General features: G+C 41.2%; 1 protein-coding gene and 1 long non-coding RNA gene across 5 annotated transcripts; one reads left to right on the top strand and one right to left on the bottom strand.

Moving 5' to 3' along the window:
* Positions 1-25020: 25020 nt before the first annotated feature.
* arnt2 (aryl-hydrocarbon receptor nuclear translocator 2) lies at positions 25021-389686 on the top strand. 4 transcript variants are annotated; one of them, XM_059952585.1, is made up of 19 exons: positions 25021-25161; positions 67446-67493; positions 72304-72346; positions 75079-75292; positions 79669-79882; positions 145503-145605; positions 159688-159753; positions 159888-159973; positions 213716-213792; positions 224859-224993; positions 229677-229751; positions 254859-255010; positions 272526-272601; positions 272814-272937; positions 308837-308936; positions 313025-313166; positions 328794-328962; positions 376381-376526; positions 384113-389686. In XM_059952585.1, exons 2-19 carry the CDS (start codon positions 67457-67459, stop codon positions 384209-384211), a joined length of 2058 nt encoding a protein of 685 aa, XP_059808568.1. In that variant the 5' UTR covers positions 25021-25161; positions 67446-67456; the 3' UTR covers positions 384212-389686. The 4 variants fall into 4 exon arrangements, with proteins under 4 accessions (XP_059808568.1, XP_059808567.1, XP_059808569.1 ...); XM_059952584.1 differs by lacking the exon at positions 72304-72346 and having other exon boundaries at positions 384113-389683; XM_059952586.1 differs by lacking the exons at positions 72304-72346; positions 384113-389686 and adding an exon at positions 358455-358535 and having other exon boundaries at positions 376381-376507.
* Positions 389687-444593: 54907 nt separating this feature from the next.
* On the bottom strand, positions 444594-452231 carry LOC132382333 (uncharacterized). The gene is made up of 3 exons (XR_009508282.1): positions 451786-452231; positions 445712-446250; positions 444594-444836 (listed from the first exon to the last, which is right to left on the bottom strand). It is a non-coding gene; the product is annotated as an uncharacterized LOC132382333 (long non-coding RNA).
* Between the last annotated feature and the right edge of the window lie 22558 nt (positions 452232-474789).

Below are 474789 nucleotides of genomic sequence, written 5' to 3'. Positions count from 1 at the left end.
CCCCACCATGGGATTCAACCCAAGTTATAACATAGGAGACAAAGGGTTATGCTGGAGCATTGCTTTTGTGATTCAAAGCCTTCTGCGGTGTACCACAATGATGGAAGCTGGTTTATATATTCAATAGAAATTTGTAATTGACTCGTAATATAGCAGATAACATTAAAGCTGTTGGTGTCCTTGAATAGTGAGGAGGGCAGATAAGGGATATTATTGAAAATTTGGTAAGATGAGCAGATGGGATTTAATACTGGTCAATGCAAGGTAATGTGCTTTGGAGGGACAAAAGACAAGACATACATAATGAATGATATAAAATATTGGGGATTAAGAACCTTTGGTGTACAAATCTATAGAAATGACAGCAGATAAGACAATGAAGAAGACATACAGGATTCTTGCCTTCATCAGCAAGTTGGGTGGTTATAGTACAACATCACAAAACATTATACCTCAGCTGGAGTATGTGCACAGTTGTGATTGCCATGTTATAGTAGGGGTATTTGACATGGGGCATGCTATAAGCAGCATGCTGGACATAGGGAGACTGAAGACCTGTTTGTGTACTCTGACTCTGACTGAGATAAATATGAAGTGGAAGAATACCGGGCAGAAATTGTGGGGGGAGAAAAAGCGAAGATTGATTCCTTATGCAAATACAGAAAGCTTTCATAACAAGACAAATGGATCTGTGGCACAAATTGAAATAAATAGATTCAATGTAATAGCCATCACAGAGTTGAGGTTATAAAATAAACAACACTGGGAACTGAGTATTCCAGGATATTGGACATTCCGCATGGATGGGGAAGGAGAAAAGGGGAATGGGGGAGGGGTTGTATTTAGTTATGATGAAGAACTAATTACAATATTGAGAAAAGACCCTGTATCTTTTAATCAGTAAGCAGTTTAGAAGGAAGAAAATGATAGCATGGTTTCTACAGTTATATTAAAAGTTATATTAAAAGCAAGAGGATAGTGAGGGATAAAATTGGCCCCTTAGAGAATCAGAGTGGTCAGCTATGTGTGGAACCGAAGGAGATGGGAGAGATTTTGAATGATTTCTTCTCTTCGGTATTCACTAAGGAGAAGGATATTGAATTGTCTAAGGTGTGGGAAACAAGTAAGGAAGTTATGGAACCTATGACAATTAAAGAGGTGGAGGTACTGGCGCTTTTAAGAAATTTAAAAGTGGATAAATCTCCGGGTCCTGACAGGATATTCCCCAGGACCTTGAGGGAAGTTTGTGTAGAAATAGCAGGAGCTCTGACGGAGATCTTTAATATGTCATTAGAAACGGGGATTGTGCCGGAGGATTGGCGTATTGCTCATGTGGTTCCATTGTTTAAAAAGAGTTCTAGAAGGAAGCCTAGCAATTATAGACCTGTCAGTTTGACATCAGTGGTGGGTAAATTAATGGAAAGTATTCTTAGAGATAGTATTTATAATTATCTGGATAGACGGGATCTGATTAGAAGTAGCCAGCATGGATTTGTGCGTGGAAGGTCATGTTTGACAAACCTTATTGAATTTTTTGAAGAAGTTACGAGGAATGTTGACGAGGGTAAGGCAGTGGATGTAGTCTATATGGACTTCAGCAAAGCCTTTGACAAAGTTCCACATGGAAGGTTAGTTAAGAAGGTTCAGTCGTTAGGTATTAATGCTGGAGTAATAAAATGGATTCAACAGTGGCTAGGTGGGAGATGCCAGAGAGTAGTGGTGGATAATTGTTTATCGGGATGGAGGCCGGTGACTAGCGGGGTGCCTCAGGGATCTGTTTTGGGCCCAATGTTGTTTGTAATATACATAAATGATCTGGATGATGGGGTGGTAAATTGGATTAGTAAGTATGCCGATGATACTAAGGTAGGAGGTGTTGTGGATAATGAGGCGGATTTTCAAAGCTTGCAGGGAGATTTATGCTGGTTAGAAGAATGGGCTGAACGTTGGCAGATGGAGTTTAATGCTGAGAAGTGTGAGGTTCTACATTTTGGCAGGAATAATCCAAATAGAACATACAGAGTAAATGGTAGGGCATTGAGGAATGCAGAGGAACAGAGAGATCTAGGAATAACTGTGCATAGTTCCCTGAAAGTGGAGTCTCATGTAGATAGGGTGGTGAAGAGGGCTTTTGGAACGCTGGCCTTTATAAATCAAAGCATTGAGTACAGAAGTTGGGATGTAATGCTAAAGTTGTACAAGGCATTGGTAAGGCCAAATTTGGAATATTGTGTGCAGTTCTGGTCACCGAATTATAGGAAAGATATCAATAAATTAGAGAGAGTGCAGAGACGATTTACTAGGATGTTACCTGGGTTTCAGCAATTAAGTTACAGAGAAAGGTTGAACAAGTTAGGTCTCTATTCATTGGAGCGTTGAAGGTTGAGGAGGGATTTGATCGAGGTATTTAAAATTTTGAGAGGGATAGATAGAGTTGACGTGAACAGGCTGTTTCCATTGAGAGTAGGGGAGATTCAAACTGGAGGACATGATTTGAGAGTTAGGGGGCAGAAGTTTAAGGGAAACACGAGGGGTATTTCTTTACTCAAAGAGTGATAGCTGTGTGGAATGAGCTTCCTGTAGAAGTAGTAGAGGCCAGTTCAGTTGTGTCATTTAAGGTAAAATTGGATAGGTATATGGACAGGAAAGGAGTGGAGGGTTATGGGCTGAATGCGGGACTAGGTGAGATTAAGGGTTCGGCATGGACTAGGAGGGCCAAGATGGCCTGTTTCCGTGCTGTGATTGTTATATGGTTATATATCAAGTACATAGCTAACCAAGAGGAAAAATAACCGAGGAACTTAGAACAGCTACAGAAGAGAATAAGACCCACCCAACTTTATATTGTTGTGCTAATAAGTGTACTGCAGCTGATAGCCTGAACCTGAAGGTTTTCAAAGGACTGAATACATTGGTTGTCATCTTCCAAAATTTCCTAGATTCAGGAAAGTCTTCAGAGAACTTGAAGGCCTCCAATATTATTGTCCTATTTAAGAAAGAAGGATGAGAGAAAACAGGAAACTGTGGGGCAATTAGTCTTACATCGTGCACTTGGAAGATGATGAAATCTATTCTGAAGGATGTGATGAAGGGCTTTGGGAATCTCCCTTGGCCTAGTCCATCCCTTCTTGAAGTGTTGGACGAGATCTTCAGCTGCAGGAACCCCATCCTTTGCCTCCTGCTCAGGGAAGAGTGATGGAGACTAACCAAACTGGCACTCAAAAGGAGATGTCCTGTGTGCCAAATGCCATAAGGTGCTGTGGGCGACCTCTGATTACATCAAGTGATTGCTCCAGTTGTTCAGTTTCTCAGAGGCTAGGCACCTCAGGATACATTCCATATCTTGGTTCACCCCCTCCATCTGGCCGTTGAATTGCAGGTGAAACCCAGTGGAAAGACTTGCTGTTGCCCCAATCAGTTTGCAAAAAGTGATGCAAATTGAGGACCGTGATGTGACACAGTGTCCCCCAGAAAACCATTGATCCTGAAGACCTGCGGTAGGACAATCTTGGTCGCCTCTGCTGCAGATGGAAATCTGTCCAAAGTGATAATTTGCAGGCCTTTGAGAAACAATCTACAATTACCATGATAATAGTCTTCCCCTTGGAAAGGAAGGCAGAAGACCCATGACAAAGTCCATGGAGATGTGCACCCATGTCTGTCTAGAACAGTTAAGGGGGTGGAGAAGCCCTTGAGGTTCAGTCTGGAGCTCCTTGTTCCAGGTGTACATCGCGCAAGCCTGCACGTGCTGTCAAACTTTCTTCTACATCAATACCTCTTCTTGATAAACTCAGGCGTCCTGGCAATCCCTGGGTGAGTGGTCACTCTTGATTGATGACCCCATTGGAGTAGTTGGAACCTGACAGAACATGGGAGAAACAGCTGTCCCAGAGGACTGTTCTTAAACATCTCCCCTTGTGCCTGGGCCCTGCAAACAAGAGTGTCAATTCCCCAATGAATTGGCGCTACCACCCTGGCTTGGGGCAAAATGGTGGTAGGATGCTCCTCTCATTCTGGTTCATCAAACTGACATCTGGCTTCTGATTCTTTGACCCTGGTCGATAGATAAGGATGAAATTAAGTGGTTAAAGAACAAAGACCATAATGACCTGCCTGGAATTCAGCCTCTTGGCCTCCTGAATATAAGCCAGGTCCTTGTGTTCAGTCCAAACAATAAAAGGGTTCTTAGCCCCCTCTAGCCAATGATGTTATTCTTTTAAAGCTAACTTAACCACCAGAAGCTCCCAATTCTCTAAGCCATAATGCACTTCTGCCAGGGATAGCGCCTGGAAAAGAACACACATGGGTGCTGTTTATTGAAGGTATCTGTTGAGATAACAATGCACCCACTTCAACGTCTGAGGTGTCCACCTTCACGATGAAGATAAGGTCCAGGTTAGGTGCAACCAAAATGGGAGCTTTTGTAAACCACAAGAGCTCCATGGGCTCTTTTGTTTGGACTACTGAAGCAGAGGCTGCCTCCATGGAGCCCAAATAGCGGAGCTCAGCAGAGCCGCCACTGAGCTGAAGCTTCTGATGAACTTTTGGTGTAAGTTGGCAAATCGCTGGACTTCCTTCCCACTGGCTGGTTGTGGCCAGACTCCAACAGCCTGCTTTTTACTAGGGTCCATCTTGAGATTGCCATCAGAGACTTTGAAGCCCAAAAAATAAATGGTGGTTATGTGAAATTCAGACTTCTCCAGCTTGACATAAAGTCCATGAAAAAGAACCCTTTTCAGGCTCTTCCATGGATCTTGAGAAAGTTAGGTAGATGAAGGCATACTTATGAAGTGTGTCCCAAAGCACTTCATTTATAAAGGCCTGGAAAATTACTGGTGCATTCACAGGGCCGAAAGGCATAACCAGGTACTCCTAATGCCCTGTTGGTGTGCCACTCGTTACCCTCCTTTATGCAAATCAGGTTATATGCACTCACAAGCCAGCTTTGAGAATACTCTTACCCCTTTGGAGAATCTTGAAAGTAGTGTTCATGAGTGCACGAGGGTAATGATTCTTGAATGTTGTGCGATTCACTCCTCTATAATCAATGCAAGGCCACAGACTCTTGTCCTTCAACTGTGCCCAGGTGATACACCAATCACAGCTTTATGGGAGAGTGGCAAAGAGAAAACCATGTTGAAAAAAACACACATGAAATCTTGCCTAGAGTTAGCCAGAAGGCATGTGGGAGACTCTGAAGTCAGCTGGAAGAAGGTTCTATTGTCTGATGAAACCAAAATTGAGCTTTTTGGAAATCAGACTAAATGTTATGTTTGTCATACGCCAAAACTGTCCATCAAAAACACGGCAAACTTACCATGAACTATGGTGGTGGCTGCATCATGCTGTGGGGAAGCTTCACTGCAGCAAGCCCTGGAAAGTTTGTGAAAGTAGAGGGTAAAATGAATGCAACAAAATACAGGGAAATCCTGGAGGAAAACCTGATGCAATGTTCAAGAGAACTGTGACCTGGGAAAAGATTTGTTTTCCATCAAGACAATAACCCCAAACATAAAGCCAAAGCTACAAAGGAATGACTTAAAAGTAACAAAGTTAATGTCCTGAAGTGGCCAAGTCAGAGTCCAGAACTCAATCCAATTGAGAATTTGTGGCTGGACTTGAAAAGGGCTGTTCACTCATGATCCCCATGCAATCTGACAGAGCTTGAGCAGGTTTTAAAGAAGAATGGGAAATTGCAGTATCCAGATGTGCAAAGCTGTTGGAGACCTATCCACACAGAGTCAAGGCTGTAATTGCTGCCAAAGGTGCATCTACTAAATGCTCACTTGATGGAAGTGAATACTTAGACTATCAATTATTTTGTATTTTATTTGTAATTTAATTTAGATTACTTTGTGGAGATCTGTTTTCACTCTGACACAAAAGGAATCTTTTTCCATTGATCAATGTCAAAAAAAACCAAATGAAATCCACTGTGATTCAATGTTGTAAGACAATAAAACATGACAACTTCCAAAGGGGTGAATACATTTTATAGGCACTGTGTATGCATATTAAATAGTTAAATTAAAAATTTTGAAAAACCAGAAATAATAAAAGTGAGGTGGTGTTCATGGGTTCAATGTCCATTTAGGAATTGGATGGCAGAGGGGAAGAAGCTGTTCCAGAACTGCTGAAAGGGTTCCTTCAGACTTCTGTACCTCCTTGCTGGTGGTAACAATGAGGAGGGGTAATTCCAGGGTGATGGGGATCCTTAATGATGGACGCCACCTTCCTAAGACACCACTTCTTGGAGATGTCTTGGATACTACAAAGGCTAGTACTCAAGATGGAGCTGACTTAATTTACAAATTTCTATAGCTTCTTTCATCCCTGTACAGTGGCTGCCCACCCCCCCCCCCCATACCAGACAGAGATGCAGCCAGTCAGAACGCTCTTCACAGTACATTTGTAGAAGTTTTTGAGTGTCTTAGGAGACAAACCAAATCTCCTCAAACTCCTAATGAAATATAGCTGCTGTCTTGCCTTCTTAATAGCTGCATCAATATGTTGGGAACCGCATTAGATCCTCAGAGACATTGACTCCCAAGAACTTGAAATTGATCACTCTCTCAATTTCTGATCCCTTGTTGAGGATTAGTTTGTGTTCTCTTGTCCCACCCTTTCTGCAAAGGGCAATCAGCTCTTTGGTCTCACTGACATTGAGTGCAAGGTTGTTGCTGTGACACCACCCCACTAGCTGGTATACCTCTCTGGTATGCCCTCTCGTCTCTGTCTGAGTTTCTGCTAACAATGGTTGTGTAGACTTCTCAGTTACAGTTATATCATTGAGAAATTTATAGATGGCATTTGAGCTATGTCTAGCCACACAGTCATTGGTATAGAGAGAATAGATCAGTGGGCTAAGCGCACACTTCCTAAGCTGCGCCAGTCTTGATCAACACTGTGACACAATGTTGTTCTGTGATATCCTTGACCCTGGCACCAGAGAGGAAACACTATGGCCCCTGAAGCTCTAGTCTGTTCCCTCACTATTGGGTCTCCTACTTTTGCCCTTGTACTCTTCCTCTTCCTCCTCCCTCCTTGCACAGCCACCTGTACGCTTTAAACACATGCTCAATCTATCCTGCCACTCTCAATGAAAGATGCAGATAGACCCTAGATCTCAGATCATCTCTTTTAAAATTGTGTCCATTGGTTTATATAGCCCCTGCCTATTTTCCTACCAATGTGTAATACTTCATGTTTCGCAGCACTGAATTTCACCTGCCAACCATCCTCTCATTCCACCGGCCTACTCATATCTCCATCATCTGTTACCGTCCTCCTCAAAGTTTACTGCGTCTCTCGGGTTTGTCATGTCTTTGCAACCCACACATACTTAGTATGCTGGAGGAAACCTGAACATTCAAAGAAACTCAACACAGTCACAGAGTAAACGTACAAATTACTCACAGACAGTAAGTACCCAAGGTCGGAATCAAACTAAGATCTGGAGCTGTGTGGTGGCAGCATTAAATTGCTCTGTTGTTGTCTTAACCCTGTCTGTACACCAAAACTGTGATAATCTTGGCATACTCAAGGCTGATGGTGCCAGATTAGCTGATTTTCTGGACTATTGGGGTATTTAATACTCCAACATATTTTCAACTTGTTAGCTTATTTATACAAGGTAAAATAACACACTTTCCAGTGAAATGGCAAATTCAAACAGAACCAAGGGAGAGTTTCAAGGGAGCATGAAGTATATAAGAAGAGGATGGAAACAGGGCCCTGATACGTTAGAGGGAGGGTGAAAAACAGAAGACAGCTGAACCAATGGGATTTCTGCCTGTTCAGACACCAGGTTATCAGCATTTTATCAGATTGTGGGCTCCCCCATATCATTGCAAGGACTAGTCCACATCTGTAACATTCTTGTAAATTGGATCCTGCTACCTGACCCTTCTAGCTGTGTAAATGTATCTCAGTCATAAACAGATTCTGATTTGGGTAAATATTACTCTGAGCATCGGAAGCACTACATCCACCTCCTTGGACAGACCCTTTGTAGTTATTGAGCTCAGCTTTCAACAATGTATTATCATGTTAATGCCACTATAGATTATACTCTCAAATTATGGAAAACGGTTTGGATTGAGGGATTTGTGTTTGCAACACAGTTACCCAGAGTTCCTAAAATGAACCAATCTCCAGCCCACACCTGTTACCCCATCTCAGTCCCTTGACCTCGTTTCTCAATCTGTTCCCCCATTTCTTCCAGTGACACTCGTAGTTGCTTTTCAGACCAATCAAAGTCCCATTCCCATGACCACCCCATTTCTGATCTCTTGACCACTGCCAATTATCGGGCCATCAATCTCAGTCTCTAATGCACCCAGTTTTTAATATCCAAATCAATGTCTCACTGCCACTTCGATCTCTGTTTGTCCTTTGGTGGAGGTGGGATGGGGGAGCAGCTGCAGGGATCACTGATAAGGGTAAAAGCACACTAGTCCTCTTGGTCATACTCCAGTTAATCTACCCCCTACAGGCTCACAAGCAAATGGTGTACTCATTTGATTATTTTATTCTCTTTCCTTTTCTCATTTCAGGTACACAAGTATTGGCACAAAGGAGGAAAAGAATGTTGGAAGTGAAGATGAATGATATAGCTCTTCATCCTGTATTTGCACCCACCAGCTTTAGGGTAGCATTGCATTATGGTTGGATAGGTGGGTAAGAGGATCTTATTGTGATGGAACACATTCCTAGTTTTCATGTGTTTCAGCAAGCTAAAAGAAGGCCGGTACACCAGGGGCCAAAGTTCAATGCACATTAAGAGATATGAACAACCCAAAGTTCAATGCTTTGGAGACAACCCAAATGAAATATCACAGAGCAAAGAAGAAGCTCTCACCGGCTTGGTCCAGACATCTGGGGCTCATCCAATCCGATTGGAATCAGTTAGGGTTGGGGTTCATTACTGGTTTGTTCTTCATCAACAAACCAGTGAAACGTGTCATGCTGTCATGTTAGGTGGACAATGTCAATATTGCAATGGCAATAACTTCTTCCAAGGGTCTGAATACTATGTGATGCTCAGACAGACGTGGTACAGATCAGGAAACCACCGAGCAAAGGTCCTTTAAGGCACCACATAATTTCATGCATGGCAATCTGACAGATCAATTATTGAGTTACAGAGAGATGCAGAACAGCAAGGGAAAAGCCCTTTCAGCCCATTGAGTCCTGCCAACCACCAACCTCCTATCTAAACATATTATCAGTTAACTCCCTCCCATTTTCTATAGATTACCTGCTCTCAAGGGACAGTTTGCAGTGGCTCCACAGACCATAACTTTGCCGATCTGTTTTTTTATTGAGATTAAATCAAGGTCGTAATCCCATACTCTGCTCATTCTCTTGACCTTCTATTTTAACAATCAATTTCCACCATGAAGTTTTTTAATGACTTGTCCTTCTCAGCTCTCTGGGTGGAGAATTCCACATATTCACTGCTCTTCGAGGGAAGAAATGACTCTGTATGCCCGTGGTAAATAAAACAGACACTCATTCAGAAATTATGCAGTCCATTTCTTGATTCTTTGATGGTTTCGCAGCAGAAGAAGCATTCTCTCAGCATCTACATTGTCAATGCTCCCAGAATCTCAAAGGTCCCAAGACAGCTGATTAACTCTCACACGCCAGCGAGAATAGACCCAAAGTTGTATTTCTTGAATGAAATTTTTTAATAATTGAAAATCCCTATGTGGTGAACTACGTGTGCCTGTCTGGACACGCCCCCTGCTGACTGCTTCTGTGGCTCCTCCCACAGACCCCTGTATAAAGGCGGTCGAGGCCTGGGGCCGGCCTCTCAGTCTCCAGGATGTAGTATGGTGGTCACTCACTGCTGGTTCCTTCTTCCAGTCAATAAAAGCCGATATCTCACCTTTACGTCTCAGAGTGAGTTATTGATGGTGCATCACCCTAATTAATAGGAACCAAAACAAAATAAAACTGAAACAAACTGATCAAAACATTTTAGGCCTTGGGTTGATTGTAGGGAGTGAGGGGATTGAAAAGTAGAAGAGGTTGATAGTAAAGTGACGTAACAGAAGGTTCCTCTTTTGAATATTCCTCTTCATCTTACATTCCAATTTTTGTCATGTCTACAGAAATACAAATGATAAATACAAATTGGATGGATTTCTTCCATAAAATAACATTTTTAAGTAATGCACCTGGGTACTTTGCAATGCTTAGAGGAATCCGATGACTTGGAATCTCAGAGCCTCCACCATCACTTAACGTGGATTCTATATCTTATTTTTAAGTCCACTGTAGATTAGTTGATGGAGACTCATAACCACGATTGGTGAATAACTCCATTATCTTTGCACCACACAGACATCAGGGTGATAGATATTGAAACAAGAGGTCTTTATATTCATTCCAGCAAGACCCTTGTTTAATCTGTACAAGGAAAATCAGAGTAAATTTCATCAAACACATATGTCTGACTTGTGTCTTTGTTGAACTTGAAAGGAAATCTACTCCATTTGACCCAGACCCACTATTACAGCCATTTGAACATTGACTTCTCTAACTTCCGTTAATGCTCCTCTTCCCCTTCTCGCCCCATCCCTGACATATCTAGTTGTTTGCCTGTTCTCCATCTCCCTCTGGTACTCTCCCCCCCCCCCTTTCTTTCTCCTGAGGCCTCCCATCCCACAATCCTTTCCCTTCTCCAGCTCTGTATCATTTTCGCCAATCACCTTTCCAGCTCTCAGCTTCACCCCACCCCCTCCAGTCTTCTCCTATCATTTCACATTTCCCCCTCCCCCCACTACTTTCAAATCTCTTACTATCTTTCCTTTCGGTTAGTCCTGACGAAGGGTCTCAGCCCGAAACATCGACAGCGCTTCTCCCTATAGATGCTGCCTGGCCTGCTGTGTTCCACCAGCATTTTGTGTGTGTTGGTCTACTCCATTTGACCTGTGTTTCAATAGATCCAGGTGAAGTGTGACTCCTTAGTATCCTTTAATTAAAACAGACAGGGTGGGCTTTATACACTGTTTCTGGAGCTGATTATCATCACTACACAGAGACCACCAAGACAAGGCCATAACTCAAGGTATTAATATAGATATTAATTAATAAAGCAAATTAGGTGATTGCTCATTTTCCCATTTGTTTGCATGTGCTAAGAATAGACAACCCATGCCATGCACATTAATTATCAACCCATAGGCTCATCTTGATTCAAATCAATGTTCAACAATTGTTAACAATGTAAACATTTTCACTTAAATTTCACCATTTGGCTGATAATACAATCCAGGAGATGTTGGTCTATTCCAATGTAGAACAAAAATGATAATATAGATAGCTAATAGGGGTATGAAAATGGAAGCTGGTCAGATATGACATTCTTTTGTCATTGCTCAGGTCATACAGTGAAGTACAAAAGAGGGAAAAAGTGGAGATTCATTTACAAATCCAGACAATTGAGCATGAATCACAAAATTGTTCAGGGTTTTCCACAAGCAAAAGCCCTGGATGAAAAATTAAATCTGGAATCTGCTGAGAGCCAGATCAGAGGCATTTAAGTCTGGAGGTAAAAAATGCTGTGAGGTGCAGGTATGATCTCTGAAAAGCTATCTCAAGGGTGAAATGGAAATTCCATACTAGACTGGAATCAATGAGGGATGTTCGACAGCTGTGACAGGATTTGAATGCCATCATCTCCTACAAAGCTAAATTTTGCAACATAGGCGACAGCAGAGCTTTGCTTCCATAGAGCCTTCTATGCTCACTTTGATACCAGAATAGGGAGGAACCATTGCACACCCCCATGTCTACTGATGATCCTTTGGTCTCAGTGTCTGAAGGTGACTTGCCTTCAAGAAAGTGAATCCATCTGGTCCAGACAGAATACCAAGTTGAGTACTAAAGACCTGCGATGACCAATTGACTGTTGTGTTCACAGATATCTTCAACCTCTCACCCCAGCAGTGTGTGGTACCCACCTGCTTCCAGCAGGCTTCAATCGTACTGGTGCCCAAGGAGAGCATGGTAACTTGTCTAAATGACTATTGTCCAGTGGCACTTACATCCACAGTGATGAAGTGTTTTGAGAGGCTGGTGTTGAGGTATATCAGCTCCTGTCTGTGTGGTGACTGTCCAATTCACCTACCGAAGTAACAGGTCTACAGCAGATGCTATCTCATTGGCTCTTCACACAACCCTGGAACATCTGGACAGCAAAGATACTCCTTATCAATTATAGCTCAGCATTTAACACCATCGTCCCCTCAAAACTAATCGGTGAACTCCAAGACTGGGCCTCAATACCCCCTGTGCAATTGGATCCTGGGTTTCCTTATTGTAGGCCCCAGTCAATTTGGATAGGCAAAAACATCTCCACAATCTCTATCAGCACAGGAGCACCACAGGGATGTGTACTTAGGCCCCTGCTTTACTCACTTTACATCTATGACTGTGTGGCTAAGAACAGATCCAACACCATATACAAGTTTGCTAATGACACCACTGTTGTGGGCTGTAACAAAAGGTGGTGGTGAATCAGCATACTGGAAGAAGACTGAAAATTTGGCTGAGTGGTGTCATAACAACAACCTCTCACTGAATGTCATAAGACCAGGGAACTGATTGTAGACTTCAGGAGAGGGAAATAAGAGGTCCATGAGTCAGTAATCATCGGATGATCAGAGGTGGAGAGGGTCAGGAACTTTAAATTCCTGGATGTCAATATCTCAGAGGACCTGTCCTGGACCCATCATATAAATGTAATTGCGAAGAAAGCATGACAGTGCCTCTACTTCCTCAGGAGTCTGCGAAGATTCAGTATGTCATCAAAGACTTTGGCAAACTTCTATAGCTGTTTAGTGGAAAGTGTGACGACTGGCTGCATTACGGCCTGGTATGGGAACACCAATGCCTTTGAGCAAAAAGTCCTACAAAAGATAGTGGATTTGGCCCAATACATCACGGGTAAAACCATCCCAACCATTGAGCACATCTACATGAAACGTTGCCGTAGAAAAGCAGCATCCATTATCAAAGATCCTCACCACCCAGGCCATGCTCTTTCCTCACTGTTGTCATTAGGTAGAAAGTACAAGAGCCTCCAGACTCAGGCCAGCAGGTTCAAGAACAGTTACTACCCCTCAAGCATCAAACCCTTGATTAAAAGGGGATAACTACAGTCACTTAATGACTCTTTTATCTTGTTATTTCATGCTCATTATTTTTTGTTACTTATTATCTGCATTTGCACAGTTTACAGTTTACAGATCCTGTTTACAGTTATTATTCTATAGATTTATTAAGTATGCCCGCAAAAAAAGGTATCTCTGGTTGTATGTTGTGACAAGTGGGTACCCGGATAATAAGTTTTACTTTGAACTTTGATGGCGCTGTGCATCATGTTGTGAACAGAATATTATTGATTAAAATTCTACAACAATTTCACCAAGATTTGCTGATCAATGAATTTCATGTCTATCATATCACCTCATGAATCTCTCTTTTTCATCCTCACAGTTTGCTAAATGCAGATGCCATGGCAACAGGCGGAGCTCCGGGCCGTTTTTATCCCAAGGATCAGAAGGATTCAAGATGCTGCTTCAGATTCATGAAGCAATTTTTATCAAACATTTGGATCTCAGTGGAATCAAGAAATAGGTGATATTGTGACGAGACATTTATACGTTGGTACTTTAAGTATAAATCATTGTTTGTATTGTCTGTAAAACTCATTAAAACCTTAAAATGAAAGTTTTAAAAATAGAAAAGTGACTGCAGACATGCAAATATAGTCTAGTCTTGATTCTTATGAAATTTGTCGAGTGAATTTTTTGTTATTTACTTGTTTAAACAAGTAAATAATGTTTATCTCTAAACAATGAGCAAACAAAGCAAAATCAGAAAATGCTCAATGGATTACTGAGTACTTAGATCAGACAATGTCTCTGGAGAAATGTCTGTGACTGGGAAAAAATGGAAATTAAACATATTTTACATTTCAGAGAAGGGAGAAGGATCAAACAAATGTATGTAATAGGGAAAACACCAAAAGGAAACTGCATGACTCAAGTCAGATCATTTGCAATTAATAATCATTTGCGATTAGGCTCGTGTTAAATCAGTAGGTTGTTGGATGGTGTGTCTTGGTAGGCTGTGCTGCATCTCTAAATAAACAAAAAAATAAATAAAGTAAAATGAGTAACAAATAAATAGAAGGAAAGACATTATGGGAAAAGTAGTTCTGGACTGGGCGTTGTTAAATGAACCAGATTTGATTAGGGAGTTTAAGGTAAAGGAACCCTTAGGAAGCAGTGATCATAATATGATAGAACTCACCCTGCAGTCTGAGAGGGAGAGGTTAAAGTCAGATGTATCAGTATTATAGTGGAGTAAAAGGAACTACAGTGGCATGAGAGAGGATTTGGCCAAAGTTTTATGGAAGTGGACACTAGCAGGGATGATGGCAGAACAGCAATGGCTGGAACTTCTGGGTGCAATTCAGAAGTTGCATGATAGATTCACCCATTGAGGATGCGGCAACCATGGCTGTTAAGGGAAGTCTAAGACAGCATAAAAGCAAAAGAGGGAATATTATATATCAAAAACTCATGGGACGTTAGAGGATTAGGAAGCTTTTAAAAACCAACAGAAGGCAATTAAAAAGAACCATAAGGAGACAAAAGATGAAATATGAAGGTTAAGTTGGATGGCATCCGTTAGTCTCACGAGACCATGATTCTGCACCTGGAAAGTGTTGCAAGTGTCCTCTCCAGGGTGCAGGTCTGGGCAGGATTGCATGGAAGACCAGCAGTTGCCCAAGCAGCATGTCTCCCCTTTCCACGCTACCGATGTTGTCTGAGGGAAGGGCAAAGGCCAATACAGCTTGGCACCAGTGTTGTCGCAGGAGTTGACAGAATGAGGTTGAAGGCAACGTCGGACTGCCTTAGGGACTCCAGTTCCAGATTTTTCCTCAGGGTTTACTCCCGAAGCCTTTCCCATGAGTGGGTATGGCCGCAAGGCAGTGAAGGTTTGAAATCAGAGTTTTCTCTCTCATAGTTGGGCTGCCTTCCCAGGCTGAAAAGCTCCATCTACCCAAAGCACTGGTTTTAAGGCCTTGAAGGTAAGCTAACTAATAATATATATAAGAGAATAGCAGAAGTTTTTTTTTTCATTTTTGTGAAGAGTGAATGTGAAGTGTGAGAGACTATGAGACTGCTGGAAATTGATGCTGGAGAGGTATGGGGGACAAAGAAATGGACGAACTTTTTAAGTATTTTACATCAGTCTTCACTGTGTAAGAACATTATTATGTAAGAAATTTGTGAGTGTTGGGGGGGGGAAGAAATGACTGTAGTTGCTATTACTGAGGAGAAGGTGCTTGGGAAGTTGAAATGTCTGAAGGTACATAGATAAGTCATATGGACAAGATCAACTGCACCCCAAGGTTCTGAAAGAGGGAGCTGATGAGATTGTAGAGGTATTAGTAATGATCTTTCAAGAATCATTAGATCTAGAATAATCCATGAAGACTGGAAAACTGCAAATGTCATTGCATCGTTAAGAAGGGAGTGAAGCAAAAGACGGGAAATTATAGGCTGGTTAGCCTAACCTCAGTGGTTGTCAAAATGTCCATTATTAAGGGTAATGCTTCGGGGTACTTGAAGCACATGATAAAATAGGCTGAGGTTAACATGGTAACCTTAAGGGGAAATCTTGCCTGACAAATCTGTTGGAATTCTTTGAGGAAATAAGAGACAGGATAAAAAAACTGGATTCATTGTTTACCTGAATTTTCAGGAGTTGTTTGATGGGGTGCCACACATGAGGCTGCTAAACCTGCTAAGATCCCATGATATTACAGGAAAAATGCTAGTGTAATGCCTGGGTGAAGATTTTTACTGCTATGCATTTAAATGATACTTCATTTTAGCAGTTTTTGTAAGAGCAGTCTGTACTGCTCTCAGCTTGTTTGGGTTTGAGTTAAGAGGCTTTGTTATACAATTTAGGAATGTGGTGTCAGCCAGTCACGATGGTAGATTTGGGAGGAGGTTCTAGAGGATGTTGGCAGAGAGGTCTCTGTTGGCAGGAGCTGCAAGAAGACGGGGGAAAAGGTGGCTGAGGATGCTGTCCCTGATACACAAGGTGCTTTGTGCAGATGAATGGATTCAAGAAGGAAGAACCAATACTCCCGTGGGAGACCGTTTGTTCAAGATGGATTTCAAGCAATGCTTGGAAGGCGTTGCAAGCTTTCACAAAGCTTGAGGGTCCAGCATGCGAGTGGCAGACAAGTTCAAGATGAGCTCCAGCTTGAGCACATTTGGCTGTTTAAAAGTAATGGGCCCTTTTTGGTTTTTTTTTTCTTTTATTTAATAACTGTTTGGTTAACTTAACATTCTGAAATATTCTTCTTTTTAATGCTATGCAGTGTACGATCTGTTATTTCTTGTTGGGTCTTCTAAATGCTTCGCTGTCATGGTAACAAATTACTGCGACTGACTGGACTCACCCTCAATGGAGCTGTGAGAGTGGCCACCTTTCCGTCCCAGCCTGCCAGCGTCCCACCAGCTGATGTCGCATCCCCTCACGAATTGCATCCCTGTAGCCTAATCTGTCACGGTGCCAATAGATGGGCTGAAGCTCTGCAGAAATGGTCTCAATGATTCAGCGTGCTCTTCCTCTGCAGCAGGCCGTACCTGAATCTCCTCTTACTTGCCAAGAGATTGATCTCGCTCTTCGGGGGCAGTAGGGCTTACTTCTGTCCTTGTGGATAAACCCCTTAAAAACAGAATACATGGCAGATCATCTTGTAGAAATGTTCAAGCACTCTTTGTTACTAGGTCCCTGTGCCTCATTGATGCAATGAAAACACTGGCTGCATCTTTCTGCAAATATTGACTTCTGGACAGCTATGGAGGGGCTATTTGTTACTTGTGTCAAAGCAATAAGATCACACTGAATCCATCAGCCAGAAATAACTGCTACTACTGGATACACATATGGATGACAAAAGTTTTATGACCAAGTGAACGGGAATGTGCCTGAAGGTTTCATTGGTTATCAATACTATAGCCACTATAAAAATTTACAGAAATTAAGAATCTTCTGTCTTATGAGTCCCACATGACATGTTACAACCATCCTTCACTATTGCTCCCGTAGGATACATGCAAGGAATAATATCTGCGTAATGTGCAGTAATGGAGTCTCGATTAAATGCTGCTGTTAAGCGGACTCGGAGGAGCTGCTGGTTCCTGTTGCTGCTCTCGGAGGGGCTGCTGGTCCGTGTCCCTGCTCTCGGAGAGGCTGCTGGTTTGTGTCTCTTCTCTCGGAGGAGCTGCTGGTTTGTGTCCCTGCTCTCGGAGGGGCTGCTGGTTCCTGTTGCTGCTCTCGGAGAGGCTGCTGGTCCATGTCCCTGCTCTCGGAGGGGCTGCTGGTCCGTGTCCCTGCTCTCGGAGAGGCTGCTGGTTTGTGTCTCTTCTCTCGGAGGAGCTGCTGGTTTGTGTCCCTTCTCTCGGAGGGGCTGCTGGTTTGTGTCCCTGCTCTCGGAGGAGCTGCTGGTTCCTGTTGCTGTTCTCGGAGAGGCTGCTGGTTCCTGTTGCTGTTCTCGGAGAGGCTGCTGGTTCCTGTTGCTGCTCTCGGAGAGGCTGCTGATCCATGTCCCTGCTCTCGGAGGGGCTGCTGGTCTGTGTCCCTGCTCTCAGAGAGGCTGCTGGTTTGTGTCTCTGCTCTCGGAGGGGCTGCTGGTTCCTGTTGCTGTTCTCAGAGGGGCTGCTGGTTTGCGTCCCTTCTCTCGGAGGGGCTGCTGGTTCCTGTTGCTGCTCTCGGAGAGGTTGCTGGTCCATATCCCTGCTCTCGGAGGGGCTGCTGGTTTGTGTCCCTGCTCTCGGAGTGGCTGCTGGTTCCTGTTGCTGCTCTCAGAGACGTTATCGAAATTCTAAGATTTATGGATGGGCTGTAGTTCATTTTGGTCTCTTTCAGTTCTACGTTTTCTTTTTAAATTCTCACCCACTCTTTCTTGTTGCGGATTGGCGGGCTGGGGATTTGGATGATGTCTTAGATTTTGTGTGGGAAAGGGTTATGGGGGTGTGGAGTTTGTGAGTTATTGTTTCTTTTTATGTGTGGGGGAGTGGGAATTGATGTCTTTCTTTCAACTACATCAGTGGTTTTCTGTATTTAATGGCTATCTGGAGAAGACAAATCTCACAGTTGTATTCTGCACACATTAATAATAAAATGAATCTTTGAACCTTTATATATGCTACTGCTGCCTTGACATAATGTGCTGGATTATAAAGGAAGTCCTGATAATATGGTTTTTAAAGTGTTGTGAAACATAAACTTTTGATCTTTAGTGGCCAAATGGAGCTAAGTGACATTTGTGATGTATACAATTACTTGCATCTAGATGTTATTTTCTAATGATGTCAGAAGGCTTCATTCATTGAGAATGTTTCTAAATGGTTCCTCAGAGTTGATGTCACTGAGCAACAGCAGGGAACTTTGGTCGTGGAGGATGGAAAGCCAATTGTAGTCCACAGCAATACAAATAATATTGGTAAAGGAATGAGGTTGCTAAGTGGTTACAGAACACTGAAGGAAAATGATCAAACAGAGGTTATGGCCTCTATTGGGCATGTCTAGTGACCTATAGACTGAGAATCTTTATCAGAAAAGATGATAGCCAGCAGATATCGTTTAGGTAATAAGGGAAGAGTTTATAAAGTGGGACCTCAAGGGTAGTAGCCGCCAAATTTCTTTTTGTGTCCTGCACCAGTAAGTCTGGAAATAAGAGAACAGCACATATAAGTGTGAGGGTGGAGAGATGATGCAGATGGGTGGGCTTTTGAATCTTTAGGCATTAGGACCCATTCTGGAGATGGTGGAATTTGTACAGGGTGGGTAATTTGCTTCTTTACAGAGCTCACATCAATACCTTCCCAGGGAGATTCACTACAGCTGTAGGGGTAGGTTTCAGCCAGTTTTACGGGGTGATAGGGGAGAAGAAGCTATGACTGAAAAGATGAATGATTGCACAAAAATAATTGGGAAAGATAAATAGCACCAGAAAAAGAAACTGTAAATCTTAGAACTTCTTGCTCTCAATCTTTCAGTCTGATTCTGTCTAAAAACTTCCAGTTTCTTTTTCTGGTGTGATTTTGGATTTTCAACAGGAGCAGAATGAAATACTGAGTGCAAGAAGGTCCATGATGGACTCACAATGTGTACCAGTAAACACAAGAGTTGCTGCAAACAAGAAAGCCACAAAGAACTTTAAAAGATTCAAAGTACATTTATTCTCCAGGTACATACGCAGTATATAACCCTGAGATTCATCAGCCACGAAACAGAAAAACCACGGAACCCATTCAAGGAAAAACATCGCCCCTCCCCCAATGCCCAAAAAACATGGAAAAGGCAACAAAAAAAGAGCAATAAGTACAGAATATAAAACGCAAAATCAAGTCCAGATAGGTTCACTCTTTGTGGCACCAATGGAGTACTGCATCCTATACAAATCATTGACCTTATTGAAAAAGTAAGAGCTTTAGAGAGAGTGTAGAAGAGAGGTACTGAAATTATTCCAGGGAGGAGGGGAAATAATTTAAATTTCTTACCAATGCAATCATATCGCTAACAATGTCGAATTAACCCATTTGTACTGATTGAATTGGCGTGTCCTTGTGCTTGGAAACTTTGTGGTGGAAGGCACTGACTTTCATTGCAGAGACTGTAGATGTCCTTAAAGGAGGATTCTGCACAGCTCTGACCAGGAAGGCCTAATTGAGACTGATTCCTCTCACTGGCCGTCTGGACTGACTGTTGGCTAAAAGGCCAGGATAGTGAGATTTCAATGCTCTCATTCTCAGAGCCATGACATTTCTTTTGGGCAGCATCTCATCAATCCTTGTAAATTGTCCCAGTATATATAGCTAGGATGTTGGAATGTCCTGCAAATATTTTGAGCCATGACAGCAGTGGACAGAATTTACAGAACAGAAAGCCAAATTTCCACTTCTACACTTTTGATGTTGGGTGACCTTGCTCACATTAAACGGAACTGGAGAGATCAGTCAAAAGATACCTAGAGGTGCTGGCCTCCACTTCGATGCAGAAACATTTCTTTTGATCACAAATGACCTTTTTTATGTCAAAAAGATTCTTTATTCATAAAAATATATACAGGAAATACAGAAGAGAGTGCATGACTTGCTTTACATTCATGATACATTAGTAGTGCTCGCACATCTGGTGTACAGATGTGTAACTTCTCACGTGGATGACAAAAACTTCATGCATTTTAGAATCTTTCACTCAGGTCTTAGACCCTCGATATCTAGCGGTAGAAGGACCTGAGTCTGCAGTGTTTCTCCACGAAGCCTTTGTGTTGGATGCACCCAGCTTCAGGGTATCTCACAGCATGTTTTCCTGCAGCCTAGAACGTACTTGTCAGCAGCAATTCTTAGGGACATCCCATTGTACTGGAAGAGCAGAAAGTTTTGGACAGACCAAAATGCACCTTGAACTGACCTGATGATCTTCCAGCAACACCTAGTGTTTGTCTTGGCAACAGTTCTCTGCTACACATATACTCAGGATGAACTTTGACAAATATCTTTGCACCTTTGTTTCCAGACCTTCTCTGTAAATGCATGGCCCACAAAGAAGTGGTAATCATTTCATCTTCATCACAGCCTTTCCAATGGCAGCATGTGTTGAGCATGAGAGTCCAACTAATAGAAAAGATCTGTTGGTGTGGACCCTTTCTTTGCCAGCCAAGCAATATCTTGCTGCTTGTTGGTGAGTTCTGGCAGAGGCGTCTGTCAAATGGTTTTGGCAGTCTGCCTGAGGAACTATTCCACAGATCCATCAAGTTCTTCTCCCACTGTGCTGCTGACTGCAGGATGGACTTGTGGTCAACGGTGTTTTCTGAAGGAACTTTTCCACAAAGGGACATCCAAGTGAATGGAACATTGTGTAGCCATGAGGTCAGGCTCAAGCTTAACAACACTGGGCACTGGTAAAACCTCCGCATCTAGTAACATTTGGTGCCTGATACTTCATTTTAATGCACACAAAAATGACCAACAGGATAAGGATGATGTTGAGTACAGGGCTCTTCCCAATGTCTGGGCACTGGTGCACTGTGACCTGTTGATCACATTCCATATTGGACCCCCACATGAAATGGAAAATAACTGCTCCAATTTACAAATTACGGTTTGTGTAAGTGTCCTCTATTCAATTCTGTCCCAGCCCTACCCTGCCATTGTGCTTTTCTACTTTCACATTCCCAAGGTCTTTACACTGACTAGGAGGTACACTGAACAGCAATAGAGACAAAATGAAGGTTTTGTCTCTGAAAACTAGATTGAGAATTTAATTAAACTGCACTGCTCAGCTCCAGAAGATACACATTGCTTGATTCCTTCTGGAAAAGCCACAATATGGTAGACTCAATCAGATGGATTCTGGACTTCACAATCTACCTTGTTATGAACTTGCATCTTTTTGTCTACCTGCACAGCACTTTGTAATTGTGACATTTGATTCTGCACTCTGTTACTGTTTTACTTTGCACTACCTCAACACACAGTTCTAATGAACTGAACTGTATGAATGGTGTGTTAGATAGGTTTTGCACTGTACACGTAACAATAATAAATCAATTCTCTTATTTATCAAGCATTCTGTTATGAATTGTTAGTCTGAGGGAAAATGTTACCTTTTGATTAGTGAATAATAACATAAATGGTGAAGGGTAAGCATTTACTGCATTAATTGCAGTAAACTCCCCTACTGAAATGTTACAAGTATTAAAGGTGTTTTTCAAATATTCTCAGTCACCAAGCATAAAAATATTATTTCATGAAGGACATTGTGCACCTTTCCTGACACTCCATTTGGTGCATTGCCTCTGTGAATTTCCTCAATTTTCACTTGTAGTCAAATAAAGAAAGAACTCTTTAAACTAATCCACAATTATACCCATCCTTCAAAGGGAATAATTTTGAAGTTAGAAGATTAAACTATAATTTTGCTCATTTCATGCATGGACATAGAGACCAGAAATTACTTTTAAAGTTTAATTGCAACAGATCACCCACTTCCTTCAAATTCACCATCATCATGCTCCTATTAGACATTTAATGAGTTGAATCCCTTGGTTGTATTTGTAAGTTTTTCCATTGAACCAATCCTGAGATCATTAAAAAAAAGAAAAATATTAAATCATCCTGGTACAATTCTGCTTCTCTTACTAAGGTCTCAAAAAAGGTCCAAAAAAATTTAGTGGAACTACTCTAGAGCTGAAAGATTTCAGCCACAATGTCAGATGAGAGAAGGTAGGTGCTAAACTGCTAGTGCCAATGAAGGTTGTTGACAGGTGATTTGATAACTTTTATTTTATCTTACTCTACACTTTATCATGTTACGAACCCCGTAACTGGGTCACTTACCAGCAAAGATAGAGAGGTCCGTTGAAGTCTGATGGTACTATTTTTAACAGTATTTATTAGTAAAAATACACAAAAATAATATCAATGCAAACATACAGATAATATACGTCATCAATACTAAATCTAAAAATGCGGGTATAATCATAATCAATAAGAAATAAGCTCTATCATTGTCTAGGGGATAATGTATTGTCCGACGGAAATATAAAAGTCACTCAGTTCATTCAGGCTGCAGCCTTTGGTTGAAGAGAGACAGATTTTAGAAACTTGCCGGCTTTCCTTTATCCGATCTTGATCCGTATTCGTCCTTTAGCGAGGCCATTCCATGGAAGACTTGTCATCCGGGCAAGGATGGACACACACACAAGCCTCCACCGGTCTCATACGTTTCTCCTGGTGCGTCTAAAGGGGTTGTTCCCAAGACCGTCTTTTATCCTTACTCACGGGGTCTCAGATGTCAATCAGGTTGGGATGATGCAACCCCTCAACCAGCCCACTCTGGTAATTCCCTGAGGGCTTCAATGAATAGTACAGTACTCAATACACAATTCCGTCTCCAAGAGACAATAGCCATTATCAATGGTTCCGCCTTGCTGAGGCCAGGACACACATTCCAGACCCTTATGGATTCTGGGTGTCTCTGTCTCATTTCCTGGGTCCCAGACTCGAATTAATAGCAATCTTTCGATTCTCAAAAAGGAGGGGGCTACTTTGTACCCTTCGGTCCCTCAGAGTTGTGGCACATTCGTAACAATCAGTATAAACTAGAAAAGGAAAAGAAAATTGTAGATAACAAGGAAAAGTAGGGTAGAACATTATTTAAATGTTTTCAGGAGTTGCTCATAATTGATTTTGTAGCATTATTTAGTCTCACCAGCATTACTGTCCTGAGACACTGTGGACTGATAAACTGCATATCCTGGTGTTTGGAGTTGTTTTATTATTGGTGCACGTACCTCCTTTTCTTGAATATTGTTCACACTGATCGATTCACTATACAGTGCATTAAAGCAGAACTAGATAAATTTTTAAAAATGTAGAATGAGGTGTAACAACTACACAGACAATGCAGTGCAGGTAAACAATAAAGTGCAAGATCACAACTGGACTAGGGAACCATTTAATAGTATAGCAGCAGAGTGGAAGATCATGATGCAGGACATGTTGGTCATGTGTTCCACAACCCTTTCTCTCTGAATCCAATCTTTTCCTGCAGCCATGTTTGCACTAAATGGTCATCAATCAAATCTAGATTTTCCTGGCAACTAGTTTTCACCTCTGTAGTGCAGTATGCCTCTGGCTTTCTGTTAGCCTTTCCTTCACTGAAATTGCCAATTGCACATTTAACTTTTTTCTTTGCAAATCTCCCCTTTACCTACTGCTCTTGAACTTCATTTGCCCATTTATGTTCTGTGCAAAATATGGTTATCCATTGAAGGACAAAATAAATATTGTAGATGTTTAGATCAGCATTATTGGAGAGAGAAAACAAATTAACATTTCAGGTCAGAGCTTACTCGCTTAATATGACCTTACAGCAGTTGATCTGTACAATGTGGATCGGACCTACTTTTATTCCCATGTCTTTTCAGTACCACCATTCATTGCACCATCAGTGAATGTTTATTTTCTTTACTCTGACCAATCTGGGTTCTCTTAAATTATAATCCTAACACCCCTCTCTCTCGTGTTGAAGAACTTCTCAAGACTCTAACTTAAATCTTTGTAACTCTAACAAGTTTTGATGACACAGGAGGTCTGCTTCAGTTAGACTCTTGTGCCATGGAGGTACTGGTAATGACATAGTAAAATCAGAAAATGCTGGAATTCATTGACTGTTTCTCCTTCCACAGATGCTGCCTGACCTGCAATTTTTCCAACAATTTTTCTATTGATTTGTTTTTCAGCACCTTGGGTTATTTTTGGATTTTTTCCCCATTGTTCAGCCATTAGTCTCCTAGGACCTGTCATTAATTTTAAATGAATTATCAAAACCAGCTAAGTTCAGCACCAAGACATGCTAAGCCATGAAACCATCCACAACATCTTAAAAGCCAGCAGTTTTCATCATCTAACAGATGATCCTTCACAGTCTCTACCCTCCGAAGTCAAACATAAAATATCAGGAGCAGGCCCCTCAGCCATTTATGCTGACTCCAACAGTCAATGAGATTGTGGCCAATCCCTTCCTTTACCATTATTTTCTTGAAATGACCCAATATCCCAAATTTCTTTCAAATCTGAAAATCTACTGAACCCAGTTCTTGAGTCACTGTTCCTCCATGTGCCTCCTAGTCTCACGAGGGTTTTATATAAATGGAGGAGGGAGAGAAATAGGAGAAGGGATGGAGGAAGCAAGAGAGGGGAAGGGAGAGTAGGATTGAATGAGGGAAGGAGAGGAAAGATGAACGGGGGATGGGAGAGCTGGACAGTGCGCTGAAAGGGAAGGTGAAGGTCTGACAGGGAGAAATAGGAAGGGGATGCTGGAGCAATGCGCTCGAGCGCCCCCGTTCGCTGCGCCATCCGGGAACGCGCGGCAGCTCGCGTCTGCGCACTGACGCTGAGGGGGCGCGCTCCTCATGGCCGCGGGGATGAGCTCGGATGTGTCCGATTCGGTGGCCCTAACGGCCGCCAGCAATCCGGTGACACCCGGCTCCGGGCAGGTGAGGGTGCTGGGAGCGGTGCCCGCCCGCGGAGGAAAGCGACGCTCAGGGTAAGGGCTTCCGCCTTAGTTTGCACCTCTCACACTCGGCGCTTATTGTGACGGACGACGGCGGTCATTGGGGTGGGAGAGAGTGAGGAGGGGGCGGTACCGGGGAGTATGTGGGCGGTACCGGGGGGGGGTAGGGCGTCGATACCGTCCTTGTGGGGGTAAAGCTGGGGCCGGGAGGGGAGGGGGCTGTGGCCTGGGCAACGCCCCTCCCCTTGACACCGGTGGTTATTGGGGGGGTTGTCCGGGTGGGTGATGCGTTCCTCACCTAAATGCCGGAGAGGGTGTGGGCGGCACACCTTTATTGCTTGGGAAAGGGGGTGGGTTATCACCCCCTTTAATACGGGGGGGGGGGAAAGAGGGGAAATGCCAGGAGGGGTAGGCGGTGCTAGGGTTTGTAGTGGGGTTTAGGAGGGGTGCCAACACCCTACCCCATGATACTGTTGGGGAGAGTGTCAGTGACAACCCCCCCCACCCTTCTCCTTGATGGTGGGTGACAACTCCCTTGTTGCTGGGGTGGGTGAGGGTCACCCTCTTGATGGGGTCAGCAGATTGGGCGTTGCTCCTTTTATGGTGGAGTGGGTAACTCCTGTTCAGTCGTAGGGTGCTTGATGACCGTGATGGCATGTTCAGGGGGCTGAGTGATGCCCGCAGGTCTCTGGGGTGGGGGAGGGGGAGGGGGAGGGACGTGGGTGACAGCCCCTCGATGCTGGGGAGGGGTGTGGGTGACACTGGAGGGGTGGGAGTTACTGATATTGGGGCCAGTGATTGTGAGTTGGAGATGTTAGTTGAAAGTGCAGGATAAAGAATGAAGGAGCCTGAAGATAGGGATGGGGCTGTAGAGTAGAAGAAATGTTCATATCCTTTTAACTTGGGAATGGTGAGTAACGGTCTGGAGGGCTTTTATTTCAATCTGGAGGTACAGAGCCAACAACACTTAAAAGCCATGAGCCAGCTGAGAACTATGTTCCTATGGTTAAGCATGTTTTAAGTCTGTAGTACAATAATTAACTAGATCCAATGGAGATGTAATTAAGATTTATAATCTGCACCAATCTGTAGCCAACTAATTTACCAAGACAACTTTTGCAATCTCAGTAACAGTGTATCGGATTTACTGAAGCCTAGGGTTATGGACAGTTTTCGGAATCCTTATGTGATCTTAGAAAAGTCTATACTTAAAAAGAATTTCTCCTACTCAGAGGAAGATGATTGGGGGAAATTTCGGTGGTCCAGATCTTCATGCTGTTTGCAAAGGAGCTGGACAAGGGAATTTCAACCCTTTATTGCTCTTTCTCATCGGAAGCTGTTTCAAAAGTTAAGAGTTCATAAGATCCAGGGCAAACTGAATACAAATTGATTTGGTAAAGGAGGCAGAGACAGAGAGTGGAGGATTGATTTTGTGGTGGGTTTGTTGTTTTTCTCTGAACTGACTTTCATGGTTTTTCTTCATTTCATGCCTATCTGGAGAAAAACAATCTCAGAGTTGTGTACTGCATACATACTTTGACAATAAATGAACCTTTGTTATTTGTGTACAGAACTGGTCACAAGATTCCAGAGTATAGACTCTTGCTGTTTATTTTTGTACAGTAACAATTGTACATGAAGAAGTCTTGAAGTTTTAAAATTTGCAGCTGATGCACAAATTGATTGTGTTGTTGATAGACAGACAGACATACTTTATTGATCCCGAGGGAAATTGGGTTTTGTTACAGCAGCACCAACCAAGAATAGTGAAGAAATATAGCAATATAAAACCATAAATAATTAAATAATAAGTTAATCATGCCAAGTGGAAATAAGTCCAGGACCAGCCTATTGGCTCAGGGTGTCTGACACTTCAAGGGAGGAGTTGTAAAGTTTGATGGCCACAGGTAGGAATGACTTCCTATGACACTCAGTGTTACATCTTGGTGGAATGAGTCTCTGGCTGAATGTACTCCTGTGCCTAACCAGTACATTATGGACTGGATGGGAGTCATTGTCCAAGATGGCATGCAACTTGGACAGCACCCTCTTTTCAGACACCACCATCAGAGAGTCCAGTTCCACCCCCACAACATCACTGGCCTTACGAATAAGTTTGTTGATTCTGTTGCTGTCTGCTACCCTCAGCCTGCTGCCCCAGCACACAACAGCAAACATGATAGCACTGGCCACCACAACCTTGTAGAACATTCTCAGTATCGTCCGGCAGATGTTAAAGGACCTCAGTCTCCTTAGGAAATAGAGAAGACTCTGACCCTTCTTGTAGACGGCCTCAGTGTTCTTTGATCAGTCCAGTTTATTGTCCATTCGTATCCCCAGGTATTTGTAATTCTCCACCATGTCCACACTGACCCCTTGGATGGAAACAGGGGTCACTGGTGCCTTAGCTCTCCTCAGGTCTGCCACCACCAGCTCCTTAGTCTTTTTCACATTAAGCTGCTGATGATTCTGCTCACACCATGTGACAAAGTTTCCCACCGACACCCTTTACTCAGCCTCACCTCCCTTGCTGATGCATCCAACTATGGCAGAGTCATCAGAAAACTTCTGAAGATGGCAAGACTCTGTGTTGTAGCTGAAGTCCGAGGTGTAGATGGTGAAGAGAAAAGGAGACAGGACAGTCCCCTGTGGAGCCCCAGTGCTGCTGACCACTCTGTCTGACACACAGTGTTGCAAGCGCACGTACTGTGGTCTGCCAGTCAGGTAATTAATAATCTATGACACCAGGGAAGCATCCACCTGCATCACTGTCAGCTTCTCACCCAGCAGAGCAGGGCGGATGGTGTTGAACGCACTGGAGAAGTCAAAAAACATGACCCTCACAATGCTCGCCGGCATGTCCAGGTGGGCGTAGACGCAGTTCAACACGTAGATGATGGCATCCTCAACCTCTAGTCGGGGCTGATAGGCGAACTGGAGGGGGGGGGTCTAAGTGTGGCCTAATCATAGGCCGGAGCTGCTCTAGAACAAGTCTCTCCAGGGTCTTCATGATGTGGGAGGTCAATGCCACCGGTCTGTAGTCATTGGAGCCACTGGGGCGCGGCGTCTTCAGTACAGGAACGAGGCAGAACGTCTTCCACAGCACAGGAACCCTCTGGGGACTCAGGCTCAGGTTGAAGACATGAAGTACTCCACATAGCTGGGGGGCACAGGCTTTCAGCACCCTGGGGCTGACACCATCAGGGCCTGCAGTGAGGATAGTACTAAGTAATAGGACAGAACAACCACAGGTGGAATTTGAGCTTCAAGTGTGAAGTGATGAGTTTTGGGAGAGTATCCACTCTGGCCACTTTATACATGCAAATATCTACTTAGCCAATCATGTGGCAGCAACTCAATACATAAATGCATGCAAAGATTCAGTTGTTCAGACCAAACATCAGAATGGGGAGAAATATGATCTACGTGACTTTGACAGTGGAGTAGTTTTGGTGGTTTGTATATCTCAGAAGTTGCTGATCTCATGGGATTTTCATGCACAACAGTCTCTAGAGTTTATAGAGAATTGTATAACAAACATCCAGTGAACGGCAGTTCTGTGGGCAAAAACACCTTGTTAATGTGAGAGGTCAGAGGAGAACGGCCAGGCTGGTTCAAGCTGCCAGAAAGTCAACATTAACTCAAATAATCGTGTGTTACAACAGTGGTGAGCAGAAGAACATCTCTGAACACACATGTTGAACCTCGAAGTGGGAGGGCTACAGCAGCAAATGACCACACTGGGTTCCACTGAGTGTATGAAATGAATGGTCATACAATAGTATTTAGAGATGATGTTCTTGGTATGGGAGGGGGATGGCATTGAGTTGTTCATTGGGGTAGAACTTAGAAACGAGAAGAGGAGAGGCACTCTAAAGGCTGCCAATAGAGAAACAAAACTAAGTGCAGTTTACAGTAGACAATAAACTTGAAAAGATACAAAAGCAAAACTCTACTGCAACTATCTGTTTGCAAGAATTCTGACAAGAAAGATGTATGAACTGTGGGTGTCAAGTAATGCACGCAGAAGTGATACTGTTGCTGTCATTCAGATACCCTAGAAAACATTAGATAGTTTTCCAGGGTGTAGGCTCTACAGTTGTGTGTAAGTTAGGGATTGGCATTGCAATATTTGACAAGGAATCTATCATTAGAGTCATGAGGAAGTGTATATCAAAAGGACAAATGGATCAAATTTAACTACATTCCTCCAAATAATAAGCAGCAGGTGGAAGAACAACTGTGTAAACAAATCAAAGAGCGACAAAAAGAATGTATAAAATATAAAGGTTGGCTTTATGTGTCACATTTACTTTGAAACATACAGTGAAATGCCTCATTTGTGTTAATGATCAGTGTGGTGTAGAGATGTGCTTGGGGCAGCCTGCAAGTGTTGTCATGCTTCTGGTGCCAGTATAACATACCTGCAGCTTACTAACCTGTCTGTCTTTGGAACAAGTGGGGGATGTTATTTGATGTGTACAAAGTTGTGGAGTGTAGATAAAATTGAAAATTTTCCCTAGCAGAGGCATCTTTGACTAGCAGGCATAGATTTATGTTAAAGAGTCGAAGGTTTAGTGGGGATTTGAGGAAGAATTTTTTTATCCACAAGTTAATTGAAACTGAGTGATGGAAGAGGTACTTTCATGACAGTTAAGTCTTAAAGTTTTGAATTGAATTGACTGTATTTCTTACATCCTTCACATACATGAGGAGTAAAAATCTTTGTTACGTATCCATCTAAATGTGGAATCATAGTAATTTATAATAATTTTTAATAAATAGAACAGTCAGTGTAATATAGAGTGCACTCAGATCAGCATGAGTTCTTCAGTCTGATAGCCTTGTGGAAGATGTTGTCCCAGAGCCTGTTGATCCTGACTTTTATGCTTCAGTAGCAGCTGGAATAGATTGTGGTTGGGCTGGCTTGGATCCTCAATGATCCTTCGGGCCCTTTTATCACACCTGTCTTTGTAAATGTCCTGAATCATGGGATGATCACAACTACAGGTGCACTGGGCTGTCCTCGCCACTCTCTGCAGAGTCCTGCGATTAAGGGAGGTACAATTTCCATACCAGGCAGTAATGCAGCCAGTCAGGATGCTCTCAGTTGTGCCCCCGTAGAAAGTTATTAGGATTTGGGAGCCCATACCAAACTTCCTCAACTGTCTGAGGTGAAAGAGTCAAAAGAGTTCATGGTCATATAGCAAGAAAACTCTCAAACATCCATTTTACACTAATCCCATTTTATTCTTCCATATTCCCTTGGCTGTTACTGGATCCAGCGGCAATGTATGGTGGCCAATTAACCCACCAACACACAAGTGTTTGCAAATGGCGAGGGGATAAACCTAAACTGGAAGAATAGGTTTCAAGGAATCCAGGGAGAGTTTGTTCAGTGGATTCTAAATTGGTTCGGAAGTAGAAAGCAAAGAGTGATGATTGAAGTTTTTTGTTTAGAGGTTGTTGACTGGTATGCTGTAGAAGTTGATGTTAGGTTCCTTGTTATTCATTATACTCAGTCACAATAATAGACAAACCCAATCTGCCTAAACTAATAACACAAACAGTTGTACTTCTCATCAATACTGAGTACTCCATTTAAACAATCACAGTCTAAGTTTAAAAAAAAGTATGTGAACCTTGGGGTGCAATGCTGAAGGAGGTGAAAAAGAATCCAAGGGTAACAGCAGAAGACCTGCGGAAATCTCTACATCTTGCTAAAGTCTCTGTTCATGTGTCCACTATAAGAAAAACACTGAACAAGAAGGATGTTTATGGAAGGACACCACAGAGGAAACCACTGGACTCCAAAAAAAATACATTGCTGCAAATCTCAGGATTGCAAAATAGCATCTGGATGTTCTGGGACAATGTTCTGTGGACATATCATACAAAAATTGAACTTTCTGGCAGAAATTCACACCGTTACATTTGGAGAGAAAAGGGTACTGCATACCAGCACCAAAACCTCACCCTGACAGTGAAGCATGGTGGAGGGGAACATCATTATTTAGGGCTGCTTTGCTGCCTCAGAGCCTGAATAGCTTGCAACCATTGAGGGAACAATGTTTTCAAAATTGTATCAAGACATTTTACAGGAAAATGCCAGGGTAGCAGTCCCGTCACCTGAAGCTTAATAGAAGTTGAATGTTGCACCAATAATCCGAAAGATAAGAGTAAGTCAACAACAGAATTGTTTAAAAATAGGAAAACTCATGTTTTGGAATGGCCATTTAACCCAATTGAGATGCTGTGGCTTGACCTGAAGAAGGCTGTTCATGCAAGGTATCTCAGAAATATCGATAATAAAGTTTTTAATGGAGGAACGGTCTAAAATTCCTCCTTGCCATTGTGCAAGTCTGATCAGTAGCTACAGGAAATGTTCAGTGGAGGTTATTGCTGCGAATGGAGGTTAAATACAAGGATTCACATACTTTTTCCAGCCTGGACTGTGAATGATTAAACAATGTTTTCAATAAAGACATGAAAAGAGCAATTGTCTGGTTTAGGCAGATTGTGTTTGTCTATAATTGTGACTGAGATCAGACCACATTTTGCGAGTAATTAATACAGAAAACCAGGTAATTGCAAAGGGTTCACAAACTTTTTCCTGCAGCTGTATATTGATGTTTTAGATGCAAATGCACAAAGCTCTATCAGTAAGTTTGCAGATGATATTAAATTAAGTGTTGTTGATAGTGAAGGTTATTGTGGATTACAAGGGGATCTAGATAAGTTAGGGAAATATGCTGACTGGCAAATGGATTTCAATACAGGTAAGTGTGAGTTATTACATTTTGTACAGTCAAACCAGTTTAGGACTTGTACAATGAAAGGTAGATAGGGCCCTAGAGCATGTAATGGCACAGAGGGTCTTCAGAGTACCAGTGCATAATTCATCGAAAAGACATCACATGTGGTCAGTGTGGTGAAAAAGGCATTTAATATGCTGGCCTTCATCAGTCATGGTATAGGAGTTGGGAAACTGTGTTGCATGTTGTTGGCGAGCTGCACCCTGTGTACAGTTTGGTCACCCTGTTATAGGAAGAGTGGTTAAACTTGAAAGAATGCAGAAAAGATTTATGAGGATATGCCAGGACTAGAGGGCCTAACTTATAGGGAGAATTTGGATAGGTTAGGTCTTTATTCCTGTGAACATAGGAGAATGAGGGATGACTTCATGTGAATGTTTAAAATTTTAAGTGGCAAAGATAAGGTGGATAGCAGGAGTCTTTTCTCAAGGGTAGGATAGTCCAAAACTAGTGGACATTGATTTAGGGTGAGAAGGGAAAGTTTTAAGGGGATTGAGGGGCAACCTTTTACTCAGAGGATGATGAGTATATGGACCTAGTTTCCAGAGGAAGTGATTGAGTCAGATATAATAGTTCTTAGTGAGGTTGAACCTCAGTGCTCAACTGATTCTGCAATTGTGGTCTGTAGCCGTTGGGCTCCTGGATGTCTGCATTCGCTTCAGTGCTGAGCTGGCTTTCTAACTGGCTGCGTCACTCATCTGGCATGGGATTGAAGTAAACTGCAGAAAGTTGTGAACTCTGTCAGTTATATTGTGGGCACAAGCTTCCATAGCATCTAGGACATCTGCAAAGAGCGATGCCTCAAAAAGGTGATATCCATCATTAAGGGCCCCCCCACCCCCAATCACCCAGGGCATGCCTCTTCTCATCAGGAAGGAGGTAAAGGAGCCTGAAGGCACACACTCACCGATTCAGTAACAACATTTTCCCCTCTGTCATCTGATTTCTGAATGGGCATTGAACTCGTGAACACTTCATCACTACTTTTTTTTGTGGTGCTTATTTAATTTAACTATTTTGTAGATACAAATTGACACTAATTTTCTGGCACCCTTGGTTCCTGATTAACTTTTTTGCTGGATTAAAAGAGGTCGTGCAATAACAATGGCAAATGGACTGTAGAAGTTTAAAAATGAGTATTAATTAAACAAAAATTAAATATAAATAATTAGTGTGCTTACAAAGAATGTTGCTTCTCGATTAACTTTTTAAACATTTCATCCAGGCCAAGTTGTTTTATGTGTTTTTATCTCTCCCTGTGTAATTTTTCTTGCATCCTTTGAAAATTCATTAGTTCTTCTGTCATGAAGGTACATTTCTCTAACCTTTGACTAAATCACCCAATAATTCAATTAACTTGTCAGTAGTAAATCTTTCAGTTTCATCCATTTCATCATCATTGCTGCCATCTCCATTACTTGCAGTGTTTTTATCAGCATTCAGAATACTATCATTTCCGAGTCCGCCAGGTGATGCACAACAGGTGTTTCATCGTCGACAATCATTTATTCACGTTGATTTTCTTCATTAAGACTTCTTGCTGCATCTTTGAAAGCAAGTTCTGTAGCACTTTTTGCATATGTAAGGATATCATGAACAACTGCTTTTTTCTTTGGTATGTGAAATCCTGTAAAATCATCATCAGGCTTTTCTTCAAGTGCTTTATCAAACATCAAGACAAGCCACAATTTATGCAAGCCATTCTTTAGTGTTGAAGGTTCTACCTTCTCCCACCCTCGAGCAATGAACCAAAGAATGTCCGTCATGTTAAATTCTTTAATAAAATGTCTGTATGGAATTGCCAACATTCACCTCATCTAATGGACATTTCCTGAAAAGTGAGTGATACTTGGTCTTTAGAGAGCACAGTATTCCTTGGTCTTGGGGTTTGGTAAGTGATGTCCAGTTTGGTGGTAAATACACTATAAAAATATCATTGTTACACAGAAATTCAGCTTTGGGGTGTGCTGAACAGTTATCCAAAATAAGAAGAAATTTGCAATTTTTGGGTATAGATATGCCTTGTGTTTTGGCTTCTGGCACAAAATATTTTTCAAACTACTCAAACATAATATCGCTGGTAATCCAGCCATTTTTATTTGTGTGATACATTACTGGGTAAATTTTGACATCTTTCAAAGCCCTAGGGCATTGACTTCTTCCAATCACCAGTGGTTTACATCTGTGAGTACATGCTGCATTGGAGCACCCTAAAATTGTAGCTCTGTCCTTAGATTGTTTGAATCCTGTGGAATCTTCTTTGTCTTCTGGTGCTAATGTTTTCTTATGTGTGCATCAATAGTATAGTGCAATTTCATCAGCATTATACACCTCCTCAGGATTGAGGTTTTCATCTGCTATGAGCTTCACAAATTCGACAACGTACTCGGTTGCTGCTTCATGGTTTGCAGACTGTTTTTCTCCACACACTTTGTATGGAAATTCTATGGTACTTCTTAAACCTTTGAAGCCATCCTTCATTATGGTTGAAGGCATGTTCTTATTTAATTCTTTATGGAACAACTTAGCTTGGTTCATTATCATACTGCCCAACAAGTTGACTCCATCACTCCACTGGTGAAACCATTCAATCATCACTTGCACAGTGTTCTTACCAACTTTCATAGTTTTTCTAATGTTCATTTGCTTTAGTGAATCATTGTTTGCATAGAATTGCAATTTTTTTCTCTTTGGTGCTTTATATCACACACAGTCGACGATCCAATGCCATACAAGTCATATAGCTTATATACAGAAATACCTTAGTCCAGTTGTTTCAACATTTATACCTTTTCTTGGATCGATATCGACTGATGTTTACCTTTGACACCACCACTGGTACTTGTACTTAGAGGTCATAGCTACGGTTAAGTTTAAGTAAGCAAAAATAAGCACAAAATATTGGGATTGCCACCAAGTGCAATGTAAATAATAGAAATAGAGTGCATATGTCAAAACAAATCTTGCCTCAGATGGTGCTGTGTGTACTACACACTGCCACCTGGTGACCACTCAGTAAAATATGTCTAATAAGTTCATCCAAATTAATAAAGGTGCTGATCTATCAGTTTCCAAAATCAGTGGTCAGCCTGTACTAACTGGAATTCATAGTTTTTATTATTATGTATTGCAATATACTGCCACAGAAACAACAAATTTCATGACAAATGCCAGTGATATTAAACCCGATTCTGATTCTGACTGTGGACTCACTTTTGGAGACTTTAGTTCATGTTTTATGTAATATTTGTTTAATTTTTTTATCGTTTGCATGATTTGTTTTTTTTTACACATTGGTTGTTTGACAGTCTTTGTTGGGAAGGGCTTTTCATTAATTCTATTGTGTTTTTTTTGTTTTGTGGCAGCCTGTAAGAAGATAAAACTTAACATGTTATATGGTATACATACTTGATAATAAGTGTACTTTGAACAATGGTATCAGTTAAGAAAGACTTGGATAGGGTACATGGAGGGTGGCTGAATGTAGGCAGTTGGGACCAGCTGGGTTGGCACTGTGGTTACCTTGAACTCATTGGGTTTTATGGCCTGTATTGCACTATGACTCTGTGACTCTATTACCTGGTGTGAGAGTAACCCACATAGTCATAGAGAGAATGTGCAAATTCCACTTGGACAATGCCAGAGATTAGGATTGAACTTGGGTTGCAGGAGCTATGGGTCAGCAGTTCTAACAGTTGCCCACCGTGAGGATCTGGTGAGCCAAATGGCCTGTCTCCATGATATATGGCTATGATGGAGGTAAGGCTACTATTGAAGCAGTTGAAGATAGTTACTTTAAGGGTTTTGCCCTCACAATCTCAAACAACAATCAACTTCACTGAGATAATTCATTGATTTCAGTTTTCCCAGGGCTCCCTGATGCCACATTAGGTCAAATGCTGACTTTATCTCAAGGACAGTCACTCTCACCTCCCAACTAGAATTCAGTTCTTTTGTCCATGTTTGGACAAAATCTGCGATGAAGTCTGGAGCCTTATCATCTAGGCAAATGTAACCTGGCCATGACTATTGGTGTTAACATGTACTACTTGACAGCATTTATGACAGCTAAATCTTTGATGAATGAAAGTAGATTGAGCTGCATTATATTAGTTCTGTTTTTTCTGTAAATAGGACATAACTGGACAATTTTCCATATTTTTGGGTAGACGACTTTTTTTATACCTAGGGTAGAAGATAGTTCTGTAATACAGATTTTAAATCCTATAGCTGGTTATATTATCCTACAGCCATTTTGCCATTTAGTCTGGAGTGAATGCAATTGCATGGTAACTGGCTTCTGTAATAATGGAAATCCCAGGAGGAAGTTGAAATGATGAGCTATTCAGAAGTTCTAGCTGAAGGTGGCTATGAATACTTCAGTGTTATCTATAGTGCTTGTATGCGGAGCCTGCCATATCTATCCTGTTATTAATTAGTGTGCAGTTTTGGAGAATGTCCCCCATTTCAAAATTGATTGTAAGTTATCCATAACAGAACTGATCATCTTTCTACTCAGTTACTTGACAGATTTTTTCCCCAGTGATCCGTGTTCAGAAGTAATATTCATTTGTGAACGTGTATGACATAGCAATGTTTTTTTTGAGCCTTTACCATTTCCTGCTGTTAGGAAAACGTTGTTCTCCAGTTTGGTGCTTTCTCTTAACTTCCAAGGGTTTAGCCCAAATAATATGGGATATGCTGGCCCATTGTTTGGCAATGCAAACAGTATGTAAGTAAAGCTAATAGGACTTGATGTTTCAATCCCTATGATAAGTTCGTACTCGATGTTGGCAGTGGGCTTGGAGTGGTGACAAAGAGGGTAGGTACCTCATCAGGGTCATCAGGTGGGCACTTCTTTGACATTTTGTTGATGAGCCCTCTGGAGACGTTGTGGGCTTAACAGTGCTACTTGGCATCCCAGATACAACCCCTTCCTGCCTTCATCTTGCAGCCCAGTTGTTGTCTTTCCTTTTAATCCAAATCCAATTATTGCTTTCTTCTGCTGCATTTGACAAGGACTTGATTGCTTGTTGGAGTGAATAACCCCTCTCCCCCATCTTCTTCAATAGACTGGTCATAGATGTAGCCACGCATCCCCTGCATCCCACTTCTACAGGGAAAATCTTGGTCTTCCAGCCATTCTGGGCAGCTTCAGTTGCCAGTTCAGAGTACTTGGTCTTTTTCCTCTCATAAGCTTCTTCAACACCATCTTCCCATGGTACTGTCAGTTCCACAACATTGACAGCTTGGCTGTTGTGGACCACAGGACCATGTCTGGCCAGAGTGTTGTAGCCGCAATGTCTGGGGGAAACACAAACTTTTTTTCCTGGGCCAAGTCCATTTTCTAATCCCGAGCAACCTGCAGAATGATTACCTCTTTTGATGTTATATGGTGCACTGGAGGTTGGCCTGCTGGTACAAATCAAGTGATGTGAACATTTTTTGCCGATGTTTGTGGGAGAACATTTGTGGTGATTCGCTTCTGTTCCAAGATTGATGCCAACTGTCTGACAACTTGGTTATGCCGCCAAGTATACCGTCCGTGGCTGAGGCTCATGGTGCATCCTGTTAAAATGTGCCTCAGTGATCTAGGTGCTTGACAAGGAGAGCAAGTGGGGTCTTCTCCCCACCACTGATTCAGGTTCTGGGCTGTGGGTAGGAGGTCATAAGTGACTCTGATGACAAAACTTAGCTGAGATCCTTCCATCTCCCAGATGTCATGCCAGCTGAGTTTCCTCTTTTCCAGGCTCTCCCAATTAGTCCATTGGTCCTGTTTGGCCATTGAGAGAGCCCTGGTGTGTTGCTCTGCCTTCTCCTGTCTTCTTACCTCCTCCACCATGAGCCGTTTCTTCTGCACTGATGTTGCCTTGTGTCACTGAGTAGCCTTTTGGACGACCCCGAGCCTGGCTCTCCCAAGTTGGACTCGGCCAACCACATCCCTGAAGGGAAGAGCAGACTTAGCATTCTGAACGGCTTCACATGGGGTCCACTTCCTCCCCGTTGCCACACAGGGGGCCGCTGTTCGAATAATAGTATCTTCAGATTCAGTGAGGGTCATGACCAACCTTGCTTTGGTGCATTTGAATTCTTCCACAAAACTTGCCATTGGTAATTCTGATTTGCCATTCCCGTACAGTCCAACAGGACTTAAGCATCGTGGAAGTCCAAGCCACTGCATCACATGCGTGCTGATCACTCTTTTGAGCTTTTCCACCTTATTGATGGGGATTTCATACACTGTTAAAGGCCACATGAGTCTTGGAAGTATGCCGAACTGGAAGCACCACAGCTTGAGTTTTCCTGGCAGCCATGTCTTGTTGATGCAAGCTATGTACATGATGGTATCCTTTTTGAGTTGTTTAAGCTGCTTGGTGTCCTTGAGCTTAGCATCGGCCCAAGCTCTTCACTGGCATTTCTGGCACAGTTGGGACAGATGTTCCATTAATATGAAACCTTTGATCTGTGACTTGACCTTTGACAATGGAGATGGTTCTGCACTTGTTGGGCTTGATCTTCATCCTTGCCCATGTGATGTTTTGATGAAGCTTTTCCAGAAGTCCCTTGGTGCATGGGACAGTTGTCGTCAATATTGTTATATTGTCCATATAGGCTCGTTTTGGTGGTAACCGTTGACCAAACAGTAGCCGTTTTCCTCTCGCAACTCATTTTGAGGCTCTGATAATAATCTCCATTGCCATAGTGAAGGCCAATGGGGAGATGGTGCACCCTGCCATGATGCCTACTTCCAGTGGTTGCCAAGCTGTGGTGAAGTCTGATGTTGTGAGACAAACATTACTCAGTGAAAATTTGTATTCAAGTTGCTTTAGTGGCAAAGCAGCAAATTCTGGAAATCTGAAAGCCTACAGTATCCATTTTATGACAGTGGGTTGACATTTTGGGTGCATGTACTTGATTATGGCCAATATTTTTTTGAAGATGATGACTATTTCTCCATGTATATGTAGAATTTCAAATGATCTGGTTCTATAGAACATAGAATAGTACAGCACAGTACAGGCCCTTCGGCCCACAATGTTGTGCTGCCCCTTAAACCCTGCCTCTCCTATAACCCCCCCACAAATTCCTCCATATACCTGTCTAGTAGTCTCTTAAATTTCACTAGTGTATCTGCCTCCACCATTGACTCAGGCAGTGCATTCCACGCACCAACCACTCTCTGAGTAAGAAACCTTCCTCTTAATATCCCCCTTGAACTTCCCACCCCTTACCTTAAAGCCATGTCCTCTTGTAATGAGCAGTGGTGCCCTAAGGAAGAGGCGCTGGCTGTCCACTCTATCCCTCTTAATTCTCTTCAAGAACCTGTTGAATGCTAAGGACAGATTTTCATTTTGTTTAGGGAGAGGGATATTTGTGTTGAGGAAAGGTACACATTCTGTTTTAGCCCCAACTATTAGATGCACTTACAGCTGTCCTACTCTTTCCAACAGTGTGCTTCAGCTTTTATTTCATATCACTATATTTCCAAAAGCAGAGACATTTTTGGGTATAGTCTTGCAGCAACTACTTTCGGACCTTAATTTAGCAAATGTGGCTTCCTTGGTGTAAGGTTACTTCTAGTAGTGGCCCTCATGAAGCTGGCCAAGTTGACTTTATTTATATCTACTGCACTAGAAAATAGAGGCGTTAATTCTAACGGACTTCTGCATCCTTCATTTGTTTGTGCCCCAGATGGTCTATTTATATTTGGTTCCTTATTAGTGGAGGGGCATTTGAAGGAAGGAATCTAGCATGGATAATCTATCATGATCTTCTAAAGTGCTCATCATTATTGATGCTATACTTAAGATGCTTTGATTCATCTCACAGATTCAAAACAAAATGGGTGACCCATTGGAAAACATGTTAAGCCTCCAGGCAGTATCCTCACTGTAACTCTGAATGTTTATTCCGAGCTACTTTTCTCTGCAGGTTTTTCTGGTGGAGGTAGAGCATCAGCATCTACCAACACAATGGAAATTTGTATTGATACTTAAATTAAAAAAAAACATTTTTGATAACTACCGTCAACCCAATCTCAGCCACCAGCAAAATGTTGGATGATATCAGGTACCATTACTTGCTTAACATACATGACATACTTCACATTTCTCAATTTTAGTTCTGCTAGAACCATTCAGTACTAAACATCATTTTAATTTTGGTCATATTTGAACAGAAGAGCTGAATTCTATATGGAAGTGTGATTTAAAAGTAAGTTTATTATTGTCGTACTTTAAAGTCACTATATACTACCCTGAGAGTCATTTTCTTGCAGGCTTGCACTATAAAGAAACACAATAGAATCAATTAAAAGCTGCACACAGACAAGTAACCAATGCAAAAGACAACAAATTGTGCAAATACAAAATGAAAAGCAAAATAATAATAAAAAGATAAATAATTAACAAATATTGAAAACATGAATTGTGGATTCCTTGAAAGTGAGTCCATAGGCTGTGGAATCAATTCATTGTTGGGGTGAGTGTGGTTAACTACTCTTGTTCAGGTACCTGACGGTTGAGGGGTTCCCAGAGTATCACTGCTGTTCCTGAATTTGATGATGTGGGACCTAAAGCTCCTGTACCTCCTTCCTGATGGCAGCAGCAAGATGTCAGCTTTATCTGGTTGCTTTCTTATGGCAGTGCTCCTTGTAGATGTGGTGGGGAGGGCTTTCCCTTTGATGGACTGGGCTGTATCCACTTCTTTTTGAAGGCTTTTCTGTTTAAGGGCACTGGTGTTTCCATACCAAGCTATGATGCAACCAGTTAGTATACTCTCCACTGTGTATATTTCTAAGTTTGTCAGAGTTTTAGATGATATGCTAAATTTTTGCAAACTTCTAAGAAAGTAGAGACGCTGCAATGCCTTCTTTGTAATGGCACTTATGTGCTAGACCCAGGAGAAATCCTTCGACATGATAGTGCAAAGTATTTTAAAGTTATTGACCCTTCAAAGTTACTAAACATCTTTGACAACATGTTACTTGATTAAGTGTGGTATTAAGAGGAAAACATGATTAAAACTAAATTCATTTGAGTTAAATTAAAGTTAATAAGAATCAGAAAGAACACTCCCCTATCCAAAGGAAAATAATAGTGGTCAGCCATTTGATTCCCAGAGTACTGCTGCTGGAATTCCTGGGGACAATATCATGGAGCCAAGTATTTTTATTTTCTGAAATTCAGAAATGAATTTATCGTAGAGCACAAGCCTTGTCCTTTAGCCTACTGAGTCCACGTTGATTTTCAAGCATCCATTTACACTAATCCCATTTAATTCTACTGCATTTATATGGACTCTCCCCGATTCATCTGCTCACGTGCAGGCTGCTTACAGTAGTTATTAACCTTCCAGCTTGTAAATATTTCAGATGTGAGAGGAAATATGAGCATCTGAAGGAAATCCTGGGAGAACATGGAGACTACAAACAGACCCTACTGATATTTGGGATTGAACCCAGATTGACGGACTGTGGGGCAGCAAACTACACGACTATGTTACCACTGATAATGGCATGGAATTCCAGTCCATTTGGAATCTCTTTTTTAAAAAAAATGAAGCAACTGCGCCTGAACAAGGTTAACACTTCGACTGGTAGCAATTAAATTTGAGCAATTTTTTTCCATCTACAAGAGACAAGCTATTGTCTCATGGCACTAAATGTCAATATCCTTGTGAAATATTTCATTAGCAGCATCCTGAGAATCATCATTGACCACAATTGTAAAAGATAACAAATGTGAACCCTGAGACTGCAAGAATGGCTCAGGTTGTGTATTCTGTGGAAAGTGACAATCATAATTGTGTGGTTTACAGTACACCTTCTCCTCGTTATATGCGGGGGATATGTTCCTCGCAGTCGACGCATAATGTGAATAAATATTTAAATGGAGAAAATAGGGGTGCATTCCAGAGGGCTTCCTAAATATGTTTTATCTGTAATTTATTCACATTTTCATACCAATACAACACAAGGCAACATTCGTATTTCATCAATTTAAGGTAATATTCGATGTAATAAAAAATGTAATAGAAAGTTAACACACTAGGGTGTACAGTACTCACCAACAGTGGCAGGTGTGTTCGCTCTGGGAGATGAGTGGTTGTTGTGGTGTCGGGCAGCTTTACGTGGATAAGGTGCATGGATGGTTGTGGTCGTCAGCATCATATCAAGCACAGCAAGGTGTGAAGGAAGACTCAAAGAATTCTTAGAACTGCTGGCACCATGTTTGAAGAAAGTGGTGAGGGTTGTTTGCTTGACAGCATTTTGTTTTTCAGCATAAATTTGCTTGTAAGGAAGAAGGGTTGATGGCAGAACGACTGAACTGCTGACTCCATTCTAAACTTGGGTCCATGTCCATTGCCATTTGTGCCAAGTGTTCTGACTTCCACCATTCCCTCACCATTGGTAACCTTCCGGGATTTTCAAAATCGTCTGTTGCTTGCAGCATCTGAGAGATAGTTCGCCGTTTTAAAAAAAAGGCCTTGAATATGGATCACACCTTGGTCGAGTGGTTGAATCAGTGATTTCGTATTAGGCGGCAGGAAACGCACTGTTATGTTAGGATGAATGTTGTCCAAATGTTTAGGATGGGCTGGCACATTGTCAAGCAACAAAAGAACTTTAAAGGCAAGATTCTGTTTCTGGCAGTAGTGTCCCAGAGCTGTGTTACCTTCAGCAGATGCCGTGCTGTTTATAATTTCCAACTTTTTTTCAAGTGTTAAAGTGGTCTCTGCCACTTGGCTGACGAGCCAGGACATGACATCGGACGCTTAGGAGGCATAGTTAAATATTTCAAGCACAAAATCACTGTACCATAGGTAAAACCAACAGAAGTTTAAGAGCGCAAGATTGCACATCCACAGCTTGCCAAAACCAATGCAAGACTGATGGGAGTGAGATTGTGAGGTGTGTGCACGTGACTTGTATCGGCGGGAAAGCAGTGCTTCTCACGTAACTGAGTTTTGGACGCATATAAGGAGACACTAGTAGAAATAGGTTCTGCGCATAACTGTGAATCCCCATAGTATGAAGACGCATATAACGAGGATAGGGCGAATATGCAAAACTTAGGTCAAACAACACATTACTTACTAACTTTCATCATGAGCTCCTTTATGTATGAATCAATTTTATCTTGTGTTATCAGACTTTCAGAGAGAGTTCACAACATACTGGATTCAGATTCAGATTTATTCATTGCACGAACATTGAAATATACAGTGAGATGTATCAACAGACCCTAGGATGAGCTGGGGGCAACTTGCAAGTGTTGAAACACATTCCAGCACAAACATAGCATGCCCACAATGCTTGGCAGAGCAATACAGAACATAACAAGTAACAGCAGTGAAATAAGCCTTAATCATCCTTCCTATCCACTGCACACATGCACAGTCCTCTAACCCCAGTACAGGCTGTCTTTGGCCTCCAGCAGACTCATAGATTGGGCCACAACCTCCCTAGTGGACTCGGGCTCGAGCCATTGAGCTTTGACTTCTGATTGACTTTTGAGCTTAAATCTGGACTTCCGATAGACCTCCAGGCTTTGGCCTTTGGTATTCATCCAAGAAAGTTGTCATAATGATGATGAGTGGGAGCCCCATGTCCAGGCCTCGAACACCAAAGTAGCTGCAGATAGGACTGTGTTAAGTTAGGCCTCGACCTCCAATCTCGCCAATGGCAGGACCCTAAATGTGCTTGCTGATAAGCCAGCCCGACATCCAACTACTCCCACACCCAAGTCACTGGCCTTTGAATGCAGAGCAGAGGCTTAGGTTCTAGCCTGGCCTCTAATACCCCACATTATTGCCCCTAAACCCTAACCTGACCCCTAGCTCCCGAAAACCATTCCTATGAACCTGACAAAAAACCCTTAGAAATAGCTGTCTTGGACCAAGATGGTGCTGAACTGATGGAGACTGCAATTTGGGACCATCATGACCACATTTTAAAAATAATCTTTTACACTGTGACACCATTTAAACTCTTCTCAGGCTTCCAGCTGGGCACAGGTATCAATTGTATCTGATGTTTTGATTACAAAATACCATATTCATCAGGGATGATGCCTGGGCTTGTCTAGTCCGGTGGTATTTACACCCCTGTTGTCCATCCCTCCTGATTGGTTAGACCTCATCCAGTCAGGCTTCCTCTGTCCCAACTTGTTTATAATTGAATTCCAGTTCTTACTTAGAGTGAGACCTTAGTCTTTGTTAAAGTTCTTTTCCTCTAACTTTGTTTCAATGGCTTCTTTCACCAGGCAGTCTCAAAAGCCATTGGCGTGGCACAGTAGTTTTGTGCCATCGAAGTCAATCCATGGTCATTGCAAATGCAGTGTTCTGCTACCTTCAGTTTCTCCAGGTGACCCATAAGGATACACCTCCTGTACTCCTTGATGTGGGTTTCTGTTGTGTGTCCTGTCTGGCCAGGAAAGCACTAGATTCTTTTTCATGTCACCATTTGTTCAACTTCAAGACATAGTGACAAAGGTTGAGCAGTGAATGTGATGCATATGGTTTTAGTAGGTCTTTGACTAAGTTCTCCTTGGTAGGCTTATTCAGGAGGCATGGGATCCAGTGAAACTTGACTGTGTGATTTTAGAATTAGCTTGCTTACAGAAGGCAGAGGGTGGTAATAGATGGAACATATTCTGCTTGGAGGTCCTGACCAGTAGGGATCTGTTCTGGAAATTTTGCTCTTTGTGATATTTATAAATAACTTGGATGAGGAAGTGGAAGGGTTTGCAGATGTTTGCAGATTGCAAAAAGATTGGTGTTATGGATAATGTAGAAAGTTGTCATGTTACAATGGGACAATGATAGGATGCAGAGCTGGGCTAAGAAGTGGAAGGTGGGGTTCAATTCAGAGAAGTGTGAAGTGATACACTTTGAAAGGTTGAATCTGAAGGCAGAATGCAGAGTTAATGGTTTGATTCTTAGCAGTATGGGGGAACAGAGGAATCGTAGAATCCATGACAAAGTTGCCACACAAGTTGATAGGGTGGTTAAGAAAGTAATTGGTTTGTTGGCCATCATTAGTCATGGGATTGAGTTCAAGAGTGTGAGGTAGTGTTGTAGTTTTATCGGACTTGTTGACCACACATAGAACATTGTAAAATGATGAGAAAATCTGCAGATGCTGGAAATCCAAGCCACACACATAAAATGCTGGAGACCTCAGCAGGCCAGGCAGCATCTATGGAAAAGAATAAACAGTTGATGTTTCGGGTCAAAATCTTTCATCAGGACTGGGGAAAAAATTACAAGTTGGAGCACGAAGGTGGGGAGAGGGCGAGGAGGAAGTACAACGTGGTACATGATAGGTGGAACCAGGAGGGGGGAGGGGTGAAGTAAAGAGCTGGGCAGCTGATAGGTTAAAGAGTTAAAGGGCTGGAGAAAGGGGAATATGATAGGAGAGGGTAGAAGACCAAGGAAAAAAGGGATTCTGAAGAGGGGAAGGCAATTACTGTAAGTTCTAGAAATCGCTGTTCATACCAGGTTGGAGGCTACCCAGTCGGAATATAAGGTGTTGCTTCTCCAACTTGAGTGTGGCTTCATCGTGGCAGTAGTGGGGGCTATGATCTGACATATTGGAATGGGAATGGTTGCTTCATTATAGGAAGGAAGTGGAAACTTTAGAGAGGGTACAGAGGAGGTGGACCAGGATACTGCCTGGATTGGAGAGCATGTCTCAGGAGGCTAGCTTGAGGTAGCTAGGATTTTTCTCTTTGGAGTGAAGGATGAGAGGTGACTTGATAGAGATGTACAAGATGATAAGAGGCATTGATTGATTGGACAGCCTTGAGAATTTTTCCTGTATGTAAATGGCTAATGCAAGGAGGTGTAACTTTAAAGTGATGGAGGAAAATATAAGGGAGATGTCAGAGGTAAGTTTTTTTAATACTTTGTATAGCTGTGTGGAACAGCCTGCCAAGGGTGGTGGTAGGGGTAGATATATTATGAACATTTAAGAGATTCTTAGATAGGCACAAATTCAATTTAATTCAAGTTTAATTGTTATTCAACCATACATGAATGCCCATGAATGCAGCCAAATGAGACAGTTTTACACTGGGGCCAAGGTGCAAAACACGGTACCAACAGTCACACACTGTACAACACACACATAGCATGTCCAAGAAAGCAAGCACGTGTGAGCTATCAGTAAAGTACAGCCACGCAAAAATGTAGCTCAGACCTTGAGTCAATGAATGCCGTAGAAATCTATAATCGACTGCAATAAAGCAAGTGAACACTGGGGGCAGCACCAACTCCAGGCTGGATGCCATGTCACGCCACCCCATTGTGGAATGCACCCGTTCTGATGCCTCTCTCCTGGTGGCTGTAAACTAGTGACATTGCGGCTTGAGGCCCAGCCCTTGCTATGACCAAGGCCACACAGCTCCCCAGCCGGCTGCCCCTGTTGTCCATCAATAAATCAGTGAATTAGATTTGCAGCATTCCACATTAACAATGTCCAAAAGGAATTTGCAATCACAAGGAGGTCTCTATGGGAGGGGAAGGTTAATTTGATTTTAGGATAGGTTAAAAGGTCACGATCATGAACTGAAGGGCTTGTACTGTGCTGTGTTGTTTTATGTTCTTCGTTCTATTTCCCCTGTGTAGTTGACAACTGAAAACTTAGGAATTTACAAGGTACTCTTCACTTTCTGGTTTGATGCAGCTCCAACAGCACTATAATTTATAGCAATAATTTGTGATGAGAAAACGAAATATAATATATCCCAGTTTACTGATGCCACTAAGTTGTGTGGTGAGGAAGAAGCAGAGAGGCTTTATGGGGAACTGTACAATCTAAATCAATAGTTGATGACATAAGAGATGGAATAAAGTGGAGAAAAGTGTGAAGTCATCCACTTCAGTCAAAACTATCAAAAAGACAGTTTTTTTAAAAGATGAAGAATTGAAAGGTGTTGGATGTTGACAGTGACCTGAATGTGTTGTATATAAATCACTGATGATGAACTTGCAGTCACTGTAAGCAATTAGGAAGACAAATTACTGTAGAAGATGGAAGGCCCAGTTTAGTGCTCCTGCCACACAGCTTTAGAACATGCAAATCCTGCACAAATGGCATTGGAAGTCAGGACTGAACCTGGGTTGCGAGAGCTATGAAACAGCACTTTCCTGACTGTGTCACTGACCTCCACCCAACACAGGCTAATCTTTAGTCAGTGGGATTGACTCCACGTGATCTCAAGAAATGTTTGAAGATACTGTTTATAACAAATTTTTCATGCCATACAGGTTTCCCCTGCTATTCCAAGGTAGAGTGTTCCTATGAAACGGTTCGTAAGCCGGAATGTGGTAAAGTGAAGAAGCAATTACCATTTATTTATATGGGAAAAATTTGTGAGCGTTCGCAGACCCAAAAAATAACCTACTTTTGTAGGTTTTGTAGGTTATCATGCCAAATAACATATAAAACCTAAAATAACAAAAAAATATAGTAAAAGCAGGAATAATCTGATAAATACACAGCTTATATAATGTAGGAATACTTTTCTACAATTCTACAATTATTGCAGTACTGTCCATCACAGCAAAAATCTCACGCAAGCGCTCTCGGTAGCACTCGCGGCAAAAACACACAGCGCAGGCGCTCCGGCAGAAACACATGGTGCAAGTGCTCCCGGTCGAAGCTCTCTTTCCAGTAACCTTTAAGCTATGAAGCTACCAAGTAACACATAAAAATACACAGCCTATATAAAGTAGAAATAATGTACGCCCAGTGTAGTTTCACTAACTGGAATCGGGAAGACAGTGAACACACTGATGATGGTGTGTTAGGCTGAGTTGTAGGAGGTTGGGGTAGTGGGAGGTAGAGGAGACTGGGGTGCCATCTCATCGTCGTCTGTTTCCATCAGGGCAGACAGGTAGATCACCTGCTTCTATGTCTGCCTGCCTCAGTGTCGAAGGTGGAGTTTCGTCGTCTGCTGTGGCTGAAGTGGATGGCTTGAAAAACGACAGTAGGCTTGACTGCTTAGCCTGGTGCATTTTTCTATCATACAGTTCTTTGTAAGCACTCAAACCATCCTGCAAATATGCCCTAAATCTACGTACCCTTTCAAAATTAAAGTCATACTTTTCTGCAATCATTGTAGTATTGTCAATCACAGTGAAAATCTCACGCATTGGACAACTTCACTTTCAGGCCATTCACGACTGCGTTTGGCTTCAATTGTTATCCTTTCCTCTTCCTCAGCTCTTCATCTGTCAGTTCTTGGTCATGGGATGCCAAAACCTCTTCAACATAATCTTTGTCAACTTCTACAAACCCTTAGCCAAACTCACTTACTTTGTTTACCATGATCGAAACGTTTAATTATGTCTAGATTTACGCTAAGTGTAACACCCTTACGAGCTCTTTTAGGCTTTTCTGATACCTTAGAATTCATCTTGCTAACGAATGCACAAAATAAATTGACATAAAGCACAGATGCTCACAGGCACATGTTTAAGCAATGCCGGCTAGAATGCACTTCTGGGGGAGGAGGTAGGCTGCTCGGCGCATGCTGTCTTTTTTTGTAACAGTGAAAACACCTTCTGTTAGCAAAAACAAGTAACTAATGTAGGTCTTTCATAACAGTGAGTTGATGTAAAGCGAATGTTCGAAAAATGGGGGGACTCCTGTACAATATTCCGGTTGTAGCAGTGAAACTTGTGCTACAGTATGAGCTGCACCTCAAGTATAGCTATTCCGTATAGTTACAAAGTGGACATCTGCCCAACAAAGTAGAAAGGTAACCAAGTATATCCTGTTGATAAAAAGCAAATCCAGTACAGCATATCATCACCCAATTAGTCCATTATCAATTATCTGTAAAGTAAAAGATGTTTCTGATATCACAGGGTATTTGCCATTAAGCTGTTTATTGATGCTCAAGTTGGATTTCAGCAAAATGCTGACCCCATCAGTTCAAAGTAAATTTATTATCAAAGTACATATATATCGTCATATATAACCCTGAGATTCATTTTCTTGTGGATATACTCAATAAATCAATAATAGAGAAATAACCATAATAGAATCAATTAAGCACCACACCAACTTTGGTGTTTAATCAGAACCAGTTAATATCACTGGCATATGCCGTGAAAATTGTTGTCTTTGTGACAGCAGTACAATGCAATACATAATAGAGAAAGCGCAGAATTACATTAAGTATACATATATATTAAATAGTTAAATAGGTAGAGCTAAAATAGAAATAAAGTAAATAGTGAGGTAGTGTTCATTGGTTCAATGTCAGAAACCAGATGGCAGAGGGGAAGAAGCTGTTTATGAATCTTTGAGTGTATGCCTTCAGACTTCTCCACCTCCTTCCTGACGGTAAGCCAATGAACTGTGAAAGTAGAAAAAGAAATAATAATAAATAAATAAACAATAAATCTCACAAACTTTAGACGAAGAGTCCTTGAAAGTGAGTCCATAGGTTGTGGGAACATTTCAATGATGGGACAAGTGAGGTTGATTAAAGTTAAACCCTTTGCTTCAAGAGCCTGATGGTTGAGGGATAATAACTATTCCTGAACCCGAGGCTCCTGTACCTCCTTCCTGACGGTAGCAGTCCTGTGGTTCCTGATGATGGTTTCTGCTTTCCGGCAACAATGCTTCGTGTAGATTTGTTCAGTGGTGGGGAGGGCTTTACTTGTGATGGACGGGGCCGTATCTACTACTTTTGTAGGATTTTCCATTCAAGAGCATTAGTATTTCCATACCAGGCTGTGATGCAACTAGTCAATATACTCTCCACTGCACATCTATAGAAGTTTGTCAGAGGTTTGTATGTCATGTCGAATCTTCGTAAACTAAGGAAGGAGGGATGCTGCCGTGCTTTCTTCGTATTGCACTTACATGATGGGCACAGGACAGGTCCTCCGAAATAGTAACACTAAGGTATTTAAAGTGGCTCATGGACCTCTGGTTTCCTCCTCCTGAAGCCAATAATCAGCTCCTAGGTCTTGCTGACATTGAGTAAAAGGTTGTTGTTATGGCACCACTAAGCCAGATTTTCAGTTTCCCTTCTATACAGTGATTCGGCCTATGGCAGTGGTATCATTAACAAATTTGAATATAGCATTGGAGCTCTGCTTAGCCACATAGTCATACGTGTAGAGTGGGTAGAGCAGAGGGCTAATCACTCAGTCTTGTGGTGCACCTGTGCTGATGGAGCTTGTAGAGGATATGCTGCCATTCCAAACTGACAGTGGTTTGCAAGTGAGGAGATCAAGGATCCAATTAGACAAGGAGGTATTGAGGCCAGGATCTTGAACCTTATTGATTAGTTTTCAGGGTATGATGGTATTGAATGATGAGCTGTAGTCGATAAAGAGCATCCTGATGTATGCATCTTCATTGGCCAGATATTCCAGGGCTGAGTGAAGAGCCAATGAGATGGCATCTGCTGTGGACCTGTTGCTCCAGCAGGCAAATTGAAATGGATCCAAAGCAGCTTCTCAGACCTGATATGTTTCATCACCAACCTCTCAAAACACTTCATCACTGTGGATGTAAATGTTACTGGATCATAGTTATTGAGGCTGTGTTAGGCACCTGTATTACTGAAGCCTGCTTGAAGCAGGTGGTACCTCAGACTGCTGAAGTGAGAGGTTAAAGATATCAGTGAATCCTCCAGGCAGTTGATCAGCACAGTTCTTTAATACTTGGCTAGGTACTCCATCTGTGCTGGATGCTTTTCATGGGTTCACCCTCCTGAAGGCTGCTTGCACATCAGCCTCAGAGACTGAAATCACAGTATTATTGGGAGTTGTGGGAGTTAGTGAGGTTCCTCCATGTTTTGATGGTCAAAGCAAGCATTGAAGGCATAGCATCCTTCATTGATTCATGTTTAGTCTGGAATTGTCTTTCACCTGTGAGATGGCTTTCTGGAAATCGTACCTGGACCTCTTGTAACTTTCTTGGTCACCAGATTTGAATGCCTCTTATCTGGTCCTCAGTAGATTGCAGATTTCATGGTCCATCCAAGGTTTTTGATTGGGGAAGACTAAATGATTTTGTGGGGACACACTGTGAGGAGGATGCTAAGAGGATGCGAGGTGACTTGGATAGGTTAGGTGAGTGGGCAAATTCATGGCAGATGCAATTTAATGTGGATAAATGTGAGGTTATCCACTTTGATTGCAAGAACAGGAAAACAGATTATTATCTGAACTGTGGCCGATTAGGAAAAGGGGAGATGCAATGAAACCTGGGTGTCAATGTACACAGTCGTTGAAGGTGGGCATGCAGGTACAGCAGGCGGTGAAAAAGGCAAATGGTATGTTGGCATTCATAGCAAAAGGATTTGAGTGCAGGAGCAGGGAGGTTCTACTGCAGTTGTACAAGGCCTTGGTGAGACCGCACCTAGAATATCGTGTGCAGTTTTGGTCCCCTAATCTGAAGAAAGACATTCTTGCCATAGAGGGAGTACACAGAAGGTTCACCAGATTGATTCCTGGGATGGCAGGACTTTCATATGAAGAAAGACTGGATCGACTAGGCTTATACTCACTGGAATTTAGGAGATTGAGGGGGGGATCTTATTGAAACGTATAAAATTCTAAAGGGATTGGACAGGCTAGATGCAGGAAGATTGTTTCCGATGTTGGGGAAGTCCAGAACGAGGGGTCACAGTTTAAGGATAAAGGGGAAGCCTTTTTGGACGGAGATGAGGAAAAACTTCTTCACAGAATGTGGTGAATCTGGAATTCTGTGCCACAGGAAACAGTTGAGGCTGGTTCATTGGCTATATTTAAGAGGAAGTTAGATATGACCCTTGTGGCTAAAGGGATCAGGGGGTATGGAGAGAAAGCAGGGACAGGGTTCTGAGTTGGATGATTAGCCATGATCATACTGAATGGCGGTTCAGGCCCGAAGGGCCGAATGGCCTACTCCTGCACCTATTTTCTATGTTTCTATGTTTCTAGAATGTGGTCTGGGCATGGAATGGTAAGCATTCCTTATTTTAGAATATCAGTGGTCTAGTGTGTTGGGTCCTCTGGTGCTACAGGTTATATCTTTTTTTTTAATTGGCTAGGGTTTTCTTCAAGCAAACCTGTTTAAGTCCCTGACTATGATTTGAAATGTGATGGGATGGACTGTTTCACTTTTGGAGAAGTAGCACATAAATGCTGGAGAAACTCAGCAGGTCAAGCAGCATTTATGGAAAGGTTCCTGATGAAGGTTCTTGGCCCAAAATATCAATTCTTTATTCCTTTCCATGAATGCTTCCTGAGTTCCTCCAGCACTTTCTCTGGATTTCGAGTAACTGCAGAATATCTTGTGTTAATGTTTATAGAAAGGAAAATATTGCCTTTTGGAGGTCAATCATCCCAACCCTTAGACATTGCTGTAGATTAGAAGCTTTTCGAGAAGTGTTCTAGGCCTTTGCTGTAAAGGGTTTTTTTTTGCTAATCTTTACACAATGTTTCATTTCATTTGTAACTCCTCAGTAAATAAAACAGTTCATTCCTCTATACAGCAAGTCCTGGACAACATTTTGGCATGGGATTAACAAATGGCAAATAACATTTGCCAGACGCTAGCTGTTTCCAGGAGATCCTTGGAACACCTGCCCTTGATATTCAGTGCTATCACCATTGTAAAGTTTTCCACCGTCAACATCCTAAGGGGTCATTATTGAGCAGAAACCTAACTGGATCAGCTAAATAATACTCAGAGGGTGGGTATGTTGTAGTGAATGTCTCACCCTCTGACCCCCTAATTCTTTCCTACCATCAATAATGCATAATTCAGGATGATGTCATTCTCTCCATTTATCAGTATGAGGACAACTCCAACAACTTTCCAGAAACTCAGCACCATCAAAGACAAAGCAGTCAGCTTGAAAGGCACCTTGTCAACCATCCAAATGTTCATTCCCTCCAGCACCAGTTCACAGTTGCTCCACTGTACCTCATTTACCATCTGCATGGCACTTGCTCTTATGAGTGGTCTGTGACTATATTCAAGGTGGCCATTAATACATTTTTATTTTTCAAATGATGCGAGGTTAGTGCAGGTATGTGGTAGCATGTAGTGCCTCCTCACTGGTGACACATGGAAACAACTCCTTTTGGACAGGCTGAACTACAGAGGATGAAAAGGAGGCCTAGCCCCTGCACACATAGCATGCAGTCCTGTCAGCATGTGGATATGCCCTGGTGCTTGTGAGCCAGATCCCCAGCTATGAGTAAATAGCCCCACTGCCACTCGGGGGAGATGAAGGTTACATGAGTAAACCCAGACAGCAGATCTGGAGTAGAGCCCCTAGGCGCCTGGAAGTCATTGAACATCCATCTGGCAGCTCCTGTAGCCAAGCTGGTGCCAAGTATTTTGCTTCATAAGCTTTCCTTTGGACCACACTGGTGAGGCCGAGAGGGAGATCTTGATGACTGGGTATCTCAGCATCTCCATACCTTCCGCCCAGGCTTGTGATAATGATGATCATCACCCATTCTCCTTTGAGGCAGATGGATGCCAGTGTGGTAGCGTAGTAAGTGATCAGTTGTTTTGTTCAATGACTAAGCACGTGTAAAGGGCATTGAATGGCCAATTCTGATTTTGTATGTTCTGTGGTTCAACACAATCTAAAAAAAATAGAGCTATGCTTAACTGTCACACCATTCCCATCAGATGTAACTTGTGTTTGAAGTGTGTGTTTATCTACAATGCCTGTAGGGAAAGAGTTTCAGGATTTTAACTCAGCGATAGTGAAGAAATGCCAAATATTTCCAAGTCAGTATGCTGTGGTTTGGAGGACAACTCCCATGATGTGATAGTTCCATACTTCTGCTGCCCTTGTCTGAGCCAATGGAGGTCATGGTGCTTAAGGAGCCTTAACTCACAAGTACAGGTAGTCCCCGAGTTACGAACGTCCGACTTACGGACAACTCGTACTTACGAACCAAGGAAGTAGAACGCTGCCCGCTATTTTAAGTCGGATCGCGACATCATCCGCCATTTTAAGTCACTGCCGTTGACGCTGCTGAATGTTTAACTTTGTTTTTGGCTTAAATTTTTCTTAGTAAGATTCACCCTGACCCCCCCCCCCCCCCCCCCACCGGTCCAGTCAGCTGGTGGTGCAGTGAGATCAGTGCTGGGCTGAAGAACGGAGGTTTCCGAGTTCGATCCAGTGACAGACCGCTCCCGTGCCGGGTTGATGTTGATTCAGTGACTCCCGTACCATTCATGCCGGGTTGATGTCAAGCTCGCAAGTCGACCTCATAAAAAAAACACTGCCACCTCCAGTTTAAATTCCCACTCGGAATATTGTGGAGGATCAAATACCCAAACCCAGCACAGCCCCCACTTGTCCCATTTAGCCTGTTCAGTGCGGTGGAGTTTAGGACCCAGGGAATTCAGTGCAGTGTTCCTTAGGACCCAGTGGACCTAGGGAGCCAGCGCAGCTCGGGACCCGCCGCTCGCAGTGTTTCTGTTCCATTGATGGGAAGCAATCGCGATTGAAGATAAAGTGGGAATAACAAAGCGTTTGGAAAGAGGTGAAACGTCATTGGAAAAGCGTTAGGCTACAGTCGGTCAACGATGGGAACAATTTTAAAGGATAACGAATAAAGTGAGAATAATGGAGCATGTGAAAGGCCCTGGCCTGATGAAAGCTACAATTATTACTAAGCAACGCAGTGGTTTAATTATTGGAATACATACGTTTCTTAAGTATTTAATATGCATAGAAAGGTAAAATATATACTATATACTTATACAAACGTTTGACTAACTGACACTAAATAATACCGGATGTACTTGTTCTGACTTCATACAAATCCGACTTAAAGACAGTCTCAGGAACGGAACTCATACGTAACCCGGGGACTGCCTGTACAACAAACTGTAAAGAAGTCACCAAACACTGTATATGAGGTTTTACTGCACAGTTGTTAATAATTAAGAATAAAGTGTTTTTGCAGCATCTGTGCAGGATTTTGATCATAACATACCTATAATATGTAAATTCACTTAGTTTCCTAAAAACAGACTTCGGAAGCAATATACTGTGGATTTTTAGATTGATCCTTAAGGGAAGAGAGATAAATCCAATTAGTTTAAATTCTTGTATTTTAGAAGAATATAGAGTGATCTTATTGTAATGTAAAAGATTCTGAAAGCAATTGACAAGATGGATGTTCTACACAGTAGAAGGGTCTAGAAATGAGGGCATGGACCAAAGATAAGATCTTTAAGATGAAGCTGAGGAAAAATAGTTACTTATCAAGCATGTTTTGGAAGTCAGTGAAATGGAGACACCTCTTTCTCCATAAGGAGAGAGAGAGAGAGAGAGAGAGAGAGCCTATGGTATGTTGAATACCGGGTGAATGAGTAGTCTTTGGGGTACTGCAAGTATGTGTTTTTGCTGTTGCTTTGCTGCACACTTGAGTGCTCAGTTGAGGGTACCAGTGCTGATGGAGGGAGGGGGGATTGTTGCTTTGCTGCTGCTTACATGCGGGAGGGAAGGAAGCTGGGGGGTACTTTGGGGTTTTAACATTTAAATTCCATTCATTCCTTGGAAGCACTCCTGATTTTGTGGATAGTTGCGAAAAAGAAGCTTTTCAGGATGTATATTGTTTACGTTTCTCTGACATTAAATGTATCTTTGAAACCTTTGAAGTCTTGAGTACAAAGGGCCTGTGAAATTCTTGGTTATTTATTTATTTAGTGTTACAGCACAGAGTAGGCCCATTGGGCCCTTTGAGCCACGCTACCCTAGAAACCCCTGACAAACCCGATTAACCCTAGTCTAATCACAGGACAGTTTACAATGACCAGTTGTATCTGGTACATCTTTGGAACATGGAAATAGGGACATACAGAAACTCCTTACAGAATGGAGTTGGAATTGAACTCTGAACTCTGGAAAGCCCTGAGCTGTGATAGCATTGTGCTAACCACTAAGTTACCATGGCGCCCCATATATATTCAAAGCACAGAGTGATGTATATTTATTCACAAAGGGATATAGGAGTTGGGTGTGAGCATAGACTTCAGGTTCAGGTACATAATCAGCAATGATCTTGTTGAATGATTAAGCCATCTTGGTTTATGGCTGCCTGCTCCCATTTTTACCTGAATTCATCCACAGCAGTATTTGAGGGTATGTGAACTATTGAATAAAATGAATTTAAAGTTTGTGACTAGTGGTGATAGATCTTCTATGTACTCTAGAATCACTTTTACATGTTTCATTCGGAGAATGTTTGTTCGTTTGAATGCTGAAGCACAAAGATTTTTTAAATTTGAAGGCTAACTGCTTAGTCTGTTTTTTCATGAAGATATATGATTAAATGTTTAATGTCTTTCTGTATGAATAATTGTATCTTTTACTTTTGGTAAACCTTTGTAGCTAGTTTATTACTGTATTTTTAATACTGTATCTTTGATAAATAAAAATTGAATTTCTTGTTTGGATATTGTTTAGTCTAGGTTGGAATATAAATAAACTTGAAGATAATTGGAGCAATCACCAGGTTTTTCGGGGGGGTTGTCCGTTGTTGTAGATGCTAACTTTCTATTGATTGGTCTTTCTTTGGGAGTTGGGTGGGGGTATGGTTTTTTTCTCAGAAGATGTTTTCGAATTTTTAGCCAACTGTTGTTTGGTTACCATTTCTCAAGGTTTATAGGTTGGTTTTAACTTGCATTTTAACCCTTCCTTTAAGTAATATTAAAAATGGGCCAAACTATTAATTTACTCAGTTTTAACGTGAAAGAGCTAAATCACACTGTTAAACGTAATAAGATTTTTGCTTATATTAGGAAATTTAAGGTCCCTATTATTTTCTTACAAGAAACTCACACACACAAATGTGATAATCTACATTTTTTTTAGCCGTTGGAATAGACTGTTTTCATTCTTCTTTTCAGGCCAAATCTAGAGTTTTGATTCTTATGGATAATACACTTTCCTTTGTTCAACATAGTGTTTGATACTAATGGACGTTTTGTTATTGTTTCAGGAAAACTAGATAGTAAGTTAATAGTATTTTCCAATGTGTATGCCCCAAATGTAGATGATCCAGGATTCTTTGAGCGTTTTTTTTTTTTCGTTTTTACCAGATCTTAGTCTTTATTCTTTGGTGATGGGAGGAGACTTTAACTGTTGGCTAGACCCAATTTTAGGCCGATCATCTTCTAAAGCAGCACCTCTTAATAAAAATCCCTGCCCTCCCCTAACCCCATCCCTATCTATAATTTTAGTCTGGTTCTCTTTCTCTCTCTCTTTCCCCCCTCACTATTATCTCCCCCCAGCCCTACCTTTCTTTCTCTCTTATTTCCCATAATTCTCCACTTTCCACCTAGCCCATTTCCCTCCAGCCTATCACTTCCCAGCTCTCTACTTCATCCCTCCCCCCCCCCCCCCCCCCGACCATCCCATGTTATTTCACTCCTGATGAAGGGTTTCGGCCCGAAACATCGTCACTACCTCCTCCCATAGATGCTGTCTGGCCTGCTGAGTTCTGCTAGCATTTTATGTTTTTTATTTGTTTATTCAATCTTTTTTATTGAAATGTGGTATTGTTGATATTTGGCTTTTTTTTTACATCCTTTAGAAAGGGAGTACTCATTTTTTTCTCCCATGTTCATCATACATTCCAGGATTGATTTTTTTTATTGACAGTCAAATGATTTCATCAGTTCGTTCCTGTGAATATAAAGAGATTGCTGTTTCAGATCATGCTGCTGTATTTTTTTCTTTAAATTTCCTTGGTCTTCCTCAAACAAACAAATTTTGGCATTTAAATACAGGTGTCCCCTGTTTTTCGAACGTTCACTTTACGACACCTCGCTGTTAAGAAAGACCTACGCTAGTTACCTGTTTTTGCTAACAGAAAGTGTTTTCACTGTTAGGAAAAAAGGCAGGCTCCTCCCCCAGAACTGCATTCTAGCCAGCATTGCTTAAACATGTGCCTGTGAGCATCTGTGCTTTATGTTGATTTATTTTGTGCAAGATGAGTTCTAAGGTATCGGAAAAGCCTAAAAGAGTATGTAAAGGTGTTACACTTAGCGTAAAACTAGACATTATTAAGCGTTTCGATTGTGGTGAACGAAGTAAGGATATAGTGATTTTGGCTAAGTGTTTGTAGAAGTTGACGAAGATGATGTTGAAGAGGTTTTGGCATCCCATGACCAAGAACTGACGGATGAAGAGCTGATGAAGAGGAAAGGATAACAATTGAAGCCGAACGCAGTCATGAATGGCCTGAAAGTGAAGTTGTCCAGTGTGTGAGATTTTCACTGTGATTGACAATACTGCAATGATTGCAGAAAAGTACGGCTTTAATTTTGAAAGGGTACATAGGTTTAGGGCATATTTGCAGGATAATTTGAGTGCTTACAAAGAACTGTATGATAGAAAAATGCACGAGGCTAAGCAGTCAAGCCTACTGTCGTTTTTCAAGCCATTCACATCTGCCACAGCAGATGACGAAACTTGACCTTCGACATTGAGGCAGGCAGACATAGAAGAAGGTGACCTGCCTGCCCTGATGGAAACAGACGACGATGAGATGGCACTCCAGTCTCCTCTACCTCCCATCACTCCAATGTCTGAGGACTCAGCCTAACACACCATCATCAGTGTGCTCACTGTCTTCCCGATTCCGGTAAGTGAAACTACACTGGGCGTACATTATTTCTACTTTATATAGGCGTGTGTTATTTTATGCTTATACTTTATGTGTTACTTGGTAGCTTCATAGCTTAAAGGTTACTAGAAAGAGTGCTTCTGCTGGGAGCGCTTGTGCTGTGTGTTTCTGCCGGGGGCGCTCGCGACATTTGCCGCGAATGCTGCTGAGAGCGCTTGTGTGAGATTTTCGCTGCTGTGGACAGTGCTGTAATAATTGCAAAAAAGTATTCTGATATTATATAGGCTGTGTATTTATCAGATCATTCCTGCTTTTACTATGTTTTACTGCTATTTTAGGTTTTATGTGTTTATTTTGCATGATTTGCTAGATTAATTTTTGGGTCTGCGAATGCTCACAAATTTTTCCCATATAAATAAATGGTAATTGCTTCTTCACTTTACGACATTTCGGCTTACGAACCATTTCATAGGAATGCTCTACCTTCGAATAGTGGGGGAAACCTTTACAACTTTGTTATCTTATAAGGAATTTTAAAAAATTCTAGGGAGCCATATTATTTTGTTTTTTGAATAGAATAAAAAGGAAGAGACTTCTAATCTTATTATATGGGATACTTTAAAGGTTATATTAGAGGACAAGTTATTTCTTACAGTGTGAGTGTTAAGAATAAAGCTAATAAAGAAAGAATTGAATTAGCCAATCAATTGAAACAATTAGATCAAAATATGATATAGCTCTAGATCCTGTTTTATATAAAAAGTCGCGTTGAAGTTAAAACTAAATATGATCTTCTGTTAATATATCCAATTGAAACTCAACTTCTTAAAGATAAAATTCAATTTTACATTCATGGAGATAAATCAGGCAAAGTATTGGTCAACCAATTAAAAACTTCTGTAGTTAAATGACAAATTAAATAAATTTGCAAAACTAATGGTGAAAGGACAACTGATCATTCTGAAATAAATGGTACCTTTAGAGAATTCTATTCTAAACTTTATAGTTCTGATTCCCCTAAAGATAATACTGTAATGAATAGTTTTCTAGATCAATTAAATATCCCTACACTTTCTGCAGGTAATTGCAAACAGATGGATCTCTTAACAGATGGATTTCTTAATGAGGAAATTGCCAAGGCTATACCTTCTTTACACTTAGGGAAGGCTCCAGGTCTAGATGGATTTTCTGGAGAATTTTATAAGGCTTTTTCTTCATTAATTATAGCGCAGTTACACTTAGTCTTTTTGGATTCTTTCAAATTGGGTAGCTTGCTTCAATCTTTCTATGAAGCCTCTATTTCGCTTATCCTAAAGAAGAACAAGGACCCAACTGAATGCTCTTCATATAGGACAATTTCATTACTCAATGTTGATACTAAAATCCTTTCTAAAGTCCTGGCTTGTAGGATTGAAAATATTTTACCTTCTGTTATTTCTGATGATCAGACTGGATTTATTAAAAACCGACATTCCCATTTTAATATACGCCGCGTATTAAATGTTAATTACTCTCCTTCCTAGCAGATATCGAAATGTGTAGTCCTTAGATGTGAATCCTTAGATGCTGAGAAGGCCTTCGATTGGGTTGAATGGAATTATTTATTTAAAACCTGAAAAATTTAATTTTGGACAAGATTTTATTCAATGGATTAAATTACTTTATCTGTCTCCTTCTGCTCGGGTTCTTACTAATTTTCAAAATTCCAGACGATTTAAACTTCATTGCAGAACTAGATAAGACAGTCCGTTGAGCCTTTTGTTCTTTGATCTAGCTTTAGAACCTATTGCCATTGCTTTTCGATAATCTGATGATATCTGTGGTATTTTAAGGTATTTTATTACAAAATCTTGCTTTACGCTAATGATATATTGCTTCTTATTTCTAATGTTGAGACCTCGTTTCCTGCATACTTTCTTTACTCTCCCATTTTAGTCAGTTTTCAGGATATAAATTGAACCTACATAAGAGTGAATTATTTTCTTTAAATAATTTGTTATCAATTAATACTAACCTCCCTTTTAAAATTGTAAGGAATCAATTTACTTATTTGGAAGGAATAGTCACTAAGAATTACAAACACCTGCTTAAAGGAAACTTTCTTACTTTATTGAACCATGTAAAAAGGATATCATTAAATTGATCACCTCTTTCAATATCATTGATTGGACGAATTAATTCTATTAAAATGAATATTCTACCTTTTCAAAGCCTTCAACTCGTTTAATTTCAGATGTTGGCTATTATTAATTTTTATTTATATAAGAAGTTAATTTACCTTTTTATTCTCCTTAATAAACAGCTTCGGTCTTGGTAGGGGTTAGATTCTTTTTTTTGTAATAAATTTTTCTGTAATAAATATACTATTGAAATAGTATACTTACACGAAGTATACTTACATTGAAAACTTACACGAATACGGGATAATGAGGTTGTGATTATGAACAGATATAATGTAATTGGTAGTTTTTATTTATCTTTTTTGTCCTTTTATATATACTTTCTTGTACTCTGTATTCTTCTATGTAGAAACTAATAAAAATATTGGAAGAGAATGTTTGTCGTCATATATATGCATTTGGCCCCACTTGGCATTTTCATTCACTCTCCTCATCAAAATGCAACATCATTTTCAATAAGTCAAAATGATTAGCTCTTCAGAGGCTTCTTTTGTACAATTTGATTTCCAGCTACTTCTAATGCGACCTCAAGTATGTGACTTCTGGAGTATCCAATTATGATGGGTTCGGAGCTGAAGCTGTTCTGTTTTTACAGGAAGAGTTTCTATGAATGAGAAGTACACTTCTATTTTTTTCTGCATTGTCACTTTCAGGAATGAGTGTTGGAATTTGATGAAATAATAGTTCAAGAATAATTCGTTCTTGTAATTTTAACGGGCCAATCAGCATTTATGATCCTGATAAATGAAAGTCCAAATCGCAAATGCTAGAAATCTGAAATTAAAAGTATAAAATACTGGAAAGCACTTAGCAAATTGGGAGAAACAGAATTAATATTTCAGGTTGAAGACCTGGCGAAGCATTTTATATCTGAAACATGAACTCTTATTTCATTTTCCTCAGATACAGCCTGATCTGCTGATTGTGTCCATTAGTCCCAATAATGTGACATTATTTGCAACTTTTTAGCTAAAAAATATTTTTGTAAGTTAAATTTTGTGTGTGTTCCAGATGGCAGTGCATTGTAGGACCCCATGAAGGTTCTTGGCCTGAAATGTCGACAGTTCATTTCTAGCATTTTGTGTTTGTTGCTCAAGATTTCCAGCATCTGCAAAATCCCTCTGTAATCTTTTATGTTTGATAATCATAGCATTTTGATTGCAGTACCTTTTAAATGAATAAATGACAGCTCAGTTTAATCTTTGTGTTACTCTTCCCTTATGCTGTTAGTCTTGTCCTTGCACTGTGTTTCTTATGATTGCTTGTGTTTTGTTGAATGGGGCTTGTTGATTATACATCCAAATGCCCTGACTTCATCTGGTTTCAGATCAAGGTACACTGGAAAAGAAAGTGAAGGGGAGACTGAAGTGCCGCTGGTACCTAAAATATTCTATATATCCCACAAAAAGTCAGGCCTTCCTAAATGTTTTCTGAGGGTGTCATTCATTGACTTACTCCCAGGTGCATGGGTTGTCTGTAAAGGGAGGTTCATGTATGATGGACTTGAACCTCTTTTATGCCATTGCATTACAAAGCTGAACCATTCATTTTTTTTTTCTGTTGAGCTCAAGTATCTTTTGGTGAAGGTAAGACGTTAACTATTAATTTTCTAAAATGTGGCAATTTTACATCATTTGCATTGGTGTACCTTTTAGCCGTAAAAGGTTGGATGTCACATACATAGATTTTGAAGAGATGTGGTGCTAGCACTAATCTTGTGGTACATTGTTACATAAATGCTTGTTTATGCTTCTGTCTTTTTCACTGATAGAGTGGATGACAGACCTATTGGGTTTTATGTTAATGATAAAGCCCACCATCATTGTAAATGAGTTATATATCTTCTCCTTTCAGCCAGATGATATGATATGTTGCTGTTAGATCTCAGCCAACTATTGGCTGTTTTTTCTCTTTCAGAAAGCATTTTCAAGTCCAGAATAAACATCGTTGTCTGGTCCTTTGCCTTTCTATTTTTGTGGAACACCACCTTCTTTTGGTCTGACATTGCCTTGTAGATTCAAGTGCTCAACTAGATCATTCTTAAATCATTACCTCCACCATTTCTTCGAGCTGTGGATACTACATTTCATATACCCATTAATGAAAACTATTCTTCTGAAGTTTTAAAAGTTCAAAGTAAATTTACAATGCAAGTACATACATGTCACATATACAACCTCGAGATTAACTTTCGTGCGGGCATTCACAGTAAGTACAAAAAATACAATAGAACCAGTAAAAGACTGCACACAAGAAGTAGACAAACAACCAGTGTGCTTAAGTAAACAAACTGCAAATACAAGAAGATGAAATAATAATAAATAAATAAACAGTGAATACGATAACATGAAATGAAGAGTCTTTGAAAGTTTTTATCTAGTTCTATTCTAACCCATGCCGGTTTATCTTTCTCGAAAAAAGATGCAATAAATCTAAGTTGATTTGCTTTATAATAATTCTTAAAATTTGGAAGTTGTAATCCTCCTAGATCAAATTTCCATGTCAATTTTTCCAACGATATTCTTGACATCTTACCTTTCCAGAGAAATTTCCTCACATATTTGTTTAACTCTTGAAAAAACTTCTGGGGTAATTGTATTGGTAATGATTGAAATAAATATTGTAGTCTAGGGAATATATTCATTTTTATAGTATTTACTCTACCTACTAATGTTATTGGTAATGCCATCCATTTATCAAGATCTTCCTGAATTTTTTTTCAAAAGTGGTAAATAATTTAATTTGTATAAGTTTTTTATGTCATTATCAACTCTTATACCTAAATATTTTATACCATTTGCTGGCCATCTAAATTGATTAGTGCAGTATAATTTTCTACATCAATTATATATTACACCACAAAAAATAAATAAATTAATCCAAACTTATCGGATCAGTGTTTCTGATGTAACCAGGAAACTGGTACTTTTTTACATTCTACATGGTCTTGTTCTAAAATTCAACCTTTTTGGACAAATTTAAGACTTTTACTGGAACAAATTACAGGAACCCAATTTCCTCATAATCCAATATTACTCTTATTAGGTGATATTGAAGGGATAAAACTGAAACTCAAACTAAATAAATACCAGAAAGAATTTATAAAAATTGCACTGGCAGTAGCCAAAAAAGCTATTGCAGTTACTTGGAAATCGGATACATATTTAAGTATAGACTCTTGGAAGAAAGAAATCTATGGTTGTATTCCATTAGAAAAAATTACTTATAATTTAAGAGATAAATATGAAACATTTCTGAAAATTTGGAGCCCTTATTTACAAAAGACAGGATTAAATCTATAGATGCTCTGAAGATGAAACAATTGGTTATTTGGGGAAAGAAATAAATATACATATTAAAGTTATTACGAATTCCATGGAGCATGTGGAGATCTTCCAACAACCAGGCAATCTTTCTTTCTTTTTTTTTCTCTTTCTCTTTTTTTTCTATAGGGCAGTTAGGGGGGAGGGGTTAAGGGGAGGGGGGAAGGGTTATATACATTTTTTTTCATACTTCATTTTGTAACTACTTAAAAATGCAATAAAAAAAGTTTAAAAAAAAGAGTCTTTGAAAGTGAGTCCATAGGTTGTGGGAAGAACTCAATGATGGGATGGGTGAAGTTATCCCTTCTGGTTCAACACCCTGATGGTTGAGGGGTAAAATTATTCTTGAACTTGGTGGTGTGGGTCCTGTGGCTCTTGTACCTCCTTCCAGATGGCAACAATGAGAAGAGAGCATGGCGTGGCTTGAAGACGGGTTCAGAGTTGGGGAGGGTTTTTACCTATGATGAAATAGATTGCATTCACTATTTTTTGGAGGCTTTTCTGTTCAAGTGAATTGGTGTTTCCATACCAAGCCATGATGCAACAATTCAATGTACTCTCCATCGCACATCTATAGAAGTTTGTCAGTTTCAGATGATGTGCTGAATCTTTGCAAACTTCTAAGGAAGTAGAAGTGCTGCCGTGCTTTCTTTGTAATGCCATTTACATACTGGACTCAGGACAGGTCCTCTGAAATGATGACACTGAGGCATTTAAAGTTGCTAACCCCCTGCACCTCTGATTCCCCCGATGAGGACTAGCTCGTGGTCCTCTGGTTTCTTCCACCTGTAGTCAATAATTAGGTCTTTGGTTTTGCTGACATTGAGTGAGAGGTGGTTGTGGTGGCACCATTCAGTCAGGTTCTCAGTCTCCCTCCTGTATGCTGATTTGTCACCACCTTTGATTTGGCCAGCGACAGTGGTGTCGACAGCAAACTTAAAATGATGTTGGAGCTGTGCTTAGCTCCACATCCCGAATATAAAGCAAGCATCCAGCCTTGTGGTGAACGAGATGTTGTTGCCAATCTAAACTGACTCTGCAAGTGAGGAAATTGAGCTTCCAGTTACATAAGCAGGTATTGAGGCCATGGTCTTGAAGTTTATTGTTTAATTTTGAGGGGGTGATAGTATTAAATGCTGAACTGTAGTCAATGAAGAGGATCCTGATGTAAGCATCTTCCAGCTCCAGATGTTCCAGGATTGAGTGAAGAGCCAATGAGATGGCATCTGCTGTTGACCTCTTGTGACAATAGACGAATTGATATGGATCCAAGTCACTTCTCAGACAGGAGTTGATAAATGTCATTACCAGCCTCTCAAAATACTTCTTCATATTGGATGTAAGTATTACTGGAGATGGTCATTGAGGCAGGTTGTAGCATTCTTCTTAGGCACTGGTATAATTGAAGCCTGCTGAAAGCATGTGGTACCTCAGAGTGCTCCAGCCAGTTGGTTAGCACAGGTCACAGTACTTGGTCAGGTACACCATCTGTGCTGGATGCTTTCCATGGGTTCACCCTACCAAAGAATGCTCTTAAGTCAGCCTCAGTGATAGATCACAGGATCCTCCAGGGCTGTGGGAGTATGTGAAGGTGCCTCCAGTTTTTGATGGAAATTCTCCCTACCATTTACCCCAAACCTCTAGTTTTAAACACCACTGCTGGAAAAAGCTTCCTACTATTTACCCCATGCCCTCTTTACTTTCGCTGCTACAAGGAAAACAAACCCAGCCTATCCAGATTCTCCTTGGAACTGAAATGCTCTGCCCCAAGTAACATGTTGGTAAGTCTCCCCTTTATCCTCTCCAGGGTAATGATAATCTTTCTATATTGTGGTGACCAGAACTATACACACTATTTCAAGCTCTGACACCATTTTATGCAGGAATCTATGCTTTTAAATTTACAAGGTCCCATTTCCCATGCTTACTTTCTACTTACTTGACACCATTACTTGTGTTCCCTTTACTCTTACCGGGCCCTTTTTCCAAAGCTTGTTTTAAACTGACCAGAGCCCTTTTCATGTCGTCTGTTTAATCATTGGGGCCCCATTTCCTATGATTGCACTAAAATCGCTAATGCTGTTTCCCACATACTTAAATTCATTTGGTTTATTCAGTTTTATTTTGTACCCACCAAAGCCCGGAGGGTACCAGATTATCGGAGTTTACTGAAATTGTCTGTTTATAGACAATGGACAACTTCACACTTTCCCATATTTGCCAGATCTTAGCCCAATTACTTTGTCCTCATGACCTGCCCCTGACCCTGCCTCCACCCTCTCTTTTTGCTGTTTCCCCATGTCATCATTGCATCTTTCTTTCCAGTATCTTCCTTCATATCATCTGCAAATTTAGCAATCAAAACTGTGGTGCCTTCATCCATAACATTTTTTCTAAATATTTATATTAAAAAAATGAATCCCTAGGACTGATTTCTATAGCTTGCCAATTATTGTTTTGGCAATCAATAAAAGACCAATTTATGCCTAATCTCAGTTTAATATAAAACATCCAGTCTTCTATCTGTGCCAGTATGTTTCCTCCTGCACTTTGAGCCTTTATTTTCCACAGTGCTCTTTGATGCAGCATCTATCATATGTCTTCTAGAAATCAAACTGTTTTCCTTCATTGCAAAGTACTAGCAGATGATAGTAAACCATGGCACCTTGATGAAGAAAAGGACATATGCTTGTGATCAAAAGCAGCTGTGGATTTTTTTTGTTCTACATTGCCTTAATGTTAGCTGATAGCCAGAAAGCTGAAATAAAACATTTCAAATTATTGAATTTGAGTGTCCTTTATAATCAGGAAATTAGCCCAATTTATGGCATGATATTGATGTAAATGAGTGCAGATTTCTCAGCTATAATTAGCTGTCTACTAATAAATATGCTGTCATTTGTGTTTGTTTTTTGGTGTTCTGACATGTTTCAAGCTCTTTAATTGTCACTGCTGACTTAGCTACAAATATGTATATTTAAATGTGTACTTATTCCAGCATGCATAAAATTGTAAGATGAAAATAGAAGTTGATGCTAAGAGCACAATGCATGAAAAATAATTTCTATTTCTTAGTCATGATCCGGTGATCTGATATTTTGAGCAACGCACACAAAATGCTGGAGGAACTCAGCAGGCCAGGCAGCATCTATGGGAAAAACTGCCAAAGGGTTTCATCCGGATACGTTGACTCTACTTTTTTCCCCTAGATGCTGCCTGGCCTGCTGAGTTCCTCCAGCATTTTGTGTGTGTTGCTTGGATTTTCAGCATCTGCAGACTTTCTCTTGTTTGTGATTTGATATTTTGTAAGGCTTCGTTGCATATCGTGCTTAAGTAAGTACATTTTGTTTTGATACAAGTATGTTTTTCTTTAGACTGGATTTTGATGATGAAGATGGAGAAGGGCCTAGCAAATTTTCAAGGTGAGTTAATTGGGAGTAAGTGGATTTTGATTGTTAATTGGATTGTCTGTGTCATAAAATGTGCTGTGGAGTGTTTGGGCACTACATGTATCTTTACTTGCATTTGATATTAAAAGGCACTTATTATGTTTTGACTCTCTTTTACAGTAAGCGAAACAGAAAATACTGGAAACCTCACTGGTTGAGACAGGATCTATGGAAAAAGAAATTGAGTTAATGTTTCGGATTGAAAGGCCTTCATCAAATTGGGAAAGTGAGAAAATATGTTAATTTTAGTTTGCGTCCACTATCTGTGTTAGTTAAAACTAATTTGTTTACTCACCTTCTTAGTTCTGATGAAGGATCTTCAGTTAAAACATTAACTGTGTATCTTTCCACAGATATTGCCTAACCTGCTGAGTGCTTCTAGAATTTTCAGAGATTTCCAGAACTTGCAATTCTTGATTTTTTTTTTCAGTTTTTACAGATTTTAGCAAAATATTCTGATTTAAACAAAAATTATGTGATTAACAAAATGGATGTCCATACATTTAGTATTCTTTAACAACGTTAGTATGGTGAAAGTAACAAGTTTGTAAATTATTTTATCAAATAAAATCAAGAAAAATCAAAATATATACATTTTGGTAAATGAACAAGAACAAATTCAGAGAGCCATGAAATGAAGCATTGTTTATTCCAGATGAAAAGAAATCTTACAGATGAGGATTGGGTCGATGTATGGGCAAGGCTACAAGATAATAAATGCGCACATGTTATGCATTCCTTTCATTACAGTGATAATCTTGGCCAATCTAACTATATAAACATATTGGCAATGGACAACAGGTTTTGAATCAGACATCACACAGTTTATTGCCTGCTTAATGAATGAGGGGAAAAAGAGGATTTAGAGCAAAATCACAAGAAAAATCTTTGAAAGCAGGAAGCTATTTGACAGTGAAGCGATTCTTCCCTTGAGCTGTGTCATTGGAGAGGAGCAGTTGTCTAAATAGATAACAATTTACATTTAAATGATACTTTTAATATTGTTAAAATATATCAAGAGACATCATGGTAGCATTGTTGAACAAAATCTCAGCTGGAATTTCTGGAACTTAACAGATTTTTGTAAGACAGTACTGACATACAGCAAATACTATAAAATCTGTTGTGTAAGTTGTTTTTGTAGGGCTTTCAAAGAGGAGAGAGCTGTATAATGAGGATAATGGACAGTTGAGCAGCAGTGTGATATGCCTTTACAAATTTTTGTTAGCAGGTTCAGCTGGGTTGGCTTTCTTGCCACATTGTCTTGGTTTAATTCCAGTAGTCTTTCTCTCTCCCCTCTGTTGAACCCAACTCCCTCCCTTATGCCCCCTTCCACCACTATCCTGCATGACTGACATCTCCTGTCCCATGCAGTTAGATCATACCTCTCTATTCTTGCTATTTGACAGTGGTAAATGCCAAGTCTTAAGATTTGGTTTTGCAATTTGGCCTGCATTTTTTCATTTCTAGTACTGTATACTTCTGCAAAGCTTGTGGCTTTGGTCAAGTGAGTAAAAAATAATTATGAAAAAATACTAGCGATTTTTTTAAAGGAAGTTGTTCTCCTTAAATTGACTTCTCCAAAAATGGACAGCAGAGTAATTTATTCACAGGTGTGACTTACACATTGCATTTTATGATGTGAGAAGTGAGAAATGGGAGGCAATCTAGGATAAACTCCTGAACTAAAAGAAGATTCTTCAAGTTTGCTCTATTACTTGATGAAATCAGTGACTGCCTTTTATTTCAACTTCCACTTAACCATTCCCATATCCTATGGTTCATTAAACGTTTTAGACATTAATGCAAGTGAGTAATCTCTTGGCATCAACTCTTCCAAGGTCTCCGAGAATGTCATACTTCTTGATGAAATTAACTTTCTTTTTCCAAAATGCAGAGATTTTTCTACTCAGTTTCTTAAGTAAACACTCTCATTCCAGGGATTAGTTAAATAAACCTTTGTTTCAACCCTTACTAAGCCTTTCTTGGTGTGAAGAAGATGATCCAACTCAAAGTTTTTTTCATCTCTCTTGGGTTTAGTGCGAGCAGTGGAAATTTCAGTGGAATTAACTCTAGATATTTGTGGGAGCTATTGAAATTAGCTTCAGTTTTGCCATAATTTAGACAGAGAAAACCTGTTCTTCATATTAGGATGGTGGGTATAGTGCTTTTTGAAATTTTGGAAGAGATTTCATTGGAAGTTGCTTAGGTTTCAACGGGATTTACATCGTCTACCTCTCCAAGATTTTATAATATAAATGAAAGCTCATTTAAATTAATGAATAAAACTTTTCAGGTCCTGGCAGTGCTCTAGGTATCCAGTTTTGAATTTCTCAATTAATTTAATTTTTGTTGAAGACTACAACAACCTAAGCGAATTTCATTTATTGAAACATCGTGAAAGGTTATGCCTAGTTAACTGGGTCTATACAAGTTAGATAGAAATCTAAGAACAAGATACAAATTCTAAAAAGCTGCAGATGCTGGAAATCTGATATCATTTCCCAGTTTTGATGAGTGCTCTTTAACCTGAAACTGTGATTCTTTATCCACCGATTCTGCTGAGTGTTTCAGCACTTTCTGGTTTCACTGTCTTAGCATAAGCCTTCATTAACTAAATAATTACAGTTCCACAATTTCCTCTGAATTGCGCCCACTTTACTGCTCTGAGTTCCCTGGAGGTAGGCTGAACATGGTTTATGGTTCTGGCAAAGTTCCAGCAGAAGAGTGGGAGAAGAAGCTCTGAGGAAATTGTGGGTGTAACTTGAAAAAAAATACAAAAACAGTTCTCATTTGCCAATGTGATAATTTTTTATTTGATATCTTATGGTTCTTTAACTTAAAAGCATTATTCTATCTTGCACATTAACTTTCCTTTAAAATAAGGGATTTTTGAAATCTCCACAATTTTATGTACTGATCTTGAGTAAACTGCTTTTAAATCACTGCCTATCTTGTACATTTATTTACAGGGAACAAGTGTGTTGGTGCATGACACTGTAGTCTGATGCTTGACCTTGTTTTTATGTAATAGTTTTATGGGTTTAATGGGTATTGGTTAAATTACTGGATTAGCAGCCAGATTGGTTTGAGTTCAGATCCGAGCATGTTGCACTCAGGGAATTTTAATTTTGAAGTAATTACATAAGGATCTGGAAAATGTCTCATTGACCTTAATCATGAAACTGTTGAATTCTTGTAAAATTGCCAAAAGTAATGCCATAGGCTAATACAGCATATAAACAGGGCTTTTGTCCCAACTCATCCATGCCAGCCAAGATGCCCATTTAAGCTGGTACATTTGGCCCATACATATTTCTTGAAGCCTTTCATATCCATAGAACATAGAAAAATACAGCACAGTACAGCCCATGATGTGTTGATGATTTAACCTACACTAATCTAATTCTTTCCTCCCAAATAGCCCTCCGTTTTTCTTTCCTTGCATGTGCTTATCTAAGAATTTCTTCAATGTCCCCAATGTATCTGCCTTCCACCAGCACTCTGTGTCTTAAAGAACCTGCATCTGACTTTCTCCCAATACTTTTCTCCCAACACCTTAAAGTTATACTACCTTGTTTTAGCCATTTCCGTCCTGTGAAAAATTGGCTGTCCACTCTATGCCTCTTATTTTGTATGTCACTTATCATTTTGTACACCTCTGACAACCCACCTCTCATCCTCCTCTCCAAAGAGAAGTGCGTGCTTGCTCAACCTATCTACTTAAGTAAGCTTTCTAATCCAGGAATCGTCCTGTCTAAATCTCCTCTGAACCCTCTAAACCTTCCAGATCCTTCCGATAATGAAGCAACTAGTACTGAACACTGCAATCCTAGTTCAAGTTCAAGTTTATTGTTGTTCAGCTGTATGCATGTACACCAAGTGTACAGTTGTGGACAAATATACTCCAAACAGAGTTCATAGAGCTGTAACATTACCTTATGGCTCTTGAACTCAGTTGCCCGACTAATGAAGACCAATGCACCATAGGCCTTCTTAACCAGCTCCTCAACTTGCACTTCAACTTTGAAGGACCTATGATTGTAAATCCCAAGGTCCCCCTGATCCTCCATCCTGTTAAGAATCTTGCCATTAACCCTGCATTCTGCCCTCATGTTCAATTTTACAAAGTGAGTTACATCACTCACTTTTGGATTCAAGTCATTTATAAATAAAACAAAGGGCTGGGCCCCAGAACTGACCCCTGTGGTCACTGACCTCCAGACAGAATATAGTCCATCTACTACCACCCTCTGCCTTCTGTGGGCAAGCCAATTCTGAATCCAGGTAGCAGGTTTCCCTGAATCCCATGACTTTCTGAATGACCCTGCATGGGTAAACTTGTCAAACGCCTTTCTAGAATCCATGTACACCACATCCACTTCTCTGCCTTCATTGATATATTTTGTCACTTCCGTAAAAAATTTAATCAGGTTTGTAAGACACGACCTACCCCTCACAAAGCCATGTTGACTATAATGTCCTTTAAGGAAGGATGTCTTTACCTGATCATAATTGTTTGCTGTGGTCAGAGAGGATAGGTATGGACAATAAATGCCTATAGAACAAGTGTTACTATGAAGATATTTTTCTTTTGCTTTTGGCTTTTTCAAACACTTATTCTTTTATGATTTCTTGCAAATTGGTTTTTAATTCTCAGTACTAATTTTAAAATCTGGCACGTCTATATTGTCATGTAGCATTCATTAATCTAGAAGATGTAAGATATGGATGGATCTGTTTTTAAGCTCCTTTGGAATTGATTGACTCATTTTGTTCATAGGTATGCTCATCAAAGTCCGTGGTGATAAAGAAAATTATGCAAGGTAGGCGTAGCCCAAATTGGTTTATCAGCAAGCTTGGGCAAGTGTAATTTTGCCACCCTCAGGCAAAGCCAGCTAGTTTTTTCTAGCAGAATTGATTTCGCTTCCAGTTCAGACAATATTCACAGTGCCGATGAAAAGAAAAACTGCACAGGTAGGAAAAATAACTCTATCAGCTATTCTGAAAATTTTTTGTGTGTCAACAATATTTATAAGTAAGAAATGCACAGCAAATATTCTCATCTAAAGTAATGACAGTTTTAGTATATGACAAATAAATATGGTAGCCTTTGCATGTTTTAAGATTTATTCAGAGTGCAATGGTATAGCCAGTTAAGTGTTGCAAATTGTAACTATTTTTGTGATATTTTGGAATCAATTTTTTTTAATTGGCGAATCGAGACTGCAGATGTTGGAATCTGGAGCAGAAAGCAAACTGCTAGAGAGCTTCAGTGAGTCAAGCAGCATCTGTGGAAGCAAAAGCGTATTAGGCTGAGACCCTGTGTCAAGAATCAGTCTGATGTTAGTGACCCACTGAGTTCTTTCAGCAGTTTGTGTTTCTAAAAGGGTGAGAACTCTAGGTACTTTTGCTGCTTTTGTCAGTTACTTACAGTATAAGCATAAATGTTGCAAAATATCAGATTCTGAAAGCCATTAAAGCTCACAGAATACATGGATACATAGTAATATTTCTAGATCTCTGATGGCTGTCTTGTACTAAATAGGCCAGGATGCATTTTGACAACTTTTAAAGTTGATTCCAGATGTGACTGTTGCAACGTTCACATTTCATCCTGAAGCATGCCTCTGAATATGAAATTTTTTGGGTTCAATCCCTAGTGAAGGCGTGATTTATTTTCACTACCACAGTATTGATGAGAGTTCTGAATTGCTTTGGATGTTGAGTCAAGCATGCTGTTATGTGGTGACAGGTTCACCTGGCACGAATGAACCTGAATGTTCCTGCATGAAACAATAACCGAAACAACAGGATTAATTTTTATTTCCCTTATTGCTTTGTGAGGCTTCGCTGTGTGCAAAATGCTTCCACCTGCTTGTTGAAGTAAAATTGTTTGAGATACATTGTGATACTATATGAATGTGGTTTTATGTTTATTCCTGTGAACTTCAGTCAGTGCAAAAAACATTAGAAATCTCCATTTGGTTAAATTTTTGAAATTATAATTCACAACTAAATGTAGATAAAATACTTGCAGTAAAACGTGGTCTAATGAGATTCAAAGTATTTCTGTCAGGAGTTACCCTTTACAGTCCATGACAGATGATAATCCTGTTACACATAGAATAACAATCTGGTAGTATTAAAAACAACATATGTATTTTTAGAAAATGTCCTAAATTGAATTTTGTTTGAAGATCAATATAGTGTAATCATTCAGAATATATTTTGAATTTAGTTGTTGAAATAAAAGAATGTACTGCAATATTTGCCAATATTTTTGTAAGAAATGATGGTGTTTATTGTGCAGAATCATGGAAATCAATAATTATTTGCTCTTTTAAATTATGTTGTTTACATGCTTCATTTATATAGGGAATTAGGCATTATGAAGTAAGTACTATATGAATAAGAAATATTAGAATGAATTAATTTGAAATTTAGTTACACAATTTTATGAAGTATTTTTGTATGGAGAAAAAATGTGTTACAAACTTCAAAGCTGTCATAGATTTTCTCACAGATTCATTATATAAGTTGTATGCTGTTGTGGGCTCCTTGTATGTTCTGTAATTAACATGCATTATTTAAGAATAGTATAGTAGAAAACAGGGAACTGGAAAGAGAGCCCAGAATCTACTGGCTTGGCATGCTTCCTAAGATTACTACAGTCTTCCTTTGACATATTTACCTGATTAGGATTGTGTTGGACTTTATCTTGCTGGTCCAAGGTATTTGGAACTCCACTAGCTTGGCATAAAATCAGTGCGATCTTTATCCTGTACCAAGTTTGAACTGGCATGGGATCCCAGATATAATTTCACAGTATACTCCAAGCTGCAATGCAACCAGCATTGCCCAGTAAGATCCATACCATTGATCAACAGGACAGCATTTACTTAAACACGTTTTTCTATTTTTTCAATAGGTAAATTGATGAAACTTTTGATGAAGTAGATTAAAAATTAAGGAAAATGGTTTATACGGTCAGATTTAGCCTGAGTGAACAAAAGATACAATTTGGGATTCTTGCATCAAACAAATTCAATGCTTCCTGCAATAGTCCAAAGTAATATCCAATAACGCAAAGGAAATGTCCACTTTATGTATTTATGCATCAAATTCCAATTGAGAAAATTGACCTGCTTGCTGTTCCTAAGTCAAACTCGGATCTGGTTTCTTCGAGTCTGGGTAAAACATGACCCACAATATGTTTCTTTTTAACATCTGATTCAAGAGAACAAATTCACACCAGATCACTCCAGTAACAATCTCCATTCAACTTCAGTGAACTGAGTTTCTCAACTAGCATTATGTCAGCACAAATTTGACTGATAGAGACATCTTGTTCTGAGTACTAATCTGTATTTTGAGGACCTGATGTTTCTGTCATTTAACCTTTTGTAACTTGTACCATTTTTAACATAGCCTTTCACAAGATTTGAGAGGAAATTCTAAACCATGATTGGTCTGTGAGAGATAATTTAAAGGCATCTAATGTGTTTTATTTTCTTTTATAGTTTAACAAAACTATTAATATTGTTAAAATCTACAGAGAGAATCACAGTGAAATTGAGAGACGCCGTCGAAACAAGATGACTGCTTACATCACAGAATTATCTGACATGGTACCAACATGCAGTGCTTTAGCACGCAAACCTGATAAACTGACGATTCTTCGCATGGCTGTGTCTCATATGAAGTCTTTAAGGGGAACAGGAAATACTTCGACTGATGGTGCCTATAAACCTTCATTTCTAACAGAACAGGTTAGTGTTATAATTAGAAATTCTATTTATTGTTGGGCTGCGACTCCTGAAAAAAGTGTGTGACATTCTTTTTTACACATACTCATTTCTAATCAATCTCAACAGCCAAGTTGATCATATTTTTCAAATTGTGTGATGCCTTTATATCAACAGAATATTCCCCATCCTATTTCTGATCTGTGATGTATTATTGATCTCTTAGAGAGGAGAAGGATGAAAAGTGGAGAAGGCAATGTTATTAGAATTTCAAATACTGCAGAAAGATTAAGATGAGTCAATGTGTGTGTGTAGGCCTTTGTTAGTCTTGATAGACCATGGATTTGTGCCTTGGAAAGTTTCCAGGGCACAAGCCTGGGCAGGGTTTTTTTTAATGGAAGACCAGCAGTTGCCCAAGCTGCAAGTCTCCCCTCTCCACGCCACCGATGTTTTCTAAGGGAAGGGCATTAGGACCCATACAGCTTGGCACCGGTGTCGTCGTGGTTAAGTGTGTGGGTAAGCGCCTTGCTCAAGGATACACATGCAGCCTTAGCCAAGGCTCAAACTAGTGATCTTCAGATCACTAGACGAACGCCTTAACCACTTGGCTACGCGCTAACACAGAGTCAACGTACAATCCTAATCACCATGTAGGATGTAAGTATTGAATTGGGGGGGGGGGGTCAGAGAAAATTTATGAGAATCTTAGCAATTGGGGTTAATGATTTGAAGCTTTTTAGCTTTAAGAAATGATTGGATAAACTGAGTTGTTTTCTTTGGAAAAGAAGAAACTAAGGTGAGACTTATTGGAGAATGTACAAAATTATAAAGACCCCTGAGAGTAATAGCAGATGAGTCAAAAGAAAAACAAAGTTTTTGTATTTACAGTGGATCTTAGAAGGATTAAAGGGGGATGAAAAATAATGGTTTTCACCCAGAAGATGGCATGGATATGACTCTCATTTCCTTAAAGGGAGGTAGAGATGACCTATTCATCACATTTTAAAACTAGTTGGATGAGTATTTGAGGAATTGTGATCAACAGGATTCAGGTTAGGGGCTTGAAAGTAGATTGAATTAGGTTGAGTAACAGCTTCAACTGGAATGTTGGTCTGTTGCTTTACGATGGTATAAACTTTATATTAATCTAGAATTAGGTTTCTCTGATGAATAAGATAATCTGTCGCAATATCCCTTTTGAGCATAGCATTGGGAGAGCTGCCAAGAAACTAAGAGGAGAACAGAATTTAGTATGGAGGGTGTTGAACAAAAAACCTGCATAGTTGTGTAGCTGCAAGGCAGGTACAAATACCTTAGCAGCAGTATTCCAGGAAAAGTTGTGCTACTCAGCACAAAATTTGAGCTCCTCTCAGGAAGTTCAGAAAGAGTGATTAAGTCTAGTGTTTTGTCATCCAGCTGCTGTCTCAGGTAACCGAGAACTAGTTTTCTTTATTGATGGATATTTTTATCCCATCTCACTTTTCATAAATTTGATTGGGATTCTTTATCAGTAATTTGAGTTGCCAAATGAAACTGCTTTTCATCCTGGAAAATGACTGCCCTGGATAAACCACAGGCATATGTGAAAGTTAGAAGAGAATAATTTCTGGAAGCATTTAATTACAGATATTTGTCCTTAAAACTCTGCTGTCATGCATCCAGAATATGACAAAACAAACGGGGCAATATTCTGATTAATGTGACACTATGCTCATTCACATTCCTTTACAACACTCCTGGGAGTTATGATATCAAGATGGTGCCACTTTTCTCATGACTGTATGGGTAACCAAACAGCAGGTTTGATTGTTATGAAACTAAAGAGAGCAGAGCAATTATAATGTTTTGCATTGCCTGTCTAGTTAAAACAATACTCTTTGAAAGTTCAAAATAAATTTATTATCAAAGTACACACATGTCAACATTTTCTTGCAGGCATTTACAATAAGTGTAAAGAAACACGATAGAAACAGTGAGAAACTGCACAAGACAAAGATGGACAATCGATTAATGTACAAAAGATAAATTGCAAATACCAATTAAATAAGTAAAATCGAAAGTATGAACCTTAGAGTCCCTGAAAGTGAGTCCATAGGGTGTGGAATCATTCAGTGTTAGAATGAGTGAAGTTATCCCCTCTGGTTCAAGAGCCTGATAGCTGAGGGGTAATAACTGTTCCTGAAGCTGGTGTTATGGGTCCTGAGGCTCCTGTAACAAAATTCCTGATGAGAGCAGTGAGAAGAGAAGGAGGTTCTTAATGATGGATGCTGTTTTCCTGTGACGGGGCTCCTTGTAGATGAGCTCACTAGTGGGGAGGGCTTTATCTGTGATGGACTGGACTGAATCCATGACTTTTTGTAGGCTTTTACGTTCAAGGTTATTGATGTTTCCTTACCAGGCAGTGATACAGCCAGTCAGTATACTCTCCACTGCGTATCCATAAAAGTTTGTCAGAGTTGTAGATAAGATGCTGAATCTTTGCACGCTTGTAAGAAAGTAGGGGCACTGCCATGCCATCTCTGTAGTGGCACTTGTGTGCTGGATCCAGGACAGATCCTTTGAATTGATAATGCTAGGGAATTTAAAGTTGCTGACTCTCTCCACCTCTGATCCCCTGATGAGGACTGGCTCATGGAACAATAGTTTCTTCCTCCTGAGTCTGATAATCAGCTCTTTGGACATGTACTTAGCCTTACAGTCGTAAGTATATGGTGAGTAGAACAGGAGATTAAGTACAGGGGTACCTGTGCTGATGGTGATTATGGAGATGTTGTTGCCAGTCTGAACTGACTGGGGTTTGCAAGTGAGGAAATTGAGAATCCAGTTATAGAGGGAAATATAGAAGCCGGGTCTTTGAGCTTAGTGATTAGCTGTGAGGTGATGATCGTATTTAATGCACAGCTGTATTCAAGGAATAGCATTCAGATGTATGCAAATTCACTGTCCAGTTGTTCCAGAACTGAGTGAAGGTCTAATTAAATAGCATTTGCTCTGACAGTAGATATATTAGAGCAGATCTAGGTCACTCCTCAGGCAGTTGATATGTTACACGTCTGTCCTCTCAAAGCACATTTTCACCGTGGATACAAGTGCTACTTGGTCTTTCAGGCAGGTTACCATGTTCTTGGGCACTGGTCTGATTGAAGCCTACTGAAACACAAACTGAAATATTACGGAGGAAAAAACAGGTAACACATGATTACAATAGTAATTTGGGTAGCTCAGAGATACATCTAATGGCGATACTGCCTCAGGGTTCAATCCTAATATCTGCTGCTGTTTGTATGTTCTCCCTGTGACTTGGGTGAGTTTCCTCTGGATGGACTATCCTTGTTTCTGTACTTTTCCCCTCTATTAAGAATGCCCAGGATCCTTTTGTTACCACTTTCTTAACTTGCTATAATCCATTCAACAGTTTATGCCCATATTAATTCCAGATATCTGTGTTTTTATGTACTTTTAAGTGTGTACCAACCCTCCCCCCATGGTATACAGCCTCGCCTTCTACCAAAATATAACGCATCTTTCTGCAATAAAATTTACCTGCAACATTTCTGCCTTTTCCACCTGCTCCTCTTTGTATGCATTCCTAATTGCTTTTAGTAGGCCTTTAGTGGTTTGTGTACAAAGACATCCAAGGTTTTTTGAATATTAATATCTTCAAATATCTCACCACTTAAAAATACTTAGCATTTCTGTTTTCTTACAGCAGTGAATACTAAGTACACCCTTTGTTTGAATGAGGTTGTAACATTTGGAATACTTCTCAGGGACCCCTGCATATTTGTTAGATTATGGGCAGGCCTCTCTAACTTCCTCCATTCTTCTCTCTCTTATTTGCACAAGTGACTTAGAATATTGTCTTTCTATTGTCACTTTATCAATTTTTTTGCAGTCCTTCCATCACCTCAATTATGCCTTTTTAATACGCCAGCAGCTTCACCTTCCTTGGTAAAACTATTTTAAACATTGAGTCAGAACCTCACCCATGGCTTCTTTCTTCATTTGTCAATCAACTTTTTGTGGTTCCTGATCGGCACTACTAATGTGCTTTGAAGATGTTGCCAGTCTGTTCATAATCTCTCTTTGACTCCCTCATATAGTTTTTATTTTCCCCTCTAAACTTTCTATATTCACTCATGTTATCAACCTGATATCTGTTCTTCGTGTTTATATCTGCTTAGTTTCACTCTCTGTCCTTTTGGTTATCCAGGAAGTTCTCATACCACTTCAGAATTCCTCAAGGACCAACTTTGTTGGCCCAAGAATTAATTTTGTGACTTTTGTATCTTAAATTATTGTTATTTTTACGATGGATCATTATAGAAATGTTAGAAGTATGACGCCAACAAGTATTGTTAACTGTCCATCTTAATATTTGTCTAACTTCCTTTTTGAAGGAATTGAAGCATCTTATTTTGGAGGCAGCAGATGGATTCCTTTTTGTTGCTGCATCTGAGACGGGAAGAGTCATCTATGTATCGGACTCAGTTACACCTGTTTTAAACCATCCACAGTCCGAGTGGTTTGGAAGCACTTTGTATGATCAAGTTCATCCAGATGATGTTGAGAAGCTCAGAGAACAGTTGTCTACATCAGAAAGTTCTATGACAGGTAAGTAAAAGACTTGAATGCTGGAGCTCAAAAATTGTTGTAAATTAATATATCACTATAGAACTGTCTTATTTCCAGGCAAGAGCTCCTTTCAGCCAAAAAAATATAGCTTGACAATAGATAAGGCGGATATATTGTTCCTACCGTTGATTTGTCTTCCCATTTATAGTTAATAAATGGGTTTAAGACTGAGAATGCCATTGTCTGCATTTTAATTCTCTATACTTGATTTCACAAAGTCTTTGACAATGAAACGAGCTGCACTAATTCTGAATGCTATTGTTTTGTTGCTTAATCAAGCATTTAAAGTTCCTTTTATATAACCTGTCCTATCTATTGAGAATGGGGCAGGTTGAGGTAATGTCGTTTTGCCCATCATCCAATTAATATAGAATAAAACCACATTTAATTAGTTGGGCTTCCACACCATTTTAGAGTAAAATTGTTAAACGCAAGAGATTCTTCAGATGCTGGAAATCTTGAGCACCACTGAAGGAGTTTGGCAACTCAGGCAGCATCTATGGAAATGAAGAAACAGTTGAAATTTTGGGATTCATCAGGACTGGAAAGGAAAAGGGCAGAAGCCAGTAAAAAAGAATGTTGGGGAGGGGAAGGAGTACAAGTTGGCAGGTGGTAAGTGAAACCAGGTGATGGGGAAACTGGGTGGGAGAGGGGGGTGAAGTAAGAAACTGGGAGGTAATAGATGGAAGAGATAAAGTGCTGGCGAAGTAGGATTTTGATAGGAGAGGACACTGGACCATGGAAAAAAGGGAAGGAGGTGGGTCCTCAGAGGGAGGTGATGAGCAGGCGAGAAGAACAGAAGGGGTGAGAAAAGTATCAGAATGGGGAATAGAAAAAGGGAGAAGTGGGAGAAATTACTGAAAGTTTGAGAGATTGATGTTTGTGCCATCAGGCTGGAGGCTAGCCAGACTGAATATGAGTGTTGCTCCTCCAACTTGAATGAGACTTCATTGTGGCAGTAGAGAAAGCCATGCACCAACACGACAGATTGAGAATAGGAAGTCGAATTGAAATGGGTAGCTACCGAGATCCCACATTTTGTGGTGATTTGAGCAAAGGCACTCAACAAAGCAGTTGCTCTGAGGTACATTGGTTTTGGGTGAAGTAGAATGGAATGTGCAGGCTAGATAGAATGAAAAGAGGAAAAATGACCTATCAGAGTGAACTAATCTATTCTTTCTGCAAAGTTATGGTTCCTCCAAAGCTGTATAAGGATGGCAGGTGACCGTTTATAAAAGCACCAGCAGATGGCGCCCAGTGATAACATGTGAATCAGGATTTTTTGTATTCAACACAAGTGAGGTTGTCATTTATTTTCCTACAGATTTTTGCATTAAGTAAGTTACTATAGCAACATTGCTGGGCAAGAGCTGTATGCATAAATTGTGTAAGCAGCAAAAATTGTTGGAAAATTAGTGGAACAGGCCGTAATTTCTGCCTGAAAATCAGGTTTTCTGAGACAGTTTCTCAATAACACATGCTGACGTAATTGATTTATGGATGTAATAGTTAAAACTGCAAAAGTTTTTCTTATTAATTAGGAATCAATATTTTTACGTAACAATGAGATATCTTCATAGGTGGTTTTGGTAGGTCAAATATGGCAGAATGCAGTATTAATGGTAAGACTCTTGGCAGTGCGGAGGATCAGAGGGATCTTGGGGTCCGAGTCCATAGACACTCAAAGCTGCTGCACAGGTTGACTATGTGGTTAAGAAGACATACGGTGCATTGGCCTTCATCAACCATGGGAATGAGTTTAAAAGTTGAGCGATAATGTTACAGTTATATAGGACCCTGGTCAGACCCCACTTGGAGTACTGTACTCAATTTTGGTCGCCTCACTACAGGAAGGACATGGAAGCCATAGAAAGGGTGCAGAGGAGATTTACAAGGATGTTGCCTGGATTGTGGAGCGTGCTTATGAGAATAGGTTGAGTGAACTCAGCCTTTTCTCCTTGGAGCAGTGGAGGATAAGAGGTGTATAAGATGATGAGAGGCATTGATTGTGTGGACAGTCAGAGGCATTTTCCCAGGGCTGAAATGGCTAGCATGAGAGGGCACAATTTTAAGGTGCTTGGAAGTAGGTACAGAGGAGATGTCAGGGGTTAGATTTTTATGCAGAGAGTGGTGAGTGCGTGGAATGGGCTGCTGGCAATGGTGGTGGAGCTGGATATGATGGGATCTTTTAAGAGACTCCTGGATAGGTACATGGAGCTGAGAAAAATAGAGGGCTATGGGTAACCTTGGGTTACTCCTCAATACCAGAAGCCTGGACTGACACCTTGCCCTATTGTCCTGTTTATTATTTATTGTAATGCCTGTACTGTTTTTGTGCACTTTATGCAGTCCTGTATAGGTCTGTAGTCTAGTGTAGCTTTCTCTGTGTTGTTTTCTTATGTAGTTCAGTCTGGTTTTTGTACTGTGTCGTGTAACACCATGGTCCTGAAAAACGTTGTCTCATTTTTACTATGTACTGTACCAGCAGTTATGGTCAAAATGACAATAAAAGTGACTTGACTTGATATGTTCGGCACAGCATTGTATGCTGTAGGTTTTCTATGTTTCTATGTCTTCAATTAATCTTGTAAAGAATTTTTAATATAGTAACAAAATAGCATGCAAGGTTAGTTATGTTTAGATCATCTTAATTGGTAAAATGTGAGTTAATTTATTAGGTATAAATTGAACAGTCATAACTAATTTATTGAAATTACAAGTGGGTTTAAACTATTTTTCTTTATATTACAAATTGGTATTTCAGTGGCTTGAATGGTTTAAATTTTATTTAAACTTCGTATTTTCAAGAGGTTATAAATTCTGCGCAAGTCAGTACTTGTGATGTGGTACGCTGATGCATGAAGGTTTTTGGGTATGTTTGTACACTTTTACTTGATGTTTAGAGAGGAACTAGATAAGGAAAGTCTGTTCAATCCTTTGTCCTCTTTAGTAGGATTGCTGTGCCTCACTTTCTCTTTTATTATTGCAAATGCCGTGGTTTTCATGGGGGAGGCCAGAGAAGTCAAGAATGGGGCCCATACAATAGACATTTTCTCTTTTGCAGCACAAACTACATCCCACAAATACTTTTAATGATTTTTTTGTAAAAGGAGGATTCAAAGCTAGGACAAGAGGGATAGAGTATTATTTCACTGTGAAATCTGCACCAGAATGATGCCTTACATTATTATCATGAAATAGGAATATTAAGGAGTGATTTGGAAATAGAATGTCTTTGTAAATTAGCTTTCAGTGGGTCAACAGTAAGATGTAGTTATGTATAAGAAATGGGTATAAGTGGTTACGGGAAGCATAAGACAGGTATGGGAGGAAATAATGAGGAGGAAGATTACCTAGAGCTTTCTGAGATTTTCATATGGGAACGTTCTTGTTTCTGGCTCACAAAAACATTTGGATTAAATACACAATAACGTAATACATAGAAGCATGAGGAGGCCATTCTGCCCCTCAGAAATCTTCCACCATTCATTGAGACCATGGCTGATCCTCAGCTATAACTCCACATTGTCCTACTAGGCTGTAATGTCCTTTCGTTCAAAAATCTTCTGATTTTAGCCTTGAATATATGACTGATCATTCAGTACTCTTGAGGTCAAAAGGTTCACATCCCACCTTGTAATAAATATTTGTCCTTGGTCCAAATAACCAGTCCTTTGTCCTGTGCAACTATGCTCTGTAATTGCAAACGTTTCACAAAGAAGAAACAGCTGCTCGACATTGACCCTGATGGTCCCTCTTGGAGCCTTAGTATACCTCGGTGAGATTTCTCTCATTTTTCAAAACTCCCATTATTATAGGCCACGTTTTCCTCAATCTATCTTCACAGGCCAACTCCCAGGAATATAATCATAATTGTATGTTGCACTATCACAAAGGAAAATATATTTTTCTTCTGGTATAGGAACTAAACTGCAAAAAGTCATCCAAAGGTTGCCCCTCTAAAGTTTTGGAAAATCTCAGTAAGAATTCTTTTCTGCCCCGTGAACATTAGCCCCAATATGCTAATTATCTTCTACATTGCTGCAATTTGTGTCTAATTTTTTCACTTTTTTAATAAAATGATCTGCTTTTATCCTAGTTCTACTAAAATGTATTTTTCTACATATTGTATTCCTATTTTAGAAATTAATTTGTGTAAAACTACAATAATCTTATGTCAGATAATTTGGATATCCCACTGATTCAACATGTGGCTCACCAGGTAACAGTTCCTATGCACTCTGCCCAGTCACTGGGGTCCTGGTTCATGTGATGCTTTTTCACAACCAGGGTCCAGTTTCTGGGCTCTCTGTAAGCTTGCCTGATTCCTAAATTTTTTTACAGTAGTGCTTAACATCTAAAAAGGTGAATTAAAAGTGTGTTGATGTCATAGGATCATAGAACACTACAGCACAGAAACGTTCCTCCAGCCCATCTGTATTTCGGCCGAGTCCCATCATCTTCACCCAAACCATAGATCTCCATACCCCCCTCATCCACATACTTATCCATCCTTGTCTTAAATGTTGCAAAATAACATCCATTATTCTAGAAAGTCTGCTTGTCCATCACTACCTAAGTCCTGCGCATGCTGGATTGTTGGGAGTATTACTGTACGTGGGCATAACAGGCAAAGTCAGCTTTTCTTTCCAGTCTCTTATTGCCCCTGAGCAGACTGTGAAGGCCAATCAAGCCCGTGACAGTCTTAAGAGTTAACCGCTGGTTGTCAGTCTGGAGTCACAAGTAGGTTACATCAGGTAAGTGTGGCAGACTTCTTCCTCTGAGAAACATAAATGAACCAGATGAATTTTAACAACATCATTGCATGTTGGATAAATCAAAGAATATTTTTTTGTTTTAATTTCACATTATTAAAGCGATATAAAAAATCAACCATGATGGAATGGTGGAGCAGAATTGATGGACCAAATGGCCTAATTCTGCTCCTATGTCTTATGGTCTTACTACCTAACATTTAAATTCTGCAATTGTCTTGGTTTTACATTTTGGATCTTGGAGTTATCAGATTATTAATACAGACTTCTGGGTTTCTACCATTATGCGCAACCTTTGCCTGTATTCTTAACCTGTCTGCTTTTGTATTTATTCTTAGTGTGTAGACCACAGCTCAGTTTCCCACATAGTTTCTGGTCATTAGTAGATTTGGATGTATTATACTCTTCCTCCTAGTTAACAAGATGTAAATTGAACAGAACAGAACTCATTTTTGATCCCTGCAGCATCCCAGTAGTAGCTGTCTGCCAACCTGAAAACAAAACTAAAAGCTACATTTCTCTTGCCTTTTGTTCTTTAACCAATCCTTGTTATGTGAACTAGGGAGCTAATTAGTGAGCTATAGAGTTGTACAATTGAATAGCTCAGAAACAGACCTGTCATATATAATCAGAATCAGGTTTAATATCACCGGCATATGTTGAGAAATTTGTTAACTTCGCAGCAGCAGTACAATACAATACATAATAATGGAGTAAAATACTGTAATTTACTGTAAATACACACACACGGCACCCCTGGTCAAAATTTCTGTTACTATGAATAGCTAAGCGAGTAAAAGAGGTCCTGATTTCCAAAAGGCATAAAGTTAAAGATGACACATTTCTTTTAACATTTTAAGCAAGATTACTTTTTTATTTCCATCTTTTACTTTTTCAAAATAACAAAAAAGGGAAAAGGGCCCGAAGCAAAAGTTTGTGCACCCTGCATAGTCAGTGCTGTGGCAAGTTTCACAGCTTGTAAACGCTTTCTGTAGTCAGCTAAGAGTCTTTCAATTCTTGTTTGGGGGATTTTCACCCATTCTTCCTTGTAAAAGTCTTCTAGTTCTGTGAGATTCTTGGGCCGTCTTGCGTGCACTGCTCTTTTGAGGTCTATCCACATATTTTTGATGATGTTTAGGTTGGGGGACTGTAGGGTCTTGGCAAAACCTTCAACTTGTGCCTCTTGAGGTCGTTCATTGTGGATTTTGAGGTGTGTTTAAGATCATTATCCTGTTGTAGAAGCCATCTTCATTTCAGCTTCAGTTTTTTTTTATAGACGGTGTGATGTTTCCTTCCAGAATTTGTTGGTATTTAATTGAATTCATTCTTCCCTCTACCAGTGAAATGTTCCCTGTGCCACTGGCTGCAACACAAGCACAAAGCATGGTCGATCCACCTCAGTGCTCAACAGTTGGAGAGGTTTTCTTTTCATGAAATTCTACACTCTTATTTGTCCAAATATACCTCTGCTCATTGCAACCAAAAAGTTCTATTTTAACTTCGTCAGTCCACAGGACTTGTTTCCAAAATGCAACAGTCTTGTTCAGATGTTCCTTTGCAAACTTTTGACACCAAATTTTGTGGTGAGGACACAGGAAAGGTTTTCTGTTGATGATTCTTCCATGAAGGTCATATTTGTGCAGGTGTCGCTGCACAGTAGAACAGTGCATCACCACTCCAGAGTCTGCTAAATCTTCCTGAAGGTCTTTTGCAGTCAAACAGGGGTTTTGATTTGCCTTTCTAGCAATCCTACGAGCAGTTCTCTCAGAAAGTTTTCTTGGTCTGCCAAAAACCTCCACCATTCCTGTTAACTGTTAATTTCTTAATTACATGACAAACTGAGGAAATGGCTACCTAAAAAACGCTTCACTATCTTCTTGTAGTCTTCTCCTGTTTTGTGGGCATTACTTAATTTTCAGAGTGCTAGGTAGCTGCTTGGAGGAGCCCATGGCTGCTGATTGTTGGGACAAGGTTTGAGGAGTCAGGGTATCTATAAGGCTTTGAAATTTGCATCACTTGGCCTTTCCTAATGATGACTGTGAGCAAGCCATAGCCCGAACAAACCAATTAAGGTCTGAGACCTTGGTAAAAGTTATCTGAGAGCTCAAATCTCTTGGGGTGCCCAAACTGTTGCATGATGTTCCTTTCCTTTTTTTCCACTCTAAAAACTAATCTTGCTTAAAATGTTGAAAAGAATGTTTCATTTTTAACTTTATGACTTTTGGAGATCAGTTCATCTTCTACTCACTTCACTATTCACAGTAACAGAAATTTTGACCGGGGTGCCCAAACTCTCCTCTCTCTCTCTCTCTCTCTCTCTCTCTCTCTCTCCCTCTCCCTCTCCCTCTCCCTCTCCCTCTCCCTCTCCCTCTCCCTCTCCCTCTCCCTCTCCCTCTCCCTCTCCCTCTCCCTCTCCCTCTCCCTCTCCCTCTCCCTCTCCCTCTCCCTCCCCCTCCCCCTCCCCCTCCCCCTCCCCCTCCCCCTCCCCCTCCCCCTCCCCCTCCCCCTCCCCCTCCCCCTCCCCCTCCCCCTCCCCCCTCCCCCCTCCCCCCTCCCCCCTCCCCCTCTCCCTCTCCCTCTCCCTCTCCCTCCCCCCTCCCCCCCTCTCTCTCCCTCCCCCTCTCTCTCCCTCCCCCCCTCTCTCCCTCCCTCTCTCCCTCTCTCCCTTCTCTCTCTCTCTATTTATACATATATATATATAAAATATGTGTGTGTGTGTATTATATATGTATGTGTAAATATGTAGTACAAAAAATAGAATAAGATATAGCGAGGTCGTGTTCATGGGTTCAATGTCCATTCAGAAATTGGATGGCAGAGCAGAAGAAGCTCTTCTTGATTCATTCAGGCTTCTGTACTTCCTTCCTGATGGCAGCAATGAGAAAAAGGCATGCCCTGCATGATGAGGGTCCTTAATGATGAATGCTGCCTTTTTTTTTGAGGTATTGCTCCTTGAAGAAGAGCTGGATACTATGGAGGCTAGTGCCCATGATGGAGCTAGCTAATTTTACTAATCTATGCCAACTGTTAAATACTGTTCTCATTTACTGTTGCTTGATTGTTATCCTTTCTGCCCTGGTGATCAGGTTATCTGGGTACTTTTTAAATGTTGTGAAAATAGGTAAAAGGTACAAAGTCTAGATGGGATCTGTGGAAGAATTTTTCATGCAGAGATAGTTGAAATCTGGAATGCACTGCCTCGACCACCCACACTGGTAGTGTGTTCCAGATTCCAATCACCCTTCTTTCTCAGATCCTCTGTAAACCTTTTACCCCTTACCCTAAACCTAAGCCCCCTAGTTTTAGGTACCTCTGTTGTACGGAAAACTTTCAATCTTACAATCTACCTTATTAATGCCTCTATTAATTTTGTATATTGCTACCATGTACCCCTTCAGCCTGTTTCACTCCAAAGAAAACAAACCCTGTTTGTCAGCCTTTCCTCACAACTGGAAAAAGTCCATCACAGGCAAAATCCTAGTTAATCTCCTCTGCACCCTCTCCAGTACAATCACAACCTTCCCTACTGTGACAACCAGAAATCTGTACAGTACTTCAGCTGTGATCTAGCCAATATTTTATACATTTGTAATATAACTTCAGTGTTCTTACAGTCTATGCTCTAGCTAATGAAGGTAGGCATCTTGTATGTCTTTTTTATCACTTTGTATACCTGGAATCTTTGGGTTGGTTCACAAGTGTCCCTCAGTTCAAATTTACTCCCTAAGTTCCTACCTATCATTTCTTGAATAACTACATGCTACAGTTTAATATTTGGTATCTGAGATATTTTGCAGAGAATTGTAGTGCATTTTTCTATCGACGAGTAACCTAGTTTTATTGGCTCTTTAAAACTGGTACCATTAACAGCTACCTCAGGTTACTACAGTATTTGCCAGTATATTTTGTTGTTCGTGTTCAGTGTCTTTTCATAGCTTTTCAGTCTTTCTATAAATCACATATCCAAAGATCTTGCTCAGAATACTCTCAATATCAGCCAGAATTGTTTTCATTGTTGCTCAGGCCAATGACTTCTATATTTATGAATTCTTTCATTTCACTTTGCACATTTTCTCTACCTTATTTTGGTAGACTGCCAAAATTGTATTTGCATTATCTGCTGTAAATGCTGCAGACTTACTTTCAAGTCAGTGCCTATTGACAACACCTGCGGTAAATTCACACTTTCTCTCTTTTCTTCACCTGCAGTCAGTATTGAACCTAGGTCTCTGCCTCTGTTACACAAACTGCTCTATTAGCTGTGCTAATGTGCCACCCTGGTAACCATTGAACTGGAGTTGGTTTTAAAGTTCAAGAGCTTATCCCCATTACTGAATGAAAAAGAAATCAGTTGCAGATGGTAATTTGCACTGTTAGTTCCTGCAGTGGGAAATGAGTGAGTTTCATACATTTCCCATGGAAGTATTGCAGGACAGAAGGACTTTTGTGTACAAGTTCAAGGACCCTGAAGGTGGCAGCACAATCAGAAAAAGTGGTTAAGAAGATATTTAGGATACTTGCCTTCATTTGCTGAGTAATGAAAAATGAGTACGGAGGTTAAGGCAAAACTTTACAAAGCATCGGTTAGACCACAGCTAGGATACTGTGTGCATTTCTTGTCGCCACACTAGAGAAAGGATGTGATTACCCTGGGGAGAATGCGGTTATTACATGTTGTTTTCCTTGGTAAACTAAATTATGGTAGGCCATATACAATATATACGAGGAAACTTTTCCCTGCATCAGTGAGGTCTAAAGTTAGAGGAGATAGATCTGCAGTGATCCTGACTGCTGTTCACATATCACCAAAGGCAAACATCTAACAAGCAGCAATGTATTGAGTGCCATAATTAAAAAACAACCTATCTTGACACCTTTCACATTCTTGCTAGGTACTTTAGGCAGGCTAGCTTGAAGAAATCTTTGCCCATTTACCATCAGCACTTTGTATCAGGGGTTCCAGCACACTCAATCACTTCTATACTACCATCAATAATGCTTCCCATCCCATCCTGAGACCACATTTTAAGAAATCTGATTATCTGCCTGTCTTATTCCTACTTGCATACAGGCAGCGGCTGAAGAGCAAGGCACCAGAGATAAGACTGCAAAATGGTGGTCACGGGAGTAGTTAACAACATTGCTTCAAGTTGGTGGACTGGGCTATGTTCAAGGACTCATCAGAGGGTCTGAATTAATATGCCTCTGCTGTTAAGGACCCTTACAAAGGTGTGTCCCCATAAAATCATTTAGAGTCTTTCCCAACCAGAAGCCATGAATGAACCAAGAGATCTGCCATCTTCTGAGGGCTAGATCAGTTTTGATCAGGTCTGGTGACCAAGGTACAAAAAGTTCAGGTACGATCTCTAGCAATTTGGGACCAAACTTGAATCACAGAAGGATGTCTGACAGCTGTGGCAGGGCATAAATGCTATCACCTCTGACAAAGCAAAACCAAGCAACACGTGACAGCAAGGTTTCACACCCTGGTGAGCTTAATGCCTTTTATTTTCATTGTAACCGATTGAACATGGATTCATCTTCCAAGAGCCCCCACAGATCCCAATTGTTCGTGATTTTAGTCTCTGAGGTTGAAGTGAGAGCATCCTTAAGGAGGGTGAACCCAGGGAAAGTATCTGGTCCCGACTGTGTTCCTGGCTGAGTACTGACGACCTGTGCTCATCAACTGGCTGCAGTTTTTACTGACATATTTAACTCTCACTTTGGCAGTCTGAGATACTCACTTTCTTCAAGCAGATTTCAATCATGTTGCTGCCCAAAAAGAACGTGGTAACCTACTTCAGCGACTATCGTCCAGTAGTACTTAAATCCTATGTGTGATGAAGTGCTTTCAGAGGTTCATCATGAAAGACCTCAACTCCTGCCTGAGAAGTGAATTGGTCTGTTCCAATTTGCCCAGGGGGGTAACAGGTCCTCAGCAGATGCCATCTCATTAGTTCTTCACTCAACCCTGGAACATCTGGACTGCAAAGGTGCTTTTTAAAGATGCTCTTTATCGATTTTAGCTCAGCTTTCAAATGAGATAAAAGTAAATTTATTATCAAAGTGCAATTTTTGTCACCATGTCCTACCCTATGATTCATCTGCTTGTGGGCATTCACTGTAAATTCAAGGAAATTCAATAGAATCAATGAAAGATTCCACAGACCAAAGCAGACAAACCAATGGTAAAAGACAACAAATACTGCAAATACAAAAAAGAAAAAATAAATAAAATATCAAGAACATGAATTGTGGAGTCCTTTAAAATGCGTCCATAATGTGTGGAATCAGTGCTTTGTTGGGGTGAATGAAATTAGCCCCTCTGTTTCTAGAGACTGATGGTTGAAGGTAATAACTGTTCCTGAACCTTTTGGTGTGGGACCTGAGTCTCTTGTCCCTCCTTCCATATCGCAGCAGCAAGGAGCGAGTGCAATCTGGATGATGGATGCTGCTTTCTTGTGCCAGCACTCCTCATAAATATGCTCAATGGTGGGGAGGCCTTTACCTGTGATGTACGGTGCTGTATCCACTACTTTTTGTAGGCTTTTCCATTCAAAGGCATTGGTGTTTGCATACCAGTCAGTATACTCTCCACCATGCACCTATAGAAGTTTGAATAAGTTTTAGATAACGTGCCAAATCTCTGCAAACTTCTTTGTAATGGCAGTTACATGCTGGACCCAGGATAGATCACTGAAATGATAATGCCATGGAATTTAAAGTTGTTAATCTTCCCCACCCTTGGCATGATCATGTCATGTCAGGTCACTTGGTGTTTCATGGTGGCAGCCAAAGTGATTGGTGAATGTAGAGCAGTAGTGAAGCAATTAGTGCGAAGCTACTACATCTCAGAGTATTTCAGATTATGGAGTACTATTCTGGTGTCCTCTCTAAGAAGTTTCAGTAAAAGTTTTATTCCCTGTGTAATTGGTGGATTTTACCCAGGAGCGGTCGAAAGACATGCCATTTAGGTTAAGTAATCACTGTATGATTACATTAGGGTTAATCGGGTTGCTGGGGTGATGTGGCTCCAAGGTGTCTACTCCACGCGGTATTGCTAAATAAATAAAAATAAAAAATAGGATGCTGCCTGCTTGGAACTTAGTAAGGCATTCAGCATGGTCCCTCATAGGAGGCTGATCTACAAGATTAATATACATGGGATCCATAGAGACTTGGACGTTTTGATTGAGAATTGGCTTTCCCATAGAAGACAAAGCATAAGGGCTGATAAATTTTATTCTGACTGGAAGTCCATGGAGGAATCTGTAATGGGATCTCTGTTATTTGTGATATGCTTATGAATTACTTAAATGAAAACATGAATGGATGGGTGGGTTGTAAGTTTGAAGATGATATCAAGATTGGTGGCATTGTAGAAAGTGTATTAAATGGCCAAAGGATACATGGAGATATAGGTCAGTTGCAGATGTGGGCAGAGAATGGTAGAAGAAATTTAATCTGGGCAAATGTGAGGTATTGCACTTTGGGAGATCAAATATAAAGACAATTAATGGCAGGACCTTTAACAGCGTTGATGCATTAGTGTCCAAGTCCATGACTTCCTGACAGTGTCTGTTGTTGGTGGTAAAAGAAAGTGCAGGCATGCTTGCCTTTAGTTGTCAAGGTGTTTAGTTCAAGACTCAGGAAGGTATGTTGCAGCTTTATAAAACTCTGGTTAGGAGGCATCTAGAGTATTCCATTCAATTCAACATAGGAAGGATCTGGAGGCTTTGGAGGCAGAAGAGGTGTACCTGAATGCTGCCTGGATTAGAGGACATTGGCTATAATTGAATTGCTGTGACTTTATTACTTTCATCCTTCACGTACATGAGGAGTAAAACTCTTTACGTTATGTCTCCATCTAAATGTGCAATGTGCTATTTATAGTAATTTGTAATAAATAGTATGTACAACAGGCTAGTCAATATAACATAGAAATACAATTGTATCAGCGTGAGTTATTCAGTCTGATGGCCTGGATAAGTCTGAAATTGCAGAAATTAGCAGTATACTGTAAAGTTGGAATGGAGCTTGCAACGCGGCTGCTGTGTGCAACGCCATCTTGAAGGAGTATAAGGAGAGTATGGACAAACAAGAGTTGTATTCTCTGGAGCAACAAGCTGAGAGACCTGATAGAAGCATATAAAATTATGAGAGACATAGATAGTGGATATCTTTTTCCCAGGGTCAGGTTCTGAAGGAACTAGCTGGAGAGATTGTGGAGGCATTAACAATGATCTTTAAAGAATCGATAGATTCTGGCATTGTACTGGATGACTGGAAAATTGCAAATGTTACTCTGCTATTTAAGAACATTGGGAGGTAGCAGAAAAGAAACTATAGACCTGTTAGTCTGACATCAGTGGTTGGGAAGTTGTTGGAATCGATTGTGGAGTACCTGGCAGCACATGACAGATAGACCAAAACCAGCATGGTTTCCTGAAAGGAAAATCCTGCCTGACTGCAATTTTTTGAGGAAATTACAAGAGGGTAGACAAAGGAGATGTAATAGATGTGATATACTTGGATTTTCTGAAGGCCTTTGACAAGGTGCTGCACATGAGGCTGTTTAGCAAGATAAGAGCCTATGGAATTACTGGGGAGTTACTAGCATGGGTGGAGCATTGGTTGTTCAGCAGAAACCAGAGAGTGGGAATAAACAGATTTTATTCTGGCTGGCTGCCGGTTACCAATGGAGTTCCACAGGGGTTGGTGTTGGGACCACTGCTTTTTGCGATGTTTGTCAATGATTTGGACAATAGGATTAATGGATTTGTGGCTAAATTTGCCAATGATACAAAGATAAGTGGAGGAGCGGGTAGTGTTGAGGAAACAGAGAGCCTGTATAGTGACTTAGATAGTTTAGGGGAATGGTCAAAGAAGTGGCAAATGAAATACAATGTTGAAAAGTGTACAGTCATGCACTTTGGTGAAAGAAATAAACATGCAGACTATTATTTAGATGGGGAGAGAATTCAAAATGCAGAAATGCAAAAGGACTTGGGAGTCCTTGTGAAGGATACCCTAAAGGTTAATTTCCAGGATGAGTGGGTGGTGAAGAAGGCGAATGCAGTGTTGGCATTCATTTCTACAGGTATGGAATATAAGAGCAGGGATGTGGTGTTGAGGCTTTATAAGGCACTTGTGAGACAACACTTGGAGTATTGTGTGCAGTTTTCAGTTCCTTATTTTAGAAAGGATATACTGACATTGGAGAGGGTTCAGAGAAGATTCACAAGAATGATTCCAGGAATGAAAGGGTTACCGTATGAGGAATGTCTGTTTGCTCTTGGGCTGTTTGCCCTGGAGTTCAGGAGAATGAGGGGGGAATCTCATAGAAACATTCCAAATGTTAAAAGGACTGAACAGATTAAATATGGCAGTTATTTCTCATGGTAAGGAGTTTAGGACAAGAGGGCACAACTTCAGGATTGAAGGACGTCCATTTAGAACAGAGATGCGGAGAAACTACTTTAGTCAGAGGATGGTAAATCTGTGGAATTTGTTGCCACGAGCGGCTGTAGAGGCCAAGTCATTGGGTGCATTTAAGGCAGAGATAGGTAAGTTCTTGATTAGTCAGGGCATCAAAGGGTATGGGGAGAAGGCAGGGGAATGGGGTTGATTGGGAGAATTGCATCAGCCCATGATTGAATGGCGGAGCAGACTGGATGGGCCAAATGGCCTGCTTCTGCTCCTATACCTTATAGTCTAATACTAGAAGGCATACAGTGAAGGTGAGAGGGATAAAGTTCAAAGTTTTTTTTTTAAAGTGTGTTTGCCTGGAATGTGCTGCCAGGGCTGGTGATGTAGGCAGACAGAACAAAAGCACTTACCAGGCTCTTTTATAGGCGCATGGTTACACAGAGAATTGATTGGTATGGACCATGTGCAGGCAGAATAAATTAGTGTAAGTAGGTATCATTAGCTTAATTAGTTAGGTGCTATATGGTCGGCCAAAGAATCTATTTCTGTGCTATTCTGTTCGATGTTTTAATGAGCAGAGAATGCCAAGGTGAAAAAATTCTTCTCATCTTTGTACCGAATGTCTTGAGTAAATTATTTTAAGACTGTGGTCCCTGGATTTGAACAACCTGGCTAGGAGAAGCAATTTGCCCTGACATGCCAATTAGAATTTTGTATATTTCAATGACCCTGCCACTCTTTAATCTAAATGCAAGAGAGTGTTGGTTCTGTGCAACATTGTCCAGGCATTGAGTGCCTTATTTGTTGGGGAGTTGCAAAATGAATTGGACATTGTGCAATCAACTGCAAATATCTCTACTTCTAGTAATTGTTGAAGTAACTGAAGATGGTTAGGCCGAGCTAATGAAGAACTTCTTCAGTGATGTCCCAGAGGCTAAGCTGATTGGCTTATATCAGCCACAGTCATCATCTTTATTCTGGTTGTAATTTCAGTAAGTGTTTTCTCCTGTTGACTTCAATTTTATCAGGGCTTCTTGATACCACACACAGCCATTTATTGCCTTGATGTTAAGAGCAGCTAGTTTCACTTTGCCTACAAGTTAGCTTTCTTATTTGTATTGCCTCATTATGAAATCTCAGTAAAGCCACAAGACATCCACAAACTTTTATTTATTTCGCCACATTTTCTGGACTTTGGACATAATGTTTACATTACTACTTGTGCTGCTTTTTTTGATACATCAAACATTTGAGTGGCACTTTCTTCCCTTAGTAATACTATGCATTTGTTAATATTAAATTGTGTGTCAATGCATAACTGATCTGAATATATCTGTTAATCCTCATCCTCTGCACTGTTCCCATTCAGTATTACCTACAGATCTGACATGTATAACTATTTTCAGTATTCAGATTACTCATGTTGATTTGGCCAAAAGTAAAGCTAGAATGTCACTTCTATTGACCTTAATTGGATATTGTTTATATGAATTAATTTGTAATTGAGCTTCATGTTTTTATTACATTTAAAAGGAAGTTTTTTGTACATAATTTTAATACAGTTTTCCAAGATTTTCAGAGATCCACTATCTCCTTTTGGTTTTGGAACTTTGTTAGACTGGTCTACCCTTTATAAATTTAGGATAACACCACAAAGATACATTTGCCGCTTTCTCTGTAAAATGGGTTCCCAACTTAGGGCCATGAATACCTCAGTGGTCTATGGCATAAAAGGTTGGGAACCCCTGCTTTAGTATAATTACCATTTTAGTCACTGTTGCCACAACTGTGCTTGAATCTTGTGTTTGGAATTGCTCTTGCTGAATGTACAACTGATGAGACATCTTTTGAGAACACAACAAATTAACATTTCAAGCTCGATATTTTTTTTGACAATTTTATTTTTCTCTTAACAGGTATTGTAAGATCTACTGAATGTAGTAGATGCTCTGCATCCCACGAAAAGAATGTAGAGAAGCTTCAGGACAGAATGAAGGTCTATTGAGGACAGAATGATTATACTAAGTGAATGGGAAAGCACAAAGCAGATGGAACATAATATGCGAAAACTGTGATGTCATGATACATTGAAAGTGCTGATATTCAGAGGGACCTGAGTGTTATGCATCTAACACTGAAAGTTATTATGCAGGTTTAGCAAATAATTAGGATGTCATAGGGTATTTTGCTTCATTTGGAAGTAGATTTATGTGTAGATTTATGTGCAACATCTTATACCAATTAGGGCCATGGTGAGAACATGAAACACTGTAAATAGACTTATTCACCTTTCACAGGAAAGGATATTCTTGAGATGGAGGGAGTGTAGTAAAGAGGAGACACAAAAGATTGTAGATGCTGAATGATCTTGACCTGAACCAGACCCAAGCCAGAAGCTGTGGACTCTTTATTCCCCACTCTGACTGTTTACTTCATCTCATTTGCCTATTACTTTTCCCTGTGTCCCCTCCTCCTTCTCTTTTTCCTCTGATCCACTCTCGTCTCCTCTCCCATCAGATTCCTTCTTCTCCAACCCTTGACCTTTCCCACCCACCTGGCTTCAGCTAGCACCTTCCAGCTAGATTCTTTCTCTCCCCACACCTTTTTTATTCTGGCATCTTCCCCCTTCCTCCTCAGTCCTGATGAGGGGTCTCAGCCTGAAACTTCAACTATCTATTAACTTCCATAGATGTTGCCTGACCTGCTGAGTTCCTTCTGTATATTGTGTGTGTTATTTTGAACCAGGAGATTCCCTCTACTGAGAGCTAGATCTTGGCATTCAAGGCCAGTGATCTGATACTCTACAAGAAGTCCAGGTACAACCTACAGAAGGCTATTTTCAGAGTGCAGAAGCAATTCCGGTTGAAGTTAGTGATGAAATTAGGTGCACGTCAGTTCTGGAAGAGTTTGCAGGCCATTGCTTCCTACAAGACAAAACCAAACAACATAAATGACTGTAATGCTTCACTCTCACATGATCTTAATGCCTCTTATGCATGCTTTGAAAGGGAGAATAAAATTACACCTGTGCAAATCTCTAGTATCTGGCGAGCATATGATCTGTGTATCAGAGGCCGATGTCTGAACATCTTTCAAGAGAGTGAATCTTCACAAGGCAACTGTGATGAATGCTTTGAGAGGTTGGTCATAGCTTGGATTAATTCCTGCTGAAGCAAGGACCTGGACCCACTGCAATTTGCCAACCACTGCAATAGGTTTACTATGGTTGCAGTTTCACTAGCTTTCCACTTGGTGTTTGACCACTTGGACAAGATCAACACATATGCTAGGCTGCTGTTTATTGACTGCAGCTCAGCATTCACCGTAGTACTAATGAACAATCCTAAAAGCCTGAGCCTCTGTGCCTCCTTTTGCAACTGCATCCTAGGCTTCACTTATCAAGAGACCACAGTTAGTGCGAATTGGAAATAACATATTCTTGCTGATAACCAATACCAGCGCAACTCAAGCATGTGTGCTTAGCCCACTGCTCTACTCTCTCCACATCCATTATAGTGTGGCTAGGCACAGCTCAAACACCATCTATGAATTTGCTGATGATGCAGCTGTGTTTGGCAGAATCTCAGGTGCTGAGGAGGAGGTGTACAGGAGTGAGAGATTGGCTGGTTGTGTGGTTTTGCAACAACAACCTTAAACACAGTATAAGTAAGACCAGGGAATTCATTGTGGACTTCAGGAAGTGGAAATCAAGGGATTACCACATCAGCCTTCAGTGAAAGGTCAGCAGTGGAAAGGTGAGCTGTTTAAAGGTATCCTGTGTGTCAACATCTCTGAAGGTCTATCCTGAGCCCAACATATTGATGCAGTTACAAAGAAGACATAACAGTGGCTATATTTCATAAGGAGTTTGAGGAGATATGGTATATCACCAAAGATTCTGGCAAATTTCTAGAGATGTACTATGGAAAGCATTGTATGTGGTTGAGTCACCACCTGGTATTGAAAAAAGCTGCAGAGTGTTACAGTCTCAGTCCGCTTCATCATGGGCACTAGCCTCCTCAGCATTGACGACATCTTCAAAAGGCAGCATCCAGCATTAAGGACCCCCCCCCCCCCCCCCAGTCACTTGGATGTGCTCTCTTACTTTCTCCATCAGAGAGGAGGTACAGAACTTGAACACATACAATCATAGTTTTCGGATTAGCTTTACAGGAGCCTGAGGAAATGCACTCAATGCTTTAGGAAGGTCAGATTTTTTGAATGGATAGTGACTCAACCCATGAGCACTACCACACTAATTTTGGCCTCTTTTTGTACTTGTTATTTAATGTCATTTTTCTTTTATATACAGTATGTATACTACTTACTGTAATCTATAGTATACTTTACATGTATTTCTCTGTACTGCTGAAACAAAACAACAGATTTCATGCATACGTCAGTAATATTAAACCTGATTCTGATTTTGATTATCATTTCATTCCACAAATGCTTCTTGGTCTGCTGAGTTCCTCCAGACTTTTGATTAGAGTGTAGCGACCGCTCAACTGTTTGATCTCTGGGGGCATAAGAAGAAATTTTGTGTGTGTGTGTGTGGATGAATGACAGTTGAATGTTAGAACCCCAAAGCTCCACCCCCGCCCCCAGCTCCCCTTCCTCCCACACGTAAGCAGCAGCAAACCAACAACAGCATAGCAGAAGGGGAAGGGAAGATGACATTGGCATGCCAATATAGATTTGATCATGTGATGTAGATGTGGTTTTAAAACAAAAGAAGATTATCTTTATTTGTAATCTGTACATTGAAATGTGTTGTTTGCGGCTGTGTTGATCACTGACTAAGCGTCACATGCTTTTGGTGCCTACAACTTACTAACCCTAACCCGCATGTCTTTGGAATGTGGGGGGAAGCCCACATGGTCACAGGAAGAATGTACAGATTCCGTACAAACTGCAGTGGGAATTGAACCCAGATCGCTGGCACTGTGTAGCATTATGCTAACCGCTATGCTACAGTGTTACCCCATGCTTGTGTTGTCTTGAGGTTCGTAATGGTATGCTTCCCAAGTTGTAATTGAATTACTTTTTCAGGACATCCTGGCATATACAAAATACCTAAGTGTTTGGTGCAAGTATCAGCATAGAAGGGTTAGTGTATATGTGTAATTAACATGAAGGGTCTTATAGTCTGTTTTTATGCCACTGACTCCATGACTCAATATTTGGGAAGCAAAGCAACATAATGTATAACATAAGCTGCAACGTGCACTGTTCCAGCAAATTCTTAGTTGCAGTTTAAATTATTCTTACAATTTTATTTGCAAACCTCTTCTTAGAAATGATTATGACATTTGCTTTGATATGCAGGAACAGCTACTTTCTTTAATATGTATTTTGTATGGGGAAGTGAAAGGAATCTTTCCCTTCCATAAGCTGCATTCTGCTACGTTACAATTTATAAGCCTGCTCTCTGGTTTCAAGTGTTAGATACAGAAATTCTTATTTATATATGTGGTCTTTTACATTGGTTTGATTTGAAAGATTAAATTTGATGTTATATGTTCTTTCATAACTTATAACACTTCTGTTTCCCCTACACAGCAGTAGGGCCATGTGTACTTTCACATGTGTTTATTCACAAAGCCTGAAATGTTTTGAGAGAGGAATGTATTTATAGTATTTTTATTTTCAGTCAGGTTGGCTGATTAATCTCAATTTTTTCCATAAGCAGAAAATTAAAAACAACATCTTGTGGCTTATCTTTGGCTTGCTGTGTTTGCACATCTTTTGGATGCCTTTGGCTTTTTCCAATCTGCTTTGTGCAGTGAATCATTCTATGTGTGCAGCATCACGGTTTAACCTTTTCTAAATTCATTACAGATGTCTGTTTGAAAAATCAGTTAGGGCTTGTGTAACTTAGGTGTTTTTTTTCTATAAATCTAATTGTTTCCAGTTTTATTTGGCTATTTGAAGACTATGGTGATGGTGTATTTTGGTTAATTGGGCCATTGGTTAGTCGGGGCAGCTGCTTATTTGGGACAACTCTTACAAAACAAAAACAAATCCAGAAAATAACTGGAATTCCCTTGGAATTTATTTGGGAAATTTGTTTATTTTTGGTTCCTGAACAGTTTCTAACTAGTTCCAGTCACCTGCATGTCAAATAGCTGTTAAATACCACACCATGTTTAGAGCGAATAGTTTTTTAACAGCAACACTTGTGTGTGTTTGTGTTCACAATGATTTTTGTCATTTATAGTTGATCAGCAATAAGCAGTAAGACAATTCAGAGCAGTTTTGCTCACTGTGATTTCAGGCATTCAGACTTGGAGATGAAAGTGAAACGATTTCACTTCTTTAACAAGTGAGGAACTATGAAGATTTTGAAGGTATCGCTATCCATTTGGATAGGTATATGGGCAGGAAAGGAATGGAGGGATATGGGCTGAGTGCAGGTCGGCGGGACTAGGTGAGAGTAAGCATTTGGCACAGACTAGAAGGGCTGAGATGGCCTGTTTCTGTGCTGTAATTGTTACATGGTTATATGGTTAAATGAAGATTTGGAGGATGCAATCATAGAAAGTATTGTAGGAAGGTAGTCTGCACTTGGTGTCTGCGCAGATTTTGTTCATTTAGATTCAATCAAAAGAACACACCAGCATACAGTTGATTAATTCCTCAATAGATAACTATTAGAAACTGATACACAGCTTTATAGTATTGTGTAACTTAGGTGTTTTTTTTATATAAATCTAATTGTTTCCAGTTTTATTTGGCTATTTTTGGTAGTGTTCTAATTTGTTCTGTATTTCACTTAAATACATAATTTGTTACTGAGTTAAGCAGTAGTTTGGCTTTTTTATACTTTTCTATTTCCATGAAACTTTGGCCAATTGGGGTAGCCACTTAATTTGGCCAAAAGGTACTGGTCCCAATGTGTCCCAATTATCCAGAATCTACTGTAGAGTTTGCACGTATAGTGCCAGAAGCAGAGCATATGCTGAATTGTCAGTCTTTATGGCCTGTCCACTTTCACTGGATTAATGAAACATCCAGTAGACACCAAAAAGAAGAAACTCTATTAATCATAAGCTTTCCTTTTATTTTTGGAGTCTAACTTCTTTTGCATTGCTTTAAGCCTAATAGAGCTTTTTGTTTGCTCCAGCCAAATGCTTGTTAATAAGTTTCAACTGAACCTCCAGTTTTGACTGTTAATACCTAGCCTTTTGTGGGTCAAAATATTTGAGATTGAGACATCCTGTTCCTAGCAACTTGTAGATAACACTGGCTAATGAACTTCAACAGTGTTTTCTGAACTAAACTACCTCAATTTACAAAGCATGAAATTCACTAAATAAAGCAGAAATTATAGAACTACGAGAATAACCTCCTATCAAAAATGTCAATGTTTTGTTTATTCTAATTTTAAAGGGGCTTGCTACATTTCTATTCACTGAAAAAAATTAAAGGCTATTAAAAATAACTTCACTCATCTCAACACTTGAACTGAATTCACAACCTATTGAATCACCTTCACGGAGTCTACAGTTCTTGTTCTCATTAATTATTTATGTGTTTATTTATTACTATTTGCTTTCTTTGTATCTGCACAGTTTGTCTTTTGCACATTGGTTGTTAGTCTTTGTGTGTAATTTTTCATTGATTCTATTATATTTCTTCTACTGTGCATGCCTGGAAGAAAGGATAGGGGTATGGTGACATATATTTACTTTGATAATAAATTTACTTGGAATGTTGAAGATTTAGACAGACCATTGTGTCTTTCACTGAACTGATGATCTTTTGGAAGGATTTGATGTTTGTCTCATTATGCATCTCTTGGAACAGCCTGTAGATCAGAGACTTCTCTGTTATACAGCTGCTTAAGTTGAACCCTCATAAAGACTCTTACGTCATTTGCTAGGCTTCATTGGAAAATGGACAGCACACAAAGATGTAGGGTGCTATGTTACCAGTATCACAGTTTCCAGGTTTGTGTACTTTGGGAGTGAGACTCTGACTCTGCAGGAGAGGATCTGACAGGGAATGCCTGACTTGCAAAGTGAAACCTTAACGTTTGTTGGTAAATTCTGGCAGTGAGGCATTTTGCCAGATAGTTTTGACAGTCTTCTTGGGAAGCCATTCCACAAAATCTATTGTGTCCTTTTCCTGCAGGATGTTCCATGTTGACCACTACCTGATGGACTTTGGTCAAAGGGATTTTCCATAGAATCTTGTGAAGCACAGGTATGCGGCAAGGCCCAAGTAATTGGAACCACCTCGTCTGGCACCAACAATCATGGTCAAAGTCATTTACATCATGTTTCTTCTCCATTCTGGTGTTTGGCCTGAACAACAACTGAATCTCGTGACCATGTCTTCGTGCTCTTATGCATTGATTGGCTGATTAGATATTTGCATTAACAAAAAGGTCTACCTAATGAAGCGGCCACTGGGTGCATATGTCCAAGCTAAAGATGATTATGTTATCTATGCACAAGAAAATTGCCTGGGTTGTCAACCCTCAAATATCCATATCCTTCCTGATGAATTCAGCAAATGGTTCTGTGGGACTCACAAGCAAGACAGGGAAGAGGGACAATCTTGCCTGATTTGAGATCTCACGGAGAAGCTTTATATTTCCCACTTGTTAATTTGGACTTAACTATTCATGTCTGTGTAAAACAGCTGGATCGACTTTTCCCCTTCCCAAAGCCAATTTTGGAGAACATGTCCATTGTGTATGAGTGTAATATAATATCAAAGCATTCTAAACTTACAGTAGGTCTCAACAGATGTAGTCCCACAGAACTGAGTAGGATTTAACCAGTATGCTGACATTTGAATTGAATTTCAGTTTATTGTCATTTAGAAACCACAAATGCAATGCAGTTAAAAAATGAGTCAATGTTCCTCCAGAATGATATCACAAAAGCACATGACAAAATAGACTACACCAGAAAATCCACATAATGTTTGGCAATCCCCAAATCCAGAATCTGGAGAGGCTGCTGCGTATTAATATCATGCTACCATCTTAGCGCGTTCCCCAGAAGGGAGCTCCAAACCCACCAGACAAAAACAAGACTACCCAGACACACCAAGTCAGGAGACCAATTCTACCACCCAACAAACCAAAAACTAAAGCTACAAGCCCTAAACAAAACTACATAGTTACATATAGTTATAGTTAACATATAATTACAACAGTGCAGACAATACCATAATTAATAAAAAAAAAACAGACGATGGGCACAGTAAAAATAGTCCAAAGATATTAAAAGACTATAAGTCCGAAAGAAACCACCACATAATTTCCACAAGTCCTCAAGGTCCCGATAGACTCATCATCCCATGCAGGCAGCAGAAGGGAATACCTCTGCTATGGACTTCCAAGGCGCCGTCAGACTCAGCCTCGCAGACGCAGCACACAATGAAAGCTCCGCCGGATCCAGCCTCGCAGGTGCAGCACCCAGTGAAAGTGCACCGATTGTAGCGGACTCCAAGTCCGACGAGCCTCCGACCATCCCCTCTGGCACAGCCTCTCCGAGTACCATCCTCTGCCGAGTGCACTACGACGCCCCTGCCACCGGCAATGCAACCCCGAGGACTGAGGGCCTGTTCTTCTCAGCAGAGACCCGGACCTCACAACAGCAGCAGCAACGAAGGAGGCCTTCCTGGAGATTTCCAGATGTTCTTCAGTGCTCCCATGACCGTTTTTCATCATATTAGTAATTGTGCACGTGTTGTGATGGAAAATAACTGGTTCTTTGAGTCTCAACAGTAGAGGCCTGGACACACACAGTTTTAATTTATAAGGAATTTATTTACAAGGGGAAGTCGGGTCAACACAAGCAACTACAATACACAGAAAGCGGTGTGGGGACAGGGTACGGTTACACAAACAAAGAACAAGGGAAAAGCACTACAACAGCTATCCCCCTTGACCTTGGATAGCTGTGGCTCCCTTACCAGGACAAATGATAGATCTTCCCAAACATAAATCAATTCACTTACCTTCAATGAGGTGGTCTGTAAGAGAGACCGAGCCAGGCACATGTCTCACCTTTTATAGCATGGGGCTGGGCGAGATAATCCCATTAAGGTGACCAATAATTTAGGTGTGCATTGATTAGTTGGGAGGGACCAAATGTTGATTGGCATGTGGTGTGTCCTCCGACCAGCCAGGTGGCAGTGTGTCTGTCATGTGGCCGATATCTCTGGATGCAGCACGGCACCCCGCTTAACAAATAACAGATATCAACTCCAGAGAGGCCGCTGCAATCTGTGCCGTGCCGTCATCTTGGATTTCTGTGTATTTTATTCAAATCAAGGGAACAGATGGAAATTTGGCTGACTGGCAGGAGGCAAAGAGTGAAAATAATGGGGGCCTTTTCTTGTTGGCTGCCGGTAACTAGTGGTGCTCCGTAGGGGTCAGTTTTATGATGCTTTTCATGTTATATATCATTGATGTGGATGATGAAATTCATGGCTCCGTGGCCAAGTTGTGGATGATACGAGGAGGGGTAGGTTGTGTTAAGGAAGCAGTGAGTCTGCATAAGGAATTAGACGGATTGGGAAAATAGACGAGGGGGTTAACAAAGGCCAATACAATGTTAGCATTCATTTTGAGAAGACTAGAATATAAATGCAAGGATATAATGCTGAGGCTTTATAAGACATTGGTCAGACCACACTTGAAGTATTGTGAGCAGTTTTGGGTGGCTTATCTAAGAAAAGATATGCTGGCCTTGGAGAGGGGCCAGAGGAGGTTTACCAGAATGATTCCAGGAATGACAGGGTTAATGTATGAGGAATGTTTGATAGCTCTTCATTCATTAACCCTGTATGTAGGAGGAAGAATTCTTTAGCCAGAAGTTAGTGAATCTGTGGAATTCATTGCAAGTTAAAGTGGAGGTTGAAAGGTTCCTGATTAGTCAGGCTTCAAAAATTACAGGGAGAAGGCCGAAGAGTGGGGTTGAGAGGGATAATAAGTCATACATGATCGAATGGTGGAGCATACGATGGGCCAAAAGGTCTAATTCTACTCCTATGTCTTGTAGTCTTCTGGAGCTCATGAAATGCTCCAGGATCATGTTTGGTTCAGACTCTCCTCTTTGCTGCAATCTTAGACCTCCATGATAGAGGACAGGAAGTACTGATGGGCGGTGCTGTTTATGGCCTTTCTGTCATACAGAATGGCATAGAAAGATTTGCTGATTCTCAATATGTCTATTTGTGAGGGCATCACTCTTTCTTAAGCCAGGAGATCACAGAGACCTTGTGAACCTTTTGGCAGAAGTATTTTTTTAATTTCGAGAATAAACTTTATTCATTAAAAATATACACAATGTTTATTGCTTGCATTCATAGTGTCATGAAGATTAAATATTTATAGTGTAGTCAAGTCTTGCATTTGTAGTGATGTCATGTTAATATGCACAAAACAACAATGTCACTTACGTGGTTTCTTTGAAACAATAAAACCTTCAGGTGGCTGTGGAGTTATTACACAGGACTCAGCCCCTTGTACTGCAGTGCCCACAATGCCAACAGAGAGCATCAAATAAATATCTCAGAAGCCGATGTCAGAACATAGGAACATAAAAACATAGAAAACCTACAGCACAATACAAGCCCCTTTGGCTCACAAAGCTGTGCCGAACATATCCTTACTTTAGAAATTACCTCGGGTTACCCATAGCCCTCTATTTTTCTAAGCTCCATGTACCTATCCAGGAGTCTCTGAAAAGACCCTATTGCATTCGCCTCCACCACCGTCGCTGGCAGCCTACTCCACGGTCTCACCACTCTCTGCGTAAAAATCTTCCCTCTGATGTCTCCTCTATACCTACTTCTAAGCACTCTAAAACCGTGCCCTCTCGTGCTTGCCATTTCAGCCTCTGACTACCCACAGGATCAATGCCTGTCATCATCTTATACACCTCTATCAGATCACCTCTCATCCTCCTTCGCTCCAAGGAGAAAAGGTCAAGTTCATTCAACCTATTCTCATAAGGCATGCCCCTCAATCCAGGCAGCATCCTTGTAAATCTCTTCTGCACATTTTCTATGGTTTCCATATTCTTCCTGTAGTGAGGTGACCTGAACTGTCGAAAGCCTTAATGAAAATTCAAATAAATAATACCCAGTGACTCTTCTTTGTCTATCCTGCTGTTATTTTCCTTAAGGAATTCCAACAGATATGTCAGGCAAGATTTCCCCTTTAGAAAATAATGAATACTTAGGCCAATTTTATCATGAACCTTCAAGTACCCCAATACTTCATCCTTAATAATGGACTCCAACACCTTCTCAATCTCTGAGGTCAGGCTAATTGGCCTTTAATTTCCTTTCTTCTGCATCCCTCCAGTCCTCTGGAACCATTCCGAACTCTATTGCTTCTTGAAAGATCATTATTATTGCTTCCTCAATCTCTTCAGCTACCTCTTTCAGAACCCTGAGGTGCAGTCTGTTTGGTCCTGGTGACTTATCTACCTTCTAACTTTTCAGCTTCCCAATCATCTTCTTAGTAATAGTAACAACACTCACTTCTGCCCCCTGGCAGTCGCATTTCTGGAATTTTGCTAGTGTCTTCCACAGTGAAGTTTCTCCACCATTTCTTTGTCCTCATTATTTTGTCTCCAGTGTAATATTCCAGCGGTCTGATATCCACTCTCATCTCTCTTTTACTCTTTGTATATCTGAAAAAAAACATTTCGTATCTTCTAGAATTTTTCTCGATTTTTCTGTTTTCCTATCGGGCCATGATGCTTCCAGTCACCATACTATCCACTGCATCAATAGAAGTATGTCAAAATTTTGGATGACATTGCAAATCTGTAAACATCTAAGAAAGCAGAGGCACTGCTGTGCCATCTTTGTCAGGGCACTTGTGTGCTGGTCCCAGGACAGATCCTCTGAAATGATAATGTCAAGGAATTTAAAGTTACAGCAGTGGTTAACATAACACTATTACAGCACCAGCAACCCAGATTCAATTCCCATCACTGTCTGTAGGGAGTTTGTATGTTCTCCCCATGACTGCGTGGGGTTTTTGGATGTAATTGGTCAGTGTGGATTTGGACTGGAAGAGCCTATTGCGGCACTTTATCCCCCTCTTCCCCCCATCTCTCCCCTCCACCTCCCTACTGCTTCTTAAACTGGTACTGCTTATAAAACAATAGAAGCAGGCAAGCAAGATTGTTTGCTTCTATTGTTTGAATGACTTGCATTTTTTCCTCTTCCTATGTTGAGTGTTGGTCTTTTAAAAAAAATTAGGTTCTTTCAGATTTCTTGCATTGTGGCTGCTTTGTGACGAATCTCAAGGTTGTATAATCTATGCATACTTTGATAATAAATGTACTTTGAATCCCCTCTCTCCTCTCACCCCCTCTCATGCCCCCTCCCCTGTCTCCCATGAGAGAGACCTGGCATGCTAGAATTAGGGTAGTTGGGTCTCATGGGAGGTGCTTCCTTTCATTCCTCCCCAGCTGATGGTGCTGGCAAGCAGACAGTGGAAACATAAAAACTTGTTTTCTGATTTGTGGACACATTGTGTACATTGAAGGTGAAGTTAAGGGAAAAATGGAGAAGGATTTAAGTAGATGGTTGGTGTTAACATTTAACTTCCTTCCTTCCTTGACTCATAATAGCAGGGTGGTGGTGAAGTAGAAGAGTGAATTCAACTTTGAACACATGATGATGGAATAAATAAAACAGTCTTAATGTCTTACTTGAGTAATTTATGCTCTCATACACAGATAAAGCAGCTTTTGGTTTCAATGCTCTCTAAAGGACATTTTAAACAGCTTATGTGTAATTTTGCCTACCTCAAATCCAGAATTTAGGATTAAAAGCTCATAATGTATCTATTCACATAAGATTGTAATACAGCATATGTATTTTAATGTAAATTATTGTGGATCTTCAGTCTAAAGAATCTTCCCTTAAGTAGGGCTTTCTGATCTACTTGTTCTAAAACTTTTTGAGGAATATGCCCCATTTATCATTGGGATAGATGCAAATCTGTCTTCATTTTCTGTAATATTTTTGAGTAATAATAACCAAGTTGAGTTCTTATAAACCAGCCACATAAAAAGTTGTGATTTATCAAAGAAACATGAATAGGGTCTTTAAAAGTTTGAAGTGTTGATCAGTGAATGGAACTGCAAATGACCTGGTATGGAATGAGATATAAATTTAGAATGAACTCTTCTTGGAAGACCTCCTGTTTAATGCAGTGATATGGTTTTATATGCTAAAAGATATAGTAAGATTATGATTAAATTATTGGCTGCTAATGTTGAGTTCTGGACTGATGATCTAGAGATCTTTTCCCCTCCTAAATGGCCCCTGAACGGTTTAAGTCACTTCGTATGTCTGAATTAAAAAGAACTGTGTTGATAATGCTGATTATAACAATCACAAAATTTCTGATGTCTCTTACGAGAAGGAATCTGCAATTGTCTTTGGACCATTCTTTACTTGCCAGGTTTACTCTGTTATGGTGTGGCCTAGTATTGACTACCAAGACCCTTGCAAACCATCTGCAATTAAAGATGACTTTAACCATGTCCGGTAACTAGTTTGTTATGATGTTACACATAAATGATCCCACCTTTATGTTGACATTCAAACATTTTATGTTTCTAATCATAGAATATCTCAATAGCTAATATTTTTAAACTGTTCACAGCAGTGTGGCAAAAAGAAGCAACAAATACACAGAACAAGGGCCCATATCAATAATACTGGTGACCAGGCAAAAAAGAATTAATGTTGCTAAAGTGTTTTTAAGGTAGCAAATCACATGAGCATAGTTGGGTGGAAGGGCCTCTTTACCATGCTGTATCTCTACGAAAATGTTGTTCTGATATTTAAGAAGGCTAGCAGGGATATCCAGGTAACTGACAGGCTGTTGAATGTTCTGTTGGTGGTATGTTGGTTATTAGAGGAGACTTTATGGGACTAGATTTATATACATTTGGAAAAACTGGGATTAATTTGGAATAGTAAATGTCACCTTGAGTGAGGGAAATCATAACTCACTAATTTGGAGGAGTACTTAGAGGAGATTGATGAAGGCAGGCCAGAGACATTGCCTGTATGGAATTTAATAAGGTATTTAACAAGATCCTGTGGGATAGATTTCCAAAAGGTTAAGGCATGAAGGACCCAAAGCAAGTTGGCTAATCAGTTCCAAAATTAGCTTGGTGGTAAGAGGCAGAGGGTAGTGGGGTGGTAGTGGGGATGGGGGAAGGAAGCCTTTGACTAATTAAAAATTTGACATGACTGGAGAAAGCTGAAAACAAAGGTAAGATAGATAAAGTGGTTAAGAAGGCAAGTGTCTGTATGGTGTAAATAAAATAAGATAAAAGAAATACTGCAAATTTATATTACTGACTGGCAACTGTGGCCAGCTCATATCACTACTGTGTGAGAGGACGCTGTTGTGTTTGCAAAAGTCATAGATCTTTTTTGTCAAAGGAAAGATACTAAGCTTGCAAGTTGACTTCTGCCTGATGCTGAGCTATATATGGCCCATTCTTGAGTAGTGGCAGACCAGAAAGTTTTGAGTGTTTGACTCATGCCACTGTCATTGTTCTCAGGTTGTTGTAGAATAATCTAATTTTGCCACATTGACTGGGAGAATTGATTGTAGAGACAATCAAGGTCTCAAAGATAGTCCTTATATACTCGATGCCAAAGAAAGATCTGTAAACACTCTTGTCCTTGTGCCGACCAATTGTCAAGATAGTTACAACACATGCAAGATGCTGAAGGAACTCAGCTGGCCAGGCAGCATCTATGGAAAAGAGTAAATAGCCAACATTTTGGGCCAAGACCCTTCATCAGGACTCCTGAAGGGTCACAGCCTGAAATGTCAACTGTTTACTCTTTTCCACAGATGCTGCCAGGCCTGCTGAGTTCCTTCAGCATTTGCTGTGTGTTGCATAGATTTCCTGTATGTGCAGATTTTCTCATCAAGATCGTTAAATTGTCCCTGCCATAATACCTCATGGTTGGTCACAGTAGTTGAACAAGCAACTAATAATATTGCAAGTCCTGGAAGTTACGTCGATAGGGATGGGTTGACAGATTTTCTGGACCATTGGATGTTACCGTTATTTGTATCTCAACCCATTTTTAATTCATTCTTTTAACATGTCACAGAGTCGTAAAGTACATTCTTCTAATGAACTAGACAACTTTAAAGAGAGCACAAGAAACAGAAGCTGGTTAGTTTAAAGGGAGCATAGGAAATATTGCACAATGAATTTAGAAGAAAATCCGGCAACATAAAACTAATTCTTCTTGATTCTTATATTCCCTTTTAACTGACAGGGACCATGGAGTTTGTTCAAAAAAAGTGAATTATCAGAGTATTATGTTGGGCAGCTGGGTGATGTCCCCTGCTTACATAGCTGGTGCCAGCTGCCTGTATTTAGATAACTGGACAGTCTGGCTGAGTAACGATTATTTGTGTGCAGCTGTGATAGGAATCATTAAATATTCCCGCGTAGGACTACTTAGCTGAAATCCACAGACACCACCATGGGGACTTTAGTAAACAACAATGTTTTAAGGCATTTAAAAAAAGTCTGTCAGTCCTTAAAATTACTGGACCCTGGATGGCAGACTCAGGTTGAATGTGTAGTTCCCCTTTAAGAAAATAGAAATGCAGAAGTGCCGATTGAAATCCAGAGGCTTTGCTTCCCACTCCCGACTATCATGCTGGTGAATGTATAGTGTCTGGAAAATAAAACTGAAGAACTCAGAGCAAGATTGCATACCAGAGGAACATAAGTGACTGCTGTGTACTTTGTTTCATGGAAACATGGCTCACACCTGCCATTTTAGGTAGAGCGCTGCAGTGCGATGACTTCAGCGTTTTCCACAAAGACAGGTCAGTTGAGTCTTTTAAAGGCAGAGGAGAGAGAATATGCTTAATGATTAACTTATCATGGTGCACAAATGTGATGGTTCTGTCTCAGTCCTGCTCACCCAACCTGGAACATCTAGCGGTTGAGTGTCATCCATTTTATTTGCTGAGAAAGTTTTCCACCATCATTCTGGTAGTGGTGTACGTTCTTCCTCAGGCCAATGTCAAGCAGGCACTGGAGGAGCTGAGTGCTATCATCAGCAGTCACAAAATAGCACACCCTGTCACCTCTATAATTACAAGTGATTTCTACCAGGCCAGCTTGAAGAAGTTTCTGAACAACTACCACCAACATAGCACTTGTGGAACTAGAGGAGCCAACACACTTTTGACCACTGTTTATACCACCATCAAAAACACTTACTGTGCCATCCCACTCCCGCACTTTGTAAAGTCCGATCAATTGGCTGTACTTCTACTTCCGGTGTAAAGGCAGAGACTAAGTACCTCAGCACCAGTGTTGAGGATCAAGAAGGTATGGTTGAGGGAGGTGGAGGAGTGCTTACAGGACTGCTTTGAGTTGGTTGACTGATCAGTATTCAGGGATACATCTTCAGATCTGAATGAAAACTCCACAGTTGTGACCGACTTCTAGATGAGTGTGTGCCTTTGAGAACATATTGGACATACCCAAACCCAAAGTCGTGGATGAATCAGGAGATTATAGTCTGCTGAGAGCTAGATCTGTAGCATTTAAGACTGGTAATTCAGAGCTATTAATTGAAGTTAGACATGGAATCAGATACACACCAGTTCTGGCAGGGTTGCAGGCCAGTTTTTCCCACAAGGCGAAACCTAACGTCATGAATGGCTTTTATGCTTTACTCCCAGATGAGCTAAACAACTTCTAAGCACACTTTGAAAGGGAGAATAAAACTACACCTGTGCAAACCACTGCAGCATCTGGTAACCCTGTGATCTCTTGTCTTGGACATCAATATCAGAAGAGTTTTCATGAGGGTGATCTCTCACAAGACACCAAGGCCCTGACGGTGTAGCCAGTAGACACTGAAAACTTATGCCAACCGACTGGAGGGAGCATTCAATCTCTCACTGTTGCAATCGAAGGTGGCCACCTGTATCAAAAGAATGACAATCATATCAGTGCCCAAGAAGAGTAGGGTGAACTGTCTCAATGACTGTTGCCCAGTTGCACTCACATCTACTGTGATGAAGTGCTTTGAGAGGTTTGTCATGGCCAAACTCAACTCCTGCCTAAGCAAGGACCTGGGCCCACTCCAATTTGCTTATCACCACATCAGGTCTACAGCAGATGCAATCTCACTGGCTGTCCACTTGGCCTTGGATTTCCTGGACAATAGCATTACTTACGCCAGGCTGTTGTTTATTGATTATAGCTCAGCGTTCAACACTATCATATCTTAAGTACTAATTAACGAGCTCCAAAATTTGGGCCTCTGTAGTTGGATCCTTGCCTCTTGCAGTTGGATCCTTGACTTCCATATCAGGAGACCACAGTCAGTCAGATCGGAAATATGATCTCCTCACTGGCGATCAACTCTGGTGCATCTCAAGGATGCGTGCTTAGCCCACTGCTGTACTCTCTCTACACTCATGACTGCTAAGAATGCCATATGTAAGTTTGCTGGCAACACGGGGTTACTAATCAGGGAAACTGTCATGGGAGTGCATAGTCAGAACAGACTGGAGACCTTGTCCAGTGAGACTTTATGGGTGGAACTGAGGAATAAAAAGGGTTTGACACATTAATGGTGCTGTATCATAGACCACCCAACAGTCCACGGGATTTAGAGGAGCACATTTGTAGAGAGATTGCAGACCGTTGAAAGAAACATAAAAGGTGTTATAGTTGGTGATTTTAACTTTCCACATATTGACGGGGGCTCCCATACTGTAAAGGACTAAATGGGATAGAGTTTTTCAGATGTGTTCAGGAATGTTTCCTTAATCAGTACATAGAGGTCCCAACAAGAGGGTGTGCAATACTTGATCTGCTATTAGGGAATGAAATAGGTCAGGTGACAGAAGTTTGTGTAGGGGACCACTTTGCTCCTAGTGATCATAATGTCATTAGTTTCAAAGTTAATATAGAAAAGGATAGGTCTGGTCCATGGGTAGAGATTCTAAATTGGAGAAAGGCCAATTTTGATGATATCAGAAAGAATCTGGCAAGTGTGGATTGGGACAGGCTATTTTCTGGCATAGGTGTTATGTGGGAGGTCTTCAAAAGTGAAACATAGAGAGTACAAAGTTTGTCAGAATAAAAGGTAAGAATAGCAGGTTTAAGGAACCTTGGTTTTCCAGAGATGTTGAGGCCCTCATTAAAAAAAAAGGAGGTGCATAGTAAGTATAGGCAGGTAGGAACAATTGAGGTCCTTATGGAGTATAAGAAATGCAAGAGAACACTGATAGATAGAGTCAAAATGAAAGCTTTTGGCACATTGTCCTTCATAAATTGAAGTATTGAGTATAGGAGATGGAATGTTATGTTGAAGGTATATTAGACATTGGTGAGGCCTAATTTGGAACACTGTGTGAAGTTTTGGTTACCTACCTACAAGTAAGATGTAAATAAGTTTGAAAGTGTACAGAGAAAATTTAGTAGGATGTTGTTGGGACTGGAGGACCCGAGATATAAGGAAAGATTAAATAGGTTCGGACTTTATTCCTTGGAATGTGGACGATTGAGAGGAGATTTGATAGAGGTATGCAAAATTATGAAGTATAAATTGGGTAAGTGCAAGCAGGTCTTTTCAGCTGAGGTTTTGTGGGACAACTGGAGGTCATGGGTTAAGGGAAAAGGTGAAAAGTTTAAGGGAGCTCAAGGGGAGTTTGATTTCAACATTTAAGAAAAGTTTTGATAGGTACAAGGATGGCTATGGTCCAGGTGCAGGATGATGAGACTAGGTAGTTGAAATGGTTTGGCATGGACTAAATCAGTGGTCCCCAACCACTGGGCTGCGGACTGGTATCCAGCTGCAAAGCATGTGCTACCGGGCCACGAGGAAATGATATGATTTGGCGATATGAAACGATATGTGTCAGCTGCACCTTTCCTCATTCCCTGTCACGCCCACTGTTGAACTTGAACGCACGCGAGGTCATCAGTCGCCTAAACACAGTGATACCCTCATGCCAGGGATCACTGGTTGGTCTCAGGTAACCGGCCACCTTACGTGACTGATGAGAAGTGCCATTCCTACTGGCCTGGAGGGCGGACAGATGGGCACCGCCTCTAAACCTGTTTAGCACACTGAATGTTCGTGGGGAACCCGGTACTAAAATATCCGCAGACGACCTAATTCAGGCTCAGGGTTTCATAAGTAGCAGAGCAGCTACCTCGCTGCGATCTGTTGAAAGTCATCCCTTGAGCCAAACTTTTGTCAGCCAATAGATCCTACCTACCTGCAATGGGGGTGGGCACGCCCATTGCACTGTCGCACTCCTCCTCTCTCTCGTGACTGCGACTGCCACGGCAACAGAATGGGGACCTCCGGCCCTTACCTTGTCCTCTCACCCCACCCACGACCAGCCGCACCTGGCCAAGGCGTCTGGCGACGGGTGGGCGGAAAGCTGAAGTTTGGGCCCGGAGGCAGTCTAATGAGGCATTGAAGCCCTCAAAACTGCTTCGGCACCTTGAGTCCAAGCACCCTGCACTTAAAGACAAACCCATTCAGTTTCTTGAGCAGAAAAAACGTGAGCAAGTGGGACAGAAGTAAGTGCTGAGAAACTTGAAAACTAAATTGCGGAATAGACTGGATATAAGGAACCCCCTTTGAATATTGCTGTCTCCCATCACCCCTCAACAGGACCATCTTGTTGCAGGGAAACAAGCCCAGAGCTCCCACTGATTCAGCGATGTTGGTGTGTTGCAATGATTTTATATGTTCATACGAGGAAAATATGTGCTGTGTGTTTAATATCCAAACATTACTTAAAAAGTTATGATGCTATTGACTTATAAGTGATTCATAATTGACTTACCACTATATTCATGCAAGGAAAATATGTGCTGTGCCTTTAATATTAAATTCATTAGATAAGCCCTTTTAGAAAGGGCATTGAGTGTATTAGCCACTTATAAGTGACTTAAGTTGACTTATCACCTATATTCCGGTCGTGATTAACACGCCCCCCCCCCCCCCCCCATTGGTTGATTCGCAAGAAAATTGTCAATATTAAACTGGTCCACGGTGCAAAAAAGGTTGATGACCCCTTGACTAGATGGGCAAAAGGGCCTGTGTCTGTCCTGTACTTTTGTATCACTCTATGACTCTATTGTTGGCAGAATTCAAATGGTGATGAGGAAGTGTACAGGAGTGAGATAGATCAGCTGGTGTCAAAACAACAACCTTGCACTTAACATCAGTTGCACCAAAGAATTCACTGTAGACTTCAGAAAGGGTAAGGCAATTTCAGTTGTCAACTCTGTAAGGATCTATCCTGGGCTAGCTTATTGATGCATCTATAAAGAAGGCACAAAAGTGATTATATTTCATTAGGAGTTGCAATATTTTGGGCACCCCGGTCAAAATTTCTGATACTGTGAATAGTTAAGTGAGTAGAAGATGAACTGATCTCTAAAAGTCATAAAGTTACAAGATGAAACATTCTTTTCAACAAGATTTGTGTATTATTTTTGTTTTGTACAATTTTAGAGTGAAAAAAAGGAAAGGAGCACCATGCAAGAGTTTGGGGACCCCAAGAGATTTGAGCTCTCAGTTAACTTTTACCAAGGTCTCAGACCTTAATTAGCTTGTTAGGGCCATGGCTTGTCACAGTCATCATTAGGAATGGCCAGGTGATGCAAAGTTCAAAACCTTATAAATACCCTGACTCCTCAAACCTTGTCCCAACAATGGGCTCCTCCAAGCAGCTACCTAGCACTCTGAAAATTAAGTAATGCCCACAAAACAGGAGAAGACTATAAGAAGATAGTGAAGCGTTTTTTAGGTAGCCATTTCCTCAGTTTGTCATGTAATTAAAAAATGGCAGTTAACAGGAACGGTGGAGGTCTGGAAGACCAAGAAAACTTTCCGAGAGAACTGCTCGTAGGATTGCTAGAAAGGCAAATCAGAACCCCAGTTTGACTGCAAAAGACCTTCAGGAAGATTTAGCAGACTCTGAAGTGATGGTGCACTGTTCTTCTGTGCAGCGACACCTTCACAAATATGACTTTCATGGAAGAATCATCAGAAGAAAATCTTTCCTGTGTCCTCATCACAAAATTCAGTGTCAGAAGTTTGCAAAGGAACACCTAAACAAGCTGATGCATTTTGGAAGCAAGTCCTGTGGACTGATGAAGTTAAAATAGAACCTTTTGGCTGCAATGAACAAAAGTATGTTTGGGAAAAAAGGGTGCAGAATTTCATGAAAAGAACACCTCTCCAACTGTTAAGGCCAGCGGTGGATTGATCGTGCTTTGGGCTTGTTTTGCAGTCTGTGGCACGGGAACATTTCACTGGTAGAGGGAAGAATGAATTCAATTAAATACCAGCAAATTCTGGAAGCAAACATCACACCATTTGTAAAAAAAGGCTAAAGATGAAAAGCGGATGGCTTCTACAGCAGGATAATGATCCTAAACATACCTCAGAATCCACAATGAACTACCTCAAGAGGGGCAAACTGAAGGTTTTGCCAAGGCCCTCACAGTCCCCCAAGCTAAACATCATCAAAAATATGTGGATAGACCTCAAAAGAGCAGTGCATGCAAGGCGCCCCAAGAATCTCACAGAACTAGAAGCCTTTTGCAAGGAAGAAGGGGTGAAAATCTCCCAAACAAGAATTGAAAGACTCTTAGCTGGCTACAGAAAGTGTTTACAAGCTGTGATACTTGCCAAAGGGGTTGTTACTAAGTACTGACCGTGCAGGGTGCCCAAAATTTTGCTTCAGGCCTTTTTTTTATTGTTTTGAAACAGTAAAAGATGGAACTAAAAAGGTAATCTTGCTTAAAATATTAAAGAAATGTGTCATCTTTAACTTCATGCCTTTTGGAAATCAGGTCATCTTTTACTCGTTTAGCTATTCACAGTAACAGAAATTTTGACCAGGGATGCACAAGCTTTTGCATGCTACTGTATGTCATCAAAGACACTTGCAAGTTTCTACACATGGACCATAAAGAGCATTCCAACTGGTTGCACCACCATCTGTTATAGAGGGGCCACATCACAGGATCAGAAAAAGCTGCATGAAGTTGCAAACACAGCCAGCTTCATCATGGCCATTGGCCTTCCGAGCATTAAAAAGGGAATGCGTCAGAAAGTCCGTATCTATCGTTAAAAGTTCCCATCAGCTGTGTCGTGCCTTCTGCTCATTTTTACTATTAATGAGCCTGAAGACACACACACTTTAGGAACAGCTTTTTCACCATCATTATCAGATTTCTGAATGGTCAATATTTATTTTGTAATTTATAGACTTTTATCATGTATTACAATATATTGTTACTGCAAATCAACATATTTCATGACAAATGCCAGTGATACTAAAAGTAATTCTGATTCTGATTCCTACAGTTGTTAACAGGAAGTGTGCCAATACACAAGACTGGGATAGACTGCAGAGCTAACAGCACTCCAGCTGTGTTTTCAGCTGAGTGTAAGCAATCTAGAAGCGGTGATTTTTTTCCGGAAGTGTTTGACGGATAATTCCTAGTTACATTTTAGCTTTTCTAAAGCAAAATTTGCTAATTCTGTCACATGCTGCTAAGGGGGAGTTTGCCTCAGCTTGTTAAGAGATGAATGGCTTTTCTAGAATGGGTGATAATCAAGTTTGAATGATGAGCACATTAAGATCATATGGTTTGGCAGGGCATCGCCCGTGATCTGTTTGGGAACATGCCTAAGATGCTGGAAGATCTCTCCAGTAGACCGGACAGAGTCTTTAGAAAAGAATAAAGATTCTATGTTTCAGGCTGCAACCCTTCCTCAGGTCCTGATAAAGGGTCATGGCCCAAAATGTTGGCTCTTTATTCCTCTCCATTAATGCTGCCTGACCAGCTGAGTTTCTGCAGCATTTGATCTGTGTTACCCTGGACTTCCAGCATCTGCAAACCCTCATGTTCATGATTTCCTTGGATTGCCCAAAGTAGAACCTCTAAGCTTGTGCTATTTGAGTGTTCTTGTTTGGTTTATATACCCTGCTCTATCAATCTATTTATTGTGATGGGTAGTTTTAGCACCAATTCAACAGTTTCCTCTGTATAGCAGCAGTCATTTGAACAAATCAGCTTGTTTTGCACATGTGAAAATGTCGAACGTGCTTGAAATTCTGAAGCTTGTTAGATTCAGATAATTCAGAATCAGAATCAGGTTTATTATCACTGACATGTGTTGTGAAATTTGTTAACTTAGTAGCAGCAGTTCAATGCAATACATAATGTAGAATGAATAAATCACTTACAGTGTATGTATATTGAATAGATTAAAAACTGTGCAAAAGACCCCAGAAATAATACTATAAAAAAAGTGAGTTAGTGTTCACAGGTTAAATGTCCATATAGGAATCAGTTGGCAGAAGGGAAGAAGCTGTTCCTGAATTATTTAATTATTTAAACTAATTCACATTCACGGAAGCTGCATTAATTATAAAGGTATGTATTCTACTGTGAAGCACAATTTAATTATGTAATCATAAATCTCCGCCACAATGGTCCCAAATAGATTAAGAATCATGTGTCTTCTCATTGTTTGTATGTCATTCTCAGCCTTTTTTCAAATCCCTCTTTATTTTTCCTCCAGGTCATCATAGTACACGGCTATTAAGTCTGAGTAGCTGCTAATTAGTCTACTTCTTTCTAATCAGTTTTCAGTCCAGCTGTATGCTGTCTTTTATCTATCACATTTTTCTATAAATGTGTGTACCCTACTGCATTTCATCCATCCATTATATTTGTTGCCTCCTATTGATAAAGATAAGTACTTGATGAGCTGACGGGTCTGTTTCTGTACAGTATGGCTCTGTCACTATAATTAAAGCATGTTGAACATAATCTTATTTTACACTAAGTTGCTATTTCTAGTCATCATGTTTGCCTAGAGTTTAGTGCAGACTCATATAAAAATATTGAATGCAGAAGTGAAATAGTATGTTTTCCCTGTAAGGATAAATTAAGAGGGCAGCTGAATTGCCTGCCTTATTCATGAATGGTTTTAGTTGCAACTTATTAATGTTTATACATCTATTGTGGTGCTGTTTACAATAACCTGCAAAATGCATTAGCTCAGAATTGCTGACATGGTAAGTTTGATATTAGCCAATATTATTAATATGTAAATTGACCCACAACTCATGATGTGGAAAAAAAATACCTTGTAGATATTAAATTGCCAGTTGCCCTGTAGATTAGGATTTGTGTTGTTTAACATAGTAGGTTCCATATCTGCATGTAGTAACTTATTTTTTGGAAACGTACTTTTACTAAATGTTGATGTTTTTTCCCCTTGCTCTTTTAAGCTCTTCCTGATCCAGTGTTTTTTACCCTTTATTCTTTTTGTACTTGGTTCAAATCTAATTCATCGGATTTCCTTTTCTATTGTTCCACTGCCTTCTTAACCTTTAAATCTAATTGGTTAAGGAAATGTACATCATCCGATTGTTGGCCAAAGTTCCAGATGCAACATTTTCCTTGTTGTAGTATAACCGGTACGAGAAACTTACGGAACTGTTCAAGTAAAAAGGTGAAGGAAATTGTACAAGAGCTACGCACAACTCGTTTCCCTGTTGCAGCAAAGTCTGGGCCATTATCATTTCGCTAGACTTGTTTTTACTGGTACCTACTAATAACTTGCCATCCTATCACATGGAAGAAACTTACATTGCTACTCAGGTACATTTTGTCAGTATCTTGCAGTACGTTACATATGTAGATAGGATATGTTGAGGTCAACCCCAAGATGTGCTGATGAAGTGGAGGAAGAATTTGCAAGTATGTGATTTTATAGCAGATCTGATACCAAATGCCAGGAAGTTGTTCTTGGTCATTTTAACATGATAAGTATTTGCTGAAAGTTACTTTCTTACCCACTGTACTTCAGCTGGGTATACAACTGTTCAGAGATTTAAAAAAAGGTCTGTTAAACATTAATGTTTGAACCTCAAATAAAGACACACTGAAAACACCAAATGGTTAAATTAAAAGGTTTTTGGTCACTCATCAGCTCCATAAATTTTTAGTAGTTCTTTTCAAACCACTAACATAACATGATCAATTAGCATTTAAGCTGTTTGAAAATCTCCAGGTATTGGATAAATTGTCACATCATGTAAAAGCACTAGCATTGTCAAAAAATCCTTTTCAACATATTTTCATTTTTACCCTTTTTAATGAATGCATCAGTGAACAAAAGTATTATAAACATATGCTTTCTATGAATATATGCCTGTCAGTGCTCTGAATTTAAAGAGTGTTTTGCATTAACATGCATATATTTTTAAACCTCGCATATGTTTTTGAAATTCTATATCCAGCCAGTATTCAAATCGTGAATAAGCAAGTTGGTGAACCTGTTATAACGTGCAGCAGAGTAACCAGACAGTTCTGAAAATTAGGGGTCAGTGTGTTGTTGTATAGTAGGGTATCCTCATCAGTATAATCTCAGATCAGGGATATTTAGGCAAATATTTGATGAAAAATTCCATAATTATTGTGAATGTTATGAAGGAAATGTTAAGATCAGGCCCAGGCTTTGAAGAAAGGCTGTCTTACAATTAACATATTACTGAAGATACATTAACATATGTAATTTGATAATTTGTACTTAGATAGAACCACTAGCTGGAATACAGAGGACTGATTCTAAAAGAATTCATATTAAGTCAAGGAGGATCTAAACAGGGGTAACAAGGATACTGGTTGGTGGGAGAGGGTGGATGGTTCCCATGTAAATTTAAATACACACATATTTAATCTATATTTAATTGAAAGTAATGAGATATTGGAAGTCAGTTTGGGTCAACAAGCATGGGACCAATGGTGAGTGGCACATGGGATGTGGCTGAAATTTATAGAAATTGCAGGATAGGTGAGTGGCAAGGGGAGCTTTAGACTGTTGCAATTTGGACTCGGTGGGGTGGGGGAGCAGAGCTGAGGATTTCAACAGTAGATGTGATCTGATAAGGGGTGGATGAGAATGAAAGTAGATCATTGGAATTGAGAGGTTAGTGGATCAGAGGTGCACCTCAGTCTGGTAGGATACTAATAATGAAGCCTAATTCAGCCTGAGGTGGAGCTAGTATGAGTGTATTTGATAGTGATGCTGTGGATTTTTTCAAGGATTAGACAGAAATAGCTGGATCTTTCCAGTGTTTAGAAAAATTTGTAGGTTATTCACTACTGGATGCTTCTGTTCATTCTTAAAGTAGTAGTATTTGTTGAGGCATTTCACAGGGTATTACCAAACAAACTTTGACTCTGAACCACGTGAGGAATATCAGGGCAGAGACTGGTGAGCTTGGTGAAAGAGATGGTTTAAGTTATTTCTTAATAGAAGAATGATAAATAACAAAACAGAAAGGAATAGAATGGGTTTTTGGGAGCCAGAAGTATCCTCTTTAAAGATGGATTGTCTCCATCATTAGAACAGTACATCAATCAGAACATTGGAGGTGCTGATGAAGGAATTAATGTAGCATAATGCCAAGACTACTGAAGATTTACGGAAAATAAAAAGGGAAAGGTTAAAAATGAATACTTAAGTGGGAATGGTTTGGACTGATGATCTAGAAACACAAGTTCATATCCCACCATGGCAGCTGTAGAATACCGTTTCAGTTCATAATAATTTATGTTAATAAAAGGGAACTAGTCTTCGTAATGCTGATTTTTGTACCTAGTTCACTGAAGTCTATTGCTAATCCACCAAATTTATCAGTCTGATCTGTCTCCAAACCTGCAGGAATTCACTTCCAATTATCTCTCCGAAATGGTAAGGCAAGCCACTGAGTTATAACCTAAATGCTCTATTGAAGCAGACAATTGATAAAGCTTAGAATACCTTCAGGCATTGGCTTATCTCTGAATTGTCATGCAGAAAAGTTGCAAAAAGCAAACTGCTAGAGTACTCATTTGCACGCTGATTGAATGCCCAAGTTGGTATGGTCTTTTATTGTTTCTGTTAACGTTATCATTCTATGGATTTTTTGAGTATGCGCACAAAAAATGAAACTCAGGGTTGTATAAGGTGACATATATGTACTTTGATAATAAATTTAATAAATATGCAGAGAGGAAGAAATTGTTGCTGTTTCAGGTTGAGACCCTGCGTCAGGATCTTTGCTCCACGTTTCAGCATCTGCTGTCTCTTGCATCAACAAGTGATCATTGAACAGAGAAGACTACAAACAAAAGGGAATAAGATGCAGGTTAAAGCCACCAATGATGGGAAATGGCAAAGTTTGAGAAAGGGGAAAATATTTTGGAGAGAAAACCTGTATGGTACTTTGGCCTGTAGGAATAAGGCTTTTAAATGGGAAGCAAGGAATGGATCTTCAAAAGGTGCCAATGGTGTATGTTATAGATAAAGGTAGCATTTTATGGAGAGAGACCATTATATTTGGTTTGGATGAGAGACTGAGGTTCAATTGAGCTTGGCAATTGAGGAGACATATTGAAGAGGATGATGAGATCAAGTGAGCTGTGTTCCTTTTTTAATTTGGTAGTTAAAATAAAGCTGAAGTTTTCAGCGGCTGATTTGCTCTATGGTTGCTGAGCAGATCAGATCTATTTGTTTTATCAGCTGGATATAAAGTTTGAAATTATTCATGTCAGTCTTGCTGTATTTTAGTTTATCATAAAACTATTAATTGAACAATAGAAGTATTAGAAAAACTGCAGATACTGGAAATTTGTAATAAAAAATGTGCTGAACATTTTCAGCAGATCATACAGCATTTAGCATTTTCTGCTCTTATTCCAGAGAATCATCCGTCTCTGATAAAATTTGCACAGGATTCAGTATGGACTGTGAAAAATTAACTGCTTAAATTATATGTTCTGTCAAAGTTGGAATTGTTTCGTGCAGAATAAAGAGGTTTAGTAGCTTTAATAATGATGCTTATCAAAATGAAAACTGCCCCACATAAAATCAGACAGCTGCCAGTTTAAGAAAATGTTAGTTATGATAATAGCACTGACAGATGAAGTGCATTTCTCATAAACCCTGCAATAATACTTGAATATACAGATACCCTATTTTTAGCTATTGTGGAACTTAAGTTCTTGGTTTGTTTGCTTACTGTTGACATTAAAGTAGTTGGGCATTGCTGCACTGCTGTTATTTTTCCTGAGTTTCACAAGAATGTCTTATCCTGTTCTCAGAATTATTGTTTATGGAGTTGTGGTTTTTTTGTTTCTGATGAGTTTGGATGAACAGTTCAAACTCCTCAGTTTGAACTTAACTAATTTACCCCATTCTCCTCTCTCTCTCTCTCTCTGAAGGCAGTCTGACCTGGGTAGTATGTTCACCATCTTGTTTTTAGTTTTTATTTGTCAACATCAGCAGTTTTTGTTTGCTTTCCTATACCAAAAGATGTTAACTTTCCTTCCCTGGAATTGTACAGCACTTAGGCAACCAATCAACCTAATACTAATAATGTGTCTTCTTAAAAGAACTGTGAACTATTTCTGTCCCTTCTTCTTTCCCTACAGCCCTGCAAATGCTTTTTTAGTCTTTTTAGATTTTCCTTTTCTCCACGGATTATTACGAAATGAATGTTTTGCTGTATTGTGTACATTTCTATGGACTTTGTTTAGTGCCCTCCAAAATGGCTGTTCCCCATGAACCTAGAAACTTTCTGTTACCTATTGGATTTTGACAACACTTTTAACATCCTACTGGGGTCGCAATCTCTAAAATAGCTTATTTTCTCCCTGTGGGCTGTGGAATCCAGTTATAGTACACCAATATCTGCCTCAGCATCCATCTCACCATGGAGAATATCCTGCTTTATATTTTCCTGCATGACTTGAACTGATGTGTTTGCTTTCCTAGTCTTTGGAGATATGTTGCATTATACGTCTTAAAGCTGAGGTGACAGTTAAAAACAACTTTAACCTTTAAAGGGTCTAGTGCTTTTGTGGTGTATATGATGAAAAAATTCTTCTCTGACTTCCAGCCAGGTACAGGTATCAATTTTAACCAAAGTTTTAATGACAAACTCTGCCATCTTAATCAGCAATGATGCCTGGGCATGTCTAGTCTGGTGGTAATTATATCCCTGTCGTTCGTCCCTCCTGATTGGTTAGTCTTCATCCAAGGTTAGTAACAAGGTTAGTCCCACCTTGTTTACAATTGAATTCCATTTCTTACTTAGAGTGAGGCCTTCATCTTTGCTATAATTATTTTCCTCTAGTTTTATTTCAGTGGGTTCCTTCATCAGGTGGCCCCAAAAGCCATTGACTTCAAGGTGAAGTCCCTTAAAAGGGCCAGTGGAAAAAACAGGAAACCTAACAATGAGGAGGAACCCTTTGCTACCTCCTGTCTTCCCTGTACAGTACTTCCATGGTTTCTGGAAGGATCGCCATGATCTTGAAGAAATACCGGATTAATACCATTCACAAACCTGTAAGGAAGCTCAAATCACAGCTTATATGGTTCAAAGATGACCTGGGACTCAGGACGGCTGGATTTACAGGATTCCCTGTGAATGCGGGGCAACGTATATCAGCAGGACGGTGGAAAGCCACATCAAGAAACACAGGAGGTGTATCAGTTTAGGTTACCTGGAGAAATCAGCAGTAGCAGAACATTGTGTCTTAAAAGGCACAAAACTACTGTGGAAACCTGAGAAGAGTTTATTCATAACTTTAACCTTGTTAGAGGACCCAGAAATGAAAAAGTGAGAAATCATGTGTATTAAGTTGCAGAGATGATGAGGGTAGGATGGATAGGACCATAAGGAGAGAAAAGATGAAATATGAAGGTAAGCTGACCAAAAATATCAAAAAGGATACTAAATTTTTTCCCAGGATATATAACAAGTAAAAGAGAGGCAAGAGTGGATATTGGACCCCTAGAAAATAACTTTGGGGGATAAAGAAATTGCTGATGAACTTAATAAGTATTTGCGTCATTCTTCACGTACAAGACATTAGCAATATGCCAGATATTTGACACTGTCTGGGGGCAGAAATGAGAGTAGTTACTAGAGAGAAGGTGCTTGAGAAGCTGAAAGATCTGAAGCTGGATAAAGTTATCTGGACCAGATGGACTACACCCCAGGGTTCTGCAAGAGATATGTAGCGTAAGAAATTGTGGAGGTATTAATAATGATCTTTATAGAACATAGAAAACCTACAGCACAATACAGGCCTTTTGGCCCACAATGCTATGCTGAACATGTACTTACTTTAGAAATTAACTAGGATTACCCATAGCCCATTGTTTTTCTAAGCTTCATATACCTATCGAGGAGTCTCTTAAAAGACCTTATTGTATCTGCCTCCACCACCGCCGCCAGCAGCCCATTCCACGCACTCATCACTCACCATATAAAAAAACTTGCCCCTGACATATCCTCTATACCTACTTCTAAGTACCTTAAAACTGTGCCCTCTCATGTTAGCCATTTCAACCTTGGGAAAAAGCCTCCAACTATCCATACGATCAATGCTTCTCATCATCTTATACACCTCTATCAGGTCACCTCTCATCCTATGCTGCTCGAAGGAGAAAAGGTCGAATTCACTCAACCTATTCTCATGCTCCCCAATCCAGGCAACATCCTTGTAAATCTCCTCTGCACTCTCTCTAGAGTTTCCACATCCTTCCTGTAGTGAGGTGACCAGAATTGAGCGCAGTACTCTAAGTGGGGTCTGACCAGGATCCTATACATCTGTAACATTACCTCTCAGCTCTTAAACTCAATCCCACGGTTGATGAAGGCTAATGCACTGTATGCCTTCTAAACCACAGAGTCAACCTACGTAGTAGATTTAAGTGTCCTAGGGACTCTCACCCCAAGATCCCTCTGATTACCTTTAATGCTATATTCTGCCATCATATTTGACCTACCAAAATGAACCACCTCGCACTTATCTGGGTTGATCTGCCACTTCTCAGCCCAATTTTGCATCCTATCAATGTCCCGATGTAACCTCTGACTGCCCTCCACACTGTCGACGACACCCCCAACTTTTGTGTTATCAGCATATTTACTAACCCATCTCTTCACTTCCTCATCCAGGTCATTTATACAAATTACAAAGAGAAGGGGTCCCAGAACAGATCCCTGAGGAACACCACAGGTCACCAGCCTCCATGCAGAATATGACCCATCTACAACCACCCTTTGCCTTCTGTGAGCAAGTCAATTCTGGATCCACAAAGCAAGGTCCCCTTGAATCCCATGCCTCCTAACTTTCTCAATAAGCCTTGCATAGGGTACCTTATCAAATGCCATGCTGAAATTTCAATCAAGCTCATAAGGCATGACCTGCCTTGTCACAGCCATGCGGACTATTCCTAATCATAGTATGCCTCTCCAAATGTTCATAAATCCTACATTCCATCAACTTACTAACCACTGAAGAAAGACTCACTGGTCTATAATTTCCTAGGCTATCTCTACTCCCTTTCTTGAATAAGAGAACAATATCTGCAACCCTCCAATCCTCCGGAACCACTTTTGTCCCCATTAATGATGCAAAAGATCATTGTCAGAGGCTCAGTAATCTCCTCCCTCACTTCCCACAGAAGCCTAGCGTACATCTCATTCAGTCCTGGGGACGTATCCAACTTGATGCTTTCCAAAAGCTCCAGCACATCCTCTTTCTTAATGTCTATACAGTGGCATGCAAAAGTTTGGACACCTCTGGTCAAAATTTCTGTTACTGTGAATAGTTAACTGAGTAGAAGATGAAGGGATCTCCAAAAGTCATAAAGTTAAAGATGAAACATTCTTTTCAACAAGATTAGTGTATTATTTTTGTTTTGTACAATTTTAGAGTAATAAAAAAGGAAAGGAGCACCATGCAAGAGTTTGGGCATCCCAAGAGATTTGAGTTCTCAGATAACTTTTACCAAGGTCTCAGACCTTAATTAGCTTATTAGGGCTATGACTTGTTCACAGTCATTGTTAGGAAAGGCCAGGTGATGCAAATTTTATAACTTTATAAATACCCTGTCTCCTCAAACCTTGTCCCAACAATCAGCAGCCATGGGCTCCTCTTAGCGACTGCCTAGCACTCTGAAAATTAAAATAAATGATGCCCGCAGAACAGGAGAAGGCTATAAGGAGATAGCAAAGTGTTTTCAGGTAGCAGTTTCCTCAGTTCGTAATATACCAGGTAGTTAAGAAATGGCAGTTAACAGGGACACTGGAGGTCTGGAAGACCAAGAAAACTTTCTGACAGAACTGCTCATAGGATTGCTAGAAAGGCAAATCAAAACCCCAGTTTGACTGCAAAAGACCTTCAGGAAGATTTAGCAGACTCTGGAGTGGTGGTGCACTGTTCTACTGTGCAGCGACACCTGCACAAATATGACCTTCATGGAAGAATCATCAACAGAAAACCTTTCCTGTGTCCTCACCACAAAATTTGGTGTCAGAAGTTTGCAAAGGAACATCTAAACAAGTGTGATGCATTTTGGAAACAAGTCCTGTGGACTGTTGAAATTAAGATAGAACCTTTTGGCCGCAATGAGCAAAGGTATGTTTGGGAGAAAAGGGTGCAGAATTTCATGAAAAGAACAACTCTTCAACTGTTAAGCATGGGGGTGGATTGATCATGCTTTGTGCTTGTGTTGCAGCCATATCCACAAGGAACATTTCACTGGTAGAGGGGAGAATGAATTCAATTAAATACCAGCAAATTCTGGAAGCAAACATCACACCATCTGTTAAAAAGCTGAAGATGAAACGAGGATGGCTTCTACAACAGGATAACAATCCTAAACACACCTCAAAATCCGCAATGAACTACCTCAAAAGGCGCAAGCAGAAGGTTTTGCCACGGCCCTCACAGTCCCCTGACCTAAACATCATCAAAAATCTGTGGATACACCTAAAAAAGAGCAGTGCATGCAAGACGGCCCAAGAATCTCACAGAACTGGAAGCCTTTTGCAAGGAAGAATGGGTGAAAATCTCCCAAACAAGAATTGAATGACTCTTAGCTGGCTGCAAAAATCGTTTACAAGCTGAGATACTTGTCAAAGGGGGTGTTATTAAGTACTGACCATGCAGGGTGCCCAAACTTTTGCTTCAGGCTTTTCTTTTGTGTTATTTTGAAACTGTAAAAGATGGAAATAAAAAGGTAATCTTGCTTAAAATATTAAATGTGTCATCTTTAACTTTATGCCTTTTGGAAATCAAGTCATCTTTTACTTAGTTTTTCACAGTAACAGATATTTTGACCAGGGGTGCCTAAACTTCTGCATGCCACTGTATGCTCAATCTTTTCAATCCGCTGTAAGTCATCCCTACAATCAACAAGATCCTTTTCTGTAGTGAGTACTGAAGCAAAGTATTCATTAATCATCACGAGTGAATCTGCAGATGCTGGAAATAAATAAAAACACAAAGTGCTGGCAGAACTCAGCAGGCCAGACAGCATATATGGGAGGAGGTAATGACAACATTTCGAGCTGAAACCCTCCTGATGAAGAGTTTTGGCCCGAAACTTCGTCACTACCTCCTCCCGTAGATGCTGTCTTGCCTGCTGAGTTCTGCCAGCATTTTGTGTTTTTATTCATTAAGCATCTCTGCTGTCTCCTCCAGTTCCATACACGCTTTTCCACTGTCACACTTAATTAGTCCTATTCTCTCATGTCTTATCCTCGTGCTTTTCACAAAAGAAAGCCTTGGGTTTTCCTTAATCCTGCTAGCCAAGGCCTTCTCATGGTCCCTTCAGGCTCTCCTGATTTCATTCTTAAGCTCCTTCCTGCTAGCCTTATAATCTTCTAGATCTTTATCATTACCTGGTTTTATGAACCTTTCGTAATCTTTTCTTCTTGACTAGATTTTCAACAGCCTTTGTAATCACGGTTCCTGTATCCTACCATCCTTTCTGTGCCTCACTGGAACATACCTTTACAGAACGTTACGCAAGTATCCCCTGATATTTTTTGAAAAGAATCAATAGTTTCTGGAATAATTCTATGGGCTGGAAAATTGCAAATGTCACTGCACTCTTTCAGAAGAGAGGGAAGAAGAAGGAAAATTACAGGCCAGTTAGCCTGACTTAAATGGTTGGCAAGATGTTAGAGACCATTATTAAGGATAAGGTTGCAGGATACTTGGAGGCGCCTGATAAAATAGGTCATCATCATTGTGGTTTTCTTAAGGGGAAAGGCGAATCAGTAGATATTGTGTACGGATTACTAGACAGCCTTTGACAAGATGACTCACATGAGGCAGCATAACAAGATAAGATACAGTGGTATTACAGAAAAAACACTAGCATGAATGGTCCAGAGGAGGTTGAATTGAAGGGTTCCAGGAATGAAATGGTTAACATATGAGAAACATTTGATGGCTCTGGGCCTGGAGTTTAGAAGAGTGAGGGGGGGATCCCATTGAAACCTATTAATTATTGAAAGGCTTAGACAGAGTGGATGTGGAGGGATGTTTCCTATAGTGGGTGAGTCTAGGATCAGAGGGCACAGCCTCAGTATGGAGAGACATCCATTTAGAACAGATGAAAAGGAATTTCTTTAGTCAGAGGGTGGTGAATCCGTAAAATTCATTGCCATAGACAGCTGTGGAGGTCAAGTCATTGTGTGTATTTAAAGCAGATGTTGATAGGTTCTTGGCTGGTCATGGCATTGAGAGAGGGAAGAGAATGGGGTTGAGAAGGATAATGAATCAGCCATGCTGGTATGGCAAAGCAGACTCTAAGCCAAGTAGACTAATTCTGCACTTATGTCTGATGACCTAAATAAAATATCTCTGATTGGGGGTCTTTGTGTTGTTTGTGGAGTTATTTGATTGACAGATTAATGAAGGCAGAGAGGGAGAGGAAACAAATGAAGAGACATGTTAAGATTGTGGCCTGTGCAGTTCGACTCTCTGAATCTATAACTGGACTTTCTGCAATGTAGGATGTAGGTAGCAGTTTTGAATGAAATCATGTCTTTAGAAGGTAAAAGGTTAGAAGTTCACCAGGGAGGGGGAAATTGGAATACAGGTTTTGTAAATCTAGTATGCATGCAGATGGGTTCCACCACATGTCATTGGATAGTCAAGTTTATAAATGAGTATCTATTTCCAATTTCCCCTTCTTGTTCTCTCTGTGTGAGATCCTCTGTGTGCACTGTGGTAACATATTTAATACATGTCAGAGAGATAGCTTCCTTTGTCCAGCAGAATTGGGATTTGTCGGTTTGTGAGGAATTGAACATTACAGCTCAGACCAAGTAGACATGTACAAATAAGCTGGATGGACTCAGCAGGCCGGGCAGCATCCGTTGAAACAAGCAATCAACAGATGCTGCCCGACCTGCTGAGTTCATCCAGCTTGTTTTTATGTGTTGATCTGCAGTGTACTTTGTGTCAGACAAAGTAGAAATGTGAGATATCGATCCCCAATGGCACAACTGAGGTGGTTGGGATTTTTTTAATTGTAAGCCATCACTGCTTCAATCAAGTTGGCTCTGATATTGTAAACACTTTTCCTGCGTTGTTCTCTGAGTCTGATAGTAGTGCTCCTTTTCCAGATTTGTAGACACTTGAAAGTTACATACAAGTTTGTTTCTAGACTTCAATTTGAAAAGCAATGTAGAGGTGTCATCTAATATAAAAGCTTGTTTAAACATAATTTAGAGTAATGTACATAATTGTAGTTCCAAATTGCATAAAAGAATATAGAGATGTAGAACAAGGAAGAAAAAGTAATTTACAAGTATGATACCAGAACCTTTCACTAGAGATTTCAGTATACTCATTGAAAAATCAATTGCTTCGGTCACTATGCTAGCACACCAAAATATGATGCAATCCTAACTATTTTGGGCTTTTTCTCTTACAAATGTGTTGGCCAGTGGGCTTCTCCCAAAATTGTACTCAAGATTTCGCTGTGGATCTAGTCAGCTTTCTGATTGGGTTAAGTGTGGTTATGTGACTACGAGCGTAGCATGTGTTTGGGGTCTATGGAGATCATGTGAGAGAGAGAGAGAGAGAGAGACTGGCTAGCAACATGGAGCACACACTCAGGTACCTGCTGTACCTAATAAAGTGGCCATTGAATGTATGTTCATGGTCATGCTGCTGTCTCCCATCCACTTCAAGGTTTGATGTGTTGTGCATTCAGAGATGTTCTTCTGTACTGTATACCACTGTTGTAATGTGTGGTTGTTTGAGTTACTGCTGCCTTCTTGTCAGCTTGAACCAGTATGGCCATTCTTCACTGACCCGTCTCATTAACAAAACGTTATCATCTATAGAACTGTGGTTCACTGGATGTTTCTTTTTGTTTTTTGCACCATCCTCTGTAAACTCTAGAGCAGTGTTTCTCAACCTGTCTGCTCTGGAGGAACCCTTGAAATAATTTTCAGGTGTCTGGGAACCCCTGCGTTAAAATGATAATACCTACAGCTCATGAAACGTTGGCATGATCAGTAAGTTGTAGAGATATAATAATCCAAAAATAATTGTCAATGCTGAGTAGAGGATGACTTTTTAGCCAACATTTCCTGAAAAAAACAGGTAGTAAGCTTTTCTTGAAATTAATCTTTTCCTTTCCCTTTTATAAATTGTAAAAGCTCATAAAGCAAACATAATTAATTTCTGTTAAATAACTGGCTTAAAATGGGTTTAATTTTTCTAAAGATAGGCTCAGATTTAATTTAAATAAAGGTTGTAAATTGATTTTAATTAATACTATTTACAACTTTAAAATTTATTGACAATGTTGAATAGTACAGTCACTAAAACTATAAGCCAAGCAATATGAATAAACATATAGCCTAAGGCACAATTTTGTACAAGACTTTGACCGTCAGACCAGAGGTTAATAAAATGTAAAAAAAAGTGTAATCAATAACTAAATGAGAAAACTGCAAAAAAAAATGAAAACTTCACAACACAATTCATTTCTAACCTACACAATCCACCTTTTACAACATTTGCAACAGTGGCAAAGTGGCAGGCCAGCAGCTGAGTCATGGTGCGTAAAAGTTCCTTCTTTAGAATGAAAATTTCCCTCCAATTTTTTACTACACTGGTAGAGTTTGTTTTCATAAGGGGAAGTTGGGGGAGGTAATTCGGGAGGGAGAGGCTAATGTCACAGCCCAAGTTGGGCATAATCTATTCAATGATCAGAAAGCACACTTCACGCCTTCTGTATTCCCCTCCGTGCAATACAGCACTCACCGAATTATCAATGGCCAGCCCTATCTTGCATCAAAAACTGAGAATGGACTCAACCAAATAAATACAGTCCTGCTGCGTACTGGCTTACTGGGCTGAGAGACCTCTAAAGAGATTGCTAATGGGGCTGCTTGGTCACTGTCCACCATTGCAAGCACTAGCAATGCACAGTGTGCAAAGTTCAAAAAAGCAATGTCTTTTAATCCCAATCTTTCGCAGAACCTCTGGCTAACTCTTACGGAACTGTAGTGTTCAATGAAATCCTGGTTGAGAAACCCTACTCTAGAGAAAGTTGTGCATGAGAATCCCAGAGGACCAACAGTTTCTAAGATGCTCAAACCAACAATCATTCCAAGTCAGTCATTTAGATTACATTTCTTCCCCATTCTGACTTTGTACTGAACAGCTGACCCTCATGACCGTGTCTACGTGCTTTTATGCATTGAGTTGCTGACACGAGAGGCTGATTAGAAATTTTGCATTAATGTGGAGGTGTACATAATAAAGTAGCCGCTGAGTAAGTGTAAAAGACTGTTGATGTTGGAATCTGCAGCAACAAGCAATTTGCCAGAGGAACTCAGTGGATCAGACAGCACCCGTGGAGGGAAGTAAGCACTCACCAACCACTTCTCTCCACAGATGCTGTCTGACCTGCTGAGTTTCTCCACATCTTATTTGATGTTATGCCGGCTGGTGGTGGTGTGGTATCAGCAGTGGACGTCGAGGCGAGTGATTCCGGGTTTGAAACCAGCCAGCTCCTTGTATGCTTTCCATCTCTGCTGGGTTGGGCAGCAACTTGGCTAGCAATTAGTAAGCTAGCAACTTGCCCTCATAAAAAACAGACAAAAGTGCTAAAGAAATGCCAATGTTGTTGCCCGATAAGCCACAAGGCATGGAGAGAAATAACAGCAATTTGATGTTGGTAAGCGGTATGACAGCGAAAAGTATTGGAATGAGTAAGGGGGTAGATTTTTGTTATTTTGAAAGGTGTTGACAGAAGGGCAGTCAACAGTGTTGGTCAGGGGCTGAATCTAAAGAATTCAGGGAGTTGGGAGAGTGAAGTAGCTGCAGCTCTCTGTCTGTGCTGTGGATAAGGTCAGATTATCCAGGAAATAGCCTCTTACAGATTTCCCCAGGACAATATGGTTTGGATTGTTTTGCAGAGAGGAATATGCCTCTGACGTGAATGTCACATCAGGGATGCTAGGGTGAGACAGCTGGAAACATAAATATTATAATTATCATGATTTGATCAACAAATGGTCACAAATGTGAGTTACCATGTTATATTGATCTTTTCAGTGGTGAGAAAACAGCAAAGAGCAGCTCTGTTTATAAGCAGCAAGACAGTAGAAAAATTAGATGAGATTTAACTGAGTGGCACAAACAAAGTGCTGGAGGGACTCAGCAGGTTAGGCAGCATCTATGGAAAATGGAAGTTGATGTTTTGGGAAGAGTGGGATTTAGGGTTAGTATTTCATTCAATAGCCGGCTGGTGGTGTAGTGGCATCAGCGCTGGACTCCAGAGTGAAGGCTCCCGAGTTTGAATCCGCAGGCTCCCTTGCATGCTTTCCATCCATGTTGGGTTGAGTGTCGAGCTAGCAACTCGACCTCATAAAAATAAGAAAGCCTGCTAAAAGAACACCGTCACGATGGTGTCCCGATGACTCCACTCAGAGTTAAGGGCTTTCTTCTTATTTCTTTCAATGACATTTCATGATGGGAAGTTATTGATTTAGGGCAGTAATTCTTGATTTATCTCTGATTATCCTGTTAAGCAGTGATTGCCTGTTACTGCTAGAGTCAATTGATTGTTTGTTCTTTAAGAACATAAGAAATAGGAGCAGGAGTAGGCCACCTGGCCCATCAAACCTGCTCTGCCATTCAATAAGATCATGGCTATCTGGCCATGGACTCATTTCCACCTTTTCCCCATAACCCTCAATTACCCTACTATGCAAAAATCTACCCAACCTTGTCTTAAATATATTTACTGAGGTAGTCTCCACTGCTTCATTGGGCAGAGGCTTTCACTGATTCACCACACTCTGGGAAAAGCAGTTCCTCCTCATCGCCATCCTAAATCTACTCCCCCGAATCTTGAGGCTATGTCCCCTAGTTCTCATCTCACCTATCAGTGGGAACAACTTTCCTGCCTCTTATCTACCCCTTTTATAATTTTATATGTTTCTATAAGATCTCCTTTCATTCTTCTGAATTCCAGCGAATACAGTCCCAGACAACTCAATCTCTGCTCATAGTCTAATCCCTTCATCTCAAATCAACCTGGTGAATCTCTTTTGTGCAGCCTTCAAAACTAGTATATCGTTCCTCAAATGAGACCAGTACTGCACGCAGTACTCCAGGTGCGGCCTCATCACTACCCTGTATAGTTGCAGCATAACCTCCCTGTTCTTAAATTAAATCCCTCTAGCAATGAAGGCTGACATTCCATTTGCCTTCTGGATAGCCTGCTAACCTTCTGTGATTCTTGTGATTCATGCCAAGATACCAAGTCCCTCTACACAGCAGCATGCTGCAATTTTTTACTATTTAAATAATAATCTGCTCTTCTATTTTTCCTTCTATAGTGGATGACCTCGCATTTACCGACATTGTACTCCATCTGCCAGACCCTTGCCCTTTCGTTTAACCTATCTATATCTCTCTACAGACTCTCGGTATCTTTTGCACTATTTGCTTTTCCACTCAATTTAGTGTCATCGGCAAACTTCGATAGACTACACTCAGTCCCCGCTTCCAGTTTGTTAATGTATATCATGAACAGTTGTGGGCCCAGCAACGGTCTCCCTGCGGCACGCCACTCACCACTGATTGCCAAACAGAATAACACTCATGTATCCCAGCTCTTTGCTTTCTATTAGTTAACCAATCCTCTATCCATGCTAATACATCATCCCCCACTCTGTGCATCCTTATCTTATGGATAAGTCTTATGCGGCACCTTATCGAACGCATTCTGGAAATAGTAAATAACATCCATCTGTTCCCCACTATCCTCAAAGAACTCCAGTAAGTTTGTCAGTCAGGATCTGCCTTTGCTGAATCCATGCTGCATCTGCCTGATGGATCCATTTCTTTCCAGATGCCTCACTATTTCTTCTTTAATGAGAGCTTCAACCATTTTCCCAACTGTAGATAATAAACTACCTGGCCTATAGTTATTTAACTTTTGCCTGCATCCTTTTTTGAACAATGGTGTGACATTTGCCAGAAATCTGCCGGAACCTGCCCAGAGCCTAGAGAATTTTGGTAAATTATCACCAAAGCCTCTACTCTAACTTCTGCCATTTCTTTCAGTACCTTGGGATGCACTCCATCAGGACTGGGGGCCTTAACCTATCTTCAGGCCCATCTGTTTGCTCAGCATTACCTCTTTAGTGATAGCTATTGTATCAGGGTCCTCACCTCCTATTGCATCCATATCATCTCTCTTCGGCATGTTAGACATGTCCTCCACCATGAAGACAGACACAGAATAGTCATTCAAAGCCTCGGCCATTTCCTCATTACCCAATATCAATTCCCCCTTCTCGTCCTCCAAGGGACCTATATTCACTTTAACCATCCTTTTCCGCTTTATATAATTATAAGAACTTTTACTATCCATTTTTATATGTTGTGCTGGTTTATTTTCATAATCTGTCTTCCCTTTCTTTATTGCTCAGTGACTCTTTGTTGCTTTCTAAAGTTTTCCCAATCTTCCAGTTTCCCACTATACTTGGCAACTTTGTACGCACAAGCTTTTAGTTTGATGCCTTCTTTAATTTCCTTAGTTATCCAAGGCTGGCTCTCCCCACACTTACTTTCCTTGCTTTTAACTAGAATATACCTTTGTTGAGCACCATGAAAAATTTCTTTGACAGTCTTCCACTTTTCCTCAACTGTCCCACTATATTGCCTGTGTTCCCAGTCTACACTAGCCAGTTCCTTCCAAATCCCATTGTAGTCTCCATTGTTTATACAAAATACACTGGTTTTAGATCGAACTCTTGTATCCTCCATTTTTACAAGAAACTCAGTTATATTGTAATCACTCTTTCCAAGAGGATCCCTAACTACAAGGTCACTAACTTTACTTGTCTCATTCCCTTGTAGGTTCAGTAATGTGCTGTTCAAGAAAGCTATCACAAATGCTTTCTATGAAGTCCTCCTCAAGACTGCCTCGACCAACTTGATTCATCTAATCTATGTGCAAGTTAAAGTCCCCCATGATAACTGCTGTTCTGTGGCGACCCACTTTCTGCGTAGGCGAACCGGCTCACAAATAGCCAGCGCGCGGGGGGAGACTTTGGTAATGCACCTCTGATGTCATTTCTGCCCAGAGAGGGCGGGCACTAGGGATTAAATGCCAGCGCCGCGAAGTTTGAATAAACTAGTCTCGAAATGACTTACCGACTGCTTGTCATATCTAGCTCTATATGTAGTACATCACTACAGTTCCATTCTTTCATGCCTCAGATATTTCTGTTTAATGCCTGTGCCAATGTAATGTTATTATTCGGTAGCCGTTAGACAACTCCCACCAGAGATTTTTTTCTCTTTACTATTCCTAATCTCTACCCAGATGGATTCAATATTCTGCTTCTTAGATCTTGTATCATCTCTCACTGTCGTCCTGATCTCATCTTTAATTAAGAGTGCTACCCCACTTCCCTTACCTTCCTGCCTATCCTTTCGTATAACCAGATGTCTTAGGATATTTAATTCCCAATCCTCTCCACTTTGCAACCATCTTTCTGTAATGGCCACTAAAACATACCCATTTGTACTGACTTGTGCCTCAAGTTCACTGACCTTGTTTTGAATACTATGGGCATTCAGATAAAGCGCCCTTACACTTACTGTTCTTTTAAAATCTTGTAATCTTTTTCTCTTTTGCACGACTTCACTCTTTTTTCTTTTTTATCTTTTGATTTTACTTTATCTTTATCCACAGTTTTTTACTTTATCCATAATTTTCCAATCTGTTGAACCCACTCCCCTACAATTTATCCACAGCTCCAGGTAAACAATTCACTAGGATACAGGTCCCATCACGGTTCAGTTGCAGTCCATGCCATTGGAACAGCCCCCTCCTTCCCCAATACTGATGCCAATTTCTCATGCATTCAGACCCACTTCTCTTACACCAATCCTTGAGCCATCTATTTAACTCTCTAATTTTCTTGCCCTTATGCTAATTTGCAGGTAGCACAGATAGTAATCCAGAGATTACCACCTTTTTGGTTCTGCTTTTTAATTCAGTCCCCAGCTGCTCAAATTCCCTCAGTGGTACCTCTTTTTTCATTCTGTCTATGTCAGTGGTATTCACATGGACCACCACAATTGGATCTTTTCCCTCCCACTGCAAATTCCTCTGCAGGTCAGATAAGATGTTTCAAACTTGGGCAGCAGGCAGGCAACACAGCCTTCTGGATGCTCTATCCTCACGACAGAGAACTCTGTCTATTCTCCTGACTATACTATCCCCAATTACCACTATTTTTCTCTTCCACCCCCCCCCCCCCCCCCACCACCGACTGTCTCGCTGAACTATAGAGCCACAGTTAGGTTGCTCATCCTTCCTACCACCCCCACTCTCATCCACACAAGGAGCAAGAATCTCAGACCTGTTGGACAAGTTCAAGGGCTAAGGCTCCTCCAGCACTGTTGCTTGGATCCTACTATGCACCTCATTCGCAGTCACACCCTCTAGTCCCTGACAACAGACCAAATCTGAGGCAGCTAATCTAATGGGTGTGCCTGCCTCCTGAAACAGAGAATCCAGGTAACTCTCCCCCTCCCTGATGTGCCGCAGTGTTTGAAGCTCAGATTCCAGGAAATCAACTTTGATCCCGAGTTCCTCACGCAGCCAACACTTGCCGCAGATGTGATCACCAGGAACCACAGTGGGGTCCACCAGCTCCTACATCATGCAGCTACAGCACATCACCTGATCCTGCATTATCCCTACTTTATTTCATTAGCTGTAATTTAGTGACTTTTTATTCAACCACTACAAAAGCCTTACCTGCTATTCACCTGGGCCTCCTCGCCAAAGCTTCTTGAGTCAAAGCCTCAAGTTCCCACTCCTACACTGGTCCACTCACATAATGGCTGCTTTGCTATGACCCTGCTAATGAATTGCGAATCGATTGATTGGCTGCTAATGCGCCAAACCCTGCAAAATGCTGCATTTTTTTTAAACTCTTCTCCCTGACCTGTGCGAAGCTTTCTCTATGCAAATTGATTGGTCCGCCACTAATGCGCCAAGCCCTGCGAAATGTTCTTTTTTAAAAACTCTTCTCCACGACCTGTGCGAAATGCTGTCTCTCTGCAAACCGATTGGTCCGCCACTAATGCCCTGAGTCTTTAATATCAGGAAAAGAGAAGACTGATAATTGACTTGATGAAATTGGTTGATAATATTATGAATCCCTCAAATATGCATGATCATCAAGTAGTCATTTACACAAATCCCAATTTTTATCTCCCCATATTCTCAGATTTCTCAACCTACCGATGAAGATCATGCCTAATGTACCACTGTGTAATTCATGCTGCTCCACTTCTCCTGTTTTCCATATTGATAATAAATTTCCTGTATTATTCCATTTCTTTTGATTCCACATCAAAAGTTCAATGTCAATTTTCACAAAGGCATAAGCACTGCTTAGGTTTAACATATTTTTCATGTTCTTGCTCAAAACTGCTAAGGATTTCTTTGCAGTAAATTTCATGCTTTCACACAATGATCTGTGATTTTATTTTGCTGGGTTTTCATGCTTAATGACAAAACAAAGATAGAAAGTATGGGTTTGGACAAGGGAAAAGCTGCATATTTTTTTCAAAATGTTTGCAATGTCATGGAGCCAGTTCGAGGTTATTTATCACCAAAGCTAGATGTGTATTTTTTTTGTGACTAGTATAGCTTAGAGTGATAAATGTAATCCACTCTAAATGTAAAATGTAAGCTGGTATTATATCAGGTCCAAAAGTACGTTGTCGTGATACCTCCCAACTTGTGGATTAAGCTATAATCTATTCAAGGATTCAAAGTACATATATTACCAAAGAATGTATATATTATACAACCTTGAGTTTTGTTTGCTTACAGGCAACCAGAAAGCAAGAAACCTGAAAGCACCCAATTAAAAAAAGCATGAACACTCGATGCACAGAGAAAGGGGGGGAGGAAACACGAATCATGCTAGCATCAGAAGTAAGCAACAACAATCAAACCAAAATGTGTCCTTAGATCTACACTCCGGAGCAGCCCAGAGTAGGCCCAGGCTTTGGTATCAGTCCATCATATCAGCAGGCATGGAGCACAGTAGCAGGGGGCAATCTTTATAGATACAGTGCCATGGAGAGAGGCATGAACATTGCAGGAGAGTGAGTGAAATTAGTTCTCGCCTCCTATCACAACACCCTGTCTTTCCAGTATATCATTTAAATGGTACAAACAGTGTTTCATACCTCACACTAGGATCACAACACTGAAAGACTCCGGGCCTAGACCATGTCACTTGGCAACTCGCTTTGGGCCCAGATCTCTCTGCATAGCTTGAAGCCACTCTCAATTTTTCTCAGTGGCTCAGTGCCCAGAGCCATCCAGCCTCACACTCAGGGCAGTTGTATGGAGTTACTCCATTTGTGTCGATTCTGCAATGTAATAGCATGGTTCATCCCTCAAATTCGCTTCGCTTCTGCTTGCCACGTCATTGTATGCAGAGATAACTTACTACAATTTACTTCAGAAAAGGTGTTACTAGTAATGCTTTTAGTCGAATTCCTTGCCTTTTGAACGACTAGTGAGCATGCATTCAGTAGTGCAATCTTAAACTGGAAGTATTAGCTGTAAATAAATTCTGTATTCCTCTTGCTACTCCTCATGCCTGTAATTGTAAACTGGAGAAGTTTGTATTTCTCATTTGTGTCAAATATTTTCATCTACTAAAATGTGTGGGGTTATGGTGCAAAGAATCCCTTGACCTTCATTAAAGTCTACAAATTCTTTGAGTTTCTTTGGGCTTTCCAACATTTATTGGAGTTGGAATTGTCTTGTTAAGGTTGATCATGTGAGTCCAGAAGATCTGTTTCACATCAGTGGCAAATGAACTTGCAAGGTCCTGTCAGATAAAGGCTTGGTAACCTTCATGGGACAAACTGCTCGCCATCTGCCTCGCTTTCCTCCTCCCCCTCCTCCTTACCCTCCTCCTCTTTCTTGTCCTTGTCCTCCTCCTCCAAGTACTTCTCCACCTATTCTTCGTCCTCCTCCATCTACTCATCCTCCTCTGTGTCGTCCTCCTGTTTGCCCTAGTCCTCCTCGCCCTCCTCCTCCTTGTCCACATCGACCTCCCCACCCTCTTCCTCGCCCTGCTCCACCTCCTCGCCTTCCTCCTCGTCTTCCTCTTTTCCCTCCTCCTCCTCTTCCTTGTCCTTGACCTCCTCCCCCCTCACACCCTCCTCCTCATTCTCCCCCCCCCACCCCGCATCCCCAATAAATTGGACTCTAGAAACATGGATAGGAAAGAGATTTCATTAAACAGTGGGAATGTGAGGTTCTTTTTTTGGACTACAGGGAATTGTTCAGCAATCTACATCACTCTAGGACCATCGATTTTCTGAATATACATTAATAACCTGGGGATGTAGGGCAGTGTGTTCAAATTTGCTGATGTTTCAAAACTTGAGAGTGCAGTGAAATATTTGATGGGTAGCATTAAACAGGGGAAAAAGAGAGACTGATGGAATAGGATATTCCTTTTAGAAACATGAGGAATGACAATACAAGCTAGTGGGAATATTGCAGAGCAATTCAGATGAAATGTGCATGAATTGATGACGTGCATGGCAGCTGAGAAAGTAATTAAAAAACATATATGATCCTTGGCTTTATTAACAATCAAAGTAGGTGCACGGATGTTATACTGAATTTTGAAAAGGACTGATTCAGTTATAAATGGAGTATTGTGCCCAGTTGTGGACTGGACAGAAGAGGGTGCAAAAGAGACAAACTGGTGTAATTTCAGGAACAGGGGATGTCAACCACGTAAATAGACAGGAGTATCTGGTGTTGTACTGCTTGTGGAAAAGGATGTTGTGCACAAATCTAATGGTGGTATTTAAAATCATGAAGTGTGAAGGTAGAGAGAGAATCTGTTTCCATTAGAAAAATGGATCATTGATCAGAGTACATAGAATGAAGGCAAAGGAGTCAAATTGCAATTTTTGCAAAATCTTTCCTTACCATGAGTGGTTAGGATTAGTAGTGAAGACAGATTTAGTGATGGCATTAAAAAAGAACTTGAAAGGAAACAAACTTGGGCATAAAGTGTTGGAAATACTCAACAAGTCAGACCACACATGGAGGAAGAGATGGAGTTAATATTCAAGTTCAAGTTCTTTTATTGTCATCTGATTGTACATATTACAACCAAATAGAACAATGTTTCTGTGGACCACAGTGCCCCATAAAACATATACCAACCACAACACATAAACCAAAATATTAACATAAATAAATTAGTAAAATATAATTCAAAATGCATGTAGTGCACAGCACAGGTAAACAATGCAGTAAACAGCTTGCTGTCTTAGTGAAAGGACCTCAATGGCGGCAGGATATTCGTTAGTCTCACAGCCTGTGGGTAAAATCTGTAATCCAGTCTGGCATTCCTTGTCCTTCTTGATGGTAGTGAGTTAAAGAGATTGTGGGTAGTAGGGATCCTCAACAATGCTTTGGGCCCTTTGTCTACAACATTCCTGGTAAATGTCACAAATGGGGGGAGGGAGTCCCTAGTGATCCTCTTGATGGTTTTTACTATCCTCTTGTATCTTGTGTCTAATGCTTTGCAGTTTCTATACCAGACAGATCACTCAGTGTTGTTCCTGTAGAAAGTTATTAGAATGGGGCCAGTGAGTCTTGCATGCCTCAGTTTTCTCAGAAAGTGTAGTTGCTGCTGTACCTTCTTGACTTGTGAGGAGGTGTTATGCGCACAGCAAGGAACTTTGTACTCTTCACTCTTTCCATGGCATGGAGAGTGGTCGACCTGCACCTTCCAGAAGTCCACAGTCATCTCTTTTGTCTTGGCCACGTTAAGACTCAGGTTGTTGTTCTTGCACCAGTTGACAAGTCTCTCTAGCTCCTCTCTATAAGCAGATTCAGTGTTGTTGCTGATGAGGCCAATCACTCTAGTATCATCAGCAAATTTCATGATTTGCTTGATTTGGATTTGGCAGTGCGGTGGTGAGTCAGCAGCATGAACAGCAGTGGGCTGAGCTCACATCCTTAGGGGGCACCAGTGCCCAGCACGATGGATCTTGGGATGTTGCTGCCAACTCAGATGAAATGGGGTCTTTCTGTCAAGAAGTCCAAGATCTAGTTACAAAGAGGGGTGTTGAGCCAATGAGTTCAGCTTACCCACTAGTCTCTGAGGGACGATCATGGTAAACACCAAGCTGAACGACATCTTTGTGTGTGAGACATTGTGTACCATGTGGCTCAGGACAGAATGGAGGACTGAGGCTATGACATCTTCAGTGCATCAGTTTCAGCAGCAGATGAACCGGAAATGGTCCAATGTAGCAACGTGATACTTCATAGAATTTATTACCATTACTCAAAGCACTTCATGATTAGTGCCACCAAGTGCAATTGTTAGGCCAGTTACTGTTGTTCTCTTGAACAAGACAGCTGGCGGCTGTCTTGAAGCCTGTAGGAAGAGTAAACTGTTTCAAAGAGATGTTAGATATATCTGTTAAGACCTCTGTTAGCCAGGCTGCACAATCCTTATGCACCTGACCAGGGATATTGTCTGGTTCCATATCTTTGTGTGGGTTTACCCTGGCTAGGGTCCCCACAGGTTGGCTGCAGCCAGAGAAGGCACCTGTTCCTCAGGGAGAGAATAGGGCTTTCCTTGATGTCATATCATTCAATGCATCATGTATAGGAGGCATCCAGCCTATCAGGAAGAGAGGCGCTACTGTCGTTGATGAGTAGGGTGGTCTTGTAATGGATTATGATTTGTATACTTTGCCACATGTCCCTGGTGCCACAAAGGTGTCTGAATTTTCTGTGTGTACTCACACTTTGCCTTCCTGATGGCACTGGAGATCATAGCTCTTGCTGTCCTTAGAGTTGTCTTGACCCCCGATTTGTAGGCAGTGACCTGATCCCTAAGCAGTGCACAAACTTCTGGAGTTAGCCATGGTTTCTGGTTTGCCCTGGCAGTGTAATGTTTAATCATTGCGCTTTCCTGTGTAGACAGTGACTGACCCTGCATATTCATTATTGTTGATTGTAGGTAGCCACCTCCTTGAAAGTGCTTCGGTCCATGTTTTCCAAGCAGTCTTGCAGTGCTGAGGTTGGACCTTCTGGCCAGGTCCTTATCTCCTGTAAACTTGTTTGACTCATTTAACTAGTAGTCTTTATGCAGAGTTAGCAAAATGGATATGTGCTCTGAATATCTGAGGGAGGACAGGGACAGCCTGGTAGCCTCCACGAACATTAGTATAAACCAGGTCTAATATATTCATTCCTCTGGTTGTGAAGTTGACATGCTGGTAGAACTTTGACAGGACTGTTTATAAGTTGGCACGATTGAAGTCACCACCACCAATGAAGACTTCATCAGAGTGATTGGCTTCAAGGTTGCAGATGGTACAGTGGAGCCTTGCAGCCCTTCCTCAGCACTAACATGGGGTGGGGGGTGGGGGGTGGTGGGGTGATGTAAACAGCAATAATCACAATGACACTGAACTCCCTTGGTAAGTAGAAGGGGCTGCACATCATTATTGGTGAGCAGTGGGCCATTCGCACACCATTGATGAAGACACACAGACCTCCTCTGTGGGTCTTGCCCTGAGGCTGCAGCGTTTCTCCCCACCCGAAAGAAGATTAGGCCTTATAACTGGATGACTCTGTCATTTTTCTGTCAGGGCAAGTGTGCAGCAGACCCTCATCTCCCACTGGCTCAGATGCAGTCACATATTCTATCTTATTTTCTAATGATCTGACATTAGCAAGTAGAATTGTCAGGAGTGTGGGTTTGCAGGGATTGCTTTAAGTCTCGCTTGAATACCGGTTTGCTTACCTTGCTTCTGCGTTCTTGTGCACTACTTCTGACAGCCACTTCCCCAAGTCGTCGCAGTAGACCACACCGCAGAGCTAGGACCTGCTCCTCACGTTTGTTTGTTGTTCTGCTTGCTAATGAGGTAGACTTACAGATTTTTGTGTTCTTTATGATCAGCAGTGTTTTTCGGTCATAGAAAAGATGAACAGGACAAGAAATTTTACCATTGATTGGAACTGGAGAGGCTGCTGTGACTATGATTGAAATCATAAGATTTCAGTTTTCAACTTGTTTTCATATTAGATTTCCAGCATCTGCAGTTTTCTTTTGGTCTTCACATACTGTTGGGCTTTGGCAGGAGGATGGGGGTGTGGAACTAGTTGGATTGCTGATATAGACAGCTGCAATGAAGTGGGCTCCTTTTGTGCAGTAACTTAACTGTGAGTCTTTTATTCTAAGTTGAATAGCAGTTTAGGAGTTTAAATTAAAATATTAAATAAATCTTGAGTATCAGTAACATTGACCATGACACACAGGATGGCTGTAAAAATTCATTTGGTTTTCTTAATGAAGAAAGGTGTTACTGCCTTACATTGTTCTCTGAAATGGCAAACTCATAAATTGAGTTCACAAATTCACTGAAATTCACATCATGATCTTGCCTGTAAAGCTTGCATCATGTGAATGAATAAGTAAGTAAACTTGAGGGTGGGGGGGGATGGGAATGGAGATGTAAAGCAGCAAAGTTTGAGTCAAGTGGTGTATGAGTGGGACTAACACCTGGAGCTAAAAAAAAAATGAAGGCTATTATTTGAGATTGCTGAACACAGTGTTCTATCAATAATAATGTAAAGGCTCCACCCAATTAGCTTCAGACTAATTTTGAACCTTATTTTACCACTTGACCATCTTGCTTTTTTTTGATAAAATCGTTTTGAAACCTCTTGGGACATGTGACTACATTGGTGCTTCTACATTGGATGCAATCTACTGTTGTTGTATCATTGGTGAATCTGCACTATGTGTTGTCGTATTTCAGCACATAATCTAGGATTCCAAAATTAATAATTCCAGAAGCAATTTTCCATAATCCATTTTGTTTCGTTTCTAAACCTAGGTCGTATTCTGGATCTCAAGACTGGCACAGTTAAAAAGGAAGGGCAGCAGTCTTCCATGAGAATGTGTATGGGATCCAGACGTTCCTTTATTTGTAGAATGAGGTAAGGACAATGTTGAAAGTAAATGAACGAAGCTTTCCTTTCACCACCTGATGACTTGGCAGAACAATAAAGGCTGTTGTCATTAGTAGTCTTCTCAATATGAAAAGTTCAATTGCAAAGTTTTATAGATTTTATATATAGATTCAAAATGTATGATATAAGAGCTTAAAATTTTTCATTCAGAAACAAAAATCTGCTGATACTGGAAATCAGAAAATGAAACAGAACATAATAGAAATAGCTCAATAGGTCAGGCAGCATCTGTGGACAATGCAGTGAACATCTCCAATGTGAGGCAGCCTAACCATCTACCCTTAATGGCATTTCCATCCTTGAGTCACCCACAGTCATCATTTTGGGGTCACCGTTGATCAGAAACTAAATTAGATTATATACAGTGGCTACAAGACCAGTTGAGGGTCTGGTTGTAAGTGTCTCTACTCTGATACCAGAAAGCCTTACCATCATCTACAAGGCCTCGTAAATCAGAATCAGGTTTAATATCACTGGCATATGTCAAGAAATTTGTTGATTTATGGCAGCAGTACATTGTAATGCATAATAATAAAAATAGAATAAGATATATTTTAAAAATTAGACAAAAAGAGAGCAAAAAACAGAAAAAAATAGTGAAGTAGTGTTCATGGGTTCATTGTCTATTCATAAATCTGATGGCAGAGGGTATGAAGTGTTGAGTGTGTGTCTTCAGACTCATGTACCGCCTCCTTGAAGATAGCAATGAGAAGAGCACGTGATGGGGCTTCTTAACAATGGATGCTGTCTTTTTGAGGCATTGTCTTTCTGCTTGCTAGTGAGGTAGTCTTTTAAGTGTTCTTTATGATCAGACTATGATGGAGCTGGCTGAGTTCACAACTTTCTGCAGCTTTTCCAATCCTGTGCAGTAGGCACCCCCTTACCAGATGGTGATGTTCTCCAGTTAGAATGTTCTCCTCAGTACATCTGTAGAAATGTGCAAGAATATTTGGTGACATACCATGTCTCCTCTAATTCCTAATGAAATATAGTGGTTATTATCTCATCTTTGTAATTGCATCAATACACAAAAATACAACTGCAGATGCTGTGGATCAAAGAATACATACACAACGTTGGAAGAACTCAACAGGTCAGGCAGCATCCGTGAGAAAAGAGTAGCCAACGTTTTGGGCTGAGATGTTTCCTGATTCAGGCCGAGAACGTTTCCACGTTCAGTGAGTTGGCCACACCACAGGTAAAGGCTACATAGGCAGAAAGGGAAAGGGTGGCTACTAGACAGCGTAGCAGTAGGCAGGTAGTGCAGGAGTCCCCTGAGGTCATCTCCCTCCTAAACAGATATACTGTTTTGGATACTGTTGGGGGAGATGTCTCATCAGGGGAAGGCAGCAGCAGCCAAGTTCATTGCAGCATGGGTGGCTCTGCGGCACAGGAGGGAAGGAAAAGGAGTGGGAGAGCTATAGTGATAGAGGATTCGATTGTAAGGGGAATAGATAGGCGTTTCTGCAGCTGCAAACAAGACTCCAGGATGGTATGTTGCCTCCCTGGTGCAAGGGTCAAGGATGTCTCTGAGCGGCTGCAGGATATTCTGGAATGGGAGGGAGAACAGCCAGCCAGTGGTCGTGGTGCACATAGGTACCAACGATATAGGTAAAAAATGGGATGAGGTCCTACAATGTGAATTTAGGGAGTTAGGAGATAAACTAAAAAGTAGGACCACAAAGGTAATAATCTGTGGATTATTACCAGTGCTACGTGCTAGTCAGAGTAGAAATAGGAGGATATTTCAGCTGAATACATGGCTTGAAAAATGGTGCAAGGGGGAGGGATTCAAATTTCTAGGGCATTGGAACCAGTTCTGGGGGAGGTGGGACCGGTATAAACAGGATGGTCTGCACCTGGGCTGGACTGGAACCAATATCCTTGGGGGAGCGTTTGCTACTGATGTTCAGGAGGCTTTAAACTAATGTGGCAGGGGGATGGCAACAAGTGCAGAGAGACAGAGGGGTGTAAAATGAGGGTAGAAGCAAAAAGTAGTAAGGTGAAAAGTAAAAGTGGCAGGCAGGCAAATCCAGGGCAAAAAGCAAAAAGGGCCACTTTTCAACATAATTGTATAAGGGCTAAGAGTGTTGTAAAAACAAGCCTGAAGGCTTCGTGTGTCAATGTGAGGAGCATTCGTAACAAGGTGGATGAATTGAATGTGCAGATAGTTATTAGTGAATATGATATAGTTGGGATCACAGAGACATGTCTCCAAGATGACCAAGGATGGGAGCTCAACATCCAGGGATATTCAATGTTCAGGAGGGATAGACAGGAAAGAAAAGAAGGTGGGGTAGCATTGCTGGTTAGAGAGGAGATTAACGCAATAGAAAGGAAGGACATTAGTTTGGAAGATGTGGAATCGATATGGTTAGAACTGCATAACACTTAAGGGGAAGAAAACGCTGGTGGGAGTTGTGTACAGGCCACCTAATAGTGGTAGTGAGGTTGGGGATGGCATTAAACAGGAAATCAGAAATGGGTGCAAAAAAGAAACAGTACTTATAATGGGTGACTTCAATCTACATATAGATTGGGTGAACCAAATTGGTAAGGGTGCTGAGGAAGAGGATTCCTTGGAATGTATGCAGGATGGTTTTCTGAACCAATATGTCCAGAAACCAACTAGAGAGCAGGCCATTGTAGATTGGGTATTGAGCAATGAGGAAGGGTTAGTTAGCAATCTTGTCATGCGAGGCCCCTTGGGTAAGAGTGACCATAATATGGTGGAATTCTTCATTAAGATGGAGAGTGACATAGTTAATTCAGAAACAAAGTTTCTGAACTTAAAGAAGGGTAACTTTGAAGGTATGAGATGTGAATTAGCTAAGATAGACTGGCAAATGATACTTAAAGGGTTAATGGTGGATATGCAATGGCAAACATTTAAAGATCGCATGGATGAACTACAACAATTGTTCATCCCAGTTTGGCAAAAGAATAAACCAGGGAAGGTAGTGCACCCATGGCTGACAAGGGAAATTAGGGATAGTATCAAGTCCAAAGAAGAAACATATAAATTAGCAAAAAAAAAAGCGGCACACCTGAGGTCTGGGAGAAATTCAGAGACCAGCAGAGGAAGACAAAGGGCTTAATTAGGAAAGGGAAAAAAGATTATGAGAGAAAGCTGGCAGGGAACATAAACACCATCTGTAAAAGCTTTTATAGATACGTGAAAAAAAAAGATTGGTCAAGACAAATGTAGGTCCTTTACAGTCAGAAACAGGTGAATTGGTCATAGGGAACAAAGACATGGCAGACCAATTGAATAACTACTTTGGTTCTGTCTTCACTAAGGAGGACATAAATAATCATCCGGAAATAGTAAGGGACCGAGGGTCTAGTGAGATGGAGGAACTGAGGGAAATACATGTTAGTAGGGAAGTGGTGTTAGGTAAATTGAAGGGATTAAAGGCAGATATATACCCAGGGCCAGATGGTCTGCATCCCAGGGTGCTTAAGGAAGTAGCCCAAGAAATAGTGGATGCATTAGTGATAATTTTTCAAAACTCCTTAGATTCTGAATTAATTCCTGAGGATTGGAGGGTGGCTAATGTAACCCCACTTTTTAAAAAAGGAGGGAGAGAGAAACCGGGGAATTATAGACCGGTTAGTCTGACGTCGATGGTGAGGAAAATGCTAGAGTCGGTTATCAAAGATGTGATAACAGCACATTTGGAAAGAGGTGAAATCATTGGACAAAGTCAGCATGGATTTGTGAAAGGAAAATCATGTCTGATGAATCTTATAGAATTTTTTTGAAGATGTAACTAGTAGAGTGGATAGGGGAGAGCCAGTGGATGTGGTATATTTAGATTTTCAAAAAGCTTTTGACAAGGTCCCACACAGGAGATTAGTGTGCAAACTTAAAGCACACGATATTGGGGGTATGGCATTGATGTGGATAGAGAATTGGTTGGCAGACAGGAAGCAAAGAGTGGGAGTAAATGGGACCTTTTCAGAATGGCAGGCAGTGACCAGTGGGGTACCGCAAGGCTCAGTGCTGGGGCCCCAGTTGTTTACAATATATATTAATGATTTAGTCGAGGGAATTAAATGCAGCATCTCCAAGTTTGCGGATGACACGAAGCTGGGTGGTGGTGTTAGCTGTGAGGAGGATGCTAAGAGGATGCAGGGTGACTTGGGTAGGTTAGGTGAGTGGGCAAATTCATGGCAGATGCAGTTTAATGTGGATAAATGTGAGGTTATCCACTTTGGTTGCAAGAACAGGAAAACAGATTATTATCAGAATGGTGGCCAGTTAGGATTAGGGGAGGTGCAATGAGACCTGGGTGTCATTGTACACCAGTCGTTGAAGGTGGGCATGCAGGTACAGCAGGCGGTGAAAAAAGCAAATGGTATGTTGGCATTCATAGCAAAAGGATTTGAGTACAGGAGCAGGGAGGTTCTACTGCAGTTGTACGAGGCCTTGGTGAGACCGCACCTAGAATATTTGTGCAGTTTTGGTCCCCTAATCTGAGGAAAGACATTCTTGCCATAGAGGAAGTACAGAGAAGGTTCACCAGATTGATTCCTGGGATGGCAGGACTTTCATATGAAGAAAGACTGTATCGACTAGGCTTACACTCACTGGAATTTAGAAGATTGAGGGGGGGATCTTATTGAAACGTATAAAATTCTAAAGGGATTGGACAGGCTAGATGCCGGAAGATTGTTTCCGATGTTGGGGAAGTTCAGAACGAGGGGTCACAGTTTAAGGATAAAAGGGAAGCCTTTTAGGACGGAGATGAGGAAAAACTTCTTCACAGAAAGAGTGGTGAATCTGTGGAATTCTCTGCCACAGGAAACATTTGAGGCCGGTCCATTGGCTATATTTAAGAGGAAGTTAGATATGACCCTTGTGGCTAAAGGGATCGGGGGTATGGAGAGAAAGCAGGTACAGGGTTTTGAGTTGGATGATTAGCCATGATCATACTGAATGGTGGTGCAGGCTCGAAGGGCCGAATGGCCTACTCCACCTGTTTTCTATGTTTCTGATGAAGGGTCTCGGCCTGAAATGTTGGCTACTCTTTTCTCACGGATGCTGCCTGACCTGCTGAGTTCTTCCAGCATTGTGTACGTATTAATTGCATCAATATGTTGGACCCAGGATATATTTTCAGAGATTTTGACCAACAGACAAATATCCAGAGGTGGGATTTAGTCCATTTTATTTGAATGTTAACTCCCAATAACTTAAGAAGTTCAACATCATGAAGGACAAAGCAGTCTGTTGAATTGTCATTACAATCTGAAAATTTATTTAGTCCATTGGCATACATGTGTACCATCTACTAAGTGCACTTGCATTTATTCACATGGGATACTTCCAATCCCTTAACTGTTGCCATTAAGGAGTTGAAGGGTCAGCAGGTTCACGGGAGCAAAATGCCCAGCATATTTCCTTACAAGCAAGTATACGCTGGGTCTACATCTTAGAACAGGGGTTCCCAACCTTTTTTATGCCATAGACCCATACCATTAAGCAAGAGGCTAAGAACCCCTGTACCAGAACTTCCTACCTAACAAGCTATAAGAGCAGTTTCAGCAGAAGGACTACAAGGTTCACAAAAATGGCTCACAGCCACCTCTTTAAGGACAGTTAAGGTGGGTAATAATTACTAGCTTTGCCAGCCACACATGAATCAATGAGAAAATATATACAAATCTTTCTTTCCACAAATAGGAAATCAAAAGGCGAGGTTATTGTGATATGCACAAGTACATGCCTGCACTGCTGCAATGAAAGACTTCAGCATCACAGCCACTTAGCTTCAGGTGCACCACATTTACAAAAAATATTCAGGAAAGAGCATAATTAAAGCAAAACTAAACACAAAGCCCGTTGTAATGCAAGTTGATCATAATGTTCCTTTACTGAGGCTGTGATTAGGGTTATGCAAATTGGTTCAAGAACTGAATGGTTGAAGGGCAGTAACTGTTCTTGACCTTTTAATTGCTATATTCAATGTTAGATTTGTCAAATCAGATTTTTTTAAAAATCTGTGTAGTGAAATAACCAGAAACAATGTAATTAACATTTCTGCCTTTCATACACTGATAACATCTTGTCATGTTTTCCGTTAAAATTACGCACTTACCTGAAATTTAGATTCCAATTTTATTCAGCAGCCAAGTTCCCATGGACATTTGTGTGTGTGTGTGTGTGTGTTGGACAGGACACAGGAAGAGCTTCCTGGTGTTTGACTAATGTGGTTTTCTTCTGTCCAGCTAAACAAACAGCTTAATGTTTCATCTGAAATGTGGCACACCCAACAGAGGAGCTTTTTCTCAGTGCTGCATGATGTGTGCTCAAGTCATGTGGAGGAGCTTGATCCCATGATCTTCTGGCTGAGGCAAGAGTACTATCTCCATTCTTCCCACTGAGCTGTGCTAGCACAATAAAGGCATCCATTTTATACAAAATCTTTGGACAAAGTAATATGATTAATTTTTAGTCATTTTTCAATTCCCTGCAGTTGTGAAATTTGGAGATGCAAAAGAATTAACCACATCCTAGACTTCCACTTACTAGTGCATCCTTTGACATAATGGAATTTGCTTGTCTCACAGAGCAATCTAAAAAGGGTATTTTATTTACTATGATTCAGCGTAAATCTTTTCCTGAGTTTAATAAGATTTCCATTTCTTCCTTTTGAGCCTATATATATCCATCAAGGTGAAAATATTGAGGAAAAGCCCTCCTTATAGTTTATTTTACAGAGCAAACACAAACTCATAATAAGTTTCTCCTTCAAATAGGTAAACTTATTTTTAAACAGTGTATTAAAATAACGCTGACATTCTTCAGTTTTATTACGGATCCCTGTCCAAGGCTTCTTCCAGCTATTTTCATGACATAAATGGGTTCCATTTCTCTTAATTGCAAGTTCAAAAACTGGTTCTGATTTTCTGATACTGACTAGTTTTATTTTGAAATGATGTATGCCTTATACCTTCTTTACCACTCTATCTACATTTGTTGCCACGCTTGGGGAGCAATGGACTTGCATCCCAAGATTCTTCTATATATCAATGCCCCTGAGGGTCTTGCCATTTACTTCTCTTGCGTCCTCAGACCCTCCATCTTCTTCCTGCTGTACCGTCCCTGAACACCCAATCCTCCTCCACTTTGGATATCACCAACTCTGTTCCCCCTCTGAACCCAGCTCTATTCTCTGCTGTGTCTTCACCATTGCTTCTGACTTTCCCCTGTCTGAGGCAGAACGTTTTGTCCTCTGCATGGGCCTTACCTTTGTCCCCTTTCGCCCACACCTCAATGAGATTGGCACCCGCCAAGGTGCTGAGTTCTTCTCCTTCTGTCTCTGAGCCCACTTTGTTGGCAAGATTTCCCCACCCTGTACCAATGACCCTTCCAACCTTCCTCCTCTTCTTGGACATCCCACTCTGGTTTTCTGCCTGCTCTGGATCTTTTCATCTCTAATTGCTGATGAGACATCAACCTGCTTGACTTCAGCACTTCTCTCTCTTCTTCAAACATTACCCCCTCTGAATGCACTGACTTCCACTTTCTCTGCATCAATCCCAACCTTACCATCTAATCGCAGACAAAGATGGTGCTGGCAAAGTGTAGCGGACAGACCTTTACCTTGCTGAGCCTGGGTGGCAACTCTCAGACACCTCCTTTTACTCATCCCTTCAAAAGAACTCACCTCAGGCCACTGTTTCCCATATTATCACAAACATCAACAACTCTGGAGATCTCACATTCATTCCTTTATCCTGCACTGGTTGTTTCTGTCTCCCACTCACGATCCACAAAGCTGACTGTTCGGGTAAGCCCATTGTTGCTGGCTGCTCCTGCTCCGCTGAACTCGTATCTGCATATCTCAACCCCATTCTATCCCCCTTGTTTCAGTCCCTTCCCGCCTACATCCGTAACACATGCTCTCAATTTTCTCAACAATTTTCAATTCCCTGACCTTGACCACCTCATTTTCACCATGGATGTCCAGTCCTTATACTTGTCTATCCCCCATCAAGAAGGCCTTTAAGCTCTCCGATTCTTTCTCAACAGAAGATCCAACTGGTTCCCTCCATCACCACCCTCCTCCATCTGGCAGAACTGATTCTCGCCCTCAACAATTGCTCCTTTGGCCCTTCCCACTTTCTCCAAACTCAAGGAATAGTCATGGACATCTGCATGGACCCCAGCTATGCCTGCCTTATTGTTGGCTATGTGGAATAGTCCATGTTCCAAACCTCTACTGATAATGCTGCCCAACTCTTTCTGCAATACATTGATGACTGCGTTAGTGCCTATTTCATGCACCCATGCTATGCTCACCAATTTCATCAACTTTGCCTCCAACTTCCACCCTGCCCTTAAATTTCACTTGGTCCATTTCTGACAACTCCTCCCCTTTCTCTATTTCTCTGTTCCATCTCTGAGGCAAACTGTCTACTACTGACATCTTTTATAAACCTACTGATTCCCATGGCTATATTAACTATACCTCTTTGCACCCTGTTTCATGTAAAAATGCTATTCTCTGTACACAGTTCCTTCATCTCCAGGATGAGGCTTTACTTTTCAGGACATCAGAGATGTCATCCTTCAAAGAACGGGGTTTTCCTTCATCCAGCATTGATGCTACTCTTACCTGCATTTTCTCTATGGTCCCAGAAATCTGCACTCACCCCATCTTCCTGCTACCTTAACAGGGATAGAATTGCTCTTGTCCTCAACTGCCACCCTATGAGCCTCAGCATCCAACACGTCATTCTCTTAAACTTCTGCTCTCCGCAATAGGATTCTACCACCAGCACATCTTTAACCCCCTCCCCTCTGCTTTCCACAGGAATCACTCCCTCCATGATTCCCTTGTCTATTTGTCACTCCTCACTGATCTCCCTCCTGACCCAAATCCCTGAAAGCAACAGAAATGCTCCACCTGTCCATTCACCTACCCCCTCACCTCCACTCAGGCCCCAAAAAAATCTTTCCCAGGTGAGGCAACTCTTCATCCACAAATCTGTTGTACTCAGTGCTCCGTGCTTAGGATGGGAACAAGTGCAGAGAGACAGGGGTGTAAAATGAGGGTAGAAGCAAAAAGTAGTAAGGTGAAAAGTAAAAGTGGCAGGCAGGCAAATCCAGGGCAAAAAGCAAAAAGGGCCACTTTTCAACATAATTGTATAAGGGCTAAGAGTGTTGTAAAAACAAGCCTGAAGGCTTCGTGTGTCAATGCGAGGAGCATTCGTAACAAGGTGGATGAATTGAATGTGCAGATAGTTATTAATGAATATGATATAGTTGGGATCACAGAGACATGGCTCTAGGGTGACCAAGGATGGGAGCTCAACGTCCAGGGATATTCAATATTCAGGAGGGATAGACAGGAAAGAAAAGGAGGTGGGGTAGCATTGCTGGTTAGAGAGGAGATTAACACAATAGAAAGGAAGGACATTAGTTTGGAAGATGTGGAATCGATATGGGTAGAACTGCATAACACTAAGGGGCAGAAAACGCTGGTGGGAGTTGTGTACTGGCCACCTAACAGTAGGAGTGAGGGTGGAGATGGCATTAAACAGGAAATTAGAAATGGGTGCAAAAAAGGAACAGTAGTTATAATGGGTGACTTCAATCTACATATAGATTGGGTGAACCAAATTGGTAAGGGTGCTGAGGAAGAGGATTCCTTGGAATGTATGCGGGATGGTTTTCTGAACCAACATGTCGGAAGAACCAACTAGAGAGCAGGCCATTGTAGATTGGGTATTGAGCAATGAGGAAGGGTTAGTTAGCAATCTTGTCGTGCGAGGCCCCTTGGGTAAGAGTGACCATAATATGGTGGAATTCTTCATTAAGATGGAGAGTGACATAGTTAATTCAAAAACAAAGTTTCTGAACTTAAAGAAGGGTAACTTTGAAGGTATGAGATGTGAATTAGCTAAGATAGACTGGCAAATGATACTTAAAGGGTTGACGGTGGATATACAATGACAAGCATTTAAAGATCGCATGGATGAACTGCAACAATTGTTCATCCCAGTTTGGCAAAAAAATGAACCAGAGAAGGTAGTGCACCCATGGCTGACAAGGGAAATTAGGGATAGTATCAAGTCCAAAGAAGAAACATATAAATTAGCAAAAAAAGCAGCACACCTGAGGACTGGGAGAAATTCAGAGACCGGCAGAGGAAGACAAAGGGCTTAATTAGGAAAGGGAAAAAAGATTATGAGAGAAAGCTGGCAGAGAACATAAAAACTGACTGTAAAAGCTTTTATAGATATGTGAAAAGAAAAAGATTAGTCAAGGCTGATCATACTGAATGGTGGTGCAGACTCGAAGGGCCGAATGGCCTACTCCTGCACCTATTTTCTATGTTTCTGTGTTTCTCCCAATGCAGCCCCCTTTACATTGGTGAGATCTGATGTAAATTGGGGGACTGCTTTGTCAGGCATCTCTGCTCCATCCACCAAAGACAGAATTTCCAGGTGGCCAACCATTTTAACTCCTATGTCCATTCTCATTCTGACATGTTGGTCTATGGCCTCCTCTTCTTCCATGATGAGGCCACTCACAGGGTGGAGGAGCAACACCTCATGTTCCTTTTGGTAGCCCCAACCTGATGACAGGATCATTGATTCCTCCTTCTAATCAACTTTTTTTTCTTTTTCCCGCCTCTTTTTCTTTTCTTCTATTACCCACTGTGGCCTTTTACCTCTTCTCCTCACCTGCCTATCAGTTCCTCCTGGTACTTGTTCTTCCCTTTGTCCTATGGTCCACTTCTATCAGATTCCTTCTTCTCCAGCTCTATATCTTTCCCACCCACCTAGCTTCACCTATCACATTTCAACTTGTCCTTCTTTCTCCCCCCCCGCCTCACCTTTGTATTCTGGCATCTTCCCCCTTACCTTCCAACCCTGGTGAAGGGTCTCTGCCTGATACATCAACTGTTTATTCATTTCCATAGATGCTGCCTGTCATGCTGAGTTCCTCCAGCATTTTGTGTGTGTTGCCATTTACTGTATACTTTCCTCTTGCACTTGACCTCCAAAAGGGCAACAACTCATTCTTGTCCGGATTAAATCTGTCACTTCTCTCTCCATATTTCCATCTGATTTATATTCTGCTGTATCTTTTGACAATTTTCCTTGCTCTCCTCAACTCCAACAATGTTTGTGTTGCCTCTAACTTACCAATCAGCTACTTACAGGTACCTGAACTTTTCATTCAGTTACAATCCCAACACTGACCACTGCAGTCAGAATAACACACCTTCACTATACTTTGTCAACTTTACATCTAATCTACCAAGTTTCCATGGATCCCGTGTGCCTTAATCTCATGAATTAATTTACCACGAGGGATCTTGTCAAATGTTTTACTGAAATCAAATTAGGCACCATTCACTGTTCTGCCCATATCAGTTACTTTTATCACCTTTTTGGGCTTGCTGTTAAATTTCAAGTGGTGCCCATTCCATTACGTGCTCTAAATCTGCTTGTAGGTTATTACTACCCACCTCACTTCACAATGCCTCTAAGCAATGTTATATGTGGAAATTATTTCAAGTGCTCACTAGTCCATTTCATTAGTATAAAGAAAATACCTTGACATTGTCAAACTACATTGTGCAAGTCAGTTTTTCACTCTACTCCTTTTGCTTGTTGCTCAAGTCAATTTTATTTCAGTGCTGTGACAGTGCAACTTATTCCATCACCTTGATTCTTACAAGCCAATGTACCAAATCGCATCTCATTAAATACCATAAGACATAAGACATAGGAGCAGAATTAGGCCATTTGCTTCATCACGCTTGCTCTGTTATTCTATCATGGCTGAGTTAATATCCCTCAACTCCATTCTCCTGCCTTCTCCCCATAATCTTTGATGCCCTTACTAAACAAGACCCCATCAACCTCTGCTTCAAAATATACCCATTGACATGGTGTCCACAGCCATCTATTGCAATCAACTCCACAGATTCACCACCCTCTGGCTAACAAAATTCCTCCTTATCTCTATTCTAAATCTCTTTTCTATTCTGAGGTTGTGCCCTCTGCTCCTAGACTGCCTCTCTATTGGAAACATCATCTCCCTGTCCATTCTTTCTCTGTCTTTCAATGTTAAAAAAATCACTACAATGCACAGAAGTCCACATACACAAATATAATTCAGAAGTAAAAAATAAATCACAGCTACCATATGTCCCTCATCAACCTACTCTGATATTTCACCAAAAATTCTTATGCAAGTCATTGAGGATATGTTGTTTACGAGTCCATACTGGCTTCCTCTCATAGTTCTCTACTTGTCCAAGTGGCTATTAATTGCGCTCCTGGTTAGTGTTGTTTGCATTATAAAGTGTTCCTATGTTTCTTCCACTCTACAATGGTATGGGTTTAGTTGTCCCAAACCCCAGGAGGAGCACCCTGTACTTCATTCTGATTAGACTCTAGGTGATGAAGGAGCAGCTTCCTGTTTGCTGGGATTGTCATTTATTTCTTGTAACTCTCATGCAACAACCAGATAGTTTTCTTGATATTTTTTATGTGTCTGTCTTTGGTGTAGAGGTATGTCCTGACTGTCTTTGGAAAGGGTGGGGCATATCTGTGTTTTCATGTGGATTTGCTGTCTGCTTCTTTCCTGGGGGAAAAAAGAGAGAGAGAGAGAGAGAGAGAGAGAGAGAGAGAGAGAGAGAAAGAAAGAAAGAATATGTGTCATGAGTAGTTGTTTCAAACATATCCATTTTGTGAGGTTATGGAGTTTCTGTATTATTTTTGGGAGGTGATGTGTTGTAGAAGACTTTGTTAGATAATCAACTGGCTATGTCCTACCAGCTCCTCATTGAAGGATGAGTATCCTCTTGACTTCCACAGAGTGAAGAACTATCTTCCACTAGTTCATCTCTCTCCAAGGATTAGAGGTCTTGATCTTAGAACTGGGGACAGTGCTAAAGCTTTTCCATTAGTCTATCTAATTCTTGGGATACATCAGTTGGTTGACTATCAATCAGAAGAACGATGTCCCACTTTCGATGTCTTTCCAAGATTCTTTCTGTCTGACATTGAAATTGTTGAATCCACTCAGGAAGAGTCCTGATGAAGGGTCTCAGCCTAAAACATTAACTGTTTACTCTTTTCCATTGATGCTGTCAGGTCTGTTGAGTTCCTACAGCATTTTGTGCATTTTACTTTGATTTCCAGCATCTGCAGATTTTCTCTTGTTTGTGTTACTGTTATTTGACTGGTTCTCCATACCAAATCGAACCTATGGCTTTTTCATTTGGCTTGAAAGAGTTTGATTACTCCAACTTGGCTTCTTTCATTTTTCGTTAACTTACTATCTGACAGTCTCAATACACCAAAAACATCTTACTTTGCTGTTTGTTCTGCTTATAACCATTCCCAGTCTTCATTAATTTCCTCTCCCTGCCCTGTGTTGCATCAACATTTAATTGTGTAAACCATCTGCGATATTGGCCTGCGTCAGGACTACAATGTTTTCCAGTGTTTATCCTCTCTTGCATTCTTGTATTGTAATTCTAGCCGATCATGCACTCAAATCAATCCTAGTACATTCAACTGTATTAATATTATAATTGGCACCCCTTCTGTTAATCTTTGCTGCCAGTGTACCAGTAAAAGCCTCCTCACAAATCTTTTCCTTGAAACAACAGTATGCTGCTTTTTCAGTTTTCTTTCTTAGCATACTATATGTAGTTAACAAAAAGTCTGTTGATTAAACTCTTTGTTTTAGAGCTCCAGATACATGCTACTTGTTGACTGAAAGTGTTCTACATTATGCAGTGACTGCTCTGGTAGATTTTATAGTTGAATTCATAGTAGATTTCTGCTCCCACCCTGTTGTACATGATCTCACATCTCATAACATTTGCTCATATTTCATTACATTGGAGGCACTGATGGGAGTTATAATTTTATTGTGTGCTCAAATGAAAATGACTGGAAAGAGTTCTGGTGCAAAAGTGATATTGCTGAAAAATAGGCTTTCGTTATTCAAACAGCCCAAAGAACACTCGTATTTAACATGCATTAACCATTGCCATTTTAATGCAGGTATGGAACAGCTCCTCTGGAACACATCTCATTGAGTAGACTGACGGTTCTGCGAAAGAGATACAGGTATCTCTTACACATTTGTATGTTAGCTGTTAACTATTTAGATTAATCCGAAAACCCTCTGATTCTGCTTTATTTAGTCACTTAGTTGTTACTTTAGTTAAAGTGAAAAATGTTACCCATTTTTGTTTACCCAGGAATGGTTTGGGACCTGTGAAGGAAGGAGAATCACAGTATTCGGTGGTTCATTGCACTGGATACATCAAGGCTTGGCCACCAGCAGGTAAATTAAAGGAATAAGAAGTGTAATATAGTTTTTATATATAGAGTCATACAGTTATACAACATGGAAGGTGGCCTTTAGATCACCAAGTCCATGTTCACCATCAAAGATCTGTTGTACACAACGATTACACAATCACATTTTTATTCTCCCCCACCTTCCTATTAAGTCATAGAAACATGTACTTACTTTAGAAATTACCTAGGGCTACCCATAGCCCTCTATTTTCCTAAGCTCCATGTACCTAGCCAAGAGTCTCTTAAGAGACTCTATCATTTCCGCTTCCACCACCACCACCAGCAGCCCATTCCATGCACTCACCACTGTCTGCATAAAAACCTTACCCCTGACATCTCCTCATTACCTACTTCCAAACGCCTTAAAACTATGCCCTCTCATGTTAGCCATTTCACTCCTATGAAAAAGCCTCTGACTATCCACACGATCAATGCCTCTTATCATCTTATACACCTCTATCAGGTCACTTCTCATCCTCCATCGCTCCAAGGAGAAAAGGCCAAGTTCATTCAACCTATTCTCGCATGGCATGCTCCCCAATCCAGGCAACCTCATTGTAAATCTCCTCTGCACCCTTTCTATAGTTGCCACGTCCTTCCTATAGTGAGGCGACCAGAATTGAGCACAGTACTCCAAGTAGGGTCTGACCAGGGTCCTATATAGCTGCAACATTACCTCTCTGCTCTTAAACTCAATCCCACAATTGATGAAGGCCAATGCACCGTATGCCTTCTTAACCACAGAGTAAACCTGCGTAGCAGCTTTTGAGTGTCCTAGGGACTCGGACCCCGAGATCCCTCTGATCCTCCACACTGCCAAGTGTCTTACCATTAATGCTATATTCTGCTATCATATTTGACCTACCAAAATGAATCACTTCACACTTAATCTGGGTTGAATTCCATCTGCAACTTCTCAGCCCAGTTTTTCATCCTATTGATGTCCTGCTGTAACCTCTGACAGCCCTCCACACTATCCATAAAACCCCCAACCTTTGTGTTATCAGCATATTTACTAACCCATCTCTCCACTTCCTCATCCAGGTCATTTATAAAAATTACAAAGAGAAGGGGTTCCAGAACAGATCTCTGAAACAAATCACTGGTCACCAACCTCCATGCAGAATATGACCCGTCTACAACCACTCTTTGCCTTCTGTGGGCAAGCCAATTCTGGATCCACAAAGCAATGTCCCCTTGGATCCCATGCCTCTTTACTTTTGCAATAAGCCTTGCATGGGGTGCCTTATCAAATGCCTTGCTGAAATCCATATATACTACATCTACTGCTCTTCTTTCATCAATGTGTTTAGTCACATCCTCAAAAAATTCAATCAGGCTTGTAAGGCACGACCTGCCTTTGACAAAGCAATGCTGACTATTTCTAATCATATTTATGCCTCTCAGGATCTTCTCCATCAACTTACCAGCCACTAAAGTAAGACTCATTGGTCTATAATTTCCAGTGCTATCTCTACTCCCTTTATTGAATAAGAGAACAACATCTGCAGCCCTCCAATGCTCTGGAACCTCTCTCCTCCCCATTGGTGATGAAAAGATCATTGCCAGAGGCTCAGTAATCTCTTCCCTCACCTTCCACAGTATCCTGGGGTATATCTCGTTCAGTCCTGGTGACTTATCCAAGTTGATGCTTTCCAAAAACTCCACCACATCCTCTTTCTTAATGTCTGTGTGCTCAAGCTTTTCAGTTCGCTGTTTGTCAGCCCTACAATCGCCAAGTGAATACTAAAGCAAAGTATTCAATAAGTACTTCCACTACCTCCTTTGGTTCCATACACATTTTTCCACTGTCACACTTGATTGGTCCTATTCTCTTAAGTTTTATCCTCTTGCTGTTCACATACTTGTAGAATGCCTTGGGGTTTTCCTTAATCCTGTTCGCCAAGGCCTTCTCATGGCCCACTCTGGTTCTCCTAATTTCATTCTTAAGTTCCTGCTAGCCTTATAATTTTCTAGATCTCTTTCATTACCGAGTTTTTTGAACCTTTCATAAGCTTTACTTTTCTTCTTGGCTAGATTTTCAACAGCCTTTGTACACCATGGTTCCTGTACCCTACCATCCTGTCACCCCTTTCTCCTTTTGCTCTTTTCTGTTGTTATTTTACGTTTCTCTATGATCTTTAAGATTTCAACATTTATATTTCTCTTGGCAGCTGCTTGTGCACTGTTGTTAAGGAAAATATTTAGGTATTAGAGGTAGATCAATAGTCACATGATTCCAGTGTTCTTGTCATGCGTCTTGCCATTTGTAAACTGTTCTTGTAATACACATTTGATTAAAGTATTTGTAGTTAACTGTTATATTTGTAGATGCTTCTACAGTGAGAGAATAGAATAACAATGTTTAGAATTCCTAGTTAATCTGGAACTCCCTGTAGTCTAGCTGATGATGTCATTTCACCTGCTCTTTGATGTTGTGTGAGCAGGGTATTATCGATCTCTCCATCATAGTTTTTACTTGATGTGAACATGTCAGATTAATTCACCTTCTATTGATTATGAGCAGTTTTGCATGCAGGATGATGATTTGTATTATGCTGAAGCAATCTGACATGCTGTTTGGGGAACTATTGAATCAATTACTTGCTGTGTTCAGAGACTCTGCATAAACACTACACTCTTCATAGAATCAAGCCTGTGCAATTACAACTTTTTTTTGAGACTACAAAAGGTGGTCCTACTTTCACTCATTCTTGGCAGTGTTGGTTCCAGAGCAGGTAACACACAGTTTTTCTTACCACTATATTGTAACCAGTCCAAAGCAAAAGGACACTTTGTGGTACTCATGCTCTAGCCTTTCGCAATTGTATTCTGAAGGTGCAAGTCTCATCAGTTTTCAATTATGAGCTTTGATAAGCATCCTTCATGCAATGCCGAGGTACTGCTAAACAAATGGAAGTGCTGTTCCTAGAATGGGATGTTACCTGCTACAGTGGTTAAATCACTACATGAATAATCCAGAGACTAGGACAAATTATTGAAGATGTGACATATGTTGAGGCTGAGGAGATTGAGGGGGGCAAGATTGAAGTGTACAAAGTGTCATTGCTCTCTGTCTTAAAATTTGATTTATTAATGCAATGAAAAGCTAATGGAATGGAGAGATCCCTGTGGCATCCTACTAGTAGCTGTCTATGGTGAACAGTGTCCATTTCTGTTACTGTCTTTTTATTGTTTGAATCAATACTAGTGCATGGTAATGTGTTACTAACAAAACTGTGAACACTTGTTTTATGTAATAGCCTTCTATGAAAATATGTATCTCATCAATGACTCCCCTTTTCCATGGTAATAATCATATCTTCAAAAACTTTAATTAGATTTACTTAACATGATTTTCCCTTCATAAAATTGTCTAATCAAGTTAGGCTGATTCTTGTTGTGGAAACCAGACCTGTCTTGTTTTCCTCTTTAAGATACTGGAAAAATATTTAGAATTCAAGCAACAAGGATACTTTAGTAAATAAAGGAAGCAGTGATCATGTCAGCGAGAACTTTTGCTATTGCTTTTTTCAACAGAAACAGGCAGAGAGAAAGAAAATTTGCCAAGAATCAATTCTTAAAGTCGCACTGACCAGTACTGTGCAAATCATAAATGGTACATCCCTCCTTTTAATAATGAAAACAAAAGAAAAAATGTTCGAAATGACCATGCAGCACTTGTTGTCTCTGCTTTAGCACAAAGCCATCCAGGTACTTGGGTCAGTGGACTTTCCTTCCAGATTTAGTCTTCATTGCTTGCAGTTCTGCCACTGCCTTTGGCTATGCTATGATATCCATCCATTTCATAGTTAGGATGCAATCTGCTGTATCGCTACAACTGTTTTTGTTTTGAGTGGCCATCCTGAGGGACAGCCTGGTCTGTGGATGCCATTCTCCTCATTGACCTTGTATGATTTGAAGTGTGGTAGGCGTCAAGTTACTCTTTGGTATTGGTCTGATTTCTGCTTCATTTTAGCTATGTCTCCAGTTCCATATGATGTGGGCCTTCTTATACTTGTGTGCTTTCTTCTGTCTGTTCCCAGTTGTCATTCTCTGCTATTTTTAACTTGTATTTTTGAAATTGTGCTTCAGTTTAAGAAGGCGCTACTGAAGTTAGGCGACCACTTACCGGTAGTTTATAAAGCAAGAAATACGATTAAATACTTTATTAATAACATTTTTTCTATGGTAAATTGTGGCAAACTATCACCGCAAATGATGAAGAGGCGAGCGAAGGCGAGGTTGACTTGAGGGTCGAGGCATGCAGCATGTTCGAGGAGAAGTGGTCAAGGTGAGATCAAGGCATATTCGAGACTGAATCGAAGATGAATTGGAATGAGTGTATCAGTTGGAGTGGAGGAGTATTGCAGCTCATCCACCTAAACCGGGAGCTAGGTTGGATTGATCTAAGTGCTAAGTCAATTTGGAAAGATTGAGTACAGGCCAGAACGTGGCAGCAACTATGGGCTGGGTGGTGGGGTCCAGGCATATTGCTTCAGCAGGGCCCGGGTCCTAGTGTGGTGGATAATTCAGTGTTTGGACTATTTAAACTCTGGCCCAGATTGAATGAAAAGGCAGGGCGTTGGGACAAGAGCCAGGGGTCGGGCTGATTCTGCTTACTCTTCTGCAAGGTTTACTCCTCTCTTAGCACGCTGAGACTGTGAGACTGTTCTGGCTGCTCCAGGCTTCCTGTTTGTGAGCTCGGCGATTTGGCCCGCTGTGTGATGAACTGAAACTAAGGCTATGGGCTGCTCGGGCTGCTCTGTGCTCCGGGTCAATGGACTCAATTTCATTCTGAATGCTGTTGCTTGCTTTTATTGTTTGCACAATTTGTGCTTGTTTCTCTTTCTCCTTGCACTTCAGGCATTTGTCTTTTTTAAATTGGGTTCTTTTGGTTTCTTGCTTTGTGGCTGCCTGTAAGCAGATGATTCTCAATTTAACATACTTATTTACACATACTCTGAACTTAAACATTTGGTATAGCAGTGATGATACTGTAGTTAAGTTCCCAGACTTATAATTGAAAGGCCTGTACTCACAACCCAGACATTTCAATTTATATCCTTGACAGTCATGGAACTTGCATTGTATTAATAATCTGGAATCTTGAAAAAAAACCTTTGAAACATGTTTTTTTCCCAGATTCTAGCATCTGCATCTCTATTACCTTTAGCATTCACCCTGTTCAGTATCCTTTGGATTTTATATGTTTGAATAAGGTCGTCCCTTATTTTCTAAATTCCTAAGGAATATAGATTTAAACTGCCTAACTTGTTTTGAGTTGACAACCCTCTCATTCCAGGAATTCTCCTACTGAATCTCTTATGTACCGCTTCCAAACTTAGTACAGTGAATTCGGTTAACTGGGCCATTAGTTAATTGGTGCAGCTGCCTATTTGGGGCAACTCTTAAAGAGCAAAAATTAATTGAGAAAATAGCTGAGATTCCCTTGGGACAAGATATTGTTTTAGAGCAGTTTTTCTAACTAAAATCGGTTGCAAGCACTTGTGTTGCATTGTGTGAAGGCTGTCCATTTTCTGCATTACGGGTCTACACTGATTTTGTTCTTTTACAGTCAACCGAAAGACGGCAGTGTATACTGGATGAATTCCTCCATCAATAATTATTGGTTTTATAGTATGAAAATAGTTTTGGTAGTGTTCTTATTTGTTCTGTATTTCACTTAAATCCATAATTTGTTCCTTAGTTTATCTTTTTTATACCTTTTTAACAAGTTCCATGAAACTCACTAATTAGGGCCGCTGATTAATTAGGCAAAATACACTGGTCCCAATGTGTCCCAATTAACCAGAATCTGCTGGGTATAGCAACATACACTCAGAGGCCACTTTATTAGGTACATGTGTATGCCTGTTGGTTAATGTAACTATCTTATCAGATCATCATGTGGCAATGCATAATAGCTGTCCTAATAAAATGCTCCAAGCACTAGGAACATTCGTTCTGCAACTATCTTTCACAGGCAGGTAGTTTCATGATTATCCATACTCAAAGGAATTTTGTAAAAAGAACGTTTGGTTAGATTTTATAATGTTTAAATAGTTTAACAATAAAATCCTAACTCAACCCAAAAAAATTGGGGTGTTTCCTGAAAATAGAACCTTGTGACACTTTTAATCACCTGAATGCAGTTGGATTCTGTGCCACCGACTGTACTATTGTGCAGGGAGCGGTTGTCCAAGTGGAATATACTGCCCAGGACCACTTTGTAAAAAACATATCTATGAGCTCAGACAGCTTGTAGTCTCTGGAATATCTGAACCCTTTATCAAAAACAGTTGAGATACTATGTTTTTAATTAAAGTTTTCAGTCTTTTGCTGGCAACTTTTATTAGGCTAAATGGTTTATACTTTTGTCTTTTATATCACTGCCTTTTAAAAAGCATATTTATATTCATTGTCTTGAATTTGCTGGAACTCTTACATAATATAAAGGATTTTGATAGATTATCATTAAGGCATCCATTGCATTTGTAGTCAGTTCTTTCACAATAATGGGGAGCAGGCTATCAGGTCCAGGGATTTGTCAGGTTTTAGTCCTTAATTTCTTTAGTACTTCTGTTTACTAATTACTTTTAGTTCCTCTATGTGACTTTGGTTCCATTTTCTCTGCGTCAGTTATTTCCGAAATTCACTTGTTGACATCGCATTATCATTGAGACAGATGGTCTCCACAGAGTCCTTGAGAAGATATTCAAATCGAAGTAAGAGGCTGAGAGTGAAGGTATCTTGGACAGAAGTCTTTTTTTTCTACTGCTTGGGGAAAAGAGGCTAGTCTGCACAGATGCGTGACGTAGAGAGGCAAAGGTTTAAAAAAAAAAGACCACCATACACAGCGGGCAGTGTTGAGAGTGGGCAGCAGAGTGAGAGGGAGCAGAGTGGGACGGCTTTGGCATGAACAGGCAGAGGTAAGGGTAGGTTCCGGTAAGTTTTATTTTGTTCGTTTAGAGTAGAGAGTATGCCAGGCAGGATGTTGGAATGCTCTATTTCCTGAGGAGACTGAGGTCCTTTAACATCTGCCGGATGATGCTGAGGATGTTCTACAAGTCTGTGGTGGCCAGTACTATCATGTTTGCTGTTGTGCGCTGGGGCAGCAGACTGAGGGTAGCAGACACCAACAGAATCAACAAACTCATTCATAAGGCCAGTGATGATGTGGGGGTGGAACTGGACTCTCTGATGGTGGTGTCTGAAAAGAGGATGCTGTCCAAGTTGCATGCCATCTTGGACAATGTCTTCCATCCACTCCATAATGTACTGGTTAGACACAGGAGTATATTCAGCCAGAGACTCATTCCACCGAGATGCAACACTGAGCATCATAGGAAGTCATTCCTGCCTGTGGCCATCAAACTTTACAACTCCTCCCTTGGAGTGTCAGACACCCTGAACCAGTAGGCTAGTCCTGGACTAATTTTCACTTGCCATTATTCACTTATTATTATTTAATTTTATATTGCTATATTTCTGCACTATTCTTGGTTGGTGCAACTGTAACGAAACCCAATTTCCCTCGGGATCAATAAAGTATGTCTGTCTGTCTATCTCTTGCAGGATGTGGGAAGTCCGGGAGACCTCTGGTGTCCCTGACAATGACACCTGCAAGAAGTGCATCCAGCTGCAGCTCCTAACAAACCACGTTAGGGAACTGGAGCAGGAGCTGGATGACCTCTGGATCATTCGGAAGAATGAGGAGTTTATAGATAGTAGTTTAAGGGAGATAGCTACGCCAAAGGAGCAGGGCACAGGTAATTGGGTTGCCATCAGGTGAGGGAAGGGGAAAGGGCAGGTAGAGCAAAGTTCCCCTGTGGCCATTCCCCTCAACAACAAGTATACTGATTTGGATACTGTTGGGGGGGATGACTTACTTGGGACAAGCTGCAACAGCCGGATCTCTGGCACTGAGTCTGGTTCTGCATTGCAGAAGGGAGGGGGGAAGAAAAGGAGAGCAGTAGTGATAGGGGACTCGATAGTTAGAGGAACAGACAGGAGGTTCTGTGGTCGTGGCAAAGACTCCCAGATGGTTTGTTGCCTCCCGAGTGCCAGGGTCAGGGATGTCTGATTGCGTGCACAGCATTGTAGCCATTAGTGAAACTTGGGTACAGGAGGGGCAGGACTGACTGCTTAATGTTCCAAGGTTCCGATGTTTCAGACGTGATAGAGGCAGAGGGATGAAAGGTGGGGTGTGGCATTGCTAGTCAGGGAAAATGTTACAGCAGTGCTCAGGTAGGACAGATTAGAGGGCTTGTCTACTGAGGCCATATGTGTAGAGCTGAGAAACAGGAAAGGTATGACCACATTAATGGGGTTGTATTGTAGACCACCCAATAGTCAGTGAGATTTGGAGGAGCAAATCTGCAGAGAGATAGCAGACAACTGCAGGAAACATAAAGTTGTGACAGTAGGGGATTTTAATTTTGCACATATTGATTGGGACTCCCATAATGTTAAAGGTCTAGAAGGTTTAGAGTTTGTAAAATGTGTTGAGGAAAGTTTTCTAAATCAACATGTAGAGGTACTGACTAGAGAGGATGCAATATTAGATCTCCTATTAGGAAACGAGTTAAGACAGGTGACAGAAGTGTGTGTAGGGGAACACTTTGGTTCCAGTGATCATAACACCATTAGTTTCAACTTGATCATGGATAAAGATAGATCTGGTCCTCAGGTTGAGGCTCTAAACTGGAAAAAGGCCAAATTTGAAGAAATGAGAAAGGATCTAAAAAAGCATGGATTGGGACAGGTTGTTCTCTAGCAAGGATATGATTGGTAAGCGGGAGGCCTTAAAAGGAGAAATTTTGAGAGTGCAGAGTTTGTATGTTCCTGCCAGGATTAAAGGCAAAGTGACTAAGAATAAGGAACGCACACAAAATGCTGTGGAACGCAGCAGGCCAGGCAGCATCTATAGGAAGAAGCACTGTTGACATTTCGGGCCGAGACCCTTCATCAGAACTAACTGAAAGGAAAGATAGTAAGAGATTTGAAAGTAGGAGGGGGAGGGGAAAATGCGAAATGGTAGGAGAAGACCAGAGAGGGTGGGGTGGAGCTGAGAGCCGGAAAGGTGATTAGCAAAAGGGATACAGAGCCGGAGAAGGGAAAGAGGTCTAGGGAGAAAGAAAGGGGGAGGGGAGCACCAGAGGGAGATGGAGTACAGGCAGAGTGAGGGGCAGAAAGAGAGAAAAAAAAGGAGGGGGGGAAAAAAACTAAATATATCAGGGATGGGGTAAGGAGGGGAGGAGGGGCATTAACAGAAGTTAGAGAAGTCAATGTTCATACCATCAGGTTGGAGGCTACCCAGCCAGTATATAAGGTGTTGTTCCTCCAACCTGAGTGTGGCTTCAGATGAGGAACAACACCTTAAATTCTACTGTCAAGATGAAGCCACACTCAGGTTGGAGGAACAACACCTTATACCTCCTGTCAAGATAAAGTAGAGAGGATGTAGAAGAATGTAGACAGATCAGGAGAAATTAGAAGAAATGGCAGATAGAATACAGTTTAGGGAAGTGTGTGCTCTTGTACTTTGGTAGAAGAAATGAAAGGGTTGACTATTTTCTGAATGGAGAGAAAATACAAAAAAAACTGAGGTGCAAAGAGACTTGGGAGTCCTTGTGCAGGATTCTCTAAAGGTTAATTTGTAGGATGAATCTGTGGTGAGGCAGGCAAATGCAATGTTAGTATTCATTTTAAGAGGACTAGGATATAAAAGCAAGGGTGTCATGTTGAGAATTTATAAAACACTCGTGAGGTCTCACTTGGAGCATTGTGATAAATTTTAGAAAGAAGGTGCTGAACCTGGAGAGGCTTCAAAGAAGCTTCACAAAAAATAATTCCAGGATTGAATGGCTTGTCCTGAAGAGTGCTTAATGGCTCTGGGCCTGTTTTCACTGGAATTCGGAAAAATTAAGGTGACATCATTGAAACCTACTGAACAGTGAAAGGCCTTGATAGAGTGGATGTGGAGAGGATGTTTCCTATGGTGGAAGGGTCTAAGACCAGAGGACACAGTCTCAGAATGAGGGTTGTCCTTTTAGAATGGCGATGAAAAGGAATTTGTTTAGCCAGAGAGTGGTGAATCTGCAGAATTCTTTGCCACAGGTAGCTGTGGAGACCAAGTCTTTATGTATACTTAAGGCTGAGGTTAATAGATTCTTGATTGATCAGGGCATGAAGGGATACAGGGAAAAGACAAGAGATTGGGACTGAGGGGAGAATTGGATCAGCCATGATGAAATAACGGAACAGACTTGATAGGCCAAATGGCTTGATTCTGCTCCTATATTTATGGTCTTGTGGCGACCCACTTCCTAGCGCACTCGAATAGCCAGTGCGCTGGCACAAAGGCTAGTCCCAAAAGGGCGCCAGGTCTGCTTCACCAACAAAGGGAAAAGCCTGCTGGGGATTGTGAGTACGTGCCCCTACAGCATCCGCGCCCGGGGAGGGCGGGATCAGGGAGGCTTTAAAGCAAGTCTGTGAAGTATGAATAAAATCTTTCTTTAACTGCAGTTTACCGACTCAGTGTCGTTATTTTAGCGCTGCGTGTAGCACACCGCTACAATTGGTGACCCCGACGGTCCAAACGATTTTTCGACCGGAGATGAACGACGCCGCATCTGTTCATGTGGTTTCGTTGAAACTGCCAAGCTTCTGGATGCTGCGACCTCACCTATGATTCCAGCAAGCAGAAGCCCAATTCCACGTTTGGCAGATAACCTCAGAGGACACACGTTACTACTACATGGTGAGCTCCCTCGACCAGGACACAGCGGCCCAGGTTGAGGAGTTCGTACAGTCTCCCCCAGCGGATGGCAAGTACACGAAATTCAAAGCCCTGCTCATAAGGACTTTCGGACTCTCACGGCTTGAGCGGGCTGCCCGTTTACTGCACCTGGATGGCTTGGGAGACAGACCTCCATCGGCTTTAATGAATGAGATGTTGTCTCTGGCCGGCAGACACAAACCCTGCCTCATGTTTGAGCAGGCATTCCTGGAGCAGCTGCCTGAGGACATACACCTGCTGCTGTCCGACGCGGATTTCAGCGACACCCCCCCCCCCCCCCCCGGAAGGTGGCAGCCCGGGTGGACTTGCTGTGGAATGCCAAGAAGGAGAGTGGGGCGTCCGTCGCACAGATCACCAGGCCACGCTCCCAGCAGCAAACCAAACCAGACCCAGCCACAGAGCCCACTAACCCCAGAGGCAGGGGTGAGGAGACCAACGAACAATGGTGCTTCTACCACCAGCAGTGGGGCGCAGAAGCCCGCCGCTATAGCCCGCCCTTCAAGTTCCCGGGAAATGCCAGGGACAGCTGCCGCTGATGGCTACAGCGGCTGGCCATCGGGATAGCCTCCTGTATGTGTGGGACAAGAGGTCGGGACGCCGTTTTTTGGTCGACACCGGTGCCGAGATTAGCGTCTTACCTCCGACGAGTTACGACACCCGCAACAGGGCACCGGGTCCCCCCCGAGGGCCGTGAACGGCAGCATGGTAAGGACCTACGGCACCTGTACGGTGCAGCTACAGTTCGGCTCCAGCAGGTTCACGTGGGACTTCACACCGGCCGCCGTAGTCCAACCGCTTCTGGGTGCGGATTTGTTGTGGGCTCACAGCCTGCTGGTCAACCTGCGGAGGCAGAGACTGGTCCACGCCGAGACCTTTCAGACGTTCTCCCTGGGAGAAGCCCAGTTGCCAGCCCCACACCTCGACTCCATCACACTGTCCGACAACAACTTCACCAGAGTCCTGGCGGATTTCCCATCGGTTCTGGCACCGCAGTTCACGGCAGCCATGCCCCGACACGGCGTACAGCACCACATCCCAACCCAGGGACCACCCCTTCACGCCTGTGCTCAGCGGCTTCCCTCGGACAAGCTCCGACCGGCGAAGGAGGAGTTCAAGAGGATGGAGGAATTGGGGATCATCCGGCGGTCCGACAGCCCATGGGCCTCCCCCCTGCACATGGTGCCCAAGGCGACAGGGGGCTGGAGACTATGCGGCGACTACTGCAGGCTGAACGAAGCTACAACACCGGACCGCTGCCCTGTACCGCACATTCAGGACTTTGCAGCAATCCTGCACAGCACACGGATCTTCTCCAAGGTAGACCTCGTCCGGGGATACCATCAAATCCCGATGCATCCGGACGATGTCCCCAAAACGGCTCTCATCACCCTGTTTGGCCTTTTCGAGTTCCTCCGCATGCCGTTCGGCCTGAAGAATGCCGCACAGACGTTCCAGCGGTTAATGGACGCGGTGGGACGCAACCTGGACTTCGCATTCATCTATTTGGGCGACATCCTCACAGCCAGCAGCAGTCGTCAGGAGCATCTGTCCCACCTCCATCAACTCTACACCCGACTGAGTGAATACGGTCTAACAATCAACCCAGCCAAATGCCAGTTCGGGCTCGACACCATTGACTTCCTGGGCCACAGGATTACTAAAGCCTCTCTGCCCGCTAAGGTAGTCGCGGTCCGCCATTTCCCCCGACCCACCACGATCAAAGGCCTTCAGGAATTCATAGGTATGGTCAATTTCTACCACCGCTTCCTCCCTTCAGCTGCCCGAATCATGCACCCCCTGTTCGCCCTGATGTCGGGTTCGGGCAAGGACATTATCTGGGACGAGGAGTCCGCCACCACTTTCATTAAAACAAAAGAAGCCTTGGCAAATGCCGCGATGCTAGTGGACCCCAGAATGGATGTCCCTACCGCCCTCACAGTGGACGCCTCTAACATGGCAGTCGGTGGGGTACTGGAGCAACTCATCGCGGGTCGCTGGCAACCCCTGACGTTTTTCGGCAAACACCTGTGGCCACCCGAGCTCAAATACAGTGCTTTCGACCGGGAACTGTTGGCACTATACCTGGCAATCCGGCATTTCAGGTACTTCCTAGAAGGTCGGCCCTTCACCGCGTTCACGGACCACAAGCCGCTTACCTTTACGTTCACGAAGGTGTCCGATCCCTGGTCGTCCCGCCAGCAACGCCATCTGTCCTACATCTCTGAATACACGACAGATGTCCGGCATGTCTCGGGTAAGGACAATGTCGTGGCGGACACGCTCTCTCGCCCTAACATTCATGCCCTTTCCCAAGGGGTAGACTTTGAGGCGCTGGCAGAGGCGCAGCAGGCAGACGAGGAGATCCCGAGTTACAGAACCGCAGTCTCCGGTTTGCAGCTCCAGGACCTCCCCGTAGGCCCAGGTGAGAGGACCCTACTCTGTGACATCGCCACCGGCCAGCCCTGTCCCGTCATCTCGGCACCTTGGCGGCGACACATTTTCAACTCCATTCATAACTTAGCACACCCCTCCATCAGGGCAACCGTTCAGATGGTCTCCAGCAGGTTCATTTGGCACGAACTCCGCAAGCAGGTCAGTGAATGGGCCAGAATGTGCATGCACTGCCAGACGGCCAAGGTGCAGCGGCACACCAAAGCTCTGCCACAGCAGTTCCACCTCACCCACCGGTGTTTCGACCACATTCATGTGGATATCGTGGGCCCCTTGCCAGTATCGCGCGGAGCGCAGCACCTCCTGACTATCGTGGACCGGTTCACCAGATGGCCAGAGGCGATCCCGCTCACCGACACCACCTCCGAATCTTGCGCCCGGGCACTGATCGCCACCTGGCGATCACCGCGTACAACACTTTGGTGTACCGGCCCACATTACCTCCGACAGAGGCGCCCAGTTCACCTCCAGCCTGTGGTCAGCTATGGCCAGCCTTTAGGGGATACAGCTGCACCACACAACTGCCTACCACCCACAGTCGAACGGCCTGGTGGAGCGTTTCCACCGTCACCTAAAGTCGGCTCTCATGGCCCACCTGAGAGGAGCTAACTGGGTGGACGAGCTTCCCTGGGTCCTGCTCGGCATCCGCACGGCGCCCAAAGACGATCTGTGCGCCTTGTCAGCTGAGTTGGTGTACGGCGCACCCCTGGTCGTCCCCGGGGCGTTCATACCAGCCCCACGGGGGCAAGAGGAAGAACCCGCAGCAGTCCTGGGCAGACTACGTGAGAGGCTCGGTGACCTGGCCCCCATACCCACTTCGCAGCATGGGCAGAACCCGACCTGCGTACCCAAAGACCTGCGGAACTGTAAGTTTGGGTTTGTATGAAGGGGCGGGCATCGGCCGCTGCTGCAACGGCCCTACGAGGGGCCGTTTAAAGTACTCAGGAACAACGGGTCCTTGTTCGTGCTGGACGTTGGGGGGAGAGAGGAGGTTTTCAAGGTGGACCGACTCAAACCGGCCCATGTGGACTTGGCGCAACCGGTTGAGTTTCCAGCACCGCAGCGCAGAGGCCAACCTCCCAAGCAGGGTCTGGCCCAGACTGTGGACATTGGGGGGAGTATCGCCGGTTCTGGGGGCGGGGGGGGGGGGGGTTATGTGGAGACCCACTTCCTAGCGCACTTGAACCGGCTCACAAATAGCCAGCGCGCTGGCACAAAGGCCAGAACCTAAAGGGCGCCAGGTCTGCTTCACCAAGAAAGGGAAAAGCCTGCGGGGGATTGTGAGTACGTGCCCCTACAGCATCCGCACCCGGGGAGGGCGGGATCAGGGAGGCTTTAAAGCAAGGCTGTGAAGTTCGAATAAGATCTTTCTTTAACTGCAGTTTACCGACTCCGTGTCGTTATTTCAACGCTGCGTGTAGCACACTGCTACAGTCTTATAATGTAAGTTTGAAAGCTGGTGAAGAGGAAAACCAGTTGCAGAGAACATGTAGGAGGAATAAGCAAGACAAAATGAACGATTGACAAAATGAGACCTGGGTTGTTGTGGAAAAAATCTATTAACAAATTCATCTGGTTGATAGGTGAATAAGAGAAGTTAGAGTTGTTTTAGCTCCCTGTCTGGCCTGGTTATGTTGCCTGGTCTGCTAAGTATTTCAGTTTTTATTTGTACTGATGCAGGGTTTCATTGCTAAATGTTGACAATTCCTTTCCTACCACAGACATTAATCGATCTGTTAAATTCTTCCAACAAATTCTTTGTTGTTAAAATGTCTAGTGTTCTTTTAATTTTAATTTAGAAGTACTCTAAATTGAGTAAATGGTAAAGTTTGGTATTAGAAAGCTTTGCTGGATATAAATAGTGCAAGTTTATTATTTTACTGTTGGTTTGTGACTGGAATTCCAGAAGCATTTTGCAGGCTGAATAGGAGGAAGTAGGTTTCATCATGTTTATAGGTAGTGCATAGTAACATAATAAGATTATGTTGCTTGCATAAGAAAAGAACTATTTTCTTATAAAGTCAGCCTGTGTTTTTGTTGATCATTTATGGATATGAATCTCTGCTTTTTTGCAGAACCTATTAGCTGCTCAGCTTTATTGATAAGGTTTGTTTGGGATGGAGGTTTCAGGATATTGTAGTACTAAAGAAAAGAGCTGTTGAAAATTGACTACTAGTCTGAGATAGACAAATGTGAATATTGGAAACAAAAGTAGAACCAGGATCCAGCAGAGTTATAGCATACTCCGGGCCAAGTTGTCAAAGGTCTTATTAGTTCAGTAGTGGGTTCTGAGTATTACAGAGGAGATCACTATTTGATGGAATTTTGTGGAAATAGTTTGAGGATGAGGTTGTCTATTTATAGGAGTTAGTTCTGATACTTAACACCATTCTGGTTTTCAGTACAGTGTCCATTTAGCCCTTAAACTGAGATTTATCATTAACTGAAATTTGCACCTTGGAGTCTGCAGATAACGAGATCGCGGAATGGGTTGGAGACAATTCCTAGTGGACTTTATGCACCGAATTTAAAACGTAACTGGGGCCTGTTGAGACCTATCTGCGGAGTGGGAATTTGCTTGGATTATTTGGGCCAATAAAAAAAAAGTGAGGTGTAAAGTGGCCACTGTGGGATTGGTCATTGTTGCAGAGGGGCCAATGTTATAGTGGTCAGGCCTTGGCACACTAGGCCTCGCTGAGAACAGGCAAAAACTAAGGGTGCTGAGTCATTTGGAATCATTTTGCTTAAGAACTTAGAGCCAAAGGTATAACAAGAATAGGCAGGATGGTAGTTAAGGCAGAGGATTGCTCCTCCTGTAAGATGTTGGATTGCAGGGTATCTAATAGTCTCCCTGATGACTACATCTGTAGGAAGTACCACTGACTTCAGCTCATGACTGACAAAGTTGAGGAACTGGAGCTAGATGAGCTCTGTACGATCTAGGAGACTGAAAACCTCATAGATGAGACTTCTACTGAGGTAGTCACTCCCAGAATGCAAGCTTCAGATAGTAGGTGGGTGACCACCAGGAGAAGTATGGGAGTAAGCAGTCAGTGTAGGCTTCCCCATGACCATTCCCCTCAGCAACAAGTATACCACTTTGGAAACTGCTGGGGGCGGGAGAGGGGGGGTATGACCTATCAGGGCACAACAGCAGTAGCTGGGTCAGTTGTACTGTGGTTGACTCTGAGGCTCAGCAGGGAAGTGTAAAATCAGGTGGAGCGATAGTGATAGGAGACTTGATAATTAGGGGATGGACAAGAGATTCTGTGGCTATAAAAGTGACACCATGACAGTATATTGCTGCCCAGATGCTAGGGTCAAATATATGTCTCAGAGTAGCTGCAGAATATTCTCGAGAGAGAGTGTAAGCACCTAAAGGTCATGGTGCACATTAGCATCAATGACATAGGCAGAAAGGAGGAAGAGTACAGGGTGTTAGGGAAGAGACTGAAGAGGAGGATCTACAAGGTAGTAATCTCTGGTTACTCCCAGTGCCACGTGTTAGTCAGGGCAGGAATAGGATAATAGTACAGATGAATGTGGCTGAGGAGCTGGTGGAGGGGGCAGGGTTTCAGGTTGGATAATTGGAATCGTTTCTGAGGCGGGGTAACCTGTGGAAGAGGGATGGGTTGCACCTAAACTGGAGGGGGACCAATATCCTGGCCGAGAGGTTCACTAATGTTACTCAGGAGGCTTTAAACTAGTTTAGTGGGAGATGAGAACCAGAACACCAGGTCAGAAAGTGGAGGGATGGAGTGGAAGGTTGATGTCAGGGTCAGTAAAATCAGGCAGGAGCAAATTAATAGATATGATGGGACAGGTAGTTGGAAGAGTGTGTATTTTAATGCTAGGAATATTATGGGTAAAGGTGATGAACTCAGAGATCATAGATCAGTACATGGAACTATGATGTGTGGCCATTACCGAGAATTGGTTGAGAGAAGGACAGGAATGGGAGCTTAATATCCCAGGGTTGCAATGTTTTATAAAAGATAAGAGAAAGAGGTAAAATGATTAATCAGGGATAATATCACAGCTGCACTCAGGACGTAATGGAAGGCTTGTCAACAGAGTGTGTGGGCAGAACTCAAAAATGGGTAGGGTGCGGTCACTCTGGGATGGGATTGTATTACAGACCCCCAAGAGTGACTGGGACATTGAGGATCAGATATGCAGGCAGTGTAAGGAAATAGGGGGACATCAACTGCCCTAATATAAACTGAGACCTTCTTAGTGCAAATGGTTTAGATGAGGCAGAAACACACATAAAATGCAGGGGACTGCCCTGATGAAGGATCTCAACCCGAAACATTAACTGTTTACTCTTTTCTATAGATGCTGCCTAGCCTGCCTAGTTGCTCCAGCATTTTGCGTGTTTCCTTGATTTCCAGCATTGGCAGATTTTCTCTTGAAGATAGGCAGAACTTGTTAGGTGCATCCAGGAGGGTTTCTTAAAACAATATGCAGACAGTCCAACAAGAGGAGGTACTCATCTCGACCTGGTGTTGGGTAATGAGCTTGTCCAGGTGACTGACCTTTCTGTTGGTGAATAGTTAGGGAGCAGTCACAACACCTTATGGTTTAAGATAGCTATAGAAAAGGATAAGTACAGACCTTGCAGGAGGGTATTAAATTGGACCAGGGCAAATTACGAGAGCATTAGACAGGAACTAGGGAGAGTTAACTGGGAACAGCTGTTTTTGGGCAAATCTACATTTGACATGTGGAGGGTGTTTAAAGGCTAATCGCACAGAGTACAGGACAGGTATGTACAGATAAGAAGAAAGGACAAGGATGGCAAGGTAGGAGAACCTTGGATGTTGTGAGAGGTGATGAATTTAGTCAAGAAGAAAAAGGGAAATTATGTAAAGCTTAGGAAGCTGGAACCCTTGAGGATTATAAAGAAGCCAGAAAAGAACTTAAGAAGGGAATTAGGAAAGCCAGGAGGGGCCATGAAAAGTCTTTGGCAAGTAGGATTAAAGAGAATCCCAAGGCATTCTATATATACATCAGGAGCAAGAGAATAACTTGCTTGGATGCTGAGGATTTGGACAAGGTCCTTAATGAGTATTTACATCAATATTTACCAGGGAGGAGGATGTGGAAGATAGAGAGAACAGTGCTGAATACAGGGAATTTTGAGGTAAAGGAGGAGGTAGTGTTTGGTCTCCTAACGAGTATTATGGTGGATGATGGAACATACCCCAGGTATTGAGAGAGGCAAGAGAGGAGGTTGCTGGAGCCCTGACCAATGTCTTTGCGGCTTCTCTAGCTGCAACGGAGGTCCTGGAGGACTGGCGACTAGGTAATGTTGTTCAATTATTCAAGAAGGGAAGAGGAGATAATCCTGAAACTGGAGGTGAGTGAATCTCGCATCAGTGATAGGGAAGTAATGGGAGAATCCTTAGGATAGGATCTATGAGCATTTGGAAAACCATGGCTTAATTAGGGGGAACTGATGTAGTTTTTTGTGGGGTAAGTTCAGTCTTAACTAATTTGATTGAGTTTTGTGACGAGGAAACAAGAGTGATTGATGAAGGTAGAAGTATGGATGTTGTCTAAGTGGATTTTAGTAAGGGGTTTGACAAAGTCTCTTGTGGGAGGCCTATCCACAAGATTAAGATGCATAGGATCTATAGTGAATTCGTTGTTTGGATTCAGAACTGGATTGTCCATAGAAGACAGAGGGTAGTGGTTAAAGGGACTTGTTCCACCTGGAGGGCTGTGATCAGTGGTATTCTGCAGGGATCTGTATTAGGACCTTTGCTGTTTGTGATGTATATAAATGACTTGGATGAAAATGTAGATATGTGGAATTGGTAAATTTGCAGATTATATGAAGATTGAATCTGTTGTGGATCTGTTGTAGATGACTGGCAAAGAATACAGTGAGATATAGATCAGTTGCAAAAATGGGTGGAGAAATGGTACATGGTGAACAAGGTTGAACAAGTTAGGTCTTTATTCTTTGGAGCGTAGAAGGTTGAGGGGGGATTTGATAGAGGTATTTAAAATTATGAGGGGGATAGATAGAATTGATGTGGCTAGGCTTTTTCCATTGAGAGTAGGGGAGATTCAAACAAGAGGACATGAGTTGAGAGTTAAGGGGCAAAAGTTTAGGGGTAACACGAGGGGGAGCTTCTTTACTCAGAGAGTGGTAGCTGTGTGGAACGAGCCTCCAGTAGAAGTGGTAGAGGCAGGTTTGATTTTGTCATTTAAAAAAAAAATTGGATCGGTATATGGACAGGAAAGGAATGGAGAGTTATGGGCTGAGTGCAGGTAGGTGGGACTAGGTGAGAGTAAGTGTTTGGCATGGACTAGAAGGGCCGAGATAGCCTGTTTTCGTGCTGTAATTGTTATATGGTTATATGGTGTTTAATCCAGCCAAATGTGAACTGAAAACCTTGGCAAGTCAAATGTAAAGAGATCCTTAGTAGTGAAGATGAGCAGAGGGATCTTGGGGCTGTTTATATCTCCCTGAAAGTTGTTTCACAGGTTGATAGGGTTGTTAAAAAGGCATACGGCATGCTTGCCTTTATTAGTGAAGACATTAAGTTCAAAAGTAAGGAAGCTTTGTTGCAGCTTGATGAAATTGTATTTAGGCTGCATCTGGAACATTGCATACGTCTCTGGTCACCCCATTCTCAGAAGGTTGTCAAGGCTCTGGAGAGGGTGCAGAAGTATATCGGGATGCTGCCTGGATTAAATGACATGTGTTATTAGAGGGTTGTTTTCTCTGGAGTGGCAGAGGCTGAGGGGTGGTTTGGTAGAGGTTTATAAGATTATGAGAGGCTAGATAGAGTACACTTACAATATTCTTTTCCAAGGGTTGAAATATCTATTACTAGAGGGCATGCATTTAAGTTAGGAGGAGCAATATCAAAGAAGATATGAGAGGGACTGAGTGGTGGGTCCTAAAATGTGCTACCTGGGGTGAGATTAGCGGCAGAAACATTAAAAACTTTTAAGAGGTGTCTAGATAGGCACATGAATGTGAGGGAAATGGAAGGATTTGGGCATTGTGTAGGCATAAGAGATTAGTTAGCCATTTAATTGGTTTGGCACAATATTGTGGGCTGAAGGGCCTGTCCCTGTGTTATTGTTCAATGAGTCAGAGAGGTTGAGGCCATGTGGGCTATCAAGCACTGATTTTTATACTAATTCTATTCTAACCAAGTTTATTCAATCCCCCCCCCCCATTGCCATCAAACATCCCCAGATTCTATCACTAATCTACATATTAGAAGCAGTTTACAATGACAAATTATCCTAACAACTAACACACAGGTGGGATGTGGGAGGAAACTGGAGCACCTAGAGGAAATCCTTGCTTTCACAGGGAGAACCTGCAACTGCACAGATAGCATCAAAGGGCAGGATTGAATCCAGGTCATTGACACCGCGAGGCAATTGTTTTCTGAGGACTTTAGTAAGGGCAGTTTTAATATTCCATCCTTAATTGGCCTTAAGCTAGTAGGGAGCCAATATTTGAGATTCTATGGTTGTTCTAGTAAAGATGCTAACTGTTGGGTGGAAAGTTCCATGATTTAGGCTAGCAATGATGAAGGAATGGAGATGCATTTCCAACTCAGTGTGTGATGAAGGGGAACCTGCAGTGTGTGCTATACAGTGACTGCCTTTGTATTACAGATCATGAGTTCGGGTGCTGCATTTGAGCATATACTACTGCAAGGCGTTTAGTACCTGCTGCATATTGTAGTTACACTGTGCTGGCTTAGGAGGCAATCACAGTATTGGGTGGTGGATATGGTACCAGTGTCATGAATTATATTCATTTTCTTGAATGTTGGAACTACATTCATCCAGGCAAGTTATTTGTACTTCTGTATGTGATGGAAAATGTTTGGGTGGCACTCATTGTAAGACTCGCAATAGTTATGCTGTTGCATAACAAAAGCAAGTGGTTAGACTTTTGTTGGAGATATTTTAGATGTCAGGAGGTGGACATCTTTGTTAGACCATTGAAGTGGTTTTGCTTTGGTTTTTGGACAAGACGGTGCTGGCAATATGTGGTGATGTTGTTTTCACAAAACTACTTGATAAACATGTTCTGAACTGTTTTCGCTGCACTCTGCAGCCTGTAATTTCACTTTAAGAAACACATCTTTGAACCCTCTAAATTCACTTGCGATGTTACAATCTCCTGAAGTACGGTGAACTTGACTCTCAGGAATGCAGGTATGACACCTTAAAGCATTGGGATGTCCACCATGTGCATAGAAACCACAGAAGAAGGAGCGGACTTCCCTTGAGGCTTATGCGACAGGGAATTTAAGCATGATTACCTAACATCTTGGTAGCTAATGTACAGTCACTGGAGAGCAAGATAGAGGACCTAAAATTGTTTGCTGTAATGGAGGGAAATGAGAGATTGTTGCATTCTCTGTTTCACTGAGACATGGCTCACCCTCAATACTCTGGATGCAGCGCTGCAGCCTGAGGGGTTCTCAATCCTCTGAATGGTGGAATCAGGAAAGGGTAGAGGTACCTGCCTCATGTTCAAGTTTATTGTCATTCAGCTGTTTACATGTATACTGCCAAATGAAACAACATTCTTTGGACCAAGATGCACCACACAGTACATATAAGTCACACAACACACAAAATAATGTTACCATTGATAACTTAACAAATAATAGGTTCAATTCCAGGAAATTGACATTTAGCATAAGGTGTATTTGTGATACATGTTACAGCGTAAACTGTGTAATGATCCTGGTGCTTCATAAGTGATGAGATGGCAATGCGTTTAGTAAGCTCACTGCCTGGGAAAGAAGCTATTTTCCAACCTAACAGTCCTTGTTCTAGTGCTACCGTATCCCCAGCCTGATGGTAAGGGGTCAAAGAGATTGTGGATCAGATAGGAGGAATCCTTGACGATGCTAAGGGCCTTGTGTACACAGCTTTTGATAAATATGTTGGGTGGACAGAAGAGACACCCCGATGATCCTCTCAGTAGTCCTCACAATCCTTTTAGGATCTTGGAGACAGTGCTTCAGCTGGTCAGGACACTCTGAATGGTGCTCCTGTAAAAGGTGGTTAGAATTTTGGTGTACAGGTGTAGTGGTCTTGTCTCACTCTGGTTTTCCCAATTTGGTACTTATTTTCTTGTCACTTGTCACAGTTTACTTGTTGTTTGAAACAGACTAAGTTAAAAGTAGATTTTTTTTAATCCAAGTATTTATGTTACCTCATACTACTTCAGTATTTATAGGAAAAAAGGAAAAGCAATAGAATTTTACAAAATACTATAAATAAAGACTGACAGTCAACCAATGTGCAGAAGAAACCAAATTGTGCAAATAAAAAATTACTGAGAACATGAGTTGTAAAGGTTCTTGAAAGTGAGTCTGTGGGTTGTAGAATCAGTTCACTGTGGTCGTGGTTGAAGTTATCTACTTCAATTCAGGAGCTGATAGTTGTAGGGTAATTACTGTTCCTGAACCAAGTGTGCGGGATCCAAGGCTTCTATACTTCATGTGCAATGATGGTAGTGAGAAGAGGACATGGTCTGAATGGTGAGGATCTTTGATGATGGATGTCTCTTTTTTGTGACTGTTCCATGTAATGTACTGAATGATGCACAGGGCTTTGCCTGTGATGAACTAGGTTGTGTCCACCACTTTTGGTATCCTTTCTGGGCATCGGTATTTCCATACCAAGTTGTGATGCAGATAGCAAACTCTCCACTATGTATCTATAGAACATTGTCAAAGTTTTTGGTGACATGCTAAATCTGCACAACTTCTAAGAAATGCATCCTAACTTAGCAGCAGTCTTGAGTATTCCAGTGCAATCTTTATGTCCTCCATTTAACCAAGAGAATTGAAAACTCAGTTCTCCATTAGCTGAGATAAAACAGATTTTTTAAAAATTTCAGGTTTGCTGCTTCTTGCCACTCCTTATCTTTATCATCTCCAGCACTACAAGCTTCCAAAATATGTCTAATTTCTTCTGCATTTCTAAATTCAATACCTTCACTATTGGCGATTGTAGTTCTACCTGTTCTAAGTTCTAGAATTCCTTCTCTGAACTCTTCATCTCTACCAGATTCTCAGTATTAAAAGGCTCCTTAAAATCTACTCATTTTACTGATCTGCTCTTCATAAAGTCATCAATTTCTTTGCGTGCTCTAGTTAAATCCTGCAGATGTTGTGCAATGTTAAAGGTGAATTATAAAGCATTGTTCATACATTAGTCCCAGTTCTTTGGACTAAGATATCAATAACAGGAATTGTTCAGTCGCCTCATTTCTGACTGGGATTAGTGGTGTCACCATCTTATTTAGATCTGCTTATGGTGGAGTTGCATGTAAAGCAAAATCAGAGACTAAGAAGATTTTTGATTATTGTTTTGGATCTGAATAGTTTACTCTTGATTTAAAATCTTTTCATCAGAATCACATCAGCCAGATTGTTGTTATTCTGTTTTCCATGATTAAATAAAAACAATTTGCATTCTTTTGGTTAGAATGAGGTAGAAAATATGCTGCATGAAAATATGCTGTTTGTTTACACTATATCCCAAGGCTCTGTTTTATAACTATTATAATGCTATGCTATATTAGACACAATGAGTGGTCAGACTCCTTGTGTATCACATTTAATATGTGATTTTACCAGTATTTTTCTGACTTCTGCACATCTGACCATATTAATTGAAAACAGGAAATGAGTAGCTTTGATTGGTGTATCTCTAGGGATCACAGAGCACAATGTGTTGGGGCCCCCAAATATTTTGGACCAACCTCATTAGTTATTCTGCTGCACAGATCCAAATTTCAGAATGGCTCAGTGTTACTGCTATTGCATCTGAAGGAGATTATCATCGTTTTCTGATCAACTCAACAATCATAAGCACTTAAGCAATCTTGAGACACTGTGGCAGGACTGAAATAGTTCTGAATTTAAAATGTGAACTGTCAGAAACACTCAGCAGGTGGGCCAGTTTCTATGAATGTAGAAGCAGTCATTATTTCAGATCAGATTAGATCTAACACTTATAAGAGAGTGCTGCACAGTTGTACCTTCCGTTAGAATGGGGTGTGCCGCATTGTCTTCTGAAGAGAATGCAAAGGTCTCCTGACTCTTTTCAAATAAGAGCCATTTGGCTTCTCATCTGACCAACTTTACTAAACCAAGTTATCTGATTTTAATATCACAGATATTTGTGGAGTCTAGATACAGTTGGCCCTCCTTATCCGCAAATTCCGCATGCGTGAATTCAACCAATCACGAATCGTGAAAACCCGGAAATGCTCTTCCAGCACGTTGTAGCATGTACAGACTTTTTTTTTCCTGTCATTATTCCCTAAACAATGCAGTATAACAACTATTTTACATAGCACTTACATTGTATCATCTCTAGATTACTTGTAAGTATACAGGAGGATGTGCATGGGGTTATCGTGGATCGGGATTAAAAAATATCGGAAGTTCTCTTACTAAGTAAGTCAGGACAGGTACATCCGGTATTATTTAGCGTCAGTTAGTCAAGCGTTTGTCTTCGTATGTAGCATATATTTTACCTTTCTATGCATATAAAACACTTAAGAACATATGTTTCAACGCTGGGCTCCCCCGAGTTCAATCCAGTGACAGACTGCTCCCGAGTGCGCTCTCCACCGTGTGGGGTTGATGTGGAAGATCAGAAATCCAAAACCCAATAATTAAAGCACTGCGTTGCTTAGTAATAATTGTAGCTTTCATTGGGGCAGAGCCTTTCTCACTTTATCATTTAAGATTGTTCCAGTCATTGACCAATGTAGCCTAACACTTTTCCAATGACCGATGGCGTTTCACCACTTTCCGATCACTATTATTTCCACTTTATTTTCAATCGTGATCGTGAATAGAAACACTGCAGATTCAGAGCTCTGCTGCAGAGTCCTAATGTCCACCGCACCGATACAGGTTAAATAAGGTCTGGGGTTCCACTGGGTCCTAAGATCCACTGCATTGAGACAGGTTGAATAAGGGACTTGAGCATCCGCGAGGGGTCCCAGAACCAATCCCTCGTGGATAAGGAGGGCCAACTGTATATGCAAATTGGTTGCCACATTTCCTGTATTGCATGATGTTTCAGTAGAAGACTTTGCAGCATTCAAAAATTGCTCTTAAGTACAAGTACTTCTCTGTAATCTTTTGAAAGGCATAGGATGTTGTTAGGTGACATGTGTCAGCAGGAGTATAGGGATGGACAGGCACTATTACTTTATGCTGCCTGCTCATACTGTATGTGATTTCCATCACCCCTACTACACCAGGCTAATTGCCTGCATGTTTCTAAAGTAGCTATCAATTACAGCTAGCTTGCCCTGCTGAGATCATCTTGGCTGCAGTGGAAGCTGACAGGTGTGCATCTCACTCGGATCTAGGAGGCATGAAAAAGTGCACATTGAGGAAGAATAGAAGCTCTGTGGTTCTCAGGGGCATTGTTGAAGAAGGTAGGGTTGAAAAGGTTTGTCATACAATTGGAAGAGTCTGGAAACCCACCAACTATATCGCAAATGAAGGAGACAGCAGTCAATGATTGGAATTGACATACTGGGATCTGGTGGACTGCTGCAGTCAGTTCCGTGACCTTGTATGAAAGTGAATGTTTCTTCAAGTGCTAAAATATGAAGTGTAAGAAACATGAGCCAAAATAGTCCAGGCAATCTCTTGAGTGTTCTCTGCCATTCAGTGAGATCATGGCTGTTCTAATCTTTGCAGATTAGATTTCCATTTAATTTAATTTAATTTCCTTTGTAGTATATAGTTGTATCTTTTGATAAAAATGAAATGTAATCACAAAACTGATAAGCTATAAGAATGAATTTGAAGCTGGATAATTGTTTTTATCAGTACTCTGGAAATGGTGGGGATTGATGTTTAGGAATTCTGAGATTCAATAATACTGCAAGTAGAATAGTTTTGGGATTTAGCAGTACTGAAGTGAAGATTTTGAGGTTGATAGTTTAGTTGGAAATCTTATGCGCTTCTCATTGCAGCAGAATAAATAGCTAACATACCTGCAAAATTAAACATTTTAGTTAAATAAATGATTATTCTGAAGTTCCTGTAAGAACCAATTTGCAAAAAGCTCTTTGGTTCTGTTTCTCTATGATGGCCTCATCTTCTGAAGTTAAAAGGAATAATATTTAAAAGTTGAATGGTTTGAAACTTCTCTTTGAACTTCTGAAATTCGTCTTCCAACATGTTACTCATGTGGAAAAGAAAACAAACTGATTATCTTGCCATTAAAAATGCATTTCTTTCAGTGACCAAAATATATAGTTTCTGTTAACAATGAACAATTTTTAATGTAATATGTTTAAAAGAAACTTCAACTCTACATTCTTTCTTATATGTAAACATAAACTGAACTGCAAAAACACAAGGTAAACAGTAAAATATTGACTAAGGTTTGAGGGTCATCACTTGCAGCTTTCACTGCAATTTCAGGTGAGACTTCAAATTAGATATCTGCACATGAATGGGCAACATGGGTAAAAAAATCCCATGTTTTTAATAGCTTGATTAATATTAAGTTAATTTAACCTCTCACTTCAGCAGTCTGAGGTACCCATCTGCCTCAAGTAGGCTTCAATCGTATCGGTGCACAAGAAGATTGTGGTAAATTGCTTCAATGACTATTGTCCAGTTGCATTTACATCCACTGTGATGAAGTTCTTTGAGAGGTTTGTGTTGAAATGTATCACAAGGTATTGCACTTTGGAAGGACAAATCAAGGTAGAACATACAAGGTAAATGGTAGGACACTGAGGAGTGCAGTAGAACAGAGGGATCTAGGAATACAGATACAAAGTTCCCTAAAAGTGGCGTCACAGATAGATAGAGTAGTAAAGAGAGCTTTTGGTACCTTGGCCTTTATAAATCAAAGTATTGAGTATAAGAGTTGGAATGTTATGGTGAGGTTATATACGGCATTGGTGAGGCCGTATTTGGAGTATTGTGTACAGTTTTGGTCACCGAATTACAGGAAGGATATTAATAAGGTTGAAAGAGTGCAGAGAAGATTTACAAGAATGTTGCTGGGACTTGAGAAACTGAGTTACAGAGAAAGGTTGAATAGGTTAGGACATTATTCCCTGGAGTGTAGAAGAATGAGGGGAGACTTGATAGAGGTATGTAAAATTATGATGGGTATAGATAGAGTGAATGCAAGCAGGCTTTTTCCGCTGAGGCTAGGGGAGAAAAACAAGAGTACATGGGTTAAGGGTGAAGGGGGAAAAGTTTAAAGGGAACATTGGGGGGGCTTCTTCACACAGAGAGTGGTGGGAGTGTGGAATGAGCTGCCAGATGAAGTTGTAAATGCGAGCTCACTTTTAACATTTAAGAAAAACTTGGACAGGTACATGGATGAGAGCTGTAGGGAGGGATATGGGCCAAGTGCAGGTCAGTGGGACTAGGCAGAAAAATGGTTTGGCATAGCCAAGAAGGCCCAAAAGGCTTGTTTCTCTGCTGTAATGTTCTATGGTTCTAACTCCTGTCTAATGAGTGACTTGGTTCCGCTCCAATTTGCCAACTGTCAACAACAGGTGCCATTTCATTGGGTCTTCAATGAAGATGCATACATCAGAGTGCTTTTCATTGACTCTGCATTCAACACTTATACCCTCAAAACTAATCAATAAGCTCCAAGACCTAGGTCACAATACTTCCTTCTGCAGTTGGATCTTCAATTCCCTCATATATAGACACCAGTCAGTACGGATTGGCAACAACATTTCCTTCGCAATCACCATCAGAATAGGTGCACCACGAGGCAGTGTGCTTAACCCCCTGCTCTAGTTATGACTGTGAAGCTAAGTACAGCTCCAATGTCATATTTAGGTTTGCTGATGAGGCCACTGTTGACCGAATCATAAGTGGTGACAAATCAACATTTATATTACTGTGTAAAAGTCTTAAGCATATATAGCTGGGGTGCCTAAGACTTTTAGACTTAACTGTAATAATTTTATGTATTGTACTGTGCTGTGAAAAAAAAAATTTCAAGACATATGCGAGTGATGCTAACCCTGATTCTGATTTGGGTTTCTATTGTTGACTGAGAATGGACAGGGAGAGAGGAATCTTTGGGAAATGAAGAATCAAGTGACCTTGCCTGGTTTCTCAGGGCTGAATATGTGTACACCTCCGCCAATCCCCGCACCTGGCACTCCTTCGTTTCCACCTGTCCCACACCCCTCCCGTGATGCATCACCCTTGCCATTCCCAATATCTTTTGCTCCTGTCAGATTTACAAACTAGCTCTCTGCTCCACTTTGGCAGTAACAGTACCATGCAAGAGTCTCAGCATTTAGGAACCCTAGCTGTATATAGTGCCTATAAAAGGTATTCACCCCTCTTGGAAGTTTTCATGTTTTATTGTTTTACAATATTGAATCGCAGTGGATTTAATTTTGCATTTTTTGACACTGATCAACAGAAAATACTTTTTCATGTCAAGGTGAAAACAGATCTCTACAAAGTGATCTAAATTAATTACAGATGTAAAACATAAAATAATTGATTGCCTGAGTATACACCCCCTTCAAGTCAGCATTTAGTAGATATACCTTTGGCAGCATTTGCAGCCCTGAATAGGTCTCTATCAGCTTTGCACATCTGGACACTGGATTTTTTACCCATTCTTCTTTGCAAAACTGCCTGAGCTCTGTCAGATTGCATGGGGATCGTGAATGAACCACTCTTTTTAAGTCCAGCCACAAATTCTCAATTAGTTTGAAGACTGGACTCTGATGATGTCACTCCCAGACATAAACTTTGTTGTATTTAAGCCATTCCTGAGTATCTTTGGTTTTATGCTTGCGGTCATTGTCTTGCTGGAAAACAAATCTCCCAAGTCACAGTTCCCTTGCAGACTGCATCAGGCTTTCCTCCAGGATTTCTCTGTATTTTGCTGCAATTATTTTATTCTCCACCTTTACAAGCTTTCCAGCGTCTACTACAGTGAAGCATCCCCACAGCATGAAGGAGCCACCACCATGCTTCACTGTAGGGATTGTGTGTTTTTGATGATGTGCAGTGTTACTTACTCCAAATATAGCATTTAGTTTGATGACCAAAAAGCTCAATTTTGGTTTCATCGGACCTAGAACCTTATTCCAGCTGACTTCGGAGTCTCCCACATGCCTTCTGGCAAAATTCCAGCCAAGGTTTCATGTGAGATTTTTTCAACAGTGACTTTCTCTTTGCCACTCTGCCATAAAGCTGTGACTGGTGAAGTCACAGTTGTTGTATGTGCAGTCTCTCCCATTGCAGGTGCTGAAGCTTGTAACTCCTCCAGAGTTGTCATAGGTCTGTTGGTGACCTCCCTCACTAGTTCCCTTCTTGCACAGTCACTCAATTTTTGAGGATGGCCTGCTCTAGGCATATTTACAGCTGTGCTATATTCTTTCCATTTCTTGATGATTGACTTAACTGTACCCCAAATGATATTTAGTGACTTGAAAATTTTCTTGCATCCATCTCTTGACTTGTGCTTTTCAGTAATTTTTTTCGCAGAGTTCTTGGAGTGTTCTTTTGTCTTCATGGTGTAGTTTTTGCTAGGATACTGACTCACCAGCAGTTGGACCTTCCAGGCACAGATGTATTTTACTACAATCAATTGAAACACCTTGACTGCACAACAGGTCTCCAAAAGCAGATCTCTATTTTAATTATTCAGTGACTTCTAAAACCAATTGGCTGCAATAGTGGTGATTTGGTGTGTTATATTAAGGGGGGGGTGAATACTTAAGCAATCAATTATTTTGTGTTTTATATTTGTAATTGATTTAGATAGCTTTGTAGAGATCTTTTTTCACTTTGACATGAAAGAGTCCTTTTCTGATGATCAGTGTCAAAAAAGCCAAATTAAATCCACTGTGATTCCATGTTGTAAAACAATAAAATGTGAAACTTCTGGGGGGTGGGGGGGATGTGGTGAATACTTTTTACAGGCACTGTATATGTGCCTAAGACATTTGCATAGTACTATAGATAGGAGGTTGTAAATCTGGCTGAATAGTACATCTCAGTCAACTCTCTCTTCTCGCCGCTAACATTGGGAAGGAGATATAGGAACCTTTGATTCCACCATCAGGTTCAGCAACAGTTATTACCCCTCAACAATTAGTGTGGAGAACTTCACTTGCTGCAACACTGAACTTGTTCCACAACGTATGGACTCTACAATGCATGTTCTCAATTTTATCTACCTATCTATCTATTTTATTATTTTCTTTTTGTATTTGCACAATTTGTTTTCTTTTGCACATTGGTTGTTTGTCTATCTTTGTAGTTTTTCATTGATTCTTTTGTTTCTTTGAATCTATTGTGAATGCTGACAAGAAAATTAGTCTTGTAGCATATGGTGACCTATGTGCACTTTGATAATAAAGTTACTTTGAACTTTGATTTAAAGCAAGCATTCAAGGTATTTCTGGTGTTTTACACTGGCCATTAATTTTTATTCATTTAAGGAATCTAGGCTTTGCAGGCTGAGCAAGCATTTAATTACCCATCCTAGTTGCCCTTGAGATGATAGTGGTGAGCAGCCTTCTTGAATTCTACATCCTTTTAGTTGTGTGTATACCTACAACACTGTTAGGAAGAAAGTGCCAGGATTTTGACAACCCATTAATGATCATCCAATCTGAATTTGGCTTTTCCATTGTAAGAGAGACCACTTTGTAATATAGTAGACCAGATTGGAGGAAGTGCAGATAAATTGCTTCTCTGCTCTTTTGGTCTGTGACTTGTGAGAAGGGAAGCTGTGAAGGACAGGTGTTGCATCTCCTCTGCTTGCATAGGAATTGCTGCCTTGTACTTATCTGACTGTATATCTAATTCCCACAGCAAACCTGGCTTCACTTTATCACAGATTTTAAAACGTATTTGCTTTGTCCTTTCAAACTCCTTCACTCACCGTTCTCTGCAACTTAGTACAGTCTCTTTTATCTCCTTTACAAAGTGCTGATGAAAAGTCCTCAACCTGAGTCATATTAACTGATACGTTTTCCATATATTTAGTCTAATGTGCTGAATGTTTCCTGCATTGTTTTTTATTCCTACAGTGTAGAACTGAGTTTGGTTCCCATTTGGAGTTTGAAAAGATTTTACACAGGAAGCCCTGCTAAAGTAAAGTTATATGAAATGAAAGCTGCTCTCAGCATGGATTAAACAAAATCTGGGAGATCAAATGTAGATGAGCAGGATAGCTTGGTTATAAATTTTAGTCTGCAGGAGATAATATTTTACTGTATTCCTATAAAGTTCACTTTTCTGCATTATAAGTTTTTCACAGTAAAGTAACCTTGGAAATGACTATTGTTTGCCTTTGCCCAGTTATTAATTTCATTTTTATGTTCATTTCATCAATTTGTTCAAAAACAAGCTGAGCAAGTAATTGAATGAGATGAAGTGAGGTACAAGTCATGCTTTCTCATTTTGATGTAAAGAGGCTGCATTGTGAGAGTAGATCTAGTACATTTTATTAAATTGCAAGAATCTTGTTCATCTGGAAGAAATTGGACTAATGATAAGTAAGAAAAAATTGGGTCCTTGCAGCAATTGAAGAAATGAGGAGAAACCATGCTGCAAAAAAGCTACTTTATAAAGTTATGTATTTTCTGCAATTCACTCTTTACAAATTATACCAACATTTAATTTCAGTGACTGTCTGAAAATAATTATCAAAAAGCAGACTGTCATAATTCTAGACTAAGAGTTGGAATGAGAGAATGGAGAGAGAGAATCCGCACAGTGTGTGCAGATTGGTGATAACATCTCCTCGCTGACGATCAGCACTGGTGCACCTCAGGGGTGTGTGCTTAGCCCACTGCCTACTCTGTGTATTCACATGACTGTGTGGCTAGGCATAGCTCATATGCCATCTACAAATTTGCTGACGATACAACCATTGTTGGTAGAATCTCAGGTGGTGACAAGAGGGCGTACAGGGGTGAGATATGCTAACTAGTGGGATGGTGCCACAGCAACAACCTGGCACTCAATGTCAGTAAGATGAAAGAGCTGATTGTGCACTTCAGGAAGGGTAAGACGAAGGAGCACATATCAATCCTCATAGGGGCTACGGCACAGGGTCGAAAGAAGCTTCAGAAGGTTGTAAATCTAGTTAGCTCCATCTTAGGTGTTAGCCTACAAAGTACCCAGGACGTTTTTAGGGAGCAGTGTCTCAGAAAGGTTGGATCCATTATTAAGGACTTCCAGCACCCAGGGCATGAGTTTTTCTCATTGTTACCATCAGATAGGGGATACAGAATCCTGAAGGCATAGACTCAGCGATTTAGGAACAGCTTCTTCCCCTCTGCCATCCAGTTCCTAACTGGATAATGAAGCTTTGGACACTACCTCACTTTTTTAATCTACAGCATTTCTATTTTTGCACATTTTTTATATCCAATATACGTAATTGATTTACTTGTTTATTATGTTTTATTTTACTTATTACTTTTTACTCTCTCTGCTAGATTATGTATTGTATTGAACTGCTGCTGTTAGGTTAACAAGTTTCATGTCACATGCCGGTGATAATAAACCTGATACTGATTCTGAAATACAATTGTTGCAAAATCTTTCCATAATGATATACAGGTTGTTTGCTTTGAAACAAACATTTAAAAAAACAACTATTCATCCAAAGGTTTAATACAAAAGGAAATATGATTGAATAGATTTTGCTGTTTATATGCACTTCATTGGAAATACCAGTACTTTTGTTTGAAAAGACAAGATTGCATGTAAATGTGACATTTCCCTGCTTTAGTTTTAAGTGATAACTTTATCTTTGAGACTAAATCGAATGATAGACGATTAGGCAGTTGGAAAAGGTTTCATTAATTATACAAACATTTGTACTATTTCAGCTGTCTCCCACTTGTAAGTATTGTAAGTATCCTCTCTGCATAACTGTATATTCAGCTACAGGTTGGCTCATTTTCAGATGGAATGCCAACAGTACGTAATGACCTCACTGCTTTGTAAATTATAGTGCTGCCAAGTAATTTTAAACATTAATTGTGATTAATCTTCCTTTTACAAAAGATTCCCTCAGGAAACTTTGGTTTTAATCACATATAATTGATACAATTACTGCCTCCATCTAGTTCATGTATGTTTAAATATGCCAAGAATGTACAGAATTTTGTTGGGAGGGAGGAACTGTTTATAGTGTAGGGTATAAGAATGATGTTGGATACAGTTGTCATGCTGTCTACCCAACAAATCACCAGCAAGTTTAAGAGACATTCATTTCCTGTACTTCTGCCTTTGTTCACTCAACAGCTGTTCTCACATTTTATTTAAGAATGTAAGCATTAGGAACAGGAATAAGCTATGTAGCTCTGTGCCTGGTCTCCCATTTATCACAGTCATGACAGGTATTCTACCCTAGTACCTTTTTCCTGCATCATCAGCACAGTATCCAGAGATCTATTGGTCTCTGTTGTGAATGGACACAAAGGCTGAGCCTCTGGGGTACAGAATTGCAGGGCATGGTCTTATTAATGAAGTCACCTCATCTCAGTCTTAAATAACTTATTGTAGCGATGTACTACATACAGAGCTAGAGACGACACGCAGTTGGTAAGTCGTTTCGAAACTAGTTTATTCAAACTTCGCGGCGCGGGTGGAAATGATGTCAGGTGTGCATTACCAAAGTCTCTCCCCGCGTGCTGGCTATTTGTGAGCTGGTTCGCCTGCACAGAAAGTGGGTCACCACATAACCCCCTCCAGAACCGGCGATACACCCCCTAATGTCCACAGTCTGGATCAGCCTCTGTTTGGGAGGTCTGCCTCTGCGCCATGGTGCCTGAACCTCGACCGGCTGCGCCAAGTCTACATGGGCTGGTTTGAGTCGGTCCACCGTGAAAATCTCCTCTTTCCCCCCAATGTCCAGAATGTACGTGGACCTGTTGTTATTGATCACCTTGAACGGCCCCTCGTATGGCCGCTGTAGCAGTGGCTGGTGTCCGTCGCTTCGTACAAACACAAACTTACATTCCGGCAGGTCTCTGGGTACATGGGTCGGGGTCTGTCTGTGCTGTGAAGTCGGCACGGGGGCCAGGTTGCTGAGCCTTTCATGTTGTCTGTCCAGGACTGCTGCGGGTTCTTCCTCTTGCCCCCTTGGGGTTGGTTTGAACTCTCCTGGGACGGCCAGGGGTACACTGTACACCAACTTGGCCGACGAGGTGTGCAGATCCTCTTTGGGCGCTGTACGAATTCCAAGCAGGACCCAAGGAAGTTCGTCCACCCAGTTAGGTCCTCTCAGGCAGGCCATGAGAGCCAACTTCAAGTGATGGTGGAAACGTTCCACTAGTCTGTTCGACTGTGGGTGGTAGGCAGTACTGTGGTGTAGCTGCGCTCCCAACAGGCTGGCGGTGAACTGGGCACCTCTGTCGGAGGTAATGTGGACCGGTACCCCAAAACGTACTGCCCAGGTTGCAATCAGTGCTCGGGCGCAGGAATCGGCAGATGTGTCAGTGAGCAGGACCACCTCTGGTCACCTCATGAAATGGTCTACCATAGTTAGGAGGTACCGCTCTCCTTGGGACACGATATCCACATGAATGTGGTTAAACCTACGGTGGGTGGGTTCGAACTGCTGTGGCAGGGCTTTAGTGTGCCGCTGCACCTTGCCTGTTTGGCACTGAGCGCACGTTCTGGCCCATTCACTGACCTGCTTGCGAAGTCCGTGCCACGCGAACTTGCTGGAGACCAGCCAGACGGTTGTCCTGATAGATGGGTGAGCCAAACTGTGTATGGAGTGGAAAACTCGCCGCCTCCAGGCTGCCGGGACGATGGGGCAAGGTTGGCCGGTAGCCACGTCGCACAGGAGGGTCCTCTCACCTGGGCCTACGAGAAAGTCCTGCAGCTGCAAACCCAAAACTGCGGTCCTGTAGCTGGGCATCTCGTCATCTGCCTGCTGCGCCTCTGCCAGTGCTGCATAGTCCACCCCCAGGGACAGGGCCTGGACAGCTGGTCTGGAGAGTGCATCCGCCACGACGTTGTCCTTTCTCGAGACATGCTGGATGTCCGTCGTGAACTCGGATATGTAGGACAGATGTCGCTGCTGGTGAGCCAAGCAGGGATCGGACACCTTCGCGAATGCGAAGGTCAACGGTTTGTGTTCCGTGAAAACGGTGAACGGCCGGCCTGCTGAGAAGTACCTGAAATGCCGGATTGCCAGATACAGTGCCAACAGCTCCCAGTCGAAGGCGCTGTACTTGAGTTTGGGTGGACGTAGGTGCTTGCTGAAGAACGCCAGGGGTTGCCAGTGCCCCTCGATGAGCTGCTCCGGCACGCCACCGACTGCTGTGTCGGATGCGTCCACCATGAGGGTGGTCGGAACATCCGCTCTGGGGTGCACCAGCATCGCGGCATCTGCCAAGGCTTCCTTGGCTTTAACGAAAGCGGCCGCAGCCTCCTCGTCCCAAGTAATGTCTTTGCCTTTACCCGACATCAAGGTGTACAAAGGGCGCATGATACGGGCTGCTAAGGGGAGGAAATGGTGGTAGAAGTTCACCATACCAACGAACTCCTGCAGGCCTTTGACTGTGTTGGGCCGGGCAAATTGGCGGATCGCGTCTACCTTGGCAGGCAGAGGTGTTACCCCGTCTTTGGTAATCTTGTGGCCCAGGAAGTCAATGGTATCGAGACCAAACTGACATTTGGCCGGGTTGATCGTGAGGCCGAAATCACTCAGGCGGGAGTAGAGCTGGTGGAGGTGGGACAGATGCTCCTGGCGACTACTGCTGCTACAAGGATGTCATCCAAATAGATGAACGCAAGATCCAGGTCAAGTCCCACCACATCCATTAGCCGCTGGAACATCTGTGCGGCATTCTTCAGGCCGAACGGCATTCGGAGGAATTCGAACAGGCCGAACGGGGTGATGAGTGCTGTTTTGTGGATGTCTTCAGGGTGCACCGGGATTTGATGGTATCCCCGGATGAGGTCGACTTTGGAAAAGATTCTTGCCCCGTGCAGGTTTGCTGCAAAGTCCTGTATGTGTGGCTCTGGGTAGCGGTCCAGAGTTGTAGCCTCGTTCAATCTGCAGTAGTCGCCGCATGGTCTCCAACCCCGGCTGCTATGGGCACCATGTGCAGGGGGAAGGCCCATGGGCTGTCAGACCTCCGTACAATCCCCAATTGCTCCATCCTCTTGAACTCCTCTTTTGCCAGGCGGAGCTTTTCTGGGTGGAACCTTCGTGCGCGGGCGTGGAGGGGTGGTCCCTGGGTCGGAATGTGGTGTTGTACCCTGTGTCTGGGCATGGCTGCCGTGAACTGCGGTGCCAGAATCGACGGATTGTCCTCCAGGATTCTGGTGAATTTGTTGTCCGACAGCATGATGGAGTCCAGGTGTGGGGCCAGCAACTTGGCTTTACCCAGGGAGAACGTCTGGAAAGTCTCGGCATGTACCAGTCTTTTCCCTTGCAAGTCGACCAGCAGGCTGTGAGCTCGCAAGAAGTCTGCCCCCAGGAGTGGTTGGGCCACCGCGGCCAGTGTGAAGTCCCACGTGAACCGGCTGGCGCCGAACTGCAGCTGCACTGTGCGGGTGCCGTAGGTCTGTATCGTGCTGCCGTTTGCGGCCCTCAGGGTGGGTCCTGGCTTCCTGTTGCAGGTGTCGTACCCTGTCGGGGGCAAGATGCTGATTTCCGCTCCGGTGTCGACCAAGAAGCAGCGTCCCGACTGTTTGCCCAGACGTACAAGAGGCTGTCCTGGTGGCCAGCTGCCATAGTCATTAGTGGCTGCTGGCCCTTGCAGGGCGGGTGACAATGGCAGGCTTCTGTGCCCCACCACTGGTGGTAGAAACACCACTGTTCACTGTCCTCCTCACTCCTGCCTTTGTGTTGTGTGCGCCCCCCTGCCGGGCCTGGTCTGGTCTGCTGTTGGGCGCGTGGCCTGGTAATCTGACTGACGGACGCCACGCTCTCCCTCTTTGCTTTCCACAGTACGTCTGTCCGGGCCACCACCTTCCAGGGGGTTGCTGAAATCTGCATTGGCCAGCAGCAGATGTATGTCCTCGGGCAGCTGCTCTAGGAACGCCTGCTCAAACATGAGGCAGGGCTTGTGTCCATCAGCCAGGGCCAGCATCTCGTTCATCAATGCTGACGGCAGTCTGTCTCCCGAACCGTCCAGGTGAAGCAGGTGGGCACCCCGCTCACGCCGCAAGAGGGCAAAGGTCCCAATGAGCAGCGCTTTGAATGCTTCGTATTTGCCTTCTTCCGGGGGCGACTGTATGAAATCTGCAACCTGGGCGGCCGTCTCCTGGTCAAGGGCGCTCACCACGTGGTAGTAACGCATGGAATCAGAGGATATCTGCCGAATCTGGAACTGGGCTTCTGCTTGGCTAAACCACACGCGTGGTCGCAGCGTCCAGAAACTGCGTGAACAGATGAAGAGTCGGTCATCTTTGGTCCAAATCCCATTTGGACCGTTGGGGTCACCAATGTAGCGATGTACTACATACAGAGCTAGAGACAACACGCAGTGGATAAGTCGTTTCGAGACTAGTTTATTCAAACTTCGCAGCACTGACATTTAATCCCTAGCGCCCTCCCTCTCCAGATGGAAATGACGTTAGAGGTGCATTACCAAAGTCTCTCCCCGCGCACTAGCTATTTGTGAGCCAGTTTGCCTGCACAGAAAGTGGGTCGCCGCATTATCACGTATTCTGAAACTCTGACCCCTGATTTGAAATTCCTCTGTATTCTCTGTGTTTACCCTGTTAAGTTCCAAAGAGAAATTATTTCATTCCGCTAAACTCCAAAAAAATAAAGTCCAATCTACTCAATCTCTGTTTAAGCAGCAAGCCCACCAGCATTCCAGGTTGGCCTTTGGCGGTGGTACGTGTGGACTGGAAAGCCACATTGTGAATCCTGGTTCAAGAAACAAGCAATGAAAAACAGAAAACTATAGACCATTTAGTATAACATTTATCATAGGGCATTAGGGAAAGAAGAAATAATCATTTAGAGAAGCTTAATGCATTCAAAATAAGTTAACATCGTTTTATATGAAGAATCTTGCTTGACAAGTGTGATAATGCCATTGGATATCAAGGGTAGATGGTTAGATTCGCTCTTATTGAAGGTAGTTATTTGTTCACACTTACGTAGGCAAACATTGTTTATCACTTATTACCTCATGTCTGAAAGCTGAATAGTAGTTGGGAGGTATATGTTAGGAGGAAATTTTGGAAATGCTAGAAGGTAAGGTAGTATCTAGAGGAGAGGAGCAATAATGATTTGGATAAGTTGCAGAGATGAAGAATTTGCAAAATTATGAGGGGCATATATAGGGTGGATAGTAAGAAAGATCCCGATTGCAGAGATGTTGAAAGCCAGAGTTAAGTCATGAATCATAGAGAAATGCACATTGGAAACAGGCCCTTCAGCCAATCGATTCTCTACTGATTCCACACATTCCCATCAGCCTTCCCAGGACCTACTACTCAATTACTCTTTAGGGGTCATTTGTAGAGGTCCATTGACCTACCAACATGCATATATGTAGAATGTGGGAGGAAATCTGAGTGTCCAGATTAAATCCTTACAGTCACAGCGATAATGATCAAACCCCACACAGTCAGCACCCAGGACCAGGGCTGAATTCAGGTTGCTGCTACAGGAGTCGGTGGCTCTACTAGTTACACAATTGTGATGGTCTATAATGTAAGAATATGAGTAGCAGTCTAAATGGTAATTGGAATTAGATTAGATTAGATTCAACTTTATTGTCATTGTGCCCAGTACAGATACAAAGCCAATGAAAAGCAATTAACATCTAACCAGAAGTGCAAAAGAATAATGTTATTTACAAAATAACTGTGAATAAAAAGTAAGTGCTACAGCATACAAATATAAAAGTCCAATACAGGTGCAGTACTGCTTAGCACTATGATGTGAGGTTCAGCAGGGTCACAGCCTCAGGGAAGAAGCTCTTTCTGTGGGAGCAGAGGCTCCTGTAGCACCTACTGGATGGGAGGAGAGTAAAAAGTCCATGGTTAGGGTGAGATGCATCCTTGATAATGCTTTTCGCCCTGCCCAGACAGTGTTTATAGTAGATGTTCTCAATGGTGGGCAATTGGGTGCTGATAATCCACTGGGTAGTTTTCACCACCTACTGGAGTGCTTTGCACTCCGATACGGGACAATTACCATACCACACTGAAATGCAGTTCGTGAGTATGCTCTCAATGGTACAGCGGTAAAAGTCCATCAGTATCCTGGGACAGAGGTGAGCTTGCTTGATGCTTCGTAGGACATACTACATGAAGGGGCAGTGGAGGCAAGTACTCTCACAACATTAAGAAGCACTTCAGATTCTAAGACTTAAAAGGCTGTGGGCCAAGTGCTAGTACAGGTAGGTATTGATGATCAGCATGGACATCTGGTTCTCTTCTGCATGACTCTGACAATAGTGAGATGCCTGTGATAGGATGCAAACTGAAATAGTCAAGGTAGTAATTACTTTAAAAATGGACAGTTGGGCAAAATGATAAAAAGTCAGATTGAAGCAAAGTACAGACATATATGTGAGGAAAGGTTTCATTTAAAATTGTTAAAGTCAATATTAACTCAAGGATTGTAATAGCCTGCTTGTAAGATGAGATGTTATTTCATGAGTAATGCTGGGCATCACTGAAAGCTAATGCCAGAGGCTGGATTAGGGATGGGGCAGAGATTTAAAGTGAGTGGAAGCAAAGTTGCCCTCTTGGCCTGAATAGGGGTATTCCATACAGTGGTCACTCAGCCTGCGTTTATCTGATGTAGAGGGAGAGCGTGTCATGAATGCAGTACTTTTCATTGGACTTTTCAGCTGCAGTAAAAGGTTAAATAAGGTAAAAGAGCAAGTATTGTATGAGAGACATTGCTTTAAGAAAAGGAGTTATTGGTGGAGATAGAAGAGTGGGCTAGAAATTGTGTGATATTTTATGCTTGGTTCCTTACAACACATTAATGAAGATTGTAAATGGCTCAGATCCCAGCACAGATGCATTCCACTCATTACAATTGAAATGATCAATTTATCCTTATTTTTCTCTGACTAGTAACCTATTCTCTGTTCACAGTAATATATTGCCCTCATCTCCACAAAGCCTTTTATGTGACATCTTAAATGCTCTTTGGAGATTCAAAACAGTACACCCACTAGTGCTTCTAGCTACCCTGATCACTACACATACAAAATATTCTATTACATATACTAAGCAAGATGTTTATTACAAAAAAAGTTATGCTTTTCCAAGAACTCTGTTTTTATATCTTTAGTAATGATTTTCCCAGCAACAGATGTTAGAGTAGCTTCCCGGTAATTCCCTGTTTTCTTTCTTCCCTCCTTCATTGAATCCTTCACTGGTTTGCCAAAATTTGCCATTACTCAGCCCAGCTATTTTGAACACTTAGTTTTAATCTACTACCATCCTTTTCAAAATCAAGTATTTAAGAAAGTGGAGATAACTTAAAAAGTAACAGGAAAAAAGTCTGGATATAGTGGAAAACAGAAGCTGGATGAGGTTTCATCACAATGAGAGTGAGTTAGAAGTAAAAGAAGCTTTAACTTGCAGAGAAAGAAGAGAGGGAGGAGAAAGCAAAAGGGCAGGCAAAATGGAAGGACAAGAGGTGATGGTGCCTAGTGAAAGTAGATACCTAGTGAGTATCAGTGACTACAAGAAGTAGATCTGGAGAGGGTGGCAGAAGGTGAGCAAATACGCTAAATGGTAATTTAAAAAAAGGATAAAACTGAGAACTTCTGATGATCTGAAATTGATAAGTTGAATATTAGGGTTGTAGTGTGCTGTGTTAAAAGATGAAGTGTGATATAGATCAAAGTAGAGGTCAGTGTAGGATGGAGGACTTTGGAGAGAAAGAAGAGAAAAGATGAAATATGAAGATAAAGGTAGTCAATAATATGAAAGAGGATACTAGAAGTTTTTTTCAGATTATAAAGAGTAAAAAAGAGGCAAGAGTGATTATCTGTTTATTTATTTACTTTGCAATACAGCATGGAGTAGGCCCTCCTATCCTATCGAAGCACATTGCCCCAGCAACCCTCAAATAACTCTAACCTAATCACAGGACAATTTAACCTACTGGTATGTCTTTGGACTGTGGGAGGAAACTGGAGCACCAGGAAAACCCACGCATTCCACAGGGAGAACTTGCAAAAACTTGTTACCTACGTCACTGGAATTGAACTCCAACACCCTGAGCTATAGTAGTGTTGTGCTAACTGCCACGCTACCGTGGTACAAGACTCTGGCTATATGAATCAAAAAGTACATCAGTGGACATGCTCAATGTGCTTGTGTAATTTGCTGGCAATGAAGAAGATTAATTGAGTGGTAGGAGACAAAGAGTGGGAATAAAGGGAGCCATTTCCAATTGACTGTCAGTGACTAGAGGTTTTCAGCAGGGGTCGGTGTTGGGGACTGCTTCTTTTCACATTATACAGTGTGTCAATGATTTAAATTAATGAATTGACGGCTTTGAGTCTGCAGAAGGACTTGGACAGTTTGGGAGAATGGACAAAGAAGTGGCCATTGGCATATAGTGTAGGGAAGTGTATGGTTATGCACATAGGTAGAAGGAATAAAAGTGTAGACTGTCTTCTAAAGGAGGAGAAAGTTCAAAAATCAGAGGTACAAAGGGACTTGGGAGTCCTCGTGCAGGATTCCCTAAACTTTAACTTACGGGTTGAGTTAGTGGTAAGGAAGGCGAATACAATGTTAGCATTCATTTTGAGGGGTCTAGAATATAAGAGCAAGGATGTGATGCTGAGGCTTTATAAGGCACTGGTCAGACTGCAAGGAGTATTATGAGCAGATTTGGGCCCCTCTTTTAAGAAAATATGTGTTGGCATTGTAGAGGGTTCAGAGGAGGCTCACAGGAATGATTCCATAAATGAAAGGGTTAATGTATGGGGAGTGTTTAATGGCTCTGGACCTGAACTCACTGGAGTTTCAGAAGAATGGGGGGAGGATCTCATTTAAATGTATTGAATATTGAAAGTAGATAGACTGGATTTGGAGAGGATTACTATTTATTTATATCTGCATTTGCGCTGTTTGTTTAGTTTACAGTTCATAGTTACTGTTCTATAGATTTGCTAAGTATGAAGAAGAAGAAGAATCTCAAGGTTCTATGTGATGACATGTATGTACAATGATAATAAGTTTTACTTTGAACTTTGGAGAGCATGTTTCCCTTAGTGGGTGAGTCTAGGACCAGAGGGCACAACTTCTGAATTAAGCGATGTCCATTTAGAACAGAGATGAGGAGAAATTTCTTTAGCCAGAAGGTGGCGAGTCTGTGGAATTCATTGCCACAGACGGCTGTGGAGGCCAAGTCATTGAGTATATCTAAAGCAGCGGTTGATAGGTTCTTGATTAGTCAGGTAGTCAAATGTTACAGAGAGATGGCAGGAAAATGGGGTTGAGAGGGATAATAAATCAGCCATGATGAAATGGCAGAGCAGACTCAATGGGCTGAATTGCTTAATTCTGCTCTTATGGATGAACTGTGCAGGGAAGAGCTGCAGAGTAGTTTAAACGGCATTTGATTTTGCTGATATAAAAGATAACACTTTAACTAGGAAATGTAGTGTGCTAATTTGTAAGTGTGAGAGTGCTTCTTGAGCTGCTAGGAATGTTTGGGATTCCTATTGAGAGTAAAAGAGGCAGGCATATGAAGACACTTGTGTAGAAGTCAGTGTTATTAGAGTTGATGTGTGGGGATGGAGAAAAATAGATTCCTTACAGGAAACAAGGTAAGAGAAAGTTAGTCAAGGTAGCTCGCGAAGTCCTGAAGATCTATAATGGATTTTAACTAAACACAGAAGGATCACTTATCTTCAATAGAATGTGAATTTGTTGAGAAAGTATCTTTATCACTACCAATTGGCCTTGATTTTAATTGAATTTCTGAATTCTCCTATCAATATCGTGCTTGCCTATGTAAAATAATTTCACTTTAAGATTCAAGTTTCAAAGATAAATTTGTCACTCTGAGTGCAACATTTTCAGCTAGTAAAATCAATTGTGGTGCTACTGTATTACCAGATTAGTACAGTGTAAGCAATTGTGGGCAGTAGGCCCTGTTTGGCAAAGTACAGGCCAGTGTGTTTGTCTCATTTTCTTATGGATCAACTCAATATATCCACAATTCAATATATCTTTCCACCCGCTTCAGAAAAACGGTTTAAGTTCCATTTAATTTTACCATACTGCATAATCCAGCTGTGTAAACGTGTTGTTTCAGTTTGAAAAAAAAACATGCTGCACTAATTCCCAGAGATAAAGCAAATTTATGTATCTCAAAGAGGGAAACAGCACAGAAATGTCTTTGTATAAGACATTGGTGAGGCCGAATTTAGAGTATTGTGTGCAGTTTTGGTCACCGAATTACAGGAAGGATATTAATAAGGTTGAAAGAGTGCAGAGAAGGTTTACAAGGATGTTGCCAGGACTTGAGAAACTGAGTAACAGGGAAAGGTTGAATAGGTTAGGACTTTATTCCCTGGAGCGTAGAAGAATGAGGGAAGATTTGATAGAGGTGTATGAAATTATGATGGGTATAGATAGAGTGAATGCAAGCAGGCTTTTTCCACTGAGGCCAGGGGAGAAAAAACCAGAGGACATGGGTTAAGGATGAAGGGGGAAAAGCTTAAATGGAACATTAGTGGGGGCTTCTTCACAGAGTGGTGGGAGTGTGGAATGAGCTGCCGGTTGAAGTGGTGAATGCAGGCTCACTTCTAACATTTAAGAAAAACTTGGACAGTTACATGGATGAGAGGGGTATGGAGGGATATGGTCGAGGTGCAGGTCATTGGGGCTAGGCAGAAAAATAGTTCGGCACAGCCAAGAAGGGCCGAATGCTGTAATGTTCTATGGTTCTATGGTTCTAAATGGGCCTCTCATCCCACAAATCCTCAGCAACCATCAACCACCTGTATTTGCACTAATTTTACATTAACTCATTTATTCTCCCCAACATTGCCATCAAATTTTCCTAGATTTTCCCACTTAACTAAAACTGGAGCAATTTACAGTGGTCTGTTAAGTATGGGGGATTTGCAATGTGTGAAGAAAGCCTACATAGTCAGGGGAGAAAGTGCAAACTCCACACTGTTGGCCCATTAATCAGGATGGTACCCAGAATGCTAGAGCAGTGAACCAGCAGCTCTATTTGCTTCACCACTGTGCTGCTCTCATATGGTTCTCTCCTTATATGAATTGTCTTGGATCACTGCTTTTACACTGCTATATATAGCTAGAAACATGCTTTAACAATCAGATTTTTTTATTCTCTTTTTAAAGGAATGTGTTTCTCTGGGCTATTGGAACTGAAAACAGTGAAGAATGTTGGTCAATTAAACTCAGCTGAGAGAAATTTCAGAGTCTGTGGAGCCATGACCAGAATGAAATAATAATCTATGCATTTGAGTTTCTTTGAAGATCTTGGTTCCTAGAAAATTCTTTTTCTAATCCATTGGGTTTTTAAGGAAGTTTTGATCCTTCCAGAAATTTTCCTAATTGAATTTGATTAGAAAAGAAATAAACATTATATTTCAATGATTGGGAGGCATGTTCTTATTCCCCTGACATAACTTGAATTTGATTTTTTAAAATATGTTAGATTCATGTGTAAGGAAATCTGAATTGGAAACTGGAATATTTTTATTATACATTTGTAAGAGGATCAGTGTCTCTATTTATAGGCAATTACTATTGAAAAGCAGCTAAAGTTGTACATTTAATATAGAGCAGCCAATCAAAGGACTCAAAACAGCTCTAGACCTGATTGATTATCTCTATATTCTGCCTGAAGAAGCAGAGTATGTCTACTATTTCAGAGTTTGGAGGTTGCAGAGGAAGTGTCTGGAAGTGGTTTGCAGAGTTCAATAATTAGGTATTTATGGTATGGGGAGTGGTGGTGGGGATGGGTGTATGGGTTTGGTTGAGGATGGTTGGAAAAATCAAAACTTGGACTGTTTGGGCAAATAATAAGGATACAGTTGTTGCAAGGGCATGCAGTGGTGGTGTCGGGTGGGGAGTGCTAAATGTAATGGATTGTTTCAGGGAGAAAAATTAAAGTTAATTTATCTTTGTTAAAAAAGACATCTATCTAAGAGAGATGGAATTGACTCACTGGCAGCAGTTCAGGTAAGGGTCAGGCTTTCAATGCTAAAAGAAGTGTCAGTCATCAGTTTCAATGTTTGAGGTTTGGCAGTTCAGAGAAGTCTGGAGATTTGAAATCTATTTGTGATACAATGTATGATATGGCCAGTACATGAGGGGTCAAAGCTAGAGAAATGCATGGTTTTTGGCAATTGTATGACTGAAAATACTGACTGAAATTCCCTGGTTTCCTAGTCCATAGAGTACGGACTAGGCAGAGCATGCTTTATGATATATTTTATCAACAAATTGTTTTTGCAGATAATACATATCAATCTGCAGTATTCCGTGACTTTATCTGTAATCTAGCAAAACACATGAAACATCACTTTGATGAAAGTTGTTGCTGTCATCAAATAAATCTCACTTTGGAAACTTTGTTATCTCAGAAATTCTATTATAGCTTTGAATATTTCACTGCCGTTTTTCAGTAATTTTAAGCCCTTAGTAAATTGATAAACAAGATACTGGAATAGATATTGTGAGTTATATAATGGTAACTAAATTGCAGTCACTTGGTCCAATAATATGTTATTTTTCCTGGTCTTGGATTTGGTTCTATTCAAAAGCTAAGCTGCTAAATTCACACTGATTTTGGTTGAATTTTGCTTTTAAGGGTGACTCTTCTGTCATAAGAGTTGTGGAGGATGTGGTGTTTATCCACTCCAGAAATATGTGGACTTAGATAATTTATGGTATTAATTATCAGGCAGTCCTGGACCACAGCACACCATAGGCCAACTTGCAACATGTAGCCAGCATGACAAGCTATCTGCCCTCTACCTCTGCTGCTTAAAAACATTATCAGTTACTTGGAAATTTGTTGGTGGTTTATTGGAATGCCTTTTTATGGAGAAGACTATTACTGGTCTGCTAAATGTTGTTGTCCCTCTAGAGTCTGTAAGCATCACAAGAACTTTCATATGATGATAGCTAGGATCAAGCCTGGGAAACACTTCAACTGCCTGAACTTATGTGGATGTGCCCTGCAATGTACTATAGAATAAGTCTCCATTTTGTTAATGCCTACCTGTTGGATCCTTCATATTGTGGCAAAAATGAAGGGTCATTGCTTGTTAATGAAGAATAAGAAATCATAAGATGCAACTTGGCTACTAATTAAGTTATGATTTAAGTATGTACACTTTCAATTAGCCATTCCACTACAGTTTTATCAGTTGCTGATCTTCTCAATATCCACTTGACCACAAATAATGAATAGTAATCAGCAGCAATAACCAATCCTCTGGAGGAACTTAAGTGCATTGAGGAGCATCTGAGAAAAGAAAGGAGTCAAGACTGTGCATCAGGTTTAATCATATTACCATCAGCTTGGAGGCCAGCTGGTGGTATAGTGGCATCAGCGCTGGACTTCGGGGTGAGAGGTCCTGAGTTCGAATCCAGCTAGCTCCCGTTTAGAGCTGGTGATCTCTTTAAAAAAAACTCACCCGGCAGAAGGCAAACTACTGCTATGTTTTCCTAATATGATTTATTAATTTCTAAATACAATTTCCTAATATGTCAGAGCGGCGTGGAAGGAAATCATCCGCTACCTGGAAATAATTCCAGATGCGACATACCATCAGCCTGAAGTGAGTATATTACTACTCTAGAGTGATGGTTCAGTGACTGGCAAATAGATTTCTGAATGTTACGTTGTCCAATATGTTCCAATATGAAAGTCTGAATTTGTAGACTGAAGGCTGAGTTAGCAAAGTGGACATCTGGCATTTCACTATTTGGTGAATGGATTTAAGTCATTAGTCATTGGCAATAATTGGCACTGCATGTGTTGAAATAAAGCTGGCTGTTACTTCATATTGGAAAAGGTAGGCTCCGTGCACAGATGTTTGCAAGAATGTTACAGGATATCCCTATCTTTGATATCTTAGAAAACCCTTTTCGCTGAGGTGCCAAGCATTTAATTGTGCACATCCATTAGTTTTCTTGTGTAGGATCACTTTTCAGAGGTCTTTACAGGAATACTTGTCTGTGACTTCACCCTCTAGGAACCTGCAATGAATCCTTTCCCCAGCTCTGCGTGTTGTTACTTATGGATACACATGTGCAGACCTGTCTTTGTATTAACCTGTAAAATATTTTTTAACTTATTCTGCTGGTGCTTAGGGCAGCAATGAAGGTCCTCCATCTCTGGTGGTGTTCAGGGCTTCCTTCATCATGTCAGTAGCTTCTTTTGGTTTTCACTACTGTTAGTCATGCAAGTCCCTGGTGGAGACTCAGGAATACCATTGCACTCAGATGTAGAAGGACTCTTCATTGCTGTTCCCATGATAATTTTGTTCTACCTTTCAGGGTTGTTAGCCTTAAGCTGAACCCTCGAACCTGGAGGACCAGTGTACCGCTCTTAGTTTGGCCTCTGCCCTTTGACCTGTTTGGCATGGGTGACCCTATAAAGAGCCAAAGCATAAAGCCCTGACTCCAGCAAACATAGCTCTCTGGGTCATTGAGGCACAGAAGCCTCCAAACCACAACAAGGTTGTGTTTCTTTTGGAGGTGTAGAATATTTATAGTGTATTTGAGTTGGTAACTAATTTTCATGGTGAGTGGCATATAGTTTGTTCATCACAGTTCTGCCATGCTATCTGTGACTAATTTGGGTGTCTGTAGCTATCTGAAAGGAAAAGGGCACATGGGTAGGGTTATGGAGAGGCAAGTTGTATATTTGTTCCTGCATCATCTTCAGCTTGTAAATCAGAAGACTGTATGGTTGGGGAGGAGGAAGTAAAGTATGAAAAGGAAGGTCATTCTAAATAGTCTGGTTTCTGTTCAGCAACTGGTCTTGAAGTCTGTATTGGCCATTGCAATAATGGTCAACATTTGGTCTGTGTTAGGGAACTGGAGCTGGATGAACTTCGGATCATTTGGGAGGCAGGGGCAGAAATAGGAGTTTCAGAGAGATAGTCACCCCTAGGAGTCAGGAGACAGGTAGTTGGGTGACTGTCAGGAGAGGGAAGGGGAATAGACAGGAAGAGCAGAGCACCCCTGTGGCCGTTCCCATCAACAATAAGTATACCGTTTTGGATACTGTTGGTGGGGACGACCTACCAGGGACAAGTTGCAGTGGTTGCATCTCTGGCACCGAGACTGGACCCTCAGCTCAGGGAAGGAGGGAAAAGAGGAGAGCAGTAGTGATAGGAGATTCGATAGGGGAACAGATAAGAGGTTATGTGGAAGAGATCGAGAACCCCAGAAGGTCTGTTGCCTCCCTGGTGCCAGGGTCCACGATATCTCGGATCGAGTTCTCAGTATTCTCAAGAGGGTGGGTGAGCAGCCGGATGTCGTGGTCCATGTCGTGACCAATGACATGGGTAGGAAGAGTGAGGAGGTCCTGAAAGGTGAGTTTAGGGAGCTAGGTGCCAAGTTAAACGACAGGACGTCCAGGATAGCAATCTCAGGATTGCTACCAGTGCCACGTGCAGGTGGGTTTAGAAATAGTAAGATAGTACAGATCAACACGAGGCTGAAGACATGGTGCAGGAGGGAGGGCTTCAGATTTATAGACAATTGTGCAGTTTTCCAGGGAAGGTGGGACCTGTTCTGGTGGGACAGCTTACATCTGAACTGGAGGGGGACAAATATTCTTGCAGGTAGGTTTGCTAGAGAGGCTCCAGTGGATTTAAACTAGATACGAGGGGCGAGGGGAACCAGAGTGTAGGAACAGATGTATGGGAGAAGGAGAAATATAACAGTAATAAGACAGTAAAGTTCTTTGTACTGTTAGATATAAACAGAGAGGAGGAGATGGAGAATTTCTTAAATGCATTTATTTTAATACTAGGAGCATTGTAAGAAAGGTGGATGAGCTTAGAGTATGGATTGATACCTGGAAATATGATGTTGTAGCTATTAGTGAAACATGGTTGCAGGAGGGGTGTGATTGGCAACTAAATATTCCCGGATTTCGTTGCTTCAGGTGAGATAGAAGCGGAGGGACAAGGGGGGAGGTGTTGCATTGCTTGTCAGAGAAAATATTACAGCGGTGCTCTGGCAGGATAGATTAGAGGGCTCGTCTAGGGAAGCTATTTGGGTAGAATTGAGGAATGGGAAAGGTGTAACAACACTTATAGGGGTGTATTATAGACCACCTAATGGGGAGCGAGAATTGGAGGAGCAAATTTGCAAGAAGATAGCAGATATTTGTAGTAAGCACAGGGTTGTGATTGTGGGAGATTTTAATTTTCCACACATAGACTGGGAAGCCATTACTGTAAAAGGGATGGATGGTTTGGAGTTTGTAAGATGTGTACAGGACAGTTTTTTGCAGCAATACATAGAGGTACCGACTAGAGAAGGGGCAGTGTTGGATCTTCTGTTAAGGAATGAAATAGGTCAGGTGACGGAGGTATGGGTTGGGAAGCACTTCAGATCCAGTGATCACAATACATTTAGTTTCAATATAATTATGGAGAAGGATAGGACTGGACCCAGGGTTGAGATTTTTGATTGCAGAAAGGCTCTTTGAAGAGATGTGAAAGGATTTAGAAGGAGTGGATTGGGACAATTTGTTTTATTGGAAGGATGTAATAGAGAAATGGAGGTCACTTAAAGGTGAAATTTTGAGGGTACAGAATCTTTATGTTCCTGTTAGGTTGAAAAGAAAGGTTAAAAGTTTGAGAGAGCCATGGTTTTCAAGGGGTATTGGAAACTTGGTTAGGAAAAAGAAAGATATCTACAATAAATTTAGGCAGCATGGAGTAAATGAGGTGCTCGAGGAATATAAAGAATATAAGGAGAATCTTAAGAAAGAAATTAGAAAAGCTAAAAGAAGATACGAAGTTGCTCTAGCAAGTAAGGTGAAAATAAATCCAAAGGGTTTCTACAGTTATATTAATAGCAAAAGGAAAGTGAGGGATAAAATTGGTCCCTTAGAGAATCAGAGTGGACAGCTATGTGTGGCACCGAAAGAGATGGGGGAGATTTTGAACAATATATTTTCTTTGGTGTTCACTAAGGAGAAGGATATTGAATTGTATAAGGTGAGAGAAACAAGTAGGGAAGTTATGGAAACTCTGACGATTAAAGAGGAGGAAGTACTGGCACTTTTAAGGAATATAAAAGTGGATAAATCTCCAGGTCCTGACAGGATATTCCCTAGGACCTTGAGGGAAGTTAGTGTAGAAATAGCAGGGGCTCTGACAGAAATATTTCAAATGTCGTTAGAAACGGGGATGGTGCCGGAGGATTGGCGTATTGCTCATATGGTTCCATTGTTTACAAAGGGTTCTAAAAGTAAACCTAGCAATTATAGGCCTGTCAGTTTGATGTCAGTGGTGGGTAAGTTATTGGAAGGTATTCTTAGAGATGGTATATATAATTATCTGGCTAGGCAGGATCTGATTAGGAATAGTCAGCGTGGATTTGTGCGTGGAAGGTCATGTTTGACAAATCATATTGAATTTTTTGTAGAGGTTACGAGGAAAGTTGACGAGGGTAAAGCAATGGATGTTGTCTATATTGACTTCAGTAAGGCCTTTCACGAGGCTCCGCACGGAAGGTTAGTTAGGAAGGTTCAATCGTTAGGTATTAATATTGAAGTAGTAAAATGGATTCAACAGTGGCTGGATGGGAGATGCCAGAGAGTAGTGGTGGATAACTGTTGTCAGGTTGGAGGCCGTTGACTAGTGGTGTGCCTTAGGGATCTGTACTGTGTCCAATGTTGTTTGTTATTTACATTAATGATCTGGATGATGGGGTGGTGAGTTGGATTAGGAAGTATGTGGATGATACTAAGGTAGGTGTTGTTTTGGATAATGAAGTAGGTTTTCAAAGCTTGCAGAGAGATTTAGGCCAGTTAAAAGAGTGGGCTAAACGATGGCAGATGGTGTTTAATGCTGATAAGTGTGAGGTGCTACATTTTAGTAGGAATAATCCAAATAGGACATACATGGTAAATGGTAGGGCATTGAAGAATGCAGTAGAACAGAGTGATCTAAGAATAATGGTGCTTAGTTCCCTGAAAGTGGAATCTCATGTGGATGGGGTGGTGAAGAAAGCTTTTGGTATGCTGGCCTTTTTAAATCAGAGCATTGAGTATAGGAGTTGGGATGTAATGTTAAAATTGTACAAGGCCAAATTTGGAGTATTGTGTACAGTTCTGGTCACCGAATTAAAGATATCAACAAAATACAGAGAGTATAGAGAAGATTTACTAGAATGTTACTTGGTTTCTGTACCTAAATTACAGGGAAAGGTTGAACAAGTTAGGTCTTTATTCTTTGGAGTGTAGAAGGTTGAGGGGGGGACTTGATAGAGCTATTTAAAATTATGAGGGGGATAGATAGAGTTGACGTGGATAGGCTTTTTCCATTGAGAGTAGGGGAGATTCAAACAAGAGGACATGATTTGAGAGTTAGGGGGCAAAAGTTTAAGGGTAACACGAGGGGGAATTTCTTTACTCGGCGAGTGGTAGCTGTGTGGAACAAACTTCCAGTAGAAGTGGTAGAGGCAGGTTCAGTATTGTGATTTAAAGTAAAATTGGATAGGTATACGGACAAGAAAGGAATGGAGGGTTATGGGCTGAGTGCAGGCCAGTGGGACTAGGCGAGAGTAAGCGTTCAGCACGGACTAGAAGGGCCGAGATGGCCTGTTTCCGTGCTGTAATTGTTATATGGTTATATGGTCTTCTAACTTGTGGTGTGGCACAAATCGCTAATTGGAGCCAGGCTTATTCCTAGCCAGTTTGATGATATGACCAGTTTATTTATAAATCTGAATGAGGTTTCCCAGCCCATTGCAGTGAAGGAAGTTTCTCTTCTCCATTGTCTCACTGATATGAAGGCCTTCAGGGATGTGCTTGGCTGCTTACACTTGTTTTATGATCTTATCTGTTGTTCCCCTGAGGCATAGGGAAGTCCTTCTGCCACCTAAGAGCTGTAAGAATGGCTTTACGTAGTACTGCTGCCTAGCTTTCATCTACCACTGGCCACTCATGATAATGGGCTAGGAATTAAATGACAGCAGTATGGTGGTGATGCCAGGTTCCTGATACCATGTTAATGGCTTAGCACCATAATTCTGTTTGCATAATACATTGAGTGAAACAAGCCTTTGCTTCCAGTGACCATTTTCTAGCATTGATAGAATTTGGTCCTCTGATTTTTGATATTTTACTGTACTAGTATAATTTAAAAGGAGCTTGTTTGCATTATTAATACATCCTAGGAAAGTAATTAATTCTTCATCATGCCAATGTGCAAAACTGAAATTGGTATCTTCCAGCCGTCAAAACCTCCTAGCCTGGAGGCCTGAAAATCACTACAATGTGAGCAATGGATTTTGCTTGACCAAGGAACAGATGTTTCCACCCATTGAAGCTCCCAATTTTAACTTTGTATTCCCCAGACTGCATTGACATTCACCAGGAATGTATTTTTTTAGTGAAAGGAATTTTGGAACTATTAGAACTTTCACCAACAATATTAAATTTAAAATATTTAAAATTGTTTCAAATCACTCTTGAGACTCTTCCATCTTTTTTCTTACTCTGCATCAGCTCTTCCAACTATTACATCAAACTCTTTAATTACTGTCTTTATTTGTAGCCATTAGTGGGTGTAACTTCAGTATATGCTTATGGCCTTAGGTTACAGATCAACAGTGATATTTTGAATGGCACTACGGCCTGTTGCTGTGTTCCTAATCTCCACATTCCATAATTCTATCCATAAGGTTCCCTTCCTCTCTTGTGCAACACCCAATTCTTTCACTAAGCTTTTGTTGTCATCTTAAGTGTACCCTTTGTTGTGCACTCTTTGTTTGATTAGCCCTTTGTGCAAATTCAGAGCATCTTTACTGCATAAATGGAGTTTTCCTTAATATAAACATAATAAGTGCTAAGTATATTCAGTCAGTCACCAGTTAAATAACAAATCAGTATATGTCCAAGCCCAAAGCCTAAAATCTGATCTATAAAGCAAACTAGAGCCAGTATTTGGGATTCTTATTATAGGTAATTAGATAATTTTATACATTATTTTAATACATTTAACAACATATCCCCATCTTCATTCAATGTTGAATTATGTATCATGTCCATCATGCGGTTGCTTTATAAGAGCAATGTGATTGATTCACATTGTTGCTGCAGGGTGTATACCAGAACAGTGGATATTTTGATACTTCGCATTTTTATTTGGCAAACACAGTGCAACCTGCAAATTCTGCTGAAAGGTTCAGAAATAATAGCAGTGGGATTTGTTAATAATAACAGCATGACGTATTCTTTGTTTGGCAGGAATGAACATTCCAGAAGAGGAATCAGATGGTGGGCAAAGCAGTAAATTTTGCCTAGTTGCAATTGGACGACTTCAGGTACTTGACTGCGAGTGTTGAGGAAATCATGTAGTTGTACATTTTTACCAACAAGGCTCTTCAGTCCACTTTCAATTAAACCAGTACACTTTGATACTGCGGAGGAATAAAAATATGGATAAAGCAATAATTTATCCAATCTTTCCCTACACTCAATTTCCGCCTTTCCCACAGCCCATACCAGGCACTCATATTTCAAAAAAAAAGGGTGTTAAATGGGGTGGTTTTGTAGTCTAAGACCAACTTATTTTTAATATTTTGGTCTACATCAAAAATGTTTTCCAAGAGGCCCTGTTTTACCACACTGAAGCAATAAACTGAGATTAAATTTTGATAACTGTAAAATTATATGAAAATCTATTTGTCTTTCATTATTAATCACATGATGATTTAAATATTTACTTAAGTGCTCTTTCATTGTTACAGATTGATTCACATGATTGTTTCAAGAGTTGTTTTCAAAGTAACAATATAGTTGATTGTAAATTAGAAACAGAATTAGGAACATAATACTGGAAAATTTTCTGAATGTTTTTGTAAAATTATTTTAATATGAAGAATTCCAGTAACCTTTTAAGTTGCACATTTAAATCATGCCATAAATACAGGCTTCTCCTTTTAGTTGTAGTGTGGAAGTGTCATAACAAGTTTATCCAATGGATTACATTTATGGATTACATTTTCAGTTCTGCCTGTTTTGTCTTTTGAAGCTTACGATTGAATGTATTCACATCACCAGTTTATGAATTGCATTTCATCATTGCAAATTAAAACATTTTACAGTGAGTCCCCCACCACCTATATCACTGGGGTCACTGTTGACTGGAGTCTCACTTGGAGCAGCCATATAAATATTGTTGCTACAAGAACACATCAGGAGCTGAGTAATATTCAGATTTTCTTGCAACACAAGCCATTTAATCTACTGAGTTTATGGTACTTTTCCGCTGCAGAGTATCTTGCCTCCCAAGGCCTGCCCACCACTAGAAGGCATGAGATAGGAGTATGATAGAATACTATTCACTTGCCTGTCCAGGTGCAACACCATCCAGAACAAAGCAGCCTGCAAAATTGGCACTTCACCTGAAACGTCCATTTCATCCACCACAATTGTAAACTCTGCAGTGGTATCATCTACAAAGAGCACTGCAATTACTCACCCAGATCACTCTGACAACACTTCCAAAATCTAGTCTGTACTGCAAAGGGCAGAAAGAGCTTGAGAATGCTTGCAAGTTTCCCTCCAAATTCTATGTTGCAACACTGACTCGTAAATCTATCATTGGTCTTTCATCATCGCTACATCTAAGAATTGGAACTTCCTTCCCAATAGTGCTTGTGGGAACAGGTTTAGAAGACTTCAGTGGTTCAAGAAAGTGGCTCAACATCATTTTTTCAAGAGCAATAAATACTGGTTTTACTAGCAAACTCTACAAATCAAAAAATAATTCCTCTGGATATTTTGCCATTTACCTGAAATTTGGTTTCTAGTTAGTTGCACACCCTCCTGGCAGTAGAAATGGTGTTAAATTCCATGCATTTTTGAACAACTCTATCAAAGTGACCAGTTAATCTTCTTCTCTGTAGTAGCAATAGTCTCAGTTTTATAAGTTTCTCCATATAAATAATTTCTTCAGATAAATATCCTTTGCTTCCTCTCTAGATCTTGGTATTTTCCATAAGTGATAGTGAGGTGACCATGATTGGACCCAATAATCCAATAGAGGCCAAACCAGTGGTTTATAAAAATTAGCTAATTTTCTTGCTTTTGTGTCTGTGCCTTTATTATGAAATTCCGAATTTGATACACCTTTTAAACTGCCTTGTCAATTTTGAGATTTTGTGATTATGAATTCCCAGGTTCACCTATTCATATATTCTTCAGTATATATATTGCTCTTTTCATTTTAATTTGACCATGCATCATTGCACAATTATCTAAATTCTTTTTATTATTTCCATTATAGTTTATTTTATCTCAAAGCTTTGTATCATCTGCAAACTTGGAACAACTGCTCAGTTGTGGTCATAAACTACAGCCCCTTCATCTATTCCTTGCATCACTCTGCCCTTTTCTCCACTCTAAAATGTTGCTGTTGGAATTATTATGATGTCTTTTCTGTGGCATATTTCATAGTCATGCTATCACTGTCACTGATTTATTGGCTTTAGTTTTGCACTTTAGTAGCGTTGCACTTTATGGAAAACTTAAGTTCCTAAACATGTAAAGTTATATTTGAAGGAGACGGGTGTTCACTCATGAAGGTGTGTGTCTTCGTCATTTTGTAAACAGTTAATTCTAACTTTCTTTTATGATGATATGCCAAATATTTTTGGAATTTTAACCAATTCTGGACAACGACATTGAAGATAGATACTAATCACAAAGCCATGTGTAAATTAAAAATCAGTTTTAGATATGTAACCACTAATAACATCAAACTTTAAGCCAGTGATTTATATCGATCCTTTGAATGCTTAACCACTTAGCTACGTGCAATGGGAAGGGAGATCCCATTTTAGGAGAAACTTGTCATCAGTAATTGGCATAATGACTTAAATTAGCATGAGCACACACATTTAAAATGGTAAAAACTGACACTGACTTTCTACAAGCTTGTGATAAAACGTATTCATTATAATGAATCATTAACTGAAGTTTAAGGAAATAGGCTTCAATTATGCTGTTAATGTTTAAACAAGCACTGCCTTGGGGTTTTTGGAATTTCAGCAAGTATAATCTTAGGCAGTTTTGCTGACATACACAGTAAGTAGTACACGTGCCAGTTCCACAGAATATGACTAAAGATTGAATTGCTGAATTCCGAATATATTTTGAGCACTGACAAAATTTTGACTAAGCACATACAGTATGTGTAATGAATAAGTGTAAGACAAAGACTGCTTAATAGTAGCATATAAAATTTAATGACAATTCCAAGCTATCTCAAAAATCCCAAAATCCAAGAAAATTCTGAAATCCAAGACACTTCCGGCCCCATGCGTTTCAGATAAGGGGTACTGAACTTGTGCTATTTATTCAAAACTAAAGATTTTGATGGATGGATGACTTTGGGGCTATGAAGAGAGGTGGTATTTCTCCATCTGTTTATTGAGTTGATGGAATAAATAGGGGCATAGCAGGGTACCTGAAACATGTAGAACATACATCCTGCACCTTGTGGGATCATTACAATTTTCTTTGCAATTATCAGTACAGTATCTGTAACATTGTTCTTGTTATTCTGTTTCTTACATGCCATTTTGATTTGGTAACTGCTTACATTTTTATATTTTAATTTAAGAAAACCTCTGACTTCTGCTATGGTGATAGTTTCCCTAAGCTCTAAAGCTTGCTCTGTTATTTTCAACTATGAAATAGGGCTGCATTAGGCACTTTCAGTATTAATTTTAAACACATATTGATCAAAAATATGATTTTGTGAGTCTCTTACTGTATTCACTTTGAAAAGGATTCCAATAAAACCTACAGTACATCATATATTCATTAACTTTAAATGGCCCTATACATGATGTCATTTTCTTCAGAATATCCTGTAAATGGAGCGTCTTTTTGTAAGTATTTGTTGAACAAAAGATTTAGTTCAGTAAGAGCATTTGTTGAACACTTCAATTAGCTTTCTTAATTTACTTTTAAGCTTTCAATTCAGTTCTAGTGCTGCATAACATTCTTTACTCAGAGATTTTTTTTGCAATGACTCCCTTGATATAGTCACCAGGAGATAGTTTAGAGCAAGCAAGGTGCAGTCATACGCTGTACCCAATATTGTGGGCCGAGGGGGCTGTAATATGCAGTAATGTTCTATTAAGTTTACGCTGGCTTTTAAAAGAATCCCATCAATCCTGTTCCCTTATTTATTTTGCTGCAGTTTATTCTCTCTCATGTGCCCACCAGCTCATCCTGATCCTCCTCACACTCATCTATATTAGATGCAATTTGCAGTAGCCAATTAAGCACCAACCAACATGTCTTTAGAGTTAACAGAACATCTAAAGGAAACATGCAGTCAATGGACAATCTACATACTCCACAGAGACAGCTCCAGAGTTGTTGGTCACTGGAGGGGTGAGGTAGCAACACTTTGTGTAGGATCAGGACAACAATGACTATTTCTGTTATTGAATTCCACTGTAAACATTAGATGGACCTGAAGCACAAAGCCTTGTGTGCAACAAGGTGACATTGATCCTTCCAAGCTTGAGTTGTTGGTAAGATGTCAGTTGAGGCAGAGCTGAAGAAATTGGGATAGCCATTGACAGAAGTGGGGGGTGGTATCAGTTGGGATCTGTGGAGTGGTGTGGACATAAGGTGGTAATGAGGATGCATCATAGGTTGAAGAAAGGCACAAACTCCTTACTTCAGATGCTCTGTGTGAGGAGGTTGCATGTCCACCCTGTGACTATGTGGATTGCTTCCAGGTGCGTCAGTTTCCTCCCATACCTCAAAGACGTTCAGGTTGGTGAGTTAATTGGTCATTGGAAATATACCCCAGTGTGTAGGTGAGTGGTAGGTGAGTGGTAGAGACTAGGTGGGGTGGGGGGAGTTCTCAGGAATGTGATGAGAATCAAAAAAAGGTTTATAACATAATTAATGTAAATAGGAAGTTGATAGTCAGTGTACACTTAGTGGGCCAAAGGACCTGGTTCTGTGTTGCATCTTTCTGACTCTTCTTGTTTCTATACTATTGAAAAGACAATTTACTATTAACTTTCCAGACAATTATGCTGACCCCAGAGGGGAGAAAAGTGGTTTTGTAAAAACCAGCGCTTCAGTATCTCAGACAGGCTCTCTCTCCAGTGAGGGAGGGAGAGGTCACTTCTGCAACAATGAGAACAGAGACCAGCAACTTGCTGGTCTGATGTCACACCTTCCGCTTCACTTCTCCAAGCCCCAGGTCACAAGGACCGACAGGCTCTTATCTCCATCAGAAAGAGAGACTCACCTCAATAATAAGCAAATGTTTTGAGAGGCTAGTCAAGGACTACATCTGCAGCACACTACCATCCACACTGGACCCCCTACAATTTGCCTACTGAAGCAACCAATCGACAGATGGCGCAATAACCACAGCTCTACATGCCGTCCTTACATCTCTGGAGAAGAGGGATACTTATGTGAGAATGTTGCTCTTGGACTACAGTTCAGTATTCAACACCATAATTACCTCCAGGCTCGACAAGAAACTCAGAGACCTCGGCCTTCACACTGCCTTGTGTATCTGGGTCCTGGACTTCCTGTCAGATCGCCGGCAGTTGATAAGAGTGGGCTCCCTCACCTCTGCCCTTCTGAATCTCAACACAGGTGCCCCTCAGGGCTGTGTACTAAGTCCCTTCCTTTACCATCTCTACACCCATGACTGTGTCACCACCCGCAGCTCCAATCTGCTAATTAAATTTGCTGATGACACTACACTGATTGGTCTAATCTCAAATAATAATGAGGCAGCCTACAGAGAAGAAGTCATCACTCTGACACAGTGATGTCAAGAAAACAACCTGTCCCTCAATGTGGCAAAAACAAAGGAGCTGATTGTGGACAACAGGAGGAATGAAGACAGGCTAGCCACTGTTGACATCAATGGATCTGGGGTAAAGAGGGTGAACAGCTTTAAGTTCCTCAGCATAAACATCACCGAGAATCTCACGTGGTCTGTACATACTGGCTGTGTGGTGAAAAAGGCACATCAGTGCCTCTCATCTCAGACGGTTGAAGAAGTTTGGTTTAGGCTCCCAAATCCTAAGAAATTTATATAGGTGAGCAATTGAGAACATCCTGACTGGCTGCATCACTGCCTGGTATGGGAACTGTACTTACCTCAATCACAGGACTCTGCAGAGAGTGGTGCAGACAACCCACCACATCTGTAGATGTGAACTTCCCACTATTCAGGACGTTTACAAAGACAGGTGTGGAAAAAGGGCCTGCAGGATCATTGGAGACCCAAGTCAACCCAACCACAAACTGTTCCAGGTCATACCATCCGGGAAACGGTACCACAGTATAAAAGCCAGGACCAACAGGTTCCGGAACAGCTTCTTCCACCAGGCCATCAAACTACTTAACTCATGCTGGTACAACTGTATTTCTGTGTTACATTGACTATCCTGTTGTACATACTATTTATTATACATTTAGATGGAGATGTAACAAAAAGATTTTTACTCCTCATGTATATGAAGGATGTAAATAATAAAGCCAATTCAATTAAATTCACTGGAGTATGGGAGTTTTCTCCGTTAGCAGCTGGCAATTAGCAAACACACCACCTGCTGTCTCATTGTTGCAATCTCAATGTTTCAGTCTCCCGATACACTTCAGTTGGTGAATTTGGTGAGGAATGAGGACACCCTCTGCTCTGCAGCTTCTAACTTCCCAGCCCCAAGGGTGCATGTCTTCCAGGCCGTTCATGGAGAAAGCAAAGCGCTAGGCTGCACAGTTGGTCCGAAAACTCACCGATTGCAAAGAACTGTAGTTTGAACTGTAGCTCACAGATACTGAACAACAACCTTGAAAAGAGAAGAAAGGCGTAGAAGAAGAGAAGTAAGCTGTACCATGGGTAAACTGGAAGAAGTCACCTGGGTCTGCAGAATTTGCTGGCGCTGTATTTCTTCTGATATATTAATATTTGAAAGATAGGGGAAAATTAAAGATAGTGTGAAACTGACACAGAAAAGACACAAATTGAGGCCAGCATAGATAGACCATGATCATATTGAATTGTGGGGCTGGCTTAAGGGACTAAGTGACCTACAACTCTTCCTATTTTCTTGTGTTTATACCGTTCAGTTTTTCTAATCCCATGTCCCTTGTGATGGTGATTATTGCAAGGTCTTGTGAGCTATTTGAAACTAGCCCATCAGAATTCTATCAGATATTTCCCTGCCGTCCATTGTGAAGCTGATGCAAAATATTGATCTAACACATCTGTCATTTCCTTATTTCCTGACTGTTCCCCAGTCTTGCTCTCTAGGGGCCCTACATTTACCTAAATTGCCTTTTTCTTTTTATCTGTCCTTTGCAGTTTGTTTCAATATTAGTCAAAAGAACCAAGTCAGGGTTTTGCGTCCATAGAAGGTTGTTTTCCAGCATTACAGATGCTATTAAAATACAGTGATCTTGCTTGCTTGGAATTAGGTATCCACAGTCATTGGTATCTTTTGCATTTGCTGTAAGAAAGTATTTATTTGTAAAAGGTTCACTGGAGCTTGCGTTATCCTTGATGTGAAATCATAATGTATTTAATGTTTTCATAAATTCTGACAAATCAACCTATTAAAATGTCAAAGCAGTAGATTATCTTGATTTTGTTTTGCTGTAAATATCTTTTCTAACTGCTTGTACTGTTAACAGCTTTGTTTTTATTTAACCTTAGTTCTACCAATCTGGTTGTACTAAAGCCTGCAGCACCAAGACAGGTAGATAGAGTTAGGGAGCAGATGAGTGGTAACACCGTAAGATATAAAAGCAGAATGAGGCTACTCTGCCCATTAAGTCTGTTCTGCTATTCCACCATGGATGATTTATTATACCTCTAAACCCCATTCTCCTGCCTTTTTACCATAACTATTGACTCCTTGACTAATCAACAACCTATCAACCTCCCTTTAAATATATTCAATGACTTGCCATAAATGGCAATTTAATTCCAGATTAACCACCCGTTCATTAAAAAAAAATCCTTCTCATCTCCGTTCTGAATGGATATCCCTTTATTCTGAGACTCACCCACTGCAGGAAACATCCTCTCCATATTAATTCTATCTAGGCCTTTCATTGTTCCATAAATTTCAATGAGATCCCCCATCATACTTCTAGACTCTAGCAAGTACAGGCCAGAGTCATCAAATGCTCCTCATCAACTGTTTCATTGCTGAAATCATTCTCATGAATCTCTTCTTGACCCTTTCCAATGCTAGCACATCATTTCTTTGATAAAGGGTCCAAACATGTTCACAATATTCCAAGTCTGACTGACCAATGCCTTATAAAGCCTCAGCATCATGTCCTTTCTCTTTTATTCTCGTCCTCTCAAAATGAATGCTAGCATTGCATTTGCCTTCCTTACCACCAACTCAACCTGCATGTTAATCTTTAGGGAATCCTGCACAAGGATCCCCAGGGCCCTTTGCACCTCTGATTTTTAAATGTTCTTCTTGTTTAGAAAATAGTCTATGCCTATGTTCCTTCTACTAAAGGGCATGACCATACACTTCACTGTGTTCCATCTACTACTTTTCTCATTCTCCCAATTTTATCTCCTTCTATAAACTCCCTACAGTTTCCTTTCTTCTGCCTCTCGCTTTATGAACAGTGGAGTGACATCTGCAATTGTCCAGTTCTCTAGAACCATTGCAGGAACAAGTATTTCTTGAAAGATCATTACTAAAGCCTCTACAGTCTCTTCAGTTACCTCTGTCAGAACCCTGGGATGTAGTCCATTTGGTCTAGGTGACTTCAGCCCTTTCAGCTTGCCAAGCATATTCTCCCTGGTAATAGCAACTACATTCATTTTGGCCTGCTAACACCCTTGAATTTCTGGCAAACTGCTGTCTTCCACAGTGAAGACTGACACAAAACACTTATTAAGTTCATCTGCCATTTCTTTGACCCCCATTACCTCCTCTTCAGTATCATTTTCCAGTGGTCCAGTAACCACTGTCACCTCTTCCACACTTTATACGGTATATCTGGAAAAACGTTTGATATTATTGGCTATTTTACCTTTATAATTCAACTTTTCTCTGCTCATGTTTATTTTAGTTGCCTTTTGTTGGTTTTTTAAAGGCATTCTAATCCTTGAACTTCCCACTATTTTTTGCTATGTTATATGCCCTCTCCTTTGCTTTTATGTTGTCTTTCACTTCCTTTGTCGCCATGGTTGCCCCACCTCCTTTTTAGAGTAATTCATCTTTGGGATGTGTTTATCCTGTGCCTTCCAAATTGCCCCCACGAACTCCAGCCATTGCTGTTCTGCTGTCATCCCTGCTAGTGTTCCCTTCCATTCAACTTTGGCCAGCTCCTCTCTCAAGCTTCTGTAATTCTCTTTACTCCATTGTAATACAGTTACATCTGACTTTACCTTCTCCCTCTCAAACTGCAGGTTGAATTCTATCATATTATGATGACTGACTCCTAAGAGTTCCTTTACCTTAAGCTCCCTAATCAAATCTGGTTCATTACACACACAATCCCAAACTACATTTTTCCTAATGAGCTCACCTTCCTGCATATTGAAGATAGTCATATAGTCATACAGTTATATCCCCCATGACTATTGTAACATTCCCGTATTACATGCCTTTTATTGTTCTCATTGAAATTAATATCCCACATCTTGGCTGTTGTTTTGGGGCCTGTATATAACTCCCTGTCAGGGTGTTTTTATCCTTACAGTTTCTTAACTCTACTCACAAGGATTCAACATTTTCTAGTCCTATGTCACTTCCTTCTAAGGATTTGATTTCAAAGATACAAAATACATTTATTATCAAAGTATTTGTACAGAGTGCAACTCTGAGATTCATTCTCCTGCAGGCCGCTACGAAACAAAAAAAAATGGATCTCGTTCAAAGAAAACAGCAAACTCCCTCAATGCGTGAAAAAACAACAAATTGTGCAAACGGCAAAAAGCGAGTGCACCACACTTAGAATATCAAACATCAAACCAGAAGTCTAGGAGTATTCAGTTTAGTTCAGTTCAGCGCCTCTTGCTGACTGCAGGCTGCAGAACCAGACTTCACCCAAGCATCCAGTCCTCACTATCCAGAACCTGCTAACACATTCAACATGAACCTTAAAGTCCCCCATTAAGTGTCCACAGCCACAAGCCTCAACGATCAATCCTTGCAACATGGAACTCAACACTCCTGCACTTTGCTCCAAAAGCACCTTGCGAGAAAGGGAGGAAGCAGATGGATGATGTTGAACACCTTCCTGCACTCTACTTGTCTTTATCAACTTCAGCCTTGCTCGACGCCTCAGTCAGAGAGAAGCAGTGGAGTCGATCATGGTCTCATGCCCCGCTTCCAGACGTCCAGGCTACATAATTCACACCCAACCTTCCCAAACACCTTAGGAGACAACAAAGTGGCAGATCACTCAAGCAGCCTAAAAAACATTGCATTTTTTATCAACAGAGCCACCCCACCCCTTCTGCCTGTCTATCTGTCCTTACATTGTATATGCTTGGATGTTAAGCTCCCAATTATGATTTTCTTTCAGCCATGATTCAGTGATGCCCACAACATCATACCTACCAATCTCTAACTGTGCTACAAGATTATCTACCATATTCCATTTACTGCATGCTTTCATATTTAACACCTTCAGCCCTGTGTTTGTCACTCTTTTCGATTTTGCCCCCATGTTACATTTCAACTCAATCCACTGACTCAATTTTGCCTTATCATCTACCTGTCCTTCCTCAGTCCCACTATACATTGCATCAACTTGTAAACCAATAGCTCCATCATTTGACTCCAATTCCCATCCCCCTTTCAACTTTAAATCCTTCCCAACAGCTTAGCAGTACTGGAATTTGATTTTATTAAACAGGAAGATTTGATTAGCTTTCTCCTGTTGCTGTATTTCTCTCCAAGCTGCCAGGTACTGTTTACTGAGCGGTCAAGAAAATATGGCAACAGTTTTCTTTATCACTTCCTCCCCTACATGGTAGTGCAAAGGAGCAGGTGCATTTTATGAAATTGCTTGATTTTAAGATAAATCTGAATTTGGGGTTTCCCCCTAGTATTAATTTTGTTACCATCTAAAATGTATTGCATAATTCAATGCATTTTATGGTTACCTCTCTAGGGTGCCCTTTTGCAGAGTTTTTAATGGCAGATGAATTTAAATTGGGGTTTGAGTGTGAATGTGGAAGAGGTTTATTGTGCCTTACAGTAGAGGGGCCTTACTCTTCTATTGAAAAATAGGCTGAATGCACAACTGAACTTTAGCTTGAAGCTTGAAAAAGTACTAACTTTTTCTATTTTTAATACCCAATTACTAGTCCCATTTTATTTAATTCTGATAAAATGTTTCTCAGGTCACCAGCTCACCTGTGTGCATGGATATGAATGGCCTCACCATCCCCACCGAGTTCTTGTCCAGGCATAATTCAGATGGACTCTTCACGTTTGTGGATCATCGATGCATCACTGTTATAGGGTACCAGCCGCAGGTTAGTACCTCTGATATAGTATTTGCAATCTTTGTCAAAGGCCTTCTCATAGACAAAGGATTTTCTCCATAGCTCTAACATCTGAAATTTATGCTGATTTCATTAACCCTTTATAGCACTGAAGTACAACATGAGCATAAGAGCAAAAATACTTACTGAAGGCAAATATATTTAATAAGCAGATCCACTTGGAAAAGATAGAGGCAGCTCTGGAGGCAAACATAGGAAGGTCTTAATCCAGAGAAAGTTGCAAATTGAGTGTGCATTTTGTGTTGATCTGGCATTTTTGTGGTGTGAATTGAAGGCTCAAAGGTGTAGGATGGTAGTGCCATGGCATGTACGGGCCAATTCAAGGCAGCAGGGCCCGGGTCAGAGAACAAACCGAAGTCTGGACAACTTAAGCACCAGCACAGATTAAAAGGGTGCGGTTGTCAAGGCGGGAGACGAGGGACGGGCCGGTTCAGCTCACTGCTTCACAAGGTTTATTCGTCTCTACACTGAACTGAGGCTGTGGCCTGCAACTAATGGGCTGCAGTGATGATGGGCTTTGTGGCTGTGGACGCGCTTACATAATCTTCAGTTCTGAATGTTAGTTGCTTACTTTTATTGTTTGCGTGATTTTTTGCTGCACTTTGGGTGTTTGCTGGTCTTTTTTTAATGGGTTGTATTGGGTTTCTTTGTTTTGTGGCTGCCTCTAAGGATACAGATCTCAAGGTCGTACATAGTATTCATACTTTGATAATACTTAGTTGATTGCTATTTTCATTTGGTTTTATATTATTCAGGATATTTTATGGCCCCACTGCATGACAATGTATGACACACGTAGCCAATCTCATAGGCAGTTTACAATGTCCAGCATTAAAGTCTCCCAGCAGCAGCTGGTGCTAGTATACTGTAGAACAGAATTATACCTGCATTTGTTCACAGAATTCTGTGACACAAATATATTAGTAAAACTAAGTAAAGTCTTAAAACTGAACCAAAGTCTAAAGAGAATAGTTGATCTTCATTGTACTGCTTCATCGTCAGAGTGAATGTCTTATTTAGTTCAGATTTCTTTCTCTGCCGGTGCCATTGCCAGTAAATTCATTTAATACACACAGCAAATTAACTAGAACAGATGAATAACTTAGTGTTAAGTTGTTGTTGTTGCAACGTATAGAAATTGCTGAATCACATGTCTAACAGGTGTGAGATTTCTGCTCCCCATCTGGACAAGTTTGAGGACTGCAGGGAGGATCCCTAGCATCATGACACAAGGAGCCATTCAATTAGGGTGAGAAAAAATAAATGTAGTAGTCATAGGGATGGCATATTTAGGGAATAAACATGGTCCTCTGTTACTAAAACAGAGCACTGAAGGCTGTGTTGCTTTCCTGGAGTTAGTTTAAGAATTGGTGAAGAACTTGGAATAGGGGGAAGAGGATAGTCCATGTAGGCACTAACTCCAGCAAGGAAGGAGGTTCTGATGAATGATTATAGGGAGCTCAGTGCAAATTTGAAAAGCAGAACCACAAGGGTGATAATCTCTGTATTATCCTGACCCACATGCTCAGGAAATGGTAAATCTAATGAGAGAGATGAAGGCATGGCTCAAAGATTGGTGTGGGAGAAATAGGTTCCAATTCTTGGGACTTTGGAAGGAGAGCTGTTCCATTGTGATGGATTTCACATGAACGATGCTGGGACAGAGCCCCATTAAACCACGCAACTAAGTTGTAGATATGATTTCACACTAACCAGGAGAGAGTGGAGGCCTCCAAGAATGACATTTTCAATAAATCAGAAGGAAATGAAGACAATGAGAAGGAACTGGCAGCCATAGAGTGATAGCCCACAGTAGAAGATGTAAATAAAAATATGTAAAACTGAATAAATCCCAGGTTGTAAACAATTGTTAAAAGAATGAAAACTTAATACAAACTCTGCAAATCTTAGCTTGAGATTTTGACTGTGTGTTCCCTTCCATAGATACTGCCTGACTTGCTGAGTACTTCCAGCAATTTGTGTATGTTGCTCAAGATTTCCGGCATCTACAGGATCTCTTGTGATTATCAAAGATTAATGTTCTTCGTTTGAGTGAAAGATGGATGTGTTGGTATCACAGATATGAATATGAAACATAGTTGCAGAGTGACCAGGACTCATTCCAGGTTATATACCATTTCCAAAAAATGGGCCAAGGTGGAGAGGAAATGGGCTGCAATTGTTAATTGAAGATTGTACTTGACCTATATAAAGACAGTAGATGCAGAATCAGTTTGGGATAAAATCATGAATAGCAGGGAAGGAATATACAGGGGTAAGAATCCATAGACCCCCTCCCAAGTGTTATCTCCTAATTGGTCAGAGAATAAATGGCTAAAAATCAAATGTGCATTTGAAAGGAACTACAATTATTATGGATCTTAATCTATGCTTTGATTGGATAAAACAAACCTACAAGGGTATCATAGAAAAAATTATGGTATGTATCAGGGATTGCTTTTTGGAGTAGTATATTGCAAAGCATACTGGGAAGCAGGCTATTTTAGATTTAGTCTAAAATGGACTGGACAAACAAAGTAAGAATCAGGTCATCAGGGAAACAATGGCAGATTTCAGCTTGTCTATAATGCTCACCAAGGGTTTATCCTAATCAGAAATATAGATTGCCTGAGAAAGGGGCACAATTTTTTTCTTAACAAAAGAGGTAAAAGGTCATGTTCTGTTGAAAAGTAGGGTACAAAAAGTGGTAGGGGGTAATAGTGAGCAGAGGACAGCTAAGTTTTTAGGAAGCAGCAGTGGAAGATTATAAATTTCATAAGAATGGAGATAATGAATTTTGAGGGAAAGCTTGCATGTAGCTTTAGAACAAACAGTGATGGCTCTATGGATATATAAATAGGAGGAAGACAGCTAAAGTAAAAGTAAGGCATCAAGAGAATGAGGATGATGAATGAATAATAGCAGACATAGAAGTAGCAGATTTGGTGAATATAAACGAGAAAATTTGCAGATGCTGGAAATCCAAACAATACAGAGGGTCTTGGCCCGAAAAGTCAACGGTTTACTCTTTTCCATTGATATTTTCTGGCCTGCTGAGTACCTCCAGAGATTTAGTGAATAATTTTGTTTGGTATCAAAGAACATAGAGCAGTGCAGCACAGAAGCAAATCTTTTGGTCAACAACATGATAGGCAACATTGCTAATATTCCTAAGGTATCAACAAGATGAGAAAATTTGCAAAAATCCCGATTGGAGAAATCCAGGGGGCTAAAAGCAGACAAGTTAATAGAACTTGATGGGTAATGTGAATGTATACATTGTGACATAAACAAAATGTGAGAGGAACACAGCAGGCCAGGCAGCATCTATGGAAAAGAGTATAGTTGATGTTTTGGGTGAGACCCTTCAGCAAGGAGGGTTGCTTGGATTTCCAGCATCTGCATATTTTTACTTGTCGTGAACTGGCCACACAGAACTGGAAGTTTGCATTAAAATCAATGGAAGGGAACTACCAATGACCAGCATTTGAAGAATTAATATATGGTTTATAATAAAGCCCGACAGTTTTGTGTTCTAATCATATCCAAAAGTAAAATTAAAGATAATATTGCCAAAAGGAGAAGGATGTTGGAATGGGGAAGTTTCAGAGTTCACCAGTCCCAAGAAGGTAGGTTGCTCCTTCTGTACATTTGATGATTCTAATATCCAGATAGTGCTCAAACATTTTAAATTCTGAAAATAATCTTCATCAAACTCATTAATAACCTGACACAAATCAATTTCTTGGTTTAACACAGATAGTTTTAACTAAAGTAAAGTGTGAATTTTGGAAGTAGTCCTTCACTCTAGCAACTGACAGTGAGTCTGCATTAATAGCTGACTATGCCAAGGGTTTCCCATATTTATTTTTGATGCAGAATATGGAGGCATTTTTTTTTTGTTCCAAATTTAAACATATTTGGAGCATGTTCAATAAATTTAGATCTGATGAAAGACTTTTGGCTTCCACTATATAGTGTGAAGAACCAGCTGGGCTTCCTGTTGGTTACACATATCTAACTATTTGACATATCCATCAAGTAGGTGCCAGCTTCTGTTGAGCTATTTAGTTATTGAAAATCTAATCAAAATCTTATTGTTTTAGTCTCTGAAAGCATTAATCATATATTGATTGATGATTAACTATGGCAATAGTGATGACTAATCCAAGACTTCCCATTCTTGTTACACTAGCTTGTATTATCCTGGTGTACTCTAGTTTCTGTGAGCTGGTAGTGTGTGATTACATCAGCTGTTCACTGTTTTTATGTGGGAACCCCCATCAGCTAAAGCTCCTCTACCTAATGTTATTGGAGTTTACACTTCTTGATGAAGTCTGAGATATAAAAAAAGAAAAATAAATCCTTGTGTTGGGCTTACATGGAAAGTGGGGAGGAAGGGGGCAATGAAACATTCAGGAAGAGAAGGGGATAGCAAAGTCATGTTCAGAAACATAGAAAGAAAAAGTACATCGAACACAATTAATTGTTCTCCTTGCCACAGGATTTCTAGTCATGTAAGTATTTTTGCCATTTCTGACCTGCTATAGTTAAAAGGAATCAGGAAAGAAGCCTAATTACAATACAACCATGTTGATAGAAATAATAAACTGTTCTTTTACCTAAGTGTATTACTTTTTTGTTTCTTTTCAGGAGCTCCTGGGAAAAGATATTGTAGACTTTTGCCACCCTGAAGATCAAAGCCATGTGCGGGACAGTTTTCAGCAGGTATTTATAGCATGCAGTAGCATGTAAGGCAAAACTTCACGTGTAGCATATTAACCTGCAATTGGCTGAATGATTTCCAGTTACACTCTCTTCATGAAATTTCCACTTTCACCTTAAATCTCCAAAGAGGAATAGTCTTAGAATTAGTGTTACAATATACAATATACATTTACTGTTTTTCAAAAGTACAAGATTTAGCTGTGGCTAAAGTAGCTTATCTCAAAGCTAAGCACTGTCAATCAAAAATGAAAATGCTTAAGTGTGCACTGTGGGCAAAGACTTCTTGGAAACTAAACTGCATTCTACATAAGAACAATTTTACCCATTTAAAGATTACTTCCTGATCTACTTATATCACAGATTAATTTGGTATATATGAAGCCTTATTATTTCCCCAAATAAAAATTGAGGAATGTATTTGTACCTATTCTCAAACTATTGGGAAATTATAACATGATGAGAGAGTGAGCTAAAGAGGCTTGTTATTTGTTCTAGCATACAAAATATTATACTGCCATTTGTACTTTGCTCCCTCTGAGTCAGAAGTTCATTGTTCATGTCCCAATCTAAACTTCTAAACATATAACGCAAGCTGACACTTGAGTGCTTGAATAATTAATAATGGAGGATAAAACTCTTAAAAGAAAAGTATCAGGTTGTACTGGATCTGACCAACCTGATCCAGATCTAGAGGGGTGAGCTGTACCTGAGATGACTCCTGCAAGCTGGAGTAAGCCGTAATTGGAAGCCCTCAGGTCGTCTAATACTGAGATGGCTGCAGTGTATAACAGGTTTGCAGTGGGCAGTATTGTTACGTATCCCGTAACTGGATAACTTACCAGCAAAGATAGAGAGGTCTGTTGAAGTCTGTTGTCACTATTTTCAAACGTTTTATTCGTAAAGAGACACAAAAGTAGGGTTAATACATACATTCAGATAGTGCACATTGTCAACACTCAATCTAAAGCGCGGGTATATTAATAATCATCATTAAGAAGTGAGCTCTGCTGATGTCTAGGGGTTAATAGATTGTCTGTTGGGAATATAAAAGTCACTCAGAAGGCTGCCGGCCTCAGCCCGTTGGAAATCGCTGGGTTTCACATGGGGCGACCGAGAGAGAGAGATTGGGGGAGAAGAGAAAGAACTTGCCGAGTCTTGATGAATCTTCCGTGAAATCGGGGGAGCGTTGGTTTCCTCTCCCCGATGTTAGTTAAAAGCGGTTTTCTGTGATTCCAGCCACAAATTCCAATCCCGGAATCTAACGCACGTGGCTTCCTTCAGAATGGCATCCCGCTGCTGCGGGACCACTCTCTCGTGTCTTCTGGGTGCGTCTAAGGGGCTGTCCCCCTGAGACTCTCCTTTATACTTCCTCACGGGGTCGCAGGTGTCAATCAGGTTGGGATGATGCAATCTCTCTCTCAACCGGCCCACCTTGCCCGAGGGCTTTTCACGTGGTCTCCATGAGACAGTAGTTGCTGGCATCTTATTCTGTATCCCTGGTGGGATGTGCAATTTTTCACGTTTCTCTCTCTCTCACTTCCTGGGTCTACTGACCCCCCCCCCTCCCCAATGGGTGCTCTTGTGATTCTCACAAAAGAGGGGGCTGGGATCATAACAGTATATAAAGGTGTAATTCCACAAGGATGTGGCCTTTAATAGGTCTATCGATTATATATGCACATCTTTTGATCTTGTTTTTGAAAAATGGTTGCTGGTAATATTACATTTTAAAAAAATAGCAGTGTAAACTTCTCCAAAGAACTTTATTTATTATTTGCTATTTTAATAGCGGTTCAGTTACTGGTCATCTGACAATCACTCATTTTTACCCTGTCGGAAGGTCAGTGCCATCTTAACCCACTTCATCCTTTTATTATCCTTGATACCTAATGAAGTTCCCTTAAATAATGTGCTTACTGGTGTTTTCTGAATTTCACTTCCATGGACAAGGCTTTAAAATAATGAAAATTTTCCAGTACTGCATAGCTTGCTTGTGTTTATTGTCTCACTTCTGAATTAGAATTGCAGAAAATACAAGCTTTCATAGATAAGGAGATGCTTTTTCTGTTTGAAGGAAATAGTTATCTAGATTAGATACAATGATCAATGGATTTTTAATGAGGTGCATATTTTAAGTTTTTTTCCTACAACAACTCTACAACTTAGACAAAATCGAGTTACACCAAGGTTAGATTTAGCAATGATTTCTGTTTTTCAGCCATCAATTAATAGACAAAGGCAACAACATGATTCAGCAGTCATTTGTTATTTTCCAAATTTCTGACCCCTTGTACACACGGTAGCTCAAAAGTGTAGAGGGTACCTTTATTGCTCAGTCTCATTGGGGAGTATCCATATCTCTGAGCTAGAAGGCCATAGTTTATTGTCTACTCCAAAAATCTAAATACATAATAAAGGCTGACACATCAGTGCAGTAATTAGAAGGGCTGTGTTGGATACACCCCTCTCTCCCACCCCCGGGATATTTTCTTATTTTATTGTTTTACAACATTGCATCACAGTGGATTTAATTTGCTTTTTGACACTGATCAATAGAAAAAAGACTCTTTTGTGTCAAAGTGAAAACATCTCTAAAAATGATTTAAATTAATTACAAATATAAAACACAAGATAATTGATTGCATGTGCATCACCTCCTTTAATATGCCACACCAATTCATCACTGGTGCAGCCAATTGGTTTTTAGAAGTCATATAATTAGTTAAATAGAGATTTGTTTTTGGAAACCTGTGTGCAACCAAGATATTTCAATTGATTGTAGTAAACAAAACAATGTATCTGGAGGGTTCAACTGCTGGTGAGTCAGTATCCTGACAAAAACTATACCAAAAGGACAAAAGAGCACTCCAAGAAATTCCACGAAAAACACAAGTCAGGAGATAGATATAGGTGGCCCCTGTTTTCCGAACGTTCGCTTTACGATAGCTCGCTATTATGAAAGACCTACATTAGTACCTGTTTTCGCTAACCAAAGAAGATTTTTGCTTTTACGAAGAAAAGATGCCCACTATAAAGTGTGTTTGCCCCGAGAAAGACTACCATGACTGTGAAGCCTTGTGTGGGCAGTTGTGTGCACGTGTACGTGTGTATGCATGTACGTACATATCTGTGTATGTGCGTAGGCGTGTACAGGCAGATTTTTTTTTCTCCAAGTCGATTTTGGCTCGATGTCTTCCCGATTTTGATAAGTGAAACTACACCATACATACAATATTTCTACTTTATATAGGCTGTATACAGTCAGCCCTCCTTATCCGTGGATTCCGCATGCGCAGATTCAACCAGCCATGGATCGGGAAAACCCGGAAGTTATCTCTGCAGCACTTATTGTTTGAACATGTACAAACTTTTTTTTCTTGTCATTATTCACTAAACAATACAGTATAACAACTATTTACATAGCATTTACATTGTATTAGGTATTATAAGTAATCTAGAAATAACTTAAAAGTACAGGCAGTCCCCAGGTTATGAATGAGTTCCATTCCTGAGTCCATCTTTAAGTTGGATTTGAGGTCAGAACAGGTACATCCGGTATTATTTAGCGTCAGTTAGTCAAATGTTTTTCTTAGTATATAGTACATATTTTACCTTTCTATGCATATAAAACACTTAAGAAACATACGTATTTCAATAATTAAACCACTGCATTCTTAGTAATAATTGTAGCTTTTGTCGGGGCAGGACCTTTCACATGCTCCATTAAAATTGTTCCAATCGTTGACTGACTGTAGCCTAACACTTTTCCAATGACCGATGGTGCTTCACCTCTTTCCAATTGCTTTATTACTTCCACCTTATTTTCAATCGCGATCGTGATTATTTTCGTGAACAGAAACAGTGGATTCAGAGCTACGCCGAGTCCTAATGTCCACTGCTCTGAACATGTTAAATAAAGTCCGGGGTTCCACTGGGTCCTAAAGACCGCTGCACTGATTCAGGTTAAATAAGGGACTTGAGCATCTGTGATTTTTGGTATCCATGGGGAGTCTCGGAACCAATCCCCCATGGATAAGGAGGGCTGACTGTATTTATGATATCATTCTGCTTTTACTATATGTTAGTGTTATTTTAGGTTTTATGTGTTATTTGGTATGATTTGGTAGGGTATTTTTTGGGTCTGGGGATGCTCAAAAATTTTTCCCATATAAATTAATGGTAATTGCTTCTTTGCTTTACGACATTTCGGCTTATAAACGGTTTCATGGTAACGCTCTACCTTCAGATAGTGGGGGAAACCTGTACAAGTCACTGAATCTCCCTTGGAGTACAGTTAAGTCAATCATCAAGAAATGGGAAGAATATAGCACAGCTGTAAATCTGGCTAGAGCAGGCTGTCCTCAAAAGCTGAGTTACCCTGCAAGAAGAGGACTAGTGAGGGAGGCCACTAAGAGACCTATGGCAACTCTGGAGGAGTTACAGGCTTCAGTGGCTGAGATAGTTGAGGCTGTACATACATCTGTTACCTGGGTACTTCAACCTGGCTTTATGGGAGAGTGGCTAAGAGAAAGCCATTGTTGAAAAAAACCCATATGAAATCTTGGCTGGAATTTGCCAGAAGGCATGTGGGACACTCCAAAGTCAGCTGGAAGAAAATTCTATGGTCTATTGAAACCAAAATTGAACTTTTTGGCCATCAGACTAAATGCTATGTTTGGCATAAGCCAAACACCGCACATCATCAAAATCACACCATCCCTTTGGTGAAGTATGGTGGTGACCACATCCTGCTGTGGTGTTGCTTCACTGCAGCAGGCCCTGGAAGGCTTGTGAAGGTAGAGGGTAAAATTAATGCAGCAAAATACAAGGAAATCCTGGAGTAAAACCTGATGCAGACTGCAAGAGAATTATGTCTTGGGAGAAAAGTTGTTTTCCACCAAGACAGTGACTCAAAGTATGAAGCCAAAGCTGTACAGGAATGGCTTAAAACCACCAATTTAATGTCCTAGAGTGGTCAAGTCAGAGTCCAGACATTAATCCAATTGAGAACTGATGGCTGAACTTGAAAAGAGCTATTCACTTATGATCCCCATGCAATCTGACAGAGCTTGAGCAGTTTTGTAAAGAAGAATGGAGAAAGATTGCAGTGTCCAGATGTGCAAAACTGATAGAGACCTATTCACACAAACTCAAGACTGTAATTGCTGCCAAAGGTGCATCTACTAAATACTGACTTGAAGGGGGTGAATACTTATGCAATCAATTATTTTGTGTTTTAGATTTGTTATTAATTTAGATCACTTTGTAGAAATCTCTTTTCACTTTGACACGAAAGAGTCTTTTTCTATTGATCAGTGTCAAAAAAGCCAAATTTAATTTCCTGTGATTCAATGGTGTAAAACAATAAAACATGAAAACTTCCATGGGGGGGGGGGGGTGAATACTTTTTATAGGCACTCTTAAGTCCTTAAACAGGCTTGGTTGGATTTTACTGGACCTGATCCAGATGCAGAGGGTTGACCTTTTGCACCTGAAATTCTTCCTGTGAGCTGGAGCAGGTTGTATGTGAAGATGAGCCCTCAGGTACTCTACCAAAGTCGTAATTGCAGTGGGCAATATATATAAGTGTATTATAATAGGAGGGTGCCTTTAATTGTTCTCCTAATAATTAGATACATTTAAGCCTATCTGAAATACTTCCAAATAAAGTAAAAATGTAAACATTATTGAAGTCAAAAATAAATTTAAAATACATAATAATAGGAATTGATTAATGAAATCAAGTAAAATTAACAAGTTCCAAATCTCCATGAGTCATGCTACTTATACCTGTTTCTGAAGTAAGGCTGAGGGGTTTCAACAAAGCTTCTCTGGTGTCTTAGCTCAGTATGTTAGTACTATGCCACTGGATTCATTGGTGAGCTCAGCAACAACGTAGATCAAGTGTGGTATCCCATATATCTCTGATTTAACCTGGTTCAGTGGTCAGATACTGAAGTCAAATTGGCCAGCAAGGACTTTCTTGCATAGGTGAACAACTCTTACTGGTCCTCTGGTTATTATCTCAATGCTATCTGCACTTTATTATTGAGCATGTACCTCTTTCAATTTAACCAAGATGCACCACTCTCATTAAAAGCACCATGCTTAGCGTTGAAGACAACGTTGTTTTCACTGGCATTACAGAAAATACAAAGTTTATTTGAACCTCTCAAAGAACATACCATAACTAGTCTGTGCCGAACAATTAATCTGACTAGTCCTATTGATTTGCACCTGGACATAGCCCCCGCCCCCCCCCCCCCCCCATACACCTTCTATCCAGGTACCTATGCAAATTTCTCTTAAACATTGAAACCAAACCCACATCCAGCACTTCAGCCAACAGCTCATTCCACACTGTCACCACTCCCCTCATGTGCCCTTAAATATTTCACCTTTCACCCTTAACTCATGACCTCTAGTTCTAGTCTCATCCAATCTCAATGGGAAAAGTTTGCTTACATTTACCTTATTTATACCCCTCATAATTTTGTATATTTTATCAAATCACCTCTCATTCATCTATGCTGTAGGGAATGAAGTCCTAACCTAGCCAACATTTCCCTACAGGTTAGGTCCTCAAGTCCTCAGGCAGCATTCTTGTAAATTTTCTCTGCACTCTTTCAAACTTCTTTACATTTTTCCTGTAGGTAGATGACCAGAACTCCACACAAAACTCCAAATTAGGTCTCAAAACATCTTATACAACTTCAACATAACATCCCAACTCCTGTACTCAGTACTTTGATTTTTGAAGGCCAATGTGCCAAAAACTCTCTTTATGACCCTATCTATCTGTGACACCACTTTCAAGGAATTATGGACCTGTATTCACAGATTCTTTTGTTCTATTGCACTCCTCAGTGCCCTACCAATCACCATGTAGCTCTTGCCCTGATTTGTCCTCTCAAAGTGCAACACTTTACACTTAAAGTGCATTAAATTCCTTCTGCTATTTTTAGCTTATTCCAGACAGACCAACAGACAGACAGACATACTTTATTGATCCCGAGGGAAATTGGGTTTCGTTACAGCTGCACCAACCAAGAATAGTGAAGAAATACAGCAATCTAAAACCATAAATAATTAAATAATAATAAGTTAACCATGCCAAGAGGAAATAAAGTCCAGGACCAGCCTATTGGCTCAGGGTGTCTGACACTCCGAGGGAGGAGTTGTAAAGTTTGATGGCCACGGGTAGAAATGATTTCCTATGACGCTCAGTGTTGCATCTCAGTGGAATGAGTCTCTGGCTGAATGTACACCTGTGCCTAACCAGTACATTATGGAGTGGATGGGAGTCATTGTCCAAGATGGCATGCAACTTGGACAGCATCCTCGTTTCAGACACCACCATCAGAGAGTCCAGTTCCACCCCCACAATATCACTGGCCTTATGAATGAGTTTGTTGATTCTCTTGGTGGCTGCTACCCTCAGCCTGCTGCCCCAGCACACAACAGCAAACATGATAGCACTAACCACCACAGACTCGTAGAACATCCTCAGCATCGTCCGGCAGATGTTAAAGGACCTCGGTCTCCTCAGGAAATAGAGACGGCTCTGACCCTTCTTGTAGACAGCCTCAGTGTTCTTTGACCAGTCCAGTTTATCGTCCATTCGTATCCCCAGGTATTTGTAATCTTCCACTATGTCCACACTGACCCCTTGGATGGAAATGGGTCTCCGGTACCTTATCCCTCCTCAGGTCCACCACCAGCTCCTTAGTCTTTTTCACATTAAGCTGCAGATGATTCCCTGTGGCACACCAGTAGTTATAGGCCTCCAGTCAGAGATGCAACCACCTGCTTCCACTCTCTGGCTTCTTCTCTAAAGCCAATATCTAATGCAGATAACTAGCTCATCCTGAATGTCAAGCAACTGAATCTTCTTGACCAACATCTGATGCGGGACGTTGTCAATGACCTTGTTAAAGTCCTTGTAGACAACATCCATTACCTTCCCTTCATCAACTTACCTGGTAACTTCCTTGAAAAACTCTATAAGATTGGTTAGATATGACCTACCATGCATTGGTCTATAACATCAGGGCTTATTCTTTGAGCTTTTTTTAAACAACAGAACAAGATTAACTATCCTCCAATCCTCTGGCACCTTACTAGTTGCTAAGGACATTTTAAACATCTCTGCTAGGGACCCTGCAATTTCTGCACTAGCTTCCCACAAGGTCCGAGGGGACACCTTGTCAGGACCTGGCAATTTATCCACCCTAATTGGCCTCAAGATGGCAAACAGCTCCTCTTCTGTCATTTGTATGCAGTCTATGACCTCACTGCTGTTTTACCTCATTTCTGTAGACTCTGTGTCTGTCTCTCGAGTAAATACAGATGCAAAAAATCCATTTAAGATCTCCCCCCCCCCCATCATAGATCCATCTAGAGCTCCATCATAGATAACCACTCTGATCTTCAATACCAATTTTGCACTTGCAATCCTTTTGCTCTTAATATAATATAACCATATAACAATCACAGCACGGAAACAGGCCATCTCGGCCCTCCTAGTCCGTGCCGAACTCTTAATCTCACCTAGTCCCACCTACCCGCACTCAGCCCAATCTGTAGAACTCCTTGGGTTCTCCTTCACCTTGTCAGCTAGAGCAACCTCATGCCTTCTTTAAGCCTTCCTGATTTTCCTCTCAAGTGTTACCTTACATTTCCGTATTCTCATGTTCTCATTTGTTCCTTCCTGCCTTTAGCTGCTATGCATTTCCTTCTTCTTAACCAGGGCCTCAATGTCTCTTGAAAACAAGATTCCCTAAACCTTTTCCTTGCCTTTTATTCTGACAGGAACACACAAACTCTGTCTCAAAATTACACTTTTGAAGGCCTCCTATTTACCAAATACACCTTTGCCAGAAAACAACCTATCCCAATCCACACTTGCCAGGTCTTATCTGATACTTTGAAACTAATGGTGGTATGATCACTGGATGCAGAGTGTTTCAGTACACAAACTTCTGTTACCTGCACTGTCTCATTCCCTTTTAGGAAATCTAGTATCGTACTTTCTCTAATTGGCACCTCTGTGTATTGATTAAGGAAATTTGCCTGAACACTTTTGACAAACTCTATCCCATCTAGCCTTTTTACAGTACAGGAGTCCCAATCAATATGTAGAACGTTAAAATCACCTGCTTTCACAACCTTTTATTTCTTGCTGCAAACTATATACAATTTTTCTCTTCTAAATCCTGCTGACTATTGGGTGGTCTGTAATATAATCCTATTAACATGATCATCCCTTTCTTATTCCTTAGTTCCACCTATGTAGCCTTAGTAGAGCTCTCATAATACATGCTTTTGTCTTGCATTCATAAACTAATTTCTAACCTCACCTAAACCGTTGACATTATCAGAGATTTGATGACATGAAAAGAGATAGAGAGGAATTTAAAATGAATTGACATCTGGATTTGAACCTAGAAGCATCATCTGCACTTTTATTTTCCTAGAAGAGATAAAGATATGAACTGCAGTGGGAAACATGGATTTAGATGTGCAAACTCAAGCCAACAACAACAACATGAGACCAGTATCACCAGTTTTATCTGCGGTACAATTGGAAGCCCTTGATCTGGGTTTTCATAGTCGTGTCCTTGTGACCCTGTGAAAGGGTGCGGTGTATATTTCTATTCATTCAAGGGTGTTGGTCAAGGGAAGTTTTTTCAAGCATTTAATCACAAATTTCAAAACCAAAAGAAACTATGTTTTGTAATCAATCTGGGAACCAGAAACTTTTAATTGAGAGAGATAAGACAATTGAAGCTGCAGTTTCCTCCCTAAAGGGCATAGTTTGGGGGAGTTGCCTCAGTTTGTTCAATCTTCACTTTCAAATCCCATGCAGTTCCACTTCTGCTTTCTTTGGCTCAATGTCAAAACACTTGACATTTGTTCAACTCACTATCCTACTTGCATTTCCTTACTCTCTCCTACCATTCTGAAAGTCCTTTACCTGTTCAACTGTTAGTTCCCAGTCTGAGAATTGCATGATCTTAAACATATATTTCAATTCCCCCCATCCCCTCTCAACCCTCTTAAGTGTACATGAGGATGACTGATAAGTAGCAAGTTACATTTGCATCACAGAAGTGCCAGGCAATGATCATCCTCAGCAAGAGAGAATCTAATGACTGATGGTTAGCGGCATTGCTATTGACAAATGCCCAATGTCCTTGGGACCATGTTGACCAGAAGCTCAGATAGACTAGTCACATAAGTAGTGTGGCCATAAAAATTGATCAGACTTGTGTGTCCTTTGTCTAGTGACTTAATTTTTTGACAAGTCAAAGCACTTGAATCATTTTGCAAGGCAGAAGTCAGGAACATGATGGTATGCCCACCACTTGCATAGATGACTGCAGCATCAATATCTCTTAAGCTCAACACTATCGAAGATAAAGCAGCCAGTTGGCTTGGTACCTTTTAATGTCCCTAAATCTTTGTTTCCTTCTTCATCACCAGCATTCCATGACTGCACTACGATCCCATTACAATTAGTTACTAAGACTACTTAGCCAGCACCTCCAGAATTTGTGACTTCTACAAGTAAGAAGGACATGGGCAGCAGAAACGTAGCAGTATCTCTGCCTGCAAGGTCCACTCCAAGTCACACAAAATTCTGACTTGGAAATACATCATTAGTCTTTCATCACTGATGCATTTAAATCCCAGCTTTCATTTTGTAGCTCCTTAAGTGTACTGTATGGGAATACCTTTCCCACGTTACTGCAACAGTTCAAGGAGGTAGTTGGGCACCACCTCTCAAGGGTAAAAGAGCAATACTAACAGAGTTTAATAGGTAGAAACAGGGATGATGTTTCCCCCAGGTTACGGGGTCATTAGTCAAAACATAAAGGGTCAGGTATTCAAGACAGATGTGAAGAAATTTCTTCACCCAGAGGATGGGGAATCTTTGGAACTCTCTTTCCAAGAGGCTTGTGGATGTTCAGTTACTAATTGCTTTTAGAACACCGATTGATAGTTTTTGGATCTTAAGGAGTTCATGAGGTTATGTATGGTGAGGACAGGAAAGTGATACTAAGATCAAAGTTCAGTGTGATTTTGTTGAGTTGCGGAGAAGGCACAAAGGACTGGATGATCTCTTCTGGTTTTGTCCTTGTGTTATTAAGGAAAAGTGGAAGGGCATCCTTACAAATTAAATGAGTACTTTCAATTTATTAGTGTTTTGTAGTGACCTGTTGAGTGAGAATAATTAATTTTAATGGCTGTGCTAGACTAAAGGCTTTGTGAATCTCACTGTGAGCTGCGGCCAGTTCTGCTCAATGATGGTTTATATTAAGGAGTTCCTAAATGCATGTTCATTTAGTGGTCATGCTTGGTCAATTAGTCATAATGATAATTCTTAGCTGATAGGAAATTTGCTACAAAAAAATGTACGTTTTCATAGCCAACATTTAGTTGTTTTGATTATTCTTTTTGTACTTAAAATGCTTTTCTTCTTACTGAATATAATCTTCATTAATATACTTGCTATTGAATTTTTTGTTTATATTCAGTGGAATTAGGGTTAATGTACCTTGGCCAACTGCTGACTAACTAAAATGGAAAAAAAACAGGAAATGATGGTCAGGCAGCATCTTTGAACAGAGAACTAGAGTTAATGTTCTAGATTTCCAGTGTTAGCAGATTTTTACTTTATGTTACAATCCACAATCCATGGGTCTGAGTATTCTGTGCCCATGAAGAAGGGCCAAACCCTCCCCCGCACCCCCACCCCCACAACAGAGGAGTGGGAACTCTGTCTGGCTGCAGTGGAAAATCCTAGCCAGAGTCAATCCACTTAAAACTGTAGGGTCTAATAACATTCCAACGTGACGTGTCAGGTACTTAGAGACTGTGGAGCCCAGTTATCAGGGTTCTTCAACATCTCTCTGAAATGGTCCTCTGTCCCCACAAGCTTCAAGGCCAACACCATCATCCTGGTGTCCAAAAAGGCAATGGTAATCTGCCTCAACGTATAATGAGGATGACAGTAACCTGCCTTAGCAACTACTGTCCAGTAGCACTGACTTCAACAATAATGAAGTGCTTTGAGAGACTGATCATGGTTCGCATTAAATCCCATCTATTTATTTACCTAGAAATACTCAGTGGAACAGACCTTCTGGACCCAATGAGCTGTGCCACCCAGCAATCCACCCTTAACCCTAGTCTAATCACAGGTTAATTAACCTACTAAACAGTACGTTTTTGGACTGTGTAAGGAAACTGGAGCATCCAGAGGAAATTCACACACTCACAGGAAGAACGCACACCGGCCTGAGTGCTAATAGCATCATGCTAGCTACGACCACACTGGCTTCCTACTACAAAGGACATTTTCCAGTTTGCTTATCACTCAAATCAGTCTACTGATGATGCCATAGTCTCTGCAGTTCATTCAGTACTGGAAAATGGTGCCTCTTACACCAGGATGCTATTTATCTAATTCAGCTCACTATTTGATATGATCATCCCTCAGAGGGTGGTAGGGAAAATGGGTCTCTCTGTAACTAGATCTTAGACTTATTGACAGAAAGACCAAAGTCAGTTCATATTCACAACAACATCTCTAGCCCCAGCACACTGAGCACCAGTACCCCCCCAGGGCTGCATGCTCAGCACTTCTGCTGATGCATGACTGTAGTGCAAGATCCAGTTTAAATTGAATCATTAAGTTCACTGATGACACAACAATCGTTGGCTTTATCCATGGCAATGAGATGGTAAATGGTTCCTCCATGGAGAGAGTTAAGAGCACCAAATTCAGACTTTATTACCTAGTCCGGGACCGGACCAGATGTACCCCAGGCTACTGTGGGGGGTGAGGGAGGAGATTGCTGAGCCTCTGGCACTGATTTTTGCATCATCAATGGGGACAGGAGAGGTTCTTGAGAATTGTAGGATTGTGGATGTTGTTCCATTGTTTAAGAAAGGAAGTAGAAATAGCCCAGGAAGTTATAGACTACTGAGTCTTACTTCAGTGGTTGCTAAGTTGATGGAGAAGATCCTGAGAGGCAAGATTTATGAACATTTGGCGAGGCATAATATGATTAGGAATAGTCAGTATGGCTTTGTGAAAGGCAGGTTGTGCCTTACAAGTCTGATTGAATTTTTTGAGGATGTGACTAAACACATTGATGAAGGTAGAGTAGTAGATGTAGTGATATGGATTTCAGCAAGACATTTGACAAGGTACCCCATGCAAGGCTTATGGAGAAAGTAAAGAGGCATGGAATCCAAGGGGACATTGCTTTGTGGATCCAGAACTGGCTTGCCAACAGAAAGCAAAAGAGTGGTTGTAGACAGGACATATTCTGGAGGTTGGTCACCAGTGGTGTGGCTCAGGGATCTGTTCTGGGACCCTTACTCTTCGTGGTTTTTTATAAATGACCTGGATGAGGAAGTGAAGGGATGGGTTAGTAAGTTTGCTGATGACACAAAGGTTGGAGGTGTTGTGGATAGTGTGGAGGGCTGTCAGAGGTTACAACGGGACATAGAAACATAGAAAACCTACAGGCCCTTTGGCCCACAAAGTTTTGCCATACATGTCCCTACCTTAGAACTTACTAGCTTTACCTATAGCCCTCTATTTTACTAAGCTCCAAGTTCCTATCTAAAAGTCTTTTAAAAGACCCTATCGTATCCAAGTCGAGTCAAGTGGCTTTTTAATTGTCATTTCAACCATAACTGCTGGTACAGTACACAGTAAAAACAAGAAAGTTTTTCAGGACCGTGGTGCTACATGAAACAGTACAAAAACTACACTGAACTATGTGAAAACAGCACAGAAAAAACTACGCTAGACTACAGACCTACCCAGGACTGCATAAAGTGCACAAAACAGTACAGGCATTACAATAAATAATAAACAAGACAATTAGCACAATAGAGGGCAGTTAGTTGGTGTCAGTCCAGGCTCTGGGTATTGAGGAGTCTGATGGCTTTGGGGAAGAAACTGTTACATAGTCTGGTCGTGAGAGCCCGAATGATTCAGTGCCTTTTCCCAGATGGCAGGAGGGAGAAGAGTTTGTATGAGGGGTGCGTGGGGTCCTCCATAATGCTGTTCGCTTTATGGATGCAGCGTGTAGTGTAAATGTCTGTAATGGCAGGAAGAGAGACCCCGATGATCTTCGCAGCTGACCTCACTAACTGCTGCAGGGTCTTGTGATCCAAGATGGTGCAATTTCTGAACCAGGCAGTGATGCAGCTGCTCAGGATGCTCTCAATACATCCTCTGTAGAATGTGATGAGGATGGGGAGTGGAAGATGGACTTTCCTCAGCCTTCGCAGAAAGTAAAGATGCTGCTGGGCTTTCTTTGCTATGGAGCTGGTGTTGAGGGACCAGGTGAGATTCTCCACCAGGTGAACACCAAGAAATTTGGTGCTCTTTACAATTTCTACCGAGGAGCCATTGATGTTCAGTGGGGAGTGGTCGCTCCGTGCCTCCTGAAGTCAACAATAATCTGTTTTGTTTTGTTCACATTCAGAGACAGGTTTTTGTCTCTGCACCAGTCTGTTAGCTGCTGCACCTCCTGCCTGTATGCTGACTCATCGTTCTTGCTGATGAGACCCACCACGGCTGTGTCATCGACGAACTTGTTGATGTGGTTCGAGCTGTGTGTTGCAGCACAGTCATGGGTCAGCAGAATGAACAGCAGTGGACTGAGCACACAGCCCTGGGGGTGGGGGGGGGGGGGGTCCCGGACTCAGGGTGATGGTGTTGGAGATGCTACCTCCGATCCGGACTGACTGAGGTCTCCCAGTTAGGAAGTCTAGGATCCAGTTGCAGAGGGAGGTGTTCAGGCCCAGTAGGCTCAGCTTTCCAGTCAGTTTCCGAGGGATGATTGTGTTGAATGCTGAACTGAAGTCTGTGAACAGCATTCAAACGTATGTGTCTTTTTTGTCCAGGTGGGCTAGGGCCAGGTGGAGGGTGGTGGCAATGGCGTCATCTGTTGGGTGGTTGGGACAGTACGCAAACTGCAGTGAGGAGGGCAGCCCTCCACCACCGTGCCGGCAGCCCTTTCCACGCACTCACCACTCTCTGAGTGAAAAACCTACCCCTGACATCTCTTCTGTACCTGCTCTCCAGCACCTTAAACCTGTGTCCTCTTGTGGCAACCATTTCAGCCCTGGGAATCCACATGATCAATGCCTGTCATCATCCTATATGTCTCCATCAGCTCACCTTTCATCCTCCGTCACTCCAAGGTGAGAAAAGGCCAAGTTCACTCAACCTATTCTCATAAGGCATGGTCCCCAAACCAGGCAACATCCTTGTAAATCTCCTCTGTACCGTTTCTATGGCTTCCACATCCTTCCTGTAGTGAGGTGACCAGAACTGAGCACAGTACTCTCAAGTGAGGTCTGTCCAGGGGTGGGGTCTGTCTATATAGCTGCAACGTTACCTCTTGGCTCCTAAATTCAATTCCACGATTGATGAAGGCCAATATACCGTATGCCTTCTTAACCACAGAGTCAACCTGCACAGCTGCTTTGAGCGTCCTATGGACTCGGACTCCAAGATCCCTCTGATACTCCACACTGCCAAGAGTCTTACGATATTCTGCCATCATATTTGACCTTCCAGAATGAACCACTTCACACTTCTCTGGGTTGAACTCCATCTGCCACTTCTCAGCCCAGTTTTGCATCCTATCAATGACCCGTTGTAACCTCTGACAGTCCTCCACACTATCCACAATACTTCCAACCTTTGGGTCATCAGCAAACTTACTAACCCATTCCTCCACTTCCTCATCCAGGTCATTTATGAAAATCACGAAGAGTAAGGGTCCTTGAACAGATCCCTGAGGCACACCACTGGTGACTGACCTCCATGCAGAATATTACCCATCCACAACCGCTCTTTGCCTTCTGTGGGCAAGCCAGCTCTGGATCCTCGAAGCAATGTCCCCTTGGATCCCATCCTCCTTACTTTCTCAATAAGCCTTGCATGCAGTACCTTATCAAATGCCTTGCTGAAATCCATATACACTACATCTACTGCTTTTCCTTCATCAGTATGTTTAGTCACATCCTCAAAAATTTCAATCAGGCTTGTAAGGCACAACCTGCCCTTGACAAAGCCATGCTGACTACTCCTAATCAATAGACAATAGACAATAGGTGCAGAAGTAGACCATTCGGCCCCTCGAGTCTGCGCCACCATTCTGAGATCATGGCTGATCATTCACTGTCAATACCCAGTCCCTGCCTTGTCCCCATATCCCTTGATTCCCCTATCCATCAGATATCTATCTAGCTCCTTCTTGAAAGCATCCAGAGAATTGGCCTCCACCGTCTTCCGAGGCAGTGCATTCCACACCTCCACAACTCTCTGGGAGAAGAAGTTTTTCCTCAACTCTGTTTTAAATAACTGACCTCTTATTCTCAATCCATGCCCTCTGGTACTGGACTCTCCCAACATCTGGAACATATTTCCTGCCTCAATCCTATCAAATCCTTTAATTGTCTTAAACGTTTCAATCAGATCCCTTCTCAATCTCCTCAATTCCAGTGTGTACAAGCCCAATCTCTCCAATTTCTCTGCCATCCCAGGAATCAAGACAGCCAAGACAGCCCTGCCATCCCAGGAATCAAGCTAATGAATCTACGCTGCACTTCCTCAATTGCCAGAATGTCCTTCCTTAAACCTGGAGACCAAAACTGTACACAATATTCCAGGTGTGGTCTCACCAGGGCCCTGTACAAATGCAAAAGGACATCCTTGCTCTTGTACTCAATTCCCCCTTGTAATAAAGGCCAACATTCCATTTGCCCTCTTCACTGCCTGTTGCACTTGCTCATTCACCTTCATTGACTGATGAACTAGGACTCCTAGGTCTCTTTGCATTTCTCCCTTACATAACTCTACACCGTTCAGACAATACTCTGCCCTCTTGTTCCTGCTTCCAAAGTGGATAACTTCACATTTATTCGCATTGAATGACATCTGCCAAGTATCTGCCCACTCACCCAGCCTATCCAAGTCTCCCTGTATTCTCCTAACGTCCTCTTCGCATGTCACACTGCCACCCAGTTTAGTATCGTCAGCAAACTTGCTGATATAGTTTTCAATGCCCTCATCTAAATCGTTGACATAAATCGTAAAGAGCTGTGGTCCCAATACAGAGCCCTGTGGTACCCCACTAGTCTCCTCCAGCCAGTCCGAGAAACACCCATTTACTGCTACCCTTTGCTTTCTATCTGTCAACCGGTTTTCTATCCATGTTGAAACCCTGCCCCCAATGCCATGAGCTCTGATTTTACTCACCAATCTCCTATGTGGCACCTTATCGAAAGCCTTCTGAAAATCTAGGTACACTACATCCACTGGTTTACCCTCGTCTAACATCCTTGTTACATCCTCAAAAAACTCCAACAGATTAGTCAAGCATGATTTGCCCTTGGTAAATCCATGCTGGCTCGGCCTAATCCTATTACTGCCATCAAGATATGCCACTATTTCGTCCTTAATAATGGACTCAAGCATCTTCCCCACGACTGACGTTAGGCTAACAGGGTGATAGTTCTTCGTTTTCTCCTTCCCTCCCTTCTTGAAAAGTGGGATAACATTAGCCACTCTCCAATCTTCAGGAACTGATCCTGAATCTAAGGAACATTGGAAAATGATTACCAATGCATCCGCAATTTCCTGAGCCACCTCTTTTAGAACCCTCGGATGCAGACCATCTGGACCCGGGGATTTATTAGCCTTCAGTCCAGCAGTCTACTCATCACAGTTTCTTTCCTAATGTCAATCTGTTTCAATTCCTCTGATATCTTATGACCCTGGCCTATCCATACATCTGGGAGATTGCTTGTGTCCTTCCTGGTGAAGACAGATCTAAAGTACGCATTAAATTCTGTTGCCATTTCCCTGTTTCCCATAACAATTTCTCCCAATTCATTCTTCAAGGGGCCAACATTGTTCTTAACTATCATATTATACCTCTCCAAATGTTCATAAATCCTGCCTCTCAGGATCTTCTCCTTCAACTTACCAACCACTGAGGTAAGACTCAGTAGTCTATAATTTCCTGGGCTATCTCTACTCTCTATTTTGAATAAAGGAACAACATCTGCAACCCTCCAATCCTCCAGAACCTCTCCCGTCCCCATTGATGATGAAAAGATCATCACCAGAGGCTCAGCAATCTCCTCCCTCGCGTCCATACGGTAGTCTGGGGTGCATCTCATCCGGTTCCAGTGACTTAACCAACTTGATGCTTTCCAAAACCTCCAGCACATCCTCTTCCTTAATATCTACATGCTCAAGCTTTTCAGTCTGCTGAAAGTCATCACTATAATCACGAAAATCCTTTTCCATAGTGAATACCGAAGTAAAGTATTCATTAAATATCTCTGCTATTTCCTCCAGTTCCATACACATTTTCCCACTGTCACACTTGATAGGTCCTATTCTTGCACGTCTTATCCTCCTGTTATTCACATACTTGTAGAATGCCTTGGGGTTTTCCTTAATCCTGCCCACCAAGGCCTTCTCATGGCCCCTTCTGGCTCTCCTAATTTCCTTCTTAAGCTCCTTCCTATTAGCCTTATAATCTTCTAGATCTCTAACATTACCTAGCTCTCCGAACCTTTTATAAGCGTTTCTTTTCTTCTTGACTAGATTTATTACAGTCTTTGTACACCACGGTTCCTGTACCCTACCATAACTTCTCTGTCTCATTAGAACATATCTGTACAGAACTCCACACAAATATCCCCTGAATATTTGCCACATTTCTTCCATACTTTCCCTGAGAACATCTGCTTCCAATTTAAGCCTCCAGTTTCCTGCCTGATAGCCTCCTAATTTCCCTTACTCCAATTAAACGCTTTTCTAACTTGTCTGTTCCTATCCCTCCAATGCTATTGTAAAGGAGATGGAATTATGATCACTATCTCCAAGATGCTCTTCCACTGAGAGATCTGACACCTGACCTGGTTCATTTCCCAATACCAAATCAAGTACAACCTCTCCTCTTGTAGGCTTATCTACATACTGTGTCAAGAAACCTTCCTGAACACACCTAACAAACTCCTCCCCATCTAAACCCCATGATCTAGGGATATGCCAGTCGATAATTGGGAAATTAAAATCTCCCATCACAGCAACTCTGTTATTATTACACCTTTCCAGGATCTGTTTCCCTATCTGCTCCTCGATATCCCTGTTACTACTGGGCGGCCTATAAAAAACAGCCAGTAAAGTTATTGACCCCTTCCTGTTCCTAACCTCCACCCACAGAGACTCCATAGACAATCCCTCCATGGTGTCTATCTCTTCTGTAGCCTTGACACTATTTCTGATCAACAGTGCCATGCTCCCACCTCTTTTGCTTCCCTCCCTATCCTTCCTGAAACATCTAAAACCCAGCACTTGAAGTAACCATTCCTATCCCTGAGCCATCCAAGTCTCTGTAATGGACACCACACCATATCTCCAAGTACCGATCCACACTCTAAGCTCATCTGCTTTGTTCACAACACTCGTTGCGTTAAAATAGATGCATCTCAAACCTTTGGTCTGAGCGTGTCCCTTCTCTATCACCTGCCTATCCTCCCTCTTGCACTGAATACAAGCTTTCTCTATTTGTGAGCCAGCCTCCTTTTCCCCAGTCTCTTCAGTTCAGTTCCCACCCCGCAACAATTCTAGTTTAAACTCTTCCCAGTAGCCTTAGCAAACCTCCCTGCCAGGATATTGGTCCCCCTGGGATTCAAGTGCAACCCGTCCTTTTCATACAGGTCACACCCGCCCCAAAAGTGGTCCCAATGATCCGGAAATCTGAATCCCTGTCCAATCCCTCAGCCACACATTTATCCTCCACCTCTTCCTATTCCTATTCTCACTGTCGCGTGGCACAAGCAGATTTCCTGAGATTACTACCTTTGCAGTCCTGCTTCTCAACTTCCTTCCTAACTCCCTGTAGTCCTTTTTCAGGACCTCTTCCCTATTCCTACCTATGTCATTGCTACCAATATGTACCATAACCTCTGGCTTTTCTCCCTCCCACCGCAGGATATCTTGGATGCGATCCAAAACATCCTGGCACCTGGGAGGCAAACTACCATCCAAGTTTCTTTCCTGCATCCACAGAATTGCCTGTCTGACCCCCTAGCTATCCTCTAACTAGTGTTAGAGTCCCCTAACACTACTGCCTTTCTCTTCCTTTCCCTACCCTTCTGAGCCAGTGTCAGACTCTGTGCCAGAGGCACGGCCATTGCCACTTCCCCCAGGTAGGTTGTCCCCCGCAACAGTACTCAAACAGGAGTACTCATTGTCAAGGGGTACTCTCTAGTACCTGACTCTTCCCCTTCCCCCTCCTGACTGTGACCCACCTGTCTGTCTCCCGTGGCCCCAGTGTGACCACCTGCCTATAACTCATTTCTATCACCTCCTTACTCTCCTGAACTGCATCTCCAGTTCCCTAACTCGGTCCCTCAGGAGCTGCAGCTCAATACACCTGGGACATTGATAGGATGCAAAACTGGGCTGAGAACTGGCCAATGGAGTTCAACCCAGATAAGTGTGAGGTGGTTTATTTTGGTAGGTCAAATATGATGACAGAATATAGTATTAATGGTAAGACTCTTGGCAGTGTGGAGGATCAGAGGGATCCATAGGACACTCAAAGCTGCTGCACACGTTGACTCTGTGGTTAAGAAGGCATACGGTGCATTGACCTTCATCATTTCTGGGATTGAGTTTAGGAGCCGAGAGGTAATGTTGCGGCTATATAGGACCCTGGTCAGACCTCACTTGGAGTACTGTGCTCAGTTCTGGTCGCCTCACTATAGGAAGGATGTGCAGAGGAGATTTACAAGAATGTTGCCTGGATTGTGGAGCATGCCTTATGAGAATAGGTTGAGTGAACTCAGCCTTTTTTACTTGGAGCAACAGAGGATGAGAGGAGACCTGATAGAGGTGTATAAGATGATAAGAGACATTGATCGTGTGGATAGTCAGAGGCTTTTTCCCAGAGGTGGAATGGCTAGCACGAGAAGGCACAGTTTTAAAGTGCTTGGATGTAGGTAAAGAGGAGATGTCAGGGTTAAGTTTTTTTACACAGACTGGTGAGTGCATGGAATGGGCTTCAAGCGACGGTGGTGGAGGTGGATACGATAAGGTACTTAAGAGACTTCTGGACATGTACATGTACATGGATCTCAGAAAAATAACCCTAGGTAATTTCTAAGGTAAGGACATGTTTGGCACAGCTTTGTGGGCTGAAGCACCTATATTGTGCTGTAGGTTTTCTATGTTTCTATGTTTTCTCTGATCCCTCAACACCATGTCAAGAAAGCACAACAGAATCTTCACTTCCTGAGGAGATTGAGACGAGTGAGCCCCCCCCCCCCCACGCCCATTCTAACCCATTTTTACAGGACCACCATTGAGTGTCCTAACCAACTGCATCATCGTCTGGTACAGGATTGCAAAGTATCTGACTGCAAATCCTAACAAAAGATTGTGAGGACTGCTGAGAGGATCATTGAGGCCTCCCTTCAACCCATCCATCCAACAATATCTTTGACCCACTATCACTTGGCAGGAGTTACCTTAGTATTAGGACAATTAGGGTGGGAAATGGCTTCTTTTGTGTACTGTTTGGCAGTATACATGTATATGGTTGAATGATCTTGAACTTGAAGCAGGTACAGAGGGCTATATAACCTGCTTTTGCTAGCATAAATGTTTTTACGAGTCCACTAGTCTATTGCAGGTGTTCAGATATTGTATCTTTGAGGATAGATACCCGACATCCAAGCTGATTGCAAGTATTCACTGTCTGAAATCATATGAGTAATGTTTATGTAATTGAGTATCTTAACCAAAGACGTTCAGGAAAGCTGTGGTGGAGGAAAAAATTGTTCTGAAAATTCAATTGCTAGTTTCTATGGTGAGCAAATACACTCTGACGTTCCAGATTTCCTTTTGTTCAATTGCCTTGTGAACTTGTTTCCTGGCACGTCATTTGGTAGTGGAGATGAGTGCCTTCCCGTGGTGAACACTCCCTTCCTCAAGAGATCATTGGTGAAAATAAGGTCAGCTGTTGACCCACATTCTGTTTTCTATTATACAGCTCTGTGTTTTTCCATTCGTCAAATTTGGATGCTGTCCTACTGAGGTTTCAGTATTGAGAAAGCTCACTTCCTGTTCTCTGCACTGCTGATCAGTGACTCTGTTCATTAACTCTGACCAGCTGGACCTTTTACACCTGCTCTAAGAAAATCCTTTATTCCTAGACTACAGCACAGTTAAACATGCAGATAAAAGGGATCACATCAGGCAAGTGTTTGGTGTTGCCAATAAGGGGAGCATTTGTTCCCCGTCTCCAGTTGTCCTTGGGAAGTTGATGGTGAGTCAGCTTGAAACACTGAAGATTTTCTGATAAAGCTGCTCTCTCAGTTCTGAAAGGGAGGTAATACCAACATTTATATCCAGTGAGAATGAAGAAATGGAAATCTATTTCAAAGACAGAATGCTGGGATCTCTCGAAAATTGAGATGGATTTCCTCTTCCTGGACCTTCTAACTGAACTTGATTGCAAGTACTTCAGGCTACTTGCATCTACTTGGAAGTACTGAAATAAGAACAGAATGTAATTGGTAAATCTAGTTGCATTTGTGGAGAGAAAGAGACAGCAAATCAGTGAATCTTCATCAAAGCTGGGAAAGTGAGGAAACAAACTTGTCTGAAGTTGCTAAGACTGGGAGGGATAAGGAACATAAAGTGAATATCTGTGAGAGCAATGAGACACAAGTTGTCCAGGTGACACAGCTGCTTTCAATGCCATATAGGGATAGGTGTTGGCTAATCACACTGTCCATGGGAACATCATTAGAGGGAGATGAATTGCAGACACCATTTTGTCAGCTTGAACCAGTTTAGTCATTCTCCTCTGAGCTTTCTCATTAACAAGGAGTTTTTGCCCACGGAAATGCCACTCACTGGATTTTTTTTTCTTTGTGCACCACTCTCTATGAGCTCTAGAGACTGTTGAGTGTGAAAGTCCCAAGAAGCCAGTGGTTTCTGAGGTATTCAAAAAAAATCCATCAGGTATCAACAATCATTACACAGTCAAAGTCACTTAGATCACATTTTTTCCTCATTCTGATGCTTGGTCTGTACAACAGCTGAACCTCTTGACTATGTATGTGTTTATACTTGAGTTTCAACACATGATTAGCTGATTAGATATTTGCATGAATGAGCAGGTTGTACAGGTATACCAAATGAAGTGGCCACTGAGTGTATTGGATTTTCCACTTCTGGCACCTTGCTCTTGGTGCCTGCTCCTCTCCTTCGTTCGCGCTTAGATGTGACAGGGCTACAGAGTTGCCATTGAGTTGTTACATTGAGTGTGAATGTGATTAGCCTGTCAGTTGGGTGATTTTGAAGAAAAGCACATTGTGTCCTGTATTCCAACTTTGGCTCATGATTCTTAGCTTCCAATGGGTTGAAGAGCTGCTGCTTGAAAAGAGCTCAGAATTTATTGGAATTGCAAATGGAAGCTCTAACATATCAAATCAGATTAGTGGCACAATCACATCCAGACACTGAGAAGTGAAAAGTTACCTTATAACCTATAGAGCCATGAAATTATGATGCAGTATGCACCACAACCTAGATGCTCCCCATTGGTTCAACAACCGTATGATCTGGTATGACACCTAAGAAAGAACTTAAAGCCAGGAACTGAGGGAAGTGTTACCTGAAATTGTAGATTTCAGTGCTTAATTGAAAGGCTGGCATAGTGTTTGTTGAGTAGAAGATAAGATTGTTACCTCTAGTTTACATTGGGCCTCACTATATCTATGGAGGAGGCCACACACAGATGTCAGAATGGGAGTGGGACTGAGAATTAAAATGACATGGAATAGGAAACTCGGGATCATTCCCACAGATTGAGCTTCTTAATCCATATAGTCTTGTGCTTAGCACCTCATTCCTCCCCACAGTTCAGCTTTGAGGAGGGTAAACCTCCACTCTCCTACCCCCTTCCTTCAGAGGAAGGGTCACTTCCAACATTTTGCTTTGTTTCCAGGTTCCATCATCTGCAGTGTTGGAATCTCAATTTGTTGTTTCTGTCCTGAAGCTAGCCCCTGTTTCTAGGTCTCTCCTCAAAAGGGACTATTTTTCAAGTATTTAACTTGTCTCTCTGAACCTTATATGTTTAATAAGATCACCTCTTATTGTTCTAAGCATCAATGAATAGAAGCCCAGCCTACTGAAGCTTTCCTCGTGCCAACAATTAGCCTCGTGAGCTTTCTCTGAACTGCTCCAATGATAATCTATCACTTCTGTGAATAAGGAAACAAAGCTGAATGCAGCATTCCAGTTGTGATCTCAACAATTGTACGTGTTGATTTGACCACAGCATCTGCATGTACTTTGTGATTTTAACAATGCTTTTTTTCCAATTTATTTATTTAGAGATACAGTTTAAAACAGCCCTTTGAAACACACTGCCCAGCAGCCCCTAATTTAGCCATAGTCTAATCACGGGACAATTTGCAATGACCAATTAACCTACCGACCAGTACGTCTTTGGACTGTGGGTGGAAACCAGAGCACCCAGAGGAAATCCATGCGGTCACAGGGGGAAAGTACAGACACCTTACAGGCAGCAATGGGAATTGAATCCAGGTCACCTGTAATGTTACTACCACGCTGCACCGTTTTTATAGCCCATTTATTATCCGTGAAGGCCAACATCCCATTTCCCTTAGTTATTGTATCCAGTTGCTCCCTATCCTCCCCACACAAGTGGGTAATCTCACTCCTCTACATTGACAGATTTTTTTTTTTACCATTTATTTAACCTTTCCCTGTCCTCTTTGCAAACTCCCTACATTCTTCTCACTACTTTTGTATCATCAGCAAATTTAGTTTCAATGAGAATGTGAGGAGACCAAGTCTGTGCACAGCATTTAAAGTAAGACCTCACCAAGGTCATGCACAAAGACAATCAAGTTTAATACAGTAAATCTATATTGTAAAGCTTCCATTAGTTTCATGTTCATAAATCTTGAATGCCATATATCTAATAATTATACCTATTTTTCTCCAAGGTTGTGAAATTGAAAGGACAAGTCCTATCAGTGATGTACCGTTTTCGAACAAAAAGCAGGGAATGGTTATGGATACGGACAAGTAGTTTTACTTTCCAGAATCCTTATTCAGATGAAATTGAATATATTATCTGCACCAATACTAATGTAAAGTAAGTATAATTAAAGAATGCGTTCATATGTAAAATAGATAAATGAGCCAGTCGAAAGTGAATTATAGGTTTGGTTCACATTTAACATGATTACGTGAGGATGGGTGTATTCATTAGCTGTTTGGTTCATCGTTTATTGGGCATGCCAGATGGCATTGAGTAAAGATTTACTGGAGAATGCAAACCAGAACCTTCTATTTGTTAAGTGGGCTGAAAGAATCCTTGTGCACAAAGCAGCATGCAGATACAGCAAGTAATATTTAAGATCCCTGAGCATTCACAGGCAACTTGATGTCAATGTGGCACTGAGACCTGTGTCAATACAGCTGAAACCTCACTTTTCTATTATTGCTAATCCTGTTTCAACAAGTAATGCAGAGGGCTATGGCAGGAACAGTATTGTGTATGTCTGAAAATGAAATTGCTCCTTTCTTGCCACATCGGGTTATCTATCAAAATATTTCCTTTGCTTCTCCCTAATGAAACCTAATTTGTTTTCTCTGTTTCCAATTTCTGAAGAGGGGTCTTGGACCTGAAAAGTTGGCTGTTTCTTTTTCAACAGATGCTGAATGCTTCCAGCATTTACTGTTTTACATCTGTAATTCAGTCTCAACCATTCAGAAGTTTGACTAAACCTGTCCTTGCACCTCAAGGTCAGAGGTGAAGATATTCACTCATAATTACACAATATTCTGTGGCAATTGAAGCTTTGCAGGAAATGCAACAGTCCAGGTCTGCATGCAACAAGACCTGGACCATGTGCAGCTTTGGGTTGCTAACATTGACAAGTCACATCCCAGCCACAAAAGGGCCAATCAATGAACATCTCCAATTGGAGGGAGGACAACCACCTATTCTTCATATTCCATAAAGTTGCCATTGTTATGTTTCTTGACCCCACCCAACCCTATCAACATTATAGGAGTCATTATTAATCAGAAATGTTTGTGGGCCAACTACCTAACAACTATGCCTACCGGAGAATTTTAGTTGCTTGGCACCTCTACTGAGAGATCCATACCCCAACGTCTTTCCATCAGCTATGAATAGCAAAAGTGTAATGAAATATGGTTTACTTGCTTGGTTGAGTTCATTATCAATAACTTTTGAAAAGTTCAATGCGATCTGGGTCAAAACAGCCTGATTGATGGGCAACTGATCCAGCTTCCCAAACATGCATCATCTGCGTTGCTGCTGTACAGTGACTGCAGTACTAATAGGCATATAATTATTCATTGAGGTTTCTTTACAATGCCTTCCAAGCCCATGACTTCAACTGCAAAAAAGGAGAAGGACAGCAGATATCTGGAAAGAATAATAAGCTAGCATTGTTTTCTTTGGAACCAAGGAGAAATTTAATAAGGATATATTGAGTTACTAGCAACTTGAGAGTAAATAGGTTAGAGTTATTTCTTTTAGCAGAGGGGTCAAAAACTAAGAGTTATATTTAAAGTAATAAATAAAAAGACAAGGAGAGTTGAGGAAAAATATTTCACCCAGGAGGTAGTAGGAACCTGAATGGGTAAGAGAGATAGAAAGTCTCATTTTATTTAAAAGGTACATGTATAGTTGATGAACCTTAAGTTGTAGGGCTTCAGACCTGGTGCTGGAAAGTGGGATTTACTGGGTCATAGAGTTGGGGAAACTGAAGCTGTTGTAATTAGTATGATTCTGAAGACAGGACCCCTGCCTAATGCTGAAGGTACAGAAGAAAGAAATGAGGATAGGAGTAAGAGATTCTTCAGGCATTTTGTGCAGGAAGAATGCCAGCATGATGCCCGTAGCCATACCCTTCATTTAAGTTTGGATTATGTTTGGTTTGTATCTTGAATTATTAGTTTTCTGTTGAACAAGGCTTTAATTACCAATTGTCATCTACTGCCTGACAATATAAGCACATGCCTTCTCAGCTGCTCATTTTGGCCCTCCTTAATTCTATATGCCGTTTTTTAATTTTTTTTATGGCAAATTGTATAAAGGTAAAGCATGCAGAAACAAGTAGGGCACAAGTAAGGAATGTTGATAAACAAAGAAACCTTGTGGTTCAAATATATGGTTTCCTGAAAGTGACAACACAGAGGTAAAAGGTGGCAAAGAAGGCATATCCTTGGGCTTGTTTTGCTGTTGTTTAGTTGCTTGTTGTATTGTGTTCTGTGTTATTCTGCTACATTGGCACTGGGATATGTGGGGACACTTGCAGGCAGCTCCCAGCGCATCCCTAGGTATGTTGATTCTTAACGCAAGTCATGCACTTCACTGTACGTTTCGATATGCATGTGATAAATAAATCTAAATCTGAATCTGGCATGCTTCCCTTCATAGGTCGGGTGGTAGTATGTGAAAATTATGTTGCAACTTTACAAAAACGCTATTTAGACTGCACTTGGAGTATTATGTACATTTCAGGTTACCACACTGTAGGAAAGATGTTGTTACACTGGAGAGAATGCAGATATATTCATCCTGAAGCTGACTCAATTGGACCAGTTATGGGGAGCTTTGGACAGGCTGAGTTTGTTTTTCTTGGAGCAAAGGAGGCTGAGAGGTGACCTGTATATGTAATAATAAGAAGCATATGTAGGATATAAAGTCAGAAAATTGTTCCCATGGTATAGAGACAAGGAAAGAGGAAGGAGTATAAAATGGGATTTGAGGGGAATGTTTCTCAGACAGAGATTAGTTGATGTCTCAAACATGCTGCTAGAGGAGGTTGTTGTTCTTGTCCATGCCTTGTGGTACGTCAGGTGGCAACCTTGACGTTTGCTTTAGCATATGTCTATTTGATACAAGGCTGAGTTGCTAGCTTGACAGCCAATCCCACATGGATGGAAAGCATGCAAGGAGCTGGCTGGATTCGAACCGGGGACAACTCACCTCAAAGTCCAGTGCAGATGCCATTATACCACCAGCCACCTTAGAGGAGGTGATGGGATTCAATACAACCTGTATGTTTAAGAGACATTTGGATGGACATGTAATTAAGCAAAGCAGAGCAGGACACAACCTAATGTGGGGAAATAGGATTAGTGTATTTAGGCAGAAAGGTAACTTGGACATGGTGTGCCTAAGTTCCTGGTTCTGAACTGTACAACAGTTATTTTATTTGTGGTATCCCTTGATGTTAACAATGGCGCACCTCTCCTGTTTCTATTCTATTCTGTATATACACTCAGTGGATATTTTATTAGGTACAGGAGTGGAACTCAGTGTTGTCTTCTGCTGTTGTCGCTGATTCCACTTCAGGCTGAACTTCTTGTAAGTTCAGAGATGCTCTTCTGCACACCACTGTTATAATGTGTGACTATTTGAGTTACTGTCATCTTCCTGTCAGTGTGAACTAGTCTGGCCATTCTCTGACCTCTCTTGTTAACAAGACATTGTGGCCCACAGAGCTGCCACTCACTGGAGTTTTTTTTTGTCTTTTGCACCATTCTCTGTAAATTCTAGAGACAGCTGTGCATGAAAATCCCAGCAGATCAGCAGTTTCTGAGATACTCAAAGTTCAAAGTAAAGTAAATTTATTATCAAAGTACATGTATGTTATCATATACAAGTCTGAGATTTGTTTTCTTGTGGGCAGTAGCAGTAAACCCAAGAAACATAATAGAATCAATGAAAGACCGTACCAACAGGACAAACAACCAGCGTGCAAAAGACAACAAACTGTGCAGATACAAAAGAGAAATAATAATAATAATAAAAAATAGATAAGCAATAAATATTGAGAATGAGATAAAAAGTCCTTGAAAGCGAGTCCATATATTTGGGAACAGCTCAGTAGTGAGACAAGTGAAGTTGAGTGAAGTTTTTCCACTAGTTCAAGAGCCTGATGGGTGAGGGGTAATAATTGTTCCTGAACCTGATGCTGTGGGTCCTGAGGCTCCTGTACCTTCTTCCTGATGCAGCAGTGAGAAGAAGGCATGGCCTGAGGGGTGGGGATCCTTGATGATGCACACTGTTCTCCTGAGACAGTCCGCCATGTTGATGTGCTCAGTGTTGGGAGGGCTTTACTCATGATAGACTGGGCCATAGTAGAATTTTCCATTCAAAAGCTTTGGTGTATCCATACCAGGCTGTGATGCAACTAGTCAATATACTCCCTACCACCCATCTATAGAAGTTTGTATAAGTTTTAGATGTCATGCCAAATCTGCACTAACTTCTAAGGGAGTAGAGGTACTGATGCTTTCTTCATAATTGCACTTATGTGCTGGGCCCAGGACAGATCCTCTGAAATGATAACAGCTGAGGAATTTAAAGTTCTGACCTTCTCCACTTCAAATTTTCCTATGAAGACTGGCTCATAGACCTCCAGTTCCCACCTCCTGCAGCCAGTAATCAAATCCTTGGTTGGTCTTGCTGAAATTGAGTGAGAGGTTTTTGTTGTGGGACCACTCAGCCAGTTTTTCAATCTCCTTCCTTTATGCTGATTTGGCCAATGACAGTAGTGTTGTCAGCAAACTTACATATGGCATTGGTGGTGTGCTTGTCCTCACGCTCACAAGTATAAAACAGGTCAAGCAAGGGGCTAAGCACATGACTGTGCGGTGCACATTCGCTGATGGAGATTGTAGGGGCAATGTTGTTGCCAGTCCAAACTGACTAGGGTGTCTAATGTGGAAATTGAGGATCCATTTGCACAAGGAGGTATTGAGGCCAAGGTCTTGAAGCTTATTGATTAATTTTGAAGAGAGGATGGTATTGAATACTGAGCTGTAGTTGATAAAGAGCATCTTGACACATGCATCTTTACTGTCCAGACGTTCCAGAGTTGAGGGAAGAGCCAATGAAATAGCATCTGCTATGGACTTGTTGTGCAGATAGGCAAATTGGAGTGGATCCAAATTGCTTCTCAGGCAGGAGTTGATATGTTTCATCATCAGCCTCCAAAGCCCTTCATCACAGTGAATGTAAGTACTGCTGTAAGATAGTCATTGAGGAAGGTTATCACGTTCTTCTTAGGCACTGGTATAAATGAAGCCTATCTGAAGTGAGTGGGTACCTCAAACTGCTGAAGTGAGGGGTTAATGATATTGGTAAACACTCTAGTCAGTTGATCAGCACAGGTCTTTAGTACTCAGCCAAGTATCCCATCTGGGCTGGATGCTTTCCATGAGTTCACCCTCCTGAATAATGGTCTCACATGGACCTCAGAGACTGAAATTACAGGATCATTGTGGGCTGTGGGAGTTTGCGAAGGTTCTTCCATGTTTTGACGGTCAAAACTAGCATAGGAGGCATTGAGCGCATTCCACTGTCAAAGTCATTTTAATGCCCTTTTCCCATTCTGATGTTTAGTCTGAGCAACAACAGAACCTCTTGACCATGTCTGCATGCTTGTCTGCATTGAGTTGCTGCCACATGACTGACTCCTTTGATATTTGCAGTAACGAGCAAGGTACAGGTACACGTAAAAAAGTGGCCACTGAGTGTATGTGCATAGTATTGTCTTTAATTAGTCTGCACAGAACAGTATAGTACAGTACAGGCCCTTCAGCCCATGATGTTGCACCAATCTTTGAACCTCCTACAAGATCAATTCAATGCTTCCCTTCCACATAGCTCTTCAATTTTCTTTCATCAATGCATCTCTGTAAGATTCTCTTAAATTTCCCTAATGTGTCTGCTTGTATCATCTGGCAGTGTGTTGAACACACTTAACACTCCCTGTCTAAAATTCCTCCCTCTGACATTCCCTCTATACTTTCCTCCAATCACCTTAAAATTACACCCACTTGTATTAGCCATATACTCCCTGGGGGAAAAAGTGCTGGCTCTCCACTCTTATCTATGCCTGTTATCTTCTTATCAAGTCATGTCTCATCCTCCAAATTATCCTCCTAATTTAACTGTTCAGCCAACTTGCCTGATATATGAATATTTTTTCACAAGTTATTTGCTAAAAATTATCACATATTGACATTGTTTTCTCATGCAACAGACTGATATATGCTAGAGGAATACTTATGATCATGGATATAAATTTCTGTTAACTTGTTTTCTAGCTTAAAGACTGTATGATCTGGAGAATATTGATTATCCTAATCATCATTCATTCTGTGCAAGAAGATGTTGCATCTTCTATCTGTGCACGATGGTATTTAACACAGGAGTCATAACTAGGATTTGAATGAAGCTTGTTTAATGTATTTTAAAATGCGCAGTTCATCATCTCTCACGGCTGCCTGTCCTCTGTAATTAGAATGATACCTTGACATAAAAATAATTTAAACCAACTGATACCCTGAATTTTTAACTCCTAGTCTTGATGGTCTTGTGCTACATGCTTGAGGTTTGAATGTGCCATGAAATGAAAGAACTATTTTATGATTTATGACAGGTTTAGTATATAAAGACCTATCCTTGGAACACTGGAATATTCTGTGATCTAATCTCCTGTACTGCTTTGTTGCAGTGAAATTATGTGGTCAAGTTAATTCCTATTTGCTGTGATCATTCAGAGTAGAAATGTCTTATGGTATTAATTTCCCTAGATTTTGAATCTGGCATTTGCTGAGCATGGGCAGGAAGACAATAATCCACAAACAGCATGACATGAAAACAAAAAAAAAATCTGCAGGTACTGGTAATCTGAAATACAAACAGAAAATGCTGTTCTAATTCATCAGATCAGCAGTATCTTTGGAAAGAGAAACAAGTTAATGTTTTGGACAAAGATTCTTTGTTAGAACTGAATGATGTAGGTGTTCATATCTTCCATCTTAATTTAAAAAGTATCTTTATTCTATGCATAGAACACAGAACAGTACAGCACAGGAACAGGCCCTTCAGCCCACAATGTTGTGCTGAATCAGCTAAAGAGTATACCAAAAACCCAAAACACTAATCCCTCGTACCTACACAATGTCCGTGTCCCCTCATCTTCCTCACATTCATGTGCCTATCTAAACGTCTCTTAAAAGCCTCCAATGTATTTGCCTCTACCACCATACCAGGCAGCACATTCCAGGCATCCACCACTCTCTGAGTAAAATACTTAACCCTCCCATGCCCATTCTCATGCCCTTTGAACCAATCCCCTTAGCTTCAATGCATGTCCTCTGGTATTAGACATTTCTACCCTGGAGAAAAGATACTCCTTGTCTACTCTATCTACATATGCCTCTCATTATCTTATAAACTTCTATCAGATCTCCCCTCGGCCTCTGCCGCTCCAACGAAAACAACCCAAGTTTGTCCAGGCTCTCATGATAGCACATGCCCTCTAAACCAGGCGGCATCCTGGGAAACCTCTTCTGCACCCTCTCCAAAGCTTCAGCACCCTCTTATATTTGATGTAACCAATAGTGGTGGTTATTATTACATGCCTTTTAAACCATTTTTACAAGTAATGGACTAATGGACTCTTTTACATGAGGTAACATTCTCATGGTAGCAGGATTATTTTAAATGATTGCAGATAAAATTGTGACTCATCATGTAAAATCTGAAAAGTTCAACTATCCATGAAAATTGGATCTAAAAAGCAGATTGACATTTTGAATATGTTTAATCTTGCATTAGGCTCAGTGATTCAGTAAAGTTGTATCAGACATGAAATGTTAAATGTGTTTGTACTCTGATCAACACATTGATGAAGAAAACAACTAGAAGATGTACATAAATGAAACACAGAGCCATAATGCACAGAAAAAGGACTTTTAGCTCTCAAAGTCTGTGCCAACAATGTTCCCAGGTTAAACTAAATCTATCCATATTCCTCCACTCCTTGCATGTTAATATGGACATCTAAATGCCTTTTAAGCACCACTATTGTGTCTGCAAGTAGCATCTCTTACAACTTTGAGATTTGTCTGCTTACGTCTAGCCACAAAACAAGAAACCCAAAAAGAATCCAATGAAAAAAGAAAAATCAACACCCAATGTGCAGAGAAAAAGAAAAAAAAACAGAAATTGTGCAAAAAAAATGGAAACAAACTACAGCATTCCAAACCAAATTGAGTCCATAAACCCAAATCCCCAGAATAGTCCCAAAGCCATGGTCTTCATCTAGCAGGGCAAATCACTGTAGAGCGAGTGAACATCACAGGAGAGTGAGCTAAATTGGCCTGACCTTCACTTCCGGTCCCAACAACCTGCCTTTCCAGTCTATTTGGGCCAGAGTTTAAATCATCTAAACACCAGGTTGTCCCCCATACTTGGACTTGGCCTTGCCGCGGTGATAGGGTCTGGGCCTAAACCTCACTGCCCAACCCAAAGCCATTCATAACCTCTCCAAATCAGCTCAGTGTTTAGAGCGATCCAGTCTCACACCCAGTTTAGGTGGACGAGCATTGAAACTCCTCTGACTTAATTCCTCACCAAGTCACTTGGTCTAACTCCATCAGCAACACTGTCTTGAACATGTTATGTCCGACTTTGTAGCACACCAGCACAGCTCATCTCTGAAGTCAGCTTCGCCTTCTCTCACCTCTTCATTGTTTGCAGTGATAGTTTACCACAATTTTCCTCAGAAAAGTGTTATTAATGTTTTTAGTTGTATTTCTAACCTTTTGAACTAGTAGTAAGCTAGCGCCCAACTTCAGTAATGCCAACTTAAACCGGAAATTCTCTGTGCGAAAAAAATCTTCCTTCACACTTTTCCTTTAAACTTTCCACCTTAAAGTTATGCTCTGTAGTCTTTGATATTTCCCTCCTGGGGTAAAAAAAAACTCTGATTATCTATCCTATCTACATATATATGTCTCTCATAGTGTTATAAACCTCCATTAGTTCTTCCTTCAGAAAACAATCCAAATCTGTCCAACCTCTGCCTATAATAAGCTAGTAGTCTTTTATATCCTCTCCAATGACTCTGCATTCTTCATGCAATAGTGCTGCGCACAATACTATGCACCTAACCAAAGTTTTGTTTACAGCTGAATGTGCTTTAGTTATTCTTTACTACTTTTTTTCTTGCACCTCTGCAGATCCACAATGAATGTGAAAACAACAGCCTGTTTCAGAGAGCATTGAAGAGTCACCCACAAACGTTGGGTTTGAGCTTGCATATTGACTAGATTTCTACTGCTGTTCAAATTAACCCGTTCTTTTTATCTAGATGATCTCTCACTGTCTGATTTGCACTCTGAATCTGGGGATTAATTGATGGGCCCCTGAGAAATGGTGTTTTAGTCAACCTAAGACAGATGGTACAACTAATTTATGATGAATGCAGATAGCATTAACCTTTAACATCTCTGCAGGTGGCTAGACTTCATGAGGAGTGCAGTTAAATACACGGTGTACTTCATAAGCCAACCTGTACATTTAACAACTGACAGAAGATATCACAGAGGTGATTATGAGTCAGAAAATTCATGGTGCATTGTAAAAGAGAGTAAGCTTGATATTCTGAATTGCAGTGTCAGCATTGGTGATAAGGTGGGTAGGTGGATGGATGAAATGTGCTGTACCCCAGAGAGGAAGGACTCCTCGTTGCCAAAAAAAAGTGGGTCAGGACAGCTGTGGAATTTAGTGATAGCCTTCTGCTTTTCCAGCAACTTGTCCTGCTCAGTATGTCCTCTGCTTATTCTCCAGCCAAGATGCATTTCAAGGGAAGTACCATGCCCATGAGCATGAATATAAGATCATATGACATAGGAGCAGAGTTAGGCCATTTGTCCCTTTGAGTCTGCTTTGCCATTCCATCATGGCTGATTTAATATCCCCTAAAACCTCATTCTACTGCCCATTCTCATAATCTTTGATGCCCTGACTAACCAATATTCATCAGTCTCTGCTATAAATATACCTGATAACTTGGCCTCCTCAGCCGTCTGTGACAATGAATTCCACAGATTAACTACACTCTGGCTAAATAAATTCTTCCTCATCTCAATTATAAATGAATGCCCCTCTGTTCTAAGGCCATACCCTCTGGTCCTAGACTCACCCAGAATAGGAAGCATCCTTTCTACATCCACTCTGTCAAGGCCTTTCAATATTCGATAGGTTTCAGTGAGATCCCCCCCCCCCTCATTCTGAGTACAGGCCCAGAGTCATCAGGCACTCCACATACATGAACCCTTTTATTCCTGGAATCATTCTCATGAACCTCCTCTGAAACCTCTCCAATGCCAGCTAATCTTTTCTGAGATTAAGGGGCCCAAAACACACCAAGTGTGGTCTATCCAATGAACTCAGCAGGTCGGGCAGCATCCATTGAAAGAAGCAGTCAACGTTTCGGGTCGACACCCTTCGTCAGGACTAAAGAAGGAGGGGGCAAGGGCCCTATAAAGAAGGTGGGGGGAGAGTGGAAAACCAATCAGAGGAAAGATCAAGGGGTGGGGGAGGGGAAGCAGGGAGGGGATAGACAGGAGAGGTGAAGAAGGAATCTAAGGGGAAAGCACTATGGGTAGTAGAAGATGGCAGAGTCATGAGAGGTGCCCCCTCCTCCTTTAGTCCTGATGAAGGATCTCGACCCGAAACGTTGACTGCTTCTTTCAATGGATGCCGCCCGACCTGCTGAGTTCATCCAGCATTTTTGTACGTCTTGATTTGACCACAGCAACTGCAGTGTACTTTGTGGTCTATCCAATACCTTGTAAAGCCTCAACTTTGAAGTGGGAATATAATGGGTAATATGATGATACAGTAGTTGGTGCTGTGGACTCACAACACCAGCAACCCAGGCAACATTTCATTTTCTGTATTATCTCTGTTTTTGCACATTCACATCACAAAATGCATGCATTTCCTCCTAAATCTCAAAGCTGTATTGGTGGGTTGCTGATTGTTGTAACTGACCTTTTCATCTGCGCTAATGGCAAAAAAGAATGGAAGAGGATTTGATAGACATGTTTAAGAGAAAGTAAGTTGCTGGTGTATGAGGAAATAAGAGAAAGAATGAGACCAATGGTATTCTTCACTGGGACAGAGCATGGACCTCATGGGTCTTCTGTTTGGGTTGAAGTATGAACTAAGACAAAATGGTTTAAAACCTAATACACATCACAAGCAATACACACAAAATGCTGGAGGAACTCAGCAGGCCAGGCAGTATCTATGGAAAAGAGTGCAGTCAACGTTTCAGGTCAAGACCTTTCATCAGGACACATTATAAAGTCCAGATCCTGGAAACCTCAAGGATGTAGCACAGCTAGTAGTGCTGTTGCCTCTCAGATCCAATAACCCAGGTTCCCTCCTGACCACGTTCTTATTTTTGCTACCGGACTTCCAGAATTCAGAATGATGTGAAGTTTGTTGATTTGCAGCAGCGTTACCGTGCAAAAAGATAAATATCTGTCAACTACAAAAATCTCCTCCTGATACTCTTGTTTCCTCCCACATAAAGTGTTAGAAACACCAGGGTCAGATAGCATCAATGGAAAGAGAAAGAGTTAAGGTTTCAGGTTTGACCTTTATATATCAAACATGGGTATTTGATGATCAGCACAAACCTGGTGGCTAAAGTGTCTGTTTCCATAATGTGTGAATTATTTGAAACACACAACAAATCAAAGTAAATTATGAATTGTTTCCACATACTACCTTAAAAGTCATTTTCTTGCAGACATTCACAGTAGAACAAAGAAATACATTGGTCAATGAAAAACTACACAAACAAAAGCTGGCAAACAACGTGAAAGATGACAAATTGCAATAAATAAATAATGCTGAGACTTTGAGTTGGGAGTCCTTGAAAGTTATTTGATAGGTTGTGGAATCAGTTCAAAGTTGAGGTGAGTGAAGTTACCCACACTGGTTCAAGAGACTGATGGTTGAAGGGTAATAACTGTTCCTAAGCCTGGTGGTGTGTGACTTAAGGCTCTTGTGCCACCTTCCCAGTGGCAGAAGCAAGAAGAGAGCATAGTCTGGATGGTGGGGGCTCTTGAGGATGGATGCTGCTTTCTTGTGGCAGCGCATCTTCAAGATATGCTCAGTGGTAGGGAAGGCTTTGCCTGTGATGGACTGGACTTCCGTATGTATTTGAATATTGATGTTTCCATACCAGGCTGTATCGCAACCAGTCAGGATACTCTCCACTGTGCATCAATAGGAATTTGTGAAAGTCTTAGATGACATTGTGAATTGGCCCAAACTTCTAAGAATGTAGAGGCATTGTTGTGCCTTCTTTGTATTGGCGTTTACATGCTGGTCCCAGGACAGATTCTCTGATATAATGACACCAGTGAATTTAAAGTTACTGACCCTCTTCACCTTCAGCTTCTTCCTCCTGTAGTGAGTAATTATCTTTTCTGTTTTTGTGATATTGAGTAAGAGGTTGTTGTTGTGGCACCACTCAACCAGTTTTTCAGTTGCCTTTCTATATACCAATTTGTCACCATTTTAGATTCAACCAACAGCAGTTGCATTGTCAGCAAACTTAAATATGGCACTGAAATTGTACTTAGCTGCACAGTCATAAGTATAAAGTGTATAGAGCAGGGAGCTAAACACACAGCCTCATGATGTACCTGCACTGCTGGTGATTGTGGAGGAGATGTTGCTAATCCAAACTGACTGTGGTCTGCAAGTGAAAATAGAGAATGCAGTTGCACAAGGTGGTATCAAGGCCTAGGTCTTGGAGCTTAGTGATTAGTTTTGAGGGAATGATAGTGTTGAATGCTGGGCTGTAGTCAATGAAGAGTATCCTGATGTATGTATCTTCATTGTTCTGATGTTCCAGAGCTGAGTGGAGAGCCAATCAAACGGCATCTGCTTTTGACCTGTTGTGATGGTAGGCAAATTGGAGCAGGACCAAGTTGCTTCTCCGGCAGGAGTTGATATATCCCATGACCAACCTCTCGGAGCATTTTAATCACAGTGATTGTAAGTGCTCCTGGGTGATAGTAATTGAGGCAGGGTACCACGTTCTTCTTGGTACTGCTGTGATGAAGCCTGCTTGAAGTAGGTGGGTATCTCAGAATGCCAAAGCAAGAGATTGAGTATCAGTAAACTCTCAAGCCAGTTGACTAGCACAGGGCTTCAGTACTCATCCAGATACACCAGCGGGCTGTGGGAATTTGTAAAGGTGCCAGTAAGCAATCATAAAAGGAATTGAGCTCATCTGGGAGCAAGTTTTTCTTTTGTAGGAGGTGATGGCATTCAAGCCCTGCCTCAGCTATTGAGATCCTTCTGTGATTTAAGTTTGGTCTGGAATTGCCACTTAATGTGTGAGATGGCTTTCTGTAAGTCATACCTGGACCTCTTGTACTTTCCTGGGCTGCCAGTCCTGAACGCCTCGTTCATCCATTGCTTCTGGTTGGTGAAGGCTGAATGATTTTGTGGAAACACACTTATCCACAAGTGTGTTTATAACATCCGTGACAACTATAGCATAGTCATTCAGGTTCTCTGATAATTCCTTGAACGTATGCCAGTGCACCAACTCGAAGCGATCTCATAGCTGCACCTCCACTTCCTGTGATCATCTTTTTGTTGTCCTTGTTGCTTACTGCCTGTCTACAGGCAGGTAGGTGGAGGGCAGCCAGATGATCAGATTTCCAGAAATCTGTCTAGAGATGGAACAATAGGCACTCTAAATGGCAGGGCAGTAGTGATCAAGTGTGTGGGGTCCTCAGGTACTGCAGGTAACATGCTGAAATCTTGAAATAACCTGCGAGGACTAAGTTGTTCTGCTGTAAGTTGTTCGGCCTCTGAATATGGTTGAGTTACCTACAGAGTTGAACTCCAACCTAACAGCACAAGCTTGTACACTAATGGATGTTGCAGTTTTCTTACTGCATACTTCCATTGTTGGTGTTGCATATCTGGTATCCAGATTCCTCTCATTAAATTTTCTGAAACTTGCACTGCTTCCTGTTATTGTTATTCTAGCTGTCAACTTCCTACAGTTCCTTTTTCTGCACGATCCTTTCTTCACAGATTGGAGCTGAACCCCAGAGGGAAAACATGAATAGAGCAAAAGCCAGATGCAGTGTGATGAATGGGAGAAAGTGTCAGACAGAGGGGAACTGAATTTTTGTTCTTCCACACTAGATTCTTCAAATCAGTTCTTGGGATGTTGGATGTGAGTGGCAATGAGTGCAAATTTATCTACTTATTTGGTACTAGGATCATTGGCCTGAAACATTGACACCGATGGCTCTCCTCAGATGCCTGATCTGCAGAACATCTCCAGCATTTTGTTTTTGCTTCAGATTTTTAGCATCTGCAGTGTTTGATTTTCACTGACTACAGACACAAGATGCAAGAAGACATTACAATATTATTTTGTGTTAACAAATAGTTATTATACAAAGGAGATAGCAATTTAAGGATTAATTTGACCTTGAGCAGGGAGCAGACAATAAGAAAATTCAAAACCTAGACAGCCAAATAGTTAATTAAAGTGGAGACGCGGTTGGTGGTTGAATTTCAAATAAGAAAAAGACTGAAATTTCATGACATTTATATTACCTTATTTGCTGAAGTATTTCGTGATTCCAATTTTAATCCAAAAATCTATATTAATAGCAACCAATGCAAATGAAAAAACTCAAAAAACTCTACCGATAAGGAGGAAAACTGAACTGCCACATTCAACAAGTACCATACTTAGAATAAACCATGTATTTAAAATAGTCACAATATATTTAGATTTCTTTATTTAAATGGCAAATAAATAATTTTATCATATGATCTGAATATTTACTGATGTGTGAAATTTCATATGGAAACAAATACTGACTTATTCTTTAATTGTCTGGCAATCTCCCATCACACTGCTTTCATAAAGAGAGCAATGTGATAGAATCATAGGCCCTTCAGCCAACTGAGACTATGACAACCATGAAATAACCATTAACTTTAATCCTACACTAATCCCATTTTATTTTCTCCAAATTTCCATTATTCAGCCTAAAATTATATCCCTCAACTACACATTATCCATTTAATCTACCAATCAAAACCTGGGTCACTGGAGCATTGAGATAGTAACTCTTCCTGCTCTGTCACTGTCTGTCTTCATGATGATGTTCGTTACAATTTGTAGCAGTTCCTCAAAATTAGGTTCCCAAGGTAAAACAATATTTGATTTCCCTTGAGTGACCTGATGTGTGCATCTTAATTACTTATTGTTATAAATTTCCAGTGCTACTTAACAATAGTTAGCTATTTCCACAGAAAATCGGTGAGGATCAATATACGCAAAAATGAAGATAAACATAATTAGCTTTTTGTACTGGAAATTGTGATGCCATAGGGTGCCCTGATGGTATCTGTTATAGTCACATACAGAGCCTCAAAATAAGCACTCAGTTTGAAACCGTGTACGGAATCATTTGGTTTGGGAAAAAATATGTCAAAGGTGATGATAATGTTCTAGATAGGTATTAAGCCTCTCTCATGTTGGAGATGGTCATTGAGTCCAGAGAAGTTCCAGGTGGTGTTCTTACGAATGAATGTACTTGCGGCATACATTTGTAAGTTATCTATATCTTGCTTCATGCAGACATGAACTGTGTAATTTTGAGGAGTGATGAATGGAAACGCACATTATGCAGTCACCATCTACATCCTGACTTCTGACATTGTGATGGAAGAATAGTCTTTGATAAACACAAGACATTCAGATGACAACTTAGTCACTGGGCCAGACTGTAAAGGTCAGGGTGTCAGGGCCCAAGGTGAGGTCTGGTCAGTTCAGCTCGCTGATCTGCTCTGCACTGAACTAAGGGGCTGGGGACTGTTGAACCTTCATCAATGAAACTAGATTAGGAAACTCACTACGCAACTCGTAATTAATCTCTCCATAATTATCATCCCTCCATAAACAACAATATAAGTATGATGATCCTGGGCTAACAATTTAAACATGAATTCTACTGTTCCTTCTCTACCAATACTCACTCAGACAACTTGTCCAATTTATAACACCAAAGTAGGGGATCTCTGTTGGCCTTCCTTCCTACCAGCCCCTGGCATTGGGGTTCTTCCATGCAATGGTGATTCTCCGGAGTTATTACTGATTGTGCAATTGAAGTAACTATTTTTATATTAATTTCTTATCAATTCAAATGTGCGATCCAGTGTCATTGGCTGGAAGACATGTGTCTGACCTTTAACACCTTTTAATGGCTCTGCTTCAGGCCAGAATCCATTAATGCCCTCTTCTCAGCAAATGACTATTGGTAATTCATGGCTGTTTGTTCTCAATCTGCAACAAGCTCGAATCATTCCAGGCAGGCACCAACCCCAACATTCACAAACCTGCATGTTATATCCAACCAAAGAGCATCTCTCAAATTATTTCTTATTTGGAAATTATTTCTAGTCCCACATATTACCTGAAGCATCATTGCGTCTTCTTTAAAACACTAAAAGCAAAGCAACTTCATCTCACAAAATGGAGGACATAAAACAGTTACACAAAATGGCAGCCTCTATCTCCAAACACAAAGCAAGAACAAAGACAGTTCCACTATCCTTGATCCATTCGAGTTTGACATTTTCTTCTATATTTCAAGTCCGCCATGGCCAACAGGACAGACTCTCTGTGAACTTCAGTTCAGAACAATTATTGTTTGCATGATTTTTTTCTCCCTGAATATTGGGCAATCAACAATTTTCATCATTTTATGGGTTCTTTTGGGCTTCTTTGTTTCATGGCTGCCATTTAGGAGACGTATCTCAAGGTTGTATAATGTATACATACTCTAATGATAAATATACTTTGAACTTTGAGATTCTGCAGATGCTGGAAATCCAAATCAACACAGAGAAAATACTGGAGGAACTCAGCAGATCAGGCAGCATCTATGAAAATGAATCAACCATTGACATTTTGGGCTAAGAACCTTCTTCAGGACTAGAAAGGAAAGGGAAGACACCAGAATAAAAAACATGTGCTAGGAGGGGAAGGAAGACAAATTAGAAGGTGATAGGTAAAACCAGGTGTGTGGGAAAGATAAAGGGCTGGAGAAGAAGGAATCTGATAGGAAAGGAGAGTAGTCCATGGGAGAAAGGGAAAAAGGAAGGGCACCAGGGGAAGGTGATGAGAAGTAGTAAGTGGCCAGAGTGGGAAATAAAAGAAGAGCTAAGGAGGAGGGGAAAAGTATTACCGAGAGAAATTGATGTTCGTGCCATCAGATTGGAGGCTACCTAGGCAGAATATGAGATGTTACTCCTCCATCCTGAGAGTGACCTCTCATGGTAGACAAGGAGGCTTTGGACTGACATGTCAGAACAAGAATGAAGATAGGAATTACAATTTTTGGCTACCAGAAAAGTCCACTTTTGGCAGTTGTAGAGGAGTTGCCCTACTGTCTTTGATAACGTAGCTAAATTCTGGACAGGCTGACCACACCCTATAATATGAATGGTTAAATTTTAAAAAAACAAAGAAAATATGAAATTAAACCTGGAGTTTCATATTTTAATACTGTGTAATTATTGTTGCAGCTGTTGCTGGAGAAATCTGTAATCATTTAGAAGTTACATTTTGGCTAAATGTAATGATAGTTTCTGCAGTTTAATCAGCTGAGAAACCAGCTCTGCCTTCTCAAGTGTAATTTACTTCAATTAAGTGCTGCCATGTTTTTGTTTTCCTACATGTTCTATGTTATAGGCAACTTCAGCAACAACAACAAGCTGAGCTGGAAGTTGGTCCAAGGGAAGGTCTACCTTCCTATGACCCTTCACAGGTAAGGTGCACAAATATTCTGTATTTTTATAAGCAATGCTTTAAAGCTGAATTTCTGGCTCTAGTTGATCATTATTTATTATAAAGTTGCAGGATAGATACTATCATTAAATAAAATAACAAAAAGACAATATATCTTTTGGTTAAATCATAGCCTGGATTTTGGAAAGAACTGATTGTATAATAGATCTCATATCGCCTTTAATTTTAAAGGTCCCTGTTTCATCTGTATCCGCTGGTGTCCAAGAGCATGGGAAATCAATGGACAAAACAGACCCATTATTTTCACAAGACAGAGACCCCAGGTTCAGCGATATCTACACTGGTATTTCACCTGGTGAGTTCCCTTTGGATCTTTGTATCAATATAAATTCATAACTTAAGATGAGATCAAATTCAGTCTTGTTAAAATATGTAAGAACTTATTTCCTCCCTACCTTCCTTCCTTCCTAGAAATTCTCAGCTTGATTTTATTTTCCATAAATTGAGCAAATATGTATAAAGTATGTAAGAGTAGATACCAACAATACAGCTTTAAAGCTAAAATATCTGTTTTAAAGGTAAGAACTCCATATTTATAAGAACAGCTGGTGCAAATTGCAGTTTTAAATACTCATTGACTTCAATTTCTCAGACCTGTGCCTTTGATAGTACATTCTAACTACACCAGTGAATTCCATTTCCACCTTCAAATAAAGTAAATTTCAGTCAAAGGCGGTATTGAGTCTAGCCCTGCCCTTTCTGTTTCTTGTTACTTAGGAAGAGTTACCTTCCAGTAGGAGGCCTCAAAAATCATCCAGTACAATTCCACAGCTGCTTCAGAAATCATTAGGAGAACAGCTCCAGACTTTTAGCTTTTATGTTGTCTATATTTGTGTGTTTTATTCTGTACTTACTACTTAACATTTTGGACAAACAGCTTAATGACTACTTCTGAAGATGTCTCAATTTGCTCAATTTGCTGCTTTTAGAATGACTCTTTAGCATTCTCTGTTGAAGAACGCTGTGTAGGTCGTATTATTTAATAGATGTAGAATGGAGAATGACCGAGCTTTGAATTACCTGGGGTCAAGTAGTCTAGAGAGAGAGAGTAAGAGAGTAATGTTAAAGCCAAGTTTGGATCAGCCATGATCTTCCTGAATGGGGGGAGCAGACTTCAGGCTTATACCTGCTTCTGGATCTTGTGTCACAAAGCCTTCCAGCACGCCAAATGCTGAGTTAGGAGGTTCTTCAAATATCTATGGAAGGAGTGTTTGTTCAGTCATAGATATGTATTACCTCCCCATAATTTCATCACAGAGTGATAGATGGTATGGATGTCATGGTTCCAGTGGTAGTACTAATTGTGGGTTTAAACAGGCACTTGGAATGAGTGCTAGCAGCTCAGACTGGCACACTCCATGACTCTAGAGAATAAAAGTGCTGCAGTACTGCGTTCATGCAGCAATCCAACCCACTGTGGCTAGTTTTCACACCATGTTTACCTGAGTTTTGTTATTTGCATCATTTTTAAGCAATGAGTCATTTGTGTGCCAGACCTTGGAAGGACAGAGTTAACTTTTTTTCTGAAAATATGGGATTTTAATGAACAGGTGTTATATTGGTTTTGAGGTGATCATCAGATTTCATTTGCAGTAATACATGACTTCTACCCATCCGAAGGCCTTCCTGTGCAGTTAGAACATTGATTAATTCCCATGAAGTAACAGCAATTATGTCAATGATATAAACATCTGAGAATTAGAGAGAGAACAATACCCTGCAGGAAGACTTCATTTGAGATTCTTCATCTGCTTTCTGTCTCGGAGATCAGCTGGGATCCATCAGCTGTCCTGAAATATCCATGTTATAGAGTGTCTTGGGACCTGGCAGAATCCAGTACAACTTTAGTTTCAGGTCAGGATTCCAACAGTATAGTATGCAGTGGAAAGGGCAGTGAAGGTTGACTGCAAGGAAATGTTGGTCTTAAGGTTGTTCTGGGAGTCAGTCTCATTGTCTGAGCTGAGGCAAAGATTTGGCCACTGAGGCATAAACATGGCATAACCCCATTTGCCTCCAGAGGATGGAGCCGTCATAACTGAGTAGTTCATAGTTGTACAAAGCAATGATTTGAATCTGTAATTCCTAAAGTGGCTGGTTCATTTCCTATTACAGCAGAGATGTAACATTGCTTCATGGCAGATTCAAGGGATTTGGCAGTCACTACCAAATTTGAATATAAGCAAAGAAATTACTGATGTGTCATTAAACTGAAAGGGCCTGGATGGAATCCATCTTTCACTTCGTCCTTTCCTCTTTGTCATACATTCAGACCAACACCAAGTTCCTCAGTGGATTAATTGTCTGATCATGTATATATCGAAATTTACTTTGAACTGGGAATGGAATAACATCTGCAAGTAGTTAAAAAATAACACCCTGCTCATATGGTCCAAATGTTATCTGGAAAACCATTCCAGGACATTCTGTAACTCACGTCAACATAACTCCAGCCAAACACCCAATGGCTTCCCTTTCACTAGATCAAAAGACATGCACAATGATTGGTGGTGGTGTGGACAGTGGAGAGGATAGTCTTAAGCTGCAGAGTGATAGTGCTGTGTTAGTGAAATGGACTGATAAATGGCGGGTGGAGTTAAATCTAATAAGTATAAGAGGTTACATTTTGTGAGTACTAATGAGGATAGGACATCCTCCTTGAAGATAACCTTTCGATGCAAGTGCAAAGGTCCTTGAATTTTGCAATACAGGTGGATAATATATTTAATGAAGCATATGGGATGCTGGTCAGCATTAGTCAGGACAAATAACACAAGAGCAGGCAGCTTATGTTCCAATTTTATAAAACCTTGGTCAGACCTCGGTTGCAATACTGTGTGTAGTTCAGATCACCAAGGTATAGGAAGCTGTGTGGTGCTGGAGAGAATACTGCAGAGATTTGTCAGGATGTTGTCTGGAATGGAGCAGTTCTATTATGAGAAGAGTCTAGAGGTTTGTTCTCCCTAAGCAAATGTTCTTTAGAGGAGACAAGATCAATGCATTTAAAATTATTAGGGGTTTTGACAGGATAGATTGTAGGAAACACTTCCCTTATCAGGGGTGAATAAAACTAGAAGACACAGGAAAGGGTTAAGAAATTTAGAGTGGTATAAGAAGGACCTTTTTCACTTGGTAAGTAGCTGGAATACACTGCTGGTGGGACTTCCTTTCACGTGGTGAGTACCTGGAATACTGCTGTCGTGAGGCGGCATGGTAGTGTAACACAATCACAGCACCAGCGATCAACAATTGGGGTTCAGTTGCTGCTGCTCTCATTAAGGAGTTTGCACGTTTTCCCCGTGACCCCATGGGTTTCCTCTTTGTGCTCTGGCTTCCTCCCACGTTCCAAAGATGTAAAGTTTTGGGTTATGAAGTTGTGGGCACGCTGTGTTAGCTCTGGAAGCATGGTGACACTTCCAGGCTGTTCCTAGCATATCTTCAGCTGTGTTGGTTGTTAAAACAAGCAATGTATTTCACTGTATGTTTCAAAGTTTTCGATGTACATGGAGCATATAAAGCTAATCTTAAATCATTAAACAGAGTTACTGACAACATTGAGGAGATGTGTGGATGAGCACTTGAGATGCCCAGACATTAAAGTGTTCACTTGTTGTCATGGACGTGAAAGACTGAGTGGCCTGTTTCCATAATCTGACTCCCTAACCATATCATTAATTTAATGATTGAAGTGTGAGTTGATAAAGTACTTAATGGAGAATAGTAGAAGAGTATACTGGTAAAGTAAGAAGGAAGTAAGGTCACGTGGTGCTTAAATACCAAAATTAATCAATCTGTAAATGTTACAAAAATTATTGCTATCATTTTGGTAAAAAGCACTAGTGTACTATACTTTACTCAGTCACCAAAATTTAAGTAAAAATTTTAAATTAATTTGCAAATAACATAACTGTATACACACTGAATTTTACTTTATTATTATGTTCTGCCTTCAGGGCAAGTTTTATATTGTCCCAACCACTGGGAACATATAGGGTACTTGTGGACAATAACAGCATTTTTGTTAAGTTAACTGATTGAGTATCCAAAGACCTGAATTATTGATATGGAGACAAGAGTTTGATACCTGTCAGGGTATCTGAGTAACTTAAGTTAATAAATAAAGTATGATATTAGTAGCAATGATGTCCATGAATACACATCTCTAGATACTGGATGTGGCAGGTTACAGAGTTGCTGAAGAGGAGCATATTCTGCCTGGAGACTGGTGACCAGTGATGTTCCACCGGGATCTGTTGTGAAACCCCTGTTCTTTGTGATTTTTATAAATAACTTGCATGAGGAAGTGAGGGATGTGTTAAAAAGTTTGCAAATGACATGAAGGATGGTGGTGTTGTGGATAGTACAGAATGTTGTCATAGGTTACAGTAGGAAATAAACAGGATGCAGAGCTGGCCTGAGAGTGGCAGATGGAGTTCCACCCGGAAAAGCGTGAGGTTGAACTAGAAGGCACAATACAGGGATTTGGAAGGTTGAACAGAAGGCAGAATACAGGGTTTATGGCAGGATTCTTAGTGTGGGGGAACAGAGGGATCTTGGGGATCACATTCATTAATCTTTCAAAGTTGCAGTGCAAGTTGATCAGCTGGTTAAGAAAGCCTTTTGGCTTCAGTAGTCGGGGAGGGGAGTGGTATAGGGTGTTAAATTCAATAGCTGCAAGGTATTGCAGTTCTATAAAACTCTTAGTTAGACCACACTAGAGTATCCAAGTGTGGTCTACTGTGTTCATTTTTGGTTGCCTCATTATAAGAAGGATATGGAAGCTTTAGAGAGGGTTCAGAGGAGATGTACCAGGGTGTTGCCAAGATTAGAAAGCAAGTCTTATTGGATAGGTTGAGTAAGCTAAGGCTTTTCTCTTTGATGCAAAGGGGAATGAGAAGTAACTTGAAGAGGCGTATGAGATGATAAGAGGCAAAGATAGAGTGGACAGCCAGGGCCATTTGCCCCAGGGTACAAATGGCTAATACAGAGGGGCATAACTTTAAGTTGATTAGTGGAAAGTATAGGGAGGTTGTTTTTTTTATGCAGAGAGCGATAGGCGCTTGGAGTGTGCTGCTAGGGGTGGTGGTAGAGACAGATAAATTAGGGACATTTAAAAGACTCTAAGATAGCGTACATGGTTGAAAGAAAAATGGAGGGCTATGTGGGGAGGAAGAATTAATCTTGGAGTAGATTAAAGGGTCAGCATAACATTGTTGTCCAAAGGGCCTGTACTGTGCTGCACTCTTCTGTGTCACTTACTGCTAAAGGTCTAAGTGCAAAGTATATCCTAGCTGTGTGAATAAGTCATTTTCATTTCTTTTGACATTTAGAAATCAAAGCAAAAATGTTTTTTTGTTGGGAATGAATTGGGAATTCTACTAGAAAGATTGAATCCAAATGATAAACCTCACAAAATGAGTTTTTAAGTTTTTACAAATTCTGCTAACTGGCTACCACATTACTCAATGCAAACTCATCCTCCCAAACTAGTATTAATTTTAAACATCTTTTTTGCACAGGTTTAAGAAAGTGTCAAAATAATATTTTAATTATATGATTCAATATACTGAGCTCCTTTCCTCACTAGAAAACTGTATCCTGTACTTGTTCTACACAAGTTGTCCAAATTATTACAACTCAGTATAGATGTTATACAGTATATAATCAATGGCCACTTTATTAGTTACACATGTATACCTGCTCATTAATATAAATATCTAATTAGCCAATCATATGGCAGCAGCTCAATGCATAAAAGCATGCAGTGGTGGTCAAGAGGTTCAGTTGTTTTTCTGACTACAGATCAGAATGGGGTAGAAAAATGATCTAAGTGACTTTGACTGTGGAATGATTGTTGGTGCCAGACAGGATGGTTTGAGTATCTCAGAAACAGCTGATCTCCTGAGATTTCCATGCACAACCGTCTATAGTGTTTATAGAGAATGGTGCAAAAAACAAAAAAAAAATTCAGTGACTGGCAGTGTTGTGCATGAAAATGCCTAGTTAATAAGAGAAATCAGAGGAGAAAGGCTAGACTGGTTTAAACTCACAGGAAGGTGAAAGTAACTCGCATAACAGCGGTGTGCAAAAGAGCATCTTTAAACACGCAACATGTCAAGTGGATACTGCATGATCCTACCAATACCTAATAAAGTGGCCACTCTGTGTACATGACTTTTTAGGGTTTAACCACTTGATCTCCCCAAATGCTTTAGAGCTTGAATGCCTTTTCTGACTTTATTTAAACCCATACTCATGGGATTGACACTAATTCTCTTTGAACCTCTGAATAGTTCTTATACTGTAGTATACCTCCAAATAATATTCAATCCGAGAGTGATCCACATTGTCATGGCATGGGTTAATTGCTACTGTGCTGTTTCTAGGATTGCCATATTAATTGCTTTGTTAAGTTCAACTTCAAGTTTATTGTCAATTAACAGTACACATGTATACCACCAAATAAGACAATGTTCTCTACACCAAGGTGCACAATACAGTATATATAACTCACACATATAACGTAATATTACAACAAATAAAATTAAATGAATAATGTTCATATAAGACACAAGGCAAAAAGTAAAGAGTATAACATTACTGGTGCTGCATACAATGAGATCTGGGTAGTGGTATGGAGTTCAGTAGACTTACGGCCTGCAGAATGAAGCTGTGTCCCATCCTAACCATTCTTGTCCTAATGCTATGATACCTCCTGACGATAGGGAGTCAAAGAGGTTGCTGGGTGGATGGGAGGGATCATTGCAATGCTAAGAGCCCTGTGTACACAGCACTGCTGATAAAAATCTCTAACTTCCAGAGAACCAATACCATAAAAATAATCAAAAATGTTGAAGGGTGAGTGAATGGAGCTAATAATCCATTTAATTAGAACTTGCAAAGTGAAGATAATTAGAACATATTAATATTAATGGTGCATGTTAATAAATATGGGAATTATTTAGTTTTGATTACTTGATAAAAGTAAAAACACGCAATGCCAGATGTGAAGAAAAATACTGCCATTGCAGTGAGAGTCAGATGTACCTTGCAAGGTGAAAGTTGTGAATTCAAGTCATGGTTCACCTGAACTGGCAGCGCACACCACCTGCCATCTCAATATTTCATTCTCCCACAACACTTCAGACAGCGACATTGATGAGGGACCAGGTGTCCCCAAAGGTGTACATCTTCTAGGCCACACCTGAAGATATTGAAACGCCAGGCCACAGGATGAGTCCACTCACAGAGAACTGTAGTTTGAGCTACAGCTGCAGATCACTGACTATGACAGGACCCCAACCACCTTGAAAAGAAAAGAAAGGCGTAAGAAAAGAAGAATAAGCTGTTTTGCAGATGAACTGAAAGAAGTAGACTAGGTCTGCAAAAACCTCTGGCGCTATCTTTTCATGCTGTAATTCTGAAATAAGAACAGAAAATGCTGAAAATACTCATCAAGTCAGGCAACATCTGTGGAGCGAGAAACAGTTAACCTTTCAGGTCAAACACTGTTCGTCAAAGTGCTGCTCTTGACAATGATATGAAGTGTCATTGGAAAGTGTGTTGTTTATTGCCCTTGAAGGTAGCATTCATCAATTTAATAAATGTCTGCAGATTATGTAAGAATACCCTTACCACTGCTGTTCAGCGCAATAGTTGAATATTACCCCAATGGTGAAGAAAGTACAGGACTCATACCACCAGGTTCAGGAACAGTTATTACCCCTCAACCATCAGGCTCTTAAATCAGAGGGGATAACTTCACTCCAGTACTCTTACCTCATCACCGAATTATTCCCACAACCTTATGGACTCACTGTCATCTCATGTTGTCAATATTTATTTGTTTATTATTTCTTTTTTTCACTTTCTTTTTGTATTTGCCCAGTTTGTTGTTTTTGTAGGCTGGTTGTTTGCCCTGTTAGTGCAGTCTTTCATTGATTCTATTATGGTTATCGAATTTATTGAGTATGCCCACAAGAAAGCAAATCTCAGTGTGTACATGGTGACATATATGTTCTTTGATAATGAATTTACTTTGAACTTTGATATATTTCCAAGTCAGATGATGTGTGATAGAAGATGGTGATGTATCCATGCAGCAGCTATCCTCTTACCAGAGGTAAAGATTTAAATAAAAATGGTAACGCTGGGAATACCCCGGAAGCATTTACTTAAAGAAAGCAACAGTTAGCTGTGTCTGATTGCAAGCCCTTCAGCAGAGGTGGAAGTTACCAGTTTGTAGATACTGTTAGAGACCATGAGAAGTTACCATAGTGCATCATGCAGATGGTATATACAAGACAGTCATGATGACCGAGTGAGTGATGGAGGGGGTATTTAATGTGGCAGATAATGTTCCAGTCAAGCCAACTATAAGCAGAGTGATTTCTTTCACACCTCGTGCTTGGTAGAAAGAGGGGATCAGAAAGTAGGTTATTATGGTTAAGATTCTGGTCAATGTTGACCTCTCCCCAAGACTCACAAGCTCCAGCTACTGGTGGGTCTGCCATCTCAAGATTGTGGTTCATGTGCTTAGCATTTCTCTTCAGGAATGGGGAGAGTGATGATCTTGTTTGCCAAGTCCGTCGTATTGCAAATTAATGTATTTCCTAGAATCTTAAAAGAGCAACCCGATTATTATTGTCCCCACCACTCTGCAATAATTTGGAGGCACAAGTTACCTCTGATGTTTCTTTGTTAGTGGATGCACTGGAAAAAATCCACTTTTCTTCCCTAGGTTATATTTTAGCTTAGCATATTAATCTCTGGCCTCTTCGCTGACTCGCCTACCATGAAGAATATTTCATATCATTATGAGAGGAGAATAAATAATAAACACATATCTCAATTTTCTCTGATATAAAAAGTAAAAACAGAGCTTTTTTCCAGTTTCCACCTAACAAAGTCCCTTAAATAAACTATGAATCAAATATCTTTTATTTATCCTAGGAAAATATAGATTGGTCATTAATTGAGACCAATTGGATTTGATAGTACACTAGGCCTTATTGCTGGAGGAGTGTTCTGTCTAAATAGGCTTTCAGTCCTTTAGCTAGTTGGGTAAGATGCAAAATTCTGGTACGATGGTACATATGTCTCTTCACAGGTGATCAATGCCATAAGATATACCTGTAGAAGCAGAATTAGGTCTTTCAGTCTATCAAGTCTGCCTCGCCATTCAACTCCATTCTCTCTGTAATCCTTAACCCCCTACCAATCAAGAGCCTAACAATCTTTGTCCTAAATTCACCCATTGACATGGCAACGAATTCCACAGGTTCACCACCCTCAGGCTGAAGGAATTTCTTCTCATCCTGGTTCTAAAGAAAAGTCCCTTTACTCTGAAGCTGTGTCCTTGGATCCTAGACTCTTCCTGTTATTGAAGCATTCTCTCCACACCCACTCTGTCTAGGATTTTTAGTATCCAATAGGTTTCAATGAGATATCTTCTCATCCTTCTAAACTTTATTGAATACAGGAATGCTTGTCATATATTAAGCCTTTCGCTCTTGGGGTCATTCTCGTGTGCCTCCTTTGGACTCTCAGACTAGTACCTCTTTCCTTGGATACAGGGCCTAAGATTGCTCATGATACTTGACTCTGACCAACACTCGATAAAACCTCAGCAGCACATCCTTGACTTGTTTATTAGTGCAGTTACTGTGAAATTTCATGTGCATAATTCTCTGAGGAGGCAGAGATGGTCTATCGGGGGAAGAGTCCTGTTCTCCATAGAATGCTTTACCATCTACCCAGATTCATTCCGTGACAGCCTTGTACTGATACACAATCCAAAGCTTGCCCTTAGCTTTAGAATCTGTGCAGCTTCACTGAATTGTAAGCCATTGGCTTGAAGTAATTGAGCAATATAATTGATAGAAGAATGTGTGTTTTATTTACAAGATAATTAACACAAGGCTATGTAGAGAAGCATTGTAGTTGGTTTGCAATGCTTAACGGTTATAAATCTCTAGATTATATGTAGTGCCTGGTTAGCCATGTTGATATTTATCTGGTATTTGCAGCTTCCAACCTAACTTTTACCTCTTACTTTTATCCAATCATGTAATACAAAGTAGGATTAAAAGCTGCTCTGCGACTTTGATTGATGTAGTAAGCACAGAACAAGAATACTGAAATGGGAAGCGGAATTATTGTTCTAAAAGTGTTAGCACCACTCCTGTAGCTAGGGAGGATTGAAACATGAGGGCCAGATCTCCACTCTTATAAATGTTAAACCATTAATCCTTTTTCTTTTTGGATTTCTATGTCGTCCAATATTTCTCAGTTCATTTGAATACTGTCCAGTCACTATCATCCATTTTGGTGAAGGCATTAAGAGCATTCCTAACATTCACCACATCCACTCGCGGTAACCTTTTAGTCCTTAAAATGCCCTATAAGACCATAAGACATAGGAGCAGAATTAGGCCATTCAGCCCATCGAGTCTGCTGCGCCATTTCATCATGGCTAATCCTGGATCCCATTCAACCCCATACACTTCCCCTCTCAGCATATCCCTTGATGCTGCAACCAATCAGGAATCTATCAACTTCCGCTTTGAATATACCCACGGACTTGGCCTCTTTGCAGCCTATGGCAGCGCATTCCACAGATTCACCACTCATTGGCTAAAATAATTCCTCCTTACTTCTGTTCTAGAAGATCACCCCTCAATTTTGAGGCTGTGCCCTCTAATTCTAGATACCCCTACCAAAGGAAACATCTTCTCCACATCCACCTTATCTGGTCCTTTCAACATTTAGTAGGTTTCAATGAAATCACCACCCATTCATCTAAATGCCAGTGAGTGCAGGCCCAAAGCTGCCAAACGCTCTTCATTTATTAACCCCTTCATTCATGTTTATTCCCACTCTTTCCTTTGTTAACCTTTTCCTCCTTATCAACACATTCAAGTTCAAGTCAAGTTTGTTATTGTGTGCACAAGTACTGTGAGGTACACATACAATGAAAAACTTACTTGCAGCAGTATCACAGGCACAAATGTACAGACACCACACAGAATATAAATTTTAAATAAATTATGCCCTGTACCATAAGTGAAAAAATTGCAAAAGCAGGACCATAGTACAAAACAAAACAAAAACACAATTGGAAACAAGGCAGGATCAGAATCACATTTATTATTACTGACATTTACCATGAATGTTTGTGGCAAAGTACACTATAAGACAAAATAAGTACGATATGCTAAAAATTAAATAGATAGTACAAAAGTTGAATTATGAGGTAATGATCAAGGTTTCATGGACCATTCAGATATCTGATTAGGGAGGGACAGCAGTCTCTGAATCACTGAATGTGGGTCATCAGGCACCTACGCCTCCTCCCTGTTGGTAATAATGAGAAAGGGCTTGTCCTAGACAGTGAGGGTATTTAATGAGGTGCTCCTGCTAAAGGTTAAAGTTATGGTTCAAGAACCAACTTGATGGTTGTAGGAGAGTAGCTGTTCCTGAACCTGTGGTGTGGGACATCTGCCTACAGTTAGCAGCAAATCTGGATGATGAGGATCCTTGATGATAGATATAACCTCTTTGAGGCAGCATTTCTAGTAGATGCTGTCAGTGATGGAGAGGAATGAGCCAGTGATAGTTCACAACTCTCTGTGAACTTTTGTGAAAGCAGTCAGGATATTTTCAACAATTCATCTGTAGAAGCTAGTAAGATTATTTGGAGACCTGCCAAATCTCCTTAAGCTTCTAAGAAAACAGAGGCGCTGGCATGTTTTCTTTGTGATTTTATTAATGTTCTGGGTGCAGGAAAGGTCATCTAAGGTGTTAATGACCAGAAGCTGTTTATCCTAATGCTTTTTTGGAGTTTATTTGCCTTTATTTGGCAATATATTTTCCTTCTATCCACTTGCCAGAATTTCCTTTCAGTTTCACTGCTTCTCTGACTTTTCCCACTTTCTTGTGTTTGATATAAGCTTCCCTGTTATCACTATCCTGCCTTCTATGCGCATTGCTATATAGGGACAAATCAGAATTACTTTGGAATGAAATCAGGCTGGCATTTGTGCATCTGTATAATCAGGTGTAATACAATTACAAGAAATCTGCTCTACACACCCTATTATGTCCTTCATTTTTGTAGATCTTGTGCATCAAAGAGTAAGTCAGAAATGGTAAGTTAAATAGTTGACAGTTTAGTTCTGTCCAAATGAAATAATGCATCCAGGCCAGAAAGAAAAGTTATCAACTTTATGATTGCTGGAAAATTGCAAGTTTAGAAATGACTATTTAAAGTGAAGGAACTGACCAGAGGAGTCACGAGCCTGTAGGTGCTGAAATCCGGAGCAACAATTGATCTGTTGGAAGAACTCCGTGGGTATGTGTTCTGATGTAGGATATTGACTGGTAACATTAACTCCTTAACCCGACCACCCCACAGATGCTGCTCGACCTGCTAAGTTCTTCCAGCAGACTGTTTGTTGAACTATGGGTCATTACTTTTATTAAAGGCCTGTAACTTTTCTAATGGCATAAGTTTGAGTTTTGCTCTGATATAATAAGCTATCACAAGGCTTCACTGGGTATTCATTTTGTCCCTTCATTTGTCAAAGTTTATAGATAAGCTTATCTAGAACTAAAAGTTTCTTTGTATCTGCTGGATGTTAATGCTTGGGCATCTCAAACCATTTCATTGGCTTTGGCCCTCACTGGAAACTGTTTCAGTCTTGACAAGCTATCTACCAGCTACAATCATGGAAGCAAATGAAGGGTAACTGCCCTCCTCACTTCCCATCTCCTCCCCTGGCCTTGTCAACACTGTAATAAGCCAACTGCCACTCAGCCTTGGATCGCATGGACTATAGCAATACCTGCTCCAGGCTGCCATTTCTTGCTTGCAGCTCAGCATTCAACACCATTATACCCACAGTACTAATCAACAAACTCCAGAACTTGGGCCTTTATACCTTCCTCTGTAACTGGATTCTTGACTTCCTCATCTGGAGTCCAGTCAGTGCAGAATGGAATAACATCTCCTTGCTGACCATCAACACTGGCACACCTCAAAGACACATACTTAGCCCACTGCTCAATTCTCTCTACACCCACAACTGTGTGGCTAGACACAGCTCAAGCATCATCTATAGATTGCTGAATTCACAGCTATTGTTGGCAGATGGTGATAAGGAGGCATACAGGAGTGAAGTAGATCAGCTGGTTGAGTGGTGTCACAAGAACAACATTGCACGCAGCATCAGTAAGACCAAGGAATTGATTGTGGGCTTCAGGAAGGGTAAGTTGAAGAGACATGTTATTTCACCAAAAACTTGCACAAATTTCTATAAATGTACCATAGGGAGCATTCTAACTGGTTGCATCACCATCTGGTATGGAAGGGCCACTGCACAGTATCAGAAGAAGCTGCAGAAAGTTGTGAACGCAGCTGGCTCCATTGTGGCACTAGTCTCTCCAGTGTCAAGTACAGTACATTTTCAAAAGGTGATACTTCAAAAACGTGGCATCCATCATTAAGGACTCCTGTCACCCAGGACATGCCCCCTTCTCTTTGTTACCATTAAGGGGAGCCTGAAATCATTAACTCCACCGTTACTTTATGATTTCCCATCAGTCACCCTATATGCAGCCTAGAGTCATGTTGTGGACATCTGTGTATCTAAGCTCTGTACTGTATTTATATTTATTATGTGTTTTTTAATGTTTTTGTGTACTTTATCCTTTGTGGCTTCTTTTCATGCTGCATCAGATCCAGAGTAACAATTATTTCGCTCTCCTTACACTTATGTACAGGAAATGATATTAAACAATCTTGAGTATCGAATCAACATTTTGGAAATAGTTTCTTCCCAGCCACCATCAGATTTCTGAATGGACATGAGCCCATCTGCACCACCTCATTAATCTTTTCCCTCAATAATTTAAATATATTTCTAGTAATTTATAGTTTTTAAATTATGTAATGTAATGTACTGCTGCCACAAAAAAACATATTTCAAGACATATGCCAGTCATGTTAAACCTGATTCTGATTCTGCCAACGAAAAAACAGCCGGAAGGCCTGCAGCTGCTCTCCTCCTACCACAGCCCACGTCAAACCACACCTGTACCATCACCACAGGGAGCAGGATTATCACTGTATTTGTGAAATAAGGAAATAGTTAAAAAATTAAATGTCAAAATGGTGCTTAATTTTCCAGTTTTTATTGGCTGTTATTCACATTCCAAAATGTGATTTGCACTGTACCAGATGTCATCTTAGAGTGTCTTTGAAAAGCTGAAAGAATATGATGAATACATGTTTGTAATCACTGCGTGATAAATAGGGGTTTTGGACTCACTGAGATACAAAGGATAAAGATTGAAAATTGAAGTTACATAATTGGGTAGTCTTAGTTGGAATAAAGGAAGAGTAATATTTGTAGCATCATTTAGATGTGAGTGTTATCTTGGATTAACACAACTGTCTTTAAAGTTGTTTATTTCCAGCATTTGATATTTCCAGATTTGCAATTTGTGTAATCAAGTGAACCTTATTAATTCTTAGCACAGGTGTAATTTTTTTTTATCCAGTTTGAAAACAGATCCTGAGAAACTGCCGAAATACTCTGCTTTCAGTGTTACTTTTTTTTTGCTCTTCAGTGCTGATTTCTACTGCTGTAGCTGCAAAATTCTAGTAAACTTCACACTACATGGGAACTTTGACATTGAAAAGGTCTAATTGCTAAAAAGTTGTTCTACAGCATAATTCTAGTCAAACCTCTATTTCCGAAAAGAGTCGTATGACTTTCATCATTGTCGCACTTCTGTTGTTTTTCAAGTTTAGAAGTTCCAGTGCCCTTTTGCTCCCCACTTCCTCTACATTTCCTGACATCTGTACAGACTGTGCAGCTTCCACTCCAGTGTTGTCACTTTTAGGGATAATTGGTTATATATTACACTCCATCAGCACTCTTGATTTGGATATGTGCATTTACTGCCTTTTCGTACTTTCCCTTAAGAAGACGGTGCTGAACGCAGTCTGTCCCACATTTTGTTGGGGTGGGGTTACCAGAATTTAAGATCTAGTGACAGTGAATGACCAGCAATTTTATTGTCAATCCAGAATGCCTGCAACAAGGAGAATGATCTGTAGATAGTACAACTGCCTTGCACCTACTCTATGGCTGTGAAGATCGTAGTCTTGGAAAGTGCTATTGGAGTAGTCTGGATAAGTAACACACCACAGCTCCTGTCTGCTGGGAGCAGAGGAAAATGAATGAATAGAATGTTGGTTAGGCTACCGATCAAGTGAGCTGCTTTGTCTTAAGTGGTGTTGCACTTATTTAAATGAGGGAGGAATCTTCCTTCATTGTTGTGCCTTGTTGATGGTGAAAAGTATTGGAAATATCAGGAGGTGCTTCATTTATCCCAGGATAGACAGTTTCTGTCATGCTCCTGTAGTCACAGCATTGATTTGGCTGATGCACAAGGATATTGAGAATGGGAGACTTGGTGTTAATAATGTTATTGAATGTCAAGGCTAGGTGGAACGTGCATAAGACCCATGCTTAATGCTAACAAGCTCCTTGCCTCTACAGGCATGGGCTGCTTTATATACTGAAGAGCTGTGAGTGGGATTGAACATTTAGTAGTCATCAACAATCATCCCCATGTCTGACCTTAGGATCAGAGAAACAGCGGAGCTGGTTGGGTCTGGGAGCTACCTGGTCCCATACCATATGTTTTATCCTGAAGAGTCAGACATTTCTTGATATTATGTGAAATGACTCGAAGTGGAAGAAGGGTGACTTCTGTGATGCTCTGAAAGGGAGTTAAGATGGACCATCTATTCAGCATTTCTGGCAGAATGTAGTTGTGAATGCCTCAGTCTTTTCAGCACCCACATGCTAGGCCCTGCTATTAATATGGATGGAAATGTTGTTAGAGACTTCTCCTGCAACAACTGTTTAAGCTGTTGTTTAATTATCCACCAGCAATCAGGGCCTGATGAAGTAGGACTCCAAAGCTCCATCAGATCCTATTGCTGTGAGATCCCCTGACTCTGTAGTGTTCTGATTACAGTGGCACACCAGTGGCACAGTATATGAAAGAAACATCTTGTGTTTACTAAAGATCATGATGGCTAACAATGTGTACAGCTAATATTTCAGATGTTAAATGTTTGCACAGCTTGATTTTCTCTATAGATGCTGCTTCAAGACTTATTAGACACTAGCTAGAACTACAGATGTTTTCAGGGAGAGAGAGAAGGCAATACAAATGAAATTTCTAAAATGAAATACAAATAAGAGAAAGACACAAAAAATGCTGGAAGCACTCAAAAGGTCAGGCAGCATCTATGGAGAAGAATAGAGTCCAAACTTTGGGCCAAGATCCTTCAACAGACCAGGAAAGGAAGGGGAAACATAGAGCTATAGATGTACTATATATGGATTTCAGCAAGGCATTTGATAAGGTACCCCATGCAAGGCTTATTGAGAAAGTAAGGAAGCATGGGATCAAAGGGGGCATTGCTTTGTGGATCCAGAACTGGCTTGCCCACAGAAGGCAAAGAGTGGTTGTAGATGGGTCATATTCTGCATGGAGGTCGGTCACCAGTGGAATGCCTCAGGGATCTGTTCTGGGACCCTTACTTCGTGATTTTTATAAATGACCTGGATGAGGAAGTGGAGGGATGGGTTATTAAGTTTTCTGATGACACAAAGGTTGGGGGTGTTGTGGACAGTTTGGAGGGCTGTCAGAGGTTACAGCGGGACATTGATAAGATGTAAAACTGGGCTGAGAAGTGGCAGATGGAGTTCAACCCAGATAATTGTGAAGTGGTTCATTTTGGTAGGTCAAATATGATGGCAGAATATAGTATTAATGGCAAGACTCTTGGCAGTGTGAAGGATCAGAAGGATCTTGGGGTCCGAGTCCATAGGACACTCAAAGCTGCTGCGCAGGTTGACTCTGTGGTTAAGAAGGCATTTGGTGCATTGGCCTTCATAAACCATGGGATTGAGTTTAAGAGCTGAGAGGTAATGTTGCAGCTATATAGGACCCTGGTCAGATGCCATTTGGAGTACTGTGCTCAGTTCTGGTCGCCTCACTACAGGAAATATGTGGAAACCATAGAAAGGGTGCAGAGGAGATTTACAAGGATGTTGCCTGGAATGGGGAGCATGCCTTTTGAGAATAGGTTGAGTGAACTTGGAGCAATGGACGTTGAGAGGTGACCTGATAGAGGTGTACAAGATAATGAGAGGCATTGGTTGTGTGGATAGTCAGAGGCTTTTTCCCAGGGCTAAAATGGCTTAGTTATAAGGTGCTTGGAAGTAGGTACAGAGGAGATGTCAGGGCTAAGTTTTTTATACGGAGAGTGGTGAGTGCGTAGAATGGGCTGCTGGCAACGGTGGTGGCGGTAGATACGATAGGGTCTTTTAAGAGACTCCTGAATAGGTACATGGAGCTTAGAAAAATTGAGGGCTATGGGTAAGCCTAGGTAGTTCTAAGGTAAGGACATGTTCAGCACAGCTTTGTGGGCCAAAGGGCCTTTATTGCGCTGCAGGTTTTCTTTGTTTCTGTGTTTCTATCTCGGCTTGAAAAGTCAACTCTTTTACCCTCTCCACAGATGCTACCTGAGTTGCTGAGTTCCTCCAGCACTTCATGTGTGGTGCTCTGGATTTCTAGCATTTGCAAAATCTCTCATAAGATATATTTTCCCTGTTTCATGTTTTCTGTGCTCCCTTTTTCCCTGCCTTTTGGCAGTCGGCTGGTTCGTGGAACCTCCCAAACAAATGCTACTGGCAGCATGGTTAAGTAAGAACTCTCAGGTACAACAGACACACACTTTCCAAAAAAGTAAATCCTGAAAGTTAGTTGCGTGGAAGATGGTGCTGCTGAAGGCCAGCAGCAACTTACTGATGGCTAACAAAATAAGAAATAACAACTAAATATTTGTATAACCCTTTTTCTGTTTAAAAAAAATGGTAAATGATCACCACAAATGATGAAGAGGTGAGTGAAGGCAATGCTGAGTCAAGGGTTTAAGCATGCAGGTAGGTGCAAGACGAAGTCATGACGCGGTTCAGGCGAGGTCTGGGTGAGCGGAGCAGAAGAGACGCAGTTTTGGGGTCCATCCACCTAAACCAAGAGCTAGGTTTGATCCATCTAAGCACCAGGTTGATTTGGAAATGTTGGGTACGGGCCGAAATATGGCTGTGGAGTCCAGACCCAGTATGTATCAATGTGACAGGGCCCAGGTCTTAGAGCAAGGAATGACACGATATTGGACGATTTAAATGCTGGGCCAGATTGAAAAGGCAGGGTGTCGGGGCCTGAGGCGAGGTCAGGCCAGTTCTGCTTGCTGCTGCTCAACATTTACTCCACTCTTCACTCCACTGAGGCTAAGGCTGTTGTCTGCTCTAGCTGCTCTAAGCTTCATGTCTGAGGACCCACTTTCATTCAAAATGCTATTTGCTTACTTATAGTTTTTACGCAATTTGTTGTGGTTTTTCTGTCTGTACATAGGGTGTTTGTCAGTCTTTTTTTATGGGTTATTTGTGTTTTTTGTTTTGTGGCTGCGTGTAAGGAGATGAATAAATGTATTTTGAACTTTGAACTGGCACAATAGATTCTGCTGTTACATAGTACAATGTGCTCAAAACAACTCCTGATCAAACCTGTGGGAATGCTTCCAATCAGAATTGGTATCCAATCCTTAATTGCATTGACACAGATTTGCAGTTTTCCTCCCACATATAAGCAACCTGTAGCTGGAGTGTTTGGTTGGAGGGAGTCTGAGTGATCTTAATGAAAGTCAGCTACACAGCAGCCTCCCTTTACCTTGCATCTTGCCAAGAGAACAGATCCCAGTATCACAGTGTCTCTCCCCTTGTTCTCTTCTTCAGTGAAAAGAATCGTAAAGCATCAATGAAACATCAAACCCAACAAGTATAAAGTGAACTAGAATCATATCCCCATATAAGAACTACAGATTTAATCAAGAACCAATGAAGAATGGTCCAAAATTGTAGCTAATCATTGCCTCATTTTATTCTCTGCCCAGAAGTGTTCTGAAAATAAGGACACTTGACGCAAGTATCTGCATGTTTCACTGTGCACTTCAAATAGACTTTAGAATGCAGAAACAGACCCTTTACCCAAATGGGTCCATGGTGCTGTACACATCCTCTCAACACTCCAAACCTTCTATTAGCCCTGTCATATATGAGGATAGAAATAATAGAAAGAAAACCTCATGAAAAATTACTCTTTACAACACATATCACTTTTTTCTGTATTAAGAAAATACAGGTCATAGACTCTGCAGGACAGAATATACTCCTTAGCTCAGATTACCAGTTCAGGTTCCTTGGAAAATCTTTTCTGTTTCCCATTACCCTGAAAAATGTCTTTTTCCAAGTACTTGCTCATTTGATGTTTTGGAAGTTTATATGTAATTTGCATTTTTGTTCTGCATTGAGCCTTCTTATTCTTTTGACAATTATTGTAAATGTGGTCCATTTTCACCTGTGAGGACCTCTCTTAATGTTGACATCTCTGTTAATTTACCCATTTATCTTTCTGGTTTACGGAATAAACTCCCAAGTGCATCTAATCATCCCTATATCTGTTTCCACCCTGATAAGCTTCATCTACACCCTCTCAGAATTCAGCATCCTTCCTAATGTTTAGTGCCTAGAGCTTAATACAGTAGTCCAGCTGAGATTAAACCACTGATTTAGAAAGGTTCATCTAACCTTTTTCTGATTTTGCTTTCCATGTGTCTTTATAGAGTCAAAGATCTTGAAACTTTCAATAAAACCAGCCTTTTCACTTTATCCCATAGAATCAGAGATTTGTGTATACCAAACCCTTGGTTTTCCTGAGTTTGCACTTCCCTTAAAATTGAGCTTGGTTCATTTTGTATCCAAGTGCCTTTTAAACGTTTCTGCCCTAAGCCTCCACAACAACCACTTGCCAGTCTTGGTTGTACTCTGTCCAATTAAAGGCAACCTGCATATGAGCACTTTTCTGTGGTGGTTTGACTCAAAGGAAGTATATTGAACTCAAAACCTGGTCTTCTTGAATATTAGTACACTGCTGGGTGTCCCCCAGTCATCTGGCACCTCGTGATAATAATGAGAAGAGGTCATGCCTTAGATGGTGAACGGCCTTCATGATGAATGCTGCCTTCCTGAGGCATCGGTTTTTGAAGATGTATTTGATTGTGGGGAGGCTTGTGTCCATGATGGAGCTGGCAGATTTTTAAGCTTTTTCCGGTCTTGTGTCTCCATTCTGGTCAGTGATGCAACCAGTTAGAATGTTCTCCACAGTACATCTGTAGAAATATCTTTGGTGACATAACAAGTCTCAAACTCCCAATGAAATAGGTGTGCTTTTTTTTATAATTACGTCAGTATGCTGGGCCTAGATTAGATCTGAGATATTGACACCCATCTGCTCAACCTTTCCACAGCTGACCCCTAGATGTGTGTTTTTCCAATTTCCTCTTCTGAAAGTCTGTAATCAATTACTGACATTGAGTGCAGGTTTGTTGTTGTGACACCACTCAACCAGCTGATCTATCTCACTCCTGCATGTCTCCTTGCCACCATCTGAGATTCTGCCAGCAAAAGTCATCAGCGAATTTATAGATGCTGTTTGAGGTGTACCTAACCACAGTCACTGGAATAGCAGTCAGTGCCTTACTTCAAACACACTGTTGGTCAAATAGACAGAACTTCCTTGCTCTAAATTGAGATCAGTTTAATTCTCAAGCTGAAGACTTTCCTTTTTTTTTGCTTACTAGGCAATGAAATTTTTGGCATTAGTGCCTGTCTGCTTATATTTGTGCTTGTAAGAACTGAAGGTATCTTCGCATCTGTACTATGGATGGATACATATGTGGTAAAAATTGTACCAGCTGATAGGAATCTTGGAAATTCAGCTAAAGGCAGTTTCATTCCGCCTGTGCCCACTTATTAAATTTCTGTTGACTGTGCTTGATAAACAGCTTTTTGGTGTACTGTTAGCATACTTATAATATTTATTGTTTAATTTGGCAAGTGCACAAATATTTATGTCATAACTGTCTTTGCAGAGTCTCTGGATTTCTTTAAGACCTCAGTCCTTGTTTGGTGGTGATCCAAGAAGCAGGAACTCTAGCTGATCTATTTTCCACTGCTCTGTTTTGCTGAATGCTAAAGCCAGATTTCAGGAAGAGTGCACACTAAAAGTTTAAAAACCCAAATTACAGAGTATGGCAATGAGAATATAGCTCAAATTTCCAAATAGTTCAGTCATCCGCTTTTTTGCCATTTTGATTGATTTATTTTGTTTTTTTCTGCATTGCATATTCCTATAGTACTGGCCGGAGTGAGATGCAAGTTTATTCTCAAATGTCGGGAGCAAAGCAGAGATGGAACTGGAAGTTGAACTTGAGCAGCTGAGAATTAGTTAATAGACAGAACCACAATGGCAATAAACTTTGATTAATATCTGTTCCATATGCATATTGTTCCAGGACCAATAAGTTTGGGGAATTGAATGCGTGACTTGGTATTGTGTGGAAGAAATGAGTTTCAAATCATGGGACAGTGACACCATTATGGGAAAAGAGGGAGCTATTCCATTGGGATAGGCTTCAGGTTCAATCAGGTTGGGAAGAGTTCCCTAGTGAGTCAAATAGCTGGCAATGCAGGTAAAGGTTTAAATTAAACAGCAGGGAAAAGGTTTTAGTGAGTGGAATTTTAAAAGAATGAGAAAAGACAAGATGATAGTGCAGGGTAGTGAAAGAAGGAATGTTGATCTGTGCCTCCAAGAAAGTGATGGTGCTAACGATGACTGTGGAGTGGGAGGAGTGAAAAATAAGAACAGGACATTTACAACAAACTAGAGCAATTAATGGTAGAAATAGAAATAAATGGGTCCAGCCTCTACTGTTACAGTGTTGGGTGAGAAAGGTTTAGAATTAAATATTCGAGGGTATTTAACTTGTAGGAGACTGAGACAAAATGGAAAAGAAAGAAGGTTCGCTTTAATGAAGGAGGAAGTGAAAGTGAACAAAAGAACTGGGAGCAAACGAAAGTCCTTCGGTCCGTTGAGCGTCAATTCCAATTCTTAGACCATAAGATATAGGAGCAGAGTTAGTCCATTGAGTCTGCTCTGACATTCTATTGTGGCTGATCCAATATTCCTCTTAGCTCTAATCTCCTGCCTTCTCCCCGTATCCCTTCATGCCCTGACTGATCGAAAATCTATCAACCTCTGCCTGAAATATACATAAAGGCTTGGCCTTTGCAGCTGCCTATGACCAGGAATTCCACAGATTTATCACCCTCTGGCTAAGGAAATTCCTCATCTCCATTCTAAAAGGATGCCCCTATATTCTAAGACTGTGTCCTCTGGTCTTAGACTCTCCCACCACAGGAAATATCTTCTCCACATTCACTCTATCAAGCCTTTTACTATGTTTCAGTGAAGAAACCCATCATTCCTCAGAATTCTAATGAATACAGGCCAGAGCCATCAAATGCTCCTCATATGACAAGCCATTCAATCCTGGAATCATTTTCATGAACATCGTTTGAACCCTCCAGTTTGAACTTGTCCTTTCTAAGATAAGGGGCACAAAAATGCACACACTATTCCAATTGAGGCCCTGCCAGTGCTTTATAAAATCTCAATATTACATCTTTGCTTTTATTTTCTAGTGCTCTTGAAATGAATGCAAACATTGTATTTGCCTTCCTCAACCTGCAAATTAACCTTTAGGGAATCCTACACAAGGACTTCCAAGTCTCTTTCTACCTCAGCTTGTTTGTACTTTTCTCTCCATTTAGAAAATTTCTACCAAAGTGCATGAACATAGACATTCCGACACTATATTCCATCTGCCATTTCTTTGCCCATGCTCCCAATCTGCCCAAGTCCTTCAGTAGCTGTTCTCCTTCCTCAAAAGTGCCCACCCCTCCACCTCTCTTCATTTTTGTCTACAAACAAAGCCATCAAATCCAGCGTCCAAATCATTGACATATAATGTAAAAAGAATTGGTCCCAACACAGATCCCAGTGGAGCACCACTAGTTAGCAGCAACCAACTAAAAAAGCCTCCCTTTATTCCTATTCTGCCTCCTTCCAATCAGCTACTGCTTTATTAACGTTAGAATCTTTGCTGTAAGAGCATCAGCTTTTAGCTTGTTTAGCAGCCTCATGCATCAAAGGCCTTCTGAAAATCCAAGTGCACAACTTCAACTAATTCTCCTTTATCTATACCGCCTTTTATTTCTTCAAAGAAATCTAACAGATTTGGCAGGCAAGATTTTCCCTTGAAGAACCCATACTGACTATGGCCTATTTTATCATGTGAATCCAAGTACTCTGAGACCTCATCCTTAATAATCGACTTCAACATCTTCCCAACCACTGAGGTCAACCACTGGCCTATAGTTTCCTTTTTCTGCCTCTCTTCCTTCTGGAAGAGTGGAGTGACATTTAAAGTTTTCCAATCTTCCAGAACCATTCCAGAATCTAGTGATTCTTGAAAGATCATTGCTAATGCTTCCATGACCTCTTCAACCACTTTTCCCAGAACCCTGGGGTATAGACCATCTGGTCGAAGTGCTTATCTACCTCAGATCTTTCAGTTTCTCAAGACCTTTCTTTCCAGTAATGGTAACTGCACACATTTCATGATCCCTGACTCCTGGAACTTAAACCATACTGCTAGTGTCTTCCAGAGTGAGGACTGATGCAAAATACTTATTCAGTTCATCAACACACACAAAATGCTGGTGGAATGCAGCAGGCCAGGCAGCATCTATAGGAAGAAGTAGAGTCAATGTTTCGTCAGGTCTCAGCCCGAAACATCGACTCTACTTCTTCCTTCCACCAGCATTTTGTGTGTGTTGCTTGAATTTCCAGCATCTGCAGATTTCCTTGTGTTTACGTATTCAGTTCATACACTATTTCTTTGTCCTCCCTTGTTACTTCTCTCCAGTATTATTTTCCAGCAGTCCGATATGTATTCTTACCTCTCTTATACAGATTATGTATCTGAAGAAGTTGGCGCGTGGCCTAGTGGGCAAGGCATCAGACTAGTAACCTGAAGGTCACTGGTTCGAGCCTCAGCTGAGGCAGCGTGTTTGTATCCTTGAGCAAGGCACTTAACAACACGTTGCTCTGTGACGTCACCAGTGCAAAGCTGGATGGGTCCTAGTGCCCTTCCCTTGGACAACATCGGTGGCGTGGAGAGGGGAAGGCTTGCAGCTTGGGCAACTGCCGGTCTCCCATACAACCCTGCCCAGGCCTGCGCCCTGGAAACTCCAGGCGCAGATCCATGGTCTCTCGAGACTGACGGATGCCACCAATCTGAAGAAACTCTTGATGTCCTCTTTAATATTACTGGCTAGCTTACTTTCCATTCCATCTTTACCTTAATGACTTTTTAGTTGCCTTGTGATGGTTTTTAAAAGCTTCCCAATCTTCTAACTTCCCACTCTATTAACTGACAATTTTTATAAACCTACTGATTCTTGACTATACCTCTTCTCACCTTATCTCCTGTAAAAATGCTATTCCTTTTTCTCAGTTTCTTCGCCTCCACTGCATGTGTTCCCAGGACTCAAGCTTTCCATTCCAGGACATCAGAGATGTCTTCCTCCTTTAAAGAATGGGGTTTCCCTCTCTCTACTATTGATGCTGCCCTCACCCGCATTTCCTCCATTTCCTTTACATCTGCGTTCACCTCATCTTCCTGCCACCATAACAGTGTCCTTACCTACTACCCCATCAGCCTCCGCATCCAACACATTATTCTCTGCAACTTGTGCAATATCCAAAGGGATCCTACCATTAAACTTGTCTTTACCTCCCCCGTCTGCTTTCCACAGGGATTGCTCCCTTCGTAATTCCCTTGACCATTCGTCCTTCCCCACTAATCTCCCTCCAGACACTTACCCCTGCAAGCGGCCTAAGTGCTACACCTGCCCATACACCTCCACAATTCAGGGCCGCAAACAGTCCTTCCAGCTAAGGCAATACTTCACCTGTGAATCTGCTGATGCATCTATTGTGTCCGGTGCTCCCGATGCCGCCTTCTCTACGTTGGTGAGACCAATTGCAAATTGGGGGACCGCTTCATCAATCACCTCTGCACCGTCCACCACAAGCAGTTCTTCCTGGTGGCCAAGCATTTTAATTCCCATTCCCATTCCTGTTCCAACTTGTCAATCCATGGTCTCCTCTTTTGCCACGATGAGGCCACTCTCAGGGTAGAGGAGCAACATCTTATATTCCGTCTGGGTACCTTCCAATCTGATGCCATGAATATTGATTTCTCCTTCTGGTGAAATTATTCAACACCCACTTCCCTCTATTCTCCAATCTGACCTTTTACTTCTTCTCCCCTGCCTATTAGTTACCCCTGGGTCCTCTCCTGCTTCCCTTTCTCTTATTATCTATACTCCTCTCCTATCAAATCTTTCTTCTCCACCCTTGACCTTTCCCACTCACCTAGCTTCATCCATTACCTTCCAGCTAGCCTCTAGCAACCTATGCATCTTTGGGATGTGGTAGAAATTGGAGCCTTTGGAGGTAACCCACATGGTACTTGTCCTGAAATCATACAGCATTGAAACGGCCCTTTCATCCTCCACTTACGTGCTGTCTGCTTTGCCCATCCATACTAATCTCATTTGTCCACATTAAATCCCTATCCTTCCACGCAATACAAGTACCTCAAAGTGATTTTTATCTGATTCGACCACCACCTCTGGCCATGTATTCCAGCTATCAACAGCTGTGTATAAAATGAACTTAACCCCTCAGATCACCTTTAAAATTCCTTCCTCTTATCTTAAACCTATACTCTCTTGTTTTTAACATCCCTACCATGGGGAAAAAATTAAGACTCTGTGCTGTTTCTGTGGTCTCATAATAGAAACATAGAAAACCTACAGCACAATACCCCTCTGGCCCACAATGCTGTGCCGAACATGTACTTACTTTAGAAATTAATAATATATAATAATAATCTTATATACTTGTAACACTCACCCAACAGGCTGGTATATATCTAGGGGAAAATGAGATCCAGCCACACACCACCCCCACCTCCCAAGCACGCAGGTGCTGTGGGAATCAAGTTTATGCCTCGCGCACACACACAGTATCAAATTCACACCAGGTACCGTTATGAAATACACTTTAAAGAGTTTACTAAAATGAAAAGAGTACTAGGCAATACAATATATATGATAGAAAAGAAAAAGCAAAAGGTGCCAACTTATCAAAGTTCAGTCAGCTTAGTGCACATCGTTGGAGCTCAACCATCGAACCATTCGACCCCTCATCACTTTCCTCTGACCTCCACGTCTTCGCACCTGGGACCACCCCCGGTGGTCAACCAAGCAGTGCAGTGCACGTCCACCTTCCTCGGCGTCTTCTTCCCGACTCTCCTGAAAAGACCGTGAAAACCCCCCAAGCTCCCAGCCTCACAAGACAAAATAATATTCCCCATTGGTTAACAAATGAATACAATCCCCACATCAGCAAGTCTAAAGCTAAACAACTGCGAGAGAAACACTTATCAGACAAAGAAGCATTCCTACTCTTAACAAACCAAAGAAGCCATTTTGAGTAACATACACAGGACATTGTACATACTTCTATCATGTCATTCCTCTGAAAATAAGTCCAGCCTCTCCAATCTATCCGGAATACTGAAGTTCTCCAGTCCAGGTAATATCCTGATGAACCTCCCCTGCACTCTCTCCAGCAGAATTGTAGCATTGTTGTGATATAAACTTATATCATAATTTTCCTACATGTAAATTCTGTGCCTGGGCAATGAAGGCAAACATCCTTTAAATCTTTTAACTAGCATATCTGTCTGTATTTAAGCATGCACTTATTCAAGAACTTCCATTTTAAGCTATGTATTCTGATTTTTCTAAATGTCTGTCCACCTTCCAGATTAATTATGTATTAATCAGTTATTCATAATGTATTAATTTTCTTGAGCCATTTTTTGGATATGGGGTCTTTTTTGGACTGGAAGAATAATTTCCTTGGTGTTAATAAGGTTAAGCTTTAAAAGGTTTCAACAAATTAATTTTTAAATGAAGTGCATAAGATGGTGATAAATTGGGAAAGGGGTAAGTGCAAAGAGATGTGGTGCTTTGTTGCTGAAAGGGAACAGCATGTAGTTAGGAAAACATGACACATTGCAAGGCTGTGCAGCTTTGGTCAGCTTATCTAAGAAATTATTTTCTTTCCACAGAGAGAATGCAACAAAGATTTGCTACACTGATTTCTTGGATGGCAGGTCTGATGCATGGATTAGACCTATATTGCCTCTGCTTTAATACAAGGGGAATGAACTTGGAGCATTGATCAATGCAATGGAAGATGATTTTGTTGTTTTTACAGAGATAAGATACAGGACCGGAAACTCGTCATTGGAATCTTCAGGTGTAGGAGGAATGGATGTAAAAGAGGAGATGACATTGCAGTATTGATTAAGGAATTCATCACTGCAGTAATGAGGGGTAAAACCTTAGAAAGCTTTTCAAAAAAAATGCCACACCAAGGGGAGGATGGGTCGGTCACCTTGGTGTTCAAAATATTCAAAGTACATTTATTATCAAAGCATGTAAAAATGATACAGCCTTGAGAATTGTTTGCTTACGGGAAGCCACAAAACAAGAAACCAAAAAGAACCCAATTAAAAAAAGACCAACACCCAATGCGCAGAAAAAGAAAAAAAACACAAATTTATGTAAACAATAGAAGCATTCCGAACCAAATTGAGTCTGCCGCGAAGCTCACAGACATGAAGCACAACAGCCGGAGCAGTCTTGAGACTCAGCACCACAGAGAGAGCAAGTGAACTAAGCCCGACTCTTGCCTCCAGCCCCAACATCCTGCCTTTCCGGTGTGTAAATTATCCAAACAGCATATCGCGCCTTGCATTAAGACCCGCACTCCGCCTCAGTGAAACTCTCTGGGCCTAGACCATGCCACCCAGTCCAAAGCCTTTCTTGACTTCTTCAAATTTGCTCGGCGCTTAGAGCAGAAACTCTCCTGTCTCGACTCAACGTAGGTAGAAGTATGCTGCAGTCCACATAATAGTCAGCTGCTGATATGGAAGAAGATATGTAGATAAATTGCAGAGATAGGAGTCAGAGATATTAGCTTTGCAAATGGGGTTTAAAGGTTCATTTTATTGCTAAGTTATGCATGTAGCATACAACTCTATTTGTATTTTCTGGATAACCATGGTCACACACAAAAAGAAAAAGAAACAAAACTCGCAGACCCCAGAATCCCTCACCCCTCTCCCACAGAAAAAGCAGTAGCAATAGCAACAAATCTCCATTCTCTCCCCATAGACAAAAAACACCAACAATAACGATCCCCGATCCCCTCACCAGCAGAAAATAAACAGTGACAGTAGCATAAAAAAGCCCTCCCCCTCCCACCTCGCTCTCACAAACAACTACAGAACACCTACCTACACATATTAACTGGAATTGCTTTAGTATGAGAGGTGTAGGAGGTGGAATTTTTAAAGTATACCCAGGCTTTTCAAGCCAGTCTCACTGTAGAAAAAACAGTTCTGGCTTAGTCTGAGGGAATGTAGCTAATCAAATGGTTGAAGTGTTAGTGGGAGAGCATTTTGGAGGTAGTGATCATAACTCTTAAGTTTCATTATAGTTATGAAAAGACTTAAGGGTGGTCCAAAAGTTAAGGTCCTAAACTGGAGGGAAAGCGGATTTCGTAAGGTGGGGCATGACTGCAAGAAGTGACTTTCAGGTAGATCTAATTCTGAAAGCGAGAGCCATTCGAAAGTAAAATAATGCGAGTATGTATATCCCCATAAGGGTGGAAGGTACAAAACAGCAAATCCAAGTGAAATCAAGGGCTGTATAAAGAAAAGAAAGGCAGCATTTGACACATGTCGAGAACTGAAAATAATTGAGGCCCTTCAGGAGTATAGAATTTGTCTAGGGTAATTAAAGAAGAAATTCAGAGGACAAAGGAAAGGTTTGTAAAGTCACTGACCGATGAGATTAAGGACATTTTCAAAATATTTTATGAGTATTCTTAAGGAAGAAGGTCATTAGGGAAAGTGTAGGATCTACCAGGGACTCAAGTGGCAGTATTTGCGTGGAGCTAGAAAAGGTAGATGTGAATTCAAGGAGAGAAAGGATGAAATTCATTATTATTCAGAAAATGAAGATAACAGACATTGTTGCAAGCATTATATTGAATAAATACTCAGGCCCTAATGGGAGTACCCAAGGTTTCTAAGGGAGAAGATCTTTCGGACACTGACAAAGATTTTTAAGTCTTTGCTGGCCACAGGTTAGGTATCATATGACTGGAGCACAGCAAATGTTCGACCCTTATTCAAGAATAGCAACAGGATAAGCCATGAAATTACATGCCTGTGAGACTAACATCAGTGGCAGGAACATTATTGGAACAAAATTTTAGGGGCAGGATTAACCTGCACTTGGAGAGACAGCAATTAATCAATCCTGATGAAGGGTCTCACCCCATAATGTTGATATCCCTTTGCCTCCACAGCTGCTCTTGATTCCCTTTCAGCAACAAAGCACCATGTCTCTTTGCCTCCACAGATGCAGCCTGACTCACCAAGTTCCTCCAGCAGTCTGCTGTCTCTTTGTACTTCCAAGCATTAATCAAAGGGAGCCAGCATGACTTAGTTAATGAAGATCCTGTCTGACCAATTTCATTGACTTTTTCAGAGCTAACTAAATGTATTGATGAGTATAGTCTGCATATCCTGGAGTAAACCCTTCGACAAGGCCCAAAAATTTAGAGCCCAAGGGAACCATCTCAATTTGTCAAATAGGATCCAAAAATAGCTTGGTAATTGAAAGCAAAATTTGTTTTCATGATTGGAAGCCTGTGACCGCTATTAGACCACAGGGATCAGTGCTCGCTCTCACAGTGCTTGTTATATGTAAACCATTTAGGTTTGAACGTAAGAGGTCTGGTTAGAAATTCTGTAGGTGAAATGAAAAACAGTGGTGCTGTTGATAGTGAGGAGGTTAGTCATAGGTACAGGTGATATTGATAGTTGGTAAAATGGACTGAGAATGGTAGAATAAATGGATCTTTTTTTCAGACTGGAAAAATGTAACTATTTAAAGTTCTCCAAGGATCAGTTCTTGAAGCACAGTTATTTACAACTTATATAAATGATCTTACAGGGGGAAAGGGTAAGGTTTCTAAGTTTGCCAGTGACACTGACATAAATGGGTGGGGCATATTGTGTTGAGGATATTTGGATGCTGCAACAGGATATAGGTAGTAAATGATTGAGGGAAAAGATTTAGCAAATGGACTTTTAGTGTCAGAAAATCCAAGGTTATGGATTTTGTTAAGAGATATCGAACAGCAGACCATTATGAATATGGAGAAAAATTTCAAATGACTGAAGTACAACAGAGTTCTGCATGAATTAGAAAATGTTAGCAGGCAAGTGCAGCTAACAATTTAGGAAGGCAAAAGGAATGTTGGCCTTTAATGTAAGGGAGTTGGAGGTAGAAATGGAGAAGGATTGTTAGAATTGTACAGGGGTCTAGTGAAGCCACATATAGACTGTTGTGCTCAGCTGTGGTCCCCTTATTTAAGAAAAAATATACATGTCTTGGAGGCAGACCAAGAGATTTACTAAACTAATTCCTGAGATGAGAAGGTTGTCCTTTCAGAAGTGTCTAAAATATTGGATCATCATTCTTTGGCTAGTTCACCTACCAGTGCGACTTTTGTAATGATTTACAGAAGATTTGAGTTACAAGTGGTTCTTGAAACTTTTATGCAACCCAGTAAGTCAGTGTGTAAAAGGAACAGTTCTACTGCTCAGAGGCTATTTCTGTGGTCCACCACCAGTCAAATCCCAATGGTGCTGGACTTGAGTTTCAACCTGTATCTAAAGAGAGGCAGGGTCAATTTTTGCAAGATAAGGGAATCGTTGTTGCGAACTGACACAGGAGAGGAGCTGAAGCTTGGGGCAGATCAGCCATAACCATATTGAGTGCTAGGGCAAATTTGAGTGGCCAAATGGCCAACTCCTATTTTCTTGTGTTTCCTGTATCTGCATGGGTATCCTCCAGGTTGTGTGGTTTCCTCCCAATGTCCCAAGATATGTATCTTGTTAGGTTAGCTGCCCTCTGTAAATTGTCCCGAATGTGTAAGTGAATGATAAAAATTATTGAAAATAAGGAGCATAGGTTGCTAGAAAAATTAGTAGGTTGGATTTGGTAGTCCAGCATCTCAGTGACACATCCTTGTAAAATTAATGGACACCTTAATATCCTTTGATTCATGACCAAAGAACCAAAATGCTGTGGACATCAATGCAAAATCCCAACCTTTCAGATGAAGGAGTCAGATCCGGCCTTGGAGAATGGGGATTTCATCAAGTACTGACAGACAATCAGTGCTGTTTGGAAGAAACATTTTGAAGACTTTCTGGGCTACAATCCCCAACCCCCTCATTGGGTTCCTGTATCTTTTATGCAATAGTCAGGCTGAGTGCAAGTTTGTAAGAGTAATGGGAATGTAGTTCAGGTATTTGGCCTTTTTAATAAATGATTGAGTTTCCTTGTAAAAGTTGGTTCAGAAGATATCACACAGGTCAAAGGAGCAGCATCAATAATACATTTATCTGCGGATCAATGCCACCAGTCACAGCTTTATGGGAGAGTGGCAAAGTGAAAGCCGCTGTTGGAAAAAAAAACTCACATGAAATCTCAGCTAGAGTTTGCCAGAAGGCACGTGGGTGACTCTGAAGTCAGCTGGAAGAAAGTTCTATCGTCTGATGAAACCAAAACTGAGCTATTTGGCCATCAGATTAAACGCCATGTTTGGTGTGAGCCAAACACTGCACATCATCAAAAACACACCATCCCTACTGTGAAGTATGGTGGTGGCTGCATCATGCTGTGGGGATGCTTCAGTGCAGCAGGCCCTGGAAGGCTTGTGAAGGTAGAGGGTAAAATGAATGCAGCAAAATACAGGGAAATCCTAGAGGAAAACCTGATGGAGTCTGCAAGAGAACTGTGACTTGGGAGAAGATTTGTTTTCCAGTAAGACAAAAACCCAAAGCATAAAGCCAAAGCTACACAGGAATGGCTTAAAAACAACAAAGTTAATGTCCTGAAGTGGTCAAGTTGGAGTCCAGACCTCAATTCAACTGAGATTTTGTGGCTGGACTTGAAAAGGGCTGTTCACTCACAATCCCCATGCAATCTGACAGAGCTTGAGCGATTTTGTAAAGAAGAATGGGGAAAAATTGCAGTGTCAAGATGTGCAAAGCTTAAAGAGACCTATCCACACAGACTCAAAGCTGTAATTGCTGCCAAAGGTGCATGTACTAAACACTGACTTGAAGGGGTGAGTAATTATGCAACTAATTATTTTGTGCTTAATAATTGTAATAAATTTAGACCAATTTGTAGAAATTCATTTTCACTTTGACACAGAAGAGGTTTTTCTGTTGATTCGTATCAAAAAAGCCAAATTAAATCCACTGTGATTCAATGTTGTAAAACAATAAAACATAAAAAACTCCAAGGGGCATGAATACCTTTTATAGGCACTGTATATCTAAATATTACTCACGCAAGTAATGTTTAATTTTGAAACAAGCTATAGGTTCAGACTTGCCACAAGTTTAAAAGTGCAGTAGATCTCCTTGCAGGTCTGTTCTTTCAGCTTCAGAATAATAAGTTTCGATTTTGAACTAGTCTAAATTGTTGTGATAAACTCTTCTTCGGAGACATCTTGCTGTCTACTGTTTGCACAGATACCAAACTTATTGTAAGCTCTATTGTTGTAGCTCCTGCTGTTGAGGAATGTTCTGATGATTGACAGTACATGTACTTGACAGCTCTTTGAGATCTCAGTCCATACCTGACCAATGCACAGAATTGTGCACAGTATATGTCCCTATCTCAGTACATTTTGTAAATGCTCTCAGTCTTAACACAGCTGGTAGTACGACACATGAGCCCATGTTAACTACCCTTAATATCATGACAGCAACACACACAAAATGCCGGTAGAACATAGCAGGCCAGGAAGAAATACAGTCGGCGTTTTGGGCCAAGACCCTTCGTCAGGACTAACTGAAAGAAAAGACATCATGATAATTACTTTTGGCAGATGGAAAATAGTCTTGGCTCTTCATCTGAACATCTCCTGAACTCATCTTCTGAGAGTTGTTCATAAGCTTGATGTCCAACCAGTTATTTCCAAACACTGTCACCAGAAATTCATTACTCTCGTGTGTTTGGGTACATATAGTTATTTGAGCGTTGATGAGGTAATCGTGGTGATCTATTCACTGTTGTATTTACCTTCAACTTATTGTGTCTATCTTTTTCATATTGAGACAAATGAATGGCCTTTTGTTGTGCTCTTGATGCTCCCATTGGTGATTTTGGGCCAGATTTATTTGGTGTTGATTACTGAAGCTAATGTGCTTCCAAAGAGGAATTCATAGGATTCCTGGACCCTGCCTATAATGTCAAAATCTTCCTTTTTGTGTTATGGAATAATATTGTTCATTTTCATCAAACTGCAAGATAAAAAGATATAGGCTTTTTTCCTAACTATCAGGTGGCTAATGACTACCTCTACGTCATAGTCGTAAGCATCAGACACTCACCTTAATGGTATTAAAATGGATAAGGAGAACCTTAATGCCTGATTGTATTTCATATTAATTATATGCACATTTTGCTGTATGTGCCAGGTCCACAGGACATCTTGTTTCAATAGATACTGAAGGGTCAACAGTACTGTTGCCAAACTCTTTCCAAAGTTTAATAGTATACTGTTTCCAAGAAAGAACCAAGTTCAGGTACATTTGCAGGCTTCAGAGCATTTATGATGGCTTATACATTTTTTAAGCCTCAAACCATATGCATCTGCTCATAAGCCAAGACAACCACTTCACGTTATGTATTTCTGTTTAGTTTAATATTATGTCTGTGTAATTGCTTCATTGCTTCTGTTAGAATTTATTCTTCTTCAGCAGAAGATAATGAGAAGAAAATACTATTGTACATCTGATGGCCTCAGACAGCATGTTAGGAGTGTCTTCCTACTTTCCAATAAGGTGAATCTGCTACCTTCTTGTTACCTATATTTTCCCTATTCAATTTCAGTTGCTCTAGCCAGTATCCAGTCTTTCACTGTGACCCTGGTCTACTTTGCCACTACATTAGGTAGTAACACATATTGGCCATTATATTATACTTCGATCTTTATCTCAACATGAATTGTGACTCTGCTTTACTGTTGTACCTGTAACATCTCTTGCAAATGGATTGCTGATAACCTCACCGACTTCCCTGGTTATGGTAACATCACCCGGTCCTGCTTCTGCTGCCATGCACAGCTTTGGCCAACAGTTTGTCGCTCACTACATGATGCCACTCACGTCATCAAATGTTTAATCAGTTCAAATCAATTCATTTTTTAATTTAAGTCTGTAATCCCTCAGCTGCTCCCTTGCTACCAAGCAGCCCCCACCACCCCTTTTATCTTTATTGCTCCTTTAGAAACTCCTACTGCCCCCAGTAGGTTTATATTGCCCACTTTGAGAATCACTGGTGTAGAAGCTGCTGTGCCTTCTTAACTAATGAGGATGTGCTGTGGGTCCAGGTTAGATCATAGGTTATGCGCACACCAAGGAATTTTGTGCTCTTCATTCTCTCCATGGCAGAGCCATTGATATGCAATGAAGAATGGTTGACCTGCGCCTTTCTGAAGTCATTTGTTTTCCACTTTGAGACTCAGGTTGTTGCCTCACATTTGACAAGCCTCTCTACCTCCTCTGTGTATGGTGATTCATCATTGTTGCTGATGAGGCCAACCACTCTAGTATCATCAGTGAACTTGATGTGGTTTGAGTTGAATCTTACAATTCATTCATGAGTCAGCAGCGGGCTGATCACACAGCCCTGGAGGCATCAGTGCTCAGCGTGATGAAGATTGAGATATTGCTCCCAACTTGGACTGAAGTCCAAAATCCAGTTACAGAGAGGAGTGTTGAGACAGTTTACCTACCATCTTCTGAGGGATGATTGTGTTAAATGCTAAGCTGGTCAATGGCCAACAACCTGGTGTTTGAGGCATCATTTCTAGATGGGGACAGGACGGAGTGGAGGGCCAAGGCTACAGCATCATCAGTTCACCCACTGATTTGAGCAGTAGGTAAGCTGGGAAGGGTTCAACATATCTGGAAGGTGGGAATTTATACTATTCATTAGTATAACACCACGATTTTTTGGTCAGTGTCACAGTATCATTGTTTAGGCTAGTTACAGTCACTCCCTTGGGACTGGAATGTTGGTGGCTGTCTGGAAGCCTTCAGGGACAGTGGACTGTTACAGAATAACAATTAAAACAAGTATATTCAAACATGAAAATCTAATAACTTGAAGGGCTTTCTGGGCCCTAAAGCATGCAAGACCTCTTCTGTGGTCTTTACCTCAAAGTTTTGCCAAGCTGCTTCTGACAATTGAAGTTCTTGTTTCTGTCATTGGCTTGATAATTTAACAGTGAATGTTCCCAGATAGAGCTGTGGCTTCAAGCAGTGGAGTAGGCAGTGATCACAACCCCTTTGGGGCATTAGAGCAAGTAAATTCAGCTGGTAGACAGGATTCTTCAGATTTATCTCCCATTGTCCTGCGTGGAGGAAAACAATACAACTGGTGCAGCTTAAATGTTAAAATCATTGTTGAGTCTGTGATTTTAAGCAACGTTCCCACTGAATCAGAATTTTAGACAAATGTCTGGATGTGGTCCCTTATTGTTCATGAGCACTCTAATGTCTATTCTTATACTTTAGCAGATCTTCTACACAAATAAAACATAAAATTGTTGAATATTCAGTACTTTGCAGTATGCTTGCTTTTCTATTTTAAATTGTGAGTGAGCCTTTTAGCTTTGTGGTGAAACACAGATTTCTCAGAGCTACCATTTGACAAAATTATGCCATGTATTATGTTAATTACACCATCCATTTGCAGGCTGTGAAGAGATGGCAGGGAATGAGACTAATTGATTTGTTCTTGCACGGATCTGGTATGGAATGATTGAACTAAATGACCTTCCAAGCAGTAAGCTTCCTGTGATCCAGTGCTTGTTCTAAATGATGTTTTTTAACATAGGTGAAAAGAAGACAATGTCATCACCGTCAGCTGCTGGAAGCCAGCAGATCTACTCACAAGGAAATTCATTCCAGACAGGACGTGCAGGACAAACATTCAGGTATATTTCTTATGTGCTGTTGTTTAAAGTAGTTTAACCTGACATAATGTGAGCATGGCACCTGCATGTAGTATAATAATTCTTCGATAATTGTTCATCCTTTACTTAAAAGCATTAATTTGTGATCTTACAGGCAGTACGTTCATTCTTCCTTTAAGAACTTCTGATCAAATATGGTCTGGTGACATTCTCCTTTCCATTCTACAAGTAGCACTATTATTCATAAAATTATGGTAGAATTTCTAGTTGCACATTTATGCATGTTTGTATAATAACAAAGTTACCTTAGCTTCTTCCAACTTCCTGTAACAAAGTGGTATGTTGATCCACCTTGACATGCTCTGTTCTCTCTGATTTGAATATACATTACCTTGTAAGATACCCGGCTGGTAGACAGATGTTTACTAATGAAGGTCCTGATGAAGGGTTTTGGCACAAAACGTTGACTGTACACTTTTCCATAGATGCTGCCTGGCCTGCTGAGTTCCTCCAGCATTTTGTGTGTGTTTCAGGAACCAGCTGCCATATTGGAATCCAGGAGCATTCTTTATTCTCCTCAGTGGACCAGATAGTAAGGTTGAATGCTTAGCACTTTGTCTTGATGTCCTATGTATCTGGTGTTGGTGTTCGGCAAAATGGTCTGAATTTGTCAACTGCACCCTGCAACAATACAGAACAAAATGAGGCTTGTTATTAAAGACAGGAAGTAATAGCCTAAGGCAGTCCAGTTTCTAGTAAGGTTTGAGTACTACATATGTTCTGGTCAACCACGAGGAAATCTGCAGATGCTGGAAATTCAAACAACACACACAAAACGCTGGTGGAACACAGCAAGCCAGGCAGCATCTATAGGGAGAAGCGCTGTTGACGTTTTGGGACAAGACCCTTCGTCAGGACTAACCAAAAGGAAAGATAGTAAGGATGTTCTGGTCACCTTGTTACTGGAATGATGTGTTACTGCACTGGAGAGGATATAGAAAAGATTTTCAACAAATACCTGTGAGGCAACTGTGGGTAGGCTGGGATTATTTCCTTTTGAAATTCCAGATAGAGTAAAGTGAAAGGCCCTATTTCCCTTAACAGAGGGTTTGAACAAAATATAGAGTAGATTTTAAATAATTGGTAGAAGGAAAGACAGGAGATGAGGAAAAAGTCCTTTCACCAAGAGGGTACATTGGTGTCTGGAACTCAATAACTTTCAGGGGTGGTGAAAGCAGAAACCTTTAAAAGATTCTGCTTGATTTTTATAAATGATTTAGATAAAGAGATGGAAGGTTGCACAAAGGTTTGAGTATGAGAATGGTGTAGAAGGTTGTTGTAGGTTACAACAGGATATCGATAGGATGCAGAGCTGGGCTGAGAAGTAGCAGATGGAGTTCAACCTGGAGAAATGTGAAGCAATTCACTTTGTAAGGTTGAATTTGATAGCAGAATACGGGGTTAGGGGCAGGATTCTTAGCAGTGTGGAAGAACAGAGGGATCTTGGGGTCCACCTCCATAGATCCATCAAAGTTGCCATGCAATTCGATAGGGTTATTAAGAAGGCATAGGGTGTGTTTGCCTTCATTACTTGGGAATTGAGTTCAAGAACCACACAGTAAAGTTGCAGCTTTGTGATGGAAATTCTGAGGTTTATGGATGGACGGTAGTTCATATTGACCTCTTTCAGTTCTATTTTTTTTAATGTTCTTACCCGTTCTCTCTTGTTGCCAATTGGCAGGCTGGGAGTTTGGGTGATCTGTTAGGTTTTGTGCGAGGGAGGGGTGGGGGTGTTTGGGATTTGTGAGTTTTTGTTTCTTTTCTTCTCATGCATTGGGATTGATGTATTTCTTTCAACTGACTATGGTTTTCTGTATTTTATGGCTATCTGGAGAAGACAAATCTCAGAGCTGTAATCGGTATACATACTTTGATAGTAAAATGATCCTTGAATATTTGATAAGAGGATTAGACCAAGTGGCTAGTGAAACCTTTTTCAAGGGCAGAAATGGTTAATACTAGGGGCATAATTTTAAGGTGATTGGAGGAATGTACAAGGGAATGTCAGAGGTAGTTTTTTTTTACACAGAGAGTGATGGGTGTGTGGAACACCCTGCCAGGGGTGATAATAGAGACAGATACATTAAGAACATTTAGGAAAATGTCAGATAGACACATGGATGAAAGAAGAATGGATGGCTACGTGGAAGGGAAGGGTTACATTGATCTTAAGAATATTTCAAGAGGTTAGAACACATTGTGTACTGCCGTTGTCTATATTCTACATGTACTTAAAGATTTACAGAGGTATGAACTCACTGCCGGTCGGGATTAGTTTGAGTGGCATTTATTCTCAATATGAATGAACACAATAGGCAGAAAGGCCTCTGCCTGCGTTGACACATTTTTATTTGTCTGAACGTAGGAATGGCAGTCAAATTGCTTGCTCACTTGCATGGGTTTTGTTCATTTTTACCTTTCCTGCCAGGGCTGATTTGAAATATTCTGCAAGGAAGTGTTGCAACTTGATAAGGAAGATGTAACTTCTGGGTATAAAGGCATTTATTTGGTCACTGTTCATTGTTACCTGTAATCTGATATAAATTAAAGTGCACCTGACAAATTCAACTGGCTCTGAAACAGACTGCCTATAACTTGAACCTAGGTAAAAAAAGAAGTCACAGGTTTCTGTGCATTCCTTCAGGTATTATCAATAGCCAGTGATGGTTGTCATTAACAACTCCTATTTCAGGTCATACTGTCTTAGTACCTGCACGTACTGAAAACATCACTTCTTTTACCAATGACGATAATAACAAGTTACTGTTAAATATGAAATTTATTTACAAGATAGTACAACTTTACACTTGAACTGTGAAAGACCAACTTCTGAGCAAGCTTTTCCCATTTATTTTTGCACAGAAGAGATGTTTTTCATGGATGTTATCACTTACAGTTCTGTGCACATGAATCATTAAGATACCTTACAAGCTAATTCTTATCAGCATGTCATTTTATTGCCTGTGTAGGGGAAGGTATAAAAAAATCTGTGTCACATCACTATGCACATAAAGTGTTACTAATTTAATACATAGTGAACAGCAATATTCTTAATTGCATTACATAATGTACTGCAGACTACATTAAGCATGACCACTTGACAAACTTTAAGGTGAAAGTGTAACTGTTTTAATTGGAAATTGTGTTGAAATTACCGTAACTGTTCATTTTACAAGAGGCTAGAAAGATGCAATTGTAATTAGCTGGAACATGAGAGCAATAGAAGGTTATTCAATCTCTTGAACCAGTTCCATTACTGACTTAAACTCAATTCCATTTATTTGCACTTGATCCACACCCTTTAATATCATTAACCTGTGATTAAACCAGCATCACCCTGCCCCGCATCCTTTTGGAAATAGTGCTGCATATTTCCACAACTCTTAGTGTGAGAATAATTCTTTCCTGATTTCCTTCCTGAGTGACTCAATATCTAAGATAATAAGAAGCAAGTTCAGACCTTGACACACTGAGCAAGTTGAGTGCGAGCAGGCAGGCACTCGGTGCAGGGCTGATCCAGGGTGATTCAACCTGTGGATTCATGATTTAGTAGTTCCAGTACCATGGTCATTTGCCCACCTAATACCCTATATGATCTGGAGATTAGGCAGAATTTTCCTTAAATACCAACTCACACCAAAGTCTACTTATTGTCTCTTTTGTGCTTATTCATCTACTTTGTCTAGATTTATCAATGTTAGTATTTTAAGTTTCTCACCTTTGTTCTCAAATCACTTCCATGACTTCAATTCTCCTCATTTCTGTAACCTTTTCCACTTCTTTAATCCGGTAACATATTTGTACTTTGAATTTTTACTCAACCTTTATAAATATCCGTATCCTAATGGAGACTGTGGCTTCAAATCCGTAGGCCATTAGCTTTAGATTTTCCTCTCCCAACATCAGAACAACACCTTTTCTAAACTGGTTTAATGATAAATTTGGTTTGATAATAATAGTGAGAAATACTATGATATGTTTTTCTGCATAAATGAAAGCTAACATTGTAATAGTTCATCATTTGATAATGGCTTTTAATATCTCTTCAGCACTTCAATGGTACCTGGAGGAAACATCATTCAGCAGACATCTTCAGCAGGTCAAATTTTAGCTCAAATATCTCGCCAATCAAATGCCAATCAGGTCTCTGCAACATCCTGGACTGGAAGTCGACCGCCTTTCTCAGGGCAGGTGCTGTATCACATTTCTGATCCATCACTTACTATCCTGTGCTACTTTACCTCTTCAGCAGGTGAAATATCATTCCACTTGCAATCGATATCTTGAACTGAGAGTCTGATTTTTAACTTGTTATTTTAAGGGCTTATGGTTCACAGAACTCGTAGACTTCCTTTATTTGTAAAATTTGGGATTATTTTGGAAAGAAATCCTGTCTAATGAGTATTGAAAGGAAAAGCCAAAATGGTGAAAACATTTAGTAGGTCAGTCTGTGCAAGTGGAAGGTTAACATTTAACAAAGTTAACATTTCAGGTTTAGGTCCCTATTGGAGAAGTAAGTCAGCTAATATGGCAGTTGTTTTACAGAGTACCAGAGTTGACCTATGACTCCAAGAGTACCAGTGACTCCAAGCACCCAGTTACCTTAAATTTTCTCCCTGACCTATCTGTCTGTAACTCCTCCACTATTATAACCAGGCCCCATGCAAACTTGAGGAACAGTGCCTCATTTTCTGGACAACTTTCAGTCCACTGGTCTGAGTATCTGATTTTCCATTGTCAGGTCTTTCACTCTCTTTGTCTGTACTAGAATTAGCCACTTCTGCTGTAGGGCATCCATATTTTTTCTTCAGCTTAGTACAGCCTGACCTGCTGGGCATGTTCCACAGCTCAGCTTTTGCAACACATGGCACCTCTGGATTTGTATCATCACCTACTAACTATTCCTATTGACTGGAGGACTTCTGCATCTCATCCCTGTGGTACTCCTGGCCTCACCCTGTTACAGATATTCCACTTCACCAGTCCATCTCTCCTGCTTCCTTCTCTGCTACTCAAAAATAACTTGTTTTATCCTGTTCCAAATTCTGACCAAGGATTTTTGACCTAAAACATTAACTCTGTTACTCGTTGCACGGATGCTGCATAACCTGCTATCACCACTAATTTCTGTTTCAATTTTGCATTTCCAGCATCTGTAGGTTTTGTATATTTTCATTTACTGATTTGACTCAAGACCATAAGTAGCATCCAAGTCATACACCAAGCCTTTCAGTTCACCATGTCCACATAGAGATCAAATATCCATCTATACTACTTCCCTTTCCAAACACTTGTCTCAAGCCTTCTATGCCTTGGCAAGTTCAGATACTTCTTAAATCTTGTGTGAGTGCCTGCCTTAACCACCTTTTAAGTCAGTGTGTTCCAGATTCCAAACGCCCACTAGATGATAAAGCTTTTCCTTACATTCCTTCTAACTCATCCACCTTAAGCCTATGCCCTCTAGTTTTAGATGTCTCCATCACCAAAGTTTCTTATTCTTCACTATCTAAGCCTTCATAATCTTGTACAGCATTATCAGGTCCTCTCTCAGCCTCCTCTACTCTAAGGGAAACAATTCACTCTCTCCTCATAACTAAAAAGTTCCATCACAGCATGTCCTGATACCTTTTCCAGTGCATTCATGATCTTGCATACTCTGGAAATCACACCAATGCAAAATAGATCTGGAGGATGTTGCTGTCTGAAATGTAATGCCTTAAGAAGTTATCTGGATGAGCCTAACCAACATTTTATGAAGTTGCAGCATGATCTTAATGGATTCTGTATTCTATTCCCTGGCAAACAAAGACCAGCATTTTTTTCTTAACATTGCCTTCTTCACCATCTTATCTACCTCTGTGCCACATTAACAATCTGTGCATTTAGTACACCAGGGTCAATGTGTTCTTCAATAGGCTGTATACTCACACTGCTCAGGATTAAATTCTATCTGTCTTTACCAGCTGATCAATACCATCCTGTAACCTCAGACTATCCTCATCTTTATTAATAATACCACTGATTTTTTAATCATATCTATAATCATCATCTAAGTCTGTGGTTGACCTGATTCTATGCCAGAGTTTCACAGTTTAAAAAAAAACAATTATTGTAGTATTTAAGCCCTGCTAACTAAAATAGAAGTACTAATTTCCTTATTTAAGATTCAATTTTCAAGTTGTCCTTCCTTGGTTTGTTTTTCTAACTTTTGATCTATATGCTCAAAGTGGATGCTAATACTGCTGTGGTAGTTTTTAAATGTGATTCTCAGGATGTGGACATAGCTGGCTGGGTTTCATTTTACTCCCATCCCTAAGGAACACCCCTGTGGTGTTAATCACATGCTAGCTAAATTAACTAATGCTGCTTGGTTACCTTCTTGATTAAATTATTTTAGTTAATCAGATGTGTTTACACACCATTTTAGTATTGAGTAAATTACTTGGGGAAATACTTTTGAAAATCTGCATATGACAATCAAAATATTGTATTTCAGCATGATTTCAGGACAATTGGTGATTAGCTATCCAGTTTGTATCTTTGTGATGAAAGAGGGAAGTTCAGTACTGATTTCCTTGTTTTCTAACTTCCAGTAACCACTCTCGTCTGTTTTCCCCTCTCCCTTTTGTTTTCCCTTATTCATGTGGCCCCCTTCTGCCTTCTCTTTTACCCTCCTTTACAATCTGTCCTCCATCCCTGTGGTTTTCAACCTCCTTCCCTTTATTCCATAGTCTGTCGTCGTCTCTTAACAATTTCCTTCTTCAGCCTTTTGTGTCTTCCACCATTCTCACATCATTCAGTTTCATCCCTCCTCCCAAACCCACATACCTTCTTATTCTGGCTTTTGCCCTCTTTCTTTCCAATCCTGATGAAGGGTCTCAGACCAAAGCACCATCTGTTCATTTCCCTCCATAGATGCTGCCAGGCCTGCTGAGTTCCTCCAGCATTTGTGTGTGTTACTCAAGTTTTTCAGCATCTGCAGAATCTCTTGTGTCTTTACTTTCCAAGTTTACTGTATACCTAAAGGGTATCCTCTATTAACTCCTTCAAAGATGCTTACAAAAATGATCGTGGCTTCCACCCTTTGCTTCATCAAGCTAGTGACCTTGTCCCATATTTTGGCAGTACAGCTTGCATATTGGAAGTAGAATTTTATATTTTAGACGCTGCATCTAATCCTGCTGCCAGTGGTGGGTATGTATTACTCTTCTATTCTAAGAGCACATTCTAAGGTCAACCATCCTGGCTGCATGTCAGCAATGCAGAAGTTCTTTAAGGCAATGTCCCAGGCCCAGTCATCTTTACCTTTTCTATTCTCGATGTAAAAGAAAACTGATTTAAATTTTTAATATTGCACTTATCTCTGCAATTTCAGGATTGTTTAACTCAGGTAGTTGGCAAGTTTTTGGAATATTCCATTGGACAGTAAAAACCTTCATTTATATTATGCATAGGTTAATCAGAGATAGTTGGCATAGACTTTCTTCTACCCATAGGGTGATTTGGGGAACTTGCTGCCTGGTGGAAACCTTAAACTTTAAGGTATTATTTGTCCCTCTGACCCTAAACACTGGAAACCACCCCCCCCCCAGCCCCCTCCTTTACTCTCTCTACACCCATGACTGTGTTGCCACTCACAGCTCTAATCTGCTAATTAAATTTGCTGATGATACTACATTGATTGGCCTTATCTCAAATAATAACAAGGCAGCCTACAGAGAAGAAGTCATCACCCTGACACAGTGGTGTCAAGAAAACAATTTCTTCCTTAATGTTGCAAAAATGAAAGAGCAGGTTGAGGACGCCAGGAGGAATGGAGATAGGCTCATCCCTATTGTCATCAATGGATCTGGGGTGAAGAGGGTGAACAGCTTTAAGTTCCTCAGCATACATACCATCGAGGACCTCTCTTGGTCTGTACGTACCGGCTGTGTGGTGAAAAAACAGCAGCACCTCTTTCACCTCAGATGGTTGAAGAAGTTTGGCATGAGTTCCCAAATCTTAAGGACTTTCTACAGGGGCACAATTGAGAGCATCCTGACTGGCTGCATCACTTCCTGGTAAGGAAACTGTACTTCCCTCAATCACAGGACTCTGCAGAGAGTGGTGCAGACAGCCCAGCGCATCTGTGGATATGAACTTCCCACTATTCAAGACATTTGCAGCAACAGGTGTGTAAAAAGGGCCCGAAGAATCACTGGGGGACCCAGGTCACCCCCAACAACAAACTGTTCCAGCTGCTACCATCCGGGGAATGGTACCGCAGCATGAAAGCCATGACCAACAGGCTCCAGGACAGCTTCTTCCACCAGGCCATCAGACTGATTAATTCACACTGACACAATTGTATTTCTAAGCTATATTGACTGTTCTGTTGTATATCTTACTGTACATACTATTTATTGCACATTCAGATGGAGACATAACATAAAGATTTTTATTCATGTATGTGAAAGATGTAAGAAATAAAGCCAATTAAATTCAGTTCAATTCAGTTTGGATGTGTACATGAAGAGCCATGACCTTCAAGGCTCTGGACCTCATTTTGGAATTGGATTGGGGAGCAGGTTAGAGATTGGCTATCCTCTGACAAGTGGCTCACCTCCTAACACTCCAAAGCCTTTCCACTATCTGTAAGGCACAAATCACAAGCATGATCAAATATTCTCCATCTGCTTGACTGGAGCTTACTTCTAGCAATGTACAAAATACTTGACACCATTCAGGACTAGGTAACCCAAATGACTGACACGCCATCCACCACCCAAAACATTCATTTCCTCTGTCACTCCATCTCCAAACATACTGCAGTTTGTCAACCAGGCTTCTTGGACCATAGTTCCCGAACCTACAACCTCTAACACAGGAAGGACAAAGGCAGCAAGCACATGTGAATAGCATCTTCATTCACCTTCAGCACCCCTTGGCTTGTCATGAATGCTGGTGTCACTTCATCATCACTGAGTCTAAATCCCGGAACACTTAAAGCAAAGCTATTCTGGATGAAGTCCCACAGGGCTACAATGGTCCAGCAAAGTGGCTCACCAACACCTTCCCTCCTTCCCTAGTGCAATTAGAAGTGAGTAATAAATGCTGTCTTTACTAATATAACCATTCTAATTTAGAATGGATTTAATAATTTGACTTTACAAGGATGTTGCCAGGTCTGGAGGACATGAATTATAAGGAAAGATTGAATAGCTTAGTACTTTATACAAATACAAATACTTTATTGTCACCAAACAATTGGTACTAGAGCGTACAGTCATCACAGTGATATTTGTTTCTGCGCTTTGCGCTCCCTTAAGTACAAAAGAAAATGGTCGGCAGAGAGATCCTAAAGCCCCTTTGCTTCAATCTGACCAGCAGCCCAGCTCTTTTCCCACACTTCCTCAGTAATTTGCGCATCTTTCCAGATTTCCATCAATGCAGTGTATTGTTGGCAGCTCTTTGAGGTTGGTGGACGCGTCCCGCGGGGATTGATCGGCGGGTCATGTCATCAGGCACTCCAGGTCGGGTCGAGTGCCACTTCCAACTGTCGGGGGCCGGGGCTGTCGATTGATCGGGTCCCGAAGCCGACACTTAATCCCGGAGGGCCAGGCTGCCGGCTGAAACAAGACTGTGAACTGTGTCACGGTTGCGGAGGCCTCCGCTCCAGCCGAGCCCCGGGCTCGTTTTCTGAGGTCAGCGGCAGAGGCCTCACTTCCGGCAGCTGTGGATAGCCACCAACGAGGCTCCACGGTGGTTGCTCCTGGGAAGCGTCTGGGGCATCCTGAGGTCTCCGACATCACTTCTGTGTGCTTGTTTGCTTTGAAGAGGTGCTGGTTGGAATGGGCCATGTCTCCAGGCGCTCCAACACAGCAGCAGGCCGCGGGCCTCCGGGAGCATGGTGGACCTTGGACCAGGCCTTGACGATTGGGTCCAGGTATGGTCTGGAGTTGAAACAATTCTGGCGCGTCAATGATCTCCAGTTGGGTCAGTAACTTCGCCAGGGTGTTGTTGATCTTGCTAGATGTAGCAAATTGGAGGTTTAGAAGGGTTTCTCGGGTATAGGATAGCGTAGAGGGCAGTTTGCTCGGCAGAGAATGCGCAGAGTCGCCAGTTACCGCACCATCTTAAATAACAAGGATTCTTTATTCCTTAGACCACAGAAAATTGAGAGGAGATTTGATAGAGGTACACAAAATTCTGAGTAAATTGGTTAAATGCAAGAAGGGTTTTCCCACTGCGGTTGGGTGGGATTACAATCAGAGGTCATGGGTTTATTTGAAAGGTGAAAAGTTAAGGGGAACATGAGAGGAAACTTGTTCCCTCAGAGGGTTGTGAGAGTGTTGAACGAGCTGCCAGCACAAGTGGTATAGGCAAGCTCACTTTTAACAGTTCAGCGAAGTTTGGGTAGGTACATGATGGTAGGGATGTGGAGGACTATGGTCCTGGTGCAGGTCGATGGGAGGAGACTGTTTAAATGGCTTTGGCTTGGACTAGATGGTCCGAAATGAATGTTTCTGTGCTGTATTTCTCTATGACTCTGATTTTTATGAAAATATTTTTTTAATATTTCTTCTACTTCATTTGCTCTCCAATTTCATGCTTCTCTTCAAATTAGTTTCCTCGACTCTTCACTGGTTTTTTTTCTGTCATGCAATCACTCTATGGCATATTTCTTCCTATGAAAATGTTTGTTTAGTGAATGGAAAGTGAGGTTTAGTTAAATTTCAATAACTGCCTGCTTATTATGCAACTTACAGTAAAGAGCTGTCTGAGTGGCTTTGACAGAAACCTTGGTCCTGGCAAAGCTTGGACTTTCTAAGTTGAACTCAGTTCAGTGATTCTTAGTGTGGCTCCTTGTGGCTGTAGTTTTCAGCAGAAGTTTGAATTGAGTTCCCTTTTGCCAATTCAAAGTACAAAATACACGGAAGCTGCCTCCAGATAACATAGAAAAGATGTTTCCATTTTCCTAGTATTGGTTTTTGAGGCAGAGCCAAGAGGAGCACACTTGATTCTTTTTAAGTAGAGTGTTGTTTAAAATATCTTATTTCTTCAGCTGAATTTTTTAAAGTTAGAGCACAGCTAATGTTTCTAACTTTTGAAAAAAATACTTCAGGTTCAGATGTTTTGCATTATTAAACACTTTAGTACAAATATTTGCTAATTCCTTTGATGAAGTACATGGATTTAGCAAGTTTTAGAGTCTAAAGTTCCAATAGCTTCAACATTATTCTCCCTTTACTTCAATATGAAGCAAGGTTTTTCCAACAGAGCCTGTCCTGTAACCTCATGAATATGTTGTCAATATGCTGTGCATAGAGGCCTCTGTTATGATTGTTCCATTGATATTTGTGAGCCAAGACTCTCACTGAGCTTGGGCACATAATGAGTAGAGCAATTCCTGAATCAACACGACAGTAAATTTTCACTTATGCTTAAAATGCGAATTTGCTGAAACTGAAAGAATACAATATGAAATTCTCGTGTAGATATTAATGATGAGAATGTTGATACACTCCCATTTACAGTGGTTAGGCTGTGCTGCACCACACTTTCCTTGACTTAAACACAAGGCTTTATTGATCTCAAACCACTATACTCTCTCATTCTGGAAACACATGGAGTATTTTTTCAGCTGTAATGGCGAGATGCCTGAGGGAGCACATGTGGAAAGCTCTCTACATGTAGAAAGCTTCCTTTTCATCAACCCTTTGAATTACTATAACAAGTTGCAATGAGAATATGCTGAGATATGTTGTGAATTAAAACATTCCTAGTTACTGTGTATCCCATTCAGTAGGTATGACCTTTGTTGCTGTGGCCATGAAAGTCCTCAGCTTGTAACAGGCTCTCTAGCATCTGCCAAATTACCTAGGTGCTGTAATTGGCATCAGTACTTCAGGGCTGATAATGGAAAAGAAACTGCCATGCTGCCTCCTTGAACTGTTCCATCTCTTCTATGCTGTTGAGGGATGGGGTGTTCTAGACTCAGTCACAACAAAAACAAACAGTATATTTACAAGGCAAACACGAGGAAATTTGCAGATGTTGGAAATTCAAGCAACACAGACAAAATGCTGGTGGAACGCAGCAGGTCAGGCAGTATCTACAGGGAGAAGTGCTGTCAATGTTTTGGGCTGAGACCCTTCGTCATTTACAAGTCGGTGTAGTGTGCAACTTGAAAGGGATTTCTATGCACCTGCTGTCTTTATCCTTCTTAATAGTGGAGGGCATGTGTTTGGGAAAAGTTTGTAAGAATTGTAAGAAAGTATCTGCAGTGTATTCTGTAGATAATATATATGATGTGTGCCAGAGGTGAAAGCAAATTAATATTTGGAGAGGTTGATGGAGAATCCATCAGAATTGTGTCTTGGATCTCATAAATAGTAGAAAAGGTTTTGAACTATCAAGATATGAAGTACCCATCATAAGGTTCCCTAACCTCTCAACACTTGCTGTAGCCACATTCTCCTGAATGATGCATTTGTGCCTCTAGAGGTCTCCAAGATGTTGCTGTTGGAGGAATCACCAATGACAATGCTATTTGAGATAGACATCCCTTATGGCAGGGTGTTAGGATAAGGAATAATGAGAAGTAAGTCAGATATTGAGATCTTAATATCTCAGAGAATAGAAAGTTTAGGAATGAGAAAATAACTAACTTCACAAAACAGGGGAATAATGTGAATGAGTGTGAAATATCACAGACGTAAACCCAGATGAGTAATAATGGATAAATCATCATGCCTAAGTGAAATTTATGTCAAGCTGCTAAAATAAACAACCAATGAAACTGCAGAGGCTCTGACTACATCTCAAAGACTGGAACACTGCTAACCATGTTGGAATATATCATTTTAAATGGAAGGTAGCTATATGGCAAGTAACCACTGCTAAGTTAGTTTAATTTTGGTGATGAACAGATTGTTGGAATCCATTCTGAGGAACAATATAAATCTTCATTTGGAAAACTTAATTTAGAAGATCACAGATTAAGACCATAACACATAGGAGCAGAATTAGGCTATTTGGCCCATTGAGTCTGCTCTGCCCTTCCATCATGGCTGATGTATTATGCCCCTCAACCCCATTTTCCTGCCTTCACCCTGTAGCCTTTGATATCCTTACTAATCAAGAACCTATCAACTTCTGCTTTAAATATACCTAATAACTTGATCTCCACAGCCATCCATGGCAATAAATTCCACAGATTCACCATTCTGACTAAAGAAATCCGTCCTTATCTTTGTTCTAAAAGGACGACTTAGTATTCTGAGGTTGTGCCCTCCAGTCAAAGACTGCCCCCCCCCCCACTGGAAACATTCTGTCTACCTTCACTATATCTAGGCATTTCAATAGTCGATAGGTTTCAATGAGATTACCCTCTTTGTTCTAAACCAGTGATTCCCAAACCTTTTTGGGGTACCGTGCCATTGACTCCCAGACCACATCCCCAGCACCCCTTCTCCCTTTCTGGCCATTATGTAAAAGCTATAAAGAATTTTGATTTACAATGCACAGTGATGGAAAAGAGGAAATGTAAATTCAAAACAGTGATAAATAATTGTAAAAATGTTTCAAATCTATTTAAAGCTACAAATAAAATTACTTCTTTAATTACAGTAAAAAAAATCATTTTCATCATCAATTTTAGTGTGTACTGAATTTTAGTCCACACTTCATTCCTTATTCATCTTTCAATGAGATGGATGGGCTTGGTGTAGTGATATCAGCTTCTCAACATCAGGCTGAATATCACTCAGAAGGAGTCCCAGATCCCTACATTCAGTCATTTGCAGTCTTGTTTCGTTGCTTTAAAAGGAGTTGGATAACTGTACTGAAATGGCACTCCACTGGTGTTGGAAAGGCTGTAAGTAACATTTTGAGCTTTTTCCACAGTGAGGGATAGCATTCAGAGACTTCTTTCTGCAACCAAAAGTCTTGATATGATTTTTTTTTTTACCTCAGCATCAGCTCGAAGTCATTTTGTAGCGAGATCAGTTCTTCTTCCATGCTTCTGTTATTTCCTCTTTACAACTGGAATTAATTTTTTACCCAATCTGGAATTTGGATCAAGAGAAGTTCCTGAAGTCTCTTGACATGTCTTCATACAGCTCACCCATGTGGGCATAGTATACTTGAAGATCGTCATCTGGTATTCTTACTTACTCTTCCAACTCAGAAAGGCTCAGAAATTGGAAATGGTCATGGTGGCCAATGTTGGACCTAAATGGCCTTAATTTGGACAGAAATGTAGAGGCAGCTGATTTGACTTTGATAGGATTCACATCATCTCCTTGCAGTTGAAGGTTGATTTTATTAAACTTTGCCAATAATTCTGACAAATAAGCAATGTCATCCCTAATATTCTTGAGTTGATTACTGAATGAAGCATTCAACTCTTCAAAGAATTATATTACAATTTCAAAAAGCACATAAAAGTGTCTCAGGCAGTTTCCTTTTGAGAGCCATCTGACCTCTGTGTGTAACAGCAAGCATTTGAACTGTTCATCATTCTCAATTACAAAGTCCTTGAAATAGTTGAGATTTGAGTCTACGAGACATGATTTTATTTACAACTATGATAACAATTCTTAATAATTGCGCAGCTGATCACTTAGACTTTTTTGACAGGATGTTGCCCATGAATTACACAGTGAATGTTAAATAGGTTAAGTACAGCTTTTTTTCAAAAAAGTAATAACCCCACAGTGGTGTCCTGTCATTGGTGGTGCCCCATCTGTTGTATAAGCAAGAATGTGGGTCATAGAGTCATAGAACACTACCGCACAGAAACAGCCCTTTCTTCTGAACCAATAATCTGCCTCTTCCCGTCAAACTGCGCCTAGACCATAGCCCTCCATATCCCTCCCATCCATGTACCTATCCAAATTACTGTTAAATGCTGAAATCAACCCCACATCCACCACTAAACTGCCGGCTCATTCCACACTGTCACCATCTTCTGAGTAAAGAACTTCCTCCTCATGTTCCTCTTAAACATTTCATCTTTCACCTTTAACCCATAATCTCACCAGACTTCAGTGGAAAAAACCTGCTTGCATTTACCCTATCTATATCCCTCATAATTTTGTAAACCTTTGTCAAAACTCCCCTCAATCTTCTACAGTCTAGGGAATAAATTCCTAAGCTATTCAGCCTTTCCCTATAACTCATTTCTTCAGGTCCTGGGAACATCCTTGTCAATTTTTTCTGCATTCTTTCAATCTTGTTTACATCTTAACTGTAGATAGTTGACCAAAACTGGGTATAATACTCCAAATTAGGGCTCACCAATGTCTTATACAATTTCAACATAACATCCCAACTCCTGTACTCAATGCATTGATTTATGAAGGCCAATGTGCCAAAAGTTTTCTTTGCAACCCTATCTACCTGTGATGCAACTTTCAATGAATTATAAATCTGTATTCCCAGATCCTTCTGTTCTGTGGCACTCCTCAGTGCCCTACTGCTCATCCTGTAAGACCTATCCTAGTTGGTTCTCCCAATTGTCTGCAATAAATTCCATCTGCCATTTCCCAGTTCATTTCACCAGCTAGTCCAGATCCTGCTGCAAGCTTTGATAGTCTTCCTTGCTGTCCACTACATCTCCAATCTTGGTATCATCCGCAAATTTGCTGATCCAGTTTACCACATTATTATCCAGATTGTTGATACAGATGACAGACGACAACCAAGCCAGCATTGATCCATGCGGCACACCACTATTCACAGGCTTCCAGTCAGAGAGGCAACCATCTACAACCACTCTCTGGCTTCTTCCTCAAAACCAATGTGTAGTCTAATTTACTACCTTATCTTGAATGCCAAGCAACTGAAACTTCTTGACCAATCTCAAGAAATTACGGGACTTTGTCAAAGGCCTTGCTGAAGTCCATGTAGACAACATCCACTGCCTTGCCTTCATCAACGTTCTTGGTAACTTTCATGCAAAGATTGGTTAGACATGACTTACCATGTGTGGTGAAGAGGGGCACACTAAATTTGTTTGTCCCAAGAATTCTGTGAAACTAACCCAGATGTGCTATGTGCCCAGAGGTCACCTGAAGTCAAAGAGGGAGCCACAACAATTGCAGAGAGAGACCATGGTGGAAGTAGAATGTGGTTTCAAGGACCTCAAGGATGCACTGAGTGAGAACCCTGTGTTGTGTAGTCCTGACTTTACTAAAGATTTTGTGTTGCAGACGGATGCCTCAGAGTGAGATTTGGGAGCGGTGCTTTTGCAGGGAGAGCCCAGTGATTGTCACCCAATGGCTTACATCAGCAGGAAGTTGTTCCCAAGGGAGACTCGTTATTCCACTGTGGAGAAAGAATGCTTGGCAGTGAAATGGGCTTTGGACTCCTTCAAGTATTATCTCTTGGGAAGAGAGTTCATCCTGGAAACTGACCATAAAGCCTGAGGTGGATGGAAGGGATGAAGGATGCTAATAACCGTATCACCCGCTGGTATTTGGCAATACAGCCGTATCGTTTCACCATCCAGCACATTCCCGGGCAAGATAACACCACTGCAGACTTTTTATCACACTCTTCGGGCATGATACCAGAAGGAGAGGAGTGTGTGGCGGCTGCAATTACCAGCCACACCATCAACCAGGCATATTAAAGTGTCCTGTAGCCGACCATCCTCCTGATAATCTAGTAAACGACTGAACGGTTGCATTACACCAGCCTAAATAGATGGGGCTGGATAATTGGATTGTGCCATTCTGCTACAGCCAGAGGGGTGTTCTCTGGAGCTGCTTCATTTATACCATATTTTTTTAAGGAGAGGAATGTTTTCTCTCCCCTGAAATTTCCTATGGACTGGCCAGCATCGAATATAAACCCACAGTCAGGAGATGAGTGGTGTCCCTTGGTTTGAGGAGTATTTACTATGTTGTTGTAACTAAGTTCTGTTCTATTTAGCTGGTTTAAGTTTGGACTCTAGAACAGTTCTGTTGAGTTTGTAAACATTTTGGGTAATAAAACCCCTATTTTTATCACATTGCCTGTTCTCCCGGTTTTATGCTTACCCTGGTCCTTCACAGCCACTTTCGCTAATCAGTCCATGTCTATCCAAATACTTATTTATCTGGTTCCTTAGAATTCCTTCCAATAATCTTCCCACTACTGATGTCAGGGTCACTAGTCTGTAATTTTCTGACTTATTCTAGAGCCTTTCTTAAACAATGGAACAATGTTAGCGATCCTTCAATCCTCTGGCTCCTCGCCCCTGGCTAAGATATTTAAATATTTCTGCTAGGGACACTGCAATTTCTGCACTAGCTTCCCACGGGGTCTGAGGGAACACATTCTCAGGCCCTGGGGATTTATCCACCATAAGTTGCCTCAAGACAGCAAGCACCTCTTCCTCTGTAATCTGTATAGGGTCCATGACCTCCCTGCTGCATTTCCTCAGGGACTCTGTCCATCTCCCAAGTATATACAGATGCAAAACATCCACTTAAGATCTCCTCCATCTATTTGGGCTCCGTGCATGGATGACAACTCTGATCTTCTAGAGGACAAATTTTGTCCCTTGCTATCATTTTGCTCTTAATATATCTGTCAAATCCCTTGGGATTCTCCTTCGCTTGTCTGCTAGAGCAACCTCATGTCTTCTTTTAGCTTTCCTGATTCACTACTTGAGTGCTCGCTTGCATTCTTACACTCCTCAAGTACCTCATTTGTTATGATCCTCCTTTTGCATAAACCAGGGCTTTAATGTTTCTCAAAAATGTATGTTTCCTGCACTTGTTATGCTTACCTTTTATTCTGATAAGAATATACTAACTTTGTGCACTCAAATTTCACTTTTGAAGGCCTCCCGCTTATCAAGTACATCTTTGCCAGAAAACAACTTGTCCCAATCCACAATCCTTTCTGATACCAACAAACTGACCTTTGTCCAGTTTAGAATCTCAACCTGAGGACCAGATGTACTCCTTTCCATAATTACTTTGAAACTAATGGCGTTATGGTCATTAGATGCAAAGTGATCTCATACACAAACTTCTATCATCTGCCCTATCTTATTTGCTAATAGGAGATCTAGTATCACATTCCTTCTAGTTGGAACCTCTATGTACTGATTAAAGAAACTTTCCTGAACACATTTGACAAACTCTTTCCCATCCAGCTCTTTTACAGTATGGGAGTCCCAGTCAAAATGTGGGAAGTTAAAATCCCCTACTATCACAACCTTATGTTTCTTACAATAGTCTGGAATTCTGTTCAAATCTGTTCCTCTAAATCCTGTGGACTGTTGTGTGGTCTTCTACCCACGACGCCTCCTGTCTGTCTTCACTGAGTACTGCTGTGACATTTTCCCTGACTAGTAATGCCACCTCTCCCTTTAATCCCTCCCAGTCTGTCACATCTAAAGGAATGGAACGCCAGAACAATGAGCTGCCCTTCCTGTCCCTCCTGCAACCAAGTCTCACTAACGACTACATATCCACATTCTGATCCATTCCTTAAGCTCATCTGCCTTTCTCAACATCTTTCTCCACAAACTCTCCACTATTTGTTCTGGCACTCTGGTTCCCACCACCTCCCACCCCCTGTGTAGCACTAGCAAATCTTCCCACTAGAATATTAATCCCCCTCCAGTTCAGGTGCAAACCATTCCTCCTGTATAGGTGGATTGAACAGATGCGAACTAACCAGTCAGGGAAGACAGACTACAAGGGTGTAAATACCACTGGACTACACGTGCCCAGGCATCATCCCTGATGAAGAAGGCAGAATGTGACATCAGAATGTTGGTTAAAATTGATACCTGTACTAGAAGTCCAAGAAAAGTTTTACCGTAATATATACTGGGAAAACATTAGATCCTTTCTTAAATATTGAATGGCAGAGCAGACTCAGTGGGCTGCATATCCTAATTCTGCTCCTATGGCATACAGTCTTTCAACAAACTTGGATTGTTTTCTATGGAGTATCTGAGGTTGAGGGACCAACTGAAATGAACATATAAAAATCATGAAAGGCATAGATAGGATTGATAGAGCCTTTTCCCAAAGCAGAAAAGTAAGTGAGATGCATGAGTTAAAAGGAGATTCACGAGGCAGTTTTTTTTTTAACATACTGTAACAATGGTAGTTGCCTGCAGCACACTGTCGAGTTGGTAGAAGCAGATACAAAAACAACAGTTCAGAGGCTAGGTCTAGTGAACAAGCAAGGAAATGAGGATGCTGACCATGTGCAGGCAGATGATATTAGTTTAAGGTATCATGGTTAGTGCTGACGAGGTGGACTAGGGAGCCTGTTCCTGTCCTATACTGTTCTCTGTTCCATTAAGTTTGAGGAGGTAATCCTCAGTATCTGTTAACCAATGGAATCCAAGGCTCAAGTGAGGTCAAGAAAAGAAAAGTGTTATGGTTGGTGTTGCTCACATCATTCAAAGATGTCAATCTCTATTCTGAGTTCTGTCACAACTTTTCAAGGATATTCTGAAAGCCTTCTTGGAAAATATGAAGTGTCTTCACCAACTCCTGGGAATAAGTGAAACCCTTTGTATAAAAACAAAAAGAATATCCTTTCACTATGTAAGGTGAAAATCTTAAAAGGGTTGCAGCTTTTACCCAGGTCAGATGTGTACTAGGCAGTGGAAAGATTTATTGTTAATTAGAAAATAATCAGTGTGCATTTTGTTATTTGCTACTTGCATTATTTGATCCTTTCAATGATCCAGAGCTCTATTATGTTTAGTTCATATTTTATTTAATCTTGCTGATATTATATTTAAAATGTTCTGTACATTTACATTTTTGCGGTCTTTAGCTGTAATTTTTAAAATGTCATTATCACCTTTTTCAGCAAGTGGCCTCCCAATCCAGTAAGGGACAGTCACCACCTTTTGCCATGGGATCAAGTCATAGTTTTCCTGCAGACCCAGCTACGTTCAGCCCTCTCTCCAGTCCAGTGTCTACGTCTTCCCCTGGAGGACCCTCTTACACCAGCCTGGCAAATCGAACCACTAGTTTTGGTGAGTAGACATGTAGTCTAATTTTTATCAGTGTGATTTTTCAGTCATTATTAGATAGTGCTTATTTAGAGACATTTTCATTAGAGCAATACAGCACAATAACCAGCCCCTTAGTCCAATGAGTACTTGCCCATCTAGTCCCAATTTCCTGCATTTGGCCAATATCCCTCTAAATCTCACCCCTGCATGTACCTATCAAAGTACTTCTGAAATTATGACATTGTACCTGCCTTGCCTTAACCACTTAGCTGATTCCATATACACACCTCCATCGGTGTGAAAAAGTTGCCCCTCAAGTCCCTTTTAAATCTTATGATTGGACTTGGGTCAGAAGTTGGGAAAATTGTCGAGATAGAGATAACTGTGATCTTGATGAATGGCAGAGCCAAAGGCCCCGATGAGCTACTCCAGCTCCTATTTCTCTGTTCTAAAGCTATTGCCCACATATACAGTCCCAATCCACAGAACTCTTATTTTCTGTCTCACTTTGCTTCATTTTTTATATTCATTATTATTTTTGTTCCCAAGTTACTTTTTGCTCACTGTTATTATGAGAAATTCTACCTGTGTGTGGAAGAATCTATGGGGATTAGAAGTAAAAATGACCTGTTCTGTTTACACATCATGTGGAACGTCTTTAAATGTTTACTGTTATTGGTCCCAGTAGATCTCACATCAAAGTTATTGTGTGATGTCTCAGTTAATTAAAATTGAACTCTGTACTAGCCGTTCAATTATGTTCATCCCGAGTGCATAAGTATCGCAGCTATTCCAGCATTTTGCAAGTGTTGCTTGAAAACATGATAGGAAACAAAAATGCATTCTGTAGAATTAGAACAGACTAGGGCCAGTTGGATAGGACTTTTACAAAGAGGCCTGATGCGTCAGATTATATGCAGTTTCCTCAAAAAAAAAGAAAAATCCATTGGAAAATTACCTCTCAACGACGCCTATCATCAGCATGAGGAATGCAGCAAGCAGAGTTTCCCCATTTTGCTTTACTCACATTGGGTTCATGCTAGTTTCTGGCTAGAGGTAGATTAATGTAAAAGTGCTATTCATTCTCTCATTACTTGCTATGACTTCATTTCAGTGAATGTCTCAATGTCTCCATCATATATCTAAATTTATTGGGACTACTTTATGGAAGTAGTTGCTTTCACAAAGTTATTCTGAAAGGTGAATTCTAATGTCAGTGCGTCTTGTTGGGCTGACTTGCTATTATATTGGGTTCAAAGATAATGGGACTTTTTATGGATTTCCCATCTTTGAATTTTGACATTTAAAAAAATAGTGGTTTATGCATTAATGCAAACATGAGGAAATCTGCAGATGCTGGATATTCAAGCAACACACACAAAATGCTGGTGGAATGCAGCAGGCCAGGCAGCATCTATAGGAAGAAGTACAGTCGACATTTCAGGCTGAGACCCTTCATCAGGACTAACTGAAAGAAGAGATAGCAAAAGATTTGAAAGTGGGAGGGGGAGGGAGAGATCTGAAATGCTAGAAGCCAGGAGGGGCAGGGATGAAGCTAAGAGCTAGAAAGTTGATTGGCAAAAGGGATACAGGGCTGGAGATGGGACAGGAGGCCTAAGAAGAAAGAAAGGGGGAGGGGAGCACCAGAGGAAGATGGAGAGCAGGCAAGGAGTGATTGTGAGAAGGATAGAGAGAGAGAGAAAAAGGGAAAAATAATTAATAAATAGATAGATAGATAAATAAATAAGGGATGGGGTAAGAAGGAGAGGAGGGGCATTAACAGAAGCTAGAGAAATCAATGTTCATGCCATCAGGTTGGAGGCTACCCAGACAGAATATAAGGTGTTGTTCCTCCAACCTGAGTGTGGCTTCATCTTGACAGTAGAGGAAGCCATGGATAGACATATCAGAATGGGAATGGGATGTGGAATTAAAATGTGTGGCCACTGGGAGATCCTGCTTTCTCTGGCAGACAGCATGTAGGTGTTCAGCAAAATGGTCTCCCAGTCTACGTCAGGTCTCACCAATATATAGAAGGCCACACCGGGAGCACCGGACCCAGTATACCACACCAGCCGACTCACAGGTGAAGTGTCGCCTCACCTGGAAGGACTGTCTGGGGCCCTGAATGGCGGTGAGGGAGGAAGTATAAGGGAAAGTTATGCATTACTATTTTATTGTTGATTTTCCAGAGTAATCATTATTGCATTAAATAGAAGGAGATTTTATTTGAACTCCACCACCACTCTCCTCCATTTGGCAGAACTGGTCCTCACTCTAAATAATTTCTCCTTCGACTCCTCCCTCTTCTTTCAAACAAAAGATGTAGCCATGGGTGCCAGCCTGCCTTTTGTCAGCTACATGGAACAGTCTGAGTTCCAAGGCAGCCCCAACTGCATGTCGAAGACTGCATCGGTGCTGCTTCTTGCACCCATGCGGAGCTTGTCAACATCATCAACTTTGCCTCCGACTTACACCCTGCCCTCAAATTTACCTGGTCCATTTCTGACACCTCCCTCCCCTTTCTTGATCTCTCTGTCTCTATCTATGGAGACAGCTTATTCACTGATGTCTACTATAAACCTACTGACTCTCATAGCTATCTGGACTATACTCTTCCCACCCTGTTAATTGTAAGAATGCCATCCCCTTCTCTCAATTCCTCCATCTCCACTGCATCTGCTCTCAAGTTGAGCCTTTTCATTCCAGATCTAAGGAGATGTCCTTCCTCCACCATCATTGCTGCCCTCGACTGCATCTCTTCCATTTCATTCTCCACCAGGAATAGGATTTCTCTTGTCCTCACCTACCACCCCACCAGCCTCCACATTCAGCACATAATTCTCTGTAACTTCTGCCATCTTCAATGGGATCCCACCACCATCTTTCCCTCTCACCCACTTTCTGCTTTCTTCAGGATTTGCTCCCTACGCAACTCCCTTGTCCATTCATCCCTCCCCACTGATCTCATTTATCCTTGCAAGCGGAATAGGTACTACACCTACCCCTAAATTTCCTCTTCCCTCACTACCATTCAGGGCCACAAACAGTCCTTCTAGGTGAGGTGACACTTCACCTGTGAGTCTGTTGGGGTCATTTACTGTGTCCAGTGCTCCCGGTGTGGCCTCCTGTATAACGGTGAGACCTGACATAGATTGGAAAACTGCTTTGCCAAGCACCTACCTACACACCGTCTGCCAGGAAAGGCGGGATCTCCCAATGACCACCCATTTTAATTCCACTTCCCACTTCCCACTTCTATTCCTACATTCAGTCCATGGCTTCCTGTACTGTCACGTTGAGGCCACACTCAGGTTGGAGGAGCAATACCTCATATTCTGGCTGGTTAGCCCCCCAACCTGTTGGCATGAACATTGATCTCTCAAACTTGCAGTAATGTCCCCCCCCCCCCCACCTTTCGCCATTTGCCATTCCCGTTTCCCACTCACACCTTATCTACATGCCTGCCCATCACCTCCCTCTGGTACTCCTCCCTTTCCTTCTTCCATGGTCTCTGTCCTCTCCTATCAGATCCCCTTTCTCCAGCCCTTTATCTCTTTCACCAATCGACTTCCCAGCTCCTTACTTCACCCCTTCCTCCACTGGTTTCACCTGTCACCTTGTGTTTCTTCCTCCCCTCCCTTCACCTGCTTCCTCTGACTCCTCATCTTTTTTGCTCCAGTCCTGCTGAAGGGTCTCGGCTAGAAATGTCGACTGTTTACTCTTTTCCATTGATGCTGCCAGGCCTGCTGAGTTCCTCCATCATTTTGTGTGTGTTGCTACCAACTACTTTATTAATGACGCTTTTTCTGGTAAATGATCACTACAGTCAGTAGTGTCTAACTTCTCTTTCGGAGTTGAGCTTTTGAACTGTCCGTATGACCTGGTATTTTTGCAGTATGAACTGAAATTTCGAAGGTGCAGGATGGTTGTGGTATGGCATGTGCAGGCTGAATCGAGGCAACAGGGCCCAAGCCCAAGAGCGGGGAATGAGCCAACGTTGGCCGATTGCTGGTGCGGTCTTGGTGGTGATTTGATGTGGCAGAACTGAGGTGAGGCTAGCGGAGGCAAGGCAGAATAATAGATGCAGTAGGGCCCAGGTCCGAGAGCAAGAAAAGATTGGATGCTTGATCTGTTTAGTTGCCAGGCCGAATTGTTTGGGTACAGTCCGAATCGAGACAATAGGGCCTGAGAGCATATTGAATCCAAGGTCTGATTGATTTAAGCATTCGGCTGAATTGGAGAGTCAGCTATGGGCCGAATTGTGGCAGCTGAGACTAGGTCCAAGATTGTATCGAAGTGTCCAGGCTAGATTGAAAAGGTCAGGGTGTCGGGGCTGAAGGCGAGGGACGGACCGGTTCAGCTCACTGCTTCATAAGGTTTACCCATCTCTGCGGTGAACTGAGGCTGTGGCCTGCAACTAACGGGCTCTGAATTAGCTGCAGTGCTGACCGGCTTTGTGGCTCTGTGGACTCACTGGTGTGAATTTCAGTTGTTTGCTTGCTTGTGTGGTGAGCACAATTTTTTTTTCTGCACGTTGGGTATTCGATGGACTTTGGATTCTATTGGGTCTCTTTGTTTAGTTGCTGCCTGTAAGGAGACAAATCTCAAGGTTGTATATGGTGTACCTTCTTTGATAACAAATGTACTTTGACTTTGAGGTTATTTTCTGTTTATTTTATTCAGAGATAGAGCATGGTATTGAATCCTTCTGGCCCAATGAACCCATGCTATCCAGTTACACCAATGTGACCAATTAACCTACTGACAATACATCTTTGGAATGTTTGAGGAAACCCACACAGTCACAGGGAGAACATACAAACTCCTTATAGACAGCAGTGGGAATTGAACCTGGGTCGCTTGCTCTACAATAGCGATGCGCTGACTAACCGTGCCTCCCCTCACATTTCTTAACACCCACACTTTGCTTTCAGATGACCAGGCAGCTCTGCTCTCAGGACACTGTTCCCTCCTAGTTTGAATGTGCCTGCTTGTTGCTTTGTGTGAATGTATCTGACATTAGGAATTTGCTTGGAGGGAAATGATACACACTATGACACTGAGCACTATGACACAGCATTGTTTTGTTTCAACATGTTACTTGAAGTAGCTCATACTTGCCAAACCGTTCATTTAAGATGAGCAGGCAATTGGAGACCAGCTTTAGTGATACAGTAGAATTTATAGGGTCTTAGTAGAAGTGTTGTGCCCTGTGTCGCATCAGGTAGCAACCTTGCTACTTCTTTAGCATTTTGTCTCTTTTTTATGAGGCCAAGTTGCTAGCTCAATGCTCAACCCAGCACAGATGGAAAGTGTGCAAGGAACCAGATGAATTTGAACCCAGGACCACTTGCTTCTGGCGCTGACAGCACTACACCACTGGCCAGCTTTGGGCGAAGATGCAAAGACCTATTCCTTCACAAAGGCTGCAATCACTTTCTGTCAGCCCTTAAGATGGAAACCTAAGCCTTTATAAAGCATTGTTCAGGCCATACTTTATTGTGAGCAGTTTTGGGCCCCTTATCTAAGAAAAGATGTGCTGATGTTGGAGATGGGCCACAAGAATGATTCTGGAAATGAAAGGGTTAATGTATGAGGAGCATTTGATGGTTGTGGGCCTATATTCATTGGAGTTTGGAAGAATGAGTGGAGATCTCATTGAAACCTATCGAATATCGAAATGCCTAAATAGAGTGAATATGGAGAGGATGTTTACTATAGTGGGGGAGTCTGGGACCAGAGGGCACAGCCTCTGAACAGAGGGATGTTCATTTAGAGCAGAAATGAGGGAGAATTTCTTTTGCCAGAGAGTGGTGAATCTGTGGAATTCTTTGCCATGAATGGCTATGGGGGTCAAGTGATTGGGTATATTTAAAGTTGAGGTTGATAGTTTTTGATTGGTCAGGGTATCAAAGGTTATGCGGAGAAGGCAACCCCAAGAATGGGGTTGGGAGGGATAATAAATCGGCCATGATGGAATGACAGAGTAGGCTTAAGGTTGATCTGGCCTAATTCTGCTCCCATGTTTTATGGTCTTCTGTCACGTACCCCAGAATATTCAGTTCCCAGTTTTGGTTATCTGTGACAGCTAGTATTTTGAATTTGTTTATTTCGGTTTGTGCCACAAATCCATTTATATTGTTAAGAAAGTTTTTTGCATTCACATAAGGAACCAGTCTTTGCTTTCTCCCCACAATTTTTGCCTTGCGTTCTTCGACTCCATAGTTATCTCAGACATAGAGTCACATATATTACATCCCATGTTCCATCTTAAATGCTTCCCCTATAATGTGGCAATCATAACTACATAATACTCCAGCTGGGGCATAATGTTTTGCAATGTTGTACTATGACCTCTGCAATTTTATATTCTATAATAAATCAGCGAGGATCAAATGGTGGAGCAGACTCGATTAGCTGAATGGCCTGATTCTCCTCCTATGTCTTGTGATTTTATTATAGAGCAGTAGAAAAATAACATGCAGGAAAGGACCAGCATATTTTTATTTGTGAGTCATGTACGGGTTGAAAACATACTTGGCAACATTTGTTTCTGATGTTTTCATTTTCATAAATTCAGGCCATGGTATATGTTACCATTACTCATTAAATTATGGTAATAAGTTAAAGTAAATCAACCCCAGTTTGAAACCAGATGAGATCCTTTTAATTTGAGGGGCACAGTATTTGCATGCCACATGTAGTTTTAACCTGTGGAAAACTCATTGTATTATTATATTAGGCAGATGTTCACCAGTGTCTTTCCCCTGTAAACAAAGATCTGCAATTCTCTCTCTCTCTCCTTATTTTCTATTTTTTCTATACAATTTTCTCAGTATTATGAACCATTACCTCTTTTCCTCTCACCTTTTCTCACTGTTTCTGTAACCACCTGCTACACTCTGCATGAATCAAAAAAATGTTCTTTTAGCTTGTAATCTTTATCTCTTCCTTTGACAGTCAAGGATACAGAGCAGGTTGGAAAGCAGAACATGATTAACACTGAACAGAGGCTGCCTATGGAGTGCCTTACACACCAATGTGATTACATTTGAAAGGGTGCAAAAAAGGTTTACAAGGATGTAGCTGGCTTCTGTTATCAGGAGAGATTGGATAGGATGGATCTGTATTCCCTGGAGCAAAGGAAGCTGAGAAATGACCATTTGAAATCAGGAGGAGCAAAGATAAGGCAAATGGTCACAGTCTTTTTTCCCAGGGTAGATGAGTCCAAAACTTGAGGGAAAGGATTTAAAGTAGATCCAAGGGATGAACTTTTACAGAGAGAGTGATGAGTATGGTGCCAAAGGAAATGGTAGATGTTTGGATATGTGGACGGGAAAGGTTCAGAATCAGGTTTATTATTATTACAGTATGCCCTCCTTATCCGCAAATTCCGCATCCACAAATTCAACCAATGGCGAAAACCCAGCACTTGTTGTTCGAGCATGTACAGTACAGACATTTTTTCTTGTCATTATTCCCTAAACAATGCAATATAACAACTATTTTACATAGAATTCACATTGTACTAGGTATTATAAGTAATCTAGAGATGATTTAAAGTATATGGGAGGATGTGCGTGGGTTATCATGGATCGGGATTGAAAAAAATCAGAAGTTCTCTTAGTAAATAAGTCGGAACAGTTACATCTGGTACTATTTAGCGTCAGTCAAACGTTTGCATTCATATATAGTATATATTTTACCTTTCTATGCATATAAAACACTTAAGAATGTATGTTTCGGCGTCAGGCTTGGGAAGTTCCCGAGTTTGATCTAGTGACAGATCGCTCTGGAGTGCACTCTCCACCGTGCCGGGTAGATGTGGAGGATCAAAAACCCAAAACCCAATAATTAAACCACTGCGTTGCTTAGTAACAATTGTAGCTTTTATTGGGGCACAGCCTTTCTCACTTTATCCTTTAAAATTGTTCAGATCGTTGACCGACATAGCGTAACGCTTTTACAATGACCGAAGGCGTTTCACCTCTTTCCGATCGCTTTATTATTTCCACTTTATTTTCAATCGTGATCGTGATTATTTTCATGAACAGAAACACTGTGGATTCAGATCTCTGCCGCTGGGCCCTAATGTCCACTGCACTGAGACAGATTAAATAAGGTCTTGGGTTACGCTGGGTCCTAAGGTCCATCGCATTGATACAGGTTGAATAAGGGACTTGAGCATCCACGAATTTTGGTATCCGTGAGGGGTCCCTTGCGGATAAGGAGGGCCAACTGTATATGTCATGAAATTACAGTGCAACATATAAAAATTACCATAAGTTACTATAAAATATTAAATAAATAAATGGTACAAAGGAGGAATGTTGCAGTAGTGGTTATGGGTTCACAGAGTCTTCCAGAAGAGGGCAAACGCAGACAGATGGGTCAGGTAAGCATCATATTTGGCATGGGCATTGAGTTAAAAGGCATTTTTTGTGCTATATAGATGATAAAGTACAAAAGAAAAGGCTTGGCAGGGTGGAACTCCTTCAGAGGGAGTTAGGCATATTGAGTTGAAAGATTGGTGACTCATTTAGGAGAGTCTGCACTAAAGGGTGAGCCTGAGTATTGTTCACAACCTACAGCAGTGCAACTAAGTTTTCATTATATATCCTTTAATCCAGTGGGGACCTTGGATGCGATGGAAAGAGTGGGTTTCTGTGGTCACCCCAAAGTTCTTCTCATTAGCTGTTGAGAAGGGCTAAGCAATGCAAAATGTTCTTTTAAATTGTGACATTTTCCATTGCTCTGGAATCTGGCTTGCAGTGTTTCCAAATTTTCCAGTCTTGTTCCCTGAAGCAGTTTTGCAATACAGACAGATCATCAGATATCATATTCGATCCATTCCACTTCTACAGTCTTAACATCGAAGCATCCAGTCAAATATAAAGTGGCAAGCATAAAATTAAATCTGAGCTTCCACTTCATGGCTAATACAAGGGTGCATAATTTAAAGGATTGGAGCAAAGAATGGGGGGGGATGTCAAAGGTAGGTTTTTATACTGAGATTGGTAGGTGTGTGGAATGCCATGCCAGGGGTGATGGTAGAGGCAAATACATTAGAGACATTTAAGAAATAGGCACATGGCGGTGGGGGGGGGGGGGGGTGGGCTAAGTGGCAGGGTAGGGTTAGATTAATTTCAGAATAGATTAATAGTTAGGCACAACATCGAGGGATGAAGCACTGTACTGTTCTGTGTTCCATGAGAGAGAGAACATAATCACGGCATACCAATTCACAGCATCAAGAAAGTATGTTTCATGACCACAGGATAGCCCAGAACATTTTGCAACCAGTGAAGTTCTTTTGAAGTGTTGTCATTGTTGAAATGTAGAAAGGTTCCACAAACACTGGGATATTTACCCAATATGAAGGATAAAGCTCAGCCAGAAGCTGAGGAGAACACTGGCTTCACTTTAAAATTGTCCCTTGGGATCTCTGAAATGCACTTCTAGATGACTTCTGTGATAATGCAACTCTTTCACAGGTATTCCAATACAGGCACAGAAAAATCCTACACAAAATTAGATATAAAAGACACAGCCAAATAATGCAGGTTTCAAGAAATCAGAGCTCAGTTTCAAAGCAATGGAGAAAAGAGAGCACTGCTTTGTAAATCTAATCTAGCACTAATTTCCCAGCAGCAGCGGGGTATTTTCTGTCCACAGTTAATTGTTTCCATTTTCATATACATTTTTAACCATATTGCATGAGGAATAGACCATTAGATGTTAAGACAGAGGAGCAGAATTATGCCATTTGGCCCATCAAGTCTGCTCTGCCATTCAATTATGGCTGATCTATTTTCCCCTCCTCAGCCCCACTCCCCAGCCTCTTCCCTGTAACCTTTGATGCTGTCTCCAATCAAGAGCCTATCAAGCTCTACCTTAAATACTCCCAACAACGTGGCCTCTGCTGCCTGTGGTAATAAATTCCACACATTCACCACCCTCAGGCTAAAGAAATTTCTCTGCATCTCTGTTTTAAATGGACACTTCTCTATCCTGAGGCTGTGTCCTCTTGTCCTAGACTCTCCCACCATGGGAACGTGCTTTCCACATCTACTCTGTCTAGGCTTTTCGACATTTGAAAGGTTTCAATGAGATCGTCCCCCACCCCCATCCTTCTAAATTCCAGTGAGTACAGACCCAGAACTATCTAACGTTCCTTGTATGATATCCCTTCCATTCCCAGAATCATTCTCGTCAACCTCCTTTGAACTCAGATGAGGAACCCCAAAACTGTTCACAGTACTCAGGTAAGGCCTCACCAGTGCCTTATAAAGCCTCAACATCACATCCCTGCTCTTGTATTCTAGACCTCTTGAAATGAATGCTGACATTCCATTTGCCTTCCTCACCACTGACTCTACCTGCAAGTTAACCTTTCAGGTGTTCCGCACAAGGATTCCCAAGTTCCTTTGCATCTCAGATTTTTGGCTTTTTTCCACATTTAGAAAATAGTCTGCACATTTATTTCTACCACCAAAGTGCATGACCATGCATTTTCCAACATTGTATTTCATTTGCCACTCTCTTGCCCATCCTCCTAATCTGTCTAAATCTTTCTGCAGTCTACCTGTTCACCCTCAACACTACCTGCCCCTCCACCAGTCTTCATGTCGTCTGCAAACATGGCAACAAAGCCACCTATTCCATCATCTAAATCATTGATATACAGCATGAAAAGAAGTGGTCCCAACCTGGCTAATTTATCATCCCTCTCAACCCACTTGCCTGCCTTTGCTGCGTAAGTGCTCCTGAATCTTATGTCCCACGTGGGGCAACAGCATCAACACAGGTGATGTCAACAGGCTCAGCAAATTGATTAGAAAGTCTGGCTCTGTTATAGGAGCCAAACTGGACACACTGTAGGCTGTGGTAGAACAGAGGACCCTACGGAAAATCTTGGCAATTCTGGAACAGTGTTTTTCATCCTCTGCATGCCACCTTGACTGAGCAGAGGGGCACCTTTAGTAATAGATGGAGACAACTGTGCTACTCCCAAAAGTGCTATATGAGGTCATCTTACCCTCAGTTCTATAATATGAGTTAACCTATAGCTGAGGAATGATAATCCCCTCCTGTTAGACTGGTTGTCGTAACTTATTTTTTATTCTTTCTACTTTTCTTCTAATATTTATATCTATGCACTTGTAATACTACTGTGACACTGTTAATTTTCTTTGGGATCAATAAAGTATCTACCTATCAATCTTATAGCGGACACATGAGTTTAGAGAGTTCTCAAAATTTCTGTAGGTCTTTGGCTGTTGGTCTTCTTCGGCATTACATGTTGTACTCTTGGTGTGATCTTTGCAGGACACCCACTCCTAGGGAGAGTAGCAACAGTATTCAGTTTCATCCATTTGCAGACAGTTTCTGGTACTATACACTGATAAACACTCAGGTCTTTAGAAATGCTTTTGTAGCTGTTTCCAGCTTCATGCATCTCTACAATTCATCCAAGATCCTCTGAGAGTTGTTTTGATTGAGGCATGGTGCACATAAACAAATCTTTCTTGAGAAGAGAAGGCTCTGTCAATAATCTGACTTTGTGCGTCTTTTTTAAAGGGCAGGGCACCTCTACAACCCACACCTCCACTCTCATCCCATTGACTGAAACACCTGATTCCAAATAGCTTTTATGAAGACATTACCCCAGAGGTTCACATACTTTTTGAACCTAGACTGTGATTGTTTAAATGGTGTACTCAGTATTGATGAGAAGAAGTCCAATTGTTTGTGTGTTATTAGTTTAGGCAGATTGTGTTTGTCTATTATTGTGACTTAGATGAAGATCAGACACATTTTATGAGTAATTAATGCAGAAAACCAGGTAATTGCAAAGGGTTCACAAACTTTTTCTTGCAACTGTATGTAGCCTGTATAAGCCAGATACAAATTAATCACATAGTGCTTAAGAAGATCCAAAGCACCATACATCATTTTGTTGCCTGATAGTATCAGGCACAATGTGTATTGCTCAGCTAGCTCTTGGTGACCGTTCTCATAGAGCATGGCATTATCTCCCACCAGTGATTCCCTAACCATATAGGGCTCATCAGCAGACACATATGGTCTCTTGAGTGAGTGCCCACCTGATGATAAGACCATTAGACATGGGGGCAGAATGAGACCATTCAGCCCATTGAGTCTGCTTCACCATTCCTTTCTGGCTGATTAACTCTCTCCACCCCCATTCTCCTGAATGAATACTAACATTGCATTTGTCTTCCTTACCACCAACTCAACCTGTAAATGAACCTTTAGGTGATCCTGCACAAGGACTCACGTCCCTTTGCACCTCTGATTTCTTCCTTCTACCAAAGTGCATAACCATACACCTCCCTGCACTATATTCCACCTGCCACTTCTTTGGCCATTCTCCCAATCTGTCTAAGTCCTGCTGCTAACTCTGTTTCCTCAGCACTACCTGCCCCTCTAGCTATATTTGTATCATCCTCAAATTTGGCCACAAAGCCACCATTTCCATCAGCCAAATTATTGACATTAATGGCTGATAGCTGACACATAGCAATTTTTTGTTGCATAAAATCATACATATTTCTGTACCTAACAGTTGTATTGTGGTGAGTTAGCTTAAAAAAACTGATTGTACCTGAACTTGGCAGGTTCAAATTAGAATTGCTTGTATTTCCACAGTTTGTAAATATTCAACTGGAGCCGAGGCTGTCCTTGACCTTGGGAATTGAGACTGAGCAGGCAGCGGAAGTGTCGAAAGGGGAATACTTCAGAATCCTGAACATAATTCCATGAATTGCAAGATAGTTATGGAAGAGTTAAGTTTGGTCCTTAGGTTGAGGAACTAAATTGGAGAAGACTGATGTCAATTTTAACATAATATACATCACAATTATGTTTTGTGATACATGTTAATGATTTGGATGTGCATGTAGGTGGTTAGATTAGTAAATTTGCAGCTGATGTGAAAAGTGATAGTCCCATAGATAGTGAAAAAGGCTTTCTAAGCCACGGCACCATATGGATCAGTTGAAACACTGAGCAGAACTTTGGCAGATGGAGTTTAATCCTAACAAGTGTTGAGGCAATGTATTTTGGGAAGCCAAATAAGGAAAGGACATGCAAGGTAAATGGCAGGGCCCTAAGAAATGTGATGAAACAGAGTCCATGGGTACAAGTTCATTGTTCCCTGAAAGCGGCAACATGGGTAGATAGGGTGGTGCCTTCTGAGTTCAGAGCATAGAATATAAAAGTTGGGACTGTAGCGGTGTGCTACACACAGCGCTAAAATAACAACACGGAGTCGGTAAATTGCAGTTAAAGAAGATTTTATTCGAACTTCACAGCCTTGCTTTAAAGCCTCCCTGATCCCGCCCTCCCCGGGCGCAGATGCTATAGGGGGCACGTACTCACAATCCCACGCGGGCTTTTCCCCTTGTTGGTGAAGCAGACCTGGCGCCCTTTTGGGACTGGCCTTTGTGCCGGCGCGCTGGCTATTTGTGAGCCGGTTTGAGTGCGCTAGGAAGTGGGTCGCCACAGGATGTCATATTGCAACTTTACAAAACACTGGTTCGGCCACACTTGTGTGCAATTCTGCTCATCAGAGAGAGATGTGAATGAGTTGGAGACAATGCAGAGGAAGTTTACCAGGATAGTCCCTGGAACAGCGGATGTTAGTTATTAGGATATTGAATAGGCTGGGCTTACTTTCCTGCAGAATGAAGAGAGCTAAGGGACAATCTGATGGCAGTAGAAAGTCTTTGTAGGAGTGTTAAAAATTAAATTTTAAGTGACAGAGAATTTTAAAGGGGATCTGAGAGGTTTCTCACACAGAAAGTGGTTGATATTTTAAAGTTCAAATTAAAATTTATTATCAGAGTACATACATGTCACCACATACAGCCCTCAGATTCTTTTTCTGTGGCATACTTAGCAAATCTATAGAGCAGTAACTGTAAACTGCAAATGCAGATATAAATAAATAGCAATAAATAATGAGCATGAAGTAACAATGTAACAGAGTCCTTAAATGAGTGTAGCTACCCTCTTTGTTCAAGAGCCTGATGGTTGAGGAATAGAAGCTGTTCATGAATCAGGTGGTGCGAGTCCTGAGGCACTTGTACCTTCTACCTGATGGCAGCAGCAAGAAAAGAGGATGGCCTGAGTGGTGAGAATCGTTGATGATGGATGCTGCTTTTCTATGGCAATGTTTCATGTAGAGGTGCTCAATGGTTGGGAGAGATATATCCATGATATATTGGGGCGAATCCACTACCTTTGGTAGGATTTTCTGCTTAAAAGCATTGGTGTTCCCTTGCTAAGCTGTAATGCAGCCTGTCAGCACACTTTTCCACCACACGTCTATAGAAGTTTGCCAAGGTTTGTGATAACATGCCGCACCTCCACAGACTGCTGAGGAAGTAGAGGCACTGCTGTTCTTTCTTGGAGGTAATATTTACATGATGGGTCCAGGACAGGTGCTCTGAGATAGTGACACCCAGGAACTTGAAGTTACTGACCCTCTCCATCTCTGATCCTCCAAAGATTACTGGCTCATGGACCTCTGGTTTCCCTCTCCTGAAGTCTACAATCCTCAGTCTTATTGATATTAAGTGAAAGATTGCTGTTACACCATTCAGCCAAGTTTTCAATTGCCCTCTGGTATGCTGATTCATTACCCCTTTTGACACAACCCATAATGGTAGTGTCATCGGCAAACTTGCTTATGGTGTTGGAGCTGTACTTAGCTACATGGTCATAAGTGTAAAGTGAGTAGAGCAGGGGGCTAAGCACACATCCCTGTGGTGCTCCTGTGCTGATGGAGGTTGTGGAGGAGATGTTTTTGCCAATCCAAACTGACTGGGATCTACAAGTGAGGAAATCCAGGATCTATTTGAAACACACTGTCAGAGAAGGTGTGGAGGTAAATGTAATGTCTGTGTTTAAAGGAATTTCAACACTTCATTAGACAAGGCATAGAAAGACAGAGACTGAATTTGAGAAAATGGGAATAGAAAATGGTTGCCGTGGTCTTGATGGACTGAAGAGCCTATTCTACTTGCTCTGTCTCGGACACAGGAAAAAGGGATAAATCATCAGTTAGCTGGTTAGACCTAGGGAATGGAAAGGAGTTGGATGGAGGAAGTTCCAAAGGCATTTTGAGGAGCACATTTTGAACTAGATGGGATCTGCTCTTAGTACTTCAATTGGTTCCCATGATATTAAGTGATGGAAGATCCTGACACAAAAAAAATCACTAAAAAATGCTCAGCTTTGAATACAACAACTGACTTTCTGAATCCAAGGTATGAGATCATGTTTAAAATGGAATTTAATACCTTTCTTCTGTCATTAAATGACTTACGAAAAAAATGTTTAACCTTTAAAGAGAATAACAAGATCTGAGCAATATATGATGCCAGGACTTTTCCCTTACTTAATGCAGGAAATGCTAAAGTTACAGTGCCTTTAGGGTAATGTGTATTTTGTAGCAGAATAAAGCCAACTAACTCTTTGGGACGACTAAATCACGGCAGCAACAATTAGTGGTATGTATAGTTATGATTTCCTTCATGGTAAACTCTTCCCACCTCTCAGAACTATGTTAACCAAACAAATACCTAAGGAACATGAAGTTAAAAGCTGTAATACCGTCAGATTCTTCCTCTTTCCCTCTTACAACTGGAATAATCCTGTCTCTCTTGCCAGGATATGTAGTTGTCTTCCTGCTTTCCTCCATGTACTCACAAAAAGTTTCCCACAGCACCGCACCACCACATTGCCAGTTCCTCTCCACGTTCTTGCAGAAAAAAGTTATATGAAATGGATTGCAACACTAGCACTCTGGAGGGGAGCCTAATAAGCCTCCATGATTTGAAGGAGCAAATGAGTGGCTTGGTTGCCATGGAGACTGTAACTGGCTCTGTCAAAATTCATTCAGGATGACAGATTAATATCCCCTTACTAGCATCCAGACAGATTCCCTCTCAACTACCTTCTCCTACCTTTAGATCCTTTGCAGATTCAGAGATGTAAGAATCCAATTCCCCTGACTCAACCCTGCTGCTGACTTACAGCAACAGATGAGGAAGAGAGCCAAGCTGCTTCAGTTGCCATGCTGAAATTACACCATCTACTGTATAGTACAGGAGATCTCCACATGATGAATCACTTGGTATGGATAAACCGGAAGAGCGATGAAAGAGGGTGACGAAGGTACTAACTCACAGGAGTGGAGAGGGATGAAGCAGGAGCTGACTGTTCCTCACCTGGATCTACCTATTGCTTGCCAGCTCTTACATTACCCCACCCCCACTTCTTTATTCTGGATATCTTTCCTCTACATTCACACTCCAGATGTAGAGTCTCAATCTGCAAAACTGACTTTCCCTTGGCCTCTATGGATGCTGCTCAACCCTCTGAGTTCCTCTAGCAGCTTTTTTTTAAATTTTGCTCCAAATTTTGGCATCTGCAGTCTCTTATGTCTAGAGTTATAACTGGTTAATTTGAACACCACAGCATGTTCTAACGTTCATGTTATAAATCAACTGTAGAGTAATATAATAAATCACAGTAAGGTCTTTAAATTGCAATTATTACATTTACAAAACCGTTTTCCTTGTAGAGTATACAAGGACTGCCAGTGGTAGTGGTGATAGTGACAACTTTTCATCACAAAGTGAGGGTGTTATACACATTCTATTGTACCAGCTCTTTTGAAGGCTATCCAATTTATTCCATACCCCATCCTTTCCCAAATCTTGGCTACACTTTTGTTTCAAGTATGGACCCAAGGTTATTTTGGAATTTAATGTTGAATCTCCTTTCACCACTTTTTCAAAGTGTATTCCTGATCAGAGAAATTTGCTGTGCTAAAGATTTCCTTTTCATCCCATCTCTATTTCTTCAGCTACATTACATAATTTTCTTGGAAATGAGACCAACTTGTAAGAAACTTCCTTAGTTCTATCATATGTCTTTGCTGCATGAAGTTCATTTTTTCCTACCTCTCCTGTTGTGAGCAAGTTGTATGATACAGTTTATGGATCCATTCCCAAACCAATTCTGACCAGAGATTTCCAGTGGTGTACGTATCATTACAAGCTGTATGCTACTCTCCTTCTGCCAGCAGCAACCTTAATTTTTGGGGTTACACATATCAGGTGTGCTAGATCTCACTATATCAGTGATGGAACTCTAGGATGCAAGTATTCCCATTGCTGGAGTAGTGAAGCAGTCAAAATAAGTGTAAAACATGAAGACGATATTAGAGAACTAAATAGTTTGATGTTCGAGAATGTGACATCAACTGTGAATCAAAGAATGCAGTGTAATTTTAACTTATTGCATTTCATGGCACGTACACGATGGAGACCAATCTGTGGAGTCTTATTCCTGGAAATTTGACTTGGCTGTTAACCGTTCTGTGGAATCATGGACGAGAGACGTGTGGCAGTTCATTGCAAAACTTGAACTTATTTCAAACTGTGAAAAGGTTAGTGACAGACAGTGGCAGGATGTAAGCAGACCATTGGAATGGGCATGTGTGGAGTAGAGGAAGTTTAATGCAAAGAAATGTGAGGTGACGTAGTAAGAATGAGGATAGGCACTTTAGAATTAAACAATCTGTTCTAATAGGGTGCAGGGCAGGGTATCCTGCAGTATGGATGCACAAGTCATTAAAAGTGACTGAGCAGTTTAAGAAAGCAGTTAAAGGAGAGGTATAAAATTTTAGGCTTTATCAGTAGAGGCATGGAGTGTAACATCAACGAGGTCACACTGGGATTGTGTACATCACTAGACCCGCCTCAGTTCTGTTCAATTTTAGATGCCATGGTTTTGGAAGGATGTGAAGACAATAAAGAGGGTCCAGAAAAGGCTTATGAAGGTGCTTGTGGGGATGAAAGACTGCATTTACTGGCTTGATAGGTTGAGTCTATTCCTTTAGGGAGAGTAGGTTGAGAGGAGATTTGATAAAAATATTAAATGGAGCGTGATCTGGACAGAATAAACAATTGTGCTACGTATTCACTATTCCAGTATTATTTGAGTAATATTGTATATTTGATTAAGCATTCTTTGTTGACATAACTCATTGCAGGTTTTATGTCAGAGTACGTGAATGGCATAAGTCATCACGCCACTGTGTAGTAAGTGAGCGCCAACCAAAAGTAAAATGAAGCACATCCACATCCCGGCTCCTGTGCTTTTCTTTCAGTTAATTTCTGAAGTTACAAACTTAACAGTGGTGAAAAGTAAGTTTTAAAACAAAACTGAGAAACATACCTGTTGAAACTCAGCGAAATGTTTGAGATTTAAACAAAAAGCAGAGCAAAACTTTTTCTTCGGAAGAGGGAGAGAAGTATGGTTGAGATTTTTAAAAAGGCAGAAATCGGAAGAAATTCACAGATTGATAAGCAGTAAGGATTGGGTGATAATAATAATTATAAATAAATAAAAGCACCAATGGCTGTCTACATCGGAAAGATAGCCATGATCAATTACACAACAGTGCACAACAAATTGAGCAAATATGAAACAAATGAAATAGCCAATGAAAAGAGAGTGCCAGTTTACTAAGTCTGAGTCTAATAGGTAGAAGAGTTTGCTTAGAAGCTTGACTGCTACAACCAAGCAGGCCAAAATTAACTTTGCTGATATTGTGATGAACATTTAGAACCAAAACCATTGTTGATAGAAGCATCCTTCAGGTTTCATAAAATGAAGGGGACTCCATTTCAGCTTATGTGACTGAATTGAAAGATTTGTCTGAGCATTGCCAGTTCAGTAATGGGCTTAATGATGCAATGACAGATCATTTAGCTTATGGAATCTTACCAAAAGAATTCAAAAACAACTCCTAGCTGAAGCACAAATCACATTTAAAAGAGCAGTTGAAATTGCTGTATCACTGGAAACAGCAGCCAGAGATGGAAGTGAGTTGCAGTCAGGTATAAAAGTGAATGAGAACAAAATTGCGAAGTCTAGACAGAAACCTGCCTGACTGAGCAAATAGTGTTGCCATTGTGGTAGGGGCTCACATACATCAGATCAAAGCAGATTTAAAGGCAAAAGTTCCAGAAGATGCAACAAAGTAGGACATGTACAAAGTGCATGTTGGGCGGAAAAATATAAATGGACTGCACAGTGAATTGATAAAGGTAAATAGTCAAGTTGCCATTTCAAAAAGAGAACTAATCTGCATGATGTTGATGAAAAATCTGATAATGAAGAGAGTGACTCAGGACTCCGTAGTCTTGAGAAAGCTAATGTGAGACCAACAATATGGCTTACATTAGAAGTGAACAGCAAATTCATTAAAAGGCAATTGGGTACTGGCTTGGCTTGAGAGTTTGAACAGCATTTCAAAGATACTGAACTGAAGCCAGCAGATATCCAACTAAGAGCCTAGTTGCTAAGAGCAACTAAGAGATAACTCCTGTGTTAATGATATTTGTAATAGTGAAATAAAACAACCACAAGTCACTTCAGGTGTGTAGGTGATACATACAGGAGGACCAACATTGTGGGGTTGTGATTGGCCAAGACAACTACAACTTGATCGGAGATCCATCCACCATTTGCATGCCACATCCCTGCAGTGATGTCAACGGGAAGTGAATTAGAAAAGGTACTGGATGATGTCACAGTAGTCTTCAAGGGTGGTTTAGAAAACTCTAAACATGTCAAGAATAAATAGTCACAAACGAGAGAAAATCTGCAGATGCTGGAAATCCATGCAACACACGCAAAATGCTGGCGGAACTCATCAGGCCAGGCAGCATCTATGGAGAAGAATACAGTCAATGTTTTGGGCCAAGAACCTTCAGTGGTCCTGCTGAATGTTTCAACCAGTACCTGTTGGGAGAAAGCTTACTCTCATTACTGATCGTCAACCACCAGAGCCCATTTTCAGAAAACAGAAGTATGCTTCACTAATAGCAACATCTAGATTGAGAGATGGGCTCTGTTTCTTAAAGGACACAATTGTAAGAAGATGACTAATCATTGAAATGCTGAGGGATTGTCCCATTTACCCTTGGAAAAGGAAATAAAATTTACAAAAGTTGACACTCCTCTTAACATACTCCCCCAATGCAAATTGAATGTCCCTTATTATGGCAGGGATGATCCGAAGGGAAACCGGAAAAGATTCCACGCTGTCTATGGTCTGCGTGACAACCCAAAATGGCTGGAATATGCAGCAGAAATTCTTGTTTCCCCATTTTTACCAGTACCAGGATGAACATGCCCTTGACAGAGGGTTGCCTTAAGTGGGGATTGTGGGTTGTTGTACCATCCAAGCTCAGAACTAAAGAGCAGGAGGAGCTATATGTTTGTCATCTAGGTGTGGTCACAATGAAGGCTTTGGTTTGAAGCTTTGTCTAGTGGCCTGGGAGAGATCAGAAGATCAAACAGCTCGCCATGCACTGTTTGGGATTTCCACATTTGCAGAAGATGTCAAAAGCAGCATCTCTCTGTCCCTGGGAATGGTCTACATTGTGCAGTCAGAGGATCATGCCAGACCATTCATAGGCACTGATTTTTTAATAATAGTGGATGCTGCTGCAGAGTGGCCAGAAATGTTCCCAATTAGCTTCACTACAGCCACACACACTGTTGATGTGTTGAGAAGCGTCAAGAACTGGTGTTCCTGAACACTCGGTGACAATGGACCATAGGTTATTGTGGAACAGTTTCAGTCATTCCTGAAAATGAATGGAGTAAGACATGTTACATCTGCACCATGCTACCAAGCTGCAAATGACTTGGCAGGAAGGTTGTCCAGAGTCTATAGAATGCGCTGTGATCATTGTCAGTAAAATACACTGCATTGACACTGAATAGAAGATCACTAATTTCGTCCTTGCATATTGCTATGCAGCACCAGCCACATCCGACATCTCCCAGCTATGCTTGGTTGTCCCTTACCCATATGCTTGGTTCTCCTGAAACCTAATCTTAGAAGGTGTATGCTGAACAAGCAGCTGAGACAAATTGGGGGCTCCTCAAATAAGGAGGCTCAGTGCTTCATTCCTGGACAGGTAGTCCTGGTGAGGGACGACAGAGGTGATCAAAAGTGAGTACTTGGCGAAATTCAGAACTGAACTGGACTACTTGCTACACAGAAGAGATTGCATTTGATATCATCTGGAGGTGGCTCGTTGGTCATTTGAGGAGAGTGGGTTAATTATTAGAGAAGAAAGGTGTCCAGAGCTGTCAGAGGCACTTCCTGCAGTCTCAAAATCGACTCCTACAGCCACCATGGAGGAGACCTTAGAACCTGAGGTAGTCTCACCTGTCGAGCAGAGTTACCCCCCCCCCCACCCCCATCAGGAAAGTCGTTATACCACAAGAGTAAGAAATCTACCACAGTGATTAAATCATTAGATACATTATACATATATACTACATATATGTAGTATATATAATAATTAGAGAGCAACGTGTTCCATGTTTGAGTTGAGATGCATTCCACATTGAGTTGGAGTTTATGGTTAAGCAAGGAGATGTGTTGTATATTTATTATTTCAGAAATATTGTAAACATATTATTTAATTAAGCATTCTTTCTTTACATAATTCATTACAAGTTCCCATAATTCATATATAAAAGTACATGAATGGCATACGTCATCATGTAAGTAAGCACCTCACTAAAGTAAGACCAAATACCCACGCATACCGACTCTCATGTTTTCCTTTTGATTCATTTCCAAAGTTACAAAACATAACAAACTAGCCCATTGATAGAAAACTTGAAGGACTATAAAATAAATGATATTTGAATTAAGAGCAACATGAGGAAAATATATAGGATATGCAATGTGATTGCTCATGAAATACGTTGCTTGTAGCAGGTGGAGGCAGATTCCATTGTCACCTTTCAGGAGGATCTAAATAAATATATGGCAGAGAAAATTTTGCAAGGAAGATTTTCCAGTGAGAAAACTAGGTGGCGGAACATCTCTGGTAGAGAGCAACTGTGAATGTGATGAGCTGGATGGCCACCATGTAGTGTAACCATCCTGTGCTTCTATTGTGAACATCAGAGCATAGAACAATACTGTACAGGAACAGGCCCTTTGGCATACCACATGTCTGCCAACCATGATATCAACTTCAACTAAAATCAGAATCAGGTTTAATATCACCGGCATATGTTGTGAATTATTTTAATTTTCTGGCAGCAGTACAATGAAATACATGATCAATAAATATAGAGAAAATCCCACTTTCCTGCACATGGTTCATATCCTTCTATTTTCTGCTTCTTCATATGTCTACTAATGCCTCATAAACAATGCTGTCATATCTGTTTCTACCACCTCTCCTGGCAGAATGTTCCAGGCATCTAACCAATCCCTGTGTAAACCAAAAAATGCCTCCAAAATCTCCTTTAATCTTTTTCCCTCTCACCTTAAACCCATGTCTCTAGTATTTTATAAATGTCAGGTTTCCCCTCAGCTTCGGTTGTTCTGGCGAAAAAATATAAGTTTGTTCAAACTCCCTTTATAGCTGATACTCTCTATTCCAGGCACCATTCTGGCGAACCTCTTCTGCACCCTCTCTAAAGTGTACTTTCTGCAGTTTGGTGAGCAGAATTGTATATGATATTCCAAATAAGGCCAGCTAAAGTTTTATACATCTGCAGCATGCCCTTCCAGCCTTTATGCTCAGTGCCCTGACCTTCTTTACCGACCTACCCATTTGTGTTAAACATTGTTGTAAGTGCCTTTTGAGGATGATGTTGTTTTCAGAGTCTTCATTTCTGATTCGCAGTCCACTAATGACAGCTAAATACTGCTTCACTGCAAAGGTTTCCTTGCACCAAGGGTGGCTCTGCAGCTCAAAAGGGGGAAGAAAAGAATGGAATTCTTTTAGCGACAGAGATTTAGTACGTGGGGAGTCTTCAAGGTATTATGTGCTATGGTCAATGATATTTCAGAGTCGCTGCAAGATGTTATAGAGAGACTCCATGAACAACCGATAGACACTGTATGTGTCTGTATCAGCAATATAGTTAAAGGAAGAGACAAAGTCCATTGGCTCAATGCGAAGAGTGAGCAAGTAGATTAAGAAGGATATGCAAGGTAGTAATAAGAGGCCAATCATAAACACAAGGAAGTCTGCAGATGCTGGAAACTCAAAATGCTGGAGAGACTCAGCAGGTCAAGAAGTGAACAGACAATTAGTGTTTCAGACCGAGAATCTTCTGCTCACACTGCCATGTGCCAGTGAGAGAAGTAGGAACGAAGAATGTGTTGAATCACTGCAACAAGGAGCTTTAGCCTTGTGGGTGGATTGTGCAGCCCCCCTGCAATCTGCTCTGATATAGACAAGCAAATCCTAAATCCACTAGTGGCTGCTCAGAGAATGAATAAATGATCTTTATTGTCATTATGCATAGATACAATGAAATTCCGTTTGGCTTCCTCTCAGGTAATTAAATAAAGCGGTAGACAAAAACAAGACAGTAATAGAAAAACAGTTTTAAATAGATAAGTAGCAGAAAATAAGTTGCAGCAGCACCAGAATATCACAGTAATGCACAAAGTGCCGTTAGTGCAAGTATTTGAGTCCTTGTTTGTGCTCACAGTTTCAGTCATTGTTCTGTGGGAGTGGTGTGAGGGAGGCCACAGCTCTGGGGTAGAAGCTGTTCCTCAGTCTATTTGTTCTGGATTTTAGTGTCCTGAACCTTTGCTGGACGGCAGCGGGTCAAACAGGGAGTGGCTGGTGTGTGTGGTGTCTCTGATTATGCTGATTGCTTTCCTCCTGAGTCTGCTGGAATAGATGGTGTTCAGTCCTGGGAGCTCCATCCTGACAATTCGCTGGGCCACCTTCACCACGCGATGCAGGTCTTGTCGCTCAGCGGCTGTGCAGCTGGCATACCACACGGTGGCACTGTTGGTCAGGATGGTTTCGATTGTGTTTCTGTAGAAGTTAAGCAACAGCTTTTGTGGGAGTTCGGCCTGTTTCAGCTTTCTGAGGAAGAAGAGTCTTTGTTGTGTCTTTTTTACAAGCAGCGAGATGTTGGTGGTCCATGTCAGCGAGGTGTTGGTGGTCCACGTCAGCGAGGTGTTGGTGGTCCACGTCAGCGAGGTGTTGGTGGTCCACGTCAGCGAGGTGTTGGTGGTCCACGTCAACGAGGTGTTGGTGGTCCACGTCAGCAAGGTGTTGGTGGTCCATGTCAGCGAGGTGTTGGTGGTCCATGTCAGCTGTTTTGACAATGTAACTCCAAGGAACTTCAGGTTTTCCACACTTTCTACTACCTCTCCATGTATATGGAGGGGGGTGTGTACTCTGTCCTTTGATCTCCGAAGTCAATGATCATCTCTTTGTTTTAGAAGTGTTAAGGACCAGGTCATTGTCCTTACACCACTCCGTCAGAGGATCCACCTCGAGTCTGTAGGCTGTTTCATCCTCGTCTAAGATCAGGCCAATCACTGTGGTATCGTCTGCAAATTTAATTATGGAGTTGGAGGTGTAGGTGGGGGTGCAGTCATGTGTGAAGAGTATGTAGAGCATAGGGCCCAGCACACAGCCCTGTGGGGTGCCTGTGTTTAAGATGAGGGTGGTGGAGGTGTGCTTACCAACTCTGACTTGCTGTGGTCGGTCTGTGAGAAAGTCCATGACCCACGAGCACAGGGAGGAACCAAGGCGAAGAGTGTTCGGTTTGCTGACTAGTTTATCCGGGATGACTGTGTTAAATGCAGAACTAAAGTCCACAAATAACATCCTCACGTAAGTGTTCGGTTCCTCTAAGTGAGTCAGAGCAATATGGAGGGCTGTTGTGACTGCATCCTCTGTGGAGTAGTTTGCTTGGTAGGCAAACTGGTGTTTGTCTAGATCAGGTGGGATTGTAGCCTTAATGTGTGAGAGCACAATTCTCTCAAAGCACTTCACGGCTATGGGTGTCAACGCTACAGGGCGATAGTCATTCAGGCACTTCACAGCTGATTTTTTTGGGCACTGGGATGATGGTGGAGGTTTTAAGGCATGTTGGAACAACAGCTTGTTGCAGTGAGAGGTTAAATATACTTGTAATCACCTCAGCAAACTGGTCAGCACATGTTTTCAGTACCCGGCCGGGCACTCCATCTGGGCCGGCTGCCTTACTCGCATTCACTTTCCTCAGGGTGGATCTCACCTGATGTTGCTTCAGGACCAGTGTGGACTCATGGTCAGGTGGGTTGATGAGTGGAGCAGCCTCCTCCCTCTGAGTATCAAAGTGGGCAAAGAACTGGTTTAGGACATCAGGCAGTGTGGCGTCATCATCTGGCAGCAGATTATTGGTTTTGTGGTCTGTCAGCACCTTGATGCCTTTCCACATACTGCGGGTGTTGTTGTTATCAAACTGACTTTCAATGCGCAATTTATATTTGCGCTTTGCATTCCTGATGCCCCTGCGGAGATTCCCCCGTGCTTCACTGTAGGCTTGTTTGTCTCCTGACCTGAAGGCTACATCGTGCTCCCTGAGTAGTGCCCTCACATTGCTGTTAATAGGTGATTAGTCTGATTCAATCAGATAAAGTCCCTGCACTGGGGAGTTTTAGACAATGGGAATTTGGGACAACTTGTAGTAGTGCAATCTTTCAACTATGTGGTATCCTGCACCTCAAGAGTTGGTCTGAGCTATTGGAGAATGGCAGTGGTTTGATTTTGTGCAGAAATTACTTCTATATCTGTTGCTCTGAAAGCAGTTCAGCCCGAGGCATTTGGCACTGCGCGTATTTTTTCATTGTGCCTTGGAACATCATGATCCTGCTTTATGTTAATCACTGTATGATGTACTATGTTTACAATAACAGAATAAAAGGTTTGTGGAAACTGAACTGAGTTGTAAGGAAAATAAGGCAGGAACAAATCCCTCTCTTCATTATGTCCACAGAATCCCAAATAGTGTTTGCATTTTCTTGCAAAGCTGCAAGAACATTAAAATACAAAATATGTTTTCCAACATGTTAGCATTGAGAGGAAAAGTGATAAAACATTGGAACTAAAGTATAAAGAGAGAGTCAGATTTTAACAGAGGCTGTCCCAAATTCTTAAAGAGAGAGGGAAAAAGAGCAAACCTGGGTCTCAGAGGGAGGGAGAGAGACTGAGAGTGAGCCAGTAATTCTGGATCAACAAAAAGTCCTTCAGATGAGGAGAACCCAAAGGAAATAAAGCAAGAGAGAAAGATAGTGTGGTGCTGGAGTCCTAGAGATGGGGGGGGAGGGGGGCTGTGTGTGAGATAGAGTCAGTACATTGCGGAAAAATACCCTTTGGGTACCCGATCTAATACCATGCCTGCCAAACAGGACCTTGTCAAAGGCCTTGCTGAAGTCCATGTCCACTGTCCTGCCTTTGTCAGTCCTTCTGGTCACCTCTTCAAAAAAGAGTGAGTGAGAAATAGATACTTACGTACACGTGGGTCTACAACTAGAGGTCATGGGTTAAAGGTGAAAGGTGAGAGGCCTAAGGGGAACATGAGGGGAAATTTCTTCACTCAGTGGGTCGTTCGTAAGTGTGTGGAATGAGCTGACAGCACAAGTGGTGCATATGAACTCGATTCCAACATTTCAGAGTACATGGGTAGTAGCGATGTGGAAGGCGATGGTCCCAGTGCAGGTTGATGGGACTAGGCTGGTTAAATTGTTTTGGCATGGACTAGATGGGCTGAAGGGCCTGTTTCTGAGCTGTACTTCTCTAAGACTCTACAGTATCCTGGGGGGAGGGGGGAAATGAGAGAGAAAACTTTCTGTCCCTCATCCCAGAGGGAGAGAACTTGGTGCCCTAATGACAGAGTAAAGATATTGGTCCTAGGATACCTATTGCTTGTTGTAAATATTAATGATTTAAATGTGAATGTAGGTGGCATGAGGAATAAGTTTAAAGCTGGTACAAAAATTGATGGTGTTGTTTGGGTTTGGGATTGGATATTTGATCCTCCACAATATTCTGCATGGGAATTTAAACTGGAGGTGGCAGTGTTTTTTTTACGAGGTTGAGTTGCAAGCTCCACATCAACCCGGCATGAATGGAGAGCACGCTCGGGAGTGGTCTGTCACTGGATCGAATTCAGGAACCTCAGTTCTTGAGCCCGGTGCTGATCTCACTGCGCCTCTGGCTTCAGTTGATACTGAAGAGGATAATCATAGGCCATTGGATGATACTGATCCTTCGTAAGGTGAGCAGGGCAATGGCTGATGGAACATGCAGAAACACTTGAGGAGGGCTAATAAAGCCCGAGACAGTACTGAGGAACAGAGGGACCTCAAGTCAAGTCAACTTTTATTGTCATTTCGACCATAACTGCTGGTACAGTGCATAGTAAAAATGAGACAACGTTTTTCAGGACCATGGTTTACATGACACAATACAAAAAACTAGACTGAACTACGTAATAAAAAAGCACAGAGAAAGCTATACTAGACTACAGACCTACACTGGAATGCATAAACTGCACAAAAACAGTACCGGCATTACAATAAATAATAAACAGGACAGTAGGGCAAGATGTCAGTCCAGGCTTTGGGTACTGAGGAGTCTGATAGCTTGGGGGAAGATACTGGTACATAGTCTGGTCGTGAGAGCCCAAGTGCTTCGGAGCCTTTTCCCAGACGGCAGGAGGGAGAAGAGATTGTATGAGGGGTGCATGGGGTCCTTCATAATGCTGTTTCCTTTGCGGAAGAAGCATGTAGTGTAAATGTCCGTGATGGTGGGAAGAGAGACCCCGATGATCTTCTCAGCTGACCTCACTATCCGCTGCAGGGTCTTGCAATCCGAGATGGTGCAATTTCCGAACCAGGCAGTGATGCAGTTGCTCAGAATGCTCTCAATACAACCCCTGTAGAATGTGATAAGGATGGGAGGTGGGAGATGGACTTTCCTCAGCCTTCGCAAAAAGTAGAGACGTTGCTGGGCTTTCTTTGCCATGGAGCTGGTGTTGAGGGACCAGGTGAGATTCTCCGTCAGGTGAACACCAAGAAATTTGGTGCTCTTTACAATCTCTACCGAGGAGCCGTCGATGTTCAGCGGGGAGTGGTCGTTCCGTGCCCTCCTGAAGACAACAACCATCTCTTTTGTTTTGTTCACCTAAGTATAAAAGTCCAAAAATCCCTAAAGGAAGTAGCATGGCTAGATGAGGTGATAGTAAAGAAAGCACATGAGAGGTTTGCCTTTATTAGCCACAACATGAAATACAAGAGCAGAGATATAATGGTGAAACTTTATGATGAGGCACAGCTGGTGTACTGTAAATAGTTCAGGTCACCACATTTTAGAAAAGACTGGGACGGTGCATAGCAGAATCATGAAGAGGGGTGTGATGGTAGCATAGCAGTTAATGCAACTTTATTCATGGGTTTGTTCATTTTCTGTTATGAAACAACATTATTGCAGCTCAGGGGGTCCAAATCTGGAGTTCAAACCTCGCATCCTCTCTAAGGAGTCTTGTTACGTTCTCCACTTGGAATGTGTGTGTTTTCTCCAGGTTATCCGGTTACCTCCCGCAGTCTCAGGGCATACCAGGTTGGATAACTGGTCATTATAAACTGTCCAGTGATTAGGTTAGGGCTTAATTAGGGTGGTCAGGGGTTCTCCAAGGGCTGGAAGGGCCTATTCCACTCTGATTCTCTAAATAAATTTTTTAAATTAAAATTTATCTGTGATATGGCAGTTCGCTGTAAGAAAAGAAGAGGTGGTGGGGTTTGTTTTCCTTGGAGGAGGGTGATGGGGCTGTACAAAATAATGAGGGACTAGATTGTAGGAAACTTTCATGGTGGTGTCTGGAATCAGAGGTCTAGGTTTGAGGTAAGGGGGTAAGAGATTTAGAGAGAATTCAACAATGAAATCTATCACCCAGAGGGTGATTGGAATCCAGAATAGACTGTCTGAGTGGAGGTGGGTATTCTCAGAACACTAAAGTATTATTTAGATGAGCACTTGAAATGCCGCAGCATAGACAGCTGCAGCCCATTGCTGGTACATGTGACTAGTATAGATGGGGACTTGATGGTTGGCATGGAGATGGCAGTTTGAAGGCATTCTTTCTGTGCTGTATGACTCCATAAGATGGAACATCCAAACTGTCAGAGAGAGGGGAAGCGTGTCCCGGCCCTGTGTGTGGGGAGGGGGTGGTGGTTGAGAAGCAGATGGAGCTCTCTTGGAAATATTGAAATTATTTTTAAGCAGTCAACACCCCTAGTTCAGTATTTTAGAAAACAAAGTAAATAATTATTTTCTGCAGATATCAGTTAATTACTGGCCAAGGTTTTGTATTTGTCATACATTTTTTATGGATTACTTCAAAATTTGCTTCTCACCACACAACCAGATTTCTTTAGGGTTTAACATTCTTTAAGGGTTTTTAAATGTTTAGATCCATTTGACTTTAAAGAAGGATTGACATAAATATATTTAACAATTGATGTTATACTTCATTCAACTGCAAAACATTAAAAAATATGCATTAAGTAAATTGTATTTCTAGGCTTTAAAGAAATGACAGTATACTATCAGATTTTTCTCCTTTAGCCCAGGATACACTGCTGTGTTTGTCTGGTGGAAGAAGTAATGTTGGATCGCATTGTGGCACACCTTCAGGTTGAAAACAAAGTAATAAATTTTTGACTTACTTTCAGTGGATGGATTTAAAAAGCTTGTTTTTTTCAGTACAAGTTCCAAAGGGCAAATTGCCAGCAGCACAGAAATGGAAAGTAAGAAAATATCTACGTAATTGAAAATTCTTAGACAACTCTTGCTGCAAACAATTGGTAAAATCAGTGGATCTATCTTACAGTAATGAATCTATCCTAATTTTAATCCTGTATTTTTAGTCAAAAATGCCATTAAGTCATGCAGTGATTTCACCAGGTTACAGGTTTCTACATTGCCACCTTTAGCCCTGCTTTAAAAACATCAACAGTTTAAGTGAAACATTCTATTCAGTTGTTTGCAATTCAGTGTTGATGACCATTTGAACTCCTCTGGTTCTGAAGGTGCAATGATCATACATGACCATTTGTTCACACTTTTCATCAGGAAGGTTGAGTCAGGATTGCCGCCTCACTCACAGAGTGAGATATGGATAGTAAAAAGAGAATGTGTTGCAGAAGGCCCTCAGGAGCCATTCTATCACTATTTGTTTTGACAACCATACATCAAAAACATACCAGCTGTCAGTTTAGTCAGGGAGAGAGCAAGCAGCAAATTATTAACTTTGATATGTGAATGGTTTGTTCCAAGTATGTTTGGCTAACAGCCAGAGTACTGTCAGGTTGATAAGTCACTGAGAATTCTACAAAAAACAAGCTGTCATACCGCTATTTTTTCTTCATTTTCTACATGAAGCCTACTCATGTATTATAAATTGCATATTTCAAACACGCTACACAACAGGGAAATTGTACATTATTGTGAGATCTCATGTTGCCCAAGGATATTTCCTGACCACTTTCAATAAGGTACTGGGATTTTTGCTGATTTTCTCCCATTCCCAGATTTTAAAAACACGTTGACTCGCTCCACCACCCTGTGGAAGCAGTATGAACATGTACAAAATCACTCCAGTCAAGCCAGTCTACTCTGCCAGCACCTCCTAAACCCATGACTTCTCGCAGCAAGAAGGCAAAAGGTGCCAGGTACCTTGTGCTTTGAGGTATGTCACTGAAGACTAGCAAATTTCTACTATAGTGGTCACCAACCTTTTTAAGCCCAAGGTCCCCTACCTCAGCCTTAGTGAAAGGCAAGATCGACCTACTAAATCAATTAGTCACACACATGCGCACCAGGCAGAAAAGATCAGAAGTAAAACCCAGAGTAGAAATAATGTATGTACACAAGGGGTCACCACCTTTTTTTGCACCGTGGACCGGTTTAATATTGACAATATTCTTGCGGACCGGCCGAGGGGGGTGGGGGGGTGTTGAGCACAACCAGAATACAGCGATACTTGAAGGAGGTTCCTTATGTCCAGTCTATTCCGCAATTTAGTTTACGTGCTCTCAGGACTTAGCTTCTGTCCCGCTTGCTCATGTTTTTTCCGCTCAAAAAACTCAGTGGATTTGTCTTTAAGTGCAGGGTGCTTGGACTCGGTACTGAAGCAGTTTTGAGGGCTTCATTGCCATATTAGACGGCCTCGGGGCCTGAACTCCAGCCTCCTGCCCACCGCCAGACGCCTTGGCCAGGTGCGGCTGGTCGTGGGTTGGGTGAGAGGACCAGAGGTCCCCGTACCAGGGCAGTGGCAGTCACAGTCCAGAGAGAGCAACTGACCGAGCGAGGACTGTGACAGGCCTGTGCCCGCCCCCCTTGTAGGTAGAATCTATTGGCCGACAAAAGTTTGTTTCAGTAGATCACAGCGAGGTAGCTGCTCTGCTACTTACGAAACGCTGAGCCCGAATTAGGTCATCTGCGAATATCTTAGCACCAGGTTCCCCACGTCATTTGGTGTGGTGATCAGGTTTAGAGGTGGTGCCCATCTGTCCGCACTCCAGGCCAGTAGCATCGGCACTTCCTGCCGGCCGCACGAGGCCAACCAGTGATCCCTGGCGCAAGGGTATCACTGCGTTTAGGCAACTGATGACCTCGCGTGCATTCAAGTTCGACAGTGGGAATGAGGAAAGGTGCAGCTGACTCATATCATTTCATTTCGCCAAATCATATCGTTCCCCTTCCCCGATTGGGGACCACTGAAATACACTGTGTAGTGCGTGGGAGGGGGGAGCTACACACATGCGCACTGGGCAGAAAAAATGGAACTAAAACCCCGCACCTGGAAACAATCTCTCAATAGTATTTGTGTATTTATTTTTCATTTTTTTCGGGATCTACTGGGAAAGTCTCAAAGATCGACCAGTCGGTCGTGATCGACAGGTTGGCGACCACCATTCTACTGTGTACCGTGGAGTACATTCCACTTGATTGCATCACCACTGGGAAAAGCTGTAGAGGTTGGAAACTCAGCCAGTCCTATCTTGGGCACACACCTCCCTAGCGTTAAGGATATCTTTAAAAGGCAATGTCTGAAAAAGGCAGCATCCATCATTAAGAACCCCATCACCCATGACATGCTCTCTTCCCATTGCTACAATTAGAGAGAAGGTACAAGAGTCAGAAGACATTCACTCAACGTTTTAGGAACAGCGTATTCCCCTCCACCATCAGATTTCTTAATGGATAATGAACCAGCCCATGAATACAACTTCACTGTCTTCACTCTCTTTTTCCATTACTAATTTAATTTTTTATGTATTTCATTGTACTGCTGCTGCAAAACAACAAAATTCACATCTTATGTCATACCTGATTCCAGTAACACCTATACCTGCAGATCGCACAATGTTGAAAATGTATCATCAGTTCTTCATCATTATTGATTCTAAATCCTACCTTAAACTCTGTCACAACAAACTCTTTCATGGCAATTAGAAATGAGCAATAAATGCTCAGTTTCCCTGAAGTCCCCATGTACTGTGTGATATTTTGTTGAGTTGAAGTATATCTGAACACTCTACTTCTCAGGCCCCAAGTACAGAAATCTTTAAAGACTGTAGCATATACTAAAAACTTTATAAAGGCTAATAAAATATACGTCCTTTTATATACAGTGCCTGTAAAAAGTATTCAACTCCCATGAAAGTTTTCATGTTTTATTGTTTTACAACATTGAATCACTGTGGATTTAATTTGAGTTTGACACTAATCAACAAAAAAAGACTCTTTAATGTCAAAGAGAAAACAAATCTCTACAATGTGATCTAAATTAATTTCAAATATAAAACACAAAATAATTAATTGCATTCACCCCTTTCAAGTCAGTATTTAGTAGATGCACCTTTAGCAGCAATTAGAGCTTCAAGTCTGTGTGGATCAGCTTTGCACATCTGGACATTGCAGTTTTCCTCCATTCTTCTTTACAAAACTGCTCAAGCTCTGTCACATTGCATGGGGATCATAAGTGAATGAACCTTTTCAAGTCCAGGCTCAAATTCCCAATTGGTTTGAGGTCTGGACTCTGACTTGACCACTCCATGTCATTAACTTTGTTGTTTTTAAGCCTTTCCTATGTAGCGTGGGCTTTATGCTTGGGGTCATTGTCTTGCCGAAAACATCTCCCAAGTCAGTTCTCTTGCAGACTACATCAGGTTTTCTTCCAGGATTTTGCTGCATTCATTTTACTCTCTACCTTCATAGGCCTTCCAGGGCCTGCTGTAGTGAAGCATCCCCACAGCATGATGCAGCTGCTGCCACGCTTCACGGTCGGGATGGTATACTTTTGATGATGTGCGGTTTTTAGCTTATGCCAAAAATAGCCTTTAGTCTGATGGTCCTAAAGCTCAAAACTGGTTTCATTAGACCATTGAACCTTTGTTCAGCAGACTTCAGAGTCTGCCACATGCTTTCTGGCAAACTCTTAACAGAAATTTCATGCGAGTTTTGTTTTTAATAGTTTTTTCCTCTTTGCACTGTCCCATAAAGCTGCGACTGTTGAAGTACCCGGCAAGTTATTGTATGTGTAGTCTCTCCCATCTCAGCTACTGAGGCTTGTAACAACTCTAGAATTGTCATAGGTCATTTGGTGGCCTCCCTCACTAGTCCCCTTCTTGCACGGTCACTCAGCTTTTGAAGACGGCCTGCTCTAGGCAGATTTACAGCTGTGCCATATTCTTTCCATGATTGATTTAACTGTACTTTCTTGTATCCATTTTCTGACGTACTTTTCAATAATCGTTTCATGGAGTTGCTTGGTGTGTTCTTTTGTCTTCATGGTGTAGTTTTTGCCAGGATACTGACTCACCAGCAGTTGGACCTTCCAGATACAGGTGTATTCTTACCTCAATTGATCGAAACAACTTGACTGCACACTGGTCTCCAAAAACAGGTCTCCATTTAACTAGTTATGTGACTTCTAAAACCAGTTGGCTACAACAGTGATGATTTAGTGTGTCATATTAAAGGGTGTGTATACTTGTGCAATCAATTATTTTGTGTTTTGTATTTGTAATTAATTTACATCACCTTGTAGAGATTTGTTTTCATTTTGACAACTAAGAGTCTCTCTCTGTTGATCAGTGTCAAAACCAAATTAAATCCACTGTGATTCAATGTTGTACAACAATAAAACATGAAAACTTCCAAGGAGAATGAATACTTTTTATAGGCACTGCATGTTTACACCAGGGCAACAAGCCGATTAATCCTCAGTTTCCATTCACCCATCCACTTTAATCCTATATTTACACTTACATTACCATCAACTCCCTCCCAGATCTTACCATACATCCACATACTAGGGGCAGCCTATAGAAACTGGAGCACGTAGGGGTACCCACGTAGTCAGAGCAGAGTATACAAACTTCACATGGACACTACTAAGGTCAGGATCAAGCCCAGCTCGCTGGAGTTGCAAGACAGCAGCATCACTTGCTGCCCTTCTTTTAATGCAGATGGTTGGACATCGTGTTCTGATAATATAAGCTCAGGTTAGACCATCTGAACTGCTGTGTTCAATGCTAGGAATCATGTCTTGGATATTTAGATGTGCCAGAGAGCTATCTTAAAGAAAGGAAACAAACCTACTTGACATTCCCAGAGGGATCTTCCAGCTGTCTAGCGCAAGGAAAGTTGTCACCAGAGTCCTCCACCACCTCCCCCCAGTGGCAAAAACACATCATGAACTAGAGGCACCGCAGGCGTCCCCACTGGTATTACTTAAGATAATTACTTGCCCTTACTCCATCATTTTGGTACCTAGTTAACAAAATCTACCAATCTCAGACATAAAATTAACAACAATCATCAGTTGTTGTCTGTGGAAAGACGTGTCAGACGTCTGTCACCATTTGGGTATGTGATTGTATCCTTTGTTTCCATTTTCCATCTGTCTCTAAATTTACAAAGCAGTGAAATGAGTAGATTCATTCAATTTATCACTTCCCCATAATATGTTAAAAATTTGACCATATTATACATTGACTAAATGTCAAGAAATATTTTGTGCAACCTGTTCTTGTTTGATCAACTGAAGGCAGTTAAATCCCAAGAAGCCAATGATCTACTTTCCACAGTTTGGGAAATGATGGCTTTAGAAATAGTGAATGCATTGGTTATCACCTTGCAGAACTTGGCAGATCTTAAAAACGATTCCGCTATATTGGAGGGTTGTAAATACAACCCCACTATTTGAACAAGGAGGGTAACAGTGAACAGTTAGTAGGGAAAATGTTAAAATCTATGATACGGACTATTACGGAATAAAATCTCAAAGAGTAATAGAGTCATATTGCATATAATCAGGCTCTTTGGCCAATTATCTAAGACAGTACCTGATAGCTAGCTGAAAAAGGGAATGCACTCAATTCACTGGATTGGATGCAGAGATTAAATAGACTAGGTGTATATTCTCCAGAGTTTAGAAGAATAAAGGTCAGTAATTAAAATTCTAAAATTGTTATTGCGTTTGCTCGGTGCAGGGAGGGTATTTGGCCACAGTCTGTGACCTTGAGATTGAAGATCACCTATGGTCTGAATGAATGCCAAAGAAAGCTCGAATTGCTTGATAGCCTCCGGTTCCTAATTCTTTGGTTTAGGATTTGGCGTAAGGTATTTCCCTGCTTCACACCCTCCATGTGGAGAGCTGAAATAACAAGCCACCACGGGATTGAAAATGTAAAAAAAAACTGTTAGAAATCCAAATTAACAAAAAGCTGAAAGTTCTCCATATGTCAGGCAGCTTCTACAGATCCTCCCTGGCTTGCTGAGCATTCCCAGCACTGGGTTCTTATTTAAAAACACAAAGTAGTCCATCATACATTGGGACTCTACTACTTTGTTGAACACCTTCACTCCATCCACCACAAAAGCCAGACTTTCCATGTCACCACCCATTTTAATTCTTCTTCCCATTCCCAATCCAACATATCAGTGTATGGTCTTCTCGAAATCTACACTGAGGCCACTCTTAGGCTGGAGGAGCAACTACTCATATTCCACCTGGGTCGTCTCCAACCTGATGGTATGAACATCAATTTCTCTAACTTCCAGTTACTTCTTCCCCCCCCCCTTTTTCCATTGCCCATTTTAGCTTCCTCTTGCCCCCTCTCCTCACCTTTCCATCACCACCCTCTGATACTCCTCCTCCTCTTTCTCCCACAATGCATTCTCCTACCCAGTCTCCTTCAGTCCTTTACTTCTTCCTACTATCAGCTCCCAGGTTCTCACCCCTCCCCCAATCACCTACTTTCCCCTTCAGCTGGTTTCACCTTACACTTGTTGGCTTGTACTCCTTCCCCTCCACCCCCCAACCTTCTTTTTCTAGCTTCTTCTCCCTTTGTTTCCTGTCCTGATGAAGGTTCTTGACCCAAACTGTTGACTGCTCTCCATAGTTACTGCTTGACCTGCTGCGTTCCTCCAACATTTTGTGTTTGTTGCTCCTGATTTCCAGCCTTGTCAGCCAGAGAAAGCAGGATCTCCCACTGGCCTGGTGTGTTCCACCAGCATTTTGTGTGTGTTGCTTAAATTTCCAGCATCTGCAGATTTCCTCGTGTTTGCTTCAACAGAATATCTTGTGTTTATGTCCTATCAAACATTAAGTAACTTCCTCTTCTTCTCATTTTTCTGAGGGCTAGGTTCTATTGAAAGATTTTGTATAACTTGGTTTTTAGGAAAAAGATTATTGCTGAAGTATTTTTTTTGAATTAAAGGTTTGTTCAACTGAAGCATGGTAATCACATGGTAAAACCATTAAGATGCAGGTACAAAATGCCACAAAAGCTTCTTTTTATCGTGTTTCTTTGAATGACCTGCACTGAATCCAGGAGTTATGATAACTTTTTAACTCACAGATGTTTTAGCTGGTGTCTGGTGTTTGGTGAGTCAGGTATGCTTCTTATCAAGATTAATTAGTTGTAAGTTAGGTCATGTTGGGAATGGGATGAAATAAATATTTGCACTTATCATATGTCTTCAGAATGTGTCAGAAGACTACACAATTACTTTCAGATTGCAGTGTCCATGTAGGATGCATTATTGCTGTTTTATTAATAAAATGTTAAAATAAATCATGCATCAGTCTTGATGCATGTTCTCAACCTGATACGTCAATTATTCCTTTGCCTCCAAACATGCTACCTGACATGTTCATTTCTTCCAGCATTTAAAGTTCCTTCTCCTACTTGGTGGTTGTCCATATGAGAGAGTTTTTAAAGTAGGAAAGTCATGGCACCAGGGCAATTCCACTCTCTCGACCTCAGAGGTATGAGTATTCATCACAACTGGGCTCTTCCTTAGTTGCAGTGGATGACAATTACTTCTTCCGTGCCTTGTCATGGTATTCACTCTTCACAAAGCATTGCAGAACAGCCTTTCTGGCCATTAGATCTCAGTGTTGATCTTATCTGTCCAATCCACCGGAGCTGACTTCGCATGTTGGGACAGGAATGTCCCTCACTCACTGGGGTATGAGCCGCCCCACTCCCACCCCCAGCTATGCTTAATTCTCGTACTTAATATTCTACACAAAAAAGTAGGAGCAAGAATAGGCCAACTGGCCCCTCAAGCCTGCCCTGCTCTTCAGTATGATCAATGACTGATCATGCTCTTAGTAAAGGGGAAAAACGCAGGACAACTCAATAGCTTGGAGTCTTATGTCCATTATATGGGATCAGGTTTGATCTTGTCTGAAAGGCATCATCACTGGTCTCCATTGAAATGTTGGTCAAAATCAGATGACTGTATCTCCAAATAGGTCTCTGATTGAGACAAAACTGCTATCATCCATGCCAAGTTGCCATTTATTGCCTCTCCAATTGAAGCCATTTTTTTCAATGGTTCCATTTAATATCAGAGAATGTATACAGTATACAACCTGAAATTCATATTCTTCACAGACATCTGCAACAACAGAAGAAAAATCCAAAGAATGAATGACAGAAAAACGTTAGAACCCCAAAGCCCCCACTCCCTTCTCCCATAGAACCCCATCCACCTTGAAAAGGAAAAAAAAGACATTTAAGTGGAGAAATGAAAGCTGTTTCACAGGTGAGCTCGAAGAAGCCGCCATCTGACAACATCTTAGCTCCACTTTGCCATTAGATTCACTTGCTTTTCAATTTGTTTTATAGTCTGTTCCTCTGTAAAGCATCTTAATTTTTTTTGGTTGAAAACCTTATCTTCCAATTTTTCCTGTTATTGGAGAGATAACATAAATGAATGGAAAATCTTACAAAATGTAGTGAATTGGGCCCAATACATCATGGGTAGAGCCCTCTCAACCACAGAGCATATCTACATGAGATGCTGTCTTAGGAAAGAAGCAACTGTCATCAACAATCCTCACCACCCAGACCATTCTCTTTTCTCGCTGCTGCCATCAGGTAAATGTACAAGTGTCTCAGGACTCACACCACCAGGTCAGAAACAGCTACTGTACTACCCCTCAACCATCAGGCTCTAGAACAAAAGAGAATAACTACACTCATCTATTGAGATGTGCCCACAACAAATTATCTCACTTTAAGGACTCGTGTTTTTTATATTTGCATGGTTTGTTGTCTTCTCTGCTCTACTTGATCTTTCATTGATCCTGTTTATAGTAACTGTTCTATAGATTTGGCTGAGTACGCCTGCAGGAAAAAATATCTCATGGTTGTATGTGGTGGCATATATGTACTCTGATAATAAAATTTACTTTGAAATCTGTTGTGTCTTTATTGTGAAAATAGCAAATGTACAGAATATTTATAACGTTCTTACATGTTGTGCATGCATTATAATACTTACTTTAAAAAACCTTTAAAGATTCCCAGTTTAATACTTCTGAGACAGTCTTCTGTGTGAAGAATGCCTTGTTTCTGAGGAATGGAAGTAGCTTGTGCATAAGTATTTTCAAAGTCCAGTTTATTGTCACATACAAATATACATATATGTACAGGTGCAGTGAGTAACCTACAGCAGCATCACAGGGGGCTAGCATGGGATTCACTATGTTCACAGGAAAACCTAAACTAAACAGACTATGCACAGTTTTTACACTAAAGACACAATTAAAGCAAATATAACTAAATCCATTGTAGTATAAGGTGGTCACAATATACTGAGGTAATTATTAGGGTTATGCAGATACATTCAAGAACCAAATAGCTGAAGGAAAGTACCTTTTCTTGAAGCTGGTGATGTGGAACTTAAGGTTTCTCTGCTTCTTGTAAGAAGATGGCATGGCTGGATGGTGGGTCTTTGATGAAGCAAGGTTGTGGTTCACTGCCAAGTGGTCCAAACCCTGTTGGACATCAACGCCATAAACACATTCACCCATATGTGCACATAAACCCTGCTATAGATCTCTGCACACATGCAAGTGCATATACATCAAAAATTTCCAACCTGGGGACCATGGACCCATCAGTTAATGGCATAAAAAAGGTTGGGAACCCTGGACATAAATACACTTTGATGAACTCCATCTTACAACTCTCCATGTTTTATTTCCCCCCTCTCAATCTCCTCACCATTTCTTGGCTTGTTCTTTCTTACAGTTCTTTTTAATCATTTCTCTCAGAAATCCTGCAGTCCCTTTCCTACCTGGTGACTATCCTCTCCACCACAACCCTCCACCTCTCCCCCACCATCGCCACCTCATAACTGTCTTTCAAGCCACAAGCGTCTCATCCTCTCCAGGGATGAAGTCCTTTGGACATCCATCTTATGCATATTTTACTTGACAGTAAGTTATAAGAGTAGAATTGGGTTATTCAGTCCAAGTCTGCTCTGTCATTCACCATGAATAAATTATTTTTCCTTTTAGCGCCATTAACTTTTGCCTTTTCCCTGTAACTTTTGACACATTTACTAATCAAGCTATCAAATATTTTTAAAATACCCAATGACTTTGCCTCCACAGCCATCTGGGGCAATAATATTGACAGAATCACAATGCTCTAGCTCATTTCTGTTCTAAAAGTCTGACTTTATATTCTAGGAATATGCCCTCTGGTCATAGAGTCTCACAATATCAGAAATATCCTCTCCACATCCACTCTGTCTAAGCCTTTCAGTATTCGGAAGGTTTCAATGAGATCCCTTCTTATTCTTCTAAATTCCAATGAGTACTGACCCAGAGCAGTCAAATGCTTCTCATACATTAACCTTTTCATTCCCTGGCTCATCGTCATAAACCTCCTGTGGACTCCCTCCAATACCAGCACACCTCTTTATAGATCTGCGGCCCTAAACTGCTCACAATACTCCAGTGAGGTCTAACCAATTCATTAAAAAGTCTCAGCAAACATACTTGCTTTTGTATTCTAATCCTCTTGAAATGAATGCTAATATTGTGTTTGCCTTCCTTACCACCTACTCAACATGCAAGTTAACCTTTCAAAGTTTAAAGTAAATTTATTATCAAAGTACATATATGTCACAAAATACTACCCTCAGATTCATTTTCTTACAGGCATTCACAGTAGAACAAAAAAGTACAATAGCATCAATGAAAAACTACACACTAAGGCTGACAAATTGTGTGAATACAAAAAGAAGCATAATAAGAAATAAATAAAGACCGATGGATATGAATTGTAGAATCCTTGGAGGTCAGTCCAAATGGTCAGTTCAGCGTTGTAAGTGAAGATGTCCACGCTGTTTCAGGAGCCTGATGGCTGAAGGGTAATAACTGTTCCTGAACCTGATGGTATGGGACCTAAAGCTCCTGTACCTTCTTCCCGATCGTAATAGTGAGAAGAAAGCAAGCTCTGGATGTTGGGGGCCCTTTAAGATGCATGCTATTTTCTTGTGACAGCACTTGTCGTAGACGTGCTCAGTGGGAGGGGTGCTTTTTCCGCGATGAACTATGCTGTATTCACCACTTTTTGTAGACTTTACCATTCTGCAGCACTGGTGTTTCCATACCAGACCATGATGCATCCAATCATTCCACTGTGCATCTAAGAGTTTTAGATGACATGCCAGATCGGTGCAAGTTTCTAAGAAAATAGAGGTGCTGCCATGCTTTCTTTCAAATGGTATTTACATGCAGGTCCCAGGACAGATTCTCTGATATGATAACACCCAGGAATTTTAAAGTTACTGACCACCTTCATCTCTAATCCCCTAATCCACTGGCTCGTGGACCCCTGATTTCTTCCTCCTGTAGTCAATAATCAATGCTTTGGTTTTGCTGACAGTGAGTGAGAGGTGCTGTGGCACCATTGAACCTGATTATCAATTTCTATCCTTTATGCCAATTTGTCACCACCCTTGATTCAGCCAACAACAGTGGTGTCATTGGCAAACTTAAATAAGTGATTGGAGCTGTACTTAGCCTAAGAGTCATAAGTATAAAGTGAGTAGAGCAGGGGGCTGAGCACACAGCCTTATGGTGCAGCTGTGCTGATGGAGATCATGAAGGAGAAGTTGTTGCCTGTCCGAACTGAAATCGAAGATCCAGTTGCATAAGGAGATATTGAGGCCTAGGACTTAGAGCTTATTAATTAGTTTTGTGGGAATGATAGTGTTAAATCCTGATTTACAGTCAACGAAGAGCATCCAATGAAGATGTATGTATCTTCACTGTCTAGATGCTCCAAAGCTGATTGGAGAGACAATGAAATGGCATCTGCTGTTGACTTTTTGTGACAGTAAACAAATTGGAGCAGATCCAAATCACTCCTCAGGCAGCAGTTGATGTGTTTCATGATCAACCTCTCAAAGCACTTCATCACAGTGGATGTATGTGCTACTAAACGATAGGCACTGAGGCATGTTACCACAATTTTTGGGCACCGGTATGATTGAAGCCTGCTTAAAGCAGGTGGGTAGCTCAAACTGCCAAAGCATGAGGCTATAGATATCACTCTAGCCAGTTCATTAGCACAGATATTAAAGATAGAAATAGAGTTGTTTCTGAAGATGCAAGCAAAGGAGCTGCCGTTAGGCAGCACTAGCTTCTTAGCCTCACCCATCTGCAAGGTGCTTCCATGTTCTGTCAGTCAAAGGGAGTATAAAAGGCTTCGAACTCATCTGGAAGCAAAAGCTTTCTGTCATTTATGTTGCTTTGTAGGAGGTGATGGTGTTCAACACCTGCCACAGCTGTCAGGCATCTTCCTGAGTTTCAAATTTGGTCCAGAATTGCTGTTGCACATATGAGATGGCTTTCTAGTGGTCATACCTGGACTTCTTGTACTTTCCTGGGTAGCCAGATTTGAACCCCGCTGTTCTAGCCCGCAGCAGTTTGTAGATCTTTTGGTTCAACCAGTGCTTCTGGTTGGAAAAGACTCTGAATGATTTTGTGGGTACATGCTTATCCACAGGTGACTTTATAAAGTCCATGACAACCATGGCATATTAATTCAGGTCCTCTGATGAGTCCTTGAGCATCACCCAGTCCATCGACTTGAAGCAGCCCTGTAGCTGCTTCTCAGCCTTCTGTAACTACCTCTTCATTGGCCTTACCTCTAGGGCTTTGCTCTTTCGCCTCTGCTTAAATGCAGGTAAGGGGAGGACAGCCAGATGGTAAGATTTCCTGAAATGCAGTCTGCGGGTGAAATGGTAGTGTAGCAGTGGTCAGGTGTGTTGGGACCCCTGGTGCTGCAGGTGACATGCTGATGATAATTGGGCAAGATTTCTTCAAACAAGCCTGATTGAGGTCCCAGGACATTTATGTCAAAGGTGAATTGAATTGATTTTATTTCTTACATCCTTCATATACATGAGGAGTGAAAATCTTACAGTTACAGTGTCAGGTTAGGCCGTTTCTTGTTTGCTTATCATGGCATTCAGTACCGTGAGTGTTGCTTAACATCTGCATTTGGCGTTATGTAATCTGCAGTTAGGTCACAGAGGACGGCTCTCTCAGTACCTAAATTTTAGGGAATCCTGCCCTAGGACTTCCAAGTCTCTTTGCTCCTCTGACTTCTGAATTTGCTCCCTACTCAGAAAATAGTCTAAGACTTTATTCCTTCTACAAAGTGCATGGCCATACATTTTTCTACGCTGTACTCCAACTGCCAGTTCTTTGCCCTTTCTGATCTGCCCAAGTCCTTCTTCATATTCCCTGCTTCCTCAATGCTACCTACCCCTTCTGCTATCTTTGAATCATCCACAAACTTGGCCAAAAAAACAAGTTCACCATCTGGCTCATTAACATATAATGTGAAAAGTAGCAGAGCCACTGCTGACCCCCACAGAACACTACTAGACATCTATAGTTAGCTAGAAATGGCACCCTTTCTCCCCACTCATTGCCTTCTGCTCGTCAGCCAATCTTCTATCTGTGCTAGTATCTTTCCTGTAATATCATGGGCTCCTGTCTTATTTAATAGCCTCTGAAAATCCAAGAAAACAACATTTACTGATGCTCCTTTGTCTAGCCTGCCTGTTATTTCCTCAAAGAATCCCAATAAGTTTCTCAGGCAAGATTTCCCCTGAAGAAAACTATTCTTACTTCCACCAATTTTACCATTTGCCTCCAAGTACCTCTAAAGCCTCATCATTAATAACAGCTAACTGGCCTATAATCTCCTGTCTTTTGCCTCCCTCCCTTCTTAAAGAGTGTAGTGACATTGCAATTTTCCGGTTGTCTGCAACCTAGAATCTAGGAATTCTTGAGAGATCGTTACCAATGCCTCCACAATCTCTTCACTATCTCTTGCAGAACCCTGCGGTATAGTCTGTCTGGTCTTATCTATCTTCATTCATTTCAATCTTTCAAACACCTTCTTAGCAAAAGGATTGGGAAAGTGAAGCTTAAGGGGAACTGACACAGAGGAGGAGCTGAAGCCCTGCAGCTGGCTGAGTGGCCTATTCCTGTTCCTATTTTCTTACATTCTAAGAATATTATGCTGAATTATATACAACAGTGTGAAGTATTGCACATTAGGAAATTAAACGTAAAGGGACAGTACGTGGTTAACAGCAATGATGTGTAGAGGGACGTTGAGGTCGAAGTCCATAGCTTCCTGAAGGTTGTTAGGGTGGTTAAGAAGTTATATGGCATGCTTGCCTTTATTAACCAAAGAATTGAGTTCAATAATTTAAAAGGTTATGAGAGGCATAGATAGACAGCCTCAAATTACATTTGAATACTAATGTAATTAATTTGGCTCAACAGATTTTCCCAGGTCCTCTGACATTTTTCCCCACATTCCAAAGATGTTTGGGTTGATAGGCAAATGAGTCATGTTAACTGCCCATAACTGGTGGTTGTGGAGGGGGAAAACATACTGTAGATGGCTGCCAGATGGTTTACGTGGGCTGCAGGGCTTGTTTCTGTGTTGTGGTACCTTATAGATAGGCTGCAGTCACTTCCTCTAAACAGAGGAGGCTGAGGGCAGACCTAACTGATGTTAACAAGATGGCCGGGTCAAAGACCAGAAGGCATAAATTCAAACTACTCGAAGGATTAGATTAGAGAAGAGGAGATAGAGGTAGAAACCCTTTCCATTTGGATATATTTTCAGGGCCCTGCCATTCGACAGTCGGATGAAACTGGATAGCTCTTCAGTATCAGTACTTATATAATGGTCAGAATGGCCTCAATGTCATAAACTTTATAAAGCTCCATGATTCATATGTGGCCATCGATCAGCAACTGAAAAACAATAACTTGCATCTTTAAGCAAGTAAAATGCCCATTGCCTTTCATAGAATGTTTTGTTTTGAAGGTGCAGTATAAATGTAGATAGAAACATAATGAGTAATTGCTGAGTTAAAAGTGATTCACTTGAAGAGATGATAGAGAAATATTGAAAATTGGGGTGTACAATTGGTGAGACTTCGAGGTCTGCAGAGTTATCTGAGGGTTCTAGGTTAGGAAAGAACTCACAGAGAGGGAGAAGACGTGAGGCCAAGGAGGGATTTAAAATAGAATTGCTGAGGCAGAGAACAAAAAATGATTCAAAGTTATATGTTATATACATGCAGATAAAAGGAAGTTCCTTAGTTGATATTTATCAGCAATGGTGTGGACTGTGAAATTTTAAAGTTTCAGACATGTTAAGTTCAGCTAGTAGTTTTGAGGTGGGACAATTAAAATTTCTTGGTAAGTAAAGGGGTGAAAGGATATGATAGGCAGATGGGAATGGAGGGTTGAGGTCAGTCAGTAAATTTGTAATCTTCTTAAATGGCAAATCAGTTTCAAAGGTTCAAGTGGCCTACTCCTAGTCCTAGTTTGTATGTCTATTTGTACCAGACTGATTAGCATATTATTTTAAAGGGGAAGACATGACACCTGAGATGTGCAAAGTGTAAATTACTGAAGTACTATAGGTTCCTGTATCATTAATTTGCAAAGCTCCAGAGGTCTGAGAACCTATTGAGAGCAAAAAAAATCACTTCATCTCTGTTCTAAATCCTTCAGTGTTATAAATAGTGACTCCTAGTTCTGTAACCTGTGCATTGGCTTTATCAGAACTTTTTAAGATCTTAAATGTTTCACTTAAGTCCTTGATTGGGCACGTAAACTATAGTAGATGCACACATCATCTATCAAACCACTCATTCCAGGGATAGTCTAGTGAATCTCTGAACTGTCTCCAAACTCTTCAAAAGAGTACGCATAGTCAGAGTACGCATGTACAGTACAACTCTGATATATGTCTTTTCCTTCTTCTTCTTCTTCTTTGGCTGTCCATTGATTTTTGATGATGACTGAGACCTGGGCAAGGTTGTATGGAAGACCTGCAGTTGCCCATGTTGCAAGTCTCCCCTCTCCATGCCACCGATGTTGTCCAAGAGAAGGGCATTAGGACCCATACAACTTGGCACTGGTGTCGTCGCAGAGCAATGTGTGGTTAAGTGCTTTGCTCAAGGACACAACATGCTGCCTCAGCTAAGGCTCAAACTAGTGACCTTCAGATCTCTAGGCCTTATCCTCTTGTCTTTTCCAGATAGTCATGAAATACAGAAAAACCATGGGAATTGTTGAAAGAAAGACATCAACTTCCTCCCCCCACCCCCCACCACTCCAGGCACAAGAAAGGAAAAGAAACAAAACTTACAAACCTCAAAACCCCCTACCCCTTCCCTCACATAAAAAACGAATAGATTGCCAACACAGAAAACAGCAGCTGGAACATCAAAAACCCCAAATCCCCAACACCCTCCCTTCCAAAAACACAGCGATGATTACTTCAAACCGCCATCATCCCTCCCTCACAAAAAAACTGACAATAACATCAAATTCCCCATCCCTCCCTCGTAAAACCAATGGCGACAATAACATCAAACCCCAACCCCCTCCCTCACAGAAAAGAACAGTGACAATAGCATCAAAACCCCTAACCCCCTGATGCACCATCAATAACTCTTGGAGACGGGAGGCGAACGATAGGCTTTCATTAGCTGCAAGAGACCACCACACAACATCAGGGGTCTGTGGGAGGAGCCACAGGAGCAGTCAGCAGAGGAGCATGTCTAGACAGGTATATGTAGTTCACCACACCCCCTCTGACACACAAAAAACTAACAGATCGCCCACACAGAAAAACACCAACAAGAACATCAGATCCCAAATCTCCAACTCCTCCCCCTCAAAACTGCCACTGGCTAATTGGCAACAAGAAAGAAAACAGCAGAAACTGAAAGAGACCAATAGTCACATAAATCTCAGAATGTCGAAAACATCCTCCCATCAGCATTCGAGGAGAGCAGCCACATGAACTCAGTCCTTCCGTGAAGGGTGAATGCCATGCTGGGTCCAAACGCCAACGAGCTGGCTACTTGCCCCTTTGGCCTCCACTGAGAACGACCACTGATCTCCTTCGTATTCACTTCAGTGCTTCAAAATGGGGTAGTTCATGACCCCTGGTCTTTCCCATGGGGCAGCTTGTCCTCTCGGTCCTCTCCAGACACAGCAGATCACTAGATCATTCGACTGAATTCCGAACTGCACGTCACAGGCTGTAACAGTTTTCGTAACATAATCGAGACAATAAGAACAAGCAGAAGATGTAAAGAAAGTGATATAATTGAAGATTGGCTGTCTGCAAAGATGTCACCTGAGGAATTGTTGTTCACTGGCACCATTTTGTCTGGAAGTGTAACATCCTTCTTTAAATAAATAGACCAATACTGTACACTATATTCCAGGTGTAATCTCACCAATCAGCCCCCAAATTATATTCTCCCTGTATTTACATTCAAGCAATATACAATAACATTGGGCAGCTTTTCTAATTATTTGCTGTATTAGCATACTGCCCTCTGTGAATCATACACTTGGACAACAGATCCCTCTACATCTTGAGCACTATGATCTCTCAACATTTCACCAGGACTTTCATGTACTACAATCAATATTATGATATATATATATTAATCTTCTAAAAATATCAGTAAAGGTTGCTTCCTTTTCTGTTCACTAAAATGTTTGACTTGTCCCTCTTTGGTTTTATAACTAACTGTATCTTTGTCAACTGCATAATACTGTAGAAGTAACTGATGTTTTTGCGTATTGAAATCCTACCCACAGCTGAGAGTGGACAAAGCAGCGGGCAGTTCCAGGGCAGATCCTCCGAAGGCTCAGCGGTATGGTCTCAGTGGCAAGCCCAGCATCACAATCAACAAGCCAACGAGCAGCATACACACCAACAACAAGCACAACCTGAGGTCTTTCAGGTGAGAGGAACCAATTAAATGGGTTTGCACAGTGCTAGTCTAACTATGATCTCAAGTACTTCACAGCTGCTCATGAGAACACACTCAGATGCTTACAGCCATTTGGAATCATTCACAAACATAATTTGACATTTTAATCTGATTAACTTAAAACTGCACTGATATGACATAATTACCTTCAGCCACACCACGAACCATTGGCTTCATACTTAAAAACATTTTTGTTCTATGCACTGGTACTTTCCTGATTTATATAAATGGTAATCAGTCTATGAGTTTTCAGTTTGTTAAATCTAAGCGAACAATTGAACTGAACAAATGCACAGTGTCATTCAGCATTGACCACAGGTTAAGAATGGATTCTAGGGAAACAGTATGTCTACAAATCTTACGGGTATTGAAACATAAAATGACATATATGGTCTCAGGAAATATCATGGCACATTTTACTCAGGACAAACAAAACATAGGGAAATTTCTGGATTAGTAATCAGTTGACCAAGATTAATAACACAGAGGCTACACATTAAAATCCCAACATGAATGTTAGGAAATGTGTATTCATTCTTTTGTTTCAAAAATGGCATTCTGACATTGTCATAATGATCTAGTTGAAACACTGTGGGTCACAAGACCTGTATCTTCATTTCAACTAGTCCATGTATCACTTTATTCTTGCGTAGTTCAGTCTGAACCATCCTTCTATTGTAGCCAAGCAAGTCACAGTGGGAACAAGCAGTAAATGCCAGCATTGCTAGTGATTCCCACATCCTGAAAACAAACTTTAAAAAAAAATCTGTAACAACCTGGAGTTATTCACACAGGCCCTCGAACTTGAACCTCCCCCTGCCCAAGACTATATCCCACCAGGTCATCAAATCCCATAATATCCTTGAATTACAAAAATCTGTTGATATCAGTTATGAACATATGAAACAGCTCAAGATACACCCCACTCCAGGGTTACAGAACACACTGCTTCCTCGGACAGCAGGCTTACGTACACTAGGCCCATGAACTGGTGTGTTCAGAAGAATCAGAAACTCAATGGAACAACATTTTACATGGCTGCATGGGCTACTTGTGAAGAGGATCTTTACCCTAGCTGAGGAACAGGTGCACTGTTAAGACTGAAAAGAAGAGAAATTTATTCAACCAGTAGTGAGTCCTTGGAAACTTCTACCCCAGAGTGTTTAGTTATTGGAAATTCAGAATCTGAAGGAAATCAGATAGTATGGAGTTGATACAGGAAAATAGCACTGAGGTGGAAGATCAGCTTTAAGAGGCAGAGCGGTCGAAGAGACAAGTGATTATAAAACCAGCAAGCAGGAGCATTACAGTCTAAGATGGCATAGATTTGAAAGTTACCAGATCTATTGACCTTTCACCATTTACCTTTGTAAGAGGCATCAAACACAAGAATAAACTGGATAGCTGAGCAAACAATCCAATACCGCCCTACAAATCTTCTAAAATATCTGAAATGTAATAGTCTGTTCTATTTTGCTGAAATGGGGAACTGGGCTCACCAGTTTTAGTTTCTGTCCAGGTAAGGCTAGAAAACTTTTTTTTTTGTTATTTGGAAAAATTGGTACAGTGAATCTGGTTCAATCATTGAATCATGCAGTTCTAAACAGATTCCTGGACAAATCTGGCCAAGCCATCCATCTGTATTTAGGTTCTTTTCCAGCTGCATATACCTGAGGAGCTCAAATATTCATCTAGATACTTCTGAAATATCTCTCCAACTGATAATCCTTCAAACTGGCCAACTTCATTCCTTGATGCTAAACACAGGATAGCCAACTGTCTCACCCACTGCCCTGGTAGGATGACCTGCATCCTTTTCCTCCAGAGACGATGAATGAAATGACCACCAATTACTGAGAAACGTTGGTGTCGGCATTTCTCAGAGAAAGTGCCACCAAGTCAGTCATTCCCATTTGAGGGTAGTATATTCAATATTTACTGGCTTCTTGCTGTAGTTATTCTCTGATATTTGACTCAGTGTGAAGTCTAGTGGCCCAGCATGATCTTGTATTGTTGAATGTGCCTGGAGTTTATGGTAGCTTGGACCTGGTGAGAGAATCACAGGCTCACTCATTTGGATTGAAAACAGTAGCTACAGAAGACCTTCGTAAGTAGAAGCCAGGATTCATGGTTAAATTAGTTAAGTTAGCTTGATATTTTTAATTGTTTGAGTTTTATTGTTTTGTTTTTATGTTTTTACTCATTTTAAGCTGTATACAGTATTTCTTCTTTTGATCTTTAATACGTGATTACTTTGAGTATTTCTGAACTTCAGGGATGTTCAAAAGCAGTCAATTTCTGTTTGTGTGTGTCAGTAACAGGTTACCCAGCAGTGACAGTGTTTGTCAGTAACAGGTTACCCAGCAGTGACAGTGTTTGTCAGTAACATGGGTTACCCAGCAGTGACAGTGTGTGTCAGTAACAGCTTACCCAGCAGTGACAGTGTTTGTCAGTAACATGGGTTACCCAGCAGTGACAGTGTGTGTCAGTAACATGGGTTACCCAGCAGTGACAGTGTTTGTCAGTAACATGGGTTATCCAGCAGTGACAGTGTGTGTCAGTAACAGGTTAGCCAGCAGTGACAGTGTTTGTCAGTAACAGGTTACCCAGCAGTGACAGTGTGTGACAGTGTGTGTCAGTAACATGGGTTATCCAGCAGTGACAGTGTTTGTCAGTAACAGGTTACCCAGCAGTGACAGTGTTTGTCAGTAACATGGGTTACCCAGCAGTGACAGTGTGTGTCAGTAACAGCTTACCCAGCAGTGACAGTGTGTGTCAGTAACATGGGTTACCCAGCAGTGACAGTGTGTGTCAGTAACATGGGTTACCCAGCAGTGACAGTGTGTGTCAGTAACATGGGTTATCCAGCAGTGACAGTGTGTGTCAGTAACATGGGTTACCCAGCAGTGACAGTGTGTGTCAGTAACATGGGTTATCCAGCAGTGACAGTGTGTGTCAGTAACATGGGTTACCCAGCAGTGACAGTGTGTGTCAGTAACATGGGTTACCCAGCAGTGACAGTGTGTGTCAGTAACATGGGTTACCCAGCAGTGACAGTGTGTGTCAGTAACATGGGTTACCCAGCAGTGACAGTGTGTGTCAGTAACAGGTTAGCCAGCAGTGACAGTGTTTGTCAGTAACAGGTTACCCAGCAGTGACAGTGTGTGTCAGTAACATGGGTTATCCAGCAGTGACAGTGTGTGTCAGTAACATGGGTTAGCCAGCAGTGACAGTGTTTGTCAGTAACAGGTTAGCAGCAGTGACAGTGTGTGTCAGTAACATGGGTTACCCAGCAGTGACAGTGTGTGTCAGTAACAGGTTAGCCAGCAGTGACAGTGTTTGTCAGTAACAGGTTACCCAGCAGTGACAGTGTGTGTCAGTAACATGGGTTATCCAGCAGTGACAGTGTGTGTCAGTAACATGGGTTAGCCAGCAGTGACAGTGTTTGTCAGTAACAGGTTAGCAGCAGTGACAGTGTGTGTCAGTAACAGCTTACCCAGCAGTGACAGTGTTTGTCAGTAACATGGGTTACCCAGCAGTGACAGTGTGTGTCAGTAACATGGGTTATCCAGCAGTGACAGTGTTTGTCAGTAACAGGTTACCCAGCAGTAACAGTGTTTGTCAGTAACAGGTTACCCAGCAGTGAAATGTGTGTCAGTAACATGGGTTATCCAGCAGTGACAGTGTTTGTCAGTAACAGGTTACCCAGCAGTGACAGTGTGTGTCAGTAACAGGTTAGCCAGCAGTGACAGTGTTTGTCAGTAACAGGTTACCCAGCAGTGACAGTGTGTGTCAGTAACATGGGTTATCCAGCAGTGACAGTGTGTGTCAGTAACATGGGTTATCCAGCAGTGACAGTGTTTGTCAGTAACAGGTTACCCAGCAGTGACAGTGTGTGTCAGTAACAGGTTAGCCAGCAGTGACAGTGTTTGTCAGTAACAGGTTACCCAGCAGTGACAGTGTGTGTCAGTAACATGGGTTATCCAGCAGTGACAGTGTGTGTCAGTAACATGGGTTATCCAGCAGTGACAGTGTTTGTCAGTAACAGGTTACCCAGCAGTGACAGTGTTTGTCAGTAACATGGGTTACCCAGCAGTGACAGTGTGTGTCAGTAACAGCTTACCCAGCAGTGACAGTGTGTGTCAGTAACATGGGTTACCCAGCAGTGACAGTGTGTGTCAGTAACAGCTTACCCAGCAGTGACAGTGTGTGTCAGTAACATGGGTTACCCAGCAGTGACAGTGTGTGTCAGTAACATGGGTTACCCAGCAGTGACAGTGTGTGTCAGTAACATGGGTTATCCAGCAGTGACAGTGTGTGTCAGTAACATGGGTTACCCAGCAGTGACAGTGTGTGTCAGTAACATGGGTTATCCAGCAGTGACAGTGTGTGTCAGTAACATGGGTTACCCAGCAGTGACAGTGTGTGTCAGTAACATGGGTTACCCAGCAGTGACAGTGTGTGTCAGTAACATGGGTTACCCAGCAGTGACAGTGTGTGTCAGTAACATGGGTTACCCAGCAGTGACAGTGTGTGTCAGTAACAGGTTACCCAGCAGTGACAGTGTTTGTCAGTAACAGGTTACCCAGCAGTGACAGTGTTTGTCAGTAACAGCTTACCCAGCAGTGACAGTGTGTGTCAGTAACAGGTTAGCCAGCAGTGACAGTGTTTGTCAGTAACATGGGTTACCCAGCAGTGACAGTGTTTGTCAGTAACATGGGTTACCCAGCAGTGACAGTGTGTGTCAGTAACATGGGTTACCCAGCAGTGACAGTGTTTGTCAGTAACAGGTTACCCAGCAGTGACAGTGTGTGTCAGTAACAGCTTACCCAGCAGTGACAGTGTTTGTCAGTAACATGGGTTACCCAGCAGTGACAGTGTGTGTCAGTAACAGCTTACCCAGCAGTGACAGTGTTTGTCAGTAACAGGTTACCCAGCAGTGACAGTGTTTGTCAGTAACAGCTTACCCAGCAGTGACAGTGTTTGTCAGTAACATGGGTTACCCAGCAGTGACAGTGTGTGTCAGTAACAGCTTACCCAGCAGTGACAGTGTGTGTCAGTAACATGGGTTACCCAGCAGTCACAGTGTGTGTCAGTAACAGCTTACCCAGCAGTGACAGTGTTTGTCAGTAACATGGGTTACCCAGCAGTGACAGTGTGTGTCAGTAACAGGTTACCCAGCAGTGACAGTGTTTGTCAGTAACATGGGTTACCCAGCAGTGACAGTGTGTGTCAGTAACATGGGTTATCCAGCAGTGACAGTGTTTGTCAGTAACAGGTTACCCAGCAGTGACAGTGTTTGTCAGTAACATGGGTTATCCAGCAGTGACAGTGTGTGTCAGTAACAGCTTACCCAGCAGTCACAGTGTGTGTCAGTAACATGGGTTAGCCAGCAGTCACAGTGTGTGTCAGTAACAGGTTACCCAGCAGTGACAGTGTGTGTCAGTAACATGGGTTAGCCAGCAGTCACAGTGTGTGTCAGTAACAGCTTACCCAGCAGTGACAGTGTGTGTCAGTAACATGGGTTATCCAGCAGTGACAGTGTTTGTCAGTAACAGCTTACCCAGCAGTGACAGTGTGTGTCAGTAACAGCTTACCCAGCAGTGACAGCGTTTGTCAGTAACAGGTTACCCAGCAGTGACAGTGTGTGTCAGTAACAGCTTACCCAGCAGTGACAGTGTTTGTCAGTAACAGGTTACCCAGCAGTGACAGTGTGTGTCAGTAACATGGGTTATCCAGCAGTGACAGTGTGTGTCAGTAACAGCTTACCCAGCAGTGACAGTGTGTGTCAGTAACATGGGTTATCCAGCAGTCACAGTGTGTGTCAGTAACAGCTTACCCAGCAGTGACAGTGTTTGTCAGTAACATGGGTTACCCAGCAGTGACAGTGTGTGTCAGTAACATGGGTTATCCAGCAGTGACAGTGTTTGTCAGTAACAGGTTACCCAGCAGTGACAGTGTGTGTCAGTAACATGGGTTATCCAGCAGTCACAGTGTGTGTCAGTAACAGCTTACCCAGCAGTGACAGTGTTTGTCAGTAACAGGTTAGCCAGCAGTGACAGTGTTTGTCAGTAACAGGTTACCCAGCAGTGACAGTGTGTGTCAGTAACATGGGTTACCCAGCAGTGACAGTGTGTGTCAGTAACAGCTTACCCAGCAGTGACAGTGTTTGTCAGTAACATGGGTTACCCAGCAGTGACAGTGTGTGTCAGTAACATGGGTTATCCAGCAGTGACAGTGTTTGTCAGTAACAGGTTACCCAGCAGTGACAGTGTGTGTCAGTAACATGGGTTATCCAGCAGTGACAGTGTTTGTCAGTAACAGGTTACCCAGCAGTGACAGTGTGTGTCAGTAACATGGGTTATCCAGCAGTCACAGTGTGTGTCAGTAACAGCTTACCCAGCAGTGACAGTGTTTGTCAGTAACAGGTTAGCCAGCAGTGACAGTGTTTGTCAGTAACAGCTTACCCAGCAGTGACAGTGTGTGTCAGTAACATGGGTTATCCAGCAGTGACAGTGTGTGTCAGTAACATGGGTTATCCTGCAGTGACAGTGTTTGTCAGTAACAGGTTACCCAGCAGTGACAGTGTGTGTCAGTAACATGGGTTAGCCAGCAGTCACAGTGTGTGTCAGTAACATGGGTTAGCCAGCAGTCACAGTGTGTGTCAGTAACAGGTTACCCAGCAGTGACAGTGTGTGTCAGTAACATGGGTTAGCCAGCAGTCACAGTGTGTGTCAGTAACATGGGTTAGCCAGCAGTGACAGTGTGTGTCAGTAACAGGTTAGCCAGCAGTGACAGTGTTTGTCAGTAACATGGGTTAGCCAGCAGTCACAGTGTGTGTCAGTAACATGGGTTAGCCAGCAGTGACAGTGTTTGTCAGTAACATGGGTTATCCAGCAGTGACAGTGTTTGTCAGTAACAGGTTACCAGCAGTGACAGTGTTTGTCAGTAACACGGGTTAGCCAGCAGTCATAGTTTTTGTGAGCAGGGTTATCCTGATTAGGTGTTGGTCAGCAAAAATAAGTTGGCCCGCTGTTACGGTGTTCTTCGCCCCTTCTATGGGCACGGCTTGTTCGCCCTTGCCCACATTGGTGGCATTGCACTGCGTGGGGCTTGCTGCCATGCTGGATGAAGAAGCAAATGTACACCAGGAGATCTGGAGGAGGTAGGTCTGTGTTTAACTACGTAGGTTCAAGTAGCAAGTTCTAGCCCAGCATATGTTCTTAGCCCACAGATTCCTCAGTTCCCTTTAATAATTCTGCAGTGTGTGCACTGTACAAATCAGTGCAAAGCTGAGGATGACCCTTCGAGGTAGGATCATCTAAGATCTGTGTAGGTCCAAACTTGTTGTATCCTTTACAAAATACAGTAGTTCTTAAACAACATTGATTGCACTGGCATGTATGTTAATTCATATATACATAATCATGTATTTGTTGCATGTTCCATTCTTTGTCTCTTTTGGTGGTAATATTGTTATAAGGCTTGATATTTCATTTTACAACAGGGTGTAACTCTTCCAAAACTCTAAGCCTGTGATTGTTTTCTACTTGCAGGATATGTTGTCCATGCTTGGAGATCCAACACAGGGCACTGGAAATTACAACAATGAGGACTTTGCTGATCTAAGCATGTTCCCATCTTTTTCTGAATAAATACTTCAATAAATGTCCACCTGCTCAGTTAAAAAGTGAGCACTTAAATGAAGTAAATATCTTCAGATTAGGAACTAGATTTCCAAAACTTGAGCCACTTAAATAAAGCCAAATGGAATTAATTCAATTACAATAGCTAACAATATTGAACATTCCAGGCAAGAAACTGTGGACCTACAACAAACCAATGAATTGTAATGAATACTGAGGTGTTCCCAGATATTGTAAGATTACACTCACCACTACCCAGTGAGAAAATGGTTACAATACCACAGATATTATTTGACCATTTCTCAACAATTACCACATTATTGCTCTGCTTTTGCAATGTAATAACACTGAAACTGTTGGCATTCACCATCAGTACTCTGTGTAAAATAACCATTTCAGCATTTCTGTATATGCTTTTATAAACACAGAAGTCTAAAGGTCTGTCAGTGATCTGCCCAACCAATAAGTGCACTACAATTCTGGACTTCTCATGAGTTTGTTGTGAGAGAGGAAACTGGGCTAAACCTAGCATTTACATCACAGAGAACTCTGTGCCAGGTCCAAGGAGACTCCACTGATTTGAATAAAAGAAACCAACTACATGAGCCTAAGGTAAAAGTCCAGTAATTTAAAAAAAAACTTATAGTTAATTAAAATACTCATATCTTTGCAGGATTTTTTAAAAGTCTTGAATGTCTTAATTTAGAATTTTTAATGTTTAAAATTGTTTATTTTAATTTTCTAATCTATTTAAGTTTAATTTTGCTTTTTACAATATTTTAACATTTTTGAATGTCTCAGAACTTTTCAGTTTTTTTTTAAAGATTTTATACTTTGACAGCTCTGGTCAGGTCTGGAAATGTTTCTTACTGGACAGTCAATCCTTCTTTCATTTTGTGGACAGGGCTACCTTCGACACATGGTAGTCCTTATGTCACGGAAAGTCCTAATTAGGCACAGAGCCTCACCTAGAGAATACTCCCTGTAGTTTCTGCAGATTCCTACTGGGAGGATTGCTTTATTTTTACTGGTTATTGTTGGGTTACCACTGATTGCACAGTGTGCCCAGCGTTTGTGTCTGAGTTGTACCTGCTTTATTAACAACTGCAATGCATTGCTGAGGAAGTGGGAATCCGTACGAAGACGGCCACAAAAGGAAAATTATAGTTTGATTGCAGAATGCTTTTAAGTCAAGTAGACAATGAAATATTTTATGATTCATAGTTAACAAAATATATAAATCACATCTGTGCCGTAGAGAACAATTCAACAAGCCAAAAGTATCTTTGCTTTGTACTGCAGTTGTTTGATGTGACCAGCATTTCCTTCTCCATTTATATATGATCCAATGTTGTTAACCACTGGCTTATAAGATAAAACTTCAGCTCTGTTAGAACGTCTTGAAAAGGAAAGTGGCCAATACCTTGAAAATGCCAGTTCCTGAAGGAAAGAGAGGGACCAACCAATCTTCCACATCACTTTGTCCCACCTGCCAAACAAAAGTACCATTCTCCAACTTCTTAAGTTCACTCGAGAGATAAATCTCACAGCGGGCTGCAGCAGGCTGATTATATTTGGTTCATTTCTTTAAGGGCTTATTTTTATATTCATTATAAAAATTGAGAAAGATGCCATCAAATTCATGCTTTAACTTCAATGTGCTGCGATCATTGTGTGATGTTGTGATGTTGTCTGAGTTTTCTGTAAGTCCTCAATAATGTTTCTCAGTTATGCACTGGGACAGGGGTCTGTTTCTGTATGTGTAGTACTAATGGAACCAATTAAACAGTTTAAGCAAAAACTTGGGAGCTTTGATGTCACAATGAAAATGGTAGGATGAGATGGTAGTCACTCAATTAGAATTCAATTAGCATTTACTGACACCCAAGACAAAAATATAATTTAGAGATCCTTCCTGAACTCAAAAGAAGAGAAGCTGCTGAAGGTCTTTGAAAAGAACAGGTCACACTTATTCCCACCGCTATCTGTAAGGAGTTTGTACGTTCTCCCTGTGACCATGTGGGTGTTCCGGTTTCCTCCCACAGTCCAAAGACGTACGGGTTAGTAGGTTCATTGGTCATTGTAAATTGTCCTGTAATTAAGCTGAGGTCAAATCAGGGGTTGCTGGAAGGTCCTACTCTGTGCTCTATCTCAGTAAATAAATTAAATGATAAACTTATAGCCAGAGCGTCACTCCCTGAGTGCACTTAATTGTGTTTGCACCAAATAATTTTCCATTGTAAATTGAAGAATATCCAAACTTTTTGCATTTGGTAGAAATGCAGACACTGTTGTTTTAAAATATATCAGAATAATGGTTACCTTTTAAAAATCTGTTTTTCTAATGCTATGTATTGATTTATGCAGTTTAGATAATACTGCAAATGCAAAAAGAAACTGGAGATTACCTCCAATTTTTCTGGCCATCTTATAGTTGATAAGACATTTTTTTCTTTGAAGAGCACCTTCAAAAACTCTTACATTGATTTCCTCTTCATAATGACAATGGTTGTCCTTTCCTTTGCACTCCATTCCAATTGGTGAACAGACCAAATGTGCATGGTGGATCATCCGGCAGGGAATACTGCTGCAAAGATGAACACCTCCCACTACAATTTAACTTTCTTCCCTCAGTTTGTTCTACAGTTGCTTACAGCATAGGAATCAAGTCTTTGCCAGTTTGCAGAACAACGTGTTTAAGTGTCAGTCTAGGAAATATCCCTATGCAATTAAAATGTAATTTCCACATTTCTGCTTCCTGTGGTTTAACCAAAGGAAGTTACTCATAATAACTAATAAAATGTGTCTCTAGTATAGGCAGTTAACTAGTGAATGAGTTGCATTGCACTAAAAGCACCAGATAAACAAAAGGACTGTACTTTAGAGGAAACGTATAAGAGGATATCTGCATTTCACAACTTGTTGAGTTAATGTGTAACCTTTGAGGCTGAACCCCTTCAATGAACCAAACTATTTTTTAAGGTTGATGATATTCCATCAAATTATTTCCTTTATCTTTAACAAAATGCAAAATAAGGCCAGAATAATTAAAACACACATTCTCTTCCACAATCAATGAAATCCATATGGATGGAACTATTAAAGATTAAAATTAATCCATTCAGAATTAGCTTCCTGTGCAATCCAGTTTCTTACATTTTATTTGAGTTTTTTTCTCTCTTATAATTCCTTTTCAATAATGTTTAATTAAACCTGCCAATACTCAGCCATTGAATCTTTTGTTGACTCGTCACATTAAAACCAAGAACAGAAGAACAATAGAAATGGAAATAACAACAAAAATTACATTTCTATGGTAACTTTAACCTGAAATTTCCATAAACATCATGAGTGAAGTATCAATCACATAACCAAAAATATGGTCAAAGTTTTGAGAGTGACTTAAAGGGGAAGTAGATAGTGTGATTTGAGGAGAAAATTTTGGAGCTCAGGGCTTAGTTGGTGTGGCAGTGCATGACAGCCTCTGCCAGATAGAAGCTAAGTCAGGAGGCATAGATTCCTAAATGGAAGGAGTGAAGATATTGGAAATTTTAGGCCTGGAAAGAATCAAAGAAATGTGAATTTTTATGGAGTTGGAGTTAGTGAAAGAACACTGTAAGAGGGTTAGGTCATCTCAATCCCTACGGACTGCCTAAGAAAAAAGTAGTACTGATCCTCACCAATCAGGAGGCTTCACTGTGATATTAAACCAATAATGAGACCAATATAGGCACCCAAAGCCCTACCTTCACAGTACAAAATACTGTAGTTTTATTTTTGTAGTTTCTCTGAGTCTGAGTGCTTCAAGTAGCAACCAATTTCTCATTGTCCCCACCCTCTGGAGCAGATGTTCCTGCAGAATCTTTGGTTCCAGCCAGATTCAAATGGAAATCTGACTTGGCCTTGGTCAATCACGAATCATAGACTGTGCAAACTTACTTAAGGTATAATTTCTGCAGCAGGATCTATAACTTAATCATGTTGAAATTGTAGCTATTTAAGAAATAATGAGCATTGAAATATCTTGTTAATTTAAACACCCTTGTCAAGTTGATGTTTTCATTGAGTAATCTATGTTGGACAAATGTTGTCTGTAACATATTAAACCTGTTTAATGTTAAAGCTTCTGCTTAATGCATTAGATTAAAAGTTAATTTCTGCAGAATTTAAGTGCAGAATGGAACTGTAAATAGTTGTGTTAGGAGCACAGTGAATCAATGTTTAGCAAACGTTCTGTATTTTCAGTGTATTGTAAGTACTTCTGAAGTAATTTCATGTAATGTAGTATTCTAATTTCTGCAAAAGTGCTTTTATTTTTGTATATTGTAGTATCATTAACTATGTTTCATTAAGTAAAAAATGTAACTCCACCAATAAATATGCTTCTTAAGTCAGTATAGTTATAAATGTAATTGTGCAGACATGTTTTAGAGAAAGGACAACTTTAATAATGATTACTTTGAAGTAATTTGCTGTGGACCAAGTGTTAATCTTGGAAAAATCCAAATTGGAGGTTGAAATATCAACTCAAGTATATACTCTGCCCTCTTTTCTTCCATTGAATTTAACAAAAAGCAAAATCATTTGGATCGTTTAACGTGGGTGGGTGGAATGGGGTGGGGGTATGTAACAGATCAAGAGTGTGATGGCCAGGTCAGAATTGTTTTACCACAGCCATTTACATCGTCTTCAGTTTAACCTATTGTTTAGAAATTTGGATCGGCTGGTATGGTAGAATTTCTTTGTTGACTGACGAAGGACAATTTTGCTCATACTACACAGGCTATCTTAATAACATATCAATAACAATGTACAAAACTTTGGTTTTAGTCACATTGTGCACTTTCTAGCACAAATAGCCACAAGATTCAGATACACGTCACACTTTTGAAGGGTGATACTTATATAGATAAATACAACTAAAATGGCACAAGTGTAAAGATTTCCAAATATTGTTTAGATTTTATACTATAATACATGAGGATTCAAAACACTAATCATTTTATTTCAGTCTTTCACTTGTGAGTTTTTCAGTTATTTGTTTCTAAGGCCTGTGATTTCAAAGTAGGACTGTTTTAATTACCATGCCTGTGTTTCAAATATAATGTTTAACTAGATTATCATTTTTATTCATTGGTTCTCTGTCAAAAACTTTAAGCTGCAATATGCTGGACAAAATCAGTTTGTAATTTATCTGCTGTTACAAACAATATACAGTTAATGTGAAATATTTAATCATATGCTGTTGTCTATGTCTTAACTGTGATCTTTAATTATTAACGTAGCACACTAAAACAAAAAAAGGCAGAAGTTAAAGAAGTAATTGGTGTGATGTATCTGTAATGCTGCTAATAAACTAAACGAATAGCTATTTTCTGTCCATTCACTTGTCTTTGTCTACAGGATCCTGGCCTGATTTTTGTTGTATTCATCTTTGACTCATGACTCAGTTCAGTATGTTTTGAGGCGATCTTTAGCCAGTTAGTTGGAAAAACAAAATCACTTAGTAATTGAAAATCAGAGCACTGCAGATGCTGCAAACCTGAAATAGAAACAGAAAATATTCAAAACATTCAGCAAGTTAGGTAGAAAAGAGAAAGGGTTAAGTCTTTATCAGAACCATCTTCAACCTGAAACATTATTTTTTCCCCACTTTCCTCTGTCCTGTTTAATATTACCAGCATTTTCAGTTTTCATTCTAAAAATTAGCTTTTTGGAATATGACTTCTGCCAAAACTTCCAGCTGTTGCATTTGAGTGATTCCTTCCAGCAAGCAGTAGTTTATCAAAACTGCCCTCTCAGTTTTAACGTTTATACGATTCTAACACATAGGTGCAGTAGCTGGACATCTGCTCCTTCAAGCCTCAGTCATTCAGCAAGATAATGGTTGACCTTTCACCTCATCACTATTTTTCAATACTACCCTCTATTACTTGGTCTCTTTAATATCCATATGTTATCAAGCTCTGTTTAAACTCAGCAACTGGACCTCTACAGCCCTCCAGGGTAGAGATCACTAAAGGTTCACCACTCTCTGCATAAAGAAATTTCTCATCATTTTAGTCTTAAAAATTGGTCTAACCCTGAACCTACAACTGTGACCCCCCTAGTTCTAGATTCTTCAGCCAGAGGAATCATTCAGTCAAGCTCTATAAGAACTTTGATGTTTCAATTAAGATTTAATTTTATTCTTCTCAACCCAGAGAATAAAGGCCCAATCTACCTAATATCTTTTAGAGCAAACTCACCAGGCCCAAAGCCTGTCTAGATATCTTTGCTGCACTACCTCCATGACAAGTATATCCCTCTTTGAGTAAGGAGACCAACTCTGTACAAATTCCACAGCCTACAGAGTTGTACTCAAATCCTCTCATAGTAAAGGCTAATATACCATTTGTTTTCCTAATGACTTCCTATACCTGAGCACTGGATTTCCATGAGTTGTGTACAAGGATACCAAGGTCTGTCACCATTTTTTATAAAAATCTAACTTTCTGGTTTGTGCGCCACATGTCACACACTCACTCAGCTTTCTACAAACCTCTTTGCATCGTCCTCTATACTCATAGTCTTACCTGTTGAGGTTCAGGATCAGTAGAAAACTTGGAAATATGGTATTTCATCTATATAATCCTTCTCTATATGACTACCCACATCCTCAAAAAAAACACCCCAGGAGATTACTTAAGCTTTCAGCACACTTGGAGAATTTTCTTTCCTGAATGGTTCAGTGGCACAGTCCACATTGATCAAAAAATGTTCCTCTGAATGGGTTTATGCAGTTTCATATTAAACTTTTCCTGAAGTTCTTTGTGGCCTGTCCATGGGTGTCATTGCTAGTGGAAAATTCGGAGAACACTTATCTACTGCTCTTTTCCTTTTAGCTAGTTGTTATAGGATAGTCAGCCAAAGAAGTACATTAAACTGGAGGTTATATTAGCAAATGCATTCATGGAGTGGGGAGCAAACAGGAATTACTGATGATTCCATTCAGGAATGCTAGTTTTCATTTCAGTAAATTGAAGGATCGTTGTTCAAGAATATCACCACAGGATCAGGAAGAAGCCAATTTACCGTACAGTTGTCAGAGTCATATAGAGTACAGAAACAGGTCCTTTGACCCACCCTGCCCATCCTATCAAGTTCTGTTGCACTGATGATTGGAAAATTGTAAATGTTACTCCCCTATTTAAGAAGGGTGGGAGGCAGCAGAAAGGAAACTGTAAGCCTGTTAGCCTGGCATCAGTGGTTGGGAAGTTGTTGGAATCGATTGTTAGGGATGAGATTACGGAGTACCTAGAGGCACATGACAAGATAGGCCAAAGCCAGTATGGTTTCCTGAAAGGAAAATCCTGCCTGACTAATCTACTAAAGTTTTTTGAGGAAATTACAAGCAGGGTAGACAGAGGAGATATATTAGATGTGGTGTACTTCGGTTTTCAGAAGGCCTTTGACGAGGTGCCGCACATGAGGCTGTTTAGCAAGATAGAGCCCATAAGATTACAGGGAAGTTAGTAGCATGTGTGGAGCATTGGCTGATCGGCAGAAAACAGAGAGTGGGGATAGAGGGAACCTATTCTGGCTGGCTGCTGGTTACCAGAGGAGTACCACAGGTGTTGGTGTTGGGACCGCTGCTTTTTATGATGTTTGTCAATGATTTGGACTATGGAATTAATGGATTTCTGGCTAAATTTGCCGATGATACAAAGGTAGGTGGAGAAGCAGGTAGTGTTGAGGAAACAGAGAGACTTAGATAGTTTAGGGGAATGGGCAAAGAAGTGGCAAATGAAATACAATGTTGGAAAGTGTATGGTCATGCACTTTGGTGAAAGAAATAAACAGACAGACTATTATTTAGATGGGGAGAGAATTCAAAATGCAGAGATGCAAAGGAACTTGGGAGTCCTTGTGCAGGATACCCTAAAGGTTAACTTCCAGATTGAGTCGGTGGTGCAGAAAGTGAGTACAATGTTGGCATTCATTTTTAGAGGTACAGAATATAAGAGCAGAGATGTGATGTTGAGGCTCTATAAGGCACTCGTGAGACCAAACTTGGGAGTATTGTGTGCAGTCTTGGGCTCCTTATTTTAGAAAGGATATACTGACATTGGAGAGGGTTCAGAGAAGATTCACGAGAATGATTCCAGGAATGAAGGGGTTACCATATGAGGAACATCTGGCAGCTCTTGGGTTGTCTTCCCTAGAGTTCAAGAGAATGAGGGGGGATCTCATTGAAACATTCCGAGTGTTAAAAGGCCTGAACAGATTAGATATGGCAAAGTTATTTCCCATGGTAGGGGAGTCTAGGACAAGAGAGTACGACTTCAGGATTGAAGGACATACATTTAGAACAGAGGTGCAGAGAAATTACTTTAGTCAGAGGATGGTAAATCTGTGGAATTTGTTGCCACGAGTGGCTGTGGAGGCCAAGTCATTGGGTGCATTTAAGGCAGAGATAGGTTCTTGATTAGCCAGGGCATCAAAGGGTATGGGAAGAAGGCAGGAGTGGGGATGACTGGAAGAATTGGATCAGCCCACGGTTGAATGATGGAGCAGACTGGATGGGTTGAATACCTTACTTCTGCTCCTATATTATATGGTCTTATTTTCCTTGGTTTAAATAAACCAAAATCAATCAGACATGTTGAAATATTTAACTGGTCTTAGCCTATAAGGCCATTTTGAGCGAAGGCATTCCAAATTTCCAGCACTTTTCATAAAACTTTATGAAAGTTATAAAACTTTTCAACTGTTTTATAACATTACCTCAGAATTGGTCCCAATTTTAAGATTAAGCTCTTTTGTTTTGAACTCTGCCTCAAGAGCAATTTAATAATTCCTTTATTCATTTGAAACATCTTGGGTAAATTGCCCCTGAGCCTTTGATACTCTATGGTCAAAGCCTGGATTATATAATTTGTCCCCACAATTTAAACCTTTCACACCATATCAGTTCCTTATTTACCCCATTACTTAAGAGAAAATTTGCATATGCTGGAAATGCAAGCAACATACAAAAAATGCTGGAGGAACTCAGCAAGCTAGGCAGCAACTATGGAGAAGAGTACTGTCGACGTTTCGGGCTAAGACCTTTCATTGGGACTGGAAAAAAAAGATGAGAAGGCAGAGTAAGACAGTGGGGGGAGGGGAGGAAGAAACACAAAGTGATAGGTGAAAACAGGAGGGTCCTAGGGTCAGTTCTAAAACATCTGCTATTCATTATGTAAATGATTTTGATATCAAAGTACATTGTATGATCAGTAAGTTTGCTGATTAAATAGTGAAGCAGGTTAAAATGAATTGCAAAGGGATCTTGATTAGTTGGGGAGATGGACTGAAAAATGGCAAAAGAAATGATTTCACACTAAATCAGTGGAAGGTAATGCATTTCAGACAGTCAGACCAGGATGGAACTGATACAGAGAATGCAGGGCACTGTCAAGTCTTGTGGAACAGAGGAACCTGGAGTACAAACGCACAGTTTACTGAAGGCATCCACACAAGTAGACAGAGCGATGAAGAAGGCATTTTGCGTGTTGGCCTTCATCAGTCAGGGCTTCACGGTCAGGAGTAGGGACATAGTGCTGTTGGTGAGGCCACACTTTGAGTATTGTGTACAACTTTGATCATCCTGTTATAGTAAGTACAGTACATTAGCAAAACGGAAAGGATGCAGAAAAGAGATTTTGCATGGTAAATCTCTTCCTGACTTGTAGGGGCACATTGGATCTTTTCTCGGTGGAGCACAGAAAAACTTACAGAAGTTTATAAAATCATGAGGGCTATGCATAAGATGGGTGTGCATACTATTTTCTCCGAAGTTGGGGTATCCAAAACCAGAGGACACAGATAGAAGATAAGAGGAGAGAGGTTTAAAAGGCACTTGAGAAGTTTACTGACACAGAGAGTAGTGAGTATTCGGAATGAGCGGCCAGAATAAGTTGTCGACGTGAGTCCAGTTGCAACATTTAAGAGACATTTGAATAGGTACATGGAGAGGGAGAGGCTTGGAGGATTATGGGCCAAACACAGGCAATTGGACTAGCTCAAAGTTCAAAGTACATACATTTCACCGTATACAATCCTACGATTCATTTTCTTGCAGGTTTATTCATGTAATCTAGGAAACATAATAGAATTAATGAAAGACCGCACCCAACAGGACAACCAACCAATGTGCGAAAGACAATACATTGTCCAAATACAAAAGAAAAAAGGAAACTAATGAAAAATCAATAAATATCAAGAATATGAGATGAAGAGTCTGAAAGTGCATCCATAGGTTGTGGGAACAGTTCAATGGTAGAGCGAATGAAATGATCCCCTCTTGTTCAAGATCTGATAGTTGAGGGGTGATAGCTGTTCCTGAACGTAATGGTGTGAGTCCTGAGCCTCCTGTACCTTTTTCCTGATGGCAACAGCGAGAAGAGAGCATGGCCAGGGTGGTGGGGGTCTTTGATGATGTGCTCAATGGTGAGGAAGACTTGTAATGGACTAAGCCATATTCACTTCTTTTTGTAGGATTTTCCATTCAAGGGCATGGTTGTATCCATACCAGCCTGTGATGCAACCAGTCAATATAACACAACTATACATCACAACACAACTATAGAAGCTTGTGAATGTTTCAGATGGTATGCTGAATCCTCCCAAACGTCTAAGGAAGTAGAAGTGCTACCATGCTTCCTTACTTGCTGGGCAGATCCTGTGAAGTGATAACGCCAAGGAATTGAAAATGCTGACCCTCTGCACTTCTGATCCTCCTAGAAGTACTGGCTCATGGACCCCCGGTTTCCTCCTCAATACTCAGCTCCTTGGTCTTGCTGATGTTGAGTGAGAGGCTGTTGTTATGGCATCACTCAGCAGGATTATCAATTTCCCTCCTCTATGCTGATTCATCACCACCTTTGATTCAGCATACAACAGTGATGTTACAGCAAACTGCATTGGAGCTGTGCTTAGCTTCACAGTCTTAAATATAAAGCGAGTAGAGCAGGAGCTGAGCACACAACCCTGTGGTGCACCTGTACTGATGGAGATTGTGGAGGAGATGATGTTGCCAATCTGAACTGATGGGTCTGCAAGTAAGGAAATTGAGGATCCAATTGCAAAAGGGAATATTGGGGCCAAGGTCTTAAAGCTTATTGAATAGTTTTGAGGGGATGATTGGCACTATTGAGAATCAGTTAAAATTCAGATGTTGGTTATGTCCTGTGCTGTCCAGTTAGAAGAACGGAAACGCTGCTCATCTAATTATGACAGCACACACAGTGTTGAACAGTGATCCCACAAATGCTGATTATAGTTTTTAACTGCACAGATCCTCTGCAACATCAGCATATTTCCTGTGTATTTTCCTGCCTTCACTCATAACTCTTGATGAGTTGAAAAGTTATGCAAGCCTTGTACTTTTCCTTGTGACCTGATTTAATTCTGGCAGCATAAGTGATGATCTCATTAGTAGCAATGTTGTGTCATATATATTCACAATGACCGGTAAATTTTGACTTTAGTGTTCTGGAATTAGTTAAGGAAAGAGTTAGTTTAGGAAAGGTTAGATTTGCATGTGTTTGAGTGAATGTATTTTTAATGTGAGGTGGTTTCTCATGAGAATGATATTAGCATTTAATATAAGCAATGGTCACGTTGCAGTTATACAAGATGCTGGTTTGACCTCCCCTAGAATACTGTGTAGAGATTAGAGTCTACCCACTCTATTTCAACAGAGCGAAGGCAGAGAATGTTCACCAGACAGGCTGCTAGCACTGGGCAATCGTCTGCCGTAGAGTTTAAAAGAACGAGGTAATACATCCCCAACACCCACTTTCCCCATCCCAGCTCATCCATCGCACCCAGCTTCCCCATCCCAGTTCACGCATCACATCCACCTTCCCCCATCACACCCACCTTCCCCATCCCAGTTCACCCATCGCACCCAGCTTCCCCATCCCAGTTCACGCATCACATCCACCTTCCCCCATCACACTCACCTTCCCCATCCCAGTTCACCCATCACACCCACCTTCCCCATCCCAGTTCACGCATCACATCCACCTTCCCCCATCACACCCACCTTCCCCATCCCAGTTCACCCATCGCACCCAGCTTCCCCATCCCAGTTCACGCATCACATCCACCTTCCCCCATCACACTCACCTTCCCCATCCCAATCACCCACCTCAGTTCCCCATAGGGAATATCTGTGATAGCTGAGGCCAGGATTGGGGTGGGGATTAGTGGTAGGGATCATCTGGTTAATTGGTTAACAGGGACAGTTAGAGGATGATAGTGTAGTGAAGGAAGTATAATGTGTCTCTAACAGCAAGACTGTAGGACATACCCACCAGGTCTAGAGAGAGAAACCCTGTGCCAGCTTCAAATATTCAGCAGAAATGGCCAGTTCTGACATCTCCAGTTAGACAATTTGGTATTCGTCCCTGCAGCTGGTACTGTGGCCAGACAATAAATGAGATGCTGTTCAGGAGGTTGTGTTGGGTTTCAGCGCGACAGACAGTGAGTTCGGAGTGGACATGGGACGGTGAATTAAAGCAGCTGGCAGGTGGGAGCATTGGGTCGCGGCAGCGGACTGAGGACAGGTGCCTGAGCCGCGCTCGTTCAGTTTCTCCAGTGTAGAGCAGATCACATTGCAGTACAGCAGGCTGCGGACCTCTGCTCCTCCAGGAAGGGTTGTTTAGGTGGGAGATTGCCGAGTTGCTGGGATGAGTTGAAAGAGGCTGAGAGGAAGCTGTTGTGGACGTGAACAACAGCAGGGGTGATTTGGTCTGATTTCCGAGCTGTGTGGGTGCGTACTTGTGTAAACAGCTGAACAAACAACGTTCACAGTGAAGGAAATTAACAATTTCACTGTACAATACCTACGCTGCATTACCTTTTTGAAAAGAAACGCTAGTTTTAATCCAGAAGGTTTCAGTTTTTACAATCTAAGTTATGCCTCATGTTAGGTTTAGTGACCCTGCAGCTGGGTTAAGCACGGAACTGTCAGCTTAGTTTCATTACGCAGCAGTTTTGGCAGGTGAGAGATGTGTACAGTGACCAGTGCAGCTCCCGGGAGCTGTCACGGACTCTCTATCACCTCAAAGTACATTTATTTCCTGTCGTGGTGCATTCAGGAATTGTTTCAATGACAAAGGAGGAAGAAGAGGATGGATGCACCCAACGCAAAGCTTCCAGAAACTTCCTGTAGAGCAGTCACAGGGAGTACAGCTCACCGCTAAGGCAACCGTTATCAGTACAATCAGTTCCTGTGGAGCCTGGGATCTTTGCAGCACGGTGAAAAGTTCAGATTGACCAAAGAATTGAGTTGTTTTTTTTTAACTCTTGCAATCAATAAGGGATATAACTACTGGGCAAATGACATTGTGAACTCTGGCTAATCTCAAAAGCAATGAATCACCTAGTTTTAATCCAAAATTGTTCCTTCACAGGAACTTGTTTATTAGAACAAATGTATCTAAAAGTAAAGGCATCTTTTATATTAGTATAACATATTCCTAAGAAATAAATAATTCAGTATGTGCTCTATGGAAATTATTCATACTAATTTTGAACTTTTGGGTCATTTGGTAGATGCATCTCTGAAGTGATTTAAAATTTTAACTTTAATTCTCAAAATTTACTGCTGAAAGAAGCTGAAACTGCAACTTGCCTTGTAAATTATTAGAACTCTGCTTGTGGGCAGGTCTCAGAGTCAGACACAGTCCTGACTAATGAGCACACAGACTCCACGGAGCAGCTGTGCCTTCAGACACTTGGCAACCCTCTGCCTTAATGAGCAATAACATGTTTTTCTACTCTTCAGGATTAGGAGCAAACATTAAAATCCATCATGCTATGAATTCTGTTGGGCAGACTTATCCAGTGATGCATCATAAATGCAAACTTATTCACTCTACACCTATGGGGACAATAATTTCTGGTTTCACTCTTGAGTATGGGCTCACTGATACTGAGGTGGAAGAACGATGACCTACCCCGTCATCTCCTCGTGTGGACAGCGACAAACCTTATTTAGCAGTGCTCCTGTGCTTCACCTTGGTTACATTGGTAGTGCTTATACAGTAACTCTGCAAAAGTAGATACTGTGTTTGTCAACATGGACTGGAGAGCAAGTTTGTAAATCTGGCAGGAGCAAAGGATGCTGGGAATGGTGAGAGTGGAGCAGGGTGGGAAGGTGTGGGACAAGTGGGACAGAAGGAGTGCCAGGGAGAGGGGTGGCTTGGGCACAGACACACACAACCTTGAGACACCAAGCAAGGCAATTTGATTCCAAACAATTGGTTTATTGATCACTACAGAGTGTCTCTGTAGTGGTCCCCACTCCCACCCTCTCCCTTCCCCTTTTCCCAAACATGATTCCCCTTTCCACTGTCAGTCCACAATGGAGACTCATATCAGAATCAGGTTTGTCACCATTCACATATGTCATGAAATTTGCTTTCTTTTGTAGCAGCAGTACAGTGCAAGACATAAAATGACTACAGTAGTGTGCAAAAGTCTTAGGCACCCTAGCTACATATACGTGCTGAAGACTTTTGAACAGTACTGTAGTTCAACTGGATGGGAGACTCGGAAAATCATAAATGTAGGTGAGTATCACTCTGTTAAAATCATGGAAAAATCTAACAGTCGTCAGAAGCTGTCACTTTCTGTCATTACCTTCCAGTGTTGCTTTCCACAGGGTACAAAACAGGAGGGTGAGGAATGCAAGTATCTGATCTGAGGTTTTAATAGATACTTGGACACATGGGGGAAATCCAGTTCTCAATGTTGTTCAACAGCGTTCACTTCCGTTCACAAACTTCCATAGTCACATCAACATACACACACACACACACACACACACACACACACACCCCCGAATATAGTGTGATGTTCTGGGGTGTGGTCGACAGCCCACCCCTACTTTTCTAATGACTAGCACTGTTTATTGTTCTTGTGTTAAAATGTGTTTGTGTGTTCATGGTGGAAAGTTCCTGTTCATTTATTGTTACATTTTAGCTTGGATTATACAGTTATTCGTTTGTGTATCTGTGGGTCGCCCTAACTGTAACGGGGGTGTGTGTTGGTCATCTCCCCTGTCTGTATCAGACCGGAGGGGTTCACTGTCTGGGTCAGGGTGCCCTGTCTGTTTAGTGTTGATCACAATAAAACGGTTGTTGAGTTAACGAGCTTCCTCGTCTATCACCATGGACCAAACACTTGCCACAATATGCACAATACCCATAAACCGGGGAATACAGGAGGCCTGATGGTTTGACGAAGGAGGTTCGAGAATGCAGAAGAGGGGAGGTAGGGTGAGTGATGAGGCCGAAAGAGAGAGAGAGAGATAATAAAACAGTGGTGAGTCAGGCAGCGACCAGAAGCAAAGGGAGCAGTGAGGAGGAGGAAAGGTGACAGGGATGAAGGGCACTGAGGACTCAAATTCAAACTTAACAATTCCAATGAAAGGCCATCAACATGTAACATTAAATCACTTTTTATCTCCCTATAGAAGCTGCCTGACCTCCTGTGTTTTTCGCGTATTCTCATTTATTTCAGATTTCCTGCAGTCAGTGTGTTTTGCAATTCTCTCCCACTTTACGGCCTTTATCACCTTCCCTATTCATATTCCTCCAGAGAGATACACAGACTTTCACCCCCTAACACAAAGCTGTTCTTCCCACCTCTCCCCTCTATACAAATGAAAACACGCTCACCAGTTTTAGCAAAAGACCACCGACCTGCCCCCCTTCTCCAGTGCCGCCACCTGACCAGCTGAGTTTCTACAGAATATTGTATTTTACTGCAGATTTTCACAGACTATGAAAGAGCTTTTCGTAATGGAGGAAGAGCAGCAAGGACCTAGTCTGAACAGAAATACAACGAAGTTGAACATCTCTGGATTGCTACCCAATATTCCAAGGTATTTGACATTTCAGATAGGTTGAAAGTTCAGGGAGGTGGAGTCCCTCTGTTGATTATCAGAACAAGAGAGGGGTGATAGTTGCTGGGAAGAGCATGATTTAGAATCAATTTGGGTGGAGATAAGAAAGAGCAAGAAGAATAAATTACTGATGGGAGTGGTGTAAAGGCCAGTAACAGCAGTGACACATAGGAGAGAGTAAGAATCAGGAAGTAATGAGGGCTTAAAGGACAAAATGTTGAGTGACTTAAAATGTTCATATTGATCGGTAAAATTTATTGTCAAAGGAATCCTTGAGGACAAGTTCAGAGAGTGGGCATTACAAATCACTTAAGACTGGAATGTGCTGTTACGCCAATACCCTGTAAAATGTGTTTATTATATTCAGCATCCAGCTGTTGCTTATGAGGCCAACATTTATTGTCTATTCATAATTGCCCCACAGAAATGGTGGTGAAGCAGCTTCTCGAATCACTGCAGAGTCCTGGTGAAGGTATTCCCACTGTGCTGTTGGCTGTGTCTGGGGAGGGATGTTCAGGATTCAGTAATGATGAAGAACATGCAGTAATATTTCCAAGTCAGGATGGTGTGCAACCAGAAGGGGTTTCGCCTGCAATCCATTTCCTTCTCACTGGTAGTGAGCACAGGTTTGAGTGAGGTTCTTGTGGCCCGTGAGTAATTCTTGTGCATTTTAAAATAGTTCACACTTCACTAGTAGATGAGAGAATGAACGTTCAGTGTGGCTGATGGCATGTCATTCAAGCAGGCTGATTTAGAAACAAAGAAAACCTACAGCACTATACAGACCCTTCGGCCCACAAAGTTGTTCTGCAAAGTGCTAAGCTCCATGTATTGTTGACACTGCACTGGTCCAGGCAACTGTGGAGTATTGCACTGGGCTCCTGGCCTGCACCTGTTAGACGCTGGGAATTCTGAGGCTGACAAGAGTCGAGCTGGTAAGTGCGCTGTGTAGCCATGGTATTTATCTGAATGGTGACCCTCCCCCTGCCAGGGTGTTGATGTGGGCATGTGGTAAAGGGAATGCCATTAAGTGCCATGGGTAGGTAGTTAGACTTGCCCTTGTTGAAGGTGATCATATCCTGGTGCTTCTGACTGTGCAGGTAGTCGTCACTTTTCATTTCTTAGCTGAATGTTCGCTTGGTCTTGATAGTTGCACCAAGGACTGCTTAATTTGGTGAGAAATTAAGAATGATGCCTTTAATGGTGAACTCTTACACTTTTGATGGAAGGGAGGTCAGTGATGAAGCTGTGTGGGCCCTGAGAAACTCTTGCAGAGTGGCCTTTTTAAGGATGACTAACCAGTGGTAACCACAACCATCTCCCTTTGTGTAAGGCACAACTCCAAATATTGCAGTGCTCTCCCCTTGATGTTACATAGAACAGTACAGCACATTACAGGCCCTTTGGCCCACAATGTTGTGCCGACCCTCAAACCCTGCCTCCCATATAACCCCCCACCTTAAGTTCCTCCATATACTCTTAAACTTCACTAATGTATCTGCCTCCACCACTGACTCAGGCAGTGCATTCCACGCACCAACCACTCTCTGAGTGAAAAACCTTCCTCTAATATCCCCCTTGAACTTCCCTCCCCTTACCTTAAAGCCATGTCCTCTTGTACTGAGCAGTGGTGCCCTGGGGAAGAGGCGCTGGCTGTCCACTCTGTCTATTCCTCTTAATATCTTGTACACCTCTATCATGTCCCCTCTCGTCCTCCTTCTCTCCAAAGAGTAAAGCCCTAGCTCCCTTAATCTCTGATCATAATCCATACTCTCTAAACCAGGCAGCATCCTGGTAAATCTCCTCTGTACCCTTTCCAATGCTTCCACATCCTTCCTATACTGAGGTGACCAGAACTGGACACAGTACTCCAAGTGTGGCCTAACCAGAGTTTTATAGAGCTGCATCATTACATGGCGTCTCTTAAACCCTATCCCTCAACTTATGCAAGCTAACATCCCATAAGCTTTCTTAACTACCCTATCTACCTGTGAGGCAACTTTCAGGGATCAGTGGACATGTACCCCCAGATCCCTCTGCTCCTCCACACTACCAAGTATCCTGACATTTACTTTGTACTCTGCCTTAGAGTTTGTCCTTCCAAAGTGTATCACCTCACACTTCTCCAGGTTGAACTCTATCTGCCACTTCTCAGCCCACTTCTGCATCCTATCAATGTCTCTCTGCAATCTTCAACAATCCTCTACACTATCTACAACACCACCAACCTTTATGTCATCTACAAACTTACCAACCCACCCTTCTACCCCCACATCCAGGTCATTAATAAAAATCACAAAAAGTAGAGGTCCCAGAACAGATCCTTGTCACAACCCTCCAATCTGAATGTACTCCCTCTACCACGACCCTCTGCTTTCTGCAGGCAAGCCAATTCTGAATCCACCTGGTCAAACTTCCCTGGATCCCATGCCTTCTGACTTTCTGAATAAGCCTACCATGTGGAACCTTGTCAAATGCCTTACTAAAATCCATGTAGATCATATCCACTGCACTACCCTCATCTATATGCCTGGTCACCTCCTCAAAGAACTCTATCAGGCTTGTTAGGCATGATCTGCCCTTCACAAAGCCATGCTGACTGTCCCTGATCAGACCATGATTCTCTAAATGCCCATAGATCCTATCTCTAAGAATCTTTTCCAACAACTTTCCCACCACAGACGTAAGGCTCACTGGTCTATAATTACCTGGACTATCCCTACTACCTTTTTTGAACAAGGGGACAACATTCGCCTCCCTCCAATCCTCCAGTACCATTCCTGTGGACAACGAGGACATAAAGATCCTAGCCAGAGGTTCAGCAATCTCTTCCCTTGCCTCGTGGAGCAGCCTGAGGAGTATTCCATCAGGCCCCAGGGACTTATCCGTCCTAATGTATTTTAACAACTTCAACACCTCCTCTCCCTTAATATCAACATGCTCCAGAACATCAACCTCACTCATATTGTCCTCACTGTCATCAAGTTTCCTCTCAGTGGTGAATACCGAAGAGAAGTATTCATTGAGGACCTCACTCACTTCCACAGCCTCCAGGCACATCTTCCCACTTCTATCTCTAATCAGTCTTACCTTCACTCCTGTCATCCTTTTGTTCTTCACATAATTGAAGAATGCCTTGGGGATTTCCTTTACCCTACTCATCAAGGCCTTCTCATACCCCCTTCTTGCTCTTCTCAGCCCCTTCTTAAGCTCCTTTCTTGCTACCTTATATTCCTCAATAGACCCATCTGATCCTTGCTTCCTAAACCTCATGCATGCTGCCTTCTTCCACCTGACTAGATTTTCCACTTCACTTGTCACCCTACCATTCTTTATCTTCCTCACCAGGACAAATTTATCCCTAACATCCTGCAAGAGATCCTTAAACGTCGACCACATGTCCATAGTACATTTCCCTGCAAAAACATCATCCCAATTCACACCCGTAAGTTCTAGCCTTATAGCCTCATAGCCTCATAATTTGCCCTTCCCCAATTAAAAATTTTCCTGTCCTCTCTGATTCTATCCTTTTCCATGATAATGCTAAAGGCCAGGGAGCGGTGATCACTGTCCCCCAGATACGCACCCACTGACAGATCTGTGACCTGACCCGGTTCGTTACCTAATACTAGATCTAGTATGGCATTCCCCCTAGTCGGCCTGTCAACATACTGTGACAGGAATCCAACCTGGACACACTTAACAAACTCTGCCCCAATCTAAACCCTTGGAACTAATCAAGTGCCAATCAATATTAGGGAAGTTAAAGTCACCCATGATAACAACCCTGTTATTTTTGCACCTTTCCAAAATCTGCTTCACAATCTGCTCCTCGGTATCTCTGCTGCAACCAGGGGGCCTATAGAATACCCCCAGTAAAGTAACTGCTCCCTTCCTGTTCCTGACTTACACCCATACTGACTCAAAAGAGTCATGTTCATTGACATCAGTTTTACCAGGGCTTACCGATGCCTGGGGAGAGACTCCCATCTCTGGAATTCAACACTTTGGTCCATCACAGTGCCAAGCTGGTGATGAGATCCACAGCCAAGCTGTTGTGGCAAAACCGAAACTGGGTAATGACGAGGAAGGTATTGAGCAGGAGGTACAGCTCAACTGAACCGTTAACCAAACCTTTCATCGTGTTCCTGATGATCAGATAGCAATTAGGCATAATGTATTGGTGCTACATTTGGGGAACAGGGCATACTTGGGCAATTTTCTGCCACATTTCAAAGATGTCAGTACTCTAAATGAACTGAAACAGTTTGGCCAGAGACATTGCTGGTTCTAGAGGACAAAGATTTGGTTCTACGGCTGTGATGTTATCTGGTTCCATAGACTTTACTGAGTGTGTAATGCTTTGTGCCCAGAAAGTTAATACAAGTTTGTTGTTTAATGGCACTATCTCTAATGGTAGCACAGTGCATAACAGATTGTCGTGTCCAATCCACATCTCAAATGACCAAGGTTTGATCCTGACCTTTGATGCTGTTGTTATAATTTGTGCAACCTCACGTTGACTGGATGCCCCATATCGCCAGTTTAGTCCATTTTCCAAAGATTTGTTGCAAATTTAAATGTTTTTTGTAGATTGCTCCTGGTTGGTGAATGAGAAAAATTGAAAGTGAAAAGATATTTGAGTTACAGTATGTTGTGAAATTTCACAGGAATAAGATGAAGGTGGAAAGAGCTAACGTGATTGCTTTTCTAGGGGCCAGGCTTTATCTGATGGTCTGAATGGTATCAAATCATCAAGTAACAACATACCAATGGATTGCTTTCTGAAGTTCTGAAGACTTGATGGTTAATTTGGTGGCTACAATGGTGAATAATCTGACTTGCAGCTCTCTAGAAGATACAAGTCAGGGTTTCTGTACTTCTACGGATGATGCACATCTAACAACACTCAACAAGCTCAACCCCCATCCAGAACAGAACAGTCCATCTGATTGTCATACCATACTCAGAGCTAATCGATCAGCGTTAGCTCCACCTGCCCCAGCCACTAAAATTGTGGGGGAGACTTCCCCCTCAACTGACAATGGAGCACCTTCACCATGTGGTCTGGAGATGTTCAAGTAGGCCCATCAATGTTTCTAAAGGGCAATGTGTAACAAATGCTGGATTCACTAGTGATGCCTATTTCCAGTGAAGGTCTCTTTAGCCAGATTCAGAATGGGCTGTGGAAGACTCTGCCAATTGCTTATTCTGTTCAGTGAGAGAGCAGAGGAAAATGGTGACAGATACAATGCCAGTCAAAGCAAAATATGATTGGAAACAGGTCGGGCAACATCCAGAGAAGGAACGTTTGAGTCAACATTTGGGTGAAGAGTAATTACTCATAAGGTTGTCAATGGCCTGACAATAAACTTTGAACAAATAAATAAGCCAATATTTTCCTAATTTCTGCAGCTGTAGCACTTCCTCTGAAACTGTTCCAAAAAATTACTGTACATGTCAAAATTGCAAATTTCCTCAATTTGCTGCAACTTGATCCTTTTAATTATTTTAACTAGAAATCTGGAGTCTCAATAGACTCATAAAGAGAATTCAAGCACTTAATTCTTTAATTATTTCCAATTAATTGTATAAAATTTGGAGTTATGAAGGAAAGGTTTGCCAGAAACAAAGATGATCCTACAGCAGACATATGATAGACAAATGTGTCTTTCTTTGATGAATATGCTGACATTTGATGGGTTCTACCAATGGCTGTGGGGTCCTTTAAGTACATATAGGCTTTGTCAGTGGTTTGAGATTACATATCCTATTGATGGGTGAGAGTTCCATTGATAGGTCTGGTTTACAATGATGGTGAGGAGTCCATTAGTAGAGTTTGGTTCTGTTGATGAACATGGGTCTTTCCAATTACAGGAATAGATTGCTAGATACATAAATCCATTATCACACACCATAGGAGGAGACTATTCAGCATATTGTTTTGCTCTGAGTTGTTGAGAGTGCTTCTGCCCCACAGTACCTTTGGTGACATTTCAATCAACTATTCTCTTTTGCACATTTTGAATCTGCTGTCAGGCAAAGTTGCTGATTACAATGCATTCTCATCACCTTCCTCCTTCCGATTATCTGATCTTGCAACTGTATGCTTTGACTTCTCAGCATAGAACTGGTTTCTCCATTGCCATCAAACCCAATTTATCTTTGAATGTTTCCATGAAATGTCCTGTCACTTCACTGGGGCTGAATCCCAGCTCTTTGGGTCTCTTCACATAGCTGGCATTCCTCGCCCTTACCCTGTACTTCTCTCCATCGATGGTCCACACACCTCCGACATCCTAATCCTTGAACCTCATCCAACTGTCACCTAAACAGTTATTTCCAAAAGTTTTGACTGAGTTCCTTGCGATTTGCTTTGCCTCTGTGCATAAAGCCATCTTCTGCCATTCAATCGGTTTTACATATCTCAGCCACTTATCCAGCACTGCTTCATCTGCCTTGATATTGTAACCTCCACAAATTTCTTCATCTCTGCTCTAATATCTTCAATTAAGACATTATCCCATCCACAATCTTGCATAGGAGAGTGTCTCAAACCTCTCCAATCCTGTTGGTGAGAAATATATCTTGATTTGACTGAATATTTTTGATTTGGAGGAAACAAAATCTTTCCAAATGTTATTACTTTCTGGTGAAACTTTACATGCAGAGAAATGAAGGCAGCCTTGACACATGGGTTTGAGATTCTCTGAGACATCAGAAACTAGAGAGCTGGGATCTAGGGGATAAGCATCTATATTGGAGTCTTTGCTGTTGATCAGATATAAATGAATCAAACGAAAGAGCAGGGAGTTGTGTGACCAGGTTGGCAGAATAACAGGAAGGTACTTCACTGTTGAACAGAGCAGATGTCACAAATGAAAACAGACTGGATAAATGATCATAACTTTAACTAATAGAGCTCACTGAGAGACGTGTGAGGACAATTTTGAATACAAATAAGTTAAATTTCCAATTAGCAATAGTTGTATCAGTGAGTAAGTGTGCTCGCAAATAGTGCAGGAACCACAGATCATCACGTACATCTTTCATTGACAGGATCATGCAGCAGAGAAACAGACCCTTCAGCTCGATATCAATCTATACCTCCCATCAGTTACTCGCCTACATCAGTCCCATTTATCAGCACCTGGTGCACAGCTTTCTGTGCCCGGGCAATTCAAATCTCACCGAATGAAAATGTCTGCCTTTACCATCTTCTCAGGCAGTGCATTCAGATTGCAGCCATCCTCTGGGAGAAAGAAATCCTCCTCAGGTTCCCTCTGAAACTTTCTTCCCTTATCTCAAACCAAACTTTTTGGGTTTTTCAACATCCTGTTATGGGGTCAGACCTGTGCTTTATAGAAGTTCAGTATCACTTCCCTGCCTTTACATTCACTGCCTCTAATTACACATCCTGAAACTGTACCTAACTTATAAATCTCTTTCTCTACCATACCTCGTCCTCTTGTACTTTCCTGGGTTGCCTGTTCTACTAACCTAGCCCTCAGCAGATTGTGCATCTCTTGGTCCACCCAGGGCTTCTGGTTATGGAAGACTCCGAATGATTCTGGGCACAGCCCATTCCATCACAGGAAAAGTCCTCCCCATCCTTGAACACATCTACAAGGAATGCTGTCACGAGAAAGCAGCACCAACCATCAAGGATCCTCACCATCTAGGCTATGCTCTCTCTCTCTGCTGCCATCGGAAGGAGATACAGGAACATTAGATCCCACACAACCAAATTCAGAACAGCAACCACCAGGCTCCTGATCCACCTCACCTCAACTCTGATCTGATACCACAGCCGATGGGTGCTCCTCCACGGACTCTACAACTCATGTTTTATTTATTGGGATACAGTGTGGAACAGACCCTTCTGGACCTTCAAGCCACACTGCCCAGAAATCCCCCAATTTACTATCCTCCTAGCTTCATCATGGGACAATTTACAATGACAATTAACCTACCAACCAGTGCATTTTTGGACTGGGGGAGGAGACAGGAGCACCCAGAGGAAACCCATGCGGTGACAGGGAAAACATACAGGCAGCAGCAGGAATTGAACCCGGGTTGCTGGTACTAACCACTACACTACCAATCCACCCATCTCTCAGTGTTATTTATTTATTATTATTTGCATTGTTTGCCTTCTTTTACACATTGGTTGTTTGTCAGTCTTTATTTGTGAGTAGTTTTACATTAATTCTATTGTATTTCTCTCTTCTACTGTGAATGCCTGCAAGAAAATTAATATCAAGGTACTATATGGTGGCATAAAGTATACCTACTTTGATAATAAATTTACTTTGAACTTTGAACCTGTCATGCCACTTACAATGATCTTTGGCTCCATACCCCATGTCTCTGCTCTTTCACACCATTTAGAACCGTGTCCCTGCGCCTTGCCTTTTCTCGATCTTCCTATAAAACCTATGATCACACATTTTCTCCATTAAACATCATCTGGCACGTGCCTGTCCATTCCACACTGATTGTTGGCCATATCCAGCTATGATCTGTCAATTCCTTCTTCACAACTCGCATCGCTGCCAATTTTTGGCTCATCAATTTCATCAACTTTGCCTTTAACTTCCACCCTACCCTTAAATTCACTTGGTCCATTTCTGACACCTCATGCCCCTTTCTAGATCTTTTTGTCTCCAAAACTGGAGACAAACTGTCGATCGACATCTTTTACAAATCTTCCAACTCCCACGGTTATCTTGACTATACCTCTTTCCACCATGTCTCCTGTAAAAATGCTATTCCCTTTTCTCAGTTCCTTCATTTCCACTGCATTTGTTCCCAGGATGGGGCTTTTCTTTCCAGGACATCAGAGAAGTCCCCCTTCTTCAAAGAATGGGTTTCCCTTCCTCCACCATTGATGCGGCCCTCAACTGCATTTCCTCCATTTCCCAAACATCTGCACTCACTCCATCTTCACGCTGCTTTAACAGTGATAGAGTTTCTCGTGTCTTTACCTACCACCCTTGAGCCTCCACATCGAACACATCATTCTCTGCAACTTCTGCCATCTCCAAAGGGATCCTACCGGCAAATGGATCTTTACCTCCCCACAAGTATCACCCCTCCAGGATTCCCTTGTCCATTCGCCTCTCCCCACTGATCTCCCTTCCAGCACATATCCCTACAAGTGGCCAAAATGCAACACTTACCCATTCAGGGCCCAAAACAGTCCTTCCAGAGGAGGCAACGCTTCACCTGTGAATCGGTGAGATCTACCATCAAGGGGGGAACTGCTTCATCGAGCACCTCTGCTCCATTTGCCAGAAGTGGAACTGCCCGTTGGCCAAACATTTTAATTCCAATTCCTATTCTCATTCCAACATGTTGGTCCAATGACTACCTCTTGTGCTATAATGAGGCCATCCTCAGGGTGAAGGAGCAACACTTCAAATTCTGTTTGTGTAGCCTCCAACCTGATGGCATGAAAATTGATTTCTCCTTTCCGTTATATTAAAAAAAAGTTTCCTCCTCCTCTTCTATTCCCCACTCAGGCCTCTTACTTCTCCTGACTTGCCTATCACCCTTCCCTTTCTACAAAGGTCCATTCTCCTCTCCTATTAAATTACTTCCTCTCTAGCCTTTGACTTTTCCTACCCACCTGGCTTCACCTATTGCCTTCTAGCTATCCTCCTTCTGCTCTTCCTACCTTTGTATTCTGGCATCCTTCCCCTTCCTTTCCAGTTCTGAAGAAGGTCTCGCCCCGAAACATAGAGAAAACATAGAAAACCTGCAGCACAATACAGGCCCTCCAGCCCACAAACCTGTGCCGAACAGGTCCTTACCTTAGACATTACCTAAGGTTACCCATAGCCCTCTATTTTTCTAAGCTCCATGTACCTATCCAGGAATCTCTTAAAAAACCCTATCGTATCTGCCTCCACCACCATCACCGGCAGCCCATTCCAAGCACTCACCACTCTCTGCATAAAAAATTTACCCCGACATCTCCTCTGTACCTACTTCAAAGCACCTTAAAACTCTGCCCTCTCATGCTAGCCATTTCAGCCTTGGGAAAAAGCCCCTGACTATCCACAAGATCAATGCCTCTCATTATATCAGGTCACCTCTCATTCTCTGTCTCTCCCAGGAGAAAAGGCCGAGTTCATTACGGAGACTTGCTGGCGATTACAGAGACTTGGATTGCTCAGGGACAGGAATAGTTACTTTGAGTGCTGGGTTTTAGATGTTTCAGGAAGGATAGGGAGGGAAGCAAAAGAGTTGGGGACATGGCTCTGTTGATCAGAGATAGTGTCACGGCTGCAGAAAAGGTGGACGCCATGGAGGGATTGTCTACGGAATCTCTGTGGGTGGAGGTTAGGAACAGCAAGGGGTCAATAACTTTACTGGGTGTTTTTTATAGGCTGCCCAATAGTAACAGGGATATCGAGGAGCAGATAGGGAAACAGATCCTGGAAAGGTGTAATAATATCAGAGCTGTCGTGATGGCAGATTTTAATTTCCCGAATATCGATTGGCATCTCCCTAGAGCAAGAGGTGTAGATGGGGTGGAGTTTGTTAGGTGTGTTCAGGAAGGTTTCTTGACACAGTAAGTAGATAAGCCTATAAGAGGAGAGGCTGTACTTGATTTGGTATTGGGAAATGAACCTGGTCAGGTGTCAGGTCTCTTAGTGGGAGAACATTTTGGAGATAGTGATCACAATTCTATCTCCTTTACAAAAGCATTGGAGAGAGATAGGAACAAACAAGTTAGAAAAGCGTTTAATTGGGGTAAGGGGAATTATGAGGCTATCAGGCAGAAAATTGGAAGCTTAAATTGGGAACAGATGTTCTCAGAGAAAAGTATGGAAGAAATATGGCAAAAGTTCAGGGGATATTTGCATAGAGTTTGGTATAGGTACGTTCCAATGAGACAGGGAAGTTATGGTAGGGTACAGGAACCGTGGTGTACAAAGGGTGTAATAAATCTAGTCAAGCAGAAAAGAAAAACACACAAAGCTATGCTGACTATTCCTAATCATATTATACCTCTCCAAACGTTCATAAATCCTGCCTCTCAGGATCTTCTCCATCAACTTACTGAAGTAAGACTCACTTGACTGTCATTCATTTCCCTAGATGCTGCCTGACCTGCTGAGTTCCTCCAGCATTTTGTGTGTGATACTCTGGAGAATTATCCTGCAAACAATTGAGAAACTTCATTCTCCCTACCTTTAAAGAATACATCATCCAAGAATACTTATTGCCCTGTTCTGCATTTTTTGAGCCAAGTTTCTGTTATCGCCGCCACATCATATTCTGACACAGATATCTGTGACCTTATTTACCACATTCCTTGCATTTTTATAAATGCACAATGATGAGCATTCCCATTTTCACTGACGCCAGTAAAATCCTTATGGACTTAATCTAATATGAACTGTCTTATCCATTTCTTTTTCCTGTTTTGCCTTTAAGTTCATCTTATTGTTTTTCCTTACTACATTTCCTGTGCTATGCCCTATGCTTATACAATTTGCCCCTTTCTGAAATATTCTGGTTATCATTACCCCTGTTATTGTCCTGCACCATTGCCCTTGGCTTTCCGAACACCCCTTACTCAAATCCCTACCAGCTTCGCTCTTTCTGAACCACTCACAGGTTCCTATCCGATGATCAAACTAGACTGAACACTTGACCATAGCAGCAGTGAAAACATTGGCCCTGTAGCTGTTGAGGTGCAACTTGAAGGTCCCTCTACCCAAGAAACAGTTCCAATTTCTCAAGAATATAAAGCCTTCCCTCCTGTACTATCTTGCTGACCACACATTAAGTTAATACGTTTATACTCACTAACATATGGAATTGGTAGGAAATGAAGGGTTGCTTTATCTGTGGTATTGATGTTGACCACAATCTCTGCCTGCTTACTCTGCCCTTTCATGGTATTCTGCAGCAATTCAGTGACGTTCTTGACCCTTGACATGGCAGTTGCTCTACCAAACCATAAGGCATGTGGAGATGAGGTGGGAATCACGTTCTCAAACAATAGGCAATGAGAATGCAGAATATATGGCCTCTAAAGGTGTGGAAATCAATACTGGTGTCTGGCACCTGGGATCCTGCTCACAGACTGTTCCCTGTCTTATGCTGCATTCCCGGTGTAGTTACAGCAGGACCTGCTCGATCAACATGCTCCTGTCTATGTCAACGGGGTTGTGGATTCAATATCTTATGAGCAAACATCACCAATAGCCTATCCTGGTCCAACCAGGGCCAAGAAAGCTTATCAATGCCTCTACTTCCTCGGGAGGCTAAAGATCATCTGCCATGTGTCCATCAAACCTTTCAACCAATGCTGTCTGGATATGTACCAGCTTTGTATGCCAACTGCTATGCACACAACCCCAGGAAAATGCAGGGAGTTGTGGACATCACAGGAATCTCCTCTCTATGGACTCGGTATGCACTTCTCACTGCCTCAGTAAAGCTCTGCTGACCCTGGAAATTCTCTCTTCTCCCTTCAACCATCATGCAAAAAATGCAAAAACTTTGAAATATGTTCCATCAGGCTCAAGAACAACTTCTACCTCACAGTTTAAATGCTTTGCTAGACACGTTTAAATGGTTCCTTAGTACAATAAGAGGAACTCTTGACCTCATAATCTACTTTGTCAGTATCTTGCACTTTATTGCACTGCATTTGCCTGTAGCTGTTACACTTTATTCGGTGTTGTTATTGCCTTACCTTGCCTTGTTCTTCTTCAATGCACTGTGTAATGAACAGTGCAACCTGTATGAACAATACACAGGCAAACTTTTCACTGTAACTTGGTACATTTGACAATGATAAACCAATTCCAATTCTATGAGCTTCAGGGATTGGAGTAGCAAAGGGAGATGAAAAAAAACCTTTACTCATGTGGAGAGAAGTTCAATTAAAGGAGTTACAAAACAACCACAATTGAATTAAATATTGTTGAGAACTTCATGCTGATAGCAAGCATTTCAAGTAAGGAGATATGCTAATGTTTCACAAATCACTAGGCAGGTTTTATCAGAGGATTCTTTTAGTGGTGAGGATGCAAAAGATCAAGTGTAGAATACTGGAAGTAAATGCAGTGAGAATTTCATCAAAAATGCTCTATATATTCAATTTTCTGCAAATACAAAATTAATGTCTCTCTGAGTCACACAACTCACTGATCTTTGCATCACTGCTGCTTCAAGCTCCTGTGAATCCTGATCTAACATTATTATGACAGGGCTTTCATATGTAGATTACAGAGGTTTAAACAGAGGCACACGGGTTTCTTCACAAGAAAACATACAACTATGTAAATTAGGAGTCAGAGGCTACTGGTCACCCCAAATGTACTTTGCTTTTCATCATTTGAGAGCTTTAAGTTCCCAAGAGTGAATTGCCCCAGAAATCTATCCTTGTCCAACCACGTTCACACCACAGCTCACCAGCACCTCTACTTCTCCAAGAGGCTAAAGAAATTTAACATGTCCCCTCACTAATTCCACCGATGCGCCATATCTGGATGCACCATGACTCAGCTTCCACTGCCCTCAGAGGAAAAGAGTTCCAAAGACTACACCCTGAGAGAAGTATAGATCCTATTCTATTTAAATAGTTGACATCAGTTTTTAAACAATATGTCCCACAAGTACAATCATTATCTCCCCACCCATCCTGCCAAGAACCTTCAGGATCTTACATGTTTCAATCAAATATGCTGTCACTCTCCTGAATGACATTAAATACAAGATTACTTTGTCCAGTTTTTCCATTGCATTTGCATCCTTTCTGAAATAAGGAGAATAATACTACACACAATACTCTGCATCTGGTTTCAGCAGGCTCTGTATCACTGAAGCACACTGCTCTGGTAGATTGGGTTTGATCCTTCCCTCAGACACTTTGAGTGGACCTTGTGCACTGACTGCATGGGTTTCATCCAGCTGCTGCGGTGGCGTAGTAGCAGTGCAGTATTTACAGCACTAGTGATCACCATTTGGAGTTCGATTCCCACCACTACCTGTAAGGAGTTTGTATGTTCTCCTCATGACTACACGGGCTTCCTCTGGGTGCTCCAATTTCCTCCTAAATTCCAAAGACTCACAGTTAGAGTGAGTAAATTTTGATATTTTGATCCGAACATGACAAATAAAGCTAATGTTACCCTTTGATCTTTAATCATTCCTTTTCTGCCCCAGGTTACTCCGATATCCTAAAGGCAGGGGGGAGCTTTCCACTGTGCTAAGTGATCTCAGTGTGAAAAAGCTGAAGGAATACAGTGAATCAAACAGCATCTGTGGAATCAAAGAGATGGCCGATGTTTCAGATACAGATCCTGCATCAGGGCTCCTGTTGGACACACTGAGTTCCTCGAGGATTTTAAGTTTTATTTTGCCCAGATTTCAGAATCTGTGTATGCAGTATAGAATTTACTTCAGTCATTATCCTGGGTGGGTAGCAAGGGAATCAGTAGGCAGTTCATGAGAATATGAGGGGAAAGGATTGCAGAGAAATCAGTGAGGGTGTGGATCTGATGAGAACATTCAGAGAGTCAGTACATACTGGCTGAGCCAAATGCTCTATTTCCACATCATAAACAAACATGAGATAAACCCCTTACCTTTATATTTAATTCTCCTCACAATAAACAATCGTTATTTGGTTAGCTTTCCTAATTAATTGTCATCCAGAGGAGCATCCTGGTAACTCTCTTCTGCATCCTCACCAATAAAAACACATCCTTCCTATAGTGATGATCAGCACTGCATACAATAATCCATTTGGGGGCTAAACAATGTTTATACATTATATCATAGCCCCTCTGCTCTTCTCCAGTTGAGCTTTCATTGCACTGGCTGGAAAAGCCTTTTACACTGAGCCAGCCACAGTTAGTATTGGGAAAGTTGAAATCTCTTTTTTGTGGGACACCATTTATGCCCGCTTTCTCTTGGCTGATTGCCAGCCAATCTACTATCTACACCAATATCATTTCACAATAATTTTTGATGGATCAAATATCTTCTGCAAGTCTACATCTAATAAACCAACTGATTTCCCTTTTGTTTGTGGTCTTATTCTTTAGCTTCTCTAAAGAACTCCAATAAATCAGTCAATTGTGAGTCCTTTTACAAAACCATTTGGACTTTGATTATCTTGTACTTTTTTAGATGCCCTGCTATCAAACCTTTACTACAGATTCCAACTGGCCAGTTTCCTTTCTCCTTCTCTTTTTGAATTGTCATTGCGTTTGCTAACTTATGATCTAATGGAATGTTTTTGCAAATCTGAGGATTTGTGGAAAATTAAGGCCAATGCATCACTTTCTCATTGGACACTACTATTAAGATCCAAGGGTGAAGTCCCTCAGGACCTGGGATTTGTCAAGTTGTCAAATGCCTCAATGGTGATGATAATTTCAATGAATTTCATTCTCTCTCCCTTCTAATTCCCAATTTACAGCCATTTCTGGGAATGGTACTTGTATACTCCATAGCGAAGACTGATGTAAGATATCTATTTAAATCATCTGACATCTTTCTGGTTTCCATTGTTAGCTTTCCAGACTTATTTTCTAGAGGGCAAATGCTCCCTTTTTTTAAAAAACTCTTTTCATTTATAAATATCTATTGAAATTCTTATCTTCTATTAGTATCGATCCACCTACCTTTATTTCATACTCTATCTTTCTCTTGCTTATTTCTTTAGTTATTCTTGGCATGGGCAGAAGGTGAAGGCTTTACCAACAACGCCCATGTATGGTGTATATTGTTAATTGTATGGCTCATGCTGATTTAAATTCCTGTGGAGATATGATTAATAACTTGTAAAACTCCAAGAAGTTGTCTAGCTGACCGATATTTAAATATATCTGACTTTTTCAAATTTTGCAGGAAAATATTCACTGTACTACAGGAAAAAACAGCTGACCTCTTTGTAATTTCTTCAAATTTCTCATCTATTTTGAAAGGTAGACTTTTATCATTTTCCATCCTCTGTGTTATTAAATTGTGTTTCTAATGGAAGTGGTTAAACACAGGAAAGTGGCATCACCTGACTGGGAACTGACTATATTCAGCACAGCATATTTAGTAAGTAAAGACACATTTTGACAGAATGTCTCGCAAGATCCAAAGAATCCTTACGTTAGAAGCAAAATAAGTTATGGAGGTTTTGGACACTAAGCTGAGAGTGAAAAGAGGATATTAAACAGAAATAGAGCAAACTCCTGCCAAAGGTGGAAAATATTGGTGAAAATATTGCACCCTGTGAGGTCTGAGAATGAAAACCTGGCATGGAAAATGGCTAAGAAAGAATGGAACAAATTGTGAATCCTCATTTTAAAACTATGGTTTTCTAGAAATAGCAGACTTTCTGGAGTGTTGAGTGGAATAATGTTTCACCTCATACTGCAGTAAAGTGCTGTGAAGCCAGTTTGTCAACACACCAAAGTCTTAGTGCTTAAGTGAAAAGCATAAGTCAGTGCATTTGAGACTGTTTCTGGGCTGTATCAAGCACTCTGAAGGCAAGATGGTTGCATGTTTATCACAGGTCCAGATCTTGAATTCTCTGATTTGTGATTTTCATATGGGAACTGTCTATGGTGCAGTGATTCACAATTCATTTGGAGCTGAAAAGCTCTCATTAGTGACTTGGTTTAGTCAGTGACACAGTAGCATTATAAGAAGATAAGTAATAGGAAGTGGAATAGGCCTCTCGACACTTGAACCTACTCTACCATTCAAGATAAAAGATCAAAACAAGATTGTGGTCAATCTAATCTTGGCTTCACACCCCCAAGGCTCCTGTCATTCTCTATCTTGAACATATTTTGCCTCTTCATTTGTGGTGTGTTTCAAAGGATCACATGTGAAATGAAATTCTTCCCCATCTCTGAAATGGGCCGACACACATGTGAAGCAAGTGATTAGGAAGGCTAGTACTCCATAAGAGGACAAATATTCTGTTAGCCATTCTAATCACTTGCTGCACGTATGGTATGTGTCGGGCTATTATGTTCTGTGCAGGGGGCCTTTTGTACCAAAACATTTTGGTGTCTAACTCATATCACAATTTATATGTTCTTTCTTCCTTGCACCATGAATAACCTCACATTTTCTAATTATACCCAACCTGCCAATCCTTTGCCCACTTATCAATCTACCCTTCCTAACCAACTCGTCATCAAAACTGGCTACAGCACAGTCTGTTCCTTCAACCAGTTCATTACTAGTCAACACCCAGCACTGATCCTTTTATACCCACCAGCTACTGATGATCAGTTCGAGAATGATCCATTTATCCAAACTCTAAATCTGTTAATTAGACAAGTCTGTTGATGTTATTATATAGGATATTATTTTGTACAATAACCTTTTACTGTGTATGGTACCTTATCAAATGTTTCTGGAAATCAAGATACATTGTACCTAGAATCACAGAAGACTGCAGGTGCTGGAATCTGAACTCAGCTGGTCAAGCAACATTCGTAGAGGGAAATGGATAGTTGACATTTTAGGTTAAGACCTTTCATCTGGGCTGAAGGAGCAGACAGATAGCCAGTATAAAGAGGTGAAGGGGAGGGACAGAGCAAGAGCTTTCAAGTGATATGTGGTTCCAGATGGGAAAGGCTGATACGCAGACAGAGGAGGGAAGAGTTAAAATAATGGCTTGGAGGTGATGGCTGAAGGCAACAAAAGGGCTACTATAGATGATGGAACCTGATTGGAAAGGAAACTGGAACATGAAACAAACAAAGGCAGGGGGACGGGTTGCATGAAGACGGGACAGTGCAGTGAAGAGACCCAGTGGGAGTCTCTCCTTGATTGCTTTATGACTTTTTAGATGTCCTCTTATTACCTCCTTAATAACATTCTTTAACATTTTCACAATGACAGATGTTAGGTTGACTGCCCTATGGTTTCCTGTCTTCTGAATCACTGCTTTTTTTTTGAATAGAAGCATTATATTTGATTTTCAGTCTCTGGGACCTTTCCAGGTCACAGGGAATTCTGGTAGATTACAATCCAACTCACCCCCTATCTCTTTAGTCACTTCCTTGAACTCTCCAGGATGGGGGTCATCGGGTCCAGAGGACTTAACCTCATTAGTTTGCCAGGTAGTTTTTTTCTAGCAATAAAAACTGTTTTAAGTTCCTCTCTTCCTATATGCCTTTGATCATTTATTATTATTGGGATGGTTTTAGTGTGTTCTGCCACGAAAGCTCATCCAAGATAATTATTTAGACTCATTGCCATCTCTCTATATCCCATTACTAGTTCCAAGAGACCAATATTTACTTTAGCTCTTACGGTTTGCACATCCCTTAGAGCCAGAGCGACAAAAAGAGGCCTTTCTGCCCAGCTTGACCATGCCAAGCAAGGTGTCTTTCTAAGCTGGTCCCATTTTCTCCATTTTGCCCACATCTCTCTAAACCCTTCCTATCTGAGTACCTGATCAAATGTCTTTTAAATCTTGTAATGTTATCCACCTTCCTCTGGCAGTTTGTGCAATATATCCACCACCCTCTGTATAAAATAGTTGTTTCTTATGTTCTCTTTAAAACTTTCCTCCTCACTTTACAGCTACGCCCTCTAGTTTTACTATTCTGGGGAGATAACTACTCCATAAAGTCGTGACTTGGCCTCAATCTCTTCGAGGAAAACAGTCACAGCCTATTCAGACTCTCCTCCAGTCCTGGCAACATCCTTGTGAATCTTTTCCTGCACCCTTCTCGAGCTTAATCACATCCTTCCTATACGTATTATGATGACCGGAACGATATTGCAGGTGCCGTCTCACCAACATCCCATGCGGCCCTAATATGATGTCCTAACTCTTGCATTCTTAGTGCCCCATCTAACGAAGGCAAATGTGCCATATGGGTTCTTGTCTACCTGTGTCACCACTATGTATTTTTACCTCTAGATTTCTCTGTGAATGCCCTGCCCTGGTCTAACTTCACAAAATGCAACACTTCACGTTTGACTGAGTGTAGTTTCATCGATGATTCTTTGCCCAGTAACCTTAGCCTACCTTCTTCACACCTTCAGTTTTAGTGTCATCCACAAACTTATTAATGGTGTCACCTATATTTTTCACCCAAATTGTTAATATATACAACAAAATAGCACTGATCACTCCACCACACCATTCAATGCTTTCCTCCACTACTGCCTTCTGTATCCTTCCACAAAGCCAACTTTTTTATCCAGCTCGCAGGCTCACTCCGGATCCCATGTGAGCCAGTCTACCTAGCAGCACCATGTCAAAAGGACCCGTTCAAACTCAACCACCCTGTTCTCGTCATCTTTTTATTAAATGGTTTAAAGATTAGCTTTACTTGTCGAACGATTGTGCTGGGTACAGTCCACAAGGGTCGCCCCACTTCCAGCGCCTGCATACCATGTCCCCTACTCACTAACCCTAAAAACCTTAGGGACGTAGGAGGAAATTGGAGCACCCAGATTCAAGCAGCAACAGGGAGAACATACAAACCCCTTTCAGACAGCAGTGGGAATCGAACCCTGGATGCTGATCATTGGCACTGTCAAGTGATTGAGCTAACCACTGTGCTGCCCCTCTTCAGAAAAGTCAGCAAAATTTGTGAGATATGATTGGCCATGCACAAAGCTATGCTGACTGTCCTGAATAATTCCCTTGCCTTTCCAAATGCAGGTAGACCCTATCTCTTAGAACCCCCTCCAGTAATTTTCCATTACTGATTACACACAGCAGCCCTCAGTTGCCTGGCTTGCCTTTACAGTCCTTCTTAAATAAAGGCAGAACATTAGCCAGCCTCCAGTCTTGTGGTAACTCACCGATGGTTATCCATGATTCTCATATCTCTGCCAGGCCCCAGCAGCTTCTTCCCTTGCTTCTTGACATTACGTGTCAGGCTTCTTGCATTAAAATAAATCCCATTTACCTCCTTGCTCTATATCCTGCCCTGCCCATCCTGTCTACTACTCTTTCTTGTTCTAATTTCTGTATTTTGTTCAACTTTCTACGTTAGGTCCAAGCCCCTGCCTCAAAACAACCACTCTCAAAATGGCTGTTTGCCTCCTTTTACATGCCGCTTTGAAATGAAAAGCTACTTTGAAATTTACACCCTTTTCTGTAGAAGCTCTTACTGTTGTTATTTGCTAGTTTGTTCTCAAACTTAATTTCTCTTTCTTAACTTTTTTAGTCATTTTTTAAAATTCCCCAATGGCCTACCACAAATCTTCACAGTGCTGTATGCATTTTCATTTAATTTGATGCCATCACTAATTTTCTTAGTTAGCCTTTGTGGGCCTGGGCTTCATCCTTCTCTCTTTAGGAATACTTTTACTACAAGCTATGAAATGCCTCCTTAGCTGTCTACCTCCACTAGTTTTCCAGGTCAACTTTAGCCAATTGTACCATATCAAGGCCCCAGTTTCAGACCAACTTCCCCACCCTCAAAATGAAATTGAAATTCAGCAAACCCAACATCAATCTCCAGCAGATGAGTTGCTAAATTATTTTTTGTGTGCAGTGTTGCTCCTTCTCACCCTCTACATAATCTGACATACGGCCCAATTGACGGAGAAAAAGGCCACAGGATGCCCGGGTTCAGCAGTTTGTTGGACCAGAATAGGGATGAACTCTTTGCCTGGGAAACGGGAACAGTTCTCAGTCAGAGAAAGTAAACTTCTGTAAATACAAGAACCCATTGAAAGGAAGAAAGACATATTATAATCTTAGTTAGTCCGAACGTGCTTCACGGCCTTTAAAATGGATTTGCAGTGCAGTCACTATTGCAATGTAAACCAGTAGAAACCAGCAGTTGCAAAATCCCACAGCCAACAAGTAAGTGTTTGACCTGAATAATGTAGATTGGGTAATGTGTATTGAATCAGAATCAGAATCAGTTTTAATATCACTGGCATGTGCTGTGAAGTTTGTTAACTTAGTGGGAGCAGTACAATCCAATACATGATAATATAGAAAGAAAAACAATTTAAAATTTATCGATCAATTAGAGTAAGTGTGTGTGTGCGTATATTAAATAGTTAAATTAGAAATAGTACAAAATCAGAAAAAAAGTGATATATTGTTCATGGGTTCAATGTCCCTTTAGAGATAGGATAGCAGAAGGGAAGAAGCTGTCCCTGAAATCATTGAGTGTGTGCCTTCAGGCTTCTGTACCTCCTTCTTGATGGTAACAGTGAAAAGAGGACCTATCCTGGGTGATGGGATCTTTAATAATGGGTGCCACCTTTCTGAAGCACCACTCCCTGAAGATGTCTTGGATACTACAGAGGCTAGTACCCATGATGGAGATGACTAATTTTGCGACTTTCTTTAGCTTCTTCAGAACCTATACTGTTGCCCCCCCCGCCCCGCCCATACCAGACAATGTTGCAGCCTGATAGAATGCTCTCCATGGTACATCCATAGAAGTTTTTGAGTGCTTTAGGTGACAAACCAAATTTCCTCAAATTCCTAATGAAATTTAGCTGCTGTCTTTCCTTCTTTATAGCTCCCTCAATATGTTGAGACCAGGTCCTGCTGAAGGATCTTGGCCCGAAACGTCGATTGTGCTCTTTTCCATAGATGCTGCCTGGCCTGCTGAGTTCTTCCAGTATTTTGTGGGTGTTGTTTGTATTGTCCAGATAATCCAAGGCTGTGTGAAGAGCCATTGAGATTGCATCCGCCGTAGACCTATTGTAGCAATAGGCAAATTGCAGTGGGTCCAGATATTTGCTGAGGCAGGAGCTGATCCTAACCTCTCAAAGCATTTCATTACCGTAGATGTGAGTAGGATTGATTAGGATCCTGTGGAGAGCATCTTACACCAGCTGCGAGGGAAAGCAGGGGCTTGGTTCAATATATCATCTGGACAGCAACTCCAATAATATTACATTCCCTAAATATTTTACATGCTTTTCAGAATCTACAGGGTGATTTGACCCATAACCTTCTGCTTCAGAGGTTACAAAGCCATTGCTAAGGCATGATTAACAAAGAAAGGTTTAATTATGAGAACAATAGCACTTTGAAAGTGTGTTTGCAAGTAGGTGTATCTTGTAAAGACAGTCAATTTTGTTTTACAAATAGATTCTTTATAATAGGTCCACCTAGTTTACAGTAGAATTAATGATGAATTTGTACAAGTGACATATTGAAATATATTATGAAAAGGACACATGGGTCTTAGAAGATCCTGCCAGATAAATCCAGAGATGGAAACTATACTTATAAGAGACTTCAGATACTGGCACTGTTTACTGAAGAACAAGATGCTTAAGTGAAAACGTGATGGAAGTTTTTAAATGCTGAAGGATTTTGAAAGTCTGATCCTTCTGTTCAAGCAGCTTGGTGAGAGAGATTGTCTGTTTATAACTCGTTATAAAAAGAAGGGAATAGGGACTGTGGGAAGTTATTCTAAGCAAAGAGATTGCTTGTCCGTGGAGTACTTTGCCACAGGGAATGGAGAGGCAAGGACTATTGTATCATTTGGAAAAAACTTCTAAGTATGTTTAGCAAAGGAAATGGTCCTGTGGAAAGAACAACACACTGGATTCGCTTTGCTACAGCAAAGAGTCAACACAGAAAGTGGACAAGCATTGAAATTGAAAAGTGAGTAAGTGACTGTTCGGTTGATTACTTTCCAGTGCACTGCATTCAGTTTTGGGTTGTAGTTCTCAGCAGGACTTTAGCCACTTTGATGAGGAGGGTGAAAAACAGAGACTAGAGGTACCAACACAATACAACCTTGCTGGTTGGGCAAAACTCACACTCAATTGTGGAAAATTAAGGTATGGGCCCAAGAACAGGGTAAAAAGTAATGGGTGCAAAATTGACTACAAATAAAGATCCAGCCTCATAAATGCCCAAGAGGGAAAATATGAAGAGATAGCCAGCCAGTCTCAGATTGGAAGTAAAAATTTTTCAAACTGCAGGGGTTGGAAATCTGAAAAATAAAGCTGAAAATGCAGGAAACACTCAGTAGGTCAGGCAGCATCTATGAAAAGAGAAACTGAGTAATTTTCAGGTCGAAGTCTCTTCATCAGAGCAGTGACAAAGAGAGAAAAAGATTGGTCTTAAATTGCAAAAGAAGTGGATCTGGATATGGGGGGAGTGTGCTAGGGAGGGAATGATGGGACTAGGGTAGCTGAAGGAGGGGGTTGTTATTGGGGCAGTTAGAGTGTAATGTGTTACAAATAGCAGATCAAGGAGTTTTGATGGGGAAAGTCTATTTTTGTTGTATGTCATCTGTCTAAGAGCAAATATCAAAGACAATGTCATAGAACATAGAACACAGAAAAGTACAGAACAGTACAGGCCCTTCAGCCCATGATGTTGTGGTGACCTTTTAACCTATTCCTAGATCATTCCTACCTACCTCCCACATAGTCCTCCATCTTTCATTCATCCATGTGCCCATCTAATGGTCTCTTAAATGCCCCTAATGTATTTGACTCTAACACCACCCCTGGTAGTGTACCAGGGTTAGTGTAATGGTTTCCTCAATCACCTGAAAATTATAGGAAGAAGTACAGTCGACATTTCGGGCCGAGACCCTTCGTCAGGACTAACTGAAAGAAAAGATAGTAAGAGATTTGAAAGTGGGAGAGGGAGGGAGAAATCCAAAATGATCGGAGAAGACAGGAGGGGATGGGATGAAGCTAAGAGCTGGAAAGTTTATTGGCAAGAGGGATACAGAGCTGCAGAAGGGAAAGATTCATGGGACGGGAGGCCTATGGAGAAAGAAAGGGGGAGGAGAGCACCAGAGGGAGATGGAAAGTAGGCAGGAAGTGATGGGCCCCATCCCTTCCCACCGATCTCCTTCCTGGCACTTATCCTTGTAAGCAGAACAAGTGCTACACCTGCCCTTACACTTCCTCCCTCACCACCATTCAGGGCCCCAGACAGTCCTTCCAGGTGAGGCAACACTTCACCTGTGAGTCGGCTGGTGTGATATACTGCGTCCGGTGCTCCCGGTGTGGCCTTTTAAATACTGGTGAGACCCGACGCAGACTGGGAGACCGTTTCACTGAACACCTATGCTCTGTCTGCCAGAGAAAGCAGGATCTCCCAGTGGCTACACATTTTAATTCCACTTCCCATTCCCATTCTGATATGTCTATCCATGGCCTCCTCTACTGTCAAGATGAAGCCACACTCAGGTTGGAGGAACAACACTTTATACACCGGCTGGGTAGCCTCCAACTTGATGGCATGAACACTGATTTCTCTAACTTCTGTAAATGCCCCTTCTCCCCTTATTTATTTATCTATCTTTCTATCTATCTATCTATTAATTAATTAATTGATTGATTGATTAATTATTCCCCTCCCTTTTTTCTCTTTTTTTCTCTCTCTGCCCCTCTCACATTCACTCCTTGCCTGTTTTCCATCTCCCTCTGGTGCTCCCCTACCTCTTTCTTTCTCCCTGGGCCTCCCGTCCCATGATCCTTTCCCTTCTCCAGTTGTGTATCCCTTTTGCCAATCACCTTTCCAGCTCTTAGCTTCATCCCTCACCCTCCGGTCTTCTCCTATCATTTTGCATTTCCCCCGCCCCCTCCCACTTTCAAATCTCTTTCTATTTTTTTCTTTCAGTTAGTCCTGACGAAGAGTCTCTGCCTGAAATGTTGACTGCACTTCTCCCTATAGATGCTGACTGGCCTGCTGAGTTCCACCAGCATTTTGTGGATTTCCTCGTCTTTGCAACCTGAAAATTATGCCTTCTTGATTGAGCTAGTTCCACACTGGTAAAAAGGCATTGGATATCCACTCAATCTATGCCTTTTATCATCTTGTACACCTCTATCATTTCACCTCTCATCCTCCTTCACTCTAAAGAGAAAAGCCCTACCTTGCTCAACTGATCCTCACAAGACATATTCTCCAATCCAGGTAGTATCATGGTAAATCTTTTCTGCACCCTCATCCTTCCTGTAATGAGGTGACCAGAACTGAACACAATACTCCAAGTGTGGTTTAACCAAGGTTTTATGGAGCTCCGACATTATCTTAGAGCTCTTGAATTTGATCCCTCAATCAATGAAGGTCAGCACACCATACATTTCTCAACAATCCTGTCAACTTGCTCAGCAACTTTGAGGGATCTGTGTACTTGGATCACAAGATCCCTCTGTTCCTCCACACTGCTAAGGATCCTACCATTTATCCTGAACTCTGTTTTCAAGTTTGAATTCCAAAAGTGAATCACTTGTTACTTTTCCAGATTGATCTCCACCTGCCACTTCTTGGCCCAGCACTACATCCTTTCAATGTCCAATTGTAACGTACCACATCCTTCTACATTATCCACAACATCACCAACCTTCATCTTCAAGCATACTAACCCACCCTTCCAGTTCCTCTTCCAAATCATTTATAAAAATCACAAAGTAGCAATAACAACCTTCTTCAACCCAGAACTGCCTAATTTTTCTGTAAATCTTCCTCTGTGATGTTGGGGATAGTGTTTGGGTCATTACTCATTGATTACAAAGGCTGTTCCATAATGGGACAGGATATTTATTGCAGTTTGGTCAAGTGCCATTGGTGAGATACTTTAAAATCAATGTTATACTTTAGCGAGAACCCGAGACCAATCAGATGCATGATATTTCATAATGGATAAAATGCAAGGCTGCCAGTTATGCATTTAAGTACTCATTATCTGCTGGCTTCCTGTGCACAGTTTTGTCTCCTTATTTAAGGAGGTTTATGTTTATATTACAGACAGCTAGAGGAGGTTCATGTGGTTGATTCCTGAGGTAAGGAGCTGTTTCATAAGGAGAATTTAAGTAAGGATAGTTTAGGAGAATGAGAAATGAGAAACATAAAAGGTTCTGACAGGGCTTTTAAGGGTGAGTCCTAAGAGGACTACAGAGCATTGTTTCAGAATAAGAGGTCCCCACAAGACAGGGATGAGGAAGAATTTCTTCTTTCACCAAGTCATGAATGTTTGGAATTCCTTACCCCAGAGAGCTGTGGAGACTGATATTCAAGGTTGGGGGAGGCCTGTTTTAGGTCTACAGGGGAAATTGCAGCTTTTGCCAAGATCAAATCAATTGTGTTCTTACTGAATCCTCCAGAGCTATTTGACCCGCATTTACTCCCATATTTACATAAGGCATGTTTGAATAATAGACCAGAGTCCTACCTAATCCTGTTGGAATGTTGTCATTGCTTCAGCAACTAATAAAGATAAACTGTGGAGCTAAAGGATCAACAAAGCATCTATAAGATATGCAAAAGAAGCCTCAAGTGCAAGTTATTTATAGTGAATTTGAACGGCAATCATGAGTTGTGTTTTTATGTGTAATTATGTGGAGTAGCGCACTTGTTTGTCACATCATGAATAGTCGACATGGGAAGCCTATTGTAAGAAGCAGCCTAACCGGTGAAATGTGTTAACTGTATGATGCTACATTAAAATATTTTAACTATTCCTTTAAAGCTAATACTGTTAAAGCAAATACATGCTTTAATATGGTGTATAATCAAGAAAGCAAAGCTTAACGATAATTTTTGTTAAAAATGACTAACTGTTGTTTTCAAAACATTAAACTAATTTAAAGGAAGTCTGAAGTGAGAGTGTAACGTCATGTTTACTTTAAGTGAGGTATGCACGTATCATGTGGTAGCATGATGACATATGCAATTCATGTACTTATGCATATAATCTGTAATGAATTATTTAAACAAATAAGAATGCTTAATCAAACAATATATTTACAAGATTACTCAGATATTACTGAAATATTAAATACACAAGCTATAAACTCCAACTTAAAAGAGAATGCATCAATTATATACACATTATACTATATAATATACAGACATCCACATCAGGCCCAAAGATCTAATCACTTTGGAGGATTTCTTACACTTGTGGGGTAATTCCTTTCCTGACCAGGGTGGTCACTGCTTGGCAGGTGAGACGTGTGGCTATGAAACAATCTCAGGGTTTTGACCTTCCTCCATGGAGGTTGTAGGAGTTGACTCTGAGTCTGCAGGAAGTGGTTCTGATAGCAGTTGCCAACTTTCTTCTCTAACAATTGGTTCTTCTCTCCTCAACTGATCGAAGTGTCATCTCCAGATGATACCAAATGCAACTCCACCTTGTAGGAGAGTGGTCCAGTTTCATCCTTAATCTTTCTGAGTACCTGTATCCACTTTTGATCACCTCTGTAGTCCCTCACCATGACTGCTGCAGTCCAGGAGTGAAACATCAAACGTCCTTGTTCAAGAAGCCCTTGATTTGTCTCAGCTGTTAGTCCTGTATCGCCCTTCTGAAATGGGATCTGAGGAGATCCAACCATGGATGCAAGGGACAACCCAGGAATGGTATAACTGGTGAGTTGTTGGTTGCAGGGTGTGTTACATTATGATATGCAAGGAGGAAACTGGGCAGCTTCTGGTTTAATGTTCCTGCATTACGTTGACAATATCTGTAAAGCTTGTTTCTGCTGGTTTGGTTGGAGCAGTCAAACTTCAAAGCGTTCTGTATGCCTTTAAACCCAATGGACTCAGCAAAGTTGGCACTTCTCAATGGCTACTTTATTTGCTTATTATTGTTTGTAACTTCAAAACATTAAACTGATTCAAAGGAAGACACGGGAGATCAAAATGTGAGTCTAGCTGTGTGTTTACTTTAAGCGAGGCATGCATGTTTCACATGGTAGCATGATGATGTATGCAATTTAAGTATTTATACATATAACCTGTAATGAATTATTTAAACAAACAAGAATGCTTAATCAAATAATATTACTCAATACACAAGATTATTCAAATATTACTGAAACATTAATTACACAACACTAACCACAAACAATGTGCAAGGACAGAAAAATGTGAAAGGCAGGGAACTAATTTAATTTGTAATGCTGTACTGAAAGCAGAGAGATAACCTGGGAAAGAACATTAAATCAACTAGGAACATGCTAACAAAATATGAAATTTGAAACAAGACTGGAACATTGATTAAGCGTTGGAGAGAACAAAAGAAGAGTTAAAGTATCCAAAAGCTCGTTTTGCTGCATCAATAGATTGTGAGACAATCAGTCTGAGGGTCCCATTAAAAGAGGATTTCAGATTGAGAGGGCAGGAAGGATGCTACGGTAAGCTTAGTCTGCAAAAGACAAAACCAGGTTAGTAACACGTAAAACTTAAACTGTGTATTTGCAATGATAAGGAGCAAAATAACCCACAAGACTGTTGATCATGTATGATCAAGGGAAGAGGAATATATAGTATGGAGACAGGAGGAGTGAGAGAGAGAGAGAGAGAGAATGTCTCTATTAATTAGGAATCTGGAAAGTAAGAAAAACTGCTTTAAGTAAAATGGCAAATCTCATAATATTTCCTACATTCTACTCAAAGGTAAAACAAGTATATTGCTATTACTGTATATTCAGAGCTTACAAGATTCCAAAGGGTTTTACTGAAGATTATTTGTACTCACTGATGTTCACTATTCTGCAGTAAAGCAAATCTGCTGTGTCATGCTAACTGCAACATGATTACAAAGATGGCCCTACTATGTATGACTACTATATAAAGAGTATCTAGATACAGCTATAATGAATGCTTCATGAGACAACACTAAAACCATTAGAAGCGTGCAGATTAAGGTCTTCACTGTACGGGCAGTGTCACATTGTGGACTACAATGTGCTTAGTAGAGAAACCAGCTGTATGTGTGAATACACACTCAGCAGATGGACAAATTCAGGCACAGGTTTGTTTGAGGACATCAGACATTTCATTGCTAAAGGAGTGAATTACATAGAACATACAACAGTACAAGCACAGTATTGGCCCTTCAGCCCACAATGTTTTGCTGACCTTTTAACTTGCTCTAAGATCAACCTATCCTTTCTCTCCCACATAGCTTCCATTTTTCTTTCATCCATGTGCTCTAGATTCTCTTAAAAGTCCCCAATGTATCTGCCTCTGCCACTACAGCCAGCAGTGTATTCCATGCACCCTCCACTCTCTGTAATAAACCTACCTTTGACATTCCCTCCGTACATTCCTCCAATCACATTAGAAATATACCCTTTTCCGCCCTAGGAAAAGGAGACTGGCGGTTCACTCTATCAATGCTCGTATCATCTTATACACCTCTATCAAGTCATCTCTTTTGCTCCAAAGTGAAAAGCCCTAGCTTGCTCAACCTTTTATCATAAGACATGTTATCTAATTCATGCAGTATCCTGGTAAATCTTCACTGCACCCTCTATAAAACTTCCACATCCTTCCTATAAGGTGACCAGACAGAACAAATTACTCCATGTGTGGTCTAACCAGGGTTTCACAGAGCTGCAACATTACCTTGTGACTCTTGAACTCAATCCCCCAACTAATAAAGGCTAACACTGCAAACACCTCTTTACCACCCTATTAACTTGTATGATAGTTTAATGGGATCTCTGGACTTAGACCCCAAGATCTCTCTGTTCCTCCACACTGTCAAGAATCCTGCCATTAATCTTGTCCTCCTGCTTCAGGTTCAACCTTCCAAGGTGAATCACTTTGCACTTTCCTGTGTTGAACCCCCATCTGCCACTTCTCAGCCGAGATCTGCATCCTACCAATGTCCCATTGCAAACTATGACAGCCTTCTGCACTGTCCATAACACCACCAACTTCCATGTCAGTTGTAAAACCTACAGACACATTCTTCCACTTCCTCAGCTAAGTCATTTATAAAAATCACAAAGAGCAGGGATCCTAGAACAGATCCTCGTGGAACACCACTGGTCACCTCCAGGTAGAATACTCTCCATTTATCCTCTATCTTCTGTTGGCAAGCCAATTCTGAATCCACACACACCCAAGTTTCTCTGGATCTCATACCTCCTGACTTTCTGAATGAGCTTACCATGGGCAACCTTGTCAAACACCTTACTCAAATCCATATTCACCACACTCTACATCAATTTGTTTTATCACTCTCACAAAAAAGTCAATCAGGCTCGTAAGGCACGACAGCGGGCCCCTCGTGAAGCCAAGACGACTATCCCTTATCATCCTGTGTTACCCCAGATACTTCTAAATCCTGTCTCTAGGACTCCTCTCCAACAGTTAGCCCACCACTGATGTAAGATTCACTGGCCTCTAATTCCTAGGATTATCCCTATTACCTTTCTTGAACAACGGAACAACATTTGCCATCCTTCAATCCACCGGTATCACTCCTGTTACTGTACAATGCTGACCTCACATTCAACAGAGTCCCTCTTCCTGGTGAGCATTGAGGTAAAGTATTAATTAAGAACCTCCCCTATATCCTCCGACTCAAGGCACATGCTTCCCACTTTATCCTTGATCAGTCCTACTCTCAGTCTAGTCATCCTGCTATTCTTCACATACATTCAAAGTTAAAAGTAAATTTATTATGAAGATACATATATATCATCATATACAACCCTGAGATTCATTTTCTTCTCGGCATACTCAATAAATCATTGAAGGACCTTAATAACTTGGGTGTTCACCCAGTGTACGGAAAAAACTGTACAAATACAAAAAGAAAGAAATAATAATAATAAATAAATAAGCAATTAACATCAAGAACATGAGATGAAGAGTCTTTGACAGTGAGTCCATAGGTTATGGGAACAGTTCAGTGATGGGGCAAGTGAAGTTGAGTGAAGTTATCCCCTCCATTTCAAGGACCTAATGGTTGAGGGGGAGTAACTTCCTGAACCTAGTGGTGTGAGTTCTGTGACTCCTGTATCTACTTCCTGATGGCAACAGCAAGAAGAGAGCATGACCTGGGTGGTGGGGTCCCTGATGATGGATGCTGCTTTCCTGTGACAGCATATCGTGTAGATGTGCTCAATGGTGGCTGGGCTTTACCTATGGGCTGTATCCACTACTTTTTGACAGATTTTCCATTCAAGGCATTACTGCTTTCATACCAGGCTGTGATGCAGCCAGTCAATATACCCTCCACCACACAGCTATATAATTCTGTCAATGTTTTGGTTGTCATGCTGAAACGTTGCAAACCCCTAGGGAAGTAAAGGCACTGCCATGTTCTCTTCGTAATTACACTTACATGTTGGGCCCAGGACAGGTCCTGTGAAATGATAACACTGAGGAATTTAAGGTTGCTGACCCTCTCCACCTCTGATCCTCTGATGAGGACTGGCTCTGGACCTCTTCTTAAAGTCAATCATCAGCTCCTTGATCTTGCTGCCATTGAGTGAGAGGTTATTGTTGTGGCACCACTCAGCCAGATTTTCAATCTCTCTCCTATGTGCTGATTTGTCACCACCTTTGATTCGGACAATGACAGTGGTGTCGTCAGCAAACGTGCGTATGGCACTGCAGCTGTGCTTACCCTCACAGTCATTAGTGAAAAGTGATTAGAGAAGGGAGCTAAGCACACAGCCTTGTAGTGCTCCTGTGCTAATGGAGGTTGTGGAGATGTTGCCAATCCAAACTGTCTGGGGTTTTCAAGTGAGATAATCAAGGTTCCGATAGCACAAGGAAGTATTGATACCAAGATCTTGAAGCTTATTGATTAGTTTTGAGGGGTACCCGGATGTATGCATCTTTGCTGTGGACCTATTGCACCAGTAGGCAAATTGGAGCAGATCCAAGTCACTTCTCAGGCAAGAAGTGATATGTTTCATCGCCAACCTGTCAAAACACTTCATCACTGTGGATTTAAGTACTGGATGATAGTCATTGAGGCAGGTCCTCTTCAGCACCTGAGCCTGCTGAAAGCAGGTGGATAGGACACTCTGCTGAAATGAGAGGTTAAATATCTCAGTGAACACTCCGGACAGTTGATCAGCAAAGGTCTTTAGTACTTGGCCAGGTACCCCATCTGTGCCGGATGCTTTCTACAGGTTCACCCTCCTGAAGGATGCTTGCATGTTGGCAATAGACATTGAAATCACAGGATCATCGGGTGCTGTGGGAGTTAGTGATGGTGCCTCCAGGTTTTGACAATCAACGCAAGTATGGAAGGCATTGAGCTCACCTGGAAGTGAAGCCCTGCTGTTGCCTGTGTCACTTGATTTAACTTTATAAGAGGTGATATTGTCCTGCCACAGCTGTCGAGCATCTGTCACTGATCCACTGTCTTGATTCGAGTTTAGTCTGGATTTGCCACCACTGGTGAAATAGCTTTCCAGAGATCGTACCTGGACTTCTTGTAACTCTCTTGATCATGGGACATGGATACCTCTGATCTGGCCCTCAGCAGATTGCAGATCTCATGGTTCATTCAGTGCTTCTTGATGGGGAAGTCTCTGAATGATTTTGTGGGGACACACTCATTTTAATAAAGTCTGTGACAACTATTTAGATCCACAGATGAGACCTTGAATACGGTGCAGTCCACTGGCTCAAAGCAATCCCGTAGCCGTTCTACTGACTCCCACGACCACCTTTTTGGTTGTCCTAATCCCTGGAGCTTCACACTTTAGCCTCTGCCTGTATGCAGGTAGGAGATGGACAGCTAATTGATCAGATTTGCCAAATTGCGGTCTGGGCATGGAATGGTCAGTATACCTTATCTTAGTATATCAGTGGTCGGTCTAGTATGTTGGGACATCTGGTGTTACAGGTTATATGCTGATGGTAATTGGGCAGGGCCTTCTTCAAGCAAGCCTGGTTGAAGTCCCCGACTATGATTTGAAATGTGTCTAGATAAACTGTTTTTTGTTTGGAGACGGCATGATGCAGTATCTCAAATGCTTGATTATAATCAGCTACCGGTGGTATGTAAACTGCAGTCAGGATTATGGAGAAATCCCCAGGCAATTCTATGTGTAGAATGCCTTGGGGTTTCCCTTAATCCTACTCCCCAAGGCCATCTCATGTCCCATTCTAGCTCACCTAAGTCCTTTCTTAAGCTCCTTCCTGGCTGTCATACAACTCAAGAGCCTTGTTCTGATTCTTGTCTCTTAAACCTTAAATATACTTCCTTCTTTCTCTTGACTAAATGCTCACCTTTCTTGTCAACTATGGTTCATTTCACCCTACCATCTTTCCCTGTCCCATTGGGACAAACCCATTCAGAACCACATGCAAGAGGGCCCTAAACAAACTCTACATTTCTTCTGCGCATTTCCCTGAGAATATCTGTTCCCAATATACTGTATGTACCCATGTTCCTGCCTAATACCGTTATAATTAGCCGTCTCCCAATTAAACACTTTTCCAGAAAAGATTCCAATGATCAACAAATCTGAACAATGCCCCTTATACCAAATTTTCAGCCACACGTTCATCTGCCATACCATTCTATTCTTAACCCCACTGGCACCTGGCTGAGGCATAAAGCCAAATATTACCCTTGAGCCATTTTAATTCCCCGTCCCATTCCCATTTTGATATGTCTATCCATGGCCTCCTCTACTGTCAAAATGAATCCAAACTCAGGTTGGAGGAACAACACCTTATATACCAGCTGGGTAGCCTCCAACCTGATGGCATGAACATTGACTTCTCTAACTTCCGTTAATGCCCCTCCTCCCCTTCTTACCCCATCCCTAACATATTTAGTTTGCCTGTTCTCCATCTCCCTCTGGTGCTTCCCCCCCGCCCTTCTTTCTCCCGAGGCCTCCCGTCCCATGATCCTTTCCCTTCTCCAGCTCTGTATCACTTTCGCCAATCACCTTTCCAGCTCTTAGCTTCATCCCATCCCCCCTGGTCTTCTCCTATCATTTCACATTTCCCCCTTCCCCTGCTACTTTCATATCTCTTACTATCTTTCCTTTCGGTTAGTCCTGACGAAGGGTCTCGGCCCGAAACGTCAACAGTGCTTCTCCCTATAGATGCTGCCTGGCTTGCTGTGTTCCACCAGCATTTTGTGTGTGTTGTTATTACCCTTGAGCTCCTTCTTTCAGCTTTCCACCTAACTTCCTATATTTTCTCTTCAGAACCTCACCTGGTTTTTTAGCTATGTTGTTGGCACTAATGTGTGGCGTGGTCTCTCACAGCTCATCCTTCCCCCTAAGAACGTCATTAACTCGACCCAACTATTATACGCAATCTCTGATAAAAACCCAGCATGCTAAACCCCTTTCTACCTGCGATGCTGCTTTCAATGAACTATGCACTTGTACTCATGGGTGATCAGGAGAGGCCAGATAAACCTGGGTTCTTTTCTCTGGAGCGCCGGAGCCATGAGGAGATCCAGTAGAGGTTTATAAGATTATGAGAGGCGTAGATAGAATAGACAAAGAGTATTTGTTTCCCAGGGTAGAAATGTCCAATACCAGAGCGTATGCATTAAGGGTGAGAGAGGAGTTTCAAGGGGCGTGTGAGGGGTAAATAATGGAGGGATATGGTCATTTTGTAGGTAGGAGGGATTAGTGTCTGGGTGTCTTTGATTTGCTTTTTAGCTGGTTTGGTACAACATCGTGGGCCGAACAGCCTGTTCCTGTGCTGTACTCTTCTATGTTCTAAGTCCTTCTGTTCCATTATCCTCCTTAGTGCCCTACCATTCATTGTCCTGTATCCACAGTATAAGTGCTACACTGGTTTGACTTTCCGAAGTATAAAACCAACTCTTGTGGCATACCACTAGTTAATGACCTCCATTCAGAGGAACAACTTCAATCACGATTCTTTGCGTTCTACCGCTGTGTCAATTTTGAATGCACTAAACCAGCTCCCCTGGGTTCCATGGGACCTAACCTTACAGTCACTTTTTGGAAACGTGTGTGTTGGTGGGTTGATTAACCACTGCACATTCCCCCTGTGAATGGTAGAATCCAGTGAGAGCCGAGGGAATATTGAAGGATAAAATGGGTCTGTGGGAGTTTTCTTGTTGTATGATTGTGAACTTTAAGACTTCTTAAGTGTTGTGAAAGTACCTGTCTCCACAACCAACAGTGTGTTCCAGTTTCAACCACACTCTGGATGAATAAAAATCTAAATCTCCAACTCCTCACTGTAAACCTATAATGACTGGTTGAAGATGCCTCTGCAAACAGGAAATGTTTCAACTGCCTACACTCCTCCACAGCTCTTAGTGCAATGAAAACAGACTGATCTCTCCTCATTGTTGAAATGCTCCATCCCAGGCAATATTCCGATGATCCCGCTCAGCACCATCTCCAGTATAATTATGTCCCTGCTATGTTCTGGTGAACTGCACAAAGCACTCTAATTGCAACTGAATGAACTACTACACTCTTACACTCAATGTCCCATCCTAGTTTGCCAAATGTCTTCCTCACCACCCTGTCTATTTGTGCCAGCACTTTCAGGAAAATATGCACCTCCACTCCATCCACCAAAACCGGAAATTTCCAGTGGCTGAACATTTTATTTACAATTCTCATTCCCATTCTGCCATGTCAGTCCTTGGCCTCCTCTCGTGCCATGATGAGGCCACTCTCAGGATAGAGGAGCAACTCCTTATATTCCGTCTGTGTAGCCTCCAACCTGATGGCATGAACATCGATTTCTCCTTCTGGTAATGTTTTCCCACCTCTTCTTCTATAGCCCACTCTGGCCTCTTATCCCTTCTCACCTGCCTATCACCTCCCCCTGGATCATCTACTTCCCTTTCTCCTATTATCCATGCTCCTCTCCTATCAACTTCCTTCTTCTCCAGCCCTTTACCTTTCCCACCCACCTGGTGTCACCTATTACCTTCTACCCATCCTCTTTCTCCTCCCACCACCTTTTCATTTGGCCATCTTTCCTCTTCCTTTCCAGTCCTGTAGAAGAGTCTTGGCCTGAAACATCAACAGTTTATTCATTTCCATAGATGCTACCTGATCTGCTGAGTTCCTTTAACATTGCTTTGGATTTCCAGCACCTGCAGACTATCTTATGTTCATCATTTGTACTTCCAGATGCTTTTGTTCTCAACTCTCTCCAGGGCTCTGTCATTTACTGTATACATCTTTTCCTGGTTTAACTCCCTGTTATGCAACATCTTGTACTTGTCAAAGCTAAATTCCACATGCCATTCCTTGACCCACTTTCCAAGCATACTTTTGCACATTCCATTAATCCACCAATTTTGTTGTCATCCCCAAACCTACAAATCATGCTGCAGATATTCTTATCCCTGTTAACATTTGGGAAGATGAAATCTGTGGCTCTTGCATGTCTCTTTGATTTGTTAAGCAAATTGGTCGTCCCTTGTTTCTTTCCCAAAGTCCGCTCATTTGTCCTTCTGGAATGCACTTCCTCATGACTGATTCCTTGTCTAATATTACTCCTATTATACATCACCACACCCTCCATCCCCATCAAAATTGTAGATTCTATACTCTGTAAAACATCGCAGTGCTGACCTTCTTCCAACCACATCCATAATTGCAACAATCTCATTTTTGCACATGTTTTCAATATTCTCCGTTCCACCACATTTCTGGTCAGGCTCTTTTCATTTATAAAGCTGCAGTACAGCTTTATAATTCCCGTCTTATCAAGTCTATGTCTACTGTCCACTGAACTAACTTAGTTTCTTTATTTGGCTGTCTCTATTGTACTTCTATTCTGAGTCCCAACCCCTACCAATTAGTTTAAATCCTTCCCAAGAGCAATAGCAATCCATCCACGAGGAATGTTGGAGTCATTCTAATTAATGTGCAACTTCACCAGTTTGTGCAGGTCCCGCTATTGCCAGAAATGGTCCTGGTGATCAAGAATCTAATATTTTCTCTCTTGTAACATCTCTCCATCACTCTTCCTACTCTGATGATTGCTGTATGTGGCACCAGAAATGATCCAGAGGTTACAACTTTATTGGTCTTGCTTTTAACTCTCTGTCATTAATACTAATGTGAACCATAAATTCTGTCAGTTTACCTCCCCTCTTCAGAATGACCTACATTCTGTGACATTCCTGACCTTGACATCAAGGAGGTACACACCATTCTGGATTCATGTCTGCAGTTGGAGAAGCAGTTGTCTGTTCCCTTCACTGCTGATTTGTCTCCCACTATCATCCATGCCTCATGTGCCCCTACACTTGTGCAGTTGAACCATCCACAATGACATGATCTGAATTGCCAGAGGACTATTCAGTCCTACTGATTTCCAACATGAAAAACAATTCTGGAGTGAAATACTTTTTCACGCTTCTAAGAAATCAGGGACATTTTGGAGAAGATAATTAGAATTATTTGCTGAAGATTGTGGATAGATTCCATAAAGTTCATTTATTCCAAGCACATGAGATCTGAAAGTGCACCAAGGGAAGCTGTGAGATGAAACATGAGACCCTGAGTGGGGGCAAGGAAAACTGCCTTGCAATCCATAATTGTCACTGAACCACAAAGTAACATGGAGAAAATATCTGCTCAACCCACCAGGTCTGTTCTGCCTATCAAAGAACTACTTACACTAATCTCACATTAATCCAATTTATTCTCTTTTCAATTCTGTAAACCTCCACATGAGACACTACAGGCAATTTATTGTGGACAGCTGAACTACCAAACACACCTGAGAAAAACCCAGATGATCACACAGATAACAACACACACAAAATGCTGATGGAACACAGCAGGCCAGGCAGCATCTATAGAAGTACTGTCGATGTTTCAGGCCGAGACCCTTCATCAGGACTAACCAAAAGGAAAGATAGTAAGAGATTTGAAAAAAAGTGGGGGGGGGGGAAATGCGAAATGATAGGAGAAGACTGGAGGGGGTGGGATGAATCTAAGAGCTGGGTGATAGGCGAAAGTGATACAGAGCTGGAGAAGGGAAAGGATCATGGGACGGGAGGCCTCGGGAGAAAGAAAGGAGTGGGGGGGGAAGCACCAGAGGGAGATGGAGAACAGGCAAACAACTAAATATGTCAGGGATGGGGTAAGAAGGGGAGGAGGGGCATTAACGGAAGTTAGAGAAGTCAATGTTCATGCCATCAGGTTGGAGGCTACCCAACCGGTATATAAGGTGTTGTTCCTCCAACCTGAGTTTGGATTCATTTTGACAGTAGATCCTCTACTTCTCCGACAGTAGTCAACAGTACTTCTCCTATAGATGCTGCCTGGCCTGCTGTGCTCCACCAGCATTTTGTGTGTGTTGTTGTTTGAGTTTCCAGCATCTGCAGACTTCCTCGTGTTCGATCACACAGATAATGTGCATACTCTGCACAGAAAGCAATGGAGGAGAGGACCAGACTGGAGTCACTGAAGCTGTGAGACAGCAAATCTACAAACTGCAAGCCTCCTCTATGCTGTTGTGGGCCACTATAAAACGACTCGTCTCTCGGACTGGTCTAATGAGGATAACCAAGAGATGCGGTAGATAATATTGTCAAGCTGATCTATGGCCCAAACGCCCAATCAAAACAAAATAAAAAGCAACACCAAGAGCCAAAAGCAAAGGTGACCTTATCAAGGACACAAAGGCAGTCAGCTACTAATGGGAGGAATACTTTAAAGATCTCCTCTACCACTACTCTGTTCTTGATGTGAACACCTTGAATTCATCTCACACCAATATGGATTCACCATTCACCACATGGCACCCCAAATGGAGCAGAAAAAAAAATCAAAGGTTATATGCCAACTGAAAAACAAGAACTTTGGAGCATTCTGTATCTCCATTGATGTTTGAAAATTAACATAGGTGAAATTCATAGCCTCACCTATAACAAATATCTCAAATTTGACTGACCTCAAAAATTCACCTCCCGCTTAGGTCTGCAAGTTGTGATCCTGAGCAATGGCTCCATAACAGAACTAATTTCAGTGCATACTGGTGTCCAACAAAGTTAATTCAATACCTCAACACTTTTCTCAATTGTTCTGCTCACAATACTGTCCTTCATCTCAAGCAGCTTCTGGTGGACTGAGGCTAACCTACAGGACAAACAAGAAATGTTGCAGCTTACTTTATCTTCACTTCTGTACTAAAGCTGCACCATCCTTGGTCAGTCTACTGTAGAGTAGGTGACAATTGTACGTGCAACTCAAAATTTTTGTCATTGCTTATTAAAATATACCAGAGCCAAATGCAAGGGATAAGGAATTTCTTCTGTAATACGTGTTCTACACTTTGCCTGATTATGGATCTGGTTGGAGTAGTAATATTTGAGACAATATTTGGACAATAATGGAAAAGATAAACTTGCAGGATGATGGGGGGAAGACATGGCTCCAACTGTATGGCTCTTTTAAAGAGCTATTCTGGCAGAATGGGCTGAATGGCTTATGGCTTCAATCTGTTTCAAGTCATTCTATAACACTATGTGTAGCTTTAATGCAGCGTTAAAGATACCCTTTTCTAATGATGGTATTAGCCCTGAATTAGAAAAACGGTAAGACATTTTGGAATACTCTGCATGATCCTCATAAATAACCAACAAAAAAAGGTAACATTGAAAATTAGTTGGCAGGGTTAAGTGGAACAAAATGTCAAGAGCTCAGCCAAGTAACTGCTCAATTTTGAAAACGTTTCCAGAAGACTTAAAACATCATCATGTTGTACCAGCATTTTAACAGGAATGTCAACTCTTTCTACCATATGCCAATTTGAGTCTTACGGAGAAATGTCAAATTGTGTCAATCTAATTAGATGGAAGATGCAATTGCAGACTGTCAGAACCTAATGGATTATTAAGCGGTCCGTTAGTGTATAGACTTTTGATTGTTTTTCTTCCTCTGACATTATTCAGATTGTGGAAAAATCTCGAATGATAAGAGACAGAAAAGGGCTATTTATTTCATTACCAATTCCAGATCTATCTAATTAGTCCTGAATCTATATTCGTTACTCCATCCTTGCAGGCAGTAACATTGACTGTGAATGAAGCAAAGAAGGACTAAGGTGAGCTGGTGGTTACTCACAATCACCTTCAGAAGTATTTTAATTCAATTAGCTTATAAAGAGTTGATAAATCGGCAACAGCGCTCAGTTTAGAAACTATTAAATAATTAACATTCCTCTGAAGAACCTCACAATGTACAGCGGTTCTTATTTTAAGTTCAAGGCTTACTGTAGACAACCTTTCTGTTTGTGCTGGAAAGGATATTTGCTCTTGTGAATGCACAGTTTGAGCACTTCTATAGCTAGAATTTTGAAATAAAAATAGAAGTGCTGATTAATTAAATTTTTAAAATTACAGTAAGATTTCTGGATTCTGGACTCTTCTCATGTACCAGTGAGATCTATAGTTCTGGCCCTTGCTTTGACAGCAGCATCTGGCTACGCTTAATAACTTGCACATTCTTGTTGTTTACACTTACATTCCTGAAGCCCCTTAAATCCCTAGAGGAAATGGATTAGGAAACCATTACAGGGCTGTCAACATCCGCTGGGAAATATGAAGTGATGTTTGGAGAGACGCACAGAGACTTTCTAATATGGAACATTTCTGTGCCATCTATTAGTTCAGTCTTATAGTCTGTAGTGACATTTATTCCCTGCTTGAAAAAATAAATCTTTTTGCAGGTTTTATGAAGTACTCTTTTGAAATAACTTGTTGATCGATTTAGAGTTATTGTTTGTTTAATATTCCTCTGACTTTCACCTGCAATAAACTGTACAACTTTTTGTATTCCGTATTTCAAATATTCCTTCAAAGAAGCTTGTCTTAAAGAGAATAGTGGATTGTCCAGGGGAGCTTCACTGAAGGTAAGTCCCTCTCCTCCAGCATGTGGAGAGCTGGGCTTATTCTCCAATTTATGTATTAGAGATGGCAATGATCTCTTTGATTTCCTGCATAATGTCGTTCCTTATATAAGTGAAAATTGCATTGAAATTACTATAGCTTTAGAAGAGATGAAGAATGAGTGGCTTGGATCATTTATACGTCTGGATCTGGGTGACACCATGACAGTGGTGTTATGATATGCACCCAACTGTACCAGCTTCTGGAATTCTGATGTTCTAACTCTCCAGAGCATGGATAGCTAACGTGGTCCCCTTAAGGATTCAGGAGCTTCCCACGAACTGGCTGCCATGTTTTGGCATCAAGATTTCAGGACTTAAGGACCACCTGAATAGAGGTTCAGTGCTCTATCGTAAGCTCAACTTGGGTTATCGTTTAGCGTCTTTTTTAGTGCTCAGTTCTCATTTCAGTCTCATACCGTGTCTCAATCCTAGCCTTGGATACTCAAGCACCTGGGTCATACCCATCATTGTCCCAGTCTCTCGTCACAATTTGAGGGGTTTATAAAGGAGAAAGGGTATGAGTTAGGGCAGCAGTTGGAAAGGACTGAAGGACCCAAGTCAGATGTATTGTGCAGCGGATTGTAACAGTGCATTTGAAGAGTATAATACAAACCATAGTAGAGAGACGGTTTGGTAAACTACCTCCTGCCACAGGTCCTCTTCTCAATATGAACTAGCACTGGCCAAAGGCATGTCTGAGGCAGCATTATGGACAACACTCACTACTGAGGCTCACGGTGACAGAGCCTCATGCCTGAGGGAAGACGCTTAAGAGCATAAACAAACAAATCATACTCCTGGTGGTATAAGAAGTTTGAGCTGATCATGGTGTGGAAAATGTAATGCAATCCATCACAGTTGTGGTAAGGGTTGTCTGTTGAGTCATCCATCATGCTAACGGGACTGAGCATTTGAAGCAGTCAGCAACAGCCCTTGAGGAAGAAGTCACAGCTGGTTCTACCTTGGAACCTTTCTTAGATGGTTGCACAAATTCAGCATATCATCTAAGTTGTTGATGAACTTCACAATGGAAAGAATACTGACTGGTTGCATCTGGGCCTGGTATGAAACACCAAACCACAGGAATGGAGAAGTCTACAGCCCAGTCCATCAAAGACTCAGCCCTCCCACCCCTGAGCATGTCTACAAGGAGCGCTGCTACAAGAAAGCAGCATCTATCATCATGGACTCCCATCATCCAAGCTATGCTCACTTCTTGCCACTACCATTGGGCAGAGGCAGAGGAACAGTTGCAGGATTGGACTGGGCCGCATCCAAGCACCCATGCTTTTTTCTCACTGCCACCATCAGGTAGAAGGCACAAGAGCCCCAGGACTCACACCTCCAGGTTCTTGAACAAAAGAGAATAACTTCACTCATCTATTGACGTGATCAATGACCTAATTTTAAGGGCTCTTTATCTTGTTAGTTCATGTTCTTGTTACTTGTTGCTATTTATTTATATTTGCAAAGTTTGTTGCCCTCTATGCTCTACTTGATCTTTCTTTGGTCCTGTTATAGTTATCATTCTATAGATTTACTGAGTATTGAATTGTATTGACTTTATTGCTTATATCCTTCATATACATGAGGAGTAAAAATCTTTATGTTACGTCTCTGTCTGAATATGCAATTTATAGTTATTTAGACAATAGACAATAGGTGCAGAAGTAGACCATTCGGCCCTTCGAGCCTGCACCGCCATTCTGAGATAATAGCTGATCATCTACTATCAATACCCGGTTCCTCCCTTGTCCCCATATCCCTTGATTCCCCTATCCATAAGATACCTATCTAGCTCCTTCTTGAAAGCATCCAGAGAATTGGCCTCCACTGTTATTTATAATACTGTACAACAATACTGTTGTGTCAGCATGAATTAATCAGTCTGATGGCCTGGTGGAAGAAGCTGTCCCAGAGCCTGTTGGTCCTGGCTTTTATGCTGCAGTCCCATTTCCCAGATGGTAGCAGCTGGAACAGTTTGTTGTTGGGGGTGGCTTGGGTCCCCAATGATCCTTTGGGCCCTTTTTACACACCTGTCTATGTAAACGTCCTGAATAGTGGGAAGTTCACATCTACAGATGCGCTGGGCCATCCGCACCACTCTCTGCAGAGTCCCGAGATTGAGGGAGGTACAGTTCCCATACTAGGTAGTGATGCAGCCAGTCAGGAGGCTCTCAGTTATGTCCCTGTAGAAAGTTCTTAGGATTGGGTGCCAAACTTCTTCAACTGTCTGAGGTAACTGTTGTGCCTTTTTCACCACACAGCCAGTATGTACAGACCACGTGAGATTCTCGGTGATGTTTATGCTGAGGAACTTAAAGCTGTTCACCCTCTTTACCCCAGATCCATTGATGTCAACAGGGGCTAGCCTGTCTCCATTCCTCCTGTAGTCCACAATCAGCTCCTTTGTTTTTGCAACACTGAGGGAGAGGCTGTTTTCTTGACATCACTGTGTCAGGGTGATGACTTCTTCTCTGTAGGCTGCCTCATTATTATTTGAGATTAGGCCAATCAATGTAGTATTATCAGCAAATTTAATTAGCAGATTGAAGCTGTCATGGGTATACAGAGAGCAAAGGAGGGGGCTTAGGACACAGTCCTGAGGGGCACCTGAGTTGAGGGTCAGAGGGTCAGAGGTGAGGAAGCCCACTCTTACCATCTGCCGGCGATCTGACAGAAAGTCCAGGATCCAGCTACACAAGGCAGGGTGAAGGCCGAGGTCCCTGAGCTTCTTGTCAAGCCTGGAGGGAATTATGGTGTTGAGTGCTGAACTCTAGTCCAAGAACAGCATTCTCACATAAGCATATGGGTACAGGAAAAAGAATATCAGGGTTGTATGAGGTGACATATATGTGATCTGATAATCAATTTACTTTGAATGTTTAACTTTTGAACTAGCAAGTGCAGGTGCTCAGGTCCCACCAGGTTCAGGAACCCTACAACCATCAAGCTCCTGAATCAGCACGGATAAATTTACTTATCTGAACGCCAAACTGACTCCACAATACTTAGACTCATTTTCAAGAACTCTACAACTCATGTCATGAGTATTATTTATTTATATTACAAATTGAGTACCTGTTATCCAAAATTCCAAAATTTGAGATCCTCTGAAATCCAACATTTTTTTCGTGTTAACATGACGTCACAAATGGAAAATCCCACAAGGTGCTGGGAAGGCTCCAAGGCAAAGTGTAGGTCTGGGCACCACAGACAGTTCTGAGACATAACCTAATATCTATGTAGTGAACAAACATTAATGAAAAATAGGGAAAGCTCTGCGTAAAACAAAAACTAAAGATCTCAGTCGTGAATTGAAAGAGTGGAGTTGTCAGTGCTGGAGTGAACATATGTGGCTTAACGGTGCGCTGATAATGAAACAAGCAAAGGTCTATCATGACAAACTGAAAACTGAAGGTCATTATGAATGTTCAGTAGGCTGGTTGCAGAAATACAAGGTATGGCATTAAATTTTTAAAGATTTGTGGTGTTAAAACGTCTGCTGATCACAAAGCAGCAGAGAAATGCATTGATGAATTTGCCAAGATTGTCGAAGACATGCTGAAAGGCTGCATCAGTGCATATGTGTGATGAACAAGTGTAAGACAAACTACTTACCGCTAGCACATAAATTCAGAGTTGGAAATTATAGCGATCATTGTGCATTTAATGTTTCAGTAATATTTGTGTAATATTGTAAATATGTTGTTTGAGTAAGCATTCTTGTTCATTTAAATAATTCTTTATGGGTTTTACATATAAGTACATAAATTGCATGTATCATAATGCTAGCACATGATATGTGGCCGCCTCACTTAAGTTAAGTTCAAAGTTAGACCCACAATTCAGACTCTTTGAATTAGATTAATGCTTTGAAATTACAAAATATATCAGCAATCCCAAGCTATCTTATTATATATTCCAAAATCTGAAAAAAATCTGAAATCTGAAACACTTCTGGCCCCAAGTTTCAGAAAAGGGATACTCAACCCGTAGTTGCATGATCTGTCTCATTTTTCCCCTTTGGTGTTAGTCTTTTGTTATTTATAGTTTTTCATAAATTCAGGTGTATTTCTTTATTTTCTTGTAAATGCCTGTAAGAAAATGAATCTATAGTGACATATATAGCACATCCTATGACAATAAATTCACTTTGAACTTTAAACCACATGGCTGTTAGGAAACAATCTCTCGATGTTGTCTATATTTACTTTCAGAAAGTTCTGCAGAGCAGATCGTTAGCTTATGCCAAGGGGATAGTTCATATTTCCCACATAAGAAGGACTATAACCAGAGGGGAAGTGTCTCAGGAGAAGAGAGAGACTTCTTTAAAATAAGAATTCTTATTCATGTTAAGTCTGAGATGAGGAAGAATTTCTTCTCTCTGCTTTCACCCTCTCTATGCCCCTCATGATCCTATAACCTCTTTCAGGTCACCCTTCAATCTCCTATGCTTCATAGAATAAAGCCATGGTCTACACAACCTCTCTTTGTATCTCAGATTCTCAAGTCCAGCCAACATCTTTTCTACAATCCTTTCAGTTTAATAACACCTTTCCAAATGAGTGGCCAAACCAGTGCACAATACTCCAAATGTGGCCTCAAAGTCTTATATTACTGCAACATAACTTCCAACTCCTGTACTCAGTGCCTTTACTGATAAGGACCAGTGTGCCCAATGCCTTCTTCATCAACCTATCTAATGTGGTCTGATTTTCAGTGAGCTATGCACTTTCACTACATGGAGCCTCTGTTGACTTCCCAAAGCCATACCATTAAGTTCTGGTTTATTGTCATCTGACTGTACAAATATACAACCAAACGAAACAATGTTGCTCTGGATTAAAGTGCACCCACAAAACATATATCATTGCACAACGCATAAAACAAAATTTTACTACAAATAAGTCAATAAAATGTAATTCAAAAACGCACAGCACAGGTAAACAATAAGCAATAAGCAGCTCACCGTCCTAGTAATGAGACCTCTGCGGTGGCAGGGTATTTATTAGTCTCACAGCCTGAGGGAAGAAGCTGTTACCCAGTCTGGCAGTCCTCGTACTGATGCTCCTGTTCCTATTTCTTGATGGTAGTGAATAAAAGAGATTGTGCGATGGGTGGTAGGGATCCTCAACGATGCTTTGGGCCTTTCGTCTGCAACACTGCTGGTAAATGTCACAAATGGAGGGGGAGGGAGACCTCAGTGATCCTCTCAGCAGTTTTTACAGTCCTCTGTAGGGTCTTGTGGTCCAATACCTTGCAGCATCTGTACCACACAATGATGCAGGAATGGAGACAGGAGGCTTGCATACCTCAATTTCCTCAGGAAGTGTAGTTGCAGCTGTGCCTTCTTGACTAGGGAGGAGGTGTTGTGGGTCCAGGCTACATTGTCCATTATGTGCACACCAAGGAACTCCGTGCTCTTCACTGTCTCCACAGTAGAGCCATTTATGTTCGAAGGTTAATTGATTATCAAAGTATGCATCCGTTTACAACTCTGAGATTTGTCTTTTCCAAATAGCCATGAAACAAAGGAAGAACATAGAAGTTATTCAGGGAGAAACATCAAACCCAACCCCTGCACAAAAAAGAAAGACATCCCAATCATCAACTCGCAGAACCCCTCCCCTGCACAAGATACAACAAGAACATTAACCCCCACAGAACAGAACAAGAACATCAACCCCAAATCCCCCTTCCCCAAACAAAATGCAACAAGAACATTGATCCCCCCAAACCACCCTCTCCCCACACAAAACAGAACAAGAACATTGACCCCCCCCAAACAACCCCACCCCCACACAAAAAAACTAACAGAATGCAACAAGAAAATTGACCCCCAGACACCCTCCCCCTCTCACAACAAAATGGAACAGGAATGGGTTAAAAACACAGAATATAAAAACCACAAGTCTGGAAAAAGTTCACAGTCCATAAACGCAATTGTCCAATCCATGAGCACATAACCACGGTAACATCTTCCAATATCACCGACATTGTTCACCACACGAACGCAGAGAGGCCTACCCGCCTGTCACCGTGAGCCACGGTGATAGGCCACTCACTGACTCCTTCTCCAGCAGCAGGCAGTCGATGCTGAGCTCTTCTGCTTTCCACCTTCACCTTGATGTCTCAATCTTCTTCAATGTTTTAATCGGCGAAATGCAGTGGAACATCCCATCTCTTAAGTTTCTTTGCATTGAGGCCATTCAAGTACGCACTTACTTCCTAGAATCTTCTCCAAGATAGCAAAGCGCTGGATCACTCAGTCGATCTCCAAATTGTGAATCACAGGCTCTAACAGTCCCAGAAACATATTTAAAGTGAAAAACAGATATAAAAGAAGTAAAATAGACATTTTCATGGGCTATCTGGAAGATGTCAACTGAAGGTGCGTTGTATGCCTCTGCCATCTTGACTGGATGTGCAATGAAGAGTGGTCAACCTGTGTCTCCCTGAAGTCCACGAACATCTATTCTGTTTTATTTATGCTGAGACTCAGGCTGTTGTTCTCACACCCTGTCACAAACCTCTCTGTCTCCTCTCTGTATTGCTGATGAGGCCATCAGTGAACTTCATGATGCAGTTTGATCCGGATCAGGCAGTGCAGTCGCGAGACAGCAGCATGAACAGCACTGGGCTGAGCACACAGCCCTGGGGGCACCAGCGTAATGGAGATATTGCTGCCAACTTGGACTGACAGATCTTTCCACCAAGAAGTTACAGAGAGGAGCATTGAGTCCCAGCAAGGGCAGTTTACCCACCAGCCTCTGAGGGATGACTTTGTTAAATTTCCAGTTGATGAACCATATCCTGGTGTATGAGCCAATGTTTGCTAGGCGTGACAAGGACAGCATGGAGGACCAAAGCTATGGTGTCATCAATGGACTGGGTTTGAGCAGCAGGTGATGCACCATCAATAACTCACACTGAGACGTAAGGCGAGATATCGGCTTTTATTGACTGGAAGAAGGAACCAGGAGTGAGTGTCCATCATACTATGACCTGGAGACTGAGGCCGAGCGTCAGGCCTCAGATCGCCTTTATACAGGGGCCTGTGGGAGGAGCCACAGGAGCAGTCAGCAGGGGGCGTGTCCAGACAGGTATATGTAGTTCACCACAATGGGCAAGGTTCCAATGCAGCTGGAAGGTGATGCAATACCAGCTGCTCAAAGCCCTTTATGATTATTGAAGTCAGTGCTAAAGGGCAATAATTGTTTCAGCCAGTTACTGTCCCTCTCTTGGCTATTGGAATGATAGTGGTTGCCCTGATGCCTGCAGGGACAATGCACTGTTTCAAAGAGATATTTAAGATGTATGTTAAGACCTCTGTTAGCTGAGCCACACAGTCCCTCAGCACCCAACCAGGTATGCTGACTGGTCCTGCTGCTATGTTTGGCTTTACCCTGGCTAGGATCTCCCTCAGCTTGGCTGCGGCCAGACACCGTACCTGTTCCTCAGTGAGGAGGGGGTGGCTTTCCTCGATGTCACATCATTCACTGCTTCAAATCGTGCATTGAAGGCATTCAGCCTATCAGGAAGGGAGGCATCACTGTTGTTAACCTGCAGGGTGGACGTAACCTGTTACGATCCGTATACTTGCCACATGTGTCCTGTGTCCCCAGGGTCTGTGAATTTTCTGTAATCACTCACGCTTTTCCCTGCTGATGGCTCAGGAGAGTGTGGCTCTTGCTGACCTTAGAGTCACCCTCATCCCTGATCTGAAGGCAGCGCCTGATCCCTAAGCACTCAGCCGCGGTTTCTAGTTTGCCCTAACAGTGTAGTGTTTAATCACAATAACGTCCTCAATGCACTTTCCTATGAAGCCAGTCACTGATCCTGCATCTTCGTCAGTGTTGACATGGTGATCATAGGTAGCTGCCTCCCTGAATATGCTCCAGTCAACTGCGCTGAGATGGCATCTTCTGACCAGGCCCTGATCTCCCTGGGAACTTGTTTGACTCATTTAACTAGTAGTCTGAATGCAGGAATTAGCAAAATGGAGATGTGGTCTGAATATCTGTTGTGAAGGCATGGGGCAGCCTGGTAGGCTCTGCCAATGTTGGTTTGAACCAGGTCTCATATCCAAAATTCTCTCCTCTGTATAACTGTATCTGTAACCAAATCTTAACTGTATAAGTCCTACCCTGATTTGATCTCCCAAAATGCAATAGCTTATATTTATCAGTATTGAAAGTCACTTGCCAGTCTTCAGCCAACATACCCAGCTGATCGACATCCCCCTGTAATCTTCTCATAATCTTCTATACTATCTATAACACCATGTTCTCATTAAATGTAAAATATGCCAGGTTATCATTCACCTAAGAGCTCTGTTCTTTATCTAAATATTAAGCCTAATTTTAAGTTATTAATTTGAAACCTTGACTCTTACACTGAACTTCATTCACTAAACAATAAGTTCAGTCATTTAGCAATAACTTGTATTCTTGCTCATGGATCAAAAGTCAAATATTTTCTTTTTGGGCAGTGTTACCCTCATTCCTGAACAATATTCACTCTCCTAATTCCTTCTCACGCACAAATCAAATTGCTTGATTCCTTCCAATGAACAAGTAACCAGTTCCTGCTCTTTGAGCAGAAAGGAATAATTCTCATTCATCTGTTGCTTGCTCACTTAACATTCAACATTTGCTTATCTTTTGAAGGGCACACCTTGTTTTTACCTGTCACGTAATAAACAGAATCATAATCAGGTTTATTATCACTGACAAACATTGTGACATTTGTTATTTTATGGCAGCGTTGTGGTGTAGGTCCAGATTCAATTACGTATCATGTGTACATCAAAGCAGTCAGCAAAAAGTGCCGTTTGAATTAATAACCAACTCAACCCAAGGATCTGCTGGGGCCAGCCCAGTTATTGCCACACATTTTGGCACCCACAGTGTTCAGCAGAACAACACAAATAACAACAGCAGCAGCTAAACATCCCAATGCAAGACATTAAAATCACTGTAAGTTACAATAAAAATAAATAAACAATGCCTATATAAATAAATAATAAACTTTAAACCTCTGTTATTGGAAGCACATCATTTTGTGCTGAATTATCTTATACAAGTTGAGTTCCCCTTATCTGAAAATCCAAATTCTGAAAACCTCTGAAATCCAAATTTGTTTTGAGTGCTGACGTTGCATCACAAATGGAAAATTTCCCAAGGCATTGGAAAGGTTCCCAGGTGATACACAAGTCTCTGTGCACCACAGGCAGTTCTGAGAAGTAGCCTTGCAAATGTAATCAACAGAAGTTAGTGAAAAATAGAAAAACAATGCAAAAAGCAAAGACTGAGGAACCTGACTGGGTATTGAGAGAGCGGATTCATCAGCGCTGGAGTGTATATATGTCGCCTAATGGTACGCTGATCATGAATCAAGTAAAGATCTATTGTGGCGATCTTAGTTAGCTTCTGGGTCCTGTGGAACCAATTTCTGGTCCCAGGTCACGTGCTGCGATACCTGTGACTGGCTTCCAGTCCTCAGGTGTATAAAGGTGAGCACGCATATGTGAGCCTTTCTTTCTTTTTACCCTGAGATCACTCCAGGCTGAGAGCTGCAGTCAGCGCTGGAGAAATCATTTGTAAGGTGTGTTGCAGTTAATAGGAGGAGGGTTTTGAGTTCACACTTAGTTAAGTAGTTTATTCTTTGTTTAATCTTGTGGTTCCTTAAGGTTGTTGCTGTCAGGGATGGTAAAGGGACAAGCCCCCACTACCTATTAAATGCTCCCAATGTCATGCGCCTCTAATCTTCGACAATCAAGTCCAGTTCCTGGCATTCACATATAGCTTAGCTACTAAGCCCAGTGGAACCATTTCACTACTGACAGGGGAACGTGCAAAGGCAGGCTACTGGCATCTTAAAACCAGTTGCTTCAGGCAGATGGGGCTCATCAGCTACGGTTGGCAGCTCATCAAAACTCTGATCTCAAACCTCTGCTGCCTTGAAGCTATACCCACTCATGGGGAAGGCTATGGGAGTAAACCCCAAGAGAAAAACCCGGAGCTGGATTCCCTAAGGCAGTCTTACATTGACTTCAGTGTTGACTGGCAGCTGCTGCAGTGCTGCTGGTATACCGATCACTGCCATTCCTTTGGGCTCATCAGATGTGTGGAGGGGGGGCGCTTGCTCTCCATATCATACTGACCAGGTGTGCGTATCTAGACAGCCAGGACACAATATCCATTGTCAACTCTGACCAACGAGCCATCAGACTCACGAGTCAGAATCTTGCTGTGTAACTTGGACAGATTTAACAATTGCATTGAATATTTACTGTTGTAGTTTCCATAGTCTGGGTGACTTGAATGAGTGCAAGTTCGATATACATGCGAGTTAAGTGTTTCACTGCTTGCTTGTGGATAAACAGGTGCTGTGCTTACCCACAATCAGTGTCTACTGAACCCATAAATCTGCTTCTGTATAATATTAAAACTATCTGCAAGTTTGCTTATGACATCCTGGCGATATGAAAGTCACTACACGACTGCACATTCATTTCTGTCCTTCTCATTCTTGAAGTTAATTTAAACTATTAAGGTTCAAGGATCAAGGAGTCAATGTACATTTATTATCAAGGTACATCTGCAGTATATAACTCTGAGATCCGTCTTTTCCAGACAGCCATGAAACAAAAAATACCATGGACAACATTCAAAGAAAAACATCAACTCCCCCCACGTGCAAAAAAATCACACAAGTGGCAACAAGAACATCAAACCCCAAACTCCCTCATGCAAAAAACAAACAAATTGTGCAAATGGCGACCAGAAAGAATGAACAAAAAAACAGAATATAAAAACATAAAACTGAAAGAGTCCAAGTGAACTACAGTCCAATCCATAAATCACAAATCCACAAGCTTGATACCATCCTCTGACAGCATTGACAGAGAGCGAGGGAGATTATTTGAATGCAGAGGCCTTCCCTCAGGAGCAGCAAACAAGAGACCATCACACACAGACACCTTTCTCTGGCAGCAGCGAGCAGCAAGAGGATGGTAGACAGCACTGACCACTTGCTCACCTTCTGCACCCACTTGAAGTTTCAATCTTCCTCGACTCTTTAATCGGCAAGATCGGTGAGAAATGGAGTCAATCGTGGGATCATGCCCTGTATCTAAGCTTCTAGGTCTCGAAACTGCTCATCTTCTTGGAAACAGCGAAGCACCAGACTGCTCAATCGATCTTCAAACTGTTAATCACAGGTTCTAACTGTATAAGAAACACATTTAAGATTTAAGAAGTAAAGGAAACAGTTTTGTGGACTATCTGGAAGATGTCGCCTGAGGTAGCATGGCTCACTGGCTTCAGCTTAACCGGAAAAGATTAGTGCCATGTTAAGTGTAGATGGTAAATACACAAGCACTTCAGCCTTAGGTTCAGTTGTAAGTTACTCATTAAAAATAATTGGAGGAATCATCTATGTTTGACAACAAAAAAGGAAGCAGTGATATACAACAAGCTTGCTCCTTGGAGCCACTTGGAATAAAGGTAAGCCTGAAAGTAAGATTGCTGTAAACTGAAACAATTACAGTCCAAATCATTTTATTCAAACTACATTCTGCCATCTACCTAAGGTTCAGTTAATTAATGTAATTGGAGACATATTTATTAAGGCAGATTTATCTTGGGAACTGTTGGAATGAAAGAAAATAATATTCTTGCAACTTTAGGAGCCAGCTGTTCATCCACATTTTTACTCTTTAGGGGTCCAGAAAAGAAAGCCAGGAAATGCAATACTTAATGATTTTTGAAAAAATCTAGTCTAAAGAAAATTATCTCATTGAAAATGCTATTTTAAAATTGACCACTGTTAAAACAGTTTGCTGATAAATTTATTTTATGCTTTCCACTACAACAAAGTTCAAGGTTCAAAGTACACTTATTATCAAAGTATGAATGCAGTATACAACCCTTGGATTTGTCTTCCCACAGACAGGCACGAAACAAAGAAACAGCATGGAACCTGTTCAAAGAAAACACCCAACACACAAAAAAGAACAAATTACACAAACAACAAAATACAAGTGAAAACACAGAATATGAAACATCACACAGAACCTTAGCAGGCCAGGTAGCAGCTTTGGAAAAAAAAGTACAGTTAATGTTTCGGGCCAAAATTCTTCGGCAGGACTGGGGAGAAAAGGTAAGGAGTAGATTTAAAGGGTGGGGGGGGGGGGCGGGGGACAGAGAAACTGATAGACGTTGCCTGGCCTGCTGAGTTTCTCCAACATTTTGTGTGTGTTGCTTGGATTTCCAGCATCTGCAGATTTTATCTTGTTTGTGAATATAAAACATCAAACTACTTCAGAGATTCTAGTCATCATAGTCTAATCTTTTAAGTTCACTTCAATCACACAACTAAGGCATGGGATTTGATTATAGCAAAGTCAATCCTAGCTCAGATACCCTTGCAAACACTTTCTTAATGTCTAAATTGGGAGATCTACCACACAGAACAATTAAAAAACAGCACAACAACAACACAATAGCTGTAACCACAAAATTAGAGCTCGCAAACAAGGTCCCAGACTCTTCCACGGCAATTCCTCAGTATATCCTCTCCTTCAGTGGTAGCCAGGCAGGAGGTAATAAATCTGAAAGCCCTCAACTTTAACCACAAGAAGTCTCAGAACGTCAGGTCAAGCATGGACAAGGGAACCTTCTAATTACCATGTACCATATTCCTTCAGCAGCTCCATTTGAAGAAACACTGAAATTAACAAAAGCACGATAGAGGACTTAATAGCCTTTACCAAAAGTGGCTTGGTAACACCACCACAGATTTAGATGGCCTAATCCTGAAGTAAATGAGCTGCCAGACTGAGTCTGTAGCAGGTTGTGAAGATTTGGATTCATTTAGTTATCATATTACATCAAAGCATATAGGAAAATGCATTGTTTGATGTAACAACCAACACAAATGAAGGATGTGCTGGGCATATGTTGCCACACATTTCAGCTCCAACATAGCATGCTCTCTGTGTTCACACACCAATACAAGCAGCAATACCCAAAACAAAAGACAACAGCAATGAAACAACAAGAGCAACACAAGCCCCATTCCTCCCAAACACATACACACCAACAGTCCTTCAACCGCAGGACAGGCCAGCTCTATCCTTCATAGTCCCGTGGACTCACGGATTCACAGACACTCGGCTCACTAAACATAGACCCAGGGCTCTAGCCATTGGACCTTGACTCGCAGACTCCCAATCGATCTTCAGTCTTCCAACCCAATGACTCACCGATAATGACAAATGAGGACCACGAACTCCAAGCCTTGAAATCTGGACTTTTCAGTGACCAGGATCCTGAACACTAGGCCTTGAACTCTGGTCTTGTTGACTCATGTAGGCCTTCATGCCTCCTGCTCGCACAGAGCTCTGATCCCAGAACGTGATCACAGCTCATCCTTGATGATATGGATCTGGGTGGCATTGGGCACCAGTCCTTATCCTCACTGGTATGCTAGCCTAACACCTGTCCGTAGATGTTCTTCATTCCACATCCAGGTTGCTAGTCTCTGAGCATGGAGCAGAAGCCTAGGCTTCTGTCCCCAAAACCATCCCTATAAAATTATAAAAACAATTAAATCTGAAGCACAAACTCGACAGAGACCAAAGCCCAGTGCCATCTTGACTGTAAATTCAAGATGGTCAGAATTAACTGACGAAAAAGAAAAAACAACTTCCCTCATTGTTACCGATCTACATGTGACAGATGCATCAGCTCATGATCGCATTGATAATGGAAACAACTGCATAATCTTGTGGAGACAAGGTCCCATCTTTACACAAAGAACACCCTCTAACATGTTATTTGGCACGACATATTTACTAAATAGGATGGAACCAGATCAGATCTAGAGCTGATTACTCTAGACCCATAATCTGCTATGGATCATTATCACCACAATCTCTAACCTCATGGCCTAATATATCTCTACAATCTGCTACTACTATCAAACTCTTGAACAGAGTTCTTGAACGATAAAGATGAAACCTTGATCTCTCATTATACATTGGACCTCATATGCCGACCTGCTCTGTAACTGTAATAATATATTTTATATTCTGCAATTGCTTTTCCTTTGTGCTACCTTGATGTACTTTCATTTGGAATCTGCCTGAGTAGCATACAAGTAAGTTTTACTCAGTATATGTGACAATAATAAATTGCCAAGCCAGAGAATCACCCCTGGTTAAATACGAAGTGAAGTACAGTATACCGGGAGCAGAGCCTGGCATATCCAAGAGTGAAGTGCCAGCTTTGTGATACCGGGCATGTAATAGACTGACATCAGCAACATCACAACTAACAGATCATATCAAAGCTCTGCACTTCATTATGAATGGGGGTGGACAATTAAACAGCCAGTGGCAGGAGAAGGCTCCAAGAACGTTGCCATTTGCAAGATTGGCTGAACCCAGCATAGTAGTGCTGAAAAAGAGACTGAAGCATTTGCAATGGACAGCCAGCAGTACTGAGAAAATAATACACCTCAGCTTCATCGTGATCACAGAAACTATTTTTCATTCAGTAAGCAGCAAAGAAAGGCTGAGATCTCTGGCACCACAGGAGCAGAGAAGATCCCTATTGTTTTACTGAACACTAGCGCTTCGGAGCCAGCTGCACCGTAATTGAGTTCTTCCTGTCAAAAAATGTAAAGGGAATGTGTTATAATGAGAGAAGATTAAGCTTTATAGAGTTCACATTAGGTAACAAATTGAATGGTATGGATAAGGCAAAATCAGTTAATTAGTTAGATGCCCTAAACTTCAATTGCTTTGTTCACGATGAGAATGTTCTCTGATAATTGCCTGAGGTTTATTTCCATTCACATCTCATCAGGTCCCTGCCAGAATGCAGCAAGTCCTAGTGTGAGCCTATAAGTGGCATGTGACGTTCCCATCACACAGTTGCAATAGTTTTAAAGAAGGAATGATAAGCATTTCATTTAGGCTACATTCACACTAGACCGGATAATTTTGAAAACACCGGTTTCGAGTAAAAACGATAGGCGTCCACACTATGTGTTTTTGAAAATATCTCTATCCACACTGAAACGGAGATTTCGGCAAATCTCCTCCTCCTGCGCATGCGCAGGACACATCTACCGAAAACAAGCTTTGATGTTTGGTCGAATCTCGCCGTAAAAGTGCACATTTGTGTAGTTATAGACTAGAGAAACTTAAAACTACAGATAGCTGTTGGCTCTCAGGCAGGAGAACTTAAAACTAAAAAAAAACAAATAGTGGAGCGTACAGCAGCAACCGACGGAGTTCACAGACAGATTGACCCGGCTGACGACGAACATTGAAAAACTGACTAACTCTGTTGCATTAATAAAGCACCTTGTTAAATGTATAAAACATGTCTGCATCAGTGTTATATTTCCATACAATGTTACATTAGGCTGTTACACATCTATTGTCAGAGAAGTACTTGCATAAACAGAAAACAGGGCCAAGTGAGTATACTTATTTATTCAGTAAGTTATGGGTCAAAGTATTTGGTGAGTACATTTCTAACTCTTCTGGCTTCAGTCTCTTTGCCATCTGTTCTGAAATTGTTAGGTTGCGTTCAAGAAGAGAATGAAATAGCGCGCGTTTGACAGCGTCTTCAAAAGTCTCCAGTTGCGCTGTCCACACTGATCTGCCAGAGCAGCGTTTTCAAAAATACCCACCCTGGAAAGCGTTTCTGAAAAGCTCAGTTTTCAGGGGATGAAAACACCGTTTTAGTGTGGACAGAGGGTAAAAATGAAGAGGGAAAGCTTCGGTTACGGATTTATCCGGCGTAGTGTGGATTTAGCCTTAGTGTGGTGTATAGCCTGTATCTCTGCTATATTCCTGACCTGGTCACAGAGCACTATGTTTACTGTTCTATCTTGAGAAGAGGAGAAAATATTGGCATGCAAACATCATGTTTTTACTGCATATTTTATGTTAAAAAAGTCAAATATGTAAAGAATGCTGAAAAGTTCTTTTCAATAAAACATGCCAGTGCTTATTATCACACTAAGGTTCCACACCCAAAATGAACTGCTTATAAATTGTTGAACTGATATCAAAGTCTTTAGTTTTAAAATGGAGAAAACACATCAATTAGGCAATATTGCTGGAAACAGACTATCCACTGATAACTTCTAAAAACCTTCTAACACTCACAGTTAGCCTGACTATACCTCTTATGATTCTGTCACTTGTAAAAATGTGGTTACCTTCTTTCGGTTACTCTGTCTAAGTCACATCTGTTCTCAGTATGAGGCTGTCCATTCTGTAAAATATCAGATGTCCTCTTTTTCCAAAGAATGGAGTTTCCCTTCCACCACTATTGATATTGCACTCACCCTCATCTCCTCCATATCCACACATCCGCCCGTTCTAACTTTATAGCAGGGACAGAGGTCCCCTTGTACTTAATTTACCACTTCACAAGCCTTCGTATCCAGCACATCATTCTCCATAATTTCTGCTATCTCCAACAGGATCTTATCCCTAAGCTGATCTATCCCCCACCCCCTCCACTTTCCATAAGGATCGCTCTCTATGTGAATCCCCTGTCCACTCACCCCTCCTACTGATCTTCCTCTTGGCACTCCTCCGCATGCGTGATACTTGCTGCACCTACCCCTGTGCCTACTCCCTCATCACCATTCAAAGCCGCAACACTCCTTCTACGTGAGGCAACACTTTACTAAGAGTCTGTGGGATCACCTATTGCATTGGGGGCGGCCTATTCTACATCAGAGAGACTGACGCAGATTGGGGGTGGCCGCTTTGTCAAGCAATTGTGCTCTGTCCACCACAAAAGTCGGAATCTCCTGATGGCCTCCCATTTAAATTCAACTTTCCATTTCCATTCAGACATGTCTGTCCATGGCTTCCTCTTCTTTCACAATGATGCCAAATTCAGCTTAGAGGAGCAACACCTCATATTTCATCTGGGTAGCTTCCAACCTCATTTCTATAGGTGCTGCCTACCTTGCTGAGTTCCTCCAGAAATTTGTGTGTGTTAGTCAATATTGTTTGCCTCCACCCAAACCAATCAAAATACCGGTGCTTGAGATTCATAGAGAAATTGAAAAATACATTGACATTAATATTAGGTACAGTATGACGGCTTGATTCAGCACAGATAGCAGTCCATGATTATCATATGCAAGTTATATAACACCATTATATAAAGTACTCCTTAATGAAGGAAATGTTTGGTATACAACATAGCCTGTGCCGTTGTATGAAGCAATAACAAAAACTGTTTACACCTCCACCACTTCTGTAACATTCCATTTTGGCTCATTGGAAGCACATTAGAGTTTAAATCAGGCTCAGGGTTCAAAAATCATTCCAAGGGCATAATGCCATAATTCAGGCTAAAGCTTAGAATCATAATGGTTATGACATGGAAAGACACCATTTGGCCTATGTGGGCTCTTACCAGAGAATGTGTGTCAGACAGGAGCTCAGGAACAACAGTAAGCAGTTTTGCCTTTCTGATGTGTGAGCTGAGAGCTAACAGCATTTGTTTAATTTTGGTCTATAAGGAAGTTACAAGGAAGGCATGACGGTGGCTATATTTCATTAGCTGTTTGAGGACATTTGGCATGTCACCAAAGAAACTCGCAAATTTCTACAGATGTACTGTGAAGAGCATTGTAACTGGTTGAATCAGCATCTGGTATGGGCACGGCCACTGCACAAGATTGAAATCAGCTGCAGAAAGCTGTGAACTCATTCAGCTCTATCATGGCCTCCCCAGCATCCAGGACATCTTTAAGGACTAATATTTCAAAAAAGCAACATCCATCATTAAAGCCCTCATCACCCAGGACATGACCTTTTCTCATTGCTACCAACATGGAGGAGATACAGGAGCCTGAAGGCACACACCCAACCGTTCAGGAATAGCTTTCTCCCCTCTGCCATCCAATGTCTCCAGGTTTTGTATTACAGAGTTTCCCAACTTCAGCTCAGAAAGGCCTGCCTCTGATTTTTGGACGAAAGACAAAAGCCGCAGCCCTTTACTTCGATTACGGACAAACCAAAAGCAGACACCTTCTCTTAAAATGAACACAACTCAATGACAGTCTTTGTGAATTATAACAGTTTCTATTATGAACAATATGTGTCATCTTTCACCCATTACATTACCCTACACATGCAGTACATCGCAATACATAATAATAAACACTGTGAATTACAGCAAGTAGTGTGTGTATATATATATGTGTGTGTGTGTGTTAAAAAAGTAGTGCAAAAAAGTGCAAAATAATCTCTACATAAATTCCAGTCCTTAAGGATCAAAATCGTAGCCCAATGAAATGATAGTTCATGCATTCTCTCTTCAAAATTTAAACTTCGGTTTACCAGATAACATGTTCTATAGTTAATGTACAATCCATTCTTCCTAATATATTGGAGTTTAGGGGCAGTGGTACATGATCCAAATGTTTAGAAACAGTAGGAGACAAAGGCCCCAAGGGGTTGAGGGCAACAAGTGTTAGAGGCCCCAAAGATTTTGGGAGAGATGGATATAAATGCACTTGAGGTTTTGTGGACAAAGAGGGGGAAGAGGAGCAGGGTTTTCATGGATTTAGGGGTAGTGGGATTTAAGGACCATGTGGATTTAGCGCCAACAGAGGCAAAAAGCCACGTGAGTTTAAGGTCTTGACGAAGGGTCTCGGCCCAAAACGTCGACAGTGCTTCTCCTTATCGATGCTGCCTGGCCTGCTGTGTTCCACCAGCATTTTGTGTGTGTTGTTTGAATTTCCAGCATCTGCAGATTTCCTTGTGTTTGAGTTTAAGGACCATGGGATAGCGAGTCCTTGAGGGTTCAGGAACTGTTTATAGAAAGGGCGGTGAGTCTATGAGTGTAAAGCCCTGTGTGTTGTTTTTAAAATGGATAATATCATTTGTACTCATATTATTTTCAGTGAACAGAAATTATCTTGGCTTGACAGGTCATGATGTAGAGGGAGCTCAATGTAGAACAGGCTTGGAAATAACACTGGGTAAGAAACATACTGTAGATAGGAGTTATTAGTGGATTGACAACTCATTGAAAGATTGGTTTTGGCATAAATCAGGGAAATAGAGATGAGTACAATGTGGTAATACCCAAGGAGATCAAGGACAGCTTCTATCCCACTATTATAAGATTATTCAATGAACACCTAGTGTGATAACTTGCACTCTTGAACTCACAATCTACCTCATAATAAACTTAAACCTTATTGCCCGTCTGCTCTGCGCTTTGTACAGTAACTGTAACACTTATTCTATATTCTGTTATTGGTATTATTTGAACAATGTTAATGCACTGTTATAATGAAATAATCAGCAAGGATAGCATGTAAAACAGCTTTTCACTGTACCTTGGTACATGTGACAATAATAAACCAATTTACACATTTCACAATAATCATGGGAGGCTTTAACTTACGTGTAGACTGAACAAATTGGGGTTGCCTCTGTAAGGAGCACAGTGAATTCATGGAATGTATATGAAATGCTTTTCTGAATCAATATACAGTCTTTGTTAATTTGTATATATGTACAATCAGATGACAATAAACTTGAATTTGAATTATCTGGAGGAAAGACTATTTTGGAGCGCCTTTGTGCAATTACAAAGGACTGATTGATATTCTTGTTGCAACAGGACTTTTGGGTAATATTAGAACATCTTGAAAAGAATAATAAGTTTCAGTAAAGTCAACATAGTTTTATGAAGAAGATATCATGTTTGACTAATCATCTGGACTTTTTTGAGGATGTGGTAAGCTGTATTTGGACCATTAGAGACTTAGAGTATTGTGTACAGATTAGGCATTCTTATCTAGGAAAAAGATAATTGTCACAAGATGGTGCAGCAAAGATTCAGTGGATGGGTTCCAGGGAAGGATCCTGGCACTGGGCACCAGCGTATGGTCAACAGCTGTTTGGGATCTTTTTGGCATTGAACTAAATCCATGCCTTGGATGGTGTTCAATAGCAACTCTATGTTAAAAGAAACCATAGCAAACAACTTCTGTTCCTCAGGTGCAGAGTTAAAGGAAGTCATCCTCAACCCAGAGGGAATGTCTGAATGAGAAAAATAGTCTAGTTGGTGTCCAGAGAATTGACTGGCTATAGCGTCATAAATACCCTTGTATTTTTGTCCTCTTGATGTGCAGCTTTTGAGGATTCTGTTATCCCGTCTAATTATGTTCTATATCCGTCCACAATTCATGATCTGTGACTGAGACACTTTGCATTGTTTCCTTTACACCAATTACAAAGCCAAGTTATTATTTTTAGTTTTAAAGTAAATAACTTCACATTGTCTACATTGAAATGCAGTTGTGGATTTAAGCAATCATTTGATCTCTTGACATTACTTTGTAATTAGCAAGTTGTATAGACCTGACAGGCAGGAGTGTGATTGTGAGTGACAAGATTCTGTTGGATCGAATTGCATTTATTTCAATGCAAGTGATCTGACAGATAATGTGGATGAACTCAGGACATGGATAGGTACATGGGGCTGTGATATTATTGCCATTACAGAAGGGAGGGACAGAAATGGCACCTTAATGTTCCAGGGTACTGATGCTTTAGGCTGGATAGAGATGGAGGAAAGGAAGGAGGGGGAGCTGCATTTTTGATTAAGGGGAACATCATGGCAGTAGTCAGAAATTAAATTACAGTGAGGCTTAATCAGTGGATTTGAGAAATAAGAAGGAATAATCACTTTAATGGAGTTGTACTATAGGTCCTCAAATAGGCAATTCAGGGAGACTGTGGAGAAATGCAAGTATAATAGTATTGTCATAGTAGGGATTTTAACTTTATTAACATAGACTGAGACTGCCATACTGTTAAGGTCTTAGGTGGGATGGAATATGTTAAATTAAAGAAAGTTCCTTCGGGCAACCTACTGAGGTCCCTATCAGGGAGAAGGCAAAGCTTGACCTATCTTGGTAATAGGTTGAGGCAAGCGACTGGGGTGACAGTAGGGAGCACTTTTAAACCAGTGACTATAGTTCTATTAGTTTTAATCCAGCTATGGAAAGGAACAGAACTAGGGTAAGGCAAATTTTAATAGCATGAGACAGGAGTTTGCCGAGGTTAATTGAAGTAGTGTGTTTGCAGGCAAAGAAACCACAGGCAAGTGTAAGGATTATAATGGTGAAACAGTGAGAGGCCTGCAGGTTCTGGTTAGAGTGAAGGGCAAAGCCAGTAGGAGCACGGTACCCTGGATGATGAGAGATATTGAGGCCCTGTCCAGAAAAAAAAGAGATGTGGTACAGGCAACTGGGATCAAGTGAAGAGGGCCATCGTTCCCTTCGTGACTCCCTGGTTCACATGTCCCTCCCTACGGATCTCCCACCTGGCAGTTATCCCTGCAAGTGTAAGTGCTACATCTGTCCCTACACCTCCTCTCTTACCACCATTCAGAGCCCCAAACAGTCCTTCCAGGTGAGGCAACACTTCACTTGTGAGTCTGTTGGGGTCATCTGTTGCATCCGGTGCTACCAATGCGACCTCCTCTACATCAGTGAGACCTGACGCAAATTGGGGGACCGCTTCGTCAAGCACCTCCGCTCCATCCACCACAACAGACAGGATCTCCCGGTTGCCACCCACTTCAACTCTGCTTCACAATCCCATTCAGATATGTCCATACATGGTCTCCTGTACTGCCATGATGAGGCCAAACTCAGGGTGAAGGAGCAACACTTCATATACCGTCTGGCTAGTCCCCAGCCCCTTGGCATGAATATTGAATTCTCCAACTTCTGGTAATTCCCTCCATCTCCCTTTCCCCCATCCCAGTTTCACTCTGCCTCCTCCTCCAGCTGCCTATCACCTCCCTCATGGTTCTGCCTCCTTCTACTACCCATAGTACTTTCCCCTTACATTCCTTCTTCACCTTTCCTGCCTATCCCCTCCCCCACCCCTTGATCTTTCCCCTTACTGGTTTTTCACCTGGCACCTACCAGCCTTCTCCTTCCCACCCTCCCCACACCTTCTTCTCCCCACCCCTCCCTCTTCAGTCCTGATGAAGGGTCTTGGCCCGAAATGTTGACTGTTCATTTCCACGGATGCTGCCCGACCTGCTGAGTTCCTCCAGCGTGTTGTGCGTTGTGGAATCAAGTGAATCCTGGTCAGTTGGCCAAGGAATACCAAATGGAATTTAATTTCAGTTAAGTGTGAGATGTTTCATTTTGCAAAGTCAAATCAAGGTAGGCCCTTGGTGAGGGTAGTAGAACAGAGGGACTTTGGAGTTCAAGTACATGGTTCTTCAAAAGTAGAATCACAGGTAGTCAAGATGGTGAAGATGGCTTTTGGCATGCTGGCCTTCATTGGGCAAGGCAGTGAGAATAAAAGTTCGGGGATAAGACTTTCTTATATCAGGATTCTGAACAGCTGCTCTCTATTTCTCACTTCTAAATGTTCTATTATATTTTGATATTTTGGTAGAAATGAAAATGCACTATTAACCTATGAACTAAATCTACCTCATTAATAAATTTGAATATATTCCACTCTTCTGTTGGCAGAAGAGCTGCTTGAAAATACTGAAGAAATTCTAAATATTATCAGCTTGTCTGCTTATTCCAATCAAATGAAAATCTATTTGAAAAGATTCTTACTTAGTTTCATGCTTGGCCAATTTCTTCATTTATTTATCCCACCATTCCACAGCTTTTACAGTAAAACCCATTTTTTTCGTATCTCTTAATTAGAACATACAAATAAGACTACAGGGATAGGAAGGTCTTATTACAATTGGATAAAGCCTCACTGAGTCTATGTTTAGTGAGTAGGCCATGCAGCCCTTCAAGCTTGCTCTGTCTTTCATCAAAATCACAGCTGATTGTCGGTGTTATCTTCCTGCATAAATCCGATAAAGCTTACTTCCCTTAATATCCAAAAATCTGTCAATTGTCATTTTGAATTAACTTGGTGACTGAGCTTCCACAGCCCTCTAGGGTAGAAAACACCAAAGCTTCACAATCCTCAAACAACCTTGGCTCATCTCAGTGTTAAACAGACTATCCATATTCTGATATTGGATTCCAGGATCAAGACTCCTCCGTGGTAACACCCTCCCTATATCTAAGCCCTTTAATGATTTGATGAGATCTACTCCCTTTCTAAGTTCTAGAGAGTACAGTTCCAGTCTGCACAATTTCTCCTCATATGGCAAGCCCACCATCTCTGGATCAGTTCTAATTAATCTTCAATGCACTCTCACTGTGGCATGTACATTGTTTGTCAAGGAGACTAAAAACGTACACAGTACTCCAAACATAGTCTCAGTGAAACTTTATCCAATTGTAATATGACCTTCCTATCCCTGTAGTCAAATCCCTTCATAATAAAGGCCAATGCACTATTTCTCACCTTGTCATTTGCTGCATCTGCGTGTGGCTTTTAGACTTGAAATGTTAATTGCACCTCTTTCCATAGATGCTACCTGACCTGCCGATTGGTTCCAAATTTTTCTATTTTGTTTCAGCTTTCTAGCATTTGCAATTATTTTGAACTTCATTAGCTTTCAGTGATTTTGGTACAAGCACAAAGTGCCTTTGAACATCAATGTCCCCCCTCCCACCTCTCACCATTTTAACAAAAACTTTTTTTAGTTTTCTCCACCAATGTGGATGACTTTGTTATTTAATATTATAATCCACCTGCATGTTTTTGCCCTCTCACTCAACATGTTTATATTCCTTTGAGACCTGTCTATGTCCTCCCCGTCTGACCTTACTATCATCAATAATCTTGTAAATATCATATTTTAGTCACCTTAATTCCCAATAACATATCAAATATCTCCTTAGTTTTAATGGTAATATGTTCTAGTATGATATGTTTTAACTGTCCAGGACCCAGGGGCCATTTTACCAAGATCAGCTTTCTAACACAGCAGCTGACACTTCCAGGGATCAAAGAGTTGTTTTTGAGTTAGTTAAACTCCCACCCAGTATACTTTGTTCAACTTCTTGTAATAAACTTCTTCAGTTCTTAATGTAAATTGCAAGCAATAATCAGTCTGAAATTAAATGGACAGCTTTGCAAACAGACATCACTGTCTACAGAGCATAGATCACTGGCCCACTGCACAGAGCTGGCTGCTCAAGAGATTCTGTGCAGGACTATGGGGTTACATTAATTGGGCCAGTAACAAACCAGATAACATGAGCTGAAGGAAGCTTGCAGGCCAGACTAATACTACAACTTAGCTGATCTGTCAATAATTGGGAAGATTTGTGTATTCAGAGAGTCAGCCCTCCCAGCATTAATTTTGAGTATCTAGGATCTCTGCCCCCAGAAGCCTTTAGACCATGCATGTGAAGTCACTAAGTAGTGAAAAAGAATTGTTAGAGAGTGGTCAGGCCTGTTAGGAATGGTCAAGGCATGGCAAGAAGAATGAAAGAAAGGTGGTGTGACTAGACTACATTTCTCTGCCTTTGATTGCTGCAACCGATGATTTGTTCATCTGTAACTCATTTTAGTTTTAGGAATTGTACCTGTGTTGTGGACATTAATTGTAATTTGGAAACCATTTATAAGATAGAAATCCTCTGTAAGTTTTAAATCTGTTTTAATAGCCACTCAAATAGTGGGTATTGGCAGCTAAGGAGGATAAACAGGAAAGTGGTTTAGCCTTTGAGGAGTGGATGGCTACAGTATAACCTCCCTTTAGTGAAGGTACCTGTGACTATCCATATCAGATAAGCTGTATGATCTTTGCTTGAGTTCAGAACTTTGCGGGCAGAAAAACCAATACAATCACATTAGAACATCCTTGATTTTTCTCTCCAACATGTTTCCCGGTTAAAATGACCTTCTTCCTGCTCTTTTGCAGTTCTGATAAAGGGCCTTTGCCATGAAGCATTAGCTCAGTTTCTATGTTTCTGGATGCTGCTTGTCTTGCTGGATATCTCCAAAATTTTTTGTTTTCATTTTAGATTTCCAGGATCTCTGTCTTTTTTCTTATTTTCAAATAATTGGCTTTCTCAGCTAAACTAGCCATGTGTGATAAAGGTTTCAATTAGGGAACATTGGCCAAGGAGAGAAAATGGACTTGGTTCATTTATCCTGCTATGTGAATCTGGAAGATTTTGTAAAGAAAGCTCTGTTGGTACCTATTAGGTGATTTGAGATACATGCCACAGGTAATCCACAGCTCAAAGAGTTCTTGATCTTCCAATATTTTTCCTCAGATACAAAAGATATAAGAATATATACTGTTATAGTAGTGGGGGATTTTAATTTCCTCATTTTGACTGGGATCACCTTATTGCAAGGATCCTGGATGTGAAGGAATTAGTAAAGTCCATTTGGAGAGTTTTTGAGCCAATGTGTAGACAGTCTCACTAGAGAAGAGGCTCTAACAGATTTAATCTTAGCAGATGAAGCTGAGCAAATGATGGAAATTTCAGTGGGGAGTTAACTAAGCATATTGATGTGTGTGGTGCATTAGAAACTGACTACGTGGTCTTCAGCTTTTGAAAAGATATGGTATGATAAGCTGGACAAAAAGATTAGAGCCCATGGGATCCAGTACAATGTAAGACACTCTGGCAGATTTGGCGTGTAATCATCAGGGTGATTGCATTGTTGACCCGGACAACATTAATTACCATTACACTGTGGATGTTAGATGGAGATCTTAAGGTATGTCCGTTGTAATGATATTCAACTTAGACTTACAATTTCACTCTATGCTCTCTTGGCTGCTCTGCCTGATCCTATGCCAGATTCCATATTCAGCTATTTTAATCACTCAGCTAACATCCTACTTCAGCATCTTTTTTTTCTGTTTCCATAAGATAACATGATTAATACAATTATATTGAGCATTTTCTTTTCATGTTACTTACAAGGACTTTCTCTTGTAGTTGAGGTACCCCCTCTCAGTAGCCCTCTACCCTCTAAAACTGGCATTTCAAGCTAACCTCCTAATTAAAATGAGTAAACTGCAGATACAGATATTCCAAAATAAAAATGGAATATTTTAGAAACACTTAGCAGCTTAGGCAAGACAGGCAGTTTATATTTCAGGTGTGGGACCCTTCATTGAAGCTGGGAAAGACATAGATAAGTCCGTTTTAGGTAGCAGAGTGAGTTATAGAGAGAATGGGTAGATCAAAGGGAATGTCTCTGATAGGGAGAGACTGATTAATCTAATGAGGCAGTTAAGGGTCCAATGATCAACCTAAATTTATGGACATGCCTCATGCACGCTTGAGGAACATCCCATCTTATTTTTGAGCACAGAGCAGCCTTCGGAACTCAATATTGAATTCCGTAGCTCTAAGAGACCCTCTCCTTCTTTTTCTCTGTATCAGAACTGGCTCAGTTTTTTTTTCATTTTTCTCTTTTGTATAGTCTACTACTGGGTATGTGCTGAAGCCTTATCAGTAGCAAGCAATACATTACACAGACAAAGAAGTTTAATCTCATTTTTACTGCTCCTTATCCTCCACATTAGGTTATCTATCCTTACCTTATCAGAGATATCCATCTCATTCCACACTTTCCTTGTTACTAAAAACTAGTTTGCTTTTTGTATTTGCCAGTTTGGATGAAGACTCTGCAATAAAGGCATGTGAAGGATGTGACTTTCAGTTCCATTTTCAGCATGTAAATGACACTCGGCCCCAACTTCTGTCAGTCTCCTAATAAATCTCTAAAGCTCTGTTTGTCTAATATCCAACATTGAAGTTTAGAAGAAATTATCACTATCATTATCATTATCATTATATAATCTGTTCTCAAGTACATGTTGGGAAGACCAAAACCATTACTGTTTGTCCCCCAGAGATTCTGTTCCTTACCCCACTATATCATTAGCATCTTTGCGAACCGTGACGCCGAGTCAGATAGAAGCTCTGTGTTACATTTGACTCTACCTGTCAAAATGTATCACCATATTACTGTGAACTATGCTGCTTTGTTGTCCCTATGGCTCCAGGATTTCTTGGATTTTGGTTTGTTTGCAATGAAATATAATGTGTTCTCAGATCTCATGTTCCTTGGCACTTCCACTCAAGTTCACTAACAAGAACTTATATCTCATTTTTTTATTTCATTAGAAATAAAATGAAGCTGTTAGATTAAGGTACATTACTGACCTTTATCTCTTGGAAATAACTTTCTGTTTCTTCAAAATTGTTTGGTGGTATTTGCTCATGCAGCAAAAAACTCTGACAGATAGAACATACAATAAAGGAATAGGCCCTTCAGCACATTATGTTGTGTCAAACTAATTAAATTAGCATCTAAAAGCTACCTAAGCTAGTCCTTTCTGCCTACACAAGTCCATATCTGTTGATTCTCTAGATATTCATGTACCTATCTCTAAATGCCTCTGTTATATATGTCTCCACCACCACTCCTGGCAGCACGTTCCAGACACCCACTAGTCTCTGTGTAAAAAACTTGTTCCACCATCTTCTTTGAACTTTAAAAGCATGCCGTCAGGCATTTGCCATTTCAACCCTAGGAAAAATATACTAACTGTATATTCTATTTATGTCCTTTATAACCTTCTAAACTTCTATTAGGTTTCCCCTCAGCTTCCACAACTTCAGAGAAAACAACCCAAGTTTGTGCAACTTCTCCTTATAGCACATACCCCCAATCCAGGCAGCATCCTGGCTCTCCACTGCACCTTCTCCAAAGTCTCTACATCTTTCTAATAATGGAGTGACCAGAATTGAATGCAATATTCCAGGTGCAGATGCGTCTCTACCAGAAGAGGTGTAAGGTGTCTCTTCCTTCCGCTAGCCTGTAGGCCATTCTTTGGCAAGGTGTAGCACTTGCTTTGCTCCCCGATCAGGGTCATGTGAAGCCATGGGAGCAGATGGTGAATGATCATATGAGCAGCCGGTGCATATCACAAGTCCTGGTTAGGCAACTACTGATGCCAGGCAACAATCTCTGAAGAGTGTTAGTAATGACTGGGGTCCCCCATCTTGTAAAGGTATACCCCAGATGAAGGCAATGGCAAACCACTTCTGTAGAGAAGTTTTCCAAGAACAATAATGGCCAAAGACCATAATCATCCACATCATACGACAGAACATGTAATGACGATTGCGATAACTCTAGGTGCAGCCTAACCAGAGTATTATAAAGCTGCAGATTTATAAAGACAGCAGTACGTAGACTGCTAAGGCGTAAAGTGATAATGCTGTTTTAAAAATTTGCTGTAATTAGCATAATATCCCAAATGGATATTAAAATATACATTTTATTCACAGCTAAACTCAAACACTGTCAAAAATCTGAAATATGCAGACTTGGTTCTTTACCCTTTGCAAACACAGATGCATTGGAGCAGTGTTAAAAGTGTTGATTGGGCCAAAGATGGAACTGAAATCAGTCCCAGTCTCCCAGATGAACCTTCTCAACTAGTTCTGCGTAAATACGGAACCACAGCAAAATCAATACCCCTCTCACCACAAGGTGCCAAAAACAGAACAACATGATGTGCATGGTAGTAATTTCTCTTGCAGTGCAGAAAAATCTTTGGTAATTTCAGAGATGTTTGAAATTCTTTTCTGGTTAGCTATTGTCCATTATTGATGACAATATGCCAAAAGTAGCTGTTTTTTCAAAAACTATTTAATCTATAATCTGGGGAAAGTAATGAAAATTAATTTGTTGGTTCACAATAAAACTGTTTACATTTTTGTTAGAGGAACAGGATTGGTTAAGTTCATTAAAATAAATAAATTACAGGCAGAAAGTGAAGTCATGAATCAGAAGCATACAATAGATATAAATAGATAACTAAGAAACACAAATTATGGTTATTTTATAGACTAATTTCAGATTCTGCTATACCTCAAGAAAGGAGCCTATAAAGTGAACAAAGACTTAGCACATTTTTAAAACTCAAACATAATATTCCAAGGACCAAGCAAATAAAACAGGTCTAACCTCTGTTTGCAAAGTAAAGAATGACATCTGTGCACTCCTGATTTTTAAGTCTTTGGGTCTTCTGAAGAAAGTAAGTTTTATATTGTGGCAAGGTTTCTGTTCTGAGTTAGATCTGTTATTGTTAGCAATGGATTCAATCATTTCACCAAAGAAAAGCAAATGCTCCATACAAATTAACCACAGCAGTTTTTATTATTGTGCTATCTTTTGGATATATGAAGGTTTGGAATATATAATGTAACAGTCTGAAAATCAGTCCAGCACCATCAATGTGTCTACAATAAGAGAAGAGCTGGAAATCTGACCCAATCAGAAATCATTGAATAAAGTAATGGATGCCTGTACTGTTGAGAAATGTGCCATAGCCAGATCAGAACAATAATTTTAAACTCAGGCTCTTGAGTTTAATGACTGCTCTAAAGACCCCAGTCTGTTCAGATTGACAACAACATCTCCTCTACAGTCTCCATCAGTGCAGGTGCAGCACAAAGTTGCATGCTTAGCTCCTGCTCTATTCACATTTTACTTATGACTGAGGCTAAGCCCATTTCCAAAGCCATATTCAAGTTTTCTGGAGACACCACTGTCAAAGGACAAATCAAAGGTGGTGATGAATCAGCATGCAGGTGAAGATTGAAGATCTGTTCGAGTGTTGACACGACAACAACCTCTCACTCAATGTCAGCAAGACCAAGGAGCTGACTATTGACTTCATGAGGTCTATGAGCCAATCCTCATCAGATGATCAGAGACAGGAGAGGGTCAGCAACTTTAAATTCCTGGGTGTTATTATTTCGAAGGATCTGTCCTGGGCCCAGCACAATTACAAAGAAAGCATGGCAGTGCCTCTACTTCCTTTGGAGTTTGCATAGATTTGGCATGACATCTAAAACTTTGACAAGCTTCTATAGATGTGTGGTGGTGGTGGATATGTTGAGTGGCTGCATCTCGACCTGGTATGGAAACGCCAATACCCTTGAATGGAAAATCCTACAAAATGTAGTGAATATGGTCCAGTCCATCATGGCAGAGCACTCCCCACCATTGAATACAGCTACACGAAACATCATCACAGGAAAGCAGCATCCATCATCAGGGACCCCCACCATCCAGGACATGCTCTTTTCTAGCTGCTGCCAACAGGAAGAAGGTACAGGAGCCTCAGGAATTGTTATTACCCATTAACCATCAGACTCTTAAAGCAAAAGGGATTACATCACTCAACTTCATCACTGAAATGTTCCCATAACCTATGGACTCACTTTGAAAGATTCTTCACCTCATGTTCTCGGTATTTATTGTTTATTTATTTATTATGATTATTTCTTTATTTATTTTTGTATTTGCACAATTTTGTGTCTTTTGCACACTGGTTGAATGTCCATGATGGTGTGGTCCACCTCTTTAATTCTCCATCCCAGTCCCTCTCTAACCTATTCGCCTGTGGCCTCTAGCACTGTGAAACAGTGTATCATCTTCCTTTTCAGCATGTTGCAGCCTTCTGGACATTTCATTGAAGTTTACAACTTTAGGTAACTTGATTTCTGTTTCTATCAGTAGCCTATCTGTGGTGTTGGTTCACCTTGTTTGTTTCCCCCCTTCTCCCTTTATTTTGTGTTATTTTTACACTCTGAGAGTAAGGATGTGCTCAGACTGACCTGTGAGGCACGTCTATGTGCACTGTATTTCACAACTCGTACTTTTTAACCTACAGTATGTTGTTTTTACTATATTCTCGCAATCTAATTGTTCCCTTTCACTCAGTGACCAGGTAATGTTGTTTTGCAGTTTATTCCTATCATCATCCCAGTTTTATCCTTCTATCTGCAGTTTAACAATTTATTTTTTCTCCTTCTTAATTGTGATGAAGGGTCTGATTTGCTGAGTGTTTCCAGCATTTTCTGTTTTTACTCCTCTGCTCCCTTAGTGGTAAGATTGCCTGAAAGGCTGGGAAGTTGAGAACCTCTGATTTCTCTAAGCACAGTGCCTTACAGGGGGCATAAAGTTCATTCACTTACTCTAAAATAATGAACGTCACACTGGGCTATTCATTCTGAAAATGTGCTGCGGAAAGCAGAAGCATATCCTTGATTCTGAGAAGTTAAAAGTCATTACGCACACACTCTCACGTTTGGTGATGGGGGGCTCAGACTGAACATGATGAAAGTTCATCTGGCAGAAAGAGTGCTACACCCACAGGCTTACCAAGAAGTGCTTCTGCTGTAAGGTGGCACTGGTGAAGCACAATGACAACTTGCCAGTAACAAACAAAACTAACTACTTTATTAATCACACTTTTTCTGGTAATCATTCAATAACCTGTAACTTGCCTTTCAGAGTTGAGCTTTTGAACTGCTGGTATGACCTGGCATTTATGCGGTGTGAACTGAAGTCTCACAAGTCCAGGACCGTTGCAGCGTAGCGTGTACGAACCAGATTGAGATGGCAGGGCCCAGGCCCAAGAGTGGGATTTGAGCCAATGTTTGGCCATTGCAGGAGGGGACTTGGAGGCAATTCGATGCAGCAGAACCGAGGTGAGGCAGAGTGGAGATGGAGACTGGGCCTGAGAGCGAGGGAAGACCTGAGGTTTGATTGATTTAACTGCCAGGCCGAATTGGAAAGGTCAGATATGGGCTGAATTGAGGCAGCAGAGCCTAGGCCTGAGACAATATTGATAGTCCTAATGAAGGATCTTGGCCCAAAACATCAACTGTTTATTCTTCTTCATAGCTACTGCTTGATCTACTGAGTTCCTTCAGCATTTTGTGTGTGTTAATCACAGTAAAATTCCATTAATCCAGTTTGCTTGCTACTTTGGTTTTTCCATACTTGCAGGTTTTCCTTACTACTAGGTATTGCTCCAATTAATATTCCAATACACTTTCAGTTCACTTTTTGTAGTACAATGGCTTTTTTTTTAGTGAACACAGGAACAGAGGCCGTCTGGAGTTAAAGGGAGAGTGGACACTGGCTCTGCTGTGTTAAAGAGATCAAGGAAACAAGGATCCCCAGTGTTAAACAGTGCCTGAACCAGGGCTCCTGTCTACTGAACAGAACTGGAGAAACGGGACTACGATCTGCAAAAGACATCACAGGAGTCAACAACTGGTGAACTAGGTGCCAAACCAACAGGATTTCAGAACAATTGGATAGTGGATTCTTGGGAGTTCCATCGAGAAATGTGTTGATGTGTTGACACCTTCTCTAGAAACAAAGCAAACTTTGTAAGTTCTTGAAAAAGAAATTATATTTAACCATTGGATTAAGTACATCTGGGCTGCAGAAAACATAACAGCCAATAAGAATGAAATGAATTACCAAGTGAGCGGTTAGATGTTGGCTGAGTGAAAAATATTGGTCAGCTTTGCTGAATAACTTCACATTTCTCTTGCAACAGTTTACTATGACCTTTGTTATTGGCTTGTGAATGTCTGACTTTTTACTTGATGTCAGGTTCATCAGCGGAGTATTCCTTCAGAATTGCAATGATATTTCAACCTGAAATAGGGTTCAAACTCACGGTTTGTTTGTAATAAATCATGGCTGACATCAGCAATAGGAGCGTTTTCCTGCATGGTTCTATAGCTTGTCATTACTTTGGGGGCAAAGCACATTAAGACCTGTTTCTGGATTTGTGAGAGTTTGCTTGTTCATTCATTTTGTGCCATGTTGTATGATGTCTGTGATCATGGTCTTTCCATGACCATGATGGTTCTTGGCAATTTTTTCTACTGAAGTGGCTTGCCATTTTCTTCTTTTGGGCAGCATCTTGCCAAGACAGATGACCCCAGCCATTATCAGCACTCTTCAGAGGTTGTCTGTCAGGCATCAATGGTTGCGTAACCAGTACTTGTGATATGCACCAGCTGCCCACCACTTGATCCAATGATCATGGGGCTAAGTGGGTACTACACCTTTATCAAGGATGACCTGCAGGCTAGTGGTTGGAAGGAGTGCCTTACACCTCCTTTGGAAGAGATGTACCTCCACCCTGCCATCCAAGATGAAATTTATTCTAGAACATGTCAATTAGTTTATTTTTAACATTGATGGTGTAATGTGCGTTATTCTTCATTAGGATATAGTTATGATAAGAGTGAATGCAATACAAGTTGACAATTGATTTCAGAGACAGAGAGGTAGGTGAGTTTTATGAGAAGACATCAAGCAAAAGTTTACATAATGAGAGCTGACCTTAGTGAGACATACAAACTCTTTACTGAGCATGAATATAGATGCTGTCTGACTGCTGAGCGATGGTAGCATTTTCAATTTAAGTTTCAGATTTCCAGCATTTGTAACTTCCCGATGTTCTAACATGCATGTGTGGAAGGGGAAACAGAGTTAATATGTAAGATTGATGCCCTTTTGTCAAAATTAACAAAATGTATCAGACCTGAAACATTAAACCTGTTTCATTTTCTACAGCTGCTTCCTGCCTTCATGAAGGGGTAATGAATGCAAACATTCATCAGTTTACATTCAGCATTTGGTGGTTCGTTTTAAATTCCTGGGTGTTAACATGTGGATGACCTGTCCTGAGCCCAATACATTGATGCTCTCACAAAGAAGGTGGGCCAGTGTTTTTACTTTCATTGGAGGATAAGGAGGTTTGGCTTGTCGCCCAACACTCTAACAGACTTCTGCAGATACACTGTTGAAATAACTCAGACTAGTTGCATCATGGTCTAATACAGAAATCTGAATGCAAGAAGACGATCTTTAAAGAGACTCCTGGATAGGTACATGGTGCTTAGAAAAATAGAGGGCTATGGGTAACCCTAGGTAATTTCTAAAGTAAGGACATCTTTTGCACAGCATTGTGGGCCAAAGGGCCTGTATTGTGCTGTAGATTTTCTATGTAAGGAGCAGTAGAGAGAAGTGGACTAAGCTAATACATCATGACACCTCCCTCCACACCATCAGTAGTATCAACATGAACAGCTGCCTCAAGAGGACAAAATCCATCATCAAAAATCTCCACTGTCCAAGCCAGGCTCTCTTCTAGCAGGAGGTATAGAAGCCTGAAGTCCCACACCACCAGATTTAAGAGCAGCTACTTCACTTAAGCTAGT

Source organism: Hypanus sabinus, chromosome 28 (genome assembly GCF_030144855.1).
Source record: "Hypanus sabinus isolate sHypSab1 chromosome 28, sHypSab1.hap1, whole genome shotgun sequence".
Taxonomy (NCBI): Eukaryota; Metazoa; Chordata; class Chondrichthyes; order Myliobatiformes; family Dasyatidae; genus Hypanus; species Hypanus sabinus.
Note: the sequence above shows the minus strand (reverse complement) of the source record. Positions and strands in the feature narration are given on the sequence as shown.

Coding starts and splice junctions, on each gene's coding strand:
- arnt2 (XM_059952584.1), top strand. CDS start 25,028: ATGGCCGCGGGGATGAGCTCGGATGTGTCCGATTCGGTGGCCCTAACG. Junction 25,162..67,445: donor GGAGGAAAGCGACGCTCAGG/GTAAGGGCTTCC, acceptor GTTTTTCTTTAG/ACTGGATTTTGATGATGAAG. Junction 229,752..254,858: donor TGCGGGACAGTTTTCAGCAG/GTATTTATAGCA, acceptor TTTTTCTCCAAG/GTTGTGAAATTGAAAGGACA.